Source organism: Stegostoma tigrinum, chromosome 12, assembly GCF_030684315.1.
Source record: "Stegostoma tigrinum isolate sSteTig4 chromosome 12, sSteTig4.hap1, whole genome shotgun sequence".
NCBI classification, from domain to species: domain Eukaryota; kingdom Metazoa; phylum Chordata; class Chondrichthyes; order Orectolobiformes; family Stegostomatidae; genus Stegostoma; species Stegostoma tigrinum.
The window spans coordinates 64375810-64863396 of NC_081365.1; the positions used below are offsets into that span (position 1 = coordinate 64375810).

At 41.0% G+C, this 487587-nt stretch overlaps 6 protein-coding genes across 14 annotated transcripts; 4 read left to right on the forward strand and 2 right to left on the reverse strand.

Moving 5' to 3' along the window:
- The first annotated feature begins 33979 nt into the window (after nt 1-33979).
- On the forward strand, nt 33980-134831 carry egfl6 (EGF-like-domain, multiple 6). 2 transcript variants are annotated; one of them, XM_059650372.1, is made up of 14 exons: nt 33980-33998; nt 41148-41360; nt 67045-67151; nt 76188-76280; nt 79463-79582; nt 83682-83801; nt 88521-88655; nt 89765-89887; nt 102761-102826; nt 106174-106473; nt 124476-124556; nt 127261-127356; nt 129965-130233; nt 133425-134831. In XM_059650372.1, exons 2-14 carry the CDS (start codon nt 41257-41259, stop codon nt 133533-133535), a joined length of 1725 nt encoding a protein of 574 aa, XP_059506355.1. In that variant the 5' UTR covers nt 33980-33998; nt 41148-41256; the 3' UTR covers nt 133536-134831. The 2 variants fall into 2 exon arrangements, with proteins under 2 accessions (XP_059506355.1, XP_059506356.1); XM_059650373.1 differs by lacking the exons at nt 33980-33998; nt 41148-41360 and adding an exon at nt 51714-52055.
- A 24428-nt stretch (nt 134832-159259) lies between these two features.
- rab9a (RAB9A, member RAS oncogene family) lies at nt 159260-215858 on the forward strand. 5 transcript variants are annotated; one of them, XM_059650374.1, is made up of 4 exons: nt 159266-159401; nt 188317-188477; nt 211330-211357; nt 214365-215858. In XM_059650374.1, the coding sequence occupies exon 4, from the start codon at nt 214403-214405 to the stop codon at nt 215006-215008; it is 606 nt and encodes a 201-aa protein (XP_059506357.1). In that variant the 5' UTR covers nt 159266-159401; nt 188317-188477; nt 211330-211357; nt 214365-214402; the 3' UTR covers nt 215009-215858. The 5 variants fall into 5 exon arrangements, with proteins under 5 accessions (XP_048396214.1, XP_059506357.1, XP_059506358.1 ...); XM_059650375.1 differs by lacking the exon at nt 159266-159401 and adding an exon at nt 175312-175402; XM_048540257.2 differs by lacking the exons at nt 188317-188477; nt 211330-211357; nt 214365-215858 and adding exons at nt 163102-163192; nt 166427-167624 and having other exon boundaries at nt 159260-159401.
- LOC125456849 (large ribosomal subunit protein eL38-like) lies at nt 163961-165528 on the forward strand (the record flags this gene model as incomplete). The annotated part of the gene is given in 2 exon segments (XM_048540301.2): nt 163961-164114; nt 164117-165528. Coding segments are annotated over 2 exon segments (213 nt in total), but the record flags the coding sequence as incomplete, so codon positions are not given.
- A 2329-nt stretch (nt 215859-218187) lies between the features above and the next one.
- trappc2 (trafficking protein particle complex subunit 2) lies at nt 218188-230960 on the reverse strand. The gene is made up of 5 exons (XM_059650376.1): nt 230847-230960; nt 224322-224428; nt 222004-222149; nt 219539-219623; nt 218188-219165 (listed from the first exon to the last, which is right to left on the reverse strand). The coding sequence occupies exons 2-5, from the start codon at nt 224412-224414 to the stop codon at nt 219067-219069; spliced, it is 423 nt and encodes a 140-aa protein (XP_059506359.1). The 5' UTR covers nt 224415-224428; nt 230847-230960; the 3' UTR covers nt 218188-219066.
- A 114-nt stretch (nt 230961-231074) lies between these two features.
- On the forward strand, nt 231075-308802 carry ofd1 (OFD1 centriole and centriolar satellite protein). 2 transcript variants are annotated; one of them, XM_048540255.2, is made up of 23 exons: nt 231075-231171; nt 238020-238134; nt 240320-240535; nt 244913-244981; nt 245070-245097; nt 245269-245376; nt 249946-250082; nt 251657-251830; nt 254722-254828; nt 256820-256939; nt 257901-257974; nt 261185-261276; nt 266333-266522; nt 268101-268231; nt 270236-270347; nt 272309-272929; nt 282732-282852; nt 286677-286777; nt 291656-291772; nt 296662-296837; nt 297905-298051; nt 299788-299852; nt 300777-308802. In XM_048540255.2, exons 2-23 carry the CDS (start codon nt 238027-238029, stop codon nt 300817-300819), a joined length of 3057 nt encoding a protein of 1018 aa, XP_048396212.1. In that variant the 5' UTR covers nt 231075-231171; nt 238020-238026; the 3' UTR covers nt 300820-308802. The 2 variants fall into 2 exon arrangements, with proteins under 2 accessions (XP_048396212.1, XP_059506360.1); XM_059650377.1 differs by having other exon boundaries at nt 296668-296837.
- Nucleotides 300961-468661, reverse strand: gpm6bb (glycoprotein M6Bb). 3 transcript variants are annotated; one of them, XM_048540258.2, is made up of 7 exons: nt 369916-370355; nt 332395-332581; nt 328432-328588; nt 321623-321794; nt 310550-310623; nt 310305-310370; nt 300961-303183 (listed from the first exon to the last, which is right to left on the reverse strand). In XM_048540258.2, exons 1-7 carry the CDS (start codon nt 369977-369979, stop codon nt 303031-303033), a joined length of 873 nt encoding a protein of 290 aa, XP_048396215.1. In that variant the 5' UTR covers nt 369980-370355; the 3' UTR covers nt 300961-303030. The 3 variants fall into 3 exon arrangements, with proteins under 3 accessions (XP_048396215.1, XP_048396216.1, XP_048396217.1); XM_048540259.2 differs by lacking the exon at nt 369916-370355 and adding an exon at nt 468509-468661 and having other exon boundaries at nt 300973-303183; XM_048540260.2 differs by lacking the exon at nt 300961-303183 and adding an exon at nt 305724-307798 and having other exon boundaries at nt 369916-370344.
- Between the last annotated feature and the right edge of the window lie 18926 nt (nt 468662-487587).

Below are 487587 nucleotides of genomic sequence, written 5' to 3' on the forward strand. Positions count from 1 at the left end.
GTGTTGACACTTTGAGAAACGAATACATTGTCTGACTATCAGCAGATGTGCCCTTCCTGTCCTTGCCTAATTAGCAGACATATTGAATTGCTAGAAAGAGGAGAACAAGCTCTTTTCTGCTGTAAAGTTTCTCATCACAATGTTGATCTTTGAAGCTGAGCCAAAGGAAAGATCATATGTGAATTATGAACATAAAATCAACAGAGATATTATAGTACCGTCACTTTCCCCTTCCCTGCATTCTGGGCTATGTACTCAATCAAGCATGTGTTAGTTTCAGACAGTTTGGTGTCATATTCTCTGGCTGACTTGTTACCTGGTGTTAACCTCACCAGGCAGCAAGGCCAGCAAAACCAGACCAACCTCACCATCAAACCCGCAGACAAGGGTGGCGCAGTGGTAGTATGGCGTACTGACCTCTACATCGCCGAGGCCAGACGCCAACTCTCCGACACCACCTCCTACCGCCTCCTCGATCATGACCCCACACCCGAGCACCAAACCATCATCTCCAACACCATTCATGACCTCATCACCTCAGGGGACCTCCCACCCACAGCCTCCAACCTCATTGTTCCCCAACCCCGCACGGCCCGTTTCTATCTCCTTCCCAAAATCCACAAACCTGCCTGCCCTGGTCGACCCATCGTCTCAGCCTGCTCCTGCCCCACCACTCATCTCCACCTATCTGGACTCCATTTTCTCCCCTTTGGTCCAGGAACTCCCCACCTATGTCCGTGACACCACCCACGCCCTCCACCTCCTCCAGGACTTCCAATTCCCTGGCCCCCAACACCTCATATTCACCATGGACGTCCAGTCCCTGTACACCTGCATTCCGCATGGAGATGGCCTCAAGGCCCTCCGCTTCTTCCTGTCCCGCAGGCCCGACCAGGCCCCCTCCACCGACACTCTCATCCGCCTAGCGGAACTCGTCCTCACACTCAACAACTTCTCTTTTGACTCCTCCCACTTCCTACAGACTAAGGGGGTGGCCATGGGCACCCGCATGGGCCCCAGCTATGCCTGCCTCTTTGTAGGTTACGTGGAACAGTCCATCTTCCGCACCTACACAGGCCCCAAACCCCACCTCTTCCTCCGGTACATTGATGACTGTATCGGCGCCGCCTCTTGCTCCCCAGAGGAGCTCGAACAGTTCATCCACTTCACCAACACCTTCCACCCCAACCTTCAGTTCACCTGGGCCATCTCCAGCACATCCCTCACCTTCCTGGGCCTCTCAGTCTCCATCTCAGGCAACCAGCTTGTAACTGATGTCCATTACAAGCCCACCGACTCCCACAGCTACCTAGAATACACCTCCTCCCACCCACCCTCCTGCAAAAATTCCATCCCCTATTCCCAATTCCTCCGCCTCCGCCGCATCTGCTCCCACGATAAGACATTCCACTCCCGCACATCCCAGATGTCCAAGTTCTTTAAGGACCGCAACTTCCCCCCCACGGTGATTGAGAACGCCCTTGACTGCGTCTCCCGCATTTCCCGTGACACATCCCTCACACCCCGCCCCCGCCACAACCGCCCCAAGAGGATCCCCCTCGTTCTCACACACCACCCTACCAACCTCCGGATACAACGCATTATCCTCCGACACTTCCGCCATTTACAATCCGACCCCACCACCCAAGACATTTTTCCATCCCCACCCCTGTCTGCTTTCCGGAGAGACCACTCTCTCCGTGACTCCCTTGTTCGCTCCACACTGCCCTCCAACCCCACCACACCCGGCACCTTCCCCTGCAACCGCAGGAAATGCTACACTTGTCCCCACACCTCCTCCCTCACCCCCATCCCAGGCCCCAAGATGACATTCCACATTAAGCAGAGGTTCACCTGCACATCTGCCAATGTGGTATACTGCATCCACTGTACCCGGTGCGGCTTTCTCTACATTGGGGAAACCAAGCGGAGGCTTGGGGACCGCTTTGCAGAACACCTCCGCTCAGTTCGCAACAAACAACTGCACCTCCCAGTCGCAAACCATTTCCACTCCCCCTCCCATTCTCTTGATGACATGTCCATCATGGGCCTCCTGCACTGCCACAATGATGCCACCCAAAGGTTGCAGGAACAGCAACTCATATTCCGCCTGGGAACCCTGCAGCCATATGGTATCAATGTGGACTTCACCAGTTTCAAAATCTCCCCTTCCCCCACTGCATCCCTCAACCAGCCCAGTTCATCCCCTCCCCCCACTGCACCACACAACCAGCCCAGCTCTTCCCCCCCACCCACTGCATCCCAAAACCAGTCCAACCTGTCTCTGCCTCCCTAACCGGTTCTTCCTCTCACCCATCCCTTCCTCCCACCCCAAGCCGCACCCCCAGCTACCTACTAACCTCATCCCACCTCCTTGACCTGTCCGTCTTCCCTGGACTGACCTATCCCCTCCCTACCTCCCCACCTACACCCTCTCCACCTATCTTCTTTACTCTCCATCTTCGGTCCGCCTCCCCCTCTCTCCCTATTTATTCCAGTTCCCTCCCCCCATCCCCCTCTCTGATGAAGGGTCTAGGCCCGAAACGTCAGCTTTTGTGCTCCTGAGATGCTGCTTGGCCTGCTGTGTTCATCCAGCCACACATTTTATTATCTTGGAATCTCCAGCATCTGCAGTTCCCATTATCTCTGATACTATTTTAACCCCCAACGTTACCTTTTCGCAGTTTAAAAGTTGTAGATAAGGCAAAGGCAGGAAATACTATGCAGTCTATCATGTCATTGAGTCACATTCTGCTGCAGCCATGTGTTGCAATGCAGTCCTCTAGTGGCAGTGTTGACACATCACAGTCACATACAACCGCACAAATTAGGAGCTGAAGGAGGCCACTCAGCCTCTTGGTCCTGCTGTTTCATTCAATAAGACCGTGACTGACCTGATTACTCCACTTTCTTTTCTACTCCTGGTGCCTTTCACCCCTTTGCTTAACAAGACTCCACAACCCCTGCTTTGAAAATCTTCAAATACTCTGCTTCCAGCCCCTTTTAAGGAAGAGAGCTTCAAAGCTTCATGTGAGAAAAATATTCTCCTTATCTCTGTCTTAAGTTAGCAAGCCCTCCCATGGGATAAAGCCCACAATCTTTGGAAATGAATGGGCATGACATATTGGAACTCCAATACATGATATGTGCGTAATTCATCAGTTTTACTGCTCTTTTTCTTTCTTGGTATTGGTAAACTGTGATCCTCAGTTCTAAATTCTCCCTCATATGTAAGCACCCTTTCCACATCCATCCAATCAAGAGGCCGCAGGATCTTATAGATTGGAACCTCTCTTTCTTCGGAATTCTGGCAGATAGAGGCCTAGTCTGTCCAACCTATTCTCATAAGACAGCCTGGCCATTGCAGGGATTGGTCTGTAAACCTTCTCCTTATAACCTGGTTAGAGATACCAAGGTGTAGAGCTGGATGAACACAGCAGGCCAAACTGCATCAGAAGAGCAGGAAGGCTGATGTTTTGGGCCTAGACCCTTCTTCAGAAAAGGGTCTTAACCTTGTAGCCTGTTTTGTGAGAAAACAAATCGCAGGAGCTGAATAGATACCAAACCCAATACTACCTTGGTTATACATTATCTTTTACTAGGACAACTGCAAAATAAGGCTGCGATCACCAATTGTAAAGGAAGTAATAACGATAAATCACCTGCAATCACACAAGTGGAGAGTAATTCATTACACTTCTGATTTGTCTTGTCCTTGGAGGTGCCCGAGTCATTACAGCCTCTGAACTGCTGTTGTAGCCAAGCATTTACTGCAACATTTACAGTTCAGTTCAATTCCTGGGGATGTTGATGGCCAGTTGTGTATTGGCAGCGGAAGAGGGTGCAGGGATGTGGATACGGACAAATGAGGGGCATGCCTCAGTGATGTTAATTCTATTAGATGGCAATGGGAGGTTGTATCCCATTAGTAGCTGACTGACGCTACAATGGGTGTTTGCAAACAAATGGAAGCCATAAAGATGAGGCTGCCGATTGAATGCATTGTCTTTGTGCTAATCTCCAAATATAGTTGGGGTCAGATCAGGTTACATTGTATGCATTTTGTGTCTGACTTTACCTCTCTGATGAAGGGTCTAGGCTCGAAACGTCAGCTTTTGTGCTCCTGAGATGCTGCTTGGCCTGCTGTGTTCATCCAGCCTCACATTTTATTATCTCGGATTCTCCAGCATCTGCAGTTCCCATTATCTCAGAATAAAGAGATGTACAGGTGTAAAATGAGCCTCCAGGTTTCTAATAGCTAGGCCATTTCTGAGTTTAAGGAAATGGTAGCTGTGGATCATTTGGTAGTATTTTCCCCTGGAGACAGAAAATCATGGGAGTAAGACCCACTGCAGACATGTCAGGAAATCACCAAGTTTAACACCATTTTGCAGCCTGGAGACTGCTGTTTATCGAATGTGCTGTATTTCAGAGGTCATACTGCATCAAGGAATTTACAGTTTACATGTTCAATATTGTAGCTTATTGTATTGTTATATGGTCTATACACAGACTCAATAAATGGGCCACCATTTTACGGATGGATGAAATATGTGTGTTCCTTGGAAAAGTATTTTGAGAGGGCTAGGCAGTCCAATTGTGCGTAAGTTGGATTTTTGAACGCTCTTTTATTGTAAACTGTTTGAAAGCAGTGCATTTGGAGATGTTTGATAAAGTTCTGCATTTGTTACAGAGAGCTGCATGTTCCTCACAGGGGTCTAGGCCCGAAACGTCAGCTTTTGTGCTCCTGAGATGCTGCTGGGCCTGCTGTGTTCATCCAGCCTCACATTTTATTATCTTGGATTCTCCAGCGTCTGCAGTTCCCATCATCATTGTTCCTCACAGGTGCCAGCCGCCAAATTCTGGGGCAGTCTCTTGTTCTTTCATTTGCGGTCTCTGTGTTGAGCGCCAGCAGGCAGGCTAAGAGGCAATCAGGTCTTTAATGGGCCTTTACTGTCTTCTGAGCTCGAGTTCAACCTTTTTACCATGAGGGCATTCTGTGCTAAACATGGACTAAATTTACTTCAACTCCTTTCATGCTAATTGTATTAATTAGGCATTTAATTGTTTGTTCTCTTTCTAGGTGCAGAAACAGATTGAAGCTGGATTTATTTGGGTTGGAGGTGCATGCTTGTGATGAGTGTTTCTGTTATTAAATATATGAAGACTATGCTTTAGCTGTTTATTGTACCTTCTGTACCTCTTTAATTGTAATGCCTGAAAGAACCAAAAGAACCTGAGTGTGCTGCTGAAAATCATGTGCATTAAGACAGGAAATAAACCACCCCCCACCCTGACTGTTTATGGACGATTGGAAAACCCTGGGACCAACCACAACCAGGAATGTTTGGTTCGATATGTGAAATGTATTGGGACAGTAAATGGTAAGCCTGTTGCCACATCTTTTCATTTAAGTTTGATTTGGACTACCTATGTGTAATGTGGCTCATTAGTTGGAAGTGATAAAACATTTACTTAACAACATTGAGCTCATTGGATTGTACAGAAGGGGTATGAGTTTGTTTTGGATGATAGCATAAAATGTGTCATATCACATGGACCATCTTCTACAAACCCAAGCCAAAGCCAATTCTAGGTATTAACCTGTTATTACACACCTATGAAGCAGGGAGATGCTGAACCCAAGCCTCTCAGTTCAGAGATAGAGACATCACAAGAGCTCTTAATAGCCAGCTCTATTGTAGTTGTGCCTAATCATAATATTCAGACACAGCAGGATTACAAGGTGTCGGGCAAATTGGACCACGGCAGGCAGATAATTTTAAAGCTGTGTGTTTCAAGGAAATGTTTACTCCCTTCAGCTGGTTAAAGCAAGACAGTGGCAGTGTTAAAATGAAAGCTGTTAGGGCAGCGGGGTGGTTCGCACTCTTACCTCACAGCACCAGGGACCTGTGTTCAATTCCACCCTCAGGTAATTGTCTGATTCATTTTGACCCAGGTACATGCCAGAATGAGAGAGGAGCCTCATTAATTTACACATTTTTGGTTCCATGATATGTATGTAGGTCCTTAGTGCAATTTTAAGACCCAGTACTTGGAGCTTATCCCACAGATGCTCTGATCAGTAAAAATGACAGGCATGGGATGAGTGTCACAGAGGCTCTTTGGACAGCTGAAACCTGGGGTGCCTCAGAGCTATCATCTCTCTGGTTGGCTCAGCCTTGTATATTTGGTTTCCTACAAGTGGTGGTGAACTTCGGTAACTCTGGACAACAAATTCAAACACTCCTGAAACGTAGGCAAGGAAAGAACATGGTTAGTTAATATGCAGGCCAGCAGCACACAACGTTTTATTGCTTTTAAATGCTCCTCACCACATGCCCTCCACCATCAGGAGCAGGATATGCTCTAGGTATCTGCTTTGCAGATTGTATAATATACACGTTAATGCCAGGAAAATTGCACTAAGGACATGACTACAATGCCATAAACATGCAATAGCCTTCACTAAGACTCTTATAAAATAAGGCTGCTCTGCATTCTACCTAAAGTTGCGCTATTTCAATTCCCATTAATTAGAATATTGGGAGCTCTGACCAGACAGCTCATTCCCAGTTCCCACCACACTCCTACGAGCATGAGTCATCACTGCACCTCGTACTCCTCATGCTGACACACTCATAAGTATGACAACCCTCACAAATCCACATCTGCCAGATATATCACATCCCACGCCTTACTGTTCTGTAATAACAGAATCATTCTCCAGGGATGTCACAAGACATCACCGCACTCTTTGTTCTTGCAGGGCAAGTTAACACATCATACAATGAGCAGTTTATCATGACAGTGTGTAAAATCTATCTTCAGACTTGTTTCCCACTCCATCAGGGCCGGAGTGGAGGCCAAAATAACGGATTACACGGGAGGAGACATTACGCAGGATTACATCAAGTGAAGGCTTTGTATATTCTGAATTCTCCTGGGCCTCTCACGCTGTGTCTAACAGACTGAATGTGCTTCCAAAACTCAGTTCACCCTCTCTACTCTGCCTCAGATATTGCCACAATGCAGATTACAGATGGCAGGATACAAGAGTGCACACAAATGTCGACCATGGGGAAAGGAATCTACAATAGCCGCCTGCAAATTGTGGATGTAACACTAGGGGGCAGCAACAGTCTTTGCTGGTGAGCAGCAATTATCACACAAACAGTTGCATGATTTCAGGCACATCATCCATTGCAGATCACTTACTTCAGTTATAGCCATGTGTTTTTTGTTCCTTAATTGATTCAAAGTCTGGCCACAGCTTGAGATTTTTGTAAAAGAGAACACTAATCAGTTAGTGTCTGTTGTTTTAATGGTTATTCTGAGGCAGTCTGGAGTCACCATTGAGTTTTGTCTATCATATAATTCTCTAATTTTCAGAAAGGGGATCATTTAAATCCCCGATTTTCATTCCCACTATCAAATTTAAACAGTGGAGGTTCAGAAGATACTTTTCACATCCTTGCACAAGGCATTGACCAGATGTTTGGGAAAATCCACAACAACATTACAGTAAGGGCATATTAAACTTCATTGGCTGACAGAAATGTGAGTTACACAAAGGGGTTTTTGATGACTATATTCATTCCTCTTCAATTGGATTAGCTACGCGATACAGCTATATCTTCCACACATGTGTCGCATCATAGCTGGGTAAAAATGAGCTACCATATCTGTGAGATTTTCAATCAGCAAATCTGTCCCTGAATTATCATGTCACACCCAAAACAGAAACATGTTAAAGTGAGAAGCTACATGTAATATATAATTTTTACTCTTTCATAATGTAGGCAATGCTGGCAAAGCTTTTCTTCCCTCTCTTTTACCTGTATTTCAGTTTTACTCTCTGTCACTCATTATTTTTTCAACCATTTTCCATTTCCTACTCCCAACTGTCTCTTTGCTGTTTCAGATTTGCCAGACTTTCTACTTGATTTCATTGACTGAAAATAAAGCAGGAGAAAGTTGCAGAAGTGATAATGGGAACTGCAGATGCTGAAGAATCCAAGATAACAAAGTGTGAAGCTGGATGAACACAGCAGGCCAAGCAGCATCTCAGGAGCACAAAAGCTGACGTTTCGGGCCTAGACCCTTCATCAGAGAGGGGGATGGGGTGAGGATTCTGGAATAAATAGGGAGAGAGGGTGAGGCGGACTGAAGATGGAAAGAAAAGAAGATAGGTGGAGAGGAGAGTATAGGTGGGGAGGTAGGGAGGGGATAGGTCAGTCCAGGGAAGAGGGACAGGCCAAAGAGGCGGGATGAGGTTAGTAGGTAGGAGATGGAGGTGCGGCTTGGGGTGGGAGGAAGGGATGGGTGAGAGGAAGAACAGGTTAGGGAGGCAGAGACCGTTTGGACTGGTTTTGGGATGCAGTGGCTGGAGGGGACGAACTGGGCTGGTTGTGTGGTGCAGTGGGGGAAGGGGAGATTTTGAAGCTGGTGAAGTCCACATTGATACCATAGGGCTGCAGGGTTCCCAAGCGGAATATGAGTTGCTGTTCCTGCAACTTTCGGGTGGCATCATTGTGGCACTGCAGGGGGCCCATGATGGACATGTCAGAGGGGGAGTTGAAATGGTTTGCGACTGGGAGGTGCAGTTGTTTATTGCAAACCGAGCGGAGGTGTTCTGCAAAGTGGTCCCCAAGCCTCCGCTTGGTTTCCCCAATGTAGAGAAAGCCACACCGGGTACAGTGGATACAGAATACCACATTGGCAGATGTGCAGGTGGACATCTGCTTAATATGAAAAGTCATCTTGGGGCCTGGGATGGGGGTGAGGGAGGAGGTGTGGGGGCAAGTGTAGCACTTCCTGCGGTTGCAGGGGAAGGTGCCGGGTGAGGTGGGGTTGGAGGGGAGTGTGGAGCAAACAAGGGAGTCATGGAGAGAGTGGTCTCTCTGGAAGGCAGACAAGCGTGGGGATGGAAAAATGTCTTGGGTGGTGGGGTCGGATTGAAGATGGCGGAAGTGTCGGAGGATGATGCGTTGTATCCATAGGTTGGTGGGGTGGTGTGTGAGAATGAGGGGGATCCTCTGGGGGCGGTTGTGGCAGGGGCGGGGTGTGAGGGCTGTGTTGTGGGAAATGCGGGAGACGCGGTCAAGGACGTTCTCGACCACTGCGGGGGGAAAGTTGCGGTCCTTGAAGAACGTGGACATCTGGGATGTGCGTGAGTGGAATGCCTCATCCTGGGAGCAGATGTGGCGGAGGCGGAGGAATTGGGAATAGCGGATGGAATTTTTGCAGGAGGGTGGGTGGGGGGAGGTGTATTCTAGGTAGCTGTGGAAGTCGGTGGGCTTGAAATGGACATCAGTTTCTAGCTGGTTACCTGAGATGGAGACTGAGAGGTCCAGGAAGGTGAGGGATGTGTTGGAGATGGTCCAAGTGAATTTGAGGTTGGGGTGGAAGGTGTTGGTGAAGTGGATGAACTGTTCGAGCTCCTCTGGGGAGCAAGAGGCAGTGCCGATACAGTCATCAATGTAACGGAGGAAGAGGTGGGGTTTGGGGCCTTTGTAGGTGCAGAAGAGGGACTGTTCCATGTAACCTACAAAGAAGCAGGCATAGCTTGGGCCCATGCAGGTACCCATGGCCACCCCCTTTGTCTGTAGGAAGTGGGAGGAATCGAAGGAGAAGTGTTGAGGGTGAGGACGAGTTCGGCTAGGCGGATGAGGGTGTCGGTGAAGGGGGAATTGGTCGGGCCTGCGGGACAGGAAGAAGCAGAGGGCCTTGAGGCCATCTGTATGAGGAATACAGGTGTATCGGGACTGGACATCCATGTTGAAAATGAGGTGTTGGGGGCCAGGGAATTGGAAGTGCTGGAGGAGGTGGAGGGCGTGGGTGGTGTCACGGACATAGGTAGGGAGTTCCTGGACCAAAGGGGAGAAAATGGAGTCCAGATAGGTGGAGATGAGTTCAGTGGGGCAGGAGCAGGTGGAGACAATAGTTCGGCCAGGGTAGGCAGGTTTGGGGAACAATAAGGTGGAAGGCTGTAGGTGGGAGGTCTGCTGAGGTCATGAGGTCATAGATGGTATTGGAGATGATGGTTTGGTGCTCGGGGGTGGGGTCATGATCAAGGGGGCATTAGGAGGAGGTGTCGGAGAGTTGGCGTTTGGCCTCGGCGATGTAGAGGGCAGTGCGCCATACTACCACTGCGCCTCCCTTGTCTGCGTGTTTGGTGGTGAGGTTGGGGTTGGAGCGGAGGGCTGCCCGTTCTGCGGGGGAGAGGTAAGTGGGTGAGAGGGGTGGAGAGGTTCAGGCGATTAATGTCTCGATGGCAGTTTGAGATGAAGAAGTCTCGGGAGGGGAGGAGGCCTGGGGGTAGTGTCCAGGAAGAGGACTTGTGTTGGAGGCGGGTGAAGGGGTCAGTGGAGGGACGGTTCGGCTCCCGGTTAAAGAAGTAAGCGTGGAGGCGAAGGCGGCGGGAAAACTGCTCGATGTCCAATCGTGACTGGTATTCGTTGATGTGTGGGTGGAGGGGGACAAAAGTGAGCCCCTTGCTTAGGACTGACTGTTCATCCTCCGTCCGTAGGAGGTCTGGGGGGATGGTGAAGATGCGGCAGGGCTCAGTGTGGCTGTCTTCTCCGGGGTTGCTGGCTGTGGAGGTTGTGGGCGGAGTGATGAGGTTGTCGGCTGTGGGCGGGGTTCCATCGGCGTCGGCTGAAAGTTGCAGAAGCATGGGTTAATCCATAATTCATTGTGGTGGAGAAAGTCTTTGACAGAAGCAATAGAAGTGAGAGAGAAACAAGGCAAATATCTGGAGTCAGCAAAGCACCTCAGAGCAGTGAGCTTCTGGTCAGATGTCAGGATGGTACAACTCAGATGAGAACATTCCACCATTGAGTTATCGTGTTGTACAGCATTGTAACAGATCCCTCCATCCAACTTGTCTACACCAACCAGATATCCTAAATTAATCTAGTCCCATTTGTTAACCTTTGGTCCATAGCCCTCTAACCCCTTCCTACTCATGTACCCATCCAGATGTCTTTTAAGTGTTGTTAATTGTAGTGTCTATCATCTCCTCTGGGAACTCATTCCATACACGCACCACCCTCTGCATGAAAATGTTGCCCCCTAGATTGATATTAATGTTTCCTTTCTGACCTTAAACCTATGCCCTCTAGTATTGGACTCCCCTATCCTGGGAAAAAGGCTTTGTCTATCTGTGACCTTCATGATTTTATAAACCTCTATGAGGTCCCCATCAGCCTCCGCTGCTCTGAGAAAAAAACTAAGCCCCAGCCTATTTGGTGGAAAGGAATGGGTAGGTCCACATGCCTTATGGACAGTTCAGTCATTGTGGAAATGTTTAAACTTTATTCTTTGTTCTAGTTTTTGTAAGAGGGATGTGATGAACATTTGCTTTGCGCCCACAGTCATGTGAGGTACATCAGGATCCTGATCCAGTGAGGATCCCTGTAGGTCAGGACACTTTGTGATTTGGATGTGTCTATCCCTGATTCCAGGCCATACAGGGAAGGAGCATGCTGTTAGAGTTACGTAGGTAAGTTGCTACAGAGGATTCTGGACATATTGCTGTCATGGTGCACAGGCGATAGAAGATATAGAGTCCCATGGTAATCATTCAAATCTATCGTGTAAGTGTTACCTCCTATGGTATCATTGCAGCTGCACACATCCAGTTGAGTGTAAAGAATTCCGTTCTCGAGTGTGGTCAATGTTGGGCGCTTTGGAAGCAGGACAAGAGTCACATGTAGGGGAGGCAATGGCCTAGTGGTTTTATCACCGGACTGTTAATCCAGAGACTCAGATAATGTTCTGGGGAACCAGGTTTGAATCCTGCCATGGCAGCTGGCAGAATTTAAATTCAATAAATATCTGTAATTAAGAATCTAGTGATGACCATGAACCCATTGCCACTTGTTGGGGAAAATAAACCACCTGGTTCACTAATGTCCTTTAGGGAAGGAAACTGCTGCCCTTACCTGGTCTGGCCTACATGTGACTCCAGATCCACAGCAATGTGGTTGATTCTCAGTTGCCCTCTGGGTAATAAATGCTGGGCCAGCCAGTGACGCCCTCATTTCGTGAATGAATTAAAAGAAAACATTTGGCAAAGTGCCCAGCCTCCACGTTGCTCTGGTAGACAACTCTCAAAATGTTCAGCAGTAAGTAACATTGGTCAGATTGTACAGTCCACAGCCAATCTGATCTCTGTCAAAGTACCAGACGAAGTGGTACCTGCACAGGTCCAACTTAAACATCATAGCAGCAGTTTCCTAGGCTTAAAATGGGGGCAACGAGAAGCAATTTGACTGGGCATACCATCTCACGCAATCATTGAAGTGGCTCAGATCACCGCTAAAATTGTGATCAGAAATAATGGGAACTGCAGATGCTGGAGTATCCAAGATAACAAAGTGTGGAGCTGGATAAACACAGCAGGCCAAGCAGCATCTTAGGAGCACAAAAGCTGACGTTTCGGGCCTAGACCCTTCATCAGAGAGCTCTCTGATGAATGGCCCAGGCCGAAACGTCAGCTTTTGTGCTCCTAAGATGCTGCTTGGCCTGTGGTGTTCCAGGTCACCGCTAAACCAATTTGTGACCTTGTTATAGGCAGCCACATTGAAGTCGGGGTCCTGCATTTGATTCAAATCCAACTCCAAGGGGCAGAACCTTACCAGGCTCTGAGTGATGTGGGCTAAGGCGAGATGAGAGAAAGAATCAGCAAATTGTTTGACAAGGCCCATCTCAATTCAAATCATCTTGTCAAATCATCTTAAGAAGCATGGTGAGATTCTCACTAGGTAGCAGTAAGTTCCAATTGATGCTTGTCATTGCTTGTTGAATGCCTTGTTAAAGTCCCAGGCCACCACGGATTGACAATCTTACCAAACTCACCATATAAACTCGTCACTGGGGAAACTCAACCTGGAAATCAGAGGTGTTTCTTGGCAGGTTCTACTTGCTACTTTTTTCTGAAAGACCTCTATGCTGGGCGCCTGGCACCAATATCTCAGAGCTCAATCTATGGGCACCAGGCACATGCGCCCCACATTCTCGGACATTGGTATCCAACAGTGCTGGCTTCTATGAATCCTCATGGCACACCTCCAATGTACTTACAAAATGCTCTGCACTTCTACAGTATGCACCTGGGGCTACACCAGCAACTAATGTTGCAGCAAGGACACTGTATGCTCAAGGACACACACCCAGCGCATGGACTGGGCCAGTCTGCATTGCAGGCCCCTTTGCTTGCTGTCAATAGTGTCCATTCACTCTGAACCTACCTGGATGCTCATGGTATCCCTGCCTTGCGTTGCCTCTTTTTGCCTTTCTCTCTCAGAGACCAGGCTGACATTATTGCGGCATTGCTTGGCCATTTCATGCAGACACAAAGCCAGGAAGTTTGTGATGGTTATCAGCAGTTTATAGCCTTTGGTCAGGGGATCACGGCATAGTATTTCAAGGGCAGACTCAGACACCAGCCCAGACCTCGCTCAGGGTAATTAGAATCAGGATCCTCTGCTGATAAGGATTGAAAAGCCAAATGACAGGAAGCATGCCAGCCATCTTGATCTTTCTGCCCTATTGTGGGTTCTTTTCCTCTGGGAATGTGAAAGATGCAGGTATTAAGGGACTTGCATGTGGGTGACATTGCTGTTATTGTTAGTGCAGATGGGGAGATGTCCCAAGTGAGTGAGTAAACATCACCGAGGTAATATATGGTTAGTGGTGTCGCAGAATGGTGAGGTGAGAATAAGTGGGGAAAAAGTTACATCCAATAGTGAGAGTGGTAGAGTATGAGCCTTGGTGGGAGGTGGGTACAGTAGCAGAGAGGTAGTGAGTATGAGATATCAGAGAGGAAAAGATGGCACTTAGGCTGACAAAGTAGAAAAGGTCATTGACCTTCTTCCTATAAGGCTGTGCATTCCTCCAGATGGCTGTAATACTGTATCCTGACATGTATTCTCCTGAATCTTCTACCTCCTGTGGTTAAGCAAGTTCCTCTCAGAGACAGACTTTCACTTTAGACATTCCACGGATCTTTTGAAATGTTCTTAGTTGGTGAGAAATCCAGAAAAAAATGTCAAAAAAACCATAGAAAGAATTGACCAAACCCTTTCACTCAGTATGTCATGAGGCTCTGTGATTGTTCTCCAGAGATTTGAATGTCCAAGGAGCTTCATTACAATCCAGCAACTGCTTCATGATGATATGGCAGTAACAGTCTTGATTGGAAGATCTGAAACAACCCACTTCAAAGTCCAAGTCAGGATTCAGAAAGGTGTTGATAGCCTCCCTAATATTTATGATCTGCCTGACTGTGGCTATTCACATCATTAAAAATCAACTTCCCTTACGTTTCAGTATTTAAAATTAATGTTGTCTAGATAGAAACATCTTTAAACTCAGTTGCATCCAACTGAGAACCATAAACATACAGTCTACTGTTCACAGGTGACTGCAGTGTTGTTGCCCACTTGGCCACATTTGCGAACCATTCTCCATCTTGTCAATTCTTCAATGAACAAAACTCCAACTTTCCTTGAATATTGCTCAAATAAAACTGGTTAATGCACATCTGGTCAGCTAAAGATTTCATTTCCCATAATTGATGAAAGAGAGACTCTGGAATATATGCAGCTGTCTTCCAGATTCAGTGGGACGACCATTGAACAAATGCTGGTGGCCATCATGAAGCCTGCTTACAACATTCAGCAAAATTCCAGAAAAATTAAATCCAGTGTAATTGGATGGCTAAAGCATTTCTCCAGTCAGGGTTTGTTCTCTGAACCCTCAAATGGTCAACATTCCAGGAAGGACAAAGAACATTCTTCAAACATCCTCTGCAGATCTCCTTGAAACAAGGTGGCATTAACATCAATATCTAGCAGGAGTGTTCTGCCAGCCTTTATGAGTACTGATATTGTGTCTGCCAAGCTGTGCCATGCTTTGAGTTATAATGTCTTAATGAAGTGATCGACAGCAGTGAGGAACGAACAGGAAGCAAATCCTGCTGCCCATATACCACTGCTTTCTGTCAGTGTACCCAAAGATTTGTGGGTTGAGAATCAGCCCATTCATGCCCGTGAAAACCCATAGCCGAAACTCTCAAACTTGAATAGACTTCTTCCTCCATTCAAGAAAGAGATAGCAATTGGATGTTAGTGGTTCAGCTTCAGTTATTTTCATGTCAATCCTCCATAGGGAACCACTTCTCACCATTTGCTATGAAGCACCAGCTTAAGTTGCATTGGATTGACAGATTAGAAATATATTTCTTTCTAATAAACTACCTCCACAATATGTTTCTTGAAAATGTGCGGCTGTGACTTTGCTATTAATCTTAAGCAGGCATGTGATGCCTCAGATAAATGTGGAGGGAATAGCAAAGCACGTTGCAGAGTGAGTGCTGCCTACTTTCTTTGAAATGATACAATGATTGAGGGGCACGATCCTGCCTTTATCAAGAAGGTTCCTGTGAAATTATTAATATGCAATGCCACTGCAGCATGGAAATGCTGGGATTAATTAGCTGCCACGTGTTGCCAGGGCCTATTATGCATCAACACAGATCAAAGCATTAACAATCCTCGAATGTTGGTTAGATTCCTTTTGGAAACAGTGAGATATAGATAGTCAACCATGTCATGTGGCATTTGGTGGCCGTGTTTGTTTGTTTGCTACAGTCTAAATCTAATTCATTTTCCCTCTCCCCTCCCTCACATAAGTTCTACACTTTTATTTTCCTATTTGGTATGGTACTATTGCTTTATCAAATATATGTCAAATGACTTAAAAGAAAAAAAGATAACCTATTTGGCTCATGGTCAAAGGCTCCATTGTTATGGACAACCATTATTCTGGTTATAGTGCGATGATACTGAGGCTCTAAACGGTGCATTTGTTCCCATTTCTTATGAAGAAAGGTTGAGATAGAAGTATCAAGCATTCTGCTTCAAAGACCTGTAAAGGAAATAGCTTGTGAGGCCTTGGTTTCTTTTTCTAAATTGAGAACTGTGGAAGCAGTCTGGACAGTTTGGGTCAAGCTCTGCCAGAAGAGGTTTTTCAGTTTTAGTTTTTCAGTTGCAGTTGGTGCTGTGTCTTGAAGTTAGATGTGGAAGCTGTTTCTCCTCTCTTTGTTACAGATAAAACCTGGGTGTCAGGACAGCTGAGTGGTCTAAGGCACCAGACTCAAGGAGTAAAATCCTTCTGCAGAAAGCTGGGTGTTCTGGTCTCCAACTGGAGGTGTGGGTTCAAATCCCACTCATGACACACCTTTTTATTTTCATTCTCTTCTTGCTGCTAGAATAGCATGTCAGACAATCCATTTTACGTAGTGACTGTTTAGTAGTTGAATTTTGTTAAGATTTCCAATAGAATTTAGTTATTCCAATTTCTTACTTAAATTGCATTTTAAATATAGCATGTGTAGAAAATGTGTTTTGCTTCAAGATTTGTAGTTTGACCAATCGAATTGCATTCGGCACTTGCCCTTAATATAAGGGTCTAGACTATCTTCTTAATATATTTTGAGGGTGTTTGGTCTGGTCCATAATAGCACCTCATTTAAAATAACTGCAGGGAGAGGGAACACGTCGCAACATGAGAGTTCAATTTTCCATCCCCTTTTTAACTGACAGGAGAGATAACACTGAGCAACATCTGATTATTTAATTACTGAGAGTGTGAGCAATTGCTGGAAGCTGTGGGCCAAATCTTTTATTTTATTTTGTTTTGTGCTCCCTGAAGTTCTTTGCCATCCTGGATGGCAAATCGTCTCCAATCAATCTGTCTTTAAAGCAGTCCTACACCAATTACTGTTTAATGGACTCGCGTTATGTAAAATGCAGGTCACATTTTTTTTTGAGTACTTGAAAAGGACCATTTATATCCAGGCTTCCGATGATGAATTTTGGCTTATGTGCAGAATTCCGGCTCCTATTTAATACAATGGAGACCATTGGCAAGAACAGCAGAATAATTAAAGAATTAGTATGGGACTGCATCCAGCAGTCTGTTTCATTTCTTTGAAGAAAAGTTCTCTTCCTTATACCAGCTTGACTGATCAAAGACCTGAGATGTAAAATACAAGTCTGAGAATACATTCTTGGGTTTTGCCTTTTTATATTTTATTTTCCTCCTTTTTTTGACGAATTTTTGCCTTCCCACACCCTGCTATGAAAAGACCAAGGTAGATTACCAAGATAGTAGGAACTGCCGATATTGGAGAATCCGAGATAACAAAGTGTGGAGCTGGAGGAACACAGCAGGCCAGGCAGCATCGGAGGAGCAGGAAAGCTGACGTTTCGGGTTGGGACCCTTCTTTAGAAAAAAAGTTTCAACCTGGCGGCTGCAATCCCCTCGCACCAACCTCCATGGTAACAGAGACAGTGAGAGTTTAAGATGGTGGTGGAAGGAGTTTTGCCTGCTTCCTGTTTCAGTGGCCCCCTAACTTTGCCTGAAGACAACACGGAGGGCCACTCCAAAAATCTACCTGATAGAAGAAGAAACTCTCCATAAAAACCAAACTAATCCCAGTCTATGCTAATCCAATGACTCTCTGGCCATCGGAATACCAGGGCCATTGTTGACTTGCCTCCTCAATTGCCCACAACAGAGCTCAGGACCCGCAACATTTCTCATTCCTGAGTTAATTGGGACCAACCAGCTCAACACAAAAGTTTCCACAACATACTGTGTATCTTATTCACTGGCACAGGTTTAAAATCATGCCCACCTGTTTCAGCCAAACCCTGTATAAAATTCCTTAGGCTATCAGGTGAACAGCACATTTATTCTGTTGAAAATTAATTTGTAGATATTTATTACAATTTTGACTTATTCTAGTATCTGGGTGGAGGGGTGGTCTAGAGGTTGAGCTAGAGTCAAGCAGTAGTTGAAACTTTGCAAGTATGGGCTTGACTAAAGGTCGCAGGCAGGGAGACTTATGGAGGCTGAGGCAAAGACATGCTAAGAGCAGTCTTGATTTTGTCAACATTAAGCTGACAATAGTCATGATAAATCCAAAACATAAAGGGTCAATTTTGACCTACACTACAGAAAGCAGGGAATGGGACATTGAACAGAAACAAGATACTTGTACTCTTCAATCAGTTAGGAAGCTCCAGGGGTTTTAATGTCATGAAATCCATAATAGTACAGTTCAATACAATTAAAAGTTATTTTTAAAGAAAAACTAAATTTAAGTTTTCAAAAGTGTCCAATGTTACTCATATGTATCTAATTAATCTTGTTTTTATATTCTTATCCATTTCATACAAACAGTTGGCAGAGTTATGTGAAAATATTCATACAAATGTTAACCCCATTTCTAATCAGACATTTATTAGATGCCAGCAGAAAAGCTGATGCCTTTATATCCATCCAAGTGATGTACCCACAAAGAAATAGACAGGATTGACACTAATACAAGTACAAATATCATCTCTTTACATATCTTGCGTAAGGTTCACTCAGGAAATTGGCACAACATGGTGAAATCTGTAGATGATAAGTTAATTTCCTATAGACAGTTGGATATCCCATTGGTATTAATCATCTTATACGTCAATATAGATCCTTGGGCTAGACATCTGAAAGCTTTTATATCAGAGTGTAATTTACTGTCTTATTCATGTAGCCATATGGTGCATATGGCTAGTCCACTTCACATTCTGATAAAAGTAATCCTCAGGATGGGAATGCAGAACATGTCATGTGAAAATAGTTAATTTGCCTACTGGTTGCAACAAAAACTAGGAAAAATTTACATCATGATGGCTTGTTTCTCAATCACTGGATTTGTGAAAGCACTTTGTAGACTTTGAAATACTTTTATATTGTCACTGTAATAATGTAGGAAATACAGCAGCCTAGTAATGTACAGCAAACTTCCATTAACAGCGTTGTGAAATGCTCAGAGAATCTGTGACAATGATAATGGGATAAATATTGGGCAAAATATTGTGGCCACAACACGTAGAGCTGGATGAACACAGCAGATCAAGCAGCATCAGAGGAGCAGTAAGGCTGATGTTTTGGGCCGAGACCCCTCTTCAGACGTGGGGGAGGGGAAGGGGGATCTAAAATAAATAGGGAGAGAGGGGGAGGCGGATAGAAGATGGATAGAGGAGAAGATAGGTAGAGAGGAGACAGACCGGCCAAAGAGGCAGGGATGGAGCTAGTAAAGGTGAGCATAGGTGGGGATTTAGGGAGGGAACAGGTCGGTCAAGGAGGACGGACAGGTCAAGGAGGCAGGATGAGGTTAGTAGGTAGGAGATGGGGGTGGAGCTTGAGGTGGGAGGAAGGGATAAGTGGGAGGTAATTCAGGATAGGGAAGCGGATATGAGCTGGGCTGCTTTTGAGATGCATTAGTGGGAGGGAAGATTTTGAAGTTTGTCAAACCCACATTGATACCATTGGGCTGCAGGGTTGCCAAGCAGAATATGAGTTGCTGTTCCTGCAACCTTCAGGTAGCATTGTTGTGGCACTGCAGGAGGCCCATGATAGAATATTGTGGGCTACTCATCTGCTCTTCTTCAAAAGAGTATGGCTAGATTTTTACATCTATCCCTACAGAAAGGTGGATAGGACCTCAGTTTAACACCTTATCCAAACAGAGTACCTCAAACTTCCTCTGTGAAACACTTGTGTGTCAATCTATTGTTCTAAATTTCTGAAGTGGAACTTAACCCCTGAACCTTGTGGCTTAAAGATGACAGTCTTGCCAAGTGAGTAACAACTGGCACTCACCTGTGTCATTTGCCCCCAACAACCTGAAACTGAAAATCTTGTTGCTCCATATGTGCATGGATTACTTCAGTATCTGAGGATTAATGAAAGGTGCTGAACATTGATGATTGCACAATGAATATATACACCTCTGACCTTATGACAGAGGAAAGGCCATTGATGAAGATGGTTGGGCCTGGGACACTACGCTGAGGAACACCTGCAGAGATATCCTAGAGCTTTGTTAATTGGACTCTAACAATCACAAATATCAATCCTTGTTTCAGTTATAACTCAGAGGTCCCCTGATTCTTATTGACTCCAGTATTGCAAGGTGCCTTAATGCTTTTTGGTTTCAAGGGCAGTGAGTCCTATTTTATTTCTGAAATTCAGCATCCTTTTGTCTACTTTTGGAGAGAGGCTAAGATCTGGTGCCAAGTGATTCTTGGAATGACAAACTAAGCATTGTTGAGCAGGTTATTGCGTGAATGCTGTTTGATAGCACTATCAATGACACTTTCTATTCCATGGATGACTGAGAATAGTCTAATGGAACAGTCGTACTACAGACTAGAATCATCCTTTTTTTATGTGTACAGGATGTATCCAGGTGATTTTCCATGTTGTGCGCCAGATGCCATTGTTGTAGCTGTAATGAAATAGCTTAGACAGCAGTGTGGTTACCTCTGGAGCACTTCTTATTGGGAAACTGTCAGACCTTTGAGTCTTCGCTTGCTTCAGTATTCAACATCTTCAGCCTTTTCTTGATAGTATGTAGAGCCAATAGGATTGTCTGATGACTGGGGTCTGTGATAGGGAGTTCAGAAAGAACCCAAAGTGGATTCTTGACTTGACTCCTCTCAGAAATGTTTTAGCTTTGTCTTTTGTACTGGTATTCTGACCACCCACAGTATTGAGAATGGGGATATTCATGGAGTCTCTACCTTTCATTACTTGTTTCATTATACAACACCCTTCATGACCAGATGTGAAGGGACTGCAGAGGTTTTATCTAATGCTTTGGTTTTAGGATTGCTCAGCCCTTTGTGTTTCTTGCTGCTTCCACTATTTAGCATTTATGAAATCCTGGATGGCATCTCATTTTTAGATGTACCCATTGCTGTTGCTGACATGTTCATCTATGTTCCTTATTGAACTTGGTTGGTCTCCTGCATCAATGGTAATGGTGTAATGAGGTATATGATGGGCCATGAGGTTACAGATATTGATTGAATGCAATCTCTTACTGTTTGTGGTCCACAATGCCTCAGGGATGCCCAATTTTGTATGGTTAGATTTTAGTATGGCATAAAGCCACCCAACATGACGAAGAGTATCCTCATTTTGAAGAAAAGGTCCACTCCATGGATCTGTGTAGTTCCCAATCAGTCATGGACTGAAGCTTTTGTAACAAATAACTTTGTCAAGACAAGGTCAAGTAGGTTTTCCCCTCAATACCTGCTTCAGACACAATGTAATAATGATGTTGTTCACAACTCAGCCAGCTCATTCAATATCAAAGCTACATACCCACTCTCGGTGATAGATATTCAAGACCTTACTTAAGCACACCTTTTAGCCTTGTTATACTCAGTCATTCTTCTAATTAGTGTTCAAAGAGGAGGGATAATTTAGCAATTGATGTAGGGCAGTAGTTGGTTATCAACAGGAGGTTTCATTACCCATGTTTCGCCTAATGCCATGAGGTCCAGAATCAATGCAGATGCCCACCACAGACAACCCCCTTTGACTGTAAATTACAATGCTCGCAACTCCAGTGTGTCTGTTCTACCTACAGGGCACAGCATAGCCAGAGATAGTAATTAAGGAGTCTCAGACATAGTCAGTAAAGTATGGGTTAGTATGTCAACACTGGTCTGTTATTTACTCATCTGTGGGACAACTCTCCCAATTTGGACACTTTTCTGCAGTGGTTTGATACAACTTTGTGGCCGCTAGGCCATTTCAGAAGGGAAGTTAGGCATTAACTAAATTGCTGGGGGTTTGGAGTCACGTATAGGCCACCAAGTAAGGCTGTCAGATTTCCTTACCTGCATAACATTTCTGACCCATTCTTTACACTAAAGTTGTGTCACTGTGTCCTCAATTTTCATCTTAAACAGAACTTGATGCTTGTGTTACAAAGTAAAACAGGCTTTTGTCTAATGGATAATGGGCTTTGTTCAGTAAAATGTGCACGCTTGCAGTCCCAACATACCATAACCTATGAGAAAAAAAAGTCTCAAACGTACTGTCTCCAAAAACTGACAGCTCCAATCTCCACACACACCCACTGATGCTCTCAGCGCTAACTCTGCTGTACTTTCGCCTCGAAGTTGTATGACGGTATTTGTCTCTCACCCCAGTACCTACCCAGCTCAAGCTGCAGAAAATCCAATGCATGCCTGTGGAGTCTCTCCTTACTACATGTGTGCAGAGGCCAATATAGAATTTTTAAAGAAATTGTTGCTTTGCCTGTATAAATCCGGATTATATGAATGGCCTGCACTCTATGTAGGGCCATCTGCTGCATCCTAAAGGCTAGTATGCATCATCACTTTTGCATACTATCCATCACTCTTATCTTATTCACTCCCTGGCTCAAACAACTGCTAGACTAAGGAGTTGGCACCCCTGGTTCTCTCCTCTTCATCTCATTGACCGGTAAAGAGACATCACCATCTTTCAACAGCCATTTCTAAACGATGTCTCCTTCATACTCCAAAGCATTGTAGTATAAAGAGTTTGCAAGGATTAAATGACTTATAACAGTGAATTAGGTTATATTTGTGGAAATAGTAACCATAGAGGAGATGGTATTCATTTTTATTGTAACATTTGAAATCCCATTTCCAAAAGCAGGAACAAGCATCCGGCTAAAAAAGAATTTAAAAATATAAGTTGTTCATGTGCTTGAAGCCTCACAAACTGATATTCTATCATTTAACATTCTAATTTAGAGCAGTGCGATGAATGAGGTAATTGTAATCTCAATGAATTGCAAAAGGAAGCAGATTTGAATTAAACTTGATTTTCATACTTTCTGAAAAGCTGCAGCCATTGTTTTGAGTTTTTACCAATTTAAGCAGAAAAAAAATCTGGTTTTGCCTTTTTAGTGAACTCCAATTAGTCAGGCAATTGAGCTTTCTTGTTAGAATGCTAAAAATCTTGGCCTTAACTTTTAAAGATGGCCAGGGGTCAATGAACAACAACAAAAACAATCCTTTCATAGAGCCTGTAAAGGAGAAAGATGCTTCAAAGGAATTTCACTGAGACATAACTCTAAAGTCAAAAATAAAAGCACTGTAAGTTTCAAGAAAGTCACACACAAGACTTAGGAACAGAAGTTGGCCATTGACCCTTCAAACTTGTTTCACCATTCACTAAAATCATGGCTGAACTGGCTGTTTCTCTGCCCCTCTGCATTCTTGACTGCCTTATATATTGAAAATCTGTACAGCTCAACCTTGAATGACTCAACGTTATAGTTTCGGTGGAGATAATTCTACAGACCAATGACCCTTTCAGAGAAAATTCTTGTTCATATCTCTGTCTTAAACGTGAGACCTCTTGATCTTAAACTGTGTTCCACAATTATAGCTTCTCCTACAAAGGGAAATATCCTCTTGAAATCTTGCATCCCCTTTGTCCGTAGGAAGTGGGATTATTAATGCTACAGACAACGGGAGTGGCCATGGGTACCTGCATGGGCCCAAGATATGCCTGCCTCTTTGTAGGATACGTGGAACAATCCCTCTTCCAAAGCTACACTGGCCCTATCCCCCATGTCTTCCTCCATTACATTGATGACCGTTTTGGTGCTGCCTCGTGTTCCCACGAGGAGCTCAAACAGTTCATCCACTTCACTAACACATTCCACCCCAACCTTAAATTTGCCTGGACCATCTCTGATGCCTCTCTCTCCTTCCTGGACCCCTCTGTCTCCATCTCTGGCAACCACCTGGAAACCGATATCCATTTAAGCCTACCGACTCCCACAACTACCGAGAATACACCTCTTCTCACCCACTTTCCTGTAAAAAGGCCATTCCCTATTCCCAATTCCTTCGCCTCCGCCGCATCTGCCTCTGAGAAGAGCAATTCCACTCCGGAACATCCCAGATGTCCTCTTTGTTTCAGGGACTGCAACTTCCCTTCCACAATGATCAAAAATGCCCTCGACCATGTCTCCCGCATTTCCCGCAACTCATCCCTCACACCCCCCATCTGCAATGATAACCAAAACCCACCCCACCAACCTCCAAATCCAAAGCATCATCCTCCGACATTTCCGCCATCTGCAATCCGACCCCACTACCAAAGACATTTTTCCCTCCCCACCCTTACGTGCTTTCCAGAGGGACCACTCTCTCCGTGACTTCCTTGTCCGCTCCACACTCCCCTCCAGCCCCACCACACCCGGCACTTTTCCCTGAAACCAAAGCAAGTGCTATACCTGCCCCTATACCTGCTCCTTCACCCCCATCCCAGGCCCAAGAAGACTTTCCACATCAAATAGATGTTCACCTGCACATCAGTCAATGTTGTATACTGTATCTGCTGTTCCCGTTGTGGCCTCCTCTACATCGGGGAAACCAAGCGGAGACTTGGGGACCACTTTGTGGAACATGTACGCTCAGTTTGCAACAAACAACTACACCTCCCAGTCACGAACCGTTTCAACACCCCCAACTCCTCGGACGACATGTCCATCCTGGGCCTCCTGTATTGCCCTGATGACGCCACCCGAAAGATGCAGGAACAGCATCTCATATTTCGCTTAGGAACCCTGCAGCCCAAGGGTATCAATGTGGATTTCACAAGCTTCAAACTCTCCCCTTCCCCAATCACATCCCAAAACCAGCACAGCTAATCCCCGCTTCCCTAACCATTCCTCCCACCTGAAGCTCCACCCCCAGCTCCTACCCACGCACCTCAACCCGCCTCCTTGACCTGTCCGTCCCCCCTGGACCGACCTACCCTCTCCATCATTCCCCACCTACATTCACCTTCACTGGCTCTAACCCCGCCTCTTTGACCTGTCTGTCTCCTCTCATCCTATCTTCTCCTTTATCCATCTTCTATCCATCTCCCCCATCTCCCTATTTATTTCAGAATCCCCTTCCCCTCCCCCATTTCTGATGAAGGGTCTAGGCCCGAAACGTCAGCTTTCCTGCTCCTCTGATGCTGCTTGGCCTGCTGTGTTCATCCAGCTCCACACCTTGTTATCTCAGATTCTCCAGCATCGGCAGTTCCTCCTCTCTCTGTCCCAAGACTTCTACTTTGTACCAGCTGCACTTAGTAGTCAATGTATAAATGAAATAAGTGCTTATTTACCAGTATTTATTTTCCTTTGTACTTACATATTTGCAATGAAGTTGAATCATTACACTATCCACAAATGTATTTTGCTCTTGAAATTTTTGATTTTTGATCCCTGAAAACCTTGGGTCAACTTTTACACAAGGTATATGAACAAAAGGGCAAAAATCATGTCTTTTTTTACATAAAATTGACTTTTTGCACCAATATATCCAATATTTCTTGGTAAAGTAGTGATTATATGAAAATCTTTTGTTTTCAATTAGAATGTCATATAATAATTGAAATATATTTTTCACCTACTGACTAACTCAGCATTTCAAAGCACAGTAGGTGGTCTGATCTGTTCAATTAATGCAATGTTTGTTGTGATATTTTTGACTGTGAGCTGAGCACAAACCTGAAAACAGATTTCCAAAGGAGGAAAAGATTTGTCTCTGGGATTTTGCGCTTCATAATTCATGTTAAGTTCGTTCACTTTGGGCGTTTGAAGTCAACATGGGTATATTATTACTCTAAATATAGCAGTTGTAATCACCAGGCTCCAACAGCACAGGTGGCAAGTGTAGAATAGACCTCAAATTGCTCAATGTAGGTGGACTTCAGTCACCTAGATTACCACAGTTTATGTTCAATTTTCAGCATCTATATAGAATATTGTAACATTCTGGTGAAATCCCTGAAGGCGCATATCCCCCCCGTGTATTGTTAAGTGAAAAAGTTAATTTTACTTGTAGTCAGGTCTCAAATTGAAAGCTCCTCCCAAAAACAAAATGATGAGAAATAGGACTAAGGTGAGAAACCATTCATGAGCATTCCAAAATAATGAGTTTAAGTGTAAAGGGCTCATTGATATCATTGGGATATTTTATTATTGGTCAGCTCAAAACACAAGACTGTTACAGAACTGCCCATGTTCCAACATGCCTCATCAGCAGTGTGGAATTTCAGAGAATGGATTTAATTCTTCTGGAGTAGAGAAAAGTTTGAACAGTAGTGATCAAGGCAGTCTTGATCTCCTGTATGTATGTGTCTGTATTAAAAATAATGGCTATCAAGAGAAAAATCAAAATAGAACACTATGTTTGAAAAAAGCACAATTACATGAAACCAAATTTTACTGCAACAGGGGGTTTCACTTCTTCATTTTTTTCCCTTCAACTCATACATAGTTTATACCACAATTTGGTAGAAGTGCAATCTGACAATGGAGAGGAGGCCAGTTGGAACAATACAGGTTTCAGGGTCAACATCATATTTCCTTAGAAAAGATTTAAAGATAAGAATGAAAAAGAGGAGCACAGGACAAGAAAAAGGTGACTTACAGTCAAATCAGTTACTAAAGTATTGAAAGAGAAATAAAAAAGGAAAGGAAGATTAATTTAAAAGAGAAAAATAAGGGAGGCAGAAATAATTTGTAAAAACATCTTTAATATTTTTGAATGTTAGAAGTCTCTAATGACAATTTACAACAAGCAAAAGTAAGACTCAGTACTTTAAATTGATCCCCTTTTTGGGACTATTTAATTAACATTATTCATTCATTTTAAGGAAATTCATACAATTAATTATAAGATGTGCCGTAGTGAGTTTACTTGGCATGAATCTGCAGATCCAGCAGGTTCTTAACAACTGCTGGAAGACAAAGGGTCACACAGGGCAAATAGTTCTGTCCATGACAGCATCGGTAAGAGTGACCATCATTCAGTTCCTATGGAGATAAAGACCAACCTTCACATTGACCATACTCTCCACTGTGTTGTGTGGTACTATCACTGTACTGAATAGGAAAGACTTGAACAGATCTAGCAACTCAAGAGTGGGGGTTTAGGAGGTGCTGTGGGCATCAGCACCAGCAGAATCATATTCCAACACAATGGCAAGCTAATGGCTCGGTATACCCCCCACTCTGCATTACCTTCAAGACAGGATATCAACCCTGGTTCATTGAACACTGCTAGAAGCCACAACCAGCCTACTTAAAAATGAGATGTCAGGCAGGTGGTCATACAGGACGACCTGCATGCCAAACAGGCAGAGGCAGAAAGTGATAAGTAGAGATAAGCTCTGCAGTCCTGCCACATCCAACCATGAATGGTGGTGGACAATTAAATGACCCACTACAGGAAGAGGCTCCACAAATAGCCCCATCATCACCGTAGGGTTGCCTAGTACATTTGTGCAAAAGATAAAATTGAAGCATTAGTAATACAGCCTGAAATGCCAAGACGATGATTCATCTATCTCAGTCTCCTCCAGTGGTACCCAGCACTACAGATGCCAGTCTTCAGCCAATTCAATTCACTCCTTGTGATATGAAGAAACGGTTGGAGGCACTGGATGTCACAAAGGCTATAGAGTCTGACAACATTCCAGCAATAGTATTGAAGACTTGTCCTCCAGAAAGTTCCAGTTCAGCTACGAGACTGGCATCTACCTTACAATATGGGAAATTGCTCAGGTATGTCCTGTCCATAATGGGGCAAATCCAACCCAGCCAATCACAGCCCTATCAATCTACTCTCAGTCATCAGTAAAGTGTTGGAAGGTGTCATCAACAGTGATGTCAAGTAGCATCTGCTCAGCAATAACCTGCTCAGTGGCCCCCAGTTTGGGTTTCATCAGGGCCATTCAGCTCCTGGCCTCATTGTAGCCTTGGTTCAAACATGGACAAGAGCTGAACTCCACAGGTGAGGTGAGAGTGACAGCCCTCGACATTAAGGATGCATTTCACGGAGTGTGGCATCAAGGACCCCTAGAAAAACTATAGCCAATGAGTATCAGGGCAAATTCTCACCGGTTGGAGATATATTTCACATACAAGTTTAGTCATCTCAGTTCCGGGACATCTCTGCAGGAGTCCCTCATGGTCGTGTTCTGGACTCAACCATCTTCAGCTGCCTCATCATGACATTGCTTCAACCATAAGGTCAGAAATAGGGGTGTTTGCCAATGATTGCAAAATGTTCAGCAGCATTTTTAACTCCTCAGATAGTGACGCAATCCATGTTCAAATTCAACATGATCTGCACAATATCCAAGCCTGATCTGAAAGTGGCAAGTAACATTCACATGGCACAAATGTCAAACAATGACCATCTCCAATAAGAGACTATCTGCCCATCACTGCTTGACTTTCAATAGAGTTGCCATCGCTGAGTCACCCAGTGCCAACATCCTGAGAATTACCATTGACCAGAAAATGAAATGGACTAACCGTATAAATACAGTAACCAGAGGAGCAGGTCAGAGGCTCGGAATACTGTATCAAATAACTCACCACCTGGCTCCCCAAAGCCTGTCCAGCCTCTACAAGGTACAAATCAGGCTTGTGATAGAATATTCCCCACTTGCCTGATGACTGCAGCCCAACAACACTCAAGAAGCTTGACATTATCTAGGACAAAATGGCCAACTTGATTGGCACCACATCCACAAACATGCACTTCCTCCACCACTGATGCTCAGTAGCAGCAATGTATACTATCTACAAGATGCACTGCAGAAATTGACCAAAGCTCCTCATCGCACTTTGCAAGCCCATGACCACCTCCTTCTAGGGCAAGGGCAGCAGATACACAGGGACACCGCCAACTACAAGTTCCTGGCCAAGCACTCAGCATCCTGACTTGGAAATCTCCAACTGTTCCTTCATTGTCGCAGGGTGAAAATCCTAGAATTCATCTCCTAATGGCATTTTGGGTCAACCTACAGCATGGGCTGCCGCATTTCAAGAAGGCAGCTCGCCACCACTTTCTCAAAGAAAACTAGGCATGGCGAATAAATGCTGGATTAGCCAGCATAACCAATATCATAGAATCACAGAATACAGAAGAGGACTTTTGGTCCATCACGTCTCCATTGACAAAAACCTCTTTAAATCTACACTTGTTTCAAGCACTTGGCTCATAGCCTTGAATGTTTTGACATTTCAAGTACTCATCCATGTACCTTTTAAAGCTTGAGGATTCTGACCTCAACCAGTCTCCCAGGCAGTGCATTTCAGATTCCCAACACCCTCTGAATGAAACATGCTTCCTCAAACCCCATCTAAACCTCCCACCTTTCATCTTAAAATAAGTCCCCTTGACGTTGACTCTTCAACTCAGGGGAACAGCTGTTTTCTATCCATTCTGTCCATGCCCCTTATAATCTTAAACACTTCAATCGGGTCCACTCTTTGCTTTCTCCGATAGTAAAGAATACAACCTGAGCTTGTCTAGCCCATGTTCATATCTATACCATTCCCATCCAGGCAATGTCCTGGTGAATCTCCTTTACACCCACTCCAGTGCAATTATATCCTTCCTGTAGTGCAGTGACTAGAACAACACAAACTACTCCAGTTGTGACTTAATCAAAGTTATGTACAGCTCTATCATAACATCCTTGCTCCTACAATCTATGCCTCAACTAATAAAGGAAAGAGTCCCTTATGGTTTTTTGACTATCCTATTTGAAATAACTCCACAGAGGCCAATTTCCATCACCAAGTCACCCTCTATTTACACGTCAAAGGTTCTTGACACTGATCTAGCTCCCTCAGAGCCAGCTGTTAGAGTGAACAAGGTGACACTTCCGTTCTAATCTATTAGATAGGGCTCCCTGTTTGGACCAGATTAACAGCTTCAATCAGGAAACTCATATTGTATGAAGTCCACCTGGCTGACATTGTTACAAATATTATACTATTTACCTGCCTTGCTGCCTTCAGGGATCGGTGGATAAACACCCCAAGATCCTTCAGTTCCTCTGAGCTTCCTCATGTTTTGGACTCGTTGAGTAGTCTTTTGTCTTGTTGCTTCTTCTAAAGGGCATCCGCTCATACTTCTCAGGGAGAAATTCCATCTGGCACTTATTTGCCTATCTGACCAAACCTTCTATATCATCCACTAGCTGAAGACCTAATTCCTCGCTATCAACCACCTGGCCAAGATCTGTGTCATCTGCAAACTTCTTTTATCATCAGCCCCACATTTTCTTCCAATATCGCAGGAGTGAATAAAAAGAATTGATGTTTTCACAGACAAAATGGCAGAATAAATCAAACATTGATTTCTGAAGCTTTGCAACTCAGTGAATCCCCTGAATTTGCTGGACAATGCATGATGTAATAATGATGAGTGGTCAGCCTCTTCCAGGAATGCCTAACCTGAAGAAGTTATCTCTGATATCATCTTTCCAGTAAGATTTAGACCAATGTATTACAATGAGGTCATCTTTTGAGAAATCTGAAACAAATTACTTTTACTAATTCCTCATGTGATTAAAGTCTTGAAAACGTCTGTATGTTAAATAACTTTTGCTGAAAGTTTAATTTTTTTGTAATGTCAAGAACATATGTGTGTACTTTGTAATGCAATAGGTTGAGGTCAAGGACACAAAATAATAAAGGCATATGGTCCGTATATTTGTCTGCAGTAACTCACGGATTGGGTGAGGTTGTTGAGTAACTATAAAATTTAAAATTTATTGAAGTCTCAAATTGTGGTTGCAGTACAGATTTAAAGCATGAGGAAACAACAAAATAGATCTTTCTCCTTCCCCTGGGAGCAAGCATGTTAATGTCACACCCCTTTTTCAGTGGCCAGACTAATCCCTGCAATAACACAGTTCAAAGTGACAGGAGCTGTAGTTCTGTGCAATGGTGGACACCCTGAGTTCTGTCTTCCAGTGATCAAGCTTCAATTCTTATAGTGAGAGAGGGCAATGGATCAGGGCACGAAAACAGATCAGAAAGAAGCCAGACCCCAAAAGAATAATGTAACCAATACTGATCACTGTTACAGGGACATTCTTATTGCCTGAAATACTATTTAAGATTGAGAGGCCTGAGGAGCCACAGTATTTGCTTCACTAACGCTATGTTGAAAAGGTTTAAACATACACTCCAATTTACTTATAATAATAAATAAAGGGAAAGATAAAGTCACCATAGTCATAGAGTCATAGATTTATACAGCTTGGAAACAGACCTTTTGGTCGAACTCGTCCATGCCAACCAGGTATCCTAAATTATTCTAGTTCCATTTGCCAGCATTTTGTTCATATCCCTCTAAACCCTTCCTACTAATGCACCCATCCAGATGCCTTTTAAATGTTGTAATTGTACCAACCTCCACCACTTCCTCTGGCAGCTCATTCCATACACACACCACCCTCTGCATGAAAAAGTTGCCTCATAGGTCTCTTTTAAATCGTTTCCCCCTCACCTTAAACCTATGCCCTCTAGTTTTGGACTCCCTCCAATCTGGGAAAAGGACCTTGGTTGTTCACTCTGTCCTTGCCACTGGTGATTTTATTAATCTCAATCAGGTCTACTAGATCATAGGACTGGGTCCTTCATATAGAGAGAGATGACCTGTGGTCTCCACATCTCAGGCAAGGGGAGTGGTTGAGAAAGAGTGTCCTTCATAGTAACCTCTAGCTGGTGTTGGAATTGACCCACACAATTGGTTTCACACTACTTCACAAAGCAGCTGACTGAGCTAACTAAACCTGTGTGCGATAAATAGCATAAAATTAAGGTAACTAAATGAGTTCATAGCCAAGATCACAGGGTCTAACTCAATTTTCTTTTAGGTGCCAACTTCTCTGATTTGAACAGGATACAATGCAGAAACAAACATATCTGGTGACTTTAACTTGCACTGCAGAGAGTTGAAGGTTGGAACTGTTCAGTGAGGAAGCATCTCATTAAAGGCCATTCAAGAGGAAGTCATGACGTAGTCAGAAAAAAAATCACAAAAGCACAGCAGGAGGTCCACTGTCAAGGTTTAGAGGACCTGCTGTGGAAGGCACAGCCATGGGGATATTTGTGCTCCTGGAATTCTGGCCTCTTGGGCATTCCCACCATTAACCTCATCCTTCAGCTGGCAAGATACTAAGCTCTGGAAGTCCCTCTGTACCTCACTTCTTCCTTTAGGATACTCCTTAAAGTCGCTCTTAAGTCCTTATGTAATGAGGTGATGTGATTATTATATAATGTTCTTTTGAAGTGCCTTGGGACATTCTTCTACATTAAAGGTGTGAAATAATTAAAGTTGTTGTTGTAGGAACAGGACATGATCTATCAGCTTCTCAAAGATCTTCCATCATTCAATTAAATCACAAATGGCCTACTTTACCTCAAACATTTTTCAGCCTACGTACTCTAAGCACTGAAGTTTGCAATTTTCCAACTCAACATCTCAATTCTTGAATCTAGGGATCTTTGGAAAATATTGCCCATCACAGCTGCGATTTACTCACTTAGTTTCTCTCATATATTGGATGGAAATCCTTGGGTTGTGATGTTATTCAATCATAAGTCCCATTACTAACTCTATTACCATTTTTTAAAAACTTATGTCAGATCTGATAACTCTCCCTTGACTTATTTTTGGGGTCACTTGCTGTATTCCAAATTTGTCTATTTCTTTACAGCTAGAGTGGCCATTTCTTCATCATGCATTATAAGCTCATGTGTTCATTTGAAAGGAGCTCACCTTTACCTAAAACTCTCTTTTACTTAATTTATTTTTAATTAAAAGCTTTAACTGTGACACCCTAGCCAGTTTATTTTCCTAATCTCTTTAATCCCTTTATTACATATTTTATTAACCTTCATTGCTTGTAGACAGTCTTTCCCAGTCTATTGAATTCCCACTCTTCCTCATATGTTTGTAATCCTTCATGTTTGACTTGATGCTACTTCTTTGTTTTATTTGTTAGCTTAACAACAAAATGGAACCTTTGCCTTTTAAGATGTATTTACTGGTTTTGTTCTGTAGAAATTTGGAAGTGAGCTACTTGAGCTGTTGTACTGATCTTCTGTTGTAACGATCTTCTGTTGTAACCATGCTGCATTTTTATTAGCCTGTGTGCTCAATTTCCACTTCTCCCCATGAGGGTCTATACAGCATCATAGCCCGGAGAATTCCGTGCTAAGATGATTTCTGCATATATTCACCCTTTCATGGAATGTCGATAAACTACACACACTTTGTTTCTGCCACTAAGAGTCAATGGAAAATTCTATTCTGGATTCTAGCCAATAATTTACACTGTTCTTTCATAAAACCAGAGAGGATGAAGGTCACAACTTCTATACTGAGAAGTCACATTTCTTTATAACGTGTGTAATTAGGACCAGCAACTAAGTTGACAACATTGATCAGACTCTGATCATCCAGCGATCCTCTTGCTGCAAACAGAGATTTCTCAAAAGAATTCACCCCAGCCATCTCCAGAAGAACAAATGTTTTCTACATTTTTAAATCAGGAGCATTGAGATTGAGGCCAGCCCAGTCACCAAACTAAATGTAGTTTTTTGTTTTTACGGACTTGCATTAGACCCATCTATCCTTCTCCCACTCTGTGATGGGTTTGTGTGTGTGTGTGTGTGTGTGTGTGTGTGTGTGTGTGTGTGTGTGTGTGTGTGTGTGTGTGTGTGTGTGTGTGTGAACTTCAAGTACGTGTGTGCATGTGTGTGAAAGTTAGTGTACAATTGGTTTCATTTTCTTAATTTGTTAAACTCAAGAAAACACATGCTATCAGTTCTTTTCTGACTACAGTGTCTAAAGTGCGCAGTAAATCCTTTCCAAACTAAAGTAAACTGTGGGTCAAACCAGGGGGAGGCAAAGAGGAGTGCAATGTAACCTCTCTCCATGTGATGCTAACAATGCTAATAATAAGTGTTAGCGGTAATGGAACTGGCATGCCCACTGTCTTTACAAACAACTATCTCTGTTACTGCTTGCAATTCTGCTAAATTTATGAAGTAGGAAAGTCCCTGATAAGACTGCTGCTTGGATTTTGATAAAGTCTGCAGTTAAGGCAAGTGTTCACATAGCTGCCAATAAAAATAAGTTAAATTTTGTTAGTGATGTGAAGCATGAGTCAGAAAATTATACTGAAAGAAGGTTGATTTGGTTTGTCTGGGTTTGCCCCTTGACTGTGAAAAACATCTGAACTGGGAGGACATGAATGATGTGAGATCTTTAAAAATGTTCATTCTTCTATATACTTAATATCAAAATGGATACAATCAAAAGGATGACAAGGATAGTGATTTCATTAGTCTCTTTTATACAGTTTGCTTTTTTTTTGCTGGTTGTTCATTTTGAATTTTTCTTGATTTTGCTTAACTGTTAGGTTCATTCTTGCTACTCGCTGAATTGATAGATTGCTTAATTGGTTATTACAATTTATTACTATTTCAGGAATGTGACATTTTTGTCAATCAGTTACTAAGATTGTTTCAAATGTGATACTGTGACATGAGGGAGACGTAACAGTTTTATATACACACATATTGATTGATAAATGTAAGAGGCAATCAAATTGAGATAAAATTGCATGCAACTGCAGTAAGAATAACAATCGGAGGAATTTGAACATGTGACTTTCAGGAGTGCAAAAACACAAGTAAGCCATCAGCTCAACTCCTGCAAAAAAACGGATTTAAAAGGGGCAAACATCAAGTTTTCATGAACATTTTAATTCATGATTTTATCAATAATGTGTCAGTTTATAATGTATGATATTTATAGATTTTAAAAATATTTATAAACTGTATCAATTCTCCTGGCCATGACGTTATACAAGTTTTATGCAGAGTCCATCTTGGCATTTAACTGCAGGAATTCAATCTCTGATTTGTTAAAACACCCACATTAATAAATTGACACTGTTGTTGTCGTGTAATTTAGATGTAATGCTCCACATTGAGAAGATGGCTTTAATTCTCAATTTTCAGCTTCGTTTGTCAAGTAGCGGTTATAAGTTGACTCTGCCTTTTTGTAAAGGAGGCTTGTGTACAATACTGAAGTTGTAAAAGATTAGTTCCGATTGCTAATGGACACATCAATAGAACCAGCAATAGGTGCTAGGGCAGAAAAATGAAAGCAAACAGGATTACTTTAGATGACATTCTATAATTTTTCTAAGTGGTTTTCCATCTCCTCTCCAGTGGATTGACATTGTGGAAATGTTTCTTTATATCTGACACAGACCACATGAAAGATCATTTCTCTTGTATTGCTAAATATCCACAAACCTTCTGCTAAACTCTTTACATTAATAACGTTAAAACACACAATGCTGTTTGGAGGAGGAAAGACTGAGAAAAATAAAGAAAGACAGGGAGAGAGCGAATGAGAAACAGCCGCAAAGAAAGAGAGAAAGAAGGAAATTTAAATTGTTTGTCTTCCTTAACATAAGGATACCCAAAATATTTTACTTTTGTTATACTGTTGTCGTGTAGAAAATGTAAGCCAATAAGCAGAGTGCAAGTTTGCACTAATGACACTGCAAAAACAGTCAGATAGTGTGATGATTATCCACCTCTAAAATCGCACAAAGTAGATGGTATTGAGTCTGCTGCTCATTATATACAGCAGCTGGTATTCAGTTCTGCTGTGGTCAATGTTACATGCTGCATATAACAAGCAGGCAATCCAATGCCATTCATTTGTGCCCATACCCAAAATAAATGTTGACCTAATCTGGTTTCATCGTGTATCTTAAAAGTTCACTCATGCCTCCTTTCCCATAATACCATGCTACTTTTCAGGTCTACCAAAAGGTGGAAGAGATTTCTGTTTAACATCTCAACCACAAGTTGGCATCATGACAATACCAGTGCTGCACTGATATCAACCTAAATTATATTCCCAAGTCCCTTAGATAGGACCTAAACTCAACCTTCCTGCTGAGGCCAAAAATTCCATCACTAATCTAAGGTTTGCGCCTGAGATAAATAAATTTGGAAATTTTACAAAGTTATTAAAAAAGAGTGCTGAGGATCTCCTGTCTCTTGCCATAACTTTTGCCAGAAGATTGGTGGTGCCCCCAAAGAAACTCGACAAACAAAATTTCTTTTCCACTCGCAGTTTTTCTGGAGTTTCTGCCAGTCGCACCACAACCAGGCTGCCTCCTGGATTGCTCCAGTCCCCTACTGATAGCCCTAAATTGTAGCATCTTCATGGATTCTGGCTACCATGAGATTTAGGCATTTCGATTCTTTTATACGTAGATCCAAGAGAGAAAAGAGATTGACCAGAACAAAAGCGATCATTAAGGCTGTACATGATGTAATAAATCATAAAAAGAAGTTTCAAGGTCAAATTGTCAAAAGAGAAGAATTTTGATATCTTGTGGTATTTAGTGAGATTTGACAAGCCACCATGTCATTAATGCCTGGGAGAACTGATGGAATTCTGTGGAATTTATCTTAATTGAATTGGCTGTTTGATGTGTGCTATGGGATATTTAATCACAGTATGTTACCAATATCTACCAGATCATAACTGTGAATGTTACAAGTATTGTAGATTGGACTATGTTTGAACATTGAAGTTTACTTTTGCTTGTGCAAAATTACGAAATCTTGCGGATTTATTCTTTTAGCACTAGCCTTACTTCGTCTGTTTTAAAAGAAAAAGTTACTGGTCCCTGGGCAGATCACAAATTCAGTTTAGTGCCTTATTCCAAGATGGTGACACATGTGTCAGTAAAGGCACAACATCATGTCCATTCTCAATATACTAGAGCTCTCTTGTAGGAATTGAAGCTGATGAGGTTATTCTAGAAGAAAAGTTCCTGGCCCAGACATTGCATTACCCTAGCTGTTATCTTTCTATATGAATAATAGACAACCGTGCCATTCATGGCAATATGCTGTCGTTGTTTTCTTCAGGCACTTGTCATGGTTCGCTGTAGATATGTGGCTTCTACCATTTGTGCACAGTCTGCTGCAGCTTTTAAACATATCCTTTGGAAAATAATGTTGGGAATGGCACAGTTAGTAATGTGTGGATTTACAGAGATATATGATAGCCAATTACTGCCAAAAAACACAAGATTCCAACTGAAAATGTGTGAATTTTCAGATCAGCAAGTGAGCCTTTACTGAAAGAAACAATGAATAAGCAAAAAAAAAATTGTCTGAGTTTGAGAACTGCAAGGTTATGCTGCAGCTCTATAAAGCCCTGGTTAGAACACACTGGAATATTGTGTTCGGCTCTGGTCACCTCACTATAGGAAAGATGTTGAAGCTTCAGAGAGGGTGCACAGCATCAAATGGGAATGGGAATTTCTCATCTTAGGTATAGTCAAATGGAATTATCGAGTGAAAAAGATGAACATAATTAATTGATAGGTTTCTCTTGAAGATGTTGGTGCCCTTGTCTATTCAGTGCTTTTTATAGAAAACTGAACTGGATGATTTCGCAACTACCCTGAAGAATTGACCCCAGGCAGGGAACATACAAATACCTCCACCACTATCACCACCCCCTTTTCTTTTGATTTTTCAAAAAGATCACCTGGAAGTCAGCAATGTGCGGAATAATCTTGGGATTTGAGGCTAGAGTCCATTCAACAGTCTGATAATGGTCAGAAAGAAGCTGCTCCTGAACCTGTTCGTGTGTGCATTCAGACTTCTGTATCTTCTGCATGATGGAAGAGATTGTGGGAGGTTATTGCAAGGGTGAGATGGGACTTTGATGATGTTGGCAACCTTTCTGCAGCAGTGAGCCATGTAAATAGAGTCCATGGACAGAGGATTGGCTTCCGTGATGGCCTGGGTTGTGTACGCCACCTTCTGTAGTTTCTTACAGTCCTGGGCAAAGCAGATGCCATACCAGGCCATAATACACCCAGACAGTGTGTTTTCAATGATGCATCTGTAGAGTTTGGAGAGGAAGCTTATGGACATGCCAAATTTCCTGAGCAGCCTGAGGAAGAAGAGGTATTGTTGTGCCTTTTTGACTGTCACATCTACGTGGGAAGTCCAGGACAGGTTGTCGGTTATTGTCACTCCGATGAACTTGATGCTCTTCACTCTCTCAACCTCAGTTCCATTATGCAGATGGGTCCTTTCTTTCTGAAGTCAATGATCAGCTCTTTAGCTTTGCTGACACTGAGAGACGGATTGTTTTCATTGCGTCACATCACCAAGCACTCTACCTCCGTTCTGTGTTTTGACTCATAAGAACATAAGAACCAGGAGCAGGAGTGGGCCATCTGGCCCCTTGAGCCTGCCCCACCATTTAATAAGATCATGGCTGATCTTTTTAAGCCTCAGCTCCACTTACTCGCCCACTCAATATAACCCTTAATTCCTTTACTGTTCAAAACTTTATCCAGTCTTGCCGTAAAAACATTCAGTGAGGTAGCCTCAACCGCTTCACTGGACAGGGAAATCCACAGATTTGCAATTGTTTGGGTGAAGAGTTTCCTCCTGACCTCAGTCCTACATCTGTTTCCCTTTATTTTGAGGCGATGTCCCCTAGTCCTAGTTTCACCTGCTAGTGGAATCAACCTCCCTGCCTCCACTTTATCTATTCCCCATATAATCTTTTATGTTTCTAAAAGATCTCCCCTCATTCTTCTGAATTCCAATGAGTATAATCCCAGCCTACTCAGTCTGTCCTCATAATCCAGCCCTCTCAACTCTGGAATCAACCAAGTCAATCTCCTCTGCAACCCCTCCAGTGCTAGTATATCTCTTCTCAAGTAAGGAGACCAAAATTGCACACAGTACTCCAGGTGTGGCCTCACCAGGACCCTGTACAGCTGCAGCATAGCCTCCCTCCTGTTTTTAAAGTCCATCCCTCTGGCAATGGCAGACAAAATTCCCTTTGCCTCTTCAATTACCTGCTGCATCTGCAATTCTACTTTTAGCGATTCATGCACAAAGACACCTAAGTCCCTCTGCACAGCAGCGTGCTGCAATTTTTTACCATTTAAAACATAGTCCATTTTGCTGTTATTCCTACCAAAATGGATGACCTCGCACTTATCAACATCGTACTCCATCTGCCAGACCTTTGCCCACTCACTTAGACTATCTATACCCCTCCGCAGACTTTCAGTATCTTCTGCACACTTTGCTCTACCACTCATCTTAGTGTCATCTGCAAATTTTGACACACCACACTTAGTCCCCAACTCCAAATCATCTATGTAAATTGTAAACAACTGCGGTCCCAACACTGATCCCTGAGGCACACCACTAGCCACTGACCACCAACCAGAGAGACACCCATTTACCCCTACTCTTTGCCTTCTACTAGTCAACCAATCCTCTATCCATGTCAATACATTTTCTGTAATACCATGCAACTTTATCTTATGTAACATCTTTTGGTGTGGCACCTTGTCAAATGTCTTCTGGAAATCCAGATACACTACATCCACAGGTTCCCCATTGCCCACCATGCAAGTAATGCCCTCAAAGAATTCCATCAAATTAGTTAAACATGATCTACCCCACCCTTTATGAACCCATGCTGGGTGTTCCCAGTGGGACAATTTATATCTAGATGTCTTGCTATTTCTTACTGAACGATAGATTCAAGCATTTTCCTCACTACTGAAGTTACTCTAACTGGCCTATAGTTACCTGTTTTTTGACTACTTCCTTTTTTAAACAGTGGCATCACAGTGGCTGTTTTCCAATTTGCGGGAACCACCCCAGAGCCCAATGAATTTTGGTAAATACTTACTAGTGCATTTGCTTTTTCACCCATCACCACTTTTAGTATCCTGGGATGCATTTCATCAGGGTCAGGAGATTTGTCTACCTTTAGCCCCATTAGCTTGCTCAGCACTGTCTGTTTAGTGATAATGATAGTTTTTAGGTTGTCACCTGCTATAATCTTCTTACTGTCAGTTTTTGGCATGTTATTTGTGTCTTCCACTGTGAAGACCGACACAAAATAACTGCTTAATGCCTCAGCTATTTCCTCATTCCCTGTTATTAAATTGGCCTTCTCATCCTCTAAATGACCAATGTTTACCTTCGCCATTCTTTTACAATTTACATTCTTTTAGAAACTTTGGCTGCCTGCTTTTAAATTCTGAGCGAGTTTACTCTCACAATCTATCCTACTTTTCTTTATAACTTTTTTTGTGGCTTTCTGTTGGCCTTTAAAGATTTCCCAGTCTACCAGTTTCTCACTACTCTTTGCTTTTTAGTATGTGTTTTTTCTCGATCTGATACTTTCCTTTATTTCCTTGGACATCCATGGCTGGCTCTCTCTTTTCCTACTGTTCTTCCTTATCACTGGAATATACTTCTGCTGAGCACTGTGAAAAATCATTTTGAAAGACCTCCACTGTTCCTCAATTGACCCACAATAAAGTTTTTGCTCCCATTCTACCTTAGCAAACTCCTCCATCATTCCTTCATAGTCTCCTTTGTTTAAGCACAGGATATAGATACTGGATTTAACCTTCTCATGCTCCATCTGTATTTTAAATTTGACTATACTGTGATCGCTCCTTCTGAGAGGATCCCTAACTGTGAGATCATTAATTATTCCTGTCTCATTACACAGGACTAGTTCTAGGATAGCTTGCTCCCTCGTAGGTTCCATTGCATATTGTTAAAGGAAATTATCATGGATGCATTCTGTGAACACCTCCTCAAGGCTGCCATGACCGACCTGGTTTGTCCAAACGATATATAGAATAAAATACCCCATGATAATTGCTGTACCATTTTTACACACATTAGCTATTTCTATGTTTATTGCCCGCCCCACCATGATGTCATTATTTGGTGGCCTATAGACCACACCTATCAGTGACTTCTTCTCCCTCCTATTCCTAATTTCCACCCAAATGGATTCAACCTTTTGTTCAGTAGAACCTATACCATCTATCACTACCGCCCTGATATCATCCTTAAAAAACAGAGCAACACCACCTCCCTTACCTTCCTATCTGTCCTTCCGAACAGGTTGATACTCCTGGATATTTAACTCACAGTCATGACCATCCTTGTAACCATGTCTCTGTAATGGCCACTAAAATCATACCCATTTGCCATGATTTGTGCTGTCAACTCATCCACCTTATTCCGTATGCTCCGAGCATTCAGATAAAGTGCCCTGATGCCAGTTTTTGCGCCTTCTTTTTGAGTCCTGCCACCTCCATTACTAACAGCTCTTGACTTCCCCTTCCCTTTAACTTTTTTCCTAATGTTCAATGGAGTTGAAGCTTCCTCGTCAGCTGCTAACCTGCTGCTTTGCCTTACATTAATTGCTATCCTCCCTGTGTGCTCATTCCTCCCTTCTCCCGACTGACTAATTCAACATCCTATTGACCACCCTATTTACCCTTTTTGCCAGAACACTGGTCCCAGCACTCTTCAAGTGGAGCCTCGTTCCAGAATCAGATTCGTTATCTAAGTGAGTTGGAGATGTACCATGATGATGTGATCAGGCTGGCGCATATCCGATGCCAATCTCTGTGGACAAAGGATGCTGGTGTTTGCTGTCCATGGAGTGTGCTGTGAGAGGATGGAAACTGTTGGCCAACATGGATATTCAAAGAAGGAGCTGGTAAGTTGCGGCCACAAGGTACTCACTCTGTCTTCAACATCAGAAATTGTCGTGTCCAGTTTTTCTCTGTTGTCTGGGAGGTGGGCAACCTTCATAATAAATGATGTGAGAACAATGAGATATTTTATGTAAATAGGTATCTTGCTGGTAGCTAGTGGGATTCTCATTCCACCATTTAAAACCTCAGGTGGAAAATTGGACCTTTTGTTTTCTCGACATTGTGACTCTTATTTTTCTGATCTCGACATAATTCCCCAACTGGCCTGTCACTGCCCACATTAGTCAGTGGCTGGGAAAATTCCACCCTATGTCTCTGCTTTCATTTCCTCATTACTGTCTTTTTTCAATCGGACATTATCTCTCAGTGTCTTAATCAATTGAATTATGATGTTGCTGTGTTCAATAGCCTGTATATGTCTAACCTGTAAAGCATTAATCAATGTTAATTTCCATTTTAGAAATGGTTTTAAACTGTTAAAAACAGCATCTGAAAGAAATTATTTCACTTCCTTTCCTAAAATCTCATTGCTGTTATGGAAAGTGTCTCAGATCCATAGTAAAGGCCAGAAGACAATTTGGAGTGTTCAGTGGAATGGTGTTCAACAACCATTACCTGAAAGCATTGATTAGTTCTATCAGTTATACTAATGAAAGAGATTTTTATTCATGTTTTGTAATTAATCATGTACTTGGGACTTCCTCAGTGGCTGAGTTGGGACACGCACTGCCTGGAATAGGTATTTATTTAGACCAAGAGACTCAAGATAGATCACCAGTCTTTACTAGACCCATTTGGATCATGGGTAGGTGACACTGGCAAAATTATAGGGAGCCAGCTCAAAATGATTTCCCAACATGCGTGTGTCATTGGGGAATTTGACCGACAGTGGATATAATTTCAGACTGGTCTTCCACAACAAGGAGGTGAGAAGAAAAATTTAATTGGAAACAGACAACAAATGGCCATCTAAGATAATAAAGTGTGAAGCTGGATGAACACAGCAGGCCAAGCAGCATCTCAGGAGCACAAAAAAAGATGCAGCTTGGCCTGCTGTGTTCATCCAGCTTCACACTTCATTATCTTGGATTCTCCAGCATCTGCAGTTCCCATTATCTCTGGAACAAATGGCCATCTGTCAGGGCAATCAAAATTTTGTCAAAAGTTGACCAACACCCAATGAGATTGGAAAGCTGCCGGCTGATGCTAAAGGGACCTTCCCCTCATCAGTTGAAATCTATTGAATTGAAATGCCTTCTGGCCTAGACTTCCAGGATGCCTGCATGCCTTGGCAACAGCCACCATATTTAATGGTGCTACCGAGCTGCCAGTCCTCTGACTGGGGCAGCCATTCCAGGCAAATCCCAGCAGCAGCTCATCAATGTGTAAAATGGAATGGATCATCTCATTGGTGTCTCTGGGCCCTGTCGGGACTCAATTTTCACATTTCTCTACAAATGCCTCTGCAGAGGCACGCCTAATGCATTGGAAAACGTATATATACTTTTACAACTAAAATAACTAGGGCAACTTTGTGACTAGTGTTTCTGGCAGGAAATCTTCTTTGCTGACTATGCATTTGGATATTTGAGTGAAAGCTGCAGAAAATTTTCCAGCCATTAATTCAGAAAGTCAATTTATCATGTGTGTTTCCAGCACACAAGGCTCCCTGCCGCTATTGCACCTCAACTATTCAACCTTTGGTTGCGGTGCTCCCAGCTCAGAAAATGCTCTACACAGGGTCAGCTTGTTTATGTTTCAAATAAAGAAATCAGCCAAATAAATTCAGATTCTCATCTGTCTACTCTCATCTCTGCAGAGATTATCCAGCAATTTCTTTTATTATTTCAGATTTCCAGCCTCCGCAGTTCTTCCAGTTTTAAGGCTTTCCTTTGTGGGTTCATGAAAATTAAACTATTCCCAAAAGCCATGTCCCCTTACTTACTTGCAAGATGGCGACTCAGTATTTCCCTACCAGAAATCAGCCTACATTATACTTGTCTGAAATGAACTGGCAGTATTTTGATGAGGTCCAGTAATTATAATATTCACGGGTCAATTCGAGTCTTCAGCATGGAATAAGACCCTTCAGTACACAAGTCCACACCACCCAGGCCCCAAAGCAAACTAACCCCACTTGCCTCTGTTTGACCCATATTCCTCCAAACCTTTCCTATTCACGTACTTATCCAAACGTCTTTTAAATGTTATAACTGTACCCACATCCACCACTTCCTCTGGCAGTTCACTCCATATACAAACGACTCTGTGTAAAAAAATTGTCCTTCATGTTGTTTTTAAATATTTCTCCTCTCACCTTCAAAAGATGCCTTCTATTTTTAAACTTTCCAAGCCTGGGGAAAAGACCTTGGCAATTCACCATACCTACGCGCCCCCCCACCCCCCCACCCCATGATTTTATAAACTTCTTTAAAGTCACCCCTCAAGCTCCTACACTCTAGTGAAAAACTTCCTAACCAATCTGGTCTGCCTTTATACCTCAAACCTTGTATTTCTGGCAACAACCTGGTAAATGCTTTCTGAACCCTCTCCAGTTTAATAATATCCTTCCCATAACAGGGTGGCCAGAACTGGACACAGCACTCCAGAAGAGGCTTCACCAACGTTCTGTACAACCTCAACATGACATCCCAACTCCTATACTAACAGGTCAAAGCAATGAACCTAAGTGTGCTAAACTCCTTCTTAACCACCCTGTCTATATGCGGCACAAATTTCAAAGAGTTATGCACCTGAACCTTTTGGTCTTTCTGTTCTAAAACTCTTCCAAAGCCCGACCATTAATTATATCAGTCCAGTCCTAGTTTGTTTTACCAAAATGCAATACCTCGCATTTATCCAAATTAAACTCTATCGGCCACTCCTCAGTCCATTGACCCAATTGATCAAGATCTCTTTGTAACTGTCAGCATATTTTGCACTTTCCCTGCCACTTGACTGCCTGAAACTCACTCAGGTTTAAAACTGACCCTATCTTTGTCTTTGAATTTGATCTAAGTACTTATCAGCTGGGAGACTGCTCAGCTGTTTATTAAAATTAAGGAAGAATACAGGTTCACAAACTGCAACCATCAGATAACAGATACTGTTGCTCTCCATTGACGTAGGAAGCCCTAAAATAGCCAAAGATGAGCCACAAATGATCCGTTAACAGATGCTAAAATAAACCTCCCCACACCTTGTTTTATGTTGCAAATGTTGTCTAGAGAAAAAAGACCCTGCAGATGCTGGAATCCAAGGCAGACAAACAAGGGACTGGAAGAACTCAGCAGGCCAGGCACACATCTGGAGGAAAGGAGCAATCAATGTTTTGTGTATTATTTAGTACAACACCTGCCCACACACCACGTCTCTCACCTCCATTCAGAGCCCTAAACAGCCCTTCCAAGTGAGACAGAGCTTCACCTGCATCTTCTCCAACCTAGTATATTGTATCTGGTGCTCCTGATGTGATCTTCTCTATGTCGGTGAGACCAAACGTAGACTAGGTGACTGTTTCACCAAGCATCTCCGCCTGGCCCACAACACCCAACCTAACCTCCCAGGCACTGCGCATTTCAACCCACCCCCACCTCCCCCACCCGCCTCACTCCCCCTTCAACATGTCCATCCTCAGTCTCCTCCAGTGTTGCAGCGACTCAGAACACAAATTTGAAGAACAACGCCTTACCTTCCATCTGGGCCCCGTATAGCCTGGAGGACTTAATGTTGAGTTCTCCACTTTCAAATACGCTTCCCACCCATCCCCCAACTTCCCTTCCAACATCACGCCCTCTCTTCCATTCTACTTTTTGACTCTCCCTTCCAGCCACCAACAGGATACATCCTTTCCATTGACCAACCAGATCATATCCATTACCAGTGTCCACCTATCACCATCATTTCACCTCCACCCTTCCCCACCCCCACCCCTTTATCTGCAGTTCCCCCTACCCCTATATTCAGTTCTGAAGAAGGGTAATACCCAAAACGTTGACTGCTCCTTTCCTCCAGATGCTGCCTGGCCTGCTGTGTGCTTCCAACTCCCGGTTTGTCTACCTTGTTTTATATTCCAATGGAAGAAGTGTTGTCATGATGGGAACTGATGGTTGAGACTACTAGCTCCCAAACTTTTCTCACAGTCACTTCATCTGTCAAAAATATTGCAGTGCATTCTCACTATACACAGGGGAGTATCCTGAATAAGTAGCGCCAAGTGTAAGCCTATTGTGTATTTACTGCTGTTATTTCAGTTGTACATTAAAAGAATAATTAAGTTCCTTTGACTGAATTATGGGGATAAGGTTTCTAATATACGAAACTGACTCCCAGACAGAAACATTAGCTCTGCAGCGCATGTTCTGAGAAATTAAGTATTGTTTCTCTTTATGTTTCTTTTTGTGACAGAATGAAAGGAGATCTGAAAGCTCAGCTAAGGCAAAGGTCACTAATTAGTGCAATGATAAATACTATGTAGAGCAAATTGAATTATGTTTTGCAGTGTTCTTTCATAAAAATTCATCTTTTTTGTATCCAGTTTCATAAAACATTGAAGTGATGAGTTTTACCAGGGTATCTTACTTTTTGATGTTGCATTGTGAAGTACACTATGCTTTGTAGCATCTTCCAAACAAAAATTGAGAGAAATGTATAGTGAGTAGCTAAAGCAACATTGCCCATTTTACAATGTTGTCCAAACTCGCAATGCCTTTTACATTGCCCCCATTGATCTCCATCTCTTAGGCAGTGAAGAGGAACTCACACTCAGAGAAGAATCAGTACTTATTTTGTTTTGGACAGACTCTGAACATGGAATGGCCATTCAAGACCAACATTGGACACCCTGCATGTAATGCCTTCAAAAACAGGATCCCACCCGATTGTGGGTCAGTCTCCCATCCGGGCAGCTCTGCCTGGCCTTCAAAGTTCTTAAAATTTCTAAACAATAGACAGGGAGACAAGAGGCAGCTCTGAGTTAGTCCTTGACCCCTGAACGCTTGACATCAAACAGTCTAGCTTGTATGTTAAAAATCTTCTTTCCAGCAAACAGAGGAGCATCACCTCCTGTAGCTTCTCCTTGACCACAAACATTTTTGTAAAATGCAATTTAAAAGAAATTGGAGAGGCAAAGTTATTCACTGACTCAGTTCCTGTTGAAAATCATGTGTTCCCATCCATACAGAAAACACTTGAAAGAATCACAATACCAACCAGGAACAAATGTCTGTAAAGAAGTATCAGGCTACGTCAAGTTAAACCTTGTGAAGCTCCCAGCATGGAGCCTTAGTAGATGAGAGTGCAGATTACTGAATCATAGAAAAAAAGAGGCCATTCATCCCATTCTGCTTCTCCTAACCTTCCTGATTACAGGAAGAACAGATGGACAATTGGCCACAGAGGTTAAATTGTGCTTGAAAGATATTGATCCCAAAAATTCCAAACAGTAACGTTAACTTATTTTAAGTGAACAGCAAATCAAAAACACTACAAAAGAGGCAGTTGGCCTCAGATCCTGGTGTATAAGGGGTTGCTGAGAATGGGGCCTCAATGGATAATCTCTATTGAGGGTTTTCTCATTCAAAACAGCACAGATTTCCAATCTTTAACAGACTCTCTTTCAAAATCTTCCTTTGCCTTTAATGATAATGCCAGGAGTTAATGGGAACAGCTGGGTATTCTCACATGTGCACATTTATTGCCAAAGACGCACTGTTAAAACTGCTGCAAAATTCATCCAAACCACACAGTACATCTGAAATTTTATTACCAGGAAAGATTGAGTCCTTTTCTGGAATTCTATCTACAGGTATTCACATCAGTCTTCTATGGATTACAATCATTGAGTTTAGTGCTCTGTATGCCAATACCAACTATCACCAAATTTTAATTATGAAAGTACCTCAACTCCTGACATCCAGCAATAAATCTGCATTTTACAATAAAACAAAGGCTATGCTCTGGAGACTCATTGTTGCTCCAGTGTGACAAAGTACGTCTGGGAAAATCATACAACATTCATTTTAAACAATTCTGTGTGGCCAAAGATTATGAGGAGTTAAAGATAAAATAATTCCGGTGCAGCAATAATTTTCCACAATAAAACAACTATATATAACAACAGTAAGGGTAAGGTCCCACAATTTATAGGAGAAAAATGTTTTATAGATTTAATAATGACCAGCTGTAACATTTTACTTTCCTCAATGACCATGGTGACATGTGAAACTATTGAAAAGTCCAAAGCTTGATAATAGCCAGAAAACAGGCACGGGGATTGTGATATGTAATCAACCCTGTTGCTCATTGGCTGCAAACATCTGAATGGGGCGCCAACATTGTTATTTGCCAGCATCAGTTAAAACGAAAGCCTGCACTTCTTAGGGCTAGTCTGCACCTTTTAAAGCAGAGGAGCATAGTGGCCGGAGCAAATGCTGGGAGTCATGCAGAAGGTGAATCTGCCCTGACACTACAAAGCGAGGGTGGGCTCTAACATTTCCAACACTGACCTAGAAACCTTGGTCAAGAAAGTGGAAAATTGGAGAGGTGCCCTGTATCCACAGAGGGCCTCTGCATTTATGACACATATGCTAACAGCACTTAAGCTTTGTCACTCAGCAGATACCCTCTGGCTTCCTGCGATGGCTCAAATATAGCTGGCGCACTGGACTATCACAGAATGAAGACAGCAGGGGGAGCCCTACAGGGGTCTGGGCAATATGGGCTATGATGAGATTCGAACACAATGTACAGCAAGGCCTGTCTCAGTATTAAGTATAATTCACTCCAGATTTTATACTTTGATGAACAATGTGAGAGAATCTCTCTTGACAACAGTGAGTTGCCAATTAAGGGGGATTATCGCTTGTTAAATCCCTTATTAACTTGCCTCATTAATATTCAGCTTCCCATCTTATCAAGCATCCCAGACAAGTTGGACATCAATAAAACTTGGCACTAAAACCTGAGTACCTTGTGGCTTCAGTTCTCCACTTGCTCCAAAAGGAGATATGTATTGGACACTGGGCACCAAAATCTCAGACCTAGCTCCATGAGCAATGGCCATATGCACCTCACATTCTCAGATTGACGTCTGATACATGCCAGCCTCTAACAACCCTCATGGTGCATCTCCATTTCAACTACATGATGCTTCTGCACTTGAATAATATACCTCAGGCTGCACTGGCAACTATCAAATTAATGCTGCAGCAAGGACACTCTGCACTCAGGGACATGTATCCATCTCATGGACTAGACCAAGCTACATCTCCAGCCTTTCCTCTTGCTGCATAATTCATTCAATACCAATCTTGGACACCCCTGGATGAAATAACTTCTGAAAAAGGATCCCACCCCATCGTGGGGCAGTCTCCTAACTGGGCAGCTCTGTCTGATCCTCAAAGCTCTTAACGATTTCTAAACAATAGACAGGGAGACAAGGGGCCTTGAGCCTAACTGGATGCTCACAGTACCCTACCTTACATTATCTTGCCTTGCTTTTATACACTTTGCCCCTTCATGCAGAGATATCAGGCTCATATTACACTGTCTTGTTATGCTGTTTAGCACAGGCGCAAAGGCAGGAGGTTTGTCATGGTTGGCACTCAATGAAGATAGCCTTCAATCACAATAGGCCAGGGCAAACACTGATACCGGTCTAGGGGTGTGAACGCAGTCAGTAAGCCACACAGAGTGTTCAGAGTCAGGAAACTCATAAGGACAATGGAGCTGAACATCAGGCAGCTCACCATCGACCTGGACATTTTCTGCCCTATTGGAGCTGCTTTCTTACACAGAGACAGAGGTAGATATGAAGGGAGATGAACGTGAATGGCAGAGAGGTTCCAATTGGTTAAGGCAGGGAGGTGTCACATGTGAGTGAGTAGGCTGTGTAGATGACATACAGCGTTAGTGGTGTAGAGCTTTGGAGTGGGTGACAGTGAGTGAGGGAAATTGTAGCAGGCAATGGTGAGGGTAATAGAGTATGAGTCTTGATAGGAAGTGGGTGCAGTAGCAGAAATAGACTGGGTGTGAGGTACTGGCAAGATGATGGTGGCACTTACAGAGGTGGAATGGTGAAAATCATTGACATTCTTCCTGCAGCACTGGGCATTCTTCCTGCAGCACTGGGCATTCTTCCAGGTGGGTAAAATTGTACTGACCTGATGGCACTGACCTGGGACTGGTCTGGTATGGTCTGGCCTAGCATGTCCCTTGAAAGGGACACATCCCGGCCCACACCAATAGTTTTGGCAGTGCTGCGCCTGTTGCAGATTAAGAGACCTATCTGCACTACCCTATCCAGGAGGACCTCCAGGTCCTTGTCTATAAAGTGATATTGAAAACAGTATCACTCCATCTGCCATGTTTGGCACGCTTGCAAGATAGGGTGCAGGGACATTCTGAACTAACAGTATTTGCTTGAGTGCACACTTGCCTTTTAAAGGTGGCACAGTCTCAAGGGATGGCAGATATCTGATGAGTGGTATGTCATTCTGGGAACATCTTGTGGTAATAACTGGCTGTGAGTAACACTATGGTGGGGAGGGTAGATAGTTAGTGAGCGATGTTACCTCTAAACTGCACACAGATGTGGACAAGGGTCTACACATGGCAATCGAGCTTCTCATTGAATCTCAACAAACTCATTGCATTAGTTTCCATTCCTGCCCCTGATTGCATCTTATTTCCAACCCCATCTCACCAGTTACCCTCACTTATCCTGACCTCAGATAGCTTTAACTGTGCATGTCCTCTGCCCTGCCTACTCACTGGCTCAGGACAAGTCCACTCTTGCATCAGTAATAAGTGGTTTGTGACCCACTTTCATCTTTCATAATTCCCAAGTGAAGTCTTTCCCTCTAAATTGTCCATGATAAGCATCCTGCACTAAACAGGTGGCAAGACAGCAGCAATATGAGCTGGAATCCCTGGCTAAGGGGTCAAAGTGCTACAAGGCAAGGCAGGGAGTTGGAAGGTGGCGAGCTGTGAGTATCCAGGTAGGATTAGAGTGAGTGAGCAATATGAGAGCAAAGAAAAAGACCCCAACCTAGAGCTGAGTGTGTGTCCCTGAGTGTACAATCACAGTTGCCGGCCGCAGCCTGAAATGCAGCATTGAAGTGCAGAAATGTCCTGTAAGTGGATCGGAGATGTACCATAAGGCTCACAGAGGCTCACAGAGGCTGGTATATGTCTGTTGTCAATGATAATAAATATAGGACACATGTCTGGTGCCAAAGAAGCATGCCCACGATGCTTGCACCCAGTTTCCTACATGGATGACTTTTGCAGCAAGATGATGAAGCCAGGTGCCTACAAATTTGTGGCATGTATCATCCTTCCCATGGCCATTCTTTACCAAGTGCTCACTCACGTGCCAATAACCGAGACATACAATCAAGCACAGTATCATTAGAGAGAATTTACCCTGATTTTAATTCATGAGCTTCTGTTTAACCATAAGGACAAGTTTGGTAAAATAGTAAGTTGATTAAAACAAAAAAAAACTGCAGATGATGGAAGACTAAAACAAAAACATAATTTGCTGGAAAAACTCAGCAGGTCTGGCAGCCAATGTGGAAAAGATACAGAGTTAACATTTGGGGTCCAGTGACCCTTCTTTAGATTGCCAGTGAAATTGCTGTCTAAGTTCACAATGTGAAGATGAGATGATAGAAGGTATTGCTGATGCCTATGAAAGCTGAACCACAGGCTTTAAACACTGCCTTCAAAACAAGAACAAAGGTGATGAATATGTGAGGGGTGTAAGGCTCAGGGGGTGGGAGGGGAAGGGGTTAAATGGGATTAAATAAATAAAACAAAGTTTCAAGAATACACAGTAATAGTTTCACTATATTAAGAAAAGATGTTTACAGTACACAAATTTAAGAAAAAGCCAAAAAGGAGACACAAACTGAAAATCTAAATGTGCAGAAAAACAATCAATCATTTTGTCAAACAAATTGTCAATCAGTTACTTATCTGGGTAAGTTAATGTTCTTTGTTTCTACACTCTACATGAGTTCTTCTAAAACAAAGCTTACACGGTGCTCTCATATGAAAAGTCATGAGAAATGACAGCCCTGCACTCCTTTGAACATTAGTAGTAAAATGTTCCCAATTTAAGACGCTGTAACAGAGAAGATTTTAAATGGGATTTCCATCTGACCAGGCAGCAGAGAGCGCTGTATCAATCAATGCATTATTGTGCCTGGGAGGCAGAGCATGGAGCCCTTTGGTTCTGACCCACCTGCCCCACAGCAATTCATTTTACTGAACCCAACTCAGGAATTCATAACACTCAAGTATTCCCTCCCCCACGACCAGCACTTCAGCACCCCACCCCAAGAACAGCAGGCAATCCTGAAAGCAGTAGCGTCATCAAGTGCTTTTCTGACACTTGTCAGACTGTATCATTTACAGTACTACCAGGGATCAGTTTGGGGGGGGATGGGATTCGTTCAGTAAGTAGTGTCACCGCCAGTAGCACTGAGTGTGTGAGAGAAAGTGTGTGTGTGTGTGTGTGTGTGTGAGAGAGAGAGAAAGAAGCTGAAGAATTTCTAGCTGGAAGCATTTGGACTGTGCTTTTTCAGTGGAGTATTTTTATAAAGACCTTAAAGAAAGATGCTGCAGAGTGCGTGGATAAGTCTGTTAGCTTTTGCAGAACTTGCTGTCAGTGGGAAGACCGAAAGCAACAGGTAAGAAGAATATTGTTGACAGTGAAACCGAAACAAGAAATAAGGAACTTGATTTTTATTTGCTTCAAGTTACACAGATTTGCTCATTCAAATCAGAAAGTTTTGTGTCAAACTGGAAGTGACAGATTGATTAAAACCTTTCTATTCATTGAAAGGTTGAGAGTCTCTGGAGCAGTTTTTCTTTCCTGTTCTACAAAATCATACATTATCTAATGTTAATAAGTTTCTGTTCACCTCCATAGATGTTATTTTTAGATTGACAAAGAAGTAACAAAACTAGGATTGTCTGAACTATATTGCATAAAATTCTGTGTGTATTTGCACTAAATGATTGGAAAAAATGCTGAACAAATAACTTGGTGTTTAGTTTGAGCAGGGAAGGAAATTGCACCCAAAGAACACTTGGGATTTCTCTGGTAGGTCTGGCTTTACACTTTCACTAAAATACATTGCATAACCATAAACATTAATCTTCTATAAACCAGCACAGTCAGGTAGTGATAAAGAAGGTGGTTACTTCTGTTCTTTTTCATCAAGGGTGTTGATCTTACACAGACTTAATGATACAGCTGAAAATATATTTGCAATCTATTTAAAAATAGGCTTTCCCTAACAGCAGCGTCCAGCCTCTTCTCCATCTGATTTAAAATCACTGAAAATTATTTTTAAACTCATACTGAACAATTTAATAGTTACACTACATAACACCAACTAGATTTTTTTTCATAAATTAAATATTATTTGCTATGAAAAGAAAGCTTTAAATACGTGCCTGATTCGACACAATCAGGAAGGGTTCCCCATTTCATTGTGGAACTATGGCCTGCCTTGTGAGGAGGGGCTGATTTAGGAAAACACTGAATACTGAAATAGTGTAGGAAGTTGTGGAGTGATAATCTAAATGCTATTATGCATTGTTCATTTTGCTTTAAACTCCTCGGCCTTTTGTGCTGGGATCTGAATACATTAAGTAATAGAAATGAGGGAAAAACTGCCATCCCATCGCAGTTTGTCACTTGCTGTTACACAGATGTAGTGAGTTTATGTCTACCATGCTGATTTTCTTTATTTAAGATCAACTTATTTCACACTCCTGATGTGAATGAATGTTTTAGATGGCAATGGCCGAAAATACCAATATCCTGTTCCTGTGCATGGCTAGTGTATGTAATTGGCTGTGTTAACCTTTATTTCAAGGGTTCAGTGCCAATTCTCAACGTTTTCACAGCTGTACAAACCATAGGCTGTAAGTAAAGTGATACTCTCCTGAGCTTTAATTAAGAGCAGACTAGTTGCGCTCACTTGCTGAATGGAGCAGCAAAGCAAGCAAAAGTTTCATGTAAGAATCCAAAAGCATTTTCTGCTAGAGTTAAAGGAAGAAAAAATATTGTTACAGACCTGACCAAACTCCATAAATATGTTTGAAGAAGATAGCCGAGATCCTTACTTTTTCTTATTCTAACTGTAGGTGTAAGGCATTGCAATCAAGATGGAACTTGATTGGTCAAATGTCTTTATGAAAATCACATTTTAGTTTTACTTAGCAGTTGAAATAAAGACAAAATAAAAAGAAAGGCAGACCATTGGCTTAACTGTAACTCTATTGAAATACTTAACAAAATAATGTATATATTGATGATTGCTCATCCCACAAACACACCCTTGGCAAAGGCAAATTCAGTAAAATAGATTGTTTTACATGGAATTCGAGCAGCAGGAAGAGAACACCAGCTTTTAGCTGTAAAAGAGAGAGGAATAAGAGCCTTCACATTCACCTTCAAGACTCCAGCACTACAGAAAGCTGAAACTAAAAATCCTAGTCCTGTGGGAGTTTGATTGCACCTCTTCAGGCTGCTTCTGTTGTTCCAACTTTAAAAAAAACCCAAAGCTTCACAAGCTGTTTACTTTATTGGATTTGAGCAGACTGCTCTTTACCTCTGTCTTGACCTTTCTTTTCAAAAATATAAAAATAACCAGGGAAAAATATGCCTCCCCCCTGAAAACAAAACCATCAATATACAAAGATGGCTTCGTTTTTAAAAACCTTTTGCCTTATTCTGTTAGCAAACTTTAATAAATATACATGACATTGACTCTACACATACAAACATTCACTACTATAGTCCATGTTAGTCATTTTTTCCCGCCACTGAATACCTCCATCTTCCTTCATCAAAGTTGCAACAACCCATAGGGAATTACTTGCTCTTATCCTGCCACATGTCTAATTTTCAAATTATACGCCTGCAATAATAAGCTCCATCGAAACAGTCTGGTATTTTTATCTTTACTTTTTTTTCCAAAATCTTTAAGGTGATGTAAATGTTGAAACGGCAACACTAAACTCAAGCTTTACTTCTCAATTTTAGACTGTTTCTGTTGAGACTATTCAATTTTCTGGAAAAATACCCAATAGGTCTTTCCGTCTTCTCATTGTCTTCTTGCAAAAGTGGAGTACCAATATCCACACACTTGCATCGATAGCCACTTTGAATGGCTTTGCGTAATTAGATGTGCCCAACACTGGGGCAGTGGTTAACACTGCTTTCAGGGTCTCAATTACCTTCTGCCAGTTCACAATCCACTGAAAATTTCTGCTTGTCTTCAACAAGCTAGTCAACGGAGCAACCAAATTGCTAAAATTCGGTACGAACTTCCGATAAAAACCACTCAGTCCCAGGAATCGTAGCGCATCCCTCATGGTCAATGTATGGTAATTGCCCCAATAATCTTTGTTTTCACATCCTATGTTCATGTCATGGCCCAGAAATGTGACTTGCCTTTTGCAAACTCACTCTTAATTGGGTTTATCACTAAGCTCGCCTCCTGAAGTCAATCAAACAATTCTGATAGTTGCTCTAGATGCTCCTTCCACGTACAACTAAAAATCACCAGATCGTTGATATACACTACATAACTGACTAACCCCAAACAACTTTATTGGTTAGCCTTGAAATGTGGCCAAAAGTCACGAATAGTCCATTTGGTGTCACAAAAGCTGAAATTTCCTTTGGTATTTCAGATAAGGGTACCTGCTGGTATCCTTTGAGTAAGTCCAAAGTTGAAATATAAGTTGCACATCCCAACTGCTCAATACGGTCTTCCAAAGATGGAATATGATATTAATCAGATTTTGTAACTGCATTGACTCTGCAATAATCTGCACCCAACCATTGGGTAACACCTGGTTTTGACACTATTACTATGGGTGAGTCCCAGTCACTGCAACTCACTTTGATTATGTTGACTTGGAGCATGTGTTCAATTTCTTTTTGAACTTATGCTAACTATAGATGGTTAAGTCAATAAGGGTATTGTTTATTGGAACAGCATTTCCTATATCTACATCATGCATAATTAGATTAGTACTTCCCAGCTTATTACCACATATCTCCCCATGTGATAAGTTTCTCAACCCCATTCGCCCGCATGCTCCCTGTAACCTTTGATCCCCTTAATGATCAAGAACCTTTCTATCTCTGTCTTAAATATACTCAATGACCTGGCCTCCACAGACTTCTGTGGTACTGAATTCCATAGATTCATCACTGTCTGGCTGAAGAAGTTTCTCCTCATTTCCATTCTAAAATATCTTCCCTTTACTCTAAGGCTGTGTTCTCGGGTCCTAGTCTCTCCTGCTAATGAAAACATCTTCCTGACATCCAAAGCATCCATGCCTTTTAGTATTCTGGAAGTTTCAGTTAGATTCTCCCTCATCAGCTTTCTAAACGCCATTGAGTAAAGACGCAGAGTCCTCAAGCGTTCCGCATGTGCTAAGCCTTTCAATCCTGGGATCATTCTTGTGAACCTTCTCTGGACTTGTTTCACAGCTAGTACATCCTTCCTGAGGTTTGGGGCCCAAAATTGTTCATAATATTCTAAATATGGTCTGATCAGAGCCTTATAAAGCCTCAAAAGTACATCCCTGCTTTTATATTCTTGTCCCTTGAAATAAACTTTAACATTACATTTGCCTTCCTAACTACCAGCCAATCTGTAAGTTTACCTTAAGAGAATCCTGGACTAGGACTCCCAAGTCCCTTTGCACTTTAGATTTCTGAATTTTCTTCCTATTTAGAAAATAGTCCATACCTCTTTCCTTCTTACCAAAGTGCATAAACTCACACTTTCCCACATTGTATTCCATCCGCCCCTTATTTGCCCACTCTCCTAATCTGTTTAAATCCTTCTGTAGTCTCCACACCTCCTCAATACTACCTGTCTCTCCATTTATCTTTGTATCATCTGCAAACTTAGCCCGAATACCCTCAAGTCCTTCATCTAGATCATTAATGTATAAAGTGAAAAGTTATGTCCCAACACTAACCCTTTTAGAACACCACTAGTCACTGGCTGCTATCCTGAGAAAGACCTTTATATCCCCACTGTCTGCTTTCTGCCAATCTTAGGCAGCCAATCTTCTATTCATACTATTACCTTGCCTGTAACACCATGAGCCCTTATTTTACTCAGCAGACTCCTGTGTGGTATCTTGTCAAAGGCCTTCTAGAATTTTCTGTCCAAGTAGATAACATCCATTGGCTCTCCTTGGTCTAACCTGCTTGTTACCTCCTCAAAGAATTCCAACTGATTAGTCAGGAATGACCTTCCCTTGATGAAACTATGCTGACTTTTCTCCACTTTACCATGCAATTCCAAGTATTCAGAAATTTCATCCTTCACAATGGACTCCAAAATCTTACCAATGACTAAGGTCAGGCTAATCGACCAGTAATTTCTCATTTTTTGCCACACTCCCTTCTTTAACACGGTGTTACATTAGAGATTTTCCAGCCTTCTGGGACCCTGTCTGACTCCATTTGATTCCTGAAATATCTCTACTAATGCCTCCAGTATCTATTCAGCTTTCTCCTTCAGGACTCTGGGGTGTAGCCCATTTGGTCCAGGTGTTTTATCTACCTCCAAGCCTTTCAGTTTTTCTAGCACCTTCCCTTTGTTGACGACCACCATTCTCAACTCTGCAAACCACCACCTCGTCTCTCTTGAATTTTTAGGATATTACTTGTGTCTTCCACCACAAAGACTGAGGCAAAAAACTTGTTCAGTTCCTCCACCATTTCTTTGTTCCTCATTACTACATCCACAGCATCATTTTCCAAAAGCCTAATGTTCACTTTTGCCTTTCTTTTACCTTTTATATATCGAAAGAAACTTTTGCAATTTTCTTTCATGTTACTGGTTAGCTGACCTCATATTTAACCTTTTCCCTCCTTATTTCTTTTTTAGTTGTCCTCTAGCAGCAGGAAGAGAACCCTGGCCTTTAGTTACAACAGAGAGAGGAATAAGAGCCTAAACATCCAGCTTCTAGACCCCAGCAACTGCAGAAAGCTAAAACTAAAAGCCCTGGCTCCATGGGAGCTTAATCCCACTCATTCAGGTTGCATCTATTGTTCCAACTTTGCAAAAAAGCCTCAAGGCCTCACAAACTGTTTACTTTTTTGGCTTTGAGCAGATTGCTCAGTGCCTCTGCCTCAATTTTTTTTCATAAAATAACCAGGGCAAAAAGCACCTCTTAAAACCATATTATCGTTACAACACATAGCAGTAAATTCCTGATAAATCTTATAAGTATGCATTTTTCATGCCCATAAAGATGATCAATTATTTGAATTATTATATGCAAATAATAAATTGAATTGAATTAGCTTTATTGTCACACGGAGTGAAGTTCAAGAAAAAAGTGACGATGGGAGTGTTTAGTTTCAGATTTGTATACAAGGCTGTAGTTAGGATGGACAGCACATTCAACTTGGTCGTTACAGTGAAGCAAGTGAATGCAAGGAAGGGAATAATATCTGGGAAGCGTGCCAACATCAAGCTAGCTAGTTATAAATTATTTCTTGTGGTAGCCTGAGAATGGATCAAACTGACAGGCTGACTGGTTGCTAGGTGAGGAAATCAATTTGCTGCAGAAAGGAAAGCAGCCAACAATTTGCAGACGGATGGTCAAAAGCTTCCAAGAGCACCATGAGGAACAGTCCTACTGCAGTGAAAATATGCAGAGGATTGGACATATGTGCTAAGGAGGAAGAGTGAACATGAGGCAGCATCATGAAGGTGGGGTGCATTATGGGGCTTTCACTTAGCACATTTGTTGATTACATCTTGAGCATCACTTTAAGACTACGTTGAGACCTCATTAAAATTGTCCAGGGATACAATGAATTCCATTTTACTCTATTCATTTCTACTTTCAAGCCCAAATATCAGGTGGTTCTGATGTTACTTAAAGGCAGCCAACATCTCTTTAAAAGAAGTGGCACTCTATTGTGCAAGCTGCGGGGAATTGTTACAGGCCGGACATGTGTTTTTCTGATGTTCAGACATGGTACACAGCTTCAATATCATTTTGGAGATCCTGTGTTCCTGTGTTCACAGTGGCAATGTCATGGAGACAAATGTACAGTGGTAGTTGTAGATAAGCAGTCATACAGGAATGTACTGCACAGGGAACAAACACACACATAGCAAAGTAATCCCAGAACAGTGACAACACTGAAATCTAGCTTACAATGTGGAAAATTGCCCAGGTATATCCTATATCGATAAAGTAGGACAAATCCAACCCAAATGCTTACCGAAAACCAAAGAACTACAGATGTTGAAAATCAGAAACAGAAACAAAAATTTCTAGAGTAACTCAGCAGGTCTGTCAGCATTTGTGGAGAGAAAGCAGAGTTAACATTTCGAGTCCAGTGACCCTTCTTCAGAATGTATTACAACTCCATCCGTCCACTCTCGATCGTCAGTAAAGTGATGGAAGGGCTCATTAACAATGCTATCAAATAGCATTTGCTCAGCAATAACCTGCTCACTGATGCTTAGTTTGGATTTTGCCAGAGCCACTCAGCTTCAGACTTCATTACAGTTTTGGTTCAAACATGGACAAAGAGCAGAATTCTATAGATGAGAAAACTATTTTTGACTGAGTGTGGGATCAAGGAGCTTTAACAAAACTGGAACCAAGGGGGATCAGGGAATCTCAATGGATTGGTGTCTTACCGAGCACAAAGGAAGGTGGTTTTCAGCTGTCTGAGATCAGTCATTGCATCTCCAGGATATCTTTACAGGAGTTCCTCAGAATCCTTGATCCAAACATCTTCAGCTGCTTCATCAATGACCATCCCTCTATCACAACGAAAGAAGTGGAGACTATCACTGATGACTGTACAATGTGCAGCACCATTCTCAACTCCTCAGATATTGAAGCAGTTCATGTCCAAATGGAAAAAATCCTGGACAAGACTCAGGCTTAGAGTGGCAAACGGTAAGTAACATTTCAGGCCATATAAATGCCAGGCAATGACCGTCATGAACAAGAGAGAATCTAACCATCACCCCTTAACAATCAAAGATATTACCACTGCTGATTTGCCTACAAATCAATATCCTGTGGATTATCATTGACCAGAAACTGAACTGGATTAGCCACATAAATACTGTGGCTACAACAGCACCTCACAGACGAGGGGCATTGCTGCCAGTCATTCCGTTATGTTCTTTTCCCAAGATGGCACAAAATTAAAGAAAGGTATGCATGATTTCATCACTGTTTCTTTATTGGTGGGCAAATTTTAATGATAGAAGAGAATCATAACGCGAAATAAAATAAGACTGGAAAGGCACTACCCAGCGATGTAGATGTTTTTAAAGAGCAGAAAAATACAAAAGAAAAATGGAAAGCAAACATTTCACTGTTGATGTATTAATCTGTCAGTAATTCATAATCAGCCTTTGTGGATCAACATAAAGCTGATAAAAAATGACAGCCCATCAAATGTCTTCTCACTTTGGGCACATAAAGGTTAAAAAGAATAAATTCCTCCTGTTGTGTTGATGATGACCGCAATAATTTAATAAAATGATTCTGATTTTCGATGATCAATGTGAAGGTCGAGTCAATTTTATGTTATGTAGACTTGAGTTCACTTCGTGTCAACAACAGCCAGATGAAATGAATGACCAATTTATACACCTGTCTCAGCCCGAAACAAAGGGTACATGATATATGATTTCACTGAAGATAACTTGGTTGAAAGGCTTATGGAACTAGTTATTAGTGCTACAGCCATTAACTCCTTCAGATAAACTCTTCTGAACAAACCCAAAATATATACCATTGTTGCTCTGCCCAAAGGAGCGCAGAAGTTCAAAGCAAATTGTGGCAGGCCAGTGGCATCTGGAACTGCTTAACTCTGGAACAGCTATTGCAACCATCAATAGCATCTGTAGAATATCCAAAACATGTAAAAGGAGCAGCTTGTCTCACTCACCTCGACATTGGCCAGCGTTTTGTAAGATATGCATGCTTTGTTCCAGAAGAGGGTCTGGGGCTAAAATGCGTAGAATGCCCAATCATCCAGAAAATTCCAAATGCAGCTCTGCTGGATGTGAAGGAGAGCTGACCAAGAAACTGTACTAAAGAAGATGACAAAGGTCTGTCCATACTATACATGCACAGCAGCAAAATCCAGGAGGTAACCCCAGCATCACCACTTACACACTCCAGTCAGACAGTACAGGTTGTCAATACCATCAATGATATCAATACCATTAGAAAAGCTAAAGTTTTTAATCTCAATGCAAGTGTTAGACCCCAAAAGGAATGAACAACAAGTACCAAATAACGAAATCAACACTGGTGCAAATTGTTGGGGTGAATGAGGGCGAGTGGGAAAGATGTTGCAGACAATACTGGTGCAAGAACTGGTATTATTTCTTTACACATCTTATGTAAGATGCATTTAGAAACTGGCGCAACATAGTAGGTCTACTCAAGATAAGCTCACTCCATGCAATGGGTCCAATATTGCACATATTGCATTACATATCTTATAACTGCAACTTTCATATTCAGGAAAAGCACAAACTGGAACTGGATTTTAGGATACAAAACAGCATCTTCTGGAGAATTAAGCCCCACACTGACTGCTGCAGTTCCATTTATTTATGTCTGGAAGCAAAATGAAACTTTTTTGTGTATGGATAGATCCAAGACAAATGAACATTGTCATGAAAAGTCATCCAAATACAATTTCTGCTCTGGAAGAGCTTAATCCAACATTTTCAGACAACTCGCAGTAAGGTTTCAGCCACTGTCAAAGCTACATCACAATGAATGTGGAGCACATTCCAAAGTCTGAGCAAAAGATTATTTTATTGATGGGGGCAGTACGGTGGCTCAGTGGTTAGTACTGCTGCCTTACAACACCTGGGATGCAGGTTCGATTCCAGCCTCGGGCACCTGTCTGTGCGGAGTTTGCACATTCTCCCTGCGTCTGCGTGGGTTTGCTCTGGGTGCTCCGGTTTTCTCCCACAGTCCAAAGATGTGCAGGCTAGGTGGATTGGCCATGCTAAATTGCCTGTAGTGTTCAGGGGTGTGTGGGTTATAGGGGGATGGGTGTGGGTGGGATGCTCCAAGGGGCAGCGTGGACTTGTTGGGCTGAAGGGCCTGTTTCCACACTGTAAGGAATCTAATCTAAATAGTTTTCCAAACTCAATTCCAGGAATGAACATTGGTAATACATCTTGTCCTGGAATCACAGGTAATATCAACATTTAGAACAGCATTCAGTGAATATTGCGTCCTCAGATTAGCAACTGGATTATGCATTGGGCAGGACATAGTTCAACAACATATGGATTGTGTCACTGAGAATCTACCAAGCAGATGACAGCACAGTTCTCTGACAACCTAAATTTAAGCATGACACAAATTTGCACCAGCTCACAGAGGTTGCAAGGAAACTTGGGGCAGAATCTTCTAGAGTTCTAAATGATGTAGGCTATGGCAGGATTTATGAGAGAATTTGACAAGAACCCCAACAAGGCCCTTATCGACATTGGGATAATTTCATTCCATTTTTTATGCTTTTGCCGAGTGGAGTGGTGAGTTTCTCGCCAGGCAGTGGCAACTTGGCAAGTAAAAGGGATTGTAGCTTGTTAAATGCCTTATTAATGCTGCAACTTGTCTCATTTGCTTTTTCTGCTTCCCCTCTTACAAACACATGAAGCCAGCTAGGTATCGAGAACTCTCGACATGGAAGATAGAGCAAGTACCTGGTAACTTCTGCTCTTCGTTGACTGAAAACAATGTCCAGTTTGGATACTGGCTACCAACTTTCTGTGGCATACTGCATGGCACTGCCCACACAAAGTTGACAAGCATTGGTATCCGACTTGTATCAATCTTTAAGATGGCACATCTCTGATACACTTACAAAATGAATCTGCACTTCAATGCTGAACCATTATCTGGCATTGTAATGCTGCAGCAAGAACACTGGGTTCAAGGGCACCCCTCCAGCTCATGGACTGGACTAAGCTGCATCTCTGGCCTATTCACTTGCTGTCATAGCACACACTTGCTCTCAGCCTAGCTGGATCATCATACCATCCATGCCTTGCCCTGCATTTTTAAGCTTTGGCACCTCAGCCAGTGATACCAGGCTCACAGTATTGTTGCATTGATGTGTTATTTAGTGCAGACAAAATGAACAGGGTCAGTCAGTCATTCAGGGCAGTCACATTCAGTGTCCTTTTTCATTAGGGCAGATAAGCCACTGTCAGGCAGCCCACCGACCGATTTGTCTTTTTCAGCTCTCTTGTGGTTGACTTTCCTCCTGGAATGAGAGTAAAGCAGCTATAAAGAGAGATGAAAGTGCCAAAACTGTACCTTTTAATAGGTAAGAAGATGTCCAAAGCTAGTTAGTAGGCAGTGCAGAAGACATGTGGTGGCAGGGATTGGCATGAGTGATGGCGAGTGGGGAAGATGTTGCAGGCATAGAATGATAGAGTATAAGCCTCAGTGCAAAGTGGGTACAATAACAGAGGTAGAGGTAGCAGAGAGAAGATGGCAGTACCTATGCTGATGGGATGAGAAGGCCATACATTGTGCGTTGCTTCAGGAGGTTTAGGCTGCACAGACATTGGAGAATCAACCTCAGACCAGGTATAGCCTGGTGTCGTGGCTCCCACTGCTGGTCTGAATGAAGAGAATGTCCTGCCTCTGCACTATCCTATCCAGCAACATCTCCAGGGCTTTACCTACAAAGCACAGGACCAATTTTTTCTCATCTCCCATCCAAGCATAGAACCCCTACAGTGCAGACGTGGGCCTTTTGGCCCATCAAGTCCACACTGACCCTGTGAAGAGCATCTCACACCCCTGTCTTGTCACTGTAACCCCTCATTTCCCATGAGGAATCTACTTAACATTCACATCTTGGGACTGTGGGTAACTTCAACAAACACAAGGAGAATGTGCAAACCCCACACTGACAGTCGCCTGAGGGTGGAATCAAGCCAGGATTCCTGGCGCTGTGAGGCAGAACAACTGAGCCACTGTACCACCATCTCGAGGTCAAATGTCAGAAACAGCATAGATTCCAATTCAGACAGGCTTGTACCTTTAAGACAATTATATAATGGCATGTGACATTCCAACATAATGGTACCTGGCATACCCTCAATCATTCCCTCCACGTAATGGAGTCAGTGTGTTGTCTTCAATCAGTTAACCATGTAATATCAGGTAAGAGCAGCAAACGATAAACCAGACCATGTTTTAAGTCTGTGATATAGTAGTTGTGTAAAATGTTTATGTAAATACCTTAGGAATTGGTTAAGACATGAAGTATGTAAGATTAAAATGTGGATTTACTTAAAGGCAAGTTAGATAAACATGAGGGAGAAACGATTAGGGGATATACTAAAGGGTTAGTTGAAATAAGATAGGACATAGAATCTTTAAGAGTCATACAGCACAGAAACAGACCCTTCATGGACTTTGGCATGTACTATACCTGTTGGGGAGACTAGCCCATTTCAGTGCTATATATAGTATGCATGTTGAGGTAATTTAGCCTGTTTTTTTTTGCAGAATTAGAATTAAATCTAGGATTAGTAAATCTTGGTAAAGCTTTTGAGGCCGTTGACATTGTCGCAATTGTCAAAATGCTCTTGTCATTTAAAATGTACAAATGACATAACACCAGCCCTGGAGGTCAACTGAATTGTGAGTTCATGGTCAGAAGCATCTGCACATTGAGGACACTCTCCACTGTTTTGTATGGCATTTTTACTATACTAAATGATAAATTCAAACTGATCCAGCATCTCAAGAATGAACATCCATGAGATGTCATGGGCCAACACCAGCAGCAAAATTGTACTCTAACACAATTTACAATCTCATGGACTGGCACTTCCCCCATCCTAACTTTACCATTAAAGCCAGGGGATCAACTCCAAGTCAATGAACTGTGCAGGAGGAAATGCGAGAAGCAGCATCAAGCATACTTAAAAATGAATAGCTTTCTAGGCCATTTCAGAAGGCAATGCAGAATCAAACACATTGCTATTGGTCTAGAGTTACAATTAGGCCAGACCAGTAATGATGGCAGATTTCCCTCTCTAAAAGGCATCAGTCTTTACAACAGTGACAGGTTGATTGCCCTATTACTGAAACTAGCTGCCAATTCAAGATTTTATTAACTGAGTCCAATCCAACCAGATGCCATGGTTGGATTTGAACCCATGTCCCTAGGGTATTAGCGTGGACCTGTGGATAATTAGTCCAGTGACATTATCACCATGCCGCAGTTGCCATAAATTTTCCAGTTCTTCACTTCTGTCCTTAGGTTCCTAAAATACATGATTGGCCAAGGCTGAATTGGGTACTCCTGCTCTCCTATCAGCTAACCATGACATTGTTCCACCTGATCGTACAGGCATCCTCTGCTGTGTGTGAATAAATGCACTGATGGCTACTCCCTAGAGAGTGTGTGTTGACAGTTGTAATAGAGTTGATCATCACTCATCATCTAGATATTAAGGAACGAAATTTATTTCAGTTGGTGAAGTTGATGAAGTCTTTTTGGCCTTAGGAATGGCATCAATGGCAGAACGGGAGAATCCAGTCGTCCCAGGGAAGTTAATGGTTCTTGCTGTTTGTTCTGGTGGGTCTATGTGCAACTGGATAACGAGGTTAACTCTGAACTGTCTAAAACATTATTAAACCTTTGGTTCATTAGTGTCACAGAGACAGTCTGGAAGTATCTCCAAGCCTTGTTCTACTGTCAGCTTCACAACCCCAGGAAAGGCAGTACCTTCAGAAGTAAGTCTCCACAATAAAGGTTCCAAAGCCGGAATATTTCTGTAATGGGAACAGATGGGAAACAACACCTTTTCAGGCATTACCAATAGTTCAAACATAAATTAGACCTTCATTATGTGTGAACCTTGTGGTATGGTTGTCTGTGGGTCAAGTGTTCCTTGTTGTATCAGCTGCTACATTCACCTCTCCTCCACCCTTTCCTCATGCAAGTTCTCAACTCACTCTTCCAGTAATGGAATCCTCAGAGGGAAATGTGCTACTCTATTATGAAAGGCTCCCTTTAATCTAGGAGCAAGTTTCACAATGTGTCTTCGAAGCCTATGTATTCTGAATAGTTAAAGTACTGGAAGCTACTCTGTCCAAGGCAATACTGCAGAATAGTACTGTTGTGTGATCGCTCACCTTTGGAATCAAAACCCATTTTCTAAATTTGCAGATGACACTAAAATCAGGAGGATAAGCCATACTGAGAAGAACTGCAACCAATTATTTCTAAACTTGCAAAATGGGTGAATTGGCAAATAAAGTTCTACACAGATTTATGTGAGGTAGAACAATTTGGTAGGAAGGATTTAGATGTCACCTATTACTTGGAAGATGCAAGAAAGGAACAAAGAGATTTTGGATTACAAATGTACCAATTAGTAAAAGTTGTGCCAAAGGTTAACAAAGCCAAACACAAAGCAAACCAAGTTTTAGGTATTATTTCGAGAGGGATGGTATGAAAACCTTTGCTGAATGTGTACCAAGATTTGGCTGAGCTGCCTTTAGAGAATAGCATGTAATTCTGACTGCTGTGTTACAGATGAGTTTAGTGGCTTTGGAAAGGGTGCAGAGAAGATTTACAAGGATGAGACCAGAAATTTGTATAAAGAATGGCTAACAGGTTGGGACTCCTCTCTTTAAAAAGGAAAGCTAAGGGATACTGATCTATAAATTTATGAACATTTTTGATAGCATTGATACAGAGACAATGTTTCCTTTTATGGGGAAGAGGATGACTAGAAGTCGTCATTATACGATCATCAGAAGAAACTTTGCCACGTATAAGGGGTGAAAATGTGGGACTCACCTGAGTTTGAAGTAATTATCAGATGGATATAATGGGAAGCCAGGAAAGCCAGGAAAGCATTTGAAAGAGATGAGAATAGATGGTTACCATGGAAAATTCAGGTGAGAAAAGATAGGAGGAGATTTGAATGGAGCGCAAACTAATGGATGGATGATTTTTGTGCTGTATTTTTGATATAACTCTGTATGTAATGTCAATAGTTAACTATGTGAGGTCTGAGTAGAGAGAAAAAACTGGGATATCTCAGAAGATTGAGCTCTTAGCAACTCTCTGCTTCATCAGGCCATGCTTCCAGTATATGGATCAGGATCGCAGCAGGGTTATGGGAGGAAACTGCTGGGATCATTCTCCAGATCAGAATGCCTCTCTCATTTAGTTTGCCAGACCACCTCATTCCTACATGAAATCTATATTGTTTATGCTGGAGAGAATTGGACAAAAATACTAGCCCTTTTACTGCTCAATCTGCACAGCCCATGTCTGTGCGTAGTGTGCATCAGTTCAACTCCCTTGAATTGCAATTCCACTGTACAAAATAGCAATCCATGGGGCCTATGTGCAATGTGATCCTGCAATTTCAAATGCCCAGGTGAAGTCACAGCACAGTCACACAGTCATGGGTCAAAGAAATGTACATGAGGATTACAAGAGCCTCACATCTACTAATGTTCTGCCACTGGTATTAGTGATTTGTATGCAGCTTTCAAGTAGTCTGAGGAAAAAAGACAGATCAAACTGTAATGAACTGATAATGATGCATCTGTGTTTTACTCACCCAGTTTTCGAGAGCATAGGCGTGCTGCAATTCAACCTGGACTTTGTCGCTATGGATCCCGGCTTGAATGCTGCTACGGATGGAGAAAGAATTACAAGGGGCAGTGCGAAGGTACAACAGCAGCATTCACCTTCTCCTGCATTTCTGGCAAATTAAACCACAGTTTAATCCATATCTGAAAATACTGTGACATTAATTCATTTGTTGGATCAGCAGAGTGAAAGAGAGAAAGTGATGTGTATAGTTAAAGGTAAAATCACCACAGTCCTGGAAGACCGTAGGGCTACTCTCTCATCAAAAAGAGACACCTGGTCAGGAGTTTAACCTGAGGGTCACCAAATCTCAGGCAATGGGAGAGGTTGAGAAGGCAGGACCTTCGTTGTATCCTCAGCCAGAGCAGGGACTGAACCTGCACTGTTGGCATCACAGCTGGTGAAATGCTGTAAATGTAATCTTTGGTTTCATATGAGCAGATGTAGTTGCGACTTTGTGTATACCAAGGGCCCCACAAGCAGCTACTTGATTTTTTATTCTTTCTTGAATTTTAACAAGTGCTCCAAAGTACTTCATAGAGTTATAGAGGAAATTGCTGTCAAGTTAAAGAAAAATTATTTGAAGGAGTAACCTAGGAGAGTCTTTTAGGCATAAAGGAAGATGAAGAGATAAAGAGATTGACAGGGGAAATTATAGACAGTTAGATCTAGAAAGCTAAAACTCAACAATCCTGGTTGAGGTGAGGAGACTGGGATCACAAGAAGCAGGAATATGGAAAACGGACAGTTTAGGCTTAATAATGTGGCTCATGGAAGTTCTAGCAATGGAAAGATGCGAGCCCATTGTGATAGTTAAATGCAAGGATGAGAAAATTCAATTTGTTGAATTGGTGGAGCAGAAGCAACATGGGTGAGCAGGATTATGTCTAGTGAATGAACGTTCAAAATCTCCCCACCTCCTGAACTCATCTCAAGACCAGCTCCCCTCATCCCTGTCTCATTGACCTGTCCATCTTCTGTCCCACCTATCTGCCTCTCCCACCTCACTGACCAATCCCCACCATTACATAGAACACAGGATATAGAACATTACAGCACAGTACAGGCCCTTCGGCCCTCGATGTTGTGCCGACCTGTCATACCGATCTCAAGCCCATCTAACCTACACTATTCCATGTACGTCCATATGCTACCTGTGATCACCACGCCCCCCCCTCTCTATTTATTTCAGAGCCCCCTTTCCCTCCCCCATTTCTGAAGAAGGGTCCCGACCCGAAATGTCAGCTTTCCTGCTCCGCTGATACTGCTTGGCCTGCTGTGTTCCTCCAACTCCACACTGTGTTATCTCTGACTCCAGCACTGGCAGTTCTTACTATCTTTGACATAGGTTAGAATGCCAGCAATAGAGATTTGAATAACTTTAAGTTTATGGAAGGTAGGTGATGGAAGCCTGGCAAAGAAAGGGTAACAGCCGCTCAGTACCAAGGGCAATTGCCAACAGGAGATAAATATTCGTCAACTCAGTGCCAAATCCGAATGGCTTTTAAAAGTTATATCTGGGAGCTTCAAGGCTTTGTAGGGTGTTGTTATGGAAATATACAGAGGCTGTCTCTGTGATAAGGAGAATAATGCAGCAGAAATTGGATATCGGTTGACCAACTGCACTGATGTTACAGGTAGTCTAGTTCATCCTGTGCCAATGGCTCTGGAGAATGGGGAAATTGGGGGCTGACTAATGCGTGTTGTGTGTCAATGATGATAGCTCAAGCAGCAAAATTAGTTGAATGCTGAGTTAAAAAGTCTTTTTTTGGTTGAAGGATTTATTTTGGCCAGGAACTCTGCCTGCTCATCTCTAAATAGTTCCACACGATCCTTAGGTCCATTCAGATAGACTGACAGGGCCTCGGTTTAACATGCATTCTGAAAGGCACCTCCTCCAAAAGCGAAGCTCCCTTCTTGGAGCAATGACCTGCTTATACTTACTCAGATTTACCTCATAGCCTTCTGATTCTGGTGATAGTCACAGATGGTACCCACTTAACAATGCAAGGACCATGGACAGATGGTCAAGTTCAGGGAAGCCACCCTTAACAATCACAAGCCTGGTGGATAAAAAAGACCCTCTAAAGGCAGCGTGAATACCTTCCAGGTATGGGTCTATATTATAGCTTGTCAATACAAGGAAGGTGTTTCCAGTGCACCAGGTTTTTGTTGCCCTATCTTGGCACAAATGAGGCATAAAATATCTCTAAGTATATGTTGTAATTGGCCTGCTATGTGGTACTAGAGGTGTAAAAGCAGATAGAAAGCAGAAGCTAAACAATAACAGTAATTGGGAAACCTTGTGGCGCTTTTGTCCTTGAAGTCTGATTACAATTCCCACTTCGCCAGTCTGGAGGGCGAGGCTTGTGGGAACCTGTCTGTGCAAACAGGCTGCAGGAAGTGTGCACACCTGCTTTACCAATGGATTGAAGTGAATGTCGAAAACGTCTGATGAAAGCTGCTGCGCAGGTCGTAATTTTGTGTTTAGAACGATTTTCCCACTGACTTGGATTTAAGTCTTTGCTGCATTAGAATCTACGTTTGGCGCTAATCTCACCAAACAAGCAACATTGTAGACAAGTGAGACCACAGCAGCTGTGTGTCTGGTTCATTCAGTCTGAATGGTTTACCTCGTGTCACATCAAGCCATAACTTAGATGATTATTCCAGAGATGCCAATAAGGATTACTGTTAATTTGTCTGCGGCATGATGTCTGAATGTTGCACCGTGCAGCATTTTTCCCTGAATAATGTTGATGCTGCTAGTCATTGCCAAGTATATTGACAGCATGAAATTATGCCAGGTGATCTATGGTTTGGGGAAGTTGTGTAGCTTTGAGATGAAACTTTGTTCCAACAGATGGATTTGTATTTAGGATTATACAGAAAGTGGAGCTAAATAGCTCCGGGGCTGTATGGGACATATGGCTGCCTGCTGGGATGCTTCCGCCTTCCCTCCAGAGAGAGTGAAATGATTTTGAGACACAAAGCTCTCAACAATCATTGCCTGTACCATAAGTGTAACTAGTTAATAGAATGCTAAGTGACAAGACTGGTTTGGTTACTTCTCCCCTCCCGTCTGGTGGGTGGATAATTCAAAGAATCACAGAATAACTACAGTGCAGAAGGAAGCCATTCAGCCCATCGAGTCTGCACCAACTCTTCTTCTCAATCACTCAATTTGAGCTTTACAACTTCCCAGCCTCACACCTAGCTGAGCTCTTCAGTGTTTTTCTTCCTCGGCCAGAGGTACCAGGCTCACAGTACTCCTGTCTTGCCTTGCCATTTAGCACAGATGCAAAGCTAAGAAGCTTGTTATAGACATCAGCAGTCCTCAGTCAAATCAAGAGAGTCAACCTTCAGTTAGTAGGTCCTAGCTCAGTAGCTCAGCAGCTTCTGAAACAAGTCTCCAGGGGCTTGTGCATGGTCATTCAGCTGCTCAAGATGATCATAGTCAGGTTGCTCTCCTTTTAAGGGGTAAGAAACCAAATGTCAGGGACCCGCACACTGGTCTTCACTCTTCCACCTATTGAGAGTTGTTTTCTCTTGGAATGAAAGAATGCAAGGAAGATATTAAGCTAGTGAAACAAAGAAAAAGACGAGAATTGTCCCGAACAAGTGAGTGGACAGTGCAGAGGCCATGCAAGGTTAGTATGCTGAGGATTTGGGGTGGGTGAGAGTGACTGAGGAAAGATGTTGCAGTCAGTAGTGAGAAGGGTAGAGCAGGAGTCTTGGTGAGCGGTAGGTGCAGCCACAGAGACAGCATGAGTGTGACTTAGCAAAGAGAAATGGCAAGGCTTACCTTTGCCAAGCAGAGAAGGTCATTGACCTTCTTCCTACACTACTGGGCATTCTTCCAGATGGCTGAAATTGCACTGACCCCAGTGGCAAACATAGGCTAGTCTGGCAGAGACTGCTGTCAGGATCTCCTCTGTTGATCCTGGGGGAAAAAAAGATATCCTTCCTAAGCAATACCTCATCCATCAAGACCGACAGATGCCAGTTTGCAAATTGGGGTGCCAAATTCCTCCAAACTGCCATGTCCATGAACCGTTCGGGGAGCTCTAGGTTGGCTGTGCTCATCTGAGGTGCTTGGTAGCCTTTAAAAGGTGGCATGGATACCATGGATGCCAGACTATAGTGGGATATGTGGCCAATGGAAAGTTTTTTCCAATACAGTGAGTGGTAGAATCAGACTGGCATCAGGCATAAGGGGTACCACATGAGCAGGATATGCGTTCAGGTGCAAGTTCGTTAGCCCAAGAAAACTTGCAGAGTGAAACCTTGTGAGAAACTAAACAAAATTGACACCTAACCAAAATACTCTAAGATTCTACCCAAGGAATTCCTTTGTCCTAGTTTCACCTCTGCCCACCAGTCTGGTACAGAAGTCAATCCATCATTGGCCATTCAAGACGTAGCTATAATGATTATACTGGGGTCTCCAGCTGGAGCTATAGTCTGGAGAACCTTAGAAATTATTGTCTAGTTTACGTCAATAAAGTTATGTCAAGTGTACCCTACAGAAAAAATATTCTGCCTAATTGGTCAATAGTGGCATTTAAACATTAAATCTGTGTCCAACCGCTTTCATTTTATCCTGTCCTCCTGACTTTCTATTCTTTCCTCCTCACGTGTTTATCTAGATTCCTCTTCTCCATTTGTGCCATCCACTTCAATTTCTCCACACTATAATGGGTTCCACAGTCTTACCATCTTTGTGCGAAGAATGTTGTCCAAAATTCCTCATTTGATGTATTAGTGACAATTTGATATTTATGGACTCTATCTCTAGCGTTCCCTATGTGTGAAAGTATTTTTCTCCATTTACCCTTTCAAACCCTTGCATTATCTGAAAGATATCTCATCAGGTTACCGCTTGGCCTTCTTTTTGTCTAGATTATCAACCTCAGCCTAATCAATCAATTCCTGTAACCCACCCCATTCTGGTTCATTGTTGTATTTTTTTTCACTTTTCAAATCACACTGCATCCTTTTAATAATATTGAAATGAAAATTGTTCTCAGTAATCCTCACCATCTCAAGACATGGGAACACAAATCGGCCATTCGGCCCATTGAGTCTACTCCACCATTAAGTGAGATCATGCCTGATTTGGTAATCCTCAATTCCACTTTTCTCCCTTTACCCCAAGACCATAGATTTCATTACTGACTTCCTATTTTTAAACTCTATGATCCTTGAAAAATAGGCCCATGTTCCATTTGATTTCCCTATTACCTGCTGAACTTGTTTGCTAAATGTTTGTGATATATGCACAAAGACTTCCAGATTCCCTATGCTGCAACATTCTGCAGTCTTTCTCCATTTAAATAATGTTCAGCTCCTGCCAAAGTGCATAAATCCACATTTTACCATACAATATTCTATTTGCCTATTTTTTGCCCACTCTATTAACCTGCCTATGTACCTCTGTGAGTTCTTTGTGTCATCCTCATCCTCACCTATTTTTGTGTCACTTGCAAACTTGGTAATAGTACATTCATTTCCCTCACCCAAGTCATTAATATGCTGTAAATAATGTGGCCCCAGAACTGTTCACTATCAACTGTGGTCTAATAATGTTCTATGCAAGTTTAATGTAACCCTACTGCCTTTTATTTCTGTCTCTGTAGTAATGAGCCACAATGCTTTGTTTAGCCTTGTTTAATAATATGCACTTGCTCTGTTTTGAATCCGTACACATGGATCTCTCTGGTCCTCTAACCTGCTTAGATTCAGGCCCAAATTTTCATCACAATGGCAGGCCCCTTGAGTCAGCTAATTTCCCAAAATACCACAGGCTATGGTTAAAAGTCCCTTGAATGGCTGAATCATTGTGCTGGAGGGAGTGCAGGTGATAGAGAGGCAATGGAAGCTCTCCAATGGGAGTCAGTGGTGGTCATAAGTCTTTGGACTGTGGGAGGAAACCGGAGCACCCGGAGAAAACCCACACAGACACGGGGAGAATGTGTAAACTCCGCACAGACAGTTACCCGAGGCTGGAATCGAACCCGAGTCCCTGGCGCTGTGAGGCTGCAGTGCTAACCACTGAGCCACTGTGCCACCCCGCATGAGTTGGCATGAAAGGGGCCAAGGGCTGAATGGGTGGAATGCATTATTTGACATGGGGGTCATGACTTGAATTTACTGTTCAAAAGGTTCCCAAATTGAGATTACAGTTCATAACTCCTCTGAGAGGTCATGAGCCTTGAATCGTGAATCATGAGCTCAAATTCTAAAATGACAGCTGGAGAATTGTTTTTATTTTAAAAGAAACGGGAAGGAGAAAAAGTGATCATGAAGCAGTTAGAATATGATAAAAACACAGTTGCTTCACCAAACCCTTAATGGTTAGGTTTCTATTATTGCTGGTCTAGCCCATTTATGTCTTAGTTCTTGGTGGCTAATCCCTGCCAATCTTGCCATTGATGTCCACATCCTAAGAATGCATTAATAAAAGAAAATTAAAATGATCACAGGGAATTATTCAAAGTTTACTTTGTTTGGAGATGCACTTCCAACTTTACTTTCCTATGCTTTATTCTGCAGGATCATTCCTTAGCGCCTGACAGCTTTCAATGAATATTTCACATCAGCAAAACAAGCACCAACAAACTTAAATCCGAATCCACCCTCTGCTGCAACCCCATATGCTTTCGGATTCGGTGGTCCTTGACACTATTTAGCTCCGAGTCAACCAGTTTGTTTAAAAATGGATCCAATTTTAATGCCTACCTATAAATTACAAACTTTTGGAGAGACGTGGATGAATCCAAAACAGAATTTGATATAAAAGTAGATTAATATGTATATGAAAGGGATAACTAATAGAACGGAAACTAGTCACACTTCAGAAACTCTGAGAATTGGTACTTAAGGAATAAAAGAATGACGAAAGTAAGATTAGGGCCAATCAAGGATAGTAGTGGAAAGTTGTGAGTGGAGTCAGAGGAGATAGAGGAAGCGCTAAATGAATATTTTTCGACAGTATTCACTCTAGAAAATGACAATATTGCTGAGGAGAATACTGAGATACAGGCTACTAGACTAGGAGGGATTGAGGTTCACAAGGAAGAGGTATTAGAAATCCTACAGAGTGTGAAGATAGATAAGTCCCCTGGGCTGGATGGGATTTATCCTAGGATCCTCTGGGAAGCCAGGGAGGAGATTGCCGAGCCTTTGACATTGATCTTTAACTCGTCATTGTCTACAGGAATACTGCCAGATGACTGGAGGATAGCAAATGTGGTTCCCCTGTTCAAGAAGGGGAGTAGAGCCAACCCTGGCAATTATAGACCAGTGAGTCTTACTTCAGCTGTTGGTAAAGTGTTGGAAAAGGTTATAAGAGATAGGATTTATAATCATCTAGAAAATAATAAATTGATTAGGGATAGTCAGCATTGCTTGTGAAAGGTAGGTCGTGCCTCACAAACCTTATTGAGTTCTTTGAGAAGGTGACCAAACAGGTAGATGAGAGTAAACCGGTTGATGTGGTGTATATGGATTTCAGCAAGGCGTTTGATAAGGTTCCCCACAGTAGGCTATTGTACAAAATGTGGAGGAATGGAATTGTGGGAGATATAGCAGTTTGGATCGGAAATTGGCTTGCTGAAAGAAGACAGAGGATGGTAGTTGATGGGAAATGTTCATCCTGGAGACCAGTTACTAGTGGGGTACCGCAAGGGTCGGTGTTGGGTCCACCGCTGTTTGTCATTTTTATAAATGACCTGGATGAGGGCGTAGAAGGATGGGTTAGTAAATTTGCAGACAACACTAAGGTCAGTGGAGTTGTGGATAGTGATGAAGGATGCTATAGGTTGCAGAGAGACATAGATAAGCTGCAGAGCTGGGCTGAGAAGTGGCAAATGGAGTTTAATGCGGACAAGTGTGAGGTGATACACTTTGGTAGGAGTAACCAGAAGGCAAAGTACTGGGCTAATGGTAAGATTCTTGGTAGTGTAGATGAGCAGAGAGATCTTGGTGTCCATGTACAAAGATCATTGAAAGTTGCCACCAAGGTTGACAGGGCTGTTAAGAAGGCATACAAGTGTTTTAGCTTTTATTAATAGAGGGATCGAGTTCCGGAACCAAGAGGTTATGCTGCAGCTGTACAAAACTCTGGTGTGGCCGCACCTGGAGTATTGTATACAGTTCTGGTCACCGCATTATAAGAAGGATGTGGAAGCTTTGGAAAGGGTGCAGAGGAGATTTACAAGGGTGTTGCCTGGTATGGAGGGAAGGTATTATGAGGAAAGGCTGAGGGACTTGAGGCTGTTTTCATTAGAGAGAAGAAGGTTGAGAGGTTACTTAATTGAGACATATAAAATAATCAGAGGGTTAGTTAGGGTGGATAGGGAGAGCCTTTTTCCTAGGATGGTGATGGCGAGCATGAGGGGGCATAGCTTTAAATTGAGGGGTGAAAGATACAGGACAGATGTCAGAGGTAGTTTCTTTACTCAGAGAGTAGTAAGTGAATGGAACGCTTTGCCTGCAACGGTAGTAGATTCGCCAACTTTAGGTACATTTAAGTCGTCATTGGACAAGCATATGGAAGCACATGGAATAGTGTAGGTTAGATGGGCTTCAGGTCTGCACAACATCGAGGGCCGAAGGGCTGTACTGTGCTGTAATGTTCTATGTTCTATGAAACAACTGGTTGCCTCATTCCAGTTGAGACTGGTTGTATTTTTAAGTTTCAGATTCCAGGTTCTGAACATCTTTATGTTGAAGTCCATGTACTGTTCGTCGTCAACCCAGAAGAGGTATAAAAGAGCAAATTAGGATTTTGGATCAAACTCCTTCAGCAGAATTTAACTACTTCATTATACTTGCACGCAGTTGCAGCTTCAGATTTTTAATTTTTTAAGCATTTACAGAAACAATACTTATCCTTCCTGCATGCATATAAATTAATTCCAACTTGAATAAAGAGGTATTTCCAATCTCTGACACATTTTTTGATAATCTCAGTAAAATAAAAATGTAATAATACCCATTTAAATCCTCTGGTTTTATTTGCTCTGTAACTTTGAAATACAAATATTTTGTTTATATGAAAGAGCTGGTCAAATTCTAATGCTTTATTTCTGTGGGTGTGATCTTTTATCAGCTATCTGTGAACATGGATGTAAACATGGAGAGTGTATTGGGGCAAATAAATGTAAATGTTACCCAGGATTCACTGGCAAAACATGCAACCAAGGTGAGTACCAAGCATAGATTTACAACAATGTCAGTACTTACTCTAAACTGAGAGAGAACACAGCTCTGATGTTTAGAGAAAATCAGGGAGGAACCTGCAGAATACTTTAGAGCAGGATAACCTATTGAGGTCATGGGATGCAGAGGTTCTGCTGATTGTTACACGCTCACCTTGATATAATTTTCTTTACTGCTGTCTGTCTGGTAGCCTGTAAAACTGACTAGACACACAAGAATATGACATACTTTCGCGTCCATTTCCAATTGTGCATAGTTAATGTGTGCTGATATCTCATGCTGCTTTGTAAGAAATAACAAAGGATTGTAACCCGGCTAGATAAGTTTAACCTCTTTTACATGTGATGAAATCTGAGTTGTATTTAAGTAATTTTGTTGTTAATTTTACTTACTTACTGTTGAACACTTTCCACACCGCCCCCCCAACTATTTTCTGCCACTTTCAAGGACAAGATTGTCAAGGACATTGGAACACATGCAATCCAACTTCCCTCCAATCAGTACAACATCCTAACTAGGATATATAACATTGTGTCCCTGTATTGTCAATACACTAAAATTCTGGAACTCTTACCAAACGTTACATCTGAGCTTCACCACACAGACCTGAGGTGGCTCAGGAAAATTAGTCATCATTCAAATTCTCCAGGAGAGATAGGGATGAGCAATAAATGTTATGCTTTCCAGATACATCCATATCAGAAAAGGAATATTTTTTGTAAGGGCAAAAAGGCTCGTTTCAGTGCTGTATAACTCTAAGTTGGCAATAATCCTGTAAGGTTTTGGATCATAGAATTGTTAGCACAGAACGAGTCCATTTAACCTACTGTATCTGTGCCAATTGTCTGCAACAGCTGATTTTTCTGAGTGCCACTCCCCCAACTTTTCACTACCTTTTTTTAAAACTCCTCCTCAGAAATTAATCCAATTCTCTTGGTAAGCTGGTTACATCTTCCTTCATCACAATCACAGGCAGTGGATCCCAGATCCTAAACATGCAGAACAGGAATCAGAAGACCCCTAGTCAACCTACTTGCCCACCACCTATTAATGACAACTTAAGGACTTCATCCCAACACCAATTGCATTAACACTTTGCGATACACCCAGTTTGACATCTCCTGAGGGAGTAGATGCCCAAGTTTCAAAACGTTAAGTGACCAATTGAGGGGATAAATATTGAGAAAGGTGGTGGGCAGGGGGCAGTTGTGAGCCACCCATATCCTTTCTGCTAAACCGCCTGAACTTCCTTGACCTACAAGTCAATCTCCCATATTTCTTAATAATAGCTGGTTGATTTCATGATCCCAGGACTCCAGACTCCAGAAGGAGCTGCCACAATCTCTATGACTCACAAGAGCTGCCAGCCTCCAATTAGCGAAGACTTTTAGTGGGTACAAGTACTGTTCCCAGAGCCTTGATTGCAATGAAAAGGCCACTAAAAGGCGGCGTTCCTACTGCCTGATCAGTTTGTGGTTCAGTGGGCCTAGCTGAAAAGAAACAGCATGGGTCTCTCACTAGCACTTTAGCCATCAGTCAACACCACCACAACCCCACTCCCCTTCCACCATGCCTCAACAATATTCCATTCATTGTCTCTAGACGTTAGGGACTGCTAAGTGCAGTGGAAAGCTGCTGAAGTCGTGGTAACACACTGAACTCACCTAAGGCAGGTGAGTTCAGTGACTAGCTGAGGCTTGAGGTCTAACTCTGCCCAATATGAGTTGTACATAATTTTATGTCACTTTGAATGGACAGGCCATTGTGCAAGAAGTGGCCCAAACTGTTGCTTTGTTGGCATTGTCTAGAATGACTTTTGTGTGTTCATAATGAAGGCTCATATGTAGAATGTGTATTCTGAATCCCTGAATGCTGTGCCACAATGCTAGCTATCTTTGGTGATTGTTGGAACATTCATCATTCGGTTGAATTGCACGAGTACAGTGCATCTTGCTCATTAATGGCGATATTTAGTGAGTGTCATAGTCAACACTTTCAGATAGCAACAAGCCTCACCACAGCTTAGTTTATGAATTTGGACTATGAGAAAGCTGAATATATTCCACAGTCATTTCATTTCCTTCCTGTGATACTGTTCCAAGTTCCCAATGAACAAGGTAAGATGTCAAAGCATGGCTACACTTAGCTTGGCAAACTATTCGCAAACAAAAAATCTTCTTTTAGTTCCAGGTTGAGGCCACAGACAATCTTGCATTTATAACATAAAACTTCAGCTAATTGATCTCACCCATTCGTTGTGTTTCCCATATAAGATCCCAAATATTTTCTCCCTTGTCTGCCGACACAGTCCAGTCCAGAACTCAGCCTCCTTTCATTGTTTGTCCCTGATTTTTGATGCCTCATATCCTGACCCTCATTATTTCGATTTAATGCAGTTATTCATTGACAGCTCTATCTCAGTTCTCTGTTAACTTTAAATTCCTCACACCTGCCTGACAAGTTTCTTAATTGCTATGTTCAGGGCATCAGTTTGTATACTTCATTTATTGTGGCATTCTACAACCCACCACCAACTCAGTTCAATGGGACGATCTTTCCCCATCTCACCTACTCATCCAGATAATCTTGGGAAGGCAATAGCCTAATGGTCTTATCACTAGACTATTAATCCAGAAACTCAGATAATGTTCTGGGGACTAAGGTTCAAATCCCAGCATGGCTGATGGTGGAATCTCAGTTTATTAAAAAGAAGCTGCAGATGACCATGAAACCATTGTTGACTGTTGGAAAAACCCATCTGGTTCACTAATGCCCTTCAGGGTAGGAAATTGCCATCCTCACCCGGTCTGGCCTGCTTGTGACCCCAGCCCTACACAATGGGTTGACTCTGAAAAGCCTTCTGAAATGGCCCAGCAAGCCAATTAGTTGTATCAATCACTACGCTACACTATCAATCACATTCCCAAACTAGGGACGGGCAATAAATGCTGGCCAGCCAGTGATGCCCACATCCAGCAAATGGATAAAAAAATCCTCAAATTGCATCGCATGACTTCACAGCAATGGTGTTTTCAAAGGTGTTTGAACAGCTTGTACATTCACATGCGACTCAGAAGTGTGAAAAATAATCTTGTTGAACAAATGAAGCCAGCTCTCTCAGCTATTCTCGTTTTGTTTCACACCAATTCTTTTTGGCTGCTATAGACCTTAACGAATGTGGGCTGAAGCCAAGACCGTGTGAACACAGATGTATGAATACACATGGCAGCTACAAGTGTTACTGTCTGAATGGTTACATGCTGACGCCAGATGGCTCATGTGCTAGTGAGTGAAACATTCCTGAAATTGCTGTTGCGATAAAATATTGCTGATGGATTGATCATCTGTTGGATTTATTATGTTCTCCTCCTACTTTTGCAGTTTGAGATTTCAGCTATTTTTGAGGCTATTTGGACCAAGTGACCATTTCGTGAAAGTTCATTGGCACCATGCATTAGATGCTTTTATAGTGCAGTAGCAGTAAATCAAAATGTGTTGTCAAAATGGTAATGGGAAAACAAAACACATTTTTAATTACAAATGGCAAACACTCTATTGCAAGGAGTAGATAGATTGTCAAATGCAAATAAGCAATTATTAACTGCCTGAGTTTTCACGCTGCTGTATAGCTTTGCAAAAGTGGCACTCTGCTGTCTGCCTTATCATTTGAAATATATTAAATGATGTGAAGTTGTGAATTAAGTATAAAATGAATCAACACAGATGTTTAGGGCGAGTGTAAGTACCCATTTAGTCATACAATTATTGTTAACGGTGGCCAATTAACCTCTCTAGCTCATCTGAAAAATTACCCATTACAAATATGTGGTCTGATTACTTTAACTTGTGAACTATTTGGGAATTATCTTTAAAATGCAAAATAATAAGGTTTAAAGAATTTGCATTGCATTTCCTTTCTCCCTTTTCACTCTCTGTCTTTTAATCCAATCTTTACCTTCCTATTTTTATTTCACTTTCTGTACCTGATTGAATTTATCCTCCTTCTCCTTCTGGTGAATGCTTAATCATGGCTGGGGGGTTAGGATGATGGATTGCAGGTTAGAGTCCTGCCGTTTAAAAGGGGTTGTCTTGTGGCACAGTGGTAGCGTCCCTATCCTTAGATGAGCAATCTGGGTTCAAGTCCCACCTGCTCCAGAGGTGTGTAATAACACCTCTGAACAGGTTGGTTAGGAAAATACATTAAATTTGAAAACATATATAAATTTAATTGGTTAAGACTTTCCCAGTTTACTCAGGTCTTAGAAGTCCTATCTTCCTCACTGTACTGATTTCAACTTGTACTAACAACTAACCATGTTACGGAGGGGTAACGACTGAACCCATCTGATTATTATTCCAAAACACAAACCCCAATCTCTTATGGGAGTAAAGGTTTGTTACTAATCATTAGCTCTGAAACACCCAGAGAAACTTGTCTTTCATAGAATCGTAGAATTCCTATAGTATTGAAACAGGCATTTCAGCCCAACAAGTTCACACCGACCCTCAGGGTATCCAACCAGACCCATCCCCAGGCACTACGGGCAATTTAGCATGGCCAATCCACCTACCCTGCGTCTGTTTGGATTGTGGGAGGAAACCGGAGCACCCAGAGGAAACCCCTGCTGACACAAGGAGAAAGTACAAACTCCACACCGACAATTGCCCGAGGGTGAAATTGCCTTTGCCCTCATAACCTGTTAAAAGAAAGAAAATCCCTGATCCACTTTTATAAATAACAACAAAAAAAATTTATTTAACCTTAACAATGAACAAATTGACAGAACTACTAACAAATAACAAGAACAATTCTCCCCTAGACAACTAATTACTCCCTAACTGGCTTAAATTCTACTCGAATGCTGTTCAAATAAACACAAGCCCCACTTATATAAAAGCAATTAATAAGACAACAATAAATTAAAACTTAATCTCTTCAAGTTCGCACAGGCGGTGCCTACTGGAGCCTTTTCTTCTGTTGATTTCATATCACAAATGACTTTCTGCCACTGATTCTGCTGTCAGGGATGTTTTCTCTGTAAAGACTGTTAGCTAGAAGTACTGTGGTACCTTTTATAAAAGAGGTGGTGCTTTCTCTGAGACCTAAAGGTGCTGTCTCTTTGCAGTTGGCTGCCCCAATATTCCAAAAACCTCCATCTTTATACCCTTGATGACAAAGCAATATTTCTTATGTAGGATTGGGTCAATGTTGTCAACACCATCAAATTTAAATTTAACAGGTTTTTAGTACCTAAGGACTCTGTTTAAATAGATTGGCTAAATTTGAAAAGACTTGTTGTCTTGGTAAAAATGCTGCTTGATTTTTCGATACGAAATACTTCCATTCGGGCACTCTCTCTGTGCACCTGCACTTCAAGCTGCTGGTCAGACATCCGTTTTAACTCTAAACATGCAAAAAAAACCTTTTAAAGGGATGAAGCACTGCTTTTCCCCATTTTACAATTCTACACACACCAACTTCACAGCGATGGAAAACCGGTGTTTTAGTGCTTAAGGTTCAATAGGCTGGGGCTACTTTCATAGAACAGTAGAACATGGAACATAGAACAGTACAGCGCAGTACAAGCCCTTTGGCCCACGATGTTGTGCCGAACTTTTAACCGAAAACTAAGGTCTATCTAACCTCCACCCCTGCCTTATACTATCATCCATATGCCTATCTAATAGCCGCTTAACTGCCCCTAATGAGGCCGACTCCACTACCCTCTGGCAATGCATTCCACACCCCAACCACTCTCTGAGTAAAGAACCTACCTCTGACGTCTCCCTTATATCTACATCCACTCACTTTAAAACTTTCCTTGGAGCGTCAGAAGCTGAGGGGTGACCTTGCAGAGGTTTATAAAAGCATGAGGGGCATGGATAGGGTGAATAGTCAAGGTCTTTTACCCAGGGTAGCAGAGTCCAAACCAGAGGGCATAGGTTTAAGGTGAGATGGGAAAGATCTAGAAGTGATCTAATGGTCAACATTTTCACAGAGAGAGCGATGAGTGTACAGAATGAACTGCCAGGGGAAGTGGCGGAGGCTGGTACAATTACAACATTTAAAAGGCAGCTGGATGGGTACATAAATGGAAAGGGTTTAGAAGGATATGGGCCTAATGCTGGCACATGTTGCTAGATTTATTAGGGACATCTGGTCGACATGGACAAATTAGACTGAATGTATTGTTTCTGTGCTGTAAGTTTCAGTAACTTTACAGCTTCAGGGCAACTCTAATTATTGATAGAGGCCATTAGATGCCCAGTTACAGGGTTGGGTACAACATTAGGTTTAGTTCTTCATGGAAAGTTGTGCAATTAAAAGTTTCTGTAACCAATTTTATTTCTAAGCTACTCATTGGGAAAATGGCAGGTCTCCTACCTGGGAAATTAGGTCAGATTCACCCCCAGCCTTTCAGTAATTGCTTCTCTCTTTTCAGTAATTTCACCTGAAAATGGGTTCACCCGCACATGAAATTTCCCTCACTGTAACAACAATTCTAAATTGATAAGTAGTGTCCTGTCAAAGTGCCATGCAGACAAGAGGGCAAAGACAACAAAAAGCAGTAAATCAAGTATTGCTGAAACGTGGGATAAGGGTTACGAGAGATGGAAGGCTTTGTGATGGTAACATTTCCAGGACAAACACCTTGCACAGAACCTACTTTTGAGCTCCTGATTTTGCCACTAAAAGCTATGTGGAATGATGAGGAGTCATTTTATTTCCCCTCAAATTGACTTCACCTTCTTTTGTGGAAAAGGCTGATTTCCAAACAGTACGTTAACTTGTTGAAAAGGATTCATAACATTTCCAATCATATGCTCTATCAGTGTACAAAACAGCATCAGGAAATTTCAAAACACTGTACCAGTAAAGCAACAGTCATGGCAAGAGAGAATCCAGCATCTTTGTTGCATGATAGAATGACAGGTACTTAATGTGAATTGAATTAGTGACTGACAGAAACTTTAACACAAATTGTAATTCAACAATAAAGTCACTGATTCCTCAGCAGTTGCATCTGGTAACGATTTGGTTTATGCAACAACATTTGAATGAACTAACACAACCACAAAGACCAATAAAACTAACAAATTATGGTTCGCTTCTTCTCAATCAACAATTTAGATGTCTAGCTCTGCAATAGCAGAGTTTAAATAGGAATATGCTTGTAATTGTCACTCTTCCAAGGAAATTGTGAGAAACCAAATGGTTGAAACAAATTACATATGTTTTTAAAATACAAAGCTCATTGCAGCTATGTAATTTGCATCAGCAAATGTCCAAACTAGGATTAATTCCAGCTGCCCATCAAAGAGGGGAAAGAAGCAATGATGTATGAGGCTTTACGCAGATGAGTTCACTGACTGTTTTCTTTAGATTCCAGGACATGTGCAATGGCAAACTGTCAATACGGCTGTGAGGATGTGAAAGGAGAGATCCGCTGTTTCTGCCCATCCTCTGGATTACAACTGGGACCAGACGGAAAAACCTGCATAGGTTTATACTTTCTCTGTAATATCGAGCATGAGAACAAAGTTTACCACTAAAATAAAATGACCTGATTATTTATTTCTTTCATGGGAAATGGGCATCCCTGGAAAAGCCAGACCCTCAACTACTCTTAAGTTCAGTCAGAAGGCAGTAGAGAGTCGCCGAAGCTGGAAGTAAGTATGCAGGTGAAGCAGGCAGTGATGAAGGCAAATGGTACGTTGGCCTTCATAGCAAGAGGGTTCAAGTACAGGAGCAGGAATGTCTTGCTGCAATTTACAGGGCCTTGGTGAGACTGCACTTGGAACACCGTGTGCTGCTTTGGTCTCCATATCTGAGAAAAGATATTCTGGTAAACGAGGCAGTGCAACAAAGATTTACCACACTGATTCGTGGAATAGCAGGTCTCATGTATGACCTGAGACTAGATTGATTAAGATTGTATTCACTGGAGTTTAGAAGAATGAGGAGTGGTGGGGTGAGGGTGGTGGGGATGAGGCAGTAGTGGCAGGTTTTAAAGAAACTTATAAAATTCTAAATTGACCAGACAGGGTAAATGCAGAAAGCATGTCCCCAGTGAACAGAGAGTCTGGAACCAGGGATCACAGTCTAATGATGCAGGGAAAGCCACTTCTACTACTTGAAATGAGGAGAAATTTCCTCAGCCAAATAGTAGTGAGCCTTTGGAATTCGCTGTCACAGAATGCAGTTAAGGCCAAAACGATGAATATTTTCAAGAAGGAGATAGATAGAGATTTTAGGGCTGAAGGGCTGAAATAATATGGATGATCAACCTTGACCATTTGAATAGCAGATCAGCTTAAAGGGTAGAATGACCAACTCTTGTTCCTATTTTCATTGCTGTGAGTCTTGTGTTATATGTCGGCCAGACCAGGTGGGTGAGCAAGCTATTTTTGGCTTTTACAACAAACAATAATGATTGCATGATCACCATTAAAAAGCTAGATTCCAGATTAATTCTTGAATTCAAGTTTTGCCATTGAGGATTTGAACCCCTGTCCGCAGAGCATTAATCAGAGCTATCTGGATTACTAGCCCAGCGGAAATACTACCTCCCTGGAATATATACTGGAGCAATATTTTTCTGCTAATTAATTGAATCATTGTTTGATAAATGTTATGTCAGTTGTTACACGGCCATGTTCAAGTTCACTCAAACTTCAAGCTGTTTATTGAATTCACCCTTGGCTGATTCAGCATCACTTAAAGGAGAATGCTTTTTGACTCCAAGTTTGAATCACATAAACAGGACAGACTGAAAGCTCAGTAATAGGGGTATGACCCTTCTGTGAGCTTTTGGTTTTGGACATGAGTCTATAGTTATTTCAATAAGAGTTTGGATTATTCATTTAGTTCCCCAGAAGTTGAATGCACCTTTGTACATACTTTTAATCAATCTGTTCAGACACATTGTGACACTTCTCCAGGGCAGAAGGGGCTTGAACCCAGAGGTGGACCACAGATAGGGGCACTACTCACTGTGCATTTAGAGCCCCAAAGCTCTATAAACCTGATGTGAATTGAGCATGCAATTTTCTAATCTGGAGTTGAACACAGCTAAGCCCTTGCAATAAAACAGCTTCAAAAACAGGGAGGAGTACTTTCTTGCTGAAACCAGCAAGTCTGGGAACAAGGCAGTTAACTCAATTAGAAATGGAATTATTCCTACAGGACATAGAATCAAAGGGTAGTTTTGGAGGTATAAGTTAATTAGTTTACATTTCAGTTTGAGGTATCTTTAGTATGTCTCGTTGTCATAGGGATGGGCTGGGCATTAGGAAGGTTCTTTTGTTTCAATTTATCTGTATGCTTGCTTACAGATACAAGTAGTTCAACATGGGAATAGATAGAGACCATTTAGCTTTCATCTTGTGTAGTTTGCAGTCCATTCAAAGACAAGGGAAAAAGAGATGTTAGCCAAGCCTGCACCTTAAATAGAGAAAATGCTGACTATCATTCACTATGTGAAACAGTTTGAAAGCAGAGTTCATAAAAAGAAAAAATAGAGACTGAGGGATTTGCTTTGCTTGGAACTAGAGGAAGAAATCTGCAGTAACCTGCATTAAGAAAACAATCAGTTCAGCTAATAATCAGGGAGAGAAACTTAGTTGCTGGAGAATAGCTTGGACCATGAGGGCAAACTGAGTAGAAACACAGGGTATTTCCAATTATCTGTAGAAATCTTTAGACAGGAATTAAATGTGAAGCTCACGCTTAAGATGAGAAGTCCAAGACCCTGACAAGGCAGTTGTAGGAATGTTAAGAGTTGACTCCAAGGAAATAGATAACTTTCATGAATCTGATAGGTTGGCAAAAACTTAACTGACAGCCAGTCATAGTGAAAAATAGAAGTTTTAATTGAAAATTTTAGTCTAAAATATGTTGTAGTGTTTTGTTGTGCCTTTCAAAGTAGTAATTAGGTAAGCATGTCGTAATGTTTGCTTTATTTGATTTTTCTGCAGTAAAACTGATTTGATTTAAAACATGAAATCTTGTGACTTAATATTTTGGTTAATAACAGGTAGTTTGAATTTCTCTAAACATTAACATTCTCTATTGAGATTGGAATAACATCCTCAGCCTCCAACTACCACAGCACCCCAATCTCCCAAATGCTTTAAAACCACGCCCTGCACCACCAACACCCTCACTCCACCCACTCCACCCATACCCCATACCCCATACCCCATACCCCATACCCCATACCCCATACCCCATACCCCAACCAACCACATCCTGGCCTATGCTCCTTCCCACAATAATACAAGTTGTCTGAATACATCCATTCTCCAGGCTCCCAGCCTCTTTCCTGGAATGGACAGCCACCCTTTTCATACCAATCCATACACAATCAAGCCCCTTCCAATTGGTTCCAGCTTCCCAACCTGAACACTGATAATTGACAGGACCTCCTGTCCTTTTATCCCAATCAAGTACACTCTGATTAACCCTTCTTTTCCAATCAATTCATCTTCCCGTGATCAACTCCTGCACTTTTCGCACTCATACACCAGCTCCCTACCTAACCAGAGGTTAATCTGGCTGATCTCCAGGCTGAGGAACAAATCAGAAACATCACTGACAGAAGGCAGAATGAAACTGCCACTGGGGAAAGTCCCAAATGATGGTTTCCCCATAACATTTTGACTCATCTGTTCTCTGTGGGTGGGCAGCCAATTACACTCACCACTCAATCCATAATCTATGCCTCATCAACCCACAATTGTTGCAGAACATTTTTAAAGTGAAGAATAAATTTAGCATGGAGATGTTGCCTTGGGCAAGATCTGGAGGAATCGTACACAAATGTAAGCGTTAAAGTAGCCTCAGCTCTAAGCTGTGATCCCTCTGCTCCTCTCAGGCTACTTCCCACCATAGATGCATAAAACATGCAATTGATTCTTTATTCATAATTGAAGCACTTATCTTTCCTGATGGCAATGATAACAGAGCATTTATAAGGTTGTCAGTTCTGGTTGACTGTAAGCCAGGGGATTTCTTTGTGCGAATTTATGGTAGCATTGTAAAATGCAGCGCAAGCACATCAAAGATTGGCCAGTGAAGTTGAGATATAAGTCAGTCAGGCTCCAAATGATTAGTAAATCAGGTCTGAGTGACTCAAAATTGATTCCTGTTCCTTTGTTTCTACACAAAACATGTTTGAGAGGTGGCAAGCCCACAAAATCCTCATAGTTCAAAGACTGGCTAGACTGCTGAGTCTTCTGGAATGTATGACCTAATCATAAACTGACAACAAGATAAAGCTGATTCAGCAAGCAATATTAATTCAAGTAATTCAGTGTATTTTCCTTCCTGGGTTACCTGTAGAAGCAGCTGGGAGGATTGAAAATCCGAATGACACAGCTGCCTATGTCCATTCAATTCCTGGTTTTCCAGAGGCGCAGAGTGCAATCCCTAACTTGAGACATGTTAGCAAAATGTTTCCGTAAAAAGTTCACAAGACCCCTTCAGGGTAAAATTCACGTTGAGCAGGAGCACACAATAAAATCATACTTCAACTGCCCATTCACAGTCTGCTGAATCGCCTAAGAGGAATCATAGAATCCCTAAAATGTGGAAGCCAGCTATTCGGCCCATTGAATTTATACCAACCCTTCAAAATGCATCCCACCCAGACCCGTTCTATTCCTATAGCCCTGCATTTCCCACGGCTAATCCACCTTGGCTGCACACCACTGGACACTACAGGGCAATTTACCATGACCAATCCACTGAACCTGCATATGTTTGGAACAAAAACAAAGTTGCTGGAAAAGCTCAGCAGGTCTGGCAGTATCTGTGGAGGAGAAAACAGAGTTAACGTTTCGGGTCCGGTGACCCTTCCTCAGATCACGTATGTTTGGACTGTGGGAGGCAACTAGAGCAAACCCACACAAACACAGAGAGAACGTGCAAACTCCATGCAGACAGTCACCCAAGGGTGGAATCAAACTGGACCCCTGTTGCTGTGATGTAGCAGTGCTACTGAGCTACCATTTCTGCACAGCCAACTTCACATTCTAGTTCTAACCTATGAAGTTATTTAAGTTGCAAACTAATTCAGAGTTAAGAGCCTATTTGTATGCAATGCAAATCTTCATCCTCACCATCCAACATTTAATTTAAAACCTGTAACATATTCACTTTTTAAGCTGTTATGTGAAAGTATGCAAGTATATCTATTTTTTCTCCATTTCCCTCTTCCAGATATAGATGAATGTGCAACTAGAAAACCTCTATGCCCTCCTCTGCGGAGGTGTGTGAATACATTTGGCAGTTACTTCTGCAAATGCCAAACTGGCTATGAGCTCAAATACATCGACGGTAAATACAGATGTGTAGGTAAGCTTAATATAGCAATTTCTGAACAGTCAGCTGACAACTAAATATCCAAAAATATGAAGCAAATTGCGACAACTCCAGGTCACACCTACGCATCTCCAAAAGCCATTGAATCTTCCAACAATTCCACAAATTCCCTTTACTAGTGCACAAAACTTTAGTCTGTGCATAAACCCAGGCAGCACATGTGGGTCATTCTTGCAGGCTGCACAGACACTCTGAAACCTATCCTGATGTTTACCCTTACATGGGCTATTCTTCCAACCTCAAAGCTTTGTAAGTAACTCTAGTTCTCCTATTGTCACTGGCTGAGAGCTACCTCAGCTCAGACTGGGAATAAGTGCCGAGATGTTCAAGCTTTTATGACCCCAGCCACACAATGGGTGGAATTTCGCAGTCACCTGCTGTGGAAGCAGGGAAACTTTTAAAATGCAGCATGCCCAATCCATTCAAACTGTGTTCCATTTTAACCAGAACATGTGATCAAAGGCCACTGAAAACCTTATCCTGCACCCACTGCTATTTTGCGTATGACAGGGTGAGGATCACACTACATAGATTGTTTGGCAGATTTTACTGGCTGAATTGGGGGCTGAGGGTGGTGGTGTTGGGGTGAGGGTGACCTCCTTTGGGATTCCCTGTGCCCATCAGAGGCACCCTGCACAAGGTGATACACCCCATTTAACCTACACCACTGTCTCCTGGCCTCTCAAATCCACCCAGTTCCCAACCCATGCACTGAGGTCTGCTGGCCAGGCCATGCCAATAAGTCGGGCTTGCCCAGTAGCCTCCAATAGCTTCCATTCTTCACAGATTCCTAAGTCTGCTTCTTTAGAGTGCCAACAATGGCCACCCCAAACTTGGTGCTTTTGTTCATCAGCTTTCTAAAGGTGAAATGCCCTTCCCAGATGGGAGCAGGCATCTTGGCCTTAGCCAATTAAGGCCGCTGAAAGAGTAAAGTGGTTATGGGGCAGCAGTTATCAGCAGGCTGCATTATGCAGTCAACATTTTGGGCAGAGGGGGCAGCAACACCAGCTGAGTTAATGTTTCTCCCAAATGGTCTGGTCTACTTTTTCTAAAATTGTTCTCTTGTTATTTATGTCTGACAGATATTGACGAATGTGCTACCAATACACACTCATGCAGCGACCATGCAGAATGCCGCAACATTCAGGGATCTTTTAAATGTAAATGTAAGCAGGGATTCAGAGGCAGTGGTTTTCAATGTTCTGGTAAGACTTATCAATTATCGTACCTAATGTTGGCTTCCCAAATGCATGCTACTCAGTGGGAACCCTCAGTGATGCGATTGAGTTTAGGTACACACATGTGATTTCCTGCCCATTAATCTACTATACAGTCGGAAAATTGGCAGCTTAATGTGCAAGATTTTAATAGGTGGAATTAGATTTTTTTATTGCTGGAGTATATTTCCTCAGATAAATGCACATAATAGTCATTATCAATATAGAAATGCCTCCAAAGACATGAAGGAAACATTAAGAAGTAGATAAGGCTAATGCTGTTTCTTTGTAGGTGGTTTGAGGCTGACAGAGGGAAGTCAGTGCATGTTGGTCAATACATTCAAATGATGTAGAAATGGCCTAAAGCTTTTATAAGTGCTTACATGAGTAAGTATTAATTGGTGCAGAATTAATGAATCTTCAGACTCAGCCTTCCTACCTCAGGACCATTGGAGAGGCCTGGAGCCTTTAGTCGTGTGGTTAGATGCCACACTGACTTTGGGATCAAGACGAACTGGCCAAGGACAAAGTCAAGAACTGAATTCACACCTAGTCATCAAAGTAACATTGTTCAATTACACTTTTATACTAAATCCTGCTATATATGGCACCCTGGAAGAATGATCTGATCTGATAGTTATAGCACTTAAGGGCAAATCTATCTTGGTGTTTCTATGTGTTCGTATTTTAATGTGCTCATGACTTGGTCATTCTGGAGTGTTGTGGTCTAGTGTTCTCGCACATACTAATTCCACCCACACTGTTATTTATAATCAGGGATGGGCAGCTCTCCGTTTGCTTCAGAGTCATGATGCCCTTACACATCAGCATGCCCAAGCTTTTCTTCACTTGTCATTAATATTCATTAAAGTTGTATACTTTCTCAAGTAAGTTACTTAGGTTGCTTTATTTGATTGATTCATCTGTTTCAAAAGGTAGATCAGGAAAATCTGTGTCAAGATATAGAACCACTTGAGGCAAAGTTGGTGATCTTGTATTTTTTTCAGCTAGCTTCCATTGGATCAGTCAGTCAATCCATCTGGCTGAAGGAATTTGTGAGAATGTAACTACCAGGACATACCAGAATTATGAGCTGACTATACCTGTTCTATCCCTGTGTTAGAATTGCCAGTTTTTCTTGGAAAACATTAAATCATCCGTACATGCATATTATTTTGGGAAAATAAGCTTATTCTCTTGCAATTGTATTCTGCAAGGTCTTGTTCCAAGGCATGGCTGTACATATTGGGTTAGGGATGATTTGACCTGTTGCTTGGTGTTTTTTTCAGGCAGTAGAGCAATAACAGGAAGTGACCTTCTTTTCACACTGAGCACATTGTCCATGACAGCTTGGTCAATTTTGTCTTCATTGTTAAGCAATTTTAGAACCACATTGACAAGCTACTGCGGTATTAACAAGATCAGAAATTTTTGGAGAAACTCAGCAAGTCTGACAGCATCTGTGGGAAGAAAGCAGAATTCTGATGAAGAGTCACCAGATTCAAAATGTTAACCCTGCTTTCTTTCCACAGATGCTACCAGATTTACTGAGTTATTCCAGCAATTTCTGTTTCAGATCTTCAACATCTGAAGTTCTTTGTTTCATTTTACTGAAGTATTAAAATTGTTCGGGATATTCCCTGTTATCACATGAGGTATATTGTTCCAGTGAAAGGTCTTGCCTCTGGTCAAATGGATTATAGTGCTTCCAGTAGTCAGAATACTCTGTAGAATGTTCTTGATTAAAAGGAACTTCTGCAGTCTAATGCTTTAGAACAGTCTTTAGACTCAGTATCGATTGCTGTTTGAATTATTTGTTCTCGAATCAGATCCTCTTTTGGCTGAGGATGTTTAGTGACCGTTCAAAGATGCCATTGAAAATTCTGTTGTGAATTAGTTCTTGTTGTAAACTTTCATTGTTACATGGCTCATGTTGTACATTTGGATCAGCAACAATACTATCTACAGAATCGGCCGAGAGTTGAAAAGTGCAATTGAAGCATATTCTCACCAGCATCCAGTGTGTTCACTAAGTGAAATATTTATGAAAGGAGATTGTCAAACATGATTTGTTTTCATTTGTCTGTTGTGTGTGTAACACATGATCAGATATTCTGCCCAAGTAGTAGAGAGGTGTGCCAACCTGTCCTGCATTTGATTTGGTGTACAGACCACATCTGCCAATTCACCAATCTGTCAACTGGATCTGAAAGCTTAAGCTTTTCTGGTGGAGAGATTGTTATAAACAAGTTTTGCTGCATTATTTAATTATTGAAGGCACTTGATATTGGTGATTATTTTCTTGATTTATGAGGATTTTGATAGTTAAAAAATTTGACTAAATGAAGCTGTTTTGAGAATGTTCGACAGAAAAATCATTTGGAAATCCTCTAGCCATTTGGAAAAAAACAATCTTCATTCATTTCTGTTAAGATATCACTTTGAAGATCAGAACTCTGGAGATCTGAAGAAGCACTATGTCAGGCTTGAAATGTTAACTCTATTTCTCTCTCCACAGATGCTAGCAAGCCTGATAAGCATCTCCAGCATTTTCTATTTTTATATGTTTTATCATACTGTTTGATACCACGCTATGGACTGATTCTTACATTCATATGACTGAATCCTAGTTGTGTCAAGTATTCTCACTGCGTTAATTACTTACCTCACTTCTATGGCATCCCTCTGATTGTGTCCCCATCATACCATGCATCATTCCCAAAACAACTCCCACTCAGCAGATACCTAGCAAAACGTTGGCACTCCTTGTATTTATGCCATCATTGAAAGGGTGCTATGTACCCAGGCAAGTGTTGGCAATCAATATTACCCCTCATTGGCAATGTCATGGCATAGCATCCATGCAGTGCTGGTGCCCACAGGACCTAGTAAGCATGGCTGACACTCCCTCACACATACAACATCAGCTTCTCACTCTAGCTGAGCCACACAGCCTACCTGTCCTTAACTACCTGCTGTATAAACAGTTTTTCTGAGTCACTGTTGCTCTATCCCAGTGCCCACTGCAACTCAACACTGTTCAGGAGAGGAACATCACTTACAAAACAAGCAAATCCAAACACTGGCTTTTATTTACAGCCAGCAGGAGCAAATTCAAAGATAATGGGAACTGCAGATGCTGGAGAATCCAAGATAACAAAGTGGGGAGCTGGATGAACACAGCAGGCCAAGCAGCATCTCAGGAGCACAAAAGCTGACGTTTCGGGCCTAGACCCTTCATCAGACAAATTCAACCCTGTCCATGGGTTTGAAGTGCCTGACCCATCTAAACACCATCATGGGCAAAGAGAGCTTCCTTCTCCCCACTATCCCCATCCTTCTTCCCAGAAGACTGCTCCTATTCCCTCAGCATCTGTCACATATCCTCACTGCTTACACCAGGATGTTATAGCAAACTTAGTCTAGATTATACTGGAGGCCAGCCAAGGAGTGGAATCACATCTTCAGCAACCCCATGAGAGCATTTGAGATGGTAGTTAGGGCAGTGGCATGCTCTTCCTGCAGGGTGAGAGATCAGGGAGACTTCCGTCATCCCTGATGATGACTATACCTGTGGGAAGTGCAGCCGGCTGCAGCTCCTGGGAGACTGTATTAGGGAGCTGGAGTCGGATGCACTCAGGAACACCCGAGATGCTGAACTCATCATTGATGAGAGTTTTAGTGAGCTGGTCACACCTAAGGTGAAAGCAGATAATCACTGGGTAGCCACCAGAAAAGGCAAAGGGAGTAGGCAGAGAGCGGGGGAATCCCTTGTGGCCATTTCCCTCAAAAACAAGTATACCGTTTTGGATACTGCTGGGGGAGAAATGACCAATGAGGGAAAAGCACCAGTAGCCAGGTTGGTGGCATCATGACTGGCTCTGTGTCACAACAGGAAATGGTAACGGTAAACAAGACTTTAGTGATAGGAGGCTCAATAGTTAGGTGGCCAGACAGGAGGTTCTGTGGCTGCAAATGGGAATCCAGGACGGTGTGTTGCTTCCTGGGTGCCAGGGTCCAGGATGTCTCAGAGCAGCTCTAGAATGCTCTCAAAGGGAAGGGTGAGCAGCCAGAAATCATTGTGCACGTTGGAACAATTGACATAGGTAAAAATAGAGATGAGGGCCTGCAGAGTGATTATACAGAGACAGGAAGTAAGTTAAAAACCAGGACTTTGACAGTGGTATTCTCTGGATTACTTCCAGTGCCATGTGCTGTGAGGGGAGGAACAGGAGGATATGGCAGATGAATGTGTGGCTAAAGAATTGATGCAATGGGCAGGGATACAAATTCCTGGATCATTGGGATCTTTTCTGAGGCAGAGGTAACCTGCTAAAAAGGGATGGGTTGCACCTGATCTGGAGTGTTCCAATATCCTGGCAGGCGGATTTGAACTAGATTGGTGGTTGGGGGAGGTTGGTGGAACAAAAACAGAAGTTCCTGGAAAAGCTCAACAGCATCTGTGAAGAAACGATCAGAGTTAACATTTCGGGTTCAGTGACGCTCCCTCAGAACAGCAGGGAGGCAGGCGTGAGGCTGGAAGGAGATACAGTAATCAGAAGTAACAAGTTAAAGAGGCAGGATAAGGCTGCAACAGGATAGGGAGGGAGGAATGCCTGTTGGATTAAATTACATCTATTTCAATGCAACAGGGCTGACAGATAAGGCCGATCAACTCACAGCATGGATAGGTACATGGGGCAGGAATACTATAGCCATTGCAGAAACAAGACTAAGGGAGGACAGGACTTGCACCTTAATGTGCCAGAGTACAGGTGCTGTACGCAAGACAGAGGTTGAAGAAAGAGGGGAGGCAGTTGCATTTTTGATTAAGGGGAGTATCACAGCAGTGGTCAGAGATAAAATAACTGAGGGATCATCCAGTGAGTCTTTGTGTGTGGAGCTAAGAAATCAAAAGTGGGTGGTGACATTATTGACATTATTGGGGGTTGTACTATAGCCCCCCAAATAGTCAATAGGAATGAGAGGAACAAATTTGCGGGGAGGTCGGGAAGACTTGCAGGAGAAACATGGGGGATACAGGAGTTTATTGAAGAAGGAAATCAGGAGGACGAGAAGGGGGCACAAGTTAACTTTGGCTGAGAAGATTAGGGTGAATCTAAAGAGATTTTTTAAGTATATTAAAGGAAAAAAAATAACTAGAGAGAGAATAGGACCCCTCAAGGACAAAAGTGGACATATATGTGTGGAACCGCAGGAGATGGGCAAGGTTCTCAATGAATATTTCTGCTCTGTGGTTACCATGGAGAAAAATGAGAAGACTTGAGAACTTGGGGAACTTAGTGGTGATATCTTGGCGATAGTTCATATCACAGTAGAGGATGTGTTGGAATTATTTGAATGTATGAACGTGGATGAATTGCCTGGTCCTGATCAGATATATCCAAGACACCTGCAAGAGGCTAGAGAAGAAATTGCAGGGGCCCTGGCTGATACATTTACATCATCATGAGCGATCACAAACGAGGTCCCGGATGGAAGGTAGCGAATGTTGTGCCCTAACTCAAGAAAAGCTGCAAAGAAAAACCTGGAAATTGTAGATCAGTAAGCCTTACATCTGTGATAGGAAAGTTTCTTGAGAAGATACTGAGGAATAAGATATACACACGTTTGGAAAGACAAGGTTTGATCAGCAGCAGTCAGCGTGGCTTTGTGCATGGGAAATCGTTTCTCACAAATTTGTTAGAAGTCTTTGATGAAGTGGCCGAAAAGTTTGTTGAAGGAAGGGTGGTAGACATAATCTTTATAATTTCAGTAAGGCCTTTGATAAGGTTCCACATGTTCGGGTGCTCTGGAAGGTTAGATCACATGGAATCCAAGGAGAGCTGGCAGACTGGATACACAATTGGCTTGAAGGTGGGATGCAGACAGTAATAGAGAAGGATATTTGTTGGACTGGAGGCCTAGGAGTGTGCCTCAGGGCTTGGTGCTGGGTCTGTTGCTGTTTGTTATCTCTATCAATGATTTGGATGAGAATGCACAAAGCATGATTAGTTCGTTTGTGGATGATGTTAAAATAGGTGGTATCTTGAACATTGAGCAAGTATATCAGAAATTGTAGCAGGATCTTGGTCAGCTGGGGAAGTGGGTCAAGAAATGGCAAATGGAGTTTAATATAGATAAGTGTGAGGTGTTACATTTTGGAAAGTCAAACCAAGGTAGGAGCTTCATGGTGAATGGTAGGGGGTAAGGAGTATAATGGAACAGAGGGACCTTGGAGTTCAGGTGCACATTTCTCTGGAAGTGGGGTCACAGGTAGACAGGGCAGTGAAGAAGGCTTCTGGTACACTGGCCTCCATCAGTCAGGGCATCGCGTATAGATGTTGGAAGTTATGTTGCAGTTGTACAGGACATTGGTGAGGCTGCAGTTGGAGTATTCAGTTTTGGTCACCTTGCAGTAGGAAGGATTCTATTAAACTAGAAGAGTGCAGAGGAGATTTGCAAGGATGTTGCCAGGACTCAAGGGACTGAGTTATAGGGTGAGGTTGGGTAAGCTAGAACTTCTTCTCTTCAGAGTATAGGAGACTGAGGCAGGATCTTGTAGCAGTGTACAAAATCATAAGGGGCACGGATAGGACGAATGCATTAAGTCTTTTTCCCAGGACTGGTGAATTGAGGACTGAAGGGCATCAGTTTAAAGTAAGAGGGAAAAGAATACATGGGACCCTGAGAGGCAGTTGTTTTTACACAGAGGGTAGCATATGGAATAAGCTGCTAACGGAAGTGGTTAAGGTAGGTACGGTAACAATGTTTAAAAAGCACTTGGACAAATACATTGATAGGAAAGGTTTAGAAGGATATGGGCCAACTGCAGGGAAATAATGTTAGCGTGGATGGACATTTCAGTCGAAGTAGACCAGTTTGGGCCTAGTGGCCTGTCTCTGTGCTGCAGGACTCTGTGACTCTATGACCCATTGACTGTTCACCAGAGCCCAGGTTGAAGGAAGGGCAGCATTGCATCTACGCTCTGCATCAGTCAGTAAGTTGCACAATAGTGTCATGTTTGTAATGGCTTTTCCCTCAGCCCCAGTAACCAACTTTGTAAACCATCTGGACTCTCGGATACACAGGAGTGCTCCAGGACATACATCTCCAGGAAGTGGTGACAGTGATCATCGACCACCTGAACATTAATGGAATGAAATCCTTTCCTGTCAATGACTCTTGCAGCTCATCATAATGTCCTCTCAATGCCATGTATGTGTACAGTTGATGGTACCCTACACCTGGGGGAAGCCAGCTATGTTTCCAAATCCTATTGCCAGGCTGCAGCAGTTGCCTCATCATGGCTAAATGAAATTAACTGGTTTTCGCTTGCAAAGATGGCAACAGTCACTGATGTAGGAGCAGGCTTAGGCCATTGAGCCCATCACGTCAGCTCCATCTTTCAATGAAATCATGGTTGATCAGATAACCCTTCACTCCACTTTCTTGCCTTTCTCCTTGATCCTTTACCGATTGGAACCCTCTCTGTTTATCACAGCCTTGACTATTCATCATGTTCCATCCTTGACAGCCCTTTGTGGCAGAGAATTTTAAAATTTACTGCCCTTTGTCTTTAATAGTTGACCCTTTACTCTACCAGTATGTCTTCACATACATTTCAGGATAAATTAAAAGATGTTTTGCTTTTCCATTGTTTTTGTGAAAGCCAATTGAAACAATGCTGTAAGCCCCATGACATTACTTCCCCAATCCTTACCCATCCCAATCCTGCCCTGCCATCCCTTTTCACAACTGCCTCCACACCCCTGCTTCCAAAGGGGTGAAATATAAGCAAGCACCAATCGGCCAATAAGTATTCATGGTGTCTGCTCGACATCCAAGAGAATAGCCTTTTCTTCTTTCAAATAGTTTATTTCTATCACCAAGTAAAATGTTTGTCTGTCTCACGGAGCTACAAAATATTAAGCAAATTCTCGACTCAAACTGCCGTATAGTTTATACTAAGAAACTGTAAAGCATTAATCCACCTGAATTAAGAAGTGTAAATCAAGCATATTAAAAAATGCTAGAAACCTCTTGCATTGAGAACATTCTTTGAAAGCAAAAGGATTTGCTTGGTTCTCAACTAATGCAAGCTAAAAGGTGTACAGCTGTGTCAACATCATTACATCAAAAGCATCTTAAGTATGAAGAGATTGATCCAGGTTTGTTTGTATGGCTCTTACAGTGTATTGTACGCTATAATCTTATGAAATCAATAGAAAATTAGCATAATTTTATTATGGAGAAAGTTGTTTAACCAAACCTGGTACTAATTTGACCAACAGACCATAGATAAATCCTTCAGAACATTCAATTAAATCCATAGGTTCCAAGTGATAACAAGGTGTAGAGCTGGATGAACACAGCAGGCCAAGCAGCTTCAGAGGAGCAGGAAGGCTGATGTTTCGGGCCTAGGCTGTTCTTCAGAAATGGGGGAGGGGGAGAAGGTTCTGAAATAAATAGGGAGAGAGGGGGAGGCGGATAGAAGATGGATAAAGGAGAAGAGAGGTGGAGAGGAGACAGACAGGTCAAAGAGGCAGGGATAGAGCCAGTAAAGTTGAGTGTAGGTGGGGAGTTAGGGAGGGGATAGGTCAGTCCAGGGAGGATGGATAGGTCAAAGGGGCGGGATGAGGCTAGTAGTTAGGAGATGGGGGTAGGGCTTGAGGTGGGAGGAGGGGATGGATGGGAGGAAGAACAGGTTAGGGAGGCAGGGACAAGCTGGGCTGGTTTTTGGATATGATTGGGGGAGAGGAGATTTTGAAGCTTGTGGAGTCCACATTGATACCATTGGGCTGCAGGGTTCCCAAGCGGAATATGAGTTGCTATTCCTGCAACCTTCGGGTTGCATCGTTGTGGCACTGCAGGAAGCCTAGGATGGACATGTCATCTGCGGAATTGGGGGGTGGGGGGGGATGTTAAAATTGTTTGCGACTGGGAGGCGCAGTTGTTTAGTGTGAACCGAGCATAGGTGTTCTGCAAAGCGGTCCCCAAGCCTCTGCTTCATTTCCCCGATGTAGAGGAGGCCACAATGGGAACAGCAGTATACCACATTAGCATATGTGCAGATGAACGTCTGCTTGATGTGGAAGGTTTTCTTGGGGCCTGGGATTGGGGCGGGAGAGAGGAGGTGTGGGGGCAAGTGTAGTACTTCCGGCAGTTGCAGGGAGAAGTGCTAGGTGTGTGTGGAGTGGATAAGGGATTCACGGAGAGAGTGGTCCCTCTGGAAAGCAGATAAGTGTGGGGAGGGAAAAATATCTTTGGTGGTGGGGTCGAATTGCAGATGGCGCAAGTGTCGGAGGATGATGCGTTGTATGCAGAGGTTGGTGGGGTGGTATGTGAGGACGAAGGGGATTCTGCTTTGGTTGTTATTGCGGGGAGGGGGTGTGAGGGATGAGTTGCGGGAAATGCGGGAGACACAGTCGAGGGTGTTTTCGACCACTGAGAGGGGGATGTTGGAGTCCTAGAAAAACGAGGACATCTGAGATGTTTGGGATTGGAATGTCTCATCCTGGGAGCAGATGGGGCAGAGGCGAAGGAATTGGGAATAGGGGAAGGCATTTTTGCAGTAAGGTGGGTGGGAGGAGGTGTATTCTAGGTTCCAATCCTGGAGAATGAATATGTGTTTGAAAAGACAAATTTTCTCAAAGACTGTTAACTCATTTACAGCTGATGGCTTATTTAGTCTTCACTGTCCAGGGCTTGTTAGGATGGTATGAAGGACTCCAGCATAGGTGACATTACACTGCCACCAAGCCATCTCTGGGTTGTCCTATGTCTGACATTGGATACAGTTTTGTGTGTAATACTCTTGTATAACCCTCACCGCTTGTCTTAGAGGCTGTGGTCCAAGAGCACACATTCCTGGCTTATTCCTCAAAAAGAGATTTGCACATATTAGGATCATTGGTTGCATGACTCCCCCTCCAAGAGCTGCTTAAAATATTGTGACATCTGCTCCTGAAAAATAAAATTCCTTATTCAAACTCCCGTAAGAGTACGTAGACCCCATATGCGGTGCAAATTGAATCTTCCCTGCTTTTAAAACATAAACAAGACCATATTAAACATATGCTATATTGAATTCATGGTTGTACCTGAATCTGTGAAAACACAAATTGTAACCTGTATCTAACGGAGATAGAATTTAATCAAGATGTAGAGTGAGAAGGATGTATAGTTAACAATGAGAAAAAGCTGAATCATCAGGCTGGGTTTTAAGGTGGGTCTTAAATGATGAGGAAGAAGTGGAGAGATAAAGGGCTTGAGGGAGAGAATTCCCAAGAAATGGACATGACTTTGAAGTTCTTGGTTACCAATGGTAGTGAAAAAGAAGGAGACCATACATTGGAGATCAGAGTAGGAAGAGTTGAGAATTCCCTGGGTGGTTTTGTACAATGGGCAGAGGTTATGGAAACAGGGAAGGATGAGGTGAAGAAAGGAATTATTAAAATACAATGGCTGTACAGCCTCACTTCACAAAACTATACAGAATCACAGAATGTCCAAATTTCTCCTGAACTCCAGACTGCCAAGCCTTTCTAATTGCCAATACCTTCCAGAGCCTTGGGCCATTTAATGCTCTGGGTCTCTACAGTGCTGCAAGTCTATTTCAATGTTGCCTGGTGTGTAATGGATTCAGGACCCTGGAGGAAGCTTGCAATGATAGCTGCACAATACAAAGCACAAATAGTACAGAGTGGGCACAGTAAGAACAGACAAGACCACTACAATACACGTTAGAATGGGAGAGTCTTAAAACCTCATGGAGATGAAGACATAAACAAAATACATTAAGTAAGCACTAATGTGAGATCAGAACCTGGTCCAACTACGTTATTATAAATAGTAACATTTAATCTGAAAGTATAATAGGTAATACTACTTTGAAGTTTAAGCCTCAAGACAGTTCTTGAATTTGCATCCATTTTGACCAGTCTGTGTTGAACCCAAAGTCAGAGGATGGAATCTTATAAGGGCCTGAGCAACATGGGCAAGGATAAGGTTTGTGAATGAATCAGATGAGAAGTGCAGCGAGGCCTCTGTCAATGTTGGGGGCATCACTGCACCTTTTATGCTTTCTATAAATGGTATAGTGATTTTCACACTACGGCAGTGCAAGTTGCAAATTACAGGGATGTATTGCTTGTTCAGCACCTTGTTGATAGCCCAGCATGCCTAATTAATAATCAGCTTTCTATCTTACCACTCTCCCCCAATGACCAAGGTGTCAAGTAAACTCAACATGGATGTTGCAGCTGATATTTGGTGGATTCAGCTCATGGCTTGCTCTGAATGACCTCCAAATCGTGTTCAACCAAAGTACATTTCAGGACACAACCTACATGCACCCCCATCCACAGCATGTGCCAGCCATGGCACCTCTCTGATATAGTTGCAGGCCACTTACAGAGTACATTGCATGGCACACTGGCAGCTATCACTGAAAGGCTGCAGGGAAGAGACACTGCATGCACAGAGAGACACCCCAATCAAGGGTTAGACTAGGTGGTTCGCTGGCTCTCTTAGGGTTCACAGTTTCTATGCCTCGGCATACTATATTTGTTAGTACATTGGATCTCTAGGCAGATCCAGTCCTGATGTACTGATGTATTGCTCTTTAGCACAGATGTAGCCTCGTTGTGCATGTTAGTAGGTATATGTCCAGGGGTGGGAAATGTCTTGCTCTACAGCACACCAAGATGTCAATTTACCACCTACGACATGTGCTTGCCTGACAACATATTACATATTTATTAAAGCAAATGGCCATGACAAAAACTGCTAGGGATGGATCCTCAGTCCAGTCAAGTGGTGGAGGTCTCCTATCTGTCAAAGTCTCCCGGTATCCTCAATGGCTGGCACACTCTACATCAAGGTCAGTCATCTGATTGGCATGCTCGCCATCAGGGCATCTGTCCTTGTACAGTCCAGGGATGTCCAGCAGCCAATCCTGCAGGGCCAGCACAAGAAGTCAGGAGAATTGTGTACCAGCGGTTGGGGGTTGGGGGGTGGGTGTGGGAGCTGCAAGTATAGCATTCAGTGTTCAGGTCAGTCATGCCTAGGGGCTGCTCCTCAATATCAGTCTAAGGTCTGGAGTGAATACAGTTCAAAGGTCCATCTGACAAACTTTCAGGAGGGTGCAATGAGGGACAGTAGAAGAATCACTGCCAGAAGCAGTGGGGGGTGGAGAGGCCATTGGCTGGGGGGGGGGGGGGGGGCACGAACTCAAGGTTAGGGCTGGGGGGAAGCAGTGGAATTTGTTGAGGTGGGGACAATGAGGATGACAAGAAGGAAGCCAATGCAGAATAGCATTGAAGGGCATGGTAGGCGAGGGGAGGATGTTTAGTGGCAGTGACCACCCACCGTGGCCTCCATAAGGGAGCATGGAGGAGCAGGGTGGGCATCATTAAGTTGTAATGTCAGGGTTCGGGGTCAGGGAGGAGAGTTGGGGTGATGTTCAATGTGGTGAGTCTCCACACAGGATGGATGGACAGAAATGGGCTGTCAAGATAGCGCAAGGTAAAAGGGCATACCATTTTGAATACCTGCAAATCCATCTTGGAAGTTTAAGTGCCAAATAATAAGGTCTTAAGAGGCATTAGCTTCAATGTTCTGATAGTCAGTGGTTAGTTCTGAAGTGTCAATGATGCAAACTCGAGGATGGCTTACTATTTCATCTTCAACCAACTTAAAAGTGCCAAAGTGTCCTCTCATGCTAGCAGTTGACTATTATGTTTGTCTCTCCTAATTGTTTTTACTGAAATACAACAAATATATGTAAAGTTTCTTTTTTGCTGGGATACAAGAAACAACAATCTATAAGAAGTTGATCAACAAATCTTTCTTTTATAGTTAAACCTTTCCTGGAAGGAATCTTTGAGACAGAACAAGGCAGTGCCGATGATGAAACCCTCAATGGTGAGAACCTAGTGATTATTTTGCAATCTGTCAAATATCCTGCACAGATAAAGTCATAGTGTTATACATCATGGAAACAAGACCCTTCAGTCCACACTGATCATGTTTCCAAACTAAACCAGTCTCACCTACATCCATTGGCCCATATCCCTCCAAACCTTTCCTATTCATGAATTTATCTGGATGTCTTAAACATTGTAGCCATTCTTGCACCCATCACTTTCTCTGGCAGTTTATTCCACTTATGAACCACACTCTTGTGTAAAAATGTTGCCCCTCATGTCCTTTTTAAATCTTTCGCTTCTCACTGTAAAAATATGCCTCCTAGTTTTGAAATCCCCCTCCCTAAGGAAAAGATCTTAGTCACTTAGCTATGCCCCTTGTGATTTTATAAACCTCAATGAGATCACCCCTCAACCTTCTATTCTCCAGTGAAATAAGTCCCAGTCTTTCCAGTTTATTTTTATATCTCAAACCTTCCATTCCAGACAACATATGTTTTTGCCATATATAGTCAACATTCCCACGCCTGCGGCAGAAATACCGAGACGGATTTAAAACTGTAGGCAATTTTCAAGGAGACACCATTCTTCACCTGAAAGACAACACCATTCCTTCCATGAAGGCAACACAATTCTGATCTCCATAATCTGAGAACAAGCAAATTTCTCAAACAGAAATAAGCATCCAGGTGAAATTCGTAGATAATTTAATGAATGGTCTCTGCAGATTAATCGAAAACTGTGACTATCAAATTTTGAAATCAGAACTCATAAAAGTCAGAACTATTACGGGAATTACAAATGAGTCTTAATCAGATTTATTCCAGTCCAAAGAAGATTTGACCTTGAAAATGTTTTCAAATGAAGCTGGAACCAGGAAACAAAGCATAGTTACAGGCAAATGTTAAGAGGCGAAAGACAACACCGTCACAGAGGACTAATGAAAGCTATCCGTTTTATAAAGGTACAAATACTCCACAGATATACGTGATGAACCAACATATGAAGTAGGTCAAAAAATGATATTAAGAATGCAGTGAAACAAAGAAGCTTTACATGTACAAACAGTGCCCAGTTATGACAAAAAAGTATGCAACATCTGAAACTATTCGAGACTCTCAGAAGATGTGCTGAAGTAGGATTCATTTTCATAGCTGCAAAAACACCAAATGCTTGCTCATATGAAGATGTTAAATGTGACAGAACTTAATCAATTGGAAAAGATCTCTCCAATGCCCATACGCCATGAATAAATTAAAGGAAGCAAATACTGAGAACAAGTACAAGTAGTAAAATGCATTTAAGCTCATTGACCAACCTTTGATTGAAGTTGAGCTAAATTTGAATGAAGTTGGCTCACCTGCTCCTGTGTGAAAGACACAGGTCAGGAATATGATGGAACATGCTTTCCTTGCCTAGATGGGTACACTTCCAACAGTCAAGGACAAAGCAGCCCACTTGAGTAACACAATAAAAAGTCATTTACTTCCTCCATAGCAGCAGCATATACTATCTACAATGTGCTCTGCAGAAATTCACCAAAGCTCCTTAGACAACCATACTCTAAACCTGCAATTTCTACCACTTGGAAAAATGTGGGTGGCAAGTTGATGGGAACACAACCGTCTGTAAGTTCTCTTCAAGGTCATACACCATCATGATATAGAATTCTCACTGTCACTGGGTCAAAATCCTGAAACATCCTCCCTAAAAGCACTCTGGGTGTATCTACAGCCCAAGGATTGCAATGGTCCAAAAAGAAAGCTTGCCACCACCTTCTCAAGGGCAATTAGGGATTAACAATAAATGCTGGTCACTCACACCTTGTGAGTTAATAAAAACACAGCCGATGAGAGAGCAAAGTAATCTGCTGAACAAATTGATACAGCAGGTTTGATTTTCAAGTTAGATGATGAGTTAACACAAGTTCAAGCACAAGGCCGTAACCTAGAGATCAGTGCCAGTCAGCTAATTGTAAGTAAATGCCAACCCTTAGTTACAGATATAAAAACCTCTATTTCACCAGGAAGACATTCACAGAGGGTGAATTAAGATGCCCAAAGATCTACAAATGTTAGATTGAAAACCATACCATCCCTCTACCCCCACACTCCCCTCCCTCTCCCCCTCACAACACCTCCCTCTACCCCCCACACTCCCCTCCCTCTCCCCCTCACAACACCTCCCTCTACCCCCCACACACCCCTCCCTCTCCCCCTCACAACACCTCCCTCTACCCCCACACTCCCCTCCCTCTCCCCCTCACAACACCTCCCTCTACCCCCACACTCCCCTCCCTCTCCCCCTCACAACACCTCCCTCTACCCCCCACACTCCCCTCCCTCTCCCCCTCACAACACCTCCCTCTCCCCCCCACAACACCTTCCCCTCCCCCCCACTCTCCCCTCCCTCTCCCCCTCACGAATCTTACCAAGGCTTTCCCTTGGGCTGGTGAATTATTATGAGAAATTTATATATAACCTGGCCTCCATCCTGGAAACCTTGCATCAACTCTTTAAGAAAGGATCAGCCTTGGTAAAGGTCACATAGACAAGCCATGGCTTTCTGGGAGGTGAAGAAACTGCTTTCATCCTCTAAGGTGTTGGTACACTATGATTCCACGCAAGGTCTGATATTGACATGTAATGCCTCCCCGTACAGCATCAGGGTGGTAATAACTCATATGTGGCTTAATGGAGAGGAACACCCTATACTCTATGCATCCAGGACCTTGGCTAATGCAAAACCTAAATACGTCCCAAAGAAAAGGAGCTAAAGTTACATTTTTTAAAAATATGCTCATGATTATTTTCCTGAGTTGCTTACAGCAACATCCCAAAGATTCATATTCAATTCCTGGAGTGCTGACAACTCTCATCTATGCAGCCTGTTAGCTAATAAAATGATATGGGTTCGGAGGGTTAACAAAGAAAGACAAAAGGGATTTACACAGAGAGTGGTTCATGTGTGGAACAAACTTTGCAGAGGAAATGGTGCATGTATGTACAGTTACTTGGTTCATTTAAAGGACATTTAGATAAGTACATGAATGAGAAATGTTTGGAGGGTTACCAGCCAAGTGGAGGCAGATCTGGCTAATTTAGTTTGGGATTATGGTTGGCACACATTTGTTGGACTGAAATGTCTGTTCCCGTTCTATATGACACTATGAATTTTTTTTTGAAAAGCAAGATGCGATGCCGTAAGAATTCATGGAAAGAAAATTGGACCCTCAATAGTATTAATAAAAAAGAATTTGATATGTGTTTCTCTTGGACAGGAGATTATAGATTTGAAGATGCTGTGCACAAATATTATCTAATATATTAAATATTTCTCTCTCAGTTGTACCTGAAATCCCTTACGAAAAGGGGCCTGTGATTTTGGGAGGAGGCAGGAAAGAGATAAAGAAAATCCTGGCAAACAGAAATAATGGGAGAAAGAGTGAAGTGATAAAGAACGTTATTCCTCAACCTGTAGCCACCCCCTATCCCCAGGACCGTCTCCAGCCATTTGACTATGAGGATAGTATTTATTTTGGGAACCATGATGAGAAAGAACTTGATCTCGGTTATGAGAGCACAGCAGATGAGATTGAGAACTACATTGACTCTGAAGAGCTGAGTCCCAGGGGAGATGTATTTGGTAAGTTAAACCTCTTCAACATAGCAACCAAGATGATGTTTTAGTTTAATAGTATAGATTATAAAGATAAATATGAAACATCTGTTGTTGTATTGCTCAAGAACTATGTGAGTGTTTACTTCCATGGAAGATTGCAGATTATAGCTCTGCAGAGATAGCATTTGAAAAGAAATTTTCATTTTTAATTGCCGTTTGCCGCTCAGTGTTAATTGAGCATGATTGCACAAATGCTTATTTTTTCACACGCTACAGATATACAAGTAAAAGTTTACAGGCTGGGGAAAATGCAACTGTTAGTCAAGACAATAACAAACAATAATAATACAGTTGAGGAGTCTCAATGTGAAATTATAACTTCTGGATTATGTTATTTTTGGGAAAATTTAAGTCACCTCCCCAGTTATTTACTTGAGACTGGGCTTGTTAAGTTAAACAGTATACTGTATAATAAGCAAATTAATGCAAAATATAAGTGATCAAATACTTGTTAAAGTTCCTGATGACTGAAGAATTATAGATCGTTTTTATTAATTCTACAAAATTACTCATAGGCAATGTGTTATTATTAAATTTCAGGAATTATCACTACGGTGCTGTGAGCTACCGCATACTGTTGAATACCTTTCTGTTTATCATGAATAAGACAAAAAAAGCATAAATTTATATGAGGAGCATGGAAGTAGATAAATCAGAACTATTCTTCCAATTATTATCACTGAATATTTAACATAGCAATGTATTTAAAGATTTCATAATGAGCCAAAGAGTTTCCCATGAACACATTAAAAATATTCATTACTAATAATATGTGGTGTGATTCAACCCAACACAATATAACCTTGATTTCTTACGTCAAGTCTGCTTAGGGATATCCGCTTCTTCAAACGAGAGCATGTATGAAGTATTAGGGGTGGCAGGTTGAAGTTTTGAAGACACTTTCCAAACTGAAATCATTTCCTATGCACATGGTAAGCGGCTACAGTGGGTGTGAGCACATTCAGGGATTGAGCGGCCCCTGTCTGACACCGAACCGTTAATAATTACCATTGGGAAGCTCACATCTTTAGTTTGTTCCTTGGAGATAGATCAGGTCTCTTAAACCCATTCGGCTGCATGTTATACCTTCCCCTTTATTGAGTAATGGCTATCCTTGATGGCTAGCCCTTTGGTCTCTGAGTCAATAAGTTGTGGGTTTAAGTGACTCTTCGTTCAGCACAGAAATCAACATTGATACACCAATGTGGTACTGAAGAAGTTCCCCACTCTTTGAGGTGCTGTCTTTTAAATGAGACATAATGACAACAGCCCATCTGCTTTCTGAGGTAGATGTAAAAGCTCTCATGACATTATTTCAAAGAAGGGTTGGAGAGTTAGTCCCAGTCCTCATTAACATCACAAAATAGATTATTTTAGGTTATTATCATATTGCTTTTTGATGAGCTTGGGGTGTGAAACATGAGTGGCTGCGTTTCATACATGAACAATAATGACCACACTTCAGAAAAGTTTGTAAACTTCTTTGGGATGTCTGCTGATTGTAACGGGTGTATAACTGTCAGTCTTTTATTTAAAGGGAAGCTGATGGAGGAAAATGAAGCAGCATGTGCACATAACTTGAAATTAAGCAGGTTGGGAGGAGGTTAATATGGGGAATTCTTATTTTCAGTTGCGCAAAAACAAAAACAAACAGGTCAGCGAGTTTTGAGTAGATTTGTAACTCAGGTTGAGGTTCTGGATGTGAGATTGCTCGCTGAGCTGGAAGGTTCGTTTTCAGACGTTTACCATTCTAGGTAACATCATCAGTGAGCCTCCGACGAAGCGCTGGTGTTATGTCCCGCTTTCTATTTATCTGGTTAGGTTTCCTTGGGTTGGTGATGTCATTTCCTGTTCTTTTTCTCAGGGGATGGTAGATTGGCTCCAAATCAATGTGTTTGTTGATGGAGTTCCGGTTGGAATGCCATGCTTCTAGGAATTCTCGTGCATGTCTCTGTTTGGCTTGTCCTAGGATGGATGTGTTGTCCCAATCAAAGTGGTGTCCTTCCTTATCTGTATGTAAGGATACGAGTGATAGTGGGTCATGTCGTTTTGTGGCTAGGTGATGTCATCAATCAAGTTGATGCCAATCAACCATCCCCTGAGAAAAAGAACAGGAAATGACATCACCAACCCAAGGAAACCTAACCAGATAAATAGAAAGCGGGACATAACACCAGCGCTTCGTCGGAGGCTCACTGATGATGTTACCTAGAATGTGATGAAATGTCTGAAAACTAACCTTCCAGCTCAGCGAGCAAACTCACATCCAGAACGAACAGGTCAACAATGCAATCTGTCACTCTGGAATCAGTGGCCTGTGGGTCAGCTGTATGTCACTTGCTGGATTGAATATCAGTTGCGCTTTCTGCAGCTGGAAGGGATGATGGCATTGGGTGAAACACAATTTTTTTTGGAGGGCACTGTTTCTGCCAGCTTGTTATTTTTGTCATGTTCTTTCTCCGTGCCCTTCCTGGCAGCAGCAAGATATCTCTGCATCAACTCTGATTCTGGTTAGCTTGAGGTATTGCGTGCAGTTAGATTATAAACAAAGTGCTATGGATATCAGAGATTTGAAATTAAACGGTGATGCTAGAGAAACTCAGGTCTGGAAGCATCTGTTGACAAAACAGTTAACATTTCAAGTTCAGTGTGATCTGTTCATAACCTGCTTGTACACGTCCTTGTATATGAGGTTCAGCTATAAAACATGTCACGCACCCAAGCTATTTTTCCAACCCCACCCCTGTCTGCCTTGTGGAGAGACCACTCTCTCCGCGACTCCCTTGTCCGCTCCACACTCCCCTCCAACCCCACCACATCCGGCACCTTCCCCTGCAACCGCAGGAAGTGCTACACTTGCCCCCACACCTCCTCCCTCACCCCCATCCCAGGCCCCAAGATGACCTTCCATATCAAGCAGATGTTCACCTGTGCATCTGCCAATGTGGTATATTGTATCCATTGTACCCGGTGTGGCTTCCTCTACATTGGGGAAACCAAGTGGAGGCTTGGGGACCGCTTTGCAGAGCACCTCCGCTCAGTTCTCAATAAACAACTGCACCTCCCAGTCGCGAACCATTTCAACTCCCCCTCCCATTCCTCAGACGACATGTCCATCCTGGGTCTCCTGCAGTGCCACAATGATGCCACCTGAAGATTCCAGGAACAGCAACTCATATTCCGCTTGGGAACTCTGCAGCCCAATGGTGTCAATGTGGACTTCACCAGCTTCAAAATCTCCCCTTCCCCCACCGCACCCCAAAACCAGCCCAGTTCATCCCCTCCCCCCACTGCACCACACAACCAGCCCAGTTCTTCCCCTCCCCCCACTGCATCCCAAAACCAGCCCAGTTCTTCCCCTCCCGCCACTGCATCACACAACTAGCCCAGCTCATCCCCTCCCCCCACTGCATCCCAAAACCAGCCCAGCCTGTCTCTACCTCCCTAACCTGTTCTTCCTCTCACCCATCCCTTCCTCCCACTCAGGCCGCACCTCCATTTCCTACCTACCACCTAATCCTACCTCTTTGACCTGTCCATCTTCCCTGGACTGACCTATCCCCTCCCTACCTCCTCACCTTGTACTCTCCTCTCTACCTATCTTGTTTTCTCTCCATCTTCAGTCCGCCTCCACCTCTCTCCCTATTTATTTCAGTGCCCTCTCCCCATCCCCCTCTCTGATGAAGGGTCTAGGCCCGAAACATCAGCTTTTGCGCTCCTGAAATGCAGCTTGGCCTGCTGTGTTCATCCAGCTGCACACTTTGTTATCACAGTAACATGAATTGGCTATAATGTGACTGATGGATAGGGGAATGTTATTTCTAAAACACAAACTTGTTTTGGCTATAATGCGATTCCATTGGTGTGTGTTGACATCACATCATTTCATGGGCTTTGCCCTGAGCATGCACACTGGGTAGGCGCTGAAAGAGTCTGCATGCTGGCATCATATGATCATCATGCTTTCTGTGAGAAGTATATTACTCTGCTTTTTCTGCAAATTCTACGGTGTTACCCACAAAATGTGATGACAAAGTGACAACAAAGTTGTCAAGAAGTGTCCTGGTGATAAAATTGTGGGTGATGAATGTAAAAGAAAGGCTGTAATGCTGGAAGAGAAGGGGTCGCATGGTGGCTAAGTGATTAGCACTGATACCTCACAGTGCCAGGGACCTGGGTTCAATCCCACTGAATGGCAACTGTTTTTGTGAAGTTTGTACATTCTGCAGGTGTTTCCTCCCACAGTCCAAAAATATGCGGGCTGTGTGGTTTGGCTGTGTAAAATTGCCCATAGTGTTGAGGGATGTGTAAATTAAGCAGGTTTGGTGGGGGGAATAAGCCGGGTGGGATTTTCTAAGAGTTGGTCTGGATTTGTTGGACTGAGGGCCTGTTTCCACACTGTAGGGATTCTATATTGCTTCTACTCTCAACCAACACAGACTCCTTCCTTCTGGTAACATTCATTTTTATTTACTGATTCTTCGATGAGAACATTGCAAACAGTCTATTTGCTGAATGTCCATTCATCTCACAATCCCAAGGAAAATATAGGTCATGCTTTTTGGAGGTTGTTAATGCCAGGGTTGGCAGGGATTCTGGTGTTTGGAGAGGAAACAATGTGGAAACACATCTTGGGAAAAGTGCTGGTGCCCTTCTGCTGACAAAATGCACTCAATATGGCCTCAATATAACAAACACACTCTTCCATCAAAAAGACAAATAGTTAACTATATGGAAGCACACTAGATAAAAGCACTGGCATCTCCTGGATTACATCATTGTTCAAGTCAAAGCTCTAAGTGATGCCTGTATCAGTCAGTCCATGCAGGGGACTGATATCTGCAGGGCAGAACATCGACTTGTTCATCAGTGATTAACATCTACCTATACCGAGATATCACAAGATCTAAAGTCCTAGAGGAGGGAGGTAAATGTCTCCACCCCAAAACAGACCAATTAAAGAGAGGAATTCCCAAAGCAGCTCATAATCGACTTGACAAGCCTTCACGTATTTAACTCCATTTCAGAACTGTGGGACCAGGTAAAGTCCTTTCTCCAACCCATTGTGTTGGAGTGGCGTTGTCACTGGAACTGGCTCAACCCAAACAATGCAGGAATATGCAAACTCCTAGAATACACATGAGCAGCCCCCATTGCTTGGCCGAGAAAAAAAAAACAAGGTCTCAAAATGAAACGCAGCATTCCAACAACTCAGGACTCACACCCTTTAGCTTGAAAGTCAAGTTGTGCAAATAGAAAGTCTAAAAAGTCCCAACAGTATGATGACTGATTTATTTGTACTCAGGATGATGCCTATCTTCTTAAGAATGACATTACTATCTATAATGCTGGAAAGAATATGTACAACAACTTCTCAACCATGAATCAACAGTGACAGCTGATACTATCCAGGCTACACCACACCCCCAGCCGTCCCCCAGGACCCTGTATAGAATTCATGAATGATCCACTATTGATGATAGAGCAGCAACAGGTAGGTGAGAAACAAATAAAAAACTATAACGCTGATGGTATCCCAGATAGGGTCTTTAAAGCTGGTGGGCTTTGGCTTTGAAAGGTAAAGGAGCTAGCCTCGGCTTCAGGAATGTGACAATTAAACTATCTTCCAAAAGGATAAATGCTGTCAAAACCATGAGGTATTTCTCTCTTGACCATATCAGCAAAAATCCAATACACATTCTCCTGAATAGCCTATTTCCTGTTGCTACAAAATCCACTCAGAGACATATGGCTAGAGGAACATCTAACACTGTCTTTGCTGCCAAACAAATCCAAGAAATAGGCCGAGAGCAGCACCAGGAACTCTTTATTATATATTTCATCCTGATGTGAATCAGTAAATCAAGACGCTCTAAGAATGATGTCAAACGAGGATGTTGAAGCAACTTCATTATAATCCTGGAACTGCTTCATGATGATATGACTGCAACTGACTCGAATGGAAGAGTTTTGATTTGCCCACCTACATCTGTGATTCCTCTGATGCTTCACACGAGTTTCAGAATTTGCAGTTGCAAGTTCCAGCCCCGTTCTCTTTACCATGGACGTGCAATCCCTTTACACTTTCAGCCTCCACCAGGATGGTCTCAGGGCTTTCCACTTCTTCCTACCAGGCCTGAACCATCCCCATCCAACACCACCCTCCTCCACTTGGCCAAGCTCATCCTCACCCTCAACAATTTGTCCCTTAACTCATCTCATTTTCTTCAGGTCATAGGGTAGCCATGTGTACCTGTATGGGCCCCAATTATGCCTGTGTCTTTGTGGATTATGTGGAACATTCCCACCCACAACAATGATAGGGTTCCCTTTGTCCTTACCTGCAACCACCAGCAACCACATTCAGTATATCAGCTGCCATTTCTGCCACCTCCAGTGAGATGCCACCACCAGACACATTCCCCTCCCCTCCTTTGTCCATGTTCCGCAGGGACCATTCCCTCCAGGACACCCTGGGCCAATCTTCCTTCACTCCCAGCAAGCCCCCCACACAGCCCCACAGTATCTTCCACTGCTGCTGAAGGTGTAACATCTGCCCAGTTACCTCCACCTTCCTTAGTGTCCAAGGGCCCAAACATACCTTCCAGGTGAAGCAGCACTTTACTTGCACTTCACACAATCTAGTCTACTGCATCTCCTCTATACTGGGGAAACGAAGCATAGATTGGATTAAAACTTTGTAGAACATATACGTTCTGCCCCAAAAATGGCACTGAGCTTCCAGTTGCCTGCCACTTCAACATACTATCTTTTTGCCTGGCCAATATCTCTGGCTCTGGCTTGCTGCAGTGTTCCAGAGAAGCTCAGCGCAAGCTGGAATAACAACACCTCATTTTCTGCATGGGGACCCTGCAGCTCTCTGGGCTCAATATTGAGTTCAATAATTTTAGGGTCTAAACTCGCCCATGTCCCAGCCCCCTACCTCAAACAGACCTTGTAATCACATAGTCTGCCAGTGCACACTGTCTATTGTTATTCACCAACAGTCCCCATTCACAGCTATTCACCCTCCTAGCCTGATACTTATCGACTTCTTTGTCTGTGTAACTGTTCTTCTCTCTCTTTGGGCTCTATCCCCATCTATTGTTTAGTTCTGAACCCCACCCCTACCTTACCTTCCGCAAATAAACTAACATTTTCCAGCTACCATCAGATCTGAAGAAGGGTCACTAGACTCGAAACGTTAACTCTGACTTCTCTTCACAGATGCTGCCAGACCTGCTGAGCTTTTACAGCAAATTCTGTTTTTGTTTTAGATTTTTGATTTAATTTGATTTGATTTATTATTGTCGCATGTACCTAGGCACAGTGAAAAGTTCTGTTTTACATGCAGTACAGGCAGATCATATCGTACAAAGTGAATTAGGGTAACAGAACAGAGTGAGGAATACAATGTTACTGCTGTAGAGATGGTGCACAAGGAGCAAGATCAAGATTAATTTTTAAATTTGAGAGGTCCGTTCAGAAGATCTGAAACAGTCCACTTCAAAACCTAAGCCATTGTCAAAGAGGCTATGTGATAACTTCCAAGGTATTTCCAAGCTACTTGACACGGAATCAAAAAAGGATTGTTCTTTGATGCAAGTGTTAAATGCTGCCTAAATGAAAAATATATTTTAACTTCAGTCAGTGCTTAAACTGAACTAACTACTATGACCTACAGTATGCAGATGATACTATTTGTGATTTCCCACTCTACAAGAGATTTGCAAGCCAGTTACAAACTGCTCAACTGCAGTAAGAGATTAAACCTATCCTTGAAAATTGCCAAAGAAGAACACACATCAACCCAACCCAGATAGTCAAACACTCTACCTCCTGTGCACACTCCAGAATATGCCAAGCATTTCTCATACCTTGGCATCCACGTCTCTCAAAGGCTCTCTATTGTTGAAGAGATCCAACAGCAGCTCCATAAATGTTCAGATAAACCTCCTGCAAAAGCAGCTATGATGAACTGGACACTAAGAAACAGCCTAATAACTGCTGAGTGTCTCAACAGTAAGGACCCGTTTGTTTCAACTCTCCAATGAACAGCATTCTAGGCAAGAACAAAAAAAACACAACAGGACCTCTCCGAAACCCTCCTTGAAGTGCAGCAACATTGATGTTAATAAATGGGAGGAGCTACAAACTATTCAAAAAGATAACAAATCTGTTCACCAAGCTACATCATGCTTTGAATTCAAATAAAATGATTAGTTACAGCATCAAAGAGAAGGAAAGAAAAGGGAGCAAAACCAGCACTCCAGGTTCCACTACATTTTGGCTCTCCTGTCCTATCCACCCAAAGACCTTTAGGCTGAGAATTGACTTGCTCAATTGCATGAGGGCCCAGAACAGAGAAAAAAACAAGGCTGACATCATCTTCAAATCCATGGATAAGCAATGACAAGACTGTCTATTTACATATTCAATGTTACCAGTGTTTATGCCACAGTGATAAGCTAAAGGCTGAGTTTGCTGAAACTAGAGCATGTGTGATATGCACTGTTTAAACACATGCTTACACATTTAAACAAAGGTCAGGTTCAGGTTTGCATTGGGTGCGGCTGTGAGCAGTAGGAACAGGTGGTGATGTGGGAGGGGATAAGATGCAACTTTAATGGTCTCAATGTAAACACCTCAGAAAATAGGCACCGTACAGTTGAGAAAGGGAACATAGACTTATACATATGCACCCTGTGCCATGGAGAGGTTGGATACTTCAATAACATATTTAAGTCAGGCTCTCACTGTGCAACAGAGAAATCTGGGCATTGAAAAGGAGGTGGGAGGAGAAATCATGAATACCGTACCCAAACAAACACTTGGTCTCCATTCTGCTGACTACTACTCTCTATTACTCCAAACACCAAACTCCTATTACGCCTTCACATTGGTTTCCTTTCTTTTACCCTTTGAATATCTGGGGCTTCCTGCAGCTGTAGCATACCTTCCTGCCTGTAGGCATGGCTGTCTAGTCAACTGACTTCCAACCAGGAAATTGATCCAAAGATGATACTGTCATTTGTACAATTAAGTTTGTCTGCACCTCCACATCTCTAGCCGTACTGGGTTCTTTGGTCATTTTGACCATTCCGAAAGTCTCCCTGCCTCCCCAGAATGAGCAATATTAGAGTTCTGAGCAATGTCAGAGACCTGAATCGTTAAACATCCATCTGATTGCATAGGGGACAGGATTATCATCCTCATGGGGTACTGGACATTAGATTTCATGGGATTCTTCGGCTTGGCTGACTCATTTTGTTTGATATAAGCCAAATAAACATCTGATCATTTTCTCCACCCTGGAGAACTAATGAGAACCATGTGTGATCAACTTTAGGGTCTCATCATGACTCAGAAACAACAATGTGTTCAGTACAAAACTGAACAAATAATGCACAAAACAAATAACATGAGAGCTCGAGCAACTAGGGTCAAGCAACCATTCACCACCTTCTCAAAATATCATTAGTAGAGAATGACAATAACTGCCAGTGACACACATCCCAGGAATGAAAATGTAAAACTAACAAGTCAAAGGACAAGTATCTTACAAATTGTAGTGAGTGTAAATGATTGGACAATAGATTACTTTTAAAACAAAAATTTAGGCCTTTTTCAGTCACACTATCCAGCAATTCATAGAAAAGTTGGACTTTTTTTTAACAGTTCAGAGGTGTGATTGGAGTACACATTAAAACTATGCAGTAAAAGAGTTCAGAATTCAGCCCCTGGGTTTCTCATATTATGAAGCTGGGAACGTAAAAAAAACAAATTTCATCTTCCCACTCTCTTCATCCATCCCCGGAGAGCTGGCAAATCATTCAGACAACTTACATCATAAAGTCATAGAGCCCTACAGCACAGGAACAGAGCCCTCGATCCAACCAGTCCATGCCAAACACAATTCCAAACCAAACTAGTCCCACACCAGCCTGTGCCTTTCCCATATCCCTCCAAATATTTTTTATTCATTTACTTGTCTAAATGTCTTTTAAACATTGTAACTGTAGCCGCTTCCACCACTTCCTCTGGAAGTTCACTCCGTAGATGAAACACTACATGTCTTTTTTAAATCTTTCTCCTCTCACCTTAAAAATATGCCCCTAGTCTTTCAATCCCTAACTCAAGGGAAAAGACTCCTGCCATTCATCTTATCTATACCCCTCATGATAAACCTCTAAAAGGTCACCCCTCAACCTACTGTGCCTAGTGAAAAAAGGTTTCAGCCTATCCAACCCATCCTTGTAACCCAAACTCTCCATTGCTGGCAACGTCTTGGTATACCTTTTCTGAACGCTCTCCAGCTTAATAATATCCTTCCTACAACAGTACTCCAAAAGAGGCTTCACCAAATACCTATTTGATTTCATTCTGGCCATGCAGGCTTAGAAGCTACTAGTAAACTACTCATCAACCAAAGTCCCAAAGGCCATACATGCAATAAGTTTAATATCAAGCATCATAAATGTCCTCCATTCATTCCTCAATCAGGCAATCAACCCTTATGGTTTTCCTTAAAGGTGGTTTCCAATTCTGCTGCACCTTAAGGATCCCAGCACAATCTGGACGAGGCCACTGTTCCTTATGGGGGCACAGAGGGATATTCATGGCTAGCGATGTCCGGAGCTTGATCCTGTGAAGGTTCAGCTGAACCTAGCTCGCATTGATCCTCTTTGTCTTCTCTGTCCAGCCCATCCTGGGGATTTTTCTGAGAACAGAAGAAAAGTGCTTATTTTCTCATGTCATTAGCACTTTGATGAATGCAACAGAAGAGTGTTTGCAACCAGCAAACCTTCCACAATTGATTAATGTAAAATGAAAGTGTGCAATTCAACCCTACTTACAGAACTATGTCATCTCATTTAGTGGAGTTGGGAAAAATAGGGATATTGGACTGGATGTATAAGCAGCTGATGGAGTTAAAATGGAAAGGTTTCAAGCTAACAACACTGCAAAAATAGGCATCCATCAAAACAGGTCCTTATATAATCGAGTAATAACAAACTTTCAGCTCATGTATTTGCTTTGTTAATTTTAAGTGATAAAGGCAAGGCAAATTGATAAAGAGGAGTTAATGGCCCAGTGGTATTATCACTGGGCTGTTAATCTAGAGACCCAGATAATGTTCTGGGGACCTGGGATCAAATCCTGCCACAGCAAATGGTAGAATTTGAATTTAATAAAACATCTGGAATTAAGAGTTTAATGATGCCCATGAATCAATTGTCAATTGTTGGGGAGAAAACCAGCTGGTTCCCTCATGTCCTTTAGAGAAGGAATCTGTCATCCTTACCTGGTCTAGACTACATGTGACTCCAGACACACAGCAATGTGGCTGACTCTTAAATGCCATCTGGGCAATAAGTGATGGGCGATAAATGCTGCCTAGCCAGTGACGCCCTCATCTCATGAATGAACAAAAGAAAATTTGAAACATGGCTTGTGCTAAATTTTGCAAAACTGTCAGTCATCAATATAAGCAAGCCAAACATTCCCTCTAGGCTACGTGACAACTGCCTTTGGTACATCGATTGCAGCATTGACGTCCAGTTCTGGAGTAGCTGCTGTGCGTGAATTTCAGAGGCCCGTGCCACCGGGAAGGAAATGAGAGGGAATGCTGGGGAAGACATCTTGCTTGGCTAGACTGGAGACAACTTTCATTTGAGTTTGCTGTTCTACTCCCTCTCCCAGCAGCACTCAAGACTGTCAATGGATGTCAACTGCTTCATTCTCCAGTCATGGTGTGCTTATATAGAAAATATAATGGACACAATCTCAGTGCCTTGAGTAGCAAATATGTATTTTGGAATATCCGAGCACTGGAGCCAATGGGCTTCATAAAGTTTGCCATCCCATAAAAAAAATGAACAAAAGTTCTAAGACACCATTTCAGGAAGATGGGCTGAACGCCCCCTCAGAAAAGAAATGGCAACAAAAGAGCTAATTATGGAAATTTTTAAAGTAGCTGTGTTTGCCATCTTTGGAAACAAATTTTTAATGTTGTGATACTACCAAGAAAATACTGTCAAATCAAACCTATTTCTCGATGTTTATAAAACAAGATGTACCCTATTACTCTGTATACATCACAGGTTCTCAGATTAGAAGGTGAAAAAGCATTCCACACTTTAGCTTCACATTTCCATTGCCATCATTTGGCCTGGAGTTAGAAGCTGCATTTATTTTGGCAAGTGTCTCAACAGTCTCCATACGTTAGTTTACTATGAGGTGCCATCACTGTTGTTGTGTAAAGAAGTGCAGCAGTACCGCAAAAACAGAAATTAGATCAGGCAATTTGTTTTAGGTGGTTCTTCTTCAGAAGGTGCCATTGCATCCCATAAGTTTAGAGGCAGACAGAGCTCTGGTTTACTTACTTGAAGAACAACAATGCACCACGCCAGTTAAGTTCCTGCTTCAACTCCTCGAGTCTGGCTGTGGGGCCGAAAGCAGAACTTGTCAGAGATGCAAGGACTATCAACCAAGCAGCTAGTGTGGTAACATCACTGCAACATGTTTCACTCACGATGTAAACCAGTTGGGTTGCAGGACCAATACAATTACATTATAGGATAAAATTAACAAAATGTTTTTTAGAAATTATAATCACGTTGCATAAGATAAAGTTTACTTTGAAGAACAATAGGAGAATTCTTACTCAGATATTTTCAACCAAACTGTTCAGACATATTATGACACATTTATGGGGAAAGTGGGATTTGTTACTGAGACCTTCTGGCCCAGAAGTAGGGACATTACCAGAGGCCCTAATACAGCACAATCCACACTGACATCAGACACCTTACCATTAGGCTGTATAATTACCACAAAAGGAATGTTGTTTTTATAATTAGCCTACTCAGACATGCTATGACATACATTTGGAGCAGGCGGGACTTGAACCTCAACCTGTTAGCACAGAGGTAGAGTGATTACCACTGCATCACAAGACTTTCTGTTCTCTTCTGTATCCTGGCCAACATTTATCCCTTAACCAAAATCATTAAATATTTATCCCTTAACCAAAATCATTAAAATAGATTATCTTGGCATTATCTTGTTGTTGTCTGTGTGGCCTTGCTGTGCACAGCTGCCTGCATTACAATCAGTACAACAATTTTGAAACAAAGTAGTCTAGAACATGGCGTCAGTGAGCTTAGTTGGCGAGATGGCTTTTTTGCAATACTGAGTAATGCCATCAGCTTGGGTTCAATTCCCACACTAACTGAGGGTGCCTTGAATGATTTTCCTTCTCAACTTCTCCCCTGGCCTGAGGTGTGGTGATCCTCAGGTCTACCTCCCCACCAGTCATCTCTCTCTCTAATGAAAGAGCAGCCCTATGGTCCTCTGGGCCTGTGGTGACTTCGCTTTTTGAGTCTGGGATGTCCTGAAGTCCTGAAAAACACAGTATAAATACAAGCCTTTTCTTCCTAAATAGTGGTTCCAAGCATGTTAATTGCCAGACCGTAAAGTGGACTAATTTAACACAGCAGGGTTTTTTTACAGGTTTCCATTTCACGAGACATCCCTCTGAAAGCACTATGTCGTGAAAATAAATTCTCTACACTCTTCTCAAACTACATAATTGATGTCACCTACTTATTGTAAAATGTTCACTTTGAAACTTAAGTCACAAAGGAACTTGTGAAAATGAATTATTGTCACAAATCAAACATTGGAAATGCTACCTTTATTAAATAAAGTTATTTTGGAGCCTGGAATTTCCCTTTAACATAAGAGAAACAGGCCTTGCTGGCAGCTGTTTTGTAGCTAGAGGAAATATTCAGACTAAGAATTAAACTCAGGATCTCATGACAGAGAACATGTTTCAAAAGATCATTATTGGTGTGTTTGAAGTAAAGAAACAGTAACACAAATGAATGCCCTGGGGTATGATCTTTATCATAGTTATTTTCAACAATAGGCTAAAGAGTAGATTCTTCCAAAACAGGAGGCTACAGGTCCGGGAATTCCATTACAAGTCACGTGCATTTCTGATAAAGCAGGCAAATACTCTGCAGGAGATTACACAGGACGTAATCATGCACCAAGCAGACCTTGAAGTAAGGTGTGTGTGTGTGTGTGTGTGTGTGTGTGTGTGTGTGTGTGTGTGTGTGTGTGTGTGTGTGTGTGTCTAAGCCAGACCTTCTAATAGTCTCCAAGAACAGTTGGTGCAAAAGCCCACACATAAGGCCAGTTTCTCATTTCAAACAAAAGCACAAATGAGATGAAACTCTGCACAAACCATTGGCTTTCCACGTTTCTTCCAGATGGGGATCAAGCATATGGAAATTGGTACATTTTTGCCCTATACTTACAGGACAACATTGAGACGCAACAGGTAGATGTCAACGTTTAGTCATTTGGAAAGGGCTTCTTCTTTCACCTGTAAAAATAAATCTTGTGAAGTTATGGATGTTTATATTGCAAAGTCCTGAAATCAGGCTGAATTATTTCAGATAGTAGGAAATGCAGATGCTGGAGAATCCAAGATAACAAGGTTTAGAGCCTGATGAACACAGCAGGCCAAGCAGCCTCAGAGGAGCAGGAAAGCTAATGTTTTGGGCCTAGACTCTTTTGCCCGAAATGTCAGCCTTCCAGCTCCTCTGAGGCTGCTTGGCTGTAGGTTCATCCAACTCTACACCTTGTTATCTCATGCTGAATTATATCTGATTAATGTGTACCAATTCAATATAATGCATCCAACCTCGTGTCGGATGATCATTATATTGATTGTTATGTGTAGTTATTGGTTGCCTGCCTCAGCAGGACACTCAAGGTTGTTATTTACTACTCAAACTTTAGCCCACACAGGCCTGTATGTTAGTGCTGCGGCGGTTCAGTAGGAAGTGTGTTATGCCTGATGAAATGCAGCAATCATGGGGAATTCTGTTGTGTCCCACCAGCAGCTGACCATAGAAAAGAATGGGTGCCCCCTAAAATTTTTTTTCAATACTGTACTGGAGCTTTTGATGGAGAAAGAAGAAAGAAGGAGAGTTGTCCTATATCTACAAGGTGCCAAATGAGTGGGCAGAGAAATAATTGGCCAAAGTGACTGCCAGGAATTTAGCCCAAAGGATGTGGCTGTAGCTTCATGATCTCTTTCAAGTGGTTAAAGTTGGGGTATGTATCTTCAGTTGGGTGCCTATTTGTCCGCTTCTATACCAGACAGCCTGGTTTTCAGATGGTCTGGCCATTGCTCTCTTTCATCCTAGCTCCCACACAAAAAAAGAAATGGCTCTGACTGTGCGTCTCTCTGCTGTTATCAGTGGTGAGGAAGGCATCTCGCCTTCCTTGTTCAGGCCACTCGTTAACATAGCAGTCAAGACCTGACAGCAATGATTCCTCGTAATCTGGGGGGAGAAAAGTATCATGCGCAAACAATCCTCAGTCACAATTTTTGCATTTGTTGCAGCAAAAGTGAAAATTCATCTACGTAGATCATAACCAGCCCACATACAGAGGAAAGTACAGCTTAGTTATTTTCTCAACTCGCTTAGCACAGTGGTATTTAGGTATTCCTTCCATTTGCATCATTTTACAGAACAATTTAATTACCTCATGCCTTTTTAATGAAAACACTTCTAGTTTCATTGACATTCATGGGAAGTTTACAGCACCATCACCAAGAAACAATTTTATACTGGCTTGATAGAGGTGTTACAAAATGATCAGAGGTATAGATAGAGTGGACAGCCAGAGACTTATTCCTAAGGTGGAGTTAGCTATTATGAGGGGGCATAGTTTTAAAGTAAGTGGAGGTAGATATAGGGGAGACGTCAGAGGTAGGTTCTTTACTCAGAGGGCGTAACTGCATTGCCGGAGAGGGCCGTGGATTTGGCCTTATTAGGGGTATTTAAGTGGCTATTAGATATGCAGATGGATGATAGTATAAGGTTGGGATCGAGGTTAGATAGATTAGGTTTAGGGTAAAAGTTCAGCACAACATCATGGGCCGTACAGTTCTATGTTCTAAATGTGATGAGAATTAATTTATGAGAATACTGCAGTTAAATGGAAAGTGATTGTAATAGATTTATGCATATTAAAAATTCAAAGGGTGGCCTTAGCGCAGTCTTGAAATATCTTACATAATCGATGAATCAAGAGAAGACAGGTACTGCGTCCAAGCATCCCCAATGGTACATATAAAGATGTAGTTGTTTTAAGATGCAAGCAATACAATTCTATCAGCACTTGTGAATGCGTGGCAGGCAACTATGTTTGAATAAATTTGGCAGGAAGTGTGCAGGTTACGTTCGTTCTGAGGAAGATTTTGACAGGATAGAAATGACTAGATGCTGGCATCATTTATACCTGTCCCCAATGATGTAACAATTCCCAGGGGAAACCTCTTTATCTGGGTCATTCTCAGTACCCCTGAAGACAGCAGCCCCATACTTTTATTTGACAAGACTTCTGCCATGGGTGGTGGCACTGTTTTAGGACTATAACACTAATTGTGCAGATGAGTAGTACAGTAATATGTTTAGTGAGCAATAGTGATTACATTACCAGATGACTAATCCAGAATCCAGGGACAATAATTTTAGTTAAAGTTTCATCACCCAAGTTTGGGGATTTAATTTCGGTTCTTCTTAAGCTCAGAAATAGGAAGGTAGCCTCAACAAAATCTATCGTGGACCAACCTGAGTGTTACAAAAACACAAAAGTTCAAAACTGTCTTTTTGGAAAGAAAACCTGATGGTTTAACTCCTGATCTGGTCTATATGCAAAGTTGCTGATGCTGAACTAACCTCTGAAGCGGCCCGGCAAGACCCCTTTTTCAGGGATTTTTCATTTTGATTCATGCAATTTGCAGTATAGGTTCACTCACTGAACTCGGATGAAAGACTGCTGCCTTAGACTGACGCCTTGTGATGCAGCTGTGCCTCTGCCTTGGGGCTGCACTGGTGCATCACATATCAGGCCCAAAATGCTTTGTGTATTATCCTTTTAAGTATTCTTGAGCGTTCAGTGTTGCCAAGAAGCTTTCTTGTCATTCACTATCTTCAGAAATGAATAATATCTGTTTTTTTTTGAGATCTTCTGGATTATATCATGTGTGCTTCATTTGGACTTTATTGCTTAATTAAATTTGTAGATCCCACACTGATCACCATATTGTGCACACTGCTACCCATATCTTCCAAATGGGTGTGTTCCTTATGTGGTCTACTCTGTGCAAGAATAGTCACCACGTTCTCTAGTGAGACTAGTCTTGTAGCATAAATAAGTTGTATTTATTGCTTCCCTGAAACTCTTTACTGGTATTACAAATAGAGTCTACATTACAACAGAGAATGTTAGAAGGACCTACCTTAGAACTGTCACCTGTGAGACCCTACTTTTCTCATCCACTAGGTCTTCATCACAACATCACAGTGCATAGTGCTTCTTGCACTCAGATCAAATATTGACCCTTTCAAACCCACGTAAACTCCTTAAACAGGATAAAGAAGACAAGCTTCCATTCCCTGAAACACTTAAACAAATCAGTTGGGTGTTTTCAACAATCACCTAACAGCTTCACAGTCACCATTTACAAACTCCGGCCAATTGTTTCCAGATTTTTAAATATTAAATTCAAAATTTTAAAACTGTCATTTGAATTTATGCTTTCTGAATTATATTCTAAGCACATGGGTTACAGGTCTATCAGTCACATGAATTACAACACTTTTCATTTAATCCAATTGAGTTCACTACTCAGCAGCATCAACATTCTCCTTTGATTGTATTTTCTGAGAGGGAAGGACCTGTCATTGATTCAGTGTTGCTCTGTGGCTGAGGCGACCATTTGAGGGTTTTTCAGGGTAAGCCAAATCCGATCATGTAGCTCTGTATAATATATACTGTTAATTTAGTGGAATTCACTTAAAGTTTTGTGCACTGGGTTTAGAATGTGTCACCGGGCCTCACGGAATACTTTCTTCTGTTTCCTAATGATTTTTCAGTTCCTAGGCAGAATGAAGCCGCGGTGTTTAGACCTCTTCTGGGCAAGGAAGAAATCATTGTACAGGAACCACTTATTGATGGTAAGGCTGAAATTTGCTTGTAACATTGAATCTCTAAAAGTGGATGGTTCCAGTGCTGTAACTTGCAGTCAGCATTCTGTCACCACAGGTTTGAAGGGGGTCCTTGCCTGAACATCTCAACTGCAGCAGTGCTGATAGATGGACAATATGAGATGAGCCACCCACTTGCTTAATGTACAGCACCAGTGCCCCAACTGAAAGTGGAAGTAATTTTAGTTTGTGAACAACAGACCTGGTCTTCATTTAAATGCTGCACGTGCCAAACAAGCTTTCACTGAACTCAGGCAGGTTCCACCGCAGTTGGCTGTGAAGTTAGAGCATGGAGCAGGAAGATGGCCAGGTGACCAAGTCCAAGTTGGCAACAGCCTAGATTATCTTTTATGGCCCTGGGCGGAACAATTGTCCATCAATGCTTAAGAAGAATAATCAAAATGTCATATTTTGGGGTCTCTTTCTATAACATTGACAGTGGAACACCAGAAAGTGCTCCAAATACTTTGGTCCCAAAATGATATTCAGGGCCCCGTGTCCACCACATAATATTTTGGAAGATACACAAAACAGCAGACATCTCAACTACCCTGTGGTAGGCCTTGAAAAATGCAAGGCAAATCTGTGAGGGAAGCCCACCAACCCTGTTTTATGGCCAATTAACACAAATTCACCAAGTTAAAAATCGACTCCAAACTGTTCATGGCTAAAAAGAAATCATACGAAAGAGGTTTACCAAGTAATTGACTCAGTTCTCTGTGTTTCCACTTCAGTTCTGTAGAGTGAGAGATGGTGGTATAATGGTAATGTTACTGGCAAGTAATCCACAGACCCAGTCTACCGCACTGGTAATGTGTTCAAATCTCACTGTGGTAGCTATGGAATTTAAGTTTAAACTAAAAAAAATCTGAAATTGAAAGCAAGTGCCTGTAATTGTAACATTCCAAAGGAGTCACAAACAAACTCCTTCTAATAAACCAGATTTATAAACTGTAGTCTTTAAACTACTATGATACTTGCTAAGTAAGTTCAAGACAAACCCGGGATCCTATGCAGCTATCCCTATCATTGTGACCTACAAATAAATCCCAGCTGCACTTATGCAGAGGCATAAACAATGCTGCGTATGACCAAAGAAGGTCCGCATTGGAGAATGACTGGAGCACTAATCACCTTAAACCCAGCAAATGAGGCAGCACTGCTTGACCCTGGGGATTTTCAATCACCGAATAAAAAAGGTAGTGATTGTGAATTTATTATTAGTTGTTTCAAAACCTCATTTGGTTTACTCATGTCCTTGAGGGAAGAAAATCTGTCATCCTTTCAGCTGCATAAAAGTCTTGAGACCCTGGAGTCATCATATGCTGGTGTCTTGAAGTTGAACATCACCAAATATAAATAGCACAACATGGGCAGAGTTAGAACACTTAAGACTCTGGAAGATGCACATGAACACACAAAGAGTATAGATTAGCCTTTGCCTAATGTAACAACAAATCAGAGCTTGGTATATTTATGATTATCATGCACAGTATTAATGTATAATAAATATTGTTACTTTAATGCCTTCTCCTTGACCAGTCTGTCTTGCATCCAAACGTATAGGCTGGTATCAAACCACACAATAGAAAACTTAACTGGTCTAGCTGACACACAAATCCAGATCCAAGCAATGTCCTCTTCATTCGGTTCAAAGGACAATTGAGGACAGGCAACATATGGCGCTCTTGTCAGCAATACCCACACCCCCTAAAAGAATAAAGGAAATTATGTGTGAGAAAACCAGGCATGACTCCTCTGGCTCAATTTTCTCTTCATCTAAAAGAGATTAGTCATCCATTTCCTTCAGTAACTTCTTTGAAATGCGCATCTGCATGTTTTCTAGAAATGAACTTCTGCTAGGTTTGCCTCAAAGGAGAGAAAGTGAGCATAACATGACAGCCTATTAATTCAACTACTTGGACTATGAACAAGATGCTCAAGAATAGCAGGAAGTGTGCATATGCCAACGAAATCCTAGTACGTGCTTAGGTATTTGGCAGAAGTGGTATTGGTCTTGTCCCAAAGATGGAGGTCTATAATGCAAGGCTGCACCAAGATTTAACAAAGAAGATGGGGAAAATTAAGAACTAGCAATTTTATAGCACAAAGCTGGGTACACAAAATGGGTGACAAATTGGGTTCCCATTATGTAACCTACAAGTTTTTTCTTTTTCATTCCAAAGTTAATTAAAACCGCTTGATTCTTAAACTCTTGAAAGAAAGAAGCTGATGATGGCCTTGGAGAAGAACTAAATTAGAGAGGGAGATTCCAATGATAAGTTTTCATTTCCACAAAATGGAGGGTAGAAGGAGCCAATAGGATGAGGTATCCGAAATCCAGAGGAAATGCAACAGGAAATTTCAGAGAATTGCTGGCCATGAAAGACTTGATAAAATAGAAAAGTACCACAAATGTTACCTGAGGGTATATTCATGATGAACATTGCTTCACAGGGCTAGTAGGAGGAACATTTCAGCAAGTAGACAGTATACTATTTCAGGGATGAAAATATGTAACATGGGGTGGCTCCACCATTGGGAGAATTTTTAAGTCTCTTCAGTAATCTTTATCAAATATTTCAATTATAAAAGACGTTAAAATAAATTAATATCGCAGTTGATATTGATTAAATAAGAAAGCTTCTGTAATTTATTCTGTAATTTATTTTAGACTTTTCTGTGGACTGCAGTTTTAATCAAGGAGTTTGTGAATGGATGCAGGACACAGAAGATAACTTTGACTGGGAAGTCGCTGATCGGCCTAATGGTAATTACTGTTTCAATTAAGGTACATCTTACTGGAAAGATAATTAATTTTTAAACTAAAGTATTGGTTATAATATCATGTAGCCAGGCATATGTGTGTTCTTGTTTTAAGTGATTGGATCGTTGACATACATCTAGGAATTAGAATATTGGGGCAATAATTTTCATCATCGGATTACTCCTGTCAATTACCATTTGCAAAGTAATTACATTTGCATCAGCGGTTTGTATAATGATGTGATGAAGATATCAATGCCTTATGCTTGTATAAAGAGCTTGAGGAAGACAGAAGTTCTATCTAGGTCTTGAGAGAATGGTTGTATCCATTAAGGAAAGAGTTTTTCCAGATTATTCAATGAACTGCAGCACCAAGACTTTGGATGATAAAAGGGAGTTCAATCTCATACACAGAACAAAACACTATTGTGCACAGTGAAGTAGATAGGCACCACCCATAGTAATGCCTTGGTTGATATGCCTTAAAGATACTGCTAAACCTTAAGGAACTTATAAAATAGCCAGAGGAACTTTTTTTCAATACAGCAAGTTGTTGTGATTTTGCAAATATTGCAATATTTCAAGAAAACAGCAAAGGAGTAGATTTTTAGAATAGCTGTGTCAAAGAACCAGCATGGATATTTGGGCTGAATGGTTTTCTTATGTGAATATATTTCTTTAATGTGATGATGTGATTCCATGAAATCTTTCCAGGAGGTTTGATGTCCTTGTATGATGATCAGACCAGCTTTTACATTCATGCTTTCCTTCTCTTTGTTTCTTTTCAATCACAATCTTGATCTTTATCCCGTCTTCTCTTCCATGCTCCTAGCTCATACGCTATTATGGAACTCCTGTCTTTCCTTCCTTCTCAAATGTACTAGTTTTTAAATGGCAACTTGCCATTAGATAATCACTATTCATTGAATGATGTGTGTTGGTCCATGTCTGGGAGAGAATTGCGACTTTGATGGTGTGTATGCATGTGAGATTGTGCATGTGGCATATGGGAATTTGTGTGAATGTCCTTGCATCATGTGTGAGAATGTACGCGCGCACATGTGATGAATTGTCTTTTTTATCTTCATTCATAGGATGTGGATGTTGCTAGCTTGAACAACATTAATTAGACTCATCCATGACTGTCATTTAATAACTAGTGTTAAGGTGTACTTTTGAATTCTTGTAGTCCATGTCATGTAGTTAGGAAAGACATTCAGGATTTTACCCCACTGAAGGAACAGTAATATATTTCAGGATGGTGATTTGTTTCTAGGTTAACTCACAGGTAGCAATGTTTCCATGGATCTGCTGCCCTTGCCCTTCTTGGTGGAAAAGGCTGCAGGTTTGGAGGGAGGTGTCCAAAGGGCTTTGGCCAGTTTTTGCCAGTCTATGTCAATGTTGGATGGAATGAATGTTTGTGGATAGCTGATCAAGCAGACTGCTTTCTCCTGATTAGTGTCCAACTTCTGAAGTAGCTGAAACCAGCCATGCAAGTGTGGTATATTCCATCACACTTGTGACTTGTAACTTGTAGGTAGTAGACAGATGTGAGCCACTCACCACAGAATTTCCAGTCCTTGACCTATTCTTACAGACACAGTATTTATAATGACTGGTCCAGTTCAGTTTCCCAGGATGTTGAGAACGGGGGAATTAGTAATGGTAATGCCAGTTAATGTTAAAGAGCTATGGTTGAATTCTCTCTTACTGGAGATGGTCATTGTGTGACATGAATGGTGCTTGGCATTTATCAAACTAGCCTGAATGTTGTCCTGGTCTTGTTGCATTTGATCATGAACTAATTCAGTATCTGAGGAGTGGTGAGTGGTGCTGAACATAGTGCTGTCATTAGCAAACATCTCCACTTCTGACTTTATGATGGAGGGAAGCTCATTGATGAAGGAACTGAAGGTGGTTGGACTAGGACACTACTCTGAGGAACTCCTGCCGAGATGTTCTGGAGCTGAGATAACTGACCACCAACAAACATGATCTCTTCCTTTATATTATGTATGGCTACAATCAGCGGAAAGTTATTTTTTCCCCAACTCCCAATAACTCTAGTTTTGCTAGGGGTCCTGGATACCTTGTTCAATCAAATGCTACCTAGATGTCAAGAACAATTACCCTTACTTCCAAACTTGAGTTCAGGTCTCTTATCCATATCTGAGCCAAGGCTGTACTGTGTTCAAGACTAGGTGAACCTGGCAGAAACCAATCTATCTGTCAGTGAACATGTTATTATTTAGTAAGAGTCATTTGTAAGTGTCCCCCTGAATAAAGGATAAACTTGATAGCACTATCAACAATATCTGCTATCATTTTACTAATGATTGAGGGTAGACACGTGGGTGATAATTTACTGTTGTTAGATTTGTCTTGCTCTTTCTTGAAAGTACAATCCTGGGGAATTTTCCACATTGGTGAGTAGACGCCAGAATTATTTCATGTTGTCACCCATTGTTTTCAACCTTGTAGGCAGCCTGAATTCAAAGCTTCAACCTCTAACTATGTTTCAATTACTACATTAAAGAATAATTTTTATTTGAAAAACTGCTGCTACTCTAAATTGAATCTCTTATTAACCATTTCGATTTTCCATTCACAAGGCAATGGACACTATATGGCAGTCCCAGCCATTGTCGGTCTTAAGAATCAGGTTGGTCACTTGAAGCTACTCATTAGTGATTTGACTCCAAGAAAGGATACCTGTTTGACATTTAAGTATCGGCTTGTTGGAGAAAGGGTTGGAAAACTGCGGATATTTTTGAATATCAAAGATTCTGCAATCTGGGAGAAGACTAGAGATAAAGACGAAGGCTGGAAGGTCGGACACATCACAGTAGCAGCTAAGAACAGTTCTGAAACCCAGAGAAATGTAAGTCAGTGAACTGCATATCAGATTTATTGAGAAAAGCAGTTACAGTTTTTGATTGTATCAGAGATAATGGGAACTGCAGATGCTGGAGATTCCAAGATAATAAAATGTGAGGCTGGATGAACACAGCAGGCCAAGCAGCATCTCAGGAGCACAAAAGCTGACGTTTCGGGCCTAGACCCTTGCTCTCTGATGAAGGGTCTAGGCCCGAAACGTCAGCTTTTGTGCTCCTGAGATGCTGCTTGGCCTGCTGTGTTCATCCAGCCTCACATTTTATTATCTTACAGTTTTTGATTGATAGGAGTGATAAGGAAAGGGAATTAATTGTTGTTTTGGTAGCTTCATATTACACACAATGTGCGAGAGGATCTGTAATCTTACAATCAAAGGATCTTAAACTATTGGGACTAAACGCTCATGCAACTAAAATAATTCATCTAGAAATTAAGCAAAATGTGATATTTGAGTGCTCTTCACTAGAATGCATGTGCTGAAAAAATAATGTACCATGAGCCTGGTCAATTTAAATAGCTGGGAGCTCTAGCTTCTCTTCAATGCTTTACCTACCTTGCCACATTTTAGACCTAACATTGAAATGCAAGTTCTTTTTCCTCCCTTTACCTTGATGAAATGAATTGTAAAGCCCAGAAATGAACACAAGGAAGGCTTCATAAAATCCTGCTAAATTTGTAGGAACTGAGCAGCTCTAGTAAATCTACATGGTCAAACACAGATGTGAAATAATGAAAAACATTTGTTCCTTCAATAGTCATCAACTTGCTATCAAAGTCATAGGTACAGACAGTTTTGAAATATGAGCTGATGTTGTTAGTGTATCACACATTATGGAGAGGCCAGGTATTTCTCTCTTCTTCGCTAAGGCACAGATCAGCTCCTAACCCTGTACAGTTAGCAATAATAGCCAGAGAAACAGTTACTTTTCTGCGAACCAAATTTGATTTTATGTTTGGTGATCACCAAACATTGGGAAGATCACAAATTGCAAAATGCAATTTTCCCAGTGACAAGAAGACATTTGTCAGAAAGTGAGGCAAGAAAATGCCAATAAACAAACAGAAAATCTGAAACAAATCTCGCAAAAAAACCATCAGCAGCATTTTGCTCTTATTTGGCCGTCAATGAGACTGAGCAGACTGTTTAAACAATGCAGATCAGAATCCTTCAGCGGTATTCACGCAGAAAGCATCTACATCAGACCTGCCTTTTCAAAGCAAAAGAGTTTTATTTTCAAACATTTTGCAAACACAATTTCTCAAAGAAAGTGTTTCTTAAAAGGGACAATTTTTGTCAGATGTGCTTTTCTGTGTCTGAACTTATTGTAAAGCTGTCCCATCGCGATACTTTCAATTGTACAGAATGGCTTAAAACTTAAACCATGATCTGCCTCCACACTTCAAGGTGCCTACAAATGTTTGGATTGTCAACTTATATTTATACGTGGCCCACCATAACATGCACCCAAAATAGTCCATACAGACTAAAAGTTCGATATTCAGCTTCAAACGAAGCTTGTGGACTTATAAAGTCAAACTTTTAACATAATATAATTGCTCAAAAGCTCTCTTCTTTTACCCAAAAAGAATCCACTTTTGTGGAATTTAGTTCTGTAGGAAAGGAAATTGGCGTGCAGCTGCATTTGATATTTTCTGCAACAGCAATAATTTTTTTTGTGAACACATATCTTTAAAAAAAGAGCTGTACAATAATACATTATAGTTAACTTGTACTAAAAACCAGAACAGAATCATGCTTGCAACTTAGCAACACTCTTTTCCACACTGGTATTTCACTGTAGCCGAATTACAATTGTACTAAAGTGCTTCCTTTTTTAAAATGAACCACTAAATTTAGTCAGTACATTTGGGGACTCGGCCCAGGAAGGGATCTGCCCTAGTTGGAGAAAGGAAGTGCTACTTCTGGACTGCAAGAAAGTACGTAAAAGTACCGTTTTCCTTTGGAAGGACTTTCTTTGGAAGGTCACTGCCGATTGATGGGCTGATTGGCCTCTTTCTGCACTATAGGGATTGTATGATTCTATGATTTGGGAGCCAGAAGCTCCTGAGAAATCTGCAGTTCTAGCATATTCTTCATTTATTGTTAAATTTAATTCACACTACAGGTGTTTTCATCAGGTTACCACTCAGGTATGATAATTAGGCTGCTGCCTGGCTTTTTATAGGAGTTTGTCCTTGGCCTGATTTCATTTAAAATTTAAAATTTAAAAGGGATGGCAATGGGTTGTGCTGCTCTTTGGGGATTATTTTTTAACCTCCTTTGTCCTCTCCCAGCCAGTTGGGTAACGGCGTAATTTTAAAAAAAATCACAGTTATAAATTGTACAGAAATATGATACATTAAACCTCTAAAGCTATGAGCAGAAGAGTAAACTTCTTCAACTCTAATTCCTCCAGATCTTAGTTATATCAATAATCAGGAGTCAATGAGCCAATCAGAAATGCACAAGCATTGACTGAGACTGGCAAAAAAAATCATTATTTTACTCATTCTTGGGAAGTTAGCATCCTGCTCATGTCCAACACTTATTGCCAATTTAATTGGCCTGTGAAAACAATAACGATTGGCCTTTTTTATAAACCTCTGTAAGATCATGTTTGTGGCAATCTGTATACAAATAAATGCTTTGCTAAGTCACATCTGAAAGGACATTTGTGCACTCGTTGCATTTTTATGACATGCTCCAGATCACAATACATCTTTTTTTTCATTAATACTGATTTTAAAAAAAACTGAATTCAAATTCTGAATATCTCTGGATAACTAATCCGGTAAAATATCTTGGGTATGTTTTGCAAATGGAAACTGCTAGAATGCCAATATAGTCATGCACAAAGAGCGATATGAAAGAAGATGCCATGAAAGATCAACAAGCTCTGGATAAAATATGTCAAAATTCACTGGTCACAAAGCCAACTTAAGTGGCTGGGGTTAGTCTAGAATTAACAGCAATGGAACAAATTCTATCAGCACCATTGTTGCTATTTAATTGACAGACGGGAATTCAGTATTGCTCGTAGAAGCAACCGAACCTCTATATGAGCCTTTAGTTGCAGGGCAATCCATTTCCAAAAAAAACAAGGGAAATCATTTGTTATTCTCACTTATAATGTTTGTGTTTGAATTTCTGTTTCTACTTTTTACATTATTTTGTAGATCATTTTTGAAGCAGAGCGAGGAAGAGGCAGATTTGGAGAGATTGGATTGGACAATGTTATCCTGAACTCTGGACCTTGCCAAGGAGAGATCTCAGAGAATGGTAACTGAGAGAGATATATGAAATTTTGAGCTCCTGAATTCTTCAGTCTATAAACATGTGTGAACACTAAAACTTACTTCAGACCAAAATGCTCTCCAGCATAAAAGTTGTGACAGATTTCCCACGGTGAAGAAGTAATTTTATTCTGATGCCTACAGAGTTTTTGCACTGCAGGATTTTTACACTCTTGGTTTTTATATTAACTGCTATACGTACCTTCTCTGTATAATTTTAACACTGTTGTATCAGTGCAGCAAAGATGCTGTGTATGTCAGTTTTACACTTTCCCAATGATCTTTAAAGCAACTACTCAATTTCCAGTCCTTTTACTTGACCTATTGAATATCCAGTTCATCAAATGAATTCTTACTGTCGGGGGTCATTGACAACAGTATGTTGTCCAATCCCATGTTATATGCTAACCATGTAGGGTGATTAAGCACAAGGTTTTTGTAAATGTAAATGTATTAATAAAGTACTCTATACTATTTGGAAAAAAGAACAATGTAATTTGTAAACATGGCACAGTCTTTACCTTCAGGATTTGAAGCAATTTCCTGTAGATTTTAAGGAATGATATTTCCTGGATTTTTCCCTTTAATGCCTGGGAAAACTTAGTTTAATGGATTCCACAGACAGGAAAGTAGAGTAGAGTGTTCAGGTTAAGGTTTGACAAAGTTGTCATTGATCTGCAGCCCCTCCTCGATTTGAACATCCTCCAGGATTAGGAGGTTCCACAAATGGGAGGAGCTTGGTCATTATTGCAGTAGGTGCAGTTCAGTGTATCTATTTACATTGGGTAATCCAAGTTTTCTAGACCCAAACCTCCCTGTGTTATGACTAAAGGATGCCCATTTCTTGTAATACCCCAAGAAGGTAGAGATGCCCTTTGTGCATGAGAACCCTCAGATCAGAGAGTATGAGATTGTTTTGGCAAGAGGGTGAAAATGGCCTGAAAATTCAAATTCAGCCTTTATCTCAGGTACCCAAAACCTTTGAGACTCATGGCTTACCTCCCAATGCTCTCCACTGTCGAGCAGTAGGGTCCTCAAGATTGGTACAAGTGGGAAATGTTAGTTGGGGAAAAATATCAGCGCTAATGTTTTGCCAGGTGGTAAAATACAAGTTTTTTAACAAAAAAATTGTGAATCCACCACTTTAAAATGACTGCTAAATGATTATCTGTGCCTTGATCTATAACTTCAGGTGTTCTGTACCAGTGATGAATTTTGATATAGATATTTTGTATTATTTTTTGTGTATTTGTACAACATTTTTCAATAAAATGTCTCTTTTCAGATAAATGCTCTTTTCTGGCAGTTACGGCACAACTTTCATTAGCTAAGACATTGAATATAGGAGTAAGGCAGCTCTGAGGAAGAGTCACTGGACCCAAAAAGTCAATTCCGATTTCTCTCCACAGATGCTGCCAGACCTGCTGAGCTTTTCCAGCAATTTCTGTTTTTGTTTCTGATTTCCAGTTTCCACAATTCTTTTGGTTTTTATAGGAGCAAGGATGTCTTATTACAACTTCATAAAACTTTGGTTAGGCCACAGATCGAATACTGCATGTAATTCCGATTACTACACTATTGGAAGGATATGATTACACTGGAAAGGGTGCAGAGGAGATTCATCAGGATGTTGCCCAGTATGGATAGTCTCAGTTATGAGGAGAGACTGGATAGGCTGGGTTTGTTTTCCTTGCAATAGAAGAGGCTGGGGGAAGATCTGATTGAGATATATAGAATTATGAGAGGCAAGGGTAGAGTAGATCAGGAGATACTTCTCCCTATGGCAGACATGTCTAAGAGGGCATACTTTGAGTGTGTGAGCAACAGTGGTGAGGGAGTATGAGAAGAATATTTTTCACCCAGAAGGTGGTAGGAACATGTTGCCTGAGAGGTGGTGGATGCTCACCTAAATTAGAAGGGCATAGTATGCTGTGGACAAAGTGCAAATAAATGGAATTAGTGTAATTTGGTCTTTGTTAGTTAGTATTAACACAGTGGACCGAAAGGCCTGTTCCTATGCTGTATGACTCTATGAGAGCAAAGTGCTTTGAATTGCTGAGAAAATAGAAGGGTCAGTGATGGGTGTCCTTCACACCCTGTGGATTTGGATAGATCTTGGTTGTTCTTAGCCAACATATTAAACCCAAGATGGTTCTACCCACACTCCTAATTGCTTCAGCGAGACCTAGATTCTCAACAGCACCTGAATTTGCCTAAATAACATCAAGCGTTGCTGAGGTTACTTTTGAGTACTGCATGCAGTTCTAGTTGCCCTGCGTTGGGAAGGATATTATTAAATTAGAAAGGATGCAGAAAGCATGTACAAAGATGTTAATGGGACTGGACAGTTTGAGTAATAAGGACAGCTGAATAGGCTGCGATCTTCTTCCCTGGAGTGTAGTAGGTAGAGGGGTGACCTTATGGACGTTTTTACATTCATGGGAGGCATAGATAAGGTGAGTAGCAAAGGTCTTTTCCTGAGTTGAAATCCAGGGGGCATAGGTTTAAGGAGAGAGTGGAAAGGTTTAAAAGGGACCTGAGGGGCAACTTCTTCACACAGAGGATAGTGCATGTATGGGGTGAACTACCAGAGGAGGTGATGGAGATGGTTACAATTACAACATTTAAAAGACGTTTGGACAGACACATGAATAGTAAAGGTTTAGATGGATATTAGCCAAATGCAGGCAAATGGGACTAGTTTAGTTTGGGATACCTGGTTGGCATGGATGGGTTGGATGGAAGAGTCTGTTTCCATGCTGTATGACTCTATGACAGGTTACATGTGAATACGACTGGGACTGACAACCTCACGGGGAGATTGGCTGGTGCTGTTGAGATTGCTTTACATCAGTTTGTAAGAGGGTTGGGTACATGAGGGGTAAGCCAAATTGGAAGGAATTAACAAAGACAGAATTTTGGATAAACTTGGCAGGTCCGGCAGCAGCTGCAGAGAGAGAAAAACAGAGTGAACATTGAGTACAATGTGGCATTTCCTCAGGGCTATAAAAGGGAATACAAAATCCCATCTTCTAGACTTTAGCCGAAGGCAGAGGAAGGGAAAAGTGAACAGATGACGTAGAGATCCAGAGCAAAAGTCGAAGGGATCATTAATGGCAGTGAAAGAGTAGGTGAAAAATTTGGTATGAAAGGGAAAAAATAAATCCTCTCAGACAGCAAAGTAAACAAGACACAATAAAGACAAGGCTGTGCAATATAGAAGGGAAAGAGATGGGCAGGGGAAGAGAAATGGGGCTTCTTCTCCTCGGGGTGGAGAGGAGATTTATTTGAGTGTTTCAAAGCAATAAATAATTTCAATTGAGTAGGCAAAGTGAAATGTCTTCACTGACAGGAGAGTCAGTAATCTGATACCACGGGTTTGAAGTAATGAGAACTGTTTGAATCAAGAGGAGTTTAGCTAGAGGGATAACAGTTCTAGTGCCTGAAGTATCTGCTATACGAAGGATATTAATAAATTGGAGAGGGTGCAGAAAAGGTTTACAAGCATGTTACCAGGACTGGAGAATTTGAGTTCTCAGGAGAGGCTGGATAGGCTGCGACTTTCTTCCCCTGGAGCTTAGAAGGTCGAGGGTTGACCTTATAGAGGCTAATAAAATCATGAGGGGCATAGATAGGGTGAATAGCAAAGGTCTCTTCCCTAGGTTAGGGAACTCAAAACTAGAAGGCATAATTTCAATCTGAGAGGGGAAAGATTTAAAAAGGACCTGAAAGGCAAATTTTCAAACAGAGCTTGGCTCAGATACGGAATGAACTGCCGGAGGAAGTGGGAGACGCAGATATAACATTTAAAAGAGATTTTTGACAGGTACATGAATAGGAAAGGTTTAAAGGGATATCAGTCAAACACAGGAAAATGGGACTAGTTTAGTTTGAGAAACTCGGTCAGCACATAAGCTGGACCAAAGGGTCTGTTTCCTTGTTGTATGACTCCATGGCTCTAAGGATGCAGGGCAATTAGTCAACATGGCTTTGTGAAGTGAAAATCATGTTGACTCAATTGTTGAAGTTTTGCTGGGGATGTTACTAACAAATTGATAATGAGGAATCTATTTTGAAGAATGAGAGTTGAGTTCCTTGAGACCTACAAAATACTTAAAGGGGTAGACAAGCTAGAGTAGATGTTTCTTCTGGTCCGTGAGTACAGAACCAGAACAATGGCTATGCCATTTAGGGCAAAGATATGGAAAAGTTTCTTTACTCAGAAGATTGCGAATCTTTGATATTCACTATTCCAGGAAGCTGTGGAATTTCAGCCTTTGAGTATTTTTCAAATTTACAGATTGCCCTTGAGGTAAAGGGTTACAGAGATAGCGTGGGTAAAAGGTAATAAAATATTTGATCAACCATGATTATATTAACTGACAGAGAGGACTTGATGGGCAGAATGGCCTACTACTGTTCCTATCTTTCAATGGAAACTGCTCTTTAACAGAGTCTTTTGCATGTTCAGCAGATCAAGGCAATTTAGAACTAATAAAGTGTTTTTGAACTTTGTCATCATTATGGTGCAGGAAAGCAGCAGCCAATCTGCACACAATACGCACCCCCAAACAGCAATGAAATAAATGATTTTTTTTGTTGATATTGTTTGAGGAAAGCATAAGAACTCCCATATTTTCCTTCAAATAGTGCCATGGGAATATAAGGAAAATAACGCAAAGGGATAATTCCGAGCAGGCTAATGGGCCTCAGTTTAATAGTTCACATGGAAGATTACACTCCTGTAAGATTTCACGCAATATAGACATGATATATTAGAAAAGAGAACATGTAACCAAATAAGATAAAGGATATCAAAGATTGATGGAACAAATAAAAGTAGCTTTTACATGTTTTTTCTCTCATCTTATAAACAAACCGCAAAAGATATTTAGTCTGAATCACTCTTCATAACTGCTCTGCAAAGCATTTATGTGCGTATTATTTATCTTCCTATAGTATACATTGAGAAGCATGATGCCTTTGATGAGTTAGATTTGTATGCAGTTCCGAATTGTTGGAGCCTAACTACTGTGGTGAAAAAAAACATAATCATCAAATATATCAAGTATAACAATGACTGTTCTCAGCCATGAATTCTTTCGTTCATTATAGACACAACATACTATTTTTACTCTCATTACCTTGGATGTATTTCATAACAATGAGTTGACCACACTTGTGAGGATACTACCCATAATAAAGTGTCATGTATGCAGTAAAACTGGCACATTAACTCAGAGCCAAACATCTGCACAATCATTCATATGTTATGCTAATAAAACCATGCACATTGTAACGCTGCTTATATTCTGAAAATTCTCAATGGCCAGCTGTTGAATCATTTTAGCAGATTGTCACTCATCTACTTTTAGTCTTTCAAACAAAGATTTTCACATTGCTGGACTACTTACATTTTGCTGAAATTGAATACCAGATGTCAGCTATTTAACCTGAGAAAATACAGTGAAGTTCCATATGCATCAAAAATAAGTTAATCCGAAAGCAGGCTTATGTGCGCATTTTCAGGAAGATATAGTTACAGTCAGCTTTCTGTAGAAACCCCTTAATCTTTCATTTTTTACACCTCATAATTACAACCTTCTGAAAATTTGTCAATAGTCTTGTGGTTATTTCAGTCTCAAGAGGCTGCTGAGAAACATTAGCCATTCCACTGCAATGACTATGCATGTCAGGGAACACCAATTGAGGTGAATTTGATCCACTTCGTCTGAGCATTTAAACAGTTCCAGCTGTTAGAATTAGACTAAATTAATCACAAATGCTTCCGTGGGCCCTGTGCAGGGTGTTTGGTGCATCTAAGATTAGTTTAACAAATGTAAGTATGGTTTCAGCAAAGACCACCTTCATATAGTAACTTTGGAATAATGACTGCCAACACAGCAAGACTAATAGGAGGACTTCAGCATGCAATTAACCCAACAATTTTTCTGCAAGTAATAACGTTGGCCTTTTGGGTAATCAAAAGTTCACATCTGTGTGGTAATCAGTTTGAAAAGCACATCTAAAATTTATTGACTCGAAAAGATTTAACCAAGCCATTTTAAATACTATGTAAGCAATTAAACACTATCAATGAGATTCCATGGAAGAGCATAAAATCAATGCACATTTCCACAGTCCAGAAAAATACTCTATGGAGTAAACTGATCCAAATAATTTTCATGTGAATCAGGCACCAACTTGTTAGGAAACTGCCCAAGCTATTTTATGCAGGACACTTCACAACATAACAAGTGCTAATTTTTCCTTGCTAATCCACACTACAAAGATTATGAATGATACCAACAGTGAAATGTACACAGCACTCAATTAATTAATGGTGGACCATTAACTCACAAATACAGTATTGACCAAAGTCGAATCAAACCATAATAAGTAACTCTCTTAATTACAAAGTCCATATAGGCACCATAACATATGGTACTCAGCCCATCTCCTCAGGAAAGAATGAAGTTCAGGCCTTTTACCCTGAAACAGTAGCAGTTAAATCAACTAACATTTTGGGTCAAAGGCAAACTGGTTCCAGCAACAATAATGAGCCTGTCAAACAGTTGTGGTTAAAATAGCAAATGTATCAACTGATTCCATTCAATTTCACTGATTCTAGCAATATGTCAACTGGTTTCCAAATAGACTCAACTTGTTCCAGTTTAAGCTTACTGAAAAAGTGCATGAGCCAAATAGAAACATGGGAATTGTGCTGGTTTCCAACCATAATTACCAGTCACATTCAACCGCGTCCAGTTGAAACAGCTGGTAATAGTTACTCCGCATCGAGACTGCCTAAGATCAATTGAAATTCCAGTTATTGGTGGGGTCACTGTAATTTGCCTCAGTGATCCAGGAGTAGTGAAGAAAATGCTAGCTACTGTCTCCACTGCATTAATTCCCTAAACACATAAAGAAGTTTTTCTAAATGGAGTTGTGGGAGAACTGGATTGATGTCAACAGTGATGGATCTCCTTTGAATAATCTGTTGACTCACAGAGACTATTTTGACAATAGATAATATAATAAAACATGCAACATCAGCTTGGATACCTTTTAAACACTTTCCTAAGGTGGATCAGATCACTCAACACTGCCAGCGATCCTCAAAGTCCATCAAAGCCAGTTTTCAAGTAGACTTGTACACATGCAGGCAGGACACTTCCCTAAAATAGATATTAGACTTTTCAAATAAAAATAAAAAGTGCTGGAGAAACTCAGCAGGTCTGGTAGCATCTGCGGAGAAAGAAACAGAGTTAATGTTACGAGTCCAGTACAAGACTCTTGGGAGTACAAAATTCTCTGACTTGTCAGTTTGAGGACTGTGCCCCACTCTCTGCCCATTTGTCACAAGTCCAGGCTGGATATGAAACTTTAACTCTCTCCCCTTCTGTCTACCAATGCTACCAGACTTGCTGAGTTCCTCCAGCACTTGCTGATTTTATTTCAGATTTCCAGCACCCATGGTATGTCACTGTTATAAAACTGTTCAAATGTATGAGTCAGAGTCCTACAATGGTAACTGTGCCAATTGCAAGTTTTGAGAATAAATGGATGGAATTTGCGCCATGGATTCTCCACCTTGATGACTTAACATGTGAGAACTCAAAATATTTAATTCTTGATATTTACAAGCTCATCTGGATCAAGTTCTCTCTGCTTTGTGCTACATAACTCTGACCTGCTGCCTCCACCTCACAATCAGGGATTGCCATCCTTATCCCATCACAGAACCAACCTGCAACCAGCCAAAGCTGGTTCTCCTGACACCTTTTCATTTAATCCTGTTAGCATAGAGTTGATACAGTTTCTTAAGTGCACCTAAGCTATTTGCCTCAACAACTCTATATCACAGAATCATTTATGCTGCAGATAGAGGCTGTTCAGCTCAATGAATCCACACTGGTCCTCTACAAATCAGTCAGTCCCTCAATCACTCAGTTCCCAAATTTCTAATCAACCAAACTATAGATGTCATGGCATAGCTCTGGAACAGGGGGTATTTGTACTAAACCCTCCCAGCTCAGAGGTATGGTCATGACACTGTACCACAAGAGCGCAAGGAACATTGGCCGGGGCTTCTGGATTACCAGTCCACTGACATTACCACGATGCTACCTCCTCCTTCCCCCTCAATCTCCATTTTATTATTTAATTCAAATTCCACCATCTGCCATGGCAAGATTTGAACCTGGGTCCCTCGAACATTACCCGGATCTCTGGATTAATAGTCTAGCAATAAGACCACTCAACAATTACCCAGACATCTGCCTCAATCTCCATAGACTTGCAGGCTAATTTTCTTCAGGTATTTTTTAAAATCATTGTCTGTTTCCACCATCCTCATGGACAGAGAGTTCCAACTCATTACCATGCAGAGCATGAAATATTTCTGTTTCAAATTCTGCCTGCATCTTCCCCCACCCAAAACATTTAACTTGATAGTGATACCAGAGATGGTAGGAACTGCAGAGGCTGGAGAATCCGAGAAAGCAAGTTGTGGAGCTGGATGAACACAGCAGGCCAAGCAGCATCCTAGGAGCAGAAAGCTGATGTTTCGGGCCTAGACCCTTCATCAGAAATGGGAGAGGAGAAGATGATTCTGAAATAAATAGGGAGAAAAGGGGAGCTGGATTGAAGATTGATAGAGTAGAAGATAGGTGGAGAGGAGACAGACAAGTTAAAGGGGCGGGGATGGAGCCAGTAAAGGTGAGTGAAGATGGGGAGGTAGGGAGGAGGTAGGTCAGTCCAGGGAGGATGGACAGGTCAAGGGGGTGGGATGAGGTTAGTAGGTAGGAACTGGGGGTGCAGCTTGAGGTGGGGGGATGGAATAAGTGAGAGGAAGAACAGGTTGGGGAGGTGGGGATGAGCTGGGCTGGTTTTAGGATGTGGTAGGGAGAGGGGAGATTTTGAAGCTTGTGAAATCCACATTGATACCATTGGGCTGCAGGGTTCCCAAACAGCATATGAGTTGCTGTTTCTGCAACCTTTGGGTGGGATCATTGTGGCACTGCAGGAGGCCCATGATGGACATGTCGTCTGAGGAATGGGAGGGGGAGTTGAAATGGTTTGTGACTGGGAGGTGCAACTGTTTATTGCGAACCAAGTGTAGGTGTCCTGCAAAGTGGTCCCCAAGCCTCCGCTTGGTTTCCCCGATGTAGAGGTGGCCACAACGGGTACAGCGGATACAGTCTAACACATTGGCAGCTGTGCAGGTGAACATCTGCTTGATGTGGAACGTCTTCTTGGGGCCTGGAATGGGGGTGAGGGAGGAGGTGTGAGGGCAGGTGTAGCGCTTCCTGCGGTTGCAGGGAGCAGTGCCGGGTGTGGTGGGGCTGGAGAGGAGTGTGGAACGGACTAGGGAGTCATGGAGAGAGTGATCCCTCCAGAAAGCAGACAAGGGTGGGAAGGGAAAAATGTCTTTTGGTGGTGGGATCGGATTGCAGATGGCGGAAATGTCAGAGGATGATGTGTTGGATCCGGAGGTTGATGAGGTGGTACGTGAGGACGAGGGGGATACATTTTTGGTTGTTATTGCGGGGACGGGATGTGAGGGATGAGTTGTTTGAAATGCGAGAGACACAGTTGAGGGCGTTCTCAACCACTGCAGGGGGGAATTGCAGCCCCTTGAAAAACAAGGACATCAGGGATGTTTGGGAGTGGAATACTTCATCCTGGGAGCAGACGTGGTGGAGGGAAAGGAATTAGGAATAGGGGATGGTATTTTTGCAGGAAGGTGTGTGGGAGGAGGTGTATTCTAGGTACCTGTGGGAGTTGGTGGGCTTGAAATGTATATCGATTTCTAGTTGTTGCCCAAGATGGAGGCAGAGAGGTCCAGGAAGGTGAGGGAGGTGTAAGAGATAGCCCAGGTGAACTTAAGGTTGGGGTGGAAGGTGTTGGTGAAGTGGGTGAACTGTTTGAGCTCATCGTGTGAGCACAAGGCGGCGCCGATACATTCATCAATGTAATGGAGACAGAGGTGGGGTTTAAGGTCAGTATAGGTACAGAAGAAGGACTGTTCCACGTAACCTACAAAGAGGCAGGCATATCTTGGGCCCATGTGGGTGCCCATGGCCACACCCTTGGTCTGTAGGAAGTCGGAGGAATCGAAAGAGAAGTTGTTGAGGGTGAGGATTAGTTCGGCTAAGCGGATGAGGATGTCAGTGGAGGGGAACTGGTCAGACCTTTGGGACAGGAAGAAGCGGAGGGCCTTTTGACCACCTACTTGACCTGTCCGTCCTGCCTGGACTGACCTATCTCCGCCATACCTCCACACCCACACTCACCTTCACTGGCTCCATCCCCACCTCTTTAACTTGTCTGTCTCCTCTCCACCTATCTTCTCCTCTATCCATCTTCGATCCACCTCCCCCTCTCTCCCTATTTATTTCAGAACTCTCTCCCCCTCCCCCATTTCTGATGAAGGGTCTAGGCCCGAAACGTCAGCTTTCCTACTCTTCAGATGCTGCTTGGCCTGCTGTGTTCATCCAGCTCCACACCTTGTTAACTTGTTACTGAGTTTCCCATTCTCACTGTTCCGAGTAATGAAGGTTCTTCCGATTTTGCTACTGAATTTATTTTAGAGTTGTACATAATTACACACCTCATCTTTGAACTCCCACTTATTTTAATTTATTGCATTCCTTTCTATGCTATTTTAAGAAAGACACAAAGGTAAGAACGTTAGAGGTGGTGATGGCAGAAGGCCATCAAGATGCATTTCAGGGTCTACCTATCCAGTAGGCACTCAAAACACATCCACACTGGCATGGATGGGGATGCCTACTGAAGATATGCCCGTGAAATGTCTGCACCCTAACTCTGTGTAGTCCAGACAGGTCAGGAGTACAGGTTAACAACAATTATGGTGGTTAAGCTTGGCCAATGAACCAATGTCAACATATGTGCACTGATATGAGACAGGGTTGACTTGGGGCAAAAGATAAATATGTCTGCCATTGCCCAGAAATCAAAAGTAAAATATTTTGCTTGCACTCACTCACACGGGGCTTGATTTGAACCAGGTCCTGGGAAAACCACCAATACATTTGGATTGTCAAAATACTTAACAGTGGAAACAGCGTTGCATTAACTGGAGATATTCAGTAGTATTGCTTTACATCCTTTGCCAGTTAGTTTTCCCCCCACTTGTCAGAATGCAGACACACTGCTTTTCCCACACGAACCAGCCACCAGAAATGTCATAAAATCCAAATTTTCAAGGTCTGCAGAATGAAAGCAGAACTGCAGATGCTTCCTCTCCAGATGTTTCGTCCAAATTATAGGAGTGACAAGTTTATGCTCAACAAAACTGTTCTGCTAGTTTGCAGCAACTTCACTTAACCTCTGCACAGCCTTGAGTGCAAAATTCTTTTGGAAAATTCAACCTTAAAAATTATGGAAATTCTACTCAGCTCAAATGGAAACAAGAATCTTTCAGTATAACAATTTGATATTTACACTGGCAGAGCTATCTAATATAGGTTTTTAAATGTTACTTCACAGAATCATGCAGTACAGTAGGAGGCCTTGACAGCCTATTGTACCCTGATCTGTCATATCTTTTCATGACTGTAATATTTTTATGGTTTGTTCTTCTTCTTTAATGTGCAACATGGCTTTGTATCTTAAACACTTCTCACCTTTCCCTTTGCTTCATGTAGAGTTGGTGGGCCTGGTAGCATTATCACTGGACAGTTAATCCACAGACCCAGGTAATGCCAGGGTTCCTCGGTTCAAATACCACAACAGCCGATGGTGAATTTGAATTCAAATTTGGAATTAAGAGTCTAATGATGACCATGAATCCATTGTTGATTGTCAGAAAAAATCCATCGGGTTCACTAATGTCTTTAGGGAAGGTACCTGCCATCCTTACCTGGCCTAGGAATGACTCCAGACCCACAGCAACGTGGTTTACTCTTAACTGACTCTGAGCAATGCGGGATGGGCAGTAAATGCTGGCCTAGCTCATGTTGCTTTCACTATGTGAATGAATAAAAAAAAATATTTCTTTAAAAATCATAATTATGCTATACACCAGGCCTTAGAGCAGGTAAGCATGGACAACTGCAAGGCTTCTATGGTTAAGTGGAAAGGAATAAATTGCTGATTTCACCCCCCGCCACTGATTAATCACTGTAGGATATATTTCACACAACACTGGCACTTGAATCAACTTGCAGTTAGGACAGGAGGGAAAAGTTCAGGGAACCTGAAGAACATTCACTATTCATTAAAAACTCTAGAGATTTGCGATGTATTTCCCCTATGCTTCTACTTCACTCACGCTTAAGTAATTCCAGGTGCCTATTACAGGCAGTGTAAAGGATTCAGACCATGTCTCCTAACTATGGAACATGCCATTAAACCATTGGAACAATGCACTATATCACCAGTGATAATGGGAACTGCAGATGCTGGAGAATCCAAGATAACAAAGTGTGGAGCTGGATGAACTCAGCAGGCCAAGCAGCATCTCAGGAGCACAAAAGCTGACGTTTCGGGCCTAGACACTTCATCAGAGAGGCGGATGGGGAGAGGGTTCTGGAATAAATAGGGAGAGAGGGGGAGGCGGACCGAAGGTGGACAGAAAAAAAGATAGGTGCAGAGGAGAGTATAGGTGGGGAGGTAGAGAGGGGATAGATCAGTCCAGAGAAGACAGACAGGTCAAGGAGGTGGGATGAGGTTAGTAGATGGGAAATGGACATGCGGCTTGAGGTGGAAGGAAGGGATAGTTGAGATGAAGAACCTGCACATCTGCCAATGTGGTATACTGTATCCACTGTACCCGGTGTGGCTTCCTCTACATTGGGGAAACCAAGCGGAGGCTTGCGGACCGCTTTGCAGAACACCTCCGCTCGGTTCGCAACAAACAACTGCACCTCCCAGTCGCGAACCATTTTAACTCCCCCTCCCATTCCTCAGACGACATGTCCATCATGGGCCTCCTGCAGTGCCACAATGATGCCACCCGAAAGTTGCAGGAACAGCAACTCATATTCCGCCTGGGAACCCTGCAGCCCAATGGTATCAATGTGGACTTCACAAGCTTCAAAATCTCCCCTTCCCCCACTGCATCACAAATCCAGCCCAGCTCGTCCCCTTCCCACACTGCATCCCAAAACCAGCTCAGCTTGTCCCCGCCTCCCTAACCTGTTCTTCCTCTCACCTATCCCTTCCTTCCAGCTCAAGCCACATTTCCTACCTACTAACCTCATCCCACCTCCTTGACCTGTCCGTCCTCCCCGGACTGACCTATCCCGTCCCTACCTCCCCACCTATACTCTCCTCTCCACCTATCTTCTTTTCTGTCCACCTTCGGTCCGCCTCCCCCTCGCTCCCTATTTATTCCAGAACCCTCTCCCCATCCCCCTCTCTGATGAAGGGTCTCGGCCCGAAACGTCAGCTTTTGTGCTCCTGAGATGCTGCTTGGCCTGCTGTGTTCATCCAGCTTCACACTTTGTTAACGATATCACCAGTGTTTGATATTCCTAACTGGAACACCTTTTATTTGAGAGCTCAATGGGCAAGTCGACTTGCTGATGTGGTATTGAGATACACATATCGAGTTTTGTGATAGAGTGTCTGCTTTTAGATTGCTGCTTTAGGACACAATGCCGAAATTACAGAGGGAAACATTAGAGTCAGGAAACAAGATTGAAATAAATTGAATGCCCTATGAGAGATCTAAACAGAATGCTGAATGGATTCATAAAGAATGGTAATTTAACGTCTATAGGGAATTGCATCTTAGTTTAATCTAATAGCTCTTTAAGAGGTGAGGATAACAGCATTCATTTTTGGAAAGAAACACAATTTAGTGCAAAAATATATGAGTGGTAAGCCGTAATTACATTGCAATCTTAGCCATTCAAAGCTGATTATAGAGTGGAATCTCAAGTTATAGTGTGATCTGCCTCAGGACACATCATCTACTTAGCACTCCACACCTCACATTCTTGTCTTTTCAGCTTGGTATTGACACCTTGCCTTTTCAATTTTGTGTACTAACATTGTCATTCTTTTCCTTCGTCTTGGATTTCATCACTCTAGCCTTCCGTTAATCACCTCCTTCAGCAAGCTCTAATGCTTTAGAATATTATCAATGCAATCTTTTGCCTTTCCTTAACGATATTCACAAACAATTTTTCCTTCTGCACACTGCTTAGGATTTTTCCATTGCTTTTGTGCTCTCTCTCCATGACCCTTCTCTCAAGCCACATTTATAACATTTTCCTTGTCTTTTCTTTTGGGGTCCATTGGTCAACTGCTGGACGTAATGAGATACACAGGTGCCCAGGCCATAATACCTACCACAACAGAGGGCTACAGATACTAAAGGACAGAATGAATTAAGTAGCAAGAATGAATCTTGTAGAGTAAAATTAATGTGATAACGACAAAAGTTATAATGACTGAAATAAATAATGGTGAGAACACTTTGTGATAGGCTTGTTGGTTGTTTTTACCCGGGTTGTAAATTATGTCACCATCTACTTTGGGTAGAAAATCAGACATCAGGATACATGGTTAACAGCTTGAATAGGTATCACAATTTAAGTATCTGGGAAGCATTTTGCAGAAGATGTCTGTTGCAATAAAGAAATTAGAATCAGATTAGCCATGGCAAAGAATGCATTCTCTAAATATAAAGAAATGTTCATCAGAGAAATGAGTAGAGTTCTTAAGAAAAGAAGTATTACAAACTCAATGTCAGTTTGTTCAAGAAAATAAAAATATTTTAAGAATGACCATCCATAATCAGTAACTTCTTCCAGTGGATAATTATTTGGAAGAGTATTGTTAGCATTCCCATTCTTGGCAGCCCATAATTGATTGGGTATAAACATCGATGTCATGAGGACAAGATAATCTTCATTTTCAGTGGACAATGACCAGTCACTCACACCGAAAGATTGCACACACCAGCAAGTTATTAGTGATACATTCCCCAGTCTGGCAAATCTCAACAGGACAGCTTATGCGAGCTGGCCTTGCATGACAATTCTGAGGCTATAGCTCTTCGTGATGTTGAGTCCCAATGTATTGTTTTAATAAAACAATGCTTCAAACCATCTGCTTTGATATTTTAAACTAAAATCATTGGAGAAAACATTCTAAGTTAGTAACGCAGTAAAATTACAAAGATAGACCAAGTGACTGTGCAGAACTGCGGCAGATGGAGATCAGTAGAGGTAAGGGTGAGGTTATCCATTTTGGGCAGAAGAAGGCTAGATCAGGGTACTTTCTAGATGGCACAAGATGGCTAAAGTGTAATTAACAAGTGTAGAAAGTAATCAAGAAAGCCAGTGGAATGCTGGTCTTTACATCTAGTGTATATCTGTTATTTGGAAGTAGAATCCTTGTCTTGTGGCAGAAACAAACACTGAGCTCTCCCACTAAGAGTTTGGTCACAGCCATTTTCTATTCATGAGTCACGTTTCGGAATTGACACATTATGAAAGGTGGCATAGATCATACTTAGCGCCAAGTCTCAGCCTCAACCGCTATCCTCCCCTGGCCCCCACCACCATCACAACCACACGATCATCACCAATTCAATGTTCCTGTCCCTTTCTGCCTGACACTCACCCAAATTACCAACATTTCTTACTGTTGCCCATGTTGCCCAGAGGCTGGGAAGATTCTGCTCACTGTGTTCACAGAATATTTAATCATCAGTCTCCGTACTTATATTTCTGACCTCTGAGCTGGCTTTCGAGAATGTAAGATTGCATTGTTGCATGTAACTACTACCCACGAGTCATAAAACATGTTTCTGATCTTCAGTCACATTTGAACTTTGCACATTTTGTACTTGGAGCACCTGGGTTTCAATCAAAGATTAAGTAAACCATTGGCTTTCATTCATATTTTCCATGCCTTTCACTGAGACTCTCATTGTGAATTCCTAATTAGTTTCACCCTTATCACTTTTCATTGAAGTTTCTTTGATTATTAAAGTTCCAGTGAAGTCATTCATCACATTCGCTCATATTTTTCAGTTTGATAAATATGAACCTGAAAGAGCACTGTGCTCAGAGCAGCTACTTTACATATTAACAATTCCAGACGATGATCTATAGCTGAAATGTCCCTTATATCAACAGTAAAATAATGCTGAAGAAATGAATTCATAGCCTGTAGTAATAAACTAAATTTGTATTTATAAGATGCCTCTCATGCCAAAGCACTTTGCAATCAATGACGTTCCTTTTAAATTGTCGTCCCTTTGTAATGCTGAAAATGTGTCAGCCAATTTGCAGACAGCAAATTCCAGTCTGCATAAATGTACCATGAAATTAAGTGTGACACTGAGCTCTTGGCATTAGTTCTTTTGTTCAGAAGATCCAACATTACACAGATACTGAGATCCAGCCATAAACGATATATGCACCATCTAAAATGAAAGGGTCACAAAGCCAGAAGGTTCATTGGTGGACAGTCATAAAAAAAGGGATAAGGCCACTTCAAAAACATCAAATTATGACAAAAAATTATGATTTTAGTGGAAACATGCTTACATTTTTAACTTCCTTTAAAATTGTCTAAATAGTTTGTTGCAGTGAAATAATTGGGATGTTGTAATAACACAGCCTGTTTCAGCAGTGTGATTATACCACTCAGATTTGAGGCTCCTTTCATCATATAACATTGCTTAAGTAAAAACAGAAGAAAAATTTAAAATGTCTAAGCTGTCAACGCTGTTCCAACTTCAACTTAACAGTCTTCTTGATCAATTATTAAGGTTTTTTAAAGGTTTTGTACAATATGCTTTCAATTTGATAACTAATTGGACAATCACTCCATTCCCCCAATGCACATTGTTGCTATTGAAATCCTTGAAAGTACTCCCAAGTGCTATTGAAATACTTCATCAGCACCTCTGAGTATTCTAAGTATTTTAAAAAGGGTCCAATCGAATGGTTGTACTTTAAGAAGATTCTTCCATGAAACAAAACATACACAACCATGCAAATCTTATAAATGCAGAGGAACATCACTCTGATAAAAAGTTTAAAAAATATGGTAGGAGTTACCATATTCCTATCTTGTGGTTATAATTCAGATGAATACACAAGGAGTAGCTGTTTCTCAAATTGCAGTGCAGCAGCCTACTGTTTGCATTGGTCCTGGTCAGCTTAAAATGGAGAGGAGGGAGTTTAAAAATTTAACTTTCCCTGTCTTGGAGTCATTCACTCTTACTCATTTCTTTCGAAGTGTCAGTGGTAGCCATGATGTGGAGATGCCGGTGTTGGGCTGAGGTGGACAAAGTCAGAAGTCACATAACACCAGGTTATAGTCCAACTGGTTTATTTGAAATCACAAGCTTTCAAATTGCTGCTCCTTCATCATATGGAATTCTCCTCTGATGTGCTCCTCAAATATGTCAATTGTAGTGTTTGAAATGAGGTCAGCCAGGTTGACCTCATAGAATATGAATTCTTTGATTGGTGCTGTTAACCTGGTCCAATTATGGACCTCTGGCTGACAGATATAAACAGGAGTATCAGAGGTTCTGTTCACTCTAGGAGCCAAATCTGAGCTAGCTGGATCAGTGTCATGTACACATGTAAATAGAGGGTGACTTGGTGACGGAATACTGGCCTTCATGGAGCTATTTCATCAATCACTAAAGGTAGCATTACCACATTACAAGACCATGCAAAAAAACCCCAAAACCCTGAGGAGTTGTGTCAACCGAGATAGAAATAAAAAGTAGAAAATTTATGGTAATTCATGGGTAATTTTACGTACGTTTTTCAGAAATCTCCAATTTCAAGTAATTAGACAGTGAGCAGGCTTCAGTCATGGTAGGACAGCAATGTCCATCTTATGCCACTTGGGGTGTTGTGGATGCTTCATATGGCTTTGGTAATCTAATGGGGAACTGTGTCCAGCTGCAAAAACTTGAACTATAGGTTTTATAAATCAAGTTGCAGCTGGAGTCATTGCATTGCATCCCCAAAGCTGAAATCTATGTGGTGCAAGTTTAATAAAAAGGTTTTCTGTAAGAAGTTAGATATCATTCTTAGAGACAAAGGGACCAAGGATGTGGAAAGAAACAGTACACAAGGTACTAAATCAGACGATCAGCCATGATCATATTGATGATAGAGCTGGCTCGACTGGCTGAATGGATTACTCCTATTTTCGATGTTTCATTGTTTATCCAAAGTACATAACATTCATATAAAAAACCATAATAAATTAGTTAAACATAATTTCCTTTCACAAAATCATGCTCTTTCCAATTAACTTGAGCTTTTCTAAATGCCCAACAATAATCTCCTCAATGAATTTTTTTTTACTCCAAAGTCTAGATCATTAATATATATTGTGAACACCGGTCGTTCTAGCAGTGATGATTGCAGGACCCCTATGTCTACCCTCTGCCATTCTAAAGATCTTTCCTTGCTTCTACTCTCTATTTTCTGTCCTGCCACCAGCTAGCTATCCATTCTGTCATTTGTCCACTGGTTCCACGTGCTGTGAACCTTCTCATTATACTTTTATGTAACACTTTATTGGAGACCTTTTGAAAATCTAGACACATTCTGTCTACTGCATTATCCTCATCTATACTAACTGTTCTGTCTTCATAAAATTCAAAAGCCTTGGTGATTATTCATTTATTATACTTTTTGTTTGGGATATTTTTACTTCTTTCTACTACCAACTAAGCTGACCTGTCTATTGTTATGCTAACTAATACTACTGATCACTTATCGGTAACTATGTATCTGATGTCGCTTCCCTTGTTTCTTTTGAAATCTATAGATGCAATCCAGTCAGATCAGAAGATTCATGCTCTATAATTTTGTTTGTAGTGCTTCCATGGAATCCATAAGGCATTAAAGCAGACCATTCAGCCCATCGAGTTTACACCACTCCTCCAAAAGGCACCCCACTCAGACCAACCCTGCCAACCTGTCCCCGTAACCCTGCATCACCAATGGTTAATCCATCTAGCCTGCACATCCTTGGACACTATGGGCAATTTAGTATTGCCAACCACCTAACCTGCATACCTTTGGACTGTAGGACGAAGACAGAATAGCCAGAGGAAATCCACACACTCAGGGGAAGAATGTACAACTCCACAAAGTCGTCCCAGGTTGGAATTGAACGTAGGTGCCTGGTGTTGTGAAGCAGCAGTGCTTAACCACTGAGCCACCATGCCATAATGTTTAGTTAATATTTCTTTTTTTTAATTTTAAAATCAATTATATAATTTCCAATCTTGTCATCTGATTTATCTCATAGTGAGGTAAGGTACTTAATGGCTCTGTCATTTCAGCATCACTACCTGTGATTTTAACCTCACCATTCTTTGATTGTTCTATTTCCAACCCAACTTTATTTCTAAAACTTCTGTGTCTGGAGAATATTTTACTCTTTCAATTTATATTCATATTCCTGAATGGTTTGGATTCATAGTTCCAGTCTGTTTTCCCCTTCTTTTTAATGTCTTTACCTGTGCGTCATTTACATTGCCTGTTAGCACATCAGACCAACTGCATTTTAAGTTTTCTCTCTCATTATTTTCCCTATTATTCAACTTATTATTGTGGTTCTTCCCGTGCTTTTTCATTTGTCATTATATGTAAACCTTGTCCTTATGTCCATGTCACAATACACCGATGGTCTTTTCCATCAATAGTTAGTCTTTTTATTACATTTTGGAGGTAATTCTATTCATTCAACCACTGTCTCTGATTGACATGCCTCTGATTTACTGATATGGACCAAGGTATGAACTTGGATTCGAGCAAAGAAGGGCATATAGAAAACCCAAAAGTATAGATATCCTCAAAAGCCTTAGAATTTTTGTCCAGGGTATGTTTTAATTCATTCTCTCTGGGTTTCCCATTTGATTGCCAGCATGATTGAAAGCAGACACTTGATGATTGTTGGATAAACTGAAAGAATCATAGCATCATAGAATCTCGACAGTGTGGAAGCTGGTCATTCAACACATTAAGTCCATACTGACCCTCTGAAAAGCATTCCACACAGACTCACCCTCCTACCCTATCCCCACAACCGTACATTTCCAATGGCTAATCCACCTAACTTGCATATTCTGTGAGAGGTAACAGCTGCATCTGGAGGAAACCTACACAAACATAGGGAGAATGTGCAAACTTCATACAGACAGTTGCGGGCAGAATCAGACCCAGGTCCTAAGAGATTGTGAGAGGGCCTTTCAGATTGTGGAGGAGTGGAGAATGAACAGATTGTCAGGACGAGACCACTGGGGAGATTTTAGAGAGGAGGGTTTGGATTGTTGAAAGGAGAGGAGAGATTGTGTGGTAAAATATACATGCTTTCTTTTTTTGTGTTCTTTTTAAACTGAGTTGCCAATCTCATTCCACCTTAAATTGCTTAATTACCATCATAAATTACTTGACATATGTTCAGCTGAACAGTATTCCAAGGTATTAACATCTAAGTTTAAGATAACGTCTATATAGTTAACAGAAGCACATTTTATCAACATCACATGTCTAGTTCTCAATGTTTGCTTTGTTTATCACATAGCTACTTTCTTGGAAATTCAGTCAAATTAAACAGTTCAGTGCAACTTGCAAACACAAGCTGTTTTATACTCTCTTTCTGTGCACCATCATTTCTTATATCTGTCACCTAAAGGTCAGTCAAGTTCCTACACTGTTATAGTTTCAACAAGAGCATAGCAATCTGATGCTTGTTGCTTATCATCCAATATTATTTAATGGATCTCACGCCAGCCTGGATCTCTTGACTATCAGCTTGCATTTCATGTTGACTCATAAAGGTGTGGGACAATACCCAGAAAATGTTCAAGTTTTCCATATCATCCCACAACAAGCTTAGTTTAATCTTACAATATGTTATTAAGCATACTTGGTACAGCACAAAAGTGGATTAATGATAAAAATGAATACTTTGTCTGAGAATGTTATAAATGATGGGTAAATTATGCAGACATGAAGTTTGGAACATTGACGTGCTTGTTTCAACAGCATACGCATACAGATAAAATCTCTTTTCACAAAGTTTGCCAAACTTTTCCTTCATAATTAACACGACCGTATCATGGATTGTATGTGTGTTGTAATTTCTTCCACTCTCTGTGGTTAATGTGTGCCAGTTTCACTACTGAGTGAAAAATATCTGGATAATTCAGGAGTGAACTGCAAACGTGGCTAAAGTGTGACCTGTGACTTTGAAGTGCACAAAAAAAAGCACACCTGTAGAATGAGACCAGCTGTTACTCAATACTGGAGGCAATGTGATAGTTAAACCCTCAGGTGCCTGTTAATTTCACCTCAAAGAATTACTGAGAAGTGTGAAAAGAATGTCACTTTGTACCAAAGCTCTGTAAAATTAATTGAAATAATATATTTCACTGGCCCTCTTTCAACTTGAAAGATGCAACTCACATAATTTATACACCATGCATGATGGATATCCAGCAGAGGATCTGGAATTCAAAGTAGACTTAATTTCGAAGAAATCACTTTTGTAATTAATCTACATGTACAGACAACATGAAATCCTTTGTCTCAATATTTTAGATTCCATTGATGAATATTTGTCAAATCCCCTTTCTTTTAAATCACAACCATGTTAACTATGTATACATATGTACTGTATTGTAAGCTATACAATATTTTTTCTGCCTTTCTTTGTGGAAATACAACTCCATATCTATCACAACAGAAAAGTCACACAGGACACCCGACGTCTTATCAGTATTGACAAGGTCCTTCTTTAACAAGAGTAATTTTTTTTTAGAGATAAAAACCTGTCGAGCTGGATGAACACAGCAGGCCAAGCAGCATCAGAGGAGCAGGAAAGCTGACGTTTCGGGTCTGGACCCTTCTTCGGAGATGAGTTTTTTTTACTTTGTCCAACAGTGTCAGAAAGTGCTAGAAGGTCAATTTCCCATTATGCCTCTCACGATTGACGTCAACGAAAATAAAAATGGGAAGAGATAAACTGCAGGCCAACATATCTCTATCACCCATCTTGGACAAAGCAAAAATAGACTCCAATAAGTTTGCCGAATGGGTTAATATCCTCTAAGGTAAAATTGGGCATACATACATTCCACTAAACACGCAGGCTCAGGTTGTCGGCCAAGTGAGCTACAGGCCTAATGTACACTTTCAAAGTGAGGGGCGAGCACCAGTTCCATCGCAGCCTGTCCCCTGAGAAAAGTTCATTTTGTTTTTTTCTTAATGCATTCATTCATGGAATATGGGCATCACTGCCTTGACCAGCATTTGCTGTTGACCTCTAATTACTTTTGTTAATGGAGTGTAAAAAGATAGCAGTTTTGAGTGAAAATCGTATTTCTGATTTCCCATTCCAGGACTCCACAAGATAAGGGATTTGTTAAAAATAAACTGAAACCCAGATCTCATGTGCTCGTCAGGTTTTCTAATTTGACAGAGCCGTTATGTGCTGGGAGGGTAAGAACTACAGAACATCCACTAGGCACTGCAACGCGTGTCGGTTAAAGCAAAAATCTCTCTCTCGCTGATTGCTGGAAGCAACTTGCAGGACATCAAAGCCATTGTCCAAAAAGAAGGACAACTCCCTTCAGTGAAGTGGCAAAACCAAGAATCTCCAGACCAACTGCCAAAATCAGTGCAGTGCCATTAAAATTTTCAACTTAAAGGTCACAATGTTTCCACATCTATTCTTCATGAATAAGCCAAATACTGATTCATTTGTATTTTCCAAACTGTTATATGGTTCCTTATTTCTCATTTTCAATCTGTGTATGTTGCACTTTATTTTTACTAACAGTTTTAATATCTAATAAACTTACTTTTTCCTTAAACCAAGAAAGTCTTGTTATATCAGCTCCCCTTAAAACCTAAATACAATAGACCAGAAAAGGTACCTACAAAGGAGGGTATTCTTTGTGTTAACTTTGTTGTGACCAACTGGGATGGACGTTGGTCCAGGGGAAGAAGGTTGAATAAAAAAGGGGAGCCAATTTCTTCTGCTCACCTTGGACCTGAATGATTTGGGGTATGTTGTCTCGAATTACTTAATTGAGAACCCCCTCTTTGGGATGAGTCATAACAGTGATGGGATGCCACCTTCTTGAATGACTGCAGTCAATTTAGTGTAGGGTGCACCCTCACAGCTGTGTTACGGAGGGATTTCCAGTGTTTTGACCCAACAACAGTGAAAGACGGCATAGTGATCTAAGTTAGGGTGATGGGTGCATGGTGGGAGTCTTGCAAATTTCAGTTTTGCCATCAACCCTCTTCCTTTGTGCTAGCTATAACTAAATCCACTGACTTCAGTTTTACTCAGGCTTCTTAATGCTACACTTGGTCAAATGCTGCCTTAATGTCAAAGGCATTTTACTCCTTTCTCACCTTTTGAGTTCATTCAGCACAGGAGTTGAATAGCCCCAAAACCACTGAAACTGACCATCAGTGAGCAAGCTATTCCTTTGTTGGTAGTGCTTGCTATCATTAATTACCTTTATCATAACGAGATAACTGAGAGTAAATTGAGAGGATGGTAATTGGTCAATTTTGATTTGTTGTGCTGTTTTGTCGATAGGACATACCTGAGCAATTTTCATATTGTTGAGTTGATATGTGTGGAAAAGGTACTGGAACAGCTTGGCTGAGGGTACAGCTAGTTCTGGAGCAGAAATTTTCAGTACTATTGACAGAATGTTGCCAGGACCTATAGCCTTTGTGGTATGCAGTGCTTCCAGCTATTTCCAGTTATAATATGAACTGATCACTGATACTTGGGACTTTAGGAGATGGCCAACATTGATCATCCATTCGCCTGAAGATGGTTGTGTATGATTCCAATAAATGCCTAAAGGGGAGAACTTGCAGGGCTATGTTTGAAGAACAAGAGGCACGGACAAAGTACATGATTCTTTCAAAGATGGTACACACAATTGCCACTTGTAGGTGGTGGTGGAGGGAGTGATTGTTTGAGGTAGTGAATGGCCTCACATTTCTGACTTCCATTCTCTGTTCCAGTCTCTAAAAGGCAACAGGCAATTTCAAACCCTAAAACAGGATTATCACTTAAGCACCAACCTTTCAATTAAATGAGGTGGGAACCATACTTAAAATGTATACAATAAAATTATTATTTATTTCAATTATGTGCATGGGCTCTTCTGGATATAAGAGAATGGTCAAATGATTATTTTACAAAATTTATTTTTTCTCAGGTGGGTGTTACTGGCGAGCCACAATTTATTGGCCATCCCTAACTGCGTTCTAACATTTTGACCCAGTGACAGTGAAGAAACAGCAATTCAGCTGTACGTCAGGACGGTGTGTGTCTTGGAGATGAACTTTCAGATTCTGGTGTTCCAATAAGCCTACGCCCCTTGTCTTCAAGGTGGGCAGAGAACTTGGGTTTGGAAGGCATCATCAAAGGAATCTTGGTGAATTGCTGCAATACATCTTTTAGACTACATTATTACCATTGTGTTGTGTTGATGGAGGGAATGATTATTTAAGGTGGTTGATGGAGTGCCAACCAGAGTTACATTGTCATAGTTGGTGAAATGCTTCTCTAATGCTATTAGAATTGCACTTATCCATTAGATAGGAGTATTCCATCACACTCCAGTGCTTATGATTCATAGATGGTGGGGTCTTTGATTATGTTGGTTGCTTTCCTGAGACAGCACAAAGTACAGATGGAGTCATGTTGGAAGGCTGGTGTGTGTGATCGACTGGGCGGTATTCACAGCTCTGTAATTTCTTACAATCTTGGGAAGAACAATTACCATAACACTGTGCTGCAACCAGATGCTTTCTATGGTGCTTCTACAAACGATACCAAACATTGTTTGCAAATGATCGCACATTCCTACTTCTGACATTATGATGGAAGGAAGGCTATTTGTGAAATAGATGAAGGTGGTTGGGCAAGCTCTCTGCCCTGAGGAACAACCGCAGTGGTGTCCTGTTGCTGGAATGATTGACCTCAACACACAGAACCATCTTTGTTTGTGCTTGGTTTAACTTCAACCAGTGAAAAGTTTTCCCCAGATTTCTACTGACTTCAGATTTACTAGGGCTCTCAGATGCCATATTTGGTCAAATGCCACATTAAGAGTCTATGTTCAGTTCTTTTGTCCAAGGTTTGGACAAAGACTGTTGAGTAAGTGCCACTTTACAGCATTTTCAACAATCCTTCCCATCATTTTGCTGATAGTTGAGAGTACAATGAAGGGTTGGTAACAGCAGAGTTGATTTTGTCCTGCTTTGTATATACAGGATATGTTTGGTCAAACTGTCTACATTGTCAGATAAATATCATTGTTACTGCTATACAGGAACAGCTTCAGCGTTACTGCTGTAAATATCGTCAAAGTTCATGGGGGGGATGGACCCAGTCCTGCCCCTCCCTCTGGGGGGTGTGGACCTAGTCCTGCCCCACCCCCGGGGGGGGGTGGATCCAGTCCTGCCCCGCCCCCGGAGGGTGGACCTAGTCCTGCCCCTCGAACCCCCGGAGGGTACACGTAGTCCTGCCCCGCCCCCCCCGGAGGGTGGAACTAGTCCAGCACCGCACCCCCAGGAAGGAGGACCTAGTCATGCCCCGCCCCCCGGAGGGTGGACCTAATCCAGCCCCGCCCCCCGGCGGGTGGACATAGTCCTGCCCCGCCCCTGGGGGATGGATCTAGTCCTGCCCCGCGCCCCCACCGGATGGTGGACATAGTCCTGCCCCGCCCCCTGGGGGGTGGGCCTAGTCCTGCCCCTCAGTGGATCCTGTTGTGGAAGCTCCGTTCTGCTCAGCAGCGCCACATGCTGGAGTCTCCATTCACCGGGGGGAGGCAGCGAGCGGCCGGTACGTGTTTGTTTTGGTTGTTTCCTCCGATTAAAGGGAGACCCTCCGGTCCCACGCTGTCCGGGGCCCCGGGCCCTCTCTCTCCTCCCCCTCGGAGCCCGGGCCTCCTCTCCCTCTCCCCCGGGCCGCCTCTCCCGCTGGCGGCCGTTCCCGGGGAGTTTGCTCCCCCGGTCAGGAACACCGCCACCTGTCGGCTGGAGGGTTTCCTTCTCCTCCTCCTCCAATGGGAAAGCAATCACGGATAGAGGCCAGTCGGCCCTTTAGACCAGTACCGGTCCTTCAATCAATGTCATTCCCATGTTCCAAGCTGTTTTCTCCGCCTGCCCTTGCACATTATTTTAATCCAAATACTTACGCTATATTTCCAAGTAGTCAGTGAATTCCATGAATAGAGTAGAGCCACTTTTCCTCGATTGCATTCTGATTTCATCGTTCATTATAGTCATATGTTTGATGGAAAAACAACAGATATATAAGGTTGGAATGTGTCTGGAGACAAAATGAGTGATGAATTTGCATTTTGTGCATTTTTCACAACCTCCCTTCACACTACGGTGCTTTACAACCAATGGTCCTTTTTCCAAGTGTGGTCATTTTTGTAAAGTCAAACAAATGGTAGCTAATTTGCACACAGTAAACACCCACAGACGGAATTATGATAATAACCAGATCAGCTGTTCATTACTTCTTGCCTACGGGATGTATACTTGCAGGATACCCTGTTATATGTTAGGATACTGTTAGTGGTCAATCATTTCTTCAGGTTTTGTGACCATGAGATTGATTGGTTTATCATTGATCAACATCACTTTCGAGACCTCTGCATATGACTTGTGGAACTTCAGAGCAATTAGATTAATTTGAAATCACCTTGAAATTTGCCTGACTGGAAAACAGTAAAATGTCATGTGCTCCATGAGATAATGTGAACTGCAGATGCTGGAGAATCCAAGATAACAAAGTGTGGGGCTGGATGAACACAGCAGGCCAAGCAGCATTTCAGGAGCACAAAAGCTGATGTTTCGGGCCTAGACCCTTCATCAGAAAGGGGGATGGGGAGAGGATTCTGAAATAAACAGGGAGAGATGGGGAGGCGGACTGAAGATGGATAGAGGAGAAAATAGGTGGAGAGGAGAGTATAGGTGGGGAGGGGATAGGTCAATCAGGGGAGGACAGACAGGTCAAGGAGGCGGGATGAGGTTAGTAGGTAGGAAATGGAGGTGTGGCTTGAGGTGGGAGGAGTGGATAGGTGAGAGGAGGAACAGGTTAGGGAGGCGGGGATGAGCTGGGCTGGTTTTGGGATGCTGTAGGGGAAGGGGAGATTTTGAAGCTGGTGAAGTCCACATTGATACCATTGGGCTGCAGGGTTCCCAAGCGGAATATGAGTTGCTGTTCCTGCAACCTTTGGGTGGCATCATTGTGGCACTGCAGGAGGCCCATGATGGACATGCCATCTAAAGAATGGGAGGGGGAGTTAAAATGGTTCGCGACTGGGAGGTGCAGTTGTTTATTGCGAATCGAGCGGAGGTGTTCTGCAATGCGGTCCCCAAGCCTCCGCTTGGTTTCCCCAATGTAGGTTTCCCCATTGTGCTCCATGGAGTCAGTTTGCCTTAAATTTATGCTAATGTAGATACATCTTTAAAATGACTAAACAACGTGGATTTTATAGTTTTGTACATGTTTTCCACACTTTGTCTCTAACTTCTGAAATCTTCTAATTGATGCTGTTTGTTTATCAATATAGTGGTTCAGAAATTACCCTGTATTATTGAGTAAATTATCCTGAGCAATACCCAGAGGTCTCACAGAAATCCTCCATGTGAAAACTATTTTACTTTTGAAGATCAAAACAGCAAGGCAAAAGAAAACTGATGTTAAGTGCATTGTCTGTTTGCAAGTCATTTGGCAAACCTTTCTTTGGGGGGAAATATCACTATTGTTTTCACGATAATTAATAGATGGTACCAGATATCAACCTTTTTCTATTACATTGTGGTATTTTTCAAGGCAATGGAAAATGATTTGCAAAATTGTTTTTCATGATATTGCCTCTACAAAAATGCAAACTCAGCCATATCATTGTACTACAGTGAGCTACAAAATTACTATGATGTTTTTGCTGCAAAATGTACCTACTGACACCCAATCTATCTGAGATAACAAGGTGTAGAGCTGGATGAACACAGCAGGCCAAGCAGCATCAGAGGAGCAGGCAAGTGACGTTTTGAGCTGGGACCCTTCTTTTCCGAAGAAGGGTCTAGGCCCAAAACGTCAGCTTTCCTGCTCCCCTGATGCTGCTTGGCCTGTTGTGTTGATCCAGCTATACACCTTGTTATCTCAGATTCTCCAGCATCTGCAGTTCCTACTATATCTGAAACAATTTTAACCCAATTTATCTTCTGAATTTTGCACTTTATTTGATGATGTTCCAGTTCAAATGGTAATTACAGTGAATTGCATGGGTGAGTGCCAAGAATAATGTAATATATACTCTGGTAACAATATTGGTTTCAGCTGCTAATGTTGAGTGTTCAGTGTGAACTATTTTAAAATAGTTTTCCCTTCTTTCTCCATGCTGTGGTTTCAGGTATCGGTAGTGTGCTTCCTGGCATCTGCCAGCTGCAATCTTAAACTCTTTGATCTCTTATTTTCATTTCTTTAATGAATCTGTCAGTACTATTTTCGTCTCTCTTCTTGATCAGGGAATTACTAGCAGCTCAATTTCTAGCCAACCCACATCTTGACCTGGTCATATCTGACTTTTCCTTGCACTTCTGAGATTCCTCTAACTCCTGTAATAACCGTAGTTAGTCTGCTGATTCTCATAATGACCTGGATTATATCCCTACTTGTATTCTGTCTCCAGGAAGGACACTATTCTTTTCTCCTATTTATCCTTCTTCCTTGTAGCTGCTGTGACAATGCCACCTTCTACACAGGGAATTGCTGTATTATATTTTCTTCCTTTTCCATTGTGTTTGTATCCTCATGAAGTTGTTCTTAACTTCCATTCCTGGAACTTGCTCCCCCACTGGACCACTTTCAGCTATTTTTAACACAACCCACCATCACATTGCAGATGGTTGCAATGCTCCAATGTCTCCACTGCCACTTAACCATCCCGGATATCAAGGTTACGCCATTATTGGCTATGATTATAGCTGTCTAGCCTCTAAGCTCTGGAATTTACTCCCAAAACCTCTCGAACTATCTACCTCACACTCCTCCTTGAAATGGTCCTTAAGACCTACCTCTCTGACCAGGCTTTTCATCAACTGGCTTAATGTCTCTTTCTGTGCCTTGGTGTTCTATTTCCTGTTGTCTGCTGTTGTGAAGCACCTTTATTACTATTAATAGTACTATTTTTGATCTTATGAGAGGTGCAGTAATACATCCAGACTTCCTGGCATCGCAGTTTCCACTGGAATTACTGTAGTTTGGGGATTTAAAGTAGTTTATTTGAGGGACCTTCCAAAAAAACCCAGATGAGAGTTTGAGTTTAAGGTTGAAATGGGAGAGAAGGGGTTAATGACATTCTTATAGTAAGATCTTGATAGTGCGAAAGCCTTGCAGTCTAGCTTCCACAAGGCAATAAGAACTCTATTGTTCAAAATATCAGCTGCTCTGTGTTTAACTTCAGGGGTCACTATTACCATGGTAACATGCTTGCAAAATAACATTGCAGTGTGTGTTCATCCAGGTTTCCAGAGTGCTGGAATGCAGTGAGACAGCTTGCCCCTCACACTGGAGCTCAAGCGATTACTTTTAGTTGCAGTTCGGCTTAAATTAAGGTAAAACTCCTAAAAGAAAATCTACTGTGTGCTACAGGGGCAGAGCATTTCCCGGGGTTAACATGTCAACATCTCTTCACTGTTATTCCTTTGCTGTGAGGCTGATTTCCACAAGGCTGTGACTCTTGGGGTGTCCGTTACACTTTGCTGCCTCAGCTAGATCTTCACTTGTGGACCTAGAAAGCAGGTCATTCGCAAGGAAAGGAGTCACAGCCAAGGGCAGCCTCAAACTTTGAGAGAATTATACACTGATACACCTTTCCCTAGAATATAGCATTGAGGACATTTACAGCAACCTGTTTAGGATTAGCTAAAACCACAAGGATTAAATTGATTGTAGAGCAACCTATTTTGTCGTTGCCATAACCACCTCGGCCATTGGAGGGAGCTGCAATATGCTTGATATGATTTACCATATGAATAACATTCTTAAATCATAATGGTTTAAGGAGTGAAACAATCCTAAAACATGAAAATATGTTGTTAGAAACTTAATGACAAGTCAAATGTCCAGCTCTTCTTTAAACAATGCTCATTGTTGCAAATTATTCGGAACACAAGGCTAGTTAAGAAATAACAAGAATTGCAGATGCTCTAGTCAGAGATAGCACAGTGTGGAGCTGGAGGAACACAGCAGGCCAAGCAGCATCTGGAACGTCAACTTTCCTGCTCCTCTGATGCTGCCTGGTCTGCTGTGTTCCTCCAGCTCCACACTGTGTTATCACAAGGTTGGTTAAGTTCTTTCTCACTCGTCTCCACACCGCCTGATTTTGGGACACCGTGCCTCAATTGGTTGCAGAAATCAAAGACTTCCAGCTAACTGCAAGAAGAAATAAGATGAAATCTGTAAAAATTAAGAATAAGAACAATGTAAAATTCAGAGTATGGAGCAGCAGGAACCTATATCCATGAGTCATCACGGACTGGCTGAAAAACTCAAACATTCCCTGCCTCCAGGCCTATCAGTGAAAGATCTGAAGTAAGCAGCTGAAATCTGTAGATGTTGCTCAGATTTTATTGATTTTTTTAAAAAAGCTACAAGAACCGGTGGAAAAACACACAAAACTACCAGTAGCAATTATGTAGCACATTTCTCATAAGAAAATGTCTGAAGGCAATTCATAGAGATAGAATCGGGCAAAAGCTATTAGTGAGGTTAACTAAAGCTTGGACATAAAGCTGAATGTTAACGACATTTGTAAAGCAATGGCAGGAGAAGCAGAAGATTGAAAGTTCCAGAGCACAAGGATTCAATATCCGAAGGCAAAATTGTCAGTTTTGGGATGTAGGAATAGAGAAAGACGGGAAGGTCAAGGTAAGGGGCGGTTGGAAAGTTGGGCAAGAGGAATTTTTTTATTTATTCATTTGTGTGATGTGGGCGTTGCTGGCTGGCCAGCATTTATTGTCTGTCCCTGGTTGCCCTTCACAAGGTGGTGATGAGCTGCCTTCTTAAACTGCTGCAGTGCACATGCTGTAGGTTGACCCACAATGCCCTTGGGGGGAATTTCCAGGGCTTTGACCCAGCAACACTTAAGGAGCAACAATATATTTCCAAGTCAGGATGATGAATGATTTGGAGGTGAACTTGTTGGTGGTGGTGTTCCCATGTAGCTGCTGCCCTTGTCCTTTTAGATGGGAGTGATTGTGGTTTGGAAGTTTTGAGGCGAGGATGCGGGAGATGTTGATAGAAGTGCCAAAGAGCTGAAGAAAAGTTACACAGCTGTAGAGGGACTAGACCATGAAGGGATTGAAACAAGAAGCTGAGAATTTTAAGTTGAAGGAAATGGAGCAGCAGCATTTGAGCAGTCAGAGTTCAGCTTGAGGTCAGATGGAACATTGGTATTGTACACAGTCTGATTTAACCTGAGACAGTGACCAGAGAAAGGAAGAGATCATACCAAGCTTGTATCCTGGTCTCCAATGCGGATTTTCATTGCTGCACCATTGATGGCTATGACTTCCTGAAGCTAAACCACAGTTCTGTAAACCTCTCACTTTTACCATTCTTTAAGGCATTCCTTAAAAACCTATCTCTTTGACTGAAACTTTTGATCACCTGCCCTAACATTTCTTTGTGGTTTGTCCTCAATTCTGGTTTGATTATTGCTCCAATGAGGCATTCTTAGGCATTTAACTGGGCTAAATAGTGATGGTAGGAGATGGCAGATTCTTTACAGAATTGGACTATATAAAATTGCAATTTGTCCCTTTCTGGATGATGGACAAAGGGTTTGACAGTACCGAGGTAGTGGAGGATCCAAGAGAAGAACAAAGAGAAAAAAAGAGCTGAGTGTGATCAGCATATTTATTAAATCTGACCCCTTTTTACAACTCATTCACAGGATGAGGACATTGCTGGCTGGGCTGGCATTTATTGCCCATCCGTAATTGCCCAGAGTGCAGTTACGAGTCAATGACATTGCTTTGGGCCTGGAGTCACATGTAGGCCAGACCAGGTAAGGATGGCAGTTTCAGACAGTCAACAGTGAGCATCATTAGACTCTTAATTCCTGGTATTTATTGAATTCAAATTCCACCATCTGCTGTATCAGAGATAATGGGAACTGCAGATGCTGGAGAATCTGAGATGACAAAGTGTGGAGCTGGATGAACACAGCAGGCCAAGCAGCATCTCAGGAGCACAAAAGCTGATGTTTCGGGTCTAGACCCTTCATCATTTTCTGATGAAGGGTCTAGGCCCGAAACGTCAACTTTTGTGCTCCTAAGATGCTGCTCGGCCTGCTGTGTTCATCCAGCTCCACACTTTGTTATCTCCACCATCTACTGTGGTGGAATTTGAACCCAAGCTCCCAGAATCTTACCTCTCTGGATTAACAGTCCAGTGATAATATCATCAGGCCACTACCTCCAATGATGTTATCAACAGGTAATGTGTAGATGAGGAAAGGACAAAGTATATAGCCTTGAGGAATGCAATAGTTAATATAATAAATTAGAATATCTTTCAAGTTGCCTGACATTCGTTTTTAATAATTCACTTTCATGGCATGAGACACAGATCATGAGGTGACCCACCCCAGCAATCTGCTTTCTCATTTCCCAAAAGCTGTCCGTAGTTTTTCAGTTGATAAATATATCCTGCATTCGGAGGCAGTTGGGACAGGAGAGGCATTCGTTTTAATTTGTGAACTTAGGTAGTGTATTCTCCAAGATAGTGTATTAACTGGTGAGGTTTGCATAAAAAATAATTTTCACCTGTTTGATATTTGGTAGGTGTTACAATGAACAATCTGAAAGAGGTGATCTACAGAGTTCATCAGATTGATAAATTTATTTCAGAAAATAACATCCAGGAGGTAAAATTCCTTATGAGTGCTTTTGAGGGCATTCCTGTCACCCCTGAAATTCTGCAAGATACTGACCTCGTCAGAACTGTATACAGAGTTTTAAAGACTTGTTCTGATGCAGATACCAAGAGGAAAGCTCAGAACCTACTATCTGTGTGGAAGAAGCTTTACAGGAGTAGTGGCTTCCAGGCAAAATGCCCAGAAGACAGATTTTGTGCCAACAGCAAAGAAAAGAGTGAGAAGACAGAGAAAATTAATGAGAGTACATTAAAGTCTGAGCTGGGTGCAGCTGACTCTGTGAGTGGAAAGTCTGAACAGCAATCAGAAGACAACCAGATAAAAGACATGCTTCAAGAAACAGACAATGAAAAGCAACTTTCATCAGGTTCGGTAGTAACTGGCTGTAGTGCAGCTCCAGTTAAGCAGCCTGCATTTATTACCCAGGCTGTGCGGGCTAAGTGCATAGAGCTTCTTTTCCAAGCTCTGATTGGTTCAGAAACAACTGACGAAAGAGTGGTGGAAATGTGGCGGAGTATTGCCAACAAAGTGGAGCAGTATATACATACGTTACACATGAACAATGATAAAAGGTATAAAACCTGCATTCGAAGCAGGATTGCAAATTTAAAGAACCCAAAAAATCCCCATTTAAGGCAAAAGATATTATCAGGGGAAGTAACCCCCCAAATGTTTGCAGAGATGTCAGTGATGGACATGGCAAGTGAGGAGCTGAAACACCTAAGAGCATCATACACCACCTCTGGGCTTCAGGAGCATCAGCTACCTCATGAGCTGGAAGGAACAAAGACCAACAAAATCAGATGCAAACGGTGTGAGAAATTTAACTGTACGGTGACAGCAATTGCCACGGGCACACTTTTTCTTCCAGGTTGGGTTTGCAACCAAAATTCTGATGAACAGATGATGACTTTTGTCATTTGCAATGAATGTGGAGAAAAATGGTATAATAATGGCTGGATTTCTGTTTAGATATGACGTAAGACCATAGGGGATTTGACTTATTATTTTCTAACAGCTAGTGACTATGTGTTTGTCAACAGCTGTGTACTAGATATTGAATAAAATAACAAAATTCATGACCTATTTACCAATAAAAGCTCTCATAAAGTACCCAGGAATCATTGTCTGAATTTACTTTTCTCCTGTGAGAGTTAATTCTCTTCATACTCCTGAATCGTATTATGTTTTCAAGAACAATGCATAAAATTGAAATCCAATATTTGATGTAGATTTTCAACTTAGATTGCAGTGTGATATTATATTGTTTATTTAGACTTCAAATCAGTTGGCTGAGAGTTGCTATGACTACTGTCATAACAATAAGAGGGCCATAAAGAAAGATCATTGGATGAAATTAAAGGGAATGTACATTTCTGAAAAGGAGTCTCAGAAACTGAAGTGCAAAATTTAATGTGTGATATGAAAGTGTGAGAGGCAATAAAAAGTACAACAATGAAATGTGACAGGCAAATGTAAACACCAAATCGCTGAAATTCACTAACTCTCCCTGACTGGAAGTAACCAATAACGGTGTCCAAATTTTGAGAGTGTTTTTTAAATATCTTCTTGCATACTTTCTTCCCTTTAGGGAATAGTGGGCAAGTGTTGGAATGATTTTCAGGCTGATTATTAACCTGTTGAACCACAAGATAAACAAACCTTCCATAGCCATGCAACTCCTGGAGTGGGACCAAACACAGAGCTTCTGGCTATGTACTAGATATTGAATCATTACCCATTGAGCTATGAGACCTCCTACATTGGGATGTGGATATTGACATTAAAATGGCAGTGTAAGCATTTGTTACTCAAGATCAGAGAAGTCAGCTGTCGCCAATCTCACTTTTGACACTCCATCCATTCCAATCCCTTCAAGGTCCTGCATTGCACTAATTCAGATCCGTCACGTATTTTCCATTTTGTTCACTTACCATTGATGTACAGACCTTATGCCAGGCCCTAAGCATTGGAACAAAAGGACTGGAGAAACTCAGCAGGTCTGGTAGCACCAGTAGATAGAAAAATAGAGTTAACATTTCGAGTCTATTGACCCTGAACTTTAGATTCTGTTCACAAACTTGCAAGCTAGACCAGGTGTTGGATTGCTATTATTTATTTGCCCTGCTTTGGCTCAGTTGCTACTTATCTAAATTCACACCTGAGAAGCACCCTTATATTAAAAGTGTTAAATGCAAATGTTCATTAAAATAAGTAACCGTATTGTGTTGCACAAGTATAGAATATCTTAGGTAACAAACAAGACAACTCCAGTTCTGGTGAAGGTGCTGTATGCTATCAAAGGAATCAATTTCAACATCTTACTGGCTCTGAAACCAGCCATACCACTTACTTTAAACACAATTGCCCAAGGTTGCATGATGAAAATTCATCCACTCCCATGCAGGGTGGGCCCACAATCATGCGACACTGATAAAGGTATTTCTGGCACTGAATTACTAAAATCATTTGAGGTCGGAGTCCTAGGCTAAGTCCTAGGTGCGATTTCCTTTTGTGTTAGTTACAACAGTTGAACAGCATCACAAATTTCTAACTATCTGCATGTAGACTTTTTGAGTATGTGGACTTATTAGAATGAAAAGCAATTTTAATTTCTAATAATTCCACTGTAATGCCCAGAGGGGCACTTCTAAATTGTTTTCCTTATTTTGAAAAATTCTCTTGCTTAAGTTTTTCCAACATGGACTCCTGCTGGAATTCTAAGATGGCTGCTATCAAATGTGGAGGGCTGAATGTTACTTTTTTTTAGCTCAGTCTGGGTTGGGTCGAGTATTTTACTAAGTCTAGTGAGATTTCTCAACCTGCCTTGCCATTCTTGCCTCATTAATTAGCCAAACAAGCATCGTGCATTTTCGATTTCCATCCCATCTTACCACTTGTTGTTCCTAAAACAACTCACCACTCAGCACACATCTGCCAAACACAGGCAACCATTGTGCCCTCGCCATATTTAAAAGGGTGCTGTGCACCTAGATGAGCAGTACGGTTTCCAAGTTGCCCTGCCTTGGTCAAGGGTGAAATATGAAGATACTGGAGAGGGGAAAGGTGGCAGTGCGATTCTCTGACAAGGACCTGAGTCCTGGTGATGGAATGGTCCAGAGGAGAAGACACAGCCCACCTGGTCAGAGGCCATCTCCAGGATATGGAAGGTGCCAATAACTTTTGTCAGAGAACACTTTATTCTGATGGATGCTGCACAAATAAAATCACCTGGTGTAAGTGTTGTATGATTAATCATACAATTACTGGTCGAGATGGTGGCCGAGTAGGATGCTCCAACCAGAGCTCCTTCACTCCTATTATTTCTCATTTCCTTTTTTTTTACTCTATTTTCCCTCCTTTCTTGGTGTTTCACTCCCTCTTGGTGTTCACCTCCCCTGTGGCATGTCTCAACCTGGTTTCTCAGCAGCTCAAGGCAGGTCCCAGCCCGGTCTCTCAGCGGCTCCTGGCAGGTCCCAGCCTGGTTTCTCGGCATCCCTCAGCCTGGACCCGTGGTGGTATATCGGCTGGCCTGTCAGTGGCTCATGGCAGTGTCTTGACTCAGCGTGCAAGTGGATCCTGCCCAGGAATGTTCTCGAGGCAATGGGAGAAATCGGAGACGTTGCAGTTCCATTAGCAGTGATGGTATCTGTGACAGTGGCGTTGAGAACAGAAAACTGAGGTCTCCCAAGACAGTGAGATAAGGAGAGAACTCATCAAGGACTGTGGAACTTGTAACTTACTCCCTAATTTTCTTTGTTTAATGTAAACCAATACCTATTTCTTTATTTTTCTACTATTCTATGAAGTAATACTTAACATTTTAAATCTCGTTTCTCTTACTACTTTGTACCTAAGTTTTTTTCTATCAAGGTACTTTGGTACCTAAGATGGTGCTATATTTGTTGACATTATACACTTTTCACTGTACTCCTGTAATTAAAATCTAAAATTGAAAAAAAAATCAAAATCTAGGCCGGTTTTCTTGAGAGTATAGAAGGTTAAGGGGTGATCTGATCAAGGTCTTCAAGATAATAACAGCAAAAGAAAAGGTAGTTAAAGGTAGACTGTTTCCCCTGGTTGGGGATTCCCGAACTAGGAGGACATAGTCAAAAAAATTAGGATCAGACCATTCTGGAGAGATGTTAGGAAGCACTTTAATGCAGAAAGGATGATAGAGATTTGAAACTCTCTTCCACAAATGGCAGCGGGTAATGGATCAGTTGTTAATTTTAAATCAGAGATAGTTAATTCTTTGTTAAGTAAAGCTATGAAGAGATATTGCCAGAGGCAAGTATATGGAGTCAAGCAGCAGTTCAGCCATGATCTCATTGAATGGTAGAATGGCTTAAGGGGCTGAATAGCCTCCACTTGCCCCTGTGTTCCTATGTTGCTTCTCTTGAGTGATGGCAGGGTTGAAGGGGCTGACAACGGGTAAGTAACATTCATACCGCACAAGTGCCAGGTGATGATCATCTCCAATAGGAGACAATCTAGTTGCTAACCCTTGACAATATGGTATTTCCATCACTGAATTCCCCACTATCAAATTACCATTGATCAGGGGTGGCACAATGGCTCAGTGGTTACCACGGCTTGCTGCCTCACAGCGCCAGATTCGATTCCACCCTCGGGTGACTTATCTGTGTAGAGTTTGCACATTCTCCTTGTGTCGCGTGGATTTCCTCCAGGTGCTCTGGTTTCCTCCCACAATCCAAAGATGTGCAGGCTCGGTAAATTGTCCATGCTAAATTGTCCATAGTGTTCAGGGATGTGTAGATTAGGTGGGTGTATTGGGGGATGGGTCTGGGTGGGATGCACTGAAGTTCGGTGTGGACTTGGGCCTGTTTCCACACTCTAGGGATTCTATGAATTTTGTGATATCTCTATGAGAAACTCAACTGGATTAGCCATATAAATCCAGTGGCTACGATAACAGGTCAAAAGCTAGGAATGTTGCAATTAGTATTAGTGGAGGCTATGGCCTTGTGGGTTTATCATTCCACTATTGATCCACAAAACTCCACGGCAGATAGTGGAATTTGAATTAAATTTTAAAAAATAGCTTGAATTAAGAATCTACTTATGAGAATGAAACCATTGTTACATGTTGGCAAAATCCCATTTGGTTCATTAATGTCCATCAAGGAAGGAAATCTGTCATCCTCACCTGGTCTGGTCTACATGTGACTCCAGAGCCACAGCAATGTAGTTGACTGTCAACTCTCTGGGCAATTAAGGATGGGCAATGAATGCTGACCTAGCGAACAATGCCCACATCCTTTAAGCTGGAAGTCTAGAAGATCAAGTGGTGGACTGGAATTGCCATGCTTTCACACTGACTACTGCCGTATAGTTTCTATCCACATGTGGGAGCATATCTGTGAGGCAAGATGAGGTATTAAAAGCATGTAAATAGGCTTTCACCATCACTAATGAGGTTCTTGACTCCATTTAAAACCTGGCTGTAGAATTTGATTTTTTTCCCTTGACATGGAGAATCTCTTCTGTTGTCCCATATTTTCCAATATCAAATAAGGTGAGTGGCAAAAGATCAAACATCAACTTAAGAAAATGTTTTTCTACGTAGTGATTGTTCAGGATCTGAAATACACTACTGAAGAGGACACAAGATTTTAACTTTTTCTATGTACTGTGGATATCCCTGGCAAGTGTCCTCAAGGAGGTGCTGGTGAGCAACCTTTATGATTCAGTACAGTTCCTCTTGGTGCAGCTTCACCTACATGCTGTAAGTAGAGTGTTCCAGTATTTTGCTTCAGAAACAAGTGAAATTCACCTGTCATTTTCGATGTTCCTTGGTTTATATTGAAGGATGCCACATGCGCAACAGCAACCAGCTGTCATTTTCTCCTGACCGGCCAGCTGAGCTGGCATTTTTGTTGCTTCAGATCTTAAGACATCCTTGCCATTTTCAACAAACCTGTCCCTTTTCACCTAAGTGCTGGGTCTGATGGTCTTTTTGGAAGTATGCAGTTTTACAGCCTTGATGTGTTGTCAAAGTTGTTCTGGGATGAAATTTACCGTGAGATCAGGATGTTCTGGTTAAGGTGGCAAATACCATCAGATACCAGGGGAAATACCACAATCATGTACTTCTTGTCTTTCCTGTTCTTTGGAACGCTGACATAAATGATTGCATACCTATGACTGCCCCCTTTCTTTTTAAGGCCTACTTTTCCTTAATCAACCTGTTCGGAAATATTATTGCACACCTCTAGAGCAGGTGGGACTTGAACCCAGGCGTCATGGTCTCGGAGTAGGGGCATTACTACTGTGCCACAAGTGAGTTCCACCACCCTTGTTATCTCAGGTGATTAACCATCCCTTCTTCTTTTGTATGGTTTAGGAGGATGCCAGCATTTCAGGCAATTGATTAGGTACTTTGAAAAATCATGGAGAAAATGATTTCAAGAGCAGGTGCTTCATTCCTGGAACTGTCAGATCACAGAACTCTACATGGACCTTGCAAAGATCTGTAATGAGATGTATTTGCTTGTCTAACCATGATTAGGCAATCTTAACTCAAATAAGTGATTGATTGGAATGAAATGTGTTACGCCCCAGTTAATACCTGCACATTTACCTATATCTTTTAAAAGGTGAGTCTTGCTGAATGAATCAATACTCATTAAGTCAATAAAACGATGTCTAAACCTGTCTTTAGTACAGTGAAGGGAGTTTTCTGTTGTAATTCTAGTCTGTTATTTTCTCCCCAAACTTGTGCATTGTCTCTGTACCATGATCTAAGAGGCCAGGTCCTTGAATTGTTTCCAGGATTATGCCTGTATTCCTGTGGAGTTTTCTGTTAAACAGAGTATGACATTAATTCAGGTAGTTCTTTTTTGATTAAATTAGATTAGATTCCCTACAGTGTAGAAACAGGCCCTTCGGCCCAACAAGCCCACGTCACCCCTTGGAGCATCCCACCCAGACTCATCTTCCTGTAACCGTCACACCCCTGAACACTACAGGCAATTTAGCATGGCTGATCCACCTAGCCTGCACATCCTTGGACTGTGGGAGGAAACCGGAGCACCCGGAGGAAACCCACGCAGACACGGGGAGAATGTGCAAACTCTGCACAGACAGGTACCCAAGGCTGGAATTGAAACCGGGTCCCTGGTGCTGTGAGGCTGCAGTGCTAACCACTGAGCCACCGTGCTGCCCCGTCAATAAAATATTCTTTTGCTAAGACTTTTCTTTGGAATGTGCTCCACATTCATTGTGATGTAGCTTTGACAGTGGTGAAACCTTACTGCAAGTTGTCTATCTGCTGTCCCATGGCACACAGTTCAATGAGGCGAATAGACAATACAGAAGTAAATATAGCATTCACTATCAGACAGTCTTCTCCAAATGATGATAATGACCATCTGTGGCAGGTGTATCAATTGCTTCTATTTTAATGTTAGGTTTTGGATATCTTCAGAGCTGAAATGTACAAAAGTGAATACAGTATACCGAATACAAGTATGCAGTGCAAGTACAAAAGGTTAGTTGCAGTCCCTCAGCTTACCAGTAAAATACTACAATTTTGGATATATTTCTGGCATTCTTGTCACAAGTTAATACATTACGAAACAAAATAAAACTGCAAACTGCCAGTTAGTTGAATTTGTAGAAAACATCTTAGCAGACAAAGTGAGCACTCATTATGTATGTGTGTGTATCTATGCTGATTTAACTACAGACTGGATAGGTTGGAGATCGCAATGACATAGTAACCAGAACAGCACAACAGAAAACATTAATAAATGGCAACTGAAAATTTCTCACTGGTGCATTCAGTTTTTCAATATTTATTCCTGTAACAATTTCCAAAGGAAACAAAGAGAAAGCAATGATATTTATCATTAGAAAAGAGAAAATGCTGGAGAGACTCAGCATGTCTGTCAGCATCCATGGAAAGAGAAACAGACGTTTCTTGTTTTGCACCCAATAATGACTCTTCTTCAAAATTAAAAAGGGCTGGAAAATAATGAGTTTGATGTTGTTTAACAAATTGCTAATGTTTGACTAATATACTAAGTAAGTTTATATGTACATAAAGTGAGAGAATGTATGCCATTTTTAACTCTACAGCTTCATCCTATTGGCTGACTAGTGTCGTATCTCTGAACTATACAGAACAGCAAGCTTGAAGCTTTGATCTCTGCCTTTGTTTTATTTGGTTAGCCGGGAGGAACACAGATGACTGGCTATAATGATCCCAGGCAATGCAAAGCAGCCTGCTATAAATGCATATGTGAATTTGGCTTGAATGTCATCAGATTAAATAAACACAAAACTATGAGCCTGGAGGGAATGGTGTTTATGGGCGACTGCTGCTTGTGGAGCCAATAACCAGCCAGCATATGAAAGAATAGAGAAGAAACGATTGGAGAGAAACGCCTTTTATAAATGTAATTAACTGTGTAGCACCATTGAATGTTAAAGAGCCTTATGTGATCACTTTTCATATGCAGGCATATCTTATGCATATGTGTCTAAGTGGAAAATGCAGCACACATAAAGTCAATTCATTGACTGGTTTTAAAATAATTTTCTTTTGGGGAACATACGGTGCCACTCTGGTATCATGTGGTACAAGTGATGCATCAATGATTACCAGTCAGACAGGGTTACATTGTGTGGTTAATATGGTGTGTCCTGAAGATGGGGATGTGAAAGAAGGAGTTGAATTCTATCAGTGACTGAAATCACATGAGACTCTGCTACAGTGCCCAACCCACTGTGTTATTGTAGCAGAGAAGAGCAGATGCAGAATAGCACTATCTCCAATGGTGTAGGGGCCTTGAAGAACAGCCACAGTCCCTCACAAGAAACAAAGTATAAAACCCTTCAGATGTTGCAGTAGAATGAGGTGAGTACAATCAAATAAAACATTTGAACTGATCTTTAGGGTTTGAACTGGGGTGAATGCAATATGCTGATGAAGACTGACTAACAGAAGACCTCAGAAAAGAAAATGAACAGAAATCATCTGTTTTAATGGAGATTTATGAAAACAATTGTACTGTGAAGTTATGAGCGCAGCATGTTTTAAACTTAACGTATATGACTTTGTCCAACTTTTAGCGGCATCTGTTCCTCCCGCCACAGTTTTGTCAAGCAATTAACATAATCCCTTAAAGATATTATAAAATCCTTATTACTGAACATCTGTGGTAATTCAGGTCATTGGGTCATCATAAATTTCATGTATTCTCTCCATTGTGTTAGCCTTGCCTTTGGAACAAATAATTTTCTAGCCAAGATGCCGAGCAAATAATCCACTGGCAAACTTTATCTCATGCTGACCAAGGCACAGAGGTGTGCAGCAGCAATCTTGACTGGCTCACTAATTGATCCTTTGACTTTATTTGATAGCAAGAATTTGATTTCCAATGACAAAGGTGTGCCACAGGCAAGGCTGGCATTTTGATGCCATTCCAGAATTGTTCTTGAACTGAGTGGTTTACGAGCCCATTTCTGGAGACAGTTAAGAGTCAACCACGTTGCAATGTGATCTGGTGTCACACGTTGGCCAGACCGGAGAAGGATGATGGATTTCCTTCCCTTTTGAATAAACCAGAATGCTTTTTACAACACTCAGATTAGCTTCATTTTTCAGATTCATTAATGGCAGTAGATGTAATAGTGGGATTTGAAAACATGTCCCTAGATTATTAGAAGTGAATTGCTAGACCAATGACATTACGAATGTCAGCATGCCAATTTATTTGTCGCAGTAAATGTAGGTAAGCAAATACAATGAGATTTTCATCTTTTGAAGTATCATTCATTCAAGAAGTAAAATTATTTCAGAACGCATTAAACCTGGCCACAATATCCATAGCTTCAAGTTGCATTCTGATCCCAAGAATGCAAATCAGATCATTTTTGAAGCAGAGACGCTAATATTAAGAATGTCTATCACAAAATCACATTAGCTTTTAGTTTACTTGATCCAAGTAATCAGAAAAAGCACGTAGCTATGACACTGAAAGAGGCTGAATGTTAGTCCTGGTTTGTTACATTGAACATTAAAAGGATGAGTAAGCTATTCAGCCCTTTGTTTCATTTCAAAATTTGATTAAGTTATATTTGATCTGTACCATTTACACCTTTTAGCTCTGATCTCTTGATACTTTTCAGCCATCAAAAATCTATCAATCTCAAACTTGAAAGCTTCTTTGTTACAGACAATTCCAGATTTCCAAAACCACTTGTGTAACAATTTGCTCCCAGATTTTACCCCTTAATGGTCTCATTCTAATTTTAAATAATGTCTCCTCATTCTCCATTTGAATCAACCAAAGGATTTCCCCATCAAAAGAAATGATTTCTCTGTATTTACATTATTAAACCATTTTATCATTCTGAACACATTGAGCAGCTCATTCTTTGTTCTCAAGGATTACAAACCAGGTTAATGGTGCCTGGCCTCATTGGTCAACCGTTTAAGGCCTGATATGATTCAGGTGAATCTACACTGCACTCCCTCCAATGTTAATATATACCTCCTATGGTGGAGTCCCAAAAACCAATTGCCACTTCAGCCAGAGTCTGACTGAGGCTCTGCTCCACTGGAGAATAACTTCCGCAAATTTGTAATTTCAATTCCTAGAGATTAAGAGATAACTTTCAAAATCTCCTTACATTAATATAGGTAAAGCCATCAGAATCCCAGTGGACTGCTCTCTCATTGAAGAGAGATGACTAGCAGTGAGTTTAACCTGAGAATGACCATGCCTTATGTGAAGGGTCAGTTTGAGAATAAACGTCAGCTTTCCTGCTCCTCTGATACTGCTTACCCTGCTGCGTTCTTCCAGCTCTGTACCTTGTTATCTCAGGTCAGTTTGAGAAGCCAGGACCTTCGGGTAACTTGTGCAGTTCCAATTTTGAATACTTCTGGATGAATGTATGACAGTTTCTATCCCAAGAACTTCTCATATATCATTTACTAGTGCTTTCTGTTTTCTACCTCATGATAATGACCTATGCAATCCCATGCTATATTCATGAAACTCATGAAATCTCAATGATTCCAGTTCAAACCCTGGGAGTTTTGTCAGAAGTTTTCTTGAACTCCTAGTTACCTAGGTCACAGAGTTCCCATATCTGTTTCATTTATAACAAACTTAAAGAAATTAGGGAGACTTATCAAATAGTACTTGTATTTCCAAATTTATGCTGTTAGATTCTGATTAGTCTGCTATCATAGAAAAAACCTTCAATCTACACTATGCTTTTTATAATTGCAATCAGCATGACCACAAGTTTAGGTGTTTTAATCTAATAGATCAAAAACTTCTTTTGATGAACAACATCAGAGACACTTCAACATTTTCAGCAGTTGTCCAAGAAGCAGACAAGAAATATGAGGAAAAATGATAAAAGAAAAAAAGCTTTAAAAGACAGATATTATGCCATTAACTAGTTTCATTCACATTACTTTTTTTGTATTTATTCCTCTCAAACTGTGTTTTGTTAATTGGCCACAGATTCTATATGTATTTAATAAAATATTTCACCAGATTCTTAGAACGCAAGACTTATTTCATGTTTTGGGAATCATACAATGACTTTTTGCTAATATCAAAATGGAGATTTTATGATGAATGTTAAAAAGCCTGGCTGTTTTGGGGGTTCTTTGAATTAGTCTATCAACTCCACAACTGTGAGATTTCTATTCCATGTTTATCAAATCCACTAAAGTCCTATACTCCATTGCAAAAAGTATTTGAACCCAGGGAAATCTTGGCTAAACTGCAAGGCAATAATGGTAGAGTCAGCCTAACCCTAATCCTAACGTACAGTCAGAAATGTCAGTAAATTTGGAAGCAGAAATGATGATTGCTTTTGTCACATGGAAAAGAGCCTCAGTAATTGGTATTTTTGGAGATGCCTTCATAAACAAATATTATGAAATGGAAGATGCAAGGGTTAAGAAAGAACTAAATGGAAATAAAATACAAAGAGAAGGAAATAAATGTTATATTGAAAGGAAAATATGAGAGATGGAAATAGTTTTTTTTTCCAAATGTAAGTTTTATTTTTATGTGCATTTCCAACAAGAAGTAAAATCTGTCACAATCAGACTATATGCCAGGACCAATTAATTTTCAGTGCCAGAGAGGTTGACTGACAACATTTAATTTTTATTCCACCATTAAAAGGGTATTTGGACTTGAAATGGTCAAGGTTTAAATTTCTGTCATACGTTTAATGCATAACTACCAAGCGAAGAGGAATCTCATTTTGCTCAATGCGTGTCAGTGGCAAACTCAACAATATATGGTGTTTTTGTGAAGCTAATGGTGAAGAAACACAACTTGGAAAGCAACTTGAGGATTTCCCTGTTTTATTCAGCATTTTCCTTCATGGGAAATTGTTGTGGCACTTTGTTGGGTTTCTGAAACTGTATTATTCCACTGCAGTACTGAGGAGCATCGTTTCAGTTAAGATGTTAAACTGAGGTCCATACCTGTCACTGATATTATTCCAAAGAAAAGCAAGGCTATTATCCCCTTCACCTCACACACCAAACACTCCATTTCCCTGACCTTGGACTCTTCTGCATCTTCTTTCTCCTTCATCTCATCAATGGTAACCATGCACTTGCTCCCTGCACTTGAAATGTCTTCCTAAATTCCTGCACAGTATTAACTAGAGTTCTAATTTCTGACAAAGTGTCAATTTTGTAGTTTCATGAGGGGTTTTTCTCCACGAGCTCTAGCAGGTTTTGTCACTGTATCCTACTTAACTAAACTCATTAACTACTTACTTCACACCTATGGTGCCCCTTTCATCCAAATCTAGTTCTATTCTATCATTCACCATACCTGGAACAACTAGCCACTGCCAGGACATCCTAGAATAGACCAGCATCCTTGGCTGCCACACCATCTTTAAAAAGTCAATGTGCAAGCATTGTTTGTTCAGGGCTGTCCCGCGCATTTGGCCTGATAGGCCTGATAATCCACATCCCAGAATAGTTAAGTAAGTAGCTCTAGAAATACTGGATGCATTGGTGGTCATCTTCCAGGATTCTATAGACTTTGCAACAGTCCCTGCAGATTGGAGGCTGGGCTAACGTCACTCCAGTATTCAAAAGGGAGATAGATAGGAAAGAGGGGATTATAAATCAGTAAGCCTAACATCAGTAGTGGGGAACATTCTCGAATCCACTATCAAGAATTTCATAGTGGTGTGTTTAGAAAACAGGGGCAGGATTGGACAGACTCAGCATGGATTTATAAAGGGAAAATCTGCTAACAAATCTGTTGGAATTCTATGAAGATGTAACTAGTACAGTCGACAAGGGGGAGCCTGTCAATGTGGTATTTTGGACTTTCAGAAAGCTTTTGAAAAGGTCCCACATTAGAGACTATTGTGCAAGATTAAAGCAGATGGGACTGGGGGAAGTGTATTGTGTTGGATAGATGACTAGTTGACAGGAGGAAACAGAGAGTAGGAATTAATGGGTCCTTTTCAAATTGGCAGGCATTTACTAGTGGGGGAGCCACAGGGATCAGTGCTGGGACCCCAGCTATTCACAGTGTAAATGATTTGGATGAGGAAACAAAATGTAACCTCTCAAGGATTGCAGTTGATACCAAGTTGGGTGGGAGGGTGAACTGTGATGAGGGTGCAGAGATTGTTCAGCATGATCTCAACAGGTTGGGTGAGTGGGAAAATCAATGGCGGTTGCAGTATAATTTGGATAAATGTGAGGTTCTTCACTTTGAAATCAAAACCAAGAAGGCAGATTATGACATGAATGGCTGTAAATTGGGAGATGGGGGTATGCAGCAGGATCTGGGTGTCCTTGTGCACTAGTCGCTTTTGGTAAGCATTCAGGTGCAGCAGGTGGTAAAGAAGGCAAATGGTATGTTGGCCTTCATTGGGAGGGGCTTTGAGTACAGGAGAAGGGATGTGCTAATGTAGTTATACAGGGCCTTGGAGAGGCCACACCTAGAATATTGTGTGCAGTTTTGGTCTCCTTTTCTGAGGGAGGATGTTCTTGCTCTCAAGTGAGTGCTGCAAAAGTTTACCAGGCTGATTTCGGGGATGGTGGTTCTGATGTATGAGGAGAGATTGCTTCGGTTAGAATTGCTTTCACTGGAGTTCGGGTGAATGGGGGGAGTCTCATAGACACATATAAAATTCTAACAGAACTGAACAGGGTGGATATTCCCAATGGTGGGTGTGTCCAGAACCAGGTGTCAGAGAATTTGGCAGTAGACCATTTATGACAGAGTTGAGGAGACATTTCTTCACCCAAAGAGTGGTGAGCCTGTGGAATTCATTACCACAAGAAGTAGTTGATACCAAAACATTGAATGTATTGAAGAGGTGGCTCGATATAGCTCTTGGGGCGATTTGAATCAAAGGTTATGGAGAGAAAGCAGGATTAGGCTATTGATTGTGATGAATGGCAGAGCAGGCTTGAAGGACCAAATGGCCTCCTCCTGCTCCTATCTTCTTTGTTTCTATGTTTCTGTATTGCCTGCAACATCTTTCCTCACTCATCCCCGACCTGTGAAGCCACTAATGCTTAGAGGCTGGCATATGTTGGATGTTAATATTCATGTGTGGAGTGGATATGGTCCTGTATGTGGTTCTGGATGCGGATGTGAAGTGCCCTTTGGTTGGTTCCCGTGGGGCGTGCCCTGAGATGTTGGTGCCTGATGTCTAACATGGAGGTCTGTTGGAGCAAGCAGCAAGTTGAAGTTACGAGGTATCTGTGTTGACTTCCACATTGTGAATTTTGGGAATCCAGTTTTGCTAGAACCAGATGTTAGGATAGAAAGCTACATATGAATTTGTATCATTAACAATTAAAAGTCCCCCTTTGATAGTCAACTTGTTGCTGCTTAGTGAGCATCACGCTTTGATGCTCAGAACCTATTAAAAGATACAGCAAATTCCTCTCAGTATCAAGTAAGCTTCACTGAGCTTCTCATGTGATTCTGCCACATTTTTCTAAATAGCCCATATTGTATAGAACCCTTTAAGAATCCATTCTTTGTGTAGAAAAGCCTATGGTATATTTTAACTTTGGAACTCTTCATGTAGTTAATCACAAGCACAAGCTCATGTGCTTTTTGGCTGAAAGGTAACTTTTCAAATTAACATTCATGTCAAGATCTGCAGGAACAAGGATTTCCTTGTCTTATGTCCAGCTCTTATATTCCACTTCCAAACATGGCTTACACTATGGTTGCAGCAGTTTTAAAGAGGCATTATTGCCTTGATAGGAACCTTTCAATGACTAGATTATATTTTGGCATCAAACTAGTTCCAAAAATGTCACAATGAAGAATACATGTGTTGTAACAGCTATCCTATAAAATGTATAAAAATTATTTTTGAATACGCATTAAATCAACTGTGTCCAGTTTCAAGGTTTTGAGCACCTACTACATTAAAAAGCATTACAGTGTATATGTGAATTGAGCCATTCCTTATGTTTGCTGTTCCATTGTTTATTGAAGGCGTTTGCATTTGGTAATTTATTGATTTGAAATACTGGCCAAGTCAGATCCAGATAGAATCTGGTTTAATAGGTCATATTTTGTTTTATTTCTAATTTAGCATGGTGGTTTTTCACTGACATGTTAGGGTTAGGGTTAGAGTTGGGGCAAGGGTAGGGTTAGGGTTAGGGTTAGGGTTGGGATTAGAGTTGAGGTTAAGGTTCAGCAAGAGAGTTCTGAGATTTCATACAAGGCTGCAGATTCCATTTTACTAACAAAATAGAAGTTTATTACGCAAAATAAATTTTAAAAAGTTCAATTAACCAAACCAAAATAACTAAATAGAATACAAGTTGAAATCTTTCAAAGCACATGACAAACAAAATGCCATTTGGTTGTCAATGCCATCACTTTACAGTTCATATAAAAGCAGATAAATCTCCCTTGACAAACCTGTAGGTTGACTTAATTGCTTAGTTTCATTTTCGGTCCCATACATTGAGAAGCCTTTTCTCTCCAAAACACACACAACTGAGAATTTAGACTTTCTTTGTTTTTATTTAATAATCTTCAGAGTTCTAAACAAATGCCCTTGATCCAGAAGTCTTGAAACTGCATCTTTCAATGAAGTCACTTATTACTTTAACTGTGATGAACAAGCTCCTTTGTATCTGAGAAATGATTCTTCTATCTGATTCCAATCAGATCTTCTTCAAAATAAATTCAAAAACTTCCAACTAAATAAAGGAACATTTTGCTCATCCTTGCTTCTGCTAAGTGAATGATTTTTTTTTCCTTCTGCTAATATCAAACCTTACAATATATCAAACTTGCAATAACCTTCCAAGAGGCCTTTAGGCTTATACCCTCTGGGATAAGTTGGTTCAAATTTATGGTTCAAAATACAGAAAATGACACATTTAGTTACCCTCCGTGCCACTATGATAAAATTTAGGTAGCCACAGTTAAAAGGTTGAATTATGACTATAAAAAGTTCAGAACTGTCTACAAGTTTTATCATAGTACAGGGATCTTTAAATGCTTACATTGTAAGCTGGAACACAATATTTTGCCTCGCAGCTGCTGGAAGACTGAAAGAATAGTAGGCACTGAAGAAACTCAGTGGGTCTACTAGTATCTATGGAAAGAGAGAAATAGAATTAAAGTTCTGAGTCTGCTTTGACTCTTCTACAGAACGGAAAGGGGTTGGAAAATGGGGTTTTCTTTGTACATTTGATGTAGAGGTGACGGTGTCGGACTGAGGTGGACAACACCTGAAGAAGGAGCGAGGCTCCAAAAGCTTTTGTTTTCAAAGAAACCTGTTTGACTATAGCCTGGTGTTGTGCGATTTCTGATTTTGTACATTTGACAGAGGCAGGGGATGGGCAAGGAGAACAGATGGTGTGGAGGTCCAGTGCAGTAGACAAAAGGGTTGTTTATTGTGTATGGAGATGTCAGTATGAGCATGAGGTGATTTATTGAAATGGCAAGCAATTGGAGGTTCAGAGTCATTCCTATTGATAGAACAAAGATCACATTGCAAACAGTGAATGCAGTAGATGAGATTGAAAGAAGCACAAGTAAAATGCCGCTACTCCTGGAAGATATGTGTCCAACACCTCAGGAAGGACATACTGGCCCTGGAGCGTGTCCAGCGGAGATTCACACGGATGATCCCTGGAATGGTAGGTTTAACGTATGATGAACGGCTAAGGATCCTGGGATTGTACTCATTAGAGTTTAGAAGGTTGAGGGGTGATCTAATAGAAACTTACAAGATAATGTATGGTTTAGAAGGGGTGGACGCTAGGAAGTTGTTTCCGTTAGGACCATGGGCACAGCCTTAAAATTAGAGGGGGTAAATTTAAAACTGAAATGAGACGACATTTCTTCAGCCAGAGAGTGGTGGGGCTTGTGGAATTCATTGCCACAGAGTGCTATTGAGGCCGGGATGTTGGATGCCTTCAAGGCAGAGATTGACAAATTCTTGATCTCAGAAGGAATCAAGGGCTACGGGGAGAGTGCAGGGAAGTGGAGTTGAAATGCCCATCGGCCATGATTTAAATGGAGGAGTGGACTTGATGGGCCGAATGGCCTTACTTCCACTCCTGTGTCTTATGGTCTTATATGTTTGGGTCATGGACAGTGAAGAGGAGGAGGTGAATGGGCAAGTGTTGTATCATCTGCAATTACACTGAAAGGGGTCATAGGGTAATGAGGAAATATTCTGTGCTCTCCAGGGCCTTGAAGCTGCTCTGAAAACAAAGTGGATCATTGGATTCACCCCATGGTAAGCCTGATGGAAATGCAGGCACCTGCTCTTAATACTTAAATAGCGCTGTACCCAAGATCTGATGTCTTGGTAGGAACAAAGTATCAAGCAGATATTGTAGCATTTTATATTTTTAAGGTGTAGTTAAATACAGCAACTTTCAAAAATAATGCAGAGTGAACAAGATACTGGGACGGCTTTCTGCCCAGCTGCATCAGTATCTTGATTAAGGTGAACGCAGACTGGAGTTTGTTCCCTGTTGGATTTAGGTTCTGACCTACTTTCTATTCAGAATGCATTCTCATTTTGAGCTGGACCCTGATTATACACAGAGCCAGCATAATAATGAGACATGGACAGTCCCATTGTAACTTGTAATGTTTGGATAGAAATTCATCCTGGGGAGATGGATGACGCGTTACTAGGAAGCTGACAAAAAGTCTTGACTGAAATGGAGAGAATGAAAATAAAATGGATTGCATTTATATCTAGATTTTATATGTTTCATTAGTCTCTCACATATGAATCTATTTGTTTCTCACGTAATGCTGAGTGCAATGAAACCACTGCTAACTACTTTATTCTAAAAAATCAATTAGTAATTATTAATTTATTCTGCTCCAGTGGATGGTTTATGTATTTCTTCCATGCCTTTCAGATCATGGGAGTGTCTATATAATGAGTGAAGCAACAGAATTATAAAATGTGCTGCATGGAAGGTGATAGCTTATTCCTTTTTTTCTGTGCTGGATGAGCTCATTAACCTCTCCTATGGTCATATCTTTTCAAAACATGTATTTTTTAGATGTTCATGTTTCTTTTCAAAAGCACTTATGGATCTGCATTGCACTAGTAGGGATTCAAAATCCTAATAGCCTCTTTTTTTTACATCATTCTTATTATTATAACAAAGAAAGCTACTGTTCAGCAACTCTTTCTGAAATATGGGCAGAGTCATAAAGAAAATGGAAGAACCAATTGTACAGGACGGGGAGCCCCATTTGCATGAGCTTACTGCCCAATTCCCCTTTTATTTTTATTTATCACCGATTTGATAAGAGTCTTTGCAAATGTTTCATGTGGGAGCCTATTTGAGATCCAATGACAGACAGGTTTTGACTTCTTTAATATTCATTCATGGGACAAGAGATTCACTGGCCAGGTTAGTATTATTGGCCATCCCTAATTGTTAAAGAGTCAACCACATTTCTATGGGTCTGGAGTCACGTGCAGGATAGACCAGTTAAGTATGGCCATTTCATTCCCTAATGGGCATTAGTGAACCAAAAGGGTTTTCTGACAATCAACAAGTAAACTATTAATTCCAGGTTTTAAAAAAAAAATTGAACCATCCGCCCTGGCAGGAATTGAATCGGGGTCTCTGGATTAATAGCCCAGCAATAACACCACGAGGCCATCACTTCCCCTTACTACCTCCATCTATTGATAGCAAATGGTAAGCATTCTAACAGGTTGTCCTACAAGGGATCATTGCAGGTTGCTCATAAACTGACATAATCTTGATTTTGATAGAAGGTATATATGGAACCAGGAGCAGCTTGAATGTTTCCTCTGCCCTCAGAAAAATTTTTCAACCTGTCGCTGTTTGAAGCACCTTTTCTGCTTCCCTCAACCTCATAGTCTCCCGTTTTCAGGGATAAAACTTCCAGTTGGATTTCACATAACATTCCTGAAATTCCTGATTGAATCCTCCGCAAACAATGAGATGTCTGTGTCAAAGAGCCATAAGCATGGAAACAGGCCCTTCAGTCCAACTCATCCATGCTGACCAGGTTTTCCAACGAAAACTCATCCCATTTGCCTGCATTTGGCCCATATCCCTTTAAACCTTTTCTATTCATGTACTTGTCCAAATGTCTTTTAAATGTTAGAACAGTACCTGCCTCTTCCTCTTGTAATTCATTCCACACAAACACCATCCTTTGTATGAAAAAGTTGCCCCTTGGATCCATTTTAAATTGTTCTCCTCTCACCATAAACCTATGCCCTCTGGTTTTGAACTCTCCTATCCTAGAAAAAAAGTCTTTGCTATTCACATTATCTATGTCCATCATGATTTCATAAACCTCTACAAGATCACATCTCAACCTCCTCCACTCCAGAGAAAAAGGTCCCAGCCTATTCCAGCCTCTCCTTATAACTCAGACCATCCAGTCCTGGTAATATCTTTGTGAATCTTTAGTACACTCTTTCTAATTTATTAACATTCTTCCTACAACAGTGTGACCAGAATTGTACACAGTACTCCAAAAGTAGCCTTACCAATGTTGTGTGCAGCTGCAATATGACGTCCTAACTGCTACATTCAATGTTCTGACCAATGAAGGCAAGCATGTCAAATGTGTTTTTCATCACCCTGCCTACCTGTGACACCACTTGCAAGGAACTATGTACCTGAACCCCTTGGTCTCTACATTTGAAAACAGTCTCCAGAACCCTATAACTAACTATGTAAGTCCTGCCCTGGTTTGTCTTACCAAAACAGAACACATTGCATTTATGTACATCAAACTCCATCTGCCACTTCTCGGCCCAATGGCCCAGCTGATTCAAATCCTGTTGTACTCTTAGATAAAAGAGATAACAAAATGTGGAGCTGGATGAACACAACAGGCCAAGCAGCATTTTAGGACCACAAAAGCTGATGTTTCGGGCCTAGACCCTTCATCAGAAAAGGGGGATGGGAGGGTACTCTTAGATAAACTTGTTCACTGTCCACTATACTACCAATTTTGGTGTCATCCGCAAAATTACTAACTCTGCTTCCTATATTCTCATCAAATCATTTGTATAAATGGCAAACAACAGTGGACCCAGCAACGATCCCTGCAGAACACCACTGGTCACTGGCCTCCAGTCTGAAAGTTAACCCTCTACCACCACCCTCTGTCTTCCACCAACAAACCAATTTTGTATCAGTTGGCTAGCTCTCCCTGGATCCCATGTGATCTAACTTTACTAACCAGTATACCATGCAAAACCTTGTCAAAAATCTTGCTAAAGTCCACATAGACAATGTCTACCATTCTTCCATCATCAATCCTCTTAGTCACATCATCAAAAGCCACAATCAAGTTTGAGAGACACAATTTCCCAAGCACAAATCTATGCTGATGGTTCCTAATCAGTCCGTGTGTCTCCAAATGCATGTAAATCCTGACTCTCAGAATCCCTACCAACAACCTACCCACCACCTGACATTAGGCTCATCAGTCTATAATTCTCTGGCTTTTCTTGCAGCCTTTCTTAAATAATGGCGCAACATTAGTCAGCCTCCAGTCTTTTGGTACCTCACTCATGGCTGTGGATGGTACGAAATATCTACTAGGTGCCCCATAATTTCTTCCCTACTTTCCCACAATGACCTGAGATATGCTTGATCAGGTCCCGGCAATTTATTTACCTTTATGACTTCTGAGATCTTCAGCATATCCTCTTTTGTAATGTGTACTGTTTTCAAGACATCATTACTTATTTCCCCAAGTTCCCGTAGCTTCCATGTCTTTCTCCACCTTAAATATGATGCGAAATATTCATTTAGTATCTCGTCCATCTCCTGTGGTTCCATACATAGAAAGCTACATTGATCTTTAGCTGTATTCTCTCCCTAACTGTTTTTTTTTACCTTAATATACCTGTGGATTCACTTTGGATTGTTCTTAAGCTTATCTTCCAAACTATATCCTCTCCCCTTTTCGCCCTCCTGATTGCACTCTTAAGTATTCCGCTATTCTCCTTATACTCCTCAGGGGATTGACTTGATGCCAGCTGTCTATCCCTGACATATGTCTCCTTCCCAGAGCCTTAGTATCTCTAGTCATCTGGTGTTCCTTACTTCTACTAGCCTTTGCTGTGGCTAGTCTACTTGCTGAGGTGGTTCGTTGGTCTGTAGACATTTCATTACGCTGCTGGGTAACATCATTAGTGCAGCCTGTGGTGAAATGCTGTTGTGTTTTACCACCTGGTATTTAAACTCTGCGCTTTGATACAATTGGATACTTCATTTCTGGTTTTTCTTCGCAGTGGTGTATATCTCGGGTCCAGTTCTAGATGTTTGTTGATGGCCTTCTTGGTGGCGATCCAGGACTCTGGTAATTCCCTGTGCTTGTCTCAGTTTGACCTGTCCTAGGATCCTGGTGTTGTCCCAATTGAACTGGTGGTTCTCCTTATCCATGTAAATGGAGGTGAGTAAGTATTGTTTATGTTCTACCTAATACTGTTAAAATTGGCCTCGCTCCAATTTCAAACTTTAACTTTTATCCAAGGCCTATCATTTTCCATGACTATTTTACAACTAATGGAATTATGGTCACTTATCCCAAAATGCTCCCCCACTTACACCTCAGTAACTTGTCCTATCTTATTTCCCAAGAGAAGGTTGAGTTTTGCACCTTCTCTAGTAGGTATATCTGCATCTGTGCATATCAGAATGTCACCTGCCTGCATTTGGTTGCACCAATGTAGATGAGATCACGTCATTAGTAGTCTAGCAGAAGCAGTGGCATATTGGTAAGATCACTGCACTAGCTATCTAGAACCTCAGATCAATGTTCCGAGGACATATTTTTGAAACCTACTGTGCTGAAATTTGAATGCAATGAAAAACAGAATGGCAATTATGTATTCATTGTTGTTAAAAAAAAACATTAATGCCCTTTAGGGAATTAAATCTGCCAGGGTCCTTTGGTTTGACCTATCCATGACTCCAGACCCACAGGCTCTTAACTGCCTTCTGGGTAATAAGGGCCAGGCAATAAATGCTGGCCTTACCAGAGAGAGCCACATCTTGTGAGTGAATAAATGAAGAAAAAGGACACAGTGAATTAAATTGAAACACAAATAAATTGCTGTTTCATCATCTGGAAGGAATGCTTGGAGCCACATGAAGCCATCGTGACCATGATAACCATGGAATTTTCACTCCCCCCCTCTCACTGTTTCAGCTGCTGTCCAATAACTCAGTTTAACTCTAGGTTGTCCGTTGTTGACAGCAACCATAATGACCATCTCTCTACCACGATTCCTGTCTGGAAATATCTCTCCCCATCCACCCTGGAGGCCCACACCCATGACAACAATACTCTTCCTCACTTTGCAACAGACACACTACCTCTCTTTTGAGACACCCCTTTCTCCTCTCCCCGCACATCAGTCCTCCTCTTTAGGCCATCTTACCTCCCTGCCTTTTTGATCCAGATTTGTCAATGCTTGCCATTGAGTAACTTCACTTGCCTTTAACGTTTGGAGAATTGGATTCTCAAGTTTCATTCCACTATTAGGAAGCTGACTTTTGGCCTACTGAGCAATTAAATTCTCCAACCCCACCTTGCTTCAGGCTTCCTGCAGCAGTTGTAAGCTCCTCCCAGGATCTTTTATGGTGCAGCACTCCTTCACGTGTTAACCTGGATATTCTTCAAGACAATCTGAGACCGTGCCCTTCCCAATGAGTCTTTTCAGTATCTTTCCACAAGTTGTAGAGCAAACTATAGAAGTTGCTCTTGCATAGACAAAGTGGCCCAAATGGTGTGCTTCTGAGCTGTAACTATTCTGTTTATCGGTTCTGGTTTTACGAATCAATGCTTGCCTAACAGAACTAAACACCAAACATTTAATAATGAAGACATTTATAACAACAATCACTTTCAAATCCTTGAACTCGTATCAAATAACACAGCAGCTTTGAATCTATTCATAAAAGGGTTAAACAAATAAACGTTCAAGTTCCTTTGAATAGTATTTGTTTTTGAGCTATTCATGAGCTTAGCACTTCACAAAAGGCTGTAGCTATTTTCTTCTAACAACTAGAGCTTTTTTAGAACTACATGAGCATCTGAACAATACTTTCCACAACTGAGACTACATGCGCAAAGTACATCATTGCCTCTAAAGCACTTTGGTGGTCCTGAGGTTGGGAAATGAGCTTTGTAAATGCAACTGTTGTATTTTATCTGTACACATTACCTTTATTTGCTTCTCTGTTAATCAAACCATAACAAAAATAATATATTAGAAGTCCCTTATCCCAAAAACATTAATTCTCCAGCTGTCTCTCTTCACAGTATTCCCCATCCTATGTTAGTTATATAAACCCAAACTTGTATTGAAGAAAATCATTCAAACAATTTAAATCAGCCCCGATGAGTACTTGTCATACACCACAACATAGCAATATCAGCAATGCACAAGCACAGTTAGTTGTGACAGAGAGTCAGAATAGCTGTTGTATTCTAAAGGAGTCCTGCATTTGTTTTTAGACTGTCTTGGTGAGAACAAGGCTGGAAAAATGTGGTCATACTGGGAGATTTGCGATTAGAAATTGAGGTGACATTTTATTGCAGTTCTGATGAAGAGATCAGAATGATGTGTGCCTCCCTGGTGCTGGGGGCAAAGCTGCAGACTTCAAAGAAGGGATAATGGGAACTGCAGATGCTGGAGATTCCAAGATAATAAAATGTGAGGCTGGATGAACACAGCAGGCCAAGCAGCATCTCAGGAGCACAAAAGCTGACGTTTCGGGCCTCTCTGATGAAGGGTCTAGGCCCGAAACGTCAGCTTTTGTGCTCCTGAGATGCTGCTTGGCCTGCTGTGTTCATCCAGCCTCACATTTTATTATCTTGACTTCAAAGAAGGACTTGAAACAAGAAGTTGTGGTCCATGTTGGAACCCAATGGCATGTACAGAAATATATCTTAGGTTTTTCAAAAAGGAATTAGGTAATAGATTGATAAAGAAAATCTCAATTGTTTTCATTACCTAGATGGGCTAAAAAATAAGAAGGTTAATGTAAGTTCAAGAGAAGCTAGAAGATAGCACAATCCATGACCTTGGGACAATAAAGCAATTTCTGGAGCAATGAAAATCTATACCAAAAAGATGGTGTTCATCTGATCTCTGCCCTTCTGGAGAGGATGATCGAGCCTTTGGAAAGATTGACGTTCATACTACAGGGTTTGAGATAAGTTGATGTCTGAAACTGGAGAGAGATAGGATTGATCGGAATGGAATCAGCAGTTTGGCTGACACCCCTAGTGACAAAGTTACATCAGAGAAGAAAGGAGAAGAGAAACGACGCAAAGCCACAAATAAAAAGACCAGTAATTTGGGACAAATTTGTAAATTAGAAAACCTTGTCAAAGAATAAGCGTCAACAGTGAAAAGAAAACTGGAGTCATTCAGTGGTATTTAATAGACTTGAAAAAACATTCCAACTAAATGAAGAGTCAAATCCATTGCTAATCAAGGCTGGATATCAATAATTATGTTGTTTCGGTTTGGATAGGACTCTAAAGATAATGCAGGAGATTACTGAGACTTCTGAAGATGGTGTGTAATGTTATTTTTTAAAAAATCACTTATTAGTCCACTCTGATGATTAGTATGGCCGTTGCCATTTTTCAAGGTCCTTAGGTTATGTGGTCTGGGTGACAATATGAATGCAGAGAACAGTTAACTTAGGGATGATAATTAGGGGCACATGAACTCACGAGGATTACGGTGCCATTTTAAGAAGCAATTAAAGACAATTTTACATATCCTGAACCCTGCACAGAGAGACTATCTACCAAAATGCTGCTGGTTAGAACATGTCCTAGGAAGATGAGGACAGAAATCTGATGAATACTTTTGAGGGAATGTATGTATGGATATACAAAGACAAACTTTGGAAATCAGAGCAGACCAATCTTGTATAGGAGATAATGGGAACTGCAGATGCTGGAGAATCCAAGATAACAAAGTGTGGAGCTGGATGAACACAGCAGGCCAAGCAGCATCTGAGGAGCACAAAAGCTGACGTTTCGGGCCTAGACCCTTCATCAGACAGGGGGTGGGGAGAGGGACCTGTAATAAATAGGGAGAGAGGGGGAGGCGGACTGAAGATGGAGAGAAAACAAGATAGGTAGAGAGGACAGTATAGGTGGGGACATAGGGAGGGGATAGGTCAATCAGGGGAGGATGGACAGGTCAAGGAGGCGGGATGAGGTGCTAGGTAGGAAATGGAGGTGCGGCTTGAGGTGGGAGGAAGGGATGGGTGAGAGGAAGAAGGTTAGGGAAGCAGAGGCAGGCTGCCTGGTTTTGGGATGCAGTGGGGGAGGGGAGGAGCAGGGCTGGTTTTGTGATGCAGTGGGGGGAGGGGAAGAACTGGGCTGGTTTTGGGATGCAGTAGGGGAAGGGGAGATTTTGAAGCTTGTGAAGTCCATGTTGATACCATTGGGCTGCAGGGTTCCCACGCGGCATATGAGTTGCTGTTCCTGCAACCTTCAGGTGGCATCATTGTGGCACTTGCAGGAGGCCCATGATGGACATGTCGTCTGAGGAATGGGAGGGGGAGTTGAAATGGTTTGCGACTGGGAGGTGCAGTTGTTTGTTGCGAACCAAGCGGAGGTGTTCTGCAAAGCGGTCCCCAAGCCTCTGCTTGGTTTCCCCAATGTAGAGGGTGCAATGGATACAATATACCACATTGGCAGATGTGCAGGTGAACATCTGGATGTGAGTTTGCTCGCTAAGCTGGAAGGTTAGTTTTCAGACGTTTCGTCACCATTCTAGGTAACATCATCAGTGAGCCTCCGGCGAAGCGCTGGTGTTACGTCCCGCTTTCTGTTTATCTGGTTAGGTTTCCTTGGATTGGTGATGTCATTTCCTGTTCTTTTTCTCAGGGGATGGTAGATTGGCTCCAAATCAATGTGTTTGTTGATGGAGTTCGGGTTGGAATGCCATGCTTCTAGGAATTCTTGTGCATGTCTCAGTTTGACTTGTCCTAGGATGGATGTGTTGTCCCCATCAAAGTGGTGTCGTTCCTTATCTGTATGTAAGGATACGAGTGATAGTGGGTCATGTCGTTTTGTGGCTAGTTGATGTTCATGTATCCTGGTGGCTAGCTTTCTGCCTGTTTGTCCAATGTAGTGTTTGTCACAGTTCTTGCAAGGTATTTTGTAGATGACGTTCGTTTTATTTGTTGTCTGTATAGGGTCTTTTAAGTTCATTAGCTGCTGTTTTAGTGTGTTGGCGGATTTGTGGGCTACCCTGATGCCAAGAGGTCCGAGTAGTCTGGCAGTCACTTCGGAAATGTCTTTGATGTAGGGGAGAGTGGTTATGGTTTCTGAGCCCGTTTTGTCTGTTTGTTTGGGTTTATTGCTGAGGAATCGGCGGACTGTGTTCATAGGGTACCCATTCTTTTTGAATACGCTGTGTAGGTGACATCACCAACCCAAGGAAACCTAACCAGATAAATAGAAAGCGGGACATAACACCAGCGCTTCGTCGGAGGCTCACTGATGATGTTACCTAGAATGGTGATGAAATGTCTGAAAACTAACCTTCAAGCTCAGCGAGCAAACTCACATCCAGAACCTCAACCTGAGCTACAAATCTTCTCAAAACTCACTAGGTTTGATGTGGAAGGTCATCCTGGGGCCTGGGATAGGGGTGAGGGAGGAGGTGTGGGGGCAAGTGTAGCACTTCCTGCAGTTGCAGGGGAAGGTGCCGGGTGTGGTGGGGTTGGAGGGGAGTGTGGAGTGGACAAGGGAGTCGCGGAGAGAGTGGTCTCTCCGGAAAGCAGACAGGGGAGGGGATGGAAAAATGTCTTGGGTGGTGGGGTGGGATTATAGATGGCGGAAGTGTCGGTGGATGATGCGTTGTATCCTGAGGTTGGTGGGGTGGTATGTGAGGACAAGGGGGATCCTCTGGGGGCGGTTGTGGCGGGGGTGGGGTGTGAGGGATGTGTTGCGGGAAATGTGGGAGACACGGTCAAGGGCGTTCTCGACCACTGCGGGGGGCAAGTTGCGGTCCTGGAAGAACGTGGACATCTGGGATGTGCGGGAGTGGAATGCCTCATCCTGGGAGCAGATGCGGCGGAGGCGGAGGAATTGGGAATAGGGGATGGAATTTTTGCAGGAGGGTGGGTGGGAGGAGGTGTATTCTAGGTAGCTGTGGGAGTCAGTGGGATTGAAATGGACATCAGTTTCTAGCTGGTTACCTGAGATGGAGACTGAGAGGTCCAGGAAGGTGAGGGATGTGTTGGAGATGGCCCAGGTGAACTTGAGGTTGGGTGGAAGGTGTTGGTAAAGTGGCTGAACTGTTCGAGCTCCTCTGGGGAGCAAGAGGCCGCGCATATACAGTCATCAATGTAACGGAGGAAGGGGTGGGGTTTGGGGTCTGTGTAGGTGCGGAAGAGGGACTGTTCCATGTAACCAACAAAGAGGCAGGCATAGCTTTGGCCCATGCAGGTACCCATGGCCACTCCCTTTGTAGGAAGTGGGAGGAATCGAAAGAGAAGTTGTTGAGGGTAAGGACGAGTTTGGCTTGGCAGATGAGGGTGTTGGTGGAGGGGGATTGGTCGGGCCTGTGGGACAGGAAGAAGCGGAGGGCCTTGAGGCCATCTGCATGAGGAATACAGGTGCATAGGGACTGGATGCCCATGGTGAAAATGAGGTGTTGGGGGCCAGGGAATTGGAAGTCCTGGAGGAGGTGGAGGGCGTGGGTGGTGTCACGGACGTGGGTGGGGAGTTCCTGGACCAAAGGGGAGAAAATGGAGTCCAGATAGGTGGAGATGAGTTCGGTGGGGCAGGAACAGGCTGAGACAATGGGTCGACCAGGGCAGGCAGGTTTGTGGTTTTGGGAAGGAGATAGAAACGGGCCGTGCGGGGTTGGGGAACAATGAGGTTGGAGGCTGTGGGTGGGAGTCCCCTGAGGTGATAAGGTCATGGATGGTGTTGGAGATGATGGTTTGGTGCTCGGGGGTGAGGTCATGATCAAGGGGCTGGTCGGAGGAGGTGTCGGAGAGCAGGCGTTTGGCCTTGGCGATGTAGAGGTCAGTGCGCCATACTACCACTGCACCACCCTTGTATGTAAAGGTCAGTGCGCCATATTACCACTGCAATCTTGACCGATCTTGTGTTGGGAGCCAGTTTGCTGACCTGAGAATAGTTTCAATTAACTGTACACCTACACATCAGCCGTCAAGCAATCAAGCAATTTAAAAGTCCTGAGGAAGAGTCACTGGACCCGAAATGTTAACTCTGTTTTCTCCTTCACTGATGCTGCCAGACCTGCTGAGCTTTTCCAGCAACTTTGTTTTTGTTCCTGATTTATAGCAGTTCTTTTGGTTTTAATTTAAAAGTCCTGTGCGATATGTCTGAATTTAACAAATAGGATGTAAAATATGCTGTTTCCAGTGTGCACTAGATGTCACCAAGTCATGGAGCTGGAATAGTGGTGAAATTAGCAGACAGTACATGCATAAAATGTGACAACATCCAGGCAGAACGCTGAGTGATTTCAACAGTTTCAAGATGGAGCTGTTTATTTGCATGTGGTCAAGTTGCATGATGTTCCCCAGCTTGTTTCTTAGACAGGATGTTTGTCATCCAACAAGAAAATCAATTCCTATTTTAGTTCTGGAAAAAGAGCCCAGGTGAATAATTAATATGACAACAAGAGAACGATTGTGTAAAAGCACCCACGGTTAGACAGGCTCAGACTAAGAAGAGCAAAAACCAGTAAGGAGCTGAAGATAAATCTGCAGGATATAAATAAGCAAAGTCTAGTGAGATAGGAAAGGCCCTGGCCCTAATTAACTGTGCAGAAAACTCAGCAAAATTTACCAGTTCCACAACGGGAAATCTTCATATTTAAGATGGACAGTGTATAAAATAAGAAGGGGTGTGTCAAAGAAAGATAGAAAGATTTAAACTACCTGAAATCCTTGAAGGGAGGAATAAGATTGAAATTAGATTAGCAATGCAAATGGATTTAAAGTGGGCATATATAGAAAGGAGGTGTAGAGAAATTAGAGAAACTAAAAGGGAAAATGATAAAAGTTAACACATCACGAATGATTTTAAAAGCCAGAGGTATATTAAATAATAAAGAAGTAATGAGTTAATCCTGTGGGCCTGGTGCCAGAAGTCAAGGGAATCATATATATTTAGTCAGGGAGTTGCTAACACAGCAGTTAGGGGTCTATGACCATGGTTCTTGACACCTTTGTGTAGCCCCTGACTGTTGTGGAGTGCAGATACAGTACTGCCCTTGCTTCAGTCAGTGTGTTGGTGGAGCAGACAACGGGGCTGCTGAAAATGTGATTCTGCTGCGTAGATCTGTTTTAGGTAGAGAGGGAGCTCTCTTTCCTTGGAATTTTTGATTTTACATTACCAGTGTGTCATCCTAGCGGTGTTAGTTTAGCAGATTTTGTAATATGCAGTCAAAATAATTGATTTTGAGGGTTGTATCCTTCTTAAACTAACCAGTTTTAAACAGCAAAATGCAAAGTAGAGATGCAACTAAAATGTAGTTAATTTAATTGATATTAATTTGAATTTCAATTTAATTTCATTTGTTTTCTTCAAGAAGTCATCCAAATGTTCAGTATGTATTTAGAAAGTGCTGGATTGTGCAGATGCTATGGGATGAATTTTCCCATATTTTGGCAAAACATTTTCTTTGGGAAGGGTCATGATGGGTGGTCTGTCATGGCTGGTTCAAATTTTCTCACATAGTTTTCCATTCTACAACTTATTGGTTATGCAACTGGCCACCAGAGCACCAGGCTTGTAGAATTGTATCATGGGAGAAGGGGAGGTGCTCCTGGGGCTTCACGCCACAGACACCATATTTAAGTCCCAGCTCCACAGCAGTTGAAGTGCTGCAAGCCAGGAACTACACTTCACAGAGGCTGTCTGACTATCCTTACAAAGGATTTTGAAATAACTCCATGAAGGCTGGTATCCTGTCACTAAGTCACCCTTTATTCCCATATGCATAGCATATGACACTGACCCAGCTAACTTAGAGTCAGCTCCTAGAGTGACCAGAATCCCTGACTCTCCTGTTTATATCTGTCAGCCAGGGCTCCCTGAATGGACCAGGTTAACAGCCATGATTAGGGAACTCATATTTTATGAGGTCCACCTGATTGATCCATTCCAATCATTACAGACATGCTGTGGAATGTCTGTCACTTTGACAACAGGTACCTGGAATGCTAGTGGACCAGAGTGGCAGAAGGGATGTTCTTGAGGATTGTTCCCAACCTGATTTCTATTGTGGAAGATTTCACTGCATAACACTTGCTGGCTGAAGCTTTAAAAATCACCTAACTTCACATTGGTATCGTGCTACTGCCCTGTCTCACTGCTTTATCCTGAACAGTGAGGAGGACGTGTAAAGTGGATGATGACCTCAGCTGAAGATATATACATAATCTTGTGGATAAGAAAGGATCTAATCAGCAACAGAAATGTTCAATGGCTGCTGGGGTAATAAACAATGTCCACATGCACTTTGGACCAACCAGATGATGTTTGCCATACAACCAACAGAAAGTTATGGTGAAAGAGAGTCCAAACCCAGCTCATTCATGCCAGAACAGGATTCAGTTAGTTTTCCTTTGCCCTGTAGCATTCAATGGTGCAAAGCTCTACCTTGCTTTCTTTGGATATCCCTTCAAGTCAATGTACTAATCCTCATTGCTCTAGATCGCTCATTTCTTCTGCATTTTCCTGAATTTGTTGGCAACTGGTGATACAGCATACCCCTTCTGCACTATACTGCGAGGCCCCACCAGAGCGGCCCAGACATTAAAACCCCATTTTAAGGAGACCTGTGATCTGTTGGAATTGTATCTTCCTTCTGCATCAGTCTGGAGGTTCTATAAAGGCTTCCATGTCCCATGTTGGACAGGGTATCCCTTGTCTCCCACAACCATTTCTTTTGGCCTGAGTATGTGGCTAGAGACAGGAAGCTGGGAAACTTCCAGTACTTACACATCATGGCAGCTACCAGGATATCTTCAAAATCTGACATGAATGGCCGCAGAGAAACTCTCCTCATGTTGAAGCCACAATGATTGTGGTATGTCAGAAGCCCCATGCTCCCTCTCAACACCCTGCCCCGACAGTTCTTGTCCCCTCTTATGCTCTATAAGATTGCATCATTTGAATTGCCTTCTTCCACAATTTCCATTTCCTCTGTGATCCAGTTCAACGAACCCTTGATTTAAGTGTCTAATTTTCTTCAGCATCCATAGACTGCCCGTGGGTATGCACCCTGATTGTAATGCCCAAAGCTCCAAGACTGAACATGACTGATCTCCAAGAGTGACATGACAGGACAGTCCAGACTGAGAAAAGCCCAGGCGCCGGACACCTTGGACAGGGATCCTCAAATCTGTGTAGAACCAAACATCTCACTGACCATAGTCAACTGCCTGGACCAAGATCAAACAAATCCCTGACCAACCATGGTGTCATGTTTTGACTGACCATAGTCCTCCCTCACCTACTAAGGATGGGTCTGTATTGACATTGAGACATTACCATTTGGTTGAACATGTGCAGTGTGTTTCCCACATAGGCTGCTTGTTCATGCTATTGATGTGATATTGAAGTAGCCCAGTGCTGTACAGCAACATGTCCATCTCCTTGGCTGTTCATTGCACTGGACAGTCACAAGTTGCCAGTTAGTGAGATTCAGAACTTGCTGTTTGGTCTCTAAGGGGGAAGTTAGATTTCTTTTTTCTTGACATCAGAAAATTTGCTTCATTTCATTCTTACTATATATTTGTAACAACACTTCCATTGCTCATGCAGCTCAAGGAAAATTTGATTCCCGCTATTGTTTGGTCATGGGAATTGCAAGAGTCTCACTTCAGTGATACCACAGCTGAAAGGTTCTAATTATTAGTGAAGGTTGAAGGACTTTCTTAAATAGAATACAGAAAGTTGAAGGGTGATCTAACAGAGATCTCCAAAATTATGAGGAGATTTGATGGGTAGATGCCGGGGGGAAGATAACAACTCTTGTGGAGCACATATATAGGACAGTCACAAATAAATCCAACCTGTAATTCAAGGAGGAAAAAATAACTCTTTAACAAGGGAGTATTCAGAATGTGGAAATTATTACCGTGAAATATTTGAAGTAAATAGTAGTTATGAATTTAAGGAACGGCTAAATAAGTACATAAAGGGTCAAAGTGTATGCACATAGGCTAAAGGAAGGTGGGTGAAGGACCAAGTAGAGTGAAATGGATCTGTTAGGCTGAATGAGTGATAATGGGAACTGCAGATGCTGGAGAATCCAAGATAATAAAATGTGAGGCTGGATGAACACAGCAGGCCCAGCAGCATCTCAGGAGCACAAAAGCTGACGTTTCGGGCCGAGACCTTTCATCAGAGAGGGGGATGGGGTGAGGGTTCTGGAATAAATAGGGAGAGAGGTGGAGTCGGACCGAAGATGGAGAGAAAAGAAGATAGTTGGAGAGGAGAGTATAGGTGGGGAGGTAGGGAGGGGATAGGTCAGTCCAGGGAAGACGGACAGGTCAAGGAGGTGGGATGAGGTTAGTAGGTAGGAGATGGAGGTGCGGCTTGGGGTGGGAGGAAGGGATGGGTGAGAGGTAGAACAGGTTAGGGAGGCAGAGACAGGTTGGACTGGTTTTGGGATGCAGTGGATGGAGGGGAAGAGCTGGGCTGGTTGTGTGGTGCAGTGGGGGGAGGGGACGAACTGGGCTGGTTTTGGGATGCGGTGGGGGAAGGGGAGATTTTGAAGCTGGTGAAGTCCACATTGATACCATTGGGCTGCAGGGTTCCCAAGCGGAATATGAGTTGCTGTTCCTGCAACCTTCGGGTGGCATCATTGTGGCACTGCAGGAGGCCCATGATGGACATGTCATCTAAAGAATGGGAGGGGGAGTGGAAATGGTTTGTGACTGGGAGGTGCAGTTGTTTATTGCGAACTGAGCGGAGGTGTTCATCTGCCAATGTGGTATACTGCATCCACTGTACCCGGTGTGGCTTCCTCTACATTGGGGAAACTGCATCCACTGTACCCAGTGTGGCTTCCTCTACATTGGGGAAACCAAAGCGGAGGCTTGGGGACTGCTTTGCAGAACACCTCCGCTCGGTTCGCAATAAACAACTGCACCTCCCAGTCGCAAACCATTTCCACTCCCCCTCCCATTCTTTTGATGACATGTCCATCATGGGCCTCCTGCAGTGCCACAATGATGCCACCCGAAGGTTGCAGGAACAGCAACTCATATTCCGCTTGGGAACCCTGCAGCCCAATGGTATCAATGTGGACTTCACCAGCTTCAAAATCTCCCCTTCCCCCACCGCATCTCAAAACCAGCCCAGTTCATCCCCTCCCCCCACTGCACCACACAACCAGCCCAGCTCTTCCCCTCCACCCACTGCATCCCAAAACCAGTCCAACCTGTCTCTGCCTCCCTAACCTGTTCTTCCTCTCACCCATCCCTTCCTCCCACCCCAAGCCGCACCTCCATCTTCTACCTACTAACCTCATCCCACCTCCTTGACCTGTCCGTCTTCCCTGGACTGACCTATCCCCTCCCTAACTCCCCACCTATACTCTCCTCTACACCTATCTTCTTTTCTCTCCATCTTCGGTCCGCCTCCCCCTCTCTCCCTATTTATTCCAGAACCCCCACCCCATCCCCCTCTCTGATGAAGGGTCTAGGCCCGAAACGTCAGCTTTTGTGCTCCTGAGATGCTGCTGGGCCTGTTAGGCTGAATGTTTGCTTAATCATTTCAGTATCTATTTGACCTTTCAATGTGTAACCAGAAATTATATCTATATAGCATTATGAGTGTGATAACATGACTCAAGATTCTTTACAAGACTGTTAGTAAAGCAAAATTACACACTTAGCCAACCACATAAGGTGTTATTCAGGTGGCCAAAACAGTGGTGAAAGAGGCAAGTTTTAGGGTGAAAGAGGCAAGTTTTAGGGAAAAAGAGAGAGATTGGGAGATAGAATTTTTGGGGGTTGTGTGTGTGATGAGATGAATTCTAGACACAATCTAAAATATATAATAAGTTTTGATAATAAAATGTGAGGCTGGATGAACACAGCAGGCCAAGCAGCATCTCAGGAGCACAAAAGCTGATGTTTCGGGCCTAGACCTAAGTTTTGATTACTGTTTACCAGATGAGGTCCATTTTGCAGCAGTGAGATGCGGTTAAGTTTTATGCTAGGGGCACCTGTGGTAAAAGAAAATTTGAAATGTGGTTCTTTCAGTACTTGAAAAAAAATGAATAAAGAGCTAAATCTTTAAAGCTGTTGCTTTATTTTGCTTCCATATATATTTGAGTCTTACAGTAAAATCTTAATACTGGTCGGAAAAATCCGGAATTTATGACGGGTAACCCAAACTACTTTCAATCAATATCTCAATGACACAATGACAGATTGTTAGATTATTAACTAAAACATTTTATCAGGATCACTCACGGCCACGTTAAGTTTAATTTGATAGGATACTGGGTGAGCTTATGGAAGTTTATTTTAATTATTGCACCCAAAGCAGTCTAAGGCACTATGATCAATGAATACTGGACATTCTGCTTGAGTTGACTGTTTGATTTCAAATCAAGACTGCAAAGTTTCTGTCTGTTATAAAATCAGCGTAGAAATTACTGACATTTTAAAAGTCCTACTATATTGTTAATTAATGCCAATGGCTTATGACAACCATAATATCCTATTTCATATAGTTTGTCCATTAGATGTTGCAGATCACACAGCATCTGTGGATAAAGAAGCTGAGTTCAACATGATGCAGATTATTGTTTACTTGTTTGTTATATTTGCAACAGTTACAACAATATTTGTATATGATTCCCCATTGGATTTGTTTGCTTAGTTAAATTTCTGACTTTAAAAGCAAGAATCTGTATCCAGTGTTCAGATGACTGGAAGGCCAGATGTGCTTGTCGACATTTGTAAATTTCAATTCCTGTAAATACTTCAAACTGTTGTTGTAATTTGAAATTCAGTGTTAATGCTTTTTAAATTCTTGATGAAGTGATTATGTTTACCTGGAGATCTTGTAAATACTGGATTTATTTTTTCAATTTTAGGTAATTAGTGAGAAATTTCCAAACATTTTTTATTTACTTTTCCATTGACTACAGCACTTGAGCACAGATTCTGTCACTCTGCTCCTTCTGAGCAAGGGTTGGACTGGGAATGTGGGATTGAAGAATTACCATAAACACACTTCTTTTTTCTAGTAACAGATCAAATCCCAAACCAATGTTAAATTCATTATATCCAAGTTAGCTAAATTTGTCCACTTAAACCTTGTTGTGTCTTGTATATATTTTAAAGCATGTTAAATATATTGTGTAGATTTTAGTTTTTGTTGATCCTCCAGCATCCATTTAATTGAGATTTATTTCTCAGATTAATTTTAATCTTCTCCCTACCCCACCTCTCCTGCAGGAACTAACTTCTTCCTGGGCGCAGTTACAAAGCATTTTGTGGCCATTATTATGAACACAAGAAATATGAGCAGGAATAGGCCATTCAGCTTTTGGTCCTGTCCCATCAATCAATAACACCTTCATTGATTTTCTATCTCAAACAAATTTCCTCCTTGATGCCACTAGTGACTGAAAATCTATTGACCTCAGCTTTGAACAGACTCAATGACAAAGCATCTACAACCCTCTGGGTAGAGAGTTTCAAAGACTCTCAACCATTTGAGTAAAAAGAAATCTCTTTGTGAGCTCAGAGAATTTCTGCACTGTACTGAAAGTTGCAGTCAATTCATACAATGGTTACAGCACAGAAAGCGGCTATTCAGCCTGTTATGGCTATGTGCTATGGCTTTCTGTGCTAATTTCTCGGTTAGTTCCACTTCCTGTCTTTTTCCCCCTGTAGTTCATTTTGTTTTCCAAATAATCGCCCAATTCTTTTTTTTGGAAAGCCACAATTAAATCTGCTTCTAATATGCTCATAATTTAGGCTCACAAGACAGCACAATCTAGATCCTAACCATTGGCTGCTTTAAAACAGATCAAAAACAGCTACGAAAACAAGTCATCATTGCTTCTTTTGTCAATCGCCTTTCAGTCAATGTTTAGTTTATGACTCTTCTGCTGACAGGAACAGTTTCTATCCTGCCTAAACCTCTTGTAATTTTGAGCATCTCTATCAAATCTCTTCTCGACAGTGAGGAAGCCCCATCTCGGCTGCTTTATCCACAGAGCAAAGATCCCTCCTTCCTAGAATCATTCTGGTAATTTTATTCCTGCACACTCCCTGGCTACGTCTTTTCTGTCATGCTGTACAATACAACACAGCAGCCCAGGTGAGATCAAGCCAGTGCTTTACGACAGCAAAACAGCACAGACACTCCTGGGAATATAGTTTGCACAAAGAGGCCAGTGCAGGTCGTGACAGTCTCTCCGTGGAGAGAGTAAAACTATAAAACAAAAAAGTTAACCAGTAAAACACATAACTGTGGATGCTGGAAATCTGAAACAAAAGCACAAAATTGTTGGACAAACTTAGCAGATCTAGCAGCGTTTCTGTGGAAGGAGACAGAGCCAAACATTTCTGGGCCTGATTTTGTTGTTTTGCTGAAGTTATTGTTTTAGAAAGTGGAGAAGTACTTTTTAAATATTTTTTTCATTAAAACGTGATGCTTTAGGGACAGGCTTGTTGATTCGTTATGTGGACAGTGTAAGCTGGCTGCAGAGGAATCTCCGAAAAAAAATCTGCATATGCTGTAAATCAGAAACAAAAGCCGAAATTGCTGGAAAATACCAGCAGGTCCGGCAGCATTTGTGGAGAGAAATCAGAGTTCACGTTTCAGGTCCAGTGACCTTTCCCTAATTCCAGCAGTTTCCGTCCAAGTGGCAGCGGAAACGCGATGTGTGACTGTCACGTGACTCTGCCTCGGGGGAGTCAGCTGACAGCTGCGGTCACATGTCTGGCCGGGGCGGTGACGTGTTTCCGTGTGCCTGGTCCCGGCTCTACCGGACGACGGAGCACCGCCAGCAGCAGCGCGGTGAGTGTCGGTGGAGACCGAGATTTGCTTGGTTTCCCTGGGCCTTCATTATCGATAAACGACCGACGGGATTGTTTCCTACCTTCATCGCCTTTGCGGTTCCAATACAATAATAATAATAACAACAGGGATCAGGGAGGGAGCAGTACAGTGCGAGCCGACGGCAGGACAGGGAGCCCGGCAGTGGGTACGGTACCGGCTTCGGCCTGTTCACCAGCCCCCACCCTTATCTTACAGTGACAAACAGCACCACCGCCGCCGCCATCTCCTCTCTCCCGAACCTGCTTCACGCCTTCTCCTATACCTCTGCCCCACCTTCACCTGCTGCCCGCACCACTGCCACTCCTCACCCCATCTCCACCAAACTGCACCAATCTTCCTGCCCCTGAACCTCCAACTCTACTGCGCCTGACTTTCCCAATTCTTCCACCTGCCACCTCCTTTTGCCACTCCCCACCTCCCCTGGCACTCTTCCTGCCCCCTTCATGCCACAGCTGGCCTCTCCACCTGGCACCCAGGTCATCCCGTCTCTATCATTTTTTTATCCTTTTGCCACCTCATTTATCCATACTCTGTCTCTTCCCCTGTCATCTGTGTCTTGTTTCTCTACTACTACTCTGCCCCCTCAAGCTAGTTCAGTCAGTCAGTCTGCGTGCTCCCACTTTGTCTCATTATTGTCAGATCTGTGCCATGAAAGAGCACAAACAAAACACTTTCTAATCAAGCTGTTCACACATTCTTTGCACCTATGGAGCAGGTGAGACAGTTACTCTGTGCCACCAAAGGGTCCTCATGTATAGTTTACAATCCCCTCAACTCCCCTTCCTCTCCCAGACAAACATTAGTTACAGCTGATTAGTCTGCTTGAGACTGCCCTATCAGCAGCCTATAATCTTGTGGTTGCAACAAACTGACATGTCAACAGACAAATGTTAGCGACTCGTCTTTGGAGAAAAGTGGTGGGGGGGGGGGGGAGGAAGGATGTTGATGTTTCAGAACCTCTTTTGCCAATGTTCAAAAACCGTTTAAGCCAAAATACTGCAAAGCAAAAGAATATAATGGAGGAAATTGGATTTAAGTTGGTAACTAATGCTGTTGCCTAGTTCACTTCTGTCTGCAGTTTATTTTTAAGCATTAACTGAAATATTATCTCAGACTTTAAGAGGACAAATTGTATGGGCCCCTAACATAGTTGTCTGCCTCTCGCATGCTATTTAATGTTCAGCTTGTAACTGATCATGCTGCAAAGAGAGAGAGAGATAATGGGAACTGCAAAGTGCCACATTTCAGTAAAACAGTTGTGTACTCAACTTGATTCTTAGGTCTGCAAGGAGTTTGCAAATAACCGGTCTGCAAGGAGTTTGCAAATAACCGATCAATTGCTTTGGATACAGAAGAAACATGGAAGTTAAATTTTAAACTAGAAAAATATCCTTGAGCTTGGCAGTGTAATAAGACAATGAATGCTGAAGCAAAAGAAGTGGTAGTAATTGGGGTAGGCAGAAATTTGTCACAGTGCTATTTTATGGGGAAGTATAGACATTTAAGCATGAGGCTGTATAATGTGAGTCTAGAAAGCCTAAAGAGGTTGTGGCCTGCCGATTTTAGAGAAGTTTCAGTTCTGAAGGAGGTTATGATCCTAGGTACTCTGATTATGCAAGTAAGATGCCTGTGTCATTAGCACTCTGAATTAGCCTTAGAAGAAAGAACCTTGCTTCCTGTGGCTCCTTTCATAGTTCGGGGCACCTATGAATTACAACAAATTATATACCTTCCCACCAGCAGTCGTTATGGTTCCATGAAATGCATTGTTAATGCAATGCAGACCACATTGTCTGTTCAGAACCTGCCAATTGGGGAAGAATAATAAGATGGAAATATTGAATCCTGGTCAGGAATGACATGCAAATGAACGGTTACAGGTTTCAGATTCCAGTGGAAGGTGGGGGGGGCGGTGCGCGGCGGTGGTGGGCGGGGGAAGTGTCTGCACCCAACCTTAATGAAAATTTGATAAACTAGTCAGGAGTAAAACAACTGTGCTGTGAATGGTTGGTTGCATGTTAAAGTTTGGAAGGCAAATCATGGTGACATTGCCTAGAAATGGAGAAGTTGCTAAGAACTTAGAGCAGCAGCTCTCAAATATTCGTGGAGAATCAATTGCAAAAATGGGAAAGTGTCTTTTTATCAATAGCCCTGTCATCCCTTTCTTAATGACATTTTGTCAGGCAGTAATATTTACATATTTAGGATGGTGTCAACTTCCACCTATGGCGTCCTACCATATTGCTATGAGTATGATTTTATACTCATTATTGGATGGGTTACTTTCCTATTCACTATTCCTTCCCAAACAAGGCCTGTTCCCAATGTCTTCAGTTGACTGAGGAAGCTGATTGAGCAGCGTCTTCAGGTTAAATTGTTGATCTTATTTATTAAACATTTGTTAGGTAAAACTCTTGTTCAGTATAAGTGGAAAACCATTTAAAGGTATAATACTCTGTGCAATACAAATATAAAATCGGATAGCACTAATTAAACAAAGATGACCAAAAGGTGGATTAAAAAAATAAAAATTACACCAGAGGGGCAGGAATATACTCGAAGTTTTTTTAAAAAAAATCAAGCACAGAAGCAGCTGAAAGGGTTGCCAAAATTAAAGATAAGCTGGGCTCAGATTCAAGGTGAAAACATTCATTCAGTGCAAAAAATGGTCAGATGTCAACCCACATGTGCAAAAATAACTGTAATTGAGGCAATAAACTAATAGCCTATCCTGTATGGTAACCAAACAAAAACCAATAACAGATATTAATAAAAGCAGTGAAGCAGTTAGACTCATTGTGAGACATACGCAAGTCATGCACCTGGAGATTGCAATCTAAATGCTGATGGAATGAATACTTAAGTTAATTTGAGGGTCATTCTGTGCAAATTGTATGATGTAGCAATCTGTGGTAAGATGAACTGGGAAAGGAATAATATACTTGACCAACATTTTTAACTGCAAAATAAAGTAGGAATGCCCCATGTAAAGTACCCAAACTTCCAAGTTATTTGAATACCTACGTTAAAGGTTAGCAATCAAACTCAGTTGTGCAGATTTGGGCAACGCCCTGAAAGCGATCAAAAAATGTCCCAGAGATAATGGGAACTGCAGATGCTGGAGAATTCCAAGATAATAAAATGTGAGGCTGGATGAACACAGCAGGCCAAGCAGCATCTCAGGAGCACAAAAGCTGACGTTTCGGGCCTAGACCCTTCATCAGAGAGGGGGATGGGGTGAGGGAACTGGAATAAATAGGGAGAGGGGGGGAGGCGGACCGAAGATGGAGAGTAAAGATGATAGGTGGAGAGAGTATAGGTGGGGAGGTAGGGAGGGGATAGGTCAGTCCAGGGAAGACGGACAGGTCAAGGAGGTGGGATGAGGTTAGTAGGTAGCTGGGGGTGCGGCTTGGGTGGGAGGAAGGGATGGGTGAGAGGAAGAACCGGTTAGGGAGGCAGAGACAGGTTGGACTGGTTTTTGGGATGCAGTGGGTGGGGGGGGAACAGCTGGGCTGGTTGTGTGGTGCAGTGGGGGGAGGGGACGAACTGGGCTGGTTTAGGGATGCAGTAGGGGAAGGGGAGATTTTGAAACTGGTGAAGTCCACATTGATACCATATGGCTGCAGGGTTCCTAGGCGGAATGAGTTGCTGTTCCTGCAACCTTCGGGTGGCATCATTGTGGCAGTGCAGGAGGCCCATGATGGACATGTCATCTAGAGAATGGGAGGGGGAGTGGAAATGGTTTGCGACTGGGAGGTGCAGTTGTTTGTTGCGAACTGAGCGGAGGTGTTCTGCAAAGCGGTCCCCAAGCCTCCGCTTGGTTTCCCCTATACTCTCTCCACCTATCTTCTTTACTCTCCATCTTCGGTCCGCCTCCCCCCCTCTCCCTATTTATTCCAGTTCCCTCTCCCCATCCCCCTCTCTGATGAAGGGTCTAGGCCCGAAACGTCAGCTTTTGTGCTCCTGAGATGCTGCTTGGCCTGCTGTGTTCATCCAGCCTCACATTTTATTATCAAAAAATGTCCCTGATGGATGAGCGAAAAAAGATCTCATCAGGAGCGATGTTGGAATTTGGGAAGAAATAGTGAATATTGCAGCACTTGATGGACAATACACTGATTTGTAATTCTGACCTCGGCTTTTCAACCTAAAAACAGTTTGGGGTGATATTATAGATGTGAGAGGAAGGTAAATCCAGAAATTAATTGGGTATTGGATATTGTTGATCCATCAGACAAAGCACTCATTGCCTTCTAGAGGGGCAACTAGGAATAATTAAATGCTATTAGAGGTTTGGGGAAGCTTCTAGATAATTAGTTAAGTTGGTCACAAGATTTTCCTTACCTTTAATTATTTTATTATACAGAATGTTCCTGGGAAATGCCACACATTGGCTGAGGGAAATCAGTATGGACCGAATTACTTGTTTTTAAGTGCATAATTTATCTTCTCTCCAGTGCACAACAATCTATGTTGAAATAGAGCTGGCATCCTTCAATTCATTTATTTCTTAATTCTCATCTATAAAGAAATGTCACATTTAATGTACAAAATCAATTGTACTAAACTCTGGTAAGATGATTGTTCCAACAGCTCAGATTTTACAGTTGGTGTGAAGTGACAGAGTTTGCTATCAATCCAAAGGAAACTTTCTTAAAGAAATGTAGTGTTCTCTGCAGCATGGGGTCCCCCTTTCCTAATATTGATTTAAATCTGAAATAAGTTTGATCAGGAGATGTCCAGCATTAGTAATGTTATCAACACAATAGGGAAGCTGATAGCTTTGTGCTATTATCACTGGACTGTTAACCCAGACGCCCAGATAATGTTCTGGGGACTCCTGGTTCAAATCCCATTCTACCAGATGGTGGAATTTGAATTCACATCTAGAATTAAGAGTCTAATGTTGACCATGAATCCACTGTTAATTATCGGGGGGGGAGCAGAGAAACTATCTGGTTCGCTAATGTTCTTTAGGGAAGGAACTGCTATCCTTACTGGTTCTGCCCTACATGTGACTCCAGACCCACAGCAACATTATTGACTCTTAACTGCCCTCTGGCAATAAGGAATTGCCAATAAATGCTGGTCTAGCCAGCGATGGCCTTATCCCATAAATCTTATTAAGAAAAAGATAAGCAGTTAGGCACTTTGAAATATTCTCAGACAGCAAAATAGAAAGCGAAACACTCAAGTTTTTTCACTTTGATTTAGCATTTTAGAGAGGCATGAATGATTTGGATGCGTGTGAGATTAAGGCAAATGTAGTAAAAGATATTTTAACAAGTTATTTAAAAAATGTAGATCTGTTTTCTCCATAAATAGTTTTTCAGGGACAGTGAGGTTGTCAGTGAGTATTTAACCCCTAGTTACACTACATTCAATAAGGTACAATCTTTTCCAAGGATTCTTACAGTAAGATTAGTATTTAAAAACACAAGTTTTTATCAGTTTAGTGATTTATAAATGATTACAGTCTGGGTGGACGTCAGAGTTTATGGGTACGGATGGAATCACTGACATCAATGGATTTCTGCTGTTAACTGTGCATGTGTGGACTCCTAATGTGCTGTCAATTTCAGAGGAGCAATGTCAAGCTTTACTGTTGTCACCACAAAATCCAGAATGAATGCTGTCTAATGCTAGTTTGCAAGTAACTCCATGAGTGTTTACAAATATCAATTGCTGTGGAAATGCTATAGAGCAGTGGCCGGGTTTTAGTGTGAAATGTTTTAAGGAGTACGTGGCATTCACCTTTTCAATTGTAATGCTTTTTCCGACAGATACTCAAATTTCCTGTTGTGACATTTTGTGTATGGGAACCACAATCGTTTAGTGAGCATTGATGGTTTTAAAAAAAATCTTATCTTTCAATGTTGTGACGTCAAGTTCTTTGTTTTGGGGGAAAAATTTGTATTTCGGCAGACAATGCTGGCATTATCCCAAACTTGCAATGTTTCTCAGCATTGTGACTCTTAACCTACATCTCATTTAAATAACGCACATTGGATTGCATGATTTTCAGAGATGCTAATTTATATTAGCAGCCATGCATTAGTTACAGTTCAGCCTTTATTTAATTCTTTTAGGTTTGTTACAAATGGCAGTTCCTGTAAGATTCAATTTTCTATGAATGAAATTTGTGCCTCTGACACAGGTCACTCAACTGTGCAGGGATACGTGAATGATACCTGCTCAGGATTGTGTCAGAATATAAACAGCTATGATGTAAATGTGCTGAGTGTGGCCCACTCCACTATTTCCCTGCTCTGAAAAGCTGTAAACACTACAATGCTTGAGAGCATGCATTCAGGCTAGAATTAGGTTGAATTTAATTACATAACACTGGCATCAAAATTTAAATACTGTTAAAATTCAAAGTATAGTAGGGTTAAAATGCTTGCATTGTTTGCAAGACAGTTGGAATAAAGCATCTTTCATAGTGTTCTCAACATAATTGTTTTGAAGATGAATACCCACTTAGTAATTTGAAGTGTCAATATGAGAACTCTAATGAAGCGAATACTCACCTAAAGTTGAATAGCTAAAAGGAAGTAATCGTCATAATGCTGAAGTACAATGTTGAGACATCAATTTCTTTTCCTTGACAAGAAAATTGATCACCTTACACAGGAACATTTGAGTGCACACACACTTAAGATATAATTAGTCTTTTTAAAATTAAAATCTTAATGTACTTTACAAATGCACATGCCATTTTTGCACAATGTTTTTCTGCTGATGGTTCAACTTTACCCTCCCCCATTCTCTTTGTTTAACTTAAACTAATTTGGTTGTGTCATTATCCAACATGACTTCAGTAATTTGTTTAAAGTGTGCAAAACAGTCATGAGAGTTTGCAGAATTGGGCAGGAATTGGCGTTACAATGAGAATTGAGAGCTGGATTTGGAATCAGACTCTGAGCGCAGGCAAAGTTGGTTGTTCTCACTTGTCTTGTGGATCAAACAGCTAATCTTTACAAGTGTGTCAATAATATCATTGCCACAGACTAGTAGGAATTGGTAAAAGGACTACTAAATAAACCTAAACATTTACTACGGTGATAATTTTGTCAGTGCATTGGGGGGATAAAGGACAGTCGTGTTGATCTTAGTACAAATTATGTCTAAGGTGGTAATAGTCTGTACAATTTTTCAAACATTTCTTTCTTTTAAACAGGAATCTAATGATGCTTTAATCTGAAAAGGTAAGAAATGACTTAATTCAGTTTATGCGGTGCTTTCTAACTAGAATATGTAATATGAACACTAATTTGCTAAAATATAAAAGCTGAAATGCTCCCATTTGAAGTGAAAGTATAGGACAGTTTGGTATCTGAAATATGATCGTGTTTTATCTATAAAGTTTATATTTGGTAATTGTTTATATATATTTTGTAGAAAAAGCTTTTGAAATTTTGTATCAGTAGAGTTGGGGCATTTAGCTCATTGGCTGGCTCATGATGCAGAATAATGCCAACAGCATGGATTCAGTTCCTGTACCAGCTGAGGTTATCATGAAGGTCCTACTTTCTCAGTCTTGCCCCTTACCTGTGGCGTGCTGATCATCAGGTTAAACCACCATCAGTTGTCTCCTTCTCTCAGTCCCAGAGAGAAACAGGGCTGTTCTGAGACAGTGGAGATTGTCATTGTCACCATTAGAGGCCAGATGACAGTCTGAGTAACCTTCAAAGTGGGAATATTTTGCAAATTTGAAATGCATGATTATCATACAGCTTATTCTTAAAGGTGGCATGATTGATTTTAGTGAAGAAGTCTTATTTGCAATAGTTTATCATCGTTTCTACAAATGTAAGCACTTTCAGTGAAACACATGCTTGCATAAATGCATTTTTAGAAACTTAAACTAGTGGAGTTGGTAATCTCACATGACTGAAAACCAAATGTAAGCATTCTAGGGTAGAGTCAAGTGACCGGAAGTGACATTTAGTTACTCATATTTTACAGGACAGCCCGTAGTTAGAACTTCCAGTCTGTACTAAAATTTTGAAATGAAGGATTCTGATCACAATGAAATCAAGAGCAAATTATAAATGAACTGACTGTATTGCACCCTTGAATGTATATCTTTTTTAGTTTATATTGTCAGAATTTGTCTTTATCACATGGTGGAGGGAACTTTACAAAATTGAGGTTAAGACAAACTTGTGACATCAGCCGAGAGCATTGTGCTGAAGAAAACTTGTAAACTGTGCACAGATTTGTAAACAATTGTTTACAATTTTCGGTTTAACTGACCAGTACTGTCAATCAGTTATACATATTTCCATACCACACAGAACGTGTCTATACTTGAATTTAATAAAATGTATTCCCAATACAAATTGTTGGACCAGCACTCCTGTCATGACAGCTTTATTCTCCTTCTATCCAAACATTTGAATACTAACATTGTTCTATTAAGAAGTCCAGATTCTAAACTTCATAATAATAACTCTCTCCAGACACCTGAGTTTTTGTTGGTAGATTTCAAATATTCCCTCATTTAAGTGGGTGTGCTACCTATAACTTCTTTGGGTTTTCATTAAACTGAAATTATTGTTTACAGACATGTAAATACCAGTGTATACTTGAGTAAAAATTTACTCATGTAAAAGGTGACCCTTATATTGGCCAAAAAATTTGGAATTTTCCATATTTGTGTAAGAGTTGACCTGAGTTCTTCACTGATAACAGATCAACGAGGTACTATCCTGTACATAAATGTTATGACAATGAATTTTTTTCATACTAATGTATTTTGATATAACAATTCACACCAATTTGACATGCAAGTTTTAAGAAAGATCAGGTCAGAATCAGTTGACAACCTCCCTTTGTGTGCAGCTTGCCTGAGCTCAGTTCCCCCGTAGCTCTTGTGGAATACAGTCATATACCTAGTTAAGGTTTTGAAATGTCTTCATTTTGTGTAACAAAAAAAAACCCTCCAGGAAAAAAAAACACAAAAATTTTCAGTGAAACTTATTGAGGTTGCAGAGAAGACAAATAACTGTGTAGCAGCAAGAGAATTTTGTGTTTTGGAGAAACCTGAGAGAGAGACTAGAGAAAGATATTTAACCAACTTCAGACAATGCCAAAATGAAAGTGTGCCTACAGAGATAATCATAGCAAGCCAAAATTGGAGAAAGGTTGTTGAGTCGGTACTTGAAAATCTTCAAAGTGGAAAATATGTTAGTCTTGAAGCCATCCAAGTCCATGCATGGAAAAATCAAAGATGGAATTTCAAATTTTAAGGCAAGTGCTGGATCGTGCACAAGATTTCTGAGATTCATGAGAAGGCATGACGTAGTACTTTGCCAGAGAACCAAGATTGCACAAAAGCTGCCTGCTGAACTAGAAAATGTTAGTTTCACCAGTTTGTAATCAGAAGGAAGGCTAATTAAGATGTTAACTAATTTTAATTTGTTAATTTAAGATGTATCCTGCAATTGTAATTTAAAGCCATATTAGGTTTCTACTTCACTGTATGCATAAGAAATTCATTTTTATTTCTGTCTTTACTTAGGAATTACTGTAATTTGTTTTTTCTTCATTTGTTTGGACATCATTTGGGCTTCTGCTAAGGATATGGTATTTTGGACTGTAGCATGAATTTCAGCCCCTCGGAATAGTATTCATGTGATAGTTTACCTCAAATTTAACCTTAAAAAAATAGCCTGAAACATTTGACTTTTACACAAGGTTATAAGGTGGTGTCTCCAGTTCTGAAGGATCAATGGACTCAGTGTAAACTCTGCTTTTTCTTGACAGATACTGCTGCATTTTTCCAGATATTTCCATTTTTACTTTTAATATATTTTCTGCATTTCATTCTGCGCCAAAATACCCTACAGTTTATCAAACTTAAGAGAACTTGTTTACAATTTCAGCTTCCTTATAACTATGGACAGGCTGTTAACTACCCATATCATAAAAATTGTTTGAATAAATGTTTGTTGTTAACCATTGACACTTAAATATAATTGTTTGCTATTCATGTAAACTTAAAAATATTACAGTTTACTGCACTGACGTTGCATTGTTTGGAATCTTTATTCCTTGTTTCTATAGCCAGATTAGGAAATTGGTCATTCCATCAAGGTTTTTTTGTCAACTTCAGCCTAACTACTTTGATTGTTCTAGTAATGGGATAATTTATGTCTAGATTCTACATAGTTCCAAGTGGTTGGTAATCAATTTTCTTTTTTTTTTCAGACTGTTTGATTTCATCACTTTGGTTATTTTGAGGAGCCATGGCTGGAAAGTCTACTCTACTAAAGGTGATCCTACTAGGCGATGGTGGAGTAGGAAAAAGTTCACTCATGAATAGATACGTTACCAATAAATTTGACATCCATCTGTTTCACACAATAGGTGTTGAGTTTCTTAACAAGGATTTGGAAGTAGATGAACATTATGTGACAATGCAGATATGGGATACTGCTGGTCAAGAGAGGTTTAGGAGCCTTCGGACACCGTTCTATCGAGGCTCTGATTGTTGCCTCCTTACTTTCAGTGTTGACGATCACCAGAGTTTCCAAAATTTGGGCAACTGGAAAAAGGAATTTATCTACTATGCAGATGTCAAGGAACCAGAGAGTTTCCCATTTGTGGTTCTAGGTAATAAAATTGATGTTGCTGAGAGGCAAGTTTCAACAGAGGAAGCTCAGGCTTGGTGCAAAGAGAACGGTAACCATCCTTATTTTGAAACAAGTGCAAAGGATGCTACCAATGTTGCAGTGGCCTTTGAAGAAGCTGTTCGTCGAGTTCTTGCTGCTGATGATAGATCTGACAATTTCATGCAAACGGACACAGTGAATCTTAATCGAGGGAAGAAACACAGCTCTTTCTGCTGCTGACTGTTGAATGCAGGGAATTTTCCACTATGCATTTGATTTACTGATAGTTGAATGGGCCATGAAAATCTGTTGGCACTGCTTTCTCAAAACAGTTCCAATCAGCTGAAGATACTAGGTTCTTTGGTTGTGAAAGGGTCTGAATGCACATGCACAATACTAATATGATGAGTTACCATAGATAATTGACTTATTCTTTAGTCATATGATATTTAAATAAAAAGGTTTTGTGGATTTAAAATCAACATTGAAAAATGGCACAGCTTCACATGCTTTAAGTTTTTAAAAAAAAATGGTGTTGGTACATTATTTTTAACATGTGTAACAAATCTTCGTGCAGCAAACCATATTGTAGCTTGAGGTAACGGTTGGAGAATTGGAACTTGATTAACTCTAAATATTTATCATTTGTGTAAATTGCTCGTTCCATGAAATTCTCCTTTATGTACTCATGTTCCTAATCTGACCCTAAAATATATTGGGGTTAATTGTTAATTACTTTCCCTCTTTTTGAAAAAAAATCATTTGCTGTTATTTGACAGAAACCTCTCTTTTATTTCATGCTCTAATTGAGTTTTGTGTAACCAAACTTTCTACCAATCACACTTTTGTTGAACAAAGTATTTGCAGGTACTGAAAACATTGTTTAGCTTTTGAGTTTGTAACATTCTGCAGAGTTGAACCATGTCAAATAACCAAAAGATCTCATTCCACTGTTAGCTGCATTAAGTTTGGGGGAAAAAAAAGCAGAGTTTGGTCAACAATTCTGGGTTGTTCACCTGCCAGGGTTTATTTTGTCAATGTATAGCCAATTTTAAGTTGAATAATACAAAGGTACTATGAAATTTTGAAATGACTTGTCAAAGGCTGAAATAATTTCACCTGCTTTAAATATTAAACATTAATTGTTCAGCCCCCTCTTCCATGAAGCACCTTATGTATTTTTCTTCCCTTAGGATTTAATGTAGCCTGTAAGACTAATTATACTTGAGTAATGTTGCATTTTGGGCAATATGTTGTCACACTACCATACTGTATGAAGTTACCTGCAAGAGTGACTTGGACTTTTTAACTATTCCACCTTTATACCTTTGTGTGCATTGTGTGACTAAAGATCTATGATTTCAGACTGTCAAACAAAACTGAATTCAGAATCATTTGCTTTCATTTTCAGCTCGGTTTAAATTTTGGCTGTCCATGCTCTAGCATATTCTGATGTGTGCCAAAGCTTGAATCTGTTTTACAAATATTTAGTGGTAAAATATTTATTTCCTCCTCCTCTTTATGCAATTCTGTAATCCTAACACCAGAGTATTTGTAGCAAAGCTGACCAAAGGCCTTTGCTGCTGTGTTGAGTGTTAGATGTCCTGTTGGGTAGTTGGCCAGTTTTCCAGTTGTCTCTGTATCTTTCCATGACATGATTGAGATCAGGAGTATGGCATTTTGTAATAACTGGCAAATGGACTAAAATTCAATGAGATGCAGGTGGAAGACCCAATAGGATGAACCATTGTAATATCTTTGAGAGCTATTTGTTAAGCAGAATAATAAATTTACTGAATGGCCAGATCAGACTTTTATATAATGGAACAATCAATTCAGTTACAGAAAGGTGGAATTAAACAAATAAAAGCACATTTATTTTGAGGCTTTACAGTAAATGTGCTTGTAGCAGTTGAATGACCCATTTACCATCAACTTTGGCTGATAAAGTACTGCTGAATTATATTTTAATGTTGGTGTAGGTGGCATTTGTTAAATCATTGCACGTTGAGAATTGAGTAGCCGTCTTTCCATTTTGCCACTGCTTTTGTTGTTGCTGCATAAAATGATTTAATCACTAGCTGCTTAGTGTTTCTTTTCAAATACTGGGGGGGGAAAAAATCTTTCAACAAAGCAATGATCTTAACAATTTGTAAATCAGTTGCATATTTTGTACCATATTTTACTCATTGACTTCATTATCACGTTTTTGAAGCTTTTACTTAACCCAAGTCTGTTCTAGAAGCTTAGACTTAAGTGGTCTGGACTTCTGTTTCATCCTTTGCTCAGGGGTCAAGTTCTGACTTTTGAGTCAAAGGCAGTGAGTTCAAAACCCCATCTATGGACTTGTTTATAATTATGGCTGACACTTACATGTATTAAAGGAGGAGTGATGTACTATCAACATCGTAAAGGCTGGAAATCAGTAATAAAATTCAAAATCATTGAAGTTAAAGTGCAATCTGTGGAGAAAGAAATCAACTAATGTAAAGCAGAACAGGGAAGGAAATAAATAATGGGGGGGGGAGAGGGAACAATTTTCAAAATTGAAACTAGAAGGTGGCTAACTCATTAATCAAAAAATGAGTTTGTTCTTCTAGTGAAGACAATGGTGTCAGAGGACAAAAGGGGTGGAATGGAGACACATGATTAGAAATAAAGCATCATGTTTATGAACTAAATGGGCTTCAAAGTTTTTGGGTAATCTGCATTTCAGTCTGCTATGCAGAGGCTATTTTACTGTTCATGATCCTAATTTATAATAAATTGAACAAAGTCTAAGTACAGTGCTGTTTAATGTAGAAGATAAGGGAGAGTTAATTTGCACATTAATCCTTTATTCTAAAGTCCTGTCACAACCAGTTCCCTAGGCAAGGTTTCCTGTTTTTAGAACTGTTCCAGGCAAGATATTTGACACCACCTTAGTGAAGGATGAACTGGCTCCTCTTTAGTTACCTGCTCTCCTAGTTTGATTACAACAGGGTTAATTAAAAAACCTCCTTTGTTGGGGATAACTTTTTTCCTAGACTCAACATTACTCCTTCAATTTAACACAAACCAGAAATAAACTTAAAAGATGTACAAATTAACCTGAGAGTGGAAACGTGATAGCAAGTCAGTTCAAAAGGAAACAGAACAGCTGAGTACCTTCCACTATACAGCAAGAATTTTATTTACCTGTAATGCAGCGTTGACTGATGAGTGATTCTTGACCGATGACTTGCAGCATATTAATGCTTGAACTCAGGCTAGTGGATGTAGCCACTGCAGTCCACTAATGCGCACAATAGTCCTGATACTTGGTGTTTTTATTACTAAGAAAGCTCAAAAGATGGTATTCCCTGGATCACTAGACTTCACTGGTCACGATCAGCTAGCATTAAAGCAGTTGATGCAAGATAATAGCTCTACACACTCTGCACCATGAATTCAGTTTAATGTAATTATTTCTTAGACTATCAAAGCAGCTAGCACTTACAGTAGACACTTGTTTCAGCTGCCACCAGTACAGACAAAATTTTACATTGATCCTAGGCCCCTAAAATACCTACCTTGGATTGTCAGGTACAGCTACAATCAAGAAAATACTGGTGTTTCTTTTACAGGTTAGCGTTGCATACTCTCTACTGTCTTGTCACCTGTTTGGATATGACGTGGCATTTCATCTTGCCATTTGGAGGTGGAGGAAGGCTCAGGGGAAATACTTCTCTACATGATTTGAAATTCAGCTGAATGCTATCTTGAAAGATTGTGATTTTTGCATTCAAAAGACACACTCATCCAACAATAGGCTAGGATCTGCTGTGTTGAATGAGCTGCAATGATCTGTACCTGGAGCTAGTAATTGCTAGCACAATTCATAAACTTTTGCAACAGTAAAATAGTTCAAACTAGAATGAGCATATAAATAATGGTGGGCAGACAGTGTCTATATCACTAGACATCCCTGCACATTGGTATTAAAACATTAAGTAATAGGAATGCTGAAGTATGACAAATTGTTTAAGGTGAAGCACACCGTTTCAAAATTTAATACAGATGTAGCACAGTTTTTGAATACTAACATGATGGTTACAAGAAAACTTTAACAGGCACATAGTTGCTATAAGGTGACAAGTAACTGACATAGCTTGCATGTAGTAAACATAGATGCCAAAGTCCAATATAATTTCTTCATATAACATACACACATGAAAGAATAGTACAATTGACAAAAAGTCAAAGACAATATGCTACACAATAAAAGATACTTCCAATATCCTGTAACCTTTAATTATATTTACATTGCTGTCACTCGTTCAACTCAGCAGGTGCTTCTTTCCCAAGAATTGAACTTTTCTGTCAAATGCTGTTGATCGAATGAGGGTGTTAGGTTCATAAAATGGATTCATGGCAAACTGGAGGGGGGATAAAAAGTAGTCTAAATATTTCTTAAACATTAAGAGTAAAATTAAAATAATTGAACTGACCACAACCGGAATTGGAAATATTTGCTATAGGAATTTAAATAAAAATCTCAGATGTAGACAGTTTACAGATTCATGAAGTACTAAGCAGTTGTCCGCGCATACTTAACTGTCCTTTGTTAACTATTTACAAAGTAACATTTCAACTATATTAGAGGCTTATTTGAGGGATGTTACTAATATTTTTTGGCCATGACCTGACAGGCAATGTTCCTTGACCATGCTCAATATTTTCAATAATTAATAAGTTAAATAAACAGAATAGGAAATGAGGTGGCAAGGTCACAAACAAGATTCTACTTACCTTAATGTACAAATCATAGACATCATTAAAAAAATTTTTTATTCCATCTTCTTGACGCACATCATGCAACATAATAAATCTCATGTGTGAAAAAGAATTAAGGAAACAGTAACAAATGCTTCAATTATGTATTTCCAGCGCAAATTTATTTTCATATGCATAGAACTACTAAACTGCTTGAGCCTTCAAGCTAGAGTGTGTAACTTGTTATTTAGGTAACAAAATCAGTAACTAATATAGGAGGCCTGGGGTCAGGTTCCCACCCACAAGTGTGTAGTAACACTTCTGAACATGTTGTTTAAATGATTTGTAGATCCTAATGTTCAGTTAGTCACTTTCAACTCTACATACAGCTTGCCAGGTCAGAGATGCAGTCTTCAAGCAGGTCTGGAGGGCTTGAGATTCAGTAGCATGCCCCTACTCTGAATCTGCAGGCCCCCGTTCATATTCCACCAGCTCTAGAGGTAATAGCATCGTGAACAGAGTGATGAAAATATTTGGTCCAGAATAGCCTATATCATGGACACTGTAGAACCTGAGACGACTCTTTGGGTGTTTGCTGGAAGGGTACTCGTGGTGCATCGTTACTGTCAGGAGGCCTGCGTTCGAGTCCCACTAGCCACAAAGATGTGAAATGCTTGAACTGATTCTTCTAATTGGAGTCAGAACTTAATGTAACTTTTCTCTAAACATTATTTGACCTGCCCTGAGGTACTCTTGTGGCACCATGATACTGTCCCTAGTTCTGACTCAGGAAGCCTGGAGTCCTATTTATTTCAGAGGTGTGTAATAACAATGCTGAACAGGTTGAATAAATATCTTGACTTGGAGTCTGAGTTGCAAACATTGTAGCGTGTAGGGAAGAGGAGAGTTAGTTGGATACTTTGAACCATACAGTTCTACTTAACCTAACAGCCTCCTAGAACTATGGACAGGGAAGGGAGGGTGACTACCAGTCAGTCAGGTGTGTGAATCCAGCATGTAGTGACGGAGGAGCCTTATTTCTTTGACGTACCTGCCTCCTCATGGATAGGAATAGGACTGCCATGCTAATGAGCAAATTGACCAGGATACAAGATGCCATTGAATTGGGGGAGCAGAAAGGAATTTGGTAATAAGGGAACACTATAGCCAGGGTATAAATATAGTTCCTCTTGCTGTGACCAGTAACTCAAGATTAAATTACCCATCATCATGCCAGACTTAAGGACGTTCAGTCTGTTTCACCCACGAGGGAGTGAGAGAGGATTCAGTTGTCAAAGCATTATATAGAAACCAATGACTGAGAGAATTAAAGTCTTGTGGGGGGGAACTGATCTAGGATCCAAGTTAAATACACACAGAACCACACATAATTGGCATAGGGTCAAACAAATCAGAGAATTTAAGGTTTGGCAGCAAGACTGGTGTGGGAAGAAAAGGTTTCAATTAATGATTGACAGTCATCACTATTTAGAAAATAGGGAGCTGTTCTGTTAAAACAGAAAAAATCTCTTACCCAAGGTTGGGATCAGTAACCTGGTGAATAGTATAATTTGGGCCAGGGATTTTAATTTTTGTATAATGTCAAGGACAAGTTACCCAATGACTTTTCAACTCTAGAAAACCTCAAGTTGCATAATTTCCTCTTCTACTTAGGTTTTTTTTGTTGTGACATTCAACTTTCCATTGTCGTAACAGTATGGTTGCTACAGAGGCATATGGAAACCTTTCTGTATTTAAGTCATCCACTGAGATCATGTTCCAGTGTACAAAACCAGTAGGACATTTTTCGACTTTCAATCTTTGATAATTAAAAGTACAATATTAAAACAAACGCTAGATACTTGGTGTTGGAGGGAGGTGGAGAACAACTCTTCAGTATAGTTTCTTTCACAGACAAACCAATTTGAACTGCCTGCTTGTGATTTGGGGCATATTTCCATCTTTGGATCTGTATTTAAATTGAGGTCAAATGATATCTTGCCTTTCTAATTTGGAATGTGTGTGTGCAGGCCCCACCTATAAATTACACAACAAAGATGCTGATTACCAGAGCTTTATTACTCTCCCAGAATGCCTATTAAGACAACAGAACAATTTCTTAGAATCATACTTTGCAAAGTATTATTGAAGTCACAGTTATATTGATTTCATATAATACTCAAATGAATACCATGGGATAGATATTATTGCACATGGTAGATTTACATCAAATGGAAGTTGGAATTTTACTTATTCCTAAACTTTAGAGAAAATGAGTATTCCTTGAGGCGGCAAGCAATGAAATTGTAGCTTCTATCTCATCCGACCAGAAATATATTACTCTTACATAATTCTGTCTAGCCTTATACAATCCATGCAGATCTCTCTCCAAAAGATCAGTTCACAAATTGCTATGTGTGCGGAAAGTAAAAAGCAAAAGGTTTTTTCTCTCTTCCCATGGGAGCAAAGAGTTGGAGAAAGTTTACTCTTAAAAAAGGATATGTCCAGCTGTAACAAATGCAGAGATAAACCATTCATTGAACTTGTCAACAGTTTTCAAGTACATATTGTTGGATAACCACATGTTCTCATCTACTAAATCAAGAGCAGCATGAGCTATGAACTGGTTCAAGTGTCGGTGGTCATCCTATTGTAGAAGAAAATTGAATAAAACAAATAATTAAGAAGCTACTCCACCAAAGGATTCACTCTGCTGTGTGTAGCATGGAATCAATATTCCCCTGTTCTAACCATTACAGTAACCAAGATACAATTCCTATTAAATACAGAAGTGACCTGGCAAATCAAAAGAATGGATACAGAGGGGAGAAATTAAGTGGCACATCAAAGGCAGATATCAGGAGGCTATAAGATGATGTGGTTAAGGTAAAGACGTACAAAGGACAAGGGTAATGACTGAAGAACAAATACTTAGAAGTGGTGTGGGCATTAACAGTTATCTGATGTCACAGAAATAGATGTGTAGGTGCATGTGCTGGAGGTGATCACTTGTATTCAAGCAGGGTGCAGAGGAATTTGAGAACGAGAATCTTTAAGGTGTCTTTCTAGGACACTAAAGCTAGTCTAGCAATGACAAGGACAAGATAGATAGATGTGAAGATATTCGAGACAGAATTCAGAATTTCCAATTAGTTGAAGTTTGTGAAAGGCAAGTGCAGATCAACTTCTGGACAGACTTGGTTCCAGAAATAATGAAAATAATTTAGAAATCAATATTGGCAGAAAGGTATGAACATAAATGCAACATACAGAAATACAACCAAGACAGAAATGTGATTCAGAGTCAAACTGGTTATCACAAATGCATGTCTTCAGGTGTACCACCGCAATACTGAACATCACTCAAAACAGTGTTGACACATCATGAATATAAAGATTGCATTAGAATCCTTTCCTGTTTCCTTTCAAACTCTTCCTTCTCATTCAAATTATTCTTGAGAAAGCTCTTTTTCTCTCCTCCCAGCCCTATCTCACAGAGAAGGAAGTATGTGACAGCACATAAGAACCCATCTATCCTTGTTGTCAATGCTTTATGCATTGTCAGGAATATTACACTTCAGGGGGTAAAAAACACTCCAAACAAAATCACTTGTGCAATCTGAAAAGTTATAAATTTCCACATCTCCAATAAATTACATCTTTACTGCTACACAGAATAAAAAGCTGATGCAGAGCTATATGATTTATAACCAAAATAGGGATTTCTGTGCATCAGAACCTCTGGCACCTGATAGCTGTCAGCAGCTCTCAACCCAGGGAACTGAAGGACAAGTATTCTGAAGTGTGATGTTGCCACATCGATTACGGGTCAACTAACTCTTTTTGACCATGCATCTTATTTTGTCCCACAGACACACATTTCTTAGTATGGCACAACAAGCATGCTAGAAAGATAAATCAACTGCAGTTTCACCTTAAGTGCAAGTCTGAATTTATTAGATAATTTTGAGATTGTGAAGATGCAATCAAGGCTCAAGAGCATGCATTTATATAAATAGACTTGTAAGTTGTGGTACAGATAGATGGCTGGATGCTTAGCCCAGGGTAAGATATGACACCACAGAGTCTGTTTCAGCCTCAGATAGAAGCTTGGGATACAGTGAAACAGTGGTAAGAGGACAGTTAGTGGTGGGAACCAAAGAAAATGGTTTTGACCCTGAAATTTATTTGAAGGAAATTTCTTCTCACCCACTACTGATATAAAGAGCTGAATGTTGTCAGTGTACATAAGGATTCTGATGTCCCGCATCACATGTCAACATGCAGATGAGGGAAATGAAGAATCCAAGACTAGATTCTCTGGTTATCGGTAGTAATGGTATAGGGAGACAGAAGGCAGCCATTTCTGGTAATTCTTTGGGGCTGTAAATTACAGATAAAAGAAAAGGTAAGTAATGCAGAGATTTAAAATAAATGACAAGAATTTCAAAACAAGGCCACATATAGATCTGAAGTCATCGAGATGCAAAACGTTAGCTTGCTTTCTCTCCCTGCATGCTGCCTGACCCGCAGTAATCTCCGGCATTTTTTTTTTCAGTTTAGATTCCAGCATTTGCAGTAATTTTCTGCTGCCACAGAAACATCATTGGATTGAGAGGCAATGCAGCAACAGAAAGAAAATCTATTGTAAATGACATCCGGCTATGAATAGTGGATAAAAATGGAACCACGTTACAGCAGTCCCAACCATCTGGATGTCAATGGGAGGCAATGATTGACCACATCTACCATGTCAAAAAAATGCAGATAAAAGTATTTTCCGAGTAATAGTGCAGTGAAATGGTTAAAAATAACTCACTTTGGGCTCCATTTTGCCTGCTGGAAGAAACTCCATTTCAAAAACGGGATTGTCATGATGTCCAACTATAACAAAATAAAAACTACCAGACATGTCTCTAATTTAACCTGTAAAGAAAGCAACATTCATGTTAAAATTAATGAACAGCAAATTCTCCAATTCACAAGAACTTCCCCATCACCACTTCAGAGATCTCAACTACCTGCATTCAACATGTGAATCAAGTATTTCTAACTAAAACTAATTTGGAGGTTTACATTTTACCTTCAAGGTATTTAACAACACTCAAATTCATAACTTTTTTTTAAACTTTTTATTACATTCCCCTTTACTATCCATGAATATTCCCAGTTCAGAATGAGCCACATATTTCCAGAGACACTGTCAATGTTGTTCTAATCATTGCTAACCACTAGTTTTAAATAGAATACCAATGATACACATGCATTTTAGAATATTGAACTGAAATAATAGGCAAGAAAGGTCAAGGTTTGATTTTTCGACAGTGTGACTACCTGACCTCAACAAATTAAGCAGCCCCAGTTGTCCAGATTTAGGGGGAAGAGAAAAAAAAAATCACTGACCAGATTTTTGTATGCAGAATAACCAATCAAGCAAGATGCAAACAAATGCGTGACAGAAACTATTAACTATTGAGTTGGATTCAAAAAAGGAAACAAGCTCAGGATAACATTCAACAAACCTCAACACATGCAACATTTGGATTTACAAAATGCATTCAAAGTTTTCCATTAAAAAAGACTTGGTTCAACTCGAATGTAGATAGATTTATTACATTAAAAAAACTGGTCTGAACACTAAGTATTTATTAAATAGATTGCAGTTGGATGGTAGGAATCGGAAAGGCTGATGTGGCTTAATGCTGGCATTAGTTATGATTTCAATTTCTGTTATTGATAGATTCAAACTTGTACAAAATGTGTTTAAGTTATGCAAACTATAAAGGGGCAAGGAAATTAGACGAGGCTGATAAAATTACATGTATTATCCAACTTGCTATGCAATTTCTGTCAGAAGTCAACTTGTTATGTTTCAAATGTGTACAGATGTGTGTACATGGGAAAAAATGACAAACCCAAATTATCTCAATGTTCAAGGCGTCCAAGCAGTGAAAGGGAGCAGTCAATAAAGATAATGGAATGTTGAATAACATGGCTAAAACAAAGACTGTGAGTCAAAGGAAATAATGAACAAACAGTAGAGAGATCTGGTTAAATTGTCAGTTGAAAAAAGCCCGTTCTAGTGGCTGAGACACGAGAAAGACATTCAAATCAGAAAATATGATATTCAGTTTCAAAAGGTCTCACTATTGATAAGAAAAACTGAAGATGCTTTGGTGTTAAGAAACGTACTGAGTATGATCTCAAAAATGCAAAATTGTTAAGGGTAGGTAAAAAGAATAATGGAAGCATAATACCTTATAAGCTAACTAAATAATTAGCAACTGATTAAATTGTCATTCTCAACATTAACCTTTCCATAGGTCTGGCAGCATCTGTAAAGAAACGTCACCGTTAATGTTTCAGGTCCAGAGATCTTTCCTCAACTCAGTTCTTACCAGACCTGAAACATTAACGGTGACACTTCTTTACAGATGCTGCCAGACTTGCTGAGCTTTTCCAGTAACATCTGTTTTTGGTCCCGATTTACAGTATCTACAGTTCTTTCAGTTTTATTAACCATTCTGTGATCACTGCTGTCTTTTAGGGATTAATATCAGGACAGGGGTGCAACAGGGTTGGAAGAGTAGAAAAGCTAGCAATGATGGAAACAAAAAAAACACACCAAAAATAACAGACCAATATATAAAAAAACATGATGCTTATGTGTCAGGAATTTTATATGTTTAATTTCAGACTTACAATTTGTATTAGAAGTTATAGAGTCAGCATCATAAAGCATAGAAGACACCCTTCATTCCATCGAGTCTGCACCAATCGATGTACACTATTCCCATTTTTTTAGCACTCGGGCCATAGCCTTACGTGATATGACGTTTCAAGTACTCATGCACGTACTTTTTGAAAGGTTGAGATTTCCCACTTCCACTGCCTACCAAGCAGTGCATTCTGACCTCTTGATTACTTTTCAGCAACATAACCACTATATTGCCCTATCCATAGCATAATATTCCTGTATTATTTCTCAACACCAACAAATGAGCTTTTTAGAGCATTCTCGTTTTAGCTCCGTGATATTTTCCTTAATCAAAACTACTACCTAGTCACTATTGTTTTTCCTATCTTCCTGACTCAGGAATATTAATCATTATGATATAATATTCCCTCATAGTTACATTCAGCTGCAGGCCACCTACCTTATTAACCTCACTTTGTAAGTCTATATATGTGCACTTCAAAACTTAATTTCATTTGTGCAAGTTTTTCTTGTGCACCAATAGCTATTTTTAAAAGGGCTTTAAATGTTCAAACTGATCTTGTGAGCCAATAGTGAAAGAAAATATAGTATTAAGGTGCAAGAATAAGGGCAAACCAAATTAGATTAAAAAGGGCATTGACAAGCAGACTCCATACCTGGCAATTTCTTTTAAATATCCATTCAAGGATTTTGATATAGCAACAGTGAAGAAGGAACAGCAAAATAGTTCCTAGACAGAACAGTGACTGACTTAAAGGAGAACTTGCAAGTGATAGTGTTCCTACGCATCTGCTCCCTCATGATTCTACGGGGTAGTGTTCACAGGACTGGAAGCTGCATCTTGGGTGAGATAGTTAAGTGCATCTTGTGGATGGTACACACTGTTGCCATCATGCATTGACGGTGGAGTGAATGCTCCCAGGTAGAATGCCATTCTTGCAAGTTGCTTTATTCTGGGCATTTAACACAAGTATTATTGGAGATTTACCCATCTAGCCAAATGGAGACTATTCCATTCCAGTTCTAACTTATGCCTTGTGTTGAGTTACTGCAGAATTCCTCGTCCCTGATTCATTGTTGTAGCCAGTGTATATAAAAGTGGCTTGTCTAGTTCTGTTTTCAGGCACCATTTTGATAAATCGATAATAGGTACAAGCAGGATTCACTGCAAACCTTCAAGAGATGATCTCAGAGTACAGAATAGTAGGCCAATGTGCATGGAATTTTGAATAAGAGGTGATATTGTTGAAAGACACAAGGTCTTGAGACTGAAGAGGATGGACATCCAGAGGACATCAAGCAGAGTCAGGTAGAGAGAAAATTGTGTCTGACTAATTTATTAGAGCTTTTCCAGAGTGGATATAGGGGAACTAGTCAAACTGTTTTAGTTAGACTTCAACAAATGTTCAACAAGGTACCTTACAAAAGGTTAAGTCAAAAGATAACAGCCCACTGTGTTGGAGGCAGTATACTGACAGTTAAGCAGAAAATAGCAAGTAGGAATTAGGGGTTCTTTTTCAGGTTGGCAATCGGTAACCACTTGGATTCTACTGCAATCAATCAGCCCCCATCACTTCCTCTAGTAGCTCATTCCATTCAAGCACCACCCTCTGTGCGAAGAAGTTGCCGTCAGGTCCCTTTTAAAGATTTCCCCTCTCAACTTAAACTTATGCCCTCTAGTTTGCATTCCCCCACCCTGGGGAAAAAACTGTGTCTATTTAGCCTATCCATACCCTTTATGATTTTATAAACCTCTATAAAGGTCATCCCTTAGCCTCCAACACTCCAGGGAAAATAGCCCCAGTCTGTTCAGCATCTCCCTACAGCTCAAACCCTCCAACCCTGACAATATCCCTGTAAGGCTTTTGTGAACCCTTTCAAGTTTCACAACATTCTTCCTATGGCACATAGATCGGAGTTGCATGCCATATTTATGAGCAAAGGCTAACATGGTTGGGACTCTACTCATTGGAATTTAGGAGTGGTGATCTCAGTGAAAAATACAGGATTCTTAAGGGGTTAGACTAAATGCTGAGAGGATGTGTCCCCCCATGGGAGAGTCCAGGATAAGAGGCCATATACTCAGACCAAAGGGGTGCCAATTTACAAGCGGGATAAGAAGGGATTTCTTCTGACAGTTGAGTATCTTCAGAGTTTCTTACCAGACAGAGTCGTGGGAGCAAAATCCTTGTGTATATTTAATGCTGAAGTAGACAGATTCTGGATCAGTGGGGAAATCAAGGGTTTTAAGGAAAAGCTGGAAAGTGGACATGAGGAATACCTGATCAACCATGATCCTACTGAATAGCAAAGCCAGCTCAAGGACCAAATGGACAAATAAAGGTTATGGCAATATTATCAGCAAAGTGTTGCTAATGTGTTGAATTTCTCTTCCCCTCAAGGAAGCAGTAGCTTGGTCTTTTATTCAAAGCTAAGCTGGATAGATGTGTGAAGGACAAGGCAGAGTTGAGTATGGTAGGCATTACAAAAGAGAACGTGCTAGAAATGCTAAAAGATTTAAAAATTGATAAATCTCCTGGCCCCAATGGGCTACATCCTGGAGTTCTGAGGGCAGCGGCTGAGGAAATAGCAGAGGCTTTGGTTGTGATCTTTCAAAAGTCATTGGAGTCAGGGAAAGTCTCAGATGATTGGAAAATCACTGTTGTAACCCCCTTGTTTAAGCAAGGATGAAGACAAAAGATGGAAAATTATAGGCCGATTAGCCTAACCTCGGTTGTTGGTAAAATTCTAGAATCCATTGTTAAGGATGAGATTTCCAAATTCTTGGAAGTGCAGGGTCGGGTTAGAACAAGTCAGCATAGATTTAGTAAGGGGAGGTTGTGCCTGACAAACCTGTTAGAATTCTTTGAAGAGGTAACAAGTAGGTTAGACCAGGGAAACCCAGTGGATGTTATCTATCTAGACTTCCAAAAGGCCTTTGATAAAGTGCCTCATAGGAGGCTGCTGAGTAAGGTGAGAGCCCCTGGTGTTCGAGGTGAGCTACTGGCTTGGATTAAGGATTGGCTGTCTGACAGAAGGCAGAGAGTTGGGATAAAAGGCTCTTTTTTGGAATGACAACCAGTGACAAGTGGTGTCCCGCAGGGTTCAGTGTTGGGGCCGCAGCTGTTCACTTCATATATTAATGACCTGGATGAAGGGACTGGGGACATTCTGGCGAAGTTTTCCGATGATACGAAGATAGGTGAACAGGCAGGGAGTACTGAGGAGGTGGGGAGGCTGCAGAAAAATTTAGACAGTTTAGGAGAGTGGTCAAGGAAAGGGCTGATGAAATTCAACGTGAGCAAATGTGAGGTTTTGCTCTTTGGAAAAAATACAGACATGGACTATTTTCAAAACGGTGAGAAAATTCGCAAAGCAGAAGTACAAAGGGATCTGGGAGTGTTGGTCCAGGATTCTTTAAAAGTTAACTTGCAGGTAGAGTCCATGATTAAGAAAGCAAATTAATTTGTTGTTTATCTCAAGAGGGTTGGAATATAAAAGCAGTGATGTGCTTCTGAGGCTTTATAAAGCTCTAGTTAGGCCCCATTTAGAATACTGTGTCTAATTTTGGGCCCCACACCTCAGGAAGGACATTCTGGTGCTGGAGTGTGTCCAGCAGAGATTCACACCGATGATCCTTGGAATGGTAGGTTTAACGTATAATGAACGGGTCAGGATTCTGGGACTGTATCCATTAGAGCTTAGAAGATTGAGGTGAGATCTAATATAAAACTTACAAGATAATGTATGGCTTAGAAAGTGTGGATGCCGGGAAGTTGTTTCCATTGGCAGGGGCGGGGGGGGGGGGGGGGGGGGGAGACTAGGGCCCATGGGCACAGCCTTCAATTAGAGGAGTTAAGTTTAGAATGGAAATGAAGAAACATTTCTTCAGCCAGAGAGTGGTGGGCCTGTGGAATTCATTGCGACGGAGCACAGTGGAGGCCGGGACGTTAAATGCCTTCAAGGCAGAGATCGATTAAATTCTTGATCTCACAAGGAATCAAGGGCTACGGGGAGAGTGCAGGAAAGTGGAGGTGAAATGCCCATCAGCCACGATTTAAATGTTGGAGTGGACCCGATGGGCCGAATGGCCTTACTTCCACTCCTATGTCTTAATGGGGTGGAGCGTGATGTGGACCGGAAGTGGAGGAGAGACCAGAACCAAGATCAGACAAGATTTTATTGAATGGAGGAGCAGGTCTAAAGGGTGCTGCTGACTCTTCATCACTATTATTCAGCAGTTGCTGCTTTTTAGGGTAGGGCTAGGCGAGAGGAATTTCTCGTCTGAGCTGGAGCTGGGTGTTTAGTTGCTTTAACCCTTTCCTATTCGGTGACACAACTACTAGTGGATGTGAGGCAGGATATCCAGTTGCACCGTTGGATGGAAGATGCTGCAGTACGGTGTCAATAAGAGCGGAGTAGATGCTCGACCTTCCAACTTGACTCGGCCAAAGTTTAAAGTCTGGGAAGAAAAGACACCCGGGCCGCGAAGAGCAACGCTTCTGATTAGTGTCATTCCGTTAATACGATTAAGGGAGCAGCCAACCCACCGCTGTAGAGACGACTCCCTCTCCCTCTCCCTCTCCCTCACCTCCACCTCCCAAGGCCCTGGCCTCCCGCACTCACCGTAACTCCAGAGCCAAACCCCTGCCGATCACTCACGGGTCTCACCGACGGGCCGCCCCACACGAATGCAACAAAGAACGCGATTGGAAGACAACGTCTAGCACGCCAACCAATCGCCAGGTAGGATCAACCGACAAGGCGTCGACCCCATTCGTTCACCAATCCGACTGTCGCTTGCTGAAAGCGTTTGGTGGAGAAGGGCGAGTGGCCAACGGCTGTTCGGGGAGTCACGTGGTCAGTTGCCGGCGTCGGGTGGTTGCTGCAGCAACGTTGGCGGGAAGCGGCCGTTGCAGTGAGCGAGTAGTACTCCGGTTCCGGAGCTCAGGTAGGTGTATGCTTTCCGTGGGATGGAGGGAAGGCCGGGCTGAGCTGAAGTTGCCCTGCTGCAATATGCACCATCTTGGTGGGTGGGCTTCTGCATAGAGGCCTGTGTATTTTCCGTTGCCTCCAACATTTTCGGGAGGAGGAGAGGGGCCTCTTGTTACAGATACACATAACCTCCGTTTGATTGGCGGTAGTTAACCCTGCTGTGATGCGTCAAGAGGATAATCTTAGTATTGATAAGTGGGGCGGGAAACTTCTGTAAATCAGGATGATCTGGATCAAGTGAAGGGGTTGTAGTTGTTCCTTAAAGTGGGATTTTTCTTCGAAAGGAAACCCAGCACAGCCTCTGATGGCCAAACTGGCTTCCTGCTCCGTATCAATGAATGAATTGTGGATATTTTGTCATTTAGAAGTGGTTAATAGCGAGGACTTCAATCTTGATCGGGTGATATGATGTAAACCTATTTGAAAGTGCATGTCGAGTGAGATATATCAGAACAGGGCTATTCCTTAAATTAAAGCAGTGAATCTGGATTAGACAAGGTGTGGAGTTGGATGATCCAGCTCCACACCTTGTTATCTCGCATTCTCCAGCATCTGCAATTCCTATTATCCCTGATACAATTTGGATTAGACATTGGGTTGCTGTCATGTGGATTGCCATGTAATGTATGATGGTTTAGCAGCAAAGAATCTGGCATAGATTTGTTAAAAAATTTTCAATATTTAGAAAAACATTTACGGTTGTGCAAGTATCTTGCTGTACCCGAATATTAATCTTTCGTTATTCATGAGAAATCACACCACACCAGGTTCGACAAGTGAAGGGGCAGCACTTCAAAAACTTGTGATTTCAAATAAACCTGTTGGACTATAACCTGGCTCAGAGATAGTAGGAACTGCAGATCCTGGAGAATCTGAGATAACAAGGTGTAGAGATGGATCAACACAGCAGCCCAAGCAACATCAGAGGGGCAGGAAAGCTGACGTTTCGGGTCTAAAGGGTCTAGGCCCAAAACGTCAGATTTTTTGCCCCTGTAATGCTGCTTGGCCTGCTGCGTACATCCAGCTCTACACCTTGTTATATGGGACTATAACCTGGTGACGTGTGACTTTTGACCTTGTCTCCCCCTCGGGAGCTCCACATTTTGTTATTCACGTTTAAGAATGCACAGATCCTCCTGTAATGCAGCATTCTTGAGTACCTTTCCACGTAAATAACATTTTGTGTTTTTATTCTCCCTGTTAAAATGAACAACCTCATTTTTGCACATTGTAATCTGTTTGACTTTTTTTCTTACTATTCAACCTATTTATATCTTTGCAGACTCTGGTAGAAAATCAATTTATTAAGAGCATGTAATCTTTGTTTTATAAGCAAACCTGGCTGCAGTATGGTCATCCAAGTCATTAATATAAATAGTTGAGGCCGCAGTGGTGATCCTTATAGCACACCACTAGTTTTGGCTTGCTATCTTGCCAGAGAATCATTTATCTCAATTCTGTATGTTTGTTGTTTAGCAATCATAGAACAGAGAACAATGTAGCACAGAAACAGGCCATTCAACCCTCCGAGCCTGCACCAACACATTTTGTCCTTGCATACTGAAACTGTCTTCACTTACGGGATCCATATTCCTCTATTCCCTTCCTATTCATGCACCTGTCTAGGTGCTTCTTCAATGCTGCTATTGTGTCTGCTTCCACCATCTCTGACAGTGTGTTCCAGGCAGTCAACATCCTTTGTATGAAAAACTTGCCTCACACATCTCTTTTAAATTCCAGTCCCCCCTCCCTTATCTGGATGAAGGGACTGGGGGCATTCTGGCGAAGTTTGCCAATGATATGAAGATAGGTGGACAGGCAGGTAGTACTGAGGAGGTGGGGAAGCTGCAGAAAGATTTAGACAGTTTAGGAGAGTGGTCCAGGAAATGACTGATGAAATTCAACGTGAGCAAATGCGAGGTTTTGCACTTTGGAAAAAAGAATACAGGCATGGACTATTTTCTAAACGCTGAGAAAATTCATAAAGCTGAAGTACAAAGGGATCTGGGAGTGTTGGTCCAGGATTCTCCAAAAGTTTACTTGCAGGTAGAGTCCGTGATTAAGAAAGTGAATGTAATGTTGTCGTTTATCTCGAGGGTTGGAATATAAAAGCAGCGATGTGCTTCTGAGACTTTATAAAGCTCTAGTTAGGCCTCATTTAGAATACTGTGTCCAAGTTTGGGCCTCACACCTCAGGAAGGACATACTGGCGCTGGAGCGTGTCCAGCAGAGATTCACACAGATGATCCCTGGAATGGTAGGTTTAATGTATGATGAACGGCTAAGGAACCTGGGATTGTATTCATTAGAGTTTAGAAGGTTGAGGGGAGATCTAATAGAAACTTACTGGCTTAGAAGGGGTGGACGCTAGGAAGTTGTTTCCGTCAGGCGGGAGACTAGGACTCGTGGGCACAGCCTAAAATTAGAGGGGGTAAATTTAAAATGGAAATGAGGAGACATTTCTTCAGCCAGAGAGTGGTGGGTCTGTGGAATTCATTGCCACGGAGTGCAATGGAGGCCGGGACATTAGATGCCTTCAAGGGAGAGATCGACAAATTCTTGATCTGACAAAGAATCAAGGGCTACGGTGAGAGTGCAGGGGAGTGGAGTTGAAATGCCCATCAGCCATGATTTAAACGGTGGAGTGGACTCGATTCGGCCAAATGGCCTTACTTCCACTCCTATGTCTTATGTTCTTCTGGTCTTAAACCTTGAACCAGTGTCCCCTCGTAATTGATCCTTCCACCCTGGGAAAAAGCCTCAGACTTTCCTCACGATTCATTGCCATTCACAATCTTATAGACTTTTATCATGTTGTCCCTCAACATCCTGTTGCGGTGAAAACAAACCTAGTCTATCCAACCTTTCTTTACAGTTAAAATCTCCCATTACCAGGCAACATCCTGTTAAACCTTTTTGTGCTTTCTCTAAAGCATCCAAATTCTTCTAGTAGTGTGGTGACCAGAACTGTACACATTATTCCAAGTATGGCCTAATTGAAGTTCTATAAAGCTGCAGCATAATTTGCCTATCCTAAGACACAATGCCTTCCAATGAAGTTAAGCATGCTATATGTCTTTTCTTACTACCTTACCTACCTGCTCTTTCACCTCACTGATCTGTAGACCTGCACACCCAGATGCCAATGCATATAAATATTCCTAAGGAGTCTGCCCTTTAACGTATAATTTCCTTCTGTACTTGACCTTCCAAAATGCATCATCTCACATTTGTCTGGATTAAGTTCCATCTGTCACTTTTCTGCACATGCCTCAAACTGATCTATATCCTGCTGTATCTTCTGACAATCCTCATCACTATCCTTAACTTCACCAATTTTTTGAATCATCTGCAAACTTACTGATTAAACAGCCATGTTATTGTCCAAATTATTTGTGAAGACCACAAACAACAGAGATCCCAGCATTGATCCCTGTGGAACATCTCTAGTCATAACCCTCCATTCTGAAAGCACCCTTACACTGCTACCCTCTGTCTCATATGACTAAGCCAGTTCTGCATCATTCATGCTAGCTTACCTCTGATACTATGTGACTTCACCTTTTGTACTAGTCGGGCACAAGGACCTTGTCAAAGGCTTTGCTGAAGTCCATGTAGACAACATGACTGCTGTTCCCACATCAATCATCTTCGTCAAGCCCTCAAAAAACTCAGTCGAGTTAGTGAGGCACAACCTTTCCTGCACAAAATCGTGCCTTCTCTGGCTGATTAAACCATTTGGTCCTAAATACATACAAATTTGTCCCTGAGAATCTTTTCCAATAATTTCCCTACCATCAACGTGAGTTCTCAGGCCTGTGATTTTTCTGGCATATCCCTGTGCTACCCTTCTCAAACAAAGGGACAATATTGGCTATTCTCCATTCCTCTGGGATCTCACCTTTGGCCAAAGAGGGTGCTGTCAGTGCTCCAGTATTTTGTTCTCTTGCCTCCCTCAATATTCTGTTGATCTCATCAGGACCCCAGGACTTATCTACCTTGATAATTTTTAAGATGCACAACACCTCTTCCTTTTTAATAACAATTTGGCTTAGAAATTCGACACTCCCTTCCTTGTAATCACCAATTCCTTCTCTTTGATGAATACCAACACAAAGTATTCATTTATCTGCCCATGCTACTATACCATGAGCTCTTGTTATCTTTTGTGCAACATCTTATTAAATGCCTTTTGTAAATCCAAATATATCATCCACCAGTTGCTATTTATTCACTCTTTATATCCTCATGGATCTTTATTAGGTTTGTTATACGTGATTTCCTTTTCACAAAACTACATTGACTCTGCATGATTGTATTATGATTTTCTAAAAGACCAGCTACTACATCCATAATAATGGATTCTAGCATTTTTCCAATGATAGATATTAGTCTAACTGCCCTATGGTATGCTGCTTTCTGTCTTTCTCCCTTCTTGAATAGAGTTATTACATTTGTTGTTTTCCAATATTCTGAGACTTTTCTAGAACCTAGTGAAGTTTACAATCACCACTTCTTCCGCAACTTAATTTAAGACTTAGAATACAGGTAATTGGATGCATCAGACTTGCCTATTAATTTTCTTGGCATAATTTTGTAATTTTGTACACCTTTATCATGTCACTCTCTCAGCCTGCATCTTTCCAGTGAAAACAACCTGAGTTTATCCAACCTCTCCTCATAACTCAGACCCTCCAGACCAGGCAGCATCCTGGTAAATGTTCTTTGCAACCTCTCCAAAGCATCCATGTCCATCTTGTAGTGTGGTGACGAGAACTGCATGCAATATTCCAAATGTAGCCTGTGTCCCAAAAACGCTCTGAAATCGTTCATCCAGGCTACTTTTGCCTTATCTTGAACTAGCAAATCAAATTTTTTTCTCATTATTGTACTAACCTAAATCTTTATGAAGCAGTACTACCTCCCCCCCTTTCTTTCCTTCCTTCCTGATCTTGGAAAGTGTCAAAATTACTTGAATATTCAAATTCTAATTGTGGTCACTTTTTGATGGCATCAGTAATGGCTATCATAACATACTTATTTTCTAATTACGCTGTCACTGAATGCTTCACACTTTCAGATAAAATGGCTTCCATTCTGCCTCACCATTTTTCCTACTCTGACCTTATTTGCCTCTCTCTCAAAGATGTTGCTACTCTCTGAACCTTCCTGTCAAATTAGATTAGATTAGGTTCCCTACAGTGTAGAAACAAGCCCTTCGGCCCAACGAGTCCACGCCGCCGCTTGAAGCATCCCACCCAGACCCATCCCCCTATAACCCACACATCCTTGAACACTGTGGGTAATTTAGCATGGCCGATCCACCTAGCCTCCACAACTTTGGACTGTGGAACACCCAGAGGAACCCCACGCAGACACAGGGAGAATGTGCAAACTCCGCACAGACAGTCACCCGAGGCTGGAATCGAACCTGGGTCCCTGGTGCTGTGAGGCTGCAGTGCTAACCATGCTGCTACCATTCACCCATAGCACCCATACATTACAGACATGATGGCTGGTGAACTTCTACCAACAATACTGAACAGTCAGACTAAAGTTATTCATTTACGAAATGGCTGCAGCCTCTACAGATTTTGAGATTGAGTTTCCGAAAGCATGAAAATATGAACGTGAAAGAATGTTTGATCTGTCAAGCTTGTTCTTCACACCAAACATGAATACTTGCCCTGTCTTCAAGCTCAGTACAAGCTGGAAGAAAAGCATCTCATTTCTGCTTGGAACCCTGCAGCCTTTGGGACTCAATGTTGAGTTCAAAAGCACCTTCTCCAAAGTCCTTACCCCACACTCCAGACCTTGTCTTCACATGGCCTGTTACCACAACCATTCCATTGTTAGCTACTAATAGTTTCCATTAGTAGCTATTCGTTCTGTCAGACTGACCTTTATGCACTCCCTTGTCCATCTAACTGTTGTTTTCTCTCTCTTTGGGCTTCATCTCCGCTTATCATTTACTCCTCCCCACTCCCCCCACCCCATCTTCAGTATATATACCAAGCTTATCTTAGCCACAACCAATTCTAAAGAAGGGTCACTGGATCCAAAATGTTAACACTGCTTTCTGCCCACAGATGCTGCCAGATCTGCTGCATTTTCCCTGCAATTTCTGTTTTTGTTTCTAATTGGCAGCATCCACAGTTCTTTAGTTTTCTTTGTTCAGAATTTGTACAACTTGACAAAGAAAACTAAAGAACTGTGGATGCTGCCAATTAGAATGTGCATAGTAGTATCTGAATTACTATTATTTTTTCATCTCTCTTCAATTTCCAAATCTCCCCTCACTTAAATCCTCCTCAACCACAGCCCAATTAAGTTAAAAACGTTTTGCTAATTCCAATTTATACAATTTGCCAAAATGCTGGTTTCATCTTGGTACAGGGGTTAAGATCCTCTCAATATACGGCTCCCTTTTTCCCCAGTGCTGGTGCTAGTGCCAACAAATTGAAGACCGTTTCTCCCACCAAATCTTAATGCCACGTAACAACTCTTTTCACCTTCACTCTTCCCAATGCTAAGCTTTAGATTCATCCATAATTTAATATTGAATGGGAGTCTGATATGATTCGTGGAATCAATGTAAAGGGTGTTTTGGATGGTAAATAGTCAGTTGATGGGAAATATGTAAATTGCATTATTTCATCCAATACCTAAGAAGTTGCTGCAAATTTTTTTTCTAATAGTCTAAATTCATTTGTAAGTCTAATATCTTTGTAAGATGTTTTATATCTACAAAAATTAGTTATATTATTCAAACTTCAATAATATTTTTATTTTAATTACTTGCAGCATCTAAATGGAATCTAAAATGGCTGCTGGGAATCATGATGCCATTTCTTCAGAAGAGCTTCGGAGGAGACTTTATCAAACATTCAAAAATCGGGGTGTCTTAGATTCTTTAAAGGTATTTCTTTATCTTTAACAAAAGAATGTATTGCAGCATATTCTCTACTATCATACATTGTGTCTGTATGAGCTAAACTTATTAAAATGGCCTGTCCATGTATTTTAATCATATTTTAGTTATTTCTAGCACCAACTCGGACATATGTTAATACTTTAATCTTTAGCTATTCCATATAAAGTAAGAAACTTATTAATAGGGGTTTCTTGGAGTGCAGTAGTAGTGTCCTTCCCTCTGAGCAGGGTCCTTGAGTTCAAGTCTCACTTGCTCCAGAGCTATGTCATTACACCTCTGTATGGGTTAGTTAGAGGAGGGAGAAATAATTTGTGACAGCAAAATTTGTTTTGGCACTCAATGAACTGGCACTCTCTTGATAAATTGGCAAAAACTATATTCCCTGAAGTTTACTGCACTGTCCAATTTATTATAGTTTTTAAAATTTATTTACCTCAATGTAAGATTACTTTTGAATCAAATGGCCACACAAAATATCAACATTTGATTCAATTTCAAGTCAATTTCTCCTCAAATGCTGCGATCTACTGCAATGTCCTCGTAGTCAGTTCAGTGTGCGCGTGAGAAGGTTCTCTGCTGGTGAGTTTTATTTAAGGCAAAGTTGCATTAGTATTATTTAAGTGATTTATTCTGTAAGTAAAGTATAACAGCGATGCGCATACCCTCCACATATGTTTCTATTACTAAGTGCATGTTTTTATACTGATTGTGTGATCCTCTTGATTATTCAGAATGTTTGATCAACCGGCACAGTCCTGATCCCATAGGTGCCGATTAATAAAAAAAATTGCTGTACTTGCAAATGAACAGAATAATGCTCTATATGTCTGCTGTTTTGTGATCCTATACACATCACCAAGTAAAAATCCAATTAATTGATTTGCAACATTAAGTTGATGGTAATTGGCAGTCACACAGAAAATTCCTCAAATTTATTTGCCTGTATTGTTAATTTCATGTTTACACAGTTTTGAAGATCCTGGTGGTTGACTTCTAGAAGGCATTAGATGCTTTTTAAAAATACATAATTATTCAAACTTCTTTCAACAGTGAAGTCAATTAATAATTGTACAGTTGACATAATATACATTAATTGTGTGTGCATACCTTTGTCACGTCTTATTGGAGTAGTGTGCTGGAAATCAAACACTGCCATTTCTGGACTCATCTCAAAAGTTAATGACTTTAGCAAAGTATGCAAAAGTTCCTCAATTTTCCCAAATGTCTGTTTAGACATAGGTAAACTGGAACATGGATCAGGTTTCTGTACTTAACGAGGATCACTACTTATTACAAATTAACTGATTCTGTCTGCAGGTAGACAACTATGAACTGATGACATATAATTCTGCTCATTGAAAGTCCAACCCCATTCCCTCTTAAGCTAGACCAAAAAAAAAATCAGCATTGTGGTTGGAGGGGAAACTTGGGAAAGCAGCTCAGTGGCCTGGTCCACGGGGTTCTCCAAGGTGATCCTCTTTGCTTGCGTTGCTTGCTTCTTCAGTCTCATCCCTGTGGTATTTTTCACTTTCTTAAACCAGGCACAAAGGGACTGATTCACAAATGATCAAATCTGTGACTTATTGGTTAAAAGTAAAAACTTGCTGCAATTTGTGGGAGGAAGTAAACTGGCTTGCTTCAGATATTTTCTACTGTAGAGCGACACACCACTTCCCCTTCTGAAGGGCCAAGGGCTTCTATTAATATTATTCACATCTGTAAGCTGTTCAGTTACGCATGAACCAATTGCATAGCTGTTGTCAAGCTGATCACAACTCCACTAACCAATCAGCATTTCGTTATTGGCCAAATCTCATTTTTTATACACCTCCCTTGGTGCCAGCGCACCTGTAGCAAACCTCTCCCAGTATTTGAACAAAGCAGTGGCCCAAATGCCACACACAGAGTTTCTGTAACTTACTTTTAAAAAGTGCAGTAATTTCTTCCACAATCCTTGGTTTTGGCTCTTGGCTCAGCAGTCAAAAATACAGAAATGTGAAAAGGTACAGTCTTTACGCATTACTTACTACGTAGTTGTAATGTTCCCATAACAACAATTCCAGATGATTTAAGTGAAAATTTTAGGCACCTTAACAGCTTAAGTTTCTGCAAAAACTCATGTTGCACTTTGTAAGATACTTGCCTCACTTATAAATTTTCCATTGACTAGTCGCAGCTTCGAAATCAGCTTGTCCATGAATTAACGCATCCTGGTTTAAATGGACTGTTACCCGTGAATGGTCATCGGCATCAGAATGCTTCCACAGAAGAAAGTTCTCTATTGGTTATGGCTGCAAATAGCATTGTAGCAGACCATTTAGGAAAGATTGGATATGAGTACTCACTGTCTGTTTTTTACCCAGAATGTGGCTTAGAAAAAGAAAAGGTAAGCTTAAACTTGTATTTTTATATTTTAAAAATGTTATTTAACTATATCACCAGACCTGAAACGTTAACTCTGTTTTCTCCTTCACAGATGCTGCCAGACCTGCTGAGCTTTTCCAGCAACTTTGTTTTTGTTTCTTATTTAACTATTGTATAGTTGGAAGTCAAAGATAAACCAGTGAACCCTGTCAAATGTTTTTCCATAGGAAGGATTAGTCACTTTATATATAGATGCCTTTCCAAGAGTTTAAATCTGACTTTGGGCACTTCCTACCATGATATGACTGATCCAATTCTTTCAATACAAGAATAATGAGGACTCTTTTTTTCTTCTAATGACGTCCGTCAATTAAATAACAATCTACAGTAATAAACATATTTAATTTCAGGCAAGCGAACAAAACTTTTCTGTTCATTTTCTTCCTTCCACTGGTGAACCTAATTGTTCCTTTGAGGGCACAGTTCAGCAGCCTTTGGATACAAATGTACTGAGTAACTTGCCCAGGCAATAATGGTGACTATATTTAAGTATGTCGAGATGCATATTAGAATTAAATTCTGCCTTGCTTGATGCGCATAATCATACACATTTTCAGAATGTGGTGAAGGCACATGTGTCAGAATCCTAATTCTAACCTATTGTGGAGTAAAATTCAGGCCAATTATAGTGTAATTTCTGTTTTTCTGACCGAAGTATAGACCCAGCATTTTCATGAAGAATGCCATTCTGCTTTTTCATTTCTGTACCTGGGCACTGCTGCACTATCCTGGCTGAACCCTTCAAGCTCGGCTTCTACAGAAATGTGAAGTGTGCAGTTTGTAAGTGCTTCTTCAGACCATCAGAGAGACAAGTTATGCCCCCATTTATGGCACTAGCTGTGTAAGGCAAATTTAAACAATCAGAGTGGATGAATGAGTGAATGAGTAGTAGATGGGTGAGGTAAGTCTGCACAATGTAATTGAGTAAATGGATAGGGTAGTAGATGGGTGAGATGCATCGGTGATAGTTTGGTCATTGCAGGGGATGCAGTGGTTTGAGGGATAGCAAAGGGTTGATGTTGTGTATTGGATGAATAGTTATGTGTTAATAACTAAACTGTATTATTGGTGATGCCAGATGATATCAAATCATCTCCTCCAGTGGTCCCCAGCACGACAGATACCAGTCTTCAGCCAATTCGATTCACTCAACGTGATATCAAGAAACGGTTGGAGACACTGGATACTGCAGAGGCCACAGGCCCTGACAACATTCTGGCATTGTGCTGAAGACTTGTGCTGCAGATCTTGCCAGTCCCCTAGTCAAGCTGCTCCAGTATAGTTACAACACCGGTATCTACCCGGCAATGTGGAAAATTGTCCAAGTATGTCCTGTACACACTAAGCAGGACGATTCCAACCTGGCCAATTACTGTCCCATTAGTCTACTCTCAATCATCAGTAAAATAATGGAAGGCATCATCAACAGTGCTATCAAGCAGCAGCTGCTCAATGACACCCAGTTTGGGTTTCACCAGGGCCACTCAGCTCCTGATCTCATTAGAATGGTGGTTATGGTGGTTAATGATCTCATTAGTAGCTTTGGTTCAAACATGGACGAAAGAGCTAAATTCTAAAGGTGACATGGGAGTGACAGCCCCTGACATCAAGGCTGCATTCGACCAAATGTAGAATCAAGGAGCCTGAGCCGAACTGGAATCAATGCATATCGGGGGGCAAACTCTCTGTGGTTGGAATCATCCCTGACATATAGGAAAATAGGTTGTTGGAGGTCAATCATCTCAGCTCCAGGACATCTCTGCAGGAGTTCCTTAGGGTAATGCCCTCGGCCCAACCATCTTCAGTTGCTTCATTAATTACCTTCCCTCCATCGTAAGATAAGAAGTAGGGATGTTCGCTTATGATTACACGTGATTGCACAATGTTCAGCACCATTTGTGACTCCTCAAGTACTGAAGCATACTGCGTTCAAATGCAGCAAGATCTGGACAGTTAGACGACATGTCCATCATGGGCCTCCTGCAGTGCCACAATGATGCCACCTGAGGTTGCAGGAACAGCAACTCATATTCCGCTTGGGAACCCTGCAGCCCAATGGTATCAATGTGGACTTCACAAGCTTCAAAATCTCCCCCTCCCCCACTACATCCCAAAATCAGCCCAGCTCGTCCCCTCCCCCCACTGCAGCACAAAACCAGCCCAGCTTGTCCCCTCCTCCCTAACCTGTTCTTCCTCTCACCTATCCCCTCCTCCCACCCCAAGCCACACCTCAGTTTCCCACCTACCAACCTCATCCCCCCCCCCCCCGTCCTTGACCTGTCCATCCTCCCCGGACTGACCTATCCCCTCCCAACCTCCCCACCTATACTCTCCTCTCCACCTATCTTCTCTATCCATCTTTGGTCCGCCTCCCCTCTCTCCCTATTTATTTCAGAACCCTCTCCCCATCCCCTCTCTGATGAAGGGTCTAGGCCCGAAACGTCAGCTTTTGTGCTGCTGAGATGCTGCTTGGCCTGCTGTGTTCATCCAGCTACACACTTTGTTATCTGAGATCTGGACAATATCCAGGCTTGAGCTGACAAATGACATTGGTACCACACAAGTGTCAGGGTATGACGATTACCAACAAGAGACAATCTAACCACTACCCTTTGACATTCAATGGTGTTACCATCACTGAATCTCTCACTATCAGCATCCTGGGGGGGTATCAGTGACTAGAAACTCGACTAGACTCTCCACTTAAACACAGCGGCTACAAGAGCAAGTCAGAAGGTATGAATACTGTGGCAAGTAACTCACCTCCAGTCCCCCCAGAGCCTGTCTGCTATCTACAAGGCAGAAGTCAGGAGTGTGATGGAATACTGTCCACTTGTCTGGATGAGTGCAGCCCCAACAATACTCAAGAAGCCTGACACCACCCAGGACTAAGCAGCTGGCTTGATTGGCACTAAATCCACAAGCATCCACCCCCTCCATCACCGACACTCAGTAACCGCAGTCCATACTATCTACAAGGTGCACTGCAGAAATTCACCAAAGATCCTCAGACAGCACCTTCCAAACCCATGACCACTTCCAAATGAAGGTCAGGGACAGCAGACATATTGGAACACCATCACCTTCAAGTAGCCCTCCAAGCCGCTCACCATCCTGACTTGGAAATATATTGCTGCTCCTTCACTGTCACTGGGTCAAAGTCCTGGAATTCCCTTCCTAATGGCATTGTGGGTGGACTGCAGCATTTTAAGCACAGCTCACCACCACCACCTCAAGCACAATTAAAGATGGACAAGAAATGCTGCCCGCCAGCAATGCTCACCTCCCACAAATTAATACAGGAATAGGCATGGAAATAAAATTTGTTGGAAGAAGGTTTTATAATAGTTTAGCTGTACCATGTCTCTGCACCTAATGTAAATAGTAAACTAATATTCATTAGTTTCCAAGATTATAAAATAGGGCTTTGGTCAACACTCCGTAATTTCCTTATTTTAGGTGGTTTAAATCACCTCCAGATCCCTGATTCTACACACTGGACTTATTTAAGGAATATGAAAGGAAGAACGCAGTAGATAGGTGTTTCTGGGCAAAACCGTCTCTCTGTTTATTTAAATACAAAAGCTTAAGTATAATATGATAAACAGTGAAATTGATACTATAATTTATACAGAGGACAGTAATTAAATATAATATTAAATTAAACACGGATTAAACATTGTTAGAACGTGAACAGCTAGGAGCCAAGGGAGACAATTAATTCCATTATAAATTACCTGTACCGCCTTGTTGATAATTGTCAATATTAAACATTGTGAGAGAAGGCCATAAGGGATTGCTTCATGTTGAGTGTGCTGGATGAAGCATTATCAAAACTTTTACAGTCTAACGTGAATACTTACTGTCTAAAATGGATGTTATATTAAAATCATAGTGCAGTTTGTGAGACAAGCTGAAAAGATTCTATTTGCTGAAGGATTTGAAAGCTTCTATATTTTATTACAGTGGGAGAAAGTTCACTGACATTCCATTGTATATAATTAGCATTGTTCTTTCCTGTTTGTGTAGCTTTGACTACATTTTATTCACCAACTGTATACAAAATTGAAGGCGATACATTGTGCTATCAGTTAGTCTTCATTGAAGAAGCTCCAACTCCAGGGCAGAAGAGGATATTGCAGATTTTTCCCTTTGGAGGCAAAACTAGGAAATGTATTTGATTTTAAAAATTTTGATAAATCACTAGATGTATCCAAACTACACGCGCATTACAATCGGTCAAAAACTAATCACATAGATTTGTCTAGGGTAAGAGTTTCTTCAAGATTCTGCATCAGACATGCAATTAAAGTTACAAATTGAGTTTCAATTTTTATAGGCATTTACAGCAAGAGATCTCCTGCAAGTTTTGAAGATCAGCCCCAGATCAGAGCTTTACAAATCCATTGTGAGTTTCATTCTATTATAAATGTGTTTAGTGGTTAATGTTTTCTCTATACACTGGATAACGCTTTTTTGTTTTTCTCCTTCTACAGATTTCAAATCTTGAAAAAAATCAAAAAGGTGAAGAGAAAATTCAAATACTTGAATATTATTTATGCAGACAGAAATTATGCATGAAATTGTCCTAGTAAGCTGTGCCTAATTCCCATGAAAGAATCTATCTAAACATTGCAAATCTTCCAAAATTGTCAGAAAATTGTTTTTCAATGATGACTCTTTTTTTGCTGGCAGGTTTTCTTATTCAGTTTCTGATGGAACTGGCTGACTATCACCTAAGTCGAGCACATCAGGATGCAGAAACTCAGACTACCTGTGCTTCAGAGTACACAGAATCTATTGGTAAGGAGCAGAGGTGGAGGATTCTGTTTGAAGAACGAATTACCCTTACAGTGAATTTTTAAGTGTATGTCTCTAAGTAAATCTTCAACAGATTATGCAAGTTAATTTTATAGTGATGAACCTACAATCTTTCTCATTAGTTTCCTTTTAATTGGCCTATACTGAGTTGCAAATCTTCAGAATTCCATCAGTGATAATGGGAACTGCAGATGCTGGAGAATTCCCAGATAATAAAATGTGAGGCTGGATGAACACAGTAGGCCAAGCAGCATCTCAGGAGCACAAAAGCTGACGTTTCGGGCCTAGACCCTCTGATGAAGGGTCTAGGCCCGAAACGTCAGCTTTTGTGCTCCTGAGATGCTGCTTGGCCTGCTGTGTTCATCCAGCCTCACATTTTATTATTTCAGAATTCCATCCTTGGCTTGCCAATTCTAAATAATGGCACAGAAAATGCAATTACATCAAAACAAGGTATTTTTACTTCTAATTTTTATTGCTACAGTTTTATCTTAACTGGCTTGTGTAATCTTTGCAAATGTTAATTGGCAATGGTTGTGTCAAGACACCAAATACCTGGTAAATCATGCTTTGGTAGAAATAAATGTATTGTCTCTTTACAACATCATCTGTATGATTGACTGGAACAAACTACGGAGGCCGTCAATTTTTAGATGATGTTAAAATCATGTCGGAATAAGTCATACTGCTTTTAATGATTATTGCACATTTTTGATTCAGTTTAGGATGGAAGACAACAGAGTGTCTTGCAGAAATAAACAGGGAATGCTGGAGAAACCCTCCAGATTTGTTGACATCTGTGGAGAGAGGAACAAAGTTAATGTTTTGAGCTTGGTGGGACTTTCCTTCGGAATGGATAGTTGTTGTAAAATGGGTTTTCTGATCCTCTTGACAGAGGTGAAGGAGGAGCAAGAGGGCAGGTGTGTAGAGAGCCCTGAAAAGATAAAGCGGTTATTAATGGTGAAAGAGAAAACAGATATAAAATTGGTGTAAATTTAAGGTGTGAAAGGAAGAGAATGAATCCTCTCTGTACCAAGAAGAATGTAAACAATACAAGGCTGTGGAGATGTTGGGGGAGAGTGAATGTGAGAAAAGTAGATAGAACAAGGCTGTCAGTTTCTAAAATTATGGCATTCAATAGTCAGACCTTAAGGTTGAAAAGTGCCTCCATTGAGAAATGAGGTATTGTTCCTCCAGCTTGTATTTGAACATTACAGTAGGCCCTTGGCAGAAATATGAGTGCAAGGTTGTCTATTGAAAATAACAAGCAATTGGGAGGTCAGAGTGGAGGGGTTGCGCAAAATGGTCACCCAGTCTATGTTTGGTCTTGCATTGTGAGCATTAGACTAGATTGAAAGAAGTACAAGTAAAATGCTGCTTCAACTGGAAGGTGTCTTTGGAGTTTGAAAATTGGGAAGAAAGGAGGTAAGTGGGCACGTGTTACAACTTTTGTGATTGAATGCACATATGCCATGGGGGAGTGAGAAGGTATTTGGTGTGAACTAGGGTTTCATTGAGGGAACAGTTCCAGTGGCATGCTAACAGTGGAGGGGAGGGAAAGTGTATGTGGTGAGTGACTTGCAGGCTCACAATTATAGTTGTCTCTTTACATCATCGCCTGTATGATTAACTGGGAGTCACCACAGCTACAAGAACAGTTTACAAATATAAACTCAACTTCCCCCAACTTTTGTATTCCTATTCCCCTTGCAGTTTCTATAAACCATCAGTCCTGGATCCTCCATATGCTGCTACTCAGTTCTTCAGCTTAACTCTTCATCTTCCCACTTCACACCCCAACCCCAACCTCCAAGCCTGAGATCGGCACTTAATATTAGCATGACAATCCATCCTGGTGAAGCCAGTTTGGTTGACACCATTTATGACACACTCTCCCAAAGGCCTCCAATGCTTTGTTGCCTCCCACCTTTTAAGCTTAGTTTCCCCATTCACAATTATTGTCTCTGCTGCATCTCAGCATGCTGCCTTCAATTCACACAATTGACTGCTCCACATGCCCACTGCAACAATGAAGGCCCTAATAATCCAACTCCCTCTGACTAATCTCTGATCTCTGCAGTTCCCTAATTGACCTACAACTAATCCTAGAATTGGTACACTGAACCTGGAATACTGCCATGGCCTGCTCCCCAGACCAGGACCCCTGTACTAAATGCCTAGACCAAGACTTGACTGACTGGCAGAACCTCCTTACTGATGGTTGCCCATCTCGCCTTGACTGAGGATGACTCTGCTTAGACTTTGTGACATAGCTGTTTGGTTGAGACACATTTTGTGTGTTTTCTATGCACACTGCTAGCACCTGCTGCAGGCATGACTTTCATGTAGCATACTGCTATGTATCAACGTATGAGCCCCGTGGACTGATCATTGCAGGCAACCATAGCAAGCTACCTGACTTTATGTCTGTGCTAAAATGCAAGATGAAACAAGTCGTGTGAAGTTGTAAGTTCAGAATGAGGAAATTTGCAGAAAAGCAAGGCATGGCAGAGTTTCTGTGAGCATCCAAGTAGACACAATGTGAGTGAGCACTAACAGTGCAAGCTAAGAGGCTTGAGATGCACCCTGTCATGATGCACGCATTGGATCTTATACTTGTGCACAAAGTGGTCTGGCAGCAGTATTACACTGAATAGTGCTGTTGAACTCCAAAGTACAATATTGAAATAGTGAATTGTAAGTAGGTTAGAAATGTGCGATGATGTGGTGAGGTTAATGTGTATCCAATGACAACTTCCGTGAATGCGGATTGGACGAGTCACTGCCCATGGACCCTGTAGCGAGATGTTAAGAAATGCTCCTTAAGACAAGGGCCCGGAGGCGAAGACTTCCACCATCCGTAGTATTTTGTGTTTATTAAAGGCCCAGGGGAACATGCAGTGAATTAGATACGCTGGGTTCAAAAATTCATGTCAGGAATAGTTGACTTCTAGCTTCCCGCCAATGCCTGGGAAAACAGAAAACTGCATACAAAATCGAAGTGATTAAGTAACAATGAGATTATGTTGAATGCAGATAAGCCTGTTACTGCTCACGTGCAAAAATCTCATCTTGCTGTTTAAGCTTTGGATGGAAAATCACATTTTTTAAACTCAACATCAAAAATCTTGTTTTCATGTTCTCTCCACATTTTTCTTTGCTGCTACCCATGTTCTGGTGCTGGGATAATTATGCTCAATGTTTCTGTTTGTCAGTACAGCAAAGCTTGGCACTTTCCGATTTCATTTCAGGTGACAAGTGGAGGTTGTTGGATGAGGACGGTCTCTGAGATGCTGGCAGGAATTTAAGGACATGACTTGACCTTTGCTAACGATCTGTTGGAGAAAGTTTTGACCTCAGTTGTGGCAATAGGCCAGAGAGTTGAAAGTGTAGATGCAACATTTATATCTGAAGCCATGTTGAGTTTTTATCTAAACTTGTCAAGAAACCGATCCTGAGCATTGCCATATAATTTTGCCAAGATTAGCGTAGACTAGTTATGAAGAAGAGAGGGCCAAGGATGGTTCACTGCATCATGGCCGCATACCTGGCGGTGTTGCAAAACAAAACACTTTGCATGAGAACCATGTTGTCAGCTGTGTTGAAGATTAGAAAGAACTTGAAGAGATGAGGTATTAAGATCACAGTTGCACAAGATGTTTATTGACAGGCTATCAGTACTGTGGGTTGAACAGAAGACTGGGATCCTGCTTGTTTCAAAGATAGTAAGAACTGCAGATGCTGGAGAATCTGATATAATGAGGTGTAGAGCTGGATGAACACAGCAGGCCAAGCAGCATCAGAGCAGCAGGAAGGCTGATGTTTCAGGACTAGACCCTTCTTCAGAAATGGAAATAGCTCTGAAGCTGGTTGGCTTGCTGTGTTCATCCAGCTCCACACCTCATCATATCAGATTCTCCAGCATCTGCAGTTCTTACTAACACTGAAACAATTTTAACCCCACTGCAAAGCCTCTTCTAAGGAGCATTTCTGAAGAAGGGTCAAGGCCCGAAACGTCAGCCTTCCTGCTCCTCTGATGCTGCTTGGCCTGCCGTGTTCGTCCAGCTCTATCTCAGATTCTCCAGCCTCGGCAGTTCCTACTATCTCTATACGCCATCAGATCAGTTTAGAAAGAGAATAATTTGTTCTATGAAGCACTAGGAACCATATTTGAGAACAATAATTTTGTTGGTGGTCTTAGATCAACCAGATCTGAATTGGGAACAGCCTTGTTAACTGGGATCCTGCTTTGCAGGTAACCAAAAGATGAGGCAACCTCAAATGGGTAAGCTATTATACATTCTTGGAGTGATTGGGAAAGTATACAGCTGTCAGAAATGTAAATATAATTGGAGCTGTTTCTGTCTTATTTGTTGCTCCTTACAGCACAGACTGTACCTTATTTATTCGTCATGTGTATTTCCTGAAATCTTTGAAGTTGCAGCCAACAGCAAACTGACAATGTAAAGATGCCAATTCTGGCATTTTTATATTGTTAGTTTGCTCCTGCTGCTGAGCTAATAACTTAACTCACCATTTTCTTTCTTACAGTTGATAAACTTCAAATGATTGATGAAGAATATGCAGCATTTCATCCAACAAATTTACAAGAGGACTTCTGGGAAACTAAACTGCTTGTATATCGTAAACAAATGGAAGAACAGCTTCAGGAAGAGATGCGGCAAGAGGTCGAACATCATATTCTTTAGTGATTTTTTTTTTTTTTTGTCATTCAGTTGCTAGGTTTTGACCACAAGTGGAAAATAATGAAATTCAGTGGAAAGTAACAATTACATACAATTTGGAGTAGCTTGTACCAGGTGCGCCAGTTTGCTGATAGTATCCATTGATGCACAGTTCCAATATTATCAGCATCCATTATAAAACTAGACTTAGAAGGTAAGGTAAAGTCACCATAGCCCTAGCCAACCATGAGGCTACTCTACTGCAGCCGCTATTCCCGTTGTGACCTCCTCTACATTGGGGAAACCAAGCAAAGGCTTGGGAACCGCTTTGCAGAATGCCTACGCTCAGTTCGCAATAAACAACTGCACCTCCCAGTTGCAAACCATTTCAGCTCCCCCTTGCATTCCTTAGCCAACATGTCCACCCAGGGCCTCCTGCAGTACCACAATGATGCCACCCGAAGGTTGCAGGAACATCAACTCATATTCCGCTTGGGAACCCTGCAGCCCAATGGTATCAATGTGGATTTCACCAGCTTCAAAATCTCCCATCCCCATCCCAAAACCAGCCCAGCTCATCCCCGCCTCCCTAACCTGTTCTTCCTCTCGCCCATTCCCTCCTCCTACCTCAAGCCGCACCTCCATTTCCTACCTACTAACCTCATCCCGCCCCCTTGACCTGTCCGTCCTCCCTGGGCTGACCTATCCCCTCCCTAACTCCCCACCTACACTCACCTCTATTGGCTCCATCCCCACCCCTTTAACTTGTCTGCCCCCTCTCCACCTGTCTTCTCCTCTATCCATCTTCGATCTACGCCCCCCCCCCCCCATTTATTTCAGAACCCTCTCCCTATCCCCTTTTTCTGATGAAGGGTCTAGGCCCGAAACGCCAGCTTTTGTGCTCCTTAGATGCTGCTTGGCCTGCTGTGTTCATCCAGCTCCACGCTTTGTTACCTTGGATTCTCCAGCATCTGCAGTTCCAATTATCTCCACTACTAACTGCATGACTGGTTTGCAATGCAGAATAATGCCAACAGCGTGAATTTAATTCCCTCACCAGCAGTGACCATAAAGGACCCTCCTCCTCAACCTCTCCGCTCACCTGAGGAGTGTTGACCATCAGATAAAACCACGAGTAAACGTCTCTTTAAAATGAGAGAGTAGCCTCATGGAAGGTGGGTGGGGGGGAGGTGTATTCTAGTGTGGGAGTCAGTGGGCCTGAAGTGGATATTGGTTTCTAGGTGGTTGCCAGAGATGGAGACAGAGGTCCAGGAAGGAGAGAGAGGTATTAGAGATGGTCCAGGTGAACTTAAGGTTGGGGTGGAAGGTGTTGGTGAAGTGGATAAACTGTTCGAGCTCCTTGTAGGAGCACGAGGCGGCACCGCTACAGTTATCAATGTAACTGAGGAAGAGGTGGGGTTTAGGCCTGCGTAGGTACAGAAGAGGGACTGTTCCATGTAACCTAAGAAGAGGCAGACATAGCTTGCGCCCATGTTTGGTTGATTTTATTTTAAGAAAACGTTGGCTGTAGTTGCTGCTTCTTGAAGAAACTTAACCACTTTTGTTGATTATGTCAGCTGCAACATTTTAAGGATCTGGAATTGGCTAAGGTTCGGATTCAGGAGAAAGAGCACTCACAGAAGAATATAGAAGAGATCAGATTAAAGCTAGACAAAATGTACCAGAAAAAGTCTGAGACGTTGATTACAAGAGAGAAGAATGCTATTGAGAGACTTCAGAAACAGCAGGAGGTAAGTTCAGATGCAGTCAGAATGATAACACACTAGGCAACTGTGCAGCGAGTTCATGGATGAATCACAGCTCCTACAAGTACTGGTATATCTCAGGAATATCTCAAGAAATTTAGAAGTTTTAGCCCCTGAATGAATCCTGTATGATGGATGAAACAAAACTGGAAGTCTGAAGGTTCTAGCTTCTGCTTTAATGGATTAATGGTACAAAAACTGTTATTTTTTTTAGTTCATCCTCCTTTCTTCCTTCATGAACATTTCAGTTTCATCGTTTTGAATTTTTTCCAACATACAACTTTCAAAGATGATCTATAGCATGATTCATACTTTTCAACTGTATATACATATAGGTATTGCATGCAAAAAGAATCCAAGAATCTGAAGCATTGCTCCTTTTTAGATATTGCAAACTAATGCTATAGAAGCCTATATTTTGCCACTTGTTGGGATCTCTGTTTTAATAAGGCAATTTCATCATGGGATAAGATATCCATCTTTTCCTGCATGGCTATCTGTCAGAGAACATTAAGCAGGTCATATAGTGGCTGGGCAATTCTAGCTACTTGGTTACCATCCAGAAGAGACAAAAATCTATTGCATAATTTTCCTTGGAGAATAAGGGTGGCTAGTTGATGCCCTGATCAAAAGTGTGGCAGTACATGCCATCTACAAGGCTTTCTCTTGTATGTTTATTTCCCATGTTCTTTGGTAGCTTGTGCTATGGGCAGGACAGTGAACCATCATCTGTCCTCTACAAGGAAGTAATTAGTTATATATTTAACCAATTTGATAGAAGAATTGTTCGTAAACAGCAGAAAGCCTGAATCAGGAAGTACAAGTTATAATAATAAAGAGTTCTCTATCAAAAAATATATAGAGAACATTTAAAAGGGAAAGGAAAAGGATTGGATTTTGAGAGAGGAAATAGAGACAAAAAAGCAAAAGTTAAAGCAAGTTATTTTCCATGGATCATGATGCACAAGTCAATCTCTGAAGGCTTTAAAAAAAACTGAAAAAACATAGGGTGACTTTGTATGCGGAGTGTAAAATATGAACAATGTTGTTGCAGATGATCACTTTTTGAAATGTGAAAAAGTAAACACAATAACTGTAATTCAAGGTCTATCGATACAATGAGTTTAAGGATACCTTTTAACCAAAATCAAAACTCTTTTTTTTAAAAATTCAAGCTTATTGTTATCGCCAAAGATTAATCAAATGCATTCTGAGTCACTTTGACATTGCCATCATTGTAATGATTTCACCTGGATCAGACTTGGAGCTTTAAGTTTTAACATCATCCACCCCCTTCACCCCCTACAAAAGAAAGCAAAGCATCTTCATTTCCATTCGTTGAGTTAGATATTTTGCATCTTTTGGATCATCAGGTGACAGTTTGTGCATTAGTGGCATTCGATGATTTGATCATGCAAGCTCTTAAAACATTTAAGTGGGACAGCAGATATGTTTCCATTCTTTGTGAAGGTGTTTTTTTTCTGTCATAACCTATACATTCCATTGAACATGAACATGAGCCTTGAATAGCTTTTTGAAGCACACTTCCACAGGATAAACTTCAGATGTTAGAGCCCCTCATACAACTGCAGTGTGGGGTTATTTCTTTGCAGGTAGCTCCTGATCTCAGGTTACGTGGGATCTAAACAAGCTTCACACTAATAACCCACGCTCTTTTTGTAGCCACTAGTACTCCAATGCCACACAATATCAATATCAAGCCATGACTTCACTCCATCCTAGCTCCCAATCACTGTAATGAACAATCACGTAAACACTTGCTGGGAATTTGATTTTTTGGCATGGTTTTATGCTTCAATTTTTATTATGTCAGCTATGTAAGCTAGAAACACCATGAATCTTGTTTCATGTCTTGAAAAGTTGAGACTGACTCTTAATGCGAATGTAGCATTTCCTGGTAGAAAAGAAGGATTGACTTGTATTGCAAGTATAGGCCATTTCCAGTGGCCACTTGGAGATGATTGACCATAAAGGGGAGACAATTATGGGTATTCAAGGCAGTATACTGGGATGTGGAGGCACAATAATTGTGAAGGGAGACAACTTAACATGCAAACGAATGTGAAGGACATGGGTTTCTGCAGGAGAGGGGGATCGTTGACAGACACAGCCATGGGTTTATGCTCAGTGCAACATGATGATTAGTATGACTAAGCTGTAGACATAATGAGTATTAGGGGAAAAGTATCCCTCTCTTAGACAAACCCAACCCTAGCCTCATCCTGTGTAATTTGATTCCTCAATAACATTGCAGTGTGTGCTTGTGGTTACATAGAAGTATCAGCCCTACCACTAATGTGCCATGCCATTTCTTTCTGGTTTCACATTGTGTATGATGAATGGAAACACCTAGCAGGCAGTGGTTGACCTGGTGAGTGATTGAGCTGTAGAAGTGTTGGGTCACTCGAAAAGCCCAGCACTAGTGAGTGCTTCCACCTCTGTTGAGAAGGGCTCCATAACAGTATGGTTCAGAGCCAGTGAAACAAGTTTCAAAGAATAGCATCAAAAACCTTGCCAGAGCTTTGAGAGAAACCCTCCCCAAAACCTGCTAAAATTAATACTGAGGTGACTTATGGTAAAATTTGATGTATTTGTTCTCTTTTGAAAATTATGGGAGAAATTTGCACATGTTTTGGATACATCACAGTGTTTGCAAAGCTAGATATTTTAAATAGACTGACAACAAAATATTGTGTCAAATATTAACTTTATTTGAAACTTGGTAATTCACGTGTATGAAAGTAAGAATTAATCTGGATTTCTCTCTTTATTTGGTATATCACAAAATTGAGCATTTATAAAATTTAAATTACCCTTATCAGACAAATTACGTTTAGATATCAATTATTTTACAGATTGAGGAAAAAGAAATATATATACAGAGGCAAAGTTTACTGAAAGATATTGAAGCTGTGCGAAATAGAGAGATTGAACTTCGACAACGAATCGAAGCCTTTGAACTGTAAGTAGAAGTGGGAAATTAAGTAAAGAATAATATTTCTTTATCATAATTGACATTTTAAACAAAGTCCCAGAAGAGCTTCAATGTACTTATGATTTTTCTTGTTGATCTGAAACTTTTTTGTAAGTGACCAATTATTGACATACTCTTCGAGTGAAACATTGACTCTGATTGACTGACTGAAAATGTTTGTGTTACCCATTAATTGTTAATCTTAGCAGCTTTTGTAAGGGAGCCACTGAAACTGATACAGCAGTGTTAGTTGTTCGCAGCAAATAATGTAGCAGGTCGAAAACAAATATAACGTGGTGGCGGGGAAGCAGGACCCAAGAGTATTAAAATAAAAGCAAAATTCTGTGGATGCTGGGAAATTTGAAACATGAACAGAAAATGCTGGAAATACTCAGCAGGTCTAGTATCTGTGGAGAATGGGAAAGAATACAGAACTTTTGATCCTGAGTTGGGTAGCAAATTTTGCAAAGCTGACTCAGGAGAAAATTTCCCAAATGGTCACTTTATGATTTAGAAGTGGCGGATAACTGGAATAGTTGGCATACCACCCCCAGAAAAAGTCTGGAGACACCCACAGAGCGCTGGATGTTGAGGTGGGCATTTAAAAGACCACAGCCCTGTACTCTGGGATTCTGTAATAGAAACATCAAAGCAAAAAAAGCTCTTACCTCTTATGCTCACTCTACTCCCCATACATTCTCACTACCCCACCCATGTTACGTCATGGGTCCCACCTACTCACCTCCTGAAGCCTACATGTCTCCATATCCTTTCTCTCTTTCTATTCCCCTGCACTTCCCAATCTTTACTCATCCCTATCAAAACGAATGCTATCCATTCGTAGTAGCATTTCAAAACACAATGCTAACTCATGATTCCACAACAACCACCATTTTTTTTTCTCTTAACCCATCCATGCCACTTTATCCAATATCTATTATGGACAAACCTTAGACGTTTCAAGATGTAATGAAGTTCTGTTCACTTCACTGTATTAAAAATGATAAAAGCTCATTCAATACATTTAATTCCCTTTATGTACTTAATTCTTTATATAAATATATCCTGGTTTTCATTACTCCACATTAAAGCCAGCTGATGCCTTAAGAACCATTTGGAACTGCTATTTGAAGAGTGAGTTTACAGCTGTATATTACAGATAATAATAGGCTATGGAAGCAGTTAAACAGCAATATTCCTATAATTATTAACCTAAGACTCATGTTAACAAGCACCTACTGATTTTGTGAATGTGGCTTATTTTTCAACTGAGAGGCACAGCAGGCATTTTTATTCTTCAAAATTTAAACAGCAGGAAATTTAACTGATTCACCAACTTGGAGATTTTACAGAGCATTTCCGCATGACCAAAAAATCAGCATTACCTGCAGTTAGATATCAAGCAATAGTTTTTCTGCTGTCATTTGTTAGCCTCCTTATTATCATATTTCACATCCAGTCATCTAATTTTGTTTTAACGTGCTTCTAGGCTAGCAGGACTTAGTAAAAGTTTTTTAAAACTATAATCTGCTACTGGTCGAAATGTGCAAATGGTGTAAATTAACTCTGAGTTGAGACAAATATTTGTATGATTTCATGACTGTCAATGAAGTTCTCCTTCTAAAAACCGTGCTCAAGATTATGTTTTCACTTTGTACAGAATCGTGAGCATGAAGTGATAATGGTTTACCATAAGACATGCAGTATCTAGCTTTTTACACTTCTGACTTTGGCTTGTACAGATAATTAAAAATTGCTTTTACTATTCCATCAGGTTAATCATTTTCATTTATAAGTAAGATTGAACTGAATAATTCTCATATAACAATATTACATTTTAGGCACTTGTTATACTTAATTTTTAAAATCTATGTTAGGGGTTAGCGGACTGCAGAATAGAAAGTCATCACTTTGCATTCCTGACAGCATGTTCTTGTGTTCAAGTTCAGATTTCCTTAATGATTAATCTGTCATGTCAGGACTCAGGATTTGCATGACCAAAAGAACAAGAGTTTAGAGGACGATCTGCGGAGACGGGAGCTTGCAGTGAAAAATATTGAGGAAACTTACGAGCAGAAGCTGAAAACTGAACTGTGCAGGTAAGCCATGCATGATGCAAAGACATAGTTAAATCAAAGAATGCGCACTCTCAATGTGTAGCAACTGTTACACAAAGTCACAAACTTGCCTTCCCTTAGTATTCTAAGCAAATTTGTTTTAAATGCAACTATGTTCTAATGCTGTGTTACGACAAATGAAAAGGATGTTTCTGTTCCTATTTTACCTCAGGTTGAGGTCACAACAAAAGTTCTCTTTTTAGCTTGCAGTTAGCACTTCAGTCAAGACGTTTTTCACTGGAAAAAAAAGCCAATTACTAAGCCTTTCGTGAACAAAAAAGGGATTTTATTATTTGCTTACTCAAAGGGAACAAAATAAAACAACATCAAACGCAGGTGACAGGTTTTAAAAAAGGAGAGTATCTGGTACACACAGGAAGAGTAAAGACTACACAGTTTTATAGTTTTTAGAGCCCTTAAATTGTTGTGATTGGACCTGAGACCATGGCTGTTTAATTCATGTATTGTATTCTTAGCAGTAGTGATCATAATTTTCATTTTTATGTTTAAAATTATACCTGGCTTGTATTTTAAAATGTAGCAAACATCAGCATAATTTTGTTCACCCAGATATGCTGCTTGGAAAATCTATGAAGTGTGTAAGAGAGAGTGCAAGAATCCAATGTTTGAAGTTTTTGACAAATTTCACTCTTCTGTAGTGTTGAGATGACTGGAAAACATGTTTGGAAGAGTCCTAATAAGAAGTTGTTATTGCATTAATTAACTGTCTCTAGTTCATCTGATCTTTAATAATACTTGTAAAAGTGACCTTTGCTAGAAAAATATCACTATTACACAAATGTTTGTACTTCTGTATTAGATTGATAGACTTATCTAAGTTTGAGAGTTTTGAATCTTCCCTCTTCTGACTGAGATTTAACTTTTATTCCACTTAAGATTTGCTTTTATTGTGCCATCTAAAATAATTCAGTCTTCTGCACAGGTATCAACTGGAACTACAGGAAGAGCATCGTCAAAGAATGGAAAAAGTGACTGCAAATGAGAAAAGACTTGAAGGTGTGATTCAAAACTTTGCGGCTTAATTATACTTCACAGGATTTAGAATATTGTACATTTATGCAGAATCTGTACAAATACCACACTATGTATACAAACAAGAGAATTCTTTGATATTCCTACAAAATAGTTTTTGTTTGAAAAATATAATTGAGTATGTAATGTATAATATGATGTATCAATTTTGCTAGACTATTTACAGGACAATGCAAAGGACTATTTATTTACAAGACAATACTGTGGTTTCATTTTTAAAAACATTCAGAGTGCCTTTGGTTTTGAATTGAACAGTCCTGTTTAAGACTTAACAATATGGAAGTATCTAACTTGACCAGTTTATCTCTTTTTGTCCAGGTCATGTTTCAAGGCTTATCTAACCAACTATTTTCAAATGCATCAGAGATAATGGGAACTGCAGATGCTGAAGAATCTGAGATCACAAAGTGTGGAGCTGGATGAATACAGCAGGCCGAGCAGCATCTTTGGAGCACAAAAGCTGACGTTTCGGGCCTAGACCCTTCATCAGAAAAAAGGGGTGCGGGACAGGGTTCTAAAATAAATAGGGAGGGAGGCGGATCAAAGATGAATAGAAGAGAAGATAGGTGGAGATGACAGTGTAGATGAGGAGGTAGGGAGGGGATAGGTCAGGCCAGGGAGGACGGGCAGGTCAAGGGGGTGGGATGAGGTTAGTGGGTAGGAAATGGAGGTGTGGCTTGAGGTGGGAGGAGGGATAGTGAGAGGAAGAATAGGTTAGGAAGGTGGGGACCTGCTGGGCTGGTTTTGGGATGCAGTAGGGGGAGGGGAGATTTTGAACCTTGTGAAATCCACATTGATACCCAAGTGGAATATAGGTGGCTGTACCTGCAACCTTCGGTGGCATCATTGTGGCACTGCAGGAGGCCCAGGATGGACATCTCATCTAAGGAATGCGAGGGGGAGTTGAAATGGTTCACGACTGGGAGGTGCAGTTGTTTGTTGCAAACCGAGCATAGGTGTTCTGCAAAGCGGTCCACAAGCTTCCGCTTGGTTTCCCCAATGTAGAGGAAGCCACAACGGGACTCCCTTGTCCTCTCCACACATCCCTCCAACCCCACCGCACCCCGCACATTCCCCTGCAACTGCAGGAAGTGCTACACTTGCCCCCACACCACTTCCCTCACCCACATCCCAGGCCCCAAGATGACTTTCCATATTAAGCAGAGGTTCACCTGCACATCTGCCAATGTGGTATACTGCATCTGCTGTACCCATTGTGGCCTCCTCTACATTGGGGAAACTAAGCGGAGGCTTGGGGACCGCTTTGCAGAACACCTCCGCTCAGTTCGCAATAAACAACTGCACTTCCCAGTCGCAAACCATTTCAACTCCCCCTCGCTTAGACGACCTGTCCATCCTGAGCCTCCTGCAGTGCCACAATGATGCCACCCGAAGGTTGCAGGAACAGCAACTCGTATTCCGCTTGGGAACCGTGCAGCCCGATGGTATCAATATGGATTTCACAAGCTTCAAAGTCTCCCCTCCCCCTACTGCATCCCAAAACCAGCCCAGCTCATCCCCACCTCCCTAACCTGTTCTTCCTCTCACCTATCCCCTCCCCCAACCCCAAGCTGCACCCCCATTTCCTACCTACTAACCTCATCCTACCGCCTTGACCTGTCCGTTCTCCCCGGACTGACCTATCCCCTCCGCACCTCCCCATCTATACTGTCCTCTCCACCTATCTTCTCCTCTATCCATCATCGATCCGCCTCCCCCCTCCCTATTTATTTCAGAATTCTCTCCCCATCCCCCTTTTCTGATGAAGGGACTAGGCCCGAAACATCAGCTTTTGTGCTCCTAAGATGCTGCTTGCCCTGCTCTGTTCATCCAGCTCAACACTTTATTATTTTGAAATGCAGTTTCTTTTACCTTTTTCTGACTTCGCTTAACTTCTTCATTAGAAATCAAGAGCTGTAGCTTGCAGGCTAATCATACTTGCAATCCAGATTGTTTTATCTGCGTTTTATGCAACAATAGCTTATTTGTTGTTTTCCAATGTGAACCACATTATTAACACCCCAATCATAAGAAATCTCTGTTGCATTTATATTATCACTTTGCACGTAATGGCACCTACAAGGGATAGGTTTCCTTCCAGTGAAATTAGGAAGTCCTACTTGGACCTTTTTTAGCCCAAAGAGTGTTTTATTCCTGTGTGATAGGCCTCCACTTCACTACAGCCTGTTTGAAATCACCTCCTGATTTCCTAAGTTTCCACTGTCTTTTTTACGGTCCTTGGTGCTCACTGTGGGATATTCGCCTGAAACCAAATTTTCCTAAAATCCAGAAGCAGGAAAGGTCGTCTTCTGTGGCATTTCTTTTGGAAGACCTCTTGGGGCTCAGGAGGTTGTGCCACTATTTCTGAAGTGGAAGCATGTGAACTTGTTGGTCATGGCAGGACCATTCGTGAAGCATTTCAAGTAGGTTGATAACCAGCCTATTATTCTTTCCAACATCTCTGCAATGTTTCCCAAAGGGAAAAACTGTTAGAAACAAACAGAATAACGTTTGGAACCTAACTGTTCACAGGTAAGCCTTGCCTTGCCTTTGCCAAGCATTCTCAAATATGTAGGTGTAGTATTTCAACCTCTGATCTCACTTCCATTATCCTTTTAACCTTACACTTTTCTTAAAGACTTACTTTAGGGTTATACACTTCAAGCATTTCATTTTGTAAAATTTTGATTTTTGTCTTTGCTTATTTTTTATTCTGTAGACATGATATTTTTTAATATGCTGCATCCAAAAGTTATATCAGCAGTAGATTTGCTTGTCTCAGTTAATCAGAAAGTCTTCCAAACATGCATATTCATTGCTTAACCCTGGTAGATGTCAAATAATTTGTTCTTGTGTAATAAGCTGCCTTAATGTTGTAAGTAAACTGTGAATGTTATGAATAGCACTTAATTTTTATTTTGATAAGTTCTTCACCAGGTAAACTAAGGAGAATCATCCATGTATATTGTCTTAAGCTAAAGCGTGATTGTGCTATTCTTATGATAAATTTTTATCATCTGAAAGGTTTCCTGTAGTAATAATATGAGATTATAACAAATATTAACACCTATATAACTGTTTAAGTGCATTTTAAATTTAAAAAACTGAAATTGAGCATATAAGATAACAGAAATATTATAGCATAAGTCACCAAAGGATGGTTTCCCTCAACAGCAGAGGCAGCTCGACTGCACGAGGAGTCTGTTATTATTCATTCCAAAAGAGAGGAACTCCAAGAAGCTCGTGTTGAAGTTAAGAAGCTGGAGGTAAACTGCTTAAAAAAACTCTCATGGTAGTACAGAATTTGAGTATTTCTGAAAAAAAAATGCTGTTGTCGCATTTTCTTTTATATTGAACAAGACAGAGTCACAAGACTACCGGATTTTGGAAGGAATAGCAATTTATACTGCATGAAAAGACAGTGCAGAATGGAAAGCAAGTGGACTGTATTGCTTGAGGTGCTACCGTCGAGAATGCACCAGTGACCAGTTAATTCCAAGCTTTTGTTTAGTTGGACACAGTCCTTCCTTTTGCAGAGGACACGGCCCTCCATATGAATATATGTAGTCTCATAAGCATGAGTGTGTCATATTGTGAGCCCAAACGGTGATCTTAAATTAGTTGTTAGTGTATTTTGTGACACAGTTAGTATTGTTAAACAAGGCCTGTCTGGTTGCAGAACCATATCAACATAGGACACTGAGTTGTGAGCTCCTCAACGAGCAAAAAGAGCTCGTTGAGTACTGTCGGTCTTGTAACTGTTGTGAATGGTTGACGGGATGTGCTGTTTGGATGTGATGTATTGTATACATAGCTTTTTCATAGCCATCAAGCCAAAACATTGTTCTGTGTTAGTGAAAAATACCATTTGTGTGTCAACTGCTTAGTAGCAACATGGAGCACCTGTTGCTGAAATTTTTGAGACATCTAACCCTTCTAGGTTATCCACAAATAAAAAAAACTGGGTCATTTTCATCGCAGAAAATGATAACCTTCTGCCCATTTATGAGTTTGCATTATACGCAGCAACTAATGATCTGATCAGAGTACTCATTATTCCCACAGGACAATTTTGTAATGAAAAATGTGATCCATTTGTTTTTTATGTAAGTATGATAGAATGACAATTAAAGGTAGTATCACAAATGACTTGAAGAGGAAGACATAAACTGGTTTCCCTCTTTGCTTTTCAGAAAACTGATTTATGTGGGATGTAGACAAGTGAAGGAAGTGTGCAAAAACCTGGCTATTGGAATATAGTATGGGAAAATGTAAGGTTATGCACTTTGACAGGAAAAATAGAGGAAGTGAATATTTTTTAAATAGAAAATAAACTGCAGAAAAGCTACAGATCAGAAGGATTTGGGAGTCTTTATCCATGAATCACGAAGAGCTATCATTCAAATTCAGCAGGTAATGGGGAATGAAAATCGAATTTTCTCCTTTATTTCGAAGGGAATGAAGTATAAAAGTAGGGAGGATGTGCTAAAGCTGTACAATGCAGTAGCCAGATCACAACTTGAATACCATGAACAGTTCTGAGCCCCATCTAGGGAAAGATATACTGACATTGGAGGCACTCCAGATAAGATTCACTAGGCTGATAGCAGGTATGAAGGAACTGCCTTACGAGAAGTTGAGTAGGTTTGACATGTACTTGTCATAGAAGAATGAGAGGCAATTTTATTGAAACATACAAGATTTCTTTTTTGGGGCTTAACAGGACATTATGTGGAAAGATTGTTTTGTCCTTGTGGAAAAGTGTAGGACCAGTGGGCATAATCTTAAAATGAGGAGTTTTATGTTTAAGACTGGTGATGAGGGTAACATATCTGTGGAATTCTTTATTGCAAAGGGCAATCAAGGCTGCAATGTTAAATATATTCAAGGCTGAAATAGATTTTTAATCAGTAAGGGATCAAGGGTGTTGGGGATAAGGCAGGAAAGTAGAATGAGGATTATCAGGTCAGCCATCAACTCATTGGAATGGCCTCGGAGACTCAATGAGCTGACTGGCCTACTTCTGCACCTACATCTCATGGCCTGACGGTCATAGCTTATTCTTGAGTCCAATGTAAAATAAAACCAGCTTTAAACAGAAAATATTCCCTTAATTTTTTTTTCTCCCAATTGAACTGATGTTCCAAATAAGAGAATGCCAGAGAAGTGAGTTTTTTTTGAGTTTGGTGTTAACTTGTGTTTTCTGTTAACTCTGTTTCTCTGTCTACAGATGCTGCCTGACTTGCTGTGTTTCTCCAGCATTCTGTATTTGTTTCAGATTTCCAACATCTGCAGTATTTTGCTTTTATGTACGTGAAATGATGTCCCTCCTAGGACAATCAAAGACGGGCCTGAAACTAGTAAGAACAATAAGACTTTTCAGTTCAGTCAAGGGATGTGGTATCACTGACGATGTTATATTTATTGTTCTTTTGAGAAGGTGATGGTGAGCCAACGTCTTAATCTACCACAGGCTGCATGAGGAAGACATATCCACAATGCTATTCATGTTGTTAGAACTGAATTGATCATAGGAAATGGATATGCAGAGGAGAAAGCCTCTGATCTGTTTAGGTGGCCGGACTATTTTAGGCTTCTGGGCTATGTTGATAGCCAGGGACTCTACAAATATCATAATGTCAAAGGTGGGCAGTCAGACTCTTTTGGTTGGAGATGGCCATTGTTGGTTTTTGTGAGACTTGAATGGTGCCATTTATCAGCCCATGCTTAAATGTTATCCAGGTCTTGCTGATTGTGTACACACACTGTTGCATTGTCTGAGGAGCCACAAATAGAACTGAACATTGCATTAACAGTCGACATCACCATTTTTTTTTCAAAAAGTGTGATGAGAAGATTGTTGAAACTGCTCAAAGTACTTGGAAATAGGACACTGTCTCTAGGAACTCCTGCAGCAGTGTCCTGGGGCTGAGCTTATTGGCTTCCAAAAAGCATGGCTATTTTCCTTTGTGCTGCGTATGACTCCAGCCACTGGAAAGTAGTCTCAGATTCCCATTGACTCAGTTTTACAAGCGCATCTTAATGCCGCTCTAAGTCAGATGTTGCCTTAATGTCAACACTTTACAGCCTCGATAGAGGTGTGGAATGAAGTGTAAATCCAATTGATCCGAGCAGAACTGTAATTCATTTCTCCTTGATGAATAAATACTGCTTAATCGCACTGTTAATGGCTCCTTCTATCACGTTGTTTATTGTGGAAAAGAATTGATGGAGTGATATTTGGTTGGCTTGATGTCGTCCCTTCTGGACTGAATAAACCTGGATAATTTTGGATTTTGACAGGTGGATGCCAGTAAAGTCAACAGAGTAACACAGCTTTGTTAGAGCTGTGGTTCAATCTGGAGCAGAGATTTTCTGAATACGGGCTTGATTTTTTTATTTGCTGTATCTAGTGTGCTAAACCAGATATACTCCTGCCGAGAACTCTTTTATGGCCTGTCCGTCCTCACTGTATACCACCATGCTATCTCTGGTGGTGTTAGAGAATATACCCAAAAAGATTCAACTGTCTCAAATGTAGCCTGAAAGCTATGATTTCATCAGTATGACATTTGTGTTGTCTGTGCTACATACGTCCCAATTTTGGCACTCGCTTAATATGGAAGATGGTTCAAGCATGGGTCAAAATATTTTTTCTGAGCTCTTTTCTTGATATTTTCTTGAGGACTACTTTTGATTTTCAGGGCTACATTTTGATTTTTCTATTGTGTCCACTTGCCAACAGAACAGCATTTTCATCTCTTGCAGCATAATATTGGTTTCTCGTTGCATTGGTCATTCTTTTGAATTGTTTTGATGGATGCAAGACAAAAAGCTTAGACAAAATCTCTCATTTTTTTAGCAATACTCAATGACAATTTTCATTACAGTCACATCTTCTAATTTTTGTTCGATTATAAAACATCCTGGACATGTGACTATAAGCTATAAATTCCACGTTAATTTACAAATCATTCATTTCCCAGAGATTTCAGGTTTTTCTGGCTCATGGTTAGCTGAGTATTTTTTTTCACAATGATTAAAACTGTTTTCTTGCCTTTGATACCTCCCTTTCTACCCCTAAATTTGTAGCTCCCCTTTCCACCTACCTTATCCTGACGACTCTGGCTACTCATTATTAAAACTGTTTGCCTTCTTATTATACCTCCAACCACAGGCTGTTTTTCTCTCACATTTGCTGCTGATAGGTTCACTAGTTTTTAAGAAAAAATTATTTACTTGTGGGATATTAGTGTCGCCGCTTAGGCCAGCATTTATTGCCTAGGGGACATTTAAGGATTAACCATATTGCTGTGGATCTTGAGTCACTGGTAAGGCCAGACCAGATTAAAATGCAGATTTCCAACCCTAAAGGATATTCATGAATCAGATTGTTATAAAACCTATCAACACTGATTCCATGGTTGCTATTAGGTTAGCTTTTACTCCAGATTCTTACTAAATTAAAGCTATCTGTGGTTTCAAATTAATTCAAACACATGCCCAGAAGATGAGATAATGGGAACTGCAGACGCTGGAGAATCCAAGACAACAAAATGTGAGGCTGGATGAACACAGCAGGCCAAGCAGCATCTCAGGAGCACAAAAGCTGACGTTTCGGGCCTAGACCCTTCATCTGATGAAGGTTCTAGGCCCGAAACATCAGCTTTTGTGCTCCTGAGATGCTGCTTGGCCTGCTGTGTTCATCCAGCCTCACATTTTGTTATCCCAGAAGATGAGCCTGGAGTTTTTGGATTATTAGTCCAGTGACATTACCACAGCGCTACTGCTTCCCCTAATTGAGATGAATTGTAACAAAAACAAATTTGCTGCAAAAGCTCAGCAGGCTTGGCAGCACCTGTGAAGGAAAGAACAGGGTTAACATGTGGGGTCTGCTGACCCTTCCTCCAGAACGGGTTAACTCTGCTCTTTTCCTTCACAGATGCTGCCAGACCTGCTGAGCTATTCCAAGAACATTGTTTTCGTTCCTGATTTACAGCATCCACAGTTCTTTTGGCTTTTATTGCGATGAGTTGCAATTTTGGTGTTTTAGGTTTTTACTTCTCATTAAGTTTTTGTCAAAAATTCATTTTCTGTGTTATTCATCCTTGTACTAACATATTAAGTTTTAAAACTATGTGTCTTCTCTTCAATTAAAATTTGTATGTTCTTCTACATGAAATGTTTTGACAATCTGTTAACTAGATTTACTAACTATACCAATGAATCATGGAAAATCTAGCTCTCAAATTGCATTATAATGTAATCCATCTGAAAATTGATCCAGATAATAGTTATTTATTAGACTGTCATATTACACAGGTGGAAATGAATGCAGCTACAGCCCAAGTTTGTTTGTTAATGAAACAAAATGAGCTGTTGAATGAAAAGCTCAAGGAAGTAGCAGACTATACTACGTTAAAGACAGAAAATGTACGGCTTCAGACTGAGATTAACATGCTGACAAAACAGCTTGATGAAGCTCATCGTGAAAATCAGAAACTGCTTGAAAGTTAGTGTGTTTTGTTTCTATGAAATAGATTGCTGTTACATGCACATTGCAAAGTAATTAATTACATTTAGATGGTCAACAATATTAAATGTTCTTTGGGTGGGATGGGGTTTTGGGAGACAAGTGTGCTGTATATTGGCCCAGATTGATCTTACACTGCCTGTTTTACAGATGCTAAGTGGTCACACAGGTGGCCAATTGCAGGAAGTGCATGCCCAAAAGTTGAGAATGTACTTCTTGTCATATTGGATTGGGCTGCCCCAAAACATCCAGGGCACACATTAACATTATTTATTGATGCTTTTTAAAGGGATCATGCACTGGTACCAGGTTCCTTGATGATCTGTCATTTCAAGCAATTGGCTAACTTATGGGCATTTTTTGTTAGTTTATTGTCTAGCTCTGGGGACTTGCCTCATGGAAAATTGTTCTGATGTTGTATTATTTTTGTTTACATATAAATGGTTTGCAGTCATGGGTGGTCTGGTAGAACTACCTTTGGGCTGTGTGACATGGGGGAGCAGCGAGGGAGACACCAAACAATAGTATGGCATTCCTCTCATTTCAAGATAGAGATATTTCAAGATTATGCTCTGTTTTAAAGAAATAAATCTGTTATTTCTGTTGGGCAAATATGGTCACTGTTCAAATTCAAAGTATCAAAGGAACAGTGCTATATACTCCCTGGTGCACTATGCATAATTCAAAGCTAATTTTGCAACAAAGTATTTTGATCCTATTAAGCGTATTTAAATTTTGAAATACTTGGAGAACGTTTGGGTTTATTCCACTCAACCATGTAGGTTTTGTCAAAAATCAAATAATCAGTACAGGGATCACATTTAGAATGTGGTCCTATGATTAAATTGCTTTCCAGGCTACTTCAGAGGGAAGCTAAGATTCAACCAGTTGATGTGGGACTGGAATCGTGTAGAAAACATTATCCCTAAATGGCATTATTTAACCCATTGGGCTTTTTAAAACAATCTGACAGCTTTGTGATCACATATACTGGTACCTTTTTTTTATTTCCAGATTTTTTTTTAAAGATTGAATTAAAATTCTACAATTGCGTGGATATGAACTCTCATTATCTGGGCTGTTAGACCACGCCTTTGGATCACTCATCCAGTAACCTAACTACAAGTTTAGAAGATAAAGACCAACATGGGTTATTGCAAAATGACTTGTTTCCCTGTTGGAATTCCATGTAATTCTTGTTTTGTACGTTGAACAACGTAGAAAGCACTAAAAAAGAGGGTTGTGTGTGGATTTTCCAGAGAGTGAGGGCTGAGGATAATGGATAATTAACGGGGTTAAAGTGTAAATTTTTCTTTCCTGTCTCTCAACCAAAAATGTATGAGTTCAAATTTGGCTGTTACTAATAAATTCCTCAAGAATGATTCAAGAATACTATTGACATAACATCATAAACTGTGAATTTTTTTTATTCCAGTGGTTTAGTACAGCAAGAACTGCAAATGTAAAAATACTTTAAAATCCCAACCAGATAAAAGTTGAAATATATAAGTATTAATGAAAACTGACAGAATCAAAATTCCTAAATTGCATTTGCAGCGCTGAATCAACCTTCTGCTGCACAATTAACTCTTCAAACTGAATTGAAGAAAGCAGAATATTCAAGAAAGCTTGACCAAGATGAATATCAAAACCAAAAACAGATTCTGGAACAACAGCTACAGAATGAGGTAGAGGACAACCTGAAATATTAGCATACTGTTTATTATAGTCTTCATAATAACAATCATCTGAAAATAATTTTCTCTTGCATCTGTTAGGTCCAAAGAATAATGCCTTCAGGGACACTATACGTGACAGGACTGCAATTCCTGGATGGAAATTGTTCTTTAATATGGCATGGGGGTTTGAGAGACACTTACCATATGTTGGCCCAGATATTTGCTCATAGTATACCTGTTTTAGAAGCACTAAGTGGGCACACAAATATCAGTTATAGGACATGCGTGCCCATAAGTTGAAAGTGCACTTGCTGCCATATTGGATTGGGCTGCCCTATGAAATAGATGGAATATGTTAACATTATTTGTCATTGCTTTTTAAAGGAATCATGCACTAGTGTCAGGTTAGTTGATGGTCTGTCATTTCAGGGTGCTGGTGAACATATGGGCATATTTTAGTTTGTTGGCTAGCTCTGGTGACTTACTTCTGGCTTCTTAGAACATTGTTCTGATGTTGTACTATTTTTGATTGCATATAAATGATTTGCAGCCATGTGTAGTCTGGTTAAATACCTTTGGGCCTGTGTGACAAGAGGGAAGCCACCAAGGAGACACCAGACAGTAGTAGCAGCTGCAATAAGAAGGAAGTAGAGGAGAGCATAATGCAGGAAACTATACCACTGTGTGTATTCTATACAAACATTTCAATGCAGTCACTTCACAAAGGAGGCTGTCACTGAACGTTGTTGTTTGCAGCAGGCAGAACTTGAAACTCAGACCAGAGCTTGGGAGCTTTTTTTCATCCCCGACCAGCTGGGGTGCTTGATGTTTTGCATTTGAAAATGCCTTAACATTGCTGGGTGTGGAAGGTTTGATTAATGAAGGAAGGCTGGGACTATTTTCCACTGGAGTGCAGAATGTTAAGAGGTCACCTTGTAGAAGTTTATAAAATCACGAGGGGTATTGATAGGGTTAATACTAGGTACCTTTCCCTAGGATAGGGGATTTTAAGGGATCATTTTTAAAGTGAGAGGAGAGAGATTTAGAAAAGACATGAGGGACAATTCTTTTACACGGAGGGTGGTTCACATGTGGAATGAACTTCCTAAGGAAGTGGTGGATGTGAGTATGTTTACAACATTTAAAAGACGCTGAGATAAGCACATGAATAGGAAAAGTTGGCAAGGATGTGGGCCAAGTGCAGACAGGTGGACTAGTTTAGTTTGGGATTATGGTCAGTATGGATTAGTTGGACCAAAGGGTCTGTTTCCATTCTGTATGGCTCTATGTCTTTGGTGTCATTGCTCTGAGTTTGATTTTCAGCAGCATCTTGCTAAACGTCACCAAAACAGCAAACTGATTTAGATGCTGTTTGCTTTATCCTTGCAATTCTTTAAATGTTCTTTGAATATATGATGACCTCCCTTCAGCTGGTAGTATGTAGTCTCCTTTGTTAGTTGTACATTCATCATCCTAAAGTCACACTCCACCCATCAATGCTATGATTTCTTGACAATAGTTTCCACACTATTGACCTGCACCTTCCCTTCCTCTTGAAATATTTTCTGTTGTTGTCTTACAAAATGGATATATAAATGAGAGATGTGTTAAAAGCATGGGATCACCTTGTTTCAGGTGTAGCACTGTTCTGAATAGGCACTTGAAATCCAATTTTAGCTTGACCTGATCAGGCAGAGAGACGATAACCTCAAAATTGTGTAGGTGTACTTATTATTCCAGTTTCATCATATTTAAAGGGGCTCACATCAGATATTTATATTGCATATTGACAAGTGATATTGCGTTTAAATTTGGCTTTTGACAAAATAGAGCATTTAATGTGGCTTTGGTTGAATAAATCAATTGAGCTCAGGTAACTGAAATAAGAACTATTTTTAATTGTACAATATGGATAATAGGAGGAATACAGGAGAAATGAAAGAAGGTATTCACTGAGTTGTCTTCTAGTAAGTATTTGTAATCATGATTTTTGTCTGACCTTTCTTGCTGCAGATGGAACGGTATGCAAGGGTGAGAAGCCAACTTGTAGACTATGAGGATCAAACCAGAAGGCTGAATGGAAAGATTGATGATTTGAAACTTCAGCTGCGACAAACACAGTTGGGTATGCTGCTTTCAACAGCACTTCAGATTCGTCAACTTGACAAATTCTACCTTGTATATTGGCCTTTGTAAATTGTCACTTTAGTAAGTCTATTGATAGTTGCTTGGACTCTTGCATGGTGCCTCAGTTTATAGCACTGCTGCCTTACAGTGCCAAGGACCTTGGTTCGATTCCAGTCTCGGGTTACTGTATGTGTGGAGTTTGCATGTTCTCCCTGTGCATGCATGGGTTTCCTTCAGGTGCTCTGGTTTCCTCCCACCATCCAAAAATGTGCAGGTTAAGTGGATTGACCATGCTAAGTAGCCCATAGTGTCCAGGGATGTGCAGGTTAGGTGGGTTAGCCATGGGAAATGTTAGGCTATAGGGATAGGTTTGTGGGACGGATCTGACCAGGATGCTCTTCAGAGACTCATTGTGGACTCGATGGCCTGAGTGGCCTGTTTACACACTGTAGAGATTCTGAGATTCTATTATTCATTCTGAAGTGATCAATTGACAACAGCTGTTTGATTAGTAAAGAACAAACAGGGTTATAATGCAATGCAGTATTCAAATTGAGACTTTTTTTTATAAAACTTAATTTATGGGATGATTATCGTGATTTTTAATGTAATTTGTTTTCTGTATGAAGGAGTCAGTTAGCTCATTTAGTTGGATGTCTGGTTTGCAAGACAGAGTTATGCTGACAGCGTGAGTGCAATTGCCCTGTCAGGTGTGGTTACCATGAAGACCTGCCTTCTCAACCTCACTTGAGGCATGTTGACTTCAGGTTAAACCGCTACTTGATGTCTCTCGTTAGTGAGAGTACAGTCCTATTGTATTCTAGGATTTTGGCTATTTTACCCTTATCTGTGTACAAGAATACCAGTTTTGACTACTGTGTCTCTGGACAGCTTCCCTAGAAGAAATTTGCTAACCAGGGCTGGCTAGAAACTCCCTCAGCAGCTATAAAATGCTGTGTGCCTGCTAAACAGGTTATTGTAGTTTATAGTACTTAAACCCCAATGTTGGAGGATGCACAAGCCTCTGGAGGAGCTAACCATTGCGATTGACAAGTGGTTTCAGCTGCATCAAAGCTCAGTAGTGGTCCCTTGCTGGGATTGCAAGCAAACCCATGAAACAGGGCTGTGGACAACAGATGCAGGTTCAAGGGGAGATCTCAGGATTGGGTCACATGGTGCTGGCTTTCTCCCGAAGGGCAAGGGGCACCCTCCAATCTAATATCCACCTACCCTTCTTTCCTGCCTCTATGATGTAAATGAGCTTGTGAATGGGCAGGCAAGTAATGGGCTGGGCATTCAACCTGTATTATATGACCTCATACTGAAAATATTGGTCAGAGGCATATAATATCCAGTCTAGGTTTGGTTCTGTTCATTGCATATCGATCATTCAGTCATAATGCCAGGGGGAATGATGCCCATATTTGCAGCCAAGATTAAAATAAAAGGCATGGTAACTAATCCTGAGGCTCAACTAAACTACATGGGAATACTGACAAGATGTTAGAATGAGTGAGAAAACATGGCAACTATAAATAATTACCGAAAATAAATGGCATATTTTGTTAACTTTGTTTAAAAAGAAAGCAAGTAACAATTATACTGTAGTGAAAGACTTAATAATGTGGGGGAACAAAGAATTTCGACGGGTCAAGCTCATAAGAATTTGTTTTAACTCACTTTGGGTCCTGCTGGTGAGGGAGATAAACACCAATACATTCATTCGGTTTAGAAGTCTACTTCTGTGCTGTAACTTCTGTATAAATCCATTTTTCCAAACGTTGTAAAGACTAACATTGCAAATGTGTAATGTTTTACAGTGTAATTTAAAGCTTGTTAAATTATTACCTACTTGTTCACAAAGGTACCTATAATTCAGTAGTTTTAGGGTTATTCTCTTACCACAGTTGTTTCTTATTGTACTTTTTGCTTCCCCCTTTGTTTTGCCTGACCTTGCAGCTTTAGAGAATGAAGTCTACCGCAATCCAAAACCATCTCTAATTGATCGGTCAATCATTGACCTCACTGCTGACAGACTTGCACCACATGATACTTATATAGATGTTGGTTTACTTGGCAGTCGAGTAGCACCTGAAGATCGTCTGTTCCATCCAACGTCTGCAATGTGTGCTAATTACTGCAAGTTAACTGAAAAAACCTGTTCTTCACCAGATTCAGACCAGGATTTTGTAGCAGGAGCAAAGGCTCGAATAAGAGAGCTGGAAAAAGAGTCTGAGAACCTAGAGGAAGCCTACAGAAACTACCAAAATAGAATTATTCGGACCGCCATTCAGAAAAGTTCAGAAACTCAAGCTTTTTCTCCAATGTCAGTTAACAATATTCTCAGTAGAATTCCATCCACCCACCAGCATAGAGTAACATTTGCAGACAACGCCTTTACTTCTCAACAGCTACAGTTTACGACAAGAGCTCAAATACATGAGGAAAATCACAGACAAATAACTAAAATTGAAGATCACCAAACTCCTGCTGTATCTCAATTTACATCTCCAAGACACTGTTCTTCAACACCTGTCAAGCATAAACTTAAATATGATCAGTGTAGTAGAACGTCAGAAGGTAGGATTTTTCATAATCTGTAAAATAGAATTTGATCATCACTGAGTAATATATACCAAGAAGCCTCAGTGGTATTTGTGTGACAAATTTCAAATTTATTTTTTGAGTAAGTGTAAGACATTGTGACAGAGCTATAAATACAGTGTAGAGAATGGAAGCGGGAGAAGTTGCTCCAAATGGAATGATTTAATCAACGAACTTAATGAATTACTTAATATTCACTCTCCATGCTACTTACCACAGATGCATTTATGGCTAACTATTTTTAGACTTGTTGCACCAGTGGTTCTGTTTTTATTGTCCTGTTAACGTTGTAATTATGTAATGCTGAATGTCAGTACAGCTTTCTGAAAGATACTTCTCAATTCCACTTCCTTTCTCTAGTTCAGAAATTAGGTAAGCAGTTATTAGATAGTAGAGTGATGATAAAGAAGGCAATTGTGAGGTAAAGAGAATAACTGGATTGACACCAATTAAACTGATTTCAGTTGGGCCTCTTACAAATGAGGGAAGTGAGAAAATGTCTTGTGTCAGTCCCGAATGGATTTTGAGCACTGAAGGGGCCTTGAACAGCCCACTCACCAAATCTAGTGGTCTGTATTGTGCATCTGTCCAATTTATGCATATCAGTGATATTATTCCCAGATTCAAGTCCATCAGAAGCCATTTATAAGATCATTAATATATTCATGAATATTACAAGCCAAATCAACCTGTCAAGGCTCACAGCTGCGATATCCTCAATCTTCCAATTCCATGATGTAATTTAATTTTACATGTTCAGAAATGTTTATCCTTAATACCCTGGCTGAGAAATTATTTGAAATAATTTTCAGACTTGAAGTAAAAGACTTTGACCTAATGTTTATTTCAAAAGGGAGTAGTTTTCTTTGATCCTATTTTGCTGGTTTATTTTTAAATAGTGGTGTTTGTAGCCAATGTAACCACTAGGTGGAGCAACATGCAATTATATGTGAAATTAGGAACAAAAACCAAGTTGCTGGAAAAGCTCAACAGGTCTGGCAGCATCTGTGGAGGAGAAAACAGAGTTAAAGTTTTGGGTCTGGGAAGGGTCACCGGACCCGAAATGTTAACTCTGTTTTCTCCTCCACAGATGCTGCCAGACCTGCTGAGCTTTTCCAGCAACTTTGTTTTTGTTCCTGATTTACAGCATCCACAGATCTTTTGGTTTTTGTGAAATTAGGAAGTTGTTTTCTGGGTGCTTTCATGAAAAAAAGCCGGAATGAATGGGCCTGATGAGATCTTAAAGGAAGGTTTGTTCAGTGTCAGTGCTTAGTCGCTACAAGGTTACTGAGGTGTTATTAGGGGAGCACTTTTGGGGCTAGTGACCATAATTCTATTAATTTTAAAATAGTGATGGAAAAGGATAGATTGGATCTAAAAGTTTAAGTTCTAAATTAGAGGAAGGCCAATTTTGACAGTTTTGGACAAGAACTTTCGAAGGTTAACTGGGGGCAGATGTTTGGAAGTAAAGGATCGTCAAGAAAAAGTGAAGCCTTTAAAAATGAGATAGTGAGAGTCCAGAGACAGTGTGTTTCTGTTAGGGTGAAGGGTAGGGCTGGAAGGTGTACAGAATGTTGGATGACTAGAGAAATTGAGGTTTTGGTCAAGACTAAGAAGGAAGCATATGTCAGATATAGACAATGGGGATCAAGTGAATCCCTAGAAGACTATAAAGGCAGTAGGAGTATACTTAAGAGGGAAATCAGGAAGGAAAAAAGGGAACATGAGATACCTTTTTCAAATAGGGTTAAGGAGAACCCAGCGGGATTCTACTAATACATTAAGGACAAAAGAGCAACTAAGGCGAGAACAGGGTCACTTAAAGATCAGCAAGGCTGCTTATCCGTGATACCACAGAAGATGGAAGAGATACAAAATGAGTATTTTGTGTCAGTGTTTACTGCGGAGAAGGATATGGAGAACATGGGGAAATAAATGGCGACATCCTGAAAAATGTCCATATTACAGAGGAGGTAGTGCTGGAAGTCTTTATAGGCGGATAAATCCCCGGGACCTGATCAGGTGTACCTTAACAACTGTGTAGGAAGCTAGGGAAGTGACTGCTGGGCCCCTTGCTGAGACATTTGTATCATCGATGGCCATAGGCAAGGTGCTGGAAGCCTGGAGGTTGGCTAATGCAATGCCACTATTTAAGAAAGGTGGTATGAAAAAGCCAGGGAACTATAGACAGGTGGGCAAGTTGTTGGAGGGAATCCTGAGAGACAGGAATTACGTCTATTTGGAGAGGCAAGGACTGATTAGGGATAGTCAACATTGCTTTGTGTGTGGGAAATCGTGTCTCACTAATTTAGTTGACTTTTTCGAAGAATTAATGAAGAGGATTCCTGAGGGCAGAGTGGTGGATATGATTTACGTGAATTTCAATAAGGCATTTCACAAGGTTCCTCGTGGTTGACTGGTTGGCAAAGTTAGATCACGCGGAATACGGGGAGAACTAGCCATTTGGATACGGAACTGGCTTGAAAGTAGATGACAGAGGATGGTCGTGGAGGGTTGCTTTTCAGACTGGAGGCCTGTGACCAGCCGTATGCCCCCAGGATTGGTGCTGGGTACACTGTTATTTGTCATTTAAGTAAGTGATTTGAATATAAATATAGTAGATACTGTTAATAAGGTTGCAAATGACGCTAAAATTGGAGGTGTAGTGGACAGCAAAGAAGGTTACCTCAGAGTACAACAGGACCTTGGTCAGATGGGCCAATGGGCCGAGGAGTGGCAGACGGAGTTTAATTTAGATAAATGTGAGGTGTTACATTTTGGGAAAGCAAATCATAGTGGGAGTTATACACATTATGATAAGATCCTGGAGAGTGTTGCTGAACAAAGACACCTTGGAGTGCAGGTTCATAGTTCCTTGAAGGTGGAGTCACAGGTGGTCAGGATAATGAAGAAAGGTGTTTCAGAGATAGTAGGAACTGCAGATGCTGGAGAATCTGTGATAACAAGGTGTAGAGCCAGATGAACACAGCAGGCCAAGAAGCATCAGAGGAGCAGGAAGGCCGACATTTCAGGCCTGGACTCTTTCTGAAGAAGGGTCTAGGCCCGAAACGTCGACCTTCCTGCTGCTCTGATGCTGCTTGGCCTGCTGTGTTCATCTATCTTAGTGAAGAAAGGTGTTTCGTATGGGACAAAAACAGAAGTTGCTGGAAGCTCAGCAGATCTGGCAGCATCTGTGAAGAAGAAAATCAAAGTTAGTGTTTTGAGATCTGCGTTCTGAGGAAGTGCCACTGGATCTGAAATGTTAACTCTGCTGCCAGACTTGCTGAGCTTCCAACAACTTCTGTTTTTGTTCCTGATTTACAACATCTGCAGTTCTTTTTTTCATAAGGTGTTTGGTATGCTTGCCTTTATTGGAAAATGCATTGGGTATAGGAGTAGGGAGGTCATGTTGCAGCTGTACAGGTCATTGGCTACGCCACTATTAGAAAAGTGCATGCAATCCTGGTCTCGCTGTTGTAGGAAGGATGCTGTGAAACTTGAAAGGGTTCAGAAAAGATTTACAAGGATGTTGCCAGGATTGGAGCATTTGAGCTATAGGTGGAGGCTGAAAAGGTGGTGCAATTTTCCTTGGAGCATCGGAGGCTGAGGGGTGACCTTCTTGAGCGTTTAGAAGGTGAGAGGGGAAAGATTTAAAAGGGAGCTAAGGGGCAACTTTTTCATGTAGAGGATATTGCGAGTATCAGGGTGGTGAAGGCTGGTTCAGTTACAACATTTAAAAGGCATCTGGATGCTTTTATGAATAGGAAGGGTTTAGAGGGATATGGACCAAATGCTGCCAAATGGGAATAGATTAATTTAAGATATCTGATTGGCATGGCTAAGTTGGACCGAAGGATCTCTTGCTGTGTTGTACAACTCTGACTATAACAGCTCCCAACAAGCTTCAGATAGGTTTGCATCCAAAATGCAGTTGCATTGAATTTCAGAACAAAAAGAAAATATGTTTTATTGTGTTTTCGACACCTGGCAGAGCGCATTGTAAGAGAAAACTGCAGTTGTGCATCCAGATACCTGTTTATTACCACTCTTCCTTTTCACTTTGCAACTGCATTGTCGCTGGACCTGTGCAGATGAATCATGGTGGCCATTTTAATAGTGGAGACCTAACTTGGCATTAGTAATACACAATCCGACTTTAAATAACATTCTGATCTTTCAGAAGTGTTATAGTTGAGTTTAATTCTTTCACAATGTAAGTGTGGTGATCTGAAACACATTTTGTTATACGATAGAAATCTAGTTCTGAAAATAGGTCATAAATGAGACTTTTAAAACATTATCTGTAATAAGACTTGACTGTTGAACAAACTTATTTATTCCAGTTTGATTAAGTATGGTTATTCATACAAAGCACTTCAAAAACAAAATGCTGAAAATGCATAGCTGGAAGGTAGCATCTGTGACAAGAAAAACAATGTTAACACTTGAGAGCAGTAACTTTTTGTCAGAACTGTTTGTGACGAAGTGAAAGAGACAGGCCACTGTTAGGAAAGGTTGATTCTGGTGCTAAGGCACAATGCATTCAAAGCCAAAAGAAATGATGGTGAAAGAGAAAAGGAGATAGATGTGGAAGAAATCTACATTGGAACAGCAGAACCAGCACCAACAGCTGTCATCCTAAACAATGGGAGCATCTGATCTGGGATGTTGAACATAGATTCCACATGTTGACTATTATAGAGTCATACAGCGTGGAAACAGGCCCTTAGGCCAATTCAACCATGCCGACCAGGTTTCCCAATTTGTTGTGTTTGGCCGATATCCCTCTAAACTTTTCCTATCCAGGTGTCTTTCAAATGTTGTAATTGTACTCACCTCTACCTTTTCCTCTGGCAGCTTGTTTCATTTACACACCACCCTCTGTGTGGAAAAAGTTGCCCTCAGGTGCCTTTTAAATTTTTCTCCTCTCACCTTAAACCCTCTGGTTTTAGACTCCCCTCCCCTGGGGAAAATATCTTGGCTATTCACCTTATCTATGCCAGTCATGATTTTGTGAACCTCTTTATAATCACCCCTCAGCCTCCTATGCTGCAGGGGAAAAAAGTTGCAGCCTCTCTTTATAACTCAAACTCTTCCACCTTGGTTACATCTACTGTGTCTTTTTAAAAATTCCTTCCTGCAGTCCTCTGGGACCTCTCCTGTGATTAAAAAGGACACAAAGATTTTGTACCAGGCCTCAGCAATTTCCTCCCTTGCCGTCCTCAGTAATCTGGTATAGTTCCCGTCAGGTCCTGGGGGACATGCTTACCTTAATGCTCTTCAAAACACCCACCATCTTTTTATATTGACGTGCTCCAGGATGTCAACGTACCCCACCCAAGACTCATCATCCACATGTCCTTTTCCTTTTGTGAATACCAATGCAAAGTATTTTTTAAGAACACCACCCATATCCATCGGCTCAATGCATAAACTTCCTGTTTGTGCTTGAATGGACCTATCCTTTCCCTAGCTACTCTTTTGCTCTTATATCTGTATTAAAAAGTCTTGGGATTTTCCTTAATCCTGTTTGCTGAGGTCATTTCACGGTACTTTTAGCCCTCCTAACTCCAACTTTAAGTTGTTCCTGCGTTCTTTATATTCCTCGATCACCCTGTACTTGCAGTTTCCTAAACGTTGCATGCATTTGTTTTTTCATTCTGTCTAAGCTTATAATTTCTCTTGCCATCCAAGGTTCCCAAATCTTGCCATCCTTATTCTTCACTTTCACAGGAAGATGCTGGTCCTGAACGCTAATCAACTGGCCTTTAAAAGATTCTCACATAACAGATGTAGATTTACATTCAAGCTGCAGCTGAAAATCTACATTGCCCAGTTCCTGCCGAATTTTGCCACAGTTAGATTTCCCCAATTTCATTCTTTCACCTGGGGGCTATTCTTATCCTTATCCTTAAGTAACTTAAAACTTACGGAATTATGGTCACTGGTCCCAAAATGCTCCCCATTAAAGAAAGCTTTGATCGCCTGGGCAGGCTCATTCCCCAGTACCAGCTCCAATGTGATCTCTTCCCTTGTTGGACTATTTACATTTTGCTTCAAGAAGCTCTCCTGGACACACCTAACAAATTCTACACCCCCACCTCTACTGGTCTCTCCCTTAGCTTAGCATGACAATACATCTCACTTAGCTCAAACTGCATGCTTATATAGTTGCCCTTATTTAAGTTTAAGGTACTAGTCTTGGAACTGGTCTTTCCCACTCTCACAAAATAAAGTTCAGTCATATAGTGATTGCTGCAACCCGAGTGTGCCTTTGAGGTATTTATTTAATCTTGTTACACTACACAATGTCAATTTGAATATAATCTCTGGTTGATTCTGGATAGCATGCAAAACATGTGACAATAATAAATCAAATCAAATCAAATTTCAGAACGTGCTGTTCTAAGAAAATATCTTGAGAGCATTCCTTGAACTTCTCAACAAGCCTAGTTTTCCAGTAAATTAAAGCAACTTTTGTTTTATTTCTATCCTTTTCTCACAAGTACTCAATATTGCTTCTTGAAAGTTTCTTTTGCATGATAGTTACCTATAGGGGACCTGTAGCACTCCCACTAGTGACCTCTTTCATCCCACTTTTCAATTCCACCCAAAATGATTTCTACATCCTGATTTACTGAACCAAGGTCATTTCCAACTGCTCACAAATGCCATTCTTGATTAACTCCACGTTCTTCTTGAATATCCTATATTTCTTAAATGTTCAGGAGCGAATCCTTGACAACCTGCAGCCACATCTGTGAATGCTATCAGGTTATATTTATTTACATCAGAGTGTATCAGCAACTTGTTTTAATCTGTTATTCAGTTCCAGGGTTTCATATTTTTTTTAATAACTAACCTTGATGGTTGGCATATTTTTATTTTTTTTCTTTCCATTCCTTCCTGCCATTGTCTGACTCTCACTTTTATTATGTTCCTCTCTCCCATTGTCTCTACTCTTTGATATATCGCATCCTTCCACATTTGATCTCTTGCCCCACTATTTAGTTTCAAACCTCTTTTACTTCCCGAGTTATGAAGTTTGCAAGAATACCGGTTCCAGCACAATTCAGGTATATGCCATCCAAACAGTATAGTCCCCACTTTCCCCAGTTCAGAGACCCCAGTTGCCTAATAGCGAAGTGAATACAAAACTGGCTGAGTGGCAGGAAATAGAGTAATGATCAATTGATAACTTTCCTCCAGCTCAAAAACTTACTTTGGTGTTCCCCATGGTTCAGTATTGGGACCCTTACATTTTATGCTATGTTATTGATCCGGATCTTGGTATGCAGGGGACAATTGCAAAGTTTGTAAATTGCACAAAACTTGGAGGAATTGTAAACGGAGAGTGGCACTCTAAAAGGCTACTGACAAATTTGTGGAGTGAGCAGACAGATGGCAGCTGAGGTTCAATACAGAAGTGTGAAGTGATGCACTTTGGTGAAAAGAACTTTGAAAGACTATAAAACAGGGGGTACAATTCAAAAGGTGATGCATGAGAGACCTGAGTCTGTATGTGCACAGATCATTGAAGATGGTAGGACAAGTAGAGAAAGAAGTTAATAAAGCATACTCATGCTTATTTAAATCCATATAAATGGAGAAATCCGACCTTGAAAGATAGGACCGGCTGTTCCGTTTGGAATGGGAGGCCAAGGAGAAATGTAATTGAAGCGTAACCTACAGCAGGATAGAGCAAGATCTGGCAAGTAGTATAGGCTGGACAATTTTTTTTGGTTAGCATAGATATAATAGATTATTTGTGGCCTTCTGCTCCACCAATCTTTCACGTTTCCATGTGTACAACGTATGTTAACAAATGATTTATTTGTGGTTACCTCCCTCTCTGGCAATAATGTTAAGTACATGAAGTAATTGATAATTTTCTTCTGAATTGTTTAAAAAGATCTGGGGTCCTGTGCCTGACTCAGGTATTTCACCATAAACTATTGATAATTTAATTGCTCATTTTGTTTCGTTGTGCTCCATCTTGTGGCCTACCTGAGAAATTGCAAAATTCATTAAATTACTGTTAGTGAATTTTACACGATGAATGAGTTTAATGTTATACTGAAACAGAATTCTCCCCTTCCCCTACTGCATCCCTCAACCAGCCCAGTTCGTCCCCTCCCCCCACTGCACCACACAACCAGCCCAGCTCTTCCCCCCCACCCACTGCATCCCAAAACCAGTCCAACTGGTCTCTGCCTCCCTAACCGGTTCTTCCTCTCACCCATCCCTTCCTCCCACCCCAAGCCGCACCCCCCCGCTACCTACTAACCTCATCCCACCTCCTTGACCTGTCCGTCTTCCCTGGACTGACCTATCCCCTCCCTACCTCCCCACCTACACTCTCTCCACCTATCTTCTTTACTCTCCATCTTCGGTCTGCCTCCCCCTCTCTCCCTATTTATTCCAGTTCCCTCCCCCCATCCCCCTCTCTGATGAAGGGTCTAGGCCCGAAACGTCAGCTTTTGTGCTCCTGAGATGCTGCTTGGCCTGCTGTGTTCATCCAGCCTCACATTTTATTATCTTAAAAGTTACTGAATGTATTTTTTTTGAAAAGGGGTTATAGCATTATATACATGTATACCACAATACCTTTGTCATTGCAAATGGGATGAGGTAACTTTTTCACTCCTACAAACATGAGCAGAATTTTCCCATTTTTGTTGGAAGTGGTGTTTTTGTTTTGTTTTGGGTGGTGACCAATATGCCAGTCCCACTGCTGACAAAACATCCAGTTGCCCACCAAACTCTATGGCAGGTGAGCATTAGAGTTTCCCAGCAAATCACAGACCCTGACACTGGTAACACAGGTTGGCAATAAGTGCCAGCCAGTCAGAGGCCAGCAACATCTCAATGCTAACGTTTGCCAGTCCAGGTGAAACTTTGGGGAATCCAGCAGTGAGCAGACTAATAGTTTTAATTCTTTTCTCTTCTCTTGGGTGGGCATCATGGGGTGGGATGGGTCAGGGGTCAGGCCACCCCTTGTCGCTCATCCATGCCCCTGATTGACAATAGATTGGCACAATTCGAGGATCAACCAACCTGGCAGGCAGATGACTCTGGCTTTTGTATCAGTTTAACTCATCCATTGGTTGCCAATCTCATTCTTCTGCTCTGAGTGCAGCTGCCTCTTACTGCTTATCCCAGATCTGCATTTCTTACCCACAGTAGTCCTGCCTGTCACTGCTATATTTAATTTCCCCCAAAGACTTATTATTCCAAGGCTCATCCTACCCTCGTTAATTGAATGTCATCTCCCACATCACTCACTGCAAGAAATCAAACTTGCACAAGTGGAGAAAAGCTTCAATGCAACTGTAAAAATTCAAACAATGTAAGATGACTTTATATTAATTTGAGCTTGCACAGGCTCATGAATAAGATTGAGACCAGTATCCTGGATTATACTTTTTAGAACACTGAAAACCCAATATTGCTATTTTTGTAGCATTACTGCATACTCAAATGTTGTCTCTCTTAATAAGTACTAACACTAGAGTCCCTACATTTAAAAAAAAACTCGTTTAGAATAACAATTTCATCAATAGTTTGACTTCTTTCCTGTAAATTAGTTCATAAATCTTCACTGAATATGTTTCTTTTTCAAGAGAACAATTCCCTTTCTGAATTGAAAGAAGAGAATATTTTTATTTAGCATCATATTAATTATTATAAGAATAAAATTTTTAAAATATAAAGAAAATTTTGCAGCACTTTCTAATGTACATAAATTGTAGTACTCAGTTTCTTTTTCCCCCGATAGGTGTCGATGGATCATTTCTAGCCATTATGCCCAGTGTACCGGGTCAGCCAACATCAATTACAACTAATGAACTCCATGTTGTCAACAGTCCAAACTCTCTTTTACCTGACACAAATGAAAGGTAAAGATCCAGATCACTGTGCATATCCCTGAAGTCTTTTTTATGAATTATGTAGTGTCTGACAAATAAACTGCAATTCTACTTTTTTAAGCAGTATGAAACATTTAGGATAATAAATAAATTAACTATATACTAAATCTGGCATCTCAGTATCTGTAATATTTTTATTTAAACATTTCCAGATGGAGTAAAGAAGTCACAACTTTTCTTGTGCTGTTCAGGACTGGAATACAAGCAATTAATTTTGGAAAGGCAATAGCAATTTTTACAGCATGAGAAGAGGATACTTATTGATTGGATTGGATCATAAAAATGCAGTCGAAATTGTTAGCGGCCAATCTTAGTTAGTGGAGTCAAACTCAGATCAGATAGGTGGACACTAATTGGTCAGGGTGTTGCTATGGGAACTGTAACATGGTTGGCAGCTTCCATAAGCTTCTCGTTAATGAGAAAGCTGAAATGTGTGAACAAATTTATTTTTCCCGCAAAGAGTAGGGTCCCATACATGTAATGTTTCCTGTATGCTAATTGTTATCCAGTTCAGATGACCAATTGCTGTATATCGCACAAACTCATGTAAAGGCATGTGCTGCCACGTTTGGCCTTGAACAGTGTCCAATCTACCTCAAGTTACCCTGGAAGGAGAAGTTGTCTCAATAATTTGATCATCCTATGAAGGTAGCCATCTTATGCTGCTACTTTGCAGTAAACTCACGAATGGTGTTTTTTATTAAGCAAATGCTGCAGCCACGCCAAAAAGTGTGTCACAGTGTGATTCAATAAAGCATACCAGAAGCTGCATATATTCACACACAGCAGTCTGTTCCCTTTAGGCAAAAGGAATTTGTGTGTACATTATACCGTTCTTATTAAGTACAGGATTATGAAGACTTTTAACTCCTGCTGCAGTACCCTGACCAAAGTCTGCCGGCCTCCTCAGAGTTGAGTCAGCTAACAAAGATTGGTAGTTTAACCGTTCCTGCTGTATCTCCATGCCATTCATGGCCCAAACAATCAATACCTTCTTCTCATGCTGTATGAACTGTTGCTCCCTTTCTAACTTTGGTTTCTTGTGTTTTAGTCCTAACGTGTATAAGATACAAAGCTTCAACTTTGTCTCTTTTTAGCAAGATTTAATGTCTGTACTACCAAACGATTATATTTTTATTTATTTGTTCATGGGATGATAGCATTGCTGACAAAGTCAGCGTTTATTGACTGTCCTTGATGCTGTTTAGAAAGTGAAATTGAGCTTTATTTTTTGAAAACCACCTGATGTAGGCGCATTCACAATGATGGTAGGAGGAATTTTAAGGAACTTGAACGAGCCACAGTGAGGGAACATGATGATAATGTGCCAAGCCCACATACCATGTGTTTATTTTTATTGGGAAGGTGGGGGTGGCAGTCCTAAATAAACAATGATACAAAGAGCAATGTTCTTGGTCCAACTTTATTTAGTTACTACATTCTTTATCTTCACTCCATCATGAGATCAGAATTTGGGATGCTTGATTGCACAGTGTTGATTTCATTTTCAACTCATAGGTACAGACTGCTTCAGTGCCTAGCATGGAGCAAAATATGGACAATTCTGGATGTGAGTTTGCTCGCTGAGCTGGAAGGTTTGTTTTCAGATGTTTCATCACCATTTTAGGTAACATCATCAGTGAGCCTCCGATGAAGTGCTGGTGTTATGTCCCACTTTCTATTTATCTGTTTAGGTTTCCTTGGAAACCAGCGCTTCACCGGAGGCTCACTGATGATGTTACCTAGAATGGTGACGAAACGTCTGAAAACGAACCTTCCAGCTCAGCGAGCAAACTCACATCCAGAACCTCAACCTGAGCTACAAATCTTCTCAAAACTCAATATAGACAATATTCAGGCTGGAAATAATGAATCAAAAGTAACATTTGTTGTCACACAGATGGCAGGCAATAACTATCTCCATCAAGTGAGACTCTGATCACCTTCCACTGGCATTCAATACTATTAGCATCATCACTCCAAAATCAACATCCTGGAAGTCCTCACTAGCCAGTCACATAATGGGGCCACAAGTACACACACTATCATTCATAGGGCAGGTCAGAAGATGGATGTTCTTTGGAATTGCTCACTTCCTAATTCCCCAGAGCCTTTCCACCATCTCAAATGCACGAGTCAGAAAGCCCTAATTTCCTGGATGAACAGTTTGAACAACATCAAGCTCAAACATCATCCGTAATAAAGCAGCTTGTATAGTTGACATCCCATTCATCAAGAGAATAGTGGTATTATTGCTAGATTGTTACTCTGGAGACTCAGGTAATATTCTGAAGATCCTGGTTTGACTCCCACCATGGCAGATAGTGGAGTTTGAATTCATTGAAAATCTGGAATTAAAAGTCTAATGATAACTAAGAATCCATTGTCAACTGTTACAAAAAAACCTAGCTGGTGCACTGACATCCTTTATGGAAGGAAACTGTCATCCTTACCTGGTTTGGCCAACATGTAACTCTAGAACACAACAACGTGGGCAATAAGAGGTTGTCAATCAATGCTGGCCTAGCCAGCAATGCCCTCATCCCATGAATGAATTTTAATAAAAGAACATTACTATCTTTCTTTAAATCTCACACCATCCTAATTTCTAAATATATTTATGGTCTTTCATTGTTGCTGGGTGAAAATGCAGGGTTTATTTTCTACCATTATCTCACAGACAGGGCCATTTTAAAAAAATGGGTGTCCAGCTCCTTCTCTGGGACAATAAATTCTGGCATTGCTCTTGACCTCTATATCTCCTGAATGAGCCTATACTATTGGGAGCATATTTCTTGTTTATTAGCTGTAATTCTTGTAGTATGGCTGAAATATCCAAGCAAGTGAGCCAGATGTGCACAAAAATTGAAGTTTTTTTTCCCTTCTGCCAAGAGCCTCTTGAATCGGAGTTAGCTTAGCACATTCATGATAATTGAGTAAAAGTTTTTTCCAGTTGTAGATTCATGCCCAATTTTGGATGCTATTTAGGGTTTGAAATTTTTAATGACATTGGCAATCATAAATTGGTTGTCAGTTGGGTTCATAATGTGGCAAACGTGCACACACAGGAAGATACGTTCATTTTAAACATGTGTACACTCACTACACCTGGTTAATTGAATAAAATAGGCGATAACCATTTTCTTATTCATTCCTGAGGGCAATACCTGGATCAAGCAGTAACATCTTGCTTGGTTTAAATTTAAACAAAGTTAGGCAGTTAGCTGTCAGTCATCATTTAACTGATGCATTGTTCTCATTTCCTGGGAATATTAGAACTAGGGGTGGCAGACAAGTCTGCAGATTACTCGTAGCAGTTACATTACTGTGCCACCTTAATCAGGCATGACTTAAGATAGGAAACTTCAGAATGTTGTTTTGATAAAATGCACTGAAAACCCTTAATATCAAAACAGACCTGTTCACCAGTACCAGTCTTTTTTATGCCGGTGTCCATTTGATTTTGATTTTATTCTTCAGTACAATATTACTTAACATAATAAATTTGGTCCCGTGTTTCTCAGTACTCTGCTTCATAGATACCTGCAGTTTTAGTGACCTGAATGTTTACTTCATTCAAGTGCTCTGTTTCAATTGATAATGAAAGTAAAATCTTTCCAATTATTTTCTGAATTCAACTAACATTTTGTACAATTTGAGCACAATTTTGCATTGTAAAAGAAAAAAAAGATGAAGATAAATCTTGATATATTACTTTTCGGCAAATATATTTCATGTTTTGAAAGCAGTAAACATCTTGTATCACTTGGCTTTTTCTTTCTATGTATACCCAGATCTGAAAGTATTCCAATAGACCATCCTGTATCTTGTGAATCTTCAACAAATCAAAGGTTTGAAGAACTGATTGAGCAATCAGATGACCATTTTGAAATTGGTAAGCAAAATCCAGAGTTGCAAAAATATTAACTGTTCTCATCATTGGTAAAGATAAAATGAAAAATCCAAAGTATGAATTCAAAAACTGAAAATGCAGATCTGATAAGTAGGCATTTGAAAGTCAAAAATGATATTTCAGATTGAGACGCTTCAACAGAATTGAAATAAAAAGACAAATATGTCATTGGGCTAATTACAGAAAATTGGAGGGAAGAAAAAGACCAATTAGAATTCAAGCAACTTGATACTTTTAAACCAAGAACTAGTTAATGCATATAGTTGCCTGCAACTAGATTTTTAAAATGGTTGAAACATGGAGGAAACTGCCGTCCATTACAACAGATGACTTTCCATATTAAGCAGAGGTTCAGCTGCACATCTGTCAATGTGGTATACTGCATCCATTGTGCCCGGTGTGGCTACCTCTACATTGGGGAAACCAAGCAGAGGCTTGGGGACCGCTTTGCAGAACACCTCCGCTCGGTTTGCAATAAGCAACTACACCTCCCAGTCGCAAACCATTTCCACTCCCCCTCCCATTCTTTAGATGGCATGTCCATCATGGGCCTCCTGCAGTGCCACAATGATGCCACCCAAAGGTTGCAGGAACAGCAACTCATATTCCGCTTGGGAACCCTGCAGCCCAATGGCATCAATGTGGACTTCACCAGCTTCAAAATCTCCCCTTCCCCCACCGCATCCCAAAACCAGCCCAGTTCACCCCCTCCCCCCACTGCACCACACAACCAGCCAAGCTCTTCCCCTCCACCCATTGCATCCCAAAACCAGTCCAACCTGTCTCTGCCTCCCTAACCTGTTCTTCCTCTCACCCATCCCTTCCTCCCACCCCAAGCAGCACCTCCATCTCCTACCTACTAACCTCATCCCACCTCCTTGACCTGTCCGTCTTCCCTGGACTGACCTTTCCCCTCCCTACCTCCCCACCTATACTCTCCTCTCCACCTATCTTCTTTTCTCTCCATCTTCGGCCCGCCTCCCCCTCTCTCCCTATTTATTCCAGAACCCTCACCCCATCTCCCTCTCTGATAAAGGGTCTAGGCCCGAACCGTCAGCTTTTGTGCTCCTGAGATGCTGCTGGGTCTGCTGTGTTCATGCAGCCTCACATTTTATTATCTTGGATTCTCCAGCATCTGCAGTTCCCATTATCACTCACACACAGATCTTCAGTCAGGTTGTGAAAGAGAAAGGCAGACAATTAGCTAAATGTGCAAGGAATCACACTGTGAGTGTTAGAAAGTAATAGTAGGCGTCTTGTACTGCAGTGGTAGAGTCCCTGCTGAGTCAGGAGACCCAGGTTCAAGTCTCACATGCTCCAGAGGTTTAGAATGATATCTCTGAACAAGTTGGTTAGTAAGTAGGAGGGAAATCACGAGGCAGATAAAGGCTGAGCTTTTCCTATCTGTAGAACACAATAATAAGTATGAAAAGGTCTTATTAATGGAGATTAATTACTATGTTCAGCAATAAGAAAGACAAGGATGCAAAAGTCAAAATAAAAATATGGTACTAGGAGTAGATATACATTAAATTTCAAATTTTATAACTAGTGTTTACTGATTTATTTGCAACTTTTCAGTCATTAAATCTAAATGTACAAATCATTATATTATAGTTTGTTCTGTGAAAAGTATAGTAAACTGAGGCTGTTGAGTCATGCGTTGGGCATAGGTAAAGAAAATATTTCACATGTTTTTTTCTATTCTTTTTAAAAGTTTTCCTTTTCCTACATGAAGCCCTAGAGGTACAGAATGTCTGTGAGACTAAGATTGAATCTTGCAATCCCTTGATAATCTCCCCTCGGAACTAATGCTATGGGAATAACTGCATTGTAGATATATAATTGTGAAGGAATAATAAATGCAAACCCAAATGTGCCAGTGTTAAAACTGCAGGCATTTGAGCACATTAAAAGGGTAATACTGTGAGGATAAATATTCAGAGCTATTTCATAGAGCATAGAACAGTACAGCACAGTGCAGGCCCTTCGTCCCAAAATGTTGTGCTGAACTTTTACCCTAATTCTAAGGTCTATCTAACCTCCATCCCTACCTTATACTATCATCATATACCTATCTAATAGCCACTTAAATGCCCCAAACGAGGTTGACTTTCTTCAGCAATGCATTCCACGCCCCTACCACTCTCTTGAGTAAAGAACCTACTTCTGACATCTCTCTTATATCTACCTCCACTCACTTTAAAACTATGCCTCCTCATTATAGCTACTTGCGCCCTAGGAAAAAGTCTCTGGCTGTCTACACTATATCCCTGATCATTTTGTACACCTCTATCAACGTCACCTCTCATCCTTCATCGTTCTAAAGAAAAAAGCCCTTGCTCTCTCAACCTTTCCTCGTAAGAGCTTCCCTCCATTCCAGGCAACACCCTGATAAATTTCCTCTGCACCTTTTCCAACACTTCCACGTCTTTCCTGTAATGAGGTGACCAGAACGGGACACAATACTCCAGATGTGGCCAAACCAGGCTTTTGTATAGCTGGAGCATAACTTCACGGCTCTTGAACTCAATCCCTCTATTAATGAAAGCTAACACACCATACGCCTTCTTAACAACTCTATCCACCTGGGTGGCAGCTTTCGGTGAACTGTGGACATGAACCCCAAGATTCCTCTGCTCCTCCACACTGCCAGGAATCTTTCTATTAACCCTGTATTCTGCTTTCGAGTTTGTCCTTCCAAAATGTATCAGCTGACACTTTTCAGGGTTAAACTCTATCTACCACTTCTCAGCCCAGCTCTGCATCCTATCAATGTCCCTTTGTAACCTAGAACAGCCCTCCGCACTACCCACAACTCAACCCACCTGTATTGTCCGTGAGCTTACTAATCCACCCTTCCACTCCTTTATCCAAATCATTTACAAAAATCACAAATAGAAGAGGACTGAGAAGAGATCCTTGTGGTACACCACTCATAGCTGAGCACCATGTCGAATATTTTCCATCCACTACTACCCTTTGTCTTCTAAGGGTCAACCAATTCTGAATTCAATTTGCCACATTTCCCACCATCCCATGCCTCCTTATCTTCTGCATGAGCTCACCATGGGGAACCTTATCAGAGGCCTTACTTAAATCCATATATACCACATCCACTGCTCTACCTTCATCCATGTGTTTGGTCACCTCTTCAAAGAATTCAGTAAGGTTTGAGAGGCATGATCTACCCCTCACAAATGCATGCTGACTATCATGAATCAAACCGTGCCTTTCCAAGTGATCATAAATCCTATCTCTCTGAGCCCTTTCCAATAATTTGCCCACCACTGACATAAGACTAACTGGACTGTAATTTCTGGGATTATCCCTATTCCCTTTTTTGAACAAGGGAATGACGTTTGCCTCTCATCAATCTTCCGGCACAATACCCTGGACAGCGAGGACAAAAAGATTGTTGCCAAAGGCCCTGCGATCTCTTCCCTCGCTTCGCATAGAATCCTTGGATAAATCCCACAGGCCCGGGGGACTTATCTATCATCAACTTCCTCAAAATTCTTAATACATCTTCCTTACTAACATCAACCTCCTCTAGCTTACCAGCTTGTTTCACACTGTTCTCCTCTACAACTAGGTCTCTCTCAGCTGTGAATAACAAAGAGAAATATTCATTAAGGATCTCTCCTTTCTCTTTAGGCTCTGTGCACAAATTCCCTTTACAATCCTTGATTGGCCTTACCCTTTCTCTGGTTATTCTTTTATTCCTCACGTACTTTAAAAAGCCCTGGAGATTTCCATGATCCTATCTGCCAAGGTTTTCTCATGCCCCCTCATAGATCTCCTAAGCCCTTTCTTCAGCTCCTTCCTGGATAACTTGTATCCCTCTAGAGCCTTTTCTGTTCCTTGTTTCCTAAACCTTACGTAAGCATCTATTTTCCTCTTAACCAGTCGTTGGACCTCAGTTGAGAACCAAGGCACCCTCATTCGACTGCATCTTCCCTGCCTGCTAGGGGCAAACATATCAAGCACAGGCAATATGCATTCCTTAAACAATCTCAACATTACAATAGTGCTCTTCCCTGACAGCATGTGTTTCCATTTTATGTTACCCAGTTCTTGCCTAACAGAATTGTAATTACCCTTCCCCCAATTATAAACCTTACCCTGCTCTATGTCCCTATCCTTTTTCATGACTATTGTAAAAGTAACAGAGTTATGATCGTTACCACCAAAATGCACTCCTACCAACAGGTCTCACACTTGGCCCGGTTCATTACCAAGTACCAAATCCAAACTGGCCCCTCCTCATATTGGTCTATCTACATACTGTGTCAGGAATCCTTCCTGAATACACCGGACAAAATCCACGCCATCTAAACTATTACAACTAAAATGTTTCTAATCAATATTTGGAAGGTGAAGTCACCCATGACTACAAGCCTGTGATTCTGCACCTTTCCAGTATCTTGCCTCCCAATCTGCACCTGTCAGGAGGTCTGTTTTTTAAAAAAACCCCAACAAAGTGACTGCTCCTTTCTTGTTCCAGACCTCAACCCAAACTGACTCCGTAGACGTATCATTCTTGGACTGCCTTTCAGTAGCTGCTAGGCTCCCGCTATAAAACATCTAAATGTTAACTCTGACTACAAAGAGTATAATTCATTTTTTAATTTCCCAGGCAGTTAAAAATTTGAGAGACATTTTCTGGTCAGAGATTTATTCACGATTAAAATGCAACTCTTGTTTGAGAAAGCAATAGGAAATGGAGTTTTTAATGAATAAGAATCTGGCCAGACACAACATATGATCAATAATTTGTTGGTATTGATTAGTCCTGTTTTATTGTCTTTTTTAAATTTAATTGTTAACATCAAAAGGCTTATTGCTTAATCCTTACAGAGCAAGAAGGCAATCTAACCCTTAACAAAACTTTGTCCCAGCACTGGGGGGAAGATGTTAATCGAGGATCTGTTTCTTTATTAGACCAAGAAACAATTTTAAATCCTGCGGATACAGGTGAGTTTGCTACGATTATGTGATAATTCACATGAAAGTGTAGGCAATTATATTCACTTCTGGGAAATTGCTAGAAAATTATTTTGTTTTCTAAGAAATTAATTTAAAAGTTTGCCTGGTCAATATGTATTGATGGTATTATTATTCCTGTGATATAAATTTGTTATAAAGGGTGATGAATGGTGTTGATTTTTGTCTGTTCACCTTCATGTGCAAATAGACTAATTTAGTTTTTCACAAGGAAAATAATCTGGAACTGTTCGAATCAGTTCAGTTCTCAGGCTGCAGCAGGAGATCTAAAAATTGGGTGAGCAGGTCTTGCATAGATTTTAACTGAAATCCTTCTGATTCTGATTTTCGAACAGGCCTCCTTTCATGTCCTAGTCTGCTGAAGCACCTCATATGATAACAAACTAAATACAAGCAATAATGGTTAAATCTTTACCAATGCCTGGCATATTGGCTAAATTCTTCTGTTTTGCTTTCAAGAGCTAATTTGAATGGATACAATCAAAATTCCTCGTGTGACTGAATTCTTAGACTGAAATATGCTTTGATTATTTTGGTTTACATTGTTTGCAGCAATACTTAATGTTAAAACAGACTTTTTTTGGGTTTAATATTTTAGTTTTTGTTTACATTTTGGAAGACAACTTTTATTTGCTTACTGATGAGCTTTTAAAAGTTCCAAAGAAAAATATCCAATAAGTTCCTGGAATGGATTTAGATTGGAGAAATACAGGGCTTCAGATTTGGAATAAAAGAGTGCAAACGAAAAGGAAATCTTAGAATAATAATTCTGTCAACTTTCAAAGAATTCAGACAAACTGCAGAACTCCGTGACAAGACAAATGAAGTTAAATTTCTTGATAACTGTTGGTTTGAATTTAATGCTCAAGGATGAAGATGAAAGAAAGAGTGCTAAATCGATGAATGGAACTTGAGCCACACTGTCCACACTAGTCATTATGCCACACACCTTTAGCCACCTCATGATGGGGGGGGGGGGGGGGTGGCACGGTGGTTAGCACAGCTGCCTCACAGCGCCAGGGACACGGGTTCAGTTCCTCCTTCTGTGGCTCTGTCTGTGTGGAGTTTGCACATTCTCTCTGTCTGCATGGGTTTCCTCCCGCAGTCCAAAGATGTGCAGGCTAGGTGGACTGGCCGTGCTAAATTGTTACGTGTTCAGGGATGTGTAGATCGGATCGGTTTGGGTAGGTGCTCTGAGGGTTGGTGTGGACTTGTTGGGCCGAAGGGCCTAATTCCACACTGTAGGGATTCTATGATAACCAAACACAGCAGCTTCCGCACCCAATGGGTTAACAAGGATCTAGTTGCAAGGCTTAGCAACCACTGCAAGAAAATCTTCAACATAGACATCGTATTATGCATGGCAGATAAGGTTACCATTGTTCTCTATTTTCTGCTCATTAGCTATTCTCAGACCATGAAGGCTGTGAGTTCATGAGATAAGTACTGACCACACCCAACCAGCTCACGGTCGCAAAACTCAAAACAAAACATGAGGCAAAGTTTTCCCAGACCCTGAATACTTGGGCATTGGTATGTCTGTTAGGAGAATATTGAGAGACATTGAAAGGAAAAATGTCCAATTTTAAACCAACATTTGACAGCAATACAAGAATCTCGATAGTAAGTGGAGCGAGGTTGATTTGCATGATATTACATTTTCCTAATCTTACCTCATTTATATGTCCAGACCCGAAACGTCAGCTTTCCTGCTCCTGTGATGTTGCTTGGCCTGCTGTGTTCATCCAGCTCTACACCTTTTTAGCTCATTTATATGCAGTTTCTTTTTCTCTCACATGGAGTAGAGAAACTTGACGGTGATACTTCTTGACATGAAAGTCAGAGCAGGGCATCTAGCCACTCCAGCCTGCCACTTCCTCATTCAAGCCTCCACCTTGGACAGTCTCGAGCATCTCCAGGTACTCTGTACAGACAGAGACCATTCTATACCTACTACTCACATTCATTACAATTGGACACACGTCAGCATCATCACATTATCAAAGTGTGTTTCTGACTCTCAAAGTATAGTTCTCTACTTTAATACTGCTCTTTGAAGTGCACCAACACCTTATATTGTAATGCCTTTGTCAGGTCACTTTACATACTGGGAAGGGCACCCATCTCGTGCATTGGAATATGTTGCATCTTCAGGCTGTTGGCTCACTTTGTTGTCATTCACTCATTCTGCACTTACTTGGATTCTCTCAGCAGCTCTGCCTTGCCTTTTTTTTTTTGAGGCCTGTGTCCTCATTCAGAACTCAAAGGCTCCCAGCAGATTTGTCTTGTCTTGATATTTAGTGCCAGAACAGAGTAAGACAGCTTTCCGTTCTTGCCAACAGTAATCAGTCCAGTATAGACCAGCAGTTTATAGAGCAACCACACTCAGGCTTCAGGCAAATGGTCATGTCTCAGAGTCCAAGGGGAGATCCCCTGGTCAAGTCAAAGAGACAGTCATCAGTCACAGGTTTCTGTCACAGTCAGTTGGAGACAGATCTGATTTCAGCCCACGGTCCTTGACACAGCCAGTTGGCTGATATGGGATGGTCAGGGTTAAGTTTCCATACCGCTGAAGCCCAGGAAATGTGCCAGATTGAGTCCTGCAGGTCCAGTGCGACCAGTTCAGGGAGTAGTGATATGTCAGCTGGGCAGTTGATACCAGTCAGAGGTCTGATCACCATTAATCAGGACTATCTGGCTGTCCAGGACAGTTTGGCCAAAGGTCACCACAGGCTGAAAACTAAGGGAGTGGTTGACTAAGGCCACACTGTGGTATGAAGGCTAGGGTAGTCAGTAATGGGAATTGGAGGGAGCATGCTGGAGTGAAGAGTGAAAAATCAATGTGAAGTGACCAACTAAACATACTGTAAATACCATTTCTTTATTTTTATGTAGTTTTGATTATGGACTGATATGGGAAAAGAATTTGTTTAAAACCAAAAATTGTTAAAAGCACTTGTTAAATAGAAGTTGCTTGACATTCATTGTAAGTGTTGTTTACACAGCTGTTGGTTTAGCAGTGGAAAAGACTAGTTACAGGTAAGCTGGAACCAGAGACTCTCTGGAAATTTGGCTGCAACAAGTAGCTGTAATGAACCAGCTTGGCAAGCAAACCAACCACAGCATACCGGAACCTACATATGTTAGTATTAGGGTTCATTGTTTCCTCTGAGCTACACATTGCGCTGCAGGTGTTGCTGTGTGTGGATCTCAGAGGTTTGTGCAGTGTCAGAAAAATTAGAGGGAATGTTGCTAAGGCCCATTTCTTTTTCAAAAAAAAAGAATATGTACACCCATTGCATCAGTTTCAACTGGTGACATCCAATCTCTCGTTCATTTATCTGGGCAATGACTTGGCCAGTCAGAGGCTCGATGTCTGGTTTAAACAAAATGAAGTTAGGCAGTTGACTGTCATCTCTGAACTGGTGCAGTCTCCTTGGCAATGTCTTTACCAATCAGTACACTGCACTCATACAGTATAATTGTTGTTTTGCTCTTACATTAGTATTTCTTGTGAATGATCTTGATGCGTGCAAGATGAAAAGGTTTGGCAAAGGTTTTTTCCAACAATGTTCTGAGGGCTGTTGTTTTCAGTGGATAGCAGATCTGGTCTGGCAGATCTACTCGGAGAAAATTTGTCTTATTTTGTAGGAACAATGTAGTATGCAGATTGTAGCTTCATTCCAGAACAAAAATTATGAAAACTTGACAAATTCTCATATGGATTAAAATAGTAATGTCTTGGTAAAAAATGTTCCTGCATTTAGTGTTGCATTGCATGGATTGTTCGTAATATGTACAACAAGCATTTTGCTGATCAGGATAGATTTAGTCTGGCGCCTCTGCATTAATATATAAAATGACTCGTGTCCGTGTGCAGAAAGTACATGAAAAAGAAAGATTTGGTGAGATATGGACCAGGAGGAGGCAAGTGGGACTAGTTTAATTTGGGATTATGTTTGGTATGAACTGGTTTGGATCAAAGGGTCTGTTTCCATGCAGTATGACTCATCAAAATCCCATATATGAAGGAACTCTGAATAATCAAATCTGGCAAAAGAGCAAACACATACGTTTTTGTGTGTATTTGTGACGCAGTGATCATGCCTGTACCTCTGGGCCCGAAAACCCTGGGTTCAAGTCACACTTGCTGGAGAAGACACAAACATAGGGCTGGAACGAAGCAAATGTATTGCATATGATGATTTAACGTCCCAAGCTAGAGCCATTTTAGGGAAGGCAAGATCAGGGACAGTATCTTTCCAAATCTGATACACATCTTGTTAAGCTTGTTAAAACGTCAATTAAGACCAGATCTTGACAGGTGACAGAGACAACAGCTGCAGTCACAGATTTATCTTCCACACAAATACCTTGGCAGCTGTGGTCATTTCAAATTTCAAGTCTTTTGAAAGCATCTCTGTCCTCTGCTTGCAATGGCAAGATGTGACTATGCTCAGGGTGTCCTTCTGCCCCTCTAGCTTCAAGACTCTGCCTGTTGTCTTTAATTGGATGGTAGTAGTACTCTGTGCTTATTAATTAGACAAATCAGGCAAAATCCAAGTTGGTGATTTGATCTCTTGTGGTGTAATGGTAGTTTCCCTACCCTTAGACCAAGTGACCTGGGTTCGAGTCCCAGCTGCTTCAGGGATGTGTAATAACATCTCGGAACAGGTTGATTAGAAAAAATAGACTGAATTTTAAACCAAAAAATTAAGTTGGTGACTACAGAGTCAGGAACACAGTAATGTATCATATCAATCTATTCTGTCATTTGTTTCCTAGGTTGAAGAACTATGATCTCACCAATTAAGAGTTTAGAGAGTATTTGAGTTATTTGTAACATGTGTTCTAATAAGGTGCAGGTAAATTCAAAAATCCTGAAGAAGAGAAGGGCAGCGAGAAGGAGAAGGGCAAAGAAGAAGAAAAGACATGGGAACATCAGAGGCAGGGAGATGGAGACAAACAGTGCCTGGAAAGACAGGAAGCGATGGAAGGGGAACAGAGACATCTGGAATTCCTAGAACAGGAAAAGGTGAAAATGTTTTTATTTATATATGTGAGATGCTTACAGTTAGCATTTTGCCGTTTGCTATCTATTGCATTCCATATTTTCTTTCTATTTTACAAAAGTGGCTTGGTGATTCTGGAAAGCATTTCAAAAGGACTATCAGAAAGACCATTCTGACCACTAAGATTCCAAAACTTACTACCACCTCATGAAGTAAACAATGACAGTGACACCCAACTCCAAAAACTGAAAAAATATATCTGAAATAGTCCAGTTCACACTCTAACTGAACGGTGAGCAATACTGGGAGAATTTTCAAAATTCATAGCTATTAGGTATTATTTGTTTGGAGGACAAGTAGTGGAATTAACTTAGGATGCAGTCATTGGGTGTTGAATCAGGGCTCCACCGGGTTAAATGGAGGTCTTGACCATGCACTGTGGGGGGAAGTTGGAGGGTGATTGGGAGGTCCTCCAGTTTGATCAAGGCCAGTTAGTGAGAGAGAGAGAGAGAGGGTACCTCCTTCTTGAGGTTAGCTCTCTCAACTTTTGTCAACATTAAAACCAGAATGATCAGATAATACTGAGAAAATTATCAGCACAAATTGATGGGTCAATTGGACAGTTTCTGGATCATTCCCTGAATCATTTCAGGTTTAAGAGTTATTCTATAAACAGTTGTTAGTGGATATTCTAGAATAGCTTACATATCTTTTCTGTCTACCTGATACGTAACTCAACTTCTAACCTTCATCTCCCAGCCAAGATCTGAAATGTGCAGGAAATTAACAAGTGCAAAGCCACATCCAGCTGCTTTTATCAAGTTGTCCTCATGATGTTTGGGGTTACTAAATACTTTAAAATCCCTTTGTAGCCTCTTTATTCAGCTATAAATTAATACTGTAAATTTTGCTATCAGTGGAAATTCCAAAATGCTGATTACATTTATTTAATACAACTCACATTTCATCATCTTCAATATCAAAATGTTCCTATATCAGAGCTGCTTTTCAAATGAGTTTTGTTCTTTAACATGTACTTTTCTTTTTGGTTATTATGATCTTAATGTTTTGAACTTTACACACCTTAAAGGAGGAAATACTGAAGATAGAGCCAAACAAAGAAAGATCAAAGGAGTGGATTTCAGGAGGTGCAGAATTGCCAGCTTCAAGTACAGACCCACTTGAAAAATATATGAAAATAATTCAACAGCAGAAGGAAGAAGAAATGCAAGAACAGGTGATTTGATGTAATTGATGCTCTTTAAAGTAGAATAATCATCTCATTTTTGTGAAAGTAGAGTGGAATAATGGGGAGTGCACTGTTTCTCAAACATTTGCATAAACAATCCAAGTCTTATTCCTTCACTCAAAGCAGTGTAATATTTCAACTGGGTGCCATCCTCTTATAGCTAGTTATGATATGTTTGTAATGACTATTCATGTTTTATTTGAGTATCAATCCAAATAACGTTATAATCAATTTATCAAAATTATGTCGAAACTCTGAATATTTCAATAAAATGGCTTGAATTTGATAACTTCAAATCATTTCTGGTGTAACACAACATGCTGTCTCTGATAAATCCAAGTTGATCTGGACCACAAAACACTAAGATCGATATTACAGTATTGTTTCTGTGGGCAAGTTCAGAATTTGGTATCAATGGATTTTCTTTGTTTGTGGGATGTTGGATTTATTGGCTGGGCCAGCATTTGTTACTCATCTCTAATTTGTAGTTTTATTTGTGTGACAGTCAGTGGTTCAAAGGAAACCTCAAGGCATGAAACTTTGTGTAGATTATTCTTGCCAGGTGTTTCCCACTCCTCCATTAGTGTCCTTGAGGAAATTCCAGGTGACACTGTTTGTTGTCAGTTTGTTAAATGGTATTGAACATTTTAATAAAGTTCTACACTAATTACAGTTTCAATTTAGAAATATTAATTAAACATTTCTTTTGGATGAGGAGCAAAGTTTGGAGACATTTGCGATTTGTCCCAGTACACAGAACAACTCTTCATAAAGTTCCTAGTGGTTTCAAATTTGAGTTAAAATATTGAATAAAGCAAATCCTCTAATAGGTAACATAAATTATGTCAAGAGTGTTTATTTAACAGTTCTTAGAATGGCTTCTGCCCACCATCCCTCAATTAAGAAATATCACAACAAGAATGGGGGCAAGTAGATACTTAGTGTAGAGTATGAAAACAGCGTTTGGTTGAGCTCATGCTCTTGCTAAATGGAGGATTGCCATGAAAACATTGGAGTAATTTAGTCTGAAGATGATTGTGATGTAGTTGAGTGTTCCATTAGCAGTTGAGGTATAGAAGTCCGCTATGCTTTTGGTAGAGAAGCTTTCAAAGGGAAAATGACATGGCAAAATAGCACCTAGATTGCTTAAAATAAGTTTTTCCACTTACTGAATAACTCAATCTGAACTCACCATTGCAAACATTGCTTAGTTCCATCTGTCTAGCAACAGTCATCCTAAACAGCAACTCACTTCATTTGCCAATGAAACAGTGCTGAGCATATTTCAGTGCTGTTCTGGCCTGTTTTGTCTTCATCTTTAATCAGCTTAAACAAAATTCTGTTACTCATCTATCCTTTACGAGTTGTGTATACTCACTGACTTATATTGGTTTCCAGACCTTCTGTGATCAAATTTTAACTTTTCCTTTTTTTGAATGTTGTGATCTTGACCCTGCCTTTCCTTAATGCTGACTTCCTCATGCCTACAACACTATCTATACCTTTCTTTTGCTTCATTTGACAATATGCGTCTTTACTTGGCTTCCAACCATTCCTCCCCAAGATAGCTCTGTCTTAATGTACATTTTTGCCTGATTAGAGAGGTACAAAGTATTTTGGGACAATATTTTTGTTAAAGGTATTGCAGAAATGTAAGTTGCTTAGTTTTTTTTGTACTGAGATAGACCCACTAAAATGCAATAACTGCAAAATGTTTTTTTCAGAGTTCTAAAAGAGAAGTAGAAGAGAGTTCTTTACTCCAAACATTGTCAGATGGAAAAGCGGGCAGGTAAGAGAAAATCCCAATTTCATATTTACACGTCACAGGGCTTTCTAAAAGATGCAATAGAAAAATAATAATAATCTATCATATTTATTAGGGCAAAGCAAATTGTGCAACTCACTTGTTTGCCCAGTAAAATTTGCTGAATAAGTTAAGTCTGTCTTTGCTTTTCAAAGTATTGCTGTCACTGTACACTTCGGTAAGTACCATGATTGAATTAGCAGCAACAAGTTATTCTGCTACAGATCAATGTTCCATACGTTTTTAAACTTTAAAGCCTTATGAAATAAATTATTGTAGAGATGACCAAGCCCTTAGTGAGGACTCGAAGCAGAGTATGCTCTAAGGTGTCCGAGCCCATGTAGATTTAAAATCCCCGGAATATCCAGTAGTTATGTCTGTTTTGCTGAATTAACATCACTGAAAAGTAGTCATCATTCCTTCCAATTGAAACAATTATAGCTTTGAAGCCATTGCACAAAATGCTATTTATGTTCAGAGTCATATTTAAAATCTAACTACAAGTGTTTGGAATCTGATATTAAAACAGTTAAGCTGCATGCAAAAACACCTGGACAGCATTCAGGCTTTGGGTTGATGATTGCAAACAATAGTTGCCATGCCTAGCAAGGGGAAAATCTAACCATTGGCAATTTAGCAATGTCAACATTCTAAGGATCATGAACATAAATATTGTGCGGCTAAGACATTATAATTTTGCACTGATTTACTTTGGCTCCCAGAGCCTGTCCACTATTTACAAGATACAAATCGGGAATAGGATTGAATATTCCCTACTTGTCTGGATGAGTGTAGGTTCAGCTTCAAGTTCCTCCAGGTAAAACTGTGTCTTAATGAGGACTGTGGCTAAAGGGAATAATATTGGTTATACGGCTGTTCGTTGCTTACAGTGACATTTTCATTTTACAGTTCTGCAGCTTCACATGATGAAGGTGATGACAATTTCTGGTGAAATACACCCAACTACAACACAGATCTACTGCAGAATGTAATCCATTGTACACTTGAAATTTTAATTGGATTCATATAAATATTTAATTCTTAATAATGTTCTGTCTAAAGACATCTTTTTCAAAATACTTAATTAGTCAATGAACATTGTGATTATATTGATACAATTTTCATGCAAAAACGCTGCAAAATATAAGTATGAGAAAAAGTTAAATAAGTTTTGATACAAACTTATCCCTTCAGGTCTGTATTTTTCAGCTACGGCCTGTAGTGTAACCTGCTAGTACTACCTTCGGAGACTGATATTTATATGTGTAGTAACTTATTGCGCATGAGTAAACCTGTTGAGGTAAAAGTGAAACCGGAAGAGAAAAAGGCTAATTAAAAATAACACGTGGATAGTATGAAAAGGAAAATGAAAGAAACACACATTTCAGAAATAAGAGGGTGGGAAGAAATCAAAACAGGCTCCAGATAACAAAATAAAGAGCAAAAAAGAGAATTGTGGCTTCTGCCCCCCAGGTTGTTGATTGATATCTTTGGCTTAGGTCATGCATCTGCATAGACATAAAATTTTAACTCAAATGACTTATTGGCCATTTGGAAGGGAACACTAGAAAGATGATGACTGATACAATAGAAAATAGTTTACTTATCAGATTATAAAAGACAAATTACAGAAGGTGATTCTAAACCATGCAATTTCAATGCATAGAAATGTTCTGCTCAAGCAACTTAACGAAACAGGGTAAAATCTAACTTTTAGTTCAGGGCAAACATTCAAGTCAGATTTACCCACATGCTTTGTTTGCTCAATAGTATGTTCAACTGTTTTGCCTTGGATACAAAGAGTTTGACTTGCTGAAATGTACAAGAATACTTTAAACATCTTAACGCTAGGAGAAATAGCTTTTATTTAATTGTTAATGAATTAGCACATAACTACTTAAATTGAAAAGTAAATTTCCACAGAAAAATCCTGGAAACAAACTTGGTTAATCTTTCTCTTCATATGTAAGTGAAGTTTATATGCCCAAGTTAATGTTAAAGTTTAATTTGAAAGAATGCTGTATACTAAAAATGATTTAATTACAAAAAGTGACGTAAAAATGAATTTAACATAACTCTTCTAGAATGTCTGTTAATGAAATTTGTCACAGGAAATGTTCAGGTTAACAATGTGCGAAGAAATGTACTTTCGTTCAAATAATTAAACTTGTAATAGATATGAGAATTTTAGTTCAAATCATAAGAACAATTTATAATCACTGGCTTTTGCATGTCCTAATTTTAGCAGTATGTTTAGTAAAGGAAAATTGTAAATGCCTAAAATTAGCATTTGTCGACGTTAGAAAGAAAAAGCTGGAGGAATGAGGCCACCTGAACTGTAAAATAACGTTAACTAGATTTAATCATCCACTTCTGTCTATCAAAACTGAGCTAAAACTAAGTAATGAGTGGTGTTGGTTAATTTGAACAACAATAGAAAACTTAAACTGCATGTTTAAGATATAAAATGATAAATGGTTAATGTATTAGATTATATTTGCTTATTAGAAGCACTGAAAATACTAATTTCAGGTTGGATATACAAAAAATGCAGGCATGATTAAACTATCTAGAATCTTAAAAATTTGTTAATAATGAAATGATAAAGAAGGCTGTGGTCTACAGTAATAAATCAGATTATTACATATGGAAAATGAAAGAGATCTATTGCAAAACCATTATGTATTTGGAATACATTTACTTGGATTCCAAAAGCTAGTTTCTTTCTCTTTTTGCTAGCTCAATTAGTTTACTTTTGCTGCCACCACCCCAACCTCACACACACACATACACACCCCACAGTATCCCCACCGCAAAACCGTTGTTGATCTGTTTGTAAAGCACACTGAAGCTGTACAGCGAATGTAGTCCAGAAATGGAAAAAGGGGCCTAAAGACTAATTCCAAGTACAATTTATGATGAAAATAAATCTATTAAAACTGAGCACTTTCCTGGAATCTTAGGAACTGAGAACTGAGGAATGATCTGTCATAGAGGAATTAATACAAACTGCTCACTGAAGATGTTCAGTTTGGTTCTGAACACTTGCAAATTTGCTTGTTAATGGACGCACATCTGCACTGCACAGCAGTCTATAGATTTGTCACAGCTGCTAGGTTTTCTGTTCAATGGCTCTGCTGGTAAATGTTGGACTGTATTGTTCTTATGTGTAAGAATTCAGTCGTTCTTTTGATCGGGAAGCATGGATATCGTGAAGTTCCTGCTCTTCTTTCGTTTTGAGATCCTGGTATATTTGCATTTTGCATGCATCCTTCAAGTACGCCCAGTTTGCAGACAAAATCATGAGGAAATGGATCTGGAAGAGAAGGGTGAGGAGGATGGCTAGTGAGCATGTCAAGATGCATAGCATGCCGCTAGTCAAATTACTCCAAGCTGTTAATTAAAACAAGGTTACAATTAAGGGTAAAACTAAAGATCATATAATTCTGAATAGTGCAACAACTTAGCTGTTATTTGGGATCATACAAAGACACAGCTGTCAACACACAAAAGTATGGACATGAAAACTAATTCATGAAGCTCTATCTAGAAATACAGTTTAAAGAGAGACATATGGACAGTTTTCTATGTCCTGAAGTTTTTTGAAAATCATGAACCAAAGCTAGAAATGAAGTCTTATTAAACTAAATTCAGTATTCTGTATTTTTAAAGGATGTTTTCTAGGTATGCACATACAACAGTCTAAATTATATGGAATATATAATGCTATTTTCATGAATGAGAATTCCTGTTTTCTTAGGAGAATGTTCGTGAAAAATGTGGGTATAAAATTGCCTAAATCCAACCCAAAATGTAAATAATGTAGAGAAGACTGCATTTTGAATCATCATAGAACTCCTACAATGCAGAAGCAGGCCATTCGAACCATAGAGTGACCCTCTGAAGAGCATCTCACCCAGACATAGCTCCCCACTATATCTCATAATCCCACATTTACAATGGCTAATCTACCTAACCTACACATCCCTGAACACTTTGGATAATTTCAGCATGGCCAATCTACCTAACCTGACATGTTGTTGTCACTGAAAATTGATAACAGAAATGCTAGAGGAATGTGTATGAATTAACATCAATGACTGCAAAATGAAGTTCAATAGTTGTTGGTATGGTTTCAGAAAGCTTCAGAAAGAATGTCTACGTCTCAGTATCTTAAAATACTCCCGAAGGAAAACTAGGCTTCAAAATTGGTTTAAAAGCAATCATTTTTGGATAGCTAGAAAATCCAAGTAACTTCACAGCTGAGGCTAATGTCCAGACTTTTCATAATCTTTAAGTTTTTAAAGTCACTAACTCCAAATCACTTCTGCAAAAACTGAAGAGAAGTAAATGGATAGTGGAGTTTACATTCATACAGTTATTTGTTCAGAGAACTGAATGAAGCGGAACTGATGCTAACATTAAAAAGACCAAAAAAAACTACAAATTTGAAAGACCAAGTGACGAAGAGAGGAAACAACTGAAAGATGTTGCATTGCTGCACAGAATACAGGTCTTCAGGTGTGATAGGGAACAAAGAAGATCAAAAAGAGAAAAAGGCAGGGGAATTCATGAAAGTGATCCAAAGTAGAGGCAAGAGATTTGAGAGACTATTGCTACATCATTCTTGTGAGCTTTAGAGCGGACATCTGGAGTTTTAGCATAACTGCTTACGAGGCATTTTTGGTATTCATGTGTGTCATTCCAAAATGTAGATAAAGGTTAGAATATCCTCTCACTGTTCAAATAATAATCCAAATTGTACCATCTGAGCAGCTGTTTGTCAGACTTGGCTACATAACTAGAAACTGTCCTCTGCTTAGACTGATCAAAGAATTGAGTGGTTAACTAAGAAGTAGAAGAACCTCTTGTGTTTAAACTTGAATAAAGTTCAGTTGTTCTACCTTGACTTCCAAAATTAGCCAGAACTGCAACATCAAGACTTTGTTAGCTACATTAAACTGTATAGAGTCTAGTCCAACTTAATAAAAGTTAGAATATAACAGCTCTGACTGATGGGAAAATATTGCTATGCAGTTAAAAGTAAATAGATAATACTGGCCAAAATAGTTTGATGATTACTACCTTGCCTAGACTGTGAGGGCAAAAAACAGAGGGGTATTGATAATGGGTCACGAAAGAAGAGAGAGGAAGATGTGGGATTCCTGGATGGGAAAATCAGTCGGTTGACAGAAAGTAGCAAATTAAATGGGCAAGCAATTAATGACAATCGATTGATGGCAGGTCATAACTGTCCGAACTTTTCTTTTAAGTGGTAATATTTTACAGTGAATTAAATGATTAAATTATTAATATTGCTGATTGTATAATTGATTTAGTATGCTGTACTGCACATTCCTACACTTGCAAGTTTGTAAATTTTGGATTATATTTGTGTTATTTTTAGGGAAAAATAGGCATAAATGTGAAACAGGTTTGAAGATTACTCTGAAGCATCCTGTAAAAATAGGTATTTTGCTAAATATAATTCAAAACCTTACAATTCTGAACAGTGCTAGAACTTGTTACCAGCGGGGCAGAATCAGACATCCCAGCATTTCTTATTGCTGAGAATGAGTTGTCAATGAGCTGATTAAGCTACAGTTTGCTTAGGGTATCGTGCTTAGAATTGTGTGGGAAAGCAAAGAAAATAAGCATGCATAATCTTGAATTATGTTGTGTCCATTGTTGGCTGATGATTGTGAAACAGATGTAACAGTTTTCCACCTCCCAACTAAAGGAGAAGGTGCACTGGTAAATCAAATTGGGTTGGGGATAAATAATAAAGGAACACATGTAATTCCTAAAAGCATAAAACTTTACTGGAGAATGATGAAAATCACGAAAAGGCAGCGATTTTGTAAAGAAAGCATGTTTATTTTGAGTATATGAAGAAAAAAATGATTGAAAGTCAATAAAGTGTCTATACATACAATTTCAAAATACTGCATTAAGAAAATTAAATAATGCCGAAATGTGGGAATTTTTGTAACAAAAGGTGACTAAAAACAAGCGTAAAGCATGCAGTTTTGAGGTTAACAAATATTATAATGGCACATTTGAAGATTTTTAAAATGTCTGGCAAAGGCAAGTGTTACACTTAATTAACAAAGAAACAATGTACTAACCCTTGGCTGTCAATGCTGCAACTGTAGAGAAAAAATGTTAGTACTTAGGGCAGTCACTCATTCTCATACTAAGCCTCAAACTGGTGCAATCCCAGCAACACAGAAGAACCCTACTCATGGGAATGGGGAATAGGAGACAACCTATATTCCATCACTTCTTACACCAAACAACCTATTTCTCACAATCTCTTGTGCTCCAACAAACAAAGCATTTGCCATGGGTCAGGTGCAAGATCTGGCTATTTAAGGAGTCAGTTTCTTAAGACCAACACTGGTCTGGTTGTATTCAGTTGGTCATTTAACAAATTTAGGCAGATTCTTTTTGATGCACAAGGTATCTTAAAAGCAGTTTAGTTGCTGTCACTGCATTATTTCCCTTTTAAAACTTATGTTAATGTTTTCTATTATAGAATACAAAGCTTGTCTTCCTGTATTTTTAAAGTCAGTAATCAGTCTGTGTTAGTTTGTTATATATTTCCATAACATCAAAACTTTTTGAAGACAGTATTCCAGAGATGAGAAAATTAGAAAACTTAACTGGGTGCAAAATATCTATCAATGCATACTTGCCTGTTAAATAGAAATTTGCTTTAACAAATCATGCATGTTCAAAGCTCCTATATGTGCCCTTAACTGTTCGTGATAATGGAACAAAACAGATAAACCATTCCCACAAATCTACTTGTTTCCAATACCAGCAGCATTTAATTGGACCCACTTTTTCCACGTGATTTTTTTAAAAAAAATTGCTAAGTGCATTGCCTTGGTAAACCAGAATTTATAATTTTTTAAAATAATGAAATCAAATTTACAAAAATGTTTGCCTTATAACAATAATAATTTACTGATTTGTTTTTTGTAGAGGCACAATTCACTGAGTGATCTGTGTGCTTTTATTGAACTGAGCACTCTTAATGAAGGCAAAAATGGTAGGAGAAAGGCATCTGATTGGGCACTTTATTGGTTGTGGTATTTTAAACTGATCAGCCAATTTAGTTTGTTTAAAATATATCAGCCATGTGAATTTTTAAAGCTTCCAAACCATTTACAATGTAGTTCAAGTTAGTCACCCTGTGGCAAATACACTAATTGATTTACAGTTCTGACAAGCCTCACAATTTGGCAATACTGGATGAATAAAGTTGATCTGAAAGAGTCCTTTAAAATGAAATGGAGTTAAAGCAGATTGTGGGAAAGCTTTGACATAACAAGTTTTGCCCCAATAAATTTCTCTTGTGTTTAACACATAGCAAATCAGTTTTGGACTTTTTAAAATTTTGTCACCATTAGTAGTGAAATTTCTCCATATCAAACCATTGACAAACGTTAATTCTTCTATGTTAAGTCTATCTCATCATCAATTGATAACAAACACGCATATACTTGCAATGGCATGTGCGTGAGCAACTGAATGATTTGGGACCAACCGATTATATATAAACCTTTCTTATCAATGCAATGCGATCGGCATGAAATAGTGATCCCATATTAAGAGACAAAAATAGCCAGACCGTACATCTCTATGGCAGTCATGTTAATTCAAAAAAGACACTAAGAAGAGTGGTGTAAGTGTTGAAGCTATATGATGCTTTCTTGTGCTATTTACAAATTATTCTTTTGTAAAATGCAGATTAATAAGTTCTGTTTTAGTCCATGATGCCAGTGGTAGTTCAAGCTACTCAGTGCGGCTCGTAGAGCTCTGTATACTGCTTCTATAGCAACTTAGAATTTTGTGCAGCAGTCTTCTCGACTCTTAAACTTCAAAACAGCAAAGTTATATGTAGTAGCCATCATGTAGATGAGCTGGTAGAAGGAAACAGAACAAAGTGATAAGACAATGCTCACCGACACCGGCACCCCAGACAACACTGCAAATCCATATAAACACCTATCGATAAAGTTTGACAACAAAATAAAATCCATTCATTTTGGCAGAAATATCTACAAACAAGATTGTGCCTTTCAATGAACATAGTAACATTTTCAAATTATATAGTGCAAGCCCATAGCCCCAAACAGCTTTTACAAACAAGCAGTACAAATTGTATTCAACAGACACAATAGGAAGTCAAACACCGTGTATCATCAACTTTGACAGATCAAGGTGACAGCATTTTAAACACATCTATCAAATTGTTCTTACAGTTGTAAAATCGAGATGGTGTTCAACAAATAATGATCAACATTTATATTTAGCCCTAAAATAAATCCTTTTCCTAACTAAAGGAATTTGGTTCATAAATGCTAGATTAGCTGCTACTCTAGAATAGCAGATCAAAGTTCAAGACACTAAATTCAAACTGCAGTCTCTGCTGATATTCATTTAGAACACAACAGGAAAAAAAACCATGTAATGAAATTATCCAGTGGTCCCTTTTCAGAGTACTCAAAAGCACCATCAATGGAGTCAAAAGAAACCAGAATGGTACAGGTTGAACAGATCAAGTAAAGTTTGAAAAGATAAAAGTAAGCTAAACAACAAAATAATCAGTTCTGCTCCACAACCTATCCCTAATCTGAAGGTGCTTATCTTTGGATTACCTGAGTATCCTCTCAATTTTTGTTGTGAAATACCAAAGATTTTTAGCCAAGTGTTTGTCATGAATGTATTGTGTTATTACAATGTTCATTTTTCAAAACAAATCCAATAAGATTCAGTCCAAAATTAATTTTATATTGTAATAATAATGAATTTAGTGATCATCATCTTTATTTCAGTGTTGAAAAGTTAAATACAACTACAAAACTAAATACAATTGTAAATTGTACAGTTTACATCAAACTTTCAAATTCTACTGAAATTAAACAACAATTCTTCTTGGTGTAGCCTTTCATTTATCTAAGTTTTTTTTAAATAAATATTGTTGCTTCCTACAACTGTTCTCTACGATGTGTAATCAGTTATGTCATGGACTCATGACTATTAATTTTAATCTTCAGAATGGGTGAGTAATGACAACTAAAGGAAGGAACAAAAAGGCTACACTAAACAGCCAAGTGCTTTGAGAATGCTACATATGTAACAGGTGAAGCAAAGGCACTTGTATATGCCCCGGAAAGCAAATCTCTTTTCCAAACCACGTGTTCACAACTCCTCCACAGCCACCAAAAGCTATCCACTTTCTACGTACAGTCTATTACTGCAGGCCTTGCCACCAAAAAGCCAGCCAGACAGAAACAAGTCCAGAAATTTAAACCATGTCCTTTTATTACATTTCAGCATGATGTCCAGGGAACTGTACTTCCAGATTTCCCTGCCAATACATCTCACAGCCCACCTTCTGCAAATACATCCATCAAGTCCATACTACAGTATGTGTGTGAGAATCTGAATGAGTGGCATGTTTTCAAGGATAAATCATCTCGAGCTTTTCTCATTTGCTAAATAAATTCTTGCTGTATGAGATGGAAGGTTGTGAACTTGGAATCTGAGAGACAGAGATTGTGATTTGATGAAATAGTAACTGGAAAGATAGTTGTATGAGAATTGACAAAGGTGTACACATATGAAGGACCCAGTGAGGCAAGTATGTTAATTCGACTTCATGAGGAAAATGGAATGCAGTATCTCAGATGAAAATGAGAGTGTATGCAAGAGGATTGTAACTGTTAGTATGTGTAACTTCTCAAATTTCTGCAAGTGCATGTTTAAACTTTTAGAGAGCCCTAAATATCTTCAACAGATCTGGTACGTGAGTTTGCGATTTCAGTCATCAATTTCTCTTCCCCTCCCAATAAAGACAGTTCTCTCCTTCATACAAGAGCATTCCGTATATACAAGTGTACAATGCAGTAGTAGGCCATTCAGCCCTCAAGTCTGCTTCACCATTCAGTAAGATCACTGTTAATCTGATTGTAACCTCAAACCACATTTCTGCCTTCCCCTCATAACCTTACATCTTCTTACTTAACAGGAATCTATCTAACTCTGCCTTAAAAATATTTAAGAACTCAGTTTCCACCAGCTTTTCAGGGAGAGGATTCCAAAGATTCACAACCCTCCAAGGGGAAAAAAGCATCAGCTTAATCTGTTTTCACTGGGCAATGCCTGATTTTTGAACAGTGACCTGTAGTTCCTTATATCCTTCACAACCACAGTTTATCCTAATGAAGCAGCAGCAGGGTGGAAGTGTATGGAAAATCCTGAAATCCTGTATACTAAACATTACATAAAGCAATTTTAGATTGAAATGGTAAATATTAAAGACAGAAAGAATGACAAATAGGAGCCCGAATTTGGACTAGAATTATGCAGACTTGGAAACAGAAATTCAGTGCACTCAATCTAAATAGACTGCACCTTACTCACCAGTGCAATGACAGTAGCACCAGCTCCAGCACAAGCTACGATAAACAGATGATAGGACAAATCAAACTGGAAAACAAAAAATAAAATTACCTCATTTTCATCTACTTTTTGGCCTATCACAGACATGTTGGATTTTTCAAATTATTTTATGAGCAGCATTGAAATAGATAAATCTGCCACTGATATTATTTATGTATACTTTTTCAGCACTATCTCTCTCACATGTGAAACAAATGTATGTTTACCTCAGATGTGTGGCAGATGGCAGTCAAGGTTGAGCCACAGGCTTTTCCAGGTGAGGCATTCCAGGGAATGATACCTGTCAAATTAATCAAAGTAAATGTAACATTTCTAGTATTGTGTCTATTAAAACCTGATGATTTCCAAATTGCCAAATAAACCCTTCTTCTTTGTGGAAAGATGATTTTTTAAAAAAAAAGTACCAAATAGTGAACATTAGCTTGATCTGTCATGTGATTAAACATATAACCTATAATACGTAATCTCAGACTTGCCCTTCCTTATCAGATAATAAATTCAGTTGGCTATGTGGACGTTTCAACCAACTATTTTTTTGAATAATTTACAAAACAACATTAGCTAATGTCCAACGTTTACATAAAGAGTGGCATCAAAAATCCAAATCAGGTTTATCTTAAACTTGATCCAAAATAGAGAAATTTGAAGAATGGAGCTCTGTTCTGTAAGATAGCTTTGCATTGCTCAGTGGTTACAGCATAAATAATTGAATAATTTGCCCGATCCAGTTCAATATAGCAGTCAGAAAGTTACATTTTTAACTGCTGCATAAGCGTACATTTTCAAACGATTTAATTTTACTCAAAGATGATTTACTAAAGCAATTGTAGAAAATTGTTCATATCCTTAAAATTCCAATGTCAAAGAGAAATTTTCAAAATCTCGTGAAGAAAGTTGAGGAAATAGGTCTGCTGCCAGCTCATTAATATTCTTACCCATCCCACTGAGGCTGTAGACTAAACAGGGTTTTTTTTTGTGTTTGGCAGATATTAGTTGGAAAGAAACACAAGGCATGTCTGTACCTATGTGTTTTGTTCGATCTGTTGTCATCCTGATCAAGTATGTCCAGACCTGACCAGTACCTCCCTCTATTGCTTCCATCAGTGGAAGAAAGCATGCATGTAGATGCTGCCTTTGTAATCATCCACTTCAAACAGGCACTTCTGGTACCATCCAACCTACCTCCCTTCAACCTGTCATTCCTGTTCTTACAAAAGCCATAAATACAGAAGAGATCATGTCAGCATCACTGAAGATTAAAACAAATAGAAGCAAAATAATTGTCACAAAAGCTCCAGAAACACAGCTCATATGAAGATGTTTACTGAATCTCCTCATTGGGAGCTGTAATTCAAATTCCCTATACTTTTAGTAAGACAAAATGCCTTCTTAAATATTAATGTTACATAAAATGAAAGAACTTACATTCATTTAGCGTCTTTCTCATCGTTGGGACATCCCAAAGTATTTCATGCTCAGCACTTTTTGAAGCATGCTTACTGTTCTAATATAAGAAATATGGCAGCCGATTCATAAAACCATGTCACACAAACAGCAATGACGTAATGATGAGCTAATCTGTATTTAATCACATTGACTTGAAGCAATATTGATGAAGACACGAGCGAGAACTCTCCTGCTTTTATCCAAATTGATGCCATGAACCATCTCACTGAATTGAGGGGTCAGGTCTCTAGGACTTGAACCCACAATCTTTTTATAGAAATGAAAGTTACACCATTAAATCAAAGTAAATGACCCAATATGATGTGTAAACCCTAGTGTGTACACTAAAATCATGAAATACAGCAGCTTCATTTAAACGACTTGTTCTGGTCTGTAACCTTAGATGTTTTAAGAAAACAGCAAAGCTAAGACAAAGGGGCACGTGTTGTTAAGTTGTGAAATAAAGCTAAGAAAATTGAATCTGCTCTAAATTATTGAAAGAGAGAAGAACAAGGCCACAATTTTTAAATAATAAACAAAAATCAATATTCTGGATAAAAACAAATATTTTGTACACAAGAACATAAGAGAATCAGGGGATATGATTCAAAGATAAAGAATTAGCATTTAATCTTGAGAAAATTCTCTCATTGTCCTTCACTGCTAATGCAACCATTGTACTTTATCATCTTCAAGTTTGTTCATTTGATCTCCTCATTGGCTTTGCTCCCTCTTCTCACCACAAATTCTCCATTTAGCTCCAATTTTCCAAATCAATGTCACATCTCCTGTGCTGCTGACTGTCCAATTTTCCCATTACCCTCTTCTCACCTGACTCCTAATTCCATTAAGCTATGAATTTTAAAACCCTATCCACATTCAGAAAACCGTCCGCGGCGTCTCACATCCAAAATCTCCTCCAAGTTATTCATCCTCTCCGCAAATACTCCATTCTTCCAATATTGGTTGATGGTGCATGGATCTCCCTCCCCACACCCTCATCCTTTTATTTAAAAAGCAAATGGGGACCAAACTACCAACTGTCCGTAACACATTCTCTAAATCTCCATTCCTTGTCACTTATCAAAATGAATCTCTTCAACCAATCTTTTGGTCAACCCTTCTAATATTGCATTATATGGCTCAGGCCATTTCCTGCCCCTCTTGTTGTTTTCTGTGCTTTAAGTACAGTTGGGGATAATTACCCAAAATTACCCTATTTCTATAAAATATCAATGACCATTTGATAGTACAAAATTTGAGTTTGTTGGGGGGAAAAAAGGACACATTCTTTTCAAATCTTTCAGTCTGGCAATCATCAGGATAATTCCAAGAATACCAAATTAGGGGAAAACATTACTTTTAGAAAAATTCCTGTCATAAGCCCAATCTTTATATAAAGGGGAAAGATTTTTTTTAAAAAATCAATCACGAGGGTGAAGGTGTCGCTGGCTAGGCAGCATTTATTGCCCAACTCTAACTGTCCAGGGAGCATTTAAGAATCAACCACATTGCGGTGGATCTGGAGTCACATTTGGGCCAGACCAGGTAAGGAAGGCAGTTTCCTTCCCTAAAAGAACATTAGTGAACTTGATGGGTTTTTCAAACAATCAATTCACAGTCATCATTAGACTCCTAATTTGACATTTTTTTTAAAATTGAATTCAAGTTCTACCACCTGTTGCAGGGAACTCGCCTGAGTGACATTACTGAAATGTTTGATAAAGCCTCTTCTCTCTCTTTCTTCATTGTTAACAGATTTAACCCATTTATTTTAGTTATCCTTGTATTAAGTCATATGGGAAGCTGTTCACAAACATACAGCACTGCAAAACATCAGACTTTTCTACAAAGTATCTAAATACTAGATTAAGGAGAAATATATTTATAGCAATTTATCATGGGACTCAATAAAGCAAGAAGGGATGTGATTTGTAGCGAGCAGGCACACTGGGATTTTTGCTTTTGAGGCACCCCTTCCCCAACTTCTGGTAATATAAGAATTGCAAGGAGCTGAATATTTTTACTGTATAAACAACTAGTTATAAAGTGGAACATACATGTTGTAAAAGGTAATAGTTCTCAAAGAGTTGATGGGTATAGCTCATGCATGTTTAACAATCTGATGCCATAATAGCATCTTTTGGTGCAGAAACAGAAAGGCTAAAATGAGATCTAAATGGAGATAGTCATGACATACCTGGTCTGTAACAGTTGCAATTATGCCTAACTAGTTAAGGTTAATTATATTTATGACAGTTGTACAACTAACTATACCTTGATATGTAAAACATATACCTCTTCTTGATAAGACTCACTAGCAGTCAATTTTAAAAACTAATAATTAGGCCCTTAGACTCAGCAGAAAAAGGAAGGTTGGTGGCAGCAAACTACCCAGACGCAGATATTATGTCAATATATATTTTGTTCTTTACTCAACGTAAAACTGTTGCTGGAATTGAGCAACAGGTTTGACAAGCTACAAGGTGTTTTCACCTTAGTTCATCAGTCCTGATGAAGAGTCCCGACCCAAAACGTCAACTTTCCTGCTCCTATGATGCTGCCTGATGCACTATGTTCCTCCAGTTCCACACTGTATTGAAGGGTTTTCATGCACCCAAATTAGGCTGGTAGACTGTAATTGGAAGTTGGGTGGTGCAGTTTAACATGGAAAAATGTTTGATAGATGAATGCAACAAACACTGAATGAGCTGGTATTTATGAAAGGTTAAATTGGACTAGGAAAAGAATTTTAAAAATTGATTCTCGAGATGCCAGAAATACAATTGAAGATTTCTTTTTCCCCCAAAAGTGGGACTTCATTGAGCCAAAAATGGGTAATAATTTCAAGTGGAATTTTAGAATATGTGGCTTGAAGCTCAGCTTTGGGTTGGACAATGTAAGTATACTAGGTAGAATGTTACAGTGTTTCAAACTGTTTTTCTACACTGCTCCATTATATACTCTCAGGAGATCTATAATGAACAACAAACAGAGCAAAGCTCCTTCTAACACTGTACCTGAGGATGAGAGAAAATAGAGAGAAACTATTTCTGCTGGTTGGTTGACTAGTTCTAGGGGACAGAGTCTCAATAATTGAAGGCAGCTTTGTCAGGAGTGAAATTAGAAAACACTTATCCACACAAAGGTTTGTAGAGAATTGGAACTTTCTTCCTCAAATGATAAGGCGAACACATTTTTCTACAGTTCCACCAACTCGAAATTTGTCACTACACCCTTGGCCTCAGCTCAAGCATTGTGTTCAATCAATGAAATTTAGTCAGGATTAATGAGAGTGCTTTTCTGGTTGAGCAACTTCAGCTATGAAGATTGATTTAAGAAGGTATGACTGTTTTCCTTGGAGAAGAAAATGCAGAGAGGCTTTTGACAGTGATATTCCAAACTGTGAAGATTTTGGACAGATAGAATCTTCCTACTTCTGAAAGCACTGAGAATGAAAGGGCACAGATTTGAAATAATTGGCAAAAGAAGCAAAAGTGATAGCAGAACGGTTAAGATTAGATTCCCCACAGTGTGGAAACAGGCCCTTCGGCCCAACAAGTCCACACCGCCCCTTGCAGCATCCCACCCAGACTCATCCCCCTATAACCCACACACACCCCTGAACACTATGGGCAATTTAGCATGGCCAATCCACCTAGTCAGCACATCTTTGGACTGTGGGAAGAAACCAGAGCACCCAGAGGAAACCCAAGCAGACACGGGGAGAATGTGCAAACTCCGCACAGACGGTTACCCGAGGCTGGAATTGAACCCGGGTACCTGGTCCTGTGAGGCTGCAGTGCTAACCACTGAACCACTGTGCCGCCCCGATTAAGCTGAAGGTCTGGAATGTGCCACCTGCCAGTGTGGTGGAGCTCACTTCAATCCAGGCGTTTGGAAGGGTGTTAGACTATTATTTGGAAAGGAACAATGCACAGGGTTATGAGGAAAAGACAGGACAATTTTGAGAGCTGGTGTAAACATGAAGGTCCAAATGGCCTCCTTCTGCATTGTAACACTGGTGGTTTCTGTCTGGAATCCTGGGGTCAGCGAGTGAAGTGTAAATGAATGCTCTGCTATTCAAAGGAAGCATCACAGCATCTGAACAATGATACATTATCCTTTGAGACTGCTATTTTGTTTTGCATCTTTACAAATCCACATTTCCACACCGGGCAGCCCAAAGGGCCATGAGACCAGAATTACTTCTACTTATGTGAAAAATAGAATAATTGTTCTGTCCTTCAAGGCATATGGAACTTTATTTTAAAAATGATTGTTAATGAAACAGGAAATGGAGGTCTGGGGTAGAATAATCAAAATTGCAGCTGCTTTCAATCACAGGTTGTGACCTAACACCAAAAAAAATTTCCCTAAACAAAAGTGCTTGCTGGAATGGAAATATTACGTAATCTACAGTGAGCCCAACAAATCTGCTGTGAAGGCAAACTAATTCCCTATACTTTTTTGATCTAAAGTTATATTTGCACATGCTGTTGTTTCACAGCTGTGACCAGGCAAACTTTTCACAGTATTCACAGCGACGTCATTTTATTTAAAATAATGACCTGCTGCCTCTTGTACCAGCCTTGACATAAACCCTCAAGTGATCTTCAATTCCCCGATCGATCAGGGGATGCAGTCCGACATAGACTCATGCTTCTGGAGCAGTAATGGTGCCCATTGCATTTTTGTTCTATTATACACATTCCTATTATACACCATTTGCCAACTAACTGCCATGTTTGCATACAGTTTATTTAAAAAAACATTTTTCTTACGTTCTGTCCACATCCCCACCTCACCCCTACAGTCTAGTCTTATTTACTTTGTTCTTAATAGACAGGATCCAATGGGACCCATTCTCTCCCTTTCACACCTTAATTCACAACCAAATTACATCTTTTTTCTCTTTCACCACATTAACCCATTTGTCTCTTGCACTGAGCCTCAATGCCATCTATCTCCTTGCTCCCCCTCCATCTCCATCAAAAGTATGTAAAGAAAAACAATCCCCAACATCTTTCAGTACTAAAAAAGTCATACCGGGTCTCAAAATGTTGATTCTGTTTCTCCATCTATTGATGCTACCAGACTTATTGGGTTTCACCAGCATTCTTTGTGTTTATTTCCAATTTCCAACGTCAGCATTATGGCTTCAAAGCCCGACTGCAGCATTAAATCTAGGCAAGCACTTCACTGATGAGCTCTCAAATCAAGGAAAAACCAAAAGAACTGCAGATGCTGTAAATCAGGAACAAAAACAGAAGTTGCTGAAAAAACTCAGCAGTTCTGTCAGCATCTGTGAAAAATAAATCAGAGTTAACATTTCAGGTCCAGTGACCCTTCCTCAGAACCCCAAACCCCTAACCCAAACCTGATTTTTTTTCTTCACAGATGCTGCCAGACCTGCTGAGCTTTGCTAAAAACTTCCGTTTTTGTTCTTAATTCAACCACCCCTATTTGTCCTCTGAGGTGACTGCAAGATCACAGCACCATTGCAAAAAGAAGTAGCAGAGTTTGTCCCTTGCTCTAGAAAACATTTTTTCCTTACCAAAATCGATTATAACAAAAAAGGTAGTATATTGCTATTATGTTAAGTTTGGTGTGTGCAATTTGCAACAGTGATTACACTTCAAAAATATCAAAAAGTTAAGCTCTTTGGAGCATCATAAACTTGTTAAAAGGACTAAATGCAGACTCTTTCTCCTTTCACAGTGATCCAGTAGTTCAAGGCATCTGAAATCATTTATAAACCACGATGAAGGTTTATGAGATATTCAAGTTCGTTTTCTGAACAAAAATTCAAAAGATTGAGTTCAATCAGAGATTTGAACAGTTTTAAACAGGACATGTAAAGTCAAGTGTGAAAAATGGTGCAGAGGTCAACTGGAACACTTCCATGCCTCAGACTGTGTCCAACATTGAGGGGCCCTCTGACTACGGATTTTAAAAAAGTTCTGTCAAAGAAGACAGTGCATGGTGTTTGTTATACAATTATTTTAAAGAACCTCATCACGTTAAAAGACAACAATGAATTATTTCTCATTAACATTCTTTGACCCGTTAATTTGTTGCCTTTTTACTTACATGATGATAGTCTTGACTAATACTATCACAGAACAGTGAATGAGGCCCACTGTGTGGGATCTGATTTTTTCCCCCAGTAAAAATGGGGTTGTAAATGGAACATGAGAGACTGATGCAGCATCAGCTCTGCATGTTAATTCTTTTGCTTTTACAATACCTGGGTCACTGGAGAAGAGGTTATCTTAAGCAGTAATGTAGCCTAACTTGCACTTCACTTTTCTGATCCACATCTTACACTATGGTGAGGTTGTCAGAGCCAGAAATCTGCAGAGCAGCTAGTTCATGATGCTGACCACCATTCAGCCAATGTTGCCACTTCAGAATCTAAGGTTCTAACTTATGCTCTCCCTTAACCCTACACGGCAGAATAAGAACCAACCATCACTGCAATTTTAAAGGACTTCAAAGCTTCTCCACAGATCAATTGCTCCTGGACACAGGAACATGCATTGACATTCTTTTAGAGCACAGGTAGTTCTCCTATAATGTAACAGTTGTGTTCTTCTGTGACTTCGTGCTATAGAAAATCACATTATAGGGAAATTGCTATACCTGTACAGCAGAAAGTTTGCATTATCCAAACAGCGTCCACTATTCGTCGATTGCATTACAGCCAATTTGTGTTAACAAAATACGCATTATAGCAGAACTACCTGTACGACAAGACCTGAAGGAGGAGGAAAGGGTGTGCATATCAGGATATCCCATATGCAAATTCGAAACATGCATGTGACGAAAGCATGTTTGTACACAAATCGTGACAGAGAAACCTAAAGGCAACCAAAACAATGCTTCCACGGTCTTGAGCACAAGGGAGCAGCCATGCAGTTCTGTTAGTTCTGGTCCCAGTAACATATGCCGCAGTAGTAAACAACACTGTGTTCTCTATTAGAAATCTGGACTCGCATCCAACCCCCAACTTCCATTCCTCCTGACGGGGAACACTACATCCTGGAAGACAGAAGGAAGTGTATCGATGAGTGGGGTGTAATATGTTCATATGGTGTGGTTATCTTGTTGAATAGCTAGTCACTGTACAAGCTGTGAGATATGGAGGCAACGCTTGCAGCAATTCTTGGAGTAAGGTGAAAGTAAGGTGAAGCTATTCATGAGAAACTTGAACAGATTATTGGTAAGTGAGTAAAGAACCCAAGAAATTGGAACAGAAGTAATACACATTGGCCATCGAGCTTGCTTCACCATTCATTATGATCATGGCTGATCTTACTCCTCAACACCACTTGCTTGCCTGCTCCCCATTTCCCTCAGTAGAGAATTCCACACTGCTGGGAGTATGGTGTATTCCCCAGTAGTCAGGCTGGTGGCGCTGTTGGTCAGTTTTGACATTCAGAAGCGCACATTGAAATCAGTGAATTTTTGCAGCACTGCCTCCAGGTCTTCAGGGCTTTACTTCTGGTGTTGACCTCCAATAGTTTATTGCACTACAACCTTCTGAGCATGTGTTCAGAGGGCTTGGAGGCATTCTCAGCAATATGAAGAGACATGATTGCATTCAGTTTTACAAGAAATATAATATTTTATATTCTACATCCTGTCATGAAGTCCAGTACAGTATTAGCATTTCAAAATGGCCTTATCCACTTGATATGCTTCTTATAAGGCTTATGAACCCACCTAAATGGTTTTTAGTTAATTTAATAGAACTCTTTGAGGAAGTACATGCAAGATGGATGAAAGGGGATTCTACAGGTTTTTAAAAGTGGATGTAGTGTAATGGGATTTTCAAAACAATTTGCTGAAGTGCCACGTGAGACATTATTACACAAAATTAGAACTCATAGGATTAGGGTCAATATATTAGCATGGATTTAGGATTACTTAATGGAAAGAATGCAGAATAGGAATAAACATAACTGTTTCTGTCGAGAGACTATAATTTGCAGGTGCTACAAGTGACTTGAGCTCACAGACTTGTAACATATGGCTCCTTTATGCCAGTGAGAAGCAACAGAGGTTTATATGCAGGGATCTGTTCGCCACAAATAAAAAGGAATAGATTCAAAATTTTTAGTTTAATTATCCAGGAGCTTGGGGGAACCTATTTTTTCCTGCTTTTCTCCATGGCAACGCCTTGGCAAATCACAGTCAACTTGTCAACTACTCCTTTCTCCTGTGGTATAATTTGTGACCATTTAAAATTTGGCATTTGTACATTTGTCCTGATGAGTACAAGAGAAAAAAACTTCAGCAACATGCCTCTCTTTTATTGGTGATTATATTTCACACCTCGCTTATAACTAGTTTTATCCTCCCTGATATCCTCCCTTCTGCAAACAATGGTTTGAAATGTTTATTGAATAGTCCTGCCAGTTTCAACCCATTTTCTACTAACACTTTGCCTTTCAGAGATTTCACTCTACATTAACTCATTTTTATTGGTATAATTATAGAATACTTTTTTTAATTTTAAGAACTCTGCTTATATTGCGTCCTTGTTTTATTTTTAAAGCTCCTCTCCGACATTTGTGTTTTCTTCTTTCATTCTAATTCGTTACGAATCTCTACATTTATCCTCTATATTTATTTGCAATGGCCTTTCAAAAGGTCACATGGTTAACTGACTGTCTTGTGTGCCAATTTCCCTTCCCACCATACCTCAGCACAATCTTCATTTTCTAAAAATCTGTCTGACTCCAACTGGTGCCCACGGTTTTTGTCCCTTTCTACTTGCACCTCAAATTTCCAAAGGTACTCATCTCCATTTCTCAATTATTCTTTTTTAGTCTGGTAGAAATAAGAGGCAGGACTTATATCAGAAAACTGGGCATCATCTAACCCACCTTTCTTCTGTGCAGTACGCTTTGGCTTTGGCCAAGCACAAGGTAATTTTTGTGAGAATCAGAAAATTTAGTCCCAAAGCATTATCGACCATATTATGAGACAAGACAGTCTACTATTGCCATTCTTCTTTAACATCTACACAAAAGTCATAATTAAAGAAACACTAAATGAAGTACAGAAACAAGATGCAACAATTATTATTGAAAATAATGAAAAAACAACAAGGTTGGATGGCTGTATTCTCAAGTTTGAGAGCTTGAAAGGAGATAACTGAAGGAAGATCAGGTGTATATCGACCAAGAGGCAAGAACAGAATGATGATATTTGGTAACTGGAATTTGCCTACTACAGGAAACTGAAGAGGAAAGCAAATCATGGAGAACAAACATAGGACCTGCCTTTGGGCAGATAACTCCCATCACTACAGTGACCAATTGATGCACTTCCAACCAAATGTATCACATTAAGATCTGTATCTGTAAGTTCAGTCACAAGACAGTATCTCTTAATGTGTGCATTAATCTTGAGTTGAAATTTGTGTCGGTAGGAAGTACACAAAAATTCAGTACATCAAAGTCTATACAACTGACAACTGCAGTATAGAATAAAAATAGTGCGCTTACATATCTCTGGTCTTTGCATTAATCAGCAATGGAAAAAAAAAGCTGCCCTACACTTAGTGAATTGTGCAAATGTGTGTTGTATACATATGTTCCATCAGAGCTAATATACTCTTCCATTGACACCCCGTAACCTGATCCATCTTAGGTATGTTGGGACTGTCACAATCCAATGTTACTCAAAAGGTACTTTTCGGTTTAATTCCATGCACGTGAAGTTCGATCAGCAAAAAGATGCTGCTATCATTTGCGATTCTCCTTTAAATTTCCTGAACAGAAGCATATGCTCCTAACAGATGATGGCAAGATGTTAATTACCGTATTGTCGGACGTCCACACAGATATCTTCAATCACCTCTGTCAGATTTGCCGGTGGGTTGTCGATGGTCTGACAGGTCGAGCGCATGTTGTAATAAATAAAAACTGGAATAGCAGAAAAGCCAAAAACTCCCAGCCATGCTATTCCCAACAGGTAGGTCAGAAAGACAAACTGGAGAGAAAAAACAAATTCAAACAATCAATATACAGATGGACAGATAAGTATAAAGCAAACTGATTATGCGATATCAACATAACATGAAGACAGAATCAGCACATCTCCAAAATGCTGTTTTGGGTCCACCGAATGTAAGCTTTCCTACTGTGCACCTGCTTCACACGCTGACAATATTCCAGCAGCTCCCTTACAAATACTGGTACACTCCTGCATGAGGTATTACAAGTGCTGACACATTTCACGCTCGTCCAGATGCATTCCAGTGTTCTGGCAGAATACTGCCGTGTTCCCAGTAACACATTCCAACAGAAGATTGCCATCTTCCTCATTACAGGATAAGGGGTCAGTCATTTAAAATTGAAATGCAAAAACTTTTTTATTCTCCCAGTAGGTAGTGAATGTCTGATCTTCTCTGCCCCACAGAATTTTGTAGGTTAAATTGCTGAAAACATTTGAAGAGAGGTAGATATTTTTGAAACACCTGGGAGGGGGGGTGGAGGGGGCCCACAGCGGGCTACAGAGAGCTGGCATGCAAGAGCAGTTGATGCCTACAAGATCTTGTTGAATAGTGAAGCAGGCTTGAGACGACAAATGGCTATTCGTGCTCCTATTTCTTATGTTTTGGGGGAATACTGACTCAGTCTAGTGTAGTAGTAACACACGGGCAGCATGTTAGTGCTTAGGTGGTTAGCACTGCTGCCTGTCTGTGCCAGGGACTCGGGTTCAATTCCATCCTCGGGCGACTGTCTGTGTGGAGTTTGCATGTTTCCCCAGCTCTGTGTGGGCTTTGTCCGGGTGCTTTTGTTTCCTCCCACAGTCTAACAATGTGCAGGCTAGGTGGATTAGCCATAGGAAAATCAGGGTTACAGGAACAGAGTGGGGAGAGGGTGAGTCTGGGTGGGATGCCCCATAGAGGGTCAGCGTGGACTTGATAGGCCAAATGGCCTGCTTCCACACTGTAGGGATTCTATAATTCTACATTCTGGGAGATTAGTGTCAAATTCCAGAGAATGCTGGCACGTTTCAATGGGTAAACTCTCTGAAGCTAGTGACATAATACAAAGGTATTTTCTCCACTCGGACACACACTTGGTGTGACATTGCAAGGAATGACAGTCTTCCAGGAACTTCCTGAAATTAATGACATTTGCTTTGGGGACCTTCTGCAATTAATGAAATACTCCAGGATGTCCCAGTTCTAAGTGAATGACTCTGTGCCAGCCAAAGCAAACAAAATATTGGTATGTTAGCAATTAGAGAAATCTGATAACAGATGGTTCACAGTCTGCAGTCTGATTTAGCAGATATCTGGCATCCCCTGGCAGATTACTGAAACTTGCTATTTTGAGGGATGTATTTACCCTGACCCACCAACGCCTTCCCCAAACTTCATGCATTTAAAGACACATAAGAACATGATCATTAGGAAGCAAAAAAGATCATTCAGTATGTTCAGTAAGATCAATGTTAATCTAATTATGGCCTCAACCACTTTCCTGGCTGCCCCTACCCTTCGACTCCTTTGTTAGCCAAGAATCTGTTTGCTTCTATCTTAAAAATATTCAGTAACTCTGCCTCCACCACTCCCTGGGGAAAGAGAATTCCACCAAATTGCAATCGTCTGAAGGAAAGAAATTCCTCTCATCTGCACCTCAGATGGAAGACTCTTCATTTTTTAACTGTTTCCCCTACTTCTAGTCTCTCCCACAAAGTGAAAGGTTCTTTCAGCATCCATTCTGTCACATGCCTTCAGGATCTTACCTGTGTCAGGTGACGGCCAGCCTGTCATAGCCAATTCCTAGGATGAAGGAGTTATTCGATGCAATATGTAACTTTCTAATTTAAATGGTGTTTAGCCCATCCAATCAGTTTGCTCAAATTGTTCATTAATGTTTTTAAATTCACCACCTTTCAAGTATTAAACACACATGCTTTTATTTTGCATCATACGCCATACATATGATTATTTCCTATTATTATTGCCTCCCCTCCCCCAGGAAGGTACACCCCCTATCTCTAGGGATACAACATTAAAATGAGGACTAGCACTTGTGGCTTCTGTTAATGCACTGGGGTTATGAAGCAAATTGTGCAGAAGCTTTTGTTTACTCCACTTTTTTTTCCCCTTTATTCATTCATGGGATGAGAGCATCGCTGGCTAGGCAGCATTTATTGCCCATCCCTAACTGCCCTCTGTGGGTCTGGAGTCACATGTAGACCAGACCAGGTAAGGATGGCCGATTCCTTACCTAAAGGACATTAGTGAGCCATTAGACTCTTAATTCCAGATATTTATTGAATTCAAATTCCACCATCTACCATGGCAGGATTTGAACCCAGGTGCCCAGAACATTATCTGGGTCTCTAGATTAATAGTCTAGTGATAATACCAGGAGGCCATCACCTCCCCAATTTGCAGTAGCTTCTTTTGATATTGACCTTTTCAGTACATAAGGAACAACATACATTTTCTTTTTAGACTGGAATGGAGGTCATGTACTGCTATATCACTAATATACTGAGACAGTTTGCAATTTCAAATCAAGTGGGATGGCACGGTTCACATTTTCAACTGCACAGATTATGGCACTTTTCGCATAGTGAAGTTGTTACGTTATGAGACAAAGTAGAAGCGGGAATCTAAGAGTTCAAGGAAAAGCTGCTAAATACAGCCCTTAGATTTGTCCAGCTACAGTCTGTTACAGACAGGTGATTCCAGAACAAGCAGAGATGGCCAAAGCTGGCAAACAGAAAGCATTGCTTTTCCTTCTGTGTGTGAGTGAAAAAAACAATAAAATCTAAAGACTCTTTGAAAAAAATAATGAATTTTGACACAAAAGACCTAGGTCCACCTGATAAGCTAGTGACTGAGAAAATAACTATTGCTCTGCAGATAACAGTGACATCATTGCTAAATTCAAAAGAACAAAGTTTTGAGGGGCCTGGTATCTATACTTCTAACTTATAACAGTAACCATTTCTCCATGTCTAATTTCACACTGTATACCAATGTCCAACTTACATTCCTGTTTCCAAAAGATCCTTTACAAGTTTACAGGCACCACACAAGCAGAGTTTGAGGAGCACTTCAATGTGATGGGGACAATGAGTTGACAGCAGCTGACATAGATGGTGCAAGGGGAGTGAATGTGAGAAGTAGAAACTTGAGGGCCAAATATTTCAGGGAAAAAAAAATGGACCTTTTAATCATCCTCAGCATAGACAGGGGAAGCCTAGTGGTAATTATTGCCCAACTGTTAATCCAGAGAACTAAATAATATTGTAAGGATTTGGGTTTAAATCCTACCATGGCAGATGATGGAATTTGAATTTTAAAATAAACATCTGGTATGAATAGACCAACGATGACCATGAAGCTATTGTCCATTGCCGGGGGAAACCCATCTGGTTCAATAATGTCCTTTAGGGACAATCATCCTTTCCTGGTCTGGCCTACATGTGACTCCAGACTCACAACAATGTAGTTGACTCTTTACTGTCCTCTGGGCAATTAGGGATGGGCAATAAATGCTGCCTAACCAGCGACACCCTCATCCCGTGAATTAATTTTAAAAATCTCAGCAGAGCCTGCAGCTGCCTTCAATCTGCCGAACCCCATTCCAAAACACCACCCCACACACCTGGAAGGAAAAACGCACCACTTGCAGCATTTTTATTTTACCCTGAGGCAGGCGCACACGGCTGGAAAATATCCTGCCACGAGCCACCACCTCCAAGATGGAAATCCAGGCTATGGGACAACATTTCTGACTTTTCGTAAGAACGATTTTGACACTATCATCGGGAAGGAGGGCCTCAAGTAGTTAGTTCCCAGAAAGCTGGGCATGGATTTGGGAAAGGTCAACACATTCAGAATTTGAAGGCCTGAAGGTAGGAACATAAAGACAATTTAGAAGCAGGGTTCAATAACTCACACTTTGTGAATCAACTCCCCTTGCAAGTGGTTTCCTGAATGGTGTTGACTTGGTTAGCAGGCATCAAATGCCTGGTGAGTCGTAGCTTCAAAACAAACCCCAGATCCTGCCAAACAGTAGAGCTACCAATTTCCAGAGTAATTCTCTGTCAACCAATTGATTTCGTCATAGATGGGACAGATATTTTATTTTTGCTGACGGCAGTTTTAGCTCCCAATACATAGGTATTCCACTTCTGTGTGTAATGATCTTGTGGTGCATGCAGAATTCTACCAATCCCACACCCAGCTATAAGTTTGCAAATACAAACCAAACAGAAACACCATTATTTCCATTAGGATTTCAAATGTAGAAGTAAAAATAGTTGGCAGAAATTCTAAGACAGCGTTCTGAGTTTCCACTTTATAGCGATGTTGCTACAACTCATATCCCAGGAACATCAGGAAGCACAAGGAAAACTAATCAGTTTCAGCTGATTGAACTGTGAAATTTTCTAGTCCTGGAGCAGCGTCCATTTATCCTGGGTTCTGTCAAACGGTCAATAGAACCTCCCTCAGAAAGGAGGAGAGATCCAATTAAAATCAAACACCACAGAGGTTTCAGGGTCAGTCTTGCCTACATCCACGTGGAGGTCCTTGCCACGCAGTCTGTGGTATCTAACGCTTTCTCTGGGAATGTAAGTGAATTCAAAGGGCCTGATGTACAGCAGTAGTGATGACAAGGCAATGCTAGTGCCAATGACCCCAGGTCAATTTGCACTTGTTTAGATATCAAATGGTCAACTAGGAATACACTTACAGGAATAAATCCTTTGATGTGACATTAAAATGATTTGCTGTAGGATTTCTAAAACAATCAATGGCAGAAACATCCTAGAGATAATAGGGGAGTAGGATACTTATTACTGTGAGTTTTAGCAAAATTTTTAACCATGATGATTTCTTGCCAAAGTGGTTTCTGAAGTTTTGAGAGCAGTTTCAAGACTGGCAGTTTGCAAGGGAAACAAATAGTCACAAAAGCAAGCAAGCCCAGAGCTGTATGGATGTCCAGAGATAATGGGAACTGTAGATGCTGGAGAATCCGAGATAACAAAGTGTGGAGCTGGATGAACACAGCAGGCCAAGCAGCATCTGCTTGGCCTGCTGTGTTCATCCAGCTCCACACTTTGTTATCCCTGTCTGGATGTCCACCTGGAATACGAGAGAAAAGGCTAGTTGCTGGGTTTGCAGGAAGAGGACTTCACTGGAACAAGAACAAAACTGCTGGTAGTTGAGCTGAACTGCAGCTTACTCTCTCCTAGGAATGGCCTTGTGCTTCTATAACTGTAATGATATGACAAGGATAACTAAGGTAAGATAGTTATAAACTTCTCCTCTCAACTTTGGTCGCTAAAACGCTGTGGTAAATCCTAATTTACAGCACTTCATAATTCACCAGTTGGCTTTTGGGTGTTTGATTCATCAAAACACATTCACTTTGCATGCTGCCCTTACATGTCCAGTCTCCGATAGTATACAGTCCATCGAACACATGTCAATACCTGTTCTATTAGCTGCCAACTGGGAGGTTTTCTTCAGTTTTATACCATCATGTACTGCTGATAAGTGTTCCACTCAAAACTGGTGCACACACAAGGCTAGGAGAGGTGGCTCAGTGTGGTCTCACTACCTTCTGTTTGTTTTCTCCTTCTCCAACCAGGAGGTGAATTAGGAAAATTGGTGCTATTCAACAATACGTAGCTGGGAGTCAGTAATATCACGGTGACCACCAAGTTTCACAGTTTGAAGGGAAATTCAGCAGCTTTCAAACACAAAAAGAAATCCTAAAATACACAGACGAACATTAAAAAAGGCAAGAAATCTGCCATTTTAAATAGACTACTTCCACCAAATGGCTTAGCTCATGAGAAGGTTGCACCTCATTTACCTGTGCATTACACTGATGGAAACAACTCTTTATGGGGACCTTATTGATATGAAGTTTATCCCCTTACACCTGTAATTGCTAATGTAATGAAAGACCCGTAGAGGTTTTAGATTGGAGCATTCCCAATAGCAATTTCCTTAAAAAACATATTTCAATTAAAAAAAATACTGGCATGACATTGGTGGAAATGAATTTCACCCAGAAATCCCAACTTCTAGATGTTGACACGTATCAGAAACCTCTTTCAACTCACCAAAAACTGCATGAGTATTTAGTTCTATATTTGGGCTCTGTAACAGTTTTCAACTTCACCTTGCATTTTGTTACTCTGCAGTGTTACTCTACACTGGCTGCAAAGCAGAAGTGTCTTGGAGCTGGTCTCCCAACTTTTATCGCATTGCACTTTTGGAGATTACACACTCAAAGTTGCAGATCAGTGTTGACTGTTGAGCAATGGAATCTAAAGTTGCACGCCTACCCATTGCCAGCTAATACTCAACAAGATAAGATCCAGGTCTTACTTTCAGGAGTTTCTGAACTAAGCACCATTACCTCAGAATGCTAGCTTCACATTACAAATATGAGATACGTGCTTCAAATGTAAACACGAGATCGAAATGATCATCCAGTAAGGCAGTGCACTCACACTCAGCATTCTTTTTGCCAACCCAGTCCTTTGCTGTAAACCCATAGCTTTGTTTGTCAGGTATACTTGGGACAGCAACACAAAGATAGTTCTGAAATGAGGAACTACAGACTGTTGTTCATACCATTCCACTGATGCAGCGTCCACACACAGTGGTCTTGAACTCGCCATGAATTTCCTTTACAGCGCTTGTGGTGTAAAACCCCTCTGCCAGAAGGATTATTCCATAGAGGAAGAAGAATGAAGCAATTCCATAGATGACATACTGCATCATCTGGATTCTGAAGAGAGAAAAAGAGGTAGATGTCACACATTGCAGCGCAGACGTTTTCCAAACTGCACATCTGGAAGAAAAAAAATAGGCTTTCATGTCAAACTTTACTTTTCAACTGATGAGTAAAAACAAGAGTTTAAAAAAAGCAAATTGGCAAAATTAGAGGCAACTTTGATTATTGATTCAATAAGTGAATGATGCCAGAAAACTGAAATCACAAACGTTGGAAGATACACTCTCCAATGTGTGCAGAAGTCATAGCTAAGTTGTAGAAAGCTATGAAGCAGATGGTTCATACATTGAAAACAAAAAGTGCTGGAAGTCACAGCAGGTCAGACAGCATCTGTGGAGAGAGACCAAGCTCATGTTTCAGGTTTGAATGACTCTTCATCTAGACTCGAAACGTTAGCTTGCTCTCTCCATGAATATTGCCTGACCTACTGTGATCTCCTGCATTTTTGCTTACAGATCTGCAATAATTTGCTCCTAAATGGTTAATGCATTTGTCTTAAACTCTTTTTTGATAGGCACACATTTGGAATCAGTGGGTTATAATTCTGCACTAAAATGACAGAAATAAACATTGAAACAATCTATTAACCATTCATAAAGTAGTACCATGTAATTTCTGTACTAAGGGCCAGGTTTTTCACTTGTTTTGTTCCCTACTCTTTAAAATACAGCTCAAATTAATAAATGGATAGCATCGCAACCGGAAGTGAGAGGATTTACGTGAGTAGTGCTATCATCCTTACTGTCCCCGGTTACAAAACTTAACATGACATCCAAAACAGCAGCAGTTCAAGGCATTTTCCTACACACTGGGGAGCATCACATTTTCAGCAGTGGGCTGGAGATGATTAATACAAAAAGCATAATGACGTGAGAAACCCTCCATGGAACGTGGAGGAGACAGTCTGGATGAGAATTAAATTAAGTAACATCTCACAATTTTTCAAAACAGAACATCTTTGATTTTCAAAATCATCCTTTTCTCTTCAAATTGCTTGTAGATGACAAAATTTTACATTTATATAGAGCCTTCCTTTCTCTCTCTATCCAGTGTCTTCATTGAGGGTTGCAAAGCAGGGCAGACACCATGTTATCATCACGAGACAGGACTATATCAGCCGTTACAGGAATTGAACCCAACCTATTAGTAGTATTCTGTATCACACTCTTGACCATCGAGACATCGGAGCTAAAAAAATCTCTTCCCCTAGTACCTTCAACATAGTAAAATGCCCCACGCAATCAAACCAAAAATTAACATTGAGCCAAATGGAGTCATTAGTGACTAACACTGCAGACCATCTTTGTTGCTGCAGGCCATCCCCTGGACACTAGGGACAAATCAATAGAATTCACAGCATGCAAACTGGAACAAACTGAATTACAGGAGATTGCTCAATGTCTCGGTGGGGTCATTAGAAAGAAATATATATTACGTTGTGTTTCTCTTTCATTGCAAATCAAAACATCACAAGATGTGGAGACGATGAGCTACAACTGTTTTAAAAATAGCTCCATTTTCCATTGTGCCCCTTCTTTCAAAGTAGAACTCATCAGCCATGTCAGCAATGAAAGTGCATACAACTGGAGCAGTCATATACAGAAAAAACAATGTTCTATGAACAAGACTGAATGTTTTCGTAAGCACTCAAGTTCTCTGAACTGCTGATCTGCAGGGTAATTAGATAGAGGCATAGCTTTATATCCAAAGGCTTTTATGTTCTGAAGAAAATTGCACCTTTAACCAACTTCCCTGCAGTCCAAATTGTAACTCACATCGCCTTAAAATAAAACATCTCCAGGAATAGCCAGGGATCCACAAAATGCCAAATAAATTCCTCCTGTTAGGCTAAACTGCTTCCATAGCTAACTGCTTAAAAATCTATAGCAATGAGGTCTGTCCAATCCAGATCCCAATGCACAAAGAACTACAGCAAAGCAGACTCTGAATGGGATAGAAACACACCCAAATGTGGTTCTGGGAGGAATGTGAAAGTAAGGTCAGCCCAAACCAGGAGGCTGGAGCCTGGCTGAATTACATTGCAAACCCCCTGTCTTGAGTAGCCCTCAAATAAGAGGCAGAAAAGGGGGATGGAAGGATGCTGCCCATTCCTGAGCTGGCAGAATCTTTTCAGAGGGCACGAGGAGCGCTCCCATCTATAGCGGAAACATTCATGTGTGCCATAGCACTTCAGCCTCCCGAATTTCCCCAGGAGCGGAGCCAGCCCTCTGGAGAAAATCTGGTAAAAGAGAAGCAGCTGCTCCCTGGAAAACAGCGCTGAAATAGTTTTGCCACTTTGAGGATTTTCTAGAGAAAATATCTATTGGAGGCCGCCCAAGTGTGGGGGTTCTCTGGATATGGAGAGCCCATGGTTCCAGTTCAGCCTTACACAATCCGCCAAGCCAGAGAGAGTCTCCAATTTCCACATGGACCAAGGTTAAGAGGTTCCAGGGAACGACACAGCCTGCAGTTCAGATCCGACAATCGAATTATCCGCTGCACAAACTGAGGGTTGGCTGACTGTCTTGGGACTTAGCAGCTGTGTGGGGCAGGCAGACTTCATACATGTTACCAACCTGTCAAACTGTCGCCCTCCCCTCTTCTCTTCTCTTGCCACCACCCAACCCCCACCAATTCTAGTTTCCACACCCGTCCTGCCAAACATTGGCTCCCACCACCAGAATGCAGCTGCACTCCCACTCCCAGAGCTGCAAGTTCCTGCACTGTTCCCAGGTTTATTAGGACCTAGGACTGTGTCCACTGCTTCAACTCCAAATCCAGATTGACTGAGGCCTCAGAAATCCATTATATATTGGGAACATTCCTACCTTCAGCTTAGGAGGGAATCATTCAGAAAAGCGACAGTTTAGACAGAGCTGGAATATGACAAATTCTAATTTTATCAGTGCCGTTTCCAGGGAAGGAGCTGTAGGTTACTAGGCAAGCTAATCCCAGTACCACAGGTTCCCCATTTATAGGTGTCTGATCATAACTGGCAATCCTGCTGGTTGTATATTCCCAGTTTTAAATAAAGAATTAAAATTCAATAAACTAAATTTATTCTTAAGTGTTCTTGGGATGTGGGTGCCAATGTTTAGAACAGCATTTGTTTCTGATTCTAATTGCCCTCAGGGGACTTAACAGTGAATCACATAACTGAGTCTAGAAATCACATGTGGGCCAGACCAAACAACGACAGTGGATTTCCTTCTCTAAAGGAAATTAATGAAGCCATTGGGTTTTTATAACAATCGACAGTGGTTACATGGTCACCATTAAACTGGCTTTTACTTCCAGACATTTTTGTTTTGAAAAATAGAATTCAAATTTCATCATCTGCCCTGGTGAATGCGAATACATGTCCCCAGAACATTGTTCTAGGCTCTGGATTACTCGTCCAGTGACACAAGCTCAGACATTACACAATTGGCTTGACAAGCCCACTTGTGTATGGTTTTCAGAATTTGCTGGGCAGTTGGCAGAATGTGATCACCAAAAGATCACCCAGGATTACAGAATGCCTTTTAATTTAAAAAGAAGAAATTTGACTATTTGGCCCACTATAAATAATCAGCCTTGACGTTCCTCCCAACATGGTCCAAACATAGAACAGCCGATCCTCTGACTCACTACGGGTAATGCCGCAGGAGATCTGCTTCTTTATTCAGAATAAATAACGGCTCAGGGTCTGCTGTCAAGCAGCATTTCCATTCGACATGGGGCACAGTAGGAAGCCACCACACTGACTAATCTTAAATTAGGGCTTTTCGGGGATAATGTCACAGATTTTACATACTTACACATCAGTCAGCAAGGCATGGTCACTTGAGTTGAGAGAGAAGTATAGGGACACAATCTTTTCCACCTTGGTTAGAGCCACATGGCCACAGCCGCAGAACAGCGACACGCCAGAGAAACACAGAATTGTTGCCAGCAGCGACGCATACGGAACTCCTCCAAGACACTTAATACAGCACTCAAAACAACCTGAGGGCAGAAGAGAGCACAGATGTGAATGGGAAGCTCCCGCATATCTAGAAACACTTCGCCAGTCAAAAATGTACCTGCATTTCTCTAGGGAGCAGCTAATTGCCCAGAAGTAAGAAGGTACAGAACATATTGTACAAACACTTTCATTCAGACCGCAACTGTACTATTCAATGCATCTGATCATAAATCATCTGTTTTTATGTTCTGAAGATGATCCATTTTCTACTTAAACCTTATTTCCAACAAACTGAAAAGAATACTGGAACATGACTAGGCCAGTTGGCCCTGGCGCTTGCTTTGCCATTCGATAGCATTGAGACTGATCTCTAATCACCACATCATCTTCCTGCTTGAACTCTATGTTCTACCTTTCCACCCTCACCTAAGAAAAATGGATCAATCTTAGTCTTAAAAGAACTTAGTTCTGGTGAAGATCAGAAGAATCCCATGAGCCTGACAGTATAATCTCATGTTCCTGGCAGACAGTACTATGATTTTCTAACCATGAATTTTAAAGGATGGGTATCACCACAATTTCTTTAGACAATCCCTGTTGGACCTGTGCCACTGTGGGACACAGGTTGTGAAACATCACAAGAGCTACGAGATGACCTTTCTCCCGAGTGATGATGAAGCATCCTTCTATATAAATTGACAGCCAGGCTGCTGGCCCTGACCAGGATGAGCTAATGCACATAGTTTCCATTTCTCCAGAGTGGTGGATCCTGCTTCCAAATGTAGGTTGAGGCTAGAAATGTCAGAATCCTGAAAACCCTGAGGGAGGATTTGAATAGGGCCGCATGGGCTTTTAGAATATTATTTAAAGAGCAATTTGAAGGCATGCAGTTGAGGTGGAACCCGCTGAAGTTACCAAGTTCTACAATGTGGAGGGTGCCACGGATGTGCCCTTGAATTCCTGGTAGGTCATTCACTGGAGTCCCTCCTGGAATCCTGTAAACTCCAGTGATGTCAGCGGTCATGATCAAGGGTGCGCGCAAATGTAATCCAAGTGTCAACCTCACAATTCCATTTGTTAAAAAAGTATTGCATCTTCCCCTGTGAAGCTGATTGAATGCACGAGGCAAATTGACTTTATTATGTTAAACATCTCTTCCATCTAATGTAACCCTGGACAATAGACGACTGGCAATCCAGGAGTCGGAAAACCCTGGTTTGAGAATCTACTAGATGCTATATAATTTTGGTGCACTTCTTAGGCATTTTCAATGGATCGACATATATCCACATAGATACAGACAATGAGATAACAAGGTGTAGAGCTGGATGAGCACAGCAGGCCGAGCAGCATCAGAGGAGCAGGAAAACTGATGTTTCGAGTCTAGACCTGCTGCTCTGATGCTGCTTGGCCTGCTGTGTTCATCCAGCTTTACACCTCATTATCTCAGATTCTCCAGCATCTGCAGTTCCTACTATCTTTAATACAGACAGTTATCGTTTTCAAAGTCAGTCCATGGACAGACCAAACTGCCATCCTGGGATATGGTGTTGAGCTGTTGGGATTGTATCTGCCATCCTTCACAGACAGAATAGCAATATTAGCCACTGATGCAATGTTAAGGAAGCAGACTCCTCAGGGATGGGACAAATGGGAAGCGAAGAATATTTTACCTCAGTTCACATTGGTAACCCTCCCTGACACCAACATTAATGCAGTATATCTTAGCAGCTGGAAGCACACATCCTTCCAACTAAAAATAATGCATGATACAGTGAGTTTCAAAAAAAAAAATCAGGCAGACTCAACATTAAAGCCATTTTTCTGTGTTCAAGGACATCTTATAGCCAGGTCCCTGGAACAGGTCAGATGTGCGGTGACTTGCAGGCAGGATAAAGCCAGGCAAGTGTCAAAATATTTTCCTGCAGCATAGTTTCCTTCTATTCCACACTTTTGTCACAATTGGTACGGGACAAGTACAATGTCTGTGAGCATCGTTGCACAATTGCAATCAGCACCATTGGTCATTCTGTTTTGTGAGCTCTCTGTTCTGCTACTTACTTCAGATTAAATTTGTTGCTGCCAAAGTCTTTCAGCATCGGGATCTAGGGCCTAGTGTGGTAGATGGAAACCACTTTATACTCTAAGAAGAGTCTGTCATCTTAAATAAGATGTAGTATATTGCATGCTAGCGCCTAAAGACAAATTACCATTCAGTGATAGACAATGTTGCAGAGGCTATGAGGAAGACCCAAATGGTACATCTTACTCCTTCAAAATCCTCAGGTGTCCTCCCACCAAGTCTGGACCATCATGAATGGATGGCACACCTCAGCATTAGCCCTTTCAGATCCTTATACAACAAGTGCTAGATTAAAGTCACTGTGGCTTAGCCAATGTGAAAAACTGCCAAATAATGCAGTGAGGTTACAACTAGTCAGAAACAGTTGTGATTATAAATGTTGTATACTAATTGTTACAGGGCAAACAAGAGTATCTGAATAATGGAGTTAGATTTGGACAGAAAACAACACATACAGTGAAAATGGATGACATTGCAAAAGCCATTTCAGAGCACTGCAGATGCTGGTAATGTTAAATAGAAATGGAAAATGCTGGAAATATTCAGGCAGCCTGGCAGCATTTGAGACAGTAAACAGAGTTGGAGTTCCACGTCCATAGAAAGGGGGTAAACCCGAACGTTAACTCCATTTCTCGCCCTTTAGTTTCTGTCAGACTTGTTGAGCATTTCCAGTTTACGTCTTTGTACAGAAATCTGTATTGAGATATCTGGATATGAATTCAGCACAATCTCCTCCAAACAGGAGCCAAAATCTCAGCATTACATAAATTAAAAGCAGCAACTTTTTTTCTGGAGTCCATACAACTCATCATTAATACAGAACACATTTACATTCTGACAGATTTCAAAAATGCAATTAAACTAATGAGATTATGTTATTACCAACATCTTTAATATACTAGCATTTGTAATCAGCTCCCAGATCTATAATTGCTCCCATTCATAACATATTCAACATCTTTAACGACTCCCAAAATGCAGAATCAAATTCCAAAATCTGTCATCCACTTAAACAGGCAATTTAAAAGCTGAATTATCTGTTTCTCTAGATACCAAAAAGATCCTCACTCCCTTCTCCCCCATAAACCATTTAGCTATTGGGGAATGGAGTGAAGCTCTGAAAGGGCCAATGCTGAAGAATACATTAGGCACTGCCCGATATGAAGATGTCGCAAGGACTCATGGAGGGGCAAGAAAAGAACACCAGGATTTCATGTAGTAAGATGCAAAGTGTCCCTCAATGTCTCAGTGTTCCTAGTAGTTCATCGCATCACTATAATGTCTACCTGGTTGTTAAATTACATCTTGCTTAAGCCTCTCCTTGTTTTCCAGGTAGTTTTCCTCTGCCACACCAAATCAACCAGATCTGATAGTTTCCTGCCAACAAAGAGGAGGACAGCAACAAATCTACCAGATGGATTTTATCCAACAATGAGCTAGGGTGAAAATCCATCTTATATTAACCTTGACTCACTTCCACATGATCGTTTTCCAAATTCTGTTTCTAGGTTATGCCTGGGAGCTGTTTATCTAACCAACAATAAAAATAATTGTTTCTCTTCTTGCATGTTTCCCTACAAAAAATGTTTTCTAACTGTAATGGAAGACAACCGTGATAAAGCTGATCACCAAGACTGATAATGACAAAGGAAATCATACCAGACATGACAGGAGTACCACTGAATGCTCTCTAATTCCTTTTACTGGTAAATACAGTATACAAATTGATGCGTTTCTGCATTGGTTATCACATTAACGCTGTACCATACATTCTGCCAAACCTAGTTTTAACAGGGAATAATTAAATCCTTTCAGATTTGTTTGTGGATTAATACAAACAAGAGAATACATTCTAACTGGCAAATGTGCAACAGATCTCAAGCGATATATGTTGTTACAGGAGTACTGCACAGTCTAAGATGTCATCTCTGATTCAAGAGGTCCCACAGCAACCATGTGAGGAAGAAAAAAGGTTTTCTCCCCAGTGTTCTGGCCAGTGTGTATCCTCTCCAACAATGCCTTACACAAAACAATAACCTGTTCATTTATATTACCTGTGGGGTCTTGCTGTGATCAACTGACAGCCATATTTTGCACATTGTAATCGTGACTGCACTGTGAGGTTTTCTGAAGTAACAAAATATTCAACATAAATACATATTCTTGGTATGACGACACTGTACATGCTTTTGTACAGTGTATGCAGCTGGTTGCAAGTTTACCACTAATGTGAAATACCGAATTAATGACAACCATATCTAGTCTTGCTATTAGAATGAAGTTGCCCAGCTATCCAATATTGTGCAGTCTCTGAACAGCAAGAACGTGAGTTTGATGAAAGTAATTCTCCTGACCATTCCAAGAAGACATCCCAAGAAAGTCTCATTTAACCCACTGAAAATAAATCCTAAATTTAGAAGACCAATGTCTATCCTACTCCATCAATCAGTGTGACAAAGGAGAAGTCTTCTCAAAAAGAACTTCATCTTGTCAGTGAGGTGGTGGTGGGGGGGGGTGCGGAGGTTACAGTGACCAAAAAGGTCTCAGATTTAAGCTTCAGGTCCTGGCTGGGCCAGAGGTGACAGCAATAGAGTAGGCCATTTGTGCCTCTGAGCAAGGAATGGGTGCAGTCAAATATATAGTAGTGCTAAACATTATAAACTGGCACCTGGATTCCACTGAGCAGGGATAGATGCTGCATTGATCCCGTGACAGCTAGCTTCTGAATGAATTTCTGCTTGCTGTGGAAGTCTCAAACCAAGGCAATCACACTCAGCTTTCAGACAGAAGGGAAACAGAGAGAAGATTTGTGACCGCACACTGAAGATCTCTGGCAGCTTTTAGTTGCTGTTTTGACAGCAGATTGTGCGTCTCCGTTATGACGAGAGAGCAGATGGCCAAAATTACCAGGAATGAGAGAAATTAGAAACCAGGAGAAACTTTTTCAAACATGCACATAAAAATAAAAACCTGACTGTCACTTTGTACCTGTTCTCCCTCTCACCTATCCCTTCCTCCCACCTCAAGCTGCACCTCCATTTCCTACCTACTAATCTCATCCCGCCTCCTTGACCTGTCCGTCTTCCCTGGACTGACCTATCCCCTCCCTGCCTCCCCACCTATCTTCTTTTCTCTCCATCTTTGGTCCGCCTCCCCCTATTTATTCCAGTTCCCTCTCCCCATCCCCCTCTCTGAAGAAGGGTCTAGGCCCGAAACGTCAGCTTTTGTGCTCCTGAGATGCTGCTTGGCCTGCTGTGTTCATCCAGCTCCACACTTTGTTATCTTGGATTCTCCAGCATCTGCAGTTCCCAAATATCTCTGTCACTTCGTGCTGTCTGCTAGAAAACATAAACCTCTGGGGATTGGATGTGGAGTTGGAAAAATAAACTGCAAGTGAAACAGACCGAGTCATTCCAAGTGCAGTTGGGGGGCAGGGGGAGGTGTGTGTGTGTGTGTGTGTGTGTGTGTGTGTCTGAACGCGTGTGTGAGCACGTGTCTGTGTGTGTGTGTATGCATGTGTGTGCAAGAGGGAGGAAGGAGGAGGAGGATTACAAAAATGACTGAATGACTGAGAAGTGCCTGTGAACGCCAATAGATACCTATTTTAATTGTGCTGGAATACAGCCTTGCCTGCTAGTAGTGCCATTCGAAAAGTTTGGATCGACATCTCATGATTTTCCAAACGTTGGCTTGAAATTCACAGCCAATGAGTCCAAATTAGTTGGCCATGCATACAAAGTCAGGAAATGATTTCTCACAGATAACCCACACAAGAATATTCTAGTGACACCACGATACAATTCGATATGAACTACCATCACCCTGCAGTGCTTTGCAAACTGTTCCTCCTTTTGTTTGCCTATCACTTTTCCAACAAAGACGGTGGCCCCCTTAAATCCTTGGGGGGAACAGATGTACAAGATTCCTTGAACGATTGTGTTGTGATTGCAGGATTCCTATGGACACAATTGACCGTAACAATGAGGCTACAGCACTCTGAAGGAACGGGGAGTTAAAAGCAGACTTGAAGGGAAACTCCGGCATTGCTCTTCGCTTATTCCCATGGCCTTCTGATCTCTCACAATAATCCAGGCGCCAGAACTGAACAAATCCCCAGATCCTTCCAAGGAATGCAGGACCGTACTTTTTTTAAAAAACTGTGCCACTGTTTTAAACACTGGGAAACAAAAGACTGAAAGTGAGAGTCTGCTGGCACACACAGTTTACACCAAAGTGAGGTACTCTAAAGGGCAGTTGAAACCAGGGAATCTGCATTATCTAAACAAGCCGGTTTACAGCTTATTCAATGTAGTTAGGAAGGTTAAGGACAGGGTCTAACAAGGGTGGCTTTTCAGAAACTGCTAAGCCTGTCCAGTATATCATTTTGAACAAATGAAGTGAATGAATGTACAAACCAAAAGAATAGTATAGGTCAGAAAGTAGGAAAACATGAGATCTGGGACAACAATGGCCTAAACTTGGCAGAATCTTCCAAATCTGTCAAAAGAATTTGAAGAAAAATAAACTGTACAAATAATGGCTTGATAATGAATGTTTGTTGAGATAGATTTTGGCGATACAGGAAGGATGCTGTGGAATTTTAGGAAAGCAGTTGTGTTGCAGGGCAGTTTTGCTCAGAATGTTGAGTACTGATTTTATGAACTGCTTCTTTTCTGATTTATTGTCTTTTAGATTTGCATTGTGAAGCTAAAATTACAGCCCAAACCTTGTGAGAAACAACACAAATCTCTCTCGGGTCATCATGACCTTGCAATTTTCCTTCCTTTTCAGTCAAACAGGGGGTTTCCAAGATTATTCAATCCAGTGGTCTGACAATGCACATGGGATCTAGCGCAGGGAATGCATTACATCAGAAAATGAAAGGGAGCTATGCTGGTATGTCGTTACAGATGTTGCATAGGTTGCGAATGACTGCTCCACATTCAGGATGGTAACACGGAAAGGATATGGGCTTACACCCAAGATTTCATCACAAAGTAATTTTGTTCAGACGTTGGGAGCCTGAGTGACGAACAGGTAAAGCTGAGCTTGGAGACAGCAAGAAGAGTAGAGTGGAAATAAGCAAAAGGAAGACATGTATTCCAGGCTAAAGCAGGCAGGGGAGTTTTGGGTGCAGTAACAATTGCCAAAATGTGGGACCAAATTCCAAAATCTGTCATCCACTCAAACAGTCATAGATCATGAAGTTCAAAGGTCATTGAGCCCAATCAGCTTGGGCCTGCAGCTCTTTGTAAAAACTATTAGCCTCACTTTTCTGATTGCTCAACAAATTGTAGCCGTTCGAGTATCATACAGTTTCCTTTTTTATATGGCTGATGGATGTGGTTCTATAACTCCTGCAGGCAACATGTCTTCTCATCTTAATCTACAATCAAAATTATTATTCTGCAAACTGATCGTGAGGCCGTGATGCTCTCCTGATTTAGTTCTGTTAAATGATGCACATTAAAACTTTACTTTTCTGACAGATCTGTTGTGTGCTTCCAGCCTTTTCTGTTCTCAATGCAGATTTCCACTTTATTCTATTGTCATCAATTTTACTGATAAGAGTCAATTTATTCTGCCGGTATCCCTTCTCCTCCCTTCCTCTTATACCCTTGAGCCCCTCCTGAGAGAAACACTCATGCAAGAGTTACATTGAGAACTGGTAAAATCACCCAACACTTCCCTGCCTGAGGCTGCTCAAGCAAGAATCTCAAGTTAAAATGTGACACATGCACACGGGACGTGTGACTGAAGATTCAAAGCACCATTTCTGGAAATTTAATTCGCATCCAAGTCAGGGTTGGTAAACAAGGAAGGATAATGGGCTAATGATGACCCAAGCTGAATTCGGAAGATCAATATTCATGAATGAAAGGCTTCAGTTCAGGCTTCTTACAGCAAGGGAGCTCTCTCTCTCTCTCTCACACACACACACACACACACACACACAGACACACACACACACACAGACACACACACACACGCTGCCTTCCAACACATCTCAACCATTTCCATCCTTTCAATCTTCAATGGCCATTTTGTTTGGAAGTGCCACTGTGCTCTTCTGTAAAGTGCTGCGGATTGAAAACATTCTTTTGTCTCCCGGCCTGTAAAAGAAGTGTTTCCATAGAAACATGGTTACTAATGAGCGAGTGATTCGCTGGGACCTGGCCCCACAGCACAGTTGTTGACGGTGGGTTGAAAGAATTCACAGGAACAGGGCTTTGGTGGAGGTGGGGGGTTGGGGGGGTGGGGGGGGCAGGGAAGGGGTTCGCTGGTGCAAGGAAGCAGTAACAAACAGAAAGAAACAAGGGTTTTATGACTATATTTGTGGCAGTGACTAATATTTAGACACTGAAGAACAATTTGGAATATCCTGAAGGAGGTGGTAGAGAGCAAGAGAGACAGCAAGTGAAAGAGAGAGAGGGCAGGGGATAAATCCGTGGCACAAATTTGCTATTGATTTTTCTTTTGGATTGTGAAATATTTTTGACCAAGTGGACCATTGAGAGGCACCGACCATCACTTCGATACCTATGCTCCTCCAGTAAGTAAAAGGAGAGAGTGGAAGCTTCCAGCTGGATGTACTGGTCCTGCCCACTAGCTTTAAAATACGGTCTTCTGGCAGGAACTACCAATTCTCCATTTACTCCAGCAACAATCTGCTGGCTATCTTGTTTGAATTACACTTCGCCCTGGAGAAATACACTGAAGATGGTGTGGAAGAAACCTTGTTCTCACTATTATTGCTCCTCCTGAAGAGGATTCGATTAGCTGTCAGGCTTGGAAGGAAGTGGATATTTCCTATAGCTTCGGATGACCTGCTTGTATTTGCATGTCATGCTTTATTAAAATTATTCCCTCTCCTGATCATCAATATTACTGTCCAATTTCCCCGTGCTGCTTCTTACCTAACAGAAGTGAAATCTTCTGACTAGAAAATACTGTCAGAAAATAGTCACTCCTAAATCGCCTCATTCTCTCTCATTTTCCCTTTAAGATGCTCTATAAAATGTGGCTCCTTAATTATGATTACCTGTCCTAACATCCCTCTATGTGGCACAGTGGCAAATTTGGTGCGATAATTGCCTTGGGAGGTTTTACTATGTTAAAATACACACAAATAAAAGTTGTTGTAGTTGCATCCAGACTTTATCTTAGGGGCCTGCTGTCACCACGCAGAAGCTTCCTGGAACAACATAAAAGCTGCCCACAGTGACTTGCATGGGAAAGTGCCCAGGCTCCAATTCCCGCCAACTCCCTTAACATCATGAAGGCAACGTATGAATAACCCAATCTTTCTGTTCTGCAAGGCAGGCTACTGGAATACTGATAGGCTACAACAGGATGCTGCCTCCCCCAACTCTGCGCAGAAGTAACGGGACCGTGCCACCTTCTACACTCGACATTGAGTTCAGTCACTTCAAGGCTTGATCTCTCATGTCCTTACCCCAACCCCAACATACCACACCTTGTTAACAGAGTCTGCTATTGCACACTACCCATTGTTAGCCATTAACAGTCCCCATTAAAAGACATTCACCCTCCACATCAAATTGTTATCCAATCCTTTATTTGTCTAACCTATCTTTTCTTTCTTTGGGCTCTATTCCCACCTATTGTTTGCTCCTTCTCCCCTTACCCCAGCCTATCTTATACATATAAACCAACAATTCCTTAGCTACCATCAGTTCTGAAGAAGGGTCATTCAACCCTTTTAAAAAAAATTTAACTCGGATTTCTCTCCACAAACAATACCAGACCTGCTGAGCTTTTCCAACAATTTCTGTTTTGCTCCTTGCAGGACTAAGGTAGTTGGAGCTCAGACACCATCCATGATCATGCCCCTCATTGACATTGCCTTCATTTAGCCCCACACAGTAAAAAAAATACATAATTCCCACATCTCATATCTTCTTAGTATTCTTTTCACTTGGCAACCAATTTGTTTTGGCAGAGAGATTCATTCAGCAACTCAAGCTAACTGTCATTAATAAAATCCATAAAGATGAATTAGTCCCTCAAGGCATCCTCCCCCATTCACAAAGGAAAACTTATCACATTTTGTACACATGCGGTGGAACTACAACATCTACCTCCAATGTATGAAGAGGCAGCAGCTTGATTTCAGTCTCTAAGCTACCCTCACCAGGAATCAGGCCAGGCCAGGCCTTGGCATCTGTTGTGAGTCGGGCGTGGATCAACTTTAAGTCAGGCCAGGCTGCACACATCAGCAGCGAGTCCAGGGCGAGGCTTTCCATCGAAATCAGACACCGTGGAGCTGCTGCTTGGTGTTATTACTGGGGACTGCTTTGGGTCAAGGCCCTGAGAAGATTTCACAATGGGCCTGCAAGCAACAGTTTAAGTCAATGCGGTCACTTTGGAGCAGCTCCCTGAACCACAGTCTGAATGGGAGAATACATCATCACTGTGCTCTTGCTTACTTGCATGCAAGTTTTGTTGAGATTTGTCTACAGAGGGAGACATTCCACTAACTACTTCAAGCTGCAGTATTTAATAGAAAATTAAATGACGTAAAGTCTAAGCTCTTTATAATGTAGTGTCTCACGCAAAAACTGGGACTGCTTAAGCCTGTACAAAGGCCATGGGGAGAGATATTACAGCCAGACTGCAGAGTATTCTTGGCATTCAACACTCACTGAAGCCTTCACTGCACCCTGTACAGATATAACATGCCATATAATGCAAAAAAAGTTACAAAAGGGGAATATCTATATACTTACAGTTCCCTTGCACTTGTCCCTATGATATCACCTCACAAAGACTTCCACACAAATTACCCATCCCAGCAGTTTACTAGGATAGTAGGAATGCAGCAGTTGTCTTTTATTCAAACTTACTTTAATACTGACTTGGTACTGCTGTTACTGAGAATAGTTAACACCAAATCACATACAAAGGCTCACTTTCTGCCACAACAGCCAGCCAAATTTGGCATGGTGAACGTGACAGAGGTAGTCAGAAGTCACAAATCACAAGTCACCCCCCTCCCCTTTCCCTGAACCTCGTCACCTCCCCAAAATGAACATGCATTTCCCATTTTCATTGAGTGGAGTATAGTCACGCCGGGTTTTGCACATGCAGATTTTACAAGGTAGCAGCCTAGTTCAATCACCAGCCTGCTTCACTTAAGGGAGATTTTGGCAACTTGTGGTATGGGAATCAGAACCTGCACTTTAGACTGGCTAACAGCAGATAAGAATATTGCAGTTTTGTTTGGATAGTCAGATACCCGCTTTGGAGAGGTAAGGTATCCCAATGGATATGCTTCCACGGCACCTTTGGGGAAGGACATCAGGCACCCTTCAGGATTGATATAAGTACAAACAAATTTTTCTGAAAAAGTGCATAAATTGATTGGCACTGTCAAACTGTCAAAAAAACTGTTCATTAATGCTCAGGAAATGCTTGGAGTTTAACAAAAAAGTGCTAGGTACTTCAGAGTGACCATGCTGGTCAACAAAGATCTGAATAGGGTCTAGGCCCGAAACGTCAGCTTTTGTGCTCCTGAGATGCTGCTTGGCCTGCTGTGTTCATCCAGCCTCACATTTTATTATCTTGGATTCTCCAGCATCTGCAGTTCCCATTATCTCTGAATATACCAACCCTGTTTTCAAGCTGTTGACCCGTAGCCTTGGAGGATATGGTAATACAAGTGAATCTGTAAACATTGGTTAAATGTTATAAGAGATTCTAACTCAACCACCCTTCCAGGCAATGTTCCAGACTTCCACCATGCACAACTAGCACTAGGGACCCAGATTCGATTCTATTTGGTGACTGACCATGCGGAGTTTGCATATTCACCTCACGTCTGCGTGGGTTTCCTCTGGATGCTCCAGTTTCCTCCCACAGTCCAAAGATGTGCAGATTAGGTGGGTGTGGCCGTACCAAATTGTCTATAATGCCTGGGCACGTGCAGGCTAGATGGGTTAGCCATGGGAAATGCAGGGTTACAGGGAGAGGGCAGAAAGGGGTGGTGGGGTTGGGTCCAGGTGGGATGCTCTTCAGAGTGACCATCTGCACTCAATGGGCCAAATGTAGGAATGTACTTCTGCAATGCAGGAATTCTATGATTCTAATAGCTCTCCTCTTCAACATCTACTACTTAGTTTAAATCTATGCCCCTCCCAGTTACTGACCTCAACTTCTAATGGAGAAATGTCTTTTCTATCCACCCTATCAGTGCTCCTGAACCTTGAGTATCTCTGTTAGGTCCCTTCTCAATCTTTAATGCTTCAAGGAAAACAACCTGGGCTTATTCAAACTTTCCATAGCTGAGACCTTTCAGCCCAAGGTTGGAAATCAAGATCATTTCACAATTGATGTTTCCCGGTATCTGCTGTGTACCTGGAGATTTGATTGAGTTATTCCAAGACTAACGAGCTCGTTAAATTTCTAGCACATGAAAATAAAAGGAAGGATCACAAAATTCACGGTTGCGATGCTCCATCATGCTCGTGTCAACAATTTACCTGGTGCCATTTGCACCCTACCTTCAATACAATGTTTCAGAAAATCAGGAAGAATTCTTACTAACCCTCAGATAAAGGCAGGCAAGAGCACAATGGTCATCCTGCTATCACTGGCTGAGAAGATTTAGAATGACAACTAGCATGGCATAGATTACCAGCTCCCAAAATCAGGTACATCAACAGGGGAAGGTGGTGGGGGTCGGGGGGTGGAAAGAAAGGAGAGAGAGAGAGAGAGAGAGAGAGAGAGAGAGAGAGAGAGAGAGAGAGAGAGAAAATTCAGGGGAACGAGTGACCATCTTCTTGAGAGGAGACCAGTAATTCCTTTATATTACACTAAGGCAAGAACAAAGACTGTTCGTGCCAGAGGCTACCATTGAAGACTGATTGATTAATTGATTATTTTATTGTCAATGTGAACTTGTTACATGTATTTGTTACAAAGGAGTCAGGAATGAATTTTCTACCACCTCAAAACTGCCATCCTCACACCTCCAGCCTTCTTCACCAGAATGGCTTTGGGATCGGTAAAGCATTCTCCTCATCATAGGCTGTGGATTTCCTTCACTTGCCTAATTGATTGGGATATTGCATCCTAACTGCTACTGATGGAATTCAAGCCTTCTGAAAATTGTTTGCAAATGGTCATCTGCCAGTATTAGACAACTGCAATCATGAACTCCCAAAAAACTAACTCTAGGCAACATTCTGGGAAATCCCTCTGTACCTACTCAAGTGCAATCACATCATTTCTATAATACGGTGACCAGAACAGTTGGAACCTCATTAGCATTTGTATAGTTCCAGCATAACCTCCCTGCTCTTATTTTCTATGCCAATAAAGGCATTCACCTCCTTATCCACCTAACTATTTGCCCTACTACCTTCAGGGACACGTGGATGTGCACACCAAGAGTCCCTCTGATCTTCAACACTTTCCAAGGTCCTACCATTCAAGGCATTATGCTGTGGCTTGTTAACCCTCCCCAAGTGCATCACTTCACACTTTTCTGGGTTGAATTCCATTTGGTACTGCTCTGCCCAGCTGATCAATCCATTGATATTCTCTTTCAGTTTATGGTTATTCTCCTCACTAGTTAACATCCTGCCAACAATTTTGTCATCCTCAAACTTCTTGATCATATCTAAGTCCAAATCACTAATATACACCCCAGCACTGAGCCTAGAGGAACCCCACTGGAAACAGACTTCCAGTCACAGAAGCTTCCCTCCACCATCACCACCTGCTTTCTGCTTCTTGGCTCATGTTAGATCCAACATGCCACTCTTCCTTGGCTCCCATAGGTTCTTACTTACACAAATCCTTGCTGAAGTCCATGTAGAGCACCTCAAATGCATTGCTCTCATCAAGATTCCTACACACCTCCTCAAATGTTTCAAAGTTGTGAAGCATAACCTTCCCCTAACAAATCCGCGCTGACTGTCCCTGATTAAACCGTGTATCTCCAAGTGCAAATACACTACGTCCCTCAAAATTCTACCCGTTAACTTCACTACCAGAAGTTAGACTGTCTGACTTGTAGAGTTCCTGGACCATCCCTTCCTCCCTTTTTTAAAAAAAAATTGAAATCGGACAGCGTTAGCAGTCCTCTGCTTCCCTGATACCTCACCTGTGGCCAGAGGGGATTTGAAATTTACTGCCAAGGGCTTCCCTCAACAACTTGGGATACATCTGACCTGGGACTGCAGATTTATCCAATTTCAAGGCTGCTAAACCTGTTAGTACCTCCTCTATCTATAATCTCTCTCTCAATATTTCAGTACCCCATTGGAGATACCTGCATTGTCCATTGAGTATGAAGCTCAATGTAAAGTACTCTTTGAGGGCTATGTACACCCATTACCGCTATGCTCCCTGATGGGTCCTACTCTCTCTCTACTTTGATCTTGCACTTTACATATTCTGAAAAGTTCCTTTGGATTTTCCTTTATTCTAACCATTAATGCTTTATCCCCGAACTTTCCTAATTTCCCTTTTTAAATCCCACAACTGCACTTTCCACCTTCCTTATGAGCCCTTTGCATCTGCTACAAAAATTTCTTTTTCTCTTAATCTCTAGCTTTAAGTCCTTAGACATCCAAGTTCACCAGTCTTGGTGCCACCCTTTATCTTTACGGAAACCTATTTACTCTATAACCCGATCTATACCTTTGAACACCTCTGACAATTTTGTCAGCAAGTAGCTGTTCCCAGTCCATTTTGGCCAAATCATATCTTAGCTTAGTAAAATTGGTCTTTCCCAGTTTAGAACTTTTATTCTAGCCTATCTTTATCCTCTTTCATAACCATTCTAAATCTAACTGAGTTATGGACATATCTCCAAAATGCTCCTCTCCTTTTATGCCTTCCACCTGCCCAGCCTGACATAAATATTTATTTAAATATTAGGTCCACAACTGCTCCCTCCTTTGTAAAAAAGGAAGTCTCTTGGATGCAATTTAAGAATTATGCTCTGTTCCTATTTTGAACCCTAAAACACATTCAAAAGGGTTGAATAAGAATTAGAACAGGGGAGAGCTGAATAAAATAACAACAGTTAACCCACCCCTGCCCCATGACCACTGCCTTACCCTTCTCTGAAAATTTATTATATATTTGAAAGTGGGTCACATATGGTTGAATCGGAAACATTAATACAAATTGGAAATGTTATTTTGTATACATTCTTGGCATAGTTACGGCAGTTTCTTCAACTGTGATTTAATTGTCAAGGCGGCAGTGTTACAGCTTCTTCACTGTGACATAGTTGTTTCTTGCTCACAGTAAGGAACATTTTTGTGTGTAATCTGGTGCTGATTATTTCCAGTGAGTTGGAGAACAACTCCACCTAATCAGTGGTACATCTCTATAGCAAGAGCTTGCATTATATTATGTAGCACTTTCACAATCTCATGGTATCTCAAAGTACTTCTCAGCCTATCGGAGATGTAATCAATGTTACAATGTAAATGCAACAGCTAAATTTTACCCCTTAAAATGTCAATGAGATAATGACCAGATAATTTATTTCTGGGTTAATTGTTGACAGATAACAAGTTGGCCAAGACAATATGGATAACTCTCCTGCGCTTTATTTAAATAGTGCCAGTGGATTGTTTGTACCCATCCATGCCTTTAGAGGAACGACGGTGCTTCAGTTTAACCTCACAATTGAAAACCAACAGCTCTGACAGTGCTGCATTCTTTGAGAACAGTACTATAAGTGCCAGCCTAAATGAGTAGGACTTGAGCCCAGGCCTTTCTAATCAGTACCACCGAGCTCCAACATACTCCACCAGATGTAGGTTCATGAAACTTTCATTTCACTTCCCCAAAAACAGAAAAATAACGAGGTACACAATAATCGATTTTTCTGACCTCCAAACTGGGATATTGCTAGGACTGGGTGTTTGGAGCTAAATCATGATGGTTTACTCTCCAATTATTACTTAGTACCAATACTAACAGATCCATATGGCACTGCACCTTCCTTGCTGCTTGGTTGTAGTTTCAATCAATGTAATCTATGCGGCACACATTCCACTGCATCCAAGGAGTGAGTATGTGCAAAACTATTCGTATACACCTTAATCTGACAGGCGGCCTGCCAGCTTGTACTCTCTCAGCTGCTGGAGACCCCTCTACAACTTGCAAAATGATGGCAGCTTTGAAGGATGTACACGAGGAACATCTTAAGTTTCTTTGTGACTTTGGATCTGTGTAAATGTCCATTTAACAACTATTCACATGCCCTTCCATTGGTATAACGTGCCTGCACCCGCCCCCATCCCTCCCCTCCCCCCCACCCCCGTTCAGCAAATGCACAAGATTATACCAACCTTATTCACGTGCACACAACTCTGTCACATGTTCTCCAATGCTAACTGACAAATATCTCTTTTCCCGAGACTGCTAATGAGAGGAGCCAAATGCTGTCACCTTGAACATGCACTGCCAGCAAGCACTTTGACCCTGCTGGGCAGTTGCTGGTCAGGGGCTGGATCACACCTACCTTTAGGAGAGACAAACAACAGAAGGTGGCAGCAAAAGAAACAGCAAAACGAAGTACATTTACTGAGAGAAGCAAACAAAATTCCAGTTTGCATAGAGCCATACTGTAGATCAAAAACCCAATCAGTTACCAATTTCTGTGCCATTCTTTCTCATCCTGTCTAAGTCAATGTTTCTTCCTCCCTCTGCAAAGACTGGGGGTTGATTGTTGATGTCTTCATATGGATCCATTTCCCCTTTCTGAATAGCAAATTTACACCGAATATATCATTTCAAATAGTTACTCAAAGCACCTGATCCCTCACCAGCCACCTATCCGGCCCACTGACTCCTCAAGGCAGTGTTGTCACAACACTGTGTCTGCTGGAAGTGCTATCACATTCTGACCCATGGTGTTCTCCTCCTGGGGCTCCACATGCTATCGGTGCAGTGACAGCTGAGACGTCGAAAGCTGGCACAATCCCATCATATTCTCCCTTGCAAGACAAGCTTGGGGAAAATGGGTCCCCTCAGCTCTGCTCAACCTGATGGACTCAGTTCTGAAAATGTAAGTGCATCGTGGGTGTGAGTGCTTACAATCCTTTCTAATTCACTACTGCACTAGAAAGCTTTGTGAAATGTCCATGCTGAGTTAAGTAGTTAGGACACAGGCTAGTGTACTACTGGCAACTGGGTCTCAAAGTTGCAGGAAGCAGAGAAAAAAACTGAAACCAATAATGAATTAAACAACAGATTGAAATCTCAAATATCTAAGTTGGAAATTGCCAGAAGTGTAAGGGCAGAGCGGTGGCTCAGTGGTTAGCACTGCGACATCACAGTGCCAGGAACCTTTGGGCGACTGTCTGTGTGGAGTTTGCACATTCTCCCAGTGTCTGCGTGGGTTTCCTCTTGGTACTCTGGTTTCCTCCCACAGTCAAAAGATGTGGGGGCTAGGTGGATTGGCCATGCTAAACTGCCCATAGTATCCAGGGATATGTAGATTAGGGAAATGGGTCAGTATGGACTTGTTGGGCCGAAAGGCCCATTTCCACACTGTCGGGATTCCATTAAAAAAAATGTCTGAGAGCAAGAGGCTCAGAAGTGCCATCTTAACCAGGAAGCAAAAACTATACAACCCAGGAAATCCAGTCTTATTGTTACTGCGTGTTTCTTTTCAGATGTTCGATATTTGATAAAGAATGGACAAAGATTTTCCTGTGGTATTGGATGGTGAATCCCTTTTCAGTTTCCTCCCATTTTTTCCTGTGTATCCATGTTTATTTCATACAATTATTCATTGATCACCTCCTCCCTTTCCATTTCCAAGCCTCACATTTCCTTACCTCAGTGCTTTGCATTCTCTACTTTTCAACCAGAGTTTCAACAGGGGACATCAAATAATTTCAAACAAGTACCAAACTATTTTTAGCTAAATACTGTGGATGTTGGAAAACGTAAATAAAAGCTGAAAGGATCTGCAAATCAAGCAGCATCTGAGGAACCAGGTCTGAAGAAGAGTCATACCAGACCTGAAACGTTAACTCTGTTTCGCTCTCCACAGGTGCCCCTGGAACACAAAGTTTCTCAAGGACTTTTTGTTTTTGTTGCCCAATTATTTTATCTTTTTACACAAATGCTGCTCTTACTGGGAATTCTCAGAATGATTTTAAACACAAATGTTGCATGAAAACTAAGTACTGGGTAATGCAAGAGGAGTATACATAAAGTTAACAAATTCCACGGCACTGTTCATTGATGGGTTATACACAAAGGCCTGAGAATTATTTTTACCAAGATTAGAAAACTACATGCACCATACACAGCATATCTGTAAAAGATACACACACTACCGTGTCCTAGCAGTTCCTTGATATATCAACTGTATATAAAGATCAGGGACTATCAGTGTATCTTTAGCCAGCACCTCAGTGAGTTAACAAATTTTCAAGCCCGAGTTTAATCCACAAGATAAAAGCGGCCTTTTTGGACAACTGACTCAAAGATTCCTGGGTGAAAGGGATTGTCCTCTTTTAACTCACTTTTCAATTGACATAAAATCAGTGCTCACCTCAGACAGGCCACATTGATGTAGAAAACAGGTATGCCAATAGCAGGAAGGAGTGAAGAGTTTTAATTAACCTGTTCAGATTTTTATCCTCTGGAGCAGGGGGTACCTGAACCCAGGCATCCTAGCCCAGAGGAGGAGACACTACCACTACACCAAAACAGCCTAACTAAAGACGGAAACACATGAAACTGAAGTATGTTAGTTTACTAAAGTTTGTTACAGAGGGTTTATGAATGCTTGTACTTGCAAATGCAATCACATACAGGGGTGTAATTTTAAAGATCCAACATAACGTTTCCTATACTTACGAAGTCATTTTATACTGTCCTGCACAGTGTTCCAACTTGTGTAAAAATTGACTTGAGAACAGACTGAAGAGCAGACCCCATTTGGAACCCAGGGACTGCCTACATTCTGTGTCAAATCCGTGACATTTGTTGTGAAGTTGAGCTCATGACAAACCAAAACTAATTGCTGAGCTGTGAGTCAAATGGGTTGTATTCATCAGCTATTCTGGTATGGTGCCAGCAGTTACCAATCATCCAGTCAATTCCAGAGAAGAGGGAGCAGCTCAAATTCCCCAGCTGAGACCTGGCAGACTCATCAGTTCACACACTCACCCAAATCCTTCTCTGTTCACCTCACCCCATGGGTCACTTCCATTACTTTGACCCCAGAGGTTCAAGCTGATGACAGCTCGATAGCGTAGAAGCAGAAAACACATGTCCCCTGGCCAGAGAGGAGTCTCGAACCGGCGTGGGGGGTGGGCATGGTTTCAGAATAAGAGGCGGGTCATTTATGACTGAGGTAACTGAGATAAAGGGCAGGGGGCGTGATTTCTTCATTTCAGTGGCTGATGCATGTTTGGAATTTTCTAGCCCAGGTGAAAATAGAGATTGAAGGACTTTCAAGCATAAGACATCAAAGGATATGGGAAAATGGGATAGATCACCCAAAATCTTCTGGAGTTGCCCAAGAACCCAAAAGATCTATTCCTGCTCCTGTTCTCCATGTTCCTAAGCAGCCCACCTCCACTGCCAGCTGACGGGGTGGTCCCATTCTCTCAGATTACCCTGGTCTTGGGGCATTAAAATTGATCCCCAGAATACTGTTACTGACAACTCCGGGAAGATTCAGAGTGACCCTAAAGAAGACTACATTTTCTCTTCAGTTGCTTTGAATGGTTCAATTAATTAGTTACAATGAAATATTTGAGAGATGGGAGGAAAGGGCAGCTGTACTAGCAGTCAATGTTAGTCCAATTGTGTAACAAAGGGTTTGTTGCTTTTCAAATTGGAGTGAGAAGCAGTGCCTCAGGGACTAGACCAACGGATGGAGTCTGGGGGCTGAGGCATGTGATGAAACTACCAGGAATATGTTAACCTTAATAATAAAAGCCTGCCTTACCAGCAACATCCGCTTCTCAGACAATTAATTTTAAAAACATTAAACTCGATTCAATCAGACTTGCAGATTTCCAAGCTCCAGTAATGTAATTCAGAAACTCCTAGAACATTAATGTTCAGTGCTGGCCTCATTTTTACCAGCTGTAAAATCAACCACTGAAGTGATGTGGAAACATGATTAATGTAGCATATGTCTAGGGAGTTGAGTGACACCACAGTACTTCAGATGTTAGTACTGGTGAAGAAAATGACTGGCAGTAAACATTTCAAATGTAAACTTCAATGCAATGATAACTTTGCAAATTCCAAATCGTACAATTCATTCATATTGGTCAAAACAGGAATGATGCAGTGAGCTGACATTGTGAAGACAATGCTCTGATAATATGGGCTAGAAATCTGATCTGATACCAACATACTGGCCTGTCGTCAGAGTAGTGGAGATTGTTACGAAATATGGACGAGATATGGGCAAACAGAAAGACAGGATGCAACAAAGGGCAATAGAAAGAGATAATGGAAGGTGGGAAGTGAGGAGAAAAGAAATGGTTGAGATGATGCATGTTTTTAACCATGGAATAGATTCCAGGCCAGACAGGGCTGTACCTTTAAGACAGTTAGCTGACATCACAAGATGAGATGTTCCAGGACAAAGAATCTGTTCTTGTCTTCAGTCACTCTTTTTGTAATGGAGGCAGTGCAGTCAATGTTTGAGGCTGGGTCATAAAGACTATTCAAGGGTGAGACAGATTTTGACTCAATAAGGGAATCACAGGGGAAAATGGCAGGGAAATAGAGTTGAGGATTATCAGATCAGCCATGATCTCATTAAGAGGCACAGCATAGCCAGTGGGCTGAATAACCTACTTCTACTCCTATATCTTACAGTTTGTGTGTAATACACAGTAATGTGAGTAAATGTAGAAACCAAACTGCATGTGCTAGTCTATGATGTCACTGCCTCATAAATATAGCAAACTTTGTTATAACCAGCACCTTATCATCTGACATGTTTGATAAACCAGCAAAAAAAATGTACCTTGAATACTCTTATTTACAGCATAGATCACGGTATAACAGTGATGGGAGTACTCCCACATTACGTTTCTGTTGGTGTGGTTTTATTTTGATTTTAGGAGGCGTGTTGATGTTTTTACATAGATTTTTTTTGAAGGATGTTGATGCCTCAAAGCCTCACTCGGTCAGGGTTACAGCGGTTATGCGTACCCCTGGATTATCTGGAATATTTGATCAACCAGGTCTCATTGGTGCCAGTTAGTAAAAAGTTTGCTGTTGTGTTGTAAATAAACTCCGGCTAGCTGACTCAACGTTACATGGGCTGCCAGATAGAAAACCACAAACGGCATCAGTGCTGATCATTTTTACATCACTAAACGGACTATAATCTGGCAGAATGAAACACTTATCCTTGTTGAACCAATGTGAATTATGTGGATGAAAATTGGATGGGTTTCATAAGAGAAGAGCTACTTTTACAGTTTACTGCTCACACAGAATGAACATTTGGGCTTAGGAGACAATCTTGCCCGAATCCCAATCACCAGCAAATTTAAAACCATGAGAATTGTATCATAATAGTGATAAAACATAGACTATCAATTTTCATGATTTCATCGTCTGATTTTAATAACCGTGATTATATATGGACTGAAATGGTTTTATTGAAAAAAATCTTCATTAAAAAATGGTCACAGTAGCCACCAGGCAACATGATGAGCCCAAGTGAATGAAACCTCAACCATACAAGAACCAGTTAGCACAGATTTTTTCTAAATTGAGTGGAACTGAATCAGTCAGATGTGAAGAAACCTCCAACCACTACATGATTTAAATCTTTTTGATAAATTTCACCTCTTGGGGATGAAGAACATCACCGCAAATATGTAGCTTGGATACAATGAACCCAGATACAGATAATGGAGGTGGATTTGTAACAAGACCTGCAAAAGGTTCTCTCACTTTTTCTGCTCCCTCTGGAAGAACAAAGCCAGGTCAGACAGCAAATTTGGAAACAGAGCTCAAAAGGTATGTGTGAAATCCATGCATACTGCTGACCTAGGGCTTCCTTAACTAACCAACCATGGTCTCAGTTTCAAATCTAACACTTCAAGAACAACTTGAGGACTTCAAATAGTAAATTCTTTATCCTCCATTTTGTACTGGTCACAACTGCTTTTTAAATTTTGAACCGGAATTTGTATATGTGCGTTTGATGTCCCATTTTTATTATTTTTCTCAGGGATAAATAATAAAAGGAATAAAACTGCTCTTCCTATCAGTCAACATTACCTAATCTTCAGCTGGAGTACTGAGTGCCACCCTTCAGGAAGAATATGACAGTGCAGAAAATGTTTACAAGAATTGTTCCAGGGAGCAGAAAACTAAGTTATGAAGATATTATAGGACTCTTCCTTGAATAGAAGGGGGCCAAAAGCAGATTGTTGAAGCTTTTAAACTCATGACAGAGTAGATACGGAGAAACTGTTTGCAGTCTTAAAAAGGATCAAGAATGGCAGGGCACAAATTTGAAGTAATTTGCAAAACAAGCAAATATAATATAAAGAGAATTGTTTTACACAGTGAGTGGTTTGGGTTTCAAATGCATTGCTTGCAAGTGAGGGCAGGGTCAGTCAAGGCATTGGATAATCAATGAATAGAAACAAATGTGCTGGGTTTCCTGGGAGAAGGCAGAAGAATGGCACACAGTTACAATCCTCATTCAGAAAGCCAGCATAGACATAATGGGCCAAATGGCCTCCTCCTGCACGGTGACAATTCTGTGTCTCTATGGTCTTAGATTTCATGACTGTTTCCAAATTGTGTTTTCCTTTAAAGTACGCCAAAACGGCTGTCCAGAAATCCATATATTTTCAGCTGTGGCCAATCCAAAACTTCCTCTGTAAAGAGATTCTGCAGTACATAAACGAGGAGATTAGGGAGGGAGAAATTAGAAATTTAGAAGACTCAGCCCTGTTTCTATTTCCGTCTGAAGCACAATTCTGCAAGTTGCTGTCATTGATGTGTGCTATTTGGAACACAGCAAGCAAGGGTTCATGGATCAAAGGGTTCCTAATGGGCTGTAGGTCTTCGTATCTCGTAATATTCACGCAATCAAAAACAAAAAAAAAAGAAACTTTAAAAAATAATTTATCACCGTGCTATTTTTCTGGATTTAGGATTTTTAAAACGATATTTTCAAGTTTTGTTACTCAAAATAACCATGACCTTGTTTTGTCTTACAGAGGGTGGGGAGGCAGAATTGTTTCTTACTGTTTATAATGCATTGTTTAAAAAAGGCCCCCCAAATCAGTATTTCATTATCAAACGGCTCCACACGCTCATATCCTTGAATGTCAGGTTACAGTTCTCGGCACAATGGCCTTAATTTTGTGACAATCAATGTCATTTGTTAGGGGTGAGAGTATTATCAAATGGCTGATGATGCAGGGGAAGAGTGGCAATTCAGAGAAGAAACCCAAAGTGGCCTGAACAATATCATTTTGCCTCATATTCTAATTCACAATCACCCAAAAACCTCGATTCGGACCAATTTGTTTCATCGCTATTAAAGGTAAAAAAATTGTTTGCATGCTTTTGATAGTGGCTCCTTTTGATTTCAGCAAGATAGTGGGGTAAAAATATACCCACATTTTGAGAAGAGTGGGAGCTCTGCCAGATGCGATACAGTAGGAAAGGATGGAGAAGAGATGATTTTGGAAGTTGTAATATTTGTCTTTTTGCTGATTTTCTCCCATGGGTGCAAACTGTTGTGCAAGAGTCTCTTAACTCTTTGTAATCTGAGATAAGTGACCATTCTTCACCTGTGAGAAAGAGTTTACAGACTGCTTGATTATTGATAATATGACAGTCAAGTCCCAGTCCTGTGACCATTCACACTGACTGATGTTCAACTAGGTATATCTTTTCTTGTTAAGCACTTTGAAACACAGGTAAGCCAAGAGTAAGAAATAATCCCTTAGAATGCCTACAGCATGGAAACAGGCCATTTAGCCCAACAAGTCCACACTAATCATCCGAAGGACATCCCACCCAGAAACATCACCTATCACCCTACCCTATCCCTGCACTTCCATGGCTAATGCACCTAGCCTACATATCCCTGGACAATATGGGCAATTTAGCACATCTTTAGACTGTACCTGGCAGAAACCCACACAGATAGGGCCAGAATGTGCAAACTCACACAGACAGTCGCCCGAGGCTGGAATCGAACTTGGAGCTCTGGTACTGTGAGACAGTAGTGTTAAGTACTGAGTCACCACGCCACCCCTAAATCCTTTCACTGAGAGTTGCTGGGGCCAACTCTAGTGTACTGAATGGTTTCCTAATTACAGCTGACTGGGATTAAATTTAATCAATTGGGTCTGACACTAAATCACCCAGTCTTTCCATCCAAACAGCCGCCAAGCGAATAAAATATTTCAGATGTTTTAAGTAGCGAAGCCCATATGAGGAAGAGTTCATTTCTCACCTGTACTACCAGCTCCTCACAATAATAAAACAAAAGGAACCACTTCACAAAAATTGGCTGAATGGAAGTTAAAAAAAAAATCAGTCTTTTCAAAAGTACAAACTGAAGTATCACTAAGGGTTTTCTGAGAGTCAGTTTTATGTAGCCACTACCTTTAATCTTATCTTTGTTTTTATATAAAAGTTGAAAAACGTTTGAGGAAGTGAGTCAGAGAGGCCCTGTTATATTTTAGCACATGCCATGCAGCTAACAGAACAGGCCCTGCTCTTCTGCTCAAATACAGGAGGGGCAGCAAGGTGCACCAGTGCAAACAGACCCTTATCTCCCAGCTTAAATCCCACGTCCGACAGCTGGTTCTTACAGAAACTTGTGAATGTCACTAAATTGACAGAAATGCGCCTTTTCTTTATGGAAAACAGACATAGTTACATCTATGTACAGCCAGCACAAAAACAGGCCATTCAGCCAAATTAGTCTATGCAAATCTTTCAGCTCGACACAAACCTCCTCCCACCACACTTTGCCTAATCCTATCAACAGATCTTCTATACTCACTTTCCCATTACTGCCCTGACAATCCTGTACTTGGGTAATTTCCTGTTACATCTTTGTCACTCATCTTTGTGTTGGCAAGTCTCACCTTCTGACCACATTTTGGCTAAAGAAATTGCTCCTGAGTACCCACAGGGTTGATATTTATGATCCTTAGTTCTGGTCTCACCATTAAGTATAAATATCTCCATAATTACCTTGTCCCTTCAGAATTTCAAAGATCTCCAAGCTGTCACCTTCTGCTTTCGCTTTCCCAGATAAGTAGTGCCAAACTGTTCAGCCTTTCCTGTTAGGCACATTCTTTCGGTTCTTGGGCCATGCTTCTAAATCAATTTTATACTCTCTCCGGTGCACCTAAGTATTTTCATACTACAAAGTCCAAATAGTAGCTGGTTGACATCTAATTCATTGAAGCATGGATGGATTTTAACATAATGACCCAAAATGGTCAGAAAAATATCTGACTTGGACAGTAATTGTATTTATCAGGGTTAGCAATGATATTTGCTTCTTGACATCAGAGCACTGACAGGCTTGTATTTCCATTATGCTCATGGTACTACAATCACTATGGCTACATCACGAGCTGACATAGAGACACACATTATTAATAATTTAAAAGCTGAATGATGAGCAAAGTTTAAAGTTCAATCAGTAAAAACCACATTGTCTCATATTATGGCTCAGAATTAAATGTATGTACACCTTACTACTTCCAATAAGTGTTTAGAAGTTCAGTAGTTACTGACAAAGTGTAACTTGAGACAGATTTTAAGACACAATAAAATTGGACGATACATGCACTTTGTTACAGTCATAACTATGGCATCTGATTGAGAATGTATGGATGGACAGGAAATCCATTCTTACCCTAGCTCCTTCCATAAGACAGGCTTCCTCACTTTTGTTTGCTCTACTAAAAGAAGTAAAATAGAAACAGACAGAACTGCCAAGGACTCAGACTTTTCTCTGTAATTTCCTGGGTATAAATGGCAAAGCTTCAAGATGCCTGACCAAGCCCACATACCACATCATTCAAACTTGGCTTGTCATATTCCCCTCATATTTCAATTCATACATTGTCCAGACATTAGAATCAGTTGACAGCACAGCTATCAGTGCTGCTGGGACATTACACCAGGATCCACACTGTTTGGGCGAACAATGCACTGTGGGACCTTGCCTGCTTTCAGCTTGGGAAGCTGTGCACGCAGCACTCTTCACCTATTGTTGGTGGCTCAATCTCTTCAGTACTGCAGCACACTCGGAAAATATCACCAGAAACTGTCAGAAAAATGCTCTGTTTGTCTCAAATCTTACACACAGTTTGCTCCTGAAAGCCCAGTCTGAGTTAAACCACCTGCCTTCACTGACATCATCCTCCTATTGCTTTATTTAAAGACTGAGTTCCACCTTCTCCAAAGGAGACAAGTTTAGAAAGTGTTCTAACAGAAAGCAATTGACCTACAAAATTAATTCTGTTTATCTCTCCACAGATGCTGCTAGACCTGCTGAGTATATCATTTCATTTTCATTCAGCACCTCATTTTCTGTTTTGGGACCTGCTTTCAGCACAGCCAAACTATTTATGGTTCCCATTATTAGCTTTTCTCTTTCCCTGGTTTACTATCATCCAACTCTTTGTCTGCCTAACGTTTGATCTCTGAGCTCCATCTCTACTTACCTGTACCATCCTCTACCAAACCTGCCAGCCCTTGTCTTGAGCATACACCACATCTTTGCCTAGCTACATCAGGTCTGAAGAAACAACACTGGACTCAAAATGTTTACTCTGCTTTCTCTCCACAGATGCTACCAGACCTGCTGATTTTCTCCAGAAGTCTTTGTCTTTGTTTCAGATTTCTAGCATCTGCGGTTTTGTTTTCTGTTATTATTGCTGAGCATTTTTGAAGTTTTCCCAGACTACATGTAGTACGAGCAGTAGTGGCCTAAAAACTGAAATGCTCTTGTTAACCTATTTCTCATAATTCAAAGCTAGTCGTGTGGGTCATGGTATTTAATCAACAACATAAACAACGTGGGCATTTAGTGCTAAAGTACATTAGTGAATAATGTGAAAGAATCAACTGTGTGTAGAAAAAGGAATATACTGTAACCAGACCTCATGGTATAAATTTCATTTACATTAACAGTTGCGTCTTTGGTGTATAATAACTGTTACCTCACCTCTTGCCATCTTGTACATCTCTAACTTCCTTCACCCAATTCATGACCATTGCCTCAATGCGCTAGGTTTGTTACATTAAATGTTTAAATGCAAACTGCTGCACGACTTTGAGGGAAGAGATATAACTTTATTCAAAGAATAGGTTTTAAAGACAGATTTGTATAACAACGAGCAGGAGAGGGGAACTAATTGGTGGTCGCTTTCAACAAGCCTCCTTTGTTCTCCTTGCACACTGCAAAGTTCTCAGGTTAGAGGAACCACATTTACCAAGCTTTTTGGACAATCACATATTCGTGTCACAACCATTTCCTAAGCTTCCCTTTACTGTAAATATAAACTGTCCACTGAAGCAATGGTTCCTCTATGCCCACTTGAACAATCCAGCTTTGCAATATGACAGACAGGGTAATCAGTTCCAGATGTCACCATAATTGTCTCTCAAAACGAAACCCTAAAAGGTGGGGGAAGGGCTGAAAGGAAGGATTATAAACCAGACATAATCACAGCTGATTTGTACGTTAAACAGTTTATTTACATGCAATATGGGAACCAAACAATCTTTGTTACTGAAAGGCAACTCAACAAACCTGTACACTAAGAACGATCTTCATTTCAACAGTATCTTTATAAATGAACAGGCTACCGTCTGGAAATTTTCACTGGCCTGATGAAAAACAAAACGGGATTTAACAGAAAAAGGTGGCTGGCAAACAAGTTACAATTTGTTCCAAACACTTTTTATTCAGCTGCGCTTGTCAAAGTCATTCATGCAAATTAAACTAATCCTGGATGTTTCCTGAGAAGCAGTAAAATGTACTGAAATTACTGAAATAAAATGTGGAAAACTTTAGTATTTGGCCTGCTTGCTTATACAACTATTCAATTCGAAAAATCACTAGCATTTTCCAAATGAATGTTAATACCAGAGACCAGTGAACTGACAACATGCAGCCGGTAGCACGACTAAACACTCATGACCTAATTACTCAAACATTCGTCAACCGAGCAGAGAGCTAACATTTACATTCAACAAAAGCATTGACATAGCTTCAAATGTCCTTCAGGTAAGCTCAGGCCAGGCCTCAAGGCGTTCCTTGAATGATGTTTATTAACATGATATACACGATAATTAATACACATGGTAATTTGGCAGCGGGTATCTTCGCCTACAGCTGTTGCAGTTCCAATCTTAGAGCAGAGTGTCTGCCACGTCTACCAGGACCACACTTCCATCAGAGCATACTTCTGTCTCTCATCTGCATTTTTAGGAAATAATCAATAAATAATTCATCTCTGCAACATGGACTTTCAACCATTAGTCACTGAGTAACTACTTTAGTCTATATTGTAGGCTTCACATATTAACACTCAGATACTTTTCAATTCAATTTTCATCCCTCATTCACGGTACCATTTTATTTCCAACAGTTATGATCTAGAAGCCCCAGTTTATTGTGAAAGACATCAGCTGAATCACTCCCTTGTGAACAATGATTCTTTGAAGATAATTATTTCTGTCAGCTTATCAAAACAAATCGTATGTTAATTGATAAGCTGTAGCAGCAAAAATGCCGCACACACTGAACCAGATAAACGTATGACTAGGAAATGTTTGTTAACAAAATACCAATCTTCTTTTAAGACTGGGATTCTTCAGAGTAGAGGTACCACTATAGGTAGTGTTCAAACTTTAACATCAGCATTATGAAGCAGTGATTAGAAGCTAATGTTCTGGATATGTAGAGAGATTCTGTTTGCTGAAAACACAGAATTGTCTCCTCTTCTTCAAAGATTGCTTCCCAAGGGAGGACAATCTTTACCTTTATGTGAAAGAAGAGAGCGTAAGAAGAACACAAATCGTTACAGTAAAACGCTCCCTTTTTAAAAAAAAACCAACTTTACGCAAAACTGCTAAATTGAAAACAGCTGCAGTGGTTTCTGTACTTGGAGCAGTGAAAGGCCGATAGTCTGCTCAAAGAGGTGCAAAAAAGATTAGCTGATCAACAAAGAAATTTATTCACTTGTCTTGATTAAATCAACACTTTAAAGACAAATAAACAAAAGATAAAAATATTTGGGTGGACATGGTTGAATTAATAGGAGAATGAATGTTCAAGGCCGTAAGAGGTAGGAGCGGAAATTGGCTATTCATCAAAAAGAATCTGCTCCGCTATTCAATGAAATCATGGCTGATTTGATAATCTTCAACTTCATCCTTCCAGCCTTCTCACATACCCTTATTCCCTTACTGATTAAAAATATGTCTGTCTCAGCCTTGAATATACTTAACAACCCAACTTAGTAACCCTCTATGATCAAGAACTCCACAGATTCACTACCCTGTGACAGGAAGAAATTCCTCTTATCTCGATCCTATCTGGCTGACCCCTTATTCGGAGATTAAGCCCTGAGGTGCGAGACACTTCCACAAGGAGGAACAACCTTTTTGATTCTACCCTGTCAAGTAGAAGCCCGACTTAATCAGCCTCTCTCATAAACAGTCCTTCCATATCAGTTATCAGCCTAGTGAGCCTGATCTGGACTGCCTCCAACACCAATATATCTTTCCTTAGAGACGATGATCAAAACTATTCACAATATTCTAGCTGCAGTCTGGCTAGTGCCTTGTACAGTTTTACCAAGACTTTCCTTTCTGCACCATTTCCTTTGAAATAAAGGTCAACATTCCACTTGTCTTCTTCATTACTTGCTGAACCAGTATGCTAACTTTTTGAGATTCATGCATGAGGATACTCTGCAGTCTTCTGCAATCTTTTTTTCCATTTAAGTAGGCCTGCTTAAATCTAGTATGCAAGCTGAATAATGGAGGAGACTCCCTTACCTTTGGCCCTTTGTCATATCCTTTTGGATTTTAAAGAATTCCCATAGCATTGCATTGTTCCTGAGGATTGCATATAGTAAATACTGGGTGATAGACTATAAAGAATCATTAGGGGAAGTGGGGATATCTGAGGGATGCTGGGCTGCAATCTCTGAGAACAGGGATGGGCTTTTTAACCAACCTGCTTCCACCTCTATATTTTTCTGCACATAGACACACATTGCAAAAAAATGCATTTTGAATGTGAAAATTGTTTAAAAAGGCAAAAGCCCTTGAGGAAAGTCACACTTGGGTTGATGAAGCTGGAAAACTGCATAGGTTAGTCATCACCCAGTCTGTATGAAAGCTATGATATGTACAGATGAGCTAAACCCCCTTCCAATTCAGTACAAAGGAGCTCTCTTCAGAAAGCCAGCCTGGTTTCTCAGATGCTGCATCAGCATAGACAGGCCTATTCCTGTTTGATCTCTTTGTCGTCATGAGTGCAGACGAGATAGAAAAATGAGCATTCTTAGATTCAGATTCAAATGGATCTGAAAGTGGTGGGCAGACTGAAATCTAGTGCTGGCTTAATAATGACAGTATTTTTATATAAAAACACAGGAATCATATGGAAAACACCCACTCAACCGCAGAACAAACACGTACATCTTGTCTGAGCTCATGAGGTTAAATCAGATGACCTTCCCAACACATGAAACGAAAACCTATTTAAAGGTCCAGATTGCATCAATATTTCTTTGAAATGTGGCAGACAAGATCTCATTGAAAGGAAAATGAATATTTTCACATGTTTCACAGTAACTGGAAGTTGTCTGAGAAAATGTTGTGTGAACCAGGCTAATTTATTTATTCCAACACCAGAACTGAAATAAAACATCTGTCTAATCAACACCTGAACTAGGAAGTGGGATTAACATTTCAGCTGTGTTCAACCTGCTGTGTATTTCCAGAATGCTCTGCTTTCAGTTTAGGTTTGCTGCATTTGTGTGACATTTTTGTTCATTTCTCGGATCTATTCAAACCTTGGCTCGGATCAGAAATGTCACATCTGGCTGCTGATTTGAATGGTGGCCTTGGCTTTGGGGATTTGGAGGAAACCAGTCCAGGCATAATACTCATTCAGCACACCCAGTGAGATCATCCATTTCCACATGATCGGGGTGGGGAAGTATGAGAGTTGGAGGAGAAAGAATATCTTCTCCAAGTTGAATGGTGTTGCGCAGTTTTGATAGCCAGAAGCAGTTTGCGGGAACATCTAAACAGAGAAGCCACCCTCTTCATTCATCTGTCTCTGAAGTACAGTGAGCATCACCACGTTAGCAGATATGATTCATTTGGACACTCTTAACTTTGGGACAACTTGATCAGTTTAGGTTGAACCCAGGCTCAACTGCAATCATTTGAGTTTTACACTTTTGAGAATTCATTTAAGGTGTTTTAAGCTGTTCATAATTTCAATTTTTACAGCATCTTTCATAACCTCGGGATCTTCCAAATTGCTTTACTCCTGTTGAAACTGTGTTGCAATGTAATTTAGGGAAGGTGGCAACCCATTTGCACTAAAGAAAGGTCCCAAAATTAGAAATGCAATAAAAGTCTAAATAATCTGTTTCAGGTGTTCGCTGAAGGATAACTATTGGTCAGGACACTTGTAAAATCTCCCTTGCTGTTCTTTGAATAGGGCCATGGGATCTTCGATGTACAGAGTAGGAAAAGTTATTAAAAACTAGTTTTTAAAAATTGTGAACATTGCGCCTGAATGTTACATGAGCGCACAGTTTACATATGGAAATCAGATGCAGTGTATAACCAAGTGGTAGAAATCTGTGAGACAGCTTGTAAAGATTCTCTATTGATACTACATATATATTGAATGTATTAATTGTCTTAAACTTTCCTTGCACTTCCTGGCATCAGGCTGCTAATGTAAAATCCTATGCCAATTATTTATGCAGCAACGGAAATTGCTTATGATTCCCTGCCATGCTGTAATTACATCAACATCCTGTTAGAGATGGTGCAGCAGCATCACTTGGGAGCAAAGGTATTATTGGAAGTTGACAGGGTATGGTAGGCAGTTTTAGTTATAAAGATGAAGAAATGAATTTTTAATAAAATATAATATTGGGGATTGAATAGACGACCTTACAGCTGGGACACATGGCTGATCTATTTGGGCTTTGAATTCCACAATCTCATCTACCACTAACGATTGAAAACAGCTGAAAGTAATAAGCCAACCTCAGTTTAATAAAACCCTTGCTCAAGTATATGCCATTGATAATGTAAAGAAATGGGAATACGTTAATACTTTTAATGGTTGGTGAGGCGTCTTCTGGAGTGCTGTGCGCAGTTCTGGTCACCCTGTTATAGGAAGGATATTATTAAACTGGAGAGGGTTCAGAAGAGATTTACCAGCATATCGCTGGGAATGGAGGAGTTGAGTTATAGGAATAGGCAGGATAGGCTGGGACATTTTTCAGTGGAGCGTAGGTGGTTGTGTGTTGACCTTAAAGAGGTTTGTAAAATCACGAGGGGCACAGATATGGTGATATAGCAAAAGGTCTTTTCCTGAAGGTGGGACAGTTCAAAACTAGGGAGCACATTTTTAAGGCGAGAGGATAAAGATTTTAAAAGACTTTGATGGGGGGGGGGGGAAAGAGGGCGGTAGTATTTTTCTAAACAAAGAGAGTGGTTATTGTGTGGTGTGAAAAGCCAGAGGAAGTAATGAATGCATTGTTTAAAAGAAATTTGGATAAGCACACAAATAGGAAAGGTTTGGAATGATACATGCCACACACAGGCAGGTGGGACTAGTTTAGTTTGGACACATGGTCAACATGGACTAGTTGGACCAAAAGATCTGTTTCCTTGCTATGTAAGTCAATGACTCTATAGCCATTAAGTTGTGTAAACAAATAGCTATTCTCATTGTAACCTTCAAAAGTACAGCATATTATTACACCCTTTTAAAACTGTCAATTATTCCCCCAGACAGCTACTGTCAATACATCATATTTTTTGGAACTCAGAAGCATTCATAATGACCACAGTCATCAAAATATCAGCTTCCCAACTCCAGAGGTTGAAATTGAACAAATACATTGGATCTTCTGCAACTCAAAGCAGATTGTTTGTAAATCGATGGGGGAAATCCAATGCTTTCCTTTTCCTTTTCAACTTTTCAAAAGCAGGGCATCTTTTTCATACAATCAGAGCTGTCAATTACATGATTTTCTACATTTTTACTGCATTGTGGCACATTTTCCAATTCAAACTTGTCCTGTATTCCATTTCAACACTTTCACAATGTTTGTCAATATAGCAGCTATATTATCTTTGCAGGACAGAGCATAACGATTAACCACTGAGGTAAAAATACATCTACAATGCAAAACACTTTACTTTTCACAATGTTTCCATTCCCTTGGAAGGCTTCCCAGCTGTCACAAATTCCCAGGGTGCCACATTTTTTAAAAAGGTTCTAAAACCCACACTGGAACATGTACATAGTGTGTGTGAAAGAAATACAAAATTTCCCATGGTCCTCACAACAGTGACCCTAACCTCAAAAGTAATGTATGTGTGGGTAGCAGGTAAATCTTTCCTGACCCTTGGGAAGGCCTTAGAAAAATGTCACTGGTTTGGGAAGGCACAAAAAAAAACTGTTCGACCATCTATAAAAAACATGAAGTCAATATTTCATTACCGGTTTCATTTCTCCATTAGTAGACAAAATCACAGTAACTTGACTGAAATCTATACACATTTAATTTCTGGTGACCTGCTTTATGACTGGTTGTAACAGAGTAATTTCATAGTCCAGAGGGCAACTTTAATAAGCAAAATTCAAATTCTTTACCCACGTTATGTAGAAAATTATGGCATATTTGACCACAATTGCAACAATGCAATAAATAAAACCCTTGCTGGGTTAGGGAGCCTTGTAACTTCTGATCTTGTTCCCAAGTTGCGGTTAATGGAAAAAAATGCAATTAGGAAGAGCACTGGAAGGCCACAAGTAATGATGTTTTTGGTACCCTTGAAAAATGTGGTTTTAAATACAACTTGGCTTTGGTATTAAACTCTGTATTTAATTAGACTGTTTACCAGTAACAGCTTGAGTTATTCTGCATTATCAGTTATAAGGCAATATTAAAGTGAGTTTCATCTACCTATTGACCATTGCCAGTTATTGGGTGACTGCAGCCTCCCACAGGGCCGAGTGCCTAGCGAGGGAAGACCACATTTGCTGTCTGGGGGTGGTGCGGGCGGGGGCGTAAATCAATGAGGGCCTTTGACAGCCCTAAGCACAGTGTTATCCCCTGGCAGCTACCGTGATGAGGAGGCAGTAACAGGAGTGAGCCTTCCTGCAATGCACTCTTGGCTACGTAGGGCCTACAACTATTTCAGCTGTGGGCACAAGTACCCTTATTCTAAGGAAAATCACAGAGCAACACAAGCATGAAAACCCTAAACTGGTGGACACTCCCTTTTCTTTCCTGTTTGAAGCACTTGGGAACTCCATATTTCTCAGTGGCTTCTGTAAGGACAATTGTTCTTTAAATGTTAAGCTGCACTTCGTGGCTCTACAGAGGCACCATCAGGGGATCAGATTGTACGTAATAACTTATATTTATAAAATGCTTTCAACATAATGAAAAGTCTGAAGGCCCTTGTTAACGTTTTAAAGGAGAGGCTTAAAACAAGAAAACAAGGTTGAGAAGTGCGAGAGGGAATTCCAAAATTTGTGGCCTCCTCACTGAAGGCACAAACGCCAAATGGTACAGCAATTATAACTGGGAATGGACAACAGGCCATAATTACAAATGTACAGATATCTCTGGTGGTTGTGGGCTGGAGGAGATTTGACAGATAGGGTGGGGCAAGGTCTTCGAGGGAATTTGAAGTTAAGATGAGGAATGTAAAATTAATATGTTGCATGACAGAGTATTGCAAGACACACAGGGCTGTAGGTCCCAATGTCACAAAATCCCATCCCGCTCCTAACTAGATTTCATGGATTGAGACGGGCAAGTTTCCCAACAAGTGTATAACCCCTGCCAGGAACGAGGCAAATGTAATAGATTACAAATCACTCAGATGCAGGAACACTCAGTTATTACTGGTCAGGCACTCACAGAAGGAAACAAAAAGTACCATTGAAATTAGGGGTTGCATTTTCAGGGACATAGGAAAATCCTAAAAACCCCATTAAAATGTCAGCTGGACCCAGATGCAGAAAACCTGGCCCTGTTTCTGAGATCAACATTTTTGCCAGTGCAGGGCAAGGAGCAGAATATGTATCAAACAGGGTTGAAGCCTGAGCTCAGCAGGTCTATTTGAAATCAGTGATAATGGGAACTGCAGATGCTGGAGAATCTAAGATAATAAAATGTGAGGCTGGATGAACACAGCAGGCCCAGCAGCATCTCAGGAGCACAAAAGCTGACGTTTCGGGCCTAGACCCTTCATCAGAGAGGTCTCTGATGAAGGGTCTAGGCCCGAAACGTCAGCTTTTGTGCTCCTGAGATGCTGCTGGGCCTGCTGTGTTCATCCAGCCTCACATTTTACTATTTGAAATCACTGCAGCTTTCAAACAAACTGCAGAATGGCTGTTGCAAGGGTCTTAACCTGCTGTGTGGGAGTCATAAACTAATGAAGAAGATAAAAAGGCTCTTGAGCAGGAAGAAAGCTGCAAGTTTCAGAGTTAAAAAGCTCAACCTTGTTGGACACCTTTGAAACAATGCCAATAGAGTTCTTTGTTGACATTTGCCCAAGGACTAGTATTGTAGATTGAGGATCTGTGTTGGAACGTGAAGAATATGGACTAGAGGGATTTCCAGCTTCGAAAATAACTGCAACATGAACGGAGGCAGGACTTTTAAGCCTGTTTACTCACCTGCCCTGCAGGTACCTACACTCTCTCCTCGAGGTCCAGCAGCCCGAACTCTCACACACACCCTCTGCTTGCATCCCATAGCAACAATTGTGCTTTGTCCTCAAGCACGAAATTTTCAAAATCAAATTACCTGCCTTGGTACCCAAAATCCTCCCTCTGGTTTCAGGAACAGGATTCCTAAACCTAAAATAGTGGGCTAGGAACAACCGAGCTGGTAGCCTGTAATGACACTCAAATAGCAGAAGGCTGATGAACGCACTTTGATAATTAACCAGAAAATATCAGACAACACATAGTGACTGACTGATGTGAGGTGCGATAACACACAAAATAACAGTGGAAAATCAATTTCAGTACATTGAAAGAATGTTTACACATGCAATGGAAACCACCCTGTCACTGCATGTAAAGTTAACTGGAAGTAGTATCAATGGGTCGCAGGAACTTTAATGAATCTCATTTTCTTGGTTAAAGCAAATTACCTGGTTGTAACAGCAGATTCCTAACATACTGAAACACATAGCAGGAAAATACAACAGCATTTGCACACAAAACCAGTTCGGGTGTTGGAATTTTAATAACATCCTGCATAATTCTCTAGAGAGGCTTGTTACATTTAAATTGACTATAATTAATTGACACAAAGTTTAAGTTTAAAGACACCAAGAAGTATTTATAGCTACAAGAAAGATGCAACAGCCACTAACCACAGTGAAGCTATTTGCAATATTTCAGGCAATTATACGGTTTATTTATATATAAACATTTGTTACTTAATCCGGCAGGATTACTGGTTTCAAACCCTCTAGGTTGAATTATGCTTTACAGTACATTAAATTAAAACACTCAGTCTCTCCCAATATACATCCTGATGATGATGAATATTGTACTGACAACCTCCATTTCGCAAAGACTTATTCTGACTGTTGAACCCATTACTGACTGGTAATATATTAAATCAAAGACAGTAGCTTGCGGCGAGAGATGCAAGAGTGCACTAGATTTATTGAGACCCACGAAATGGTGAATTGGATCTCATCGATCAGCTACAACATGGTTACTCCTGAAAAGCCTCTCTCTCTCCACCATGACATGTATCAAACATGTGTGAGCAGACAAAACAATAAAGGTCATTAATGGACATTTAGATGAGCATTCAATAACATTTAAAGCATGACTTAATTTCTATAAAAACTGAAGCCGCAGTAAAATGGCAACATGAAAATTCAGAGCCACAAACAAATCATAGGCAGTGTTTAAAACCCCTTCGTACGCAAATGGGTAAAGCCCCATAAATGGCTCCGAGCTGAGCCGCTGTGGTACGGTACCTTTGCTCTCTTGGCTTGCTTCATGGTTTTCCGCGGTGGTTGTGGTTTCCAAGATAGGCTTCATTCTATACACAAAGACAAATTCAGAGACAACGCTTTCTTCTCTCTGGTGTCTCTTTGTTTTCCTGTCCTTTTCTTCTTCACCTTAAATTCACACAAGGGCAGTGACTGAGCTGCTCTGTGCAGCTTCTGTAAAACACTGTTTTATTTTCCCAGAGATGCAGAGGTCTTGTCAGGTTTGATTTTACTCAACTCACTGGTCCATGAAGATTTCTGCCAGCGACTAGTCACAATACACGTCACTGAGGATTCCACTTATAAAAACAGCTCTTCAGAATTAAAATTCAGTTCGAGTCCCTGCCCAATTACAGTTTAAAAGTACATTTCTTCATCCATTGCCTGTTCTCTGAAATGCCCTGAATAAAATGACAATGAACTGCATCATTGAAGACTGGATTGATTACATCATAAGAGAGTTTCAGTGCACAATGAAAGGGAGCCCATCCACTCACAGCAGCCACAAAGCAAACCCCATCATGTGCTGTCTCGGGGGAGAATGCATATCCACCACACAATGGGAAGGCCACTTTTCTCAAAGGGTACCATTAAATCGTGCTGTGAATTTTTAAACTTCTGCCAATTGTCTTTTTGCTCTTCAAATTTCCATGCAGCACTTGCTGCTGGATTTTGATTAACTTTATATTTACAATAAATTCAGAAATCGCAAAAAGTATGCATTTAATTCTGAGGACAATGAAAGCAGAAGTGTAAAACATAAGTTGTTTGTGAATATATTTCCTTAGCTCAATGAGCATTCCAGATCAACTAAAATGTATTAAAATGTTGTGACACAATTATTCATAAATAAAATCTCATTCTTTTCTTTGTTCATATCCAACGTAGCCAGGTCCTACTTGACTGTGATTCTGCTGGAAGTCTTGGTGCCCAGAGATTGTGAGCTGGGTAACAGAACATGTGAACTGGCCAACCAATACAAAACCTAAATGTTGTAGTAGATGTGTAACATTCTGTTCAAGGAGACTTTCTGGTCCTTTGGGAATCCCCTAACCTTTTCTTTCAGGATTGATTTTACACTCTACCCTGTATTCATCCCAGTTGATTACAATGGAGAGTAAAATCATGTTGGATGAAAAGCAAGCATTGCACCAGTTCCCAATATTTACATTAGGTTAAAATTGACTACACCCCACCTCTGCTTTCCTGAAAATCTTGACATTGTCTAGTGATGGTCTTTCAAAATTAAAATGGGATGTAATCACTATTCCTGTCTCAGCCATTTATTGCCTAGCCTCAATTGCCCTGGAGAAGGTGGAGGTAAGCTGGCTTCTTAGGCCCATGTGGTCCATTTGGTGTATCATAGAGTCCCTATAGTGTGGAAGCAGGGCTATTCAGCCTATCAAGACTGCAGTGACCCTCCAAAGGGCATCACAACCAGACTCCTCCCCTACCCTATCCTTGTAAGCCTGCATTTCTCATGGCTAATCCACATAGCCTGCACATCATGGTCACAATGTGCATTTTAGCATGGCCAATCCACCTTACTTGGACATCTTCTGGCAATGTAAACCCACAATGCAGTGAAGGAGAAGTTCTAGAACTTTAACTCAACGAAAGAGCAGTGATATATTTCCAAATCAGGGTAATGAATGGTTTGAAGGGGAATTTGCAGGTGGTAGCATTACCACGTTTCTGCTGCTCTTGTCCTTCCACATGGACGTGGTCGCAGGTTCCGAAAGAACAGTCTAAGGAGCCGTGGTGAATTTTCTGCAGTGTATCTTGTAGCTGGTACACTGTACTGCTATTGAACATCAGGGGGAAGTCAATGTTTGAGCATGTGGTGCTAATCACGTAGATTGTTTTGACGTAGATGGTGTCAAACTTTGAGTGTTGTTGGAGCTGCATTCGTTCAGGCAAGTGGGGACTATTTTATCACACTCCTGACTTTTTTTTGAAAGATCGTTGACATGTTTTGGGCTTTGGAAGATGAATACCTACTGCAGGATTCCCAGTTTCTGACCTGTTCTTGTGGCCACAATATTTATATGCTTTGTCCAATTCAATTTTTGTCATTGTTAGCTGCGTTTTGAAATGGAATGTTTCAGCACCTAGGGGTTATGAATGGTAGTGAACATTGTGCAATCATAGTAACCATCGCCATTTCTGACCTTTTGACAGAGGAAAAGTCAGTGTTGAAGCAGCTGAAAATGGTTGTGCCAAGAACACAACCCTGAGGTGACTCACCTACAAAAACCACAACTATCTTTCTTTGTGCTTGGTATGAATTCGACCAGTAGGCTGCTTATCCTCTGAATTGGAGTCAAAAGCAGTCAGTCTCACTTGTGCTTTGGAACTAGGCACTTTTTCCATGTTGAACTAAGGCTGTAATGTAGTCAGGAGATAAGCGGCCCTGGCAGAACACTAACTAAATATCTGTGAGCAGGTTATTGCCAAGGAAGTGCACTTTGATAGCACTAGTGATGTTGCCTTCTGTCAGTGCTAGATCAGTTTCTGCGTGTATCACAGCTCCAGCACCAGTTCCTAAATGTGTAATGGTTTTATAACGAGTGTTGACTTAAAGCCCAGATATCCATTAGGAGGCTGAAACAGAGAAATGTTTCTTGATTGACAATTCTAGATCTCTGATCTCTTCTGTCAATTACAGACTTTTTTTTCCCCACAAAAAAAAGAATTCTGAGTGCTTTTAGTTTCTGCTACTGGTATTTCAAGTTCAGCCATGATCTTATTGAATGACAGAGTAGGCTTGATGGGTCAGATGGGGCCTAATCCTCCTCCTTATTTCTTTTCTTTTATGCTCATAAAGGTCAGGATGATTGAAAAATTTATTATCTTATAGTAAGAAGTGCTTCTTTTAAAATTAAAGTAGAAAGGTTTGAATGAATGATGATTTCTTTTACACATGCCTTTGTCATTACAGTGTTTATTGATTCCATTGTGTACTGTGTGCAAAATGGAATAGTTTGGTTTGGAGACTATGAAAGGCCAGAGGGTGGTATTGGAGCACAACCTGGCTTAGAAATAAACCTTTCAAACTTTCCTTACAAATGCCTCCACATACAGACTACAGTTTGTAGCATGGCTTGGGTGACACGAACATTGGCTTTTTGAAAAGTTGGCCTAATTTCATTAAAATTGGGACAAGTCTACCTCTGCTTGGAGTGAACCAAGTTGACAATGCCAGCTCAGAATCCAAATCAGCCTATACCCCTAAAAAGGAACTTCTAAAAATTTAAAAGCCCATAAACTGGGTCCAGATTCCCAGAATTTGGCCATTTGTACCACTGCAGAGTATCCTCAACTCCATAAAAATCCAATCTTATAAAAACAATTACCTGAGTTTCTAAATACAACAATGGTCCCAGCTTCAATATTTACTTGTACACCAATGAAAGAAAACAAAATCCTGTCTCTTTGGTGTATTTGTTTGGGGGGGGGGGGGGGGGGGGAGAGGGGGGCAGGATTTTCAACGTTGTTTTCTTGGACAAGCTAAAATAATGAGTTATGATGTTTGGCTCGCACAAAATAACTTCATTTAGATATTTCTGATGGGTAATGTTCTTATTAAAAGCATTACATCAGAAGGCTACTCTTGCAGTTTCTCTAAACTCTCAAAACATCCAAACATGACAGAAAAGATTGTCAACATTACAGGAGGTGCACAGGACCAACATTCAAATCTTCCTTTTCAACATCAGAGTAATACCTTTCACCCACATCAAGCTACCTGCAGTAAACACAGCCAACCACACCCATGGTTATATTCATATGATTTCCCCCTTTCACCTCCCCAACAATCCTCCATCCAAATGCCCAACCCCACCCATATTTTCTGCCGACAAATCCTTTGTGCATCCGGTAAAAGTCCCCAGTCAAGTTCATGCATCACAAAGTCATATGGAGAATGCTAATTAGTCTTCTGGCTTCACCTGATATAAACATGCATTTTGACTGTGTCCTTAACGCAATAAAGCATTCCAAGTCACTTTGAAAGAATGCTATCAAACAGAGGTTGACACCGAGTCGAATCAGGTAATGTTAGCGCAGGTCACCAAAGGATTAGTTGGAAGTGAACTTTAAGGACAGTGTTCAACGGAAGAAACAGACTTAGAGAGCTGGAGGAGTAGAGGGAGAAAGCTCCAGAGCTTAAGGTCTAGATGCAGACATGGCCACCAATGGCAGAGCAAATAAAAATTGGAGGAGATGCTCAGGAGACCAGAATTTCAGGAGCAAAGCTATGTCACAGGGTTGTGAAGCTGAAGGAGGTTATAGAGATAAGGAGAGGCAAGATCATGGCAGGGTTTGAAAACATGAATGATCATTTTTACCCAGAGATGTTGCTCAACTGGAGCCACTTTCTCACTGGGCACATTGGGTGGTGGTCCATGGAACCTGGTAAAATATAAGCGGCAGAGTGTTGAATGAGCCAGAGTTTATGGAAGGTGGAATATGGAGAGGTAGCCAGGAGTTTGCTGAAATGGTCAAGCTTAGACTTAAGGAGGGGGCTTTCAGCAGCTAGCAATCTGGAGTACAGCAATGTTAGAATGGGGGAAATAGACAGCCCCCTTGATGGGACAGATATATGGCCAGAAACAGGATCAGAGGTTGATGGCAAGGTTGCAAATAGTCTGACTTTAGTAAGATATATGACAAGGTTCCTCATGGTAAACTGGCTACCAAGGTTAAATCAAATGCAATACAGGTGAGAACTAGCCAGCTGGAGACAGAGATAGTGGGAACTGCTGATGCTGGAGAACCTGAGACAACAAGGTGAAAAGCTGGATGAACTCAGCAGGCCAAGCAGCATCAGAGGAGCAGGAAAGCTGACATTTCAGGATTAGAGATAATGCCGAAACGTCAGCTTTTGTGCTCCTGGGATGCTGCTTGGCCTGCTGTGTTCATCCAGCCTCACATTTTATTATTTCAGGATTAGACCCTTCTTCAGAAAAAAAAATTCTAAAGGGTCCAGATCCCAAACGTCAGCTTTCCTGCTCCTCTGATGCTGCTGCTGCTGCTGTGTTCATCCACCTCTACACCTTGTTATCTCATTTGGATACAGAACTGACTCAAAAGGTGAAAGTCAGAGGGTGGTGGTAGAGGTAACAAGGTGTGGGGCTGGATGAACACAGCAGGCCAAGCAGCATCTTAGGAGCAGAAAAGCTGATGTTTTGGGCCTAGGTCCTTCACCAGAAAAAGGTTGTTTTTCAGAGTAGAAGCCTGTGACCAGCTGGGTTGGCACTGGGTCTACTGCTTTTCATTATTTACATAAATGACTTGGATTTGAAGATAGGAGGTATGATTACTAAGTTTGCAGACAGCACTAAAATTTGAGATGTAGTGGACAGCAAAGAAGGTTACGTCAGAGTACAACGGGATCTTGATCAGAAAGGCCAATGAGCTGAGGAATGTTAGATGAAGTTTAATTTAGATAAATGCGAGGTGCTGCATTTTGGAAAGGCAGATTAGGGCGGGGTTTATACACTTAATGGTGAGATCCATTAAGAGACCTTGGAGTTCAGGGTCATAGTTCCTGGAAAATGGAGTCACAGGTAGACTGGGTAGTGAAGAAGGCATTTGGTATGCTTGCCTTTATTGGTTAGTACATTGAGTGTAGGAGTTGGCGGGGGGGGGGGGTCACGTTGCAGCTGTACAGGACATTGATTAGGCCACTATTGGAATACTGCATGCAATTCTAGTCTCCTTGCTACAGGAAGGACGTTGTGAAACTTGAAAGGGTTCAGAAAAGATTTACAAGGATGTTGCCAGGGTTGGAGGGTTTGATCTATAAGGAGATGCTGAATAGGCTGGGGTGTTGGAGGCTGAGGGGTGACCTTATAGAGATTTATAAAATTAGGAGGGGCATGAATAGGCTAAATAGACAAGGTCTTTTTCCTAGGGTAGGGGAGTCCTAAACTAAAGGCCATAGGTTTAAGGCGAGGGGGAGAAGACTTAAAAGGGAGCTGAGGGGCAACTTCTGGAGGGTGGTGCATGTATGGAATGAGCTGCCAGAAGAAGTGGAGGAGGATGGTATAATTACTACATTCAAAAGGCAACTGGATGGGTATACGAATAGGAAGGGTTTCGATGGTTAAAGGCCAAAGGCTGACAAATGGGACTGGCCTTACTTAGGATATCTGGTCGGCATAGACAAGTTGGACTGAAAGGTCCGTTTCGGCGCTGCATATCTCTGTGACTCTAAACGAACGTGGCTTCAGCAAGCAATCTGTATCACGTGACACAGAGAGAGAGAGAGAGAGAGAGAGAGAGAGAGAGAGAGAGAGAGAGAGAGAGAGAGAGAGAAAGAAACAGGAGTCACAAATACATGTGCCGCTGGTTTTATATAACTCTTGAGTGTCAGTACTGTGATGGCTTTGCTGCGAATATTGTCCCGTGGAGGCGCAGTAGCAAAGTGGATGTGGGCCCCATGAGAAAGTGCTGTCTCGGAGCAGCTTGCTGGCCCTGGGTCTTCACGGGTGAATGATCTCTTCAGATCTATTCAGCTCGGCTGTGAATAGATAATGGGAGAGAGCGGCATAGACTCACCATTGAGAGCGTCTCCTATTGTCCTGTCCTTCATCATCATTCATATCGGAACAGTGACATGGGAACAAAATCAAACTTTCTGGGGTAATTGCAGCGCAAATTCTGAGAATGCTGCTCGCATAAAGGCTGGTTTTTATTTGATCTTTTTTCTCTCCCAGAGCACAGCAAATGGTTTGGTGGGTTGGGGGGGCGGGGCAGTAATCTGGCACTGGTGTTGCCCAAATGTAAACTGAAGGAAGAGGCAACTCAAAAATCTTAAATGGAGTCCAAAATGCAAACCTGGTGTGTGTGCCATATATTAAAAAAATAACTGCTACTCCAGAGAATTGAAGACAAAACAAAAAACTGGAGACATTGCCATTTCTTTGGAAAAATTCGCAGCATTCTGAATCACACAAGTCTGCCAACAGGAACTGCTTTTGGCAGACCTTGGCAACAACATCAGTCCAGTTACCAAAACGATTTAGTTTGACAGCATGGAGAAATCTTTCTTCAAATGCACATCAACTAATAGAAAATGCAAGTTACCACTTTTACAACAAATACAAAAGGCACGATGACTGCCTGTGAAATGCTCTTCATAGAACTTAACTGGCACATTAATTCAATGAACGTATTGGAACGCTGGCTGCTTTGAAAAGAAGAATAAGCAATAAAGACACTTGACAATTAAATTTTAAAGTACAGATGAAAATGGATTTTCACACTTAAGCTCAGTCAATGAAGCTGAGGGCAGGTATTAGCTCTAGACAAATAAACAATTTAATTATCCATGAAAAATGCTCCATTTTTCACATGTCAGGCTATCAATAAACATAATAAAGGACTACAGTGGGGTACGTTGACTGTGACATGCTGCTAATTATTAGCATGCATACTACTTTCACTTGAATTTTACCCAGATTTAACTTGGAGTTTTTGGGACTCCAAACAAGTAACTTGAAAATGAACTTGAGCAAAGCTAGATTCGGTGCCAAACTGATGGTACAAATAAATAATTGGACTTTGATTTAAAGTTAAACAGGCCATATTGTCCTTGTTTAACTTTGCTGCATTTCTCATAACAACCCGAAGTTGAAGCATCGGGCTTTAATTAATTGGCTTCCATCGACATCATCAATGGTCACAGCAGGAAGTGTCAAAGGTTAAGTCACTGGGTAAACATTCAGCAAATGGCTACCACTGATCCTAACTTCCACAGATGACAGTGATGGGAGAAATGAAACAGGGAAATTTCCTTGTCTCTGGTGTGTACCCAGTGTTTTCTGCGTCTGACACACCAGCAGCTTTTCAAACAGGTCATACCACCAGCCACGAAGAGCCTTGGTCTAACTTGTGCAAAAATAACAGAAGCTTCTGTTTTTGATAAAGCAAGCAGCGCACGAATGGTATCAGAGATAATGGGAACTGCAGATGCTGGAGATTCCAAGATAATAGCGCACGAATGGTAGTGGAAATATGTAACTTACTTACTCCAAAAAACTGTTGGGCTGAGACAATTAAAATGTTCAAAACCAAAATGTAGTAAAATTAGGTTTAAGGATCACAGAACAAAGGTAGGTAAGTAAAAATGAGCCATGATCTACACCAACTCCAGTAAATCTGTCTCTATACTTTTATGATTTCTGCTTAATTACAAAGACTTACAATCTGGTAACTGAAATGGGCCAGGTGAATACTTGCAACGCACACTCATGGTTATCATTAATCCGAAAAGCCATTTGAAGATTACACAGGCTTTAAAACTGGAATTTGGCAGACGCACAGTCCAATAAATAAAGTGTGTAAACTATAACTTCAAAACCTTGCAAAATATTGGAAACAGAACTCCAGCCAACATCTAGCCTGACATGGCTGGCAGTGCTAAAGATATTTATCTTAGAACATAGGGAGCATGACAATCTCACATCTGCTGCTGATGCCACAGGAGAATGAGTGGGTTGAGACAGTTTCCTCCACCACTAAGCGCCAGAAAGGAGACATGGCAGTTGGCAAAATCTCATTGGCCCAAGGCATTTCGAAAGATATGATGAAATGGAGGAGTAAACTCTATTGTCTGAATGACCTAATTTTGTGTGTCTTATACCATATAGTTTTATGGTCTTATGAAAAGACATGGATTCAATTTAGGCAGGATTGTGAACTTAATGTTTTTTATTATAACATTTTGAATTAATAATAAATTCTATCTCAGTGTCAAGTGTAAAGGACAGTTTTTGATTTGGGCAACAATGGAGAATATTGTTTCAGAGATAATAGGAGCTGCAGATGCTGGAGAATCTGCAATAACAAGGTGTAGAGCTGGATGAACACGGCAGGCCAAGCAGCATCAGAGGAGCAAGAAAGCTGACGTTTTGGGCTTGGACCCCTTTTTTTTCTGAAGAAGGGTCTCAGCCTGAAACATCAGCTTTCCTGCTCCTCTGATGCTGTTTGGCCTGCCATGTTCATCCAGCTCTACACCTTGTTATCGCAGATTCTCCAGCATCTGCAGCTCCTATTATCTCTGAAACAATATTCTCAATTGTTGCCCAAATCAAAAACTGTCCTTTACACTTGACACCGAGATAACATTTTGAATTCTATCTCGGTGTCAAGTGTAAAGGACAGTTTTTGATTTGGGCAACAATGGAGAATATTGTTTCAGAGATAATAGGAGCTGCAGATGCTGGAGAATCTGCGATAACAAGGTGTAGAGCTGGATGAACATGGCAGGCCAAACAGCATCAGAGGAGCAGGAAAGCTGATGTTTCAGGCTGAGACCCTTCTTCAGAAAAAAAAGGGTCCAAGCCCAAAACATCAGCTTTCTTGCTCCTCTGATGCTGCTTGGCCTGCCGTGTTCATCCAGCTCTACACCTTGTTACCTCAATGGAAAATATGGGATCAGTTGTGCATCCCACCCAATTTTAATTGTTCTACAAGTTATCAAACCAGGGACGAGTATTTAGTGTGTGGTGTTGAGGAGGGATTTGTAGATTAAGATGTAAAATCTGTAATTCTCATGTCCTCTACTGTCACCTCCAAAGTCTAAGACAGTTGAGAAAATTGTAACCAATGTCTTCTACAATTTCCACTCATTTTCCATAGTAGCTGTAGATGTATCCTATTTGGTTCTAGTGCCTAACTAACTATAAGTACAGTGAGAAAATCCAATATCACCACCTTTTCAATCTCAAACCCTTCAAAATGTCCGAATTGCTCAATTAAATGTGGGCTGACACAACTGCTCTGGCCACCCGTCCCGTTTACACTGATCCACTTGAGGTTATAGTATGTAGCATAGGTCCCACGAGCTCAGCAAGGATTTGCAGTGAACAGGGTGATCAGCTCTCTTGCCATTGAATCTTTTCTCAGGGTGGAGTAACCATCATCACCCACCATGATAATCTCCAGGCCAAAGGAGACCATTTATGGATCACTCCTTTCATTGACGGTGGGTAGAATTTTCCATTCCCTTGATCAGTTGATGAGTGAGAAAATTGAGAAAACGTGGTGAGAATGGAAAAAATATCACATTCTCAACATTGAGAAATACATTTCCAATTTTTCTTTTGGGCCTTAAATGAATACTAGAGTTAAACAGCACAGAAACAGACCCTTTGGTCCGACTCATTCATACCAACCAAGCTTCCCAAGCTAAACTAGTCCCACTTCCTTGCATTTAGCCCAAAATCCATCTAAACTTTTCCTACTCATGTACCTATCTGAACATCTTTTAAATATTGTAACTGTACCTGCATCTATCACTTCCTCTGCCAGTCATTCCACACATGAACCATCTTCTGTGTGAAAAAGGTTGCCCTTCAGCTGGCTTTCAAAGCTTTCTCCTCTCACCTTAAAAATATTCCTCTTTGTTTTGACCTCCCCCACCCTAGTGAACAGTCCCTTGATATTCACCTTATCTATGCCCCTCATGACTTTATACATCTCGAAGATCACCATGCAGCCACGTACGCTGTCGGGAAAGAAATCCCAGCCGCTCCAACCCATCCTTCTAACTCGAAGCCTCCAGTGCCAGGAGTATCCTGGTACATCTTTGCTGAACTCTCTCTAATTCAATAATATTCTTCCCACAGCAGGGCATCAGAACTGTACACAGTACTCCAAAAGTGGCCTCACCAACATCCTGTACAACCTGTAACGTGATGTCTCAGTTCCTCTACTCAAAAGGTCTGTGCAATGAAGTCAAGAAGCTAAATGCCTTCTTAAACACCTTGCCTACCTGTGCTGTAACTTTCAAAAAGCTATGTACCTGTACCCCTAGGTCTCTATGTTCAAGAACACTTCCTAGGGCCCTACCATTAACTGTATAATAAGCAAGAACTACTCATTTTCCATTTATTTGCATTCCATTATTAGTTAAACTCACCTAATTTCTACAAATCTCCCCTCCTTCCTTTGGAAACAAGACAATGCCAATTCTCAACATGAAAGTCAGACTGGATACCTAGTCCCAGCAGATCTCTGTTTACTCCTCCAGGCTTTCACACAATTCTGTTTTCACCACTGCATCCCAATAGGCTCCACTGGCACTGTCCTCTTCCACCCTTTAACCACATAATTGCATTGGCAAAGCACTAGCCTCGCCACATCATCATGACTGCTTTCAGACCAACTCACACGGCCACTTTGGGGCTCAGGCATTTATGACATGCTTTTGACAGGTTACTGTGAGCAGGGACACATGTTCCTCAGGATACACCTTATTATTCTACGCTTACTTCATTAGTACTCACTTTCCGCTTGTTTGGAGGCTGCCAGCCTCTGTGTCTTGCATTATTTTTCTTTGCGAGAGGAAGAGGCAGGCAGCTTGTCATAGTTCAGTTGAAAGAGTGGACATGTTGCTGTACAGCGCTGTGCTCCATCAATGTCACACCTGCAGCACACATGACACAAACACTGCATGTGCTTCAATAATCAACCCTGTTTGAAAGGCAAAAGACAGCAGTCACTGCTGAGATGAAAGGGGACAACCATCAATTAGGAGGTACAGGGAATCACCCAATTTTAATCCCAGGGACGGCCACAGCCAGAGAAGTGTTTGGTCGCATCAGATTTCGGGATGGGGTCACGGTGTGTCCTGCAGGCTGAGTGTTCCCAGTCCAGGCATAACGGTTAAGTTAGTCAGGGAGCTGTGGAGAGATCAGACTTGAGAAGGAGCAAATGTCCCTTGCAAGGAGACAGAGAGAGGGACTGAACATCATGGAAATGGATGAAAGAGCAGGAAGTTAGAAGGGAGAAGGGTTAGTAGTTTGGGAAGATGAATGGGCGTCAGCTGTTGAATGGACATGATGCATATACTGATGAGAGTTACAATGTGATGTCAACTGTCAGAACTTGTACGTATATTTTCATGTTGCTACAGGCTTGCATTTCTGGAGTTCAGCTAGTAAATGGTGATTTTTTTTCTGTGCGTCTAAAGTTAATATTAACTGGTAAGTACTACCGTGGTAATTTATTTCAAAAACTATTTTTGAATAATGGTTATAGAGTGAATGGACCTTGGTACATCAATGCATTTTGTTTGGATTGTGAGCCAGTATGGTAAATAATGGGCTCTCAAAGGTTTGTTAGACAGCTCTGGATTTTTTTTAATGTTTGGGGAAGGCTTGGATGAGTGAGAGAAACATTTGGCTTCACTTTTAGTTTTGGTTAGTGTTTTAATTCTGTGAAAACATTGGAACAGAGTGGCTGTATGAAGCTGTGCACCCAAGAAGAGAAGCATATTGTAAGTGGGGTCTGTAGAGTGAAGAGTTTATTGTGGGGCCCAGATGAGAAGATGAAAAAGTGATTAATTAAAGATAGGTGCAGCAAAGCTCAAATATTTGCTACATCTGGGAAGATGCTATCACATCCAGTTTAACAAGTGACATAAACCTATTGAGGTGCTAGATATAGGGACACTGGTGTGAGTATTATACATACACTGTCTTGGGTATTGCAGAAGGAATGGTGTTATGAGAACAGCTTTGGGCACTGGGCAAAAACTGCTTGTTCCTTTTCAACTCAATGGGATTATACAGTTTCTGTGTGTGTTTAGGATCTTTCTTTTGCTATTTTAAGTAGATAGCTCAGATTATTCCCTTTGTTCCTTTTTTACTAGGCTTCTGCTTTGTTGTTAAACTCTGCAGGTGCTTATGATTCAGTGAGAGGTCGCATTGTTAAAATTAGAACAAATAAAGTTACGAAGCGCACTTCTGTCTGGGCTCTGACTTGTCCACCATTAACTTCTGCAGGGATCATAACAGCAGTCCATGTGTGTCATGGAGACATGTGAACTAATAGTGTTCATGTGAGTGCGAGATAGCAGAGAGGAGGTGGTGGTACTGACCCTTGCGAAGCACTGAAGATCACTAACCTTCATCCTGTATTGCTGTGCATTGTGTTTCACCCAGGACACTGCACTGACCTGGAGTGTTATCTTAGTCCTACTTGACTGGGTCTGGTAGCCTTTCCTCTTTGCCAGTCAACAGGAAAGAACGTGGCTTTCCTCTCCACTACCCTAACTACCAGCACCTAGAGGGACCTCTCTACAAAGCAGGAAGCTAATTTGCCTTTCTGGGCCATTCCGTTGTGGATAACACTGAAGCATGGGAGCAGGAGAGGGGCACTTCCCTATTTCGACATGGTGCACCAATAGGTGGCAACATAGCGCCAACAACAAAAAGTCACAGTGCCAAGTACATCTGCCTCTCCTGCTGGCGGGCACCACAAGACAAGCAGTGAAGAGGCCTGTCGTATAAGTACTGAAATTGAAGAGCAGAAATTTGCGAGAAAAGTCAACATGGGTGAGAATGGGCTGGCTATCATGAATTTCATTTGGGGGGAAAATCACTTGCCATTATGAAGATTCACACCCATGAGTTTTACCCGAGATGGTACAAAACTAAAATATAATGCTTAACTTTTAATTTACTTTAGGAGATAAAGTTCTGGCTCTGTAGATTGTAATGGAGTATACTTGATCCTACAGCACAGCTATTCCTAATTAACTGTGACAGGAGAATTATTACTACTGATAAGACAACTTGTCAACTACAGTTTAATAAAGTGGAATTCAGAATTTTTTTAAATTTATAAGCCAACATTAACATGTAATTTGAAAACATAACAATTTGAGTTGGCTGCAAATATTGTATCCTAGCAGAGACAAATGAATAATTCACACTTGGGCCAGAGCGCACACTACTTATCAGCAGCAAAATATTATTTTAAAGGAATAGCTTCCTAAAAGTCTCTCTAGATTTCAGTGTTATTTTATTGCTTAGGACTTCAGTGTAGCATATTCACAATTTCTTTATAGCCAGTAATTCAACTCTCGTGGAGGATCATTTTTGTTAATGTCATAATTAGAAGCTGCAAGGACATTTCATTTCAAGGAAGTGTTCAGAACAGTAAAGCTTTCAATATCATCTTAAAGCAATCCGATTTAAGCCATCCTTGGCACAATGTTAATAAAATGTGAGGCTGGATGAACACAGCAGGCCAAGCAGCATCTCAGGAGCACAAAAGCTGACGTTTCGGGCCTAGACCCTTCATCAGAGAGGGGGATGGGGAGAGGGAACGGGAATAAATAGGGAGAGAGGGGGAGGCGGACCGAAGATGGAGAGTAAAGAAGATAGGTGGAGAGAGTGTAGGTGGGGAGGTAGGGAGGGGATAGGTCAGTCCAGGGAAGACGGACAGGTCAAGGAGGTGGGATGAGGTTAGTAGGTAGATGGGGGTGCGGCTTGGGGTGGGAGGAAGGGATGGGTGAGAGGAAGAACCGGTTAGGGAGGCAGAGACAGGTTGGACTGGTTTTGGGATGCAGTGGGTGGGGGGGGAAGACAGGGGCTGGTTGTGTGGTGCAGTGGGGGGAGGGGACGAACTGGGCTGGTTTAGGGATGCAGTAGGGGAAGGGGAGATTTTGAAACTGGTGAAGTCCACATTGATACCATTAGGCTGCAGGGTTCCCAGGCGGAATATGAGTTGCTGTTCCTGCAACCTTCGGGTGGCATCATTGTGGCACTGCAGGAGACCCATGATGGACATGTCATCTGGGGAATGGGAGGGGGAGTGGAAATGGTTAGCGACTGGGAGGTGCAGTTGTTTGTTGCAAACTGAGCGGAGGTGTTCTGCAAAGCGGTCTCCAAGCCTCCGCTTGGTTTCCCCAATGTAGAGGAAGCCGCACCGGGTACAGTGGATGCAGTATACCACATTGGCAGATGTGCAGGTGAACCTCTGCTTAATGTGGAATGTCATCTTGGGGCCTGGGATAGGGGTGAGGGAGGAGGTGTGGGGGCAAGTGTAGCATTTCCTGCGGTTGCAGGGGAAGGTGCCAGGTGTGGTGGGGTTGGAGGGCAGTGTGGAGCGAACAAGGGAGTCACGGAGAGAGTGGTCTCTCCGGAAAGCAGACAGGGGTGGGGATGGAAAAATGTCTTGGGTGGTGGGGTCGGATTGTAAATGGCGGAAGTGTCGGAGGATGATGCGTTGTATCCGGAGGTTGGTGGGGTGGTGTGAGAGAACGAGGGGGATCCTCTGGGGGCGGTTGTGGGGGGGGCGGGGTGTGAGGGATGTGTTGCGGGAAATACGGGAGACGCGGTCAAGGGCGTTCTCGATTACTGTGGGGGGAAAGTTGCGGTCCTTGAAGAACTTGGACATCTGGGATGTGCGGGAGTGGAATGTCTTATCGTGGGAGAGATGCGGCGGAGGCGGAGGAATTGGAAATAGGGGATGGAATTTTTGCAGGATGTTGGGTGGGGGGGAACCCTGCAGCCTAATGGTATCAATGTGGACTTCACCAGTTTCAAAATCTCCCCTTCCCCTACTGCATCCCTAAACCAGCCCAGTTTGTCCCCTCCCCCCACTGCACCACACAACCAGCCCAGCTCTTCCCCCCCACCCACTGCATCCCAAAACCAGTCCAACCTGTCTCTGCCTCCCTAACCGGTTCTTCCTCTCACCCATCCCTTCCTCCCACCGCAAGCCGCACCCCCATCTACCTACTAACATCATCCCACCTCCTTGACCTGTCCGTCTTCCCTGGACTGACCTATCCCCTCCCTACCTCCCCACCTATACTTTCTCCACCTATTTTCTTTTCTCTCCATCTTCGGTCCGCCTCCCCCTCTCTCCCTATTTATTCCAGTTCCCTCTCCGATGAAGTGTCTAGGCCCGAAACGTCAGCTTTTGTGCTCCTGAGATGCTGCTTGGCCTGCTGTGTTCATCCAGCCTCACATTTTATTATCTTGGAATTCTCCAGCATCTGCAGTTCCCATTATCTCTGATCCTTGGCACAATGTTTATGTTTTCTAAATAAAGAACTTCAGATCCTGTTCATGGTTCAACTTGGAACAATTTTACTTCAATTATCCTCCAAATCATTCCATCTTCATAAAGCTCAAAGAATAACTTAGATGGGTCTCTGGGTGAGTCTGGGTAAGAATCATACAATTACTTTTATGATATGTTTGAATTCTCGTTGTTAAATATAGTTCTACCACCATGTGCACTTAACCATAGACTTGACAAAATCTGCAATCCAATTCTAATTGGCACTGAGAAACCTAAATATAGGCATATCACAATAAAAGAACACAACAATTCTCTCCAATGTAAATGGTTGATTAGCAATGTAGCCACAGAAATAGACAATACAGTAAGTTGTTGCTTTCATATCATCACACTGTTCTCTTTGGAGGAGAATGCAGTATAAATGAAGGAATTAAATGGATTAGGATTAAAAGCTTAACAAGCTGCACAGCAAACCCTCTTTCCATGGCTGTAATTTTATACCAGTCCTTCAACAGTTTATCCCAAGCAGTGGAGGGTTTTATGGACTCCCAGAGTACATATGCTTTGGACAACAACACCATGCTGAATGTCAACCCAGAAACTAGCTGGAGTGTCTAGGCCAGGGCTGACTGGAGAGTTTACGGAGAAGATTCAAGGATTTACAATGGCCTCCAGCTGTCACAGATGCATGGCGGCTTACAAACCCAAATTTTCAGCTTGTGACCCATGATTTGAGAAACCTTGGTTTACAGTAGGGTTTCAAACCAGCAATTTCCAGCTCAGAGATACTGTGCCAAAGGATCACAATGCAGCAGCTAAGCATAGCATGAACTGGGATCAATAATATTATTCTGCCATTGAATCAAATTATGCACTGTCCTTTGTGCTGAGTCTAACCCCACTCAATAGCCATCATGATGAATGTATTAAAGTCCTTTCATATGTAGTACAAGATTTGCAAGAAACACACAGTAAGGTTGTGGGCTGGAATCCCAAGCATGAAGGAGTCTTGGTTTATTGCAAACAAATGATGCTTGCAAGTAGAAAACGGTGTTATGCACATGTGCAGGCAGAAAGTGAACCTTTGGACAAGGGCATAATGGACAGAAGATGGGGTGGCCTGACTTGAAGGTGAGGAACATTCAGTAACAGTGATTGTCACAATGCGGACATTATTGGCAAGGCTGAAATTATTTGCAAATCCATCTGTAATACTGGACCTTCATTTTAGTGGTTTGGACAACTGTATTTCACCTATCAGGATTGCATTTTCACCCCCTTAATGCACTGGACACATGCACACAGGCAATTAGGCAGCACAGTCTTACATCCCTCCAACTTTCGAAACAGAATCTGAGTCTAATTCACCCAAATGGAAAAAAGTGCCTCCTTTCAATTGTGTATGGTTCCAGATAAGATGGGGCTTAGCCAAAGCTAACACAGGTTATAGAATTGTTCCGATGCAGGAAGAGATCATTTGGCCTATCGCATCTGTACTGGCACCTCAGTAAGCACCAGTGTCATTCTTCTGTCTTTTCCTCATGCTCTAGTGTATTGCTTCTATCCAAATAACCATCCAGTGCTGCCTTGAACTTCTCATTTGACTCTTCCTCTTGTAGGCTTCCAGCTAGTGCATTCCAGACAGGAACACTTTACTGTGAAAAGAAGGTTTTCCTCACATTGATTTCAATTATTAGCAAAAGCAATTTAAATTTACACCCTTGCATTCTTTTACAAGTAGAAACAATTTCTCCTGATCTACTCAATCCTATACTCTCATGATTTTGAAAACATCTATCAGATCTCATCTTCACCTACTTCTCTCCAAAAATGAAGAATCCCATTCTACTTCATTAACTGAAGTTTTTTATCCCCTGAAGTAGTTTTGTAAATCTCTTCTATACTCACTCCAATGCACTCACATGGCACCTAGAACTGTACACAACATTCCAGCTGAAGTCTAGCGAGTGTCTTATACAAGTTTAGCATCACCTCCTTATCTTTTTATTCTATTCCTTAATAATAAAGCATTAATAAAGCCCATGATATTCAATGCATTAGTAACTGCACTATAAACCTGTCCTACCACCTTCAATGATCTGTACACATACATAGCCAGGCACTGCACCTTTTTTAAAAATTGTACCCACAACAAACCATTTTCTGTCCATGTTCTTTTTACCAAAATGTATCACCTCACACTTCTCTGCATTGAACGTCACTTACCACCTATCTACCCACACCACGAACTTGTCAATGTACTTTTGGAGTCTGATACTTGAATCTACACAATTTACAATATTTCCAACTTTTGTAGCATTCACTAGCTTTGAAGCTGTCCAAGATCTAAGTCGTTAAATATATATCAGAAAAAGCAAAAGGTCTCAATTGTGGCCCTTCTGGAACTCCACTACATGTCTTCCTCGATTCTGACAAATACCCATTGACCATTATGTTGTTTCCTATGGCTCAGTGGATTCTGTAGCCACGCTGTGAATTTCTCTTTCATTCCCTGAGCTATAACTTTGCTCACAAGCCTGATGTGTGATCTTGTATCAAATACATTTGCAAAGTCCATGAGCACCATATCAGTAACATTACTGTCATCGGCACTTTCTACCACATCTTCAAAGAAAAACTCCAGCAAGTTAGTCAAGCATGATTTCCCCTTCAGAAATCTACACCGGCTCTTCCCAAACAACACATCTTTCTTTCACGCGACTACTAATTCTGTTCTGAATAGTTGTTTCTCGGATCTTCCCCATTGCTGAAGTTAAGCTGGCTCATCTGTGATGGATGGGCTTATCCGTGCAGCCTCTTTGAACATATCTGCAATTCTCCCATCTTCTGGCACCTCCCTGAGACCAAGGCAGACTGAAAGACAATGGTGTGTACCCACAAATGCTATGCTCAAATCCTTCACTCCAAATCTTATCATCAGCCAAAATATAAAGAAACTGCTTACAATTACAAACTGCACGTGCAGTATGTATCATAGCAGGAGGTCGCAAAACATAAACTGGTAAAAGATAGGGTGTAATTATTAGAGGCTTTACCGAAGACGTATATTGGTTGGCCTGTACCTTTCTTTTCTACTCCATCCAGGCCAGAAACACTTCATGCTCTTCAGGTCAAGTCAGGGCCTTAGTGGCAGAACGAGGAGCTATACTACCTTCACAATACTTTCATTGCCCAGTGGTAGCATTCACACCTTTGAATTAGATGGTTCATGGTGCAAATTGCCTCTGGAGATTTAAGCACATAATTTAGGCTGAAATTCTGGCGTAGTCTAAAGGAGTGCTACGTCGTCAGAAGTATTGGTCCTCAAATGCTGAACCAAAGCGCTATCTGCCCCCTCAGGTGAACAAAAATGATCCCAGTATGTTCTTTACATAAGAGCAATGGAATTCTCCAGAACTTTGCTTTCTATTAAAACAGATAGTACTTGGGGTTCAAATAGTATCAGAGATAATGGGAACTGCAGATGCTGGAGAATCCAAGATAATAAAATGTGAGGCTGGATGAACACAGCAGGCCAAGCAGCATCTCAGGAGCACAAAAGCTGACGCTTCGGGCCTAGACCCTTCATACTTGGGGTTACTCATCTTACTGATGTAGCTATATCTGGGTGCATCACAACAGTGACTTGACTTGGAAAGTAACTGGCTGCCAAACATTTTGGAACAATTTGATATTATGAAAGTGAATAAGGCATTTGCTCGTTGAGTTAAAAATCTATATAGAGAGAGCAAAGGTGGAAACACCTCATGTTCCACTTGCTAGGGCAGATGAAAAGATAGTCTACATTGCTAATGGAAATACCATAAGAACAAGAGACAGGAGAAGGCTGTTCAGTGCCTCGAGCCTGCTCCACCATTCAACAGGATCATGGCTGATCTAACATTTCTCTCATTCACTTTTCACAGCCCTTTCCACTCATTGTACAACTTTCCCTTAAGAAACTTCCTTGGCATAATTTATTTTTACATCTAGTTAACTCATCACCATAATTTTAATTCATTGAGCAGCAACACAGTCCAATAGATTTAATGCTGGTGTACTGTTTCCCACAATAACGATCGGAAGGATTGAGTTACATCACAGGAGGGGAATTTAGGGAAAATTCACATGCCGGGCTACTGCTTAGTAACTGCGCTGACAAAATTCCATTATTGCTACACTGGATTAACACAGTGTCCAAGTGAGTAGGTTTCAGAAATTACTTCTTAAGTTGATTGTGCAAGCACAATTTAATCTTTGCATCCGGGAATTGAATCAGGCGTAAGTGATGCCTTTAACATCACTTGAACCTTGAGTGAAGTTAAAATCTGGAATGAAGTGATGTGTTTACTCAGTGCATTTACTCTAGCTTGCTACAAGTGTTCATTTGTACAAGAAATGCTGCAGCTATGAGTCAGTTTGGGTTTTATTGAGCAGTGAAATTGAACTCATGTACTTCATCAGTTATAACTGTACAAATCCAATGGAGCTCAAATTTTCCATGTGGTCAAACTGATCGGATTAGGTCAAACTGGCAATCCTAAAATCAAGTCAACATGGAAACCCTGCAGTGCTGGCTTGGGAGTCACACACTGCTGACTAGACATTTACATTCTGCGAACTAAGGCCATTTTCACAGAAATAGGTCACTTAGGCAAACTGTTCCATCGCTGGTGTTTAGGCGCCACACCAACCTTGTCTATGTTGCCCCATTTTCAGAGAGTTCACTTATTTGCAAACAATCTGAAGGTGCTAGCATTGTTGCTGTGCTCAGCGCTGATCTCCTTTCCGGGCTTTCAGAAAAGTGCCTTATAAATTGCTCGAGATATACCCACAATGGAGTTTACAGTTGAAAGTTGCCCAATCAAACTGGAGTTTAGCCCCTGAAGTGAATGCAAGTGAATGAATAGAGAGCAAGGTGTTCAGCTAGTGAACGCAGCTTCCCTGATAATTAAAATCATAGGTTTGTATGTAATATGCCTTAAAAATCTTCCAAGCTAGGCCGTGAAGGTTTATGTATACAAACAAAACATTCCTTGTTGGTTTTGATTTATCACGTGGTATAGCCCAGGCTCCAGGAAAATGCCAAGTGAAACTTTAAATTGTCGAAAATGTGTACAACACCCTGATGGTGCAGCTGAAAATGACACGCAAACTGCCCAAATCCTTAACAATCCAGACTTCATCAGTTCAAAGTCATGTCCAGAACACTGGTATATTAAAGAAATTCTGAAACCAAAGGGAAGCGTTCCTTTTGATAAATGTACCACTTACACTGTCAAAAACAAATGTCAGAGGTATATAAAAAAAATTACAACTGTACAAACAAGAAGCAGTAGGCCACTCTGCTGCTTGAGCTTGCTCCATTATGCAGTAAGATCATGGCTGATCTGAATGTTACCTCAAACCTATATTCATAAAACAAAACCATGCCCAACAGCATTTGCAAACCTTGCTTGACAAGAAAACTATTCTACTATTGCATGAAAAATATTCCAGGATAACAAAGTGTAGAGCTGGATGAACACAGCAGGCCAAGCAGCATCTTAGGAGCACAAAAGCTGACGTTTCAGGGCTAGACCCTGCAATAGGTCTAGGTCCGAAATGTCAGCTTTTGTGCTCCTGAGATGTTGCTTGGCCTGCTGTGTTCATCCAGCTCTACACTTTGTTATCTAGGATTCTCCAGCATCTGCAGTTCCCATTATCTCTGATACAAAAATATTCCGGTTGCACTTTTTAACCCTAATACCATTTTTGTAAATTCCAGACTTAACTACTGATTGACTCTTATATTCATACCCTTCACCCTTTCTCCGTCTGTTTCTCATTTCCCTTATTAAAACCTCTCTCTTTATTCTGGACTCTACTGCTTTATTTAGCATATCTTCTCAAATTTGATCCCTTTGTCCCCTCATTTCAAATCCTCTCTATTTTCCCCAGTCACACAGTTGGCACGAACACTATGGTTCAGAAAGAAGCTGTCCTACTGATACAGATCACACTTTGCCCAGTATTGTTATACCATAAGACCATAAGATTTAGGAGGAGAATTAGGCCTTTTGGCTGATTGAATAGCAGAGCAGCCTCAATCATGACTGATATGTTTCTCAAACTATTCTCCTGCCTTCTAGCCATAATCCTTGATCCCCTTACTATTCAAGAATATATCTAATCTTGAATACACTCAATGACTTGGCCTCTACAGCTCTCTGTGCCAATGAGTTCCACTGATTAACCACCCTCTGGATGAAGAAACTTCCCCTCAGCTCAGTTTTAGTGGGTGATCCCTTCACTCTAAGGCTGTGCCCTCGAGTCCTAGTCTCTCCTACTCGTGTTAACATCTTCTCCACGATCATTCTATCCAGCCCTCTCAGTATTCTGTCAGTTTCAGTCAGAGGCCCCTTCACCCTCTAAACCCCATCGAGAGTTTGTCATTGCCAAAAAGTTCATCACCCAGAAGCAGGTGTTTTAAAGCTTCATACAGTGCAGGCAACAGATCCTCCTGGACTAATAAAATGTGAGGCTGGATGAACACAGCAGGCCAAGCAGCATCTCAGGAGCAGTTCCCATTATCTCTGATCCTCCTGGACTCCAGCTTTTTGCAGCAGAGACCAGTGTCAACCGCACCCCATGTCCCGCTCCCAACCAAATATACTGTTCTTTACTACTGTGCCATTGCTTCCCTTGAATGGGCTCCCCTTGAATGTACCGCAGTGCCAATGTCAGTTAGCTCATCCACTTTGCGGCCGTCATTCTCATCCAGATAAGCCAAGAGATCTTCAAACCCATTGGACAATCACAGAAGCTCCTGCGCTCCTACCCTCTGAGGCCCTTTACTTGCCTCAAATGCAGTCACACTCCTCTATTCCTGAAGACTGGTCAAATCCTGAGTGGTGTGACTGCCTTTAGGGGCAGCACAATGGTTAGCACTGCTGCCTCACAGCGCCAGGGACCCGCGTTCAATTCCACCCATGGGTGACCGTCTGCGTGGAGTTTGCGCATTCTCTCTGTGTCAGTGTGGATTTCCTCTGGGTGCTCCGGTTTCCTCCCACAGCCCAAAGATGTGCAGGGTAGGTGGATTGGCCATGCTAAATTGCTCGTAGTGGTCAGGGATGTGTAGCTTAGGTGGGTTATAGGGAGATAGATCTGGGTGGGATGCTCCAAGGGTCAGTGTGAACTTGTTGGGCCAAAGGGCTTGATTTCACACTGCAGGGATTCTACATGACTGCCTCTTGGTTAAAAGAATCAGGAACAAGGGGGTTATATTAAGGCCCCAGTTATTCAGACTGGGGCTCTGAGGGGCCTAAAGGTACTGGTGGCAGGTCTTCATTTCTGTCCCTGGCCCTGAAACGACCAGCAAGATTAAAGTACACAGACTTGCCAAAAAAAGTCATACGTGTCAGAAACTACATCAGGGGAAGTCAATGCATGACAGTAATGAGTCTGGATCCTGACTTTGGGGGCATTGACTGTCAGACAAAATGTGAAAATAAATCACCAATTACAGCAACCACTCATCTCACTAGACTTTTAATTTGCAGAGCTTTGATGAGGATTTACAATTCATACTTACAGCACAACTTGGCAAAAAAAAGGGGAAATTGGAAAGAATTTTTGTCAAATCTTTATGTCTGCAAGTTGCAAATGCCTTGAAAATTTCTTTCCACATTATTATACTCAGGTTATGAGATCATTTAGGCACAGAATGCAGTGAGGGTCGTTGTTCAAATTTTTAATGGAGTGCAATAGTATGCACCAAACCTTCATCCAGCCTCGTTTCAAGGCATGTGAGTCATTTCAAAAGTAGAGACATTTTTAGCATCTTGCCTAATTGTTCCAAGATTGTGTAGGTTTGGAATATATACAATTCCCTTAAAGCATGAAGGCATTATGCTGATCTAAAGCAAGCAGTCAGTCTTGCAATCATAAAACAAAGCTGCTGTGTTAAATGATATAAATTCTATCAGCATCTGGCGAAGGAAGGCAGATTGGTTAACCAGCAATGTGCCACATGAAAAGAAAAGGAACAGAAAATAAGGCATGCTGTTCAGAAGACATTTAGATTTTGTTGTGAGAATACTTCACTCACCTTCCAATGACTTTTGGAAGATTTGTTTTGTTCTCCACCAGATTACAGCACATCACTGCACAATGCAATGGCCCCACTCATCACAATGAAAAGTCTTGTGAACTATAAACTCAATCTGAACAACATTTAAACCCCTGGTCTCAATTTAAGTCCAGAGTCGACCTATGAAAGTAAACAAGACAACAAATGGAAAGCAGATGGTTGCTGCCTCCCAGCAATACGAAGAATTATGGAGGGTTTGGTCACTGATATTTTTGTTATTACAGTTCAAGGTTTTCACATATATTGAAGACATGGATGTTCACAAATCCAAACCCTTATACACACACCAAAAATTTGGTAAAGCTCAAAGAATAAAAGGTCATATTATTGTCACCAGAACTTTCCCAAATTACCTAGCAAAAGGGCAACAATCTAAGCAGTTTGAGTGAAAGGTCAAATCCTGAAACATTGGGTGGAATATTATAAAATGTGGGTGATGGCCAGAAGCATGACAGAATTGTGAAAGAAGTCTAGGGAGGCCTATCTCAACATTGGGAACAACTGGATGGCTTTTTGCAGCCTTATCAAGCTCACAGTACTGACACAAAGCTAGGAAGCTCATCATGGTTATCAGCAGGCCTCAGTTGCTAAGGGAGACAATCTTCAGTCAGTGGGTCCCAGCACATGGAGGCAAGCCCACCCCCTGATACCAGTCCCAGGGCTTGGAGGTGGTCAGTCATCCTCACAGGACAGTCAGGGTGGGGATCGTCTCCTCGTAAGGGGTGGAGAGCTTAATGTCAAGCAGACCACCACTTATTCTGGGTCTTGCTTAGCTATTGTGGGCTGGTTTCTCCTGGAACCAAAGAAAGGGAGGTATTATGGAGATGAAATGTGGCTGGCAAGCTTTACTCTTGGTGCATTGTTGGTTGTCAGGATTCAGAGTGAGCAGGGCAAATTGTATTGAATTGCAAAGGGCTCCCAAGAACTCAGGGATCTAAGTGTGAGCGGAGGATTGGGGGGGGGGGGGGATGCCACATATCTCCCCAGCTGAAGTTTGAAAGGAGCCAGGGATGAGGATGTTCTTTGTTGTTGTGATCTGCAATGCCACTGGCACAACACTGTCGCTCATGCCACATGGCAGCAGAACCCATTCTAGGAGGTGGCTGATGTAGGGGACAACATTTTGGTCATGAGCTGATGTCTACAGCACGGCCTTTCATTCATTTGCAGGTAGCAGTAGCACCGTCAGTTGCCCCTCTCTGGGTAACTGGCCCATGGCACTGAAACCCCTGCTTCCTACCTTCAGGTGCTCCTTGATCTTCCATACCTGCAGCTCCCCAAGCTTCGCATCTCTGGTTTGGTTGAGTGAGGTACAGAGAAGCCAACTGATACAATATCACCAGAAGCCAGAATTATCCCCAACATGTCCGTGGGCTAGGAATTGGACATTTTCAAACCTCGGGTGTTTAGGTGAGAATTACCAAGTCATTGTGCTTTAAGCTGTAGAAACATAACTATCTGGATTCCCTTAATATGTGAAAAATGTATTTGGCATTGAAAGGAAAATCTGGCCTTGTGATCCATAAAAAGTGCTCAGCTTCAAAATCTGCGCCTCGGGAGGTGAAGGAATGGTTAGAGATCATCATTGACTGTATGTTGAGACTCTATAAACCAAACACTCAATTTTTAAATGTGCATGGCAATTAGTATTTGGTATAGATTTGGTTAATATTATGCTTGGTCATCTTTCTGCTTTTGTATGTCATTTGCTCACTGAACAAGTGCATTGTTCAAGAGTAAGCTCTTATATTCACCATCTGATATAACATTGTCATGGGCATCCCTCTCTCCTATCAGTGATTTCCAGTGATGCCCAGGATAACAGGACATACAGCAGAATACATTGTCACAGGGTTCACTTCAAAAGGAGACCATTTCTTTTATAGAATTGTTGGCAAGCTGAAAACATTAAGAAATGTGCTGGAGGGGAAAAATAAATCACGATGGTCTCTTAGACCTGTTTGTTTGAAATAGGCTAGTATTCTTTGCTGATTCACACCTTTGGATTCCTTGGTCAATCTATGCAAGTATTTCCATTCCAGTCCAGAAAAGGAAACATATTCACGAACATAAACATATCTTTCTCTTTTTAATGCTTTTGGCTTCAGCAGTTCCAGCATTTTCCAGCTTTTCTTTTTTTCAAAAAATGGTTTGTTTGTTTTAATGTCACTGTCACTGTTTATTCTTTATCTAGAAGTCATTATAGCACAAGCAGGCACTTGAAATCGTAATGAATCAACTATTGTTCAATACCACATCATCTACTAGCAGATCTTAAATAACTAGAAAAGGAAGATGAGGATGTTAAGTTTTGATAAGTTCCGATGTTATTAGGGCTTAGAGTCATACGGCATGGAAACCGATCCTTCGGTCTAACTTGTCCAGGCCAACCAGTCATCCCAATCTGACCTAGTCCCATTTGCCGGCACTTGGCCTATGTCCCTCTAAGCCCTTTCTCTTCATTTGCCTGTTTAGGCCTTTTAAATGTTGTAACTGTATCCACTTCCACCACTTCCTCTGGCAGCTTGATCCATACACACACCATCCTCTGCATGAAAATGTTAGCCCTCGGGTCTTTTTTAAAATCTTTCCTGCTCACCTTAAACTGATGCCCTCTAGTTTTGGACTCCCTCACCCTAGGGGGGAAAAAAAAGTCCTTGGCTATTCAACATATCCACGGCCCTCATGATTTTATAAAGGTTACCCCTCGGTCTCTGACATTCTGGGGAAAAAAAATCTCCAGCCTATTCAACCTCTCCCTATAGCTCAAACTCTCCAATCCCAGTAACATCCTTGTAAATCTTCTCTGCACCCTCTCAAGTTTAACAACACTCTTCTTATAGAAGGGTGACTAGAGTTGTACACAGAATTCCCAAAGTGGTCTCACCAATGTCCTATACAGCTGCAATATGACATCCCAACGCCTACAGTCAATGTTCTGACCAATGAAGGCAAGCAAGCCAATTGTCTTCTTCACTACCTTGTCTACCAGCAGCAACACTTTCAAGGTACTCTGCACCTGCATGCCTAGGTCTCTGTTTGGCAACACCCCCCCAGGTGTTCCTACCATTAACTGTAAGTGCTGCCCTGGTTTGCCTTACCAAAATGCAGCACCTCACAGTTATCTAAATTAAACCACATCAGCCACACCTCGGCCCATTGGCCCATTTGATCAAAGTCCCATTGTGATCAGAGATTCTCTTCTTCACTGTCCAGCACACCACTTATTTTGGTGTCATCTGCAAACTTACTAGCCAGACCTGCTTTATATACACATCCCAAATCATTTACTTATCATAAGCCATCAACAGCCATGATAAAACAAGGTTGTAGACGTGCTCGCCGAGCTGGTCAGTTTGACTGCCAACATTTCGTCACCATGCTAGGTAATATCATCAGTGCACCTCAGCTGAAGTGTTGGTGTTCTGTCCCGCTTGTTATTTATATACCTCAGTTTGCTGGGGTGGTCAGTATGTTTTTCAGTTTTGTTTCTCACTGGTATGTATGCAGAGTCTAATTCAATGTGTTTGTTGATAGAGTTTCGGCTGGAATATCAGACCTGAAGGAATTCCTGGACGTGTCTCTGTTTGGCTTGTGCGATTATCAACGTGTTGTGCCAGTTGTGTTCATGTTCCTCGTTGTGTGTAGTGAGACAAGTGAGAATTAGTCGTGTCTCTTGGTGGCTAGTTGTTGCTCATCATGTCCGTATAGTCAATTTTCTTCCAGTTTGACCTACGTAGTGTTTCTCACAGTCTTTGCATGGTATTTGGTATATTATCCCCATTTTGCCAGTTTTGGGTTTGGGATCTTTTACGTTCATTGATGATCTTACAGTAAACAATGCACTAGGAAATAGTGACCATGGCATGGTTGAGTTTAACATCCAGTTCGAGGTGGTGACACTTGGGTTTGATCCAGGTGTACTAAAAACTTACAAATGGATGAGGGTAGAGGTGTGAGCAAAGCTAGTTGAGGAACAATGGCTAATATTTAAGAAAATAGCTCAGGGCTTGGAACAAACATGTCGCAGTGATAAGGAAGGATTCTAGGAAGAGAATAAGCCATCCACGGTTTACCAGGGAAATTAAAGATAAAATCTAATTGAGAGCAAAAACGCACAGCGTGACAAAGATTAATGATAATATACTTTACCAAATGTATAGATTAAAAACGAGAAGAGATAAACAATGAGGGTACACTGGCAAGTTATATCAAGATAGACAAGAAGAGCTTCTTTATGTATTTAAAAAGAGAAGGAGAAACTACAGTGAACATCGGCTCCTTTGAGAACAAGTCTGGGGAAATAGTAATGCGGAACAAGGAAATGGCAGATTTGAATAAATACTTTGCATTAGTCTTCAAAGTAGAAGACACAAATAGTATTCCATTAATTCCAAAATAATTAAGTAGTAAAGAAAAAAAATACATTAAGTATCACCAGAGAAAAAGTACTGTGGAAACTAATGGGGTCAAAGACCCAATGGGATGCATCCTAACACATTTACAAGTAGCCCCAGAGATATGGATGCACTGGCAGTAATCTTTCAAGATTTGTTACGTTCTGGAAAAGCTGAGCAAAAAGAGAATTAGAGAACAGGCAATGTGACACCTTTATTTAAAGAAGGAAGCAGACAAGAAAAAAGGTAGGTATAGGCCGGTAAGCTTAACATCTGATATTGTGAACACATCAGAACATATTACAATTGTAATAACAGAGCATTTAGAAATGTACAATATGATCAAACAGAATCAGCATGGCTTCAAAAAGCAGAACTCATGCCTGACAAATGTATTAAGGTTCTTTGAGAATGTAACAAGGAGGACAGATAAAGAGAAAGCCATGGATGTAATGTATTTGGATTTCCAGATAGTGTTTGATGATGCATCATATGTTAGACTACTTAACTGCATAAAAGCTCATGGAGATGGAGGTCATATATTGGCATGAATGGTGGATTAAAAAAAGGAGAGAGAGTTGGTATGAAGGGGGTATTTTCAGAATGGCTAGTGGATTGCCATATTGCTAGTGCAGGGACCACAAGTATTTGTAGTGTATTAATGTCTTGGATGAGCAAAGTGAAAGTACAATAGCTAAGTTCACAGATGCCATAAAAGATAGGTGGTATCTGAAGCAGCGAGAATGTCACAGAGTCTGCAAAGGTTTACAGGCAGTTTAAGTGACTGGCAAAAACTTGTGAGATGAAACATAATGTGGGAAATGTGAGATTAGCAGGAGGTCGAGAGAGGCTGGACATTCTGTAAAAGGAGAAAGACTGTAGAAAGGTACAGCGCAGAGATATCTGGGGCTCCTCATGCATAATCACAAAAAGTTAGCATCTAAGTTCAGCGGATAATAGGGAAGGTAAATGGAATGTTAGCTTTCTCTTTGAAATGAAGGCTATATAAAATAGCGATGTTTTGCTCAATCAATAAAATGCATGAGCTAGGCCACACCTGGAAAGCAGTAAATAGCTTTGGACCCCTTAACCAAGGAAAGATATACTGGCTTTGTAGGCAGTCCAAAAAAGATTCACTAGGTCAATTCAAGGTATGGAGAGATTTTCTTATGAGGTCACTCTGAATCATGCTCACAGGAATTTAGAAAAATGAGATACGGCCTTATTGAAACATAAAAGATTCATAATGGACTTGACAAGGTAGATGCAGAAAGGCTGCTTCCCCTTGGCAGAAAGTCTAGAACCAAAAGGAGTAATCTCAGAATAGGAGGTTGCACACTAAAGACAAAAATGAGGATGCATTTCTTCTCTCAAATGATAGATAACCTATGGAATTTTTTTTACTGCCAAATGGCTATCGAGGCTGGGTCATTAGGTATGTTCAAGGTTGAGATTTTTAAATCAGCAAGGAAGTCAAGAGTTACAGAGAAAAAGTCAGCAAAGTGGAGAGTTGGGTGGTCAGATCAGCTATGATCTCCTTCAATGGTGCAGGGGATTTGATGGGCTGAATATGCTATTTCTGGTCCGACATCTTTGCTTTAAAAAAAACAAAGCTTCAGAATACTGCTGCATATTAAAACAAACAAAATTTGAAATTGTTTTTGTGGACACTGACCTCAGACTGACTCTCGTACATAACACAACAGGCAAAATCGACCAAACAGCTTCCTCTTCTGCTGTAACCATCCTATGACTCATTAGTACAACTATATCAGTTGCAGCTCAGTTGGTAGCACTCATATCTCTATCTCAGAATTTTTAAGGGTGAAGTCTATCTCCAGGCACTTAGTCACATTATCTCCTAGCTGATATTCCAGTGCAGTGCTACACTGAGGGGTGTGTTGTAATTAAGATGAGGCATTGAACTACAATTTGTAGTCTCAGGTTGGATCCATGAGATCATATGGCACTCTTTCGAGTAAGAGTAGCAAAGATTTCCCCTAATGTCCTGGGCAGTGTTTGCGTCCTTCAATTGCCATCATTTAAGAACAAATGATCTGCTCATCACTACAGTGCTGGATGAGGGCCCTTGCTCTATGCAAAATTGGCTCCATATTTTCCCAATTAAAATAGTAACTGTACTATCTTCTAAATACTTTCATTGATAGAACAGCACTTTGAAGATATCTGAGGAACAAGAAAAGTATTCTGCAAAAGCAAGCCTTTATGTTTTGTAACTTTATTAAATATATAGCACAAACATTAAGATAAAATTCAGACATGTGTGAGCATTGCGCTTTTCTCAAGAGGTAAATCTCTCTCAAAATGTAATTAGGAGCTGTAATTCCTGAGGCAGACAAAGTAGATGTAGAGGTTTATCTCATCATCAAATCTTCTTTCTCTACAGCTAATCTATGGCATTCTTTTACTTAAAGCCGTGATAACTACTACTCCATACAACCCATAGCTCAGAAGCACTTTATTGTTGATTCAGGGTACAGACCAGTAATATCTACTTTAAGGAATCCGTGTTCCATTTATCTCCAGCCGCCTACATGCTCAATCCAAAGGAATAAACAGTTTTCACAAAACAAGCTTATATTATTCTTTTTTTTGTTTATGTACATTTAATGAGAACATTACCATGTTATCTGACAAAAAGACTTTTCAAAATCTGCAAGATGCAATGACATATACCAGTGATGTTCTTGTACGGTATTTAACTACCCGTTTGATAAATAGTAAAATTATGCAGTGCACAGCACAGAAAGAAGCCAAATTTCACAACAATTTAATGGCAGTATCTTCCTCCATCTCTGCAGAATCTCATTCACCTGCTAGAGACTACTCTTTGCAAAGCAACTGCATGCATCACTTTCAAAAGGATCAGTGGTTTGTTTTGACAAACAGATATCACCTAGAATTCCATATTTTAACCCTCCAAAAGACTTTGTTTTTCCAATCTCCATTTTCATGCTTTATGTGATTGCCCTAAATTTGGGCCCCATGGTTACTATCTCACTGATGAATGGACACACTCAGTAGTTTCCTGTCATAATTCTTGAAAATAATCTTTTGTCAAATCACACCTAACCTTTCAATATAAGCAACAGCAAGATGCATATTTATAGAGCCTTTCATGTAGAAAGTGGGTCTTCATCAATGCTCAACTAGATAAGCAGCTATTGTAGCAAGTAACCAGAGGATTGTTGCAAAGAAAGTTGATTTTATAAAAGGACCATAAAGGAGTAAAGTGGCTTATGGAAGGAATTCCAAAATATGACAGCTAGCCAGTCTTGGCCACCAATGTTGGGTGGATGGCGGGGGCATGTAAGGGAAGCTATCACCAGTGGAACAGCAAGAAAGGGTTGCAGAGACTTAAGAAGATAGTGACAGGGAACAAAAAAAAGGATTTGAACAGTTGGGTTAAAATTTGGAGGCATCAGGACAGTGAAAGTTGCAAAGAACTGCCCAGTGGGGCAGTACATTTTTGGATGAGCTGAAGTTTTAGGAGGTGGAGAATAGGAGAGATCAGGGAGTACAGCATGGTGTCGCTCAGTCTGAAATGGAATTAATTCAACATTCATGAGTAAACATCTTTTTTTTAATGAGAGAGGAAAGAAAATTGCTGAGAAAGACCTGTGCCTTTGAGAATCTCAAGGCATGACCTTCATGTGTCCTCATACTGCTATGGAAGGAAGTCTTTTCTTTTTGAAATACTCCTGCTGCCCACATGTTTTAAATCACTCACAGCTAAGGTAGCAATTATTTGATACGTTCTTTCAAACGTACCGATGTCATCCAGTTACTAACTAAATCGAGCCATGCAAGAAAAGTCAAGTGATAGTAATCTATTAACTTGACTATCAGTCAGCACCTTCATTGAAGTCAGCAGATTTGGAAAAACACAGGAACAGCCAACAGAAGCTTACTAGGAACACAATAGCAAAGACTGCACGACTGAACAAGCAGGGTTAATCAAAACTTATATTTTTGCCTACTTTCCTTCAGCAAATGTAGCTAAACAAATGGAGCCAGTGAACAGCTTACACAGGGTATCATGAGCATCCATGTTTGCCAGAGACAGCCCTTGGCTTCTGGATGTGCCTTAAATCCCATCAGCCATTTTCACCGCAGAAGACCCCAGCAGCAGACCAGAACTTCATGAAAGAGCCAGGGTGCAGAGGTAAGTATAGGGTCCATCAGTAAGGAGAAAGTGCTGAAAAGGTCTGAAGGTGGATAAATCACTTGAACTGAAAGATTACAGCCCAGGGTTCTGAAAGAGATGGCTGAGGAGATTGTAGAGGCATTGGTAGTGATCTTGCATGAATATAGAGTCAGGGTGGGTCCTAGAGGACTGGACAGGTGGCTAATGTAAAACTGCAGTTTAAGAAGGAAGGGAGGCAGAACACAGGAAACCATAGACCAATTAATCTGATCTCAGTCACTAGTAAGACTTTAGAGCCATTATTAAGGATGAAATTGCAGTGTTCTTAGAAGTGCATGGCAAAAAAATAGGGTGGAGTCAGCACGGCTTTGTCAAAAGGAGGTCATGCCTGACAAATCTGATAGAATTCTTTGGTGAGGTAACAAGTAAGTTAGACAAAGGAGCGCCAATGGATGTGATCTACTTGGATTTCCAGAAGGACTTTGAGAAGATGCTGCATCAGAGGCTGCTAAGTAAAAGTGCTAGCATGAAGATACCGGCATGGCTAGAGGATTGGCTGATTGACAGAAGGGAACACGGGGATCAGTTTTCGGACCATAACTATTTATGTTAAACATCAATAATCTGGATGAAGGAACTGTGGGTATTACTGCTAAGTTTACTAATGGCACAAAGACAGGTGGAGGCACAGGTAGTGTTAAGGAATTGAGGAGGCTGAAGGAGGACTCGGACACTTTAGGAGAGTGGGCAAAGACATGATAGATGGTATACAATGCTGGAATATGTGAAGATATGCTCTTTAGTAGGAAGAATAGTGGCACAGGCTATTTTGCAAATAGGGAATGGCTTTGGAAATCTGAAGTACAAAGGGATTTAGGAGTTTTAGTTCAAGGTTGTCTTAAGGTTAACATGCAAGTTCAATTGGCAGTTAGGAAGGCAAATGCAACGTCAGCATTCATTTTTAAGTGGGCTAGAATACAGAGCAGAGATCTACTGTTGAGGCTGCATAGATCATATCCAGAATAGTTTGGATATCCAGAATAGCAGTTTGGGCCCCATATTTAAGGAAGGATGTGCTGACATTGGAGGAGGTCTACAAGAATGATCACAGGAATGAATGGTTTTTCACACGAGAAGTGGTTGACGATCCTGGGTCTGTACTTGATAGGGTTTGAAACTATGATGGAGGGGGGAATATCATTGGAACTTACAGAATACTGAGAGGCCTGGACAGAGTGGACGTGAAGATGTTTCCACCCGTAGGAGAAACTGGGGACCTGAGGGTACCACCTCAGAATGAAGGGACGATCGTTTAAAACAGAGATGAGGGGAGCTTCTATAGCCAGAGGGCAGTTAATCTGTGCAACTCATTGCTGCAGAGGGCTGTGGAGGCCAAGTCAATGAGTACATTTAAGACAGAGATAGGTAGGGTCTTGATTAGTAAATGGATCAAGGGTTAGGGGGAGAAGGCAGGAGAATGGTGTTGAGAAACATATCAGCCACGAGCAAACGGCAGAACTGACTCAAACAGCCAAGAAACAGCTTGGTTCTCATACAACAGCATTTCCAGAGTAAGATCTATTATATCTACAGGGTACACAAGTTATTTTCCTTGATAGCAAAGAATTAGACAACTAATTGCCTTGATTCACAAAATCTGACAAAATGGGTAAAGTTGCATATAAACACAGGAAGCTAAAAATACTGGGCATGCAAGTTAGATTGGCAAGTGTATGATGGATTGCAGAACCAGATGTTTCTTGGTCAGGGAAATAGATTTGTGGGAATGAATGGCCTGCTTTTGTTCCTATGTTATACCACAAGAAAGAAAACTCAAACGTATGGTTTCTACACATGCCTCAATTAGGTTGCAGCACTGCCAATTACAGTACTGTGTTGAAAATAATGGTAATGTAGACGAGACCTGAGGGTCCAAGAATGGCCTCAGGAAGAGCTTTCTATTCCACACTCCCAACATGGCAGTGCTCTAGTTGCAAATCTAAAATATCAGGAGCAATTCTAGCTCAGGATAAACAGACTAAATTAGATAATCCTGGATCGAGATCCAGTTGACAGCAACAGGGGCCACAGAAAATGGACTAGGCCACACCGGTCAGAAATGTGGAGGCATTTCTTCACTCCAACAGTGGTGAATATTTGGAATTCTTTACCCCAAAGGACTGTGAAACCTCTGTCATTGAGCTATACTCGAGATAGAGACTGGTAGATTTCTCGGCATTAATGACATCAAGGGATATGGAGATAGCACAAGTAAATAGCATTGACGTAGATGGTCAACAATGAAGTAGAATGACAGAGCAGATTCAAGGGGCTGAATGGCACAGTCCTGACACTACGTTCCTATACAAGGCACCCTGATAGGGACAAAAAACAGTGCCAAGTTAGCCCAGGTGTCCTGAATTTTATCCTGTGTATAAATGGAGGAAAGACAGTGCAATGAGAGAAATTAGATTATATTACTGGGTTGGTTGTCATTCATGTGGGATAACTGTTTGTATCTTTGTCAGGTCAACTTAGCTTACTGAAAAATGATCAGAGCTGCGTATATTTTCCATCCCCAAATAAGGCCTCCCTAACTTGTCATCTGTGGTTTCAATTTGAAGCCATCATCTGGTGGCACAGAATCTGCTCCTGATCTTTCTAAACCTGCAAGGGAAAGCTCTGCTTTGAAATTAGATTTCGAAATGTGGGTAGAGTTACAGCGGTATGTGGTGGGAGTGGAAATTTGAAGCAGCGGTCTGTGTACTACACAGAAGTGATTTGGAATTAGTTGCTGCCTTTCATGTCCTGAACATCAAAATAGCAATTTAACAATCATGGAGTTATTGAGTGGATGAGATTGAATGATTATATTCTGCCACAGCGTGATCTGGCTACACGGATGTTTCATAAATCTTCCACTTGGTTTTCATTGCATTTGTTTGGTGTTTGGTATGATTGTTCTTCAGAACCACCCTACTCTTCTTTAAGGAGGGTGATTGTGAAGCTTTTACATCCATCAAGGCCAGATGAACAAAAACACAATCAAAGATGGATATTCCTATGATGCTGCACTCCTTGGCTTCTGCACCAGATTGTGGGGTTAGGTTCTGACATGCAGGTTGCAATCCAGAGCCTTCTGCTTCACCTCAAAGTACATTCAACAGAATTAATTGCCCTTCCATTCAAGAAAGGAAAGATGGAATCTTCAAGAACCCCAGCTTAACACGCAGGTCTTCATGTTGGGTGTAACTGTGGGTATGATATTTAGGATTTCATGGGGAATTAAATTAGATGTCACTAAATTAGACTAAATTAAATAAAAATCCTCAATTGCCAGTTGATATATTGCAATTTGTTTTCAGCATATTCCTTTATTTGCTGAAAAAGAAACAAAAAAGTCAGCATTCTTTCAAATTGGAATTCTTGAAAATTGTCTTGACAATTGCTAGGAATTCCCTCCTTAACAGCACCGTGAGACCACCACTGCAGATGTTCAAGAAAGCAGCTAACCATTATTTTGAAGGGATGCCCACATCCCAGAAGAGGGAAATAAAAAGGCAAAAACCTTCAACAAAAAAGTGTCCCTTCCAAGAAAGATGCAGGTTCAGTGGTACCAAATGACTACGCGCATTGCCATAAATTTTTAAAATCGCAAGAGACTCTGAGAAACAGTCACATTTTACAGGATTGATAGGGGTAGCAAATTAATTGTAAACCAAGCAACTTCATAAGAATAGATGAACATTGTAGCAAGACTGAGCTTTTTAGCCCCTTTAATCTTCGCCACTGTTCTAGAACACAGATGAGCATCTATCTCAATGCCATTTTCCAATGCTTTCTTTCATACCATCTATTTCTGATTCCCCAGTAATTATGCTTGCATTGTAATGCGCAGAAGTACTCAAGGTTTCATTTTTTAAAAATATTTTCATCAAGCAATTAAACCACTTTGGTAGACTAAGAGCAAAAGGTCAGTGATAAGTGCAGCGCATAAAAATCAACCATATTCCACTTGCCCAACTCTCCCAATATAGAGCAGGCGAAATTACCGTATAAGCTCCAACTAGCTTAAGTACTTGATGCCCAAAGTATCCAATACATTAAAAACATCAGCAAATGGGCTGTTAATAAGAAAAACTGAATTCTTGATAAGACATCTAACAAATCAACTGAAATGAACAACTTCTTCTCGGGTTAATATAAACTGCAAAGTCAGTGAGAAGCCATGAATGCAGTAATAACCAACTGTTCAGAGAAATCCTTGTGAACATGATGGTATGTTGTAGCTGTTGTCCCCTCTGACAGCTTCTTGTCTGTGACAGCTCCTGGAGTATTTTGTTCGGTTCTTGGTACCACGTATTCTTCCTAAATGTACCAGACCGCTAGTTGAACTCCAAGTGATGGATTTCAAGGTAATATTCTACATACCAGGCAATCATGTGGTAAAGTGAGTAATGTCCCAGTCTCTGAACCCAAAGCTGAGTTTAAGTCCTATTCCAAGACATAATGGCCAAGAAACAGGTTGAATATCAATTTGGAGAACCTTCCAACATACACACAAATGATAAATGGTAACATTAGGAGAGATTCTTGGTCAGCCCAATGATGGGGAAAAAAATTGGAGCCTCTATCAGCTATAGCTTCAGGCTACACCACACATGTAAAAGTGTATGTTGCCACCGAAGCATTGACTTTTTGGAGTGGCGTGATTGTCCAGCCAACACAGCCAATGAGGTTGAAATAGTGCCAACACTTCAGTGTTTGATCCCTGGAGCATTTATTGTAGGCTGATTCCTTGCCCGATCTGTGGAGGAGATTATGGTACTGCTGGACTGACTGGATGTTAAAAATTTCCAATGGCCATCATTGGTGAAGATGATGTTTCCTATATCGTGGTTGAGAATTCCTCTTAACCAACATCAAAACAGATCACACAAAAATAATGCATCCTGTTTGCTTACATAACAACACGAATTATTCCTAATCTCAATTTCACTAGATTTCAGCTGTTGTCTGGTTCCACTTTTACGAAGGGTCATAGGCAAATTAATGTGGCTATACAAGTGCAAAGTTGTTATTGTTTGAACAAAATTAGCCCATTAGTTTCAGTCTTCCTTTATGATGGCCTGCCCGAGAGTATTCACATACCTTTCCTTCACCTCAACATCCCTCACATCCCTCTCTTTGGTGAATACCAATGTAAAGCACTCATTAAGGATGTCACCCATTTCCTTTGGCTCCATACATAACCTTTTTCCCTAGCTACCCTCTTGCTCCTAATGTGTATAAAATGCCTTGGAATTCTCCTTAAGCCTGCTGGCCAAAGATATTTCATAGCCCCTCTTAGCACCCTTCACTCCCTGTTTGAGCTCCTCCTTGCTTTCTCTATATTCTTTCTTCAAAGACGTTGTCTGATTTTAGTTGCCCAGACCTTAAGTATGCTTCCTTTTTTTATTTTGACTAAGCTGATATCTTTCCCTGTCATCCAGAGCTCCTGAATCGTGCCATTCCTGTCCTTCATTTTCATAGGAGCATGCTTGTCCTACATTCTATTCATCTGGTCCTTAAAAGTCTCACGCACATCAGAGATAACACTGTATGGAGTTGAAGGAATATAGCAGGCCAAGCAGCATCAGAGAAGGAGGAAAGTTGATGTCTCAGATTGGGACACTTCTTCAGAAATTACTTCAGCACTTCTGATGAAGGACCCCAACCCAATCCTTCAACTTTCCTCCTCCGCTGATGCTGCTTGACCTGCTGTATTCCTCCAACTCCATACAGTGTTATCTCTGACTCCAGCATTGGCAGTTCTTACTATCCCACATGTCAGATGAGGATTTACCCTCAAATATCCACTCCCAATCCACATTCTCAAGTTCTTGCCTAATTTGGTTATAGTTGGCCTTCCCCTAAAGCTTCATCCGAGGTTCAGTCGTGTCCTTATCCATAAGTATTCAAAAGGTTACTGAACTGTGGCCACTATTCCCAAAATGCTCCCCCACTTAAACTTTGATTGCCTGCTGAACTCATTTCCCGACACCAGATGCAGTACGCCCCTCTCCCTCATTGGTCTATCCATATATTGTGCATAAAAACCTTCCTCGGCACACCTAACAGATTGTTCCCCATCCAAAATCCTAGAACTAAAGGAGTCCCAGTCAGTATGGGGGAAGTTAAAATCTATGACCACAACAACCCTGTTATTTTCACATCTTTCCAGAACCTGACTACATATTTCTTTTCTCTATCTCCTGCTGGCAGCAGGGAGGTCTGTGGTACAATCCCAGCATTGTGATTGCACCCTTCCTATTCCAGAGCTCTACACATAATGCTTTGCTACAAGATCCTTCCAAGGTGTCCACCCTCAACACAGCAGTGATATGCGCCTCAGCCAGTAATGCAACATCCCCAACTCTTTTGCTGCTTCCTCTGTCTAGTCTAAAACACTGATATCCCAGATTGCTTCCAAGCCTATCCTTCCTTCAACCATGTCTCTGTGGTAGTAACATCATAATTGCATGCATTAATTCAAGCTGTAAGTTTATCCATCTTACCTGTCCAAGCCTTCAGTTCCACTGAGCTCAGCAGCCTCTCCCCGACTGTTCTTCCTCTTAGCTAAGTTTGCCCTAGACTCAAGCTGAGTCGCAATAGTTTTGTAAAGGTTCTTAAATCAATACCTCTACTTATAAATCATAAGACCCCTTATGTTTTGCTAACCTCTCTGAGTTGGTCCTGTCACCCTCAATGATCAATCCATATAAACTCCTGGGTAATTCTGTTCTTGAACAGTCTTTAAAATGGTGCCATTTTGTCTATATGGCTTCTCCCTATCCCTTCTGCTAAATGTATCTCTTCATACTTTTTTTTAAATACTCCCACCTGCCACTTGTCTGTTCATTGGGCTAGCTTATTCCCTGTAACCCTGCAATGTTTTCCTTTTTGGATACAATTCCAATTCTCTTTTGAGAGCCTCAATTGACACTGCCTCCATCACACTCCATGTCAGGGCATTCCAGGTCTGAAACAGTCACTGCATAAGAAAAAACAAAGTGCCTAGATTGATGCCAGCTAAGCCATCTAGTTTTAGTATTTATTCCTGGACCTCTGTTCCACTCAAAAGTGCTCATTCTGCTCATCTTAGACTTACTGTCCCGGAGTCACACTGCATTGAAACACACCCTCCAGCCCACCTATTCCATGCCAACCATAATCCCAAATTAAACTAGTCCCACCTGCTTGCATTTGACCTATATCCCTCCAAACATTTCCTATTCATGAACTTATCCAAACATCTTTTAAACGTTGTTAATGTTCCCACATCCACCACTTTCTCTGGAAGTTTTACATGAACAACTGTGTAAAAAAAAAGCCCTTCAAGTCCTTTCAAATCTTTCTCATCCCTTAAAAATATGCTCCCAGTCTTCAAATTCTCCCCACCCTAGGGAAAGGGCATCTATCATTTACCTTATCTGTGCCCCTCATGGCTTTTTAAACTAAGGTCACCCTTCAACCTCCTATGCTCCAGTGAGAAAAGTCCCAGCCTATCCAGCTTCTCCATATAATTCAAACCTTCCATTCCTGGCAACATCCTTGTAAATCTTTTCTGAATGCTCTCAAGCTTAATGGCCTCCTTCCTATAACAGGAGAGCCAGAACTGGGCATAGTATTCCAGAAGAGGCCTCACCCACGTCCTGTACAACCTCAACATGAGTTCCAACTTCTATACTCAAAGGTCTGAACAATGAAGGTAAGCAGAAAAAGAACGTAGGTTGAGATTCTCAAACTTCAAAAGAACAGTAACTGATGCATTATTTAAAAGACACACATCTTTATTCTATCGCTACAGGAAGCTCTGGAAGAATGAAGACAGTAGGTGCAATTCCCATTGTAACATCTCCAGCTGTATAAGCAGTTCTAATGCCAACAAACTTCTTTTAAATGGAGTCTGTGTATGTTTGAAGTTAAAATTAGTGGTAATGACCATTCGGTATACAAACCACTCAACACACACCTTTTGGATTGACAGATTTATTGTTAAAACCTAGCATATTTAATCATAGAAATTACATATTAAAAAAGGATTTAATAAATATTTATCATTCCAAATATTTTAGCACACAACTTGAAAAGTGTAAAGTGTATTTGCAGGAAATGTATTGACATGGAAAAAAAGAGAGAATGCAAATGTAAACTTCCTCTAATAACTCAATCACCAACTCCAACATGACTCAACATTTTACAGTCATTAATTGTGATGTAGACTTGTTTTTAATGTGGATAAGGGAGTCTGGGTAATGCAGCTGTACATCAACTATCACTTAAGACTTTTCAATGTTTGGAGAAAAGGTGCTGAATTTGTTGAAAAGCAGAATGTAAGAGTTCCAACTATCAGTTGATGGTTAATTTGAAACTGAAATTGAGGCTTGGAGTAAAGCACTATTCGAGGTTAAAGGTGATAAATGTATGAATGGAACCGTAGGATATTTACAGTGCAGAAAGAAGCCATTCAGCATATTTTGTCTGAATGTACTGGCCCTCTGAAGGAAAAATTTGCTTAACACAAGTTCGTTGCAATTTCCCTATGTCCCTACAATCTGTTTTTTAAGATAATGATCCAACTCCATTTTGAAAGCTTCAATGGGCCCTGCTTACAACTGCTGGCCAGACTCTCCACTCCTTGTTCTTAATGCTTGGTGTGTGAAAAAAAATTTCTTATATTGTTATTGCTTCTTAGCCAATTATCTTAAATCTGTGCCATGGTCCTTAACTAACCAGAACAGTATCACCCTTTTTTACTTTGGCCAGATTCTTTTATTATTTTGAATACCACTTCCAAACTTCTTCTCAATCTTCTCTCCTCCAAAGTGTACAGTCTCAACTTCTCCGATCTTCAATGTAACCGGAACTCTGCATCCCTGGAACCATCCTTGTCAACCATTGTGTACCGACTCTAATTCCTCTGTAGTCTAAGCAGAGGAAGCTACTGGTCTGTGAGGTGACAAGTGAAACACAGGGTTCACCGATTGCACTGGCGAAGAGTAAAAACGGAAACAATCTGCTAGATATTGTCAAACTCTTTGTTACTTATGTACATCATCATGCCTGTCTTTATCCAAACTTTTTTTTAAAAATCAGGCAGTCTATATTCAACACTCAGCGCGCAAACTGATACTGTCAGGTATTTGAGAGGCATTTTCTGCTGATAGTAGCATTCAAATTAATCAGAGGACAGTCCATCATGCAAGAGGAATCCTTCATTTAATCTATTTTAGATGAGGATAGACTTTGTATACAACGTAGGAGAATGGTGCGAGAAATGCTACTGCAGAAAAATAATTTATCCAACCGCATTACCTAAATCCAAGTGAATAACAAATATTGAAACATTGGACAAATATGCCTTCAACCCAAAAGTTGATGATTCCAATTTATCATGAAAAATGACACGACAGAACGAAAACCCTGGCAAATAATTATAGTTATCCATAATGAGCATAATCAATTGTTAATCAACTTTCCCATTCATCTACATCCCACCAAAGGCTCTTTAAATCAATGCTGAGCTTTCTGGGGTCTCGCCAGATTGATGGTATTGCAAAACCATGAATATGAATCACAGCCTGGAAGACATTTGGGAAAACCATACCTCTAAATGTAAAGCTGCCTTTTAGTTCAACTAAGATTACTGTTATTACTAAACAGCTTCTTGAAGCAAAAATGTTACTGCACGTTACAACTTTAGAAATTCAATCCAAGTTAAATTTGAAGTAGCATAACTTGAGATATTTTAATTTTGATAAAGATTCAACAAAAACTATTTTCCTTTAATCACAACTCAAAGTTACCAGCAGTTTGGGCTCCTCCTCAAACTGCAGCTTCTGGTTGCCTATCTCAAACAATAAGGTCACTCAGTTGTTGCTGGATTCATTAATTGTCCTTGTCATGATAATCCAATTTTATAATCAGTTATTTTTAAAAAAAGAGCTGAATGACCAAGCTGGCTGCGAGCTCATACACAATAAAGGTATTTTAGAAAAACTTGTCACTCTTCAAGTATAGGTCAATGACTGATTTTTATTAAGCATCTCACAGCAACCAACAGTGTATCCAGTAACATACTGCAGAGCAAATATAAAGAAACCTTTTTAAAAGCTGTTGCGTATCTCCCTACTACATTGAGAGGCTATATGGCAGTCAGCAAAAACTGCTCAGCATGCTGCATTTGAGAACAAAGTCCCTTCTAAATAAATCTGAATATTTCACATTCAGGGCAAGAAAGGGTTTTGGCAGTGTTGATTATAAAATTCTGCTAGTAATTACAATTACATTTTGAGCGTGTCCACTACACACTAGGAAAAACCTTACAACAGATTACCTTATGTAATGCAGGATGGCAAATGGTGGCAGACTTATGATATATTCCACTACATGATACAATATAGTGAGTGTTTTCATATGTATTCATTCCTATGAGGATCATTAGTGGTAGAAATCCATGCTTTATTTCTCCCGCCCCCAACATACAATGCAAACTCACATTAAACAGACTGTCTATATAACATTTGGCGATGCGGTTGGGCTGATGTATGGCATAGAAAAGGCATTTAGGATAATATAAGAATAAGAAGGTCTTTCTTCATTAAAGTCCCAGCATTTAAGATGTAGCTGCATTTAAAGCCAATTTTATGAATGAAACTGATGCATTTGCTTTCTAAGCAAAATCACATCCAAAATACCACCATGAACAGTGCAAATCCTTTTTAGAAATATATTTTTTTACTTCCCAATCGGCAAAAATGAAAATATCATTAACTTAATTTAATGGTAAATTATCCAAATTGGAGAACACTCTCAAGTTGTTTTTCCAAAGGTTGTAGTCTGAGAATGTGTAGAGAAGGAAGAAGGACCTACATTTACCTAGCACTGCGCTCAGCTTAAGAATGTTTCAAAGTGCTTTACAGCCAATGAGTTACACAGCAAGCAGCAAAACATAGATCATGTCCCACAGAATGCTTGAGTAAAAGTAACCTGGCAGCATCTTTGTTGAATATAAAAGATAAATTCAATTAATTTATTGGGATATAGTGATACTTTGGTTGTTTTGTTTCCTAAATATATCCTACCCTTTCATACCCTTCAGCACAAAGCTCACAAGATGTGCAACACTTGGTCTTTCTTCTTTAATCCTCAATTTTCAAAGTAAGCAAGATTATCACTAAGAATAGATCTGGGAATTTTATCCTTGTGCATAACTTGGTTTCAAATATTTCTTTTTAAAAGCAAATCCTTAGCAGTTTACCATTTTTGCCTACATATCCCTGGGACAACATATCTTGTTGAAAGTATAGATTTGAACACACCTGTCAAAGTTGGGGGACTGGGGTTCCCTGAACGTTTGGCCTGTTGGAGTGGCATCAGAGGAAAATCCCTATTCCCCAAAATATTTCCCCACCGATTCCACCCCCCCCCCCCACAAAAAAAAGGGAGATAGAATCACCGGCTTTTGATCATTTTGCTGGTCCAGAATCTGATCACACATCAGATTCCCAGGCAGCTCAATACCGCGACCGTGCCTCAGTGGTTAAGAGTGAACCCGGGTTCGATTCCAGCCTTGGGTGACTATGTAGACTTGACACGGTCTCCCAGGGTCTGTGTGGGTTTCCTGCTGGTGCTCCAGTTCCTTCCGACAGTTCGAAGAAATGCAGGATAGATGGATTGGCCATGATAAATTGCCCCATATAGTGTCCAGGGACATACCGTTTATGTGGATTAGCCATGGGAAATGTGGGATTATGGGGATTGGTGGATCCAATAGGACATTTGTTGGAGTGTCAGTGTGGACATGAGCCAAATGGCCTCTTTCCACAGTTTGGAATTCTGAGTCAAACCTTTGTCCGCTGGTACAGGTCAATATCATCAGATGTGCCTCTTCCAGTTTAATTTTGTGTTCCACTGTGCAGCTGAATGGGAGGGCTGTAATGGTCAAACTACCCAAGCTCTCAGCCACATCCCTTTATGTGAAGGAGAATATTGAAGGCTCATCCTGAAAAGGCCCTGCAGGAATCTTGGCCAGGAATCATCTTCTGGATATTCCGGATGCTGACCCCCGCCAAAGTTTGCAGGTCATAATTAGTCTGTAACTGAATGCCATCAACCTGCCTTTTATCTCTCCTCTTTGATAGCCTTACCTAATTAAAGATGGCTAACCTTCAATTGATACAGCTTCCATGGTTTCATGAGGGGGTTGGGGACAGAATTTTAGATGTCAACTGCTCTACCTGAGAAGAAATAACTCCTGATTTTGCTCTCAAATGATTTATCACTAATTTCAAGATTCAGCCCTTTGTTCAGATTTCCACTGCAGAATCTCAATTTATTCTATTCACTGAGCGTTTAGAGAAAGAGGCATTCAGCTTATTGAAGCCATGTCAGCTCTCTGTAGAGCAATCTAATTCGTTCCATTCTCCCTTTGTAAGCCCAAAACCCTACAAGTTTACTAGCCTCAAGAATCCACCGAATTTCCCTTGTAAATCATTTATCATCTGTGCTCTCACTGCCCTCCTGGGCAAAGCTCTAGGTTGTTTCATTTCCCATGTAAAAAAAAACTGCTTCCTCATATCCCATGTATAGTTCTTGCCAAAACCTTAACTCTATCTTTCAATCCTTGTACGAACAGCCCAGAGGAACAGCTTTTCTTTACCTGTCTCTATCATTTTCTGAACCTGTATTAAATCTCCCCTCAGCTTCCTTTGCTCCAAGGAGCTTCTCCAAATTAAAAACTTTGTAGCTAAAATCCCACATCCTTATCATTCTGGTTGATTTCCTCTTCACCTTTTCAAGGACCTGAAGTGCGGTGACCAGAAGTGGGTAACAATATATTACTTGCAGCCTAAGCAAAACTTTATGAAGGCTCAACATGAATACCCTGCCACTTTATTCAACTTCTCTATTTAGGAAGCCAACGATCCCATAAGTGTTGTTAACTATTCTCTCAATTTATCGATCACCTTCAAAGATCTGTGCATGAACCACCTTCATTGCTGCATTTTCTTTTGAACTATTCCAATTAATAGTTCCTCTTCCTATTCCTTCTGACAGAAATCGTTTTCACGTTTTAATAACCCTAACTAAATGACCCCACAATCTTCTAAACCGAAAAGAATACAAATCCTAAAACTGATGTTTCAAACTACAGGTTAATTCTTCACTATATCCTTTTTCCATTATCCATGTTCCATTCCTGAAGTGCAGTAGGTCATGGTTAGATGTATATTTTGGAAATCAAAATGGGTGTCAGACCAAATCCAGATACAACTGAAGCATAACATCCTCCTCTTTGATTTCAAAATCTTGAGGGTCAATATTGAGTGTTTTAGGTTACTTTTATTACCACTGCACTATGGTTTTCAGTGCTCTGTGTACATTCTCGAACCACGAAACGTCACAGTTCCCAATCTCTCGCCATCAAAAATCTACACCAGCCAGACTTTCTCCCTCTCTCTCACAATTACTGCTGTTTTGACCACTCACTTCATCCATTTCTTCTTTTGTATTTTACTGCTCCGGCATACATAATTCACTGTGCACCCAACATGAAACTAAAGAAGAAAGATAATCTTGTTCTTGTTCAGTTATTTTGTATTGCACAATTTCCCTGCTGCATCTCGTTCCATCAAAATATCAAACACACTTCCAAAATTGCACTTTATTGGCTGTGAAGTGCCACAGGGCTTCCTGAGGTTATGAAGCAGGCAAGGTTGCTCTTTCGTCTTGGTGAATGAGAGTGAGTGATGATGTTTAGTTTACATCCTGCTACATTTAAGGCCTACTGTGCTTGAGGAACACAGTGACAAAAAACACAGATTAAGTAATGTTACAAGTTCTACTCAGTTAAGGCAGCTGTCCTGTTGCTTGGCTGTTTCCATGGCTGTGAGGTCTGTTACACCAAATTCATCTGCAGAAAATACTACACCCAGCAGCTAAAACGACAATGTCAATAGCCAACTGCCAACTTCCACTGGAATACCCTTTCCCAAAATGAATCCGAGTGGCTCCATTGGAACTACTTCTACTCCTGCGCCAGAAGGCTCCAGCAATTCCAATTCATGGAATGATGTTTCTAAGGCTCAAAGCACGTTGTTAAACGGGAGGCAGCTCCAACAGAGGATAAACGTCAGCATAAACTGGTTGAATCAATGGTCTCTTTCTGTGAGGCATATCCTAGGTAATTCTATAGAATATTGTTTGCATTGCCAAGGGAGTAACATAGGTATCCTGCACCTCTTGAAAAGGAGCTGCATTCAGGTTACAATAGTTGACGTAATAGTCTCAGAAAATCTATGGTGGAAGAAAAGTGACTGGAAATGGAGAAAAGAGAGAGGAGGAAGTTGTAGTGTCTCTATTGTGGCACTGAAGGCTTTGTTTCAGGGGCTCACAAAAAAGAAAGAGTCATGTTTCCACAACGGTGCTCTTTAATATACATTCTCCACAGGAAATGGCAGCAGGCAACTAGAAAGACCCATTATCTGGCAAGCAGTCTCTTTCTAGCTGGGCAATCTGGGCCTGATGCAGCAGTCACCGGTGTCCCAGAGGGGCAGGACAGTACCAGCGTGGAGGTCTCATCTCAGCAAGCAGGTCTTCTTTGGCAGTGGCTTCTGGACATTCCAGCATTTGTCATTTAATCAACTTTCTGATTGGAGATTAACTTTGCCTTAAATTTTGCTTGCTTTTTTCTTCTTATCTGTGACTTATGTCATTAAAACAGGTGCCATGGAATGGCACCTTATAAATCTTTTCACTATCTATTTGTAAAAATACGAGTGATAATATATTGCTCTTCTATTCTATTCCCAGAGTGTCTGGCTGAGGACCTGACAATAATGACATTAATGTGTTCAATGACTTCTGAAGAGTGGCCGAGATAAGGAAGTTCACCTTCGGATACTATATGCTACCACTGATCAAAAGGACACAATGTTAAGCAATCTGTAGAGGAAAAAGGAGAATGAGCCTTTCATATGCATTAAAATACTGGGGTTGTTTCAAAAATATCTGCACTTTAGATTTTAAGCTCACTAACAAAGCTTTCACAGCTGCAAATGAAGTACAATGTGTAATTTTGGTCTCTATCTCAAGGAAGATATTATTGCGATAAAGGGAGTGCAACAAATGCTTGTGCCTAGGTTGGCAGGACTGTCCTACGTAGAGAGAGTGACAAACTGGGTTTTGTATTCTCAAAAGTTTTGAAGAATGAGAGGTCATTTTCTTTAAGTATTTTAACTGATAAACATGGTAGGTGCAAGTAAGATGTTTGAGAATGTGGAATCTAGAAATGGGGGCACAATTTAAAACTAAGGGGTCCGAGAAGAGGAAAACATGTCACTCGGAGGATTTTGTACCTTTGGAGATCTCCACCACAGACAGCTGGTGAAGGTAGAGATTAGTATATTTCTGATTACCAGGGATCTAAGTTATGGGGATGAGGTAAGTAAAAGGCAATGGTGTGTTCAATCAGCCACGATCAAGCTGAATAGTAGGGCTGTTGCAATGGGCTGAATGGCCTACAACCCTATATTCCTACAAACAAAATGCAGAGCCCCTGGGGCGTTCACAGCTAACTTTATGAAAACGCAAGTCACTTGGTCAGTTAAAAAATTAAATGGTTACATATAGCAATACATTTGAAATTTACGAAAAGACTTGACAGCAGAAAGGGACAGTGAACTGATGATTCAGTAGAGAAGGGAAGTGAGTTAATGTTGAGGTGGACGGACAGTGAGACAGAGAAAGACAGATAAAAAACCCTTGGATGTTACCCTTACCAGGGATCTTTGCCTTAGGATAAGGCTTGCTCTGGTTGCTAATTGCATGCAGCAAAATTTTAAACAAGTTCTATAAATGTGGTGGTTATAATGGCCCTGTAAAAGTGAACAGAAAAAACATGTGCGCAAAAGGAGTCCCTGTTAGCCAGTACATAAATGTCATTATAACCATCCAGATAACAATTTCAAAAGATCAGTACCATCAAATGTTTTGAGCATAGGATTTACATTTAGAAGTTGGTATGCATGGCTTCTTTCATAAAAATATTTCATTCTCCAACTTCATCATTTGGCCCTCTGTTATGCAGCTTCTGGGCACTGACTGCTTTTTGCTCAGGGTACTTGTGTATGCCTAACCATTCAGTGATCCTTTAGAAAGTAGGGCGTTTCAATGTTCACGGCAATCAAGTGGCATTTGCCACCCTCCAGCTGATCTACAAATAGAATCTTTTACAGTACTGAGTGTACATCATGACCTTTTAAAACGGCCAACAGATTGGGAAAAGCAACAAAAGCATTGTTCTGCCATCACTGAGGCTGGAAAATTGTTCTATATTCAGAGATCAATGATTGACATTAACAGTGTTCGAAGCACAGCGTTACTTTACTGTGACAAAACTTTTTTAGAAAGATCCTCAACAAGCTTTATTTTGTGAAGTGATAAAACCACAAAAAGTGATGGAAATACACGGTAAGACCTAAAGGTTGAAAACTTAGAAAGGCCTATTGGGTGCCTATGTGGGTGATCAATAAGTTGGAGGAAGATCCTAGTTCCACAGTAATTCAACTGAGCTAAATTCTGATTTGGGGAGCTGGTAGTCAGGTGTTCCATCTACCTTCCCAATCTGGAGATGATATGGTGTCTGAGGAAGTACCCAGGTTATCCTGCGACATCCTCAGCAAGCCCAAAAAAGACCTCCAGGAGCGGAAAACTGACTCGTACTCAACAGAAGCACCAGTAAACCTTAAAACAAACATCTCACAGAAAAGGACAACTTTCTGTCACTTTGTCAAGTGGTCCACACCCATTCATTTTTTGCAAACATTGCCCCAAATTTTTTCACCACATTGTTATTGTTAGGGATGCTTGACTTCGAAGTGTGTCCAGCTTTGGTCCTCACACCTGATTATGGAGATAAACTCTTAGTGACGATAGGCTCAAATGACAGCTTATATTGAACACTGTGGAACAGAGGCAATATTCTGTTAGTAAAAACTGAAGGTGAGGCTTCTTACCTCTGGAGGAGAGCATGAAGTGTCAGTCATATAATTTTTGAGACATTCTTTCAGTCCCAAAAATACCAATTTGGCCACGAAGCATCTTGAGACATTCAGAGGTTGTGAAATGTGGACATAAATACAAGTCCTTTATAAGATATGAAACCAAATTGCTGTTTGACTGGAAGAGGAGAGAAAGAGATTCTACGGCATTATTGGAAATAGTGGATGGGAGTGCTTTTAGCTAATATTTCTCGGCAGATCAGCATCACTTAAACCAAAAACAGATGATCTTGAGATTCAGTCTATTGATGTTTGTGGGATCTTACTATGCATTACATGTTCCCGTACTTCGTGGCTGATCCAGTTTTGGCCTCAAATCTACTTTCTTACTAACCTTATTCCCATTGGCTCCGCTGTCATTCAAGAGCCTTAAAAATATTAATCAGACCACTGCCAATTGCTCTCTGGGTAAAGAGTATTTCACAAAATAACTGACCCTCAGAAATAAATTCTCCTCACTTCAGAATAAATTCTGTTTCTATGATCTAGTGCAAGTAGACTATTATCATTGCCTGCAAAAACAACTGTATCTGCATACACTCAAAAAATGAAATTCACCAGTCCTGGAGCAATTTTGAATCCATGATTTGGGACAATGAAAGGCACAATACAAGCACAAGTTATTGCTTTGAGCTTCCTCGCTGGTACTTTTGGGGTATATTACTCAAAACTTTTCCATAGAGAGAACTGCAACAAGCCAGTTGCACAGCTGCACAATATGAAATGGACATATAGAAAGCAGTGAGTTCTTGAAAAAAAAACAGGGTGCTGAAAGGAACTGACTCACCAAATTAGACCAAGGTCCACAATGTAGCTTTTAGCTAATCAAAATAACTGTCTGCTTCATACTGGCTCAAAACTCTTTGTTTGACCTTTAAGAACATTTCAAAAGTAACAGATTGGAAACATTTGGACAAAAATACTCAAAAATAATATCAAAAGAGGGTGGAATCTGTGAAGTAAATAGCCACTCTCATAGACTCTCAGTTTATCGTACAACACGTGTGTTACGCATTTACAAAATGTTTCAGCAAACCTCAGCACTACCCAATAAAATATTTTGCAACCAACTAAATGCCTTTGATACACAGTCACTATTTTAAGCTAGGTAACATGGCTGCCAGATTCTACATGTAATTAATTGAAGGATAAATACTTTCCAGGACAGAGGATAGGACCTCACTACTCTTTGTTCTGACAGGTCATAAATGATTAATGTTGAGGAGTGCTTTGCACACCACCTCATACACTGATTTATATGGGTTCGGTAGGAGAGGAACAGGCTTGGCCTCAAAAGAGTAAGACCCTAGCATCAAGGGATGGAAACTTCCAAGCCACTGGACAGAAGCATGGTAATTCAGCTTGGAAAACATGGCTACAGCAGAAAAATGAGATGCCTAATATCAAGAAAACGCAAGTCCCACTCATGGTTTTAACAGCAAGAAGAGTGTTTTGCTCACAAATGGCGGGGAATCGATTTGCATACATTATCATTTAATCTCACCTCATTATTCCTTGGATACTATTTGACCATGCAATGGAGAGACACTAGACGATGACAATTCCCAAAATGGAGAGAGGCAATGGCGTAGTGGGATTGTGATTGGACTGTTAATCCAGAGACCCAGATAACGTTCCTGGGACCTGGGTACAAATCCCACCACAGCAAATGGTGGATAACAATGTGTGAAGCTGGATGAATACAGCAGGCCAAGCAGCATCTCAGGAGCACAAAAGCTGACATTTCGGGCCTAGACCCTTCAGAGAGGGGGTTGGGGAGAGGGTTCTGGAATAAATAGGGAGAGAGGAGGCGCAGCATCGAAGATGGAGAGAAAAGAAGATAGGTGGAGAAGACAGTATAGGTGGGGAGGTAGGGAGGGGATAGGTCAGTCCAGGGAAGACGGACAGGTCAAGGAAGCAGGATGAGGTTAGTAGGTAGGAAATGGAGGTGCGGCTTGAGGTGGGAGGAAGGGATAGGTGAGAGGAAGAACAGGTTAGGGAGGCGGGGACAGGCTGGGCTGGTTTTGGGATGCAGTGGGGGAAGGGGAGATTTTGAAGCTTGTGAAGTCCACATTGTTTATTTCTGATACAGCAAATGGTAGAATTTGAATTCAATAAAAATATCTGGAATTAAGAATCCGTTGATGACCGTGTTTGGAAAATAAGCCATCTGGTTCACTAATGCCCTTTCCATAGGGAAACAGTCATCCTTACCTAGTCTTGGCTTTATGTGACTCCAGACCCACAGCAATCCCTCTGGGCAATTAAGGATAGGCAATAAATGCTGCCTCATCCCGTGAATGAATCAAAGCAAGAAGGAAGGAACAGGGACTCCATTTACATGTTGGAACAGACTGTATTTAAAGGTTCTCGGCAACGGCTTATTGTGCAATCACAGTCAGGGGATCCATATCCTTTCTGTCCGAGGATTGAGCCATGATCATTCCTGCAGCTCCAGTGTAACACTAGCCATAGATCCATCAGAAAGCTGCAGACAGACCGATCAGCGATCTGGTCGCTCATCAGTCAGGACTGTCTTTCCAAGTGGATTAGACAGGGGTTTAAGCCATTAGTCCGAGGTGTCTTGTGAAGTCAAGTGGTGCTTCAAGGCTCACTGCTGTAGTAGAAACAATAAGAAAACTTGCAAGGATGCAATGGGGAGATTCATTGTGATCAAGGAGGTAACAACATATGGTTGAGGTGGGGGTGTGGGAAAATAGGAGAGCATGGGGTAACTACAAGAAGGGGATGTCTTCACTGGTCAACCCTGGCTTTGATACGGTGGGGTGGGGGTGGAAACAGTGTGTGACTATGTTTTGTACGTAGACCTGGAGCTCATGGGGCAAAGAGGGAAAACATAAGACTGGTATAAGAGTTGGATGAGAACATGGGGGAGATCAAAGCTGATGCATATTGATGGAGAGAACAAGACTGCAAGTAAAATGAAGGTTTATGAGCTCACTTAGATTGATGAGCTGTGTTGCCTTCCATCCTCAGCCCAACCTCAAATATGCAACTGAGATGAGAAAAGACTGCCATCCCACACCCAGGGTGCGGGCACCAAGTGGCTCTGTTCTCTGAGGGAGCAGGACCTATTTGTGAACAATATGAGGTCCTTCAAATTGCAAACGCATTAAACAGACAGAGTGTGGGTTAAAGACATCTGTTAGCATATAATTCTGCACGTGGGCCTCATACATTCACCAACTGCCTACATTGATCAAAAGTCCTGGCCACAAGCAATGTTGACTATCTTAGGATTTATACAGTTAATGGTAGGGCCCTAGATAGTGTTGTTAAACACAAACATCTTGGGGTTTGGATACATAGGTTTTTTGAAAGTTGCATCACATGTAGACAGGGTAATTGGGAAGGCACTTAGCACACCTGCCTTCATTGCTCACACCATTGGGTATATGAGCTGGAACATCATATTGAGGTTGTACAGGATGTTGGTGAGGCCACTTTTGGAATACTGTATATGGTTCTGTTTGCTTTGCTGTGGGAAGAATATTATTAAATTGGAGAAGGTTCAGAAAAGATTTTCCAGGACGCTAATGGGCCTGGAGGGCTTGAGTTATAAGAGTAATCTGGACAGGCTGGGGCTTTTCCTGATGGTGGGTGAGGTCAAAACTAGAGAGCATATTTTTAAGATGAGAGGAAAAAGATTTGAAAAAGACCCGAGGGGCAAATTTTCATGCAGAAGTTAGTTTGTATGTGGAATGAACTGCCAAAGGAAATGGTCGAAGCAGGTACAGTTACAATAGTTAAAAGACATTTGGACAGGTACACGAATAGACAAGGTTTAGAGGGATATGGGCCAAATGCAGGCAAGTGGGACAAGTTTAGTTTGGGCAACTTATTTAGCATGGATGAGTTGAACTGAAGGGTCTGTTTCTACGCTGTATGACTCTATTACAAGTTAATCCGTGCAATGGTTGTGAAGTACGAGAAATGTCACGCGAGTTGTAAAGTAAACATAATTTGCAATCACCTTCCAAGGTTTCACAACCTGCACTAAGTCTAGGAGCTGCTCAATTCACACTTTGGGCTATAAAATGTGACTATCACAATACCCAAAGACAGCATTGCATAGAGGAATGTGGGAGTTGGGAGTGAGAAGAGAGGTTCTCATTCTTGCTGACAGACAGACAGACAGACAATCTCCTGCTGTACTTGTACCAAACAGCTTAGGCAGCGTAATTCCGAGTCAGATCAACAATAGACAAAGGTCCACAAAAAGGCATCCCATTGCCATCCTTGTCAGAGAGCTGCATGTCCCAGTGCTTTGGAGGAGCTGTTTGAATGTTATTTGTGTATGCTGTGACTGCTGAATGAGCTGTTTTATTTCCAATAATGTCCAGAAAGCCTCATTAGGACCATTCCCAAAGGATCCAGGAACAGAAGCTGTGTTTGTCCTGTGACCACCTACAAAGGACAGATGAGGAACACAGGTGTCTGGAAGTCCAGGGTCAGCATTACATCTTGTTTAAGACAAGGTCGTCTTCTCACTACACTACCAAGTAGTCTTCCTTTAACACAAAATAAAAAGGCCCTGCAGATAGCTTCCTAGAAGAGGAGGATAACATCAAAACTACCAGATGGACCTTCCATATGATGAATTGTGGTAAGCATCCTTCATACAACATTCTTCTTTTAAAATCAAGTATAGACAGAGACTCGTTTAATATCTCGTCTGAAATACTGCACTCCCTCAGCACTACACAGAAGCATCTTTCTCAATTACACGCTCATGTGGAGTAGGAATTCAGAACCTTCCAATGCAGGGGTAAAAGGTAGTGCCACCAATTCACCAAAAGCTGACAATTTTAAAAACAAATGCTTGGAACACATTTGCGGGAATGCTGCTGCTGGGGTTTAGGGTCTATCTCACCACAGCGATTGTAACAGCAACAATACTCAGCACTCAAAACATTCCCATTTCTCGACAAAGTCCAAAAATGAGAAAGAGACAATAAACTAAGACATCAGAAGTAAACAACGCCTACACTATTGATATCAAATGTCTCCAAGAATGTTGTTTGGTGGGAAGAAAAGGAATCATTCCATCAGTTTCTTGTCTGCCTACAATGTCACTTAAATTAATCTCAGAAATTTGCCAACACTGCATTTCAAAGACAATATTTGCTTCAAGAACGTAATCTATACGGCAAAGCTAGGTGACCAGCAATTCTTCAGGGACACAGTACTATATTAGAATGTCTTTATGCCAAGTGACCCTGATACTTGCTTCTTTATTCAATTGAGCCTTTGCTTTTTATTTGGACTAACTGTATTAAAAGTCACTGGAAATTAGGCAGTACTTGACTAACCCATTAGTGACTTCAGCAATCAAACATTTCAAATCTGTCATTTTATCCAAATACAATCAATCTTCCTGGTTAATTATTTCTGCATGCTCTGCTTTCATGTTCTATCATACAATGTTTGGCAAAGCTTGTTTTTAGAACATAGAACATAGAACATAGAACAGTACAGCACAGAACAGGCCCTTCAGCCCACAATGTTGTGCCGACCATTGATCCTCATGTATGCACCCTCAAATTTCTGTGACCATATGCATGTCCAGTTTTTGGTGGCACACCTCTGATAACTTCATGGTAGGTGAAGGTAACCTCTAAATGCTGAAAGTATACTTCATTGTGTTTGTACTCACTGCAACAACATGATCAGGGAAAGTGTGAAGTAGTCTACATCCCCCTGGTTTACACTAGATTCAATTTTCTTTCACACTGATTTCAATATTAAAATGAATGACCAGTACTTGACCTTCTTCCTGGGAGTGAAATCTCCTGGAGTTTTGCTTAATTTTCCAAGTTTGAGGGAAATATTGTAAATCTAAATGAAAATTTTCTAAGAATATCATAACCTACTGACTGAAGTATTGGTAAAATAGGTTTAGAAACAAAATCTGAGTCATTGAGATATGTTAATAAGTTAAAAATAAATTAGCTGCAGCTTTATTTTAAAAAATCTCTCAATAATACCACAAAAAAGAAACTAGTTTAAAAGATTATGGTTTTATTTTATTTAAAGTAAGATCTGCGACAGCAGATGGATTATTCTCAGTCCATTCTGGCTGCACATAGGAGCTTAATCCCCAGGTTTCATTTACAATGACTTTTTTCGGTTGCCAATTTTTTCCCTCCTGTGGCAGAAAACTTTCAGTGCAGAAAAACATGTTAACTTCTAACTTTTATTTATTAAAGAAAAATCTCTATATTGGAAATAAAGAATTCAGACGTTGGCTTGATGTCTATAATTGTCAAATACTATTTATCACTGAGACATTTTAAAAACAATGCCTTCAGGGAAGCCCAGAAGGGGCAACGGACTGATGATCAGCATGAGCATTCTAGGGAAGGATAACAGGGAATAAATGAATACAGGTAATACTGGGAGGATGCAACAGGAACAGCATAGCATTGCAATATCCTATAAATTTGGGTCAGACTAGAAAAGTACCTCAAGGGAGAAGTGGAAGCAGATCCAAAATGATCAGAAGAATCAGCAGGAACAAACGTTGACAGAGAACCTCTGGGTAGAGAGGAAGCAGAGGTCTAACACAGACTGATCACAGGAAAGGTACCAGTAAAGGAATCCGAGAGCCACAAATGCAAATGTTATTCTGAACTTTTTATTTCTCTTATTTTTCTATTTTCTCCCCCCTAAGAATTTGTGCTCAAGAATCTGTACTTATGTACCTTTGTGCCCAAGATGATGCTGTAAGTGGCAACTTGTAAATTTTCCAATGTACATATTTGAATACACATGACAATAAAGTCAATTCTAATTCTAAAAAATTCAACAGGAAATATACTAAGATTTCTACATTACAGATCTATATTAAGAACTGAATTGAATAGCTAATTCTTAATCAGTCTTTCCCCTAAAGATGAGAGAAACTGATTAATGGCCAGAACAGATGAGAGATCTAGATCAGCAGAATTCAAGTATACTTTAATAGCATATTCGCTAGATAATTTACAGATCTGACGTCAAAAACAAGAATAGCCTCTGGCAAACTAACATTTCATTTATCATTTAACAGCACTCCTATTGCAAGAAAATTAATTGGAGAAATTGTTTATCTCACTGAAATCAGAACAGTTCCCTCAAAGATAACTGAAGCTCATATCTTCAGTCAAACTAAGCAATTCATTTCTGCCTCTGTGATATCCAAGACTTTCAAAAACAATCATTGTGTTTTATCTTCAAGAAACAATACCGCCAGATTGCAGTTTTTTGAGCAAAGTTTGCTATTTTCAGAGTTGTTGTTTCACAGAACATTATACTATGCTGAATTTCCTAACTAGGCCAATAAATTTGCTGGTGCCAAGAAATTTCAGCCGAACCTTTAAATCAGGAGAAAATGGCATCACTCAGATAATACTCATCTCTCATGAAACATCCAAAGACTAACAGGGTCTGCCTGGGACAGCATATTCTTTGCATTGTAGAGTGTTTAAATAACTTTTCGAATTAACGTCAAGAATGCAATAATTTCAAACTGAGCTGCTTGTTAACTGGAACTGGACTAGTTAGCTCAGTTCTGCATTCCACTGAATTAACAGCTAGCTCTGCATCTGATGACGTTTTGTTCTGGCAAACATTTTACTGAACAGAAAAAAAAAGTTTCTATTATACATGCACAGCTGCCCAAATATTTCGGAATTTTAGAGAAATCATACACAGAGTTTCAAACAAATGATGTGCCCCAAAACACAGCTCACATTGAGGTGAAAGGAGAATTTGTCCCTTTCTAAGATTCTTCACTTATTGGTCTCTGCACATTTAGTTGTGTACAAGGGGCACCATGTCACACATGTTCTCACACATACACAGGCAGACTGTGTTTTTAAAAAAAAATTATTAGTCATTGAGTCTTTAGACCGTGAACCACGCTTGCTAGTCATCAAATATCTATCTATTCCAAAGCCATTTCCAGCTCTTGGTCTTGTATGCTGTGGCATTTCAAGTATCTCTCTAAATAGTTCTTAAATGCCTGAGGGATGTCCCCCACTCCCCATCACCCACACACACTACCGCTGTTAGGCAGTGATAATCCGATATCTACAACCTATTGGGTTTTCTAAAAGCCTTGCTCAAATCTCCTCGGAATGTTCTGTTCCTTATCTGTTCCCTGGTTATTGCCCCCTCTAAGGGGAAGATGTATTCTAGCTATCTACACGGTCTATGCCCCTCAGAATTTTATATGTCTCAAATCAGATCCACCCTCAGCCTTCTCTTTCAAAGGTAAACAACCCCGGCCTATTTAGTTTCTGCTCACAGCTAAATCCTGAGTCCAGGCAACATCCTGGTGAATCTCCTGTGCATCCTCTCCAGTACAAACACATCCTTCCTATTGTGTCATGGCCAGAACTGCATACAGCACCCCACCTATGGGCTATCTGCCATTATATACAACTCTATTATAACCTCTTCACTCTTGCATTCAATGCCTTGACTGTAAAAGGCAACTAAGTATCCCATATTCTCTCTCAACTGGCTTGTCTTCCTGTCGCGCTGCCTTCGAGGATGTATGGACATGTAAACTGAGATCCCTCACATCCTCTATATTCCCTTGCATCATTATTCCTTCCAAAAAACATCACCTCACACACTTTTCAGGATTAAAATCCATTTGTCACTGTGTAGCCCTTCTGGCCAACCCACCGATACCATCCTGTAATCTAAGAATTTCCTCCACACCTTTTGCCACTGCCAATTTTCATGTCATCTGCAAATTTATGTACCTCCTACATTAATTTTTAAATTATTAAATGTGTGCAATAACCAATAAATGACACAGAAGTGCACCCTGGGGTACAAGTCAGATTTACCCAACAGTGAGGGTGGTGTGTTCATGGCCTACATCTTACACATAAAAAAAGGTGCTGCATACACCCACTGGGTTGAAACAGCTTAAGCTGGGGATTCCCACATGTAGGGAGCCACATCACGTCCTTATTCCAACTCCAACACAAGCAGAATCTGACAGTAAATCGGGGCACGACCTCCAGATCTCTCAGTCCCCAGACTCTCAAAATCAGTGAGCATTTACCATAATGTTAAAATTAGACAATTGCACATATTGTACTGGGAAAGTGGAAATCCCTTCTTTGAAAAAAAGCCTGATTTTGTTGGATCTGCTGAAATTTCCAAGAGTGAGATCAGTACGCTTTTGTCCAGGGAAATGGAGCAATGATGAATAAGTGAGACACAACAATGGTTTAATTTATTGCTTGAACAGGTACAAGGGGCTGGATGGCCTCATCCTATTGCCCTGTTTCTACCTTGCTGAACTGAATTCACACTGTATGATTGCTGCACTGAGTGTACAAATTCATTAGAGCAGCCCGAACAACAACTCCAGCAGGAAAACCAGGCTTGCAGAAATTTAGAACAAATTCGTCGTATGGGAAACCACAAAGTCGGTTCCTTAAAAATTCAGAAGGTTACTCAGTCAGCAAGGAACAATCCTTCTGAGCACTGAGACCAGCAAATTCAGACAAGCCACACTCCCACAGAAGGTAAACAGACCCGGTGGGCCACATCACAAGCTGCAGTTTATCCACTCTACCACCGGAACATGCACTGTATGGGTTAGAAAGCGCATGAACAAGCATAATTCATTCCTCCCCCTCAAAGCAGCTTGAGGCAATTTCCTTTTTATATAAAAGGGGAAGTCCTCTTCTAAAACATTACTGAGGATGAAAGACCACTGGAATTCATGCCCAAGGAGGCACAGTTTCGTTTCTCACGCCACTGAGCTCTGCCCTCTGCCCTCAAAGACTGGCATTCAAGCCGCAGGGAGTAAAAGGAGGACGTCAGCAGCACCTGGACATAAACCATGCTTTCTGAAAATTGACCTTGCTGAGTAAACAAATAATGTGTAGAAATATCTGCGTGAACAGGAACATTTTCTTTTAAGCGTGGGCTTCTTTCATGCCTGCTCACATGTGTGAAAAACATGGTTTCGTCGCAATGAAACACTGAGAAAAGTTTCTGACATAATGGTCAGTGACATCACTGATAATGGTGTGTGCTGGGATGTCCTCAGGGCTTTGGCAGCAGTTTTGGGAGGTCCGGAAATATGTTCATAAAGGCAGGGGGAATGCCTTCCCAATGTCCTTCCTCTTGCACCCCGCAGCAGAACAAAGCTAACGGACTTTACTAATGGGTCAATCAATGGAATGTTATCAGTACTAGGCAGAACTCTCTTCCATTCTCAACTCATAAGAGACAAGTGTACAGCAGGAGGCCGGTGCAGTCAAGTGACACCATGTCATTTTAATGTTAAAATTGGGAAAACAGCAAGCCTGAGGTCAGCCACAGCTGGGGTAGCAATTTTTTTAAAAAATTCATTCGCAGAATGGGGGCATCGCTGACCAGGCAGCATTTATTGCCTATTTCTAATTGCCCAGAGGGCAGCTCAGAGTCAACCACACTGCTGTGGGACTGGAGTCATATGTAGACCAGACCAGGTAAGGGACAGCAGTTTTGCTCCCTAAAGGACATTAGTGAATCAGATGGTTTTTCCCAACAATTGACAATGGATTCACAGTCATCACTAGATTCTTAATTCCAGATATTTATTGAATTCAAATTCCACCATCTGCTGTGGCGGGATTTGAACCTGGATCCCCAGAATATTATCTGGGTGTCTGGATTAACAGGCCATTGATAATACCACAAGGCCACTATCTCCCTAATTACATAAAAAACTGTGGAAGATTGGAGTGAAGTGCTTGTGGGTGGGGCTAGCGAAGGAATGGTTTCTGCCAGTTCCTGCAGCCTAAAAACAGGCCTATTTCATTCCACCCCTTTCATGTGGCATTCACCTCAGCAACAGTGAAGCTTTGATCCTGGAGACAACTTCTTTACTGGACACTGAATGACCGCACTGCAAGTGCACCTCTCTTGGCTCTAGTTTATAGACCTCGTGTTTTAAAAGCTAGAATGGGAAAATTCAGGTCAAACAGCAGCACAAGAGTGGCAAGATTAATGTTTACCCCAATTTCAGTAGCAGACCGAGTCTCTGAAACTTTCTAGGACAAGGAGATCTGTCAGATTAAGAAGATGGATTTGGATGATTACTTGGATAGAAATAACATGCAAGGGTATGGGAAAGAAAGCAGACAATTGGCCGCAAGTAATGATGCTCATTTGAAGAGCCAACAAGATGGATCGAATGGCCGCCTTCTATGGCATAACACTTTTGTGATTCCTCTGAGGTTGTCTGGAGATCATATCATTCCAGTTGCACTATAAACAAATGGTGGAAAAGGATGGATGGGGTGGAAGAGAAGGCTTCCACAATTTTGTCACCCTCCAGTCCAGCCGCAATGACTTTTCTTGCGAAACTGAAGATATTTTCCCCTGTTAATGCAACAACAGAAAGGAAATAATAACCTCAACTACACCTCCAACGCAGCAGCTCACATTTGTGAGGGTGTCTATTGCCCCCTGGGGCTAGGACCCTCACAATAGATTATGAAAAAGCAGCTTTAAATTCACTTCAGTGAACTAAACTAGTGGCACCATACGAGGACGAGGGCTGCAATCAATGATAACATCACGCTCTGGAGGTGGCAGCATGCAATTTAAGTTCATATTGTGCGTAAATGATAATTGCAAAGCTCCAAAGAAGAATTGTGTCATCCAACTGCAATATGAAAACCCTAATTTGCATCTTGTCAGACCATTTCTATTACACAAGTGTCACCTCCCAGCACTAAATTTGCCTTCCCTGTGCTTATTTACAGAAAAAATTCCCACTAAACTTATCCAACAGTGAATCCAGTATATGAACTTTGAAGTTTTGCCCGTGTGAAGGAATGTGGTGGCCAAACACTGTTCTGTAAAAACTGCCCATGATCTACCAGATGACACATAAGCACAGTATTAACTAACTCTATGCGCTGCACTCTTTTTGTGCTTGTGAGAATCTGTACATATGCTACAATGAATCATCCAGTAATCCAGTGCTAAAATAGCAAACCACACAATTGCATATTTATATACATATCTCTCTTCAGGTCCCATGTCAGAAAACAGGACACAGAAAAAACTGCTTAATCCTGTCACACTGTGTTAGTTCCATCTTAAAACAATGCTGTAAAAATCTCACTTCAAAAGAAACAAAGTACACGGTAAGGACAAGAATAATGATTCCTGACTATAAATGGGGTTAATTTAGAAAGAAGCACTAGGCCTCAATTAGCAGCACAACCAAATTATAGCGTTAGTATAATAATAACCAGACCTCTTGTCCAGGCTAGATGGAAAGCTTTTCAGTTCCACATTGGAGGCACCAAAAAGAATAGTCTCCCTAAGGGAAGACCTGTTGGAATTAGATCCATCACAAAAACCTCAATGTCAAATTTTAGCCAGGTCAAAATGAGACTATTCGATTGAACCCAAGTTTTGCAGCAGTTTTACAACATTGAGCGAGTTAATGAGCTACCTCAATGGGCAGCTCACAGACATGTGGGGAATGCAGTACAGTCATGTGCGCGCTGGGTTTTATATCAAAAAGGTTCCCAAGATGTCAGTGAGCTAGTCTCATTTTTAATGACAATTCAACACAGACATGTGTACTGATACAAGTCAATTGCCTGTCCCCACCGCACCCAGGGTCAGAGGCTTTTAAAAGTCCCGCTCTTTAACTGGATTTATGTTCTGGATTCTAGTAATGGACCCACTGTACCATACTATCTCACAAAAAATTGTCAAACGAACCCTTGGAATTTTCAATCATCAGTTTGAGAGATGTTTGTTAAATCTTTTGGTTGAAGGCCTGAGCCTTAAAAGTCTGGTTATGAATATTTGATTTTCATCCACTAGCTATAAACATAGCTAAATGTGAACTGTGTAGCTTGGGCCAGTTTCTGAGGATACAGCAATATAATTGTTTATTGAATAAGTGGTGTTTTCCTTCAGCTTCTAGCAGTTTGCATTAAGCTCATTTTGTTTTATGTAAATCAAATGTGATTGCCACAAAGTACCAAAGCATTAAATAAAGTTGTTCAACAGTTTGTCAGTTTAAAGCTGTGATAGTCAGCATACAGGCCACTGCGTATAGCTCCATGCTACTACATGCTGTGGCAACCATTGCATCTCATTTGTTTCAATACTCTGGCAAGAATTTTAATTATAATTCTTGCACCCAGGGTAAGCGCCTCTCTTGGAATTTCCAATAAACTGGATCTTACGGTCAAATACATGAAATGAAATCAAGCTGAGAGAAGAATGCTGATCAGCTGAATGCAAGTCATTCATGTTTAGAAAGGTAACTGAATTTTAACAGGTTTAAATAATTTGAAGTGCCAGTAGCACCCCCCCCAAAAAAAAAACACGATTGTGCAATCCTATCATCACTAGTAATGGAGGAGGGAGCTCTGCTTAAATTCTGAGTTTGTTATCCAGCAGAGTTTGTGCCATCTCCCATTCTATTAAATGAGAACAAATGATTCTCTCTGAAAGGACAGAGATTCAAGGATCTTTAGAAGTATTTAACCTCTAGGCTGTTGTTTGGTTTATTGTGACTCTCCTTCCCTCTGTTTTGTATGTTATTCAAGTTTTTCTGAGGATGATGGGACAGCTTATTTAGCCATGGGAACTAATGCATAGGATCCAAACTTATTAACTTGTTACTTCATATTTTAGTCATTTGTGAAATCAAACATAGAATATGTATTCAATAGATATAGAAAGTACATGAGTTCCTCATTACTTCTGCCCACTGATATACATTTCCTTTACAAATCAGTTTTGAATATCAAATTTTGAAATACAAATATCCAACATTGCCTTGACAATGCCTTACCATCTGTAGCTAACTCATGAATGCTGCTTATATGTTTCTTCCATTTCTGGATTATTTTAGTTTCTTGTACCTTCCATCATGGCTGTTTGAACTGACACACTTATCACACAAGAAGATCATTCATTAAGACTTCTCCTGAAGAAGTCAGCAAACAATTAATTAATATTCATCTTCATTAATATCATAAATTTAACCTCAGATAGTCGATTTGCAAACATCAATGACTGAAGGAAAGGTGCTTCCCCACACTGAGGGGGGAAAAAAAAGATATCTGAAGACAAATCTGACAGTGGTGTCTTAGTTTATTTTCCCCCCAAAAGTAGCAATAGAAAGGGTGGGAAATAATATGCCTGCAAGCGATTCTAGTGACAGTGCGCAGAATGCAGAGTTGGATGTAAGGATAAAAGATTTATTGTTTTCCTTTAATATTCACCCTTTTGCTTTGGCCCACTCAGGCAGCTGAGCATAAAGTATGGGGTAAAAGAAAGGAGATTGGCAATATGTCAAAATGCTCAGAGAGCTGGCACAGCAACGATGGGCTGATTGGCCTCCATCTGTACCATAACAATTCTGCTTCCCGAGATTCTTGCTTATGACATATTTCTATCCAGACTAACAACTTATCATTACTTCATTTAATTTGACACTCCGAGACAGATTCTGGTCAGTAACTGACAGGATCTTTACTGCCCATTTTGGCCAACACAGCTCAATCCTGACCTCATCCATCGGTTGAAGGTTTTAAGACAGCTAAAAGTCTTGTTCCACTTTTCTCCTTCTGATCCACTGGACACGGAGACCATTTGTTTCTTGTGTGTGATTAGTTAACTAGGTATGTAGTAGGAGTCAAACTTCTACAAGCTTATTTCGCACAGTTCAGTGTTTAGATCAAACGTGTGGCATTTCGGCAAATTTGGGTTATCATTCTTTTACCTCTCATTACTCAAATGTGAAAGGTGTTCATCTGTTGGCAGACTAGTTTGGACAGGACGTGACACGGCACTGCACTAAACCTTAACATACATTTCTGGCAAATAAAATTCACTGGACAGCACTGAACCTCTGCATTTGGATCAGAGCTGTCTTTTTTCCCCACAAATGGCCTCAATGCTTCCTCAATATAGATAAAGCTTATATTTGTTGATAGTAATGCATTTGGTTCTATTAATAAGGTATTTAAAAATGATTGTGTTAAAATTTAAGTTGCACCACAATTAAATTGTTGCCATAATTGGCTGTTTATGCCCTCTGGCCCAACAAGTTCACACCAACCCTCACAGCATCCCACCCAAACCCATCCCCCTATAACCCACCCAATCTACACATCCCTGAACACTGCAGGCAATTTAGCATGGCCAATCCACCTAACCTGCACACCTTTGGACTGTGGGAGGAAACCAGGGCACTCGGAAGAAACCCACACAGACACGGGGAGAATGTGCAAACTCCGCAGAGTCACCCAAGGGTGGAATCGAACCTGGGTCCCTGGCACTGTGAGGCAGCAATGCGAGCCAAATGAGCCACCATGCCACCCCATTATTCATTAAATAAACTGTGGCTTGCTGTAATTGTATTTGGTGTGACAGGATGTGTCTTGCATTAGTGCAAAGGCAAGTGTGACAACTATAAAACAACATTGAAAGTTCTTTGTTGCCTTATCAAAATGTCACAGATAATTGAAATTTCCATCAGTGAAACATATTGCAAACAGGCACACTGCTTACTCCACTGCTCATCACTTAATAAAGAAATCATGCTCACACCTAGGTTGGGAATAGTACAGCTGGAATTGCTGAACTTCAGTGTGGTTTAATAGGTGAATTTCAAAAGCACAATAATTGTTATTTATTTCTCATGCCAGAGTTTCAAACACTTCAAATTGTACCATAGGTTTAGTAATGTCCACCATTATATTTGCGTGAGTAATATTTCAGAGAGGGTAAATCAACTCTGGTATCAAACTGCCACACAGATTTTGAAACAAAGAAATACCATGATCCAAGCAACTTCTCTCCCACATCCCATAGCAACATATGCATTTGTTACAGTCATTGCTTTGTCTGAACAATTTCCTGCAAATTACACTACCACTGGAGGAAATAGAATTTAGTGATGCTTACGCTGCAGTGCCAAATTTAACTTTAGTCAAGTAAGTGTTTACTATTATTTTAAATTCACTAAGTAATACCTTGCAATGAGAAGGGAAGGAGGAAAAATGTGAAACTAACCTGCATTTATATACAGCCTTTAAGGATGACCCAAAGTTCTCCACAGCCAACAAAATACTTCGAAAAATAATCACTGTTACGATATGCTCTTGACCAGTATGAAGCAAAAATGCATATTTATATTATTCAGTTCGAGCCTCAGAATAGGAAGTTTCACACCTTGATGTCACTCAAAATATCGTGGGTTTAGTTCAGTGAAAGTAACCGTGTTGGGAATTTTCACGTGTCTCCAAGACACATCTCCTGGTTCATCATAAGTGCTATGATTCTGTAGCTTTAAGAGGTATATGTTGTTCTGGTTTCTTTTAAAATTCAGAGATTGAATGAAAAGAATTGAGCTGTCTGTGGTAAGGTAAACAAATTGAGGCCTTAAGGTTTTTTTTAAATTGGAACAATAGAAGCAGCCTGTATGGGTGTGGCCAGTTCTCAGACTGGGATTTCTAGACTTTTTTTTTAATTTTAAGTTCAACTTTAAGCAAAAGCTGGAGTTTTAAAGAATTAGAAGCTATCTTTTCTGCTCTCTCAGTTACAGCTAAAAGCTGGGGTTTCTCTTCCTCCTGCAGGCATTGCATGTGAGCAAATCTAATTTCTGAATTTGGCTTTTTGCCAAGGCGTGTGTTTATGAAATGTTTCTACATTGGAACAGTTAATTAATAATTGCCACTGTATCTGTTATTCTGTCAAGTTTTCCAATAGAGTTAAAATATTCTAAGTTCTTCTTTCTTTTGCTGCACTTTAACCATAGCATTTGAAGAAATTGTTTTGTTTAACATCGAATAGTTTGACCAGTCAAATTGCATCTGCGACACAGCATTTTAAATTCACCTTTAGAATAAGAACAAGTCAGGGTTTACGCTGCCTTCTTAAAATATTTTGAGGGGATCTGGTCTGGTCCAAAACAGTAAGTCAGAAGTCAGGGAGGTAGTAAACAGGAAATGGTGAATGGAGACAATGGTTTTCATAATCTTAGTGTTTACTTGACGGTAATTTCTATTTATCGAGCCATTGCTAGATGTCATACAAGTAGTCTAGAAAAACACAGGTATAGTGGCGAGGTTAAGAGAGATGATGGTGAGATAGGGTAGAGTGTCATCATGTAGAATACTGAGGTTTTGTCTTCCAAGGTCATTGAGAAGCAGAGTGAACAGTGTGGCCAGAGAAATATTGTATTGAACCTCTGGCTATGACTGGAAAGGGGAGAATGGAAATAGGTGAGGTCAGTCCACTGAGGTGAACAATGGTGGAGAGCACTTAGCACTAAATGGTCTGGTCAACCATGTTGAAGATTTGGCAGTAGGCAAAGTAAGGAAGAAGTTAATTCACAGGAGGATGCTGTTTGTGAAATTGATCCAACGGCCATTTCAATATTTTGGCTAGCTTGTAAGCCTGATTGAAGACATTCGAACATTAAATTGTGGAAGAGGGCTACCTGTTAATGGAAGGACAATGCATTTAAAAGGACCTTGACGAGGAAAGGGCAGCTTGAAATCATGACTTTTAAGAGGGCAAAGTCTCAGACTCATTAACAGTATCAGAGTACATGAAAGACAGGAAACAAAGTGAGCGTTCCACAATTTGTTGTGAATACGATTTGCCAACTCTAGTTCTAACATGATCAATTTTATACAATCTTGCCTCTCTTTCTCCCAATTGCAAATGGAATGATCTATGCATAGTTTCACCTCCCTCTGTCTGATATCTTTCGTACTTTTCCCACAGTAAACAAAGAAAGAAGAAAGCAAGAACCATCAGTACAAGGGAAATTAAAAGTAAGCTTAATAAAAAGAACTTAATTGATTTAATATAAGTTTAAATAGAGATAATAAAGAAAGTAACAGGGTTTAGACAAATCTCCATGAGTGATAACGTCCAAACCACAGCATCCGAATTTTACAAGAAATCAGCCAAGTTTTAATTTTATTGAATTTCTGAAAAAGATTTCTCTCGAGATCTTCCCAAACACACCAAACCACAATGATACCAGACTCACTATCTTCCTGCGTTTGCTACAGGCAGGAGTACTCAGCACTGCCAGGATACACAGAGACTCCTGACGCTTTAGCCATTTTTAAAGGCCAGCCATACACCAGGTCAAGTGCTGTCAGTCTAGAGCTGGTTTGAGAGAGTTGCCCCCGACCCTGTTGGACAGAATCACTGATCTCTTTGTCAACAGAGCCCCAGATGAAGTGGATGAAGGCGGCACGTTCCTGGAATTTATGATCACAGACTGAGAGACCAAACACCAAGACAACAATGAACTGATTGATCAAAAAGTCAGTGCACGTTTTTGAAGGTCTTTCACATTGAAATAAACTTGATACATTTTTGACAAGGTCCCTGTAATGTTGGATAATCAAGTAGCTATAGATGTTGTTCATGAGTTTCCAATGGTAGAAATGGCTGAAACAGTCACTCCTGTTCCTATGTTCCCATCTTCACTTGTTGAAATTGAGACTCTGTACACAGTCTCCTACACCTCATTCTCTCTTAGCGTGTCAAAAACTCCCTTGTTCAGTCTTTCCCTCCACCTACAATCTTCAAATTTTCAAAACCAGAATGAATGTAATCCAGTCACTACTAATAAATACACTTCACCCTCTCTGCATGTGGGAAGTTGTACAAATTGATGCTCTATCACAGAACTTTGCTTGAAGCACGAGTATATGAAAAATATGATCCAGAAGTTACTGCGAGTGATGTAAGACCTTAAGATCGAGGTGGTAACGGACTAAATCTGCTCCACCATTCAAACAGATCATTGTTGACCTGATAATCTTTGACTCTACTTTCCTGTCATTTTTCCAATACACAAGGAGCAACCTACATGCTGCCTGCTCCAGAGCAGAGGGAGTATATTACTCAATCTACCTTACTTAATGTGAGCACTGATACCCAAGTGGAAATGTTTTCCATTCCTCATTGATGACATTTCTTAGTGAGTGCTAAATTCACCAAAAAAAGTCCAACTATCTGAGAGGACGCTTCAAATCTGGAACACCAGTTGTTTCTGCTGTCAAGTTATATCTACAGAAAGTGAGCACTGCTGCATAATAAGCTACTAAAGAATCCATTTCCTTCATTATGCATGGCCAGTTGTTGTTGTTTCAGGGCACCAAGTTATGTTCAACAATATTTGTAAGCTGTTAGCTGTCAAAGGTGCTATTTTAGTAAGGGATTGCAATGTAAATATATGAAATGATATATGAAACCAAAATAAAAAGTGGATTTTTAGTTCACTTAGCTGGGCTGAAAAGGGAACCTAGTGGAAAATAATTGGTTTGGAAGAAATGGAAATGGAAAATCAATTTAAAATGGTTGAGGAGTTATGCAAAAGCAGATAGACAATTAACAAAGGAAAGTTTTCATAGGCACAAATGCACAAAAAAGATGGGTAAAGAAAGTGTGGGATGGAAGGTATAAAATAGGCTCTCTTAACATATGAAGCTGAGGAAATAGCAGAGACACTTAATATGGATTTAGGGAGGAATCATCCACTGCAGCACTGCCAGAATTCTGTGGTCATACTGGCAGCTTGTAACTCAAAAGAAAGAATGCCACTCAAAGCCAGAAAAAAACCCCACTCAGAGCAAAGAAAGTCCAAGATTTTCTTTGGTGCGTCCCCAACCTATATAGAGGAAGGTGAAAGCAAATTGTAAACGTACATGCTTTTGACATGACTGAAAATAGGTAGAACGATTATTGTATCCTGATTGTGCAGGATACTAATTAATTGGAGCTAACACAGCACTCAGTTTAATTTTCCAAACATGTCCGGAAGTAGGACACATACCAAAAATAATAGAGGGCTGAAAAATGCTACATAAAATTGTTGAAGGAAGCAAAAGTAATTAAACCAAGAAATTATAGGCCGGTTAGACTTAGTTTATTGGGTGTAAACTGGAATTGACAATACAGAATGTTAATATTAAGCATACAATAATGGTATGTATTTGAAAAAAAAGGAGAGTCACATCTAATCCACCGAATTTCTTTCAGGCAAACAAAAGTTATCACATTCTGACACAAAGGAAGCTAAGAGTCTTTTGTGCATCAAGGTTTTGAAATTTAAACAAAAAAAACTTTTAAAAAATGCAAGCTTCCTCATTTTAAAAATATTTGATTGGCTGCAAACTGGGTGTATCCTTCACAATCTCAGGATGTCACAAAGTGTTTTACAGAGAGCGAAGTACTTTTAAGACATAGTCTCCATTGTAGGGAACAAAGTGACCAGTTTATGTACAATTTACTTATGTGGCAAGGGCCCACAAGCAGCAATATAATAAAACGTACAGACCTTCAATTTTGGCTGTTTGTTGAAGGAAGAGTGTTGATAAAAACAATATGTGAAGTCTGCTACTCTACTTCAACTACTGTGCTAAATCACTTCAGACAACTTGAGAAGGAAAGTCAATTTAAAAATCACATGCGAAGGAAGACACCCCCAGCAATGCAGCACTCCTCAGCCTATTTTGTGCACCGATGTGTTAGAAACAGGTCTTGAACCGTCAGAAATATGACTGAGGTGAGATTGCTACTACTGATCCAAGGTGGAGAACTTTGGCAAATGCCTCTGATAGAAGGATTTTGATATGATGTCTCAAAAACAGTAAAATGAAAATTAAAACACAGATCGTAGTAAAAGGGTTGGGACAGCAGCCTTACATTTATTGTCAAAATTTGGCCCAAAGTTGTCATAATTTGGAGTGTGCTGCAATGAACGGATAGTGGAAGTAAATTCAACCAACTTCCAAAATGGAATTCTGTATTTCAGTTGAAAAATTTTGCAGGGGTCTGAGGGGTTGGTGGGGGAAAAACGCAGAGAAGCAAAGCAACACGTTTATATCTTTTTTAAAAAAAAAAGTCCAATTAGACAGAAGTGCAATGACCTCTGTCTGTATCATATGACTCAATGAAAGGAATGTTTTTCAATTTGGTAGAAGGTGTGAAATGACAAATCTTGGGTATCTGTAGTGGAATTTGTCTTGTTTTCCTCCATTGAAGACAGGGCAAATTGTAAACTAGAATGACAAAAACCGCAGAAAGAAATTGGCAGATTAGAAGATGAAGCTGAAATGCGGCCAGCAAAATTCACTGTAGAGGAATGTGAAGTTCCTTGGTGGAAAAAAAAGTTAAAGGGAAGCAGAATGCTATGTGAAAAAGAAAAAGAAACAGAAACAGAACAGGGAATTAGAGATGTGGAATCTTTTAGAAGTTGGGGCTTCCAGTAGAAAACATCGTGAAGATCTAGGCTTTATATAAATTACCAAAGCATGAAAATAATGTTCACCTTTCACAACATATTGGTTAGGCCCTGGCTAGAGTTGTGGGACCCAACATTAAAGGAGGACAACAGAACAAAGGAAACAATCCACTTTAAAAGCCAGTAGAAATAATCCTGGAATAAGACATTATTATTCCGAAGAAAATCAAGGAACACTTTTTACCTTTCAAGGTGGAAAATCACAATAGGATCTCAGGAGGGTTTGCTGAATGTTTGATCGTGAAAGATTGCTTCCACTGAACAGTGAATAAGTAACATCAGAGCTGAGAGTTGCCAAAGGAAGAAATGGGAATTTCAACAAAGTTTGTCCACACTTTGAGTTGTGAGAACATTGAATGCTTCTTCACAAGTAGCTGCTAAAGCTGACATTGAACCTAGTTTAAAATGGAATTAAAATAGCTGGTCCCTCCCCTCACGTAGCTCATGCTCCTGCTGCAGAAGCACTCAGAGGTGGTGTGGCCCCTAGCACAGGGGAAAGGCAGAGCTGTAAAAGCTGCTGTGGGGAGAGACATATAGCTGAGAATGAGGGACACTGCTACATAGTGAAGAGCCAGTGCTAGCACAGGCATGGTAGGCTAATTGGCTCTTCCTGTGCTTAGTTCCTGTGAGTCATGCAGGCTTGCAATGCACACCATTAAAATAACTTGCCTGTGGAGAGTTTTCAGTTTTCTATTTCACAAGAGAAAACAAAGCCAAGATATAATCACAGAAAGACAATGTGTTGATCCAGATATTTCAACTTGTAAAATAAAAGGCCATAAAACTGAAATGCAAACAAAAGCAGAAAGCCATAAATGGGAATTTTTTTTGAGGGACAGACCAGGCATAGTCTCTCCCTTTCAACAGCACACACCAGAAAACCCATCAGTGTACAACTCACTGTAAGAAGAAAAACAAGAAGTAAATGAGTGCAATATTCCTTTAGTATTTGAGAGTCAACCTCTTAATGTGCAAATCATTTGTATTTAATCTCGTTTGTAGATGAGGGAATTAATGCACTGGTTGGTAAGTGGCAAGAAGTGTTCACACCACACAATGTCAGCAATATCCACCAACAAGAGAGAACCTAACCATCCCCCCACCCCGCTCATGACATTAACATCACTGAATTCCCCCACACTCAACATCCTGGCTGTAATTCATCTCCCCAGTCCCTGAAGCCTGTCCATCATCTTCAAGATAAGTGACAAGTATAATAGAATACTCTACTTGCGTGGATGAGTACAGCTCCAACAACACTCAAAAAGCTGAATACCATCCAGGATAAAGAGGTCTGCTTTACTTGCACCATAAGCCATAACTATCAACATTTTTGTTATTCATTTACATTATGGGGGCATCATTGGCTAGTCCAGCATTTATGATGCATTTCTAATTTCCAAGACGGCAGTTCAGAGTCAACCACATTGCTGTGGGTCCAGAGTCACATGTAGGTCAGACCGAGTGAGGATGGCAGTTTTCTTCTCTGAAACAACTTTAGTGCACGAGATGGGTTTTTCCAACAATTGACAGCAGTTTCATGATGGCCATTATTGGCTTAATTCCAGATTTTTTTTGGTGAGTTCAAAGTCCACCATCTACCATTGCAAGATTTGAGCAAAGGTCTCCAGAATATTACCCAGGTTTCTGGACTACTAGTGCAGCCAAAACACCACTACGCCATCACCCATTCCCTCAACAATCCACAGGTATAGCAGTATATACCATCCACAAGAGGCAACATGGTTCCACTAGTTTCATTCGAGGGGGAGATCTTATACTAGTAGGATGTTGATGTTGGCATTTACCAACGGCAATGGCCTGACCCTTCTGAGATGCTAATGCTGATGCAGTTTGAGGCATTAGGAACACGACAGCCCTGTGTTGAGAGTCTCGCCTCCCCTCAGGTAGCTCATGCTCCTACTGAAGCACTCAGTGGTGGTGTGGCCCCGAGCAGAGGGGAAAGGCAGAGCTGTAAAAGCTGCTGTGGGGAGATACATATAGCTGAGAATGAGGGACACTGCTACATAGTGGAACTCCTTCCAAGAAGCTGGCTATCACCACTGAAGCAATGAATCCACTCTCCCAGAGAGAAGAGCTTTGAATGGTTCTTCAGTGTAATTGATCGAAACCTATACAGACCGTCAATTTCGTTGATGTAGCTCTTGCAACTGTATGCTCACCTTGCTGAACTTAGTGAGGTGCCTGGCAGGTTGGCAAAATGGCTGAGAACTCAAGAGTTAAAACCCTTCTTGAGTTTGCTTTTAAAGTAACTTAACTGCTTACTCGTCGATTCCAAAGCTTTCCATTCTCACCTTCCATTCCTGGTGTGGGGCTCAGGATTCAGCCTGACATGACTAACAAGGGATTTAACTCCCTCCTGTGTGCAGGCAAACCCACTTTGCCTGCTTGGGAAAACAACTGCCCATGGAATCTGCTTCACGTTCACCCTTCCACAGCCGCTGATCAGAATGAAGATTAATAAAAACTCACTGCACCACTCTATTTAGGGTAAAACTCACTATTGTTCAAGTCAGCTGAAATTTGGCATAAACTTTCTGCTTGGTTAAAATAGTGACTTTGTTTGGATCTCCTGACCTACTGCATACATGGCACAACAATCAAGCATACCAAGTATCACAGGAAAGAAAAGAATTGCAGAATTAATATTTCCAATTTAATGTCGCAAAAACAACTTTTCCTTCATTTGGCACGTAAAACCTTAAGGTGGTTTGTAAATGAGGTTCTGCAGAAGAATCTGAAACATTGTAAGTGACAGATTTTAACCTACCAAGGAGCTTTTGGGGTAGATGTGGAATGGGGTCAGCTAACTTCGGACAATAATTTTACGTCACGCTGCATCTGCCATTGATGCCCAAACTGAACCTGCTCGTTGTCATCAGCTGGGTTTGGTTACTATCCAGGCTTTAATAAAATCATGAGCAAAACTAAGCTCAGAGATGTTTCCTGGGCAGCTTATTAAAGAGCAGCATTGGTGTGGAATTCAAATTGGTCAGACCTGTCTGTGTTGTGATGGCAACCACTTGTAGTTGGGATAGTTTGTACCAGCATCCCGTTTCTTTGCTGGGGTCAAAGGCCTAATTTGGTTTACAAATGGTAGGAAAAAGCCACTAGCAAGTCTTAACAATAGGTGGGTCTCAACTTAAAGAAGATGCAATTCACTGCATGATACCAACTGCAGGCAAGTTACATGAGTAAATTAACCACCGGTATGAAGACCATTGGGAGACTTGTGGATAAAAATCTTCAGTCTACAAAATCCTAAGATGCTCTGCCTTTTCCCATTCAAATTGGGTGCAGCTTGTTGCAATTTCCAACATTAACTCTGTCACGAAACAGGTGGTGAAGCAAATGCCACCTATTGTCTGTCTTGTTCAACCTCCCTTCCATTGAGCTGAAAGAAATGGATATTCGACAACATGGATAACTGACAGACAAGGTAGTGTTCATTTTGCGTCCCCACCCAATGGTCCAGTGGTCACTCCATCCTATTTAAAAATCGTGTGGGCCTTCTGTCCAGCTTCTGCTCTTGCCACCTCCTTCGCATATTGAGACCCCTCTCCTGGACTGGAATCAACTACTCAGGCAAGGAGAGACATTGCTGGGGCAAGGTGACAGGCAGTGGAGTGGAACGTGGACCTTTAGTCATTGCTTAGACATAAGTGAGAAAGAAAAAGACAGGATTTGTGCCACCTGTGGCTTGAATATGGGTGAGGCACATTATAAGGTTCCTTGTACAAAATATTTCCATGCACAGGCTTCCTTCAGGTGAAAGGTCAACGTCACCTCAAGGTAAAATTGAAGACACTGGCAAGCACCTGGCTACAGATGAACTTTGTCTTGCCCATTGCACAAGTGGGGACAAACGTATAAGATTGAGATGGAAGAATACTCGACATAATGAAATTCAATGTTTTTGCTGCCACCTGAAAATAATCCGAAGCAGTGATCAATAAAACCTGAATCACAATGTTTGAGTGTAGTGAAAAAAAGCTCAGTTGCATCAAAATAACACAATGCCAAAGACAGAGATCACACATGTAGTTTTCTGAATTTGCAGCATGACCAAATACAGCCTGGGGTTACTCCAACACAGACAATGGAAGTGTTAGCACCCCTGCAAATATCAATACGCCAGGAACAAAAATATGTTTCATTCAGAAAAGCCAGCAAGTTTTTGTTTTGCTGGACTCCTCACCTAATTAATTGCGATCAGTCCAACATATGCCACCTCTGGGAAATTCACGTCCCATCAAATTTACCTTCTATACAATTATTTAGGGGCTTTAAAATCATAAAATCTGAACTAGATATCCTATCTGAACTGCAGGCAATGAGGAAGTGAGAATCTATATATCACTACCATCCACTTCCACCAAAATGGGCTCATTTTCCAAGACATCTGCCAGTGGTTCTATGAACAGCCAAATCCATTGTGGAACCAATCTACTTGACATTGGTTTGGATCCATTCTTAGTGATTTTTTTTTAAAAGAGTTTACAGATTGCTTATGTTTCAACACACTTGCAAGTGGAACATTTACTCAAGAAATTAAACTACTGAATCAACACAATTGGTTAAAATTCAACACCAATTACAAAACAAAACAAAAATTGGAAAACTTACATGTTCAAAGCAAGGAAAGACAGACAATGTGCAAATCTGACAACTAGAATATAATCACACAATGGGGATTGCCTCATGGAACAAGCTGCTGATCCATGTTCTCTTGCCTGAACTTATTTTCAGTCTGCAATTATTTTTGTTATATCACACATAGCAAATACCGTGGGGCAGAAAGTGTGAAAATCTGAAAAAAAGCTGTTGTCTGAAACCAAACCACAAAAACAAAGACGAAAAACAAAAGAGAAATATCCACACTGGAATACGTACAGGGCTGAGGGGTGACTTTATAGAGGTTTACAAAATTATGAGAAGCATAGATAAAGTGAATAGGAAAGGTCTTTTTCCTAGTGTTAATGAGTACAAAACTAGAGGGCATAATTTTAAGACAAGAGGAGAAAGCTTGAAACAAAAAGCGACCCGAGGGACAACTTTCTCACATGTAAGGTGTTTCGTATGAACAACCACAGGAAGTGGTAGATGCAAGTACAGTTAAGATATTTAAAAGATATTTGGATGGGTGCATGAAAAGGTAAAGTGTAGAGGGATTTGGACCAAACAAAGCAAATGGGACTAGTTTAGTTTGAGAAACTTGGTTGGTGTGGTCAAGGTGGAGCTAAGGGTTTGTTTCCATGCTATGAATCTATGACTCCATAAAGAATGAACAAACTAGCAGCTTTATCAGAAATTGTTGACAAATAAGGGCATGAGTATACCTTTCAACACACAGTGCAAGAACTGCTGAGCCATCAGTAGGGCATACTCTTAGAATGTAGTTATCAAAACTTCAAAAAGGTTAAAAACTGTGGAGTTACTTGGCCGTGGCCAAACATCTATTGTCAATGTGCTCTTTCTGCTGGATGTTATACTATCACAGAACTATATGGTATGGAAACAGGCTCTTGAATCCGACCAGTGCATCCCCACGTGCTTATCCAAATATCTTCTACTGCATCCACCACTTCCTCCAGAAGTTCATTCCATACACGAACTACCCTGTGTGAAAAGGTTAACCCATTCCTTTTAAATCCTACTCCGCTCAGCTTAAGAATGTGTCCCCTAGTCTTGAAATCACCCACTCTAGGGAAAAGACACCTGTCATTCACCTGATCTATACTCTTCACGATTTTAGAAACCATGCAAGATCACCCCCCAATCTTTGACACACCAGTGGAAAAAAAAATAGTCCAGCCTCTCCTCATAACTCAAGCCTAGCATTTCTGGAAAATCATGGTAAATCTTTTCAGAACTTTCTCCGGCTTAATGATATACTTCCTTTAACATTATCGTTGATAATTCAGACACAAAATGAACAAGGAGATGAGAATCATTCATTTCAAAAGATGCTCCAAATTTTTACTGGGCATTTTAAACAGAATAGCAAAAACAGCAGGCAGATTTTGTGAATCATAACAAAATCCACTCAAGTTCAAGTGACTGGATCCGGGGCAAGCCTCTCACTAAAATAGCTTAGCGAAGAAGAAAACAAGAGACGTTTGGACATGGAAAAAAGTTATGCAACAGTAATGCAGAAAACTACCTGTGGGAAAAGAAACCCTTGGGTGTGATTTTCCCCTTGCTGAAGGTGCTGAGAGGTGTTGGGAGCAGCAAAAATAATGGCGCAAGGTGGCCTTGGGGAGAAACTCAACCGTTTTTCATCATTTCAGTCAAGTATAAACTTGGTTAAACTTATTCTATTGGGGTAGCATTAATGGATAGCATTGCTGCATGACTATCTGTTTCAAGTTTGCATGCTCTCTCCGTGACTGAATAGGTTTCTGTCAGGTGCTCCAGGTTCCTCCAACAGTCCAAATATGTGCAAGTTACATGGACTGGCTGTGGTAAAAGCACGGTTACAGGAATTGAGTGGGATGCTCTTTGGAGGGTCGTGCTGATTCGATGGGCCAACTGGCCTCATTCCACACTGCATGGATTCTATGTGCTGGGCTGGAAGGCTGATCAGCAACTTTCTCAGTTCGCCAATGGAAGTCATTCAGCAGGAAGTCAACTCACTACCTTCCCTATCATCTGCCACCTTTGCAGGCAAGAGAAATGGATGGCTCTCTGCCTGTTGGATTAGTGAGGGAGGGGATGGGGATGTTGAAATGCCCCAGTCCCCCACAATCAGGTACACACGGCAGGAAACAGTGTGGCCTTTGAAAGCTCTAGCCTCCAAACCGTCTTCCCAGAACGCCCACCCCTCAAAAAGAGAAGACGACCTACCACCCGGCTGCTGGGCTCCTCCCAAGGAGGAGGCCCCAACCTACGGACTTTATAGCATGGACGTTATTGGCCTTTAATTGGTGGGAAGCCTCTGGTGACCTTGGTCACTGTGTCGAAGCCTGTGATAGGGCAACTACCCTCACATCTGGCTTTTAATGAGCCAATTGGCAGATGGTCTCATCTCGCCAGTGTGACACTTTCATTGCCTGCAAAGACACTTGTCCTCACAACACACTTTAGAAGAAAAATACAGGAAAATTCCACCCATAGGCGTGTGCAAAACAAGTTCAGCACCAAAACATCTAATGCTCTGGGATAAAAGTCTTTCTCAACACAATTCATACACATTAATATATTCAAGCCCTTAGACCATCTGAAGATGTTATCTGTCACAAAACATCAATTTAATATAAAATGAACCAATCTTTTCATGATAGTTGTCAAAAGATTGTTGGGAGTTAACTTTACAGCTATATGAGATTAATGTGATTTATAAGCTTTCTCGTGCAACAGCTTAATAGCAATATTTTATCTAACTATCCAAGATGCTCGATTGCTATTGGAACACTTTGTACAAAGAGCTGACTGTTATAAACTGAATGACCTCCTAAGAGTTGTGTGAGGCTCAATCTTTTTATGTACTGGACCATAGTTGCCTTGAAGAAAAATAAAAATCTCTGCAGTAAAGATTTTATTTTCTCTTCAAGTTGGATACAGCTAAATTGTTTCCAAGACGGAGATCAATCCAGCCTGATTAGAATACAAGTTGCTGCTTGGTAAAAATGAAGAAAATTTTTTTCTGTTACCAGACCGTTATAGGAACATTTGCGATTACACACCAGAGCTATTCATCCACATCAACAAAACACCCTTTCAATAGAACTCTATTTCTAAAAAGCTCGAGACACTGGTTACACATACAAATGAGCATTATCTAAGGCTTTCATTAACTTCCTGCTTATAACCACAAAATCTTTTGTTTTCTTTTATGAATCAGACGAGTGCAAAGTGGAACTGAACCAAAGCAACTTGACAACTAACATTTTCCCTATAATCTTGCCAAGTTACAATGAAACAGTTCTTGTAGTCACTGGGGTATTTGTGATGGAGGGCGTTGGGGAGTTTAGGTTGAATCTTTATCCATCCTAACCATCCATTCTTTTATGGGATCATCCAGAGACAAGTAAACTGATCCTCCGTTCTTCCGAGTGAAAACGTACCGGCGTTTGGCTGCTTTAAAATTCATTGCCAATCCTTAAAGTGCTCATGCTGGCCTGTCTGAAGAAGATGCCTAACACTTTGCAAGGCTGTTGTATAATTCTTAACCAGAGGGGGGGTAAAATTTACTTTATTTGTTCAGTGAATCAAATGAAAATAGGTATCTATCAGGAATTCTCATTGAAGAGAAATGCAAACTTTTTTTAACCTGAAACTTAATGCTAAAGAAATTTGATACAAATCTCAAGATCCAGCTCACATTTCAAACCAAACCAACTTCACAGTTGTCCATAAAGTTCAAGATTCTTGAGAAAGTTCCATTTAACAGGCAACCAGGACTCCCTCGCCTAGTGGGCGAGAAAGGTCAGCATGAAAAGGAAAAGTGCAGATATCTTTCCATCCACCTATGCAGAGGTGTTATGACACACCTCTGGCATAGGTGAGAAATGAACCCGGACCTCCTGGTTCAGAGGTTAGGCCATTACCAATGCAAAACAAGAGCCGGTAAAGGTGAAGGGATTAGTTAGGGTGATTGAGGCAATGGCTGCCCGACTGTCAAAATCAATTAGAACTCAATTAGTCTTTTCTATTTCCATTTGGTGACTGCAATCAGGAAGATTTTTGTATCATCAGGCCTTCAAATACCTCCAGTAGGCTGCAGTCCAGAAACATAGTTGAGGGAGGGATATTTTGGAAGCTCTGAGCACAGGGCTAGGTTGAATTAGGAGACACAGTTTGGAGGATTGCAGGGATCACATTCTAGGGAGTGGATGTGAGTAGGTTGTAGGGAGGCTGGGGCCAACACTGGGGGACTGAGGCATGGGGCAATGTGGAAATCAAAGGCCCTGGTGGGAACAGAATGGATACTGATGGGCCAGGTGGAGGAGAACGAACGCCAGACATAGAGGTGGTCAAGAGCAGGGAGGGGGTGAATTGGAGATTTTGGGGTTTGAGAGGCTGAGAAAAGTGTCTAGAAGAGCAAGGGGGAGATGTGAAAAAGCCATCGGGGCCAATTATGGCTGGAGGCATGATGCCAATGATTGTGGTAGTGGTTGTTGGGACCTAGGGGATTTCCTCCCATTCCTCTTAGCCCACAAGCAGTACTGGAAAGTCACTTAGTCCTCTCCACTGCAATCCACGCCTTTATGTAGCTACTGGATTAGATTTTAAAGTAGAGGTGAAATTTGAAATACACAACTTTAATACAATAATTAAATGAGCAAAACTTGGCTAGCAAGGCCCATGCTCCCAAAGAAAATTGGAACTGGATAGGTTTGAGCACTCAGCATTGTTTTCCAAATATCTTCCTTCAGCTTTATACAGCTACCCAGAGGCCCATTGCAATGTTCTCAGATCATATCACTATGAGAAATAGGGAAGCCTGACTCAATAATGTATCATTGTTTGGCAGTGGGCAAGCACCTGGGACAAGAGCCATGTGCTCTGACAGGCAGAACTCCTGCCTCACCAAAATGCATTGGGTTTCCATTCTTGTGTTGAAATCAGTTCATGAAAAGAGGCCAGGCAGCTTGATGAAGTACTTTGAGGAGAGCTAGAATTTATAGTCATACATTCACTGGACGAGTTGGGAGTCTGTAAAAAGTGGTCGGGGAAAGTACAATGATGAAAAAAAATCCTTGTTCACAGGATCAGTTTATATTGCCAAAACTGAAGAGGAACAGCTTCCAAAGAACCAAACAACACCGAGGGGGGCCATTTGACCCATCAAGCCTGTGTTAGCTCTTTGAAATAACTGTCCAATTAGTCCCAATTTTTGCTTTCCCATCTCCAGCCCTGCAAATAATTGCTCTTCATTTCATCATTTCAGGCAGCATATTCCAGATCAGCACAGCTCAGCTTCACGCAGATTGTCGGCTAATTAACATAAACCAGGGTCAATCGTGTATTGACTGTCTTGTTACTGCAAATGATTTCTTCCAATCTACTCCATCAAAACGTATCATAACTTTGAAGATAACTATTAGATCTCAGATTAGCTTTCTTTGTTCAAAGGAGAACAACCCTAGCTTTGGATTAAAGTCTCTCATTCCCAGTATTTTCATTCTGGTAAGAGGCCTCTCAAACCCTCTCCAAAGCCATGACAGCCCTCAAGGTATGCTGTCCAAAATCCCAACCCAGGTCTAATCAGTGATGTAGAATTGTTTGAGAATTCCTAGCTTTTGTATTCAATGCTCTATTGGGTAAAGGCCAGGATCCCATATGTTTTAATAGCTTTAATACCATACCTTACCACCTTCAATTCAATCTTATAATTCCTAAATGTTACAAATGGAGAGAAAATGAAGGTAGCCATATCGTAAATTGATGACGAGACTTTCATGTCTCACAAGCTTACTGTATCTTGTGTACCAGCAGCAAATTAATAAGTGCATTTCAACTACATTGTTTATTCCGAGCTGTGAGTTCACAGTAAGCTTTTAAAAAAAGTATAATGAAAATTAAAATAGACAATTTAAAGCAACATGCAATTGTAGTCATAAAGTGCATCACATGCAGCCAGCTACATTTTAAATAAAGGAAATTATAAAGGATAAATATAGAACTTTTATGCTGACTTATCTATTTTGCCAGAACACAACCGGTAACAAGTGTGGGCCAACAATGCAATATAATCATTAAAACAAAGATTCCATTCAATTCATATTGAATGTCTGAGTGAGCTTGTAGGTGGTGCAACAAGACTTTTTGTGTTTTGCAGTTTGGTTTCGAATTATCACATGCTTTTTCATCACTAGATCATTCTCTGACAAAACAAACCACTCCCGCCAACCCCACCCCCATACTTTAAAAGAAAAAGTATATGAAAAGACTTGAGGAAACTGCCATTTTGCAGTCGTCTCAGATTTGCCTTGGTGAGTGTGGTCTGGTGCATGAGTGTAACACATAATGCCCAAAGGTCCAGCAAGAACCTGGAAAGGGACCATTTACAGGACTTATGCAAAATTGGAAGAACTTGCAATTAGATGGTGACTTTAGGGATATAGTAAAGCACTACGCAGCCCACAAATCATCTTTTAATTGCGGTTACTGTTATAACATAGGAAATGATACAGCCAGCTAGTACACAGCAAGCTTTCAGAAAAAGCAAATATGATAATGAACAGTTAAGTGTTTTTGAAACAGTCGAGGTTAGGTAATATGCAAGGACTCCATAGCTCTTCGTCAAAACAGTGTGTGGAATCTTCGATGTTCACTTAAGGATATAATACTGCACTGGAATGATGGCTGAGATTTTATGTACAGGGACTGGAAATCAGAAGCAAAACACAGGAACAGACTGCCCTCCACTGCAGTTCTATGCTTGGGAACAATGGTGGAGCACACACAATCAGCCCTCACTAGATTTCAAAGTGAGCGTTTTTTTCTTGGCAGGAGAAAAGTGAAGAAATCATAAATAAAACTACTGTCCTTGATGCTGATGCTGTTGAAGAAGAAGAGGAGGACAGAGTAATTTTGAGATACATCCTACCTTAAATTCTGTAGAGAGAGTCCCTCTACTCCCTCTGGTGCTTAATTCTCTGCTGTGCCTCTCCAAGGCCTAGGCTTAATATTTACTGTTTCCCTTCCTGCTGCTTTCTCATAGCCCACATTTCATTTCATCCCTAAACCCAGCCTGACACTGAGTTCCAGCTTTCGATGTCCAACATCTCTCTTCCATGAGTCTCCCAGAAAATAACCCAACTGCTCCAAGACAACACTGACAAGAGCACCATCCAAGCAAGGGGACACACTTAACCTGGTGTGATAAATTATCCCCAGTTTCATCATAGCCACAGACCTTGTCTTTCCATTGAAAAGCAAAAGTTAGTCATCATATCCACAATTTGGTCATCATCATGTCCAAAGAGCTGGACAGCAGTAAGCATCAGGTCACAGATAAAATCCCAATGCTCAAGACAACTTTCAAAAATCATGAAGGAGACAGACACAGCAGATAAAGAGAAACAGTCTCCAACACAGATGGGTCTTGAAGCACAAAAGACAACACCAAGTTTAAATAATTGGCAAAAGAACTAGAGGCAACATGAGGAAAATCCGGTCTTGTGAAACATAAATTGCCAGGATTAACAATGCCCTGCCCGAGTTGTCGTGACTTTCACACATTGAATCTAGTGGAAAAAGGAGATAATTTTGAGAGCTATAGAGTAACGATGGTGGCTTGGGATTTGCCAAGAGAGATTTGCAGAAAACCAGGAGGCTAAACTGTCTCCTTCTGTACCGCAAATGTTTTATGATTCTAAACCTAGGAGCTGCACCCAAACAGATTAGGCAGATGAGAAAGGGCTTTCAACATGGTTTTAGACCATGCAAATTCCTTCCTCCTTACCCATACTATTTATTCCTAGGATGAAACACTATTATTAAACAGATGACAACACTAAGTTATACTTAAACATTGCATAAAATTCCAAATTAAATGAGAAAGAAAGCAACAGAATCTTCCACTTAGATATCTGATGCATTTGAGGGATAATCTACTCGGATATCAATAATGTGGAGATGCCAGTACTGGACTGGGGTCGACAAGGTCAAAAATCACACAACACCAGTTTATAGTCCAACAGGTTTGTTTGAAAACGCAAGTTTTCATAGCTCAACTCCTTCCTCAGCTGAGCTCCAAAAGCTTGTATTTTCAAATAAACCTGTTGAACTAAAACCTAGTATTGTGTGATTTTTGACCTTGGCTATCAATAGTAACTGGGTTTCATGAGCAGATTCATGGTCACTAAAATACACATAGCAGGATATAGGCAGTGACCAAACAAAGATAATACTTTCAAGTTTATAGTTGATCAATTGAATGTTAAAACATTTTTTAAAAAGGATTTTTAAACAGTAATACACTATTGAATACACTACATTAAAAGCATTTCACAAAGTAAGTTGGACTATCGTACAGTGTGCCGGCACTTGGTTGCAATTCGTCAACTTGGAAAACCATGCTTCGTGTAATATGGGAAGTTAACACAAACCACATTTCCCAGGGTTGTAGAGGTAACCTATGTAATGGACTACTAGTCTAGTCATTCGCCGTATTACATACAGGCACTTATTGTTCCACTGCAAATAACTGGTCAATTAAAGTTTTCTGTTGGCACTATTCCCTAAATGGAAGTTCTTACATAAAGGAAACCACCTCTGAGGAGGTCCCAGTGAAGGAATTTCTCAACCACTTTAAATGATGAAAAAATATAGACTGGTAGGTTCATGGAAAGGTTACAGCACAGATTGGGGCCATTTGGCCCAGTGCATCCATGTCAGTTCTCCACAACGGCAATGCAATGCGTCTGCCTCCTCTTTCCTCATGGCATCTCCATAATTTTCTTTTCAACTGCTTAGACAGTTTCCTTTTGACGGCCACTATCATTATTCACCAATGATAGCTCTATGCAAGAGGCAAAAAGAGAAATGCATGAATGTCAGATACTATCAAAATCCTGTGAAACTGAAGAGAAGCGTTTGTTGGAGAAATTTTATTTAGGGACTTTACTCGTAATGAACTTAGGGCGTGTGCGTGCGTGTGTTCCTAGCAGTTACACCTGCTCTATTATAAATTTACAGAAGGAATTGGGTCATTGGCTATTGAATAATAAAGAAAGCAAGAGAACTGTTTAAGTGCTTTGCCACAAACATATTCCCAATGTCAAACATAATCCAATCTATATATACACAATTCCAGTACATGCAATTGACATCAAACTTTAACAGACTTCTAACCTTTGGCCTATGTAGTAGCCGGTATAGTTCATGGTAACTTATTTCAACGTGATTGCTCTATTGTAGAAAATGTGAATACAATGAGCAATTTTCTACAGTACTTGCTTAATAAACCCCCATCTCGCAACCTCAGTTATACTCAGTTGATAATACTGAAACAGACAGATGTGGTCAAAGTGTTCTGCCTTGTACTCATCAGGACATTCACAGCATTTTTATATCACAAGATGACAGTACCCATTGTTTGACACGTGGACTCTGATTGGTAGAGGTGTTGTCTTAGCGAATGTACCAGTTTAATGATGAATGACAGAAAACTGATAGACTTTATTTAAATTTAAACCAGGCAGGTTGACTCTGATGAGGAGAAACATTGCCCTGAGAAATAAACAAGAAAATGGCAAGTCACATATTTTGTTTTACTGAAATTTCAGTTTTGACAAGGCAAAATATATTAGCAGCAGGAATGGACTTTACTGTCACAGTTGTGAACTAAAACCATATTTACAACCATTAAATTCAAAACAGTCTCACTTAACATCTAGCTACATGCCTGCAGAATCCACTAATTAAATACTAAAACAGTGACCAATTTTCCTCTTGGTAGTTCAAGGAGAACTTAGGCCAATTCTAGTGCACCTATTGTTACCTTAGTGGCATCAACTCATGGAGCAAAGAAACCAGAGAGTCTGGTTCCTAGTGACCTTAGTTTCAGAGGGACCTGCGATTATGCTGGCTCTTATTTTGCAGAGTTACAAGGCATGATTTTCCATTTCAATCATTGCCTTTTTCAGGTGTATCTCAGCTGACAACACTCTCATCTCTACATCACATTGTTCTGGATTCAAGTCTCAAGCAGGCTAGAGCTTGAGCATAAAGGTCTATTCCAGACTGCAATGTAGCACGGAGGAAGTATTACACTGTCAGAGACAACATTCACTTAAATTGGATGGCGGCTTAGAAGGTCCTTGCACACCAATGGGCTGTCAATGTATTGTCTTCTGGTTTGGGTATATAAAAGTTTCCATGGCACTATGTCTTTTCCTTATGTTTTCCTCACAGCACACTTTCTTATCTTGGTGTTGTCCGTTTTTGAAATGGAATTTACATTCATGTAAATTCTAAAAAGTTGAGCATCCAACACAAAACCCTGCAGGAGTCCACTTGCCATATCTTCCCAAATGAGACATAGACTTCATACTGTTTGTTTCCTGCCAGCTAATGTTCTATCATTGCTAATATTATCCTCTGCTCCAGGAGGGTTTTTTCCCCCCACAAACTTTGATGTGGCACTTCATCAAACACCTTCCGGAAATCCAAATATAATACGTCTACAGGGTCTCCTTTGTCCACAGCACTTAGAGTCATACAGCACAGAAACAGACTCTTTGGTCCAACTAGTTCATGCCAAACATAATTCCACACTAAATTAGTCCCAACTGCCTGCTCCTGGTCCCTATCCCTCCACACCTTTTCTGTTCATGTGCCTATTCAAACGTCTTTTAAACTTTGTAACTGTACTTGCATCCAGCTCTTCTTCTGCAGTTCATTCACTACACATTAACCACTCTGTATCAAAAAATTGCCCCTCATTTCACTATTAAATCTTTCTCTTCTCACCTTAAAAATATGCCCCCTAATTTTCAACTCCCCACACCTTAGGAAAAAGACCTTTTCTATTCACCTTATCCATGCCCCTCATGATTGTGTAAACTTCTACAAGCCTCTAGGCTGGCATTTTATTTGTTGTAGCAATAATTATGTTATCTCTTGTAAAATAAAGAACTGTACATGGGCAGTATGGTATCCAGAAAGCCAAGTACTTCTTACAGTTAACTATTATAAACAAATATTACATTCAAAGGCAAAGTGTCTGAGCTATCATATAGCTGTTAGATTACAACTGAGCTGTGTGCTTCTAGTAGCTTTTCCCTTCCCACTAGCTCCACTGATTGAATTCATATTACGAATACAGAAATCAGAGACATTGGAAATTAATCCCATATATTCACAGCAGTATAATAGGAAATGCTACTATGTGCCACTTTTTTAATGCAGTCTATTTGATAGGAATTGATGCAAAACGTAAAACAACATTTCAGTTTGGGCCCATCAGAGTTCAAACTTGTCAAACAGTAGATGGAATAACCAGATAGAATAGCTGGATAACACCAAATACTTTAGATCAATAATCACTGCATTTTTCATGTTTTGTTTTCAAAATCATAATAATTCACAGCTTGAAAATATTCTCAGTCCCCATGGTTTAAGATAAACAAGGTTCCACTGTACTGAAAAATACAGCTGGACAAGTAGGCAGGAAAAGTTTCTTAAAGTTAAACTTCAGTTAATATTTTGAAAGTGCACTGCACAGAACCAGTTTTAACACACACAACTGCATCCCCCTGCTGTTGCCAAGACACCTGCCTCATCTTTCAATCTGGTGACAAAATAAATTGTCAGTAATAATCACATCAGTATCACAAATCTTACTACTTAAACCAACAGTGTAAAAAAAAAGAAAAACGCATACAATATTATTTTCTACACAACTATTTTCCATTTATATTCTCCCAAAACTACATTTCCGAAGTTTTAGAACACAAATTTTTGTTACAAATTCTTGTTACAAGTGCCTGTTACAAGTGCCAGCTCTAAACACGAATGCCATTATCTTGTTCTCTCTGAGAGAGATTACTAAATGGGCATTTGCTCCATAAACATTGGAGCAAGTTTTGTCATTGTTAGATGACATGCTTTGAGGCGATGGAAATGATTATCTGGTAATAATAAAGCAGTATTATCACTTATCTGTGGCCACTGCAAATCATACCATTTGATCACAATACAGTAGAGGCACTGCTGTTAATAGAACTCCTATATTACCAGGTACAGACAAACAGCTAAAAGGACCATCAGCAGATTTAGGTTTCCTTGTTTTGTGATACAATACATAAATACTATTCTCTCAGTACAGACATGTTTAATGCCTTATGTTATCAGGGATATCAGTGCAGGTTCAAGAAGGTTTTAGCATGGCTGCCTGATGACCAATGCCAGGACAATGCCTTATATAAGGAAGTGAAGCAGAATTCTATTGATTGCTGCACTGGATGCAGGAGAATCAATGAGGTTGATCTCTCATTCATCTCACTGACCGCACTCAGCTATAATCTCAGAAAGCCAACTGGTTTCTCCACTAAGTTGAGCAATGGGTGGAAAGGACCAGAGGATTAAACACACAGAAAAGAAGAATGAAATAATAAAAGGTTTGTCTGAAACAAAAATGTCATGTCTGTGCTGGTGGTGACAGGAGAGGCCATAGGCACTAAAATCTTTTAGTTATTTCCTGGAATCACCTGCCCATTACGGTTATTTTCTGCCACTAACGAAGAAATCATTTGTGTCACCAGTAAAACTTTGGTTCCACTTAACAGTAGGAGAACTACCTTGTGCTTCTGTCCAAACTAAAATCTTATTAGCCATTATGCACCAGAAGAAAACACCTTACAACAGACAAGCACATCATGATAAATCCAACAGTAGCAAACTGCACGGTTATTAAAGGCTCAAACTTGCAAAGTAATTCAGGTCCTTATTGACTAAATTGAGTAGACATCTTTTTTCACCTCAGCTTTCTGTGAGCTGTTCAAACATTTTCCTCCATATTCTTCCTGTTGCCTATGACAACTACTCATCAAACTCTTATTATTTCAACAAAGAAATGTAGAGAAGCTAGAGCGACTCTAAAGAATTTGCACAGCAGTCAACCAAAAGATTTAGCAGTTTGCCAAGTGAAAGTTATATCAAAAGTGAAGTTGAGGATCCAAAAAGTACAGGAAACAGTGTTGTTAAAATATTAAGCAAATTTGGTAAAGGTACAATGACCACAGCCGGTGAGGTTCCCCCGTTTGTTAAAGTTCCAGGCAGGATGTCCCCTTGGTGGATCGCAACAAGGTTAATCTAAAATGTATCCCTTTCATTGAGGATACCTTTCTCCCAGACAGAAGCAACTTACATTTTAAAAGAAGCTAATTTAACCAGGCTTTCTTGAATTAAGAAAATGAATGAGCTTTACTAAACGTGAGAAAAATTAGCAGTGCAATTACATTCACACAGATTAGAAATAAGAAGCAATCCAAGATATTAAAAACCAAAAATAATTATACAGAGGGACAGCACAGTGGCTCAGTGCTTAGCACTGCTGCCTCACAGTGCCAGAAGTGTGGGCTCGGTTCCATCTTCAGGCGATCATCTGTGTGGAGTTTGCACATTCCCCCTGTGTCTGTGTGGGTTTCTGCCAGGTGCTCCGGTTTCCATTGGCCCATCAAGTCCGCATAGACAAAAACGGCGACATCAACATTAGTTCCACTTTGCAGCGCATAGCCTTGAGTGTTATGACATTTTAAGAGCTCATCTAAGGAATTTTAAAACGTTTGAGGGGTTTACTGCTTCAGCTAGGCACTGCATTCCAGATTCCCACCACCATTAGTGAAGAAACATTTCCTCAAATTCCTACCTTTCACTTTCAAATTATGTCCCCTGCTAATGACCCTTCAACTTTAGGGGAACAGCTACTTTCCATACACACCATCTATTCCCCTCATAACCTTAATAAGCTCTTGTGGTACACCGAGTGTCCTACCTCTGAGTCAGGAGGCCTGGAACTGCTCTGGGCAAGTGCAATAATATCTCTAAAAAGGTTGTGTGGAAAATGTCGCCTCACAAATGTATACCCTGCAAACAATCTCCACTCAGCCTTCTCTACTCTAAAGAAAACAACCTGACTTTATTCAGCCTCTCCTCATAGCTAAAGTCTGTCATCCCAGGAAACATCCTGGTGAATCACCTCCGTACCCCCTCCACATCCTTCCTGCAGTACAGTGACCAAGACTGCACACAGTGCTCCAGCAGTGGCCTGACCAAAGTTCGAGACAGCTCCAACATAACCTCCCTGCTGTTATGTAAGAGGCAATTGTTTCACATGCCTTCTTAATGGCCTTATTAACCTGTCCCTGCCACTTTCAGGGATCAGTGGACAAGCAACCTGAGATCTCGCTGTTCCTTTGAGCTTCTTAGTGTTTTGTCATACATTGAGTATGCCCTTGCCTTGTTACTTCCAAAGTGCATAATCTCATACTTATCAGGGTTAAATTCAATCTGACAAATAGCTTCTATCCTCCTTTAACCTCAGACTTTCTTCCTCACTTTCAAACACCTGGCCAATCTTTAAGCCATCTGCAAGCTTACTTATCATCAACCCCACATTTTCTAAATTATTTATGTATGCGATAAATGATAAGCCACTGATCACTAATTCTGTGGTACACCACTGGACACCGGGGTCCAGTCTGACGAACATCCTTCTGCCACTACTCTCCGTCTCTAACCACTAAGCCAGTTTTGGATCTAACTTGCCAAGTTTTCCTGGATGCCATGTGCATCCTTCTTTATATTTCTTCATCAATCCTCCCCATGGGGCCTTATGAAAGGCTTTGCTAAAATTCACATAAACTACATCAACTGCATTACCCCCACCTACAACCTGGTCACCTCCTCGATAAATTCATACAAATTTGTTAGGCATGACCTGCCTCTGTCAAAACCATGCTTGCTCTCCCCGATCGAACACTGCCTCTCCAAATAGAGGTTAATTCTTTCCTTCTGCATTTTCTCAAATAGTTTCCCTACCACTGATGTGATACTCACTGGTCTGTAATTCCCTGCTTTATCCTTACTGCTGTTTTTGAAAAGTGGCAACATCCATGTAATATTTTCTGAACCCTCTCAAGTTACACAACATCTTTCCTATAGAGGGCAACTGACTTGTACGCAGTACTCTAAAACTGGCCTCATCAATGCCCTGTATCGCAGCCACATAACATCCCTACTTCTATACTCAGTGTTCCGGACAGCGAAGGCAAGCATGCCAAACATCATCTTCACTATCCTGTCTACCTGTGACTCCACTTTCGAGGAACTATGCACCTGCACCTCTAAGTCTATTTGTTCAGCAATTCTCTCAAGGGCCCTACCATTACGTGTATAAGTCCTCCCCTGATTTGCCTTACGAAATGCAACATCTCACATTTATTTAATTTAAACTCCATCTGCCACTCCTCCACCCATTGGTCCATCTGGTCAAAGTCCCAATATACTCAAAGTAACCTTCTTTCCTGTCCACTACACCCACTATGTTGGTGTCATCTGCAAACTTATTAACTGTGCCTCCTAAATTCACATCCAAATCATTTACATAAATGACAAAAAACAGTGTATAACTTAATTCCATTAGTTAATTCATGCCTTTAAACTCATCTTACTGCTGATAATATTAAAGTAATAAGGTAGCTGTCATGATGCTAGAAATTGAACTTATAATTATATGTATTCTTTCAAAACAAAAAGGACATACAGACAGAAGGTCACTATGGATGTAATTTCAGTGGCTGTCTGAAAAAGAGGCATTCTGGAATGTCAAACAGAACAAGGTGTTAAGGAAGCTTCAAAGAGATGTCCTTAAATTAGGGAGATGCACATCAAACTAAATTCAAATTTTCTGGGAGTTTTCATAGACTGTGAACATGAAGGGAGAAAAAGCACCCTGGATGATTAACATTTCTTGTTGCTTTCAGGAATAACAAAGCTAAATAGCTAGTTCCTCTCTGATTTGTGTGTGCTATTGGAAGAAGCTATGAGCTGAGGTGCTTGCACATGCCAATCAACTGAGTTATTTGTGTGCAATAGTCTGGGCTCCAACATTAGTGTGCTGTGCAGATCACATTGGTTGGCAGTTCAATACCTCTGTGTTGCAGGTAAAGTACTCTCTTGCTCCCAGTGCATTCCAACTAAAGTGCAAAGCCAAGAATCTCAAAATCAACTGTTTTATTATCAACAACCCAGAGACTGACATTTTCATCTTTTAACGTTTACAAATTTTTGGATTCAATTCTCTTTGGGTTTTACGTATAAGTGTGTCGCATTATTATGCAGTCTCATATTTAGTAACTAATTAAAACAGACTCCTGTTAAATCAAGAAAAACCAGTAAAATCGGCTCATTTTGAAACACGTGTTTTTTCTGTGAGAAAGGCATTCACGAGGGAGAGATTTCTGTGTATTACATTTATCTAAGGGAGAAAGTACATAATGAAAGGAGGGTGCAGTTCATCTTTCTTTATCTGGGAGGTGGGCAATTTGGGTAATTCTGAATGGAACTGTGATAACTAGGGGACTTTGCCCAAGGTCTGATTATAGTATAGTGCAAGATGTTAACTGCAGTCCTTGAGCCACCCCACATATCTTTCTGATGTGAATTACAAACTAGACTGGTGTCAACTGGTCACAAATTATACTCTGTGCACTGATGACGGATGGTATCATGTGCAGAAGCTGCATAGATAGCTAAAGACCTTTCCATTAGTTTAAGTTCATTGGCAAGAACACTACTTTTCAAATGTTATATTTTTGTGGAATTAATCAAAACTACGTAATAAAAAGTTAAATGATTGTATAGGACACACATGGGTTAACTGAAAAGAACAGAATAATACTGAGGCTATTATGTGAATAATGGTCAACCATTAGACTCTCAACATGCTGACAGCTCTTTGGCTTTCCAGTAACACTTCAATTGTAATTCATGTAATGGCATTATCATATCTAAAAGAGATATACCGCAAATAGCCTAGATTTATGTAACCTTGTATCACGCAAAGTTTTTATCTTAATACCACACTTACAGTCTGTTAGGTTACAAATCATACATAAACCTTCCAACCCACAGAAACGACAGATAAAGACAACCATCGGATAAAACCCCATAAACTGCCTTGTGAACTGGAAATTGGGCAATCAACAAAAGGACTCTGAAAACCTGATAAAGCTGAATCGTAAGCATTTGGCCAAGTTTCAATGTGCAATATTGTGCTTTCAATACCAGACTTGTGAAATGTGTGCAGGAAATCAAGGTAACGCAATCTTTTCCAAGCCAACTAGCAATTGATCTTTCTTTATGTCCCTATTTTGTGGGATTCTTTTTGAGAGATCAAGTGCAGTTGGTAGCTAGTGCTCTTGCTGGTGAACATGGGCGTGGGCAGCACGTGAATGGCGGGTGTAGCTCAATGGAGAAGATAGTTCAAAATGAAACAGCACTAAGATTCCCTCGTGATCTCCTAATACATGACTACAGAACCACATTGAGCATTTAGCTAGCTAGACCCCCAACCAGTGATGGCTGCTACAAAGTCTGGAAACTAACTAACAGAAAAAGGAGAACAAGATATACATTTGATTCCAAATGACTGCTACATATTCTATATTCACAGACAAATGACAAATCTACCACAACATAATACTGCTGGTATTTCATGGAAACGACATCACAACTGGCAGGAGTTGGCACTGTCAGGAAACAAAAGATTCAATAGCAACTTCTCTAAAATTTGTTTACTAACTCAGGTCCTACTTACAATTAAAATAGATTCCATTAAAGGCCATTCACATTCATTGAGTAAGCATAACAGCCTTAGTTTCAAACTAACAATAATTTCTAGGAAGCAAGCTGGCTGCCAAGGTTCAAACTGAAGCAAAGCAATACAAAGCTTCCTCTGGAGGAGTTCCATTCCTCGCGAAAGTCTAACTTTGGGTTTGGGCTGCACCTACTCTGTTTTGTGTTTACACTACCGTTCCAGTATAGATGCACTTTTCACTAATCATCCAACAGAATGAAAGCTGATTTTGGAATCAGTTTCTACAAGATTTGGTTTACATTTTCCTGATCTCAACTAACGATGGACTAGGATGTAAGTAAATTATCAAGTCAGTCATCTACATCGTATCTCACTTTAACTGTTTATCTTGTACAGGCACACTCCCACATTTACCATCCCAATCATTAAACCAGCCACGAAGCACTTAAATTGACTGGCCTTCAGGCACTGGTATGACCCAATTGCGCTTTGGGTCAATAAATTTCAAAAAAGAACCAGGACTGCAGTATGCTGAAATATGAAGGTGCCTTGACATAGATCGAGGATTAGTTGTGTTCTCCTCTGACAATTTTAAACACCTCAAGCTCCTGATCTTAGCTGGGCCATTCAGATGAAAGTGTTTTACTACAAGATGAAAAGAGATCATAGCTCAAAGCAACCGCGCACGAAATAAAATCTTTAACATGAGAGCTTGCTTTGAATTAATAGAGGACAAAGCTGAAACAAGTCAATAAATTCTTCACTGGATCAATTTTCTCTCCATCACCACAAAAGGCAGATTATCTGCTGTTTGTAATCCTTGACTCTAAGCTAATATCCAACCCACAGTGCACACCGCAGGGGAAATAGATGGTACAGTGATAATAAACCGTTATATCTAAAGCCAAGGCAAATGCAGTGAAGACATGGGTTCAAATCCAACCATGGCAGCTGGTGGAATTTAGAATCAATTAATAGATCTGGAATATAATATTAGTCAGTAGTGATGGCGACCATAACAACTAGCATTGATGGTTGTAGAAATCAAAATGGTTCACTAATCTCCCTCAAGGAAGGAAATTTGACATCCTTACCTGATCTAACCTATATGGGCATAGACCCAAAGCTTTGTAATGAACTCCTAACTGCCCTATGGACTCAGCTCAAGGGTGATTTCAGATGGGCAAGAAATGCTGGTTTGGTTAGTGACACAACATCCCATGAAAGAATAAAGAAAAATATTCTTCACCAAAAGTATAATCTTACTCCTAGCTTGTCAGTCATTTCACTAGATCTTACATACAAGGAAGACTGCAGTACTGTGGTGTGATACCACAATGGAGGGTAACAATTTTCCTTCATGTATCAGCAGTATGGAGTGGAAAATCATTTAGAGACCTCTCCACCTATATCCTGTGATTCCATCAGGAACAGCGCGTGGACATTAAGGAAGGGGAGGGCAAGACTCTATCATGGTGCCACATGTCAATCTGATACATAGAAAATTATAGAATTATAGTACTGTACAGAAATTCAACCCATCATGCCTGTAACTGCCCTCTGAAAGAGCACTCTGCTTAACCCCTTTTCCTTCAACATTGCATGTTTTATTTCTTGAAATTACTTGGCTGTTTCAAAGAGTTGTTGTCAGTTTTGTATTCAGCATGGCTTCGAATGAACTTGACACATCCGAACAATCCACCACATTTGTTTCCTCCCAACCTCCTCCCTCAGACCCTTGCTGATGATCTTGAATTTATATGCATTTGAGTTACTGACATTGTACCAATGGAAATGATTACCTTTTAGAATTGTAAAAGAACCTGTATTAACTTACTTGACAGAAATGTTCAAAAGAATAGTACCTTGTTCAGGCAATAAAGGATCTCTAGCACCAATGGGAACAAATCTCAACAAAGAGTTAATATTTCAAGAGAAAAAGAGAGCAGATAAATCCGAATAAATATGATATAATAAATAAAATAATGTTAGTCACATTTTAATTTTTTTTGTTTAAATTATGAGTTGTAATATAGTGTCTAGGAACTTGAGTGTCTAGATGTGGTGGGGGTGGGGGGTTGTCCCGGATCAGTGATGGACTCTCCAGGGCCGCTCCCACCTCTCTCTCCCCCGCCTCAGGGCGCCCTGTTTGAGCCCCTCTCACCGACATAGCTCCGGTCTCCCTGTGCACCTCCCCTCCCGGTTTTCATTCAAGTGATCAGAGTTTTCTCAAATTTACCGGCAAACTCCCTCTGGGTCATGACGTTAAACGTCTTCAAGGCAGAGACCGATAAATTCTTGATCTCACAAGGAATCAGGGGCTACGGCGAGTGTGCAGGGAAGTGGAGTTGAAATGCCCAGCCATGATTAAATGGTGGAGTGGATTCAATGGGCTGAATGGCCTTCCTTCCACTCTTATGGTCTTATAGCATGGATTCCACAGGCCTGCACCCTTAAGACAGCTACATAACATCACAATATGTGATGCCCCAATATAAACATTTCTGCCTCAGTTTCAGTCACTATCATGGAGTCAACGCAACATCTTCACTCAGTCAGCTATGTGTGTGTGAAATATACGATAAAAACAGCAAACACAGAACCCATGCTGAGTGCAATGCTGTGAGATTGCAGCCACGTAAAGGTGGTTTTAATAAAATTAAAACCATCTGTCTCAACATGAACCTGGCCCTTCGTGGTAGAAGTTACTCAGGCTAAAATATGGAAAACCGTAAAGTACATCACTCCCAATCCACATTCGCTTGGATGAACCTATTTTGAGTCTGCAATTATTTTATGAAATATGATGCAACATAAATCTCTCAACATTCAAGGCATACACAGCATGTGGCGATGCCTGGAACTTGTTCCCTGTGAAGGTGGTGGAAGCAGCAATCAGTTATTTCAAAAATTGAATAGACATGAGCGCCATAAATATAAATAAAAAGGCTACAGGAATACATCAGGGAAAGGAGACTAACCACATAGCTTTTCAGAGAACCAGAGGTTTGGTGGACAGAACAGCAGTGTCAATTATTACTCTGTAAATAGATTTAACCAAGGTATTCAGAAAGACAAAAGGTTTTGATAGTTTTGCATTAAAAACTGTGTTTCCAATAGAGGATTGGTCGTGAGAAGCCACAATATAGTTGTCAAAAAGAGCCAGAGGTGAGACCAGGAGATTTTGGTTTTGAAAAGTGTGTTGGTCTGGTCTGGAATGAATGGCCGAAGAGAGTGTCAAAAGCAGATTCAATAGTAACTGTCAAATTAATAAATACTTCAAAAAGAAAGTGTTGTAGAACGATGGAGAAAGAGAAGACTTGGTGCAATTAGATTGTTCCCTCAAAAAATCAGAACAAACAATTGGCCAAATAGCTCCCTTCCAGGTTGCAGGATTCTATGCCATCAGGCCCATCAAGAGGCTCACAAGGATCTACAACAAAAAAAAATCAATTTCTAGTTCTTCATACTACTTTGAAATTTCTATTTCAGTGAAATATCCCTAACCTCAGTAAAGTTACAAAGCACAAATAAGGTTTCATACATTTACGTCAAATTTGACAGTACCTCTTATATCTCCGGAAATTAAATGGAATAGAATAGTACAGTGCAGCAAAATACCATTCGACCCCAAGGTATTCGAAGAGTTGGCACAGACTCAATCTAGTGAGTTTCACTCCTTTCAGCACAAGTCTGTTTTCTCCCCCCACCCCCCCCCCCCCCCCGTGCCACTACAGAGTTTTTTCTCTCCCCTCCCCTTGCCCTGCCTCTGCGCTTGCATAAAACTTGCTACATCTCTAACTTTTTCCAGTTCGGACGAAAGGTCATTGACCTGGAACATTAACTCTGTTTCTTTATTTTCCGCAGATATTGCCTGACCCGCAGAGTATTTCCGGCTTTTCCTATTTTTCTCGCCCATTCGCCTGCTCTTTTCCCATATCCCTGCAATTGTGGGCTCCCTCACCGATCCAGTTTCCTACTGAAGGCGGTTTTTGAATCTACATTCCCCACCCTATCAGTCAGCGCATCCTAAATATTATGAACTTGCGTGAAAAAATGTTTCTTTCCTATGTTACATTACGATCTTTTCGCCTCTTTTGCCTTAAATCTTGTACCGTCCAAATATTAAATCTTCAGCCCAGTCCATTCTACCCATCCACACTCCAGAGAAACTTCACTACCAGTTTTGCTGCTAAGGATTAAATACATTCTCAAACAAGTAACAATAGTACCAAAAATAAATTGGCTACACTACACAACTGTTATTGTACGAGTGCAAGGGACACTTTCAGAGTACTGTGACCACAACGAGGCTCCTCAAATCATTACAGTCTAATCGAAAATAAACTGAACTTGGAACGGGGCAAGACATCATATGGTTTCTGTCAGCTAAGTAATAAATTCACTAGATCAAAAATAACAAATCTAACGAGGCAATCTACAAACTTTTTCCACACAAGATCCCTTGTTGATTCAAACACCAACTATGCAGATCTCTATTGTCCTGCATGAAAGTCGTACCAAAATCAGAACACAATAATCTAAGGTTATCTTGCCATACATATCTTTCAAACCATATTCTGTTCTATCACAGCTGCTTCAGATCAGCACTCTGCTTCAGATACTGATTAGAAACACGTTTCCCCCAATTAAAAAAAAACTTCTAGCTTTCAGATTATGAATGAGTTCACTCAAAAGAGTCTCAAAGCATTTTTTAAAACCTCCCTGATTTGGAATCTGGTACTTTTGAATTGAGTCGAACTTGATGAAAGACCCTTTTAAATCAAAAGAAATCCTTGCGCTCTGTGCAGACAAATCAGACAGCAAATTTATTCCAGTCCGCCTGACTCATTTATCCCAGACGCAAGCGGAGTCAGCTCGAAATGTTTTCATCCCTTGCATTTATGCAGCCAGGCATTTCCCTGAAAATGCATCTGAATTGTGGGCTTCTGCTGCCAGGTATAATCCAGAGGTTCCAGATGTCGCTTTCACACTCGGTCCTAAGGGAGGGACCAAACTTTTACACGTTAACTTGATTGGAACCGCAACCTGGAGAGTGCAGAAGGGGAGACCTCTGGAGTACAGCAACGTAAAGTTACATTATTATTTTCGCAACTTTTTAGTTTTGAAATCCCGGGTAACGGTTTTTTTTTCAAAAAGGCTTTTTTTCACTTCAGTTTTTCTTTTGATAGCTTAGGGAAGAGGGTCGTGACTGCAAACTTCAGTGGAATTCTGCATGCACGTAAAGTCACACAAATGGCAGGAGAGAAAAGGCAAAATTGTGCAAATGTTTCTCTTATGTGTGTACTTACCCATCCTGGTGAGCTTGCAAAGGCGAGATTGGTGTCCTAGCTCTTGTGTTGCTTGCTGTTAATGCTGAGCTCTTTCCCCTCTCACTGTCCGTCCCTGGTTTGTGAGTCTGAGCTGACACGAGAGAGAGAGAGAAAGGCTAGCTGACGTCAGGCTCGCTGCCTGTAGAGAAGGATTAAACAAAGTCAGCGTGAACCTAGCCAAGTACTGAAAGCTGGGGGAGGTGTGTGTTTGGGCTCGGAGAGGGGGCTAATGAAATATTGCCAGGGCAACCAAGCCAAACGTGCAAGCATAAAAAAAGATACTATTCGAAGAAATAAAGTGCCGCTTAGGGTAACCCCCCAGTGTAGTAGGGAGCAAGGGCTTGCTGGCAGGTTCAAGATATCACTGAGTTTCGCTGAAAACACGGATGAAATTTAAAACGACAGACTGTGGACTTTTTGGGATGTTAGACAATTTAAAGCAAAAGTGTTGCATCTTGACATTAGTCCACCTGCGGTCAGCTTTAAATGCTCACGATAGGATTTGTGGTGTAAATGGGGTTTTGCTGTGCGGATTTTTCCCTCACTCCCCAATACTTAGATTCAGGAAAGCTGACCAAGTCGTACCATAACTAAATTCGCCAAAAGCAAAATCGCAAAGGGTCTATGGCTTCTGTTAATTAAAATGTTATACTTTCTTACCTTCCTTTCAACCCAAATTGTTGCCATGCTTTTGTCAGCTTTTTAATGATTACATTTCTCAGTCTGCCCTTATAATTGCTGGAGTCTACGTAAACTTGTTATAATTACAATCCTACCAGTGCCGATGTATAACACTCAGTTTTGTGCCTCCTAATTCCTCACAACATCTGTGCTCCAGCAAACACTACTTCTCAACTTCACATTAATGCTTATATTATCGTGTTAGAACCATCAATTTGCAGATATAAAAAATTGCAATCCAATATAAAAGGTAGTTTACATCTCTGCAGGTTCCTTGTAGTAGCAGATATAAACTCATCCGCCAATCAAACTCCCTATTGACTATTCTTTGTTCGAAGTACATACTTAATTTCCCTAAAAGGAATTAATTGTTGTCTCATTCATCTCTGTATTTGATACTTCTAAGAAGTTTACCATAACACATAGGAACTAAAGTAGACCATTCAGCCCATCAAGCCCGTTCCTCTATTCAATCAGATCATGGCTGATCAGATAGTCCACAAATTCATTTTCCTGCCTTATCCCCAGAATTGTTGATTTTCCTTACTTTTTTTTAAACGTGTGTATCTCAGTGTTGAATGTTCTTAATGACTCGGTCTCAACAACCCTTGGTGGTAAAGGATTTCCCATATTCATTACCCTCTAATGAATATTTCCTCTTCTCTCAGTCTCTCTCTCTTGACTCTTGGTGACAATTTTAAATTGACGATGCTTCATCATTCCTCAATAATGGACGAAATACTTTCCTGTTCATTGTCTCAAAAAACCTCAATTTCAAATCACCTCTTGGCCTTCACCCTTCTACTGGAATTAGTTCCAATACCTCATATCTCTGCGCATAACTTTTGTTTTCTGTCCCTGGTGTTGATCTTATAAGTCAACAACAACTTGCATTTGTACAGCATCTCTCACGAATTTCATGTCCAAAGCTCTTCACAGAAATGTGATCTGACACCAATTTTGTCGAGCCTTGCAGAAGACAATAGGGCAAATGATCGTGAGATTCAGTAATTGTTATAAATATGGTGTAACTGTTATTTAGCACAATTTGTGATGACTTTCCTACTCAAAATTATATTGGGAGATTTTTTCTTTTACAAATTATCTATCTGCACTGACTTATCAGGCAATAATATAGTTAAACTTACAGCAGCTGTTCAACAGGATTTTTCTGTTGAGTTCACATTCTCACCTCTTGCATTTTCCTTCCAGAAAGGATTGCCTCATGCATACATATTAAATTGCATCGATAGTCTTTTTCTTCTGCGAACCTGACTATATTACCTGAAATATTTACACTTTTCCTTGCCAGCTGACGAGCTGTTTTTTTAATGTCAACAGCAAATTTGGAGATTTTACTGTTCATATCTGTGCCTGAATCATCTGTATAAACCAAGAACAAAAGTAGATCCAACACTAAACTTTGGGGTACATCACTTTCAACATTTCCCCAGTCAGACCAATGGCAATTTACCTACACTCAATTTCCTTACAGTTAGAAAAATTCATATACATATAATTACCTTTGTTCTTACGTTGCATGCCTGGATTTTTCTAAATCTTCAGTAAAAGATCAATGCCAAGATCTTCAGAATTCAGGTTGGAAGCTGGTGAAGGCGTTAGTTCCTCAAGGAGAGCATTCAGAGCCAGATTAGTGGCACCTCAAGCAGCCCAGCTGTACAGGAGGGGAGAAAGAATGATGGGGGGAAGGGATTCATTAGTTGAGGGAATCTGAAGCTTTTCTGTGGCTATCGGCATGGTTTGTGGCTTTCCTGGTGCCAAGCTTCAGGATGTCATGGAAGAGCTACAGTACATCAATGAACAACTAGCAGTTGTGGTCCACGTTTTTCTCAATGACAAAGGAGCAAAGGGGACATAGCACTTCAATCAGAATTTAGGAAGCTATGTTGAAAATTAGCTATAAAGACATCAAAAATAGTAATGGTTGGATTACTTCCAGTGCTGTGTGCAAGTGAGTACAGAGATAGAAGGAGACAGCAAGAAGATGAGTGGCTGGAAAGATGGTTGAATAAATAAGACATGGCTGTTGGTGCAGGTAGGCACTCAGTGAGTGAATGGTAAGATCCCGGAGATGCAGCCGAGTCTAACCCCTATGTTGGGCTCCTGTGTGGAAGCTCAAAGTGTCCTATGCTGCAACCTTTCAACGTGGATTGCTGCTGCATCCAGCAATGTAAATCTGAGCTCCCATAGCCCACATTGCTCAGATCTGTATAAAATTCCACTCAAAGAGTTTATAATATAGCAATAGACCATTCTGCCCACTGTGTCTATGCAGATCATTGAACACCTATTTACTCTAGTTCCTTTTTCAAACATTTGGCCAGTAGCCTTTTATAGTATGCTTTTTCAAGCGTTCGTCTAAATACTTCTAAAATGTTGAGATGGTTCCCATCTCTTCCACCTATTCAAGCAGCGTGTTCCAGACACCCACTCTCTGGGTGAAAACAAAATCTTCTTTACATCCCCTCTAAACCTCCTGCACTCTTGTTTTCAATGCCCTCGCTAATAAAAGGAAGTATTTCAACATTGTTAGAAGGAGACCTCAGATGAAGCTTTTCACTTTCACTCATCAGGATTAGGATGCAAGAGCAAACCTTTTAAAAAAAATAATAAAATGTGAGGCTGGATGAACACAGCAGGCCAAGCAGCATCTCAGGAGCACAAAAGCTGACGTTTCGGGCCTAGACCCTTCATCAGAGAGGGGGATGGGGTGAGGGTTCTGGAATAAATAGGGAGAGAGGGGGAGGCGGACCGAAGATGGAGAGAAAAGAAGATAGGTGGAGAGAGTATAGGTGGGGAGGTAGGGAGGGGATAGGTCAGTCCAGGGAAGACGGACAGGTCAAGGAGGTGGGATGAGGTTAGTAGGTAGATGGGGGTGCGGCTTGGGGTGGGAGGAAGGGATGGGTGAGAGGAAGAACAGGTTAGGGAGGCAGAGACAGGTTGGACTGGTTTTGGGATGCAGTGGGATGAGGGGAAGAGCTGGGCTGGTTGTGTGGTGCATTGGGGGGAGGGGACGAACTGGGCTGGTTTAGGGATGCGGTTGGGGAAGGGGAGATTTTGAAACTGGTGAAGTCCACATTGATACCATTAGGCTGCAGGGTTCCCAGGCGGAATATGAGTTGCTTGCACATCCCAGATGTCCACGTTCTTCAAGGACCGCAATTTTCCCCCCCACAGTGATTGAGAACGCCCTTGACCGCGTCTCCCGTATTTCCTGCAACACATCCCTCACACCCCGCCCCCGCCACAACCGCCCAAAGAGGATCCCCCTCATTCTCACACACCACCCCACCAACCTCCGGATACAATGCATCATCCTCCGACACTTCCACCATCTACAATCCGACTCCACCACCCAAGACATTTTTCCATCCCCACCCCTGTCTGCTTTCTGGAGAGACCACTCTCTCTGTGACTCCCTTGTTCGCTCCACACTGCCCTCCAACCCCACCACACCCGGCACCTTCCCCTGCAACCGCAGGAAATGCTACACTTGCCCCCACACCTCCTCCCTCACCCCTATCCCAGGCCCCAAGATGACATTCCACATTAAGCAGAGGTTCACCTGCACATCTGCCAATGTGGTATACTGCATCCACTGTACCCGGTGTGGCTTCCTCTACATTGGGGAAACCAAGCGGAGGCTTGGAGACTGCTTTGCAGAACACCTCCGCTCAGTTCACAACAAACAACTGCACCTCCCAGTTGCAAACCATTTCCACTCCCCCTCCCATTCTTTAGATGACATGTCCATCATGGGCCTCCTGCAGTGCCACAATGATGCCACCCGAAGGTTGCAGGAACAGGCCTGCTGTGTTCATCCAGCTCTACACCTTGTTATCCCTGTCTTGCCTTACCCTTTAGCGTAGACACAAAATCAGACAGCATGTCATCATTGCCAGCAGTGACCAGTCAAGCGCTGTACATGTTGCCGAGCACAAAACTGCACGTCAATTTCACACATGGCAGGCAACATCCTAGTAAATCTCCTCTGCACCCTTTCCAAAGCTTCCACATCCTTCTTATAATGCGGTGACCAGAACTGTACGCAATACTCCAAGTGCGGCCGCACCAGAGTTTTGTACAGCTTCACCATAACCTCTTGGTTCCGGAACTTGATCCCTCTATTAATAAAAGCTAAAACATTGTATGCCTTCTTAACAGCCCTGTCAACCTGGGTGGCAACTTTCAAGGATCTGTGTACATGGACACCGAGATCTCTCTGCTCATCTACACTGCTAAGAATCTTACCATTAGCCCTGTACTTTGCCTTCCGGTTACTCCTACCAAAGTGCATCACCTCACACTTGTCTGCATTAAACTCCATTTGCCACCTCTCAGCCCAGCTCTGCAGCTCATCTATGTCTCTCTGCAACCTACAGCATCCTTCGTCACTATCCACAACTCCACCGACCTTAGTGTCATCTGCAAATTTACTAACCCATTCTTCTACGCCCTCATCCAGGTCATTTACAAAAATGACAAACAGCAGTGGACCCAACACCGATCCTTGCAGTACACCACTAGTAACTGGTCTCCAGGATGAACATTTCCCATCAACTACCACCCTCTGTCTTCTTTCAGCAAGCTAATTTCCAATTCTTTTGGTTTCGAACAGTGTAGGGTGTTGGGGTGTAAGAGAGTGAAGGAAGATGTTACGTGGAATAGTATGGGTGGTTCAGCATGAGCCTTGGTGGGAAGTGGGTACAATGGGAGAGATAGTGAGTGCGAGACAGTAGAGGGAAGACCTTGGCAGAACAGAGAAGGTGACTGGCATTCTAACACTGGATGGCTGAGATTACATTGACCCAGGGAGCATCCTCAAGGTGTGGTGAATCCCAGGGGAGAGTGGCCCTGCTTTGCATTATCAAGTTCAACAAGACCAGGTTCCATCTGCAAAGTGGGGCACCAATTTTCCCAACTCTTATTGATTCTGGGCAATGTCACAAACCATGCAAGACAGATATGGACTGAAAATGCTTGTCTGGATTTGCAAAGATGGTACCAATGCTAAAGGATGATGGTCTTTTCCATGAAATCCTGATAGTGGCATGCTCTTCAGGTATGTCAAGTGGTAGAATGCAGCTGGTATCAAATGAAATGGATACTTTAGGGGTAAGGGTGGTACCTAATGAGATGAATTTCACATGGTAGCTGGAGAAAATCGACTCGGCCCTGAGGAGAGAAACCCTTAATGAAACTTATCAAAAATGAACTTACAATATTTTGGCTAAGATTCAGCTCTGAGTATAAATACTGTAGCATGGGCAGTGTTTGAACAGCCTGAAACTCCAGAAGAAAAAAAACTAGCAACGCTTGCAAATATTCACATATGGGTCAGATTCATTTTGAGGGCTTCAAAATGGAGTTCAGTGTGTCTAGTACATTCATTTTCTAGTACATTAATTATTTTCCCCCTCCAGGATATGAGACTGAAAGGACCACTCTGGAAGAATCCCATGAGGTTGCCAACAAGACTGATCTTGTTACTCTAGAACTGTAGGAATAACTTACATCGATTGCTGAATATGAGTTCCAGTGCTGCTGTGATGACAGGTAAGTAGGCTGTTTCTCCAAATGCCTCGTGGACTGAATAATACAACATGTCCCTTTGACTGTATACAGTGGGCAACAGGCAACTGTGCTTTACCAGCCCATGCTCACAAGCCTCTGAAAAGTATGTCCAGCATGAGATGTGATTCTGCTACTGGGAATCATTTACCAATTAATCTGGACTCCACTAAGAGTTACATCGGAAACCAATTCAAGATCATCAGCTGGGCCAGGGCTTTGCACATATTAAGAACTACATACAGTAATACTCAGTGCTCGGCTTTATGTAGGTTAAAGGAATTTGTGCAGATATTGCACTCTTTAAATAAAAGGGTCATGGAGATTGCCATGAGAATACTGTGCAGTTTGACTATGTCCAGACCAATCAGAATCTACTTGCTTGGTCTGAGAATTAAGATTGATAGATAATTGTTCTTACTGCATCCCCAAGGTATTAATAGCCCAACCGATCAACCCTCTTCTCATTCTGCATAAAATTGTGTCTTTTTTTTAAAGAGATAATGGGAACTGCAAATGCTGGAGAATCCAAGATAATAAAATGTGAGGCTGGATGAACACAGCAGGCCAAGCAGCATCTCAGGAGCACAAAAGCTGACGTTTCGGGCCCAGACCCTTCATCAGAGAGGGGGATGGGGTGAGGGTTCTGGAATAAATAGGGAGAGAGGGGGAGGCGGACCGAAGATGGAGAGAAAAGAAGATAGGTGGAGAGAGTATAGGTGGGGAGGTAGGGAGGGGATAGGTCAGTCCAGGGAAGACGGACAGGTCAAGGAGGTGGGATGAGGTTAGTAGGTAGATGGGGGTGCGGCTTGGGGTGGGAGGAAGGGATGGGTGAGAGGAAGAACAGGTTAGGGAGGCAGAGACAGGTTGGACTGGTTTTGGGATGCAGTGGGTGGAGGGGAAGAGCTGGGCTGGTTGTGTGGTGCATTGGGGGGAGGGGACGAACTGGGCTGGTTTAGGGATGCGGTTGGGGAAGGGGAGATTTTGAAACTGGTGAAGTCCACATTGATACCATATGGCTGCAGGGTTCCCAGGCGGAATATGAGTTGCTTGCACATCCCAGATGTCCACGTTCTTCAAGGACCACGACTTCCCCCCCCACAGTGATTGAGAACGCCCTTGACCGCGTCTCCCGTATTTCCCGCAACACATCCCTCACACCCCGCCCCCGCCACAACCGCCCAAAGAGGATCCCCCTCGTTCTCACACACCACCCCACCAACCTCCGGATACAACGCATCATCCTCCGACACTTCCACCATCTACAATCCACCCATACTATTCCACGTAACATCTTCCTTCACTCTCTTACACCCCAACCCCCTACACTGTTCGAAACCAAAAGAATTGGAAATTAGCTTGCTGAAAGAAGACAGAGGGTGGTAGTTGATGGGAAATGTTCATCCTGGAGACCAGTTACTAGTGGTGTACCGCAAGGATCGGTGTTGGGTCCACTGCTGTTTGTCATTTTTGTAAATGACCTGGATGAGGGCGTAGAAGAATGGGTTAGTAAATTTGCAGATGACACTAAGGTCGGTGGAGTTGTGGATAGTGACGAAGGATGCTGTAGGTTGCAGAGAGACATAGATAAGCTGCAGAGCTGGGCTGAGAGGTAGCAAATGGAGTTTAATGCAGACAAGTGTGAGGTGATGCACTTTGGTAGGAGTAACCGGAAGGCAAAATACAGGGCTAATGGTAAGATTCTTAGCAGTGTAGATGAGCAGAGAGATCTCGGTGTCCATGTACACAGATCCTTGAAAGTTGCCACCCAGGTTGACAGGGCTGTTAAGAAGGCATACAGTGTTTTAGCTTTTATTAATAGAGGGATCGAGTTCCGGAACCAAGAGGTTATGGTGAAGCTGTACAAAACTCTGGTGCGGCCGCACTTGGAGTATTGCGTACAGTTCTGGTCACCGCATTATAAGAAGGATGTGGAAGCTTTGGAAAGGGTGCAGAGGAGATTTACTAGGATGTTGCCTGGTATGGAGGGAAGGTCTTACGAGGAAAGGCTGAGGGACTTGAGGCTGTTTTCATTAGAGAGAAGAAGGTTGAGAGGTGACTTAATTGAAACATATAAAATAATCAGAGGGTTAGATAGGATGGATAGGGAGAGCCTTCTTCCTAGGATGGTGACGGCGAGCACGAGGGGACATAGCTTTAAATTGAGGGGTGAAAGATATAGGACAGATGTCACAGGTAGTTTCTTCTCTCAGAGTAGTAAGGGAATGGAACGCTTTGCCTGCAACGGTAGTAGATTTGCCAACATTTAAGTCGTCATTGGACAAGCATATGGACGCACGTGGAATAGTGTAGGTTAGATGGGCTTGAGATCGGTATGACAAGTTGGCACAACATCTAGGGCCAAAGGGCCTGTACTGTGCTGTAATGTTCTATGTTCTATGTTCTAAGTGCAGATGCTGTAAATCAGGAACAAAAACAAAGTTGCTGGAAAATCTCAGCAGGCCTGGCAGCATCTGTGAAGGAGAAAACAGAGTTAATGTTTCGGGTCCGGTGACCCTTCCTCAGAACCGTTCTGAGGAAGCGTCACTGGACCCGAAACATTAACTCTGTTTTCTCCTTCACAGATGCTGCCAGGCCTGCTGAGCTTTTCCAGCAACTTTGTTTCTGACCCTACACTGTTAGCCCTGCCTGGCCACTGAGTGTCCTGCCCACTCACTGGGGACACCTCACCAACTTTGCTCCACCTGCACCACCACTGACAGCTGTGCTACACACTTCCATTTCATCCCATCTCTCCCTTTCTCCTCCTGCCAAGAACAAACAAACCACGAAGGACAGAAGGAGCATAGACAGGTGATGGGGTACCCAACACTCAGCCCCTCGCCCCCAACAAAACCTAACACTGAACACCTCAAGTTGCCAACTGATCATGCTCAGCCTCCTGGACTGACATCAGAGGTTGCCTTTGACTTATTGTACTGGGATCCCATTTCCCTCTCTGAAGTACGTACCCCCTGAACTGACTGACCACTGCTCCCTTTCAACTTTGAGACATAGCCATTTGGTCGATATAGATGCCTTGTATTTTCACTGTATGCTGCTGATGCATGGTGCATGTGTGAAATTGACGTGCAGTTTTGTGCTCGGCAACATGTACAGCGCTTGACTGGTCACTGCTGGCAATGATGACATGCTGTCTGATTTTGTGTCTACGCTAAAGGGTAAGGCAAGACAGGGATAACAAGGTGTAGAGCTGGATGAACACAGCAGGCCAAGCAGCATCGTAGGAGCAGGAAAGCTGATGTTTTGGGTCTAGGCCTGAAACGTCAGCTTTCCTGCTCCTCTGATGCTGCTTGGCCTGCTGTGTTCATCCAGCTCTACACCTTGTTATCTCAGAGTGCCCAGCATCTGCAGTTCCTACTATCTCTAAGGCAAGATAGGGTAGGGTAGCAATGCTAGGGGTATCCAGGTAGGTGTGAAGTGTGAAGTGAGTGCTTGCTAAGATAGCTAATGAGCAGCCCTGAGGTGCAGCCGTTCCAACCGGTGAGCTGGAGGCTAATCCAAGCAGCATTTCATTGAGATGTGCTGGAGCACTCCAAAGTGCAGCACCACTCTTCAGATAAAGCAGAAGTACTTTATCTGCATCAGTGATATTGAACAATGATGCAGAAAGGCTGGCACAAGTCAAATTCTCCCCACCATTGATGTAGGGTTTGTGCAGCCACAGTCTATGGAGCATACCCTGAATGTTGGAACAGGGTATCACAAATGGCATTTTAGAGGAACAAGCAGCAAGCTGGAATCACTCTGACTTTCGTGTCAGGAATTCTTCATGTCTAATATCTATTCAGCACATGGTAGATTAGGGACTTGCATATCAATGAGACGAGGCTTGGTACTCATGAGGAATGAACAATGAGCAACAGTTCCCCTTTATAAGCATCTCACTGCTCCCTAGCCAGAATGGAATCTTGATGTTCAGGACCCTTTTGGAAAAGGCGATTTGTTTCTCCTAAGATGAGGAAGGTCTTGCTCAACTTCCCAAGTGATGCTCCCAGATTTCATGTCATCACCCGCATTATTTACATTCTGTCCACAGGCATGTGCAGTGCCATAACTTCATTGCAACATTTCCGTCTGAGTTCTCAATACCCGTATGGAACAGGCCTTCATTTCTCTCAAAAGTATTGGCTTCAATTTCATTCAGACTCTGGGATGGCACAGAGCATCAGTGGTTAGCACTGCTGCCTCACAGTGCCAGGGACCCACATTTGATTCCACCCTCAGGCGACTGTCTGTGTGGAGATTGCAAATTGTCCCTGTGTCTGTGTGGGCTTTCTCCAGGTGCTGCAGTTTCCTTCCGCAGTCCAAAGATTTGCAAGTTAGGTGGATTGGCCATATTAAATTTCCCATAAGGTCCAGGGATGTGCAGACTGGGTGGGTTACCCATGGGAAATGCAAGGTGATAGGGTAGGAGGTGGGCCTGGATGGGATGATGTTAAGAAGGTTGATGTGAACTTGATGGACTGAATGGCACACCATGGTGATCCAATCAGCTAGAGCAAGTTTTACAATTTTGAGTGTGTAGATACACCCCAGAACACATGAGAAGAATTTAACTAGCCAAGTGATAGAATACTAAGATATGGTAAACAATGTAAAGGAATAGGAAAATAGTGGAAATCTTACTGGGCTAGAAATCCAGGCTAGTGCTTCAACGATATGAGTTAAAATCCCACCATGATGGCTGGGGCACTTAAAGCTAATTAAATAAATCTGGAATTAAAATATTATCTCAGTGTTTGTGACTTTGAAACTATTGGATTGTGATGAAGGCTCATCTGGTTCACATATGCCCGTAAGGAAAGAGATGCATCTGTCATCTGCCCTGGTCTCCATGTGACTCCATGCCCACAGCAACAGTGACCCTTTACTGCAGTTTGAAATGGCCTGAAAAACTACACAGTTGTATCAAATTGAAAACAAAGAAGAAAGGAACGGAATGAACAAACAAATCATGGTTGAAGAACATTTCAAGATTTTTGACGGAACCAAATTGATAAAAGGGGGAGTTAATGAATGATACATGCTTGGATTTTCAAAAGGTTTTTGACAAAGTCATCCAGAAGAGCTTGGTTAGTAAAGTAAAAGCACATGGGATAGGAGGTAATGCACTGGTATTGATTAATGATTGGCCAATAAACAGAAAATAGAGAGTGGGAATAAATGGGTCATTCTTGCATTTGACAAGCTTTGACTAGTGGGATACAGGTAATACTGTTACAACATGTGTTTCATTTACACAAATTGGCTGTAACACAATTGATGAAGAGTGGACCTGTTTGGATAATGCAACTTTCTGCTGTACAGGTATAACTGTTTTATATAGTGATTTCCCTACAACGAGACAAAGCACAAGGTCATGCAAGAATGCAACTATCGTAAAACAGGAGAACAACCTGTACTGTAAGGATTAGTACTTGAGCCCTGCTGTCAATGATTTGGACATGGGGGTCAAGTATAATTAAAGATTGCAGATGATGCAAATGTAAGTAGGATTGTGTGTTCTGCGGAACATATAAAATGTATTCAGGAGGATTTGCAGAGGCTTGGTGAGGGGGCAAGAACATGGCAGACGGAATATAAAGTGGAAAAATGTGTGGTTATTCATTTCAGTAAAAAGAATGGGTGTGCTGAATATTTCTTAAATGGTGAAAGGTTGGAAAATATAGATGTGCAAAGGCACATGGGTGTTCTGAAGGCTAACGTGAAGGTGCAGCAAGTTATTAGGAAGCCTAATGGAATGTTAGCCTTAATCACAACAAAGATTTGAGCACAGGACCAGCAAACTCTTGTTTCCATTGGGTTGAAGCTTGATTAGACAGCATCTGGATTTGTGTGTGGTTTCAGTCTCCTTATCTCAAACATTATTGTCATAGAGGGGGCACAACAAAATTTCACCAGATGTATTCCTGGGATGGCTGAATTGTCCTATGAAGAGAGATTGAGCTCACTGGGATTGTATTCTCTGAAGTTTCAATGAATAAGGTGTAATCTCACTGAAACCTATAAAATATTTAAATGCATAGTCAGGGTAAATGGGGTTGGGGAGTTAAGAGCTAGTGTAGCATAGTTTAAAAGGAAAGGGATTTAGGATTGAGATCAAGAGAAATCATTTTACTCAGAGGGTTGTGAATCTCAAGAATTCTCTACCATAAAGGGCATGTGGCAGCTTAGTCTTTGAGTATATTCCTGGTAGAGGTTGATGGATAGATTTCTGACTTCCAATGGCGTAAAGTATAATGGAGATTGTGCGAGTAAAAGACATTGAAGTGTTTGATCAGCCAAGATCATATTGATTGGAGAGCAGGATTAATGATCCACTCCTGTTCTTATATTCCTATGAATCAAAACCCAAATTAACATAATACAGTGCTGAGCCAGTTGATCCTGCAAAATCCAGCTGACTGACATCTCAAGGCTGACAGAGCTAAACTGCAGAATAGTCAAGTAACAGCCAGCATCATGCTTACCCAATCATGGCTAAAAGCCAATGCTCCAAACTCCTCCATTCCATCACTGTCCCACTTTCAGGACATATCAGTGGGGGCGGCACAGTGGGATGGAGTGGACGTAGGTGTCTGTGGTTTACTCTGGGTCTCAAAGTTTCATGACATCAAATCGAACACATGAACAAGGAAACTTTCTGCTGATTATCAACAACTGCTCTCTTTCCCATCAGTTCTCTTCATTGAACGGCACTTCAAAGAGGCACAGAGGATGGCAGGGGTACATAATGTGGAGGCTGTCAATGCCCTGTCTCTTTCAAACATATTTCAAAATGCTGCAATCTGAAGGGCTACAGACCAGACACTGGAACATAGAATTAGTATGGTCAGCTAGCTCTTTTTCTCTGCCAGCATAGTGATAAGAATCAAGCAGCTTTAAGTATAACATGTGTGCAGAAACCCATAGCCTGAGATATTCCAGACCAGTATCTCATTTGACAGGTAACAGTATTGGATTAATGCATAAAATAAAGCAATTAGAACCCCTTTCACCACTTTAAATATTGTTTACAGGCCACTACAGGTCAACTGTGCATACAATGTATCCACATGATGCACTGTAGCAACTCAATAGCTACCTGGCTTTTCTGCTTAAGAAAACAAGGGCATTAGCTTTATAGGAACAATATTTCCAGATCCGCTTCAAGTAACACCATCCTGATGTGAAAATATTCTCTCGATGTTGCTGGTTGAACATTCTGGAACTCCCTGCATAAAAACATGAAATCAATTGCACATTTCAATGAGATAGTTCACCAACACCTTCTCAAAGTCAAGTAAAGATGTACCTTATCAGCAATGCCCACATTTTGATTAGAAGGTGCACGGTTAGCAAGCCTGTGATTGGGATTAAACCGAGTGCCACACGTATGAAAGAAACTTCTCTGTTGAAGTACAAAAACATTCTATGGCTGATCCAATGCTTTCTGTAATCAGTGCTTGATGTGATCGTCTAGGCAGGATATTGGAGTCAAAATGCTTTAAACTCCAATGAAATGATCCAATAAGTTGTTTATTGCTGTTGGATAGATAAATGGACCCAGATGGTATTCCAGCATGAAATTACGATGTCTTGCTTTTCATGGTCTTTTTTGATGGTATTCTGTTTTGCTCTCCTGCTGCTCACTCTGGACCATGATCATTACCTACTCATGCTGTCTGATAGGTGCTTAGACAAGATGGTTGCACTAATGCCTACAAGCCAGATTCAATGGGACTGACATATCATGGGCATTCCATATTTTTCCGATGAAAAATCTGTGAATTGAAATCATCTATTAACAGGAACAAATCTCCAAATCTCTCTGTGGCCAATATACAATAGCAATGCTCTTATGGTTTCCAATGTGATTATCACACCTCCATTCCCTGTTCCTGTTTTAAAGCAAAGCTCACTTGATTACCCATGAGTATATATCCATGCAGTGACTGACCCACATGAAACTAGTATTGGTTTATACTAGCACTTTGTCTCACTGTCCAAAGTTTTATGCATTTGCATGGAAATGACAATCTTTCATATCGGCCACTTCCATAATTTTTCATATCAATGACCCTGAGATCGTAATGTCTTTGCTGCTCGTATCTGTGTGCTCTGAGTCCTATGTTACACAACAAGCAATGCAGGCAATTCATTAGCTTCTGGTATCATGTTACATTCCCATATGTTCTTACTTTAAACTGGGATTTTATAGTTAAAATAGAAAACGTTTGGAGATGAAAGAGTGGTACATGGACTAGTTTCAGCATTTAAAATGTGCATTGGTCCTCAATAGGCCTGCTGGAACAACTTCACTCCACATAATGTACAAATAAATAATGCTCTGAAGTGTCTGGGAAACTGCACTCTGCATTGTTACTGTTCTGTTCACAAAACTTATCACTGATTGACCCATCAGAAACTGAACAGATAACAAAAGCTGAAGTGAAGTATATCAATGTGATCTTCAGTAAGTGTGCTGCATTAAATAATTTCAATAAAATCATTTTAGCTTTCTGAATTCAAATTCAATCAAGGAGTGTGGTTGAAAATACTCTCTGCAATCGTTATAAAACATAAACATGACCACCAACTATTTGTCTCTCTCTGACTGTTGAAATACAAACTGGACAAGTTACCATTTCAAAAATGGACCTTAAACATGTAAGTTACTTGGGAACTGAGGATAGTGAACTTATACAGTGGAAGCAGTTATATTTAGCTACCTTTGAGATCAAGGATTATTTATGCAAAACTCTCCCAAGTGGGAATAAATGGGTGGAGCTAGGTGTAAAATATAACACGTTGTGCGACAAATTTTGGAAAGCATGGAGCTGAAGGAACAAGTAATTTTATTTTCTCCCATGGTTTCTTATACTCAACAGTTATAACTTAGAGAGGAAAGACAGATTGTATTTGTTTAGCTCAATTCATGACTTGATTGATTAATTTGATTGATTGATTTTATTGTCACCTGTACTGAAATACAGTGAAAAGCTTTCTTTACCAGCAGTACAGGCAGATCACAGCAAGCAAATCCTGATGGGTTTATTAATGACCATCTATTACAAATGGCACGGTGGACTGAATTCTCTCACAAGAGGAAAAGTTCTCTTGTTATGATCGCAGCTGATGCTTTTAAAGAACAGTCAGATCCTAGACTATGCTTCTAACAATAAAACGGAAGTTTATCACACAAAATGAAAGAATATAAAATATAACAAACCAAGCCATTTATGATAACATACTAAATTAATTTGAAAGGTTTCTAAACAGTTAAATTCCAATCTCACCTATCTCAGCAACAGTACTTTACTGTAGCCAAATATCAGAGTTTGCTCCTCTATCAGTAGGTGTAACTCTAACATTTCTTTCAATTTCCTGTCTGGAGAGTCTAGTAGCCTCTTCCTTGATTACTCACACACCTGAGCTTAGACTTTTTCAACTTCAAATAATCCCTCTTGACCCTAACCAAACACTGCTGGTTGGAAGCATTCAAACTGAAACTCTTATACCAAGGTTACTTAATTCCTAACAGTTTTAAACTATTACCTTTCTTCAAGAGAAACCGTTTCAGAAACAAAATTTCCAACAGCACCTCTGCAAACTGAAAAACAAAACCTTTCCAAGATTTGAATTTTTCCTCTAAGCAAAAAAAAAGGCTCCTTCTGAATAGGAAGGAAGCTAATGCTTGTCAATGTCTGTCTGCTTGTAAATCTCAAGCAAGCTCCAATTATTACCCCAGTGACCTATCCTGCATATTGTTTTAAACAATATGACAGCTCCAGAAATACTGACAAGTTAATTCTTAAAACCCCTCATACATAAAAATCAAACCCACATGCCACCTGTTCAAAATCCAAGCTATGAAATACTGGATCTTAAAACATATATCAATCATACGCCTTACCTCACATTGTTCACATCTAACTTGTCCACCCCATTCATAATTTAAAATACTTGTGTGACTTCCATGAAGTCATCCCAAGGCATTCTTTTTACCAAAGACAAAAAGCCTTAATCTGTTCAATCTTTTTCAATAGCTAGATTGTTCAGTGTTAATACCATTCTTGTGAATCCTTTCTTGAACTTTTTCCAGTGTTTCAACAATATTTGCATAGTATAGAGACTGGAGTTATGAACAGTAGTCTAGTGAAAAATGTGGTGAAGAGATATGGAGACAGAGTTTGGACAAGGATTGCATTTCTAAAATAGTAACCTGGAAATAGTGGCATGCCCTAGGGATCAGTGCTGGGCCCACAGTTATTTACAGAATATATTAATGACTTAGGTGAAGAAAGTGAATGTAGTACAGCCAAGTATGTGGATGATGCAAAAATAGGTGGGAAGATAAGTGTTAAGGACGATACGAACAGTCTGCAAAGGGATATTACACAGGTTAAGAGAATAGGCAAAAACTTACAATTGAAATATAATGTCAGAAATATGAGATTATGTACTTTGGCATGAAGAATAGAAGAATTGAATACTATTTAAATGGAGAAAGTCTGCAGAAAGCTAGGGAACAGACAGATTTGAGAATTTTAATGCATAAATCACAAAAAAACTTGCATTCAGAAGGCAAATGGGAAGTTCGCCTTAATTTCAAAGGAATGGAATTTAAAAGTAGGAAGGTTTTGCTAAAACAATCCAAGGCACTAATCAAACAACAGCTAGAATACTGTGAACTGTTTTGGATCCCTTATCAAAGGAAAGACCTACTGGGTTTGGGGACAGTCCAGAGGAGATTCTCCAGACTGATACCAGCTATGGAGGGACTGTCTTATCAGGGGTGGATAAATAATTGGGCCTGTACCCTTTGGAACATGGAAGAAGGAGAGGCAACCTTTTGAAACTGACAACTTGTCAGGGAGAACTTGTCAGGGTAGATGTGGAATAGGTGTTTCCTCTTGTGTGAGAGCCTAGGACTGGAGGGCATAATCTCATAATAAGGGGTCGTATATTTGCAACAGGGATGAGGAGGAATTTTTTTCCTCTCAAAGGGTGGTGAATCTATGGTGTTCTTCATTGAAGTCGGATGTTGAGGCTACATTATGTGTGTATTTAAAGATGAGATGGACACTTTTTTTAGCCAGTAATCAAAGTGTATGGGGAAAAGTCTGGAAAGTGCAGTCATGGGCTATCAGCTCAGCCAGGATCTAATTAAATGGTGGAGCAGACTCGATGAGTTGAATAGTCTCGTCTTCTTCCATGTCTTAAGTTCTTACGGTCACATTATTTATTATGTGTTCACTACTTTTGAACAGTAGAATTGTGTCCTAATGTAGAATTTAACTGGTGTTATTTTATAATGACTGGTACCAAGTTAAAATTTGACTTTGTTTGGTAGTCGGTCAGAATGAGAATGATGTTTACTTGTATCATGAACCAAAATGGAAACTCTTAACAGGGGGAGGCGGTTGCACTGCAGGTTCTACATGGTTTTAGCTGACCAGGAAATTTGCCTGTTGTTATCACCTACCATATCAGATGTTTTAAGGAAGTGGATGATTGACCGATTTCATCCTGTCATGACACAACCTCCAAGGCCATGTTTTGAATTCCATTACATAAGCTGCTGTATTCAGTAGCTTTGTGAGCATTTTCAACTGATTGGCTATCATAGGAACTTAGGAACAGGAGTAGATCATTTAGATGCTCTGACCTGCCCCACCATTCAATATAATCATGGCTGGTCAAACACTTTGCTATCTCTTACCCTATCTCTGTCACCCCATGTGACTAAATCTGCTGCTTTTAATAATTTGTTAATCTCTACCATCAGAACTCTGCTTTTCCAGCCTATTCAGTTTCAGAATCAGAGTTTGCTCCTCTATCACATCAACAGGTGTAACTCTAATCTTTCTTTCAATTTCCCATCTGGAGAGTTTGGGAACCTCTTCCTTGATTGCACACACAAGTGAGCTTAGATCTTCTCAACTTCAAACAATCCATCAGGACTCTAACCAAACACTGTTGGTCAGGAACATTCAAACTAAAACCCTTACACCAAGGTTACTTACTTCCTAATAGTTATAAACTATCACCTTTCTTCAAGAGAAATCATTCCCTCGTGTCTATTGATGTTAACATTCATTTTCCAATTAACTGCTTAGTCTGCAAGTTTTAAAATTTTTTTTTAAGGTGTTGTATTTCTTCTTAGTTGGTAACCTCTGCAACTGAAGTTTTCAGGTCTGGACTGTTCTTTATAGGCTTGAGGACCTTGGAGCAATTGTGCAATGATTTCACAGAGCTGCACATCACTGGCCATAAAAAGCACCGTGTAGACAAATTTAGAACACTTTACCGGACTCACATGAGCAGATGGATATGAACACATGAAAAAATTAGATTAGTTCTTACCTAATGTAACTATAAGAATAGAGCCTATGATTACCATTTACAGCAGTATTTAGTATTAAAGTATAACAAATAGTGTTAGTTTGAAGTGTAGGCCTGAAGAGAGTTTTTAACTTCACCTCCTCTTGGACCAGCCTGTCTCGAATCCAAACTCGCCATGTATCAAACCAAGTGATAAAGTACGGTGTCGGTGGTATAATTCACCACCTAGAAAACCATGAGAGCAGCGAAGATTAAGAAACAGACCAGAGATCCTCTGTAGAAGAGAAAAATGAAAAAAAAAATCCAAAAATAAATAATTGGTGCAGTTTAAGACTAGCTGGTGGCAAACAAAATCTCAACAGCTGCTATGAAGTAAACAACACTGAAGAGAAAAGTTGTCCAAGAAACCACAAGAACACTATTAGTCTCAAAAA

Excerpts from the sequence above, each read along its gene's own strand:
- egfl6 (XM_059650372.1), top strand. The coding sequence starts at position 41,257 with ATGCCAATCTCTGTGGACAAAGGATGCTGGTGTTTGCTGTCCATGGAG. Across the intron at positions 41,361-67,044 it reads GATATTCAAAGAAGGAGCTG|TTTTCGAGAGCATAGGCGTG; the intron begins GTAAGTTGCGGC and ends TTACTCACCCAG. Across the intron at positions 88,656-89,764 it reads CGGTAAATACAGATGTGTAG|ATATTGACGAATGTGCTACC; the intron begins GTAAGCTTAATA and ends TATGTCTGACAG.
- rab9a (XM_048540257.2), top strand. The coding sequence starts at position 166,435 with ATGAACAATCTGAAAGAGGTGATCTACAGAGTTCATCAGATTGATAAA.
- trappc2 (XM_059650376.1), bottom strand. The coding sequence starts at position 224,414 with ATGTCTGGTAGTTTTTATTTTGTTATAGTTGGACATCATGACAATCCC. Across the intron at positions 222,150-224,321 it reads CAGGCAAAATGGAGCCCAAA|GATGACCACCGACACTTGAA; the intron begins GTGAGTTATTTT and ends CTTCTACAATAG. Across the intron at positions 219,166-219,538 it reads TCTATGATTTGTACATTAAG|TTTGCCATGAATCCATTTTA; the intron begins GTAAGTAGAATC and ends TCCCCCCTCCAG.
- ofd1 (XM_048540255.2), top strand. The coding sequence starts at position 238,027 with ATGGAATCTAAAATGGCTGCTGGGAATCATGATGCCATTTCTTCAGAA. Across the intron at positions 245,377-249,945 it reads AGAGTACACAGAATCTATTG|TTGATAAACTTCAAATGATT; the intron begins GTAAGGAGCAGA and ends TCTTTCTTACAG. Across the intron at positions 254,829-256,819 it reads CGAATCGAAGCCTTTGAACT|GACTCAGGATTTGCATGACC; the intron begins GTAAGTAGAAGT and ends CTGTCATGTCAG.
- gpm6bb (XM_048540258.2), bottom strand. The coding sequence starts at position 369,979 with ATGAAGCCTATCTTGGAAACCACAACCACCGCGGAAAACCATGAAGCA. Across the intron at positions 310,624-321,622 it reads TGTGGACGTCCGACAATACG|GTATCATTCCCTGGAATGCC; the intron begins GTAATTAACATC and ends TTAATTTGACAG. Across the intron at positions 310,371-310,549 it reads CCATCTGCCACACATCTGAG|TTTGATTTGTCCTATCATCT; the intron begins GTAAACATACAT and ends TTTGTTTTCCAG.